This window comes from Mauremys reevesii, linkage group 9 (genome assembly GCF_016161935.1).
Source record: "Mauremys reevesii isolate NIE-2019 linkage group 9, ASM1616193v1, whole genome shotgun sequence".
NCBI classification, from domain to species: domain Eukaryota; kingdom Metazoa; phylum Chordata; order Testudines; family Geoemydidae; genus Mauremys; species Mauremys reevesii.
The window spans coordinates 11044974-11621689 of NC_052631.1; the positions used below are offsets into that span (position 1 = coordinate 11044974).

Below are 576716 nucleotides of genomic sequence, written 5' to 3' on the forward strand. Positions count from 1 at the left end.
GAGCTGAAAATGCCTTCAATTTCAACACTATACCTATTATTTTAATAACCATGAAAACACTAAGTTTTCTTCCTTTTCAACTCTTTGAAACCCTACATAATCTTTAAAGTGATACTAGACCTATTGTAATATGTGATGGACTATTTTTGATGATAGCATGATTTTCCTTTCCCTAAATTAAAAGCAAACAAAAAAAACCCTGCCAATCTTCCAAGTTTACCTTTTTGGGTTTAAGGCATAATATGAAATTGCACATCACACGAAAGCTTAATTTTGAAGGGAACAGTTTTAGTGCTATCCGAAACCCACCCCCCCTTTTTTTTTTTATTCTGAACCTCTGGATATTTCATCTCTGCTCTTGCTGTAAATTCTAATGCCGTCTGTGGTTTGTGCAATTCCTATGCAACCAGTCTTTGCTGCTGACAAGTATTAACAGTGCAGCGTAGCACCCATAAGTGGGCTATCAGTTTTTTAAATTCTTCACTTTCATTTCAGTTCAAGGCATGCTGCTTTATTGTGTGGAAGATCCAGTCCATTTTCGTTGTCCAGCCGCCATGATGAGCGTCATTCATCTGCTTCATGAAATATTCTAGAGCTTCTTGTTCACTTTTGTCCAGTGCAAGTGTCTTTCGAATGTACGCAATATCATCAAAAGACTGTAATTCTGGCATTCCTGAGCCAAGCATCATGGAGAAGAGATTTATGAAGAGATTGGCATGCTGCCGAATTGCTAAGTAAGCCTTATAACACATCTCCTGAAACCTTGAAAAGAAAGACAAGAGTTGGTTGGTTCAAGATAGGTGCTACTGGATCCACAACAACTTTCATTTTTTGGAGGCAACAGAAGGTGAGAGGCAGGTGGGCCATTATAAAAGTTTGAGAGGCCAACTCTGTGAGGTGTTTATTTTTTTTTTAAATATAATGTAAATGCCACAATAGCACTGGAAACATTTCTTCATTGTATCATCTTCCTAAATGTCCTCCAGTTAGGGAAAGTTTATGCTACTGGTTAAGTCGAGCTAACTTACATTGCTCAGAGGTGTGAAAAAGCACCTCCATCCCAGAAACGCAAGTTTTGCACTGTCCACACCAGTGCTATGCCGACGGGAGAGTCGCTATAGTGGTTCATCTATATCGGTGCAGCTGCACCGATATAGCGCTATAGTGTAGATTTGCCCTTAGATTAGGTTAGTTTTCAAGTGATTTTTCAGTGACTAATTGATACCAGGTAAATTGGAGACAGGCCTTCGCTTCTAAATCCCTATTTTAGGTTCATAAGCTTTCTCAAAAAGTGAATTATTTAGGGATGTTTAAGGAAATCCACTGAGCCATTTGAGTTACGCAAGTCTAAGAAGAATACATATTTTAAGCATTAAAACAAAATTGCTCATCACCAGTAAAATTTACCAAGGACAGTTGTAGTTCTAACACTTGAGTAAAATTACATTTTTAAATCAAGTAATCTTAAGTGGTTATGTATGTGTCTGATCCAGCAAAGTCAGTGGCAATTGTGGATCAGCACCTTGAAGGATCAGGCCCACAGGACTTGAGTGCTGAGAACCATACAAAGATCTATCCCTGAGTGGACAATTTGAAAGAGATTTGTGTCCCACAACTGAATTAATGTAAAATTGGATGCCTGCATTATGTTTCTTAGGTACATTAAGCTCTACATGTACCTATACAGGGTCTTATAGCACATAGCTTGATTCAGGTAATAGGCCAAAGTATTAAAGATCATTGGTTCTTTATTATATCTAAAAGATATTTTGCTACAAAATATACCCAAATATATACAAAAACTGATTAAATATTTTCATTTATGTGAAATAATTGCTCAATTGAAAAATGGCTTACCTTTCAAATTCCCTTGTTTTGGTACATTCTTGGGCTCCTTTACTAATCACTATTAAGAAATCTTGCGTTAAGACAAATGGCACACGCTCTCGTTTGTAACCAAATTTTTTCTTCTTGTGATCCAGGAAGTGTCCAAAATCAATGTGAAACAGCTTTAAAGAGGGAGAAAATGGTTACACATGTTAAAATTATTTTGCTTATTTAAATAGCTTTCATAACAACATCAGTTCATCTAGTTTTTGCGTGGATTTTGTGATCCAAAACACCAATATGCCATACAATTAGTGTCTATACATCAGACAAATGGAAGATGACATATTACATAAATGAATATTTTTAGACAGAGATTTTTGAAAAATAGTATCTTACTTGTCCGTCATCTTTCACCATGATGTTACTATTGTGACGATCACCAATTCCCAATATGAAGGTAGCAACACAATAGCCAGCGCAAGAGCGTGTAAACAAATCAATAGCTGCATCATACCTGTTGAAAACAAACACTGGAGGCATTATTCTTCTGAAGTTCTAACACCACAGAAGTGCAGAAATAACATGCATGTAATAAAGAATGTGTGTATACTAGCTTAACGAAGCCATGCTAATCAAGACTACTTGGATTTTATCATTGAACTGAATCAAAAAGCTAGGTAGAGATTCAGCTTTCTTGGAATACAACAATACCTGTAGTAAGATCAAAAAATAATAATAAACTTACCATTAGAGCAACTTTTTTAAAGACAGAGAAAAGAAATTTTCACTCTGATAAGCTACCAATGCAAATTCAGATTTAAACCATATATTTGTGCAAGTGTATATCTTAAATTGCCAATTTTTTGCCAACTGCTGCATTGTCACAATATCACACTATGCCTTAACTTCAAGAGGAGAGCTATGGATAGCAAAAATACCAGGTGTAGAGTATCGCTGTATGACTTAGTTTCCCACTTCAAGAAGGGGGGTATGAAATATTTCTGTTTTGGGGCCTCCATCAAAAAAACCAAAAACAAACAGGTAAATTAAAAAGGAGAATAAGTAAATGAAAAGTAAAACCTCACATTTCTCCTTTGTTTTTGTCCTTGAGCCACTGATGTAATGTGTGGCTGTTGAACTGCAATGCGCCCTTTAGACCACCTTTACACTGAATCTGCATAATTGTGTGAGAGCTTCTCACCACCTCAATAAGTCCCACACAATCACCAATAGACAAACAGCCATAAGGCAACATCCTGGATGGAAAAAAAATATTTTTTATAAAAAGAGCAAGTTTTCAGATAGAAAGCATTTTAAACAGTACAAAATATACATGTTCTGGTTAGTAACCTTAATCAGATCAATACTATCTATTATTGGATTTACTTCATAGGGTTCTGCTGAAAATACATTTGAAAACCCTACAGCTGTATTATCAGAAGTGTTGAGAAAAAAGTGTGCAAGAATGTTAGAGTTCAATAATGTGCCTGACTCTGCGGCCACTACATCTGGCAATTTATTTCCTAGTTTTATACTGGGAAAAGATTTAAGCTGAAAATTACTAATGGTTTCCCCAATACCTCTGAATATTATCAATAATCATTAATGGAACTTTCAGAATGTAGGTGGATTTATCTAGACAGATCTCTGTACAGATCTTCAGACTTTAATACTAAGGGCAGGACAGTCTTCAGACTTTCAGAAAAGGAACATTCAGCACAACTTGAGTGCTACCAGAAACGCATAATACACAATAATGCTTAAGTAAAGCCTACTTTAAGAAACCCCCCACATGCAATTCTAAAAATACATTTCAAGAGCTATTACCTGACAATATTATAAAATTGTAATGGAAACCCATGAACCACAGCAATGCTGGTCTTAAGCTAGTCTTACTGATGGCCATTCCCTGGAACTGGACTGAGGCCACCAAAATAAATTTTCACATAAGGCACTGATCAGTTTATAGACCCCAATATTTTACATATCTTGAAGCTATAAAAGTTACAGCATAACATACAGAAACATGCTTACAAATCATTTTAAGTATTACAATTGTTTTTCATGAAAAAGGAAGGGAACCATCCATAATAAATAAGTTAAACAGAAAACATTAAGAATGGCACTTGAGAATATTCTGTTGCTTACCGAAGATCAAGACCCTGATTTTGCCAGATGTTTTCCATAATTCGAATGATCTGAAGTGTCAGCATGTCCTGACGTAAATCTGAAATATTCAAGTACATACAGATGTTGTGGATTTTATAAGATCAGAACAAAAGCTTTTTGTAACATGCCATTTTATTTATTTTTTTCCCAATATATTTTAGTCTTGGACAGTAGGTTGTGTATTTCACTAAAGTTATGTTCTCTAAAATGTATTATCATTATGCACAAGTCAAAAGCAACCTTTAACGTTTAAGAATTAATGTAAAAGACTTGGGGTAGTGTCAAGATTGATTATTAAGATACAACTTATTAATCCAGGCAGATTTTAGAGATAGATATCAAACATGGCTTTACAAATTAGAGCAAATATTCTAAAGCATTTTAAAATTTGAATAGTATTACAGTTAAATAATACTGTGGTAAGCGTATGAAAATATTAGACAAATCAGTTTCTATACTATGGAAAGTACAGTGCATACATGAGTCATGTTCTAAGAGGAAAAAACAGTTCAAAATATTGTTATAAGAGAGAATGAGTGTTTGAAAAAGAAGAGCCTAGGAGCACAGCTACAAAAATACTGTGCATGTGTTTGTCTGTTCATTTTTTACATGTCTATTTCTTTAGAAACTCTAATTAGCAAAGCCAAACAAGGTATGTTTATTTCTTTAACATGTATTCTACAAATTATTTAGAAATTTTTTTAAAGTCAACAGGCAAGATATGAGAAGAGAAGTTTATACATAAACACACAACTCTCTGGAATATGTTAACCAGAATATGTATGTATTTTGTGCCCTTACCATCTCCATTTTTAAAGATGATCTCATTGTTTTGAAACAACAGTTCAGACATAATATCTGGGTTTTCCCAGTTCAACCACAGTGGCCTTTTTGCAGAGGACATAATCCTGCACTCCTCAAGCCTACAAAAAGATAAGATTTCTTCTAAATAAGTGTATTGTTGACATTAGTGAATGGTGTTTTTGTAATATTCCTGCTCTCTTCACCTTTCCTTCCCCCAACACTTATGGCTGATATGACACTGATGGGCCAAGATGGACAGTTAACAACCAATTTTCATTCATGAGCCTTAAACTTAAAGCAAGAAGTGCACTAGCTTGTGCTGCCTGAGAAGGGAACTGGCTGTATATAATCTTCAGCAGCATCACTTCTGGCCAAATAATAAGGTTCCTCACAAAAACTGCAAGCATTATTCTGTGGTCATTTAAAGTTGTTTTATTGATGATACTGGCTTAAGGATAAAAAAAGTATCCACTATACAATTTTCTTAGTACAGTTGCAAATTTTAAAATCTTTTCCAAGATGCACTCATTTCAGAAAAATGGTCTACTTAAATATTTTGATAAATTCCAAAAGTGAAGAACATACCTGAGATTTCCCAGCTGATGAGCAGGGTTAAGAGGAGAAATAAAGCCTTGTAAAGCATCCATGAAATCTGGCCGCCTCATTTGTTCAACAAGAAACTTCATCTGTACCTGAAGGGTAATCACATTTAATTTGAGAGCTTTTGGTTATATGAGAAAGATGTACATACATGCTGGGTTTTAATTTTGATTTAAGCTGTAATTTTGTGTAATGCAAGTGTTAAAAAAACAAACAATCCTACATTAGCCACATATCACCAGAACTGAAGCATTATTTTTATATTACCTGAAAATAGTTGTATGACATAACTTCTATTTAAATGACCTACTCAACTGGCCAACAACAGTGGGTACAGTAAAAATATCTCCAACACCTGGTAAGGAATTTTATTATTTACTGGAGTAAATAATACCACACTGTTTTAACTAACCAAATAAAGACCCAATTATTATTTAAACTACTTTTAAACATTCTTAATTCTTGTATTCTGATAACAGTAATACCTTTTGTGTCTCATCCTTCTTCTCCTGCTTGAGAATATCTGTGAGGTTTATCAGTTTCTCCATAGCCTCCACCTGCCTGCTCAAATGTTTTAGGTACATCCCACATGCTCGACAGTAGGACTCCAAAAGTAAACCAAATCTCTGGCTTACATTTTTATTGTGCATTTCAGACCTATCAAAAGAGAACATTTTCAGGTAAAAAGAACATTTACAAGTATTACTGTTTAGGGCTGGTGCTGTCCCTGTGCCCTTTCTCTCAGTGGGCACAATTTCCAAGGGACAGGCCTACAGTTGCACTTCTCTCAGAAGTGAATTCCACAATTCAGCCCACTTTTAGACTGAACAGACCAGGCAACAGCGCCTCCTGCTTACCCCCCATATTACCTCAGCAAGTCCAACTGGTTTTGGTCTCTGCTGTAGACCCCACCCTGGGAGCTGTGATCCCCTGGTAAACACAGGGACAGAACAGCTTGTTCTAAACAGTATGCTTTATCCATCCACAGGAACATTACAAGCAAAGAGAAAATGTTTAAAAACCAATAAAAGCATACAGCCTTGCCCAAACATAGCATTTACCTCATGCAACTAGGTAGGCCTAATTTAGCCTTGACGCCCTTCCTGTTTTCCCAGCGAGTTACTGCCTGCTTCTCTGCAGACCCTCTATCCCTAAGACTCAGAAACTCAGCTTTTCAATTATATTCAATCTCTCTGTTTGAAAGTTCCTGCGTAGAAACTCTAAGGGTGTCAAGTGGAGCTCTTGCACTCCCCTGCAATGGGGCCTGTCAACCCAATTCCACATTAGTGGAGGTAAACCTCCAAGGAATTATCCGCTCCACTGTCCATCGGGATTGTCTACACTCAACCATTAACTTACTTCTCTAGGAACCAAAAGTTAACTATGGCTGATTTAACGTAGTTACTCTTTCACCAGCAGCACAGTAACTCAAAACCCACATGGTGTGTATATGTATATAAAAAATATTCATAAAATTCATTTAATTCCTACATTCTTTACAACAGGCAATTTTAAAAGGCTTTGGCATATAAAAGTAATTTGAAATATCTTAAATTTAGAAAGCAAGCAATGGATATGAGCTAATTATCTACAGTGGCTATGTTCATGTGGAATTTGCTGATAATCACCCTGTACATACCCAGTTACTAACTCCTCAGCAATCTTAACTTAAATTTCAACGTCATTCACCACCTATTTTTTTAAAAAACTTTTCATTATACTTTCGGCAGTGATTTAAGTAGAAAGACAAAGTGGAACAATGATCACGACATAGCATCATAGGACTGGAAGGGACCTTGAGAGTCAACTAGTCCAGTCCTCTACACTCATGGCAGGACTATGATATAATGCAACAAAGATCTAACCATAGGAACAGAATAAGTATACAGTAAAGCCAGAGTGGCTGCTTCAGTAAATATTAACTAGAGGACAGGAAAGATTGAAAGAAACAGAAGAGAGGCTAAAGGAGGAAGACCAATGAAGAATGGTGATCTTAAAGGGGAGCATACTTTCTTAGTGATACTAAATGCAATAATGAGGTCCTGAACAAATAAATAATAATTAAAAGTTATTGATCTTTGTATAAACCTTCCACTGAGAACAGTAGGAGATCTATTGTGGATTGAGGGAGTATGGGGCCCTAAATTTATACCCTTAGTCCATCAGAGAAGGAATTCAGTTCTCTTCAGTGACTGAGCATGACATTTCTACCTTAGATACAACGCTGGCTACTACAAAAAAAAAAAAAAAAAAAAAGTAGTTTATCATCTTCTGTATCTTTCCAAACTTCAACACCTAAACTGACTTCAGATTTGAGAACTAATTTTGTTTGGGGAATCATGCTGCTTATATTGAAAAAAAAACAACAACAACAACAAAAAAAACGTATAGTAGGTAATAGCTTAAGAAAAAAGGACATTTTAGTCTGACATTTCATACCTCTAACTACTGTGATATAGCTTGGTGGAAATTCACCATTACCCAAAAAACTTCCCAAACAAACTTACTTTAAGTGCCAAAAGAAAAAGTGTCCTATCCTTTGATTGGTCAGTGCCTTCTTGAGTAAAAATCTCACCAGCAGATTATCCAAATATTGCTCATATTTCAGAACCTATTTATGGGCAAGAAGAAATGAGAATTTGGAACTGTAGCTTTCATTTTACAAATATTCCCATGGATAATACACATCCAGACACATACTACATAAAAGAAGAGCCACATTCTGGAAAAGGATTTTATAACTCAAGAATGTCTGGCCCTCATATTTTAGAGTTTGTAAATTTTAGCAGATATTGTTCCAACCCTGCCTAACAGTACACACACTGGATAAGGTCCAAACTTACCACCTATCTGACATTTCCTTTATTGTTAACTTAACTGACACCAACCAAATTTTAGCCTCATTTTGCTAAGGTTTCTAGAATTGCCTCTTCAGGGAACCTGCCCAGTCCATGCTACAGAAAGACAAATGGTCTGGCTGCCAATGTGAATCAGCAGAACAGCTCTGTATCTCCTTACAGGGTCCTAACATCTCATATCCTATTTACAGTAAAATAAACCAGGTTTGATGTTTCAAGGTTGCAACTACTGTATTTATTATCTATTCCCCAGAATCACTAGGGAATTACTGTTTGTCAAGATTTCTTCTCTTTCTTCTTGCTACATCAGATTTAAGAAGCAACAATTAAAAACAATTGCCAACAAATATACATAACCTCTAATTTAACAGAACAAGCTGGGGTACCTGTACTAGCTGGATTAAGTACTGAGACAGTTTATCATCTGTCAAATACTTCTCCAGACAGCGAACTGCGAACGCTCGCACCATTGGGTCAGGGTAATTACAGTCCAAAAGCTCCATTGCCTGTTCTGGCTTGATTGGAGGCCAGTCTTTTACCAAGCAGTACATCTGTGTGGAACAAAAAACAACCCCCCAACATAATCCAGACATTTTAAGCAGTTGCATGGACAAAACAATAATTGTGAAATAGACCCATGTAAGACCAGCGATCATTTTCCTGTTTAAAAATTTAATTTACTCTTTGCTCTCACAGATGACAAATGATGTAAACTACAACCTGCTAAACATTTTATCCACTATTAAAAAAAGCTATAGTAAGAATTACAACCTCAGTCATTCCATGGTCAGTAATGTCAACCCAGTGTAACTCACTGGTCAGAAATACATCAGGGATTGAACCAGGGACCTCTAGAGGTAAAAGCTTAAGTCTCTTGAACCAAACAGCCAGGTTCTGAAGCCATTAGCTGTAACAGACCCATATCATCTGTGGATCAGGCACAGAGTGGGACAGAACACACACCAACCAATGGGTTGCATGAGCAGAACATATTCTAACTAACGATTGCTCACTTTCATGCAAGTTGAAGGAAAATTGTTTTTAAAAATCAAAATACTGTGTTTAAAACGATGTCTTTTAGCAAAGTTTCTTGAATGCAGTATATTACCTGGGCTACTTCATCTCTAGAGTTCCATTTAACAGACAAAAGTAGTTTTGGTAGAATTTCTGGGGTATTTACACAATAGTGTCTGTAAGAGAGAGAAAAATTTAAACTTGCATATACAAAACTAGAGGTAAACAGTAAGTAGATTTACTCTGATCACAGCAGACTATGGCCCTCAATCCTGAAATATTATCTATCTTTATGCCTGCAGAGTCCCCCTGAAATCAGCACGGCTCTGCATGGCACAGGTATCTGTCCAGGCACTTAAGTTTGCAGAATTGAGGCACATAATGATTACTTCTATCATCAGCTTTCCTCCATAGACGTATAAAACTGTAATATATGCTTCCTAAAATGCTAACCACAGCAAGGTGGAACACAGTGAACAAGTCAGAATTCAAGTCAATTATGTGTTTTATGAAGTTACAGAATTCCAGAACCCCATCTTTATGATTCTTTATACCTGTGGCTCCAAAGGAAGTCCTTCTCTTGCTCAGTAATTTCAGACAGAGGGTCTCGTGTACAAATTGCACGGAGTTGCTCTTTGTCACTTTCTCTTAATTCATTATCTCTAGCTAGCCTGTTACTCTGTAAAAGAAAATGGTACATTATCCTTCCACACTTTTTTCTGCTCTCATGCAAGCTACATACCTGATGTATATAATGTAGCATCATTTCTACTCTATTATTAAAAATCTGTTGGTTGTTTCTTTCAATCCGAGTGAAGCTCTGTATTATATATTTTTAAAACGATGAAACAGTGCTAGCTTTATAGTGTTTTGATGTTTCTAACTGCTTACCACCACGGGCAGGGATATCATTCCAAAGAAATTAGTTGGCACACTACCATCAAATGAGATTCTAGCAAGAGCCCCATAAACCATAAGATGAAAGCGACAACCCCATCCCCATTTATCAAACTATCCAGGAAATCTGCTGCAAGAGGCAGAGAAAAAGCTAAGACTGGAGAAGCAGAATGTGGGGGGAAAAAATAGGTGAATATGAGGTCTGAAAGGAAGTGTGGAACATGTCCAGGAAGCTTTGAAAATCAGCAGGAGAGTTTCAAATTGATTTCCAATGTGACTGTGAAGCCAGTGTTCGTTAATGCTGAACAGATTCCCCAAAGGGGTAGGGACACTCAAAGTAACCCCCAGGGGAGCTGGGTGTATCCAGCGATTGAGTTCATTTAGTGTTATTTCGTGTGCTCAGAGCCTGTTACATAGATCCATTTTATAGATACAAAATAAAATAAACCAGCTTGGTCACTCATGACTCCTTGGCCCCTTCTTTCTTTCTCCCATAATTTAGTAACTTTTAGTCTATGGTTGGTGTAAAACTTCTTCGTTTTACATCATGATGCCAGGGTGATGGAGCTCCTGATATTTTGTTTGTGGAATGGTTTGCAGTGTAAAAAGACAGAATTCCTAAGGAGTTTCAGTGATGTAGAGCCACAATTCACAGAGCATAGTGAAATTTTTCATCTTAAACTTGTTTCCACCAAAAACCACAGATCTGACTGTGTTAAATTTGAATTGTTTCAGATGAAAAAAAATAAATCCAAAAAATTTAACATATGTTTTATTACGACATTTTAAAAATAAAAGATTTTGGATTGATTGATTTTTGGATTCAAAACAACTGATTACATAAACCTCAATGAAGTTTAACAGAAAAAAAGCCATTTTTTTTATTTTGAACTTTGTCTAAAAAAGTTTTGGGTCAACTCAAAACAAAATTCCTCCCATTTTTTTGGTACAACCAGCAAACTGAAAAATCAGTTATTCATCCAGCTCTATTTCTAAGTGCTATCATTTTTGCCATTTATTTGTTGGAAGCTGAAATGCTCCAGAAATATCTAATTTTATTCAGCTGCACACATCTTTAAATCTTTCACATTTTGAGATCTTCAGGATGCATAGTTGTTATAAAATATGGCAAAAGGAAAAGCCTCTTTGCCATGTGAACCATGCATTAAAAACTAAATTTTGTCTAAAGTTCCCATTTTGTTGACAGAAACCCTCTTTCAGAGCTTGATTACTGGGTAACATCATTGTGGAACTACCTAGAACATCTTGGTATGAAGATTTTTCTGTAAGTGTGGCTGGTTCTCATTTGAGAAACAAGCCAAACTAGAATCATCCAGAGACAGACAGACATATTGTTTTGTCTTTTAAAGAGTATTATGCCTTAAAGTGTACATAAAATATTTTAATGTAGAAGGAGCTGACAGATTATAGCCTATTGCTACCTACTGCCTGTTTAAAAAAAGGTACATAATAGATACTTAAGACTGGAAGTACTATGCTTTGCCTTCAGTTTTAGTTATGTCATTTTTTTGTTTACTGTATTATTATAGTTACTCACACAAGGCGTGGATCATGGTGTTATATGGGGACATTTAAAAATGGCTTAAATTAAGTCATGAGCATTTCCAAAGGGAATGAACATACCACACTCCCTTGCAGCACATATCTACTGAAAATCCCTCCTTGACTTGTTCCCCACCCATCTCCCACCTGATTAGTAATCCAGCCACTCTAGCCTGTGCACTTTAATGCAAGCAGCTTCTGAAGCAAGTGAATTGTAGTCAGATATGAGAAGAGGCAAATTCTTTAGAACTACCACCAGTGGAATTTTTAAAAGAACATGTAATAGATAAAGCACAATAATGTCTATTCCAAATGTCTCGGAGACATCAAAAACTGGGATATATACTTGATGTTATGGCAAGAGATGCTATGAAAAAACAAAAACAAAAAAACCTAAAGGCAAGAGAGAATTATGGGAAGTAAGTTAGTGGATAAAGGATTCATGCCAGGAGTGGGGAAGCTATATATTCCATCCTATAAAAAAAGGCACACATTTATGTATTATTTATAAAAAATGATTAAAAACTTTCTAAAAGCATGCATTTATCTAGCTTCTAGTAGAGGCTTGTTGCAAGTAGAACAAAGCCAAATTAAAAATAAGGAAACAGAACTAGCATACATGCTACTATCTAGAGTTAAAGCATCAACTAAAAGACAAACCACACTTCTGAAACTCCTTTTATAGCTGCAGCTGTTATAAACAATGAAGATTACTGTAACAAAGTGATTACAGAAAAATGATTTTTCAGTTTGTTTCTTTAGTTCTCTTTTTCCTATACAAGTTATTCAGTTTTCCTTCTTGTTTGTGTGGGTATTTGTTGAAAAGCAATCAGGCAGGGAAAAAGAATTTGTTTGCATACTATACACATTGGTAAGTGGATTTTAGGGGGATCAAGGGTGGCACTGGAAACTCATTTTTCAAAACTGACTAGATTTCAAGCTGACAGTTCCCCCTGTAAATTCAATGTAGCATAAAAGTTTCAGAAAGTGACCAGGAATCGGGAAGCTCAGTTCAAATCTAGATTTGCTTTTAATTCATTATAAATTTGGAAAAAATCCCTACATTTTCTTGACCTTCACTTAATACCACTGTAAAATAAGATTATTTAAAGCTACACCTCTACCTCGATATAACGCCACCCGATATAACACGAATTCGGATATAACGCGGTAAAGCAGTGCTTGGGGGGGAGGGGGGGCTGCGCACTCCGGTGGATCAAAGCAAGTTCAATATAACACGGTTTCACCTGTAACATGGTAAGATTTTTTGGCTCCCAAGGACAGCGTTATATCAAGGTAGAGGTGTATTTGCACATGTTGGATCATAAGACAAAATGTACCTGTATATTAGGTCAGAAAGTTCATGGTTTAGGTCAAGCCCAGTGGGAAAATGCATTTATCCTGTTGAGGCCAACATCAAAAACTTGAAATTCTATGAAGTGTGGGACAGTAAAGTAGATAATATATACATTTAATATTTGAGAAAGCTTCTGAAATATTTGACGTAACAATGGATCTATAAATGCTCCATTATAACAGTATCTATGCCTGATCTTAAATATTTCTACTAATTTATTGGTTAAAAGTGCAATGTAGTGCATTTCAAAATTAAACAAAAACACGTTTATTGTTTTGTATGTTAACAGAAGATGTTTTATAGAACACCACTATGGTAACTTGGCCTGGTGATTTCCACAGCATCTGGGACTAAACTTATTTAAAAATTTTGACAAGTATATTGGTAATTGGTAAACTCTAAGTCTGTGTCAGATCTTGAATATGTAGCATGCATTGTCTTGTCCAAAGTTTTATTTTCACGTTACTTGGTGTTATTACTATTATACAGCCATAAACACACGCGGTACTTTACAGAACACACAGCTCCTGCCCCAAAGAGCTTATAAGATAAAAACAAGACAGACAATATAAGGAACAACAGGTATGATGTGGAAATATCAATAGTGATGAAACAAATTTAGGAAGATTTTATGAAAAATGTTTTAAAGAGGGATTAGAAGGAGCAGCAAGAGGATACTTGGCAGACAAAGTAGGAGATTAGAGTTTTAGTAGGTAGCAGTGTTAAAAAAAGAAAAGAAAAAGGGGAGAGTATGAGTAGCACTATGCATTACTGAATTGACATGGAAATGGATGCTAATACACCTTTCTCCACTGCTAACTGCTATGATCTCGCTCCTGAGTATTATAGGGACGAGAAAGCTGGTTCAATAGGAAATAAGCACCCACCTAATCTTGAAAAACAAACTCTGAATATTTCTGAAGTTCAAAAAATATCACATCTTTGTTGTGCCTTTAAAAACTATTAGAATTTATACCTCTCTGCACTTTCTTCTATACTTAGCTGAAACTAGAAACAGTACTGAGGTGGCTATATTTGAGCCTTAAAGAAACCAGAAAGCCTTATAGTCAATCAAGAAGATACAAATATGCATCAGATATGCACTCCCAACTTCTAGGTTCTCACATGACCATCCTGCAAGTCTGCCTCGTTCCTACTTTAAAGCAGCTTCTGCAGTTGAGGTGAATTGGACTAGTAATTAATGAGCAGATGTGTCCATCTGTGATAATCAGAGGACCCCCACTACTAATCTGTCCCATAGATGGGAGAAAACTACAGCATTCTGGAATTACAACTCTCACCTATTGCATACTATTACTTTCATGTTGAAGAAAGAGAAATGGGGACAGTCAGGAGAGTGCTTTGTAATTTTTAAAAGGTACCACAGTCATGGGCTCAAAGTAAGAACCTAGACAGGTTTCAGCTACTGTAGAGATGAATATTTTAGAAACTACTAATTTACAAACCCTCACTATAGTCACTACTGATCTCTCCCTTGCCAATCCTAAGGACCATACACATTCTCTTCAGTCTTTGCTACCTTTAATACTGTTGACCACCCAGCTCTCAAAACTATCTTCATCTTATGTGGACTTACAGCCCTTTCTTTCCTGGTTCTTCACCTGCATGTAATCTCCTTCAGTGTTGCCTTTGATTTATCATCACACTTCAACTTTGTTGAGGTTTTTCAGAGTCTGCCTCAGTCCCCCTTCTCTTTTCCTGTGCAACTTCTTACATAAGGATGATCTCTTATCACCTCTATGCCAGTGACTCTCAGATCTACCCCTCATCTATCAAGGACTGCATTTCTTCAGTATCTTCTGCTTCCTCAATCTTAGGCTGTCAAACGTGTAAACTCTGTCTTTCCTTCTTCACCCTTCCCCAGTTTCAGACAACTCCACTATCTCTTGGGTACTCACTCAAGCTCACAACTTTGGTATTATCTTAAAGTTGTCCCTTTTCTTCTCCTTTCACATGCAGGCCCTTATCAAACCTTGTCACATCTCCTCCTATGTTACCACCAAAATCTGTCTCTTGTTCCCACTGCTATGCCTTTTGGTTCATAAAGTAACATCAATCATGTTACCTTAATTTTCTGTCAACTTTGTCCCTCCTTTCCCTTTCGCATTCCTCTTTCTGATAACAATTTAAAAACAGGAGGCTCTTCAAGGAAGGGACTGTGTCTTTATTTCTTTGTATACTTATTTCTTTCACACTTTAGATCATGTAAGTTACAACCGTGATGATGATAGCCAATACTGTAAAGTTAGGCAACTAAATTCACATTTAGGCACCTAATAAAATGAACTGACTCAGAGGTACTGAGCACCCACTGCTCTAATCAGATTCAAACTTCTCAACCTCTCTGAAAATCAGGCCACTTAGGGTTAGATCATGCCTAGCACTAACATGGCCGCACAAAGGAATTGGGGCGGGGGGAGAAATCGATCTAAGTTACGCAACTTCAGCTACAAGTAGACGTACTTAGATCGACTTACCGTGGTGTCTTCACTACGGTGAGTCGACTGCTGCCGCTCCCCCGTCGACTCTGCCTGTGCCTCTCGCCGAGCTGGAGTACAGGAGTCGACGGGAGAGCGCTCGGGGATCGATTTATCGCATCTAGACTAGACACGATAAATCAATCCCTGCTGGATCGATCACTGCCCGCCGATCCGGCCGGTAGTGAAGACATACCCTCAGCTTCAGTGACACCTGATCAGGGTGGAATGATTTAAATCAAGGCAATTTAAATAATGAATTTTAATCAGCTTTTCCATTTGTACTTCAACTGTTTTCTAAAGAAAGGAGCATTCTCATTGGTTGATATAACCATTAAAACATGCTGATTTACAACTAAATAGAACTAGATTTGGTACATTATAACAGTTACTTAAGCAATTATATATAGCTTAATATTTTCAGTTTCTTATTAATTGTACATGTTTAGCATGTTAGAAAATGGTGAATGATATATTGCCTATTTACTAGATAATTTTTTGCTCATGATTTGTGTCAAGCTGTATTAGGATAGCAACTAGAATTTAATTAACACAACAGCATATGCAATTTATTTTTATTATACAAAACAAGCCCTTAATACAGTACATGACCTACTGTGCCATACTCAAAGCTTGATCTCAAAAGTTAAGATTTTTTCCCCATTTTCATTCTTTATAAAAAAGCAGCCTTTAACTCAGTTTTTGGTAGAGGCTCATGGATTCAGCATATTTATTTCTCATTTAAAATGTTTTAAGAGATAATAAGAAGTTCAGGATTTAACATATTTTGTATTACATTCAGATTTCATTTTAAAGAGTTATTTTTAAAAAACAATTTAAATAAAATAAAAAATATCTAATTTAAATAAAAATTATGTTTTAGTTTTTCAAAAGAAATCACTGATTTCTATTCACTCTGCACCTGATGCTCCCACGGGCAGTGTGCCTATATTACCCTTTCCCCTCTTATTCAGGACTGCATCTTAAAGACACAATTTATTCCTTATTTATGTTCAAAATATGACACCCAAGTCTGAATTCTGTGTGCTTGTTTTAAAGAAGGTGAAGCGCACACAACTCTAGGCACCTACGTTTGAAACTTTGACCAATAATGGTAATAGAAGGAGCCTGCAATATGTAGACAACACAGAGCCTTACTTATTCACCACACATGGCCATGCCATTACCACTAGGGCAGCCCAGTTCTTGGATAAAATCAGCTCAAAGACAAAGAACAGCTGGCTGAAGCTGAACCCAAGCAAGACCGAGGTTGCGCTCATGGGCAGGGGAAAGCATTTCGAAGAGTTTGCAGACATGGTGCAGTCCATGCTGACCAACATTTTCAAATTAATTTCAGGGAGATGTGTGGAGGCAGCCAGGCCAAATTTGACTGAGTGGCATTGTGACCTGGCTCTTGGGGTGGCAGCGCCACTCATGTTTGGCTCAACCAGAACAAAACAGATGTACAAAATAAAACAGTCTGAATGGTTTGGAAAAGCACTTAGCATCAGTCTTCTAAGGTCATACCATATACTCATGGCCCAATTGGATTCTGAAATAAACTGGACCTAAACTACCATTTTTAGGTTTCAGTGCCAACAGTCTTTTGACATGACTGAGTTTACATGTGTGAGCTATTGTTTCAGGAAGAAAACACTGAATTGGTTTTCATTCACATTTTTGAGGTTTTCAACTTAATCATATTGTGTGCAGTTCTGGTCTCCCATGTTCAAGAAGGATGAATTCAAACTGGAACAGGTACAGAGAAGGGCTACTAGGATGATCCGAGGAATGGAAAACCTATCTTATGAAAGGAGACTAAAAGACCTTGGCTTGTTTAGCCTAACCAAAAGAAGGCTGAGGGGAGATATGATTGCTCTTTATAAATATATCAGAGGGATAAATATCAGGGAGGGAGAGGAATTATTTAAGCATAGTACCAATGTGGACACAAGAACAAATGGATATAAACTGCCTATCAGGAAGTTTAAACTTGAAATTAGATGAAGGTTTCTAACCATTAGAGAAACGAAGTTCTGGAACAGCCTTCCAAGGGGAGTAGCGGGGGCAAAAGACATATCTGGCTTCAAAACTAAGCTTGATAAGTTTATGGAAGGGATGGTATGGTGGGATAGCCTAATTTTGGCAATTAATTCATCTTTGATTATTAGCAGGTAAATATGCCCAGTGGTCTGATGTGATGCTAGATGGGATGGGATCTGAGTTACTACAGAGAATTCTTTCCTGGGTGCTGGCTGGTGAGTCTTGCCCACATGCTCAGGGTTTAACTGATCACCATATTTGGGGTCGGGAAGGAATTTTCCTCCACGGCAGATTGGCAGAGCCCCTGGGGGTTTTTCGCCTTCCTCTGCAGCGTGAGGCACAGGTCACTTGCTGGAGGAGTCTCTGCACCTTGAGGTTTTTAAACCACAATTTGAGGACTTCAATAACTCAGACATAGTTTAGGGGGTTGTTACAGGCGTGGGTGGGTGAGATTCTGTGGCCTGCGTTGTGCAGGAGATCAGACTAGATGATCATAATGGTCCCTTCTGACCTTAAAGTCTATCAGGGCTAGAAATATAATTTAATTAAAAAAAAAAGGACGCTCAGCATTTGAAGCAAGAGATAGATTTGATGGTAAATTTCAAGGCCACCGAATCGCAGAATGCATGGGACTCAGGTCAAGACACTGTATCTCTGACTGCTAATAAAGTTAACTTTTGGCAGTTTGGTAGAACATAGAACTTAGAGATCAGCATTGCCAAAGAAGTTACGAGCATATTACAGATTATAAAAAAGATTTTTCAAAGATAAAACTTATATACAGACAAGAAATTGTGGGAGGGAGCGGAGATAGGGAAAAATTAGAAGAAATAGTGCCGCTGATGGAGAATCTAGCCCTATTACATTTTTTCAAAATTAACATAACGTTCTGACATCCAGACAAATTGTTTATGTAAGCTGGAAAAAAGTCCAGAACTGTTTGCACAGTAAGACACAGTTATATCCTTAAAAGATTTTGGTTGATCAGTGAAGCATCAATATGTTTTACTGCATGAGACAGAACAACCTGTTGGCCACTTTTTGTCTGGTATTTATCAAAAATAATTTGGCTTCATGTATTTTGATATAAAATATATTTCCCCCCACAAATAAAGCACTTCAAAATGTGCAAATATTTTAAAGTTTTAGTAACTAATCCTGGAAAGTAAATTCCCCTTACCAGCCCCGCATGGCTGTAGTTAAACCCTAGTTCTCGAGATATAGTCCAATTGGCATGTTCTTCAATCACTGTCATGTCTGGAAACTTTACAGGGCTGCTAAACCAATCAAATTCCAGCTCTAAACATGGAGTTTCCTGAGGAAAAAAGAATTTTAATGATTGTTCTGAAACAAATTATAAATTAGAAATCACTATAATCTGAACAAGTAGATATGTTACACTAAGGCTGAAATGAGAATATAAGCATCAATTTACCTTATTTGGATTTGACCCAGTAACGCCAATAGGATTTAGCAGATCTTCCAGCCCATGAGGCACAGGCCACAGATTCAAAGCCATTTTCCCAGACACAAGAGTGTCTGTATAATCAAACATGTTTATATTTCCCCAAGCCAATGGGCAGTGTTCCTTAAAAAGATCAAATGATCATTAATAAATGATAGTGAAGAGTGATCAAGTTATAGTACAATATTGGATTTCAAGGAATAACGGGAGGAGGAAAAAGATTTTTGAAAAACTGAACTATGGAATCACACAATCATAAAGTAGATCAAAACACTATTTGTATTTGTAGTGCATTGACACTATGGGAAGCCAGAAATAATATAATTTATCAAAATGAAAGCCAGCATAGTTAACAGCCACTATTTTGCCTACATTTTTGACTTGCTTGTTTGTTATATCTTGATTTCTAAGTTTTCTAACCAAGAAAACAACAACACATGCTCATGAAAGTCATATGCATGCATGCTGAATCAGATATTTCTCAATACTTTTTTCAGGCAATCTTGTTTGGATATCAGGTGTCAGCTGGATTCAGGAAAATAGTGTGTAGAACCTTGCTATTAAAAATAAATAATGTATTACCATAATTAATCAATTTTTTAAATTAGCAAAAAGAGCAAAGCAAACAATTAAAAGGCAAGAATTACATTTCAAGTTGTACTCTGTTCATTTTGACAAATCTAGTTTTAATTAATTGTGATAATACTTAATTTATACAATATATTACAGATCATATTACAAGATTTGTTATGGGACATCATTACAAGCACTATGTCTCTGCTATTAAACCCTTACTGTCAAATGTGGAGAGAGAGTGTGTGAGAAAGTATGGATTATCAAATATGTAGGTTAGCAGAGAGCAAATGATGACAGTTGTAGCATACTTCCGTGTGAGACTTCAAACCTCTGTCTTGTCAGCTGCTGTGACAATCATTTCAAAGAACACAATCTAAACAGTTACAACTGCCTACCAGGATTTTTTCCTCAAGTCAGTCTTTCAAGGATTTTAAACTGCACAAAACTGCAAAGTCTTATACACTCACGAACATATAAAAAAAACGGATGGTACATCAGAACACACCCACACATATACTTAAGACGAAACTTTTTGAGCCTGGATGCTTAAAGTTAGGATCCAAAACCTACATTTTAGGCACCCTCAGAAAAGCTTGCTGGTTTTTTTTTTCCAAATTGCTTAGCAACCCCAACTCCCATTTAAGTCAAAAGGAGATACAAGTGCTCAGCACCTTCTCTCTCACACACTCACGTATTTTTTAGGCGCCTAAGAATGGCTTGAGGAACCTACCTTTCGGCACCCACGTTTGAAAATTTTGGCCTAACCCTTTCTGTTCAACAATACAGACCACAATTAATGCTGCATGGATAATACACAACAAATATATCAGGTAAGAAAAAAAATAATTTGTAGTCAATAAAGTTAAGAGAAGTTTCTATACATCTTAGGTGATATTTTAATCAAATAAAAATTCAAGAAGATAAAAGATTTTGGTAAGACCAACTTCTACTGAAGTGTTGACCAACTGTTCTTCCCAAATTTGGCTGCCTGGAGTTTTATCTTACAACACATTAGAACTATTAAAATCATTAAATATTTTACCTCCTTAGCCCCCTTTCTTCCCTTAACAGAGCAGATGGAAAGGCAAAGCCGAGCAGCACGTGGGAGATCAGGAATGTACATGTCATATGACAGCCATTCATTCCATCTGTGGAATTTTAAAAGTAAAATAAAAACCAGGTTAAAACAGATAAAACTCAGTACACTTTAGTTAGTAAATAGCCACAAATTGATATGGAAAAATCAGAGTTTGTTCCTCCTCCAAGGATATTAAATATATATTTCTACTCTAGAAGAGCAAAATAATCAAAATGGCTCTGATTAAGCAGATCAGCCTCCTGCATGTATTCAGCCACGTCTACTGCTTTTAGTCACCAAAGTCCTTACTGCTTTTTACTCTGGTTAGCCCTGCAGAACCAATGTTGCTCAGAGAAAGTGAGCTGGATTTTATTCCTTCTTGGGCATCTCATCAATAGAATTGTTTACCAAATTTAATCAACACTTGTGCAGACTCCCTGACTGTAATTGTCAATGTAGGCCTAGTCTGAAGACATGGGTTTGCATGGTTGTTATTGAGGATTTAATTTGGCCTGCAAAATCTTTAACTATTCATGAAGATGCATACGAAGTAAAGAAGTTGGCTTGACTCTCAGAGCCCAGTTTGAATTACAAGAGCTAGTTAGAAGAAAATGTGTGTTTCTACTTGTAAACTCAGTATTGGGATCATTCGGAAACAATGCCATATTTATAGTTACATTACAATATAGAGCCACGCACTTTTAAGCACTTTAGTAGGCTTAAGTCAAGCAAAAAAATCTAAGCACGTCAGAACATGATATAACTAATATGTAAGGCTGCGGGTTTGTCATGGAGGTCACGGATTCTGTGACTTTCTGTGACTTCTGCAGCGGCCAGCACGCCTGGCTCAGGGGCAGCTCAGGCAGCCCGTGCTGCTGCTGGGCCAGTCTTGGACCGCCGCGCCCCTGCCAGCAGCAGAGTTTGGGTGTGGGAGGGGGCAGGCGGCTGGGACTAGGCGGGCTCTGGGTGGCACTTACCTGGGAGGCCCTTCGGAAGTAGCGACATCCCCCTTGCTCAGTTGCTAGGCAGAGGCGTGTCCAGGCAGCTCTGCATGCTGCCTCTGCCCAGAGCTCTGCTTTGCAGCTCCTATTGGCCAGGAATCACAGCCAATGGGAGGTGTGGGGACAGTGCCTGGCCACGCCTCTGCCTAGCAACTGAGAGAGGAGGGTGTCGTCGCTTCCAGGGAGCCCTCCCAGGTAAACAACACCCAGAGCCTGCCTCACCCCGTCTTGTGCCTCAAACCCCTGCCCCCTCCCGCACCCAAACTCTGCTGTTGCTCAGGGGGCGGGAGGAGGCATGGAGCCATGTAGGGAGCCTGCTAACCCCCATGCCCCAACACTAGCAGGGGTCCCAGCCTGTGCGCCACCACTTATGCCCCCCGCAACAGCCAGGCTGCCCTTCCCCAGCACCCACAGGGCCCCCAGGCACCACCCCTCCACTCCCCAAATTTTATTCACTGGTATTTTTAGTAAAAGTATGGACAGGTCACGGGCCATGAATTTTTGTTTACTGCCCATGACTTACCTGTGACTTTTACTGAAAATACCCATGACTAAAACGTAGCCATATTAATATGTAAATAGACGCTCTCTGAAGAAACTCCCTCCCCTCCCAAGTTGTAGAGGAAGTATTGTCACAGACAAGTGGAAGAAAAAAAAAATCAATTCTGAGGATATAAATCATAAGAGGAAATAAATGAATGAAAAACTGTCTCACACTACTGGTCAGTTTTACATTTAGTAAAAACCAGTGTTTCATCACTCTTCTCCCTGCTGTACACTTCCTTTTCCCGGTATGATAAAATACTGTGTTTTCTTCTCAAGGTTAAGTTTCACTACAAGTTTGTTATTTGTATTTACTAAATGCCAACAATCTACAGCAGTGGTTTTCAACCTGTGGTCTGTGGATCCTTGGGAGTCTGTAGACTATGTCTAAGATTTCCAAAGGGGTCAGCCTCTCCATTTGAAATTTTTTTAACAGTCCGCAAATGAAAAAAGGTTGAATATCACTGATTTACAGCAATACTTCCTGTACAACAGTGTAATAAAAAGAATAATTTCCTAGCTAGCTAATGGATACTTTCCAAATATTTGCATAGCTATATTAATTATGATTCTGTTGAATTGTACAGTAGTAAACTGCACAGGAAACAATTAATACTGGAGAAGAATACTTGAATTTAGTACAGGATGTCTGTTAGCCAATGAAAGTCAGAGAAGCCTGAAGAACAGTGAGTGCAACCTGTTTCAATTACTGCACTGTAACTAATAAAATAAGGCTGTAAAGACTTATAATTACAAACGAGAGAAAAGGTTTCTTCAAATACTTCATTTTACAGAACAGCGGGATTGAAATTTTACAGTCTTTCATAAGTGACAGTGGGGGTTTTCATCTCAATAGCTCCCCAGCATTACATACTCTGTACATGAAGGCAATTTCTGGAGTTCCATCACCTTTTAACCTCCATATAAATAATAAACGGGCACATACTCTGCTCTCTGCTGCAAACACTAATTCTGGGGTTACTCCACTGAAGTTAATGGAGTTACTTCAAATTTACACTTGGGTGTCAAAGAGCAGAGTTTGGCTCTACAGAACTACCAAGTATTATCATTATTATTGTTGTTATAGACTTCTTAAAACATGTTGAATATATCAACTGATATGTTTGGCTATTGCCCTACAAAAGCAAAGATGCATAATTATATTTTCTTTGTTGGGTTGCCAAGTTAGATTTCCTCTGTTCGAAGAGGGCATCAGCTTTTAAAAATTGACTATGCTCATGGAAGAATTGAAAAGTGCCAAACACAAAATGCTAAAAAGCAGCATTTTCAAAGCAAACATTAAGTTCTTAAAAGTTGCAAGTGTACCAATAATGCTCCCTTAGTCCTACATAGACCTTACTCTTTGGATTTCTGCTTAAAAGGAGACTGATATTATTTAAGAACATAAGAACGGCCATACTGGATCAGACTAAAGATCCATCTAGCCCAGTATCCTGTCTTCTGACAGTGGCCAATGCCAGGTGCCCCAGAGGGAATGAATAGAACAGGTAATCATCAAGTGATCCATCCCGTTGCCCATTCCCAGCTTCTAGCAAACAGAGGCTAGGGATAACATCCCTGCCCATCCTAGCTAATAGCCATTGATGGACCAGTGCCAGAGCCCTGCAGAATCCCCCACAAAATTGGGAGACAGCATGAAGGAGCAATGAGAGAGTTAGGAGGAGAACTAGGAGAGGGAGAAAACAGTTATGGAAACTAAGGGAGGATAAGATTTCAAGAAGAAGAGAATGGTCAACTATCAGGTCAACGAGGATGAGGATGGAGTACTAGTTCTGAGATATGGCTAAGAAGAGACCATTGGCAAGATCAGTTTCAGTTGAGAGCAAGAGACAGAAGCTGGACTGGAGAGGGTCTAAGATGGAACTAGAAAGGAGGAACTCCAGACAGCAATTGTAAAGAACGTGTTCAATAACCTTAGAAATGAAAGGGAAAAGGGAGATAAGGTGGTTGTTGAGATGTAATTAAGTTGGAGAAGTAGAGTTGTTTAGCTAGGAAGATGGCAGAACTTCGAGAGGAAAGAACAAATCTGTAGTGGAGGAAGGTCAGCCTGGTCACAGAATTTCTGCCAGAGATGCTCCATGGCAGGGGAGCAGGAACAGAGGAAGCAGCTATTGAGAGTGAGCCAGGACTGGGGAGATGGTAGGACGGACCTTGCAAATGGAGAGAGGAGCAAAAGGGTAAGGATGGAGGAGAGGAGAAACAGAGAATCAACCACCATAACAGTAGAAAAGAGGGCTGAAAGCAGACAAGTTGTTAGCATTGGATTGGAAATAAGAATGTCAGAATGGCCATATCGGGACGTACCAAGGGTCCATCTAGGCCAGTATTCTGTTTTATGACAGCAGCTGGTGCCAGATGCTTCAGCGGGAGTGAACAGAACAGGGCAATTGTTGAGTGATCCATCCCCTGCCATCCAGTGCCAGCTCCTGGAAGCCAGAGGCTTAGGGACACTCAGAGCATGTGATTGCATCCCTGATCATCTTGGCCAATGGCCACTGATGGACCTATCCTCCATGAACTTATCTAATTCTTTTTTGAACTTAGTTTGCCCTTCATAACATCTTCTGGCAACGAGTTCCAAAGGCTGACTGTGCGTTGTGTGAAGAAGTGCTTCCTTTTCTTTGTTTTAAACTTGCTGCCTTTTAATTTTATCCTGTGACCTCTGGTTCTTGTGTTACATGAAGGGACAAATAACACCCCCTTACTCATTTCCTCCACACCATTCATGATTTTATAGACTTCTATCCTATCCCCATTTGGTCGTCTCTTTCTCCAAGTTGAACAGTCCCAGTCCTTTTCTCTCTCCTCATATGGAAGCTGTTTCATACTCCTAATCATTTTTGTTGCCCTTCTCTGTACCCTTTTCATTTATAATATATCTTTTTTGAGATGGGGCAACCAAAACTAAACGCAGTATTCAAAGTATGGGCATACCATGGCTTTATATAGTGGCATTATGATATATTCTGCCTTTTTATCTAACCCTTTTCTAATGGTTCCTAACATTGTTAGCTTTTTTGACTGCAGCTGCACATTAAGCAGATATTTGCAGAGAACTATCCACAATGACGCCAAGATCTCTTTCTTGAGTGATAACTAATTTAGACCCCATCAGTTTGTATATAGAGTTAGGATTATATTTTCCAGCGTGTATTACTTTGCATTTATCAACACTGAATATCATCTGCGATTTTGCTGTCCAGTTACCCAGTTTTGTCAGATCCTTTTGTAATTCTTCAAAGTCTGCTTTGGACCTAGCTATCTTGAGTAATTTTGTACTTTTCTACTTCACTGTTTATCCTCTTCTCCAGATCATTTAGGAATATGTTGAACATCACTGGTCCCAGTATGAACTCTTGAGGAACACCACTATTTACTCTCTCCATTGTGAAAACTGACCTCTTGTTTTCTTTTTACCAGTTACTGATCCATGAGATAACATTCCTTCTTATCCCATGACTGTTTACTGTGCTTAAGAGCCGTTGGTGAGGGACCTTGTCAAAGGCTTTCTGAAAGTCCAAGTACACTATATGCACTGGATGCCCTTGCCCAGATGCTTGTTGACCCCCTCAAAATAATTCTAATAGATTCTTTCCATTCAAAATATGGAAAGGTCAAGTGACAGGGGGAGTGTGCCAATAAGCGATACTGAAAAAGATCAAGTGATGGTCTGAGAGGGGAAACTCAGCAACAGAGAGATCAGAGCTTGGTGAATTTCCACATCAACAGCTCTTTTGGTGAGTGGGAGAGTTGAACCAAGGCTAACAAGATCATTCATTTTCCTATTAACAATACGTAGGACACATTAGATTTTTTTTTTTTTTTTTAACCATTTGTATTGTTTACTCAGCATGGATAGTGAAACTAGACCAGTCTGCTTATAGTCAATTCACTTTCTGGTCCTCATGAACCAGTATAGTGCTGCTATGTTTGGTTTCTTGTCTTGGGTGGATGAAGCCCCCCTGCAAGAGGCTAATGCAAAAGGGATACGGATGCAGATTCTGGAACACAAATGAGCTATATCAAGTGATATAATCCTCCACCAAGAGAAAAGGGTGGCCTGTCATGAAGCTTATGAGTGTAAACTTCAGAGGCAGTGGCTGTCAGGATAAGCCACCTTCGTTTCCAACCACATGACCACCTCAGGGATGGAAAAACAAAAGTGCGCATAGCCTCTCACATAGTAGGGAGCTAAAGTACAGCATGGTTGAAAAGATTCCCTTTAAGTGGATTCATGCTGCAGTCACTACAGAACTACACAATTCAGAACCCCCGATACAGCCGCAATCCCTGTTGTTGGCTGCTAGTACCTGCTACCAGAAGACTAGGGATATGGAGGGACAACTTTTCCTGAAAGTTCCTTCCCCTGAAATTACAATACAGGGGGAAAATGGCTATCTTGCAGCCTCAAGAGCTTTGGAGAAGAGCCAGTGGCTGAAGACAAAGAATGGAAAAACTTTTTTAATGAATATGATAATCTGGACTAACACCTTTCATGATTTTTTCCCTAAAGAGACTTCCTCCCCAAATATCCATACACTATATTAACACTGCAGATAAACTGAACCATAGCTACTGGGAGAGAGAAATTATTTTTCAATAGCCATATATTATATAATTAACAGGCCTAGTAGAATATCTATTCATTCCCTTGGAGAGAAGTAGTGTTTGCAAACACAATTTAAGTACCAGCTAATAAACTTTTCTAAAGATATGCAAGGTCAATCAGACAGAAAATGTGAATTTGGAATTATTTTTTAATACACTCTGGGTCTGATCCAGGCAGATACTGAGTCCCCACAAATATCATTATAGCCAGAGAACGAGCATTGAAGAAATTGCGAAGTACTTTTTAGAGATTAAGACCTTTGTTTTAAACTCACTTGCATACATTTGTACCACGCACATTTTGTATTTACATCACCACTATTTGAAATTCCACATTTCGTTGTTAGACACAAATGAAAATAGATCTAATTTATTTAGGTTTAAATCAATTAATTTCCATTCTAGTGAATTGCTCTCTGATCTTCTTTGCCTAGTAGCTCTTCTTTACATGGACCACACTGTATATCAATTCCACCTTTTCCTCTGTATTTTAATTTATGCACTTTTCTCTTCTCATTTACAAAACTTTTCCCTAACAGTATCTATTCCTATATTTTGTAAAGCTCTTTCTATTCCCTGTCCTGCCATATTTCAGGGGCATCCTAATTCCAGACTTCCAGTTGCCCTGAAGCCCTAACAGCATTTTCCCCTCCCCAGTGGCTTGTGTTGGGTTGGTGGACATTGATTAATCACAATCCAACATGTTGATAGTTTCCACTTAAAGCAGGGATCTCAAACTCAAATCACCATGAGGGCTACATGAGGACTAGTACGTTGGCCCAAGGGCCACAACACTGAAACCTTTTCATACAACGATACAAAAGTATAGTAAAAAATGAAATACACACACACACACTAAATATATACTATGCTATTAAAAGTCAATTTAACAACTTTTTTAAAACTGTAATGCAAAAAGGGGTTTTAATAAAATATAAACACCTGTAACTATTCCTTATGTGGTCAGTAACACTGATGATGATCTACACTAACAGTCTATCAACATAGCTGTAATGGCAGGAACTTTTTAAAGTAATTATTCTTACAAAATACGTTGCCACTTTTAACAAATATTCTTCCCAACTACTCACAGCAAAGAATCATACATGCTGAACTTCATACCTCAGACTGCTCATCTAGTCCATGGGGCCCCACCCCCGCCCTGCCTCTTCCCACCCTTTCCCAACCCCCATTCCAACCCCTTCCCCAAAGTCCCTTCCCCCTCCCTGCCCCTATTCCAACCCCCTCCCCAAATCCCTGCTCCGGCCCTGCCTCTTCTCCACCTCCTCCCGAGCATGCTGTGTCCCTGCTCCTCCACCCTCCCTCCTGGCAAGTCCTAAGTGCCGCCAAACAGCTGTTTGGCAGCAGGAAGTGCTGGGAAGTAGGCGGAGGAGCAGGGACGCTGCGTGCTCAGGGGGGAAGGATGAGGGGGGTGGGGGGTGAGGGGATCTTGGCTGCCGGTGGAGTGGGTGCCCATGGCAGGCCGCAGGAAATAACTCCACGGGCCACACTGTGTTTGAGACCCCTGGCAAAGTGTGGTTTTATTTTGAGAAGTGATTCTATTAAACTGCATTGTGAGGTTCCCTGTTTATTATGCCTCACTCATTGAAAAACAATTGCCCAAACAGACTGTTTGTATTATGATATTGCCTAGGAACCCCAGTCATGTACCCAGATTCTAGCATGAGATCAACAGAACAAGTGATAGAAAACAATATGTTAAGCAGCCAGCTCTGCAAACACACCTTGGGATCTCAAAGTCAAGCTATGTTTGTCTTTTTGTCATAGTGATAGATTCTGCAGGGCAAACACTTGTGCAACCCTCTGAAAAGAACTGTTGCATGTTACAAACAGAATTTGAACTTGCAATTGGAGCTTTGCTAACAAGTCACAAGCCAGAACAGAATCCAGCTCAATTTCCAGTAGCTATGCTGGTTCTGTATTGTAAAACAAAAAGGGGAAATGTAGCAAATTTTTGGGTCACAGACAAAACTGAATACATGTAGAGAATAGACCTGTTGAGTAAAAGGTTGCTGCTTTTACATAACATTTTACAAGACAAAATGAAGATCTGCAAAGCCTAAATTAATCCAATTAAACAAATTTGTAAAAGTAAATGAGTGATCAATTTAAAAGGAAAACTCCAGTGATTAATTATAATTCTTAGACAGCTATACACATGCTAAATAAGAACGGTTTTCATTTATGATAAATGATTTTGAGTACTTCCTTTTAGAAAATAAGGCTGCTTTTTTCCCTCGATGGGGCCTACTATCTTAATGATACTCCCCAGCCAGGGACCCTGCTTGATGGTAAAAACTGGTACTGACAGAATCTATTTCTGCTTTAGAAAACTCTGGAAATCAGATTTCCCTGAATTGTTACAGTAACATTATTTACCTGGGATTGGAACAAGGTACCCTTTGAGTATTCACATTGTCACATAACGGTTCTCCTCCATGGTAGATACCAGTTCGGACATAGATCTGAAAATAACGTGTTTAAGCATTAGCACCTGAATTCATTTGAATGCCAGACCCTAGTCTGAACAAAGGTTTTACTGTAAATACCAACACTAGTAGATGGTGATTAGAACCATGTGTCACACTTTAATTTCTATCAATTTGAGAAAAAAGCTATATGGCATAAATGAGTTCACATACTGTAAAGTATTCTTACTGTGCTTCTGGAAGAAAACTTTAGTTTACTATCTCTGCATCACCATTTCAAAGTTAGTTATGACTGCATTTCAAATAATAACTTTAAGAAGTAACATAACTGGAATTTATCCTTGATTACCAGGGCAAGCCATGGGGATGGAAGGATAAACTGAGCAACTTCCAAGCACACAAAAGAGCTAGGGTGGTAAGAGTTTATGCTGAACACAATTATCCCCCCTTCTTTTTTCTCTTTCAAGTAAGGATAGTAAACTTGTCCACAGAACTGTTCAAACAAAAACTTGTCCCAGTTCTTACAGCAATGGCTCTTTAAGCATAGTATTTGTTGTTTTAAGATACACAAGAAACATCCCTACTTAGTTTTTCCTGCTTCTCCCCAAGTTTATTTTAGATAAATCACCAAATTAAGACCTGATACTACAAAATTGCTACGCATTCAACTCAGAACCTCAATGCTTTGGGTTTCACAGACAGTAAGCTACAATAGTATGTAAAAAGGGAACATTTTAGAAGTTTTATGATGCTTCTTATTAAATGAATAAGACCAAAATTCTCAGATATGGGTGTCTAAAACAAGTGGCCTAATTTTCTAATATGTCATGTAATTCCTAGTACCCACTGAAATCAATGTCAGCTGAGGGTGCTAAAAAACTCTGAAAAAATCAGGTAATGTATTTGGATACCTAAAGAAAGATTTAGGTATTTCAGGCAGCCAAGTTTGAAAGCATGGGCCTGAATTTAAGGTGGCATTGAGAGCAGCGTGTGTGCACACTACTTTCAACTTCCGGAAGATACTTTCTATTTTGTTTTGTTTCTTAAAGAGGTGTTTATGTGGACTTTTCAAATACACTGCAGCTTAACCATGATTTTTTCCTTATTTGATAGTCTATCACAGGGGTGGGCAAACTTTTTGGCCCGAGGGCCACATCTGTGAATAGAAATTGTATGGCGGACCATGCTGGCTTTGCGAATAGGGGCTGCAGCTTTGCGAACAGGGGTTGCTAACAGGGAAGTTTTGCAAAAGAGTTCTCCAGGTGAAGGAGGAGAAAATACAGCACCCTTAGGGTAAGTGGCTGTCTGTAGTGTTTGTTTGTGTTTGGGGGTTACTTGCTGTGTGCCGAGTTTGTGTTTGTCTGTCTGTCTGGTTGTTTGAAGGACTATGTGCTGTGGCTGACAGTTGGAAGCTGTGAGCTTCAAAGTAAGGTTTGAAAGCTAGAAGCCTCTGTTAATTGGCAGAGCCTTAGTCAGTGGGTGGGGCTATCAAGAAGGCCAGGGCTTTATAAAGCAATGCGCAAGCAACCAGGGAGCTTTGCGACCAGGGGCTGCTAACAGGGAGTTTCATAAGGGAGTTTGGAATGGGAAGGCGGCAAGGTTCACTTGCTGTTCTTTAAAACGTGTAAACTAAACTACATTCAAAACTTCTTGATTTAAACAAAACCCTTTCATTAACTAGGTAGCTGCAGGAGACAATGCAGGCAGAAGCTCAGCAGTGGGGGGGGGAGGGGGGGGGAGGAAAGCTTTATCCAATTTATTGCGCTGAGTGCAGCATGTATGATTACCTGCCCTGTGGATGGGTGGCCTATGTGTGCATTCGGTGCAAGGAGCTCCTGGCCCTCAGAGACCACGTACAGGCTTTGGAGGCCAGGGTGGCAGAACTGGAGGAGCTAAGGGAGGCAGAGAGGTATGCTGATGAGGCTTTCCGGGACACTGTAGAATTGTCCCACCTCCGGTCAGACAGCCCTTGCGCTATTGAGGAGGATGAAAGGTCCAGGGAAGCAGAGCAGTCAATGGGAGCAGAGGAAAACCTTTCCATAGTTGGGACCCTCCTTCCAGATGGTGCTGGGATTGCCTCTCGCACTGAGGTTACCTCTCCGGGTGAGGGAACTCCAGTCATTCAGAAAAGGCAGGTGCTAGTAATGGGAGAGTCGATCATTAGAAACATAGATAGCTGGGTTTGTGATGGAGAACCGTGTGGTGACTTGCCTGCCTGGTGCGAAGGTTGCGGATATCTCGAGGCATCTGGATAGACTTATGTGTAGTGCTGGGGAGGAGCCAGTGGTCATGGTACATGTAGGTACCAATGACATAGGGAAGGGTAGGAGAGATGTCCTGGAGGCCAAATTTAGGCTGCTAGGGAAGAGACTGAAATCCAGGATCTCTATGGTGGCATTCGTAGAAATGCTCCCAGTTCCATGCGCAGCGCCAGGTAGGCAGGCAGAGCTTCAGAGTCTCAATGCGTGGATGAGACGATGGTGTAGAGAGGAGAGGTTTAGATTCATTAGGAACTGGGGAAACTTTTGGGATGGGGGAAGCCTATACAGGAGAGATGGGCTCCACCTAAATCAAAGTGGAACCAGACTGCTGGCACTTAACATGAAAAAGGTTGCAGAGCAGTTTTTAAACTAGGAGATGGGTGAAAGCCGACTGCTGCAGAGGAGCACGTGGATCGGACAGAGACTTCTCTTAGAGGAAAGTCTACTGATAGAGATTCTCTAGGTAATAGTCAGGAGCAGAGGATGGAAGAGGATAATGTAAGGGCCAGATCAGACGGGAAACATTCACAAAGAATCGGACACATCAGAAAAGGGTAGACAAATAAACAGTGACAAGTTTTTCAAGTGTTTGTACACAAATGCTAGAAGTCTAAATAATAAGATGGGTGAACTAGAGTGCCTCATGATAAAAGGAGGATGTTGATATAATAGGCATTAGAGAAACCTGGTAGACTGAGGACAATCAATCAATGGGACATAATCATTCCGAGGTACAAAATATATCGGAAGGACAGAACAGGTTGTGCGGGGTGGGGGAGTGGCACTACATGTGAAAGAAAGTGTAGAATCAAGATTTTTTACTTCATTTAAGTGAATCCACATGTTCTATAGAATCTCTATGGATAGTAATTTCATGCTCTAATAAGAATATAACATTAGGGATCTATTATCGACCACCTGACCAGGACAGTGATAGTGATGATGAAATGCTAAGGGAAATTAGAAAGGCTATCAAAATTAAGAACTCAATAATAGTGAGGGATTTCAATTATCCCCATATTGACTGGGAACATGTCACCTCAGGACGAAATGCAGAGACAAAATTTCTCAATACTTTAAATGATTGCTTCTTGGAGCAGCTGGTATGGGAACCCACAAAGGGAGAGAACTCTCAATTTAATCCTAAGTGGAGCGCAGGAGCTGGTCCAAGAGGTAACTATAACAGGACCGCTTGGAAATAGTGACCATAATATAACAACATTTAACATCCCTGTGGTGGGAAGAACATCTAAACAGCCCAACACTGTGGCATTTAATTTCAAAAAGGGGGACTATGCAAAAATGAGGGGGTTAGTTAAACAGAAATTAAAAGGTACAGTGACTAAAGTGAAATCCCTGCAAGCTGCATGGATGCTTTTTAAAGACACCATAATAGAAGCCCAACTTAAATGTATACCCCAAATTAAAAAAAACAGTAAAAGAACTAAAAGAGAGCCACCGTGGCTTAACCATGTAAAAGAAGCAGTGAGAGATAAAAAGGCATCTTTTAAAAAGTGGAAGTAAAATACTAGTGAGGTAAATAGAAAGGAGCATAAACACTGCCAAATTAAGTGTAAAAATGTAATAAGATAAGCCAAAGAGGAGTTTGAAGAACGGCTAGCCAAAAACTCAAAAGGTAATAAAATGTTTTTTAAGTACATCAGAAGCAGGAAGCCTGCTGAACAACCAGTGGGGCCCCTGGATGATCTAGATACAAAAGGAGCACTTAAAGACAATAAAGTCATTGAGGAGAAACTAAATGGATTCTTTGCTTCAGTCTTCACAGCTGAGGATGTTAGGGAGATTCCCAAACCTGAGCCAGCTTTTGTAGGTGACAAATCTGAGGAACTGTCACAGACTGAAGTGTCACTAGAGAAGGTTTTGGAATTAATTGATAAACTTAACAGTAACAAGTCACCGGGACCAGATGGCATTCACCCCAGTTCTGAAAGAACTCAAATGTGAAGTTGCAGAACTATTAACTATGGTTTGTAACCTATCCTTTAAATTGGCTTCTGTACTCAATGACTGGAAGATAGCTAATATAATGCCAATATTGAAAAAGGGCTCTAGAGGTGATCCTGGCAATTACAGACCGGTAAGTCTAATGTCAGTACCGGGCAAATTAGTTGAAACAATAGTAAAGAATAAAATTGTCAGACACATAGAAGAACATAAATTGTTGGGCAAAAGCCAACATAGTTTCTGTAAAGGGAAATTGTGTCTTACTAATCTATTAGAATTCTTTGAAGGGGTCAACAAACATGTGGACAAGGGGGATCCAGTGGACACAGTATACTTAGATTTCCAGAAAGCCTTTGACAAGGTCCCTCACCAAAGGCACTTACGTAAATTAAGTTGTCATGGGATAAAAGGGAAGGTCCTTTCATGGACAGAGAACTGGTTAAAAGACAGGGAACAAAGTAGGAATAAATGATTAATTCCCAGAATAGAGAGGGGTAACTAGTGGTGTTCCCCAAGGGTCAGTCCTAAGACTAATCCTATTCAACTTATTCATAAATAATCTGGAGAAAGGGGTAAACAGTGAGGTGGCAAAGTTTGATGATGATACTAAACTGCTCAAGATAGTTAAGACCAAAGCAGACTGAAGAGTTTAAAAAAGATCTCACAAAACTAAGTGATTGGGCAACAAAATGGCAAATTAAATTTAATGTGGATAAATGTAAAGTAATGCACATTGGAAAAAATAACCCCAACTATCCATACAATATGATGGGGGCTAATTTAGCTACAACAAATCAGGAAGAAGATCTTCGAGTCATCGTGGATAGTTCTCTGAAGATGTCCACGCAGTGTGCAGAGGCAGTCAAAAAAGCAAATAGGATATTAGGAATCATTAAAAAAGGGACAGAGAATAAGACTTAGAATACATTATTGCCCTTATATAAAAATCAATGGTATGCCCACATCTTGAATACTGCGTACAGATGTGGTGTCCTCATCTCAAAAAAGATATACTGGCACTAGAAAAGGTTCAGAAAAGGGCAATTAAAATGATTAGGGGTTTGGAACGGGTCCCATATGAGGAGAGATTAAAGAGGCTAGGACTTCTCAGCTTGGAAAAGAGGAGACTAAGGGGATGATATGATAGAGGTATATAAAATCATGAGTGATGTGGAGAAAGTAGATAAGGAAAAAAGTTATTTATTTATTCCCATAATACAAGAACTAGGGGTCACCAAGTGAAATTAATGGGCAGCAGGTTTAAAACAAATAAAAGGAAGTTCTTCACACAGCGCACAGTCAACTTGTGGAGCTCCTTGCCTGAGGAGGTTGTGAAGGCTAGGACTGTAACGGCATTTAGAAGAGAACTGGATAAATTCATGGAGGTTAAGTCCATTAATGGCTATTGGCCAGGATGGGTAAGGAATGGTGTCCCTAGCCTCTGTTTGTCAGCGTTTGGAGATGAATGGCAGGAGAGAGATCACTTGATCATTACCTGTTAGGTTCACTACCTCTGGGGCACCTGGCATTGGCCACTGTCAGCAGACAGGATACTGGGCTAGATGGACCTTTGGTCTGACCCAGTACGGCCGTTCTTATGAATGCTCACAAAATTGGGGTTGGGGTGCAGGAGTGGGTGAGGGCTCTGTTTAGGGGTGTGGGCTCTGGGGTGGGGCTCGGGATGAGGAGTTTTGGGGTTCAAGAGGGTGCTCCAGGCTGGGATCGAGGGGTTCAGAGGGCAGAAGGGGGATTAGGAGCGTGGGGAGAGGCTCAGGGGTGCAGGTTCCGGGCGGTGCTTACCTCAAGTGGCTCCCAGAAGCTGCTGCTGCAGCAGCAGCATGTCCCTCCTCTGGCTCCTATGCTGAGGTGCAGCCAGGTGGCTCTGGATGCTGCCCCGTCCGCAGGCACCACCCCTGCAGCTCCCAATGGAGTACCGGAGGGGGCCACTGGACTGTGTAGGAGCCGAAGTGGGACATGCCTCTGCTTCTGGGAGCGGGAGCTCGAGGGCTGGCTTAAAACAGCCTGTAGTTTGCCCAGCCCTGGTCTATCATGGACTTTGAAAAGATAAACTTTGCTAGTTGTCTGTGTGCTCTGTATGCGCCAAAGCCCTGTCCAATACTCACTGGTCAGTGGGAGTCCTTCCACTGACTTAATTAGGCCCCTAATTAACACTAGTAGCGGGTATCAACATATACTGTTGACCAACTGATTCCCTAATTTGGTTAGAGAGGCCCACTGAGTGTGGCTCAGTGTTTTCATTCTGATTCTAGGCAATAATTTAACATCCATGCATTCAGAATTTCACTTACCTTGTCAATGTCTCGAATGTTTACATTTACATAGGTGGCACAAAGAATTCTTATCCTGAGAGCACTGTTTATGACCCAGAGAGATTTGGCTGAAGCTTCGCCATTCATGTATGGTGTAGCTGTAGAGATTCGCCTGGAATAAGATGGCATTGTAAAGGTATCCAGTGGCAGCTGGGTATAAAGGCTTTCCTTAGCCATCAGCATCAGGTTGGGCATTCGGCCAAGCATTATACAACTTCTTATGTACTGCAATAGTTGGAAGAAAAAAAAAAAAGAGAGAAAAAAAAGACTGTTTTGCTGTATTTTCTTTGTAATCAACACTTTAATATTAAAGGAAAGCGTATATAAAATCCAGAAGGCTAAGAAAATTACATTTAATGAGCTCTTGTAGCAATTCTCTTTATAGCATCCTTTACATTGTTTTCAGTTACAACACCAATGTTTTTAACTAGCTTATTGCACATGACCAAGCAGGCAGCATGATATACAAATTTTAAGGAAAAAAAATAGAATGTCCCTACTGCTGCAGACATTCTATCTGAATTCCATGTTTCCAGCTAGTGGTAAAGAGCTGGAGGTGTCGTGTTACAATAGTGGTACAGTCTCTAAAGAGAAAGCATCAGAGGGGTAGCCGTGTTAGTCTGGATCTGTAAAAGCAGCAAAGAATCCTGTGGCACCTTACAGACTAACAGACATTTTGGAGCATGAGTTTTCGTGGGTGAATACCCACTTCATCGGATGCAAGTCTTGCATCCGACAAAGTGGGTATTCACCCACGAAAGCTCATGCTCCAAAACGTCTGTTAGTCTGTAAGGTGCCACAGGATTCTTTGCTGCTCTTAAAGAGAAAGCAACACAATTCAGGTCAGTCTCTGTCACCAGGTCTATTGAGTAACACTGATGTCTGCTCCAGAGGGAGCAGCTCACCCACTCTTCCATCCAGTGGTTCCCTGTCAAAGTGATTGCTATTACTTAAGACAAACCACAAGGCTGGGAGAAAAAAGATAAATCCCGGGACAAAGAAAAATTATAAACGACTTACCTATAATTTCTGCAGTGGAGGGATACTCCATATTGTTATTTCAATAACCACAAAGCAAAATCGGAGTTAGAATATCTATTTCTAAATAAAAATGTCATTTACAGTAGTAATGTCTATTTTGTAATTTAGCATTCTTTCAGAAATTTAGGGTGGTATTTCCAAAAGTGCTCAGCACTGGCCTTTATTCAATCAGAATAAATTCCCACTTACTTCAATGGCAGCCTGGATAGGCCAAAGCTGAGCACTTCCGTTGCATTTTTATTTATACGGCAATTAACTTTACACAGTAAAGTCAATTGCACAAAAATTTGAACTAGTTGTCGGAAAAAGAAAATTCATATTAGCCTTCTGAATAAGTTCAAGAAATGAAACTTAAGTCAGTCACAGAATCTTAATACATTATTCCCTTACTGCCCTCCCAATTTTAATTCTTCTAGTGTATTTTTAAATAAATTCATTAATTTACAACAAGTAACTCACCTTATACTGGCTCAGAGGATATTTTTCTAGCAAGTATTCATCACAGCCGCACACTTTTAAAATATACTTGCCCTGGTATTCTAAAACGCAGAGTTTTAGTTGTTCAGATGACAGCAACATACTTCGTGTTTTTTTCCTGATTGCTTCAGCAATAACTTGCTCAGGAACACAGTCATGGTTGATTTTTAAGGTATATTTCTGCTTGTCATTGTTCGGGGACACTATTACCCATATCACCACTATTATTTGCCCTGGAATAATGTGAAATAACATCAGATTCTATTATTGGCCATACATAGTCTTCTAAAGAAATTGGTCAGGCTCGGAATTGCTTGTCATAATCCTTACTGAAAGAACATGCAGGCACAATTCACAGCCCAAAGTGCAGAGAACCTTCTGTAAAGGTGCTCAGAGGACTCTACTTACATTGACTTCTGAAAAAGCCATTCTGGTCTTACTGTCCAAGTACACGTACATTCAAACGGTCATTTAACTACAAAACTATTTCTAAACAACTAGGACTTATTGAGCCAATCTTTTTCCACTGACAATATGACTATTCTGTAATTAAGGACTAAAAGATAATTTATGTTTCCAGGATCATTTAATTCTACATGTTCTAAATATTATTAGAGACACTTCTGAACTCAGACAAAAATGCTAATAGCAGCTGGCAAATCAGTCCACCCTGTCACATAATTACTGAAACAGTTGCATCAATCAGTGCAATAACTGGATAACTCAAGCTGTAAATGTTTTCCTAGTTCAATGTTCTATATTCTATGTGCTTGATCAAACGTGGCATTTCTTTTGAGTTCAACTCCTAAGCAGGTTATCCTGACGAAGACAAAAGTGTGTAACCAAATTGTAAGATGTTGCTACAGTGTATTAAATATACTACATAAATAATGATTCACCTGTCTGCCATCACGAATTGCACTAACTGAAATTTTTGTTAATAGAAATAAGTACCATTATAGCGAACATTTGTTTTACCTTTATCTAGTTTACTGTATATGTGCTTGGGCAGTTCAGGTGAAGATTCAACATTTGGCGGACAGACATATAATGCTCTACTATGGGGTGCATTCACATCTCGAAGATCCACTGCTTCTTTACAAACATTAAGAATATTTCTTCTGAAGTCCTGTACTTCTGGATCCTTAACCATATCAAATTCACAGACAGGCATGCCAATGGCAAAACCTAAGATATTGAAAAAATATTTAAATAGTCAGTGACTAATAAATATATTGTAGTACATTTTTCATAGAAATACTATTTTTCTATTGCTGACAGAATAAACATCCTGTATTTAAGCAGCTTATAAAAGCAATTCAAAATATTTGGTCACACTTTATATTAGCCACTAGTCTTCCACTCCTGCAGCTATGCTGTATAATGAAAACAACCTTATACTGTAACAGCGTACCTGGTAAATCTGGCAGCACTGCACCAGATGAAAGCACATGAAAGGGTTAGAACGGCATACGCTCACTGAAATAACCTGGGGAGTTTCTGGGTCACTACTGGATGCCTTCCCCTGTCCTCATCACCGCCAACATCCTCGACAGGAACAGGACTAATGAGACTTCCTCTGAAGTCAGTTAATGAAACTCCTTAAATTAGGCAGAGGAGTTGCTGTTACAGGACTCTCCCCAGACCTTGACTGGGTTTCACACAGAGTGCTCAGAGCCCTCATCAGCTTCCTTCTATACTTCCAGATCTACTTTACTGCACATCAACTTTTCAATATTCTAGAATAGCTTCAAGATTTAAGCTTTGACTGTCACATTAGGCACTTAACTTAGCTCTGGAAGATTCAGCAAGGGACCAATCCTGCAAATTCTTACTCAGACACATAGTCCCATTTACCTCAGCTGGACTATCCACAGAAGTAAATGTTTAAAGGATGGAACCCTCTGATTCTGGGCGTCACTTCAGAAACATGCTATGGGGATTGAGTAGGCATGCAAAGTTGTATCAGCATCCCCATTCCCGCCTCCTGCTGAGGCCACAGTTGCTTGTGAGGGGTTATTCAGCCACTCCTATCCGAGGGGCTGGCGGGGAAGGAGTAGGGGTAGGGGAGAGGGTGTCTTCACTGATGGCTAGCCGAGGGCAGGTATTGAACCTGATTTGCTCCAGACTCAGCTTTGGCCCAGGCTGCCACCTGAGGAGCAGTGCTGACAATGCGGTCAGTAGGAGCGCCAGCCTGACCCAATGCCCCCACAGGTCCAGGGGAGACACCACAGTGCTAGTTGGTGAGGAGCTATGACAAGTCTGGGCAGAGGGCCAAACCAACTGCCCCCCACCCCATAGCAAATGGGGCCTCTGCTCAGATTGTACTGATAAGTGATTAATAGAACCTATTCAGGACCACTACTGTATTTTTCAACTTTCCTGAACTTGGAAAAAAGTCTATAGGGGTTATCAAACTGGGGGTTACTATGTGGGGGTCATAAGCTGTCAGTCTCTACCCCCAAACCCCACTTTGCCTCCAGCATTTATAATAGTGTTAAATATAAAAAAAGCGTTTTTAATTTATGGGCGGGGGTCACACCCAGGAGCTCGCAGTGTTAAAGGAGTCACTAATACAAAAATTTGACAACCACTGGTCTATACTAACCACATAGTTTATCTTAAGTAACATTTTGGGGTACCCTGGAGGAAAAAAATAAGTTCTCACTTGATATGTCCCTATTACAATAAATTTAAGATGCATCTGTTAGAGGCTTTAAGATTGGCTCATAAAACTTATTTTTAGCATGAATATTTACTGTAGTGCCACATTCAAGTGAGCAGTAAAGTTGCAAACTCAATGCAAAAAGTGAAGATTATTATCACCATGTTTTATCTACAAGATTTTATTTTACAAAATATAGTTATCTAATTTTTCAGACTGACAGACTGGAACAGGATAAGAAAAAAGCATTTAAACAAAACTGGTTTGCTGTAGTGATTATTCCAAACAGTTCTTAGTCAATCAAATACACCAAGTAGTGAGAAAACTCACACAACATTATAAAAGAAAAGAAGGGGTGAGCCAACTGGTTTTGTAGTGTGATGTGGTTATAATTGTAAAACACATTGTTGATCAGTGCAGGATAGATAAATATAAAAGCATACTACCATAATTTGCATTATTAAACCAAACATTTCCACCCAAGTTTGAAAAAGTTCTGCCCCCTCCTCCCCCATCTCATTCTCTCTGTGAAGTCTTCTTTTCTAAGCATGCTTTAAAAAAGCAAAACAAAAAAACCCAAGACTATTTAAAAACATTATTAAAATCTTTTTAAACAACTGACTTAAATCAGATTGAGGCTATGTAAAACCAATTAGACACTGTGTTAACACATTACATTAAAATTTATAATGAACTAGCTTATTTGAATTTTACAAAATTGCTATATATAGGCAAAAGAAAAATATCAAAAATTAAGGCTCTGATCTTGTAAACATGTAAGCAGGTACATAACTATGCTCGCAGGAATAATGTCACAAACTTCAACAGGATTACTCATTTGCTAAAAATTAAGTGCATGCATAAGTGTTTGCAGCACTGGGGGCTAAAATAGTATTTTATTAAAAATTTCTCTGTCATTTCAGAACAAAACTGCTTCAGTGTTAAGAAAATTATTTCAATACATTAAACAAAGTTATTGCAAACTTTATTTAAAAAACAAACAAAAAAACCACAAAAAAAAAATCACTCTAGCCAAAGTTTTCAGAAGCAGGAACCTAAAAGTTAGGCTCTTAAGACACACAGTATGGATGTTAATGAAATCCTGGACTTGTCTTTTTCATGTTAAGTGTGAAACTTTTTAGCAAAGAAACCTAATAATCTGAAATTCCACTACCAAGCAGGAAACTAATTGAAGAAACAAGCAGAAGATATCCACTTTAGCCATATAAGAATATAAAATAGGGAGAGAAAGAATTAGAAACATATAAATAAAAAAAATCTGATTTGAATGATAAAATATTACTTGATATTTTAAAATCATGATTTTTTATCCACTGTCTTGTTTCCTCCACTTTCCTCCCTTCCTTCCACTCTCATTCACACCCACAAACTCACCCTACCTACTCATACCCATCCCTTTATACACCTTTCAAGCCCTAATAGCCAGCAAACTAAACAAACAGCACCAAAGATATGAAGCCAGAGACAATGCTTTGTTGAGAACCTAAGGCCCTCTCACCCCCTTTGAACAATCTGCTAGGAAAGAGCGGAGTAGACTTAGACCAGATCACAACTACTTGCCACATTAGTATTTTTTCCCAGTGACTGCATCAGAATTTAAGTGCTTCAGAATTTAAGATTTTTTAAATCTCTAATCAGTCTCTAATCTTTAAGAATTCAAAAGTAGTTACAATGAGTTTAATTTTATACTGCTATTACATGTGGGCAGAACCTGGGAAAATTTACCATTTACTCTTTCCCCCAGACTCACTTTAGGATGAAGAGGAAGGTTCTGGATTCCTAACAGGGTGCTGTCCACAGACCTTACACCCAGGGACTCATCTTTTGTAACCATCAGCTATCAAGTGCCTAAAATGTGAATTCCCCAAACACACTGGATGGAGGCACTCTTTCTTGGCACTGCACCCTGATTCTCCTAACTGCTGCAAAAATAGCGGTTGTCTGCACTGATCAACCCTTTCCCAGCCTCCATCCGTTAGCTCTTCAATCATTACTGTTTCACTGAAGATCTCAAATTGTTTCTGACTGTAAGGTAATAAACCAAATGCAATCAGTATCCAGTTACAGTGTGCTCTTCCTTGGCATTCAGCACAAGGATGTCATTGCTCACGCTTGGGACCATATGGCAAAATTACCATGGAAAGCAAATGAAAGGAACCATGATGAAATTTTCCAAAGCAACTAAATCTGTGTCTACGCACAGAAGTTATATTGCTTTCACTTACTGAGAGCGATAAAACGGTACAATCCCACAAGTGCATCACAGTTATATTAGTATGGCTTATACCCATACAGGAAGGTGAAGAAATCATTCTGGTACAAGGTACATTTATAACTGTGTCCACACTAGGGATTGTACTGATATAACTATTTCACTTAAAAAAAAATAAACATCCCTAACAAAAATAGCTATACCAGTACAAAAACTGCATATAAACCAGGCAAAAAAGAAAGACATTGCATCTGACTGACTTATACTTGGCTCATGGCTGGAAATTTATCTTCTAGCCTTAATGGCTACATACTTTTCCTTTTAAAACAAAACAAAAGTTTTGAGTCTGCAAAAGTTGATGACTTATTAGGGACAACTTCACATTCAACATAGTTAGTGGATTTTTCAAGCCCCTTCTCCACCCCACAGTAGGAAATATCTGTTTCATATTTTGACACTTTGGGTACGTCTATACTACCTGCCAGATTGGCGGGTAGTGTTCGATGCACTGGGGATCGTCTCATCTGGACACGATAAATCACTCTGCGAATCGACGCCCGTACTCCACCTCAGCAGGAGGAGTAAGCGGAGTCAACGGGGGAGCTGCGGCAGTCAACTTGCTGCCATGAGAACGGCTAGGTAAGTCGAACTAAGATACTTCGACTTCAGCTACACGAATAGCGTAGCTGAAGTTGCGTATCTTAGTTCAACCCCCCCCGCCGCTACTCGCTCTCCAAAATAAGAATTGCAGCAGTTAAAATCCCAACTTTTTATTTGCACAACACAATAAAGGAGTGCTGGTTTTATTGTGATCACTGTCTTCGCTATATAGCTCATAACACCACCCTTAATCTCTGCCAGACAGCTGCAATTTTTGCAAGATGGCAGCAAATTGCAATTGATGAGAATCACATGCTTATTTCAACTCCTCTTTCAGTATTTTGAAGAGGACAAACTGATCAAGTTTATTAACTAGGTAAATCAGGAAGCTTTAACACACAGAACATCTTACCAATTTCCCGATTAAGAATCTTTTCTTCTCTGTTGCCTACTGGTTCAATTACTTTTAAAAAAGGCTGAAAGAGCCGCAGATCGCAAAGTCGCCGTGTTTCATCAAAAAATTCTTCTCTTTCTGCTTCTTGTGTAACACTTACGAAAATGTAAGAAGATTCATCTTGAAGGAGCTGATAAAGAGGGTATTTTCTTGCTTCTTTAAAGAGTTCATGCTTGATAGTCAGTAGTGTGGCCTCACGGAGGCATTCTAGAGTCACTATCATTCCATTAGGTAGAAGACACTCTACAAGGATCCTTGGTGGCATCAAATGGATGCCCCATAGTTCACCAGATGATGGTCTTGGAGGCATCTTCTTAATCTTTTGGTAAACTTACAACAGAAACCAGTTTAAGCATAGATTCCTACAGGAGAGACCTAAATAAATGTAAAACATTAAAACATATTAGAATGAAAAATATAAACCTCACAAATTAGAACTGATAGAGCAGCTTTATATAGACTCTTATATAACCCCAACTGACATAGTATCTGAGCACTTCTGACATGAAATTGGGGTAGGACATACAAATTATTGCATTTTACCAAGGAGGGTGGGGAGAGGCAAACCCAAACTCTTATGTCAAAGGAAGTTCTGGGGAAAATCCACATTTTTAATATGGATTAAATCTCTCAAATGGTACAATTACTAGCAACACAGATGTTATTCATACTTGTTGCAAACTTATAACAGTATACATATAGTGATTTGCAAAAAAAATAAAGTGGATTAATTTTTCCATTAAAAATGATTTGCACTTATGCTTGAAACACATTTAAACAATTCTCTTCATTCCCCACTACATTACCCCCAATAATTAAAACACTCACCTGTAAGTTATAAATAGCTTAACCTCACAGATGACTATGCTTTACAGTTTCAATTTGTATTAAAAATAGTAACTTGGAAGATATGCAATTGTGCTAAGTAATCACTTCCAGGTCTACACACTGAATCTGTACAGTAATTTGCTACTGAAACATTTCCCAAATTCTCATCAGTGGTCTTGCCAACCCACATACACATCTATCCATCTCCAATCACTGACACACAAGGCTTTGAAGTTCTTCTATCTAAAAGGTAAAAGCTAGGTTTTGTCTTCTGCTAGGGAAAGACTAATTTGAAAGATAGGAGCTCCTATGTCCACATGCAACACTCAATTAAGTCAACAGTCCCCATCCCAAATGTTCTGAAAGTAATGACCTGGGATGCCTGTCAGGGTGCTGTTCCTCCATTCTGCTTGGTGTTAGTGTTTGGTTAATATGTGTCTGACAACCCCTCCATCTTAAATTCCCCATGGTTGCCGTAAGGGAGAACGTACGTTTGTTCTCTTTCTACTCAGACCTCCTCTCTTCCACCCCAAAGCCTCCTGGCTGCTGTGAGAGTTGGTTAGAAAGTTTCTGCTATCCTATATCTCTCTCAGCTGATTATTTCCAGCTGCTGCAAGGAGCACATTTCCACTACTCCGACCTCTTTTTTGTGTGTGCCACTGTTCAGTTTTCTCAAGGAGCAGCAGAGTGAAAGTGACAATTCTTTTCAGTTTCACTGCAGTCCACAAAATTCTGAAATAGCAATAAGATTGTGATCAGCCTTCTCTGCTGCAGCTTTGGAAATTCTACAAATAGCAACATAGGCAATGGAACTCTCCATTGCAGTTTTAGTAAAATGCTACACTGATTTACACTCTATTCATGTTTAGAAGGTTCTTTATCACCATAAAGGCTAGTTTTTCTTTTGTTTTTGTGTGTGTGTTTTTTAAAAACTTAGATTCTGCAGACATTAAAAAAAATTATCTATTTGACCCATAGGAAGGCAATGTAGATTTGGATATTTTAAGTTCTACGTAGGTACACTCAGACCTATTAACTGCTCAACTAGATCATAAATAAGATTTTAATTTGAGATTTAAATTAAAACCATCTTCTATATATGGTGTTAATAACAAAAGAGTAGGAATGAAACTCTGAAATTATATAATCGTTTAATCTGAGTATTTCAAAGGTCTAAAGTAGGTAAAATGGGGATTGTTACAGATGGGGGAAATAAGGTGCACATGGTTAAACAACTTGCCAACGATATCAAAAACAGGTCTTTGGCAGAGAGAGAGACCCCATGACTCAGTCAGTCCTTTGCTCTACTGACTATATAGCATCTATGTTTTCTTTATTGTTTACATTAGCATCACCATTACCATTCCACTGATTATTAAAACAAAACTAAATGAGGCAAGAAAAGGAAAATAACCCACAATTGTTTCTACTACTATGTTAATAAACCCACGCAGGGGCAGCTCTAGACATTTTGCCGCCCCAAGCAGGGCGGCATGCCGCGGGAGGTGCTCTGCCGGTCGCCAGTCCCGCGGCTCTGGTGGACCTCCCGCAGGCATGTCTACGGAGGGTCCGCTGGTCCCGCGGCTCCACCAAAGCTGCGCGGGACCAGCGGACCCTCTGCAGGCACGCCTGCGGGAGGTCCACCGGAGCCGCCTGCCGCCCTCCTGGCGACCGGCAGAGCGCCCCCCGCAGTATGCCGCCCCAAGCACGCGCTTGGCGTGCTGGGGTCTGGAGCTGCCCCTGAACCCACGTATTAATACTCAATTATTGTAAATCTACTTAAACAAGCCTGATCTTGTAATTTTCTAGAAATCATATGCAGAAGTCAAATTTTTCTATATATTTTATTTTTTCATACATGTCACAACTGCATTTATTATATCCATGTCTCCCTCTCTCTCATTCTTCAATGTCAAAAGCCATTTTATAGAATGTATTTCAGTCTCTTATGACAAGAGATGATGCAGAAATTCTGATGTCTCAAAAGGATGGTGGAAAAATATATTATCAGAAAACTCAAGCCAAAAAAAAAAGTTGTACTTATTAACAGAAGGATACAAGCCAATCGCTTCTGGAAGAGTTTGTCATACAACCAATGAAGAAATGACAGGCTGGCAATATTTTCCCCTTCACTGTTTTTGTTCCTAGTTAACCAAGACAAGAACAAGACTCCCATCTACACTACCAAAATTATGGTTGTCTAACAAATTTATAGTTAAATCATATTACAAAAAGTGTTGTGTGTGTTTTTTTTATTTTTACCACCACCAGTATGGTCAGGAGAGATAGATAGGGGAACCATGTTACAAACCTAGATATCTACCAGTGTTAAAATTTGGGTCTCATGTTCAGAACATGTTTTCTGTCCACATATGCAAAACAAGTAATAAACATGGCTGTGTCCAAATCAGCCTAACCTCCATGACTAAGCCTGTTAATTTTTGTAGTGCAGACTGTGGCCTAGTTCTGTAACATTAGGCTGCTGAAAAGTGTATGCATTTTTTAAAAACTATTTAATTTTAGATTACATTATCAAACAATTCAGCAAGTCTTAGCAGACCCAAAATAAATTTTCAAAATAAAAAAAGCCAATGATGTTTATGAAGTACAAATCTTAAAATAGTCAATGTGTTTGTCTTCTAAGAGAGTGTGTTGGCTGCAAGTAGGCCAATGGGCAAGTCACTATTTTAGAACAATCACACTAAAACAGCGGCGTGTTTCCTTTTCTGACAGAGCAAGGGCTAGAAGCGTACGCTGGAACTGTGCACACATTAATTCTATGTGCACATTCACTCCACTTGTGCATGTAAGGATACCATCATGGTTTGTATTTGGAAAGTAAAAGGATTTCTGTTTACATTTTCAAAGTATAATTAGTGTTTTTGTCTTGTTTTTGAGAAAACTGGAAGGCTTCCTGGAATAAAGTGAATCAATACTGTTCTTAAACAGCTCAAGGACTATTACTGTAACAAAATTATTTTGGAATAGATATTACATAGACACAAATAAGGGTAGGGATGAGCACTTCTAAATCATGGTTACAATCACCCCTCCAGACCACCAGAATTTTGAGACACCATAAGTAGCCAGCAAGACCAAACTCACAGCCCCCTCATTGACCAAAACTACCAACTCTTTGGGCTGGTTACAGCGTCTTCCTGAACCACCATGTAATTGCATTCTCCTTTCCCAACCCCACAAACCACCTGTTGCAATTATTGCTAATGCACAACTATATTTTAGATTGTGCCAAAAATTATTAAAGTACTTTGAGTATGCATGTAACATATTTAATGTCTATCTTTATTCCTCTGCATATGGAGTAGTTAAAGGGAAAAAAAAAAAGCTTTGCAGACCACTTTCCTATTTGGTTTGGTACATACATTTTTCCAGTACTAAGAGCTACGCTGTCCGAAGACATACAGTATTTGTCTAAATCAGTCATCTGTATCACCCACTTTCTGGTGAACGAAAAAGGACCATAAAGGCGGCCCAAGATAAAGAGCGAAGCATTCTAGCTTTTGCTGTCATACAGCAGAACCTCAGAGTTACAAACTGACTGGTCAACCACACATCTCATTTGGAACTGGAAGTACGTAATCAGGCAGCAGTAGAGACAAAAAAAAGCATATACAATACAGTATTGTATTAAACGTAAACTACTAAAAAAGTAAAAAGAGAAAGTTTAAAAAAAGATCTGATGAGGTTAGGAAGCTTTCTGTGCTTGTTTCATTTACATTAAGATGGTTAAAAGCAGCATTTTTATTCTGCATAGTAAAGTTTCAAAGCTGTATTAAGTTACTGTTCAGCAGTAAACTTTTGAAAGGAAAAATCATAGTGCTTTGTTCAGAGTTATGAACATTTCAGAGTTCTGAGGAACTTCCATTCCCGAGGTGTTCATAACTCTGAGATTCTACTGTATAAAACTAACCCTGTTCTGGATAGATAAGGTAGTCTCATTTTCTCATGGCATTGCAATGAGGGCAGAATTAAGGTAGTTTGGCTACCTTAACTGAACTTCCATTCAATAAAACGTTTCATTATAAGGAAAGCTGGATGAAATGTTTCAACTGAAACTTTTTTTGGGTGAAAATTGCAGATTTGGCAACACCAAAACATGTTAATTCCTGTCAATTTTGCTGAACTGTTTTTGTTGGGGGAGGGTTTTTTTTTTTGTTGGGGGCGGGGGAAGACACCTAACCTCCCACCCGCCTAAACATTTCATTTAGATATTTTTGATTTATCTATTCTGAACAACCTTTCATTTAGAAATGTACTTCAGTCTTCTTATAAAAAGTAAACATTAAAAAATGTTCAACATCTAAATGAAACATTTTGTCTGACCAGAAAAAATATTTTTTTGACTTTTCAGAATTGTCAGCAAATAGAAAAATCAGGTATTTGCCTGGCTTTAGTCATAAACTGCTGTATACAATTAGTCAAGGCTACTGGGCACACTTTTGTCATGAACATTCATCTGAGGCCTTTACAAAGTTTAATGTTATTTCTTCCTCAACCACTTCTTTCCTGAAAGTAAGAATTTCTGTAGCAACCCACTCCAACTGACATCATCCAGGAGAAGTCATCTGATCAGAAGAATCCAGAACAAATTTTCCTGAATCTTGCAGTAATCTCTGCCAAAAGATAAAATGCAGATAATATGCTGGCTACCCGATTGCCACAGAACATTTAAACAAGCAATGGGGAACAAGATCAATAATGGAGCTAGACAAATGTTGTCCAATTAACCAGGGGGGAAGGGAGGGATAGCTCAGGGGTTTGAGCATTTGGCCTGCTAAACCCAGGGTTGTGAATTCAATCCTTGAGGGGGCCATTTAGGGATCTGGGGCAAAAATCTGTCTGGGAATTGGTCCTGCTTTGAGCAGGGGGTTGGACTAGATGATCTCCTGAGGTCCCTTCCAACCCTGATATTCTATGATTCTATGATTGTTTCATCAGAAAATCCTGATTTGATGAGGAAAGATGTTTTGGTGAACCTATTACAGATTTGACCTAACTTTTGTCAATGGAAACATGCCAGGGGGCCTGTGTTCCAGGATCCACAGCACCACGGTACAGAAACTGCTGGGGCTCTTACTGCTAGGCTCTCCACTATGCAGCAGTGCTACCAGCCTCCCTGGCACAGAGCTGGGAGCCTAAAACTCAGAGCCCAGGCTCCGGCTGAGGCTCTGGGGCAGCCCTGCTACTTAAGGGCGTCTAGGCTCCTTGCTTCTAGGTATAAGCTTGAAAAACCCAGGTGCCCTGGCTCCAGCTGCAGTTTGGCTCTCAGATCTGTAGCAGGAACCTGGAAGTCCTGAGAATCCCAGCTCAAACCAAGGCTCTCAGGCTCTCTGTTATGGAGTTGAGAATCTGAATCCTCGGACCAGTTCCCAGGGTCTGCTGCACCAGAGACTACTATCTATTAATCTGTGTTTTGACTGTGCCACCAAGACAAAATGGTTCTAAAGAATGGATGCAGCCTTAATCCCAGAGATAAACACGCTCTTCCATGAATCTGCCCGAGGGAACAGCACACTTGTTCTCAATGGCATATTTCCTTTTGCAGATAGAGCAGATCCATAGATTCAACCCACCCTACATCAAGATTACTCATGAAAATTCTCTTCTCTGCATGATCTGTAGTATAAAGTTGTTAGTGTTGGTAATCAAGGAATATCATTACTGTTAGCAGTTAGATTTACTGGAATTTTTTCAACTCTGGATGTTATCAAAGTAGCGGACTCTTTATTGGCAGGAGCTAAACTTGCATCTAGAATCAACATATTAGTGTCTCCCCAAAAGCAGGCTGAAGACCCACTGACAAGCTGGGGGAGGGGAGGGGGGAAGAGAACTGTATCCTCCCTAACAGCCTTCTTTTATCCTGAGGGTTGCTTGTCATCAGTGCAAAAAAAAGCTCCACTCCTGTGCAGGCTTTGCAATGATGAAGTTCTACAATGTTCACTATTATTCACTGATCAGCATACTACCTTATAGGTACAAGAGTTCAGCTAACATCCTTCCTTTAAGTTTTTCTCTCTTGCAAAAGGAAACAAGCAGTAGGAACTAACCAGGAAAGACAAAAGCAGCTCCATATATTAACTGTTGATGTACTGAACCACTAAATTAAACAAACGGTATTTCTGTTTGTAAGATCATAATGCATACACCTTAATTATAAATAAAACTGAATAAATCTGCATCACTGAAAAATAAGTGAAGTTTCCTAATCCTCTGCAATTCAATGCATAAACTGTAATCACTCATTTCACTTCCATTAGCTTATCCTTACAACTGACTGAGCCATTCAATAAACATGCTACCTTTTATTTCCAAATATAAAGTCAGTTAGCTTGTCTTATTGCAAGAAAAAAATCTCATTAAATTGCTTTGACACACAGGATATATAAGCTTCCTGTAACCATTATTCTGTTTCATATACATCCCTCTAGGACTTTTGTACACATTTGATTAGTCTTCCCAGTTAGAAATTCACTCCACAATCCACACAAAAAAATCTCCTAGATTCATAACTGAGTGACCCTCACACCCCACATGAAACAAACTCCAAAAATGTATACACTGTTCTCAGGCTTAAACCACCATATTGACTTTATTTCTCATTATCCCACTCTCAGCACCAACTGATTTTTTCCAACATAAGATTGTTATGACTTCAATTGATTCCCCAAAAGCAAAATTTTCTGGGAGGAACAGAAGTCGCTTTCCCAGGGGAAAAATATTTCTCTCTCTCTTCAGAACGTAAAGCTTTTATCCACTGGTGCCAGTATGTCAGCCTAGAAATTTCAAACTCCATAGACTAGAGAACAAAATAGCAACAGAGAGTACCGTGGCACCTTATAGACTAACAGACATATTGGAGCATAAGCTTTTGTGGGTGAATACCCACTTCGTCAGACGCATGTCACATGTGTCTGATGAAGTGGGTATTCACCCACGAAAGCTTATGCTCCAATATGTCTGTTAGTCTATAAGGTGCCACAGGACTCATTGTTGCTATTTACTGATCCAGACTAACACGGCTACCCCTCTGATACTAGAGAACAAAATGTTGTCTTCCCTCTTAAAGGTACATCAGTCACTCCAAAACCCCGCACACGGAAAGTTGGCAGGGTTGACAGTGTGTTTGCTTTCGCTGCTGTCCAAATCTGCTGCGTGGTGACAGTAAAACTGCCTTCAGTCTAGATATTTTCAGTGATATTTTTTTGTTCTGGCCTGTCTTCAGGCATTTTTCTAGAATACAGCTACAGACCAAGCATCTAATACAAAGACTTGAAATTGTCCTCTGCTATAACATTGCTGATGTTAGAAAAAAAATTTGTTGCACTGTATGTAAAGAGCTTCCTCGTGTCTTTGTATTTTTCTATCCTATTTCATCCATTTAACAAATTATGCAAACAGTGTTTTCGCATGCATTCTTGTATGGCTGCAAACAGCATAGTAAAAGGAAACGGTTAGGAGGGAATATAGCCCTTTTTGAAACATTGTATTGCTAAGGTTTTTGTTTGTTTTACAAAATGCCTCCTTGTCCGCACTACAAAATGTACCCATTGCTGACAATTGCTCTAGTTGAGCCAATTATGTTTAAATCAGTTTCTGAAACAGTGGTCTCAGCACTTGTTTAGCTGCACCCATTACCGGTGATGGGTAAATTTTGTCATTTAGACAAGGCTTTAGAGAGCTCTCTCTCCAGGATGAAATCATAAGTGAATATTATAACAATTACCACTAAAACCCAAACAGCACTAGTATCAGACACAGTGTAAGACACTACATAATTAAATAGCTCCATTTAAACCCATTTTGTTAATAGGATATGATAGAACCATGTTCTAAAATTCATATTATAAATTCTAAAGCAGCATTGTTGTAAAGCGTTTTCTTCAGAGAGGCCTGGCCACAAAAATAGCCCTGTAGCAGGGTGTAACTGTTTTTACCACCATGTAGTCTAGTCCTGCTCTGAGCAGCGTCTGAATAAAAAACAGAGAAAACACACAAACCCCAAGCCTCCCAATATTGATACCAGTGGTAGAGCTGCAACAATGGAGAATTACAAGTCCCTTTTTTGCCAATCCATATGTAGCCTTGCTGTCAAAGCACAATACAAGTCAGATAAGCTGAAGACATGTTTAAACAGAGGCTAAACACTGTTCCTCAATTCTGCCTGAAGTCCAGTGTACCTGGAGCCTGAAACTATGAAAAGAGGTACAAAAAACACACAGTAAGGTATGGAAGTCTGTGGCTCTAGGGCAGTGCAGTCTGCTCAAGTGTTTTGGGGTTGTTGTTGTTTTTAAAAGGCACTTATATTTTTGTCACTATGCACTCACGGTTTCAGGGACAGAAGGAGGAGGATCCTGGGAAAGAGGCACTTCGAATTTTAGATGACATCACAACCACCTCTGTAACCATGCTTCTCCTTAAAGGACCCTAAGGAGTAAGAACATGGAGAAGGTGGGAACTCCTGTTCTTTTTCCATGGACATTTTCTTCTCGTTTACAATTTTGCTCTCCTTTCCACCATGCTGTGTGCATGCGTAATACAAGGGTGAGAATTCCAGTGATGCAGTGTTTCTCAACTAGTAGCCTCTTCAGATGAGATAGAATGTGTTGGGATTTTTTTGTTTTCAAGCAGTGACATACTGTTAAAACGCTAAAATTGCATTTTGAGGCCTCTGAATGCCAGTGTGCCTTCCTTCCTTGAACTTCCACATATCTGCTAAATCCTACTATTCCAGTGAGGACTTCTGGCCTCTATATGGAAAAAGTTTCCCATGCACAGTTCAAGAGCCCTGCTCCATAGTGGCTTTACATTGGCTGAAGGTGCCCTGCTACACCTACAAACATGTTGTGAAGTGGGGTGAGCAAACACTGGAGTTTTTTCAAGCTGTTAAGGCAGGTCTGTGGTGCTGAAGAAACCCAGGGGAAACAATAGCAACCACCTTTGCAGATGTAAAAATAAAACTGTCAGGTTTCCTGCCTGCTTATGGGTCTCAGAGTTTCTACACTAAGTGTATCATATATTGGTGACATGAACATTTAATAAGAGAGCACAGAAGAGACCTCAGTGATAAAGCAGAGAGCTTTAATTTCATTTTTGTATACAGAAAATAAAAAAATCTTCTGCCCTTTTTGAAACAGTAAGGCAAAGTGATGGGAATGAGGGTTTATTTTTGAGTTTCTTTCGTATAAAACTAAGTGGATTGGTAGCCAAAAATCTAACTAAAATATAATCTCCAGCTATGATTACGTTGTTTGCTTAAATTTTTCCTTCTACATTTATTTCCAATTCTCTACTCTTCCTGAGATTTTGGAACCCAGACAGTAAACAGAATCGTTCAAAACAGGAAATGCTGGCGCGCGCGCACACACACGTCAGAATAGAAAGAAAGTTCAGATATAGGCATTTTGTGGATTTTATTCCATTCTGCACCTTTATGTAGTATCTATAAACAGGTGCACTCTAAATTTAAGTTGGGAAATACACTAACCCAGGCATTTTTGCCCCATGTGTATGCACTGGGAGGGTACGCATGAACTGCAGTTAGCTTGGTGGTCAGCACCCAGGTTAACTTAGACTGGGTGTGAGTAGCCATGCTGCAAAGCCAAATTCTTGTGTCCTCCCTGGTGCTGCACTGGTGTTCTTAGGACATTTGGGGGCACAGACCTCAATATTTTGTGCTGCAGCGGGAGGGGAGTGCTTGCTGACCTTTCTCCCTCAGCAGAGTGTTAGTAGTTACTGCCACTTTTACCTACTCACTGCAGGGTTCTTTGTCATGGGGAGTTCAGAGACAGAAGCTCTCAGCAGGCCCCTGGCTCTTGAGAATCATAGAATCGTGGGACTAGAAGAGACTTCAAGAGGTTATCTAGTCCAGTCCCCTGCACTCAAGGTGGGACTAAGTATTATCTAGACCATCCCTGACAAGTGTTTGTGTAATCTCCATCATTAGAGTGTTTAAGAGCAGGTTAGACAACCTCCCTAGGCAATTTATTCCAGTGCTTAACTGCCAGTTAGAAAGTTTTTCCTAATGTCCAACCTAAACTGCCTTTGCTGCAATGTAAGCCCATTGCTTCTTGTCTTATCCTCAGAGGTTAAGGAGAACAATTTTTCTCCCTCCTTCTTGTAACAACCTTTTATGTACTTGAAAACTGTTATGTCCCCTCTCAGTCTTCTCGTCTCCAGATTAAACAAACCCAAGTTTTTCAATCTTTCCTCACAGGTTATGTTTTTTTAGACCTTTAATCATTTTTGTTTCTCTTCTCTGAACTTTCTGCAATTTGTCCACATCTTTCCTGAAATTGTGGCACCCAGAACTGGACATATTCCAGATGAGGCCTAATCAGCACAAAGTAAAGTGAAAGAACTACTTCTCCTGCTAATACATCCTAGAATGAGGTTTGCTTTTTTTTTGCAAGTGCTACACTGTTCACTCATATTTAGCTTGTAATCCACTCTAACCCCCAATCCGTTTCCACAGTACTCCTTCCTAGGCAGTCATTTCCCATTTTTTGTGTGTGCAACTGATTGTTCCTTCCTAAGGGGAGCACTTTGCATTTATCATTATTGAATTTCATCCTATTTACTTCAGATCATTTCTCCAGTTTGTCAAGATTAAAATTCAAAACAATCTGATCTTCCAAAACACTTGCATACAATACCAAGCTGGGAGAGGTTGCAAACTTTATAAGTGTACTCTCTATGCCATTATCTAAATCACTGATGAAGATATTGAACAGAAGATTGGTAGCTGCACACCCAGTCTAAAGCCCTCACATGAGCTTGGTGACTTCTCATTAAATGCCTGCCCCAGGCACTGACAGAACTAAGATCCAGTCCCCAACCTTAATTGCAATAGAAGAAGATTTAACATGGATAAAAAGCTGTAAGAAGGGGAAGGGGTAATAAAAAGTAGCAAAAACTTAACTAGCAGTGTTTTGGCTTTCCCCAAATTGGCATATACTGACCCGCTGCTGGTGCACAACCCTCACAAGCCTGCACTGGGAGGTACTGTAATCACTGAATAAAGAGCAATCCGTCTCCGGATTATTTTTATTAATGATAGCATTACTGTAGCATGTCAGAGACCCTGCCATGGAGCAAAACCCCATTGTGCTAGGTGCTGTACAAAAACAGAACAAGAAGGTCCCTGACCCAAAAAGCTCACAATTTAAGTATAAAACAAAAGACAACAGGTGATTACAGACATGAGAGTAAAAGACAGATAGACAACATTGGTCAACATGATAGGCAGTGGTATCAGCACAATGGTGAACAACAGTCGTCAAGTTTTTTTTGTCAGCATCACAGAAAAGGGGATAATGTTAAGAAGGGATTCGAAGGAGGATAAAGTAGCTCTAAGATTGTTTATGAGGAACTCTTCCAAAGTGTGAGGACAGCATAGGAGAAAAGCATAAGTGCTTGTTTGAAAAAACGTAACAAGTCGACGATGGAGGCTGTGGCACCTTATAGACTAACAGACGTATTGGAGAATGAGCTTTCGTGGGTGAATACCCACTTCGTCGGACGCATGTCGTTTTGTCGTTCAGTTGCCAGTGTAGACAAAGCCTCAGAGGGGGGGGGTAAGGCGCAACACCTGAATAAGAGCCTACATTAACTCTGCATGGATGATAAACCCTGAGACATCTTCCCTCTCATTACATAACCAAACCAAAGCCAAAAAGCTAACCAACTTATTGAATTGGACTTTATCTACCTCCCTGCCCTACACTTCATACAATTACGTTTGAGACAGACAATAGGATAAATGTATTTTCCCAAGGGGAAAAGTGCTCCCCAAGGTTCTGGATCCATTATAAAGGGATGCTATCCTCTAAACTGACACATGCAAATTGTTTAAAATATTTGGGGGTGGAGAGAGACGTTTATTTAAAACCATGCATAAAAACAAGAACTTTGACAGAACAGTACAGGAAGGTGTAGTTAATATTCTGTCCTTTAGTCCAATTATTGCTAATAACCTTCCACACACCCCTCCAACACTACTTTACGGAAGCATCAAATACCATTTGTTAAAGTTGAGGACTAGCTGGCTACCCCTAAGAGAATTCAGTGGGTCCACAAGTGTTATTTACTGGCATAAGATGGAGGTATGATCCCATGCAACTCCACACAACCTCGTTTGTGCATGTGCATTCCTGGGCAGTGCCTCAGCAAGACATGCTGAAGCACTGAATTTTAGAGGCTTTCAACATAGCCAATACTGTGCTGACAAATGTCTAGCGGTCTGGACATCAATCACACAATATATGTCATTTTCAATGTCAATGCTTCTATGGAGGAGCCATTTACCCTAATTTATACCAAACACTTTGAAAGAGGAGCATTGTTGACAGTGAAGCAGCAGAGATGTTATCTATCATAGATGGCACTTACAGCTACCTGTTTAACCAGCAGGATCTAAATGTTGAGACTCCCCTATATACAAACAAGACCTATGACCAGATGAAGTTCAGAGTTTTGAACCAATTTTACTTTACATTTGTGAAATGGGACAGTAAACGAACAAGACTACTTTTCTTTGTGAGGAGCTTGGCCCATTATCACAGTAATTGTCTACATGTATGTGGACTGCAATCACTATGGACAAGTGCTATTGCTTTGTGGACACTGGCTAAAAATAGAGTATTACTCATTGGAACATGTGGTTGGTGTGGTTAAGTCAACAGCTGGCACTTAAAAAAATCTGATTAGAAGAGGTCATTGGTATTAGGGTCCCAGAGATAATGGAAGGAGCATGAAGGGGGATTTAACATCTGTCGTGGAGCTATAGACCTGACATGTCCACCTTATGATGCGGTTATTCTGCAATACAGACAGTATTGATCACCCAAAAGCCAGTTTCCTGGTGTCAAAGGCTGTTGGCTGGGCAGAAGTCATGACAGAAGAAGTCAGATTTGCATACAAAGGGTAGAATGTCAGAGTCACCCCCATATGCCAAAGAACTGAATTGTACTTCTGCTCTGTCAAAGCAGGTGACTCAGCAGGGGCCCCGCTTAATAGAACTACTTTTCCTTCACACACAAGCACTGAGAAACAAGCTGTGCTTTAGCTATTACCTCAAAACAAGTCAGAAGATGGTAGAATGTGCCATTGAAAGGGAAAGTTGGAGATGGCACTTGCACAAGAGTGCCGATTAATATGAAGGCCTGTGAAGTCTGTAGCAAGTAGGATTTAAATTCCATTCCTCTGTCACAGACAGACTTAGTGTTCTTCAGCATGGTCAGGTAAGTTTTGGGTTTTTTTTTTAAAAACCCAACAAGTCACTGAAAAGTATTGTTATTTTACATGAAGTTCAGTTTAATAGTGCCCACACCTATCAAAATGCAGTTGTGACTGCAGTTGTGCTTGGTGGGGGCCTCCAGGGCACCCGCCTGTGCTCCAGGAGCTGCCACTGCTGGAGGGGGGAGGTGGCCCTGGACTGACGCGGCTCATGGGGTGGGGGATAGCCCGGGACCACTGCTGTTGTGTGTGGGGGTGTGTAAGGGGTGGATGAGGCTGGTCCCGGGGCCACCTGGGGTCAGTCACACCTGCCAACTGCAGAAGTCATGGAGGTCCCAGAAAGACACAGAACTCATGCCTTCCATGATCTCTGTGACAAACTCGCAGCCTTAGTGATTACCTGTTCTTCTCATTCTCTCTAGGGCATCTGGCATTGGCCACTGTCGGAAGACAGGATACTAGGCTAAATGGGCCTTTGCTCTGACCCAGTGTGGCTATTCTTATGATAATGCGTAACTATAAATGTAGGAGTTTTCAGCAAAAGCTACACATCTGGGCAGCTAGCTAAAGAAGGGTAGTGTTTTCTGCCTTTGCAGTTGGGGCTTTTAGCATGTAAGCAGGACAGGTACATTTTCTTTCCATACCTTAAAGAGGGGAAACTTAATATGGGATAGGAGCTTATCATAATGCTCCACTGTATCCAACCAAAGTTCAAACTAGTATAGGTAGCATTCAAATTTCAAGTGGCACTAGGCTTTCTAGTGAAAAGAAATTGGGAGCCAGGGGAAGGTGATGGTCATTTAGAGCTATACACCAATTTTACACTGGTTTAGGTGAACGTAAGCTTCCATGTCTGGAAGGTATGATTCACAATCAATGGATAAAATTCTTAGGCTGTGCTGCATAATCTACTAGCATGTTCCCCAGAAGAACAAAAACTAGGGTGCTATCATTAAAGATGCTTCCCCTCATAAATTTGCCTTTTCCACAGAAAATATGGGTACTCAAAAAAAAAAATGCCTTGCAGTAGGCAACCATTGCTATTAAGGGACTTTTACAAGTCTTCAAGTACAAGGAAGCCTCAAATCCTTTGCCAGCAGTTTGTTACAAAAATCTTTAAAAACTAAAAACAAATAAAATAAAAAATAGAAGACTAAAGGTAAAATAAGAAACCACTGACAATTCCCAACAGAGTGAAATTTAACACACTCACGGAGTACCTACGAAAACTATGAAAATCAAATTCTACTAGTTCTGTGGACTTATGGAAGAGTCCCATTGTGACCAAGTCTCACCACAACGTGTTTAAAAAAACACCCATGTACACGTACTAGAACAGCAAGGAAGGGAGGAAAGATTAAGACTGTGTATTGGAGGAGATCCACACACTAACAAATTTCAGTTGTACATTAGTAACACATAAGATGGTATGAAGAAGGGCATGCAAAGTAGATGTGGTGAAAGATGAGTTGAGTCACAGTTGTGCCAAATCATTTGACAATACATTTAAGCAGGTATCTGCTGTTAAGGCATTCCCATCTATTGGTAGTTTATTTAGATAGCAGCAGTGAAACACTCCAGGGTTAGGAATAGTTTGCATGGCTCATGCATGAGGAAAACGAGAATAATCTCATTTTCTACTAGTTCTCATTTTCATCCGTCCTTGTCTCCTGCTGGAAGTTATGCTGCCTGTCTGTAGGTCAAAGTGCTCCACGGTTGACCTCTTGATTTACCTAGACAAAGGCTTAGTGGGAGAGGATAGCTACACTAGTACTTTATCCACCATTTCAATCCATGTTTAAGAGAAAAACAAAAACATTGTTAGAATAATTTTACTACATTAGGACTGATTAGCTGCATCACAGAGGAGCATGGATCAGCATTCACGATGTACTCCCCGTCAATATCTGGCCTGGGGAACTAATGATCCAACCAGCAGACCAAATTCAGTGATGAATCCTGGTCACATGCCACCTGAGGCACGTTGCACACACGCTAAGACGAAACTGCATCACAAGACAAACTAAACTTTTATGCAAGCTATGACTTTTCATTTAGAGTTTGTGTTTTGGTTTTTTGAAACACAGAAGTGGAACTACTTTAAGAAAGCCAAATCTATTCTCTTAAATACAAATTTCACCTAGCAGCTTAGTTTTAGGCATTTGTGAATGCACGTATCACTGGGTTCTTTGACCGTTACAAATATGTGTAACACCTCAATTCTAAATATTACTGTTTTATACCAATATGTACTAAAAAAAATTACACACTAATCTTTGTAACTATGCCATTGCAAGTGGCATCACAGCTCTAGCAGATATTTCACTTGAACATATGCCCTCTCTGAGCTCCAGAATTAATTTATGAGCAAGCCCAAGGCCTATCCAATAGCTGTAATTATTTGATTGATACTCTCATTCAGTGGAAAAGGTTGGTATGTTCCCTTGGTACAAATAGAATGGATGAGCATTTTCCTATTTGGTGGCAAAACTGGAAGAGATTTTATTAAGGTGACAGCAAGTGACTACAGAAAGGATGAAATACAAGAGATCAACCATTTAAAGAATTTGTTTTGCATACTCTATTAATGGGAACTTTCTCAATACACCAATTAGTTTTATTAGTGCCTGGGCCATGCATATATGTCAGTGAAACCTATTATACTCAGTTTAAGTATTTTTTTAGTGTCTCATTTAAAAGCTTGACAGATTCAGAGAGAAGCTTCCACAGCCTCACTAGCAACCATTCACACTTTCATGAGGACTACAGTTGTGGCACCTGGCTTTGAGGTTCCCAACTGAACTGAGAATTTGCTTATAGAAACAGTTTGTAGATCATAAATAGGGTTGTATGTTTTGCATTATAGCAATTTAATAACCACGTAATGCAGATTTAAAAATTCATATTTTCATCAGGGAATTTCCACATTCAGCAATAATGGCATAAATAGAAATCTGTTATAAAAAAGTTTGTGGTCAAGAGTGGGGTTAGTGCTTTGCAAACTTAACATTGTTTAATGACAATCAAAAATCACGAACACACTAATAACAACGGTATAGGCTCTAAGTTAAATGCTGATTTACCTCACCATAAAAGCCTATGCAATAATTTTCACAAGAACAAACAGTGCTGTTTAATACCTTACAAAGAAGGCTCCTCATCTCCAATCATGTTTGATAATCAACATTTATCCACTACTTATTGTTGCTCTCCTTGTGCCTGAAGCTTCATGTCCTCAATCTTTAGTTCATTTTCATCTTTGTAGTAGCTGGCCTCATTCTTGTAGCAAGGTGAAGGTGAATTGCTTTCAAAAAGCATCAGAAACTTCAGTGTTTTGACATGCCAACATTAGATTAAATTAATCATAGAAGTGACAGGCCTTTCCACCCATGACCACAGTTCCCCTCAGACTATCATGCCAAACCTTCATTGCTTCCATCTTCTCTCAACACTGCTAGATGCTTCTTGATGTTGTGCACAGTCTACTGATTGCCAACTGCTGAAAGAGGGAATCAAGTTCAGACTGAATTCACTTTTGTTCCTGATGTGCAAAGAGAATCCTCAGCTGCTTGGACCAAGGCACATATGATCAATTAAGGCATTCACCATGGCTATAAATACTGGCACAGAACTTCCCATTATAAAGAACTAGTTCTTATACCGATCAGGTACCTGTGTTTTATGGATGCATAATTCTAATTTATGATATACTGCACTGCAGGACTACTAGTTGCAGGAAAAATGGAAGTTAGGAAAACGAGCTAAATAGATTGGTGCTAAAATCAGTTTATTGTATACTTTTCTCCCTAGAATGGATGGAAAGCTTGAACTACGTCAGCTCAATCTTTATCAATGCCTTGACATTTGTAGTCAAGCTGACTTTGAAAAGCCTCTGCATGGAGAAAGACAATTCTATCTCAAAGGAAGTCTGAATTAGATTAGTGTTTCCTCCCAATGTCTCTTGTGTGGAGGGAGCAGTACAGAGCTATTACAGGCTAGTTCTGAGCATTAGATTAATTAAGACTTCTAAAGCATCTTAATGCTGCGACTGTTGCAAATACATTATTTGAGCACTAAGAGATAAAGCAGTCTGGCTTGTCTTGCCCAAACTGATGCTATAGTACAAAAGACACTATTAGGAACAATTATGAAAAAAAGTCAGTTTTAAGACGTGTAAACATTAGAATATGAAACATATAAAACACTCAATATTTCTTCATTCTGGAGAGTGACAATGGAAGCATCCGTTGGACATTACTTTGTAGAAGAAATCTTTCTTCTCCCTGGAAGAAGAATCATTCTATTGGCTAAATATTACAACCAATTAACTCAATGTTCCAGGGTGTTTTACGGTGAGGCTTTGTCTAAACTGGAACCTGAATGACAAAACTTTGTCGTTCAGAGGCGTGAATAAAAATCACACCAGCGCTTTTCATCAGCAAAACTTTTGTTGGGGGGTGGGGGGAGGGCAGGGGGGCAGCGCTTTGTCAGCAGGAGAGCTCTCCTGTTGACAAAGCTACCACTGCTAGTTAGGGATGAAAGTTGTCAGCGGGAGAGCTCTTCCCCGCCGACAAACAGTGGCTACACTACATGCCTTTTAGCAGCGTGGCTGTAGCAGCACAGCTGTGTCACTAAAAGGTGCGTAGTGTAGACATAGCCTAAGTCTTAGTCAATTCATCAAGCCTTCTGTATTTGAAAGAAGTGTTAACAAGAGTTTTGATTTTACAAAGTCACCAGTGATAATTACAGCCCCTCATTAAAAGAACGCCTTCACGCATAGAAAAGGAAAAATGCCAGAGTATGTTTTCTTCTGCATATAAGTTGTCTTTAGACAACTGTTTTGTACAAGTGTCTGTTTTTCCTGTGTAAGTGCTTGCTTTGACACAGTGTATTCCTGTTGTATCTAAGATTAAGCAGTTCAAAATATGCATCTGTATTTCTGCCTGACTTCACTGAGCTGGCTCCAACTTTGTGGTGGCATAAGGAAGGTGGACATGAAAAAAATAGATGAATCCATAGCCAGTGCTTGACCCAGCTGTTCTTACCTGAATGTCTTTGGTAGAGGTTCTCCTTCTCTCTAGATGCTAAATCATCTCTGTGGCAAATGAGACAGGAGCAAGTTTTGAAGAGATAGAATTATGCCAAATTAACGTATATTCAAAGAGCTTCCTAGGTAGGGCGACCAGATATTCCGATTTTATAGGGACAGTCCCAGTATTTGGGGCTTTTTCTTATATAGGCTCCTATTACCCCCCGCCACCTCCGTCCTGATTTTTCACACTTTCTGTCTGGTCACACTATTCCTAGAGAAGGTTACCTACAAAGATACTCATCATGCCCCATTTTGAATTATATGATTTGAACACTCTCATAGGATCTGGATATACTGAGTATAAACATTTCCAACAAATACACTTAATGCAAGTTTACCCGTCAAGTGGTTTTGCTCCTTCCTGGACTAGGAAAATGAGAATGCACATGGAGGGGGAAGGGAAAAAAAACAATGCAGCAGGGATGTGGTGGAACAAGTTTTCTGAAAGTGGCAATGTTAAAAACAATGGAACAGAGCAATAATCTTCTAAATCGGTGTTTCCCAAACTTGGGACACCGCTTGTTCAGGGAAAGCCCCTGGCGGGCCGGTCCGGTTTGTTTACCGGCCTCGTAAGCGGGTTCGGCTGATTGCGGCTCCCACTGGCTGCGGTTCGCCGCTCCAGGCAGCCCCCATTGGCCTGGAGTGGTGAACCGCGGCCAGTGGGAGCCGCAATCAGCCGAACCCGCGGACGAGGCCGGTAAACAAACCGGACCGGCCTGCCAGGGGCTTTCCCTGAACAAGCGGCGTCCCAAGTTTGGGAAACACGGTTCTAGATTAACATGTGCTCTGCCCACAAGAAACCACACATCACTACAAGTAATGAAAGCTCTTTGTAATCAGCATGACAGAAGGTTTTTTTTTTTAAAAATGAGTTTATATGGATTTTATTATATCCTAAAATACCCTGAATCTGTATGTTTTGATTGCTCCTATTTATCTATTAACTCCCATTTTACTGACAACTTTGGTTTTATAGAAGCTGTTCAAAATTTAACACAATAGACTTATAGCAGCTGTTTTAGGCTCTTTGTAAAGCATCATAAAGAGATTAAAAACAGAAATACAAACAAAATTTCAGAAAGCTATATTCTGAGTTCATCTAACATTCGTAACATCCAGGAGTACTTCACATACTTCACACACACACACATCACTATCTTCTATACCAGAAAACATACTGGAGGAAGCAGAGGCATTAGTCTGTTTTCCCCCAATTTTTAAAATACGACACTGTCTTCTTATGCTTTTGTGTGAATTCCCCCCCCCCCCCCCCTCACAACTTGAGGGATAGGGGAGAAGAAAAGTGATCTCCCGCCAGTTTTTTTTTCCCTTCTTCAGAGAAAGTATTTCTATCATCTCTTCTGGTCATTACCAAAACTTCAACCTGCAATCTGGTGCATTTGTATTGTCTGTGGCTACATTAGATTTGACTCCTACAAGCATGGACATTGTTATGTCAAATGCTAACTTTATTTTATTCTGGTCAAGAACTCATACTGCTTACACAAAATACACATTCAGCACATGACTGACCTTATACACCATACTGGCTTTTTTCTACCAACTACTGAACACAGCCATCCCCTCCACCACAATAAAAGTTTGTGAGCTATGCACATCCTTGTATCAAAGGGAAGATAAACCTCCTGAATCTCAAAACACATTAATAGTACTATCAGTCTGAACTTTGACTTTTTATTTCCCAAATGTTCAAAGTTACTATTTAAACAAAACTTTCAAATTAAATAATGATGAGACAAAAGCTGGAAGGTTTATTATGTTTAATGCTGCTGATGTCTTTAACTTATGCCTTTGAAGTGTTTTTCCTCCCCAATAAGTTCAGGAGCATGTATTAATTATGAAATTTAGTTTTTACCAGCCCTTTTTTCTAGAACTATGTAGTCAATACTTAGGACACTGATATAAAGCCTATTAGTTGTCCAGAATGAAGGAATGCCTTACAGTTAAGGTACTAAATTAGACAGAGCAAATCTACATTTGATCCCCAGCTCTCCCACAGACTTCTTGTGTGACCTTGGGCTAGTTGCTTCATCTTTTTGTGCCTCAGATCTCCATCCACAAAGTTGTGGTAATTTTCCCTTCCTTTCAGTTGTGTTGTGAAGATAAGTTTGAGGTTTATAAAGTGTTTAATTATAGGACCTATGTTATAGTAATAAGTACCAGATAGAAAACTGGAAGAAGCTGAACTGATTATTTCTGTGAGAATTGTTTGGGGAAAAATGCGAGTCTTGCACAGGGCTTATCAAGCAGGTGTTTGGGGCGGCAACTCCGGAGCGGGGCGGCACTTTAAGGTATTCGGCAGAGGGTCCCTCACTCCCGCTCGGAGTGAAGGACCTCCCACTGAATTGCCGCAGATCGCGATTGCAGCTTTTTTTTTTTTCCCCCGGCTGCTTGGGGCAGCAAAACCCCTGGAGCCGGCCCTGGTCTTGCATGCAAAGTACCAGCTTAATTAATGAAAAAATGAAGCAAGTTGTCTGATAGATGTATAAAACCTCTGAAAATAGGGTTTAAAACAAACATTAACAGATAACTACAGCAATAGTATTAGAAGCTGTATTATTATAGCACAGACTTCATTAGACTACACATTTGAGTTTGTGGAGGAGTTATCAGGAAAGAAGTCCAATCCCCCCAACCCACCCCAAAAAGGTGATTTTCTTCAGTTAAATAGAACAAAAAGCTGATGAGTTGGATGACCCTGCAAGAGAGACATTTGACAGCACCGCCAACATTAAAACATAGCCAGAATGGTTTATATTCCTATGTTTGGCCTTCCAGCAACTTTTCAGCATCATGTTCATCCAAAAAGAGTCTGTTTCTCTTCAACATCCAAAAAATGACAACGATTCATCTAGGCCTAAACCATGGAGACAACCATAACATTTTAAAACAAGTTTTAAGTTATCATCACCTTCAATATAGCACAACTGAGCAATTTAAGAAGCAGATACAGCTTTCTCCTAAATACACTGGACAGATTCAAATTCACAGATCCACTATTAGATACAGAAGTGAACAGGAAAAATGAAATGAAATAATATTGACACTAATGCACTATCCTGAATTAAACAAGAGAACTGACAATGACTAGAAGCATCTGCAAAGGGACAAATGTATTCTACTTAATGCTACTGATTCTAATCTGAAAAATGCTGCATGTAAATTGCTAAGAATGCAGAGGTGAGCAGATCTTTGCTAACTGCACAGACAACTAAAATAAAGACTAGAGAACATCTCATGTCCATTTATCCTGAACTTGCCATATAGTGTTTGGCACACTATTTAAGCCTTATTGAGAAAGCAAAATACCTAGCAGCCCTAAGACATATTGCATAATTTAAAAAATTCTTCCATAGCCACCATCAACTTCACAGTTGGTTGTATTAGGGCTTGTTCACATGGAAACATTGACCAGAATATCTATTGCAAAATAAGCTATGCCACAACAGCTCCCATTTTTTGGCACTATTCTCAAATAAAAATCACTTTTATTCCAGAATAATTACCCCAGTTTGGAAGCATCCTAATTATTCCACAATAAAGTGATTTATTTTATTCTGGTCAATTTCCCCATGTAGATAAACCCTTCGAACTGATAGCTCATTTCCCCAGAGACAGTCTGCATACTCTCAGGAAGTGTACATCCAACTGATGAAATCTGCACTGAGCCAGAGGACTTTGATCAAACATCACCTTACATGCAAAGATTCTAAAAGAACACACTAAGTTTACAAAAGCAACTGAAGGAGTTTCAGATCAGAGGCTAGTGACACTGACAGTCTCAGTGGAAATTTAGCTTGATCTAATGAACAAACTAGAACCATACAAGGACACACACACACACAAAGAATTTCTCCATTATTTAGTCAGGATGGCTCCTTCTGCAGCAAGAGAGAGACCCTTGTGCACATCTAAGTGGTGCTCATCAGGCTGCAGCCCTTTTTCTGACTCTTCCAGGGCCTGGCTGTATTCCCCGCATCTCATCTTCTCATATTTGCACACCCCATCTGTGGCCCCACAAAGCTGCAAGACTTCCTCCTGGCATCAGCCATGATTGCTATCTGCCAGACAAGGAGAAGGCAGCTCAACAGAGGTGCTCTCACTGTGGAGCCGGTTTTCGCTCCCATGTTGCTTCATGTCTCCAGGCAGAGTTCCTCTGGGCAGCGTTCACTGACTCCTTTGAAGCAGGGCTTTGGAGCGGAGCCCAGAGCTGGAGCGCGGAGCAGCTCCGGAGCAGTTTTTTTGCAGGTTTTTGCCTGGAGCTGGAGCAGAGCCGGAGCATAGCTCCAAAGCCCTGCTTTGAAGAGCCAGGACTGTCCAGGGTTCTTTGCTCGGTGTCCCCATCTGGAACCCGCCTACAACTCCTACTGGTTGAACCCAGAATAGAAAATTGAAAAGCAGCTATTCTCTTTGATTTTAAATGCTAAGAAATCCAGATTTGTACCCAAATCTGTTTCGAAGGAACATGTATCAAAACAGTGGGGAAAAATGTGGAACTAAACCACAGCCAGGGCCATTAATCTAGTGTCTGTTTTTAAGAGGTCTGCATTCTCATTTAGACAGTTCAGAATGTTTTTAAGCTCATTTGGACTGGTTTAATCCAAGTTTAATAACAGAGTAGATGCTGAAAAACAAAGTACATTGGTCTCTAGAAGCAGATACGAGAGTGTTATTAACAGTAATACCTAGCTCTTATATAGTGCTTTTCATCAGTAGACTTCAAAGCACATTACAAAGGAGGTAAGTATCATTACCCCAATTTTACAAGTGGTGAAACTGAGGCATCATTACTTGCATTGTAGTAGCACCTAGGAGCCTCTGTTACAGACCAGGAGCCCAGCGCTAGACATCATGCATAAGCAAAAGACATTTCCTGCCCTGATTAGGCTTATCTAGTTAACAGACTAAGAATTCAGTTGCACTCTACTACCAAAACTAGAAGCACATCATCGTGGATAATGTATGCATTTTTATGTTTGAAGAATAAATACATTTTATAAAGCAAACACCACAGTACGGGCTTTGTGTTTCATTTAATAAACTCTGTGTTTTTCCCACTGTTTTTTTTCTTTATGGTTGGAGAAGAGCCATTGCCACCTTGTTAGCCACCAACCTTTGCCATGAGGTACATAAAAACACTACACATTAGTCAATGCATTAACAAAATATCTGAGGGGACTATTAGCTCAGCAATTGCCCTATTTATTGTTCAGGTCCTGTGTGTATACACAGAAAGGCATAAGATTTAAACTGAGAAAGCTGATTGAATTTATTTGTGCGTAGCTTAGAAACAACACACAAGACACTTTTCAAAGAGCAATCTAACCTGAGCTCACCAGACTCAAGTGCCACCCAGTGTAGCATCAGCCGGTGATGATGTTTTATTTCTCAAATTCTCCTATAAAGCAGAAAGTGATATTTTCACACTGGGATTTTTTTTTTAATTAGCTTGTCAAAACTCTTCAGAGCAGGGACTGGGTCTATGTTTCACAACAGAGCCCGATGCTGACTGAAAGCTCTGGGCACCATGGCGTTAATACCGGCACCACAGGAGCAGCCATCAGAAAATCAAGAGGCACCGTGTGGTGGCAGAAAAAACAGCATTTTTAGAAACACTCAAAATTAGCGACCAAGTAAACCCCCGTTTCTTCATTTCCTAGCGCAGGAGCCGGACCCGTTTCCCAGCCCCTGGGCTAGGAGGCGGATCTACCCCCACCCTGTGGGGCTGTCGGCGGGTGGGGGACAGGACAGCAGCTCTGCCTCGTTCCGGGGGAGCTGCGGGGGCTCCCGCGTGGCTCGGGGTCCCTTCTCCCCCGCCCAGCCCCGGGTGACTCACCTCTCGCTCCCCGGTGCGTTCGGTTCCAGCGCCGAGGCCCGAGGCGGGGCCGGCTGGGGGGCGGGAGAGGCAGCCCCGCACCGGGGGAGGCGGCCAAGACCGGGAGCCGAGGGGGAACGAACAACGCAGCCCCCCGCCCCGGCCGGAGCCTCCGCCTCCCCGACGGGCAGCGCCCCCCGACGCCCCTTCACGCCACCAGAGCCCGTCCTCGGGTCTCCGGAGCCCGGCGCTTCAAGGGCGCAGCGGAAAGCGAGCCGCCGGCCCCAGCGCTTCCCCGGGCCCCTCCGCGCCTGGGAGAGCCGCTTCCCCACACCGGGAATAACAGGAAGGGAGCGGGGGTGACCCCGGGCGCGCACGGACTCACCGGAAGTGATTAGAGAGAGCGGGGGGGGAGGGAAGGAGCGAGCGAGGACCGTTCAGTGCGCATGCGCCGAAGGGGCACAGGGTTGGTGCCGCGGGTCCTTCTTCCCGCGGTCTCTAGTCAAGGGCCGAGCGCGCACCTGGAGGAGACACGACGCTCCCCTGCCATTGACTTTGTGCCAGCGTCTTCTTTGTCTGACTCCTGGCGGGAGGGCAGAGACACAGTGCATGACGTAAACCAGGGGTTCCCCATCAGGGGGTCGCCAGGTTATTACATGGGGGGGTCGGGAGCTGTCAGCCTCCACCCCAAACCCTGCTTCACCGCCAGCATTTATAATGGTGTTAAATATAAAACATGTGTTTTTAATTCCTAAGGGGAGTCGCACTCACAGGCTTGCTGTGTCAAAGGGTGGGGGGTCACCAGTACAAAAGTTTGAGAACCACTGAGCTAAACAGGGTAACACCTCACTGCATCATCAGCTCTCAGAGTGATGTCCTAGCCTCATGCTATCATGGTCAGCAGAGGAAATGGGATTACTCACATGGCTGTGCAGTAGATGGACATCATTGTTGGTAGGGGCTTCGCCCTGCTGACTTTGTCCTAGTGAATGCCACACGCATGATAAACTGATTGATCTAATAGGTCTTTTCAGCCTCTGAGCTATGTGATAGATTTTATCAGTTTGCCTAATGTGATTATTTCCATTATACAAAAAGAATCTTCACTATCTCTTGAGATGTATAGTCCTGGCCACTTCAAAGTAGTGGTGACCTCATGAATCACCATTTGCTATGCTGTTCATTTATAAAAGGCTTGTGGTAAAATCACAAGGTCCTCACTGCTTAAAAGTCATTTCTCTCTCTTGAGTAATTTATAACATCTCACTTGTATTTTGCTTTTTGATTTATAACCTAACAAAAACAACATCTACTTTGCTAAGAATGTTGTCAACCCACATATCTTTTCTGCACTTGGAAAGAAATGCTTTGAAATTGTTTTGATATTTTGAAGTTTCTTCTTTTGTGGTTCTGATTGCTTGCTGCCATCTAGTGCAATCATGCTTACACTGTATGATATTTATTTTTGTCATGATATTACAGGCATATATATTTTCAGTGTGAACTTTAGAAGAAATGGTACTGGGAGAATGAAAACCAGAAGGAACAAAATAGATTAACGATGATTAAGGCTACGTTTTAGAGACGGGTATTTTTAGTAAAAGACACAGGCTGTAAACAAAAATTAACGGCCTGTGACCTGTCCATAACTTTTACAATATACCCTTGACTAAAACTTGAGGGCCGGGGGAGGGCGGCAGCGCGGCCCGGAACCCTGGCTGCTGTTGGGGCGGGGTGTTGGCGGGGCCATCAGGCTCCCTACCTGGCTCTGTGCCCTCCCCCCCCCCAGCAGCAGCAGAGTTTGGGTCCGTGTGTGTGTGTGTGGGGGGGCAATGGGAGCTGCAAAGCCAGCGCTTTGGGCGGAGGCAGCGTGCAGAGCTGCCTGGCCATGCCTCTGCCTAGCAGCTGAAGGAGGGGGATGTCGCCACTTCTGGGGAGCCCCCCAGGTAAGCGTCAGCCAGAGCCCACCTCCCCATCCTGTGTCCAACCCCCTTACCCCCTCCCACATCCAAACTCTGCTGCTGTGGGGGAGGGGAGGAGTGGCCCAAGACTGCCTCAGCAGCGTCCGGTGTGACTGGCACAGGGGCTGCCTGAGCTGCCCCAAGCCAGGCACACCGGCTGCTGCAGAAATCACGGAGCTCATGGAAAGTCACAGAATCTGTGACCTCCGTGAGGACTGTGACCGACTCGCAGCCTTACTGATGATTTACATAGAATACTGTTGGTTTGTTTTCTACACCATGCTATCCCAGTGAAGTCAAACAATCCTTCAGTTACTGAAGTCACCCTGTATATTTTAATTCATGACATTCTTTGGCCCATGATATAATTAGGATCCCCAGTCCACTGCTGTCAGAGCTTCAATAGTGGAAACAAAAGTGAAGACTGTAGCATGCACAGAATTCAATTGTTTTTACCATCTCAGAATAGGTTAGACCACACAGTGGTAAAAAATACCCTGAGTCTTGTTGACAGAGTAGTCTCCCTGGTTGCTACCACCAATGTTGGTGAATCATGAAAGAAACACTGCATAGCTAAGGTTGATATCTCATTTGGGGATTTCAAGCTAAGTATATGTTACAGAAAAAAAATGGTTCTCAGTGCTGTGATTCTTTAGGTAGCCACTGAGCGAGAAGTGCTTCCTGTCCACTTGATGGTGGATGCACTTATAGATTCCCACTGAAGGAGCCTGTACTCCAAGGTTTCCTCCTCTGGACAGGGTCCAATTTTCTCCCCCCCCCACTGAATCAAGAGGAACGCCATTGAAGTGAGTGGAGTTGACAGATGTATGGCCAGTGTAAATGAGAGTAGAATCAGTCCCCAAATTAAAATGGCCATTCTCTTCAATAGCAAGCAGACTTAGGGTAAGTAAGGAGGGGAAGGATGCCTACTAAAATTGATCTAATAGTTGCTTCTCGGGCCTGCCAATCCTCCTTGCCCATAGAGGACAACATTTCTTTGAGGCACTATTTATAAGAACATTTATGAAGAATTAATAAAGACTTTTGAATTTTCTGCCTCATGAATGACTGTTGCTATTTCCTGCCTCTGCCCAAGCAGAGCCCTGCTCAAATGAGTCATAGACTCATAGGAAGGTCAATTACTTATTGTTATTATTTATGTTTCACTTTTCAGAATCCAGATATTGTACTACTGGATTTCCTCTGAGACCTTTTCCACTCGGCTTCTCCACAATACCTTGTCCAGTTATGGGAGAACACTTCACTCAGTTCTCTGGGATCCAAAAAACTCAGTGCGACTCCAGATTTCATCATTCAGCTGCCTTTATTTGGGATACAGCAAAGCTACGCTGAATTGATCAGACTCAAGCACAGGGCGTGGGCATAGGATGTACCACAAATCCAAAGTTACACAGAAACCCTCTCCCTTCATATACATTTCTCATTGCATTTACTATACATTACATCACACATTTTTGGATTAGCTTGGTCACTTTGCAGGAACCAACCCTTGTGCAGCATGCTCTGTCCATGCTCAACGTTTTCCTCCCTAGTATATGGTTCTCTGGGAGTTCTCCTTCTTATCTTAGCTGACTCAAGACATTGTCTTTTTCAACCTCCTGTAGAAAGTGCACCACCACCCAGAGTGCCATCTAGTGGTCAGACAGGGGTCAGCAAGACACTATTCTATTAGAAATTCAGTCCTGCCCTTCGGCGTCCCCCACCCAAAGGCTTTCCAGTCCTCCTCTCCTGAACAGGCATAGCAGGGGCTGGGTCTTTGAGTAGTCAAGGCTTATTCCATCAGGCCTCTCGACTTAGGTGAAGGGTCCTGGTGTTGCACTGTTTCCTGGGAGCGGATAGGGGAGCGTAGGCCGACTCTCTCCACTGAGCTCTGGTTCAGACCCTACAGTGGGTGGTTACACTTCGACTATAGGGGTGCTAAGTCGCCACCCTCGCTGGGCCACTTCCTACCCTCATCTCTTTCAATTGCATAGAATAAGCCACTTCTCTCAAGTCTATAACCTGCAATGCTACGTCACTTAGAATCATAGGGTGGGAAGGGACTGCAAGGGTCATCTCATGTAACTCCCTGCTGAGATGCAGGATTTGTTGTGTCTTTTCTCTGTTTTGTAGGGTCTTCTCTAGTCTGTGTAGTGAGACCTCAGGCAAGGAGCTCCTGGGCAGACTATGAGTCAAAAGTGTGCCCTTGTTGCCAAGAAGGCTAACAGCATTTTGGGCTGTATAAGTAGAGGCACTGCCAGCAGATCGAGGGACGTGATCATTCCCCTCTATTCGACATTGGTGAGGCCTCATCTGGAGTACTGTGCCCAGTTTTGGGTCCAACACTACAAGAAGGATGTGGAAAAATTGGAAAGAGTCCAGCGGAGGGCAACAAAAATGATTAGGGGGCTGGAGCACATGACTTATGAGGAGAGGCTGAGGGAACTGGGATTGTTTAGTCTGCAGAAGAGAAGAATGAGGGGGGATTTGATAGCTGCTTTCAACTACTTGAAAGAGAGTTCCAAAGAGGATGGATCTAGACTGTTCTCAGTGGTAGCAGATGATAGAACAAGGAGTAATGGTCTCAAGTTGCAGTGGGGGAGGTTTAAGTTGGATATTAGGAAAAACTTTTTCACTAGTAGCGTGGTGAAGAACTGGAATGGGTTACCTAGGGAGGTGGTCGAATCTCCTTCCTTAAGAGTTTTTTAAGGTCAGGCTTGACAAAGCCCTGGCTGGGATGATTTAGTTGGGAATTGGTCCTGCTTTGAGCAGGGGGTTGGACTATTGAGGTCCCTTCCAACCCTGATATTCTGTGATTCTATGATTCCCCTCAGCATTCAGAACAGCCATCTGCTCGCTTTCAATACCTGCCTCCCTCTGAGCTACTCTGCTCCCCCTTTTAAAGCCCTGCCTCCAGCTTGTGCAAGGCCTGCAAGTGTGGCTGGGTAGGCTGCCTGGGCCCAGAGCTGCTCTGTACTCCTTGCTCTCCAGTGTGGGGTTTGTAAACCCCAACACGCCTCCCTAATTCCATTTTCCAAGAGATGAGGCATCCCTTCACGTGTTAATTTCTCATGTCAGGTCAGGCCTATACTAGGCACAATTCATCAAACATCTAAGGAGATGATCCCTGCCCTGACAGGTGTCTAATTCAACATTATTGTCAATTATTTTGTCACAAGTCTCACAATATTTGGCGTTTTTCTTACTAGCTGCTGTAATCAGCAATTTCACGAGAATCTCATCTTTAATTTAAAAAATAGTACGTTTCTAGCTCTAATGGTTGCCAAGAAAACTTGAAAATATGAAGCGAGTGCCCCCTGATTGCCAAGAAACCAGCAGATAAAGAATCCAAATTGTGTTAGTTAAAAAACCCTAATCTTTTAAAGCCAACCCCATGACTTTTGGCGGGGCCTGACTCATGACTTTTGAATGCCTGGGGTTGGCAATACTGTCAACAAGACACAACAAGTGAGAGACATAAACTGACAAGAGTAGGATGAAACTGACAGAAAAATATCACATGATTATGCATAAGGTATGTATGTTTACATCTTGATGAGTCACTTCCTTTTGTTGTTGTTGATACCTTTCCTCCTCTTCACAGGCATGCTAGCAGAAGCAAGGTTTTAAGTGAGGTTTGAATGTGGTGAGGGAGATAACTCCCATCAAAGAATTTTCTCTCTCTCCTTGGTAAAGATCCTTCCTCAGTGCTAGTTAGTTAGGTGTTTTATAAACACTGTGATCAGTGTGCTACAAGATGAATTCCATCAAGAAGGCACGCACAATCACCAAATGAGTTCCAGTCACGGTTACATGGATAGCACAAATTCTAACCTCCCTCCTGCCCCCAAATTAGTATCTTCTTTCCCATTGCCTCAAGGACCTCACAAGTGATAGGAAATCTATTCCACTATTCACACTAAAAATCCATTGGAGCTGTGGGTCCTGTCCTTAGAAGGCTTTGCTTTGTCATCCCCAAAGGCTCCAAGGGAAATTAGGCCATCTTGGATCTGAAGTGGTTTGGGTAAGGCAGATAAGTGTATTTCTACACTGACGAAATATTAATAATTTCTACTGTTGGAAAAAAGGAACAACTGTAAAACAGATGCAATTAACAGTTCAGCATCACAACTGAGGATCTGAATGAACAGGTAAGTAAAAAGAATCAGTGCCAATTTAGAATAAGAGTAAAGAAAGAGAAGCTGAATGTAATAGTTCAATAATAATTAATAATAATTTTGGCAAGCACATCTGAAAAGCAGAGTATGATCACTACTGGAGTTGGAGAGAAATTTCTCCTTATGGCATAATATTGCACAATTAGGTGTATTATAGGTATGTTATGCCTTCCTCTGAAGCAATATAGCATTGGAGACAGCTGAGTGCACTAGATGGACTATTGGCTTGTTTTGGTATGTTCCTACAATTAACAGGAAGAAAAAAACACTGAAAAGTTCAATGACTGATAATTTAATTTTGTTTTTAGCTATCTGAAGCTCTGATAGAAGAAGATAAGATAAAAAGGAAGACATCTGTTAGGTAGACAAGCCAAAGAAAAACAGAAGACTAATCAAGAGAAACTGAGATGTGAGTTGGAGAACTGCTAGGATCAGGGCAGTAGAAGACATGTAGAAGATAGGAAAAATTACTGGGAAGTTTTTCTATGTAAGGGAACAAGTTTTTCTATGTATCAAGAAGCTGATAAGTGATATTGGCAAGGACAGTGTACTCTGTGAACTAAGAATAGATTAGTTTTAACAGCAGTTTTACAAGTTTTAAAAGAAACAATATGGGGTCAGATCCTCAACTAGTGTAAATCAAAATAGCTCTGTTAACTTTAGTGGAACTCTCCCAGGTTACACTAGCTGAGGTTCTGGACCTATGGCATCTTATAAATACATGGAAGAGAAGAATAAACTCACTCCCCAGTCCCTAGAGAAAAGACAAGGTGAATTATCAGCAAGGTAAAGAAGAAGACACCAGGGAAGATGACATTGTGGGTTACTTTACAAAGAATATGAGCAGGAATCAAGAGAACTAGCAGATGGCAAAATAGCCATATTAAATAGATAAAAAGATTCCAGAAAACTGGCATAACACTTCCCCCACATGGATCCCTCATAATCTGATTTTCTACACAGTTTGTAAAAGGTGCAAAACAGATCTGAGGATTAATCCTCTTTCAGTCTACAAAACTCTCCTTTATGGTACTGAACAATCATCTTCTTGTAAACTCCAGCTTTCATCTACTTCTGGCTGGCTAAAAATTGCACATGCTATAATTGCACCACACCCTGACTCACTTGTTTGTCTCATTCACCTGATATATCTTGCTTTTTTAGCTTGTTAGCTCTTTGGGGCAGGAACGGTCATTTACCATATGTTTATACAGTACATAGCACAATAATTAATAATTATTTATTATTATTATCTTATTGTCATAATGCCTAGGAGCCCCAGTCATGGACTAGGACCTCATTGTGCTAGGGGCTGTACAAACATAGAACAAAAAGGCAGTCTCTGCCTTAAAAGGCTTACAACCTAAGAAAAGAGAGAGGAGCCCTGACCAGGTCAGCCTATAGGTGCTTCTGCAATAGAATTAGATAAGTTCATGGAGGACAGGTCTATCAGTGACTATTTGCTAAGATGGTCAGGGATGCAGCTCCATGCTCTGAGTGTCCCTAAACCTCTGGATGACGGGATAGATTTTGTGATAAATTTCCCTGTTCTGTTCACTCCCTCTAAGGCATCTGACACTGGCCCTTGTTGGAAGATAGAATACTGGGCTAGCTGAACAATAGGCACCAACTCTGGGGGTGCCCCAGGGCTGGAGCACCCGGGGAAAAAATTAGTGCCTGCTCTGCACCCACTGGCAGCCAAGCTCCCCTCACCTACCATCCCACCTCCTCCCTCTCCCCTGAGCACGCAGCGCGTCCCCACTCCTCTGCCTACTTCCCAACACTTCCCGCTGCCAAACAACTGTTTGGTGGCGCTCAGGACTTTCCAGGAGGGAGGGGGGAGGAGCAGGGATGAGGCATGCTCAGGGGAGGAGGCGGAGAAGAGGTGGGGCAGAGGCGGGGACTTGGGGAAGGGGGTGAAATGGGGGCAGGAAGGGGGTGGAGACATTGGGGAAGGGGTGGAATGGGGGCAGGAAGGGGGTGGAGACATTGGGGAAGGGGTGGAATGGGGGCAGGACGAGGGTGGTGTGGGGTCGGGGGGATCGAGTACCCACCGGGAACAGTGGAAGTCGATGCCTATGACCTGGACCATTGGTCTGATCCAGTATGGCTGTTCTTATGTTCTTAAAAATGTTCAATAAAAATAACTGCAGCCTGGACGAGAATAAGAATGCTCTGAATCCTCCATTTGCAGAGGAGAAGTGAACAGTTGGAAAATCAACATGTATTTTCCTCTCTTGGTTTTAAAAATTATATTTTACTTGAAAAAAAAAGAGTACACAATAAAATGAATTCTGTAAAATGACACACAATAAACAAGGCTGTAGGGCACAATCCATATCGTTTCCCCTAAGTGACTGTGGAGAAAGCTTTCCAATGTCATGAAAACCATCTCTCTGTTTTCTTCTGCAGGCATCCTGAAGCAATAGCTCTAGAGAGGCAAACTGCCCAGTCCAGCTCAATGGGCTGTGGACGCTGAAACCGGAAAGTGGCATTTAAAATAGCAACATTTTCTTGTTGTTGCTCTTAACCCACATCCCAAACCCCCTCCCTCCTCTCCATCCCTGCACTAATGACTCCTCCTCACTCTATCCTCTCCCCCACATTAGTTACTCCCCACTCGTATCCTCCTTTTCATCCCCTCCCCTTGGTAATGGCTCCTCTCACTCACGATTTCCCCAGCCCCTCCTCTCGCTAGTTACTCGCCTCCTACGAATTCAGTTCAAATCCACAGCACTTTATTGACATCCTGGCAAAGCGTAAGGAAGCGATCCCTCAGTGTCTGTCACAGATCTGTCTTCACTGGGCTTTCCGCTGAGCCTGGGGGTTTAGCGGCAGCATCGCTTGGTATACAGTATATTTGCTCCTCTCCGGAGCTCCGAGGCTCATGCGCCTTGGCAGAGATACTAGAGGCAGTTTTCCCGAGTCTCCTCCCCTATTCCTCCCCCCTGTTCTGCAGTCACTTCCTGCAGCTGTTTCCCTCTGTGTCCGGTTCTACTGACTTTTCTGACTGTCGGCCCCCTCAGATCTAGTGGGGAGCAACCCGACTTAAGTTGTCATGAAAAAGGAAGACAGGAGGAGGTGAAGATCTCACCTGGGGATGTGCAGGGCTGGCCAGCTCCAGGTACAAGGGATTGCCTGCAGATTGCTTCTCTGAGTCCCTCCTCTCAGAATCAGGAGAGTCTAGTAAGTGTATTATACTTGGGTGTATGCATTTATTAGAGTAGTCAGGACACTGGCAATAACGAGGAGGTAAATCGCACCACAAGCAGTGTTATGTACATATTCCACTTGTTAGTTTGTGGATTTTACATGTTTGTTTTGCATGTGTGTAGTTATGTTGCATGTGTGTTTTGAATGTCTACATATTGCATCAGTTTTTGGATGCTATGTTTTGCTTGTATGTTTCCCAAATTGCATCTTGGCATCTTGAATTCTCTCTTGAATTGCAACCATTTCAAGATAAGAACAGATGCATCCAATTTTAATTAGAATCTAAATCATGGGGATTGTAAAGCTTCCAATTGTGCATAAATAAATTTGCTAAAATATCAGTTTTTGCATCATGCTGTATAGTCCCATAGTGATGTATTAGGAAACAAAATGTTCCCTTGCCCTTTGCGTTACCTGTTTTGCATCTACAGTAGTCTAGAGTCAGTGTCAGTGACCACTGTCATGAAAGTTGTTTCCATTCTAATGCCCTGCGTTCAATCACTTAGTACTGTATGAAGCCTTCATCTTTCAGGCTGAAATTTGTCAGGCTTGGTCTCTGACCAAAGGTGAATGTATTGGGAAAGTTTCAGTAAAAACAAGTACTGTACATTCATTCTAGAGTATGAGGAGCCTGGAGGAAAAAAATACACTTTCTGATTTAAAAAATAAATAAATAGTGACTGTTTGAATAACTCCATCACTGAAACAGCTGGAAACGGTCAGGAAAACTCAGCACAGAAATTAGATTTGACTGAGCTATGACCTTTTAAAAAATTGCACTCTGCCTTTGAATTTTCCTACTATGTTCATAAAATCTGCTGCTAAGGAAGGCTGTACTGTGTGTGCATGCTTGACGAACTTAGCTGTGCAGTGAAAAGCTTTTGGGCCTAGATTGTGCCTGACATTTCTCCCAGGGTTGCATACGGTAGTGAAAGTATAGAACCTTCCTCCCCTCTAGTATGGCATGCACAAAGGCCAGGTACAATTGTGGTCTCTGTGTTCAGGGAAGTGCAGGATCAGCTCCTTCCTTACTCTCCCCGAGGCACACAGCGCTCCAAAGGGGTAGGAAGTAGATGGACTTACCCGGCTGAATCCCTGTGCATTGTCCTGTGGATCACACAGGAGGAAGTATGTTGTAGCCCATAACGATGTGTAGCAGTGGGCATCACAGTGAGACCCAGGAGGCATCCTGTCTTCCTGAGGCAGAATGCCTCCTGGAACTCACCCTGGGGAACTGCTGCTCCAGGCTCTCCGCTCCAGGCTGTGTTAAAGGCACAACTGAGCCTTTACTGAAGTTGGGCAGAGAATAATGCAGAGATCATTGGTCATCTTGCAAGGTAAAAATGGCATGGTTTCTAAAGTGCACAGAGAGAGGGAATCTCTCTTGCTAACTTCCTACAGTGTGGAGATGGATGGAGTCCATTGTGGACCTAGTAAGGTAAATGGGATGGGGTGTTACAGTGGGGCCTAGACAAACAGTTCTAGATTATGGATCTTCTTTTTCTTACATATTTCTCTAAACCAACCAACTAAAAACATCCTAGCACGGCCTTTAAAGAAAAATCAACATTCCTGTCAAAAGTCAGGAAATGGTAACGTTAAGATTGCCTCTGTACCCTTAATCCTGCCTCTGTACCCTTAATCCACTGCAAAAAGTCTTCAGTTACATACCGTTTCTCAAATATAATTTTTTCCCCTACACGTGGTAGTGCTGTATACTGCACTATGTATGATAGCCAGAGTTCATGGAAGTAATAGCAAACACTTCTTAGACAAGATACAGCAGATTGGGCCTGGTTCTCATTTACGCTAACGCTACTCTAGACTGTGCTTGCTTTGTAAAGTAGGCTTAAAGTGAGAGTAAACTATATTTACATCTAATTTAAGGCCGCTTTCCATTGCTGGAATGGTGCTTTTACTGCAAATGAAAACCACTCCATTATGTATATTAGAGTAATAATACAAATTTGCTGGCATGTCTAGGTCACCTAAATGTGTAGCTAAATTCACTGTATGGGTCCAAATTATGATACCCATGATCACAAATGTATAACTCTTTCTTCCACCTGTTATTCCATTGAAATTAATGAGACTACCTGCAGAGTATTAATGGGAGTAAGGGGGGCTGAATCTGTCTCAGAGTTAACAGTTATGCCCTGAGCTGAACCCATGGTAAACTAAACTGGTGGTTAGAAAAAATATTATATAGTACATTGTTGACTCAATGATTAAGATACTTATAGAGAGAAGAGAATTTATTTATAAAAAGTGAAAGAGCATTATCCCATGGACTTTAATGGGACATCTCACATACTTAAAGTGAGATGCACACTTAAGTTCTTTGCTGGATCAGAACCACAGTGTGCAACACTTTGCAGGACTGTACCCTAAAACAATAAAGATTGTTCTAATAATTGAGCTAATGAAAAGAGTAAGTATAAACAAATTTTAAAAATGAGAAGAGGCGGCACATGTACATGCGATTACTCATGTGAGTTACAGCTTAATAGTGTGAATAAAGGGATCACAATCTGCTCCTAAGATTGTACAGAAAAATTGTATGGTAGTATATTGTAGGATTGAGAAACACTATGAAAGCACGTCATTAAAGATTGTGCTGTAAAAGGATACAAGCCAAAGGGCAATGTTAAGGCTGTGAAATCAACCTTAACTATGTCATTTCCTGGCTTTGAGTGCTTACTGTTCTCTTAACATAGTTTTAGGTGCAATTATATTAAAATCCAGACACTATGCTGAGAAGGGAAGAAATGTTAATGAATCTTCAGCTCTGTGAGCTTTGAGCAATCTTTATTCCTGGATAAAAAGCATTCCTGAGCAGAGGCTTCAAAGCTTGATGCATTTATGGTTTTCACTGGCTTACAGTGATATGATTTCCTTTCATTTCCTAAAGTCATTGTTGTTACAGACATTTAATATGATCTGATGTTGTTCTAAGGCATTCATAGACTTGTACTGACATTGTTTTACCAATCACATTGTAAAACTATAATCTGATTATTATTGTCTTGCAGTGTTAATATGACAATATAAAAAAATGGTCAGTTTCTTAAGATAGTCCATTTTCAAATGCTCTATTGAGTGGAAGTGAAAGGATTCCCTGGGAGAAATACTGGCCTAATTAAAATCAATTGAAGTTTTGCCTTTGACTTTCATGGGACAAGGATTTCACCTTCTGGGTTTTACCCTGAAGGTCAAAGAGAACACCCACAGATGGTAGACTACATCTTCATATTGGGTAGGTCAATCATCACCTTATCTATATCAGTGCAGACACCATACCAGTGCTACAGATTCATAGCCTTGGAAGCTATTGAATTTTGTGGCTTTTCTGAGATCTCCATATTGGTGCTGGGTCATACCTTGACTCCCTTTCCCTCTGCTGTAGCATCACAATTTGCTGAATATGGAGACCATGGTGATTTAATGGTGATCTCCAGGTGCTGAAGCACCTGGCGCATATGTTGGCAATAAGGTCACTGGGATAATTACCTGGTGTCTGGTCTTTTTCTGTGAAAGGATTTTATGCAGGCATATAGAATCACTGACAGTGAGGGCTTGGCTACACTTACAAGTTGCAGCGCTGGGAGTTACAGCGCTGGTCATGCAGCTGTGTAGGGCCCTGAGCTGGGTGGCCACCACTGACAGCTACCAGCGCTGCAGTGTGGCCACACTTGCAGCTTCAGCGCTGTATTGAGAGGTGCATTGTGGGGGCGGCTATCACAGCACACCTCGCGTTCCATTTTTTGCGCGTATTGTGGGGAAGAAGGAGTGAAGAGGTCATTCCCGTCATTCCTTCCTGTGTGGTGTGCCGTGGCATCATCATCCAGCAGCATTCACTCTTCTTTTTCCGGCAGCTTGGCATTGTGAGTGTCTTTCTGTTTTTTTTCTCTCTGTGTGAATGTGGATTTCTGTGGCAAATGAGCTGCCGAGCTGCTGGACTATGCTGATGAGTGTCGCAGCCACACACGCACAACAGTCTAGCTATTCCTTCAGATCGTGAAGTGACCAGTGAGTCTGGATGTCGATGATGATATCGATTCTCCTGCGCGTGCGTGCTTGTGGTGCTCCTGAAATTCACACCGCAATGCGTTGAGCGCCTGCTTGGCGCTGAAGAGAAGGGAGACTGGTGGTGGGTGGGATTCATGGAAGTTGGGTCTGGGATGGGCAGTGGCTGCAGAACTTTCGTGCACTGAGAACTTTCATGATGGGCCTGTGTGAGCTCGCCCCCCTCCTGCCTGCTCTCTGCAAGCAAGGACACAAGCCTGGACTGCCGGGGGGGTGTGCTGGCAACTCCAGAAGCTGGTCCAGACAGCAATGGCAAGCGGAAGCTAAACGGTCGGAAAATGGAGAGAAGGAATGGAGTTGTTTTAAGAATCATTTTTTTGATGCAAGTTGCAGGCAGGTGCAGCACATTGTCGAGAAAGACCGTGACTTGGGGGAGCTGGATGGTGGCAGGGGTGGTGAGGGGGCTTTATTCCTATGGGGACATTCGATAGATGGGGCGATATTGGCATTCTCCTGCCCCCCACCTATCAGGTTCTCTAAGGTATGTTCTCCATGTTGTGGATCACCATGTGGCTCAGGCACGATTTGCATGGGCGCTTCATGGCTGTTTTATGATGCATTCATGGTGCATGATGCTGGCCTGAACAGTGGCTGATTCAGGAGCTTACAGGGACAGAAGAGGGGACAGGGAGATCACAAGGAGGGAGTGAAGAGCCAGCCCATCCCAGCCCTGGGCGCCGCCCTGCCTTGGAGAACCCTTGGCTCACCCCCTACAGGGAGAGGACTTGGCGGGAGGGCCGGGGGGAGGGTGAGCAGGGCTAGTGACGTGCTTGCTGACTGTGCTTGTGCGTTTAGTGCGCTTAAATGGGTTGTGGGGGGGGGGTTAAGCTTGCTAAGCTTGCATATATCCGCTTATTGTGCTTTGCTGTACCCTCCACCAGCTTGTTGAAGGAAGGTGTGTAATTCAGATGGAAGGAGGAAAGGTGAAATCATCAGTCAGAGTCCTGGAATGCAGGATGCCTTGAGGGAAGAATTTGAGCTGAAAGCCAACAGTAATGTGCTATAATAAAGACTGTTTTCAAAGCCAAGAATTGTTTTATTGAAAAAAAAAACTTCCTTGACAGACAGACACACAACATTTTCATGAACACTTTCGGGATTTTTCTCAAATTGTGCAGCTGGGGTCACCTGAGGCAAGAGCAGTAGAGTGCAACTGATGAGCAGAGTGGCTGACAGGGAATTCTGGGATGAGATGTTACTTGTCCTCAGGCTTAGACCTTCTGTAATGAACATTCCAGCTGAACTCTTTTGGATAGTGTGCAGTCAGATTGCTTCAGATGGCCTTATCCAATTAGCAGTTCCTTCAACTGATTATAATGGTGAGCTAGTTACCTTTTTACACAGATGAGACAATGTGGTTCTAGGCTGGTCTCTGTATCTTTTGACTAGTAAAGCCATGGGTCACAATAGATTATTTCACCTGATCTCTGATTTCCTTGTCCTCTGGAATTCCCTGTGGCACATGGCCTTCAGTTTTGACTTCTGTCCATCTTGACAATGATGTGACTGTGCCACCATCATTAAGCGATGTCATCAAAGCCTCACTTAACAAGAGAAAGATGTTAATTATCCTCAGACATGCAGATGTCCACCCCCCTCCTTAAGAAGCCATCTCTTGACACTGAAGTGCTTGCCAGCTGTCAAATCCCCCATTTTCAGGGAACAAGATTGAGAAGCTGTGGCTATTCCAGTCCAGGAGCACTTGGACATTAGTGGCATCCCAGATAGTTCCCATTTTAGGACTAGCATTTTTTGGATTTGAGATCGCACTTGTCAGGCTCACGGATGACCTCTCACTGGTTTTAAATCAGGGTCAGCTTGTCATTTTGGTCATGGTGGATTTCTTAACGTCTTTTAACACGAGTGAACACAGTTACTGCTTTGACAGCTAAGGAACATAGCTAGTGTGTCTGGAGCTGCTCTGAAGTCTTACCTAGAAGAAAGGAGTCAGTCCACAGTGGTAATATGAGATTTGAAACGCTGTGTCCTTCAAAGGTCCCTTTATCACCCATGTTGGTCAATGTATATACTGAGCTCTTTTAGCCAGATAATTTCTTACTATGGGATGTGGGCACAGCTGTACATCTGTTGCCCTGTGGACAATACAGTTCAAGTCTCTGGCCTGGAGGGATGTTTGAACTATCTTGTCTGGACACATTAAAACTTCTGTGTTCCCAGGATTGGTTATGAAGTCTTGCTACTGGATAGAGTTAGTTACTACAAGAAGGCTCATTCTAGTTGAGAGGGTGTGATTAGAAGCAGTGAGTCAGCCATGCCCTCTCTAGGAAGTCCCACCCCCACCCTCCATGTGTTCCATGTGATAGGAACCTTTTTTGCACGTGCACTTCACAATTTGCACAGGTGATGCACAGGTGATTTATCTCAGGGTAACCTCACAACAGCAATCCCTGCCTTTGTGTCTCATACACTCAGCTGATGAAATTCCCTCTTGTTAGGGCTAACAGTAGAGTTGCTCCACTATTAGCCACTTGTTCAGAATCCAGCATCCCTTTTCTCACTGATCTAACAATCACATTCATGTTATGCCCACTTCGCATTCTTTGCACTGTCTGCCTGTGCAGTGGCACATTAACTGTTAGCTGGTACTGCTGGTTTTTAAAGGCTGCAACAAGGTAGGCTCCCTGACTATATTTGAAACGTCTTCCTTGGAATTCATCTTGAAGAGGATCTCTGGTATGACATGACCATAGAATCATAGAATATCAGGGTTGGAAGGGACCTCAGATCCCTTTAGGAATCCCACCATCATACTCAGAAAAAGGAATTAGTGTCTTTGTCATGGTGGGCCCTAGGGTGTGGAATTCACTTAACCATATAATCCAGTAGTCCATCTCTCAGCCCACCATTAAACACTCCTCCTTCCCCGGTGTTTTTTAGAACAACTACTTCCCTCTAATTTATACTTTTCCATCCATTCCCTTCTTTCCTCTTTAGATTCTGCATTGAACATCCTCAAATTTGTTTCAGTTGTTAATTTTAGTGAGGTTCTTTAGGGGTTTTTTGAATTGCATTTGAATTAATATTTAGAAATTGATTTTAGTAGGGAGCACAGCACCTTGACAAGGGAGCTGCCCTACAGAAATAAAACCCAAAGGCTTTATTGTCCGCCCATTTCCAAAGGCGTGTATATGTGTGCTTCATTTTTTGTGGGTTCCCCCCCGTTAGTTCCTAGAAATACTCAGAAAACTTTAAAGCAATATTGTTGGCTGGAACTTGAGCTTCTGTTCTGCAGCTGGTCCTGTATAGGCCTAGGGATTTGCTCACAAGAAGCCAGTTGCAGAACTGGGGGTCCGTGTGTGCAAAAACAACAACACAGATTCATTCGGGTAAAATTTTCAAAAGTGCCCAAGTGGCTTAGGCTCCTAAATCCCATTTTCAAAAGTGACTTAGGCTTCCAAGTACCTAAGGCCCATTCACTTAGGTTCTCACAGGCCAGAACTTGAAAGGTATTTAGGCACCTAAAGATGTAGATAAGTGCCTCATGAGATTTTCAGTAGTGCCTAATTAGGTTAGATGCCAACCTCATATTGATTTCAATGGGAGTTAGGTGCCTAATCTGTTTAGGTGCTTTTGGAAATCCCAGGGGGCACCTATGTGCATCTTTAGGTGCCTAAATACCTTTGAAATCTGGCCCTCAGGCCAGGATCCTCAAAGGCATAAACATCTCTGAGGATCTGGGCCTAAGAACCAAAGTCACTTTTGAAAATGGGACTTAGGCACCTAAGATACTTCTGAAAATGTTACCTGCAATCTAAATTAAGGATTCCTATTTAGAAAAGTAAAGGTAGGTCCCTGTATTTAAAACACTTCTGCTTAAAGATAGTACAAATCTGGCACCCCAGAATGCAATTTTAGCTTGACGTGATTTGAAATGGCCAAGATATCAAATCCTGTTTATTGGTAAGCGGGGCTATGATGAGATGCTAATATAATCTTGAAGAAAGTTGTTCTGTCTTGATTTACACTAATACTTCCACTTTGCATTAACCTAGCAATGTTCATCCCAGGGTTTCAACAGAACTTGGAAACATAAATCAATTAAGCCTCTCAAAGCTTTTTGTTGGAAATTTAAGTGGGTTCCTAAGAACTTGAACTGATTGAGAAATAAACTGAATAAGTGCTAATATGAGATAATCTTCCAAACCTAAGAAAATATGAAATAGTTTTTAATATTGCATTGTACTTAGTAAAATCTGCCAGAAGTAGAGGCAGATATCCAAATGCTTTCAATAGCAAATGCCTCAGGAAAATGGTAGGTATTAAATGGAATGAAGTTGTAACAAATGAGGAGATTTGTCAGAGTTCCACAACTTTTAAATTCCCAAAGTTATCCAGAGAAGACAATGTAAATATCTGGGATGTATGAAGAATGTAACCAGAGCATCTGCCATGGCAGGTGTACCATTGGGCAACTGGAGGACATGTAAGAGAGGCGGAATGAAATAATCTCTCCATTGAACACTAGAGAGGGAAGACTATTGGACTTAACATTGAGGACATGCAAAGAGCAGCCCAGGATAGACAGGGATGGCAGAGTCTTATTCAGGCTCTAAGTGATGTTTGATAGTGTGAGAAGGATTCAGACACTTAGTAAGTGAAGGCATGGAGAAATTGCCCAAGGTCATGCCACAAGATAGTGGCAGAGTGTGAAATGGAACCCAGAAGAAATGGCTCCTGGTACTTCGTTCTAACCAATAGACAACAGTGTCTCCCTCAGTGCTTTTATTTACTGGAGAAAAATTAATTTTGACGTATTTTCCTGAAGTTGATATTTATGAAGGCTTTGTATGGGGTTTACAATTCACAGCATACACAATTACTTCCAAATGATTGACAAGGTACCAAGCAACAACACATATTGCAGTATTAGTTTATTTCTTAGATTGTGAACTCGTTGGCACAGAGCCCACCCCTTCTTGGATTTGGGAAAGGGCCTAAGGCCCCAATACTCCACTTGTTTACCCTTGGGAGCGCTGCTTCAATGGGCCTCTGCATGAGCTCAGCAGTGAGTCACTGCACTAACAAATGTAGGCTCCAGGCCTCCTAGGGTAACACAAACATGGCAGAATGATATTTTCTTGCATCTGGAAGCTTATGCCTGGTGAGTTCTCATTTTGTTTGTTGTCCAGATAATATAAGTTCTTAGTAGTCCACTTAAATTTCCAGGAGGATGTGATAGCCTTTATTAATAGCTAAACTCAGATTTTAATCCGTGTCGTCTTGCCTAAAAAAATATCTGGGGCTGGATTAACAGGCTGACTGCAGCAGCGTTGCCCTGCTCCAGTGAAGCAGAAGCTATAAACTCATCTTAACTGGCTGGTTAAACTGGGTTTATGGCTGCTTTGCATTGTTGGAGGGACACAGAGCAGCTGGAGTGAAACTGGCAAAGTTGGCCCCAGTCTTGGACGTTCACATTGTGAAAAGGATGCCGTTTATTTGAGCCTGTGTCTTTTTTCTGGTTCAGAGCTGAAGAAGAGTCTTCCTCCTTCAATAGTAACATGCCAGCAGTCCTCCCAGCCAATGATTCTTTTGCAGCAGGCAGGACTTCCTCCTCATCCTCGTCCTGAGAAGCCTTCATCTCCTCCTATGTCAGTGGCCACAAGGCCAAGAGCCAACTCACCACTGTCCCCACAGAAACCGTTTGGACTGGGGCCTTCCTTGCAGCACTCACAAGAAGAGGAGCTTGCAAAGGATCCCGTGCTGGAGGAACTATGTAAGCCTCTGTGTTGTAAACTTTGCAATGTCACTCTGAATTCAGCACAGCAAGCCCAGGCGCATTACCAGGTAAGGAGAAGCAAAAGAAGAAAGATGTTCAGATTAGTTGTTCCTGTGAGGTGCCTACCACTCTTTCAGTAGGGCAAACCTTATGAATTGTGGGACCCCAACCTGCCATAAGTGAGGGAGTGATGTGCCAGGAGCTTCCTCTCCTTCTGGTCCCACTGCCAGAGGCAGGTGGGGTAGGAGGGCAGATGAAGCCCCCCTTTTTGCTCCCACGCCTGAAGGAGGGTTACTGAGGCTACCCAGGGTTTAAGAGTGGGGCCCTAATGAGTTGCTTGTCCTCTTTGTGCTTTAGGCTGGAGTTCATCACAATTTTTTCATCAAAACTTTTCTTCCGTCATGAAAAATGTTGCCCTTTCGACCAAAATAATGGAAAATTTATTTAAGTCAAAGCTTTTCATTCCTCCCCCGCCACAGGAGAATGAGAAAGCAAAACCCTGTGCGCTTTGGTCCTTAGTTGAACTGGGGAATCAGGTCCTAGACTCCCCCTTTAAAATAAAGGGGGAGAGGCAGTGGGAATTTAACCAGATTCCCCAGTTCAACTAAGGCCAACAGAAAGTTCTGATTTTCCTTCCAGTTCTAATTTAAAAACATATTTTAAAAATGTTGATTACCCATCTTTTCTCCCAGCTTTGCTGCTTTTATCAGTGGATGCCAGTTTAGCAGGTTTATGTCCCCTGGGGGTCGGATTGAGCAGGCTCTATTGAGACTGAGGAGTATGCTCTTTATAACTCAGACAGCAGGTGCTATAACAGAGGTGGGCAAACTATGACCCGCGGGACCGTCCTGCCCAGCCCCTGATCTCCTGGCCCGGGAGGCTAGCCCCGAGCCCCTCCCCTGCAGCCTGAGCTCACTGCGCTGCTGGCGCAATGCTCTGGGCAGTGGGGCTGCGAGCTCTTGCCGGGCAGCGCAGCTGCAGAGCCGCAGCCTGACCCGGTGCTCTGTGCTGTGCGGTGGCGTGGCTGGGTCCAGCCGGGTGGTGCGGCTGCCTGTCCTGGTGCTCTGGGCAGCGCGGCTGTAGCGCCGCCAGCCACCGGTGCTCCGGGTAGCACAGTAAGGAGGCAGGGAGCAGGGGGGGTTGGATAGAGGGCAGGGGAGTTTGGGGGGTGGTGGTCAGGGGGCAGGGGTGTGGATGGGGTCACGGCGGTGAGAGGGCGGGGAACAGGGGGGTGGAATGGGGCAGGGATCCTGGAGGGGCAGTCAGGAAGGAGGGGGGGTTGGATGGGGCAGTGGGGGGCAGTCAGGGGCAGGGATTCTGGGGGCGGTCAGGGAGAAAGTGTAGTTGGATGGTGCGGGGGTCCTGGGGGGGAAGTCAGGAATGAGAGGAGGGGTTGGATGGGGCGATGGGGGGCAGTCAGGGGACAGGGAACACGGGGGTTGGATGGGGCAGGAGTCCCGGGGGGACCGTCAGGGGCCGAGAAGCAGGAGGGGTCGGATAGAGGGCAGGGGCCGGGCCATGCCTGGCTGTTTGGGGAGGCACAGCCTCCCCTAACCGGCCCTCCATACAATATCGGAAACCCGATGTGGCCCTCTGGCCCAAAAGTTTGTCCGCCCCTGTGCTATAAGAATGAAGTTACTACCTTTGCTCTTAGACCAAACACCGTTCATATGGTTCACTTGAACTGGTCTTGTCTCTGAGTGGCGCTTCATCACACAAACAGGGGTGTAGTATATGACAGACACCCTTGGATTAGCCAGCTTCTCTACCGCAATGTACATTTCTTTTGATATGGTTCACAATATGGATCCCCAGAGATCATCTCTCACTTTGTGCTTCTACCTGGTAAGAACACCATCTTATTGGACTCTCAACTTCTGACAACTTCTAGATATGATCATCTGGGGTGGGTGGTCTAAGAGTCTTCATTTCACTCCCCCTTCCCAAGTACATCAGAGTGCCAGTTTGCTGACCTTCTGGGTATGTCGCAATAGTTTTCACTTTGGTTTTTCCAGAGGAGTGTACTGAACAGGGAGGGATTTAGTGAGATGAGGAGACCTGGGTGTCTTTCTATATTATTGGGATGGATTTTCAAAAAAGCTTCTAATTTTTGCAGGCAGAATTTTGTAGGTTCATCCCTTAGGTTTGCTGGCTGGCCTGGAAAGCATGTCCCATGCTATCTCCCTGGAGCCTCTCTTTTCCCAGGTCTGCTTCAAGAGTCTCCTCCCCAGCTACCCTCTCCCTTCAGGGATAGTCCCAAGGTGCAGGCCCCTCTGAGTTTTCTTTGCCAGAGAGGAAACACCCGATTACCTCTCCCCTAGATCTCCTCTCCCTATTGCCTTGCAGCCTTTCTTTATAGAAGCCACCCAGGTTGGTTAGTCACAGCTGGGTCTAATTCTCAATTACCTGTCTTTGAGGTGCCACAGAATGGGCTAATTGGGCTCCCCTTCACCCTTTCACTGCTAGTGTGGTGGGTACATACCCCATCCCAAGACCCAGCCCTGCCAGGTACTGAGCATCTCATGAGGAATGTTAAGCACTCTAATCTCCCATTGCAATCAATGGGAGTTGAGATTGCTCAGCCCCTCTCAGGATTGGAGCCTGTATCTGAGCTGCTGTTGTCATGACTACGTTTACATTTCAGCGTTTTAGCTGAGTCCTCTGGCTGCTAGATACAGGTGGGACTCTTCCATCTGGACAGTGATTAATTCAAGTTTTGTTTCCAGGGTAAAAACCATAGTAAGAAACTTCGGAATTACTATGCTGCAAATAGTTGCCCAGCTCCTGCCAGAATGAGCAATTCAGTGGAGCCTGCCGTGCCTCAGATTGTCTCCCATCCAGCTCAGGTAAGGCCTGGGGAGGTGACGGAGGCTGTGCTGCTTACATGTGCAGAACCCCCTATGACAACATAGGTAACTAGGTCTCGTGCTTTGGGGTGGGATTGCTGCAGGGGTCAGAGGAATTTTCCTCACTATGTCCAGCATGATGCAATTGGCCCGGTGTGTGCCTTTACATTCTTCTGAAGCATCAGGTATTGACCACTCCTGGATACAGGGGACTTGACTCACTGAGCCACTGATCTAATCCTGTGTGGCAAATCCCATGATACCTGTGTGAATCAGATGCTCTGCTGATTATGGCTGTTTAAAGCCATGGAAATCACTCGTCGTCATGTCCTTCCTTTGTGTGTGTGTGTGTGGTATATCCTCCCCTTGCCTAGCCATCTCCTGTGCATCCAAGTGAGGCTGCACCTGGGTGCCGATGTAGAAAAGGTGTTTAGAGTCTAGCACCAACGGCACTGGGCCATCATTTCCCTCCCTAAATAGCTACTCTTGTGGCACTCATTCTCCAATCACTGCATGAGTGAATGGCCCCCTTTGTGATCCAGATTACTGCTGTCCCATGAACTGCCCAATGGCAGGCACGTGTAGAGCAGAGTGCATGCCCAATTAGCTCAAGGGGTAAATCAAATGTTCTCCACACCCAACACTTGCATGTCATTGCATGTTGGTCAGCAGGGATCAAAGCTGGGGCCTTCAGCACCACAAGCTCGGGCCTCTACTACTTGAACTAAAGGAGACCGAACCCCTTAGCTGTGAGTAAGTAGCAGGTTGTTATATGGTTGCTGGGGCCAGCCTCTATGGGGGAGACCTGTTGACATACAAAAAGAACCTAATCCAAAGCTTACTGAAGTGAATGGGAGTCTTTCCATTCGCTTCAGTGGGCATTAGAGCAGGCCTTTCCCTAAGCCATTGTATGTTACAAGTGCACTATGCTGATTCCCAACAGCTGGGGTGGCTGCTCTGCCTTGTTTGAGGAACTAATTCTCAGAAAAAAGAAAGCCAAGTTTGAGCCTGGTACATAGAAGATGTTCATATTGTACCATGCACGCCAGAATTCTAGGGGTTTTTTTTGGGAGGAGCATATGAATTATCAAAATAGGGGCCAAAGAAACTGCACCTTAGAAAGTGTAGCACTGGCAAGGCCAATGAGTAAATCATTGTTATTCACACTGTTTGGGAAATACGGTTCCTTGGTGATGTACAAAACACCAAAAAGACTCAGTCACTGCCCCAATCAGCTTACGTTCTAAATAGCCAGACAAGATCATGCCCCATAATGCACTGGGAGATCCCGAGGACTGAGCTTTCTCAGGACTGGATCATTCCTCTAAAATCTGCATATGGAACTCCCGCTGTCCATAGGCAAGGTGTGGGGAGGGGTCAGTTGTTTCTCTGCAACCCATGGAAGGTTCTTTGCTGGGTTGGAGATGGGGGCGGGTAGTCTGGACGCAGACTTCCCTCAGTGCTGTGGAATCTCCTTTCAGGGGGCTCCTGGGGGCAGTGGTAGGCTGAGGAGTCCAGCCTGCGAGGAAGCTGGAAGTGGAAGCAGGAGGCACGAGAGCCAGTGCAGAGGTACAGGGCCTCTGCACAGATAGTTCTGATCTCCATCTGATCCTCAGGGATCTTCCATCTGATCCGCAGAGATCGGTGTGGATCTTAGGGGGTGTGCAGGTTCAGGGGGGCAGACTCCCAGCTGGAGCCAAGGAGAGGCAAACGCTCCTCCCACAAGGGAAAGAATTTGGGGAACCCAGTGCAGAGAACCCAGAGTTCTAATCCCCACTTTTACCACCAGCTTGCTGAGAAGGGTCCACTTCATTGAGCCTGGCTCAGTGATTTCAAAGAATGAACTCCACTATGTTTGTATGTGATCCTTTCCCTCCCTTTTGCTGCTAGATGGGCGCCTCTAAACCAGGAGGCCGAGTGATCATGGCCACAGAGAATGATTACTGCAAGCTTTGTGATGCCTCATTTAGTTCCCCGGCTGTGGCCCAGGCTCACTACCAAGGAAAGAATCATGCCAAGAGGCTACGCCTGGCAGAAGCACAGAACAACTCGTTCTCGTAGGTATTGTTCAACCTTTACATTAAGGGCTGGCCTGAATGTGTGCAGCCATGCTCCAGCAGTCTCTGTTAATGTATCTCAGAGAGCTTTAAAACAGAGCTGTATGTGTTTATTTAACCTTCAGGGATACATCAGAACTGGGCAAACGGAGGGCACGGAAAGAAGGGAACGACTATAAGATGATGCAGAATAGAAGAAATGTGTATGCGGTTCAGAACAGTACAGGTACTTGAGTGCTTGTGTCACCACTTACATGCTCCGTAGGTCGCACAGTGACTATTGCTTAACGGGTTCTGTTTGACACAGAAGGGTGCATTAGGGAGCTCTTGTTCTGTGAGCTGGTCTGCCCTGGTTCTGACTCCAGCATGAGGGATTGTAACAGGGTGGCTGCCTCCAGGGTGGCATGGTGTAGCTCGGCAGCAGCCCTGCCTCATTTTGCCCCCTTCTCACAGCTCTTCAAAACTCCACGGCCTCCTTTGGCTGCTGCAGTGCCTTGCTGCTATGCCTTGGTCCTCCAACTAAGCCCTTAACAAAAGTACAACTATCCAGGGAATCGGAGTTCCACATCCAAGTTAAAGCCAAACAAAACAGCGCCTTTGCCCCAGTCTCAAACTAGGCCCAATCCCTTCTTCCTAAGGGGCCTCTCTTCTGTCCTCTAATTTTTCTGCCCACCCTCTGGGCTCAGCTTTCAGCCCTTCCCAGGTTCCTTTCCATCACTCCCCTGGGTTCCTTTGGGTTGCTCCCTGGTCTTTCCCAAGCAGGCACTCCTTGGCCTTCCTACCTGGAGTCATCCACAGGTCTCTGCCAGCCTTGTGCTCTCCTCTGGATCCTCACAGCCTTCCTGCAGCATCAAGTGCCACCACTTCCCCTTTCTTCCCAAACCTACGGTTAGATAAGGCAGAGGCCTGATTGGGTCACATGAACTTCATTTTCCCCACCTTGGGAGGCAAAGCTAATTGTGTCACTGGAGGGGCTGGGCCCATCTCCCCTTAAAGTGGCTAGCCACACTGTGTCAGGAACCACATGCCACTGGAGGATTGATGCTCCACCCAACCCTGATCTTCTGACACCCTCTCACCCTCCAACACACCGCCTCCTACCTTGGAATGCCCTCTGTGCTGGGATTGTGGTGGAGGCTGCTAGATCAAGAGGTCTCTCCACTGGGGAAGTTCTCAGTTAGCCACTTACAGCCAGCATCTGGCTCCTTCGCACCACCTGAGTGACACTAAGGGGCCTGGTTGGACTGAAGAATCTATTCCGGAGTCTATACAGCTCTTGGAAGGTTTAAGGGGCAAGTAGGAGTATTAGCAGGCCATAGGGCCCATCCTGATCAACTCACACAACCAAACCTGCCATTGACTTCAACAAGTGGGGGCTGGATTGACAGCTGAGGGCTGGATTGTCCCACATGGATCTGCATGCAGAGGGGACCTTCTACACATGGACCTGTCCCTGCCCATGCAGAGAGGGTGTTATCACCTCCTGTGCAGCACCTTCCCTAGCATGCCTGGGATTCTCTTGCATGGTTTCTCCTCCTGAAAATGTCTCCACAGGAGCTTGGGAGCAGGTCTGGAAGTATGAGGGGCAGAGCAGGTCTGGCACTATCCCCTCCTAACCAAATATTGCAGCAGGGGCTAACATTGTTGAAGGAGCTTTAACATCTTCTGGGTCCTCTTCTTTGTTGCTGCTTGTGTGGGGGCCATGCTTCTTGGGGAAGGGGAGCGGAGGAGGCAGCAGCTGCCCTTGCAGCTGGATATCAGACTCCCCTTCCCATGGATCCCCAAACTCCACAGCGTTGCCAAGGGGCCAAGGCCCCCAAGACAGTCCGGCTGAGAGGACTTTTCCAGGAAAGCTATGAGGGGAACCTCTTTAAGTCTTCCTTCCCAGCCTCCTTCCATGCATCTTTATTCTTCACTGGAGGGGAGGCATCCTCTGGGGAAACACTCCAGCAGATCTATGGGTGGGGGGTGTCAGGTGCTGGGTTCTAGGCAGTCAGCCCTGGTGGTTGGTGCAGTGGTGGAGAGCAGGTACCAAGGGTCGAAGCCAGCTGTAGTGTTGTGACCAGGCTGAGGGCAGCGCTGACACCGGGGTCCTAGGAGAGGCTGCTGCAGCATGCCTGAGGGTTGAGTCACTGCAGGCTCCGTTGGAGGGGCGAGTCATAGCACCTATTGAACATCTGCACCTGCCCATATCTAAACGACCCTCCCCCAGCCTAAAGGGAACAGCCACTGAGCTGAGGGCTCAAGTAAATTCAGGAGACAATGAATGAAAAGCGGGGATGGGAGTGAGGGGTAAAACCAGGGAGCCAGAGAGGGACACTGAGCAGAGAACCCCGGACAGCGCCCACTGCTCCTCAAAGGTGTCCAGGGAGCCAGTGGATGTGGCCCAGAGGAACTGTGCCCAGATATGTGACCGGAGGGAGGAGTGAATATAGGCCCCACTGTCACAGAGCACCTCCCATCCAGCATCCTTCTCCTGGCATGATGGATGGCCACCTTGGCCAGCGCCACTAGGCTGACGAGGAGGTCTCGTGACTTCGTGGGGCCACAGGTGGGGTGAATGTAGATCAGGAGGTGCGGAAAAAGTGCAGCCAGCCCTGAAGGAGAAGGTTCTGGAGGAGCTGGAAAAGGGGCTGCAACCTGGTGCACTCGATGTAAATGTGTGCCAGGGTCTATCTCACACTGCAAAAAGGGCCCGTGTCAGGGAGGGGAATGGGTGAACCATGCCAGGAATCGCCAACTAATATCCCTGGTAGGCCAGGGTCCAGGGTAGAATATAGACTGGCCAACCGGGACTCCTCATCCTCCACATGTGGTAGAAGATCTTGCCACTTGGCGCCAGGGTGAGACATGAGGGTGAGGAAGTGAAGGGTATGGAGTATGAGAACGTACAGCTGCTTCCTAGGCTTGATTCAGAAACAAAGTGAGTGTAGGTCATGCAGCTGGCTTCGGTGGTGCGGAGGGGGGGGCTTGCGGGGCAGGGGCCTGATGGCGAGGTCTGGAGGACCAGAGGTGCGGGGCAGGCTGGGAGCACCCTCCAGCAGGGCCTGCTCGAGAAAGGCCTGAGAGGCAGGCAATAAGGCTTCCCTCACCTCCTGGAGTACACACCGGGGGACACGAGGGGTGGAGAGCCCAATGCGCCAACCAAGTGCCAGGGGATCCACCTCGTCCTCCCGGTCATAATCCTGGAGGTCTTCACTGAGCTGGGGGTTGGGGTCAGTCATGGCAGCTGAGTGAGCAGCCCTACCCTGGCTGTGTGTGCACCTCACAGGGGGCATCTGAAGACAGTCAGTGGGTCTATGATTATGCAGTCCCACTGGCCAAAGCCTCTGTCTAGGAGCGATACAGCAAGCTGCGATACCACACCCGTATTGCTGCAGCCTCAGAGGCTGTGCAGGGTCTGCACGGGTGCTTCAGGCCCAAGTTGGGAGCATTCCATTCCCCACTCCTTTGTCCCCGCACAGTCTGTTTACCCAAGATTTGTGCAGGTGCTGAGAGAGCCCCTCAGTAAAGGAAGCTCTGCAAAGAAAGAAGCTATTTGTGGTGCCAAGGCTTTGTCTGGATCTGGCTGACTCCACCCATCTGTCCGTCTTGATCCTCTCCGCAGTTAAAGTTACTTCACTTTGTCAGCCTCTTTGTTTGTTTCGTTTCTCATCTCATAACTTAATTTCCCATCTGCCTTTCTCTATTGCTACTGTAAGTGGTGGCTATTTCCTGGTGTTTTCTTGGCAAGGGGCCTGAGCTTTTGACTCCGACTGTACCACATCAACCCATGCTCTCATTCTTGCTGTCCAGAATGATAAAGCAGGTTTGCCACCCACCAAAGCCATCTGTTCCCTGAATCAGTTTCTCTGGTGTTTCAGACTCTGACTCTGCCACCCTTTGAACAAACCCAATACGGGAAAGACAGAGTCTGTTCTCTTATTTTGGCAGTGGGGAGGGAGAGAAAAGCACTTTGATTTACTGTAAAATCCTTTAAAAAGAACTTTGATCTAGGAATAAGCAGAGAAAAGCGCATGGGGGAAATTCACCCCTGAGTGACAGTCACTTTGCTCGTGTGCCCAGCCCCATGTTCAGCAGAAGCTGGGAGCATTCTAGGGCAGGTCAGAGTGACGAGGAGGAGTGGTGGGTTGGAACATGGTGGGGACGGGGGTGGGTGTTGAAGCTTGACAGACTGGAGGAGGGAAGGGGTGGATCGGGAGCAGGAGGAGGTGTGGCTAGGGTGGAGCTCTGTGCTGATGACTCCCATTGGTTATGTCTGCACTGCAGCTAGGAGCAAGCCTCCTAGCCTGGATAGACAGACTCATGCTAGCGGGGCTTGAGCTAGCGTACTAAATGTAGCAGCCTGGATGTTGTGGCTCAGACTGGAGCTGAGCTCAAGCCCACCCAATCCCCTGGGTTTGAGAGTCCGAGCACCAGCGTGAGCCACAGTGTCCACTCTGCTCTTTTCAGTATGCTAGCTCAGGCACCACTAGCGAGAGTCTGTCTATCCAGGCTTGCTCCTAGCTGCAATATAGACAAACTCAGCAGCCTATAGCAGCAGAAAAAAGGAGTCCTCTAGCTTGCACCTTGGCTCTGAGCAGCAGCAGAAGAGGAGAGGTGAAGTTAGTATCCTCTCTGTCCCTGTGCTGGCACTAGCGCAGGAATGAATCTGGCCTCATTCTGGTCTCATTTGCTGCAATTTTATATCTGTGTAACTCCACAGAGCACACCAGAGGTAGGGTGACCAGATGTCCTGATTTTTTATAGGGACAGTCCCGATTTTTGGATCTTTTTCTTATATAGGCTCCTATTACCCCCCATCTCCGTCCCAATTTTTCACACTTGCTGTCTGGTCACCCTAACCAGAGGTATTCTGAGGGGTATTTTGAGGGGGAAGGATAGCTCAGTGGTTTGAGCATTGGCTTGCTAAACCCAGGGTTGTGAGTTCACTTAGGGATCTGGGGCAAAATCAGTATTTGGTCCTGCTAGTGAAGGCAGGGGGCTGGACTCAATGACCTTTCAGAGTCCCTTCCAGCTCTATGAGATTGGTATATCTCCATATATATTCCTGATTTGCAGCTTCCTGTCCAAGTGCTTAATTCTATACCATTTAATTTGAAGTATATTTAATAAGTATCTGGATCAGCAGTTTTATTTTTTTCTTTGCAAGTCTTGTAATGAGTGCTCATTAGCCCTCTGACGAGTGTTAGTTTAATTTTGTGTTTTCAGCATGGTGTTAATATAACGGTTCTTCTAAAATGATATTAAATATGATCTTATCATCACTATTTTTAATTAAGCGAGCAATAAACTAACTCTGATCAGAAAGCGGATTCTAATTCTGAAATAGGGGGAACAGTGATACAGGGTCAGATTTTCAAAAACTCCTAAGTGACTTAGGCGCCAAACTCCCATTTTCAAAAGTGACTTAAGCACTTAGGACCCTAAAGCCTGGTGTACAATACACTGTTAGGCAGCTTACATCGACCTAACTCTGTAGGGGTCTACAGTAAAATGTAGCTCTCGCTGATGTAACTCGTCCACTACACCGACTTAATAACTCCTTCTCCACAAGAGGTATAGCACTTAAGTCGATGTAGTTAGGGCAACACAGTGTCAGCATAGATGCTGCATTGCTTACATGGACTGTTGCTGCCTTTCAGAAACTGTCCCACAATGCCCTGCATTGGCAGTTAAATCAGTGCAAACACTTCTGGTGAGGACGCGCATTGCCGACACAAGGAGCATAGTGTGGACACGCAAAAGCGATTCAGTTACTGCGGTACCTGTAGATTGACGTAACTTAGGGCAAGTCTGCACTACAAAATTAAATTGACCCAAGTCCCATTGACGTCAGGGAGAGTTCAGGGCTGCCCAGAGGATTCCGGGGGCCTGGGGTCTTCGGCGGCGGAAGGACCCCCTGCCGGCGAAGACCGGGAGCGTAAGAAGCTCCTGGGCCCGGCCCCGCAAGAGTTTTCCGGGCCCCCCGGAGCGAGTGAAGGACCCCTCTCCAGGGGCCCCGAAAAACTCTTGTGGGGGCCCCTGTGGGGCCCGGGGCCTGGGGCAAATTGCCCCTTTTGCCCCCCACCTCTGGGCGGCCCTGGGAGAGTTAAGCATCAAAGCCGGTTAGGTGCCTTTGAAAATTCTATTAGGTGCCTATCTGTGTCTGTAGGTGCCTAAATACCTTTGTAAATCTAGGCCTAAGTGCTTAAGTCACTTTTGAAAGTAGGATTTAGGCTGCCAAGTCACTTAGGTGCTTTTGAACATTTTACTCATAGACCTTAGCGATTGTGAAGTGAGGCTCGAAGCACTGCAGGGCTCCTCTTGCTTACAGATAAATGGACTCCTTTATTTTCTCTGCAGGTCCCTACTTCAATCCACGCTCCCGCCAGCGAATTCCTCGTGATCTCGCCATGTGTGTCACCCCAAGTGGCCAGTACTACTGTTCCATGTGCAATGCCGGGGCTAGCGAAGAGATGGAGTTCCGACAACATTTAGAAAGCAAACAGCACAAAAGCAAGGTGTCTGAACAGCGGTATAGGAATGAGATGGAGAATCTTGGCTATGTACAATGACACGCTATCCCTTGGTAGTAGTTTGCAGATAGAGCAGCTTGTCTCGCCTGCTGTTTGCCACATGCCCTGCTTTGTGCTCCATTTGATAGGAGTATGCTCTCTAGCTATACATGTAACACCTGCAAACTTAATGGTATGGTTAGGGTATTTTTATATCGCTGTTGGCAGGAATATGCGCTGCAGGATGTGAAGTGGTTTTAATGTTTGTTTGCTTGTTATCTAAAGCTCTTCATTGCATTTTGGGGGAGCCCTGTCCTCCCCCATGCCCTATTGCATGAATGTGCAAGGCCCAAGAAGCACTGGGACCACCACGGTTCTGCCACGCAGGCAGGGTATGTAGAGACGCAACACCCCTTTTGGCGTGTCCTGGAGCTGTGCTCCACAGCATCACTCCACAGCAGGGGGACTTTATGGGCAGGCTAGAGAAGAGGAGGGAACAGAGCCAGCGGATGTGTGAATGGCATTGCTGGCCACACATCCCTGCTAGCAGAAGCATCAGAAGCTATAGCCTCAAATACAACTTACAGCAGGTGCCTCCTGCATTCCTGTCGGTATGGCACAGAGGCTGTGCACATACCCTAAGGAGGATCCTATCTCCCTCACTCTCACATAGGCCACCCCACAATGTTTGGACTTCAAGTGGCTGGTCAGGATTTCAACCTAACAGCTGCATTAGGAGGAGAGCTGATCTGCCACATCAGCAGATATTCTCTTCCGTCAAGGAGGATAGATTCTGGTCCGTTCTTGGCAATGGATTTTTACCACACTGGAGCCAATAGGCATCTCTATGCAGTGTGGGTGAAATTCACCTATGGGAGCAGGGCCTGTGCAGGGCCCAGAGAGCAACAGAAGCTAGTATAATCTGATGGAGGCTCTGTACTGAGCCTTGGCCCTCTATAGGACAGCATGGATGGTGCAATGAGTGTGGGCTGGGGAGGAATCGTGGGTCCAAACACCCTATCAAATTGGTGCTGATGGGGGTCAGGTGCTGTTCTCCAGCCCGTAGTAACTGTAGAGGGGGTGGATCTGTGATGTAGTAAAATTCCCTGGAAATTGGAGATTATTGGATTTCAACTGCCTCAACCTCCACTCCATTCAGCTGCACTAAGCCTGACAGGTGTTATATGTGCAAAGTGAAATTCACCCTCGGAGAAGAGCTGCTCGTGTTGGGCATATTTCCTCTCTTCCCTTTACTCTAAGTCTCAGACTGGGCTTTCCTTTATCTTGCTTCCCACTGAACATCAGCGTTTTAGTCTTTTGTTTTAGGGACGGGATAATGAGCGTGACTGTCATGTTCTCCCACGTATTATCTCCAGGCTAGGCTGCTGTGCTGCCCCTTATTAGGGTGACCAGACAGCAAGTGTGAAAAATCGGGACAGGGGGTGGGGGGTAATAGGATCCTATTTCAGAAAAAGCCCCAAATATCGGGACTGTCCCTATAAAATCGGGACATCTGGTCACCCTATCCGTCATGCAATCTCCGGGCTGGGCTGCTGTGTTCTCCCCTGTGTGGTATTCAGGCTGAGCTACCATGCTGGTCCCCTACTGATCTCTGAGCAGGGCTGCTGTGCTCTCCTCTGATCATTCACGCCGTTGTGGTGAATTTAATGATCCTGATCTTTTTTTTTAAGTAGGATCAGAACCAGGCGGGTGCTGTGGATATCTCCCTTCCAGGCCAGCTTTACTGTTCTGGTTTTATGCTAGTGTAGCTCCTTTGTTTCTCGGGTGGGAGCGTACTAGAGGTGAAAAGGTGCTTTGTAGCTTGTGCCCTCCTCCTGGAGACAGCGAGTCAACGTCTGCCTCGGTGTAATCCCATTGACTTCAGTGGGGCCGCACCGGGGATGAATTTGGCCCAGTGCATATCATGTTGCAGACAGCTCTGTTTTTCCCCATCCTTCACTGGTCCCTGCTCCCTAGTTTCCTGCATTCCACCAGCCCTTTTCAGCCTTAAAATACAGAGTTTCTGTTCATCTTCTCAGGCCACCACAGAAAGGCTTGTATCACTTGTGCGCTCTAAAGTAAAAGCTGTTCTTCAGACTTTGAGTAATCTGTATCATTGGCCACCTCCAGCGAGCACTGCACAACTGCCCTGTCTTTTATATAGCACTCCTATACTCCATGAGGTTAAACTGTGATGGAGGTCACAGCAATCGTCACATGCTCCCTGCTGATCCATGTTTATATGCATGGTAACAGACTTCAGTGTCTGTAACCTGAGTAAATAGGCTTTGCACAGAGGAACTCCATTGGGTGGAATGGGTGGGAGAACAGAATCCCGGGTTGCAGAGCACAAGCACAAGCACCTTCCCCTGTGCTCTCCCTGGCTGGCCCCCTGGCCATGCCCACTGGCCTGCCCCATTCCCAACCTTCCTGTGCTGCCGTAGAGAGTGCAGTCCTTGGGTATGACCTGCTCCCCATTCCAGACAGTGGAACTGTGGCCTTTCCTCTATTTTCCTGGCTGTACACCCCCGTGTAAGGACGGAGGATGGTGAACGATAGTTGTCCTGTGGTGTCTCCCCACAACGATAGCTGCATCGTGTTTAAATGTCCATTTGCCATAAACCACGGCATGGTGTTTCCATTGTTTCATGCAACACTGAATAAAATGAGAGCTGGGGAAAGCCCTGTTATATCTAGTGTCTAGCTCGGTGTCTAGCCAAGGAGGCATTTTCCCTCACAAAACAGTGTCTAGCTGAAATGCCCCAGCAATGGGGCTCCCACCGTTTTCCTTGAGAGGCTGCCCAACAGGCAGGTAGACTTCCCCCAGTTTGAACATCAGGGATGAGGGTTGTCACCTCCAGAATTCCATCTCTCCTCTGCCCTTGTGTGAAGCAGGGAGTGGGACTCCACAGCAACGGTTGACAAGTCTCCCAGGCAGGAGAAAAGGCATCCATGGCTAGAAGGATGTGGGACATGCTGGGATTTGCTCTGTCCAGAAGTTCTGATGTGAGCACAAGGGAACCAAAGACTGCCCGTCCCGTCACAGCACCCACAGTGGTTTCTCCTCGACCTAGAAAATGGCTAATCATGAAGGTGTGAAAAGAAACTGCCTTAGACCTCATTAGTGTTCCTGCGATAGCAGGGGCCTGGACTCAGTGACCCAGGAGGGCCCTTCCAGACCTATGCCCGTATGTTTTAAGGGTTAAAGCCAACCCAAGGGCCCTTCGGCAAGAGGAGAAGGTCAGAACTTGACTATATGCATATTAAAGTAATTCTGTACATAAGGATTCAGAATGCTTCGGGAAAACATATCCTGCTATTGTTACATTCAGAAATGGGGGGTGGAGTGGGAGCATGGCACGGGGCAGAGAGGCACCATACCCAGTAAGAATACAGGTGTGGCACCTTTTTAGAGACACCCCTCCCCCCGAATAGTTTATTTTTTGACTGGAAAAATAAAATGGACTTTTGTGAAGCTATCACATTGGCCAGTAGATTAATGACCTTTGCTGCTAAAAAAAAAAAAATCATTGCATTCATATTTATTTTATTATGCTGACCACTGACAGTCTTGTGAATATTTATGGCTTTATCCTATGGGTAGTTTTTGTTTAAACAGAAAAATCTTCAGCGCACTTTGATTTCGAATCAGACTAGATATTTATTATTTGTGAAAATGTGGCTCTTCCTCCTCTCCCCACGTATATGTATTTTTTTCTTCTCATAAAATAAAAATTGTTCTTTTATGTTTTCATGGCAAACAAATTCAGGGTTTGCCTCCAGATTTTTTCTTAGGTCACAATTGCAACCTTTGTCTAAATGGTGGACTCTGTAAATTTAGCACATGTTAATGTTAACTTTAAATACATATGCATTTCATTCCAGCTGTAGCTTTTATTTTAAGGCAATGAGACCAATACATGGGATCCATATAATTTATGTGGAGTACGAAAGAGGTACTGTTTTGTTTGTATTAAGCATTAGATGTCATTACACATTAACAAATAAATGTGTTATATCATTAACTAACATGGGGCTCAGTTCTGCTTATAGTTATTCTGGTGCAAATCTGAAGAAACCCTTCTAACTTCAGTGGAGTTACTCTGGATTTACACCAGTGTTACCAAGAGCAAAATTTAGTCCAGGAGATTTTTTTTCCCCTTACTACATGAACGTTATAGGGAGAATCTATCTGTAAGCATTGATTCATATTTTGGCTTACTAACATGCTGTTAATAACATGAGCAAAATCCTGTCGTCACATTACTCAGGCAAGACTCCCATTGACTGCAGGGGGGTTATTGCCTCAGTACGAAGTGAATGACATGGCTGCACTGTATACTTACGTTGGCCAGGCCAAAACAAAGCAGGGTGCTAAATGTTCTCTCAATCGTAGATTTTGTTACAACAATCTAGGCTGGCTTAGGCTTTTTAAAGAATTATTTCTCTTGCTCTGTAAGGGCATGAACTTGCTCCCACTGAAATTGGCGGTGAAGCTCCCATTGATTTCAGTGGAACAGGGTCAAGCCCTAAACCACTCCAGGAACTCTGTAGTGCTGATGCCTTGTCATGTACATGTTTTTATGTCTGTATCTACAAGGATTCTCTGGATGAGGAAGAAACCTTTTGCCCCTTAAGAAGAACAGATTTCAAGATGGATCCAAAAGGAACTATTTTTACAACTGGCAAAGTCCATGTGTTCCCAGGAATAAATTAGCATGTGGGATTGAACAACCGTGGACCTGATCCTGATTTCATTTAAATCATGGTGAACCTCCCATTGACTTCACTGGAGCAGGATCAGTTGCCACCTGCATCAAATTGGAAGTAAAAATAAAATCTGCTTTTAAATAAATTGTTAGACAATAGCTGGAATCCTTTTCCCAGTGATGAGAAAAGGCCAGTGGAGTTATATAAAAAATGAGTAAGGCATCTGCACTGAAAGGGAGGATTATGGATGTTTCTGAAACAAAACACAAAATAGTGAATGTGGATACAGAATTGGTTCAGTTCACTTTGGAAGGAACTGATTTAATTTCTATCCTGCATCTGTATAGTAGCATCATTTGCAAATGCTTTGAATGTACGTCATCTAGAGCCTTCTTGTCGGGTTCGTTTTGTACACTTATCCCTCTTTTTATTGCATTGAACTCTGTAGGGGAATAATTGAGTTGATGAAAATGAACCTTTTCTCCACTCTACAATAAATCGTCTTGCTCTCACCATTCCACAACTTCAGTGTTTTGGCTTTACTGCTGCTGGTGAGTGCATAGCACTAAACAGTTGTCCACTTAGCAGAAGAGTTACAGGTGATTGAGACTACCTGCTTAATATGTATTAGTGCACAGGTAAAGGGTCCAATCCTGTGTGGCGCTGACTGTCTCCAACTCCCACTGAAGTCCATTTTAGACTTGAATCTCCCCACAAGATTCCTTGGCTTCACAAGAAATTGAGGATACTCAGCACCTTGCAGGATAGGAGCCGAAATCACTGTGAAGGGCTTTGCATCACATTGTATTTTCCTGCAGAATGGATACCACAAGCTCACTTGCATCTCCAGATTGAAGAAAGGTAGAGTGAAAAATCATACGGGCATTTAATTTTATAAAAGGTTTTTGAAAGGCTCAAGAGAGTGGTGTCTATCTGGTTATCACATATGCCATGGTATAACTCCAGGGAGCCAGATTCCCCTTTCATTTACATGACTTTATGGCCCTGATTCAGGAAAGCACTTATTAAAAGTTAAGCACGGACTTAAGAGATTTCTTGAATAGGGATGCTTTCCTGAACAAGGGCCTTTAAGTTGTTACAATGATGATGGCTGTTCAGTGCCTATATGAATTGCTGTTCTCAGTCCTGTTCCCAGTAACCTTTCTAAAATTGTCCTGAAGCTCTTACTTTTACTTACACACACACTTGAGAAAAGGGGGAAAATAATAATGCAATTAATGAGAGCCAAGCTGTCTTAATCAAGACACTTTACAAAGCTTTGCACTTACTGGCCTAAGGACCTGATTCCGTGGGGTGCTGAGTGCTCTCAATTCCCACTGCCTTTTGTGGAAGCTCTTTACGAGATCAGGTGTTTAGACTAGCAGACTTCTAATTCAGACAATTGTCTCAATATCATTGCTAGATATTAAAGAACAAATTCCCTGGTGGCCAGAACATTGAACACAAAGGGGGAGAGTAAGACATAATAGTGGGTAACTTACAGAATGCAGTCAGTGGCACAGACCTTTAGAATTCAGATACAACTCTTCCATTCTAAGAGTGAAATGAACATCCCCTGAACAAAGCTTGGGTAAATGGGCTTGGTGTGGGGAACCAGTGAAGAGGGGCAGGGACTATGGGGAGCAACTTACTTGACACAGTCTGCTGTGCACGTCTCCTTTACAAGGGGTTTGTGGCCAGTGGATTAGCATGGACCAATTAGTCATGACCCTGGACTGACAGCAAGCCCACATGGTCCTGCCAAGAGGGCTGCCGTGAAGCCCAGCTCTGTAGCATGCATGTGACTGCAGAATGCCCCTGGGTGGCTTCTTGGCTTCCTGCTTTCCAGCTGCAGTGGGCAGTGGAACTGTGGTGGTGCTGCTGCACTTCGTCCCCTCTAGAGCCCGGAAGTTATGACTAAATGCATAGATCACCCTCTCATTAGAGAAGCCACCAAGCTAATAAAGTTATGAAGCCTTGCAAGTAGAGATTTATGTTACTGATTTAGCACAAATCCTATGGCGACCTGAGCTGAGGCAGGAATTGCTACCGTGATTCATCCGAGGCACCAGTTAGGACAAAGCTGAACAGAGTGGAAAGCCCTGATTACCTGATATCAGGGCCAGAATAACTCTCCTGTGGGCCCGGGGCTATTAAATTTTGTGGGCCCCCTGTATACAAGTCTTTTTCCTGGGAGGGAGTTTGGTGCAGGAGGGGAATTCTGATCTGGGGCAGGGGGCTGGGGTACAGGAGGGGGTGCGAGGTACAGGCTCTGGATGAGAATTGCTTACCACAGGCGGCTCCCAGCCGGCAGCACAGCAGGGCTCAGGCAGGCTGCCTGCATGCTGTGGCCCCATGCCGCTCCCGGAAGCAGCTGGCTGTTAGCATGTCTCTGCGGCCCCTGGGAGGAGGGGGACAGCGTGTCGCCGTGCGCTGCCCGTGCCCGCAAGTGCTGCCCCTGCTGTGGGGATGGTGTTGGGGGTGGGGGAAGCATGGGGATCTGCCTCCCCCCCCAGCCAGGAGCCACAGAGACGTGCCAGCAGCCAGCTGCTTCCGGGAGTGGTGTGGGGCCACAGCATGCAGGCAGCCTTCCTGCGCACCCCTTTTAGCGGCTCAGAGATCGCTGCCTGGGATTTATTTATGCGGGCCCTGCCTTGAGCCTGGGCCCTGGGCTGCAGCCCCTAAGGCCGCTGCCTTAATCCGGCACTGCCTGATACTACCAATCATGGCAGTCGAATGAATGACATGGTGTTCTTCAGCATTCACATCGGCTAATGGCATTCTCAGCAATTCAGCACAGTCAAATATCAGTAAATTGCACCTGAGACACAATGGGAAACCCCCCCCAAATGCTGACTTTGGTGAATTTGCAAGTAAATAAAAAATAAATGACTCAAAACCAGGGACTAATGCTATGTCTTAGGTACTTACATGGCTTCCATTAATTTATCCTCATATTTTACAGAGAGACTAAGGCCCAGATCCTTTCAGTGATTTCGATGGGAGTTAGGTGCCTAAATACCTTCAAGGCTTTTGCCCTAATTAACTCACCCAACATCACATAGGAAGGCTGTGGCAGAGCCAGGAACTGAACCCAGGTGTCCAAAGTTTTCACCCAAATCACTGGACTATGCTCCTTCCCAATTCACTGAATGCTAAATTATTTTAACAATTGTTTAATTTTCGTTACTTATATTAGTTCACAATGTTTTAGTATCTGGCCTGTAGCATGAGTTTTTAAAAGAATGAGGTCTTGGCAATGTCAAACCTCATCCTGGCAGTGTCTCTGCCGTTAAATCTTAGCTGAAAAGTGGTGAGAGACTGCCAATTTTTATGTTCGGATTAACAAAATGCGGGCTATGGAGGGTCTTCTGTATTAGGTTATGTTCACTTCATATAAATTGTCCCTGCCCCTATTATTAGCTATTCCAAGGTGTTAGGTGGGCTACTTGTCTATTTTATGATAGTTATAAAACTATTCTAACAGTATCATGCAATGGGCCTAATCCTTCTTGGAATTACACCTCTTTTACAACAGCATAACTCCACTGGGCCCAATTCTCTTTCCATGCTGGTGTAAAGCAAGAGTAGATCTACTTAAAATGAATCTACACCAATATAAAGGGAGATGGGAGGACCGTACCTGGGACTACAAACTCTCTTTGGTAGGTATTTGGTGTACCTACAAAGGTGCTAAAAGTACTGTATTAATTTAAGTTCTGTTTCTCATGATCAGGGTCTCATTTTTCACAAAGAGATATTTTGAACAGAAGAACAAGATCTATGTTTGGATAAGGTGATTTTTTTCAAAAAGAAAAACTAATATGACAGCATAATAAACTGGTTATGCTGCCTCTGCAGAATCAGTTTATGCGGGAATAATGTAAACAAATCAGATCATGGATTTAGCTAAATGAATCAGACCAACAGTATCCAAAATTGTTACATTAGCCTGTATTTACCCCTAGATTTAAAAAGGTGATGTATAGGGCTTTAGAATCCAGGGGAGGGCACATAGCAAAATCCCCAGGGACCCTGCTATGAAAATGCTATGAAAATCGCTGGTCTTTGGAGGTGGCTACAAAAATTATGAAGGTCATTGCTAATACAAATAAAATAATGATATTTAGCTTGTACACATTTCATCAGGAGGATGGCTCATTTTGATGCTGCTGTGTCTACAAACTTATGGACCAAATACTTCAGCAAAGCAAAAAAAATAATTATATATCAACATTTTATATATATATAAATATATAAAATGTTGATATATAATAAAAGCATCTATATTGCCTGTCTCAATGTCCCAACAGCAGCATGTTGGGCTGTAACTCGGAAATGGCGAAAGTATTGAATTCCGCCTGGGCTGTGGGTTAAAAGATAAGTGAGCTCTGCTGGTGCAAGTTTCTGAGCACCTTAAACTCGTGTTGCAATGAATGGCACTCAGAACCTTGCAGGATGAACCAGGGTTTATGATGGTCCAAACATAAGAGGATGCAACACCATTCAGCTCAGTGATGCTGCACTCATTTATGCAAGGTTTGAGTTTGACCCCTTGTGCATTCTATCTATCTGATGCCTTGGTATCTAGGCATCAGGAACTGGGCATCTCACCTTTGACTAACTGTGAATGTGCTTTGAAGGTGTTACTTTACTTGTGCCTAAGGATTTCTTTTTTGCTTTACAGTAAGATTGGAAATGGTCAACTGATGCTCAGATAAATGTAATTAGTAGGACAGCTTTTATTATGTTGATTTTAACGTCTTATTTGATTGATTTAAAGTCTGTTTGCTTAGGAGAAACATGGATTATTATTACATTTAAAAACAAATCCTTTGTAATGAATGTTATTGAAAATTATGAGAGAAAAAAGGACCAAAATTTAGAAAAGAAGATGATGTCAGGCTGTTTCATTCTGAGTTCCAGCTAATGAGAGAAGAAATAAATAAATGAGAGAGAATGCAAGGCTCATCCAGTCTTATGTGGGTAGTTTGAATCCCGCAGCTAAATCCCCAAGCTAGATTTTGAAAGTTTTCTCTGAAAAAATCAGTCTTAATTTTTGATTCTCTTGCCATCACATTATTAATCTGAATGTGGCCTTTTTGTAGTCACTTTTCTTAAAAGTCTATTATACAGGGACCAGATTCTGCCCTGTTAATGCACATCATGACTGCACTGGGGAAAGGGGAAATCCAGTTCTGGGGATGGTATTCATTTGGGAGAGGATAGCTTTACTGTCTATGCAGGGTTCCATAAATGCTACCCTGGCTAAATCAGCACATATCCCAGCTACCTGGAGCACACTCTCCAACTGGCCAGCACTGCCCTACTTTTGGGCTGAACTGCTGGAAATGCGCATCCTGGGGGCTAGGAAGCTTGCCCTTGTGCCACCATTATCCTTCTGGGAGGGCTTTCTGCCACTGGGATCCCTCCAGCAAGGTCTCTGCAGGCAAAAGGCAGCCCATTCTATAGAATATAATTTATCAGAAAGGGTGCTGCAAGCACAACTGGCCTGATCCTGTGTTCCTTGCACATTCCAGACCCCCATTGATTTCAATAGGAGTTTTGGTGTCACAAGGAGCATAGGACTGGACCCACAGTTTGAGATTCTAAAGGCGCATTGTAAACCTACATTAGCAGTAATATCTCCAGTAGCCATCTGACATATTTAGATCCAGATCTTGCACTGATCTCCACATGGGCACAGAGGTCTGCTGCCTGAGTGGAGCTCATCATTGCAGGATCAGGCCATAGGTATGTATATGTACATGGCAGGCACTTATTAAAATAAAGTTAGACCACAGCAACTTCTCAGATGCATTATAATCTGAGTGCAGAGCACAGTGTGGCAAAAAAAATTATGATACAGTAATGGCTTTGACACTTTGCATGCATGCCCCAAACCCCAGCTTCTGAATGCAACAACCAAGCCAGCTTTGCATTATGTTTTCTGCTTCCCACCAAATTCACAGGCCTTAGCCTAATTTAGGAAACCATGTCCTCAAACTGTTTGTTTTGAAAACTGAAGCTGGGTTACAGGGCGCTGTCAGGCTGTCTACTTAACAACCTGGCTGGGAAGTGGACGAGTGACCAAGCTCACAGAAACAATTCACAGGAGACGATGGGTCGCATAAAATGCCAGCCAACATTTATTGTCAGTGGCATACAAAAAATCACAATAGTACCAATGAGTCCAAAGCTCAGGTCTCCAGAATATAAAGCTCACTTCAATGGGACCCAAAGAGAGATCCTAGGTCTGAATTGCAGGCCATAACACTTAAAAGAGAAAATAATCTTCACATCTCAGAGGTAAAATTGTCAGGTTCTCTAGTCCCTCTTTCTCTATTAAATTGCTTTTAACATCATAGCTATAAGACATTTTTCTCAAAAGGCTTTGCTGCCTCATTGTAGGAACATATTATTTCTATTGTACCCAAAAGCGTGCTAGAGGCTTCATGCTTCTAAAATATGGCAGATCTCCACCCTGGAGAGCTTACACCATCTAAAAACAGACACCCAGGAGTGGGAGAAGGAAAGGATCAACCTCCTCCATCACCCACAGGCCTCATTCTCCTCAACAGCCTCAGAAAGGTTTCCTTGCACCTTCAGATTAACAAGAGCCTTTTTGCAGCACCCTCTCTGGAAGCTCACTCAGTCTGAGCCAAAAAAAAAGAAAAAGAAAAAAAAACAGAGGGAAAAAAGAAGTCAATTGGAAATTGATTCTTATGGATCAATTCAGAGGTTGTGTCCTTACACATCCCCATGCCAGGGTGGAGAGTTGGTTTGCAACAACTGATTTTATGGTGTCTGCAGGGAGACCCAGCCTAACCGGTTGAAGTATGAATGATTATGGTGCATGTTACACATGGGTAAACTGAGGTACAGAGAGGCCAAGTGACTTTTCCAAGGTTACAGTGTGAGTCAGTGGCAGAGATGAGCGTAGCGCCCAAATGTTCCTATTTCCAGTGCCTTACTCTAGCCCCATTTCTCCCTTGGATATAAGCAATAATGTACACTGCATAGCTTAGGGAAATAGAACTCAAACAATTAAATATTTCCTCCCCCAGATTTGGGTACGTCCAGTATGAAGTGGCGTTTCAGCCAGGAACAACATCCTATACTACATACTAAAATAGCTGGGACTTGACTGGGCTTTATTATAAACATGGCAGTGGGGTTTATAATAAAAATGGAGGAAACACAATTTGAACTCCAGGGATGTGACAGTGTTGCTTTTCTAGACTATGGATACAAATTTCACCATGTCAGATTGGCAGAGATCTTGGGGTTTTTTCACCTTCCTCTGCAGTGTGGGGCAAAGGTCACTTGCTGGTTTGAACTAGAGTAAAATTCTCTGTAACATGAAGTCTTTAAATCAAGATTTGGGGACTTCAGTAACTCAGCCAGAGGTTATGGGCCTATTATAGGAATGAGTGGGTGAGGTTCTGAGACCTGTAATGTGCAGGACGGCAGACTAAATGATCACATATTGTCCCATCTGGCCTTAAAGTCTATAAATCTAACAGTGTATGTGACTTCGGAGATTAATTAAAGTGACTTAATTTAGTCACTTTGATGCCAATGGCACACTTGAAGTCAATGGAAATTAGGCACCTAGCTTGCTTAGATGCTTTTGTAAATCTCACCAGGTGCCTATCTGCATCTTTAGGCACCTAAATACCTTTGTAAATCTGTCCCCAAGTGCCTAAATCACTTTAGACAATGGGGCTTAGGCTTCTAAATGACTTAGGTGCCTTTGAAAATTCTACCCTATGACTTCACTGCAAAAAAGGGGTGTGTTTTTGCAATGAGATAGCTAACTCGAAATGGTTATCTCCATGTAAGGTCCCAGTGCAGACAAGGCAAAGGTGATTTTTTCCCCCATACCTATATATCAACCCTATACCTCCACCTGGGATTGACCTTGATTAGTGACATAGAGGTAAAAACAACAGTCATTTGTCTCCAGTTGGATTTAGCATCAAGATAGATATATTGAGTTAGCTATTTCAATCTAAAAAAATACCTTTTTTGCAAAGAAGACAGAGCCATAAATTGTAAATAGCTGGGGCAGTGCTTGCTTTTTAAAAGGTCATTCGCCCTTGCTGTTTAAGTGAATGTGGGATGTGGCTGTTTGAAGCATGTCCCAGGGAGAGAATTTAGACATACCCCAGTTATGAGACTGTATCATACATGGGCATCAGTTATGTTTGACATTTGTGATAAAACAATTATAGCTTCAGATTTCTTCTTGCTGGCAGCAGTTCTGCCAGACAAGTACAGGACGTCTTTCCTACTGGGCTTCAATCTTTAATCTTTTTCTGGTGCCGGGGGCTCTTCCAATTCTTGTTTGCTAGAAATGACTTGTCTTCGGCCAATACTGTGTATCTAGTGCCAGTGCCATCTAGTGCACCACAGAAGCATCACAACCGCTGCCTTTCTCATTTGTGGACTTGCTGTATGCTGGAAGTAAACTGTTTCCTTTGAACGGCTAACCTTAGTTTATCCTTTTATCTACCTTGCCTCTAAGAGGCCCCTTCCAAATAGTATCCTTTTCATGTCCCTCAAAGGGTTTAAATCCATTTCTGAGACTGCAAAACATATGTTGAAAGAGTCCTGACATCACAAACTGAATAATTGAATATGAGCCAACAATTTTGCAGTTGCAAAAAAGGTTTGTATCATTCTAGTATTAAGAGGAGTGTCACAGGTAAGGCATGGGAAGTAATTGTCCCATTCTACTTGGCACTGGTGAGGCCTCAGCTCAGGGCCGCTCAGAGGATTCAGGGGGCCTGGGGCAAAGCAGGGGAGCTGCAGCACTTGTACTCACCCGGCGGTGGTCTGGGTCTTTGGTGGCATTTCGGCGGTGGGGGGCCCTTCAGTCATTCTGTGTCTTTGGTAGCACTGAAGGGCCCCCGCCACTGAAATGCCACTGAAGACCCGGAGTGACTGAAGGGCTCCCCACCTCCGAAATGCCGCCGAAGTCCCAGATCAACGCCAGGCCAGGGCTCATGGGGCATTTCGGCAGCGGGGAGGCCCTTCAGTCGCTCTGCATCTTCGGCAGCACTGAAGGGCCCCACACCGCCGAAATGCTGCTGAAGACCCAGACCGCCGTCGGGCCAGGTCTTGCGGGGCCCCTGTGGAGCCTGGGGCAAATTGCACCACTTCTCCCCCGCCCCCACGCCCGGGCAGCCCTGCCTCAGCTGGATGACAGTGTCCCATTCTGGGGGTCACACTTTAGGATAGATATGAATAAACTGGAGAGAGTCCAAAGAAGAGCAACAAAATGATGACCTCTGAGGAAAGGTTAAAAAAATTGGGCATGTTTAGTCTTGAGAAACTGAGGAGGCATCTGATAAGAATCTTTAAGTATGTTAAGGGCTGTTAGAAAGAGGACAGTGATCAATTGTCTTCAATGCCCATTGAAGGTAGGACAAGATGTAATGGGGCTTATCTGCAGCAAGTGAGATTTAGGTTAGATAGTAGGAAAAACTTTCTAACTGTCAGGGTAGTTAAGCTCTGGAATAGGCTTCCAAGGGCGGTGATTGAATCCCCATGATTGGAGGGTTTTAAGGACTGGTCAGATAAACACCTGTCAGGGGTGGTCTAGGTTTACTTAATCCTGCCTCAGTGCAGTGGGCTGGACTTGGTGACCTCTTGAGGGCCCTTCCAACCCTAAATTTCTATGACTCTATCCTCACAGAGAGTTTAGTTTAAGAAAAAAGCCTCAGAAAGCTGTAAAGTGCTAAAGTTACACTATCAGGTCGAAAAGGGACCCTGGCAGCTCCAATCAGCACCGCTGACCGGGCCATTAAAAGTCTGGTCGGAGGCACAGCGGGGCTAAGGCAGGATCCCCGCCTGCCTTGGCTCTGCGCGGCTCCCAGAAGCAGGGGCATGTCCCTTCTCCGTCTCCTAGGCATAGGGGCAGCCAGGGGACTCCACACACTGTCCCCGCCCCATGCGCCAGCTTTGCAGCTCCCATTGGCTGGGAACCATGGCCACTGGGAGCTGCGGGACAGTGTGCAGAGCCTCCTGGTCATGCCTCTGTGTAGGAGCCAGAGTGGGGACATGCTGCTGCTTCTGGGAGCCACTTGAGGTAAGCACTGCCCAAAGCCTGCACCCCCTCCTGCACCCCAACTCCCTGCCCCAGCCCTGATCTCCCTCCTGCTCTATGACCCCCCTCGATCCAAGCCCAGCGCACCCTCCTACACCCCAGGTCCCTCATCCCCAGCCTCACCCAGAGCCTGCACCCCCAGCCCTCACACCCCCTGCACCTCAACCCCTTGCCTCAGCCTGGAGCCCCCTTCTGCACTCTAAACTCCTCATCCCCATCCCCACCCCAGAGCCTGCACCCCCAGCCAGAGCCCTCCCTCCCTCTTGCACCCCAACCCCCTGAGCCAGCCTGGTGAAAATAAGCGAGTGAGTAAGGGTGGGGAGAGCGCGCGGGGATGGAGTGAGTGGGAGTGGAGAAGGGTCAGGGCCTCAGAGAAGGGGCAGGGCAGGGGGCAGAGCAAGGGTGTTCGGTTTTGTGTGAGTATAAACTTGGTAACCCTATTGGGATCAGGTGTTCAAAAGAGCTCAGCTCCAAGAAGCTCCTGTTGGGACACTTACTGACAGATTTTTAAACAACTCAGCAGGAGCTGTTCTGAAAATCTGGCCATTTACTTTGTCAATTGTTGGAAATGGGCCCTCCTGATTATCACTACAAACGTTTTTTTTCTTCTGTTGATAACAGCTCACCTTAATTAATTACCCTCATTACAGTTGGTATGGCAACACCCATTTTTTCATGTTCTCTGTGTACATATATTTTCCTACTGCATCTTCCACTGCATGCATCCGATGAGATACCATAGAGGAGCTGCAGACTTTGGGTACAAGAGAAGTACCGTAGTGCATGCAAGTAGCAGAGGCCATGCCAAGTTTAGGCTGCAGAGGACCTAATATGTTCAAACACACATAGTTTCCCCTACCTTCTTATGGGATCTTGCAAGCAAGTTTTTAATATTTTTCAAAACCTTCTCAGTTCACCTTCAGCAGCGGGGATGGAGAACACTGGCAGAATTTGGTTTCAGTCTGAATGAATGTCGCTCACAGAAAGAGACATGACCTTGCTGAGAATTTAATTTGCTAATAGAACTTGGCCCTCAGTCCCCTGCCCCCAAAACATTAATCATCATCATTCCATCTATGGCATTAATAAAACCGGTGTTTGATAGTGAAAGTAAATTACTGATCCCGGTTATAAGCTGAAGAAAAGTGTATTGCATAAGACAGATGAGTGCAGGAATAGGAGCTCTGAGTTGCCTGTGTTCTAGCTCTGTCTCTGCCACTGGCTTGCTAACCTTGGCCAAATAATTTTACTTTGCCTCCGTCTACCTGACAGTACAATGGAAATAATCTTGCCGGTCTCTCATGGGAGAATGAGAGTGCTGTGCAGATAGGCTACTGTTTTACAGCAATTTGAATACATAAGGTGCAATATCAGTGTTAATCTTATTGATGCAAGGATTCATGTTAAGAGAAGGGATGCCTGACACTGCTTATAAAGACATTTACTCGTAAAGCTGGTTTTTTAAACTAGATTTTATGAGAGGGAGGCAATTTGACCATGACCTTGAAGGATCGCAAATCAGTCACCTGGAGCTTTTTAACAAATCAGCATTCTCCGTAGGAAAGGTTCCAAGCAGGGCCGGCTCCAGACCCCAGCACACCAAGCGCGTGCTTGGGGCGGCATGCCGCGGGGGGCGCTCTGCCGGTCGCCGGGAGGGTGGCAGGCGGCTCTGGTGGACCTTCCGCAGGCGTCCCTGTGGAGGTTCCGGTGGAGCCGCGGGACCAGCGGACCCTCCGCAGGCACGCCCGCGGAAGGTCCACCGGAGCCGCAGGACCAGCGACCGGCAGAGCGCCTCCCGTGGCATGCCGCCCTGCTTGGGGCAGCGAAATGTCTAGAGCCGCCCCTGGTTCCAAGGAACGAGAGGTCAAGTATAGAACAGAACTTGGGCCACTCTGAAAATAAATGGGAATCAACAATTAATTATTTCAAAATAAAAAAATATAGACTCACTCTTAACATATTGTTTATATCCAATTGGTATCATTATCTAGGTATAGTGCCACCCTCACCTAGATTTAAAGATGTTATTGAAAACAAAGGCAGAACATTACACACACATACGTTCTTGTAACCGTTCAATAACACCAGTTTTAAAAGTGCAATATGGCCTGATGCAAAACTTACTGAAGCCAAGGGGAATCTTTCAATTGACTCAAATGGGCTTTGATCAGGCCCTATAACTAAGGTTATGTTTTAGTCACGGGCATTTTTAGTAAAAGTCATGGACAGGTCACGGGCCATTTGGTTTTGTTTACTGGCCCAGGGGCTGCCTGAGCTGCTCAGGTGGCTCCCAGGCCAGGCACACCAGCTGCTGCAGAAGTCACGGAAAGTTACAGAATCCGTGACCTCCATGACAAACATGGAACCCTTGTCTGTAACCTGAAAAAAGCCAGCACACTGCTCTGCCTGCTATCAAGTTGCTCTTTCTCACTAGGGAAGTTCTGTAGTCTGTGATACACAGGAGGTCAGACTACATGATCACAGTAGTCCCTTCTGACCTGGAATCGATGAATTCTATGAAACACAAGCACGCTGTAGAATATTAATTGCAACAGTACAAGCTTTTGTCTATTCGCAGGTGTTTCTAGCCAACAGAAACGTGGCAGCTTATGTGGACTCCAATTGTTCTCTTGCACACCTGTAAAACATTTCTGGATTCCGCTTTCTAATTATCATTATGTACGATTCATTAAGCATCGACAGTCTCAAACTTGTAAAAGACACTGATCCAAATTTTCACACCTAGATGCTTAAAATGAGGCTTCTAGGTAAAGTAAAAGGGCCGAAGTAACTTAAAAGCCTAAATTTTAAAAAATGCCTAAATCATTTAGGAGCCAAAGTCTCGTTGACCTTCAGTGGGATTTAGGGTCCTAAGTGACTTAGATATTTTTGAAAAATTTATCCCCAACTCCATATTGAGGCTCCAGAATCAAAGGAGGTGTTAAGAGAGGTGGTGGTGTTTTATTGACATGGGTTAGCTTTTGTGGAGTGGTATCTTATTTCTATTTCAATGTCGCAAATGCTAGAATTTCAAAAACTAGCAATATCTCTTTGGAAACAGAAGAGGGCAGCTGTTTTTGACAAGCAAACTGCAGCAACTGTATTTTTAAGAATGAAACTGCAGCAGCTCAAGTCTAGACAAAATGACTTTTTTATGAATGAATAAAAATAACAGTATTCCAGGATCAGTGTTAGTTTAATTACTATAAAATAAGGCTGGATAGACTCTGCCACTTTCCGCAGAGTTCCCAATTCTTCAGCTGGCAATGTATGCTCCTTAAAAATTAGATTCATTGCAATTTCGCTGCAATGCAATTACAAATTAGTTAAGGGAATTTAGCACCAGATCCTGTGAGGTGCTGAGCTTCAGCCGGAGTGGAGGATGCTCAGTACTTCACAGGATTCGGTTGTTAATGTTGAAACAGCTGGCAAATTGATGGTCCTGTAGACTGAAGTCCTCTCTTTAGCCATAGAACAGCCACAGCACAGGCAACAGCAGTACCAGCCTTCCATTCACTACCCTGCCAATGTACCTTTATTCTGTTTTATTCAGGTTTTTATATCACCTTGATCTCTGTATTATCTGAGTACCTTCCTGGAGCGGGTTAAGTAACGTGACTAACATCCGTCACTTGTGGTTTGCTTTCTCTCTCATCCCCTCCCCAGGGAGAGAATTGTGTGGGCAGAGGAGGGTTTTGTTTTGGTAGAGTTTTGCTTTCAGGTTTCAGTCTTCACCAAGAAAACAGTCCCCAGGGACAGGAGGCACATTTACCTCCTGAGGGCCTCTCTGCTATGACAGACAACAAAGGTGTCCATGGTCCATCAGTGCCTGGTGGGGTGGTGGTGGTGTTCTTAGGATGTGGAACTTCTATAAGAACTAGAGACCACCCAAAGTCTCTTCCAGACATAATGGCTTGTGTATAGTGATATGCAGGCAGTATATTACCCTGAGAACCGAACACTTATACTACAAATAATAATAATACTGTAGGCATAACACCTCTGATTAAGTTTGCTTTTCCAAATAGCAGCTGTTCAGCACTTAAAATTGGCAAAAAGTGTATATAATTGTAAAATGTTTCCAGGAAAACAAAACTTGAGGTTTGGCATGAAAGGGAAGAATCCTGGGTAATCTGATAGGTTTTCTCCATTTGTAATGACAGTGGGCTGGATTGGGTTACCATTACTCACTTCATTTACTCCGCGAGTAGCCCCATTGATGTCAATAGACCTACTTATGAAGTATGGTACTACTCAGGGTGATAGAATTTGGCCAGTGTCAGAGAGAATGTAAGTGGGTCCAAGAAAGTCTGGGGAGTCAATGGCTCTGTTTCCTGCAATATTCTCCATGCTTGTGGATCAATATGCCTGCACGGGACCCTCTAAATCCAAGTACTGTAGGTCCCAATAGGTCCTTTCTTAGGGCCAAATTCAGAGGTGATGTGGAAAGGGGTGTGTGTGTGTGTGTGTGTGTGTGTGTGTAAATTGTGTGTTATTCAGTGGGTGTAAGTCTAAGTAATTCTAGAGCTTAATCCAGGAGTGGGGCCTAACTTGATGTAGCTCACCTGTTCTTCCAATCCGGTATTCAGTCCCTTAGACACTTACAATTACTGCTTCTCTCACCCACTGACTAATAGATGGTTTACATAGCACCCCCATATATACCTCTGAATTTGGTCCAGCAAATCTGTGAAATGGGTGTGAGAAATTGCATTCTAGTATTTTAACTTGTTTAAATGGGATGAGGGAAATGTATTATCTATACAGAACATACAGGAAATGCAAATATAAACCATGAGTAAACAATGAAAATTGCTTCCATATAATCTGGGGTGCTGAAGTGTCCGATTACAGTAGAGTTAATCCTTAGGCTAAATTCTATTTGATTAATTTCAATGCAATCTCTGAAGTAATCTGACTCATTTTCACCTGGAAATTAAACAATGAGGGTGGAATTTTCAACAGTGTCTAAGTGATTTGGGAGCACAAGTCCCATGGAGACCTTCTCTTCTCTAGGAAAAAGATATATAGGCATTAGAACTACAACCTGTCTTGTTCACACAAGGATTCTAACACACGTTAAAATACACATTTTTCCTAGTGTAGCCATAAGGCAACATTTAAAAAAAACCCATCCAAGTGACTTAGGAGCCAAAGTTAATGGGACATTGGCTCCTAAATCACTCAGGAACACTGGAACATTTAGGCACCAATGTCAATGGGATGTTGGCTCCTAAATTGCTTGGGAGCACCAAGAGTTGTAGGCTATGAGTGAAAATTTAAAAAAACACGTACATCTTTCAGGCCTGGTCCATGCATAGAATTGCACCTGTATAATCATGTCAGGTACGGTTGTGATTATTATTATTATTATTATTATTATTTGCTGTTATAGTTATACCAGTAGAACTCCTCATGTGGATGCAGTTATACTGGCACAGAGGCGCCATGTACTGATATAGCTAATTCACCTTTGTGTATTGGAAGCTATACTGGTATAAGCACTTTTATACTGGCATCACTACATCCACACTGGGGGTGTTGTATGGTTTTAACTCTACTGGTATCGTTTTAATAGTGCAACTTGTGTGTGTAAACAAGGCCTTAGACGCTTTGGAAAACGGCATCCTGATTCCTTTCAGCTACTTCCCATAGTAGTCTTGCCACTGGTTTCCCAGGCATGAGTAATGACATCCTTATACCCCGCACCAAGGAAGGGCATGCTGGAAGTGAGTACTAGTTTTTTAGCCTGCTTTTAGAAACAGAGACCTTCACTGAAACAGTAACAATCGCAGGGCTAACCAAAAAGACTTCTCCTCTACTACACAAAATAATGACGGTTGCCCCAAAAGTTTTAATCAAAACTCAGTGTTTCTTTGCAACTCTTGGCATTCCTTAATAACATTCTTGACAATATAGCACTCCCTACATTAACATAAGAGCAATGAGACTTTAATGGAAATGCTAATTACAGATGCTGGAATTATTCTACTGCAAAACCTGTGATCTGGAGAAACTCCCAGCACGGCTGAGAGGTCGTCTAATTTCTATGAAGCTTGCTGTGAAAAGGTGACCCTTGCTTTACATACAGATGCAGAGTTCATCCTGCAAGGTGCTAGGTACTTGAGCTCCCCCCCCGACCCCCAAAAATGCCGATTCATCAAAAAATGGTGGGGAAATTGTTGATTTCAATGACTTTGTCTACATAAATATTTGGAAAAAAGTTTCTAACATGGTCTAAACCTTTTTTTTGGCATCTTTGAAATGAAAAATTCCAGTTTTGCAGTTTTCAGAACAATGTTTTGTTGAAAAAGATTAAGCTAGTTGTTATAAAAAAAAGTGGTTGAATTGAAATGAGAGGTTTTGAAATTACTGAGATGATCAAAACAAAACGTTTTGGTTTGCAAACATTTTGACTTTTCATCCCAAGTTGGGATGGAAATGTTTTTCAATATTGCACCTAGCTCTGAGGATGCACCTTGTCTCCCATTGATTCCAGTGGGTATTGAGGTTGCTCAACATCTTACGAAGAATCGGGCCCTAAATGAGGATTTTCTCTTGCTCTGTAATCCTTCCACGGGGGAGGGTAACTCTACCCCATCCCACTCCCCTTAGTTTCCTGATCACTAATGACTGGAACGGACTTGGGCTGTCAGGCTTGGAGCCAGGCTTTTCCAAGACTTGTGGGTTTTATGGAAAAGAGACTTGCCACTAACAGTGGGCTAGTTAATGCCCAGCCTCAGGATGGATACAGCCAGGGATCATGCAAAGAGCCTCTCCTCACTGTGGGCCTGATGCAAAGCCCATTGAAGTCAATCGAAAAACTCCCCTTGATTTCAGTGGGGTAGGGATAAGGCACTTTGTGTCCCTAGGGAGCGGCCAAGCAAATTGCTGTCCTCACCGTGGCTCCACATGGACTTGAGGACCAGGGACTAAGGACATACAGGCACCAGTAAGTATAAAGGCATCCAAAGAGGGACCTATGTCTAAGGCTGCTAACTAGAGAGGGACTCGAGCCGCAAAGCTTGTATTTGAATCTGGATCTTCCCCAAAGTTCAAGGACATTCAGATCTGGGTTATTTTGTGCTGGCTGTTAAAAGGCCAGCTGTAAAGTTTGGAATCTGATCCAAATTCCCAATGTTAGTGGCATTCAGATCTGAGCTTTGGATCTGGCCCATCTCTTCGACTAACACGACAAATGACACTGTTTGCAAGCTTCCTCCTAGTGTAGGTCACAGATGTAAGGGACACAGAAACATCATTTGCTCCAGGCGTCCTTCTGTGATCCTGTATCTGTGCAGCCCTAGTGATTCTGACCCTGCTCTCAGTTCTGTTTGAGATGGTACATAAAGCAGAAACCACCCAGTCTTGGTTCTCTGCCTCCCCCATAGGCTGCATCTATTTATTCTAAGGAAAAATGATGAAAGGAGGAAGCAGAGAAACAGTGAGCAGGCGAGATGGTTACTTTATGGTGTGCTAGTAGCCAAAAAGTCAATCTAATAAAAACGACAACCCTCTTCTTTTGCACACTAACATTACAGATCTAAGTGTCAATCTCAGTGAGATGGCTGAAAAGTTCATTCAGACAACTAGGTGACTTGGAGATTTTCCATGTATCTGGTCAATGATTATAGATTCACATGCATAATGCTGAAAATGTTCCCCGGAAATATTTAAAAGGAATCAATGTGCTCCATGGCAATAATGACGGAAGGCTTTTTATTATTGTATACAGAGTGATACTGGGCGTGCAATATTGATTTTGCAATGGAAAGATGATGACCCATTTGATATATGCTTTTGAGCACTTTCATTTCACTGTAACCTCCCATCACTTTGCTTTGTTATTGAGACAGCTGGGAAATTGATCTAACGTGTTAATTATAGCAAAACCGAGACACCCAAATGGCACCCGGTGTCCTTAATTGTATGGGGAAGGCAACAAGCATTTCTGTTATGCTTAGTGCTCGGTTCCAAATATTATTTAAAAAAATTCTATTCTCTCCTCGCTTCCCACAAACCATAGATCACAATTTGTGAATGCTCTGGAGGAGCATGTTATAACAGGCAGTCTATGGCTTGCTGTACACCTAAAATGTAGGTTGACTTAGCTACATTGCTCAGGGCTGTGAAAAGTTTCATGCGTGTGCAATGTAATTAGGTTGACCTAATCTCCAGTGTAGATGCAGCTAGGTCAAGAGAAGAATTCTTCCATCAACCTAGCTACCACCTCTCAAAGTGGTGGATTTACAACAGCACTGGAAAAACCTCTTCTGTTGCTGTAGTAGATGTCTATGCCATGGTTGCTGTAGTGCGTGTAGTGTAGACATACCCTTATTCTGCCCTCAGCTACCCGCATATGTTACACCCACTGGGGCTGATTCCCTGCATGCAGAGTGGTCATTTACACCAGTGCAAGGGTCCAGGAAGCAGCTGCCAAATCAGAAACACAGCATTTTACTCTCACTTTACGTGGGTATGAATGGCTACTTCAAGGCACAGGGCAACAGAGAATCAGGCCTGTTGACATTAGTGGGTTGGTCTCATTGTTTCTTTGTGCTGCCTTGTCTCTGTCTGTATCCTCCTATTGTTTCTTGTGTTATACTTAGATTGTAAACTCTTTGGAGCAGGGACAATCTTTTTGCTCTGTGTTCGTACAGCACTTATGTGACAGGGTTCAACTCACCGCTGTGGCGCCTCTGGTGATGTCTCACTGCCCTCACTTCTGCTCCAGGAAGTGAATTGTCCCAAAGAACACAGTGTCCTCTTCAGGACACAGCCCAGTGGCTGTGTCACACTCTGTTCTTCCCCCTTCCAGGGGAACCATAGTCCACTGTCCAGCCACTTCCTCAGTGGCGAGTGGGGGCAGGAGCGGGGACCAGGGCCTGCCCACTACCCCTGGTTCTGGCCCAGGGACTCTGTAGATGGCAGCCACATGCTGCGTCCCCTCCAACTCTGCGATCTACTTCCCTGGGCCACTTCCCCGCAGCCCCAGCACCTTCTCTGCCCTTGTCTCAGGGCTCCAGCAGTCAGCCAGGAGCTTGCGCTCCCTCCCCTGATCCTGCCTAGCACCGCTCTGTCCAAGGTGCTAGCTGCCCTCTGCCTGCAAAGCAGCCAGTCCTCCTCCCTCCTTGCGCTCACCTGCTCTGCCTTGCAGCTCTTCTTATATGGGCCTGCCCAGCCCTGATTGGCTGCTCCTCGCAGCCCCTCTCCAATTGGCTGCCTGTTGTGCAGCCTCCCTAGGGTCCTATTAACCCTTTATGGGCTAGTGTGGAGCAGATGCCTCATCACAGCCTAGCACAATGGGGTCCTGGCCCATGCCTTGGGGTCCTAAGTGCTACCACAATATACACTGTAGCCAGTCAATACCTGGTACAGGAGCATGACATGGTGTCAGAAATAAACTAGTGCCCGAGGAAAACAGAAACAGAAGGAAAACAGAAACAAAGGTTGCAAATTGAAGGAACAAAGCAACAAAGATTACAGGATCTTATCAACATGTCACTCTTCAATGCCCCAGAGAACTTCAACTTTGACAAACTTTCACAATGGACAAACTGGAAGCAGTATTTTGCAAGAGTTCAAATTGCTACAAAGCTGTTATTGACATGTTGCAGTGTTATCAAGCAGCCACTGCTGGGGCAATCTCGGAACCCCCCGCTCCCCAGCAGCAGGATTTGGGTGTGTGGGGGGGTATCAGGGCTGGGAGTTGGGGTGCGGGGTGGTGCTTACCTGGGGGGGGATCCCCAGAAAGGCCACAGGAACTCCCCTCCCTCAGCTCCTAGCTCCACGTGCCGCCTCCACCCGCATGCACTGCCCCCGCAGCTCCCATTGGTCACAGTTCCCAGCCAATGGGAGCTGCAGAACCGGGGTTTGGGGCGGAGCAGAGGCAGCATGTGGAGCTAGGAGCTGGAGGTCGCTGTTTCCCAGGAGCTGGGCAGGGAGTCTTCTCCAGCCCTGCCACACCCCCTGCAGCACCCGGGGCGCTCCCCAGCCACACACCCCAAGCAACTGTGCCCCCCACAGCTACCCACTCCCCCGCTCCCGAGCACCCATGTCCCTCCTCCAGGCCATGCCCCCCTAGCACCTATGGCACCCCCGGGCCACCCCCTGCACAAGTTTTAGTCAGGGGTATATAGTAAAAGTCATGGACAGGTCATGGGCCATGAATTTTTGTTTACTGCCCGTGACCTGGCCATGACTTTTACTAAAAATACCCGTGACTAAAACGTAGCCTTATCGATTGCCATTAAAGTCAATATGAGTCTCCCTTAATTAGAATTTAAATGACTATCAGTCTCTTAACATTATTATCAATTAGGGGTAGAATGGAAACATTCTTGTACCACTATTCATTTTAATTCCATGTTGTATTCCTTACCGAGGTAGGCCCAAGCTGCAGAAGGAATTGGGATCCAAACTTCCCCCAACTTTGGAGGTGCCAGGTTTTGGTCTGGGCCCGTCTCAAACTGTATGTCATTTCTTTCTGTTGGATTTGTCTTTTATTTTGACTTATTATGTGGACACCCTTTTAAAAACAATCAAACTGAGCACAACTGTGCGGCATGGCCTAAGCTAAGTGAACCGGCTGCCAAGTACAGTTTTGCCACAGCCTCAGTCAGATGAATAACTTGAAAGCATCAGAAATATTGTTTGAGCAGGGAGGGACAGCTCAGAATGCCTTCCTTTAGAGTTCCATTGGCAATAGCTGTAGTGACCTTGGCAAGCCAGTCCCACTTGCCAAGCTCTGGATCGGGGCCCAAAAATTAAGATGTGGAGGTTCTAAGGCCAACAGCACACATGGGAGTGGCTCAAATGCCACAGCTTAGAAAGCTACAAGCTGGTGCATAATAGTGTTGGATTTACTCTTTCACATGTACAGTGCATCAAGAAATTGACGTCGAAACTGAGGCGGGAGGCTAGAGAATTTGACCTGTGCAATGATTGATGTGTCATCATTACTCCATCAAATTATCTGACATGCAGTACGCATAAGAGTGCGGTGCAGGTAGCTGGTGCTGTAGGCTGTGTTTGCTGTGCTGGATTATTTGACTATGATTTTGACCTGATATTTGCAGTATTTTAGATTTAAAAAATAACCAAAACGTACTTTGATGAAGTTAAAGTATTAAAGCCACCATGCTCCCTTATGACTACATGAGAGGTTTGCTAAAGTTCAGATGATAGGCACACACTGGTATTTACCAGCAAGATGGACTAAACTAAAGCCTTGGCATGTGGGGGCTGTTATAACCCTCCAGTACCTCAGTGAGGAGGATCATCTAAGTTCTCAGACCTTTTCCATAGAGAGATCATCTCATGGACACTTCCCTTCCCATTTATGGTAATACAGACCACCTCTTATCTATGATATTTATATGGCCACCATTACCATAGGAGTATCTGAGGGCACCTCACAGTCTTTAAAGTGCAACACCCCTGTGAGGTAGGAAAGTGCTATTATCCCCAGGGGAACCGGGGCACAGAGAACAAAGTGACTTGTCTAAGGTCACTCAAGCAGGCTGTGGTGGACCAGAGAATTGAACTTAGGTATCCCGTGTCACGGCCCTAACCACTGCACCATCCTTCCTCTCTTCTCATTTGCACTTACATAAGATCCCTGTGGCAAGTACCACCATTGCTTACATGGAAAATTATTCAGTATACATTTAGCTTCTTTTAATGGAAGTTAGTAGTTAGAGCAAAGATGACAGCCAGCTGTCTCTGCGTACTAGCAAGTCTCTGGAGACCTGAGTTTGGAACCTCCGGTGTGGTATATTACCATTAAATTTGAAACCTTGGAAATTAAAATGGATTGGGGAGAGCTGTTCCTGCATTTTGGAGGTGATGCTCAACCTCACTTACTAAGCTGTCTACTGCCAAATACTACAGCAAAATTGAGGTTATGATGCTGCTGCTGGATGTCAATGTCAAATAAATGTAAATGTAGAACAAGGGCATTTCCTTGTGCCATAAAATATTACCTGCTCTATCATGACTTTTCATTAAATATTAGCAATATCTGGCATTCGTATGAGGTGATTGCTTTATCAACTAAAAATTCTGGAAACTCCTGTGCAGCAAAAAGCCAGATGGCACTAGCAACCTTCAACCTATCTTTGCTATCTCTTCACAAACGTGAGCTGAGATCATTTTGATTTCAACATGCCTTTCATGTTACTATGCAAGACCTGTGTTACTGTACCAGATTTCCCATCCAAACCTTGTAGCTGGGTTTAATTTATCTAGATGAGCCAGAATGCAGCGTTTTTTCATAGCTTTTAAGATGATCTTTCACCACACTATTTTAAAAGCATTAGTATCGTCATAACTAAAATGGACCTTTTTGGATTTCAAATTTACACATCAGTTCTTTTACTGCAGCCACACCATAGCATACTTCAGAACTTCACCTCAGACTCTGAACTACAGATTTCAATTTACATTACTCTCACACACCAAAGACTGATTCCCTAATAACTGAGCATTGTTAACTGTCTAGTTTTTGAGGTAAAGAATGAAAAAGAGTCTAAAATAAATCCATATATTGTATCTAATGACAATTTGCAGTGAAGCAAATACCCTTAATGACCAAATGAAAGTTCTTGTGACAAAAAGTAGACAGGTCCCACTCTTTGGCTGTTAATTCTTATTTCACACTTTTTTATCCGTTGACTTTTTCAATTTTCTGAGCAGAATGAGAAAATGAAATCTCTTTGCTTCATGCTCAGAAACAGAAGCAGTCTTACTTGGCAGAAAAGAGTTTTGTAGCTAACCTTGTGTAATTCATACTGTCTGCCTCTCACAGGTATGGGGGGGAAAACAGACCCAGATGTTGAATGTGGTTTTCCAGCTAATCAAAAGCTAAAATGTGATAAAACAGTTGCATCAGAAAGTGGGGTGGAAAGTATCTGAAGGAGAAGTTGAAAGAAGAGGTTTTTTGAAAATAAAATGATGATGTATCTTCTGACAAAAAATCATATTATAATGTGTTTGAGCTTGAAAAACTGAAAAATAGCTTAATTTAATAGCTTGGTACTTAGAGCCACTGAATGTAAATGAAGATTAATGCTCAGTCATGTTGAAAAGAACTTGGTTTGCAGCTACATGTTAGAGATATTTTAAATTAGCATATAGAGCATGCACAGTCAATTCATTTCCTCTGGGTTTGTCCACACTAGGAGTTAATTAATTTCCAGTTAAGTCAAGGTAGTTAACACATTTGTAAAGGCTAGTTTGTACACTTCGCAATGTAATTACATTGAGTTAACTAGGAATCAATTAATTTGAGGTAAAAAGATCTAGTTTAGACATATCAGAGATACACCAAAGTGTAGATACTCAGAAGAGTGACTATGTCTTCACTGAAACCGTCTGCTCAATGTGCAGTGACAGTCAAAAAAACTAACACAATGTTAGGAACCATTAGGAAAAGAATAGCTAATAAGACAGAAAACATCATTATGCCACTAAATAAATCCATGGTATGCCCACAACTTGAACACCGCATGCAGTTTTGGTTACTCCATCTCAAAAAAGATATATTAGAATTGGAAAAAGTACAGAGAAGGGCAACAAAATAATTAAGGGTATCGAACAGCTTCCATATGAAGAGAGATTAAAAAGACTCGGACTGTTCATTTTAGAAAAGAGATGACTAAGAGATGATATGATGGAGGTCTATAAAATCATGAACAATATGGAGAAAATGAATAGGGAAGTGTTATTTACAAGATTTAATACAAGAACCTGGGGTCACCCAATGAAATTAATAGGCAGCAGGTTTAAAACAAACATAATGAAATACTCCTTCACACACTGCACCGTCAACCTGTGGAACCTGTTGCCAGGGGATGTTGTGAAGGCCAAAACTATAATAGGGTTCCAAAAAGAATTAGAGAAGTTCATGGAGTATAGGTCTATCAATGGCTGTTAGCCAGGATTACCAGGGATGCAACCCCATGCTCTTAAGCCTCTAACTGCCAGAAGCTAGGAGTGGATGACAGGGATGGATCTCTTGAAATTGCTCTGTTCTGTTCATTCCCTCTGAAGCACCTGGCATTGACCCTCTTGGAAAACAGGATACTGGGCTAAATGGACCATTGTTCTGATCCAGTTTGGCTGTTCTTATGTTAAAAAAGAGTGTGGTTTGTACATGGAGGTAACTAACTCCATGTAAATTCCTGGTGGAGACAAGGCACAGAGAGTTTTTGCCTCTGTATAGCTAGTCAGGGTCAAACCTGGGTGGGGGATGTAGGGTTGACCTTGGCCATGCCTACACTAGTGGGAATACAGCAGCATAGCTACAGGATAACACTGTAGCGTAGGCACTATCTCCCAACAGAAGGGGGTTTTCCATCGCTGTAGAAACACTACCTGAGTGACAGTAGGTAGGTCAACAGAAACATTCTTCTGTTGACCTAGCTGTGTCTACCCCAGGGGTTAGGTTGGTATCTACAGCATACAGGGATGTGGATTTTTCACATGCCATAGCTATGTCAACCTATGTTTTAAGCACAGACCACCCTTAAGTAGCTACAGTGAGGTTAAAAACTACCTTGTCTCCACTAGGATTTTACATAGAGTAGCCATCATAGTGCCATACAGTGTGGCCTAGTAGACAGGGCACTGGACTGGGACACAGGGAATCTAGTTTTGTTCTTGGCTCTGCCACTGGCCTGATGTGTGACCTCAGTTTCCCCATCTATAAAAGGGGATAGCGATACTGACCTCCTTTGTAAAGCACTTTAAAATCTACTCGTGAAAAATGCTGCACAAGAGCTAGATATTATCTTGATGTCAAAATGCACCTTTTGTAGTGAAGACATGGGGCCAGATTTCTAAACAGTTAGGCACCTAAATAGGATCTCAGTGAGGTGAGAGGACCTTTTAGTAGGGCTATGTAACATCAGGAGAAACACGTTTATCAGCTGAATACTTCGTGTCTTCTCCACAGGCTCAGCAGCTCCTTTTTCTTACGACTACAGTCCTCTTTAATTTCATAGTTCAACTTGTATTCAGTGCAACAGCTCATTCCATGATATACAGTGCTATAGTTTATTAAAGTTAATGGTATTAGATCCTCTGCTAATGATAGTGCAGATGGATAAGTGCATGCTGGGATGGAAACATCATAGTTGTCATTATTAGTTGCCATTGAAGGACCAGAGCCTGGAATGAATATATATAGCTTTACTGGCATGAGTCTACTTGATCTTACCTAATTTTCATATTTGACCGAGTCTCAGCCTGCTTAGCAATTGAATGATGAACTACTTGAGAATACTGGCTTTCTAAGCTTGTTAATCTTCTGTAATAGGAACGGCTGTTCTTAAAGATATTGGGTCAGATTCTCCCTTACCTTGCACAACGTGCAGCCATTTCCACCTGTGAAAAGTGGGTGTAAAATGCTTTGCAATCAGACTGCTAGTGCTTCGCTCATATGTAAATGACACACAAGTACAAGGCCATGGAGAATCAGGCCCATTGTTTGGAAAGATTGTGTACATTTGATACCCAGGTTGATGTTTTGCTTCTGTTCTGCAAAGTATTTCAACTCCTGCAGAAAGATCATAATCCCACTCTGCATTTGTTCTGTATTGTATGATGGCACATTTAGGTCTTTGAATGGAGCCATGTACCTTTATGGGGGCCACACAAATGATAGTAATGATAATGTTCCGCAGGTCTATTGAGGAGACAGGGCTTGGGGGGCCTACTAGGTGCCTGTTATCTTATTGATGAGAGCTTTGGTGAATAGAACAACAAAGCCACTAGCCTGCAGCTGTCTAGTGATAAGATATGATCTGGTCAGTTCTTATATAAGTTAGTAATTATGGTTGAGCTAGGTCAATACTTGAATGGAAAAGAGGCAGCCGTGCAATCTTTTGTTTTCCACTCATAGTCTCTCCTTGGTCCCACCGTGGCAGGTGACTCGCTCTCTTAGTAGCTTGAGCTTCGGGGCACTCAGGCTCTAACCACTCCCTCCCCTGATGAGCTGGCTACCTCCAGCTTGAAGCCCTGTTACCCTAACCTGACTCCACACCACACCCCAGAATTTCTGGTTTGAAGTAACATTTGAGCTACGAATGCAGTGAAGACATACCCGTAGATCCTGAAGAACATTTCAGATGGCAAGTCACTGAGGGTACAATGGTACCACCACTGTAGCAGAAGGTGTAATTTCCATCTTGGGTAGATGTACGCATGAGAGCTTTGATTGAGCTAGCGTGCTAAAAACAGCACTGTGGGTGGCATCTCAGGCTAGCTGGCCTGACTACAACCCACCCAGAACCATAGGTATGTATTCAGGACAGCTAGCCCGAGCCACCCCCCACATGGCCCTGGCTATATTGCTATTTGTAGTGCACTCGTTTGATCAACACTAGCGTGAGTATGCTTACTTTAGCTGGAAATTATACCTCCAGCTGCAGCGTAGACCTTAATGTTGCTGGCTAGACACATTAGTGAGAGATGCCTTAGAAATCTTAATAGAAGCGAAGCATTGAAGCCAGGAAATCTAAGTAGGTACTGTAGGATTATTAAACATTCTGCTTTTTTGGATTTTTACATTTAAATATTTTGCTCTTCAGTGAATGGGTGTCCTGGGCCCATATTGATAGAAGAACACTGAATTCAGAGAAACTGCAGCAGAAGCAAAACATGAAGGCCTGTACTGCAGACAGAAAGCTGTTAGCTTTTAGGCTCCAACAATGGACCAGATTTGAAATTGCTCATGTTTCCTAAGTTTGTGTGTATTGACATATGGGATGAGGGAGGGAGGGGCCTTTGGGTGGAGTACAATACAGGGTGCTGGCCCTCCCCAGTGCAGCAAGATCTTCCTCAGGAAGATCTCTGAGGAAAACCAAAGTTATGTCAACTACCTTTGGAAAACAGATGCAAAAATGGTTTCACACTGTCTCTGTAAAGATTAATTTCAGTGGTGTGATTTTTTTAAAAGTTTCTACATAGCTGTAGAGGTCAGTATGGTTTAAGAAATAGAAACCACTGCTGAATTGAAAAGCCCACATACAAACATTTAAAATGGGTCTCTAATCAAGGTCAACAAGGAAAATGGGGCCACACTGAAATTAATTAATCACTGTGCGGGGGGAAAGGTTTTAATCAGGGTACCTATTTTACTAATTGGGGAGAGGGATAGCTAGGTGGTTTGAGCATTAGCTTGCTAAACCCAGGGTTGTAAGTTCAATCCTTGGGGGGGCCACTTAGGGATCTGGGGCAAAAAAAATCAGTACTTGGTCCTGCTAATGAAGGTAGGGGGCTGGACTCAATGACCTTTCAAGGTCCTTTCCAGTTCTAGGAGATTGGTATATCTTCTATTATTATAATTTTTGCACTCAGGATTTTGCAATGAACCCCAAAAGCATCTTTGGTTGAAATGTTTTTGGAAATAAGTAAATGGACCAAATATTATGCACCTCCATTTAAACTTAGGTCTTTTGAGATAATTTTAGCTCCCTGAACTTGAAAATACTATTACAGAAGCACAAATGTCATGAATGCCAAGGGGAATAACGCTGGGCATCAAAAGAGAGTGGGAGAAGAAAGGGGCTTGGTTGAACCAGTCTCTCTGCTAAGCAATTTACATACTGAAACGTGAGGGGAAACAGATGTAGTCTAATGTTATTCTGCTTTTGAAATGTGTATCTTTGGGTCCTGCCAACAGACTAGTTTTCCACTTGACTCTTCAGGAATTGGGCCCTAAGTCTATCATGAAACTAAGGAAATTAACCAAAGTACAGAAAGAGCACTGCTCCTACCCTACACTATTCACTGTTTTGACCTTATGCCCAACCATATTCACTGCAGTATATATTCCAGCCAGTAAATTTTCTGTGTGCACTGTAGAATTCCAGAGTCCGTGGGGTCCCTGGTAAACAAGAGAAACAAAATTGGAATTCAAGCTGTGAGGAAGCCTGTTTGGAGCTGCAGCTGTTTATTTAAAAGAAAAACCTCCTAGTCAAGATGGACTGTGATTCCATATATCTTGACACCACAGGCTTCCCCATCCTATTCCCCTTTCTCTGGCTGTCTACGTGGCTTGGCTACCCAACAATGATGCAACAGGCTCATTTCATGCTTTTGCTACTTTAACACCTTCCTCTCCCTTGCTTTGTTCTTTTATCCATCAAAAATTATAACATGCCCAAATCTTCCACCGCTGCTGCTGCTGATACTGCCTTCTTTGGATCTCCTCACTGAGTTTCTCTTGTCTTTTGCAAATTAAGTTCAAGCTTCTCATCTTCTCCTTCAAGGCACTTCACAACTCAATAGGCACCTGAGTTCAGGTTGACTGAATAGAAGGACTGCGTGTTCACATACGGAACCTGCTCCTCCTTCTAAATATTACTTGAACCATGACACCAGTAGGGATTGCAGGTACTCAGCAACACACAGGCCCTTTCAGTCAGGAAAGCATAAGATTTTCTCGCTAAATTATATGGGTTTGGTTTGCCTTTTAGGTATGTGGATCACTATCCACTCCTTGTATTTAATAATGGATTCATCCATTTCTACGTCCATTGCCAATGATTAAGGACACAGGGCTCTAATACAGAAGGATCATCAATGATGTCCAAAAAACACTTCACTTTGCTTGCAGGCACAATCTAAACCATTGAGAGTGCTTTGGGTGTGTCTTCTGCCAAGTCTGCAGACAGCTTGGAGCGTGGTGGCTGCATCAACGCACTGTCCCTATTTGAGTGAGGAAGCACCAAACAGACTAATTAGCGATTAATGTGACCTCTCTGGCCCAGTGGTATGTAGGAACCTAACTCCTTCAGGGGCTAGGGCACTCGTGGAGTCTGTTCTGGGCTGCGTTGCTGTGTGACCCTGGGCAAGTCACTGAGTATCGACATAGCAGCTGGGAAGTGTGATTCCCAGCTCGGGTAGATGTACACAGGCTAGCTCTGCTTGATCTGGCATGCTAAAGATAGCGATGCACCCACAGCGGCATAGGCTAGTACCTGATCACAATGTTACCCAACCCCCCTGGGTATGTACTTGGGTGGCCAGCCTGTGCCACTGTGGCCACGCCGACGATTTTAGGTGCTGGCTTGAGCAGAGCTGGGAAATGTCTGCCGTGTAGCTGTACCCTCTGGGCCTCTGATTCCCCTCCCACCTACTCTGTCTTGTCTATTTGGATTGTAAGTTCTTTTGGTCTCTTGCTCTTTCTTTGTATGTGCCCACTATGATGGGGCTGTGCAGGCCCAATTAACCAGTATGCATTTGGTGCACTTGCACAGAGCCCCCATCTCAGGGGAGCCCTGAGCACAGGGGGAACAGCCTTCTCTCCCCCCAGAACCCCAAGCCAGGGCCAGGAAGGGGGTTGGATGGGGTGTGGCAGAGGGAGGGCCTGCTTGCATGCTGTAGCGAGGGCCAGTGGGCCGGAGTGGGGAGCCAGGCCAGCCCCACAGGACAGGAGTCATTAAGAGGTGAGTGTAAGGAAGGTTCCGTCTCCAACAACACCCCGTCCCGGGGTCTCCCACCCCACAGGAACAGGACCTGATGCTCTCACTACTTTTTACAGAACCTTTTAAAAAAATTCCTTGCCCTTGCGCGCACACACACCCCTCCACACATTTTACCTTGTAATTAAAGCCTCTTATCACTCCCAGCACCACTTTAAAAATAGCCCTCAATCCTCCACAGGCCGCAGAGAAGTTCTAACCCTGTTTACACAACATTGGATGCCCTGCTTCTGAAACCCAGGCGGCGGGGCCTCGTATGAAAAGAGAAAAGAAAAGGAGTCTGAAGAGGAAAGGGGGGCGGGGGAAGGGACTGAGAGTGAGAAAAAGGAAAAGGAAAAAACAAACAAACAACGTAAACATCCCCCCCAAAACACCATCTGGATCCTTTTACCCTCACCCAGCATTTAAGCTGGCTGTGGGTGGGAAGACACCCGCAGCACAAGGGGAAAAGGAAGTGTGAATATAAAGAAGCACAGACAGTCAGTGTGAATGGGGAACAAAAATCTCATTTAGATTGCTAGTAGTAGCCCATTCCAAAGAGCTAGGAAAAAGAAAGCAGCATCTCCCATATCTGCAGGAGGAGGAACCCCTTGCATCCGTTAGGAAGAGACGGCTGATATTTTTCAAAAGCTCCTTTCCGGGAGGGCATGAAAGGGAGCAGGAGACCCTACAACTGATAGCCTCAGATACCATTTTTAGCGAGGGGAAAGAAAAAAAAGCCACGCTGAAAGAGGAAACAAGACTGGATACAGTCAGAGGAGACACTTGCCTTCTTCATTGTATTCCCTCAGTCTCTCTCCCTCCCCGATGGAACCAAGTGTTCCTCTCAGTGCAGGTGTGAACAGTGTCTGCTCATTCTCAGTGGCTGATAAGCATCAGCATCCTTTATGTTGGGTAACAATAATGCTGTGGTTAGAAATCCCAGTCCAAGCAGGTGATTAAGGAATAGAGATGGGTATTTATTTCTTCGCTCTCCAATTCATTCTGCTTGACAATATAATAAGGGAAAGGTCACCCCAGATTACTGCGATGTCAGGGTGATGCATGGCACAGAAGAACCGTGCTTCAGGAAGGAGAGTTTCTCCAACACCGATATAAAATTCCCCCTCCTACTCTTTCTGTGTTACACACAGTAAACATCACAGAAACTACATGCACAGCTGTTTCAGGGCCAATTAGTCATGTGAGCATTGAAACATCAAATATTCCTTCCCTGGTTATCAACACTGTAATTATTGCTTGTCAGGGTTTTATGCTCTTCTTAAAATAAGCATCCAGGCACTCAAGTTAACCCCTGAAGCACCTACTGATGCAACAGTACACAGCACTTTCTCACAACAGCCCACGGAGGAGGGAAGGAATGCAAGCCCCACTCTGCGAATGGGGAGACAGAGGAGTTAAGTGACTTGCCTGGGATCACAGGGTTATGGGTGTCAAGGCTGGGATTAGAACTCAGCCGTTCTTGATGCTCAGCACCGTGCTCAAATTAATTGTTGTTTTGTGTTCTTTCACAATTAAAATCCTTTCCCAATCAGCTGTGAACCTGCAGCCATGTCAGGTGCTGGCCGACACCTGTTGTATGGGATTGAACACAGTATACTATGTGTTTCTGGTATGGACAGGGGCCACTAGGACTTTACGCAGCTCATTTCTAATCATTTTGCTGGGAGCTGCTTTTGAAGCCAAATCTCTGATAGAGAGAACTTGAGCGGGGCACCATCTCCTTATCCACAGAGTGGCTCAGCATTAGCAGCATTGGTGCAACCTTCTCCACTTTGCCCATGTAGCTGAGCTCTGGCTTGTATCTAGGAATGCAGGGGTAGTTCATTCAGTCTCTATACCCATTCGCCAGTGATCTGAGAGAGTTTCATCACTTTCCCTTTGGATGCCCTGAGCCAGTGTCCTTCCCTGGATGTGTGGCTTGTTCATATGTCTTGTGGAGGGAGATCATCTAGCTGGCTCTGACTCCTTCTTACAGCCTTTGGGGGTGCCCAGAAAGTGTGTACCCCTTCTCCGCAATTCAGGAGAAGTTATTTGGGGCAGGTAGGCTGCTTGCTGCCCGTCCCCACCCCTCGGTCCATTCAGTATCAATGGAACCCAAAAGGTTCCATGCAGACCTGCTGTTGCTCTTTCACTGTTGGTAACCTCATACTGAGGCCTTCTGCATCCCAGAATAGGAATCACTCTTTATGCCCCCATCAAGAATCCCCTTTATTTGTATGGTCCCCATTACTGCAGCATTTGAACATCTCACAAAACTTTATCCCTACAACACATCTCAGAGGCAGGGAAATGCTATTATTCTCAACATGCAGGTGGGAAACTGAAGCACTGAGAGACTAAGAGACTTGCCAAAGGTCACGCAGGAAGTCTGAGGTGGAGCAGGGGGATGGAGCCTTGGTTTCCCACTTCCCAAGCTGGCACCCTAACCACAGCACTATCCTTCCTCTTGGGCACCCTAGCTGGGCATACCTGACAAACCTTGTCTGAATCTTGGGTTTCTAATGAAACTTGTCTGGTTTTGTGCTTTGTTGCAAAAGGATCATCCGTGGTTTATCCTGGGTTAGTCACTTAGGCTACCAGACCATATGGTGCTGAGGTGATGTTCAACCATCTACAGATCTGTTTTGGAAACCTAGAGGATAAAATCTCTATCTCCTTACAGATCCTTGAGCAAACAAGCTCTCTAGGAAACAATTTATGATCTTTAACATGAAGGAAGAAAACAAATGATGTCACAGATGAGTTTGGAAGTTCTACAGATGACAGACAAATCTAGACCACAATGTACTGCAGCATCTCCTAAGTTCTTTCCTAGACAGAGAAGTAGAACTGGTTGAAAAATTTCAAAATGTTTTGACAAAGAAATGGGACAGATTGTTCCCATTTTCCAGCCAGCTGTACGGAGAAGCCAGGTTTGAGGGCTTTTATGGTGCGAAAGCTGTATAGATATTTAGCTGAAGACAAAACCTGGATAGTTAACAATGCTCCAGTAGCATTTAATTCTGTTCCCATTTAAAACAGGCATAGTTTTGCTCTGGAGTTAAATAAGGGGTGAGGCAGTTCTTCAGTGTCACCATGACAAGGCAGCATGCTCTGGACGAATCAGTACAGAACTGATTCTGTGAGCCACAATCTCCTGTGTTGTAATGGCATCACCTCTCTACATCTAAGTTTCTTCAGTTGTAACATGGGGGGAAATAACAATTACCTTTCACTCAGGAGTATTGTGAAGTGGTTTTTTACAGTTCTTTAGTGAGGCTTGGTATTATTAAAGAAGCCAAGGGTCTTCAAAGTGGATGACAGTGAATTAGTATGCTACTTTTTTACCGTTAAAGGCCTGGGTTTAAGTTACAAATGGAAATGAATGTGGTAGTCTCTTCAGATGGACTCCATTTATCTACAGTGATTGGCAACCTGTGGTGAAGAGAGACCCCAGGCTGCAGCAGGTCAAGACTGAGGTACATTGGCACAGCTATGTCTGGGAAGCTTGCCCAGCTCCCACCCAGCAGTTGTTCTGGCTCCATCCATTTATTAGGGCTTTGCATTCATGAGCACTAAATTCACCCATGATTTTTTGTTAAATTAATGAACACAGAAGCTGATGTAGAGTTCCTGCATTCTCATTTGCTCTGAGGGACACATTTTAGCTCCTTGTTCTCCTCCTGCCTTCTCCGTGACCTTAGTAGGTTCACATTTTACCCCTCAGTCAGCTTCCCTGTTTGCTATGCAGCTTTTCATTTGGAAACTAAAAACGATACAACATACTGCAGTTAATATGAATGACGTGAGATCTTGTTTTTCTCATTACTCTCTATTGCTGCTTAATGACCTAAACATCTTGAGCACTTTTGATAAGTTGGCTGAGGTGTATTGATTTAATTTCTCGAGTTTCTTTTGTGAAGGGCTCTTACTGATGAGCACTGACGCAAGTAATTTGCAGCTTTCGGTGCCTCAGATGCGCTGCAGCAGAACGGGGAACAAAATAAAGAACATTTCACCTGGAAGAAGTTCTGCTTCATGAACACTGCTGAGATTTCTTGTTTGATAGCTCGGTAGCACCCACTGCTTTAACGTCTGGGATAAATGTCAATATAAAGTGATGCAGAAAGACAACAGAGTGACTTGGATTAGCCAAAGGGATACCTGTCAAGATGAACCTTGCACCACACTGTCAGAGCTAACAAACTCTGGCTCCCTGAGGAAGCAAGTTCCACAGTTAGGGACCCTGCACCAGGAACGCTCTGCTTCCAGCCTCATAATAACATTGCATGAGATTTGGTATCGCTCCGTTCCAATAAGTAGTGTCTTTCTAGGGTTTGAGCTAGATGTAAATGAGCTAAAAAGTGCATCAAAACTAACTCTTTCCCTTTTACTCTTTGTTTCTCTTTGCCTTTGCACTTAGGGTTGCCGGCTCTCCAGGATTATCCTGGAGTCTAATTAAAGATTGCAAAGAATCCTGTGGCACGTTATAGACTAACAGACGTTTTGCAGCATGAGCTTTCGTGGGTGAATACCCACTTCTTCGGATGCAAGTAGTGGAAATTTCCAGGGGCAGGTATATATAAGCAAGCAAGAAGCAAGCTAGAGATAACGAGGTTAGATCAATCAGGGAGGATGAGGCCCTGTTCTAGCAGTTGAGGTGTGAAAACCAAGGGAGGAGAAACTGGTTCTGTAATTGGCAAGCCATTCACAGTCTTTGTTTAATCCTGAACTGATGGTGTCAAATTTGCAGATGAACTGGAGCTCAGCAGTTTCTCTTTGAAGTCTGGTCCTAAAGTTTTTTTGCTGGAGGATGGCCACCTTAAGATCTGCTATTGTGTGGCCAGGGAGGTTGAAGTGTTCTCCTACAGGCTTTTGTATATTGCCATTCCTAATGTCTGATTTGTGTCCATTTATCCTTTTCCTTAGAGACTGTAAAGTTTATGTCATGTGATGAAACCTCCAGGAACACGTCCAACCAAATTTGGCAACTCTATTTTACACTCTGTAAAATTTTTAAAATTACTCCCCCGCCCCCCTCCGGATATTCACTGCTCAACTCCTTGTCTCAGGCTTTGAGTCAGAAGACATTGGAAGAGCAGCTTCTGCCTGGGACTAGGTTGGCATAGCTTTTATCTGATCAGCTGGGTGGAGGTTCCCTTTACAGCTCCCTTAGTGGTGCTGCAAGGATTCTGGTTAGTGCCTCAATTGCAGTAACATGCTGGATGCCCATACACTGAGTCCAGACCCCTGCTGGGGAATGCTGCTAATGACTGGGATTGGTTAATTCCAGTGTAATATCTAGTTGCTGGTTGGCATATGCAGCAGCCCTAACAACTCAACCATTTTTAGAAACTGTTTCTCTAATACTAAAGTGTCCATGAAACAGTCATGACCAAATCTGCAAAGTGGCTTTGGCCCAGCCTCTATTTGGCTTTAATATTCAGCCATGCTATTTTGGTCTTCCCCCGAAAAGCCAGATTTTTGTTTATGTGGCAATAACATATCTGTGAGACCAAATGGGTACTTAGAGGGCTCACTACCTAAGCTGTGCACTGAAATACCATTTGCACACTGCAGTTCACATTTTGGAACACTCATAAAACATGACTGTCCAAAGTTGCATAGGCAAGTTGGCACATAATTTTGAGGTCACGTATTTAGAGGCTGCTTTTGGAAATTAGCCCCTGTACGAGTGATTTATGTCTCCTTCTTTGGACAGGTGTGGTCACTGCCTCACTTTCATAAGAACATAAGAACGACCATACCTGGTCTGACCAAAGGTCCATCCAGCCCAGGAACCTGTCTACCAAAAGTGGCTAATGCCAGGTGTCCCAGAGGGAGTGAATCTAACAGGTAATGATCAAGTGACCTCTCTCCTACCATTCATCTCCACCCTCTGACAAACAGCGGCTAGGGACACCATTCCTTACCCATCCCGGCTAATAGCTATTAATGGACTTAACCTCCATGAATTTATCTAGTTTCCTCTTTTCGTATAGGTTAGTTTAGCCCTCTGGCCAAAACAAGTCAACTCTTGCTCTTCCAGAGAAACAAAAATTCAGTGTCATTCACCAAAACGCTCAGTCCAGAGCTCACAAGCAGTCCTTTACCCCTAGACTTCAACTCCTGTCGAGACCCACAAGCAACTCTAGGTGTCCCCCCCAATCTCTGACTTTCAAGCCCAAAACATCACCCCTCCTTTGGGTACTTCCTCTATGTCTTCTTCCAGACTCTTCTAAACCCCATTCTGGGCCATTTGCTTGGATTAACCTTATTCCCTTCAAGTTTCTCACTGTTTCTGAGGAAAGGCTGCTCCTAATATTCCCCTAGTACCTTTCCCAGAATGCTTTGCTGTGTCTATAAAGTCTAGGGTTCCTCCAAGTTGCAACTCCTACGTCCCATTATTCTGGCCCTTACAGGGCCAGTACATTCTTAGAGCCTTTAAATGTTGTATCAAAAGCCAACCAAAAAAACAGCTACAGGGATTTCTTAGACCTTGAGTTGAAGACTTCAAATGAAAATATTAAATGATCCTGCTTCATAGGACAAGTCCTATGAAGTCCACGCAAGTCCCCTAATGCCTACATATTATGCTACAGAATTAAAAAAAATATTTAAAAGAATGAAGTCTCTAGCCCGTATTGGTGCACAGACAACTTTAAACAAAGTGAACCAAATGTAAATCAATGCAGTGATGGCTGCCTGCATCTGCAGGGAGACCAAAACTGTAGCTCTGAGCAGAGTTGGTTGAAACTCAGAATTTCTGTTCTGTGGGAAATTCTGACATTTTGAAATTTGCCACCAAATGAAATTGCATTTCAGGTCAATCGAAACTTTGTTTCAATAACACCGAAATGTTTCATTCCGATTTTTACATTTTACACATTTTATCATATACATTTCAAAATGAATCATTTCAAAACAAGAAATTGAAATGGTCCCATCTGATAAAAAGGTAAAAACAAAACATTTTCCTTATCAAAACACTTTTTTCCAATTTGTTTTTCAAAATGAAATTTCCTCAAAATTGACACATCCTTGTGGAAAATTTTGATTTTGATGAAGTGGCATTTTCTGATGGACTAACATTCCCTTGAAAAACTTTTTGATCAGCTCTGGCTCTGAGAGACATGTAAAATGCTCTCATTCATCTTAAGGAGTGGACGAACTCTGAAGCTTAATAATGATCGCACATTCGCTAACATTGCGAACAACGGACCTGCTGCTCAAAGCACACATGAAAAAAGGAGAAGCATCAAACTTGTAAAGATCTGCTCAATCCCAGTTTAGTGTCATGAGTAGTATCAGAGGGGTAGCCGTGTTAGTCTGGTTCTGTAGAAGCAGCAAAGAATCCTGTGGCACCTTATAGACTAACAGATGTTTTGCAGCATGAGCTTTCGTGGGTGAATACCCACTTCTTCGGATGCAAGCAGTGGAAATTTCCAGGGGCAGGTGTGTATATATAAGCAAGCAAGAAGCAGGCTAGAGATAACGAGGTTAGATCAATCAGGGAGGATGGGGCCCTGTTCCAGCAGCTGAGGTGTGAAAACCAAGGGAGGAGAAACTGGTTCTGTAATTGGCAAGCCATTCACAGTCTTTGTTTAGTCCTAAACTGATGGAGTAGGAGCAGCTTGGGTCAGTACCACCATTTGCCCCACCGCAGACAAGTCCTGGCCCCTAGATGAGTCTCAGTTATGTAGTATTATAAAACTAATTCCCTGGGCCTGAACAACCTTTAAAATGCAGTCATAAAACATAAACAGAAAACCATTTCCCCTTCCAGTGCCAAAGCACTGCTCAGAAACACTAGATGGGTTTAAAGCTGTTTTTCTGCAGTCAGGCATGCAGGTTATAAATATGCAGGGGTTTTATTTAATCCAGTATAACAACACTCCAGTACTGCACTGGCACAAGTCTACTCTTGTTAATAGCGTTAACCTTAAAGTTCCCTCCTGTTTGACTTCACTAAGAGAGCAGCGTAGCTGTCTGTTACCTCTGAAGGCACAGGTGTGAATGACGCTTAGGTCATTAATAAAATGAGTTGGCTGATCAGTTATGGACCGTTACCCTAATCAGAAATCCAAAATCCAACCTGGCAGAGCTAGCGCCTTTAGCTGCCTGCATGTGCTTTGGAGACACCCCAGGAGAGCAGAGATTCTACCAGGCCGGGTTATTGTTGGAGCTTGTTAAGTACTGGGAACGGTGGAGGCAAATTCATTTGAGCAAATCAAACACAGGGGGTTGATATAAAATTTACCTTGCAAATCAGAAGCTCTCCTATGTGGGAACTGTACTGCTCCCCTTGGAATTAATTTTCTATTTCACACTGATGGGGGAGTCATAAAATATTTAAGTATGTGAATACCAATCAACCATATAATTGCAAATCTGAGTATAAGCGGCCAATTCTCAGCCAGTGTAAATCAGTGTCACTCCATGGAAGTCAGACTCCATTTGAAAATTTGACTTGATCTGGGATGCTGTTGGATTCCCAATTCCTCTTAGGGGAGAATGTGGAAAAAAGGAGTAGGGAAGAGACCAGGGAACAAATTCCAATGGCAGAAAAGTCAAATGAAAAATGGAGCAGAGAGAAAACTATAAATGAAAAAAATAAAACTCCTTTTAGAGTCCTGAATGCTGGACACTTGATGCATCACTGATATCACTACATTATACATTCTGCTGCGTTATAGAGTAGGTTAATACTCTGTAGTGCAATGACTTGTGCCAGCCCAAGCTTACGTGATTTCTTCTATCCCAAATATAAGACTTACTTCCCTTTAGCTAGAGAAACATGGTTACAAAAGCCAGGACTTCAATTATACACATGCCAAAAACAAAGTTCATGAACTGGAAATAGTTTAGTGAACCCCATCAATGGGGACTGATCCTACAAGGTGCTCAGAGCTTCCTGGGCATTGTTGAGCACTCTCACCCCCACTGTAATTATTAATTACTATTTCTAGTCATGGACCTAGACCCTGTTGTGCTAGGTGCTGTACAAACACACAACAAAAAGAGAGTCCCAGACCCAAAAAACAGACACTCTAGGTTGCATGTTCATTTCCCATAAACTACTCAGCACCTTCTGGATCAAGACCTGAGTATGAGAGGTTTGCAAAAATCCAGAATTCTGAGACTTATCTCTAGTAAGAACAGTTTGCAGAGGGTGTACGCTTCATAGATTCCAAGGCCATTATTGAATATTTGTTCCCCATGTTCGGACTTTAGAGACTGTAATCAAGTCAACTTCTAAACTTCTTTTTGCTAAGCTAAATATATTGAGCTCCTTGCCTCTATCACTTTAGCCATGTTTTTTAGTCCTTTAATCATTCTTATGGTTCTTCCCTAAACCGCCTCCAATTTATCAACATCCTTCTTGAATTGTAGAGACCAGAATTGGACACAATATTCCAACAGTGGTCGCACCAGTGCCAAATATAGAGGTAAAATAACCTCTTTATTCCTATTCAAAATTCCCCCATTTATGTATCCAAGGACTGCATTAGTCCTTTTGGACACATTGTTGCACAGGGAGCTCATGTGTAGCTGATTATCCATCAGAACCTCCAAGTCTTTTTCAGAGTTGCTAATTTCCAGGATAGAGTCCCTACTATGTAAGTATGGTCTGCATTTTTTGTTTCTAGATATATACATTTAGTCATATTAAAATGCATATTGTTTGCTTGTGCCCAGCTTATCATAAGAACATAAGAACATAAGAAAGGCCGTACCGGGTCAGACCAAAGGTCCATCTAGCCCAGTATCTGTCTACCGACAGTGGCCAATGCCAGGTGCCCCTGAGGGAGTGAACCTAACAGGCAATGATCAAGTGATCTCTCTCCTGCCATCCATCTCCATCCTCTGACGAACAGAGGCTAGGGACACCATTCTTACCCATCCTGGCTAATAGCCATTTATGGACTTAGCCACCATGAATTTGTCCAGTCCCCTTTTAAACATTGTTATAGTCCTAGCCTTCACAACCTCCTCAGGTAAGGAGTTCCACAAGTTGACTGTGCGCTGCGTGAAGAAGAACTTCCTTTTATTTGTTTTAAACCTGCTGCCTATTAATTTCATTTGGTGACCCCTAGTTCTTGTATTATGGGAATAAGTAAATAACTTTTCCTTATCCACTTTCTCAACATCACTCATGATTTTATATACCTCTATCATGTCCCCCCTTAGTCTTCTCTTTTCCAAACTGAAGAGTCCTAGCCTCTTTAATCTTTCCTCATATGGGACCCTCTCTAAACCCCTAATCATTTTAGTTGCTCTTTTCTGAACCTTTTCTAGTGCTAGAATATCTTTTTTGAGGTGAGGAGACCACATCTGTACACAGTATTCGAGATGTGGGCGTACCATGGATTTATATAAGGGCAATAATATATTCTCAGTCTTATTCTCTATCCCCTTTTTAATGATTCCTAACATCCTGTTTGCTTTTTTGACCGCCTCTGCACACTGCGTGGACATCTTCAGAGAACTATCCACGATAACTCCAAGATCTTTTTCCTGACTCATGAGATCCAGATGGCTCTGTTTCAGTGACCCATCCTCTTCTTTATTTACTTTTCCCCAATTTTTGTGTCATCTGCAACTTTATCGGTGACGATCTTATGTTTTCTTCCAGGTAATTAATAAAAACGTCAAAATAGCATGGAGCCAAAAATCAATCCCTGTGGGGCCCACTAGAAAAAACCCTATTTGATGATGACTCCTCATTTACAATGATATTTTGAGACCTGAAGTAGAGTTGGGCAAAATATTTTTGGTGAGTAGTGCTTTAGTAGAAAAAAACCCCATTTTTGGGGTACTAAAACTATTTGTGAATTTGGATCAAATTTGAAAAATGATTTCAGCTGAAAAAAGTGAAAAAAAACCCAACATAGAAAGAGTTGGAACGTTTTGCTTTGACTATTTCAAAATGTTTCATTTTGATTTTTTCATCTTCAAATGTTCTGTTTGGAAAATTTTTAAATGTTTTGACATTTTGTTTCAGTGGTAATACCTCCAATTATTTCCTTTGGCTTTCACAAACATTTCAGCAAGCGCTCAGTGGGAAGTGCTGTATAAAATCAGCACTCCTGCTAGCTAGGGTTTATTTTATTTAATTTTTTCTTAGATAAATCTCCTATTTTAAAAAAGCTTAGCAATCAATTAAAAGGCCATCCATTCAGTTCTAATGAGTGGTGTGCTATGCTGGTATTTCATCACTGACAAAAAGATGAACGTCATACAAATAAGTTATAGAGATAAGACACATACCAATTGAAATAAAAGCTGATATGTAAAACAGAAAAGAAAAATTAAAAAGAAATCCGTGGAAATATCCAACCCTTCTCTACCTGTTACTTCAGTCCAATTAAGCCTGACAAATAGTAATTTATATGCCTTTTCACCTGACACACCAGTCTTGTTAATATAGTATAAAGAGGTTTCAAAACACAGTGCTCTGTGCAGTTTCCTACTCTGAAGGAATTCAGCCCTGAGTCAAAACCATCTAGAGGCCGAGCTTCAGACTACCCATGGCAATAACTGCTTGCTCCTAGTTGGTGAAGCCGTTGCTTGCTAGAAAATTAACCATATAAGAACAAGTTGCAAGGACTACATAAATAGGTTGGTGGATGTAACAAACAGGTGTATTATATAAGAACATAAGAATGGCCATGCTGGGTCAGACCAAAATTCCATCTAGCCCAGTATCCTGTCTTCCAGCAATGGCCAATGCCAGATGCTGCAGAAGGAATGAACAGAACAGGGTAATCATTGAGTGATCCAGCTCCTGTTACCCAGTCCCATCTTCTGGCAATCAGAGGTTTTGGGACAGCAAGAGCATGAGGGGGGTTGCATCTCTGATCATCTTGGCTACTAGACATTGGTGGGCCAACGCCTCATGAACTTATCTACTTTTTTTTTTTTGGAACCCAATTATACTTTTGGCCTTCACAACATCCCCTGGCAACAAGTTCTGTGTGTCGTGTGAAGAAGTATGTCATGTTAGTTTTACACTTGCTGCCTATTAAATTCATAGGGTGATCCCTGGTTTGTGTGTTATGTGAAGGAATAAACACTTCCCTATTCACTGTCTCCGCACCATTCATAATTTTATAGACCTCTGTATAGTAGTGGTCAAAATTTATCCAGCAAAGCACTGATCTTTCCCTTTGCCCTTCGACTGTGTATTGGTTTGAAAGGGTAGAGAAAAGAAATAAAACGCTCCTGTGGGCTCCCTCATTACTAAAAAAAGAAACCTTTTTTTGCCTGGATGTCCTTCTGGCTAAGGAGGACTGGGCATAGCTTACTCCATAGCCTCCAGTGCTATGAGCACTGTGGGTGCTCCCCTCAATTTCCCTCCAAGGCTTTAAAGAACTGCCTCTATAACAATCCTAATCTGAAATGGCCCAACTTTTGTAAGAAGAGGCTGAATCTCCAGCTCAGATCCCAGTGCATGGTACTACTCTAGACCAGTGGGATCTGAGCACCAGTTGTTAAACCAGAAAAATCTTGAATGCTGCAATATCCTTGCCCTCCCTGCCCATGTTACTGGTTGCTAAAGTATATACTGCTAGCTGGTAGCTCTTAAAGCTTCACAGGTAGCCATGTTATTCTGTGAATGCTCTGTCTCACAAGTGCTTTATGACTTGGGGGTTCTCATTCGCCCCCTCTTTCCTCTCTGCAGCTGACCTCTAAACAGCTGGTCCAACAGAGATGCTGGAGATGGGCCTCAGCCAACACCCTGGATGCAATTTCATATTAACTGTGGGGCCCAGGTCCAACTTGAAATTCACCAGCAGAGAAATGGAGAGGGCACTGGAAGACAAACCATACCCCCTTTCCCATTGCTAGATTGTGCCTTATATGCTGAAGTTTGTATCTTTGTAAAACGTTGTGGTGTTTAGTAGGTAAATGTTATTCATGACTTTTTTTAATTCATTCATTCAAGTTTTGCATCTTGCATGTCTATTTTTCCCCACTGACAAACAGGAAATCCTACGCAGTAACAATGTGTTAAGCACTGAGATTTCACTAATTCCCTATTTTTCATATGCTCAATATATTTTTGAGTCACTGAGCATGAAGTCTCCTGGCTTCAAACCATATGTTTTAAAAAAATTAGGTGAAGACACTCAAAACAAGAGCAAGAGTGAGAGAGACAGATGCATTTTCAGCTCCCGCAAAGTCACCAATGAGGAAAAAAAAAACCCACCCCTTTTGAAATAATCTAGGTAAGTCAATTAGTTGTGCTTCATCTCCTCTTGATTGATGCTTCACCTTATCATGTTTTACCACATTTTGCTAGAATACGGAGGCCCAGATTAAGGTTACCGTCAGTTGAGAACTGGCTCTGTAAATCCCGGGTGGCCACCTGTAGCTCGTTTTAAGGAATTTTCTGGAAATGACTTTCCTTGTCCAAAGGGGGTGGGGTGGGGAAGGAAAAATTTGGTTGTCAGTGCTCACGTCTGATTTAGTCAAATATGGCTTTTCCTAGTGCATATGAGCTTTGGTCTGTGTGATGCAGGAAGTCAGACTAGATGTTAATAAAATGTCCTTCCTGGCTTTGGATATTGATGAATCTCTGAGCTTACACTGTGTGGGGCTGGAGCTAGAATATCTATTTGGTGGCCTCAGCCTCTGCTCTTTGTTAATCTGTCACAAAACCAGCAGCACACAGCTAGGCAATCAGTTCTCGAGAGAGCTTCTGGACTGGAATGAAAAAGGGGTTGCTAGTCTGTCTATATTGCACCCATCGTTGAGGCATGTGGGGACGTATCTGAGCTAAGTCTCCTATGATGACCCTGCATCTGCCGACGACTCCATCTACATCAGAGAACTTCCCCACTGGGCTCTTCTGGTGGCTTTGTGGCACCCATCATTTGGGCTCAGTTCAGCATTGCGCCAACCTGATTTGGCAGAGCTGTACAGGGAGCCTTGCCCAATGTCTGCCTGCCCCACACTCTACTTCGCCTGAACCAGCATTATGTTCACTCCCATATTAATGGATGTGTGCAGGGGGCCTGTGTCTCCATATCTCCTCAGCATCCTGGGACTGGGAACCAGTGCGGCAGGTTGGAGCAGGTGATGGGGGAGGGGAGGAAGAGCTGATGAGGAACCAGGGTAGGGGGTGGGAGTGGGAACAGACCAGGTGCTGGGGCGTCAGTGAGATTGGACAAGGAATCTGAGGAGGGAGATTGGGACCAGGAGCCAATGGAGATGGGGAAATGTGGGCAGGGGAGGGCATCTGGAGGCCTTGGTTGGAGAGAGTGACAGATCCCATGAGGAGCTTTGAGGGGGGCGTTTAGGACTGGCTGGGCAAAGAGACTGGGATGAGAAATCTGAGAAATGGAGATTGGGGCTGGCTAGGTGAGGAGCCTGGGACTGGGCCAAAGAGCCGAGGTGGAGAAAACACAGAATTGGGACAGGTTAGAGGGGATAGAGCAGAAAGGCTTGTGCTTGGGGAGAAATGGGCAAAAGAGTGTGTGTCACAGGACTCAGCCTCATTCTGTGCACAGGACGGACCTGGTCAGGGTTCTGGCATGAAGGAGGTTGTTACCTCTAAACCCCTGCTTCATTTGTTGCAGAAGTTGGATGGTGTAGAGTATCTGAGGCAGGGGCTTGAAGGAAGAGAGAGGAGGGTCTCATGGTTAAGTCAGCTGAATGCTGCCCCACAGAACTGGATTCTCTCCTTGCCTCTCCCACAGAGTTCCTATGTGATGCTCAGCAAGTCGCTGAAACCAAACTTTTTCACTAATGGTTTGTTCCTCATCAGGTGTCCAATTTGAGACTCTGGGTCTGATTTGCAGAGGTGCTGAGCACGCACAGCGAGGACTGAAGTCAATGGGAGCTGTGCTTTGAACATATGAAGTGCTATCTAATGTTAAGTACTCTGAAAAAATCAGGTCGTCCGAGCTCTCTAAAATTGGGGACCCCAAATTACTGGATACTTTTAACCTTTATCCCTCTGCGCCTCAGTTCCCCATCTGTAAAGTTAGGGTAATACCCATTCATTTCACAAGTGTTGTGAAGATAAATTAATTAATATTTGAATAGCATGCAGATACCTTAATGATAAGTGCCATAGAAAAACCCAGGAGGAAATTGATAATTCTGTCTTCAGGGCAGGCTTTGAATAGTGTGCGGTAAATAAGTCATGGAGCCACTCACTGAACAATGAAATATTGAATAGCTGCTTGTTAAGTGAAGACTGCGCAATCTGTGCACTGAATGAGGCAAGGGTCCTATGGATAAAATGGTACGTGATCATGTAATTAAAGAGTGTATCAGAAAGCACATGAACAAGGGGGCCAAATTAAGACTGGCATTTCCTAACTTTTGAGTGCTTGACTTTGCAACCCTAATAATGTTCTTTTAACACAGTTTTTTTTGGTCAGTAATTATAATCCTGCTCGACACCATTTAACGGCATCAGGGCAGTGGATTTTTATCCAAGGCTTGAAAGAGTTGTCAGAATAGCTTTGTCAGCAGCTGAAACAGCACAAAAAAAGAAGAATGGTCTCTGTGCACGTTTTCACACAGAGATCCAAAAGCTGGAGCAACACACACTCTGAGCCCCTGCAGTAAAAGGAAATGCTTGCAAACCCAGCATAACACTTCATGTTTGGTTGGAGATCCCACAACTTGAGCCAGCTGTCACATCACAAACTGGATTTGCCTATTGCAAACCAACCAGCCTTTCGATCAACTTGCTGGAGACAGAAGCAGGGAAGAGAACCCAGTCCATGTGCACCACTGTATGTGAGCTATAGTAGTACCAGAGAGGGCTTTGAGCAAGAGATGCTGAAGTGTCCTGGGAGATAAATTTGGGACTGGAAAATCTAATAAAGAGGCAGTTCATTGAGGTTCATCCCCAGGAGCTGACCTAGTGCCCTTTATGTTGGATGAAAAGTGTTATCTAAATGTAAATTTCTGTCACTATATGGATCCCAGCAGGATTAGCGATGCGAGGAGCACCTTGCAAAAACAAAACCGTCTTCTCTCTTAAAGCCAACATTGCAAACCTTCACTGACAGCAGGGTTACCTACAATATCCTCACCCTTCCTTGAAAACCAAGAAAGCCCTGGTTCCCTCTGGTGTTGCCGGCCGAGTGTGATTCGAACACTTGCCCATACAAGGGGGAATGCAGGCAGCCAAGAGACCAGATGAGGATCAAATATATTAACTGAGGGCATGAATCACAGCCAGAGATGTTCAAACAGTCTATCCCAAGGCCAGCTGTCTATGGCAACAGGGATATCCAATTAATATTCCAGTTCTTGGCTACAATCATCATCCAAAATACACTTTTAAAAATCTGATTTTATGGCTGTGAAATAAATATCTGGCCCTGTTGAATTGTGTTTAGTGTTTCCTGCTGGGCAGGTGGGTGTAGACAGAGCCTTCCATCTTATTCTCTGCATGAAGCTCCCATCCTATGGTTTAAAAGAGAAAGCCCATGTGGATGATCTTATGAGCAGGTCAGAGGCACATGGAGGCAAGTTGTGAAAATGTTGTCATCCTCTAGCCCCTCTGCTAAGGGACCCCACACATCTGAGCCCTGAAGGGTCCCTTTGTCAAGCTGCACTTTGGAAACACTCCTGTAGATCACTGGTCTTATACTACTGGGAAGTTAACTACTGCGTAGACAAGCCCCCAGTGTCAGCCAGTGTAGCTCTAGTAACTTCATTAAGTCAATGGACCTACACTGGTGTAATGCAAGGCAGAATTAAAGCCCTGTTTGGCACTCCTTAGTCAGCCAAAACACCTGTGATGTTACCTTCACTTAAGCTGGCTCACAATTGATGCCTACATGCCCATGTAAGGCAGCAATAGGGTGTAAAGTACCCCATTACACCCTGTAGCAGTGCGCTTCACCGCTCCTCTCAAAAACCAACCGGAGACCTCACTGTGCAAACACCAGTGCCCTTTTATTTTCAGTGTTTGTTCCCAACACCTTTTATATACAGTTCAATTCAGTCCAGGTAGCCCCTTGGGGAACAGCTGGCTTCTGCAGCTACCTGAGAACACCAGCCTAAGGCTCCCCCCTTTCCTTCCTGTGAGCTTTATACAGCCCCTGGCCCATAAAACCCACAGGTGTTTCTTCTTTAGCCCAGCAATGAGCCACACCCTGCCAGCTCCAATTAATTCCCCTTAATGGGAGCAGGGGCTAACAGGGGCCTGGCCAGGTCTCCTGGCCAGCACCCTGTTACACACCCTTGCATGAGTAACCCACTTTGTGGGTTCCAATGACTGGAGCAGCCATCACTCGGTTGCTCCTTTATCTCCTGTGCAGATGGATGGGGAGTTAGTATGTAGGAGCAGGAAGTGGGTGGAGCCTTGGAACCTGTCTCCTCTCCTCCCTTGTGCTGACCAGTGCAGCTGAACCACCATGCTGGGAGAATCAGGGAATGAATTGTGATTCGGGGCAGATCGCAGGATGACCGTCTAGCCCTTAGTGCTTAATTTTGCAATTGTGGTCAGAACCTCATTTGCTTGAGATAAAGAACTTGCAAGCGGGTGACCCAGGCTTAAGCAACGTTGCCTTCAGAAGTCCATGGATTCAGATAGGCTCAAGAGTTTTGCCTCCTTAAGATAGACACTTGATAGCCTCAGATTAGTGGCAGGAAAATGGAGAATACCAATATATATGGAGATATACCTATCTCATAGAACCAGAAGCTGTGCAGTGGGGAGGGATAACTCAGTGGTTGGAGCATAGGCCTGCTAAACACAGGGTTGTGAGTTCAATCCTTGAGGGGGCCACTTATGGATCTGGGGCAAAAATCAGTACTTGGTCCTGCTAGTGAAGGCAGGGGGCTGGACTCAATGACCTTTCAAGGTCCTTTCCAGTTCTAGGAAATAGGTATATTTCCAATTAAATCAAAAATCCCAGGCTCCACTCACAAATTGTGCTCTGCCTATTTGAAACACCCACAAGAAGTGCCAGAATAAGACTCCACTCACTGTCAATTGTACAGACCTTCAGAGCCATTAATCCTCTTCTTCCTTACACTGTGCATGGGACATCAGCCTGACTTGTCTCTCTCATACATGTTCAAGCAGCAGTGAAGCAGTTCACTATATTGACATTTAAGTGGCTGTTAGGGCACAGAGTTCACTATCAAAGTGAGCATGAGCAGGTCTCATCTCTCAGCATTGTTATGTCCGGCTATCTGCAGACTCAGCTGCATCAGTTTACACTGGTCTCATGTTTGGAAGGTCACCTTTGCAACCATGTCTATTTATTTATTTGTAACGAAAGCTTCCAGTGCACCAGATGGCAGCTTCCCAATAAAAGTACCAGCTCTCTGGGATGCCAAGAGCCAGCCCACTTCAACCCCTGTACATTGAACTGCCTATGTGTCATTTCTATGTTTCTGTGCAACATGAGGCCTGCCAGTTCATGGAGATAGCTTTTGTTCACTCTGCTTCTATCCATCACAATAAGCATGGCCTGACCACTGACAGATACAGTGTGGATACAGTGTGTGATTTGCAAATGGAATGCTTTCTTCCCAGCAGTGTCGCTCTGTCATATTATATCCTTCTCTCCCTGCCATGCCATGCATCAGCATCAGGTTCTGCCACTGCTCTCCCTGTGCCAAGGCATAGTCACGGTAGAAATGACAAAAGGCAATGAGATTAGAGATGGGAAAACTAGTTTTAGTAAAATAAGAGACAGATAAGCCTGGGAACTGCCAAGTTCAGATAGCATTCATACTACTACAGGGATGGGAATCATGCAAGTACCTAGATGACCGCTAGACTGATGATTTAAAATCACCACTGATAAAGTTTGCAGATGACACAAAAATTGGGCAAGTGGTAAATGATGAGGACAGGTCACTGCTACGGAACAATCTGGGTTGCATAGTAAGATGGGTCCAAGCAAACAATATGCATTTTAATATTGCTAGATGTAAAGGTATACATCTAGGAACAAAGAATGAAGACCATACTTACCTGATGGGGGACTCTCTCCTGGGAAGCAGGGACTCTGAAAGAGATTAGGGGGTTGTGGTGAATAATCAGCTGAACATGTGCTCCCTGTGTGACACTGTGGCCAAAAGGACTAATAAAACAATTGAATTCATAAACAGGAGAATCTCAAGTAGTAGAGGGGTTATTTTACCTCTGCATTCGGCACTGGGGTGACCACCGCTGGAATACTGTGTCCAGTTCTGGAGTCCACAATTCAAGAAGGATGTTAATAAATTGGAAAGGATTCAGAGAAGAGCTATGGGAATGATTAAAGATTAGACAACATGGCTTATGTTGATAGATTCAAGTAGCTCAGTCTATTTAGTATAACAAAGGGATTAAGGGGTGACTTTACATACCTACATGGGGAACAAATATTTAATAATAGGCTCTTCAGTCTAGCAGAGAAAGGTCCAACATGATCCAATGGCTTGAAGTTGAAGTTAGACAAATTTAGATTGGAAAAAATGCACACTTGTTAACTGAGAGTAATTTACCACTGGAACAACTTACCCAGGGTCATGATGGATTCTCCATTACTGGAAATTTTTAAATCAAGATTGGATGCTTTTCTCAAAGATACGTTGTAGGAATTGTTTTGGGGAGGTTCTATGGCTTGTGTTACACAGGATGTCAGACTCAATGTTCACAGTGATCCCTTCTGGCCTGGACATCTATTACCCAACCATTTGTAATGGACTGTTATCCACACATAAGGCAAAATCCTATGGACTTTACTCCGATAGTGCTCCCTTTGACTTCAGTGGGAATTTTGACCCAGCAAAGACTTCTAGGATTTGAGAGAGGGTACTGAATTCCCTCTGGTGGCAGTACTAATTATAATACCCCTGTGGTTGATCATCATCTCTTACAGGATCCAGTGCAGTGGTGCTTTAGCCCTCTGGCTAAGGAACACTTGAGCCCCATCCCTTTCACAGTATTAAAGTCCAAAAATAAGAGAAAACCAAGAACTCAAAACAGATTCATCCAACTAGTCTTCAGCAAGACCCCACCCTTCTACTCAGGGCCTGTTTCCCACAGCCATTCCTTTGATCAGTCTCCCAGGACCCAGTCATCCCATCCACTGGGATAACTTATCCATCCATCCAGCAGTCTCAGATTCTTTGCTGAAGTGCATAACCCTAGCTCAGTTATTTTGGTTCTAGGTATAAGATTCTCTGCTGTACAACTGGGATATCTAGAAAGAGAGTTTCCCAAAAGCAGCTGGATAATTCATGGACACAAAAAGACTGGCATGGAAATAGACAAACCTGCTCTCTTCCAAGTGAGGGATAGCTCAGTGGTTTGAGCATTGGCCTGATAAACCCAGGGTTATGAGCTCAATCCTTGAGGAGGCCACTTAGAGATCTGGGGCAAAAATTGGTCTTGCTAGTGAAGGCAGGGGACTGGACTCAATGACCTTTCGAGGTCCCTTCCAGTTCTAGGAGTTTGGTATATCTCCAATTATTAAATGTAACTTTCTGTCTTTTTCATTCTTTCTCTTTCCTAGGTGGGGGACATTTAAAACTCAGAAAACCCAGAGTAATAGGATTTCACAATGCTAGCTGACATGGCACGCGATCGCACATTTTACCAATGATTGTACTCCACTCGTACTGAAAATGGAGATAAGATTAATACTTTGAAAGGGAGACAAGCAGTCTCCACTGCTGCAGCAGATGCGAACGAAGGAGCAGTAAGAGCAGCCAGTGATGGGAAATGTTCTGTTGCTAACTTGCTTTCCCACCAGTCTTTAAGCATATGGTAAAGTGGTGCAGAGGAAGCGACATCAGATTACACCAGGGCCCCCTCTGTCTTGTGTTTTGCAGCATTCTGCAGTTTTAACTAATTCCCATTATACCGTACAGCTGTCTCAGCATATTAATGGCATTGAAGTCGTGTTTGTAGTGGGGCTGAATAGGAGTGAGCCTGCTTAGTCACCATATTTTGCTTCCTACACTTAATCTGTGATGAATATAAAGGAGTTTATGTGCAGTGCACAGTGATTACAATCATGAGTGCCTTCCACATGGAGATGCTGGGAAGGGCACTTCCTTCTGCACCACTCTATTTCAAGTCTGAAGTGGCCTTCCTGCCCTCAGATCAGCCTACATTTAGCTAGAGTAGGTTTTTCCTTTTGTGAAAGTAAAGGAAAGTATTTGCGTGGCTGGATATTGAAGCGTGCTTTATAATTTATTCAGCAGTACTTTGTAATGAAATGCAGTATACTTGTAATGTTTGTAATTATTCATAAGGATAATCCAGTGTCATGCTTTGAGGTATAAACTGATTATACCTGCCATCTCCCCACATATACATTTCATGAATTATACTGCTAAATACGTTCTAGGAAATTCTCACTTTCCTTTAAAGATATTGGCTAGAGCTGGGTATGGTATGATTTTCCTGTCCTGCAAGAATTTCCATGATTTCAAAAATTTGTCCTGTCCCAAAACAAGATGAAAAGTCAAAATCTTGAAAGTTTTTGAGAACTGAAAATCCCCAAAGATTTCTGATCAGGTCAAAGCAAAAGATTGTGTGTCAATAATTTCAAAATGTTTTGTTTCAATGTTGTATGCAGTGTTGTTGTAGCCATGTCAGGTGGTCCAATGCTTACTTTTTAAATAAAAAATTTCCCTAGAAATGTAACTTCAATTTTGAATAAAAAAAAGGAATTTTGAGCCAAAAACTGGAACTTTATTAAAACATCCTGTTTTGCCCTTTTCAGAACAATTTCAAAACAGGAAATTCACCCATACCGACCCTTTCCTAAGAACAGTTTTGGTTTTGACTAATCTGTATTTGCAGATGAAAAAAGTTGAATTAAAAAATTCTCAACCACTGCTGATATTGGCTCCTGATTAAAACAGGATGCCAGGCTGAATGGCCTAATGGCCCATCTGCCACTAGAAATTCCATTTTCCTATAAACACTTCATTGCTGGCTTATGGTTGTGTCAGCCTCTCTTGCGGATGAGCCCAGTTCTCATCTGTTTTCCATGCAATTTACAAGGTGGACAGACCCCTTTCTTCCTAAATGAGGATGTGATAAATATTTCCTGCTGACTGGATGAGGCCCCCCCGTTGGGTTTTGTCTGTGTAGTTTCCCCCCTCTGTGCTGTGGCGTGTGAGCTAACTACTGCTCTCCATTGCAGTGGTGATTGCATTTCAGAGGTGCTGCTGGGTGCATATCATTTGCAAAGCATTTTGGGACGAAAAGCTTTATGGACGTTTAAAATATCATTACTAGCCAATCGTCACAGGGCATACTCGCCGCCAGAGTGCTCTCTCATGCCAAGACACGGCGTTGCTGGTCTGCGCTAGCACCCCCTGTCATCTGTTGTAGCAGTCTGCTGCTTCTGTGACCTGGGCCTCTGGACAGGCCACCGTTCAGTTCAGTCCCCTTCTGGGATAACAGAAAAAGTACAACCAGAAACCCAGAGTCTTCATGCCAGACCTTCAGCCCCATTTGGGACTCATCTGTCTTTGCCTCTTTAAGTCCTTAGACTTGTACTTCCACTCTTGCTGCAGGAGAGAGAAGGGAATGCAGGCCTGCCCCCTCCTCTTGGTTCCAGTCCAAGAACCCTGTTAGCCAGCCAGGGATCCAACCTCTTGCCCTGTCCTTGGGCTGCTCCTAGCTTTTCCCTGTTTGTCAGTGTCCCTCCCAGGGCTGTGAACTCCACTAGTCCTGCTCTGAAGTTCTGTCTCCTCACGTGGCTTCTTCCCAACCAACTACGGAGGAGCTTCCCCAAGGCCCTTCCCAACCTTTTTGGCAGCAGCTGGGTCATACTGCCAGCAGTTTCTCTCTCTCTCTATCCTCAAGACAGAACACCCCCACCCCCAGCTCTCCTCCTTGGAGCGGGGGTTGTAATTTAGCCCTGCTGTAGGGCTCTAGTAGCTTCACCTTCAGCTGCCCTCTTTCCCCCAAGTAGTCCTCTAGTTTGGATTGTTCAACAGGCAGCCTTCTCCTGCTCCTGGTCCCCTGCTATGCCAGAAAAAGTGGCCTATATGCTGATCCTGTTCCCAAAACTTATCCCAGCTGGTTGGGAGAGAGGGGGACACTGCAAGGCTTCTGGTCCTGGGCCCTTAAAGAGACAGTAATGGGTTTTGTTTCCAAAAACACTACCTATTCCCAGGACCTCTTCCTCTCTTCCAATAGCTCCTATTTCCTAGTCCTGGCACACCTCAGGCCTCCCAAAATCTTAAAGGGCTGTGCCATGGGATGGGTGGGCTAACCCCTAGGTCCCACAACCCTTAAAGGGTGAGAAAAAAAAGTTACATAAAACAGTGTGGGACACATCAAAATTATACACGTAGCTGCCAGCTCTGCATATGAGAATGGGAAAACGTAACATAAAAAGTATATAAACTTATAAAGAAGGCGCCTGAATGTCATACATTACTCAGCATTCAGAGAAATCTGATAAATCTTAAACAAGCTGCAAATGAAATTGGCTACATTCACCTCCTTAAAATAAATGGTTCTCTTTATTCATTCTAGAGAGGCTTTCCCCCTGAAATTAGTTTTGTTTTACAATTCAGCAGCCTCAGATCCTGGCTGAAGCACCATTCAGAGAAGGGCCCTCAATGGGTGGAGAACTGTCAAAACTGAGCTGCCTGAAAAGAGGCAGAGAGAGAACATTTCCTGTTTTGCTTTGTTTGCTTTTAATCAATGCACACCCTGCTATGTGCACATATTGGCGTATTTAGCACTGTACTGGCGATTTAGTGGAGTAAGGAATGGCTTGTTATCATGAGGAGCAAGGCATTAAGGATATAGAAACGCTGGGACTTCTGTTTAATATTGAGGAGATGGTTGTTTGGATGTTTCCAAAAAGTAGCAAATAAATTTTTAAGAACATTAGCGCAAATGGAAGCATAACTATCAGCTGATGCTGTGTGTCTCTTTCAAACACCAGAACCTAACCAGGCAAATAGTTCAGTCCTTTGCTGCTGGAGCCTGTAGCAGGAGATCAGTGAAAAAAAAGGAAGGTTTTGCAGTTACAGCAGTGGAATGGGAAGCAGGAGAACTAGATTCAATTCCCAGCTTTGCCACAATTGTGATCTAGGGAAAATCATTTAATCTCACTGTGACTGAATCCCTTAGCTGTAAAATGGAGCTGATACTTAAACTGTAAGGTCTTTGGGGTGGGGACTGTCTTTTTGTTCTGCGTTTGTACAGCACCTAGCACAATGGGGTCCGGAACCGTTGTACGTGCTACTATAATACAAACAATACATAATGTCCTTTCTACTTCCTTTAATCATTCTTGTCTAGTTAGATGGGACAGTTTTCAGGGCAGGGATGGTCTTTTACTATGTGTTGGTACAGCACCTAACACAGTAGGGCCTTAATCTGTGTTAGAGCCTGGAGGTGCGGTCATGACCCTGGCTTAGGCATCATGGCCCTAGTACCAAAGCCAGGAACAGAACCAGGATTCAAGGGGCAAAGCCAGGATCCATAGCCAGAGTTCAAGCCCCAAAGCCTACAGTCATCCCCCAAGTACCAAAACCAGGAGTCAAAGCCAGTGTTGGAGTCCAAGTACTGAAGCCAGAGGGCAGAGCTGGAGTCAGAGCCTTGGTATCAAAGCCAGGGGCTGGAGTCAGAGTTCAAGGCTGGAAGCCAAGAGTCCAAACGGGGGTCAGGCGTCCAAGAGCCAGATCCTCGCTACAGTTGGCAGGGAAGCCCACTTCATTGCATAGACACTGCCTGGGTGATACCAATACTTATACCAATCAAAGGCCATGAGGGAAGCTGTCAGTCTGGCCTTCCATAGTAGTACTTCCTGTGGTGTTTATCTTCACTGTGTGTCTGAGGTAACTCATGCAGCCCTACCATGACTAATGGGTAGCAGAGTGGAGGCATCACACATCCTGCCCCTGGTTCTAGTCCTGTCTCTTTTGAACCTCAGACGTGCTCCTGTGATACAAATAATAACAGTCAGTGATGCTCTCTGAAGTGTTGATCACCGGCTCCTCAATGCAGCACTGGCAACATTCTCTTGGGGTTTCCATGGGATACAGAAGTGTGTTTTGCCCCATGTATGTGGCAAACGAGGAAGCAATGGGGAAGCTAATGGAGAAGAGACATCGCTGCACTCAGATTCTTAGGCTTGTCCACATGCAAAAATTGTATTGTTTTAACTACACTGGTATGGTCTTCCTAGTGTGGATGCGATGATATTACTATAAACGTGCTTTTTGGTGGCATAGGTATTCCCCTATGAAAAGGGGAATAAACTATACAAGTAGAAGGCACCTTTATACCGGTATAGCTGTGACCACCCTAGGGATTGTACCAGTAGAATTACATTGGTAAAAAAAAATCACACCCGAACCACAATAGTTATACCAGAGCAAAAAGTGTGTTTGGATGAAGCTGCAGCCTAAACATGGCTTTTCTCACCTGCCTCTTACATTTGATTGGTCTTCCTCTGTGCATTGTGCATTGGACAGGGCCACCCAGAAGATTCAGGGGGTCTGGGGTCTTTGGCGGCCAGGGTCCCCCACCGCTGAATTGCTGCCGAAGACCCAGGACTTCGACGGTGGGTCCCAGGGCAGAAGGACCCCCCCGCCGTGGGTCTTCGGGGCACAGTTAATGCACCCCTATTTCACAGGTGGGTTGTAAAGCTTGATTAATTCATGTTTGCAAAATATTTTGTGACCCTCAGATGCATGGTCCTATAGAAAAACACATAGGAGTTTAGGATTTGCCATACTGGCTCAGCCCAAATATTAAAATCATTAGGAATCCCTATTCCCCAGGGACAGCTGAGCCATCTTGGTATAGCATAGTGTATAATACACTAGGACCACCATTAAGGGTCAATTACATGCTCTGCCACTAGCCTGCTGCATGACCTGGGGTAAGTCACTTCACCGCTCTTTGCCTCAGTTTTCCCATCTGCAAAATGGGGATAGTGATGCTTACCTCCTTCATACAGCACTTTGAGATCTATTGATGAAAAGTGCTATGCAAGAACTAGGGATTATTTTTATTATTAAGAGCACTGTCCTGGTTGCACTGAAGCCAGGGGTAGTATCTCCCACTGAAAGGTAATTTCTACACTACGATAAAACACCTGCTGCTGGCCTGTGTCAGCTGACTCAGGCTGCAGGGGCTATAAAATTGAAGTGTAGATTTTTGGGCTCAGGCTGGAGCAGGGTTCTGGGAACCTGGCAGGTGGGGGTGGGGGACCTCAGCGCTCAAGCCTGAGCCTGAATGTCTGCACTGTAATTTTGTAGCCCCACAGCTGGAGCCCCGTGAGCCCTTGTGTAGACATGCCCTGAGAACCATAGGCACAGTACTTAGTTTTTAGTATAACAATGTACTGTACATGGTCTGCTGTTTCATAAATGTGTCTTTTGTTTATGGAAAGACTTAGGAAATGTTCGTATGTTTGCAGAGTTGACGCTGGCTGTTTGCTTACCACACTGGGTAGCAGAGGCTAGGACTCTGGCTGGTGGCTAGCTACCTCTAGAGTTGCTAAAGGAAATGCCTGTTCAGGTCCGTGTTGTTACCATAACCTTGGACACGTTTGGCATAGTCCTTACTGTTTTTCAGCAGGGCGGGTATTTTTTCAGTTGACTTTACAGCTTGTCTCCACTTTTGGGGGCTGCTGCTGGCACCCCCACAATAATACAGTATTAATGGGCAATTGGAATTGTATTGGTGGGGCTTGGTTAGCTCTACCAGCCAGCGGGCCAAAACCTGCATCCTTGTGCAACCTGGTTGAAACCAATGGGTTTGCACAGGGTGTAAATCAAAGTTGTCTGGTTCAGATAGACGCCTTTATTAGCTAGTGACTATTATATATTTGTTCTGAGAACCCTCAGTGGGTATCAGAGTGAATATTTAATACATGGCCCCCATACTGGGTGTGTGTGTGTGTGTGTAGTTATTTCCAGGGGATGAGGCCACCCTGCTTACAATGCAGCTTGGGAAATAGGAAGCCAGAGGAGAAGGACTCTGTCTAGCTCATTGTTACTACTATTTTTATTACAGTAGCGCATAGAGGGTGCAACCAAGATCAGGGCACTGTTGTGCTGGGCAACGTAAAAACACACATTAAGAGATAGTCCCTGCTAGGGTGACCAGATGTCCCGATTTTTTAGGGACAGTCCCGATTTTTGGGTCTTTTTCTTATATAGGCTCCTATTACCCCCCACCCACTGTCCCGATTTTTCACATTTGCTGTCTGGTCACCCTAGTCCCTGCTCTGAGAAACTTACAACCTAAATAGACAAGATGGACAAAGGATGGGAGAGGAAACAGAGGCCAAGTGACCTGCTCAAGATTACAGCAGGTCAGTGGCAGACCTGGGAACAGAATGCAGGTCTCTTGCCTTCCAGACAAAGACCCATGCTGCCTTCCAGCACTTGTGCTTTGGGTTTTAATTGCCATTCCTTCCCTGAGATTTTGGAATTGTTCTACTTCATTTCCTCACATTTGTCACCCGCTGGGGTATACTTCCAAGGGCCTGATCGCTTTCTTCCTTACACACCCCAAACACCCACCCCCTGAAACCCTGGGACATTTTCAAGGTAAAAAGTCATTCAGACAGCGTCTGACTTTGTCTTGCTCCTTATTAATAAATACTCTAGTGTTCTACTGTGGTGGCTTGTAACACTCTAGTAAACCTGCTGTAAGCAGTAGTCTTCTGGCAAAATACTGTGGAAAGGTTCGCAGCATAGTTGGAAGGTTGGGTGTTATAGCAAGAAAGTTATACCTTAAATAAATAACCTAATCAAAACCATTGAAACTCAATGGGAATTAGGTGCCGAACTCACTTAAGTTAAGGTACATCTACACTACAAAATTATTCAACTGAAGTTATGTCGAGTTACCTAAGTTATGTCAACCTAAGTTACCACAATAATTAAATCACTTTTGCATGTCCACACTACACTTCTTGGGTCAGCAGTGCACGTCCTCACCAGGAGTGCTTGCGCTGATTTATCTGTCAGTGTAGGGCATTGTGGGATGGCTTCTGAAAGGCAGAGAGACAGTTGGTGTAAGCAATGAAGGGTCTACACTGACATTGTATCAAACTAACTGCATTGACCTAAGTGCTATGCCTCTCATGGAGATGGAGTTAGTAAGTGGGTGAGTTACGTGGGTGGGAGCAACATTTTAGTGTAGACGCTTACAGAATTAGGTCAACATAATCTGTAACACAAGAACCAGGGGCCACCAAATGAAATTAATAGGCAGCAGGTTTAAACCAAACAAAAGGAAGTATTTCTTTTTCACACAACGCAAGTCAAGCTGTGGAACTCCTTGCCAGAGGATGTTGTGAAGGCCAAGACTATAATAGGGTTCAAAAAAGAACTAGATAAATTAATGGAGGATAGGTCCATCAATGGCTATTAGGCAGGATGAGCAGGGATGGTGTCCCTAGCCTCTGTTTCCCAGAAGCTCGGAATGGGCGACGGGATGGATCACTCGATGATTACCAGTTCTGTTCATTCCCTCTGGGGCACCTGGCCATTGGCCACTGTCAGAAGACAGGATACTGGGCTAGATGGACCTTTGGTCTGACCCAGTATGGCCGTTCTTATGTTCTTAAATAATATCAGTCTCTTTTTAAGCAGAAATCCAAAGAGTAAGGACTATGTAGGGCTAAGGGAGCACTATTGACCTAACTCTGTAGCATAGATGCTTTTGTGAATTCCAATCAGCACCTACTTATATCTTACAGCATCAAAATATATTTGTAAATATGGCCCTTTGTTTTTATATAGCAATAGCATCCTTCCAGTAGAGGATCTCAGGTGCCTTATGAGCATTAAATGTTCACCACGTGCCTCAGAGGCAGTCAAACTGGGGCACAATGGGGTTAATTGACTTGGTCATGGTCAGTGGAAGAGCCAGGAACAGAACCTGTGAATCCCAGTTGTCTCCTCTTCCCACTAGACGATGTTGATGATACTGTGTAGAAGGTCAATGGGGACATTCTGCTCCAACTGATCTGCCCCCAGTGATCTCAGTTCCTGTTCATGGGAAATGAGCAAGAGGGGGTAAAATGAGGAGAAAATGAGGTAGAGAAAGAAATAGCTCAGGCAAATATTCTGACTGAAATTAATCTCTCTGGGGCAGCAGGAGTTGCCTAAACTGTATTTGAAATGCTGATACTTCAGTAGGGGGCTAGCTGTGCCAGTGATCAGACTGATAATTCCTTTTAAATTATTGTTTTACCTCACTCCATCCAATTACTCAAGTTATTTCGCTATCCCACAGATCTGTCTGTTAATGTCAACAAAATGATTATAGGCTGCAACAGCGTCAAGATGTTTCACCCACAGGAACGCTGGTAAAAATGTTTATGGCACAACATGTTGAAAAGTGCATTTGATGAGTAAATGTCAAGCGTAATCAGCTTCCTGTCACTAGAAACAAAGTGCCACAATCACTGCCCCTGAAATGTCACACATGGAACTAAAGAGCTACTTTATTGCCGGCCACGTAAATCATCATGTAAATGGCCAACGTTTGTGTCAGTAATTTCCTGAAGAATCCTCTCTGTTATTACAGCTATTTGCTAGATAGCGTCGGGCAGAATGTTTGATTTGGAACAATTTCAGTGGAGAGTGCTGAGTTCTTCCTTTGGTGTATGTAGTTCTGCTGAAGACTGAGGTTTTTATATAAGAAAAGGGGCAATTTAGGATAGCAAAACTGAACACAAACCAGCCTCCTTTACTTGTGGAGCAAGCATCAACTTTCAGATGAATGAAAATGCAAGTCTCCCGTGACATGCTGCATTTTAGACACCTGCCAGGAGGCCTTTGCTAAATGCCACAGGGGTGGTCCAAGCCTGGCTACCTCCTTTGTTTTTGGACCCTCTTCTGATATGCTTTAATAATAATCATTAGCACTTACACTGTGTAATCCTTTATATATTTAAACTACTGCACAAATACTAGTCAATGAATCCTTGCACCATCCCCGTAAGGTAGGTTCAGCAGATATTATCCCTATTTGATGAGGAAACTGCAGCAGAGAGGTGAAATGACTTGTTCAAGGTCACACAGGTCAGTGGGAGAACCAGAAGCAGAGCTCAGGATTTCTTGACTTCCAACTTTGGGCTCAGTCCTTGACCATACCACCTCCCAACCTGCTTTGAAAGTGAACTGCAAAGGACTTCCTACCAGTCTGGGCCAAGCAAGTGCCTCAGCTGTCCTTCAGCATCTTCTGTAACTGGAGGAATCTCTGCTTGCCCTGCAGAGTCTTCTGCCTCCAACTAATGCTCTTACACTTACTTGGATTAGTAGTTGTGTTCACTCTTCCTCCATCTGTTGTGATATTGTTGGGCATAACTGGTTCTTACCTGTGGCAGCGCCTGTAATTCAGGGCAATAGAGCTCTCGATAGCTCTTCTTGTGGTTTTCCTGCTTAAAAAATTCTCATTGTAACTCTGAGGATTTTCCTCCTCCACTTTGGGGGCACATTTTTGCCCTCTCTTAGGGTATCTTTAGTAAAAGCTAGGCAATGTACCAGCAGAAACGTTCCCCCAGCTGCCCTTAATCTTGATTAATCACTTTGCACCAGAGCATTAGGATTCTTCTCTTCTAAAGACGTCTACCTCCATCCATTCTATGTTGGAACTCTCCAGGTGGAGAAAATAAGGCATCAATCAGACTTTCTGGCCATGTAGAAAATAATGTGGGTAGTGAGTTCTTTTGAATTTAAATGGCGACTTCTTGACATCCACTAGGGGCTTCTCCACTGTCAATCTAAATAATGTGGAAGTTGCTCAGACAGCATGGTGAAAGGCTGTACAAAACCCTAAAATAGGTAGATAGATAGCTTTTACAAAGAAATTTTTACAAACTCCCTCTCATGTTACAGAGGGTTGGCAATCCTGGTTTTATGGCAAAAGAATCTTAAAAAAAAAAAAGTTGTTGAAACAAACCAGTTCTGAATGGAAAAGGTATTGAAATCCTGAAGATTTGATTTAATATTTTTATTACACATTTTTGGAGCCCTGATCACACTCCCCCCGCCCCCAGGAATTTATTTGCCTAAGAAAAATCATACCATGGATTACAAGATTGCAGGTTAAATCCACTGCTGTGAACTTATTTTTACAGCTCCGACTACACTTGTACAATTTGTAAAATCTTGTAACACCTTAAAGTTTTCAATACTACATCATGGAAGAAGGTACTTATATATGGATGAGCTAGACAGAAGACTCTGGATTTTCTCCTTCTGCTATCTTTTTGGCAAAAAAGAAAAAAAAGAGGTGGAATCTCCTTCTTTTGAATGTACCTGTAAATAATTTCCTATAAATATTCTATAGTAAGTTCATGGGGTAATCAGAGAGGCTGCCTCAAATTTGTCCTTCAGTTTAGGAGCAAGGTAAAAAATGTTGAGATTGTCTGTAGAGTATAACAACATGGAAAATAAATTATGCCAAAGATGTGCACATAGTGTGCGTGGAATTATATTGGTAAAGCCCCCATGGAACATACATGACAGCTAGGACTACATATTGGTTTGAATCTCAATTTTTCCAATACCTCATATTACACCTGGACATTTTAGAATGCAAGTCACTTCAGCCAGCACTGCATAACAATCATAATTTCCAGAAATATTATGATTATTGTATAACAATTCAATTAATAGACCTAGTGAAGTGGAGGAGATTTTTTTCAATCCAAATGTCACAGCAAGAGAGACCTCCATCTGATTGAAATGTCAGTGTGAATATTGGATAAGATCCCACGTTGCTGCTCCTTGATGTTATGGTCTTTTCCAGGCTTTGAATGTGATAAATACAGGAGTTATACTGCTCACTTTCCAGTTAGTCAAAAGGAAAAAAAAATAACAATCAAGTTACAATACACAATTAGATATAATATAGCTTTTTCTTTTTATATCTCTATATAATCAAGTAAAAAAAGTTAAAATAGTTGGAAGTAAAAAATGAAAAAATAGCTGATTGTGTTTTTGTTTTTCTTTACAGCGATATGGTAGCAAATACAAGACAAATGCGTAATAAACCTTTACATAAGGTGTCTGGTCCCATCTCCAGCAATAGGGCTCAGCTTGGAGTAGAAAATGAAACTGGTTGAATTTTCTTTGTTTTTGGCTGTAGCTTCTGTAGATGATGTGATGTGAGGAAAACATATTGCAAATATCCATCTCCAAGGTGTTTTACAAAAGACCTAAAACACCAAAGGGTGAAATTTTCCCCTTGCCAGGGAGAGCCAGCACAAGCAACATGCAAGTCCCACTTGAGCTGTCAATTGTATATGCATCCATTCTATACCCTCTTACCATAAAAAGACAGTGGTTCTATACTTTTGTTGCCCTCATTCCCTTCAAAGCCATCCGTTGCATGCCCTGAGGATTAAATGGGACGTAAATGATGCTGAGGCCTTTTGCTAGCCCTCTGCACAGGGGTGAATTTCCCCCAGAATGTTACACTGAAATGTTGATGTGTTCATTGACAAAGCTTGGCAAATGGTCACACCGAGCCCTATTTTGGCTGTAGAAAAGAAAGAAGTACTAGTTCCAGCATAAAATGAGATCAGATAGACAACCAACACAAACAGTATTTTTTCCTGTTGTCTGCATAATAATAACATCATGTTTGCATATAGAACAGCTTTTGCATTATTGCTCTACTTATAAGAATATAGTAAGGAACTTATAACAGACTTGCACGTTACAAACTTAAGGTTCTTTGGTGAAGAATGAAAAAACAGTATTTTAGCTGAAATACATCTCAGAGAAGTTTCTGCTTTTATCTGTTGATCCTTTGGATTCTCTCACAGAGGAGGGAGAGGTACTGAGTCAGCTTTACCATGGCAACGATGGCAACCCCACCAATCATCATGCATGTTGGCCAGAAAAGTGAGTGGAACAGCACGTTGGAACTGTAAAGTTTGGTTAATATCACATTCTTCTGAATGCCTTCTGGGTCGTAAAAGCACGAGAAGCGCTGGTACTTCCTGAAATTTTCCATTACAACACTCACAAGTGACATGGACTCTTCGTAGTTCTTGCCACACTTGGGGATGTAGGAACACTGGGAAGAAATTAAAAGGAAAAGAAATGTGTCTAACCAAATACTATTTTGGATGACAAACAGGAAAATCTCCAGCAGACTGTCCCTTTCATAAGACCACAGAACAATTAAACCAATAGTAAGAATAATAAAATAGTCATAGTCATGGTCAGAATTATATGAGGAACAATACTTTAAACTTTTATAGCAGTTTCCATTTGAGGAACTCAAAGGTCTGTACAAATATTAATGGAGTAATCCTCACCCTACCGTCCAGGGCCAGCTCCAGACCCCAGCGTGCCAAGCGCGCGCTTGGGGCGGCGTCCCGCGGGAGGGCGGCAGGCGGCTCCGGTGGACCTCCTGCAGATGTGCTTGCGGACGGTCCACTGGTTTTGCGGCTCCGGTGGAGCATCCGTAGGCATGCCTGCGGGAGGTCCACCGGAGCCACGGGACCAGCGGACCCTCCGCAGGCACGTCTGCAGGAGGTCCACTGGAGCCGCGGGACCGACGACCACCAGAGCGCCCCCCGTGGCGTGCCACCCTGCTTGGGGCGGCGCAAATCCTAGAGCCGCCCCTGCTGCCCTCTTACAGATACTTAGCCCCAGGGGAGGAGGAAGCACTAGAATGGAGCAAGCAGGTATTACATTCCCCAGTGTGATAGTGGCCAAACCCTCTACATGAGCCCAAACTGGGAACAGGCAGAAATTCCTTGTACATTTCCTTTTTGCACATCCATGCAGAATGTGTCCCGTAATTAGGGCCAGTGGTTCGTCACATGGCCACAGGGTGAGCCTGTGTTCCGTGATTGATTTGGTCTGTGGGTAGGTCTCTCTCTCTCTCTCAGACCCCTCTCAGCACTGCTGCATGGCTGAATCTGCCTGCACTGGGAGAACAGCTATCTGTGGTTTTTGGTTATTAATTTAATTTTATCAAGTGAGATTTGCAAAGGAAAAAGACATTTTGATTAAAATAATGTGACCTGTGATTTTTGATTTTTTAAAATATATAAATTTCATAAACTTCTCCTGCTCTCTTTTATGACTATGCCATGACTTTTCATAACATACTGCGACAAACCCGCTGCCCTAATAACAATCCATAGATTAACCTTGTAACAGGATTTGATTGATTCATTGGCGAGTTTATTAGCTGAGAATCTGATTTCCAGTGCAGCAGAGATGCTGGATGGCATTAGCAGACTGCAGCATTAAGGGTACAGCATGTCAGCACTTCTTTTATGAATATTTCATAGAGCAATAGAAATTAGAGGTGGAAAAGACCAGAGAGGTCGCATCTCATCCATCTTCCTGCTAGAGAAGGATTGTTCCCTCCAGCATATTCTCTAGTTCTTTGCCCGCCATGAGGTTTCTCCAACTTCCCATTAGAACCTAATAGATCACAGCCTGATAGACTGCACTGTAAGGAAATGTTTCATCCGGGTCAGCCTGAGTTTTCCTTTATATCCCATTGCTTCAAGTGGCAATTGTAACCCCAGCGTTTCCAGCTCTTGTGATTTTATTACGAGTCTCGATATTCTGGTTTTGTTCTTAAAGTCCCTGTGCTGGATCCCTGTGATTAGGTGAGCATCTCAGCTTTCATTTTTTTGAAAGTACACTGCTACCTCGATATAACGCCACCCAATATAACACGAATTTGGGGCTGCACGCTCCGGTGGAGCAAAGCAAGTTCAATATAACACGGTTTCATCTATACCGCTGTAAGATTTTTGGGCTCCCAAGGACAGCGTTATATCGAGGTAGAGGTGTAAGCTTCTGGTTGTGGAGAAAAGCTTGAAGGTATCACCCAAGTGCAGCTTAAAGGCTCAAAAAGCAGATGGCAAATAAAGAGAACCCCACATTTATTATTATTTAAAATCTCATGATTTTTAAACCAGTCTGATGTTTTTAGGGGCCTGACTCATGATTTTTGAATATTTGAGGTTGGCAATACTGTAATCCCTTTATTTTGCTCTCAGTAATTCCTTTGCATGCTTGGTGGTTATAGCCTTCCAGTATTGTGGTAGCATGTCCTCCCCCTAGCTGCAAATGCAGCCAAGCCATATGGTACATATTTAGCCTGTTTAATGTTATCAGTCTCTCTAATCATGGGCCAATTCTGTGTCGTTAGTTAGGACTCAATTGTTCTTTTCCAATTTGCCCTGTGGAAGGGGTGGTATATAGCTGCCCCACACACCTGGAAAATCTCTAGGATGTAATAACGCCCCAGAGAGTCACAATTCCTTCCCTGCTATGGCCTTTGTCCTCAGGTAACAGCTTACTACTTCTGAGCTGCGGGGAAGAGAGGATGAGATTAAACAAGGTTCTGCCCATTCTCTACCCTTCTTCAGCCACTCCCCATCTGCTTGCTCAGGGCAAGAAATAGCAGGCACAGAGGCTCCTAAACACCTGTGAGGGTCTGGGCCTATCTCCCATTGGGAGGATCTGGGCAATAGTGCCCACTTGACTACAGACTTCTGGATCCAAGGTCAAGGGAAGCAGCTCAGAGGCCCCACATAGCCAGACAGCACGGGCCATAATCTAGCTCTTAGTTTCCATCCAGTGTTGGTCATAGACAGTGTATAAATGCTCAGCCTGGGAATAACTGAATTGAATTGGCTGGACTGGATTTTGGTTATGGAAGGGAATGAGAGGGTAGAGGGCTTAGCTTTGTTTGCTTTTTGCTTCAGTAATGCCTAGGTGCTTATATAGTCCAGTAAGGCCAGACTATTAATATTCAGCCGAGGCTATTCATGGCAAGATGATTTTCAAATACCAAGCCTGCCAAGAACAAGTGCAAGGATAGCTAGATATCCTATACCATTCATCCCTGGGTCCTTGTAGTAGGAAGGATTTTATCTGTGCCAGGGTCCTATATATGCTGTACAAAGTCATTGATGCCTGTTATCCTAGGTGCTAAGTGCCAGGGTGGCTTAGAAGGCCTGTTATCCCAAGTTCTAAATACCCGTGTGGTTTGCAGTGCCCGTTATCCCAAGTTCAGAGTGGCAGGATAGTTTACGTTACCCATTATCTCAGGTTCTGAGTACTTGGGTGGTTACAATCCCTGATTCAATGGCAGATTCCTAAACCATCAGTGTGTGTTAAGCTTTAAACTGTGGCATTGATTCATCTTGCTAGCTGATAGTCAGAGTTGTAGAACAATGCAGCTGCCTATGTTGTTGTTTGCTGCTGGCAATTATGCATAGGATTCCATGTTCTGGACAGATCAGTGGCTAGGAAGCAACCCTCCTAGTCCACCTGTCCAAGGTCACTAACCTACTAAAGGGGCAAGGTAGGCGCTGGCAATGAGGTATTGCAGAGCTCTTGTGAATGAGAAGTGTTTGAGTGCCTTATATGGTCTGGTCTTCATGTTATTTATCACCATATCTTATAATTAAATCTATGGACTGTACAACACTTGTATCATACCTCCTTAATGTCAATCACGTCATATTAGAAATGCGCAGATATAAAAAATATCCAATGTTTGGGTCTCTGGGTAGCTGGATGTATTCCAGGGAGGCATAAGAAAATTGGCAGGGAAAATAAGAGAACTCTCCTAATCTTTTGATCTTCATTTCAAATAGAGCCAAAATAGCTATATCTCTTGTTCCAAATTCAAAAAACAGTTTGCTTTGACCTTTCCGCCCATTTATTTTAAATATTTGCATATCTGCATTTAAGGAGCATGAGAAAAGTGGTTCTTGTGGTGTTTCTAATGTGTTCACACGCAGAATGAAGGGGAAATCAGGGAGAAGGGAAGGATGTGTAAGACAAGGGAATGGCAGATTTGAGTTAGAATCCCAGCTCTACCACTGAACCCTCCATGGGCAAAATTTTCTCATAAGTTTAGCTTGCCAATCTTCTGATCATCCTTTTCTGCAGCTGCTTCAGTTTTGGACTTTTCTTTCTTGAATTATTCCTAGGAAACATTTTTGGGAAGTTCTATGGCCTCTGTTATACAGGAGGTCCAACTAGATCAGTGGTCCCCAACCTTTTCGTCTGGCGGGCGCCAGACAAAGGACCACTGTGGCGGTGGAGCACCCGCCGAAATGCCGCTGAATTTCGGTGGCATTTCGGCGGCGACGCCTCTCGATAACGCCGCTTGCTGTCGACAAGCGTAGTCATTGAGAGATGTCCCTGCTGAAATGCCGCTGAAATTCGGCGGCATTTCGGCGGGTGCTCCCCTGGGGGCCAGGACGCGGGCGCATTAAGATGCCCCCGGCGCCGCGGGCATTACGAAGGGGACCACTGAACTAGACAGTCACAATGGTTTGTTCTGGGCTTGGAGGCTTTGATTACAGTGCGGTATAAGAGTGATTACTGATACATAGTGTCTATTCCTGGCATCACTTATGCTCTGTGGATATAAATCAGGAATAACCCCAGTGGAGAAAAAGAATTAAACTGATGTAGAGAGAGATCAGAATAGGCCTTTCCAACTCCTTGAAGTACTGCAACACTTCCAAGGCATAACAGAATGACTCAGTAGTTTGAATAGAAGACACTGCTGATCCTATTTACTTTCCCCAGAGGCTGCTAGCAGCTGACAGTTGAGAAGAGAGTGGAGCAGCAAAGCTGCTATGGTTGTAGGATTGACAAGGGGCTAGGCAATAGTCTTAAAAGGCTAGAAATAAAATATGCACAGGGAGAGGAATGAAAAATCTTGTGTGCACTTCTGGGGAGATTAAAATAGCTCAATCGACACCCATTTACTTCCTGTTGATTCTGATCAGAAACCGACAGGGGTGCATTAGATATCTCAATATAAATTGCATCTACTCTTTCCCTTAATCTTTCGGGAAGCCAGCTATTTTAGATAGTGAGTCTTATAGAGTAATCATTATTTAAAATCAAAGTGCATTTTCCTCAGTCTGAGCTACTGAGAGAAGCAGAGAGCGTGGCTGCAGACACTGCAGTGTGGGCGTGTGTGTGTGTGAGAGACTGTGGTGGGGGTGTGCAGTGAGCTGGAAAGATTATGCAGGTTTAGGCTGACCTTTGGAAGGTCACTTGTGTTGACCTGGAACATAAGTGCAGCTCTTTTCATAGTGTTGTCGGTAATGTTTGGAATCAGGGAGGCAGCTGCGTGCTTATTTTTGTGGGTGAGTAGTGGAGGTAGATCTTAGCAATATGATGACGTGGAAGGAAACTGACCACCAGCGCCCTGTTGGCGCATAGAAAATCAAGCACTCTCATGCACACTTCCTCTCTCCTGTGCATGAGGCCCCTCTCCAACCTGTTGAATGGATGGCAGCTTGTTAGGTCTAGCAGCGGGGAATTTCCATCAGCTATTCCTAGCCTGCCTCTCACAGCAGCAGTATATATTATTCCTTGCGAGGTGTCTGCAGATGAGGTTATAAATACAGAGGAAAAACAAGGTGAGAAGGGTACATAAGGAATTAGAGATAACAAGAGGGGGCATGCCCTTTCATTTCGGAACCAAAACTAGTATCAGAAACACGAGGAATATTGCACATGGGATGAACTGGTTTAGGATGCTTGGGATCCTGAAAGCACGTTGGCTTGTATTTTTCCTAGTCTGAGGGACCAGTATCCAGTTAAAATTATGAGATGCCTTAAACCACAGTGATGGAAATTAATGCTGTTTGCCAATGGAAAGCTGGTCATGCCAGCTTCCCGGGAGTGTACAGCAGGGTCTTCTAGCCCTGGTGGTTCATAAGAGAAAGGCTCTTCACTGGGCCAAACAGCACCCAAGACCAACACTGAGAAGGTTGTGTGCTCCAATATAGAGGGCATCAGTCTGGGAATCAGAAAACTGGGCTTTAGCATTGATTTCCTGTGTGACCTTGGGCAAGTCACTTAACTTCTCCAGCTGTAACGTGGGGATAATGATGCTTTGGAATCCAAGGGATGCAATGCCAAGTATTAATATTACTTAATGCAGGTTTCTTCCAGCACTACATGGGAGAAGGAAGTGGCTTCTATGCCTGCTCTAGGGGGAGAGTCAACACAACTTTTGTAAATGGACATTATACCTCATCGATCTTTATGAATTCTTTGAGAGGTCGACAAACATATGGGCAAGGGTGATCCAGTTCATATAGTGTATTGGAACTTTCAGGAAAGCCTCTGACAAGGTCCCTCACCAAGGTCTCTTAAGCAAAGTAAGCTGTCATGGAATAAGAGGGGAGGTTCTCTCATGGATCAGTAACTGGTTAAAAGATAGGAAACAAAGGGTAGGAATAAATGGTCAGTTTTCACAGTGGAGAGAGGTACGGTAAATAGCAGGGGCCCCCAAGGATCTGTACTAGGACCAGTGCTGTTCAACATATTCATTAATGATCTGGAAAAAGGGGTAAACAGTGAGGTGGCAAAGTCTGCAGATGACACAAAACTACTCAAGATAGTTAAGGCCAAAGCAGATTGTGAGAAGTTACAAAGGGATCTTACAAAACTGAATGATTGAGCAACAAAATGGCAGATGAAATTCAGTGTTGATAAATGCAGAGCTATGCACATTGGAAAATATAATCCCAACTATATATACAAAATTATGGGCTCTGAATTAGCTGTTACCACTCAAGAAAGAGATCTTGGATAATTGATAGTTCTCTGAAAACATCTGCTCAATGTGCAGTGGCAGTCAAAAAAGCTAACAATGTTAGGAAGCATTAGGAAAGTGATAGATAATAAGACAGAAAATACCATAATGCCACTATATAGCAGTGCACAGACAATCTAGGAAGTTTTTGGAAAGTGTAGGAGACAATGTCCTGGTGCAAGTGCTGGAGGAACCAACTAGGGGCAGAGCTCTTCTTGACCTGCTGCTCACAAACAGGGAAGAATTAATAGGGGAAACAAAAGTGGATGGGAACCTGGGAGGCAGTGACCATGGGATGGTCGAGTTCAAGATTCTGACACAAGGAAGAAAGGATAGCAGCAGAATAAGGACCCTGGACTTCAGAAAAGCAGACTTTGACTCCCTGAGGGAGCTGATGGGCAGGATCCCCTGGGAGAATAACATGAGGGGGAAAGGAGTCCAGGAAAGCAGCTGTATTTTAAAGAATCCTTATTGAGGTTGCAGAACAAACCATCCTGATGTGTAGAAAGAATAGTAAATATGGCAGGCGACCAGCTTGGCTTAACAGTGAAATCCTTGCTGATCTTAAACAGAGAAAAGCAGCTTACAAAAAGTGGAAGATTGGACAAATGACCAGGGAGGAGTATAAAAATATTGCTCAGGCATGCAGGAGTGAAATCAGGAAGGCCAAATCACACTTGGAGTTCCAGCTATCAAGGGATGTTAAGAGTAACAAGAAGGGTTTCTACAGGTATGTTGGCAACAAGAAGGTGGTCAAGGAAAGTGTGGGCCCCTTACTGAATGGGGGAGGCAACCTAGTGACAGAGGATGTGGAAAAAGCTAATGTACTCAATGCTTTTTTTTGCCTCTGTCTTCACTAACAAGGTTAGTTCCCAGACTACTGCACTGGGCAGCACAGTATGGGGAGGAGGTGACCAGCCCTCTCTGGAGAAAGAAGTGGTTCAGGACTATTTAGAAAAGCTGGACGAGCACAAGTCCATGGGGCCTGATGCGCTGCATCCGAGGGTGCTAAAGTAGTTGGCGGATGTGATTCCAGAGCCATTGGCCATTATCTTTGAAAACTCTTGGCGATCAGGGGAGGTCCCAGATGACTGGAAAAAGGCTAATGTAGTGCCCATCTTTAAAAAATGGAAGAAGGGGGATCTGGGGAACTACAGGCCAGTCAGCTTCACCTCAGTCCCTGGAAAAATCATGGAGCAGGTCCTCAAGGAATCAATTTTGAAGCACTTGGAGGAGAGGAAAGTGATCAGGAACTGTCAGCATGGATTCACCAAGGGCAAGTCATGTTAAAGTATGGGCTGGACTATAAGGTGGATAGAAAGCTGGCTAGATCATCGGGCTCAACGGTTAGTGATCAATGGCTTCATGTCTAGTTGGCAACCGGTATCAAGCGGAGTGCCCCAAGAGTCGGTCCTGGGGCCAGTTTTGTTCAATATCTTCATCAATGATCTGGAGGAAAAACCCCTTCTGTCAAAGTAGGCTGCATCTTCACTACAGGGCAATGCTGGCATAGCCCCTGCAGTGCAGACATGGCCAGCACGTCTACTGTGGCCTGTGGTTGTAGCCTAGCATTGTGCCTTGTGACCCAGACACCCCTCCCTATAGTGCATCTCTGTACCATAATGACCCAGACTTTTCTAAATGTACCAGTCTGGCCACTACAGGACCAGACTCTTGTTTTTGTACTTCATTGTTGTCTGGGACCAATGTTTTTGCTTCCCAGCACAGACTGATGACAAAGGAGAGAAGAAAATGAAGTGGTTACTGATCACTAGATAAGAGTCACAGTTATATACTAACAGGATGCGGCAGTGCGACCCTGACCTCAACTGTAACTGCTATGACCGCACAGCTGTCAGCACAGCAGGGGTGGGTGCGTGCCTTGGTTGTGGCCCAAATAATGTAGCCACAGAGCTGTGATGAGGAGCGGACTGCTAGCCTGGGAGCAGAGATTTGTTGTGCTGATTTGAGTGTGCTGAAACTTGGAGTCTATGTTAATTCCATCAAGGTTCAAGAAATCAGGTATTTTATAGACATTGCTATTGAGGACCAAGTCCCATTTGGATTCAGATCACAGAACCACCAGCATATCAGAAAAAACCCACAGGAATCCTCCTGAGAGCAAAGTTTAACCTGTAAAACAACCTTGGGCTTGGGAAGTATTAACTGTGCCTACATTAGATTAAGGGGAGGCTGTGTTTGAAGATTTTTGTTTGTCTAAATCTATTCTTACATTCTCCCAAACAGCAGAGTTTGGAAATGTATACAGAATCCTTTGATTTGTTTTTATGCATTGTAGGACCAACATTTATTTGAGTTGCTGTAATCAAAATACAGCATGGATTTCACTGGAATTTGCTTATACATCACCAGCAAACCATGTCTCTGCTGTTTACTGGCTAAACTGATCCCCAAGAACCATATTTCTAAAGTAATACTGGATAGAGAATTGAAAGCTGCTGAACATTACAACAGAAAGAAGGCTGGGGCATTATCCTTTATTTTACAATTTGATTTCATAGGAACTAGTATCCCAGCTACAAGAGCAAATTATCCAACTGAATAACTGGCCTTGTGAAACCATTAAATGCTTTGACTAATTTCAATATCACTTCATCTTAATACATGAAGGTAATTTGGTCAGCTGAGCTGCTACCTTAAATAGAAACACAATGGGTCAAATTCAGCCTGGTGTAACTGAACGGGATGTATTTGCAGTTTACTTTGAACTGGGCCTCTGTTATTGTGTCCAGGTGCATATAATCTGGGGTGTAGTGGAGGGTCCCGGGATGATTTTAACTGCATCCTCAGGTAACTGCAGGTGCAAAATTGGGCTTGCAATAATTTGTGCAAATAATTGTGGATGCCAAGATGAAAGGCAGCTCCTAAAGCTCTGACCTCAATACCCTCCTACGTAAAAGAATACAAACACCCATCTGCAGATAGTCACTCACCACAATCATGAACATTAACAAGCCCTGATACACATAGTAATGAGTCACCAGCACAAATGCACTTGTAATCTCAGGGAGACATTCGTTATAGTCTCCTGAAGATATTTGATCTGGCTCAGTCCCACTGTATTAAGTTTACTCTGGATTTATAGTGGTGCAGAGAAAATTTTTTTGCTCCGGATTTTGAAATAATTTCAGGTATTAGTAAAACAGGTGAGTAAATGGAGCTATGTTTACACCAGCTGAGAATATGGGCTGTTATTTTTATCATGACAATATCCCTTCACTAAACTTTCAGCATCTTCATGGCACCCAGGGGGACCAAATTGCTCTCCTTTGTCCATGGGTTACACTCTCCTGACCTCAACTGGGCTGCAGCGGTGTAAGAGAGAGAGAAGAATTTGGCTGCCATGTCCAAGATGGAGACATATCTTCTGTCAGATATAGAGCCGTCACCTACCTCTGTTGCCACGCTGGCTAGACTTAGCTCCACATCGAGAAGGCCACTTCTATTCTCACTGCCATGGATGCTGTATTTACTTTGCTAGAGGTGTTATAGTATAAAGCACAACCATACGAAAAAGGTGCATTGACTTGTGCACAGCTCACTTAGAATATCAATCTGACAGACACTCAGGGTGAGATTGTGTCTCTAAGTCACTGCCCGCATTGGCAGAAGAAGGGGAGAACTGACAGCAGACCAGCAACATCTCCCAGGAGGCACTTTGCCTCCGGCAGGTCCAAACTCTGCAGGAGAGACACACAACAGTGGTATGTGCTATACCTTTCTAACAGGGTGTAACATGTAGTCCCTCTGGCAGTCATCAACCCACTCCATAACTATTCACTCCAGGCCAGGATTTGGGGAGACCCTGCAGGGTGACACTAACCTTTTGTCTATACTTCATTTTGGAGCCTGTGGGAGCGAGCCTCTGAACCTGGTTCGACAGCAAGCAGTGGTCACACTAAGACTCTAAACATAGCTGTGTAGACAGATCTTTGAAGCCCACCTCCCTGCCCCCAAGCTTCAGAGTCTGAACTGCAACTTCAAAGATCTATCAAGCCGGCATGGGAGGCTTGCTCCCACGGACTTCAAAACGCAGTGTAGACATATCTTAAGTTGCCAGGGAGAACCATAGGGTCTGTCTGTATCCAGGAGCCTCAGTAAAAAATCCTCTATAATCATTACAACCTGTTCTCTACCATGAGAGACCCTACATACCCCATTCTACTCTACCCCGTCACTCCTCTCTGGGGTTTCTAGCACCGTGTCTGCATACTTGGCTCCATCACAAGAGGGTTAGGAGGGAATGTTTGTGCAGAATGAGGCACAATCCACCCACAGCAATTCAACAAAAGAGTTCAGCTAACAGCTGATTCTGCTGCTTCTGCTGAACATTTACGAAGGAGGAATACAGATCTACTGGGAGACATAAGGCAGGGGCTGGAAGCCGTGTTACTTTAACATAGAAAATGAACAGCCCTCTAGAAATCCATTTGAGATGGAATTTGTTCCATGTTCCTACCTCAGAATTAATTTTCATCGTCTCTTCAGTGTGGTAAAGTAGGAGCTTTTGCCCAGAAGAAGTTAAGTTAACGTACACCTGCAGACAGGGGTACTGAGAGATTTTCCAGCAGTCTGGACCGCAGCTAAATGAGCAGTTAAATGCTTCTGTGATCGATGCATTGAGGAGTGTGCACTGAGCCTCTTCTGTCCAAACACTATGTAGAAAAGAGACAGGTTAGACAAATCACAGCAAAAACGGGCAGCAAAGTAGCAAACAGAGCCGGGCGTTACCTTCAGGGAATAGGATACTGTAAGTCTTTAGGGGAGAAGCTCTTTCATGATACTGTTGCTTACAGGGTGGACTTACATTCTCAGTACAGCTCATCCATCATAGAATGGATAATTATTCTGTAGCATGTGAAGGAATACAAATATAGTGGCTACACATGCATGAAATGGCAACACACGTGAGTGGGTGGTTGGCAGTAGGGATTTAACCTGGTCTCTTAACCAAGGCTCTAGCAGATTAATCAACCTCTAGTTGGCCTAGCCACCACTAGAGGGAGACAGAGCACCACACTGACTGGGCCTGGGCACGTATTATGTTCTTCCATAGACAAAAAGCAGACAGGAACTTTTTGTTTGGAGAACATTTGAGATTAAAGCGAACATAGAAAGCTAAGATCAAATATAAAACATGCTTGGGAGAGACCATGGTCTGCATGGCTCACTCATTAATGGCAGTCATCTTGAATTAAATCTGAGAGTGGGTTTCTGAAGGCAGAGTAGGAGGACCAATTCACTCTTAAAGGTGAAGTACTTAGAAAATACCTTCACAGTTACATAGACACATCGTATCATATGGCCCTCCACCACCATATGGAATGCTACTTGTCAGAATACTTTTTCTTCTGGTACAGGTCTCACTAGGTTTTGAAGAAGATAAATCACTTTGAGAAATCATTCTGGAAAATTTCTGGGCTATCTTGGGTACATAAGAGCCTAAAAGGGAGCAATGTATCCATTTGAACCCTCCAGACAGGTACTGCATCATGAACCTTATTTCTACTGAGATGGAAATAAGAAAATACAATCTATGACTAGGTTCTTCTTAGGGACAAAGGTCACTGGAATGTCACAACTGACAGCTAGTCAGGAAATTCCATTAATGTCCAGAGGGGGTCCCCCTCTCCCACTGGTCTTCCTCCGAACCACTCTGGGAGCCCCAAGATGTTCTGGCGCCTTTTGTGCTTATATTGCAAAGGCTGTCCTATCTTGGTGCCACAGAAGGGCTGGGACATAGCTCCTTCCAGAGCATGTCAACCCTTCTTCCTGCTATAGCAAAGTATTCCCAACCTCTGCAAGCTGTGGACCAAGTATGAATCAGGGTTTGTCTACACAGGGATACTCATGAAAGTTAATCTGAATTAACTAAAAGTGTGACAAAATTATATGTTAAGTGATTTAGATGATCTCCTGGATAATTCTCTTACTAAGTATCTTGCTCTGGTAACAATTATAGTTGTAAGTTCCATGTATTAAAAATGGTTGATAATTAAAGTTCAATTATGGCATGATAATTCTGTTAATGATTATGAAAAAAAGTGTAGGATTTTTGCCCATCAGGGCAAGATGTATTTTGGTGGTGGGGAATTGTTCTCTGTGGCCTAATGGCTATTGCAGGAGAAATGACAGAGACTCTTGGGATCTATTCCTAGCTCCTTCACTTTTATTTCTCTGTACCTTATTTTACCCATGTATAAAGGGTTATAATAGCACCTATCTCACAGCTGAGTTTTGAGGCTTAGTTAATTAATATCTTCAAAGTGTTTTGATATCCTTGGACAATATGTCCTATAGTTCATAACATAACTGATCTTTCCAAAAAGCAATGTTGACATTAACAGCCTCCATAATTGACAATTATATTGCTAAGCAGGTCTGGGAGAGAGAGTGATTTTGAAATGTAAACACTCTTGGATGTTTAAACAGGCTTGATCTCTGTCTCTAAAGTTTAAGATTTGTCTGGATTTAAAAAGGGATGAATAATTTTATGCCTGGGAATAAGATGCAGGGCAACTAATCCTCATGCATCAGTGCCCATCCTAAGCATTGCAGAAGTCAGGAAGGGATAGTTTCCTAAGGTACAGCATTACACAGTGGAAGTTTCCCTTGCTTTCTCTGCAGAATCGGGTATTGGCCACTGCCAGAGGCAGGATATTGGGCTTGATGGACTAATGATCCAATCCAGAATGGCACATTATTTGTTCCCATGTCTTCATGGATCAGAATAGAAAAGAATTGCTGACAACACCATCACAAGCCTAAGTCTAAGTAGGGCTCATGCTTGAAAGTTACTCTGAAGCACAGCTGGTGAATCAGAGGGCAAACTTTCTGGTCCTTAGCTAAGAAGGGAAGCTGTGGAAGGACATTAGAAAAATTAAGTGCAGTATAATAACTATGAAAGATGATGTCGCACTTCTAGCAAATTACTATATTTCAACAGGATTTCACTTGTTAAAATGAAGGAATTAGCTTACATGAGAACTAAATGCTATAAAATAGCATGATCCTTTTTCCAAATTAAACTTCCATTTTTCATTTGAAAGGGTATTGTTTCTCTGGGCCACTGAATATTACTGCTGCTCCCTGCTGAATTAGACTGGGGCTCTGTTTTACAGCGATAGCCACTCCATAGTTTATGGACTCCAGGAGGCCACAGACCAGCTGTTAAAGATATTACACAAAATCTATATTGTGAGGGAGAAGGTGTTTTCAGAATCCAAAACTGTTCATTCTCCTCCCACTCTAATTAAACAGTGACAAATCTAAAACTGGTGATCTGTGTTTTGTCAGATACCGTAGCTCTGATTCTGCTCTTGCTTACCAGTACAACTCACTTGTCTGCAGTGGAGTTATTCCTGATTTATATTGGTGTAAGTTAGAGGAGAATCAGGCCATCCTGATCAAAGGGCAGCATGAGGAGAAGAGAAATCATTAAAAGTTCAAAGCAGGGAGGGAAATGAAATCAGCTGAGCTGGACATTCCAGGAACAGTGTAACCATAATAAATGTACCTCTGCATGTATGACCGCAGCAGCGTAATTCCCAGGAGGAAGTACATCATAATGGAGCACACCATCATAGTCAGTCCTAGGAGTATGGCCCGATCTTCTCCTGCTTTCAGAGCTGTGACTGTTTTCCTTTTGTCCAGTAGATCGTGATCCCTGATTTTTTGGTAAATATTTCTGAGGTTGAAAATAATACATTCTTATGTGAAGTTCATATTTAATCAGTGAACCCTCTAAAGGGTGGGTAGTTCCACCACCACTTCCATCTCATGGGAGAGAAGGGTTCCTCAGATGTCCTTTTCAGTGGATTCATTCTGACCTGGCAGGGAATTAATTCACTTCCAAAATATTTTACAGTCATTCCTGAAAAGGTAAAATCCTTGTATTGCAAATATAAACATTTAGACACTTGGGCCAGCTCAGTAAATCCATCTCTGATGTATCATCGACTCCAATGGAGTTACTCCACAGTTGAATTTTGACCTATTATCTCCAACTCTTGCCCCATTCCCTGAACATTATTAAGCATTTTGCTGGGTGTTTTCTTCAGGCCTAAGTTCATTATAGTAGCCAGGCCAGAAGACAATATCCACCCAAAATGTCTGAGGGGACCTCATAACACATTCTTTCTCATTTGCCTATGGATTAGTAGAGGAGTCTGATTCAAAGCACATGGACGACAATGGAAGTCTTTCCACTGACTTCTATGGTCTTTGGATCATGCCTTTATTTTCTATTTCTAAAATGTAACTCATGGGAATACATCTTATGCATTACAATTAATACCCTATCTGAAAATTATCCACCAAAGCTACTTTCCCCCTGTAGTTAAGAAAAATACAAACTATTCTCCCCTCCAGCTGAGAGAGTCCTTTTCACTTCCTATGTCCTTTCATCTCCAGGCCTTTGATGATTCAAAGGTCACAGGGACACAGTGACAGGGGAGGGATGTACTTGAGTACATTTTAAACACACTCAAACTTTGTGGGTTTAAAATGTACTTACAGACCTGAAGCTGATCATAAGCTTCTGTGTTTTTTGTTCAGATTCTTTTGAATCTTCCATCGGCAGCACCCGATGCATGTAAGCCGCATACCTTTGAGCCCTGGCATCACCATAAAATGGCCAGAGTAGTACCACCCGGAAGTAGTTCGTCTTCTACTGTCTGCAAAATGGCAGGTGAGCAGTATCAGAATGAGCATTATTTTGGGCTCTAACAAACCCGCAACTCATCTAAGCTGAAACTATCAAGTTTCACTTGTTCTTATTAAAAAAACCCAGTAGCATGTAATCTACATTAATAGATCAAACACAGCAATTTCCAACAGCGTTATATAGGGATAATACTGCAGTCATTTAAAAAAGAATGGTTTTGATGGAAAAATCATAAATGGGACCCCCACGTCCACTAGAAACAGGACAATAATTTTGACCACAGATTCCCAAACCTTTGCAATACTTTTGATGAATCTAAACTGAGTTTGAGTTTATAGTGAGAACCAAAACCAGAAAAGGCGCATGCGGTTTGGTGTTTTGTAGCAAAAGTTTTGCCCAGATCTTGCTAGAAACTCTCAAACATTTCAACATACCTAAAATACAACGGGTGAAATTCTGATTCCACTGAGATCAATGGGTGTTTTGCCATTGACTTAAACAGGGCTAGGATTTCACCCCATCTCTCAAGTTTCTTCTATTACTACTGACATACCAACTATTTTTGGGGAGGGCGTTTCCAGTCATTACCTTCTCCAGATAACAATTTTCTTTCCCAAGTTTATGAGTTTACTTCTAATTTACTTCCTTAGATTTCCAGGGTTTCTCTATAAAACCTGGTTCTTTAAAGACTTGCTACTATTTCCTTCATTGGAAACTAAACAGTAATTCAGCCTATTGAGATTTTCTGTGGTGTTGTGGGGAATCTTTTGTGATTTTATTGGATGCTGTTGCCTTCAAAGAACTGATGTAAAATAATAGTCAAATGTTACACTCCTTTTATTATTTATCAAAATGTATTTAACTCTGATAGCTGCTATTAAGATATGCATTGCTTCCAAATGAAAGCAGGCAATAAGGTACCCATAGTCATACAGTTCCAGAACATTAGCCAATCACACAGCATGACTTATGTCAGTCTGCAGACGTAAACCAGACACAGTGCAATCAGTCTGTAATGTCACCAGAACATAAAAGTGATTTAAATGGACGATTTAAAAACAAACAGCTAATTGAAAATAGTTACAAATGTTTCCCATGTGGCCTGTAGCCAAGAAGTGTGCAATGAAAGGTAAAAAGATGGCCTATAAGGTATGTTGTAGAAACAATCTACCTACAAGGTGACTGGAAAACTGAGCAGTGTGTGGGGAAAGTCTTCCAGTTATGTTTTCAAGACCCCAGGGCCACAGAGAATAAACATCTGCTGATGAGGTCATGCCAGGAGCATTGACAACTATTTTTCTGTTGCCGTTGCTGATGAAAAGCCCTAAAAAAGATGGAATTTGATGCATTTTATGTGATGTCTTCATCCCCTGAACTGCTGCTGTAAGTGAGTCTGGGTAACTTGAGGCACGGATCTGAGACTGTGGTGGTGTGTCAGATGCCCCATTTCACACAGCACCTCCAGGAGATACAACACTAAGTCACAATTCCTCCCCTACTTCCCCCTTGCTCCAGGGGGTTAGTGGGGGAACTTGCTGCTGGTCGATACCAGCAGAAAATTCTGATGCTCTCCCTGCACCAACCAGAAACAGTAGGAGGGGGTGGAGCCACAACTCTGTGCACTCCCTACATTCCCTGCCCACCTTTTGCAGTGGAAGCAGTCAGATGGTATGTAGCACCTGTTTACATCTGTGAACCCTCACTTGATGCCTGGGTAGCCTGCGCAGTGGGGTAATGGGAGATCTTACCCCCATCTGACTCCCCTGTGTAGGTGTGTAGTCCAAATCACAATCTAACCCATAAGCAGCATGTCCTGCCTCCAGCAGAAGCACCACTCCCTCATTTCAGCCGGAGTAGCAAAGTTATTTTATGGGGAAACTGTCCTTCAGGTCAACACAGTGGACAATCCTACTAAAATCCACTCTGTAGTATGTGGCTTTGTGATGGACTGGTTTGGGCATGTGTGTAATATGTGCCTCTCTGCTGTGTGGGATTTGTCAGATGTGACCTATTAGCACAGTGGAGGAGCTGCTCTCACTACACTGATAGAGAGCTATTCTTAGGTAGTTGATTTCTGTTCCTGTTGCAGGGCCGGCCCACAACATTTTGGCACCTGAGGCGGAGAGCTCAAATGATGCCCCCATGCCCCCTCGCTTGGGCCAAAACTTTGAAAGGTCTCAATTCTGCCTTCTTCCTGTTCTACTCCTCTCATGGTACTGCTCTCCTACCTACTCCAATAAAGGAGAACTAAGAACTTAAAGTGCCTTGTTCAAAATTTTTTAACAACACTTAACTTTCAAACGCCTGAACAGCAAATGTAACTTTTCTTCTCTGCACAGTAAACACTGGCATTTTTATCTGTTTGAGTAATCAAAGTGGTGCTTTCCGTGCCTTCTTGGTTGCAAAGATTTGAACTGCTTTCTGAAGGTCCACAGTCTGGGCCAGCTCATGCTCTATTGAGACGGTTGCAAGGCCAACCAGCCTCTCCTGTGTCATTGTGGAGCGTAGATGTGTTTTTATAAAATTCAGCTTGGAGAAGCTGTGTTCTCCTCTGGCAACTGTTACAGGAAGTGTTAGAAGTATGTGCAGCAACAAAAGCATTTGTAAAGAGGATGGTCATCTTATTTGTGCACATATATTCCAGAACAGCCTTTGGAGTTGATCCTGCTGAAATGTATCTTGAAAGGGCTTTCAGTTCATCACCTAAATCATTTGCATCAATATCGCGCATGTCATCATGTGTCAATACTGTCTCTAGTGCCCTGCATGGCTGGTGCAGGTCTTCTTCAGATATAGTGAGGAGTTTTGGAATATCATACAACATCCCAAATATACTGCTGTGTTTCTTGAGCTGCATGAAATGTTCTTCAACTGACTGTATTGCACAGTCTAGCACCTGGTTAAAGAATTCAACTTTGAATTGTTGTTTGGGGTCTCTTATGAGATTATCCCGTGCTTTGTAATCAAAATGTCTTCTTCTTCAGTGACTCTTGTATTCTTGAATGGGTGGGAAAATAGCTTCAGTGTGAAGTTCCTCTGTCAACATCTGTGCGCTCTTCAGAACGTTTTGAAATCCTTCATCTGACCGGTAAGACTGTAGGTATGACTTTGCTTTATCCAGTTGTTCCATTGCTCCAGATATATCAAGGTCAACACCTTGGAGTCTCTTGCTTACAACATTTATTTCAAACAGTATGTCATGCCACAACACTAAGCCACACAGAAATTTGAAGTTATATATGTTTCTGGTGATTCCATTTCCCTCTGTCACTGTTCTCCCACGAACGGTTCTTGTCATAGCATTATCCTCCATAATGACATCTATGGCATCATCTGTCTTCCCAACTTGGTGTTTGATAGGCTTTATCGCCTCCACTTGACTTTCCCATCGTGTGGCACTCAGTGGTTTCAGTGTCAGAGAGGATGTTCCCAGATGTAAACTGGAGTAATAGTAATAGGATGAAATTTAATAGTGAAAAGTGCAAGGTCATGGATTTAGGGATTAATAACAAGAATTATTGTTATAAGCTGGGGACGCATCTGTTGGAAGTAACAAAGGAGGAGAAGGACCTCGGAGTATTGGTTGATCACAGGATGACTATGAGCCGCCAATGTGATATGGCCGTGAAAAAAGCTAATTCGGTCTTGGGATGCATTAGGCGAGGTATTTCCAGTAGAGATAAGGAGTTGTTAGTACCGTTATACAAGGCACTGGTGAGACCTCATCTGGAATACTGTGTAAAGTTCTGGTCTCCCATGTTTAAGAAGGATGAATTCAAACTGGAACAGGTACAGAGAAGGGCTACTAGGATGATCCGAGGAATGGAAAACCTATCTTATGAAAGGAGACTCAAAGAGCTTGGCTTGTTTAGCCTAACCAAAAGAAGGCTGAGGGGAGATATGATTGCTCACTACAAATATATCAGAGGAATAAATACCAGGGAGGGAGAGGAATTATTTAAGCTCAGTACCAATGTGGACACAAGAACAAATGGATATCAACTGGCCATCAGGAAGTTTAGACTTGAAATTAGACGAAGGTTTCTAACCATCAGAGGAGTGAAGTTCTGGAACAGCCTTCCAAGGGGAGTAGTGGGGGCAAAAGACATATCTGGCTTCAAGACTAAACTTGATAAGTTTATGGAGGGGATGGTACAATGGGATAGCCTAATTTTGGCAATTAATTGATCTTTGATTATTAGCAGGTAAATATGCCCAATGGTCTGTGATGGGATGTTAGATGGGGTGGGATCCGAGTCACTACAGAGAATTCTTTCCTGGGTGTCTGACTCATGAGTCTTGCCCACATGCTCAGGGTTTAGCTGATTGCCATATTTGGGATTGGGAAGGAATTTTCCTCCAGAGCAGATTGGCAGAGGCCCTGAGGGTTTTTCACCTTCCTCTGCAGCGTGGGGCACAGGTCACTTGCTGGAAGATTCTCTGCATCTTGAAATCTTTAAACCATGATTTGAGGACATCAAAGGCTCAGACACAGGTTTGATACAGGAGTGGGTGGGTGAGATTCTGTGGCCTGCATTGTGCAGGAGGTCAGACTAGATGATCACAATGGTCCCTTCTGAACTTAAAGTCTATGATTCTATGTTGCTTCAAAATTTGCCATCAATGAGTTGATGCAGAGAAAAATATATAGATGCTTTGAGTTACATGAAAAAATTCAGCAGCCTCACTAGAAGCTGATGCTGCATCACTGACCACCAAGTTTAATGAATGAGAACTGCATGGGACAAAAAAAGCTCGAGGGTTTAATTCTTGGATCCATGTCTGCACTCCTCTGTTCTTTCCTCTCATGTTGGCACCATTATTGTAGCCCTGACCTCTCATGTCAGATATCGCAATTCCCGTATCTTCCAACTTTTTAAGAAGCACATTTGTCATACCAGCTCCTGTAGTATCATCAATGTCAATACATTCTAGAAAATGCTCTCTGACAGTCACCATTGCGGGACATTTTCACTAGGTTCTGTTGTTTTTACAAAACGCACCATTAAAGTCATTTGTTCCGTATGGCTGCAATCCAGAATAACAGAGTAATATCTTGCTGACTTCAGATTTGCCACAATCGTCTGTTTGAGTTTTGTTGCCACTAACTGTATGATCTCATTTTGAATTGTTTTTTCCAAGCTAGTGGTGTTAGGGTGACCAGATGTCCTGATTTTATAAGGACAGTCCCAATTTTGGGGTCTTTTTCTTATATAGGCTCCTATTACCCCCACTCCCTGTCCCGATATTTCAAATTTGCTCTCTGGTCACCCTAAGTGGTGTGTGTACATTTCTTAGGTGGTGACTCTTCTTAGATGCTCCTGGAGTACAGCATCAAACTCAGCCATCAGCTCCACCATTTTAAGGACGTTTCCATTGCTTGGCACAGACAGCTGATCTGAAGTGCCACGCAGTGCTAGATTTTGGGTAGCAAGCATTCTCACAATGGCAATGAACCTTTTCAGAACATTTTGCCAGTAAAGAGACTCTGATGCAATCTTCTCTTGATGCTGATCATCTATGGTGGCCTTTAACCTTAGTCTCATCTCAAGCTCTTTCAACCTATGGAATGCTCTCTGGTGATTTGCTGCCTTCTCATGGCATGCCAGATTTCTAGCCAGATTTTTCCAGTCCTTTGTTCCTCTAGAACCCAATGTGGCTGGAACATTAGACTGGAAGAGTTTGCAACAAACACAGTATGCAGCATTCTGGGTTTTTGAGTACATAAGCCATGGCCTCTCCACTTTGTCACCATTGGGGATGTCACACCAGTAATGTGTCGGATGGAAACTTTTATATTCATTGTCTTTGGGGAACATGAAATTTTTCACTTGCTGTGGCCCATGCACTACAAGGAAGTCCCTCAGGCTACTGCTCAAGTGGGTCCACAGTCCTGGATCATCTAGACTTAAGGAACTAAACTCAGCAGCAGCTGTTTCTTGCGCCTCCACTACACTCTTCTCTGATCTACACTTTTCTTCAGGAATGTGTATGGTTACATCCTTTTGAGATGGAGATATGGATGCTGCAGTAGCTGCCAGGTCACCTGCACTCTGACTAACTGGAAGATCAGGCATCTCCTCACCACTCACACCCTCACTGGGGCCGGAAGGCTCACCATGAACATTTGTGTCTATGTAACTCAGGAGAGCTCCTTCCTGCTTAGATAGAAAAGCTTCCTTTGCTTTCTTTCTTTTTCTGAATGCTGCCCCAGAGGGGCGTTTTCATCTTTCACTCATGACTGCTGTTCTGTGCCAGCTAGAGTGGCTCTCAACACTCAATTGAAGGGGACAAATAAGCAGGCTGGTTGCAGGGCCTGAGTGAGGGAAGTGTCTTAAGGGCCTAACTGGCTCCTACTACTTCAGTTGACTGCCTGTTCTTCTCAAGTGGGTTCAGGGAAGCAACAGGAAACAGGAAGCTCCCTGAGAAGCTGGTGTTAATCAGTCCAGGCTCCTGGGGGTGCTAGAGAGGTACATAAGAGGCTCCTCTTCCTCTCTCTCCCTGCAGCTCCTGCTGCTTTCTGTTATTCCCTCTCACCTTTTCTCCTGCCTGCCTGTTATGTCTCTTGTGCCCTCCTTCCTCCAGCACAGCACTCCACCATCTCTGTGCATCTAGAGCAGAGAGACTACATATGCACCATCAGCAGGCACAATTTTCTACACTCTGGGTCCTAGTGGCATCCCCCCACAGTCTGGCACCTGAGGCGTCCACCTCAGTTCGCCTCATGGTAAGGCCAGCGCTGTCCTGTTGCTGCATGGACACAATGAACTCACTACTGTGGTGTGTATAAATGGAGTCACAGATCGATCAATGCATCCCGGCCAGTACATCTTGATGATTCACTCTAATAACTGAGCTCATGTGATAACTCCCCATATGTCTAATTGTTTTTTTTAAAGTCCTAGAGATGAGAGCATAGGTTCTCCCAGGTCCTCTCTCTCCTTGTGTACAAAAGAACTTAGTGTAAATGAGCCCAGGTGGACAAAAGGTCTTTGCTCCTCCTACTGTTTCTGAGTTGCCATTTCCCCTTGATAAATCCCCAGGTTCTCCTGTCAAATGGCTCTCATCTGATGCAGCTCGGATGACTGCACACTCTGATGTGACTGCTACGAGAGGAAAATTACACATGGCTGTGTTGTGTAGGATGGGGGTAGAGCAGAGGGAATCTCTTCCTCTCAATTCCCAATATCTCTGCAGTGTAATTAGCAGTTCCTTATATGATATCTGAGTCCAGGCAAGAGCTTAGGGAGACCCTATGCAATGAAACTAGGCAGCACAGGCTATGTTTTGGCAGTCTGGGAACTAGAGAGACAAGGAGATCTTCAGGGTCTGTCGGAATCTAGTGGCTTGAATAAAGAATCCTATTTATATTCATTACAGTCAAGAACTGTTCTTTCTCCATCACAAAGGACACTACATCCTCTTAGCACGAGCCTCAGTGATAGGAGCAGGGGCGGCTCTAGGCATTTTGGCCCGCCAAGCACAGCAGGCAGGCTGCCTTTGGCGGCTTGCCTGCAGAGGGTCCGCCGAAGCCGCGGGACCAGCGGACTCTCCGCAGGCAAGCCACCGAAGGCAGCCTGCCTGCCGCCCTCGCGGCGACCGGCAGAGCGCCCCCAGTGGCTTGCCGCCCCAAGCATGCGCTTGGCGTGCTGGTGCCTGGAGCTGCCCCTGGATAGGAGGGGACCTGCCAAATGCACCCTTCTACACACTAAAGTCTGAGGGGTCTGGTCTTCTGACTTGAGGGTGTGGTCGTATCAGTGCTCCTGTGCATATGCTGAATTTGTCACATACATTAGAGAGGGGTTCATATTATACCTTTTAAAAAGGAATAGCATGGTGTTCTAGAGGGATGAATGACATGCATCCGACGAAGTGGGTATTCACCCACGAAAGCTCATGCTCCAATACGTCTGTTAGTCTATAAGGTGCCACAGGATTCTTTGCTGCTTTTACAGATCCAGACTAACATGGCTACCCCTCTGACAGTTAATTCTGAGACTTCCTAATCTGACAGCATGGTCATGCAGATGTCAGATGGGAATACACACGTGCTTGTATTATTCCAAATGACTTTGAATCCCGATTCAGTTCTCTGACATCACAGTTGTTATGCAGATATCATTCAAATTACCTCATGCCAGGCGTCTTTAGTACCTGAAATCCTTGAATGTAGAGGTCAATCCAAACCTCCATAACACCAGCAAGGTTCCCGGTGCTAAATGCTCAGCAACACAAGCAAACTCATCTGGGGGCCTAATCCAAAGCCCACTGAAGTCTACAGAATGGCTCCCATTGAATTCAATGGGCTTTAGATCAGGCCAAACAAGGTCACATAACCCCCCCCCAAAAGACATTCCTCAGGTTTGCCAAGCAAAGGAACTTGGGCTAAAAATAATAGAAGACAATTGAGAAATGAGCGAGGGCTTAAACAGCCTTCTTTAGGGCTCCCAAAATTCAAAGGGTGACATTTGAAAAGAACAACAACATCTAAATGAGCATGCATTATATGCCGTTTCAGGCCTTTAGCCTTCAAATACTTATACCTGTGAGTAACTTTACATGAGAGTAGCCTACTCCTGTGTAAAGTTGCTCAGGTGCATAAAAATGTTTGCAGGATCAGAGTGTTAGGTGCTTATTTTTGAAGATATGCCCCCTCAAAAGTCTGTGGTTGTGGGGTTTTGTTATGCGAGCATCTTATTGCTCCATCCCATAATCTCCCTGTATGATGCCTGAAAAACAAATTTCTATGATGGGATCATTTTGGGGGGTTGTTTCTCTATAATTCACTCCTTATTTGAGATGATGATTTTGCAGGTGACCTGGTATGCACTAAAATCACTGCAAAGCATAGAGTTCCTCCTGCTAGCACTCCATTAACTCCTCTCCTTTTGTATTTCTGAGACCATAGTTGAGATGCTTTGATTTCGGATTTCTATTCCGTCCCATTCACTCTCACAGAATATCATTTATTACTTTCATGGCTCTAACAGCACCTTAGATATGGGTGTACAGAGATGACTGGGAAATTAACCCAGATCAGTTGTGTCAAAAGCAGCAATGGTAATTACAGTGTTGCCAGTGCAACGAGAGATAGGAAGGGTACTGTCCTATGTGTAATGGCAGAAGCTGATCACAGAAGGCCATTAACTGCTCCCACTGAAGCCAATGGCAAAATTCCCATTGATAGGGTGAACATATTTCCCTATGCTAAATACACGGCACCTGGTAAAATTACTCGTATTCAAGAGAGTTCAATGACAATCAATCAGAACTATGCAGTACAAACATTCAAATTAACATCAAGTTGACTGAGCCCCTGTGAAAAAGAAATACTGCATAGTGGGATTCTTTTCATTTACTTTCTTATCTTTAAGGCTTAGGGTTCACACGGGGAGAGGTGACACACACACACTCTCCCGTACACCTCTCTCACACACGGGGGTGACTGACCTGGCCCATGTCTTTGCACAGCTCATCTCTCTCTCCCCCTTGCCCCACCTCCCCACAGTTGGAAGCAGCTTGTCCCTTCCTGCCCACACCATGTCGCAAGGCAGATAACACCTCCAGGCTGCTGCTGGCCACTGACATAACCCAGCTGCCTTCTGTCCCCTGGCTACAGAAGGGGTTAAGCCCTAAGGATGCATTGTCCACCAGGGCCCAGGGAACCTGATTGCAGAGGCTTTAGCAAACTCAGCCAGAGAGGTGGCTCAGCAGGGGAGGGTGCCTAGAGGACGGAGCAGCCCCGTGCTCCCTGGGAGAAGGAACCAGAGTGGGTGGGAGAACAGGGTGCTAAGTCCCTGCCCCAGGGGCTGCTGTGGAGCCTGCAGGTTCGGGGCATGACCAGGCTGGAAATCGCTTCCCCCCCCCACCACTCTAGAGCTTAGCTGAGGGGCAGAGATGCTTCACCGTGCTAGTGCTGTGCGGGGCTTTGGCACATGCAGGGCTTGGCTCCTCCAGGCCGGTTCCCTGGACCAGAGGATCTTGGGCTTTCCCAGGGCGCCGGCCCATCCTTAGAGGTTTTTAAGGTCCAGCTTGACAAAGCCCTGGCTGGGATGATTTAGCTGGCGTTGGTCCTGATTTGAGCAGGAGATTGGACTAGATGAGCTCCTGAGGTCTCTTCCAACCCTAATAGTCTATGATTCTACGAAGGAACCTGCCAGCCAAGCTGTTGGTGAGCTGAGCACTCCAACCAGGGGCTGGTTCTCTGCACAGCGCTGGGAGCCGGACATGCCCCACTGTGGGAGAGGGATATGGAGGAACTGTGGGGCTGAGGTGTGTGTGAAGGGGCAAAGCAGGGAGAAGATAGCGAGAGGGGGAGCACGTAAAGGGCTGATGGGTGTGCACCCTATGCGACACGTAACTGGCTGACACCTGGCGCCTGCCTGCAGTCACCAGCCACCGCAGCTCACAGTGCACAGCCAGTGCCGTCCAGAAACGGGATGGGGGGCAGGGTCCTGCTGGCCAAGAGCCGGCACACAGCGAGGGCTGTGCTGATGGACCAGCAGAGGGAGTGACCAGCTTTGCCCCGCCACCAGCCTTGCACACCCACCCCCATCATAGCCACTGGATCCCCCCCACTCACCGCTGGTGGGTGGGTAGCTGGTGAGCAGGGATCTGGCCATCAGCAGGACCCACCAGTACTGATGGGGGCAGGGGGAGAGATAGAAAATATGGGAAAATTTGCCTGTTTTTTAAAAAAAAGAATCAAGACACCTGTAGTCGTGCTTGCAAACGGGACATCTGGTCACTCTGCCCATTGAACTGAATAGAAATAGCATTGGGCCCATATTGCTGCTGTTTCCTTATGAAGCAGAACATAATAAATGTAATCAAGGCATACTGTAGACAGTGTCTCACTCCCTCAGACTCCTGGATCATCTGTGCTGCTGTGTTACAGCGTATATCCGACCCTGGATGCAGGTGGCATTGACTGCTGAATAACTACCTAGTGCCGGAAAGAATTGACTGTTTGTGTCTCTTTGCAGCATGGTATGAAGGGTCTGATTGTCAAAAGTGCTGAGCATTGACAACATCAGTGGGAGCCCGGGGGAGTTGTGTGGGGCTCATTAAATCAGATCTCCTGTAAATGTCTATAACAAGGCTAACCTTGAACAGCCCTTTCCAGTTCTGGGTATAAATACAGAAGAATGTATTTTTTCAGACCAATAAGCATATAAGGGGGACATTTTCAAAGGCACAAAGGGAAGTGCCTTTGAAAATGCCATAATCCCACTGGTAGTCAATAGGAATTGGGTGCAATACTGGCCTCTTTGCCTTTGAAAATCTCCCCCTAAATATTTTACAAAAATACAGCTATATAGGACCAGATTTTCAAAATGGCATAGGATCCACATGGGGCCAGATTTTCAGAAGAGCTCTGCTCCCACTTAAGCACCAAAATGAGAGCTCAGTAGGTTTGGTGCAGGTTGAGTACCTTACCCCACACGCACATTTTCCATCGCAGAGGTCCGCCAGCCACAGTAATATCCCAGTAGAACCCACTGGGGTTGTGGATGCATTTACCTTTGTTTTTGCTTCAGCAAGGGCTGATTTTGTGTGATTACATTTAACAGCCAGTGCAAGGGGGATGGAGGAGAGAGAAAAAAGGAAGAGGAAAAAAGGGAAATGCATCTGAGTGGCAGCAAGACAGGTCGCCTGGCAAATCTCACTACAAACAGGAGCGGTTTTGGAGGGATGAGGCTGGGCACTAGCAGACAATTGTTCTCTCATCAGTGCTATTTAACTTCTTTCATTCCCAACTGAGCACTGCCTTTATCTATGGACTTTAAACCTCTCCCCTCCTTCCCTTTCATTCTCTTGTATGTAATTCCCAGCTGCTGACGGAACTCTAGTAACTTGCGCTATTCCTTTGTCTCCTTCAACCAATCCCCTCCACCAGCACCACTCAAATGAGCTGGCCTTTTCATAATAATTAGCTCACTCTCATGCCCGAAGTGATTGTGCAATACATATAGGCTTGGAAGGATTAGAGTTGTATCGGTAAATGTCGGCAAACATTGATTTTGCTGCACAGCACAACTGACACAAATATTTCTATTTAAATTTACAGATAGGCAAGTAAGAAAAATTCTGCTTGAGAACTTATTACAGTTTGATTTCAGGATATTTATTTTGTATATTTTGACGTGATGTTGACAATCTGTGTATTCATGGTTATAAAGCTTTAATTTTTTGAATCTCAGCTATTGCCATTACAAAATTATTGTCTGACCACCCCCCATAATTTCTGTGAAAATTTAAATTGATAAAAACTGAAAAAATGCTTGAAACCCATAATTTTACACAACTGTGAACATTTAAATTGGAAACAAAAGTTGAAAAAATGCTTAAAAATTAACAGTTATCTGTCAAAATTACAAAACAAAAATCTAATACTGTACTGAACGTCCTCTCTATTTACACACACACACACACACACCCCGTCTATGACAACTCTCTAATTTCAGCATGTGCATCGTGTCTGTGAGATGCATGGAATTTATTTAGGGTGGCATTCTGGGCTGGACAGCCAAAGTGTTGGGGGAGAGTGTTGCTCAGGCAATGGTAGCTGGAAGCATGCTGCTTGCAGAAAACAGAATGTCGTTTCTAGCCTTGGTGGTGGTGGTGGGGTTGTGCTCATGTGTGGTGACTAGCACATCTGTAAAAAGGTTCAGGGCGTGCCAGTCTTAGAACTGAACTCCAAGTGCTAGTGATGGGGGTGGGGATGGGGCAAGAAGGACCTTAAACACACCTCCAGCATGTCTGATCAGACCCCTTTTGGGGGTACTGCACCAGAAACCCCCTCCATTTATCAAGCAGTTCTATCCTAGAAGTCTCTGGCAGGGGAACACTTGGGGGCAATGGCCTCCTGCATCCTTCCCTCCTCCCACTTCACAACCACCTTGGGAAGGCCAGGATCTGATGCTTCAGAGAGACCCCAGTTTAAAAACCACAAAACACAGTAAGTACCATTGCAGTTTACCTTTTCTCGTCATGTCTGTAAGATGTGGAGGTCCGGCCACTGGTCCAAATAAACATCTTAGAGGATTGCCCAGTGGTGCCTTTCCTTACTGTGGAGGTCTTGGAGGGATGACGGAAGGACCTAGAAGGAGAGGAATAGTCTCTGTCAGCATTCATTTGGCCATGTTGTGTCCATCATGCTAAGTTCCTGGGCCTGGATTCCTATCCACTTGGCAGTGCTCAGTGGGCTCTGGTCCGAGGAGGTGGACCTTCTGATTATTCGAGGCGATATGTAAAGTAACAGAGATGCCCTCTCTGTTCCCTTCCAGGAGCTTTATCTTCTACTTTTTTCTCTCTCTCTCATTTGTTTTGCTAGCACTGGCTCACATCAGAGATAAGATATCGTTTCCTTGCCTGTGCTTTACTGCCTGGACAAACGCTTGCTTTGCTGTTGGATCACACACTCTGGAAAATGAAAACTTCACCTTGGAGTGAACTCCAAGCGCTGGCTAAACAATAGGCTGGAATCTTTTGCTGTTCCCATCACTTTTGCCTGCTTTCCTCCCTGGCCCAAGACCTCTTGATACATTTGTTCGAAGCAGCTATAGGTTTTAAATAATTACGTGAGCCCATAGTGTATTCAGAATGCATTGATCTGTCACCAAACTCGTAGTTAAATCTAACTGCAGTTACAGTCCCTCTCCCAGCTGGCATTCTGATTGGCGCGGCTTGAGAGAATCATAGCAACTTGACTAGGTGCTCCATTGATGCATGCAGAATAAATGTTGAGGACAGTTTGTTTTCCTTTTTCTATTGCTCATATAATGGATTAACTCTTTGATCGCCAGGATTCTTAGCTGGCTCTTAGGCACTAATGTAATAAACATGATTAATAAGATCAGGCGAAGACCATCCACAGGCTGATCTTTCTGGTGAGAGTCTCTGCCAGCATTATACCTTTTCCCCAGCATGTCAACATGATGTATGTTAATTAAGAGGTTATGTATCTGTTACAAGTATCAGGGAGTAGCTGTATTAGGCTGTATCCACAAAAACAACAAGGAGTCTGGTGGCACCTTAAAGACTAACAGATTTCAGTCCTGCAACCCTAAATCAGTCAAAACTCTCAGTGGGTACCTTGCCTGAGTAAAGACAGAGTTGCAGCACCTGGAGCTATTTATTCTTTTGGAAGTGTATCTGATATCACTACAGGCTTTAAAAGGATTTATTGTTCCAAACCTGCTTAGCTGATAGAGTCATGGTTGTCTTAGAAGTAGAACAAGACTTTGTTTTTTAAATGGGCTCCAATTAATTTCCTCCTACTGTCCCCTTAATCTACACGCCCTTCAGCAAATGCTCCCACTCTAAGATTTGTGCTTTCTTTCATACCCCCAACCCACCGCCAGCCTGGCACAACTTCCCACTTCATGTCTGCCAAGCAGGCTCTCTGTCCTCCTCCTGCCATAGCTTCTTCCTACTGCCTTCTAATCAGTGATTTCCCTAAACACAACTGCTGCACAGGGCTTTCTTTTTTCTGTGACAGGGCATGATACGAGTAGCATTTCATTTTCAGAGCTTAAGATTTAAAGAGGGGAGAAATGTAAAGGAGTTTTGATCTAGGGATTTGGTTTGGCTCACTTCTCTCTTTTTTTAATTCATCTATACCGAGGTTTGCCAGGATCCAATTTACTTCTTTATAATTTTGATGGATGTTTATTTTTAAGCATTTTTTTAATTGATTTAAATTTTCACAGTTGTAGGATTGTGGGGCGGGGGTTGTCAGACAATTATTTAATGACAGTAGATGTTGAGATTCAAAGAGTTAAAACTTTTTAACTGTTAAAGCATAAATTGTCAACCTCACCTGTCAAAGTATACAAAGTAAATACCCTTAAATCAATCCCTAATAAGTTCTCTAGAAGATTTTTTCTTATTTTGCCTATTTTATTTATCAACTGAAATATTTTTTGTTGCTTTGTGTGAATGGTAAAATCAGTGTTTACTAACATTCACCGATAAAAAGCTAATCCTTCCCAGCCTAACTATATCTCAATTGGTTCTGAATGCTTATCCTTACAAACAGGTGACTTAATGATGCTCAGCATCTCACCAGATCAGGCCCTCGATTGTGAAGTCCCTTTGGGCAGAGGCCATATCTCATTCTATGATTTGTAAAGCACTGTGTGCATTTATCGCACTATGGAGCAGGACTTAATAATAAAAATGAAATAGTCTGGATTCTAAGTGTCTTAATGTAGAACCTTTTTGTATTTCAGTGGCCATTCCCTAGCTCACTGAGAAATAAACTCAGTTGTTTGTAAAAGCAGCAAAGAATCCTGTGGCACCTTATAGACTAACAGACATTTTGCAGCATGAGCTTTCGTGGGTGAATGCCCACTTCGTTGGATGCATCTATAAGATGCCACAGGATTCTTTGCTGCTTTTACAGAACCAGACTAACACGGCTACCTCTCTGATACTTGTCAGTTGTTTGTGGTTTCCAGTGAGGGTGCACATGCATTCCAGAGCGCTGTTTGTGTAAAAAAAATGCTGTCACGCCACCATCTACAAAGTCACACAAAGGGCTGATTCATGTACTTGCCTAGCTGTGAACCTGGGTGAATGCTCAGAACTGAGTGAGATGGATTTGGAGGGGAAAAAAACAGAGCTGGATCTGAGCTGAAATTCAGCTTGGAGAGTGAGAGGGCTGGAATCCAAATCTGGATTTGGATCAGAATTTCACAGCTGGGCCCCGTCTCAGGAATGGGGCAAACAAAAATCCTGGGTCTTTTCACCCCAAACTTTGCAGAGGAGTGGGAAGGAGGCTTGAAATTTAGAGAGAAGGAGGCCCTTCTCTAAAAACCACCACCAAAACATTCTGCCTATTTAGGCCTTGGGTGACACCATAAAAAGCTACAATGTACCAGTGAGTTGGCCTTTTGGCAAGTGCTCCGTGCCCCATTGTTAGCACTGAGCACCCTCAAAATCACACTGAAATGAATAAAATCCATCTTTGACTCTGGGGCAGGGACCATCTTTTTGTTCTGCGTTTGTACAGTGCCTGGCACACTAGGATCATGGTCCATCACTGGGCTCCTTGGCGCTACCACAAAATAAATCAATAATCTACGTCTTTGTATCACACTCATGGGTGGACACAGATTAGGCAGGAAGGGGACCTCTTTGCACCAGCCAAAGAGGAGGAAGAGCACTGCTTAAACGAGCAAGGAAGAAGAAAGGAAGATGTGTTCTCCCAGTCTCCTTACTTTAACCCCTGACGCTTGTCACTGTGGTATCTGAACACCTAAACAGTCTTTTCTTTCCTTTTCACCTGAGCAAAAAACCATAGTCAAGTATTAGAGGAACAATGTATAAGAAAAGGAAGTTGTGACTAAAATAACTATGGCTTGGAGGTCAAAATAGTAGCTACCAGCATCTAATCAATATGATGACCCATTAAGGAGAGTTTTCAAGCGGTCAGCATAAGTGCTGGAACTAGAGGTGCTGGGGGTGCTACTTCACCCTCTGGCTTGAAGTGGTTTCCATTATATACAGGGTTTACAGTTTGGTTCAATGGCTCTCAGCACCCCCATTGTACACATTGTCCCAGTGCCCCTGGCCATCAGAGTAGAGAACGTGGGATACAGGACTCCTGGGTCCTATTCTTGGCTCTACTACTGACTCACTGTGCAGCCATGGGTAAGGCATGGTCTACATTAGAAAATTAGGTCAACATAAATACATCGCTCAGGGGTGTGACAAATCCACACCCCTCAGTGGTGTTGTTAAGCTGGCCTAAGTCCCTGTGTAGACACTGCTAGGCCGATGGAAGTGCAGCTACTGCCTCTCTGGGAGGTGGATTACCTTCGCTGATGGGGAACCCCTCCCATTGGTGTAGGTAGTGTCTACACTGATGCACTAAAACGGTGCGGCTGTGCTGCTGTAGTGTTTTAAGTGTGGACAAGCCCTGTGACACTCAAGTTGACTAAAATGGCCTCTAACATTGGGGACATCAGCTAGCAAACAGAAAATCGTGGCATCCAGTACCATATTTAGTGTCCATGTTTATAAACTGAGGCCTGGCCCTCTGCACATCAGTCTACTCAGTCTGTTCATATGAAGCAGTCGTGAGGACTTATTGAAATCTTCAGGAGGAAGGCCTCTAAGGTTCTGTTCACACACAGTCCTATCACTCCTGTTGGTGTCACTTACAGAAAGGTAAAGTTACACATGGTGTGTGAATGGCTAAAACTAAAAGTACTGTAATAGGGCAGCTGAGTGACGCAGCTGGACCTACTGGACGCTGTGCTGATATAGCCTAAACCACTGCCATAGTCATTGGGAGACCTGGAGGAGCTTGGTTATCACAGACTTTGCTCTAAACTAAACACAGCTGAGCATACAGTCGAGGTGATATACAGCTCATGCTGCCTGCATTCGTTATACAGTCCTTCTCCGGTAGGATGAACAGTAGCAGCATCACCACAGGAGCTAGACATCTCCTGACTCACCTAGTCAGAGTGAAGGCTTTGTGATGGCAGCCTTCAAAGTGGAGGGGGATGGCTGAAGTGCACAGAAGGGTGTATGGGAAGGAAGGAGAGGTCTGTTTCTCTGGAAAAGTTTAAAGGATTTCAGAATGTTTCAGAATGCCAGAGCCTTGGAGCTACCCATATGTGATATCATTAATGCTGTCTGCTTCATTAGCTGGGCAATCCAAGCCACCCTTCACTATTTAACAGATAATTACATGCCTAATCTTGTGTAAAATTGTAACAGTAATGACATCACAGCAGCCACTCTAAAGGTCAGATGTAAGTGACTTGGTTCAGTGTTTTCTTTAGCTGTAAGCTATAAGTTATAATCCTTTCCCAGGAACAATGGAATGTGAAATCTCCACGATCCTTCTTCTGAGGGCCTTTAGGGGAAAAGAAACATTTCACATGGAGGAATCTGAAACTAAGTTAATATATGCTGGTTCAGTGGTTTGGTTAGACAATACGTTTGTCCCCCTCCTCCCCCAGATTGGACTGTGAATCCTAGTTCTTATCACCCAAAGCTGCAAAATAATTTCCCTATAGTATTGGAGCAGCCCCACTGATAAAAGGAAATACTTTTTCACACAACACATAATGAGACTGTGGAACTCATTGCCAAATGATGCTATGGAGGCTTAGAATTAAGCAAGATTCAGAGAGGGACTGGACATTTATATGAATGACAGCCATCTCCAAATTTATAAAATAGTATCTACTAAAAAGAAAAAGAGTTTTGAAATGGATATAATCCCTCAAGATCATGTCTTAAAACAATCTCTGATTATCAGGAGTTAGGAGAGACTTTCCTGTGGGGAAGATTATCCAGCATTTGCCTACTGAAGCAGTATCTTGTACCTTTCTCTGAAGTACTTGGCGCTGGCCACTCTCAGAGACAGGATTAGAAGGACTTTGGTCTGATCCAGTATGGCAATTCTTATGTTCCTATTTCAATGGGGTTAATATGGAGATTGGAAAGGGAGGCCATGTTTTGGTTCTTGCAAAATCCAACTGGTCCTTGGGATCAGAGTTCCATTTTATTTAAATCACCACTGTTCCAGGGCAGGATTTGGGGGAGCTCAAGGTGTACCAAAGTAAGCAATCCATCAACAGCATTAAAATGGAGTCCAACTCCCACTAGTGTTTTCAAGTACGTGTTACATTTACTCCCTTTCCTGTGCTGCATTTTCTTAGGGGTAGACTTTGGTACCTTCACTCAGAATGAATAGCAGTATTCTCCAGGAGCAGTCCTGCTGCTTTCAATGGCACTACTGTGGCATAAGTAGATCTGGGCAAAATGTTTTTTGGCAAATAGCAAATTTGCCAAAAAATGCAATTTGAGAGGTGCCAAAAAAAATGCATTTTGAGAGTCACCAAAACTATTCATGAATTTGCATTTTGAGAGTCACCAAAACTATTCATGAATTTGGGTTGATTTAAGTTTCAGCCAAAAAAAAAAGGGGGGGGGGAGAGGGGAATCAGAAATGTTAATGGTTTGTTTCACCATTTTTGAAACATTTTGCTTTGAATCAACATGACATTTAGAAAATGTCATTTCAAAATTATGTGCAAATGGTTCATTCAACCTGAACAATTTTTTTTGGTTTTTCATTTGATGAGAGAAACAAACAAACAAACAAACAAACAAATGGAAAAAAATCAATTTCATTTTGAAATGAAACAATTATGTTTTTTTGGCCACTGAAGTGAAAAAAATTAATTATTTGCTCAGCTCTAGTAATAAGGTACCGCTTAACATGAGTTAGGGTGGAAGAACTGGGCCTCTGCTCTGTAGTTAGCTGTGGAGAAAATGTTTCAGAGAAATGGTTTCAATTTTGGTCTGCAGCTATGTAAATAAAGTATCTTACTGCAAATTTGACTATGAAACAAAGTTGCTCTGTGCTGTCATTAGCTCCTCTAGAAAGAGGAAAGAGCACGGAGGAGCAATGTTTGCTTTCTATCAAGTGCTTAGTATCAAGAACATTAACTTTTTAGTTCACATCTTTCAGATGTGTTTGTTGTCCTAGGGATGCAGCAAACTATCCATGGGAGATTTGGCTACTGCTGAACATGGGAGAGGCAATACAGCAATTACACACACACTGTGGGTATTATCCTCACAGTTGTGATGTCACAGGGCTGTAATTATTATATACTCACACTTCAAGGGAAATATTATGTTGAATTCAGCAGTTTCTATCTCCAGTTTCTGCACAGGTACCAACATACTTCAGAAATAGAAAATAATTTCAGCTCATATTTTTACACCCTTGGTATAAATATAGAGTGAAACATCAGTAGCTGCCTAGAACTTCATTGTTGCCACTACGCTGCATACAATAGTCCTTTGGCACTTCCAGCTAGCGTCGGGGATGGAACTTAGATCTTCCTGCTTCAGAAGCACAGCGAAAGGAGAATCTTTCTCAGCAGTATAGGGTCTGTGACACATAGCCGAGCAGCTCTGAATTAATCCATTAGAGGGAAATGGATATACATTGTAATCAGGTCATGATAGCATTTATGCACTAAGGCCCCACTCCTGCTGAAGTCAATGGCAAAACTCCCATGGACTTTAATGGGGCAGGATTAAGTCCTAACACTTCTGCCATTTACCGTGACAGTAACTGGAAATACACTCCCACTACAGCACAAATCAATTCAACAGCACACATGTCATCATTACAACCAATAATAACAGGTACAGTGCTGTAAATTTAATGGTGCTTTTGATGATCTGGCAAAAAGAGTTTAATATGAGACAGCCAAAGACAAGAAAAGATGTGGTAGCACAGTTCAGGGGAAGAGATAGCAAGGAGAACAAGGTACGAAAGATTCCTGGGAGAACAGGGTTTGAGGTGGGAGAAAGAATGTGTTTGGTGGAATGGATGGGGGAAAAGTGTTTCAAGCTGAGATTGGGAGCTGGAGTGGAAGGAAACAGTAAAGACAGAGGGAATACAGGGAGTGAAAGGAAGAAGGAGGAAATGAGATCAGAGAGGTAGGAGAGGCCACTGAGTGAGGATGAGAGAGTTCAACGGGATGTGGTAAAAGACAGAAAGGTGGGGGAGGGATTCAGTTTCTTAACACATTTTTCAAATGTTTAAACCCAACTAACGTTCCATTCAGTTCCTTTCAGAATTGCCACGGCTTCTTCTAAGCCTCTTGGCTAAGAATAAACGTAGTGTGGTGTCAGTTTAACATGTGCTCTGTCCTGTCCTCCATATGGGACTGCAATGGAGGCAGACTCAGTGATCTTAGGAGATCCTATTACTTCCTGGAGAATCGCACAGACTCATTTCTCACTAGAAACCCTGCTCACGCTTCAAGCTATAACTACAAGGAAGATTGGAAGCTGTTCTGAATGGATTTAAACCCGTTCATCCAGCCCTCACACCAAAAATGTTGCACCTGAGCAGCGAGCGTCATTATGCTAAGTGTAGGAGAGGGAATGGTAGCTGATGACTGCTCTGATTTATATTGGGGACTGACCTGGTGTCTGGAGGGCTTAAGGATCAGGCAGCCAAAAAAGGTACTTTTGTTTTCCCTCTTCTTGGCTTCACTGACATCGTGGAGGTTGTGGCCCCAAAATGCTATTTGTGTGCATATTTGCGTGGACTCAAGGTCACAAAGGGTCTCCTTAGCATATGGGATACACTGGGAGGGTGACAAGGAGTCCAACAAGATTCGGAGAACTCTGACTCTTCCTCCCCCCTCCACAAACAGTTTATGAAGAACAATCCCACTGCTTGAGTAGTCCTAAGAATCATTTTGTTGCTGCAAGGCCAATGCCCTTCCCACTGTAATTCTAGGGAGTAGCCCTGAAAAATCATTAGCTAACTCACTGGCATGTTACACAGGGCACTATATTCATGCCACATTGCTTCTCAAGGTTAGATTTAAGTGTCTGGATGGGCTTCTAATGCCCATTACCTCTAATTCTTCACCTTTGTATAGAGCCCGAGAAGGACAGTGTGCATAATGTTTTAGGAAGGCATGAGAGGCTGATGTTTGTCTGAGGTTTGCCTGTGTTCAGGTTTCTGACAACAATAGGCTCTTTTGAGGCCTCAGTGGGCCATTTATCACACCAAAATAATGAGATAAATTCTCCTTATGGCATTTCATATCTTAGATAGTGGGAGATCTGCAAAAATATCAGCACTTGTGTTAATTTGACACCATAAATGTCTCCTTGAGGTATTAAAAGGCCTGTGAAAACTATGCATCCGCATAAAGATATAATCACTGAACTGTTTGGGTTTGCCTGAATATGGCCATTTCCTTCATTATCCAGGTTATGAAGTATTTGGATGCACAGTCCTAATATTTCCCAACTGAACAAGTCATTTTCCTCCCAAGGGGAGTCTTCTCTGTCCCTCAAGCCTTGAGGATTCCCCACTAACCCTCTACTCCTCCCCGCCCTTCACTCTGTACCTCAATCATGATCCTTCCAGTTGAAGAGACCATCAATCCCACTTATTACTTGGACAGAATTATTACTATTAAGTGAAGTGAGGTATTCAGTATTCCTAGAGACTCAGCAGTTGGTTTTTGCAGTGTTCTTAGCCACAGGTACCCAGAGATAGAGCAAGAACCTAGAACCAGGAGTCAAATCCCACCCTCCCACAAACACAAGCTTTGAGGTTTATTAATTGAAGAGACAGGGACATTCACTTGTGGCTGTGCTTAGTTCTGAGACACCAGGCAGGGAGGAAGATTGTTCAGAATGGGTTATAAATAAGAGTAATAATGGGATAAATTTTAGAGGAAAATATAGACTGAATATCGGGAAACGTTTCTTAGCTATGAGGTTTGCTAGAGTGTGGATCCATCTCCCAAACAAAGTGGTGGAATTACTGTTAATTAAGATCTTGCCTGCCTGATTCAAGGGACGGCCCAAAAGGAGTTTTCTAAGCCTAGCATTAATGATTCTAAGGCCGAGAATGGAGCTCACATTTTCTGACTCCCAGTCCTGGTCCTTAAAACACAAGACTGATCTTCTTCCTTGAGTCAGTGGCAGTTTTGCCTGTGTGAGTGTAACCCACACACCTCCTGGGTGTGGTGCTCTGTCCCATCTAGTGGCACTGAGACCACTTAGAGAGAGAGATAAAACGAGTCTTCTCTACTGCCTTAGCTAACAGCCAGGTGGCTTTTAGCTCATGCAGTAGAGGCTCAGGCACTAAGCTCCAGAGGTCCCAGGTTTGATCCCACCCGCTGATGACTGGGGTCCATCGGCCTTACATAAGGATGGCAGGATCAGACTCACCTGTATACAAAACATTCTAAAGCAGTGCTTCTCATAGTTGCATCGCAGCTTGTTCAGGGAAAGCCCCTGGTGGTCCGGGCCAGTTTGTTTATCTGCTGAGTCTGCAGGTTCATCCGATCGCAGCTCCCACTGGCTGTGGTTTGCCGCTCCAGGCCAATGGGGGCTGCAGGAAGGGCAGACAGCACATCCCTCGGCCGCGCCACTTCCTGCAGCCCCCATTGGCCTGGAGCGGCAAACCGCGGCCAGTGGGAGCCACGATCGGCTGAACCTACGGATGCAGCAGGTAAACAAACTGGCCTGGCTTGCCAGGGGCTTTCCCTGAACAAGCGGTGGACTGGCTTTGAGAAGCACTTTTCTAAAGTACTGTAATAGAGAAACTATTGCATTGTATACCAGAGCAGCAAGAACAAATATCCAGTCTGTGAGCATATAAAACCAGCGGCATTCAGGCTGTTATGAGAGTGTTCACAGAGGAAGAAAGGCTTCAGGAGATGGTATTTCTTGGAAAATCCCCCCCAAGTTACGAGTCAAAATACCTGCTCTTCCTGCAGGTCTTTACACAAATGCCAACATTTGCGGAGCTGGTTCTACTTGAGGCCATAACCGAAAATAAATACTACTGCAAATCAGGGATGCAGAGGAACAGAAGTAAAGCCAGCGTGATCTAAGAAGAACAGCTATAAAGCAACTAGCTAAAGGAAATGCATCTGCATTAGTGGAAGACAGCTACCACTTAGGGAACATTTAACGCCCCGGTAGCAGCCACACTAAATCGTGCAGTGGCGCAGGCCGTATCAAACGGCGAGACTCTACTTCAGTGCTGGCATTTCCTGTAGGACAACCAAATGGTACAGAATAGGAACAACAGACCTCAGTGCAAGACAATGGCCTACATAAACAGCTCTTAGTTATCTGCAAATTTTTGAGCCACAATGCTGAATGCTGATTAAAGCAAGTGGCAAATGACGGTGTACAGAACTCCATTGGTATATGCTTGTAGGAGATCTCATGGCTTACTTCTATGCAGAATTCCCCTCACAGATACCTATACATTTTTCAGCTGTCTGATCTGTCCTTTTGTTGAAGTAGCCGGGGTTTCCTCTCTAACACGTCCCATGACCAGTGGCACCAACAAGTGCCATGCTAGCAAGTGTTCCTGTCAGTCATTAGACTCTGTAAATGCCACCTCTAAAGTGTGGGAGGCGGGCAGCATTGTGGAGGAGAAAGATGGGTGCTCTCGGTAAGCTAATGCTGCCTCTGAGAAGAGCTTAAGAAGGTTGTTGGAGGATGTTGCTGCCCTATGACTTCTGCCTGTTCTCTGCCCTCCTCCTGCACCTTCCTAAGGTGTAGTTCCCAAATCCCAAATGGGGAATTCCACAGAGTCAAAGTCACCCTCCATTTGAAATGTGGGGTTCACATGGCATGAGGGGTCACCATTGTGAGAGTGGAGTTAGCTAGCTACAGAAAACAAGAGGATTTTGTTTTTTAAAAAGGCAAAATGTCTTGACTTGAGGTTACTGCCTATGATTTTTTTCCTCAGAGTATTTCATTATTAATATTTGTCCTAGTGTTTGCAAGAATAAAACAGACCTATGCAGAAAGGGTGACACATTTATACCTCTGTGCTGCAGGCCTGCACTCAACCTATAGGCTACATGTCACTTTCCTCACACCTAAGTTCTCTTAACCTCCCAGTTCCCATCTCACTTTTTACCTATCGAGTTTGTGCTCCTTCTGTAATGCTGGATTTCCATGTTGTGGGGGGAAGAGGGATGGGGGGGGGGGGGGCGGGAGGAGAAGAGACACATCTGAATAATCTCTTGAGTCTTGCCATTTAACTCTGCTTTGTAACTTTTTGCCTTCCTGCTCCCTCTTTTGTTGAGGGAAACATGCTTACGGTGACTCTGTTTAAAAGCCTCTGTACTGAGTGTACAGAATTTAAATTCCTCACTTTTAACTGGAGGGCTTTTTGGACCAGCTTCCTCATTTGTGTATATATCCCTCAGACATGGCCCAGAATGTTAGTGTCATTTGCTAGTTTTTAGTATGATCCCTCGCCTGAGGATGCTGAACTGAGTTATACCGGTCACTATTACTTCTTAGATCAGTGATAGTGAGTTCTTGAATCAACTACCACTGTGCAGTGGTTACTACCTGTGACTAGGAGCTGAGCAATCCTGGGTTCGATCCTTGGCTTCCCATCTGGGTATGTCTGTGCTGTAATCATGGGATGTGACTGCAGCTCCAGTTGACTTGGCTGAGGTATTTCAGGTACTGGAACAGTAAAGCCACAGCAGCAAGTGCTTCAGTATGGTTCGTACAAGCCTTCCCAGGACCCTACGTAATTGCTCATGTGGCTAGCCCATGCGGAAGTACATTCTGCCACAGCTTCACTACTCCAATACCTGAGCTAATTATATTCAAGTTAGCTTGGTTATGTCTACACAAGCTGCCATCACACACTGTGAATACGGTATAGACATACCCACTGACTTGCTGAGTGACCTCTAGCCAGTCATTGAATGTCTCCAGGCCTCAGTTTATTCCTCAGTAGAATGGAGATAATATTCCCCCTCTGTACTTGTGGGGGCTATTTGTATGGCACCTTGAGATGACTGAATGAAGAAAATCTGGCCTTTATTATTCTCCTCATCATCTGATGATGATGAGTTTGCAGTCCCAGCACGTGGCAATCACATCTCTTGACGCACTGCAGTCAACGGGGATTGTTGTCCCTGGGGAACAGCCGGGGATAATTGTCACCTCTGCCTGTCAAAACTCAGTAAACATTTTAAAGCTTTCTGGGCCCTGTCAATTGTAAACGCATTTGCATTTACGTAAGAAATGACATGTTGGACAAACACTATATTCATCGTTTCAAATGCTCCCAGGGTGCTGGGGAGGGCAGGGACTATATGTAAGATGGTCCAGGTTTGTGTGGCGTGTCCAGCAGCAGCAATGGCAGCAGCAAAAGGCCGGAAGACATGAGTTTCCACTGTCTTCATATCACACAGATCCCCACTGGGACTTGAGTGGAGAAGTTTAAGGTTTGGAATCTCAGGACACTACATTAAGGAGGGAGGATGTTGAAGGCAACAATGGTGGAAGTTCATGTCTAACTGTTTGAGTCACACAGTCCCCGTTTGAATCTTACCAGCACGACCAGCATTGTCACATGGAAACAGGAGCTGCATGGAAAGGAGGGAACATAGGACAGGAAAAATAAAAACTGCGCTTCTCTCTGGCATTAGCCCTCCATGTCCATCTTAAACCAGAACATAGACTGGTGGTCGTTTGCGTCCAGCATAGAGCTTGAGCTGGAGTCTTCATCCTACTTCTCAATGCCAAAAAACCCTTCTCCTCCTCCTTAGCCTTGCTTTCCTGGGCATATAATTGGCCAGATTTCAGAAGAACTCAGCTTCTGTTTAGGCACCAGATTTTCAAAAGAGTTGGCTGCACTTTGGGAGTGGATTACTTGTGAACATAGGTTAATGAGTGTCACAATGGGAGCTGCTGGGAGCTGCGCACTGTTGAAAATCTGGCCTTTATTTAGGTGCCTATGTTGGAGCTGAGCTCTTAGAATTGTAGAATATTAGGGTTTGAAGGGACCTCAGGAGGTCAACTAGTTCAACCCCCTGCTCAAAGCAGGACCAATCCCCAACTAAATCATCCCAGCCAGGGCTTTGTCAAGCCTGACCTTAAAAACCTCTAAGGAAGGAGATTCCACCACCTCTCTAGGTAACCCATTCCAGTGCTTCACCACCCTCCTAGTGAAAAAGGTTTTCCTAATAGCCAACCTAAACCTCCCCCACTGCAACTTGAGACCGTTACTCCTTGTTCTGTCATCTGGTACCACTGAGAACAGTCTAGACCCATCCTCTTTGGATCCCCCTTTCAGGTAGCTGAAAGCAGCTATCAAATCGCCCCTCATTCTTCTCTTCTGCAGACTAAACAATCCCAGTTCCCTCAGTCTCTCCTCATAAGTCATGTGCTCCAGCCCCCTAATAATTTTTGTTGCCCTCTGCTGGACTCTTTCCAATTTTTTCACATCCTTCTTGTAGTGTGGGGCCCAAAACTGGACACAGTATTCCAGATGAGGCTACACCAATGCCGAATAGAGGGGAATGATCATGTCCCTTGATCTGCTGGCAATGCCCCTACTTATACAGCCCAAAATGCCATTAGCCTTCTTGGCAACAAGGGCACACTGTCAAATCATATCCAGCTTCTCGTCCACTGTAACCCCTAGGTCCTTTTCTGCAGAACTGCTGCCTAGCCACTCGGTCCCTAGTCTGTAGCAGTGCATAGGATTCTTCCGTCCTAAGTGCAGGACTCTGCACTTGTCCTTGTTGAACCTCATCCTCTAATTTGTCTAGGTCCCTCTGTATCCTATCCCTCCAGCATATCTACCACTCTTCCCAGCTAAGTGTCATCCAGAAACTTGCTGAGGGTGCAGTCCACACCATCCTCCAGATCATTAATGAAGATATTGAACAAAACCAGCCCCAGGACCGACCCTTGGGGCACTCTGCTTGATATCGGCTGCCAGTTAGACATGGAGCCATTGATCACTACCTGTTGAACCCGATGATCTAGCCAGCTTTCTATCCACCTTATAGTCCATTCATCCAGCCCATACTTCTTTAACTTGCTGGCAAGAATACTGTGGGAGACTGTATCAAAAGCTTTGCTAAAGTCAAGGAATAACATGTCCACTGCTTTCCGCTCATCCACGGAGCCAGTTATCTCATCATAGAAGGCAATTAGGTTAGTCAGGCATGACTTGCCCTTGGTGAATCCATGCTGACTGTTCCTGATCACTTTCCTCTCCTCTAAGTGCATCAGAATTGATTCCTTGAGGACCTGCTCCATGATTTTTCTGTCTATACTGTGTAACTCTGAACTGATATGCTAAAAGGAGATTCTTTTTGACCATATAAATGGTTAGCTCATTACTATACACAGGAATGTGCAGTTAGATCTATCTCTGCTCCCCCCTTACTGTAAGTATCTGAGCCACTCAAACTTTCATGCATTTATCCTCACAACTGAGCAGCAAGTGCTATTATCCCCCTTTCACAAACGGGGAACTGAGGCCATGTGATTTGCCCATGATCACACAGGAAGCCTGTGGCAGAGCTGGGACTTGAACACACTGCTGACAAGTCCTAGGCTAGGGACCTAACCACTGGACCATCCTGCCTCTCTAGAAAGCCTGTGTTCTGATTGAGAAGGTAGAAACAATGGCATAATTACCCTTGGACTAGGTTAAGTGGTTAAAATAGACTGAAACATGGGGGGAAGCCAATGGTGTTTTGACAATACCAGCCAAGGAGTAGGGAAGCCAGCGGAAGTGCTGTTTACCCAAGTCAGAGAATTGTGGGGAGAGCTCACTGCTGCTTTGAGACCCAGGATAAAGTTAAAAGGACGTGCGCCAAATCCTGGCCCTAATGAAGTCGGCGAGAGTTCTGCCCTTGACTTCAGTCGGAGCAGGCTTTGGCCCTGTGTATTTCTATAGCTCTTAGTTTCCCGCATTTCTAAGGGATGTGCCTTGTGAAAATAGAATGGACATTTGCTTTAACTGAGCAAGACCTGGCTTTGAAATGTCACCCGACGGCACGTGTCACCCGGGGAAAACTAAGATTAAAAACCTGATGGTGGCTGGGTTTGTGGGTGGGAGTCAGGAGGAGAATTTGTGATGTGATGTGTGTGAGGGAGAGGATTTTATAGGAAAAAAAAAAAAGAGGGCCCCTCCCCCCAGTGGAAATGACAAAGGAGGAGCAGAGATACACCAGGGAAGCAGTGGAAGGAAGGAGATAAACAGCAGCAAAACAACCCCCAAAGGAAAAGAGCAAACAGCAGGGGCAGACATGGCAGAAACAGCTCCTTCTCCCACTGCACCCATCTAATTCCTTCAGGGGGCCAATCATCTTTTATCTCCTCTGTTTCAGTCCCTGTGCCACAGAGGACAGCAGCTGGAGCAAAGCAAAGGCAGAAGCGATGCTAAAACTACCGCACAGTGGGGACTGAACACTGTGGAATTAGTTATTTTTGAGTCCAGCATTTGAATTAGCTTTAAAAAGAGACGTGCAGATAAGCAAGCAGGCAATTACAGCCCAGATGTGCTGTTCGTGAATGGAAAGAGCTACAGTCTAAGTTGGCCATACTGAAACTTTAATTCAGTTAGGTTCCTTTTGTCACCCCATTCATCATGGATGCTATAGGAGATGGAATTAAAAAATAAATACAACTCTGTGTTGCCTCAGGCCTGCCTTTTTTTAGTCTTTTAATTTTGTTGTCGTTGGGTTTCATTTCTGCTCAGAAAAATACAGCAGTTCAGTTTTAGCTGGTCAGTAAATTGCATGAGGAGCTCAAAATACATAGCTGACAAACACCTATAGTGCCAGATATCTGTTGATTTTTTGGGGGGGGGGGGACACAGCTAGACATGACTAATAATAAATAGCTCTTCAATAGCACTTTTTATCAGGTGATCTCAAAACTATTTACAAAGGAGACCAGTATTCCCATTATATAGATGGGGAAAATTCAGACACAACAAGCTGAAGTATCTTGGCCAATGTTACCCAGAGGCAGAATTGGGAATAGAACCCAGAGCTTTGGTGTCATAGATCAGACTGCACCACCTTCCTAGTAAGCAGGGGGAGTTCTTACTTTAAGTTTAGTTTAAAGACATATTATCACTTGCAGGCAACTTATCTTTCTGTTGAGTAACTGCCAGAGGTCCATAAAACCTGTGATCTACTGAATGATCAGAGCAGGGAACAGGGAGCCTGGACTTTATTCTTAGCTCTGCCACTGGCTTGGTGTGTGACTTCAGGCAAGTCACTTACCCTCTCTTTGCATCAGCTACGAGTTACAAAGGGATCGCACAAAACGGGGTGACTGGGTAACAAAATGGCAGATGAAATTCAATGTTGATAAACGCAAAGTAATGCACACTGGAAAACATAATCCCAGCTATACATACAAAATGATGGAGTCTAAATTAGCTGTTAGCACTCAAGAAAGAGATCTGAGAGTCATTGTGGATAATTCTTTGAAAAACATCCGCTCAATGTGCAGCTGCAGTCAAAAAAGCTAATAGAATGTTAGGAAGCATTAGGAAAGGAATAGATAAAAAGACAGAAAATATCAATGCCACTATATAAATCCACGATAAACCCAAACCTTGAATACTGCGTGCAGTTCTGGTCATCCCATCTCCAAAAAAGATATATTAGAATTGGAAAAGGTACAAAGAAGGGAAACAAATATGAGTAAGGGTATGGAACAGCTTCTGTTTGAGGAAAGATTAACAAGACTGGACTTTTCAGCTTAGAAAAGAGACAACTACAATGGGGATATGACAGAGGTCTAGAAAACCATGACTGGTGTGGAGAAAACGAATAGGGAATTGTTATTTACTCCTAAACATAACACAAGAATCAGAGGTCACCCACTGAAATTAATAAGCAGCAGGTTTAAAGCATACAAAAGGAAGTACTTCTTCATATAATGCACAGTCAACTTGTGGAACTCATTGCCTGGAGATGTTGTGAAGGCCAAAACTATAACAAGGTTCAAAAAAAAAAAATAAAGAAAAAAAAAGAACTAGGTAAATTCATGGAGGATAGATCCCTCAATGGCTATTAGACAAGATGGTTAGGGACGCAACCTCATGCTCTGGTGTCTCTAGTCTCTGATTACCAGAAACTGGGTGTGGATGAAAGGGGATGGATAACTCAATGATTCCCTCTTCTATTCATTTCCTCTGAAGCACCTGTCATTGGCCACTGTCAGAAGACAGGATATTGGGCTAGATAGACCATTGGTTTGACCCAGTGATGCCATGCTTATGTTCAGCTTCCTCATCTGTAAAATTGAACATGTAGCACTTTCTCAACACACTGGGCTATGGTGAGGAACAATTAATTGATGTTTGGAAGATGCTCTAAGATCCTTGGATGAAAGGAACTATGCAAGTGCCATCTTGTTTTGTGTGCTCAATGGCTGTCACAATTCCATCAGCAATCAGTCTCCTCTTTGTCCCTGCCACAGAATGATACAATTCTGCATTCAGGAGGGATGTACGCAAATACAAACTATGAATAGTCCCTCTTCTGGAATCCAACAAGGACTTTTGAGCGGAAATTAGTTGTCACCATAGGAACTAAGAAATGGGTAGATTTTAATGATATTATCTTGCAACAGAGACACAGTCCTGGCTGGCAGACAGTGGATAGGCCTGATCTGGAGTAATCATTCATTCATGAACAGCCAGTGGGATCAGGGCACAAGAGGACTGAACTTGCCTCTGGCTTCCTTTTTTTCCACTTCGTTAAATTGTGTGCATAAAAGGTGCAGATAGTACTTTGGAAGAAAGCCACCATTCCCTCTGGTAGTTCTAGTTTAATAAAATAATTACAGTGAAAGCCTGGTTGGGGCATTGTATTAGAACACAGTTTTGTCTTGCTTATGGGGCCACTGTGTGTTACGAACATGTTATAGACTCGTGCTACCGCCTGTAAAGTCCAGGGTTGGAGTAAAGATCCCATAACCCAGTCCCAACCATGCTTGCAAGACCAAACCAATTATAGCATTGTACTAGGGGCTGTATGTACACCTACTAAGAGAGAGAGCCCCTGCTCCAGAGAACTTAAAATCTAAATAGACTAGAGAGATAAAAAGGAAGTATTATTACTCCCACCTTACAGATAGGGAATAGAGGCACAGAAAGACAAAGTGAGATGTCCAAGGTCACATAGGAAGTTGGTAGCAGAGGCAGAACTTGAACCTTAATCTTCTAAGTCCCAGTCCACTGCTAGAACCGCAAGACCATCTTTCCTCCAGGTTATAATACAGCACATTTCACAGAAGAGCACTTCTCAGGAGTGGCCTCTTCTCATTCCATCCTACCTCCTGTCCACATGCAGAACTTTGCTATTTGAAATTCACCAGCTGCTAGGTCAATGTCCAAAACACAGTCTTACGGCTTAAAAAGCTGCCCTAGAAAGGCACCAGAGATATTTTTTCCATATATATTTATTGCAGTTTTTTTTGTTTGTTTTTTGTTTTGTTTTTTTTACACAGAGAATGTGAATGTTTGGGTCAAATGATAGTACCCTGAAAAAACTTTTTCATAATTTACCAAATGGAGCTTCCTGTCGGCTGGTGAGACAAAACTTGGATACATTATGTTTTCATAGCAGACTTTTAGGCCAAAACCAATGTTAGCACAGATTCAGAAAAGCCAATAACAAGAAAGAACAAAAGTCAAGTCTCCTTGAGAGACCACAATGTGCATCTCCCTTCCATACCAGGCGACAGAAGCAATGAGAACAAAACACTTGCTGTTTTAGCCGGGTTCTTAGAAATGTAAAGATTCAGCAAAACAAACAAACAAACAAACAAAAAAAAACCAACTCCAAAAAGCACAACAGTTTCAGGCTAACTACCCCAATACAGAAATGCCAACAATGCTAGGAGCTGGCACAGCGGCTTCAATTTCTCCTGTGGCTGTAATCTTTATTAATTACAGCAAGCATACAGTTTGTAAGAATGATGCTGCAGTACTATTACTGTTGGACAGTGGTGGTTTATTTTTTTTATTTTATATAAGGAGGTAGATTTTTTTCCCTAATCATGATTCCTTGGATTAGAATAGAAAGGTTCAGCCTTCGTTTAGCTGAGATAAATGGACATTTCCAACCACCATGAGTTACATGGACACTAGTTAAAGCCATGCACTACACTATTAATCCTCTTTCCAGATTATTTTCTTGCCTTCTACGCTATTTTAGGCTGTTTCTAGATATGAATTTCAAGAAGGAGTTTTGCAGAAGCCTGTGAAGATGGGAAAAATTTGGGGGTGGCTTGGGTTTTGCAAAACTCCGGAGGTGATTCCTAACCAGGTCTCATTTCATTCCAGCCCCCAAATCCGACAAAGACGAGGATTAAATGGTTCTGTTTCTGACCCATTATTTAGTAGTGTTCTATGCTTGCATTTCCCTTAGATCAGCAAAATGTAACAATGTGATTTTATTCGGTCTTTTCACTCTCCTGAATCAAGAATGTCTGTGCCAAATCCTTTCAGCCCAAGGTCTGGCACTGACCAAGGATCTGACTAATATGTTGTTTGATCTGGAGCCCCGATTCATCATTTCAGCTAAAGTGCCAATATTAGAAGTTAACATTCAGCACAGCAGAGGGGGAACTGGAGGCAAAACTTCTGTCAGTGATACCAGGACTTTCATGCTTCACTTCCCTCAGGGCACACTGAAATGGTCCCCTTTTAAATAGGGCTGGGCAAGAATGCCTTAAGGAACCTGTGGCAGTAAAACTGGTTGCAGTAGAAACTCACCGTGATGCTCTGGATGCCAGATTGGACATGCAACACCTATTCCCTTTTTAGCAGATTATTCTCCAGTAGCTCATGGAAGACATGTCCAGGTAGTGAAGTTCAAGTGCAAAATGCCCAGCAGAAATTTCCTTTCCATCGAGGAAAGGAGAAGATCCGGGCGTGAATAATATTATCCAAAGAGCAAAGCTCTGATGTGAAAGAGTTACACCTGACCACAATATTGTCCAGTGATCAGACCTTAGACTCAAAAGAGATACTTGTTGAGGGGCCTGAGTCCACAGACCTCATCAATTTTCTTTTTTTCCCCATAATCTATTTAATAAACTTTACAGCACTGTGTAAAGGTAACTGTCATAATAGTTGCTCCCAGGTCAATAGCTGCTGGAATGAGATGCTGTGTTAAGAAGGCACAATTAATTAGAGAGACTTCATTTTACTCATAGATCCAGTCATGAGCACAAGATTTGAAGTCAACAAGCTCTGCAGTTTAGGAGGCAGCTGGATCTCTCACGGCCTCTGACCGGTGTGTGCCTGGAACTGCCACACTATAAATGTGCATCTCTAGCATCCCCTTGCTGTACTGAGTCTGAGAAGAAGCTATGGGACATGATCACTGAATGACCTGGCTCTTCCTTCCTGTCTCTCCCCTGCATTTATCACTCCTGATAATGGGGGAGATGTAGTTCCTACAAGTAAAAGTGGAGGCGATGTGCTTGTTGCATGCACTCTGCGTTAATCCTGATACACTGAGACTGACCAGGACACACAAATGCTGTAGTAGTTTGAGCTTTTTCCCTTTATGGCTCATTCTGTTTTGTAAGAGCTGCAAACATAAAACAACCTCTCCCTCAGCCCTGCCCTGTCTCAATGAGGCAGCACCAAAGAGATAGACATTTAATTTGTTGCCATACAGGACATGCTTGGAGATAGGGTGACCAGACAGCAAATGTGAAAAATCGGGACTGGGGGTGGGGGGCAATAGGAGCCTATGTAAGAAAAAGAACCCAAAATCGGGACTGGCCCGACTGGTCATCCTACTTGGAGAACACTTGCGCTAGTACAAAGCCATTAACTCTTTAGGTGCTTGCTAGGAACTGAGTGGAATGACAGGATATACAATACCAGACACTCCCCAATATCAGTGGCATGATGAGCGTGTCTTAGTCAAGTGTACTATTGAAAGCAGTTTGAGTTATTGGCTTTGCCAACACAGTGCTGCAAACCAGTGATACCAAGGCTAGGGGACTATGCGTATGACAGCCGCTCAGTGAAGAATTATGAGAAATTGTACCATGTTAATGCATCTGTGACATGTTCTTGATGATCCTGCCTAGCCACTTCCACATCAGCCTGTTTGGGGATGTGGGTTGGAGGAGCAGGAACACGCAGTGGTGAAAATTTTGATCATAATGGGTTAAACTTAATGGTGCTTCAGTTGTTTACAATATTTGAGCACCTAATTGTTCCCATGTAACGGAGGGGGAATTGAGGCACAGCAAGATTAGCATGATTGTCCATTATTACACAGGAAGTCTGTGGCAAACCCAGATCTTCTAAATCCCATCCAAATTCCTTATATTCAGCACTATCCCTAACGTCAAGAGACCTGCACAGGCTCCACAGCACCACAGAATTTGTCCCTACCATAACAATCATAGTCATACAGTAATAACATCTGGTTCGTACCTAGAACTTTTCATCAGGAGCTTGCAAAGTGCTTTACAAAGGAGGTCAGTGTCATTCGCCCCCTTTTATAGATAGGGAAACAGAGGCACAGACCAGGGAAATGACTTGCCCAAGGTCACTCAGCAGGCCAGAGGCCAAGCTGGGACTAGCACCCAGGTCTTCTGAGCAGGGGCGGCTCTACAAATTTGGCCGCCCCAAGCAATCATGCCCGGGAGGCGCCCCCGAGCCGCGGGAGCAGCGGACCTGCCGCGGGCATGACTGCGGAGGGTCCGCTGGTCGCGCGGCTCAGCTGGACCTCCCGCAGCTGCGGACGGTTCGCTGGTGCGGCGGCTCCGGTTGAGCTGCCGCAGTCATAGCTGCGGGAGGTCCAGCCGAGCCGCGGGACCAGCGAACCGTCCGCAGTCATGCCTGCGGCAGGTCCGGTCGTCCCGGGGCTCCGGTGGACCTCCCGCAGGCATGACTGCGGCAGGTCCACCGGCCCAGCCTGCCGCCCCCCTGGGAAAGGGCCGCCCCAGGCAGGAGCTTGCCCCGCTGGGCTCTGGAGCCGCCCCTGCTTCTGAGTACGAGTTCAGTGCTCTATCCACTAGGTCACACTGCTTCCCACTAGTGGTGGTCATGTAGTGCAGCCTGTATTTGGAAATACACCAAGATTCTACACTGTGCTCCTGTTTAGTGTGGACAAGTAAATTCTGTTCCTATCTGAGGAGAGGCAAATCTGAAGGGAAAAGTTTGCCATCTGTTTGCGGCTTGGTATAAAGTGGGGCAAAATATTTGACTGAATCAGTAGCTGTTCAGTGGACATATATGTGGTGATTGGTTACCTAAAAATCATCCCCAGGACTGCCATTACAACCACATGATCTAAGCATAATATGAAACAGATGGGTGTATGTTAGAGGTTGGTTCAGGTCTGTTACAGGATGCAGTTATCTGGGTCCCTCATCAGGTGCACGCCTCTGTCTCAGACACCCCAGAAGTAGGAGACTCACATTCCACACAACTAACGTTAGAATCTCCCCTCCTGAGATCTGGTTTGTAAATATACCAGTTAAATTCCATTATTTGCTCTGGAAATTCCCTCCCATCTATGCTTCAGCCTCAGGCTTCCATAGCCCTCTTGCTAGAAAGTGCATATAGACCTTCTGCCCTTATACTGGAGTTTGCTACAGTCCTTCCACACCTCATCTGCCCTCCCACCAGGGTTTGTGAATAGGCTATTTACTCCTCTTGGCTGCAAGGATCTGCAATAGTTCCGGGGGGAGGGCTAGTTCAGTAGTTTGAGCATTGGCCTGCTAAACCCAGGCCTATGAGTTTAATCCTTGAGGAGGCCACTTAGGGAGCTGGGGCAAAATCAGTACTTGGTCCTGCTAGTGAAGGCAGGAGGCTGAACTTGATGACCTTTCAGGGTCACTTCCAGCTCTATGAGATAGGTATATCTCCATATATCATTATTTATAGTGCCTCTGCTGAGGAAAGACACCTGTTAACTTCTTGGTCTGGAATAGGACTTTAACCCTTCCCTGGCCAAACATGGGACAAGCTTTGTCCATCCCTCCCACATATACAAGGTTATGAAAGTGGTGATGCTTTATTGGCCAGCACCAAATGGCACCTGCATTTGCCACTCTTTCTTCTTGGGTGCTGAATGTTGGAGAACTATGGGGAACTCACAAAGCAGGCAGCTAGTTAATCTGCTATAGGCAATGAGTACCCATGATCAAGGAATGACACACAGATAAATGTCCCTTTACTGCTTATTGTATGGGGCACTTCCAAGTTGGAGAGCCACCTGGCCTCTCATTGGACTTGATCATCTCAGTATTCTGATGGCTTTATTCTAAGGCTGCAGGATTGCACCACTGATGCCCAAGGCTTCATGTGTTTGCAGGGTTTTATCGTGCTCATTATTCCCACTGACTCACACAGCGTTTGAAGCAATGTGTCTTGTGTATGTGTCTGCTGCTCTGAATATTCCATGGCCCTTCAGGCTGAGAAACAGAGAGTGAGAGGGGTGTGTGTGTGTGTGTAGGGGGGAATCAGAATAGTTTGCTTTCTGGGTCCTGAAACATCGCATAGGCCAGCTGCCATCCAACAGTTGTGGAATGACAGGAATGATCAGGATCAAGGGAAAAGTTCACCATCCAAACCTGCCAAATGTTATGTGGGAAATTACGACCAACTCAGAGCTGCGGAAACTCACATCTACTGCCACAGAACATGCAATACTGTGAGAGCCTGGGCCTCCTCTCGAGTTCCAACTGGAACTGGTTCAGAGAAACTTCATCTGACAAATGCTGTCCATCCTTTTTAATCTTTTACTCCACACTCCCAGTATTCCCCCCAGCAGGCGCCCATCCATCTTTCTCTCCAACAACAAAAAGCTTCTACGATGAATTTAGTAATGAGGAGATGGATGTTAGGAAGCAGAGAAAAGTGAGTTAATTTTGCCTGCTGTATATTTTAGGGAAGTGTAACAGTCTCCTCTTAATTTTTTACCTTCCTGCTCTCTGTATGCAACCTTCCTCCCTTCCCCATGCCTCTCTAATACTCCCTTGAGCGCTGGTAATCACACAAGGAACGTTCAAATCAAACCCAAGTGATGCTGTTTTTCAACACTGACCTTGAAGGTTACTTCCACCGGGATACACACACATTACAGTTCTTTCATTGCAAAGCTGCTCCTGGGAGAGATCACCATTTTCCCCACCAAAAAAACAAACAGAAGGAGAAGACAGATTTACTAGAAATGTTGCTATTCTTCAGATCCCGTCTTGATAGGCCAAATGGTTCTTTTCTGCAATTGTACTCATTCAATTGAGTTAGCTTAACCTGATTGAAAAGCCCTCTTAAAGTTAGTTAAGACAATAGCTAGCATCTTTTAGATCATTTATGCAGGTCCTGTTGTATCCAAGGTGCCTCGCAGGGTACAATATAAGTAACTCAAAGTATTTAAAGGTGTTAGTCTACATCAGGGGTAGGCAACCTATGGCACATGTGCCAAAGGCAGCACGCAAGCTGATTTTCAGTGGCACTCACCACCTTTCACGCTAAGTGAAAGTACATTTCTTTGACCTTGCTTTCTCTAACACACAGAAAACCTACAGCCCTACCAAACCAAGACACGCCACTACATATGCTTCTACCCTGGGGTGGGAGCGGGAGGATGAGAGAACAAACAATATGGAAGAGATGTGAAGTCACATTGCTTAATGCCCTACTACAGTATTTCTCAAACTGGGGCCGCCGCTTGTGTAGGGAAAACCCCTGGCGGGCTGGGCCGGTTTGTTTACCTGCCCCGTCCACAGGTTCGACTGATCGCGGCTCCCACTGGCTGCTGTTCACCGCTCCAGGCCAATAGGGGCTGCTGGAAGTGACGCGGGCCGAGGGATGTACTGGCCGCCACTTCCAGAAGATCCCATTGGCCTGGAGAAGTGAACTGTGTCCAGTGGGAGCCGCGATCGGCCCCAGTTTGAGAAACACTGCACTACTGGAAGGACTCAGATATTATGGGGATGAGTGTGGTGTAAGAACCAATATAGAATAGAACAGAAACACTTGGGTTTGGTTCTGCCATAGAACCATGAAGTGACAGACCAAAATACTCATTTTTACCCTTTTTTATTGTAGACCCTTTGGAGATTTTAGCATTTGGACTACAACTGTGTGGGTATTTTTTAATTTCTATTAATTAAATTGAGAAAAGTTCCCAAAATCTGAAGCTGATTTCTGGAGAAAGATTCTAAAAACAGACCTCAAGACTGGCACGATGTGGAAGGAAATGCCCTTTCTTCTAACCTTGTTAACATTTAAAACCAGAATTGATTTCAATGGGTATAGCAAGTCCATGTTGAATTTTGACCTTCACATAAAGGAAGGGCCAGCTGCAGATCTTTGCACACGCTGGGCCAGGAGAGGTAACATTTTAAGGAGCACTTAGACTGAAAACCAAAATTCCTCCTTGCATTAAACAGAAACCTGGATTCAGCCAGATCCTTTCTTGTTTAACTCAGGTGCAGTATCGCAGCTCAACCTTTTTACTCTAGGCAACAGTTGATGAATGTAATGTAAAAAGGTATTAATAAACATCTGCCCAGCTCTTAGATTAATAGGGGGAAATTAATGGAGGTTTAAACATGTTCATATTTTCTAATTATGGCAGATGCTTTTATTTATAAGCATAATAGGGGGGAATGAAAATTGTCTGTGACACCATGTCAATATATACAGTAAAATCCAATCATTTAATGGCATTACACTTGGCTAAAGAATCACATCAACAAAACGCACCCAACTCCTGAGTAAGGGCAATTCAGCTGCTGGTACGTACTTCATGTAATAAAATGATTATGAATAATTTTACAATAAATCACTGGGAAAAGAAAGCACAACCCATTTGGTATATCAGAACACCTCTCCCATGCTAACCGAGAGCCTGATTATGCCAGCCCAACCTTCCTCGCCTTGGGTGAAATTTGTCCCTGTGTGGAGGGTCAACACAGGGCCTATGCAGCGCTGAAGGCCTCAAAAGAGGGCATGAGTGGGACTTCAGTGCTGCATAGAGTGAACAGTACCATATGCCATGAGCAGCCCCATTGCTTTTAAGGTAATATTCAAAGGATGAAATTAGCCCCTGTGCAGAAAGATAGCACGAGGCCTGTACGCCACCTGAGTGCTCCTTTCAAAAGGGCTTGTCTCTGCTCTTAGTCAATTTGGATGAAATTCACCCCTGTGCAAGGGTATTGCCGACGCTAGAAAGGGTGTATCACTTTAACTATACCAGTATACCCCCTGCTGGGGACAAAGTTATATCTATATCAACGTACATTATTGGTATAGTTATTCCCATACTGGAAAGGCAATAAGCTATACAAGCTGTACAAGGCACTAGTATAATGGTAGAACTGTGTCTGCACTAGAGGTCATACAGGATAACTATATTGGTAAGAAATCACATTCCTAATTGACAGTTACCCTGGTACAAAAACTGAGTGCAGAGCCTAAAGCAGGAAGAATCAGGCCCGTAACCCTTAGTGTAGCCGTTTGGTATTTACCCTCACATTCTGCCTTTTCAGAGCACTTTGCATCCAGGTACTGAAGTATCTGGGGTAATAAAATATGTCTAAGCTGAGGCTTACTGTACTTTCGCTGTCGTTAGCTGTGGCAAAACCAGCTAATGCCGTAAGCTCTGCCTCATGAAGGCTCCTTAGCTTTACACCTGCCTGCGGCTGTAAACTATCGTGAGCACGTCCATGGGAACAATATGATCTTTTGCCAGAGAGATAAAGAAAAGAAAATTTCAAACCTTTGCTCTGTTTACTTCTCCTAAGAGAGGGGAAAATGCCCATAAAACTTCCATTAAAGCAGACATGTCTCCGCTAGTCATTAACGGCTTGTTGGCTAAACTCGGAAGCTAGCTATTGTTCTGCCCTTACTGGAAGGTGCCAGTGCAGTCATTAAGAGCTGCTGGGGTTTAAACAAGCATGGGAATAACTGAGTCTCTTTTAAAAGGCCATTAAAATAACCCTCTGGATTAAAGGGGGAAGATCAGAAATTTTATAATAAAGACATTTCTCTGATGCGCTCCCTACTTCCCTGAAAAATAGGTTTCATAATCCAGCCAGATCCTCCAATGCCATTGCTTTGAAGAAATGTACATAGTAAAGCAAGTAAATGCTACTTTTTGTATTAATGAGAAGGCAAGGTCCTGTGCAATAAACAGAATTCAGCTCACACCTATGCATCAGTATGGTGCTGCATAAATAGTCATCATTCAGCTGTTCAAGTCAGAGCTATAGTGTCATCTTCACATTCAAATAAGCAAAGCTGAAATTGACAGATGTGTAAAGTGTGATGACATTTAATTTAGCAGCTCAGGGTCTGATCTAATGCCCACTGGAGTGAATTGACTTCCATTGACTTCAATGGGTTTTGGATTAGGCCTTTAAATACCACTTTTGACTGTAATCTTGTCAGATTTTCCAAACTATGAAAGTTTGGGCCTGGTCAGTTTTTTTTTAAATGGGAAACCTCAGAACATAGTGAAACTATATAAGCTGCAAGAAGTAATAGCGGTCTCATGGTAGCTGACACTCTCTGCTGAATCTTGGCTGAATCATTGCCTTAGCAAGGTGCTACAGGGCATGGTGCTGTGGTAGATGCCATTTTGCAGATAGAATATAAATAACTAGGGTCCTAACTACTTGTGATCCCATGCTATTTTCCAGAAGTCCCATATTTTCCATGTTAGCCTCAGTCTCCCGGTCAACTTGCACCTCTACTTTTAATTGCATTTCACATGTCTCATTTTTTACCCCTGTGGCATGGTTCCTTTGGCACTGTTACAATAGCGGCTGCGTTCTACTCCCGAGGTGGCTTTACTTTAACAGCAAGTCAAGCTATTCCTCTGTGCACATGAACATAATGGGCCAATATCATACCCCAGGATCCACATGGAGTGGACTTTCTGGGCACAGACCTCCTCTTTCCTGTTAAGGCAGGATCAGTCACAGATGGGGTGGGATAGAGGTGAAATAACTTGCCTAGGGTCATGCAACAGATCAGTGGCAAAGCCAGGACTAGAACCCAGGTCATTGGATCACACGGCCTCTAATAATAGTGTTTGCTCCTTAGTCCTATATGACTGAGAATACTGCAGAGCCCCTGGATAGAAGAGCATTTTCCATCACCCAATGCTGATTTTTCCATCAATTCAGGTGTGGCATTAACAAGCTTCAAAGGTAATGCTGTCTGCTCCCTGTTCACTTGAAGTGTTGTGGTTATAGTAGTGCCAGGGAATAAAGGGGTTTTCAAGGAATGACACAAGATTCTTAGAGGTACAGAGAAAAGTTAATGTGCTGGACTGATCATTCCCATTCTTCTGTAGCTTTTTAACTTCCAGATTAAATAAGATTTTCTCTTCACAACATCAGAAAAGAGGTAACAAAAGGTTGGTAAACCTGTTTGGTAGCAAGCCACAGACCCATGCTGCAAATACAGAATTTTGCAATAGCAAACTGGCTTGACAGAACAGTGCTTTCCGATAGCTACTGGAAAATGAATATTGCAGCTATAACATTGTCGGTAGCAGATCACTTTTGAAAGCTGCATATTCTGATAGCCAACTGCTTCAGCAGGCCAAAGGAAAAAAACTTCTCTGGGACATAGTGCAAAAGGTTGATTTTTCATTTACTTACATATCCGGTACTCACAGAGCTACTCGTTATAAATTTTAAACATCTGGCTCAGGCAGTTGACTGGAAAAGCGACAAAATGCTCAGCTTTGGCTGAATGTGGGACTTGAATTTCCATTGTGGCAAGAGGTAAAACTAAAATACAAATGCTAGGAGGAAACAATGTGCCTCTCTTGGGCCAAATGCTCCAGACTGATCTTTAAGGAATGATCGTGCTTACGGAGATTGGTCCAAAATGGTGCTTCTTCCTCCTCTTTGGCCCTCCGTTTCCTTCTTCTCTAACTCCTCTTCCTCTCCTTTCCCACCTGCCTGCTGCTTTCTTTCCCTCCCCTCACCATGCTGACCACTTCTGCTAGGATTTTCCACTAGACCATGTGACCCAGATCTTCAGCAGGGTTAGATGGCATAACATTGCGGATTTCAAGAGTGTTATGCGGATTTACCCCAGCTGAACAGCTGTCCCAGGGTCTTAATACTACTGCGGATATTTGGCTGTTATACAGGGATTCACATTATTTAAATGCAAAAATCAGCGTGCATAGAAGCAACGGGGATGGATCTAGCTACATTAAGACTCCATAACTGACGGTCCCTTCGCTTTCAGTCCTTTCCCTTGTGAGCCATGTAGTTCATTGCCACGTCCCCCCTTATCTACACTCCCTTCTTCCTTCAAAAGCCCCACCTTGCTGAGATCCTCATTTAGGTAGAGGGTGGCTGAGTATGACTCCTTTTGGACTCCATTAGTGCTACTCATTGTCTCCACCTGAGGTAGGCCACAGTAAGATACACAAGCAGCTCCTTGCCAACCATGAAAAAGGCCACACAGCCTTTTTGCAGCTCCTGGCAGCCTGGGAGCAAGGGACCTGGCTTAGATCCCTTCTGGGGCTGCACATTGTGTTGCCACCATCCAACAGGATCACAGAGTTGTGCAAAACTTTAGTTACAAACTGAAAATCGGTCCAGATTCAACAACATGGCAAACCTGGGCCACGTCCCAGTAGAATCAGAGCCTGGGTCGATTGATGTTTGAGAGTGGAAACCACGCAAAACTTGGTGGCTTTGCATTGTGTCCATTAGAAATATGTGAAACATTTGCAAGAAATTTGAGCTGTGAAAGTGTTATGACATTCTCCTCTGTGAACGGCGGTTAACGAAGCCCGGCACCCTTGAACAGGTGCTATCGAGAAGGTCTGGAAGAGCAAATGTGAGAGACACAGAGAGGGGAGGCCATTGCCTTTGGAAGTCTGAATTCTATACTTGGGGATCATATGGTAAAATGTGAGTGAAGGCCAAACTGGGACTCTCTCTGAAGAGGCAGCATCATACCCTAGCAGATAGAGAATTGGCCAGGGAGTCAGGAAGGCAGTGTTCTATTCCCAGTTCTGCCAACTTGTGCAAGTCAATGCACCTCAATTACTTCATCATTTTCACATATTATGACAAGTTCACACTTCGTGCTGTTGCCCGCACAATTCTTGTGACATTCTCTGTTGACAGACAGGACTCACCCTTTCAGTCTAAAACATTGCAACATGAAATATTTTCAATGTAAACTTTTGCACTACAGAAATGTGAGAAACAGATGATTTTGAATATTTCTCTGACATGTAATTTTCACAATGTTTTTTGCAAAATCTCAGCATTCCTAGGGGCTCAAAATGAGACAAAATGAACCTTGTGGAAAGTTGTGTGAAAATTTCCCCACAATTTTGCACAAATCTAGTTTTCCCCTGAAACCAAGCAAAATATGGCTGTTTTGGTTGAATTTTGCTGTGAGAGACAAATTTAGACCCAGTATGATAAGATACAGCCTGAAGTCAATAGGTAGCACCTGGTCTAAGTCTGGATTTGAAGCTAAAACTCAAAATGAAACTCACACAAGTGGACGCTCTTTGAGGCAGGGACTGTTTTTTCATTGTGTGCGTTCAGCTCCTGGCACATTGGGACCCTGATTCATGATTGGGCCTCTAAGTGCTACTGCAATTTACATACATACATAATGAGGTACAAACCCTAAGATGTGAGATATGCATGAACCAAAGCCAACAAAGGGATTGTATGAGCCGTTGTGAGCCCAAACCACTGAGTTCCATGCAGCAGGAGGCAGGATTCTCCTATAGGGTGCAATTCACCGCTGTGCCAAGGGCCAGCACAGAGGCTGTGTGTTGCTGAAGCCCTCAAAATGGAGCTTGAGTGGGACTTAAGTGGGCCATAGAGCTTGCTGTGGTCATCTTCACAGTGGTGAATTTCATCATTGGGGCCCAGTCCAGCTCCTATTTATAATCATGTTAAAATCCTCATTGACATCAATGGGCACAGGGTTAGATTGTCCAGCTACAGAAAATTGCTACATGTTGACCCTGTGGGCTTTCCAACTGGCTTCAGTTCTGTAGCAGTGCTCAGGTCCTGGAGAGTTACTCATGCCAATTGTTTTGTTCTAAAACACTTTAGGGAACAATTTTTTAAAAAGGCCTCATGTTTCTTCTTCCATTTCTACACTCTCACTTGTCTCCTTTGAGATGGATGATACCTGCCTATTTCCCTGTTCTCCCCTCACTGAATCATCAATGCTTTTTTTTGTGGTCTTTCTCAAAATTGCCTTTTTGGAGACATATAAACAGCTATTGTTGGAGTTGGCATTTCAATTAATTTCAAATTGCCCATTTCCATTCCCAGGCCTATTTTATCATTCTTATTATTTTTCTTTAATCTTCTCCTGGGAGTTTGCGCTGATTCTAATCTCTCCCTATGGTGCTTATCTGTATCAATAGATCAACAGCTTCTGGAATCCAAACTTCTCAGGAAGTAGCCTAAGAGGCTTGCTTTTGACTTGAAAGCTTGTGCACCTGATTGATTAATAGAGGAGGCCAGCAAAAATGTCTGATCCATAAAATGGCTTTAATCCTGCTTAAGAGTAAATGAGTTTCAACCCTTCGGGGGCAGCGGGGGCAGGGGAGAGGGGTGGTTGTTGCCAGTCTTCTGTTTTCCCTGTTTAATGCAGAAATACTTGGCTCAGAGGTAGGAAGGAAGTTTTTGGTTTAACAAAGAAACACTTTCCAGAAGTTGACGATGAGTTGTGTTAATAGTGGGTCGTTCCAAGGAAAGGGGAGACCAGCCAGTACCCATGCTATGATGGGGAGAGGAATGGTTCTGGGGCTTGATCCTAGCGGAGTGGGGGATCTGGTAGGGATTCTTAGCCTGAATCTGCCATCCTGACCCTTGCTGAAAAGTACCTTCCACCACAAGTACCCCATATACAATTTGCCCCAGGAGTAGCACGGGGAAGGAATGGGGCTTCTCGGAACAATTCCTCCCCTGTACCCCTCCTTGCTCCAGTGGGGTAGCAATGTACAATTGTCCCTTACCAGAAAGGTGATAACTGGCACATTTTGGGTGGAACCAAGGCTCTGTCTACTCCTTGCCCTCTTTGCCCAATCCTTGTCCTCTTATGCAGTGGAGGGGAGTAGGAGGTGAGCAGTGTCTCCTTATTCCTGTGCTCTTGGCCCCAGAGTCTCGGGATGCTGCACAGAGGCATGTGCGTGGGAAAGTTTAATTCTCCTATGGTTGTGCGCAGATGCATGCCGGGGCCATGATCTGCGCCACTGGGCACCCCCATGGAATAAAGTACTACTCAACAGGCTTAAAGGTGGCAAAATCAGAATCTTCATTATTCCTGCTTTCAGTAAAACAAGCCACCTTCTAAACGGACACTGAATTTAAAGTAGCTACAAATAAAGATTTAGTTTTAGACAAGACAGTTTCTTTCAGCCTGCTCAGTGAAAGCCCCCTTTGCCCTGACTTCTTCCAACCCAATTTTGGACCAAGTGAAAAATGTGGTACCATGAAATCTCAGTGCTTGGCCACCAGGAACAGAGGGAGATAATAGCTCAGCAAAATGAAAAGATTAGGATTATGTGTGGCCTCGTAAGAAATAAGAAGTGAAAGAGTTAACGGAATGCTTAACTGGGAGACATTGCTAGGACTTGCACAGAATGATAGACTGAGATAGTTCAGTGCTTATCAGCCGCCCCCTGTAAAAGAACATTATATGCCTAATCTATTCCATATTCATAGAAACCTACTTAATTCCATGTGGATTATGGCACTGGAATGTCAGAGACATGTGTAATGAAGCTGATCATTCCAAACAGGTGTGTGTAATAAACAAGTAGATTGGAGTACAATGAACTGGCCATTAGTGAAATGGCAACACAATTAGTTTAAAACAGACTACAGGTCACTGACCCTTCAGATAAAGGGACCGGGGTTCCTGTATAGCTCATATTTATAGTGGCCTGCACTGCATGTCATCACTTATACTTTAAGCACGCATGACATTTTCTTTCTACAGACTTGTAAATGTTTTGGCCAAATTGATTATGGTTTAATATATTGCAGAACATAGTGAATATACACTAATACAGCAATGCATTCAACATTCTGCCTTTAAGAACTAAAATGCTGTACATATTCAGAAACTGTATCATTCTGGAAATTAACAAATTATCTTAATCACCATGACAAGTTACAGTGGCATAGTTTGTGAAAACAATAATGTTATGATAAAAGCAACTGACATACCAAAAACCTCAAGGGATTGATCCAATTGCCATTGAAGCTGAGGGAATCTTTCCATTGACTTATTACATGTTGTACTGGGCCCCAAAAGAGTATGTCACTCGTTGAAGTATTCTGCTTTTGCAGAAATGGCATTAGATTTGCAGAGATAGTATTAGAGCATTACTATCCTGTTAAATTACTTTTCCATATATACTCGTTCATAAGCCGAATATTTTTGGTAAAAATCAAAGAGCAGGGGTTGACTTATAAACAGGTCTACACCAAAACTTGATGATTTTAAACTCTATGGCAAGGATTGGCAATCTTTGGCATGCAGCTCGCTAGGGTAAGCACCCTGGCGGGCCAGGCCGGTTTGTTTACCTGCTGCGGCTGGAGGTTTGGCCGATCGTGGCTCCCATTGGCCGTGGTTCGCTGATCCAGGTCAATAGGGGCTGCGGGAAGCAGCAGCTAGCACATCCATCGGTCTGTGCTGCTTCCTGACGCCCCCACTGGCCTGGAGCAGCGAACCGCGCCCAGTGGGAGCTGCAATTGGCTGAACCTGCGGATGCAGCAGGTAAACAAACCGGCCTGGCCCGCCAGGGTGCTTACCCTGGTGAGCTGCGTGCCAAAGGTTGCCAATCAGTGCTCTATGGAATCACTGAATTGAATATCTAATACATTGTCATTTTGTTTACCTGGAGCATCTGCAGGCAAGGAGCCCCTCAGCTCCCTGCGGCCGCGGTTTGCCATTCCCAGCCAATGGGAGCTGCAGGAAGTGCCACTTCTCTGCAGCTCCCATTGGCTGGGAACAGCGAACTGTGGTCACAGGGAGCTGAGGAACTCCATGCCTTCAGGCGCTCTAGGTAAACAAAATGTCCCGACCCGCCAGTGGCTTACCCTGACAGGCTGGGAGCCAAAGTTTTCCAACCCCTGAAATATAGGGTTGGCTTATGAAAGGGTCATACAGTTTTTGCTATTTTTACTTATCCATCTTGGGGGGGGTCGGCTTATAAAAGAACGGGCTAATGAACGAGTATATATGGTAATTTGTTCTTTTCTCTAAGGATTTTTGTCTTAAACCCTCTTATCTGTTTGGTTTCAACCGGATAAAAAAATTCATCTTCGCTTTCTGTCTTGAACTGCTATATAGTGTTACCGTGAGCTGTTAAACTGGCCTTGTTCTACCCACATGATGGGCTACATCTCACTGCTGAGTGGGTGAAATGATTCCTATGTATAGTGAGCCAATTTTTCAAAGGAGAAACCTCAATAGGACTCTGAGATCCTGCAACTGCATCTGTTTATGTTTGTATTTATGTTCACATAAATTAGTAAGTGCCCAGGGAGAATGACATGCATGTGACGAAGTGGGTATTCACCCACGAAAGCTCATGCGCCAATACATCTGCTAGTCTATAAGGTGCCACAGGACTCTTTTACAGGGAGAATGAGAAACTAGGGGGACCAGACAGAAAGTGTGAAAAATCGGGATGGGGGTGGTGGTGGGGGGTAATAGGCGCCTATATAAAACAAAGCCCCAAATATCGGGACTTTCCCTATAAAATTGGGACATCTGGTCACCCTATGAGAAACTGAATGCTGGGTCATATCTTCAGGTGGTATAAATTGGCCCAGCTCCATGGAAATAAGTGGCGGTTCTGGCCCATACACACGCTTTGTGTATTCCAATTTTGGGGCACATTTTAAGAGGATGCTTTAGAAAACATCACATGATTGTAAATTATTATTCAGATATGAATTACTAAACAGCCATTGATTCTTTGTTCTTTGAAACATACCTATTTATCTGTGATACTTATATGCCCTCCCCCATCACGTAGTATCTAAGCACATCGGCGTCTTTAATGTATTTACCCTTACAATATCCCTGTGAAGTAAGACAGTGCTTTTATCCTCATTTTATAAATGGAGAACTAAGGGACAGACAGACACTGACTTGCCCAAGATTATACAGAAAGTATGTCTCAGAGCAGGGACTAGAACCCATGTTTCTCCAGTCTTAAGCTAATTCCCTAAACACTGGACCATTCTGCCTCATACCTTAAAGGGAGACTTTCATGTGTTAGCACTTGGCTGTATTTTGCAAAAAAATTTTTTTTAAATGAAATGGGTCCCTAAGAACTTCGTTATATTAAATTATTTGTATTATTTACTCCTATAATTCCAGGAATGTGCTAAGTGCTTTACAGACATGTAGGTTGACCAAGTTCCTGCCCCAAAGAGCTAAATATTCATATGTGATTCAAAATAAAGCATACTCGGATTTGGATTGAAGTAATGAATCGGATTAGAAAGGATTCTCTCTTTAAATTAGCTCACAGAAATACAGCACCCCGAGGGGCTGGAAGCAGGCAGCTATGGGAGAAGAGGGAGCTGGAGCTAGCACATATACAGTTTAAATCGCTCTCCCTCCAGCTGTACTTTCAGTCTCAGAAATGAAGCAATAATGAACATAGCATGGCAGGAACAGAGAAGCATACTTAACAATTTTTTGATGTTATTATAAAGCTTTGGTTTAGTAGCATAATCTTAACATTGGTACCAGATGGATGCTAATCAAGCCAAGTACCAGAACGGGGATAGTGAGAACTGAGGCAAACAAATTGCACTAACTGAAAGGTGCAGGGGGGAAGGCATAATCCTCACTAATTGTGGTGCTCATCTTTTATTTTGAATTTTAAAAAATGGGCCAATTTCACACAAAACCCCCCATGAAATTTCCATCTGGACTTGAATGTGGTCCTGTTCAAATGGGAGAATCTTAAAAACTTTGAGGGAAGTCAGTTCATGTTACAATAAAAAGGAAGGGAGGAATTTTGAATTTGGAACATTTTTGATGAAGAACTGACCATTTTGGGGATTTTTCATCCAAAACAAAATTTTTGGGCTACACCTTGGGCCACCACAGAATGATGAAAAAAAAATCACATCAAACTCTGAAAAAGTGTCACTTTTCTCATAGCTCTAAAGAACCCTGGAGTGATATAGCCGACGCTAAAGCATAGTCACTTCTAGGGTTAATCATTTCTGAAACATCAGAGAGACACAAAGAAAGCCATATCAACGTATACAATACAAATAGAAAGCTGGGTACTAACTGCATAGCAGGGAAATCACTTAACAGCTGCACATTGACGACTGCATCCAGAATGGAACCCTGGAGTATGCTAAAATGCACAAGTCCCTGTACCAGGGGCACCAAAGTCAAAAATCACTAAGCTATATAAGGTTGAAACCAGCCATGAACAAAGACAAAGTTGGATTTTTTTTAATACTATCCCAAGTCCTATGTTAATCAATCAATCTCATACAGATATTAAATGAATCTGAAATATTAAATACAAGCATGGAAAGCAATAAGCATGCCAACATTTGTAAAAGAAAATGACATCGTACATAGCCTGAACACTACTTTGCACTTATATTACCCTTCATCTGAGAATCTGAAAGGTTTTTTACATTGGGGCTGACCGATAGGTAAACTGAGGCAAAGAGCCCTTAGAGTGACTTGGTCAAGATCGCACACAACTGAGTCAGTATAAAACTAAGGACTTCTGGCCCCCAGTCCACAGCTGTGGATCATGCTGATTTAATGAACGAGGACATCTCAGTGGCAGTACTTAATCTTAAACTAGACTGAAATTTGTTTAAGAGATTGAAGTAATCTCTTTAAGTATTGTCAAAGTCTCACGAAACAGCATTCTCCCTACTCTGGCTAGAGGACAAGGATTTGAGATCAAAGGTAGGCTGAGGGTTTGTAAGGTAGTCGGGGGAGAGAGAGAGAGAGAGATAGAGAGACAGACAGACTTACTTATAATGAAGCATCTTCAAGCTAGCTATACTGTCGAGCTCAATGAGATTCCTTAAGGAGCCAAGCTGGTCAGTCTGGGTACAGAGAATGGTAACATGCAGCTTGCAAACTACTTCAGAAACTCAACTGGCCATGATTGGTTCTGGGCTTTGGTTGCCTGGCAAGCCAGCACATGCTGTGGTGATATTGTAATGCAGATGATGAAATACACACAGGGCCTGCTCTAGGGGTTTTACCATCTAGACAAACATTCACGCCTTACACACCTGCAGTCACTAGCCAAACAATACTGAATAGTTTGTTGCCTCTTTGACAGTTTGCTGCCATAGGTTACTGCCTGTAAGACTTGAATAAATGAGACAGGAGCTCACATTTACATAGGAAAATCAATGGGAAAACTCACACTAGGAAAACCACTGATGCCAAAATGGTCCAGCTGTTAAATTAGTGCCTTCAGTAAGTTTTAGTGTCCAAATCAGTCCTCCCTTTTATTTAATCATTAACTAGTTAATTGGTAGATATATATATCAAAATGATCATGACACTGTGGTCCAGAGGAACAGCATGCAAAGTCACTCAGAAACAGCACCAAAGGTTGCGTTCAAGACTCACTCATCATTACCTATCAGGTAAAACAGTAGTACCATGCAACTGGCATCCTGCAATAGATTGTCTGATGGTGCCTTCAGCCAGTGTGCAAGATCTCCCGAGTTAAATACTTACTTTTGATTCTTGCAAACCTCTATGATAAAGCTTTAAAAGGAGACAGACAGCTGCTTCAGAAAATCATGATGCAATAATCAGACTGGCTGCTTAAGCAGGAATTGAGAAATGAAGGTGAACCCTGACTGCTTTCAATAATTCCACAGCAGAGAGGTCAGGCTGCTGTGTCCAAATCCTCCCACGGTAATTTAGCTTCATACAATGAAAACTGTTCAGTGTGTCTCACCAGAGTCCCCCAAATGCCATAGCAGAAGGATGCAGTGTTGTTGTAGCTGTGCTGGTCCCAGGATGTTAGAGATGCAAGGTGGGTGAGGTAAAATCTTTTATTTGTTGGTGAGAGAGAGAAGCTTTCGAGCTTACACAGAGGGTGGAAGCTCGAAAGCTTCTCTGTCTCACCAACAGAAGTTGGTCCAATAAAAGATATTAACTCACCCCTTATCTCTCTAATAGCAGTCGGGAGTTGGGTAGCATTTCTGAACCAATACACACACATGTAGTAATGTTCCACACACAAAGTCCCAAGCCGAGAAGTCTGGGCAGGCACCAGTTGGTGGTTTGTTCCATTTGCCAGACACTCCAGAGACACCTTGGTCTTCATTGTTTTTTCTTTTTCTGGCACCATGCAAAATTTGCTGATGCCAAAACGGGAAAATAGGCAGCTCAGCCTCACACCGAAACAGGGATAGCAGCCTAAAACACTGAACTAAAATAAACCCTCTAATGGGGGAGTTGGGGTTATTTATGTAAGAAGAGGTAGCCAATATTTTCAGCCTGTGCAGTGCAATCCGGTAGCAGACCGTTAAGGATTTAAGTAATGGAGGTCATTTCTCATCTATTAGATATTTTCTTTTGTTGACACCAGATTTTCTTACAAGCCTTGAAGTCCAAATCCACTCAGAAAATACATTAGTGGGAGGTGTGGAAGCATTGACAAGGCATTTATAATCCCATGTCTTTGGGCCAAACCCTGCCCTCATTGACATCATCTCATTTTGTATCAATAGAAACTCCACTCGTTCCCCAGGAGTTAGCCCAGATTCACACCAGGGTAAGAGAACAAAAGTTGGCCCATAATGAGAGGCTCATTGAGCTTCCAGTGCAAAACAAGGGAGATAGTGTCTCAGTTACTGGAAGGCGTCTCAGTTGCCGGTGCCTTTTTCAAAATTTCAACCTGAACTTTAAGAAAGAGTAGAATTACGGCCTCACCCAAAGCCCACTGGAGCCAATAGAAAGGCGTGAATCAATCAGCCTTTTGGGGGATAGTCCAAACTGAGCATTAAGTACAAACTCTGTGAAATAACCTTTTTTTTTTATTTATACGATAGCCTAGAAGTACATAGTGCTGTACAGAATCCATCACTTCCAAAAGCAACCGAAAGACCAAGATACAATCATCTAGCTTACTGCTTTATGTAAACACAATACATAGTGGTGTGTAACTCACAAGAGGAGCAGCTTTGTAATTTATCACATGGGTATCACGTCTGAATAGGCTCACCTTCATATGCACACCCATATGTTTCTAAAAATGTTAGGTGCCTCAGTTTTGGGTGCCCAGCTTGGGACACAACTTAAAGGGGCCTGATTTTCAGAAGGCAGGTGCACTCTCTCTCTCTCTGTGTATACAGAGACATATTTCAAAACCCCTACATATGTCTCTATATTTTTAGAGACTTCATCGAGTTTTTGAAGTGTGTCTCTATTTTATTACTTTTACACACACAAACACACCTACAAATATAGTTAAAGCAGAGACAAGGGCAGAGGTTTGAATATTTTAAAAAGTAAAAATACAAACAAGGCAGAGATTTTTTATTTTAAAATAAACTCTATCTTTGCTCCTTGCCATCCGTCCAAAGCACCCACCAATAATTTGGTAGAATCACGTTGTGCACGTCGTTGGTATGTATAACTGTGATCTCATAATAGTTACTCTTGTTTTACCTCCTCCTTCCCTGACACTTCTTATGATAACTGTGCCATGAGCCCAAAGCAGATGGTCACTCTGTGCCTGCCTGGAGCCCCACTGACTTCAGAAGGGGTTCTACATGGGTGAGAGATTGACAATTAGATTATAAATGCTTTGGGGTAGGGTTTGTGGGTTTTTTCCATGTGTTTGCACAGCACTTAGCACTAACTGAGGCCTTTAAGCACAGCTGCAATATAAATAAGGTGTTCAGAACCTTGCAGCACTGGACATTTTCTCTGGTATATTTTTGGCAAGCTTTGCCTTAATTTAAGTCATGTACAGCATTGCACGTAATATGGTGACAAGGGTTTCTTTTAGCAATACTCATAATCACTAAAAATGGAATTTGTCCCATGGCTATTATATAGCGTGTGAGAGTGAGGGAGATTGTGCATTAAGTATATACTTTAATCATTTCTCCTTTCCCCATGAGTCCCCAAACACTAACTCATTCTTTACTCTGAGAGCAAAAGCCCAAGTGACCCAGATGTAGTGAACACAGATATCAAGGAGGTAGTTTCCTTAGCAACAGGAACCCTAGGAAAACATTCAGAACATCGTCTGTCCCCTGCTCGCTGTCCCTTGCAGTTGCTACTACAAGCAGCAGATGTTAAGGCTCCTCCTTGAATTTTTAAGGCACAATGTGGTGTAGTGAAAAGCAGAAATAGCCTCGTTTGCAAACTCATTACCTGCTGCTACCTCCCATTTGCTGAAATAAAGTTACTTCAATTGTATTGTTGCTGAATACTGACAGTGCCCATAAATGAAGACATGGGGCAGATCCGTGGCTGGTATAAACTGAAATTAATGGTGCTATGGTGATTTATACTACCTGAGGATCTGGCCCTTGGTCTATGATCCAAGGTGCTTACAATCTAGACTAGATAAATAGTGGAGACACAACTCACCAAGTGATGGCACAGCCTTGGAGTGGTGGGAAATTCTTGCAGTACTCATTGTTGAAACACTTCCAAGAAGATCATGTTTTAAGGCGGAATTGGAAGGAGCAGGAAGTCATTTAGCACATGAGAAGAGAGGTATTTTCAGTCATTAGGCAAAGCACAAGGTCAATGTGTAAAACAACGTGTACTGTAACTTGAAAGTTTTATGCCATTTTTATCTATGTACTGCATTTTTAAATGTCCCTGTCCATTGACACAGCAGCCATTTTGTACAGAGTTGCTGCAGTTTACTATGGAGGGGACACATATGCTGTGCTCCCCCATGCCAACCGCACTCTTGTTCCGTATTGTTGTTTCACTTTTATTTTAGAATAAGGCCATCATACTGAACATATTGTGCTTTGCACATGTGTAAGACCATAGAAGAATTGTGCAGAAAAGGATGCCACTGATTTCAACCTGTCAGTATATGACCAGAGGGCCCAGACCTCTGGATAGGTAAGTTCACCTGATGGAGATTATTAAACAAACCAGTTCTGCAGGCTATGAGATGTGAATTATTCTCTGCAGCTGAGCCAGCCAAATCAGGTCTGAAATATTGCCAGATGCTGGTCCAGAGCCAGTTTTTATAGTCAGTTATGACAGTGCAACAGGTTGAGCATATTTGGGGTGAAATGAGGTAATATTTGGACCACCCAAAGTTAGCAATGAGACCTTGCCTATTGGAATGAGATGGAACATCAGAAAAAGATGAGGCATTCAGCAGGAAAAATTGAGAGCTGCTCAGCAGACCAAGGCAGAGAGACGGAGCAATCCCCAGCCAGCCACACCACAGACAGCATGAAGAAACCACAGGACATCACCACTGCAGCTCAGGAGGGTAGATGGGATAGAACTGAGGTATGCACAGGGTCAGAGTAGTGTGAGCAGATTCAAAGAGGAAGAGAGTAACAGTCAGAACGGCAGATGGGAAAGATCATTTTAGCAGTTGTGTTTTGTATGGAGAGCAGTGGGTGGAAGGGTGAAATGCCTGTCAATCAGCAAGGAGGACCAGGGCTGGCTCCAGGCACCAGCCAAGCAAGCTCGTGCTTGGGGCGGCAGATTCTAGGGGCGGCTTCCTCCAATCCTTTTTTTTTCTTTTTCGGTTTGCTGCTCCGGCCACCCTGTAGGGAGCGGCGGTGCAGAGGAGGGGAGTGCCCTGCTGGGAGCAGGCTGCACACTCTGTCTGCAGGTGGCACGGCAGGAGAGGCGCGTGGCAAGCACCCCAGCTGAAGGAAGCCCTGGCCGCCCCCTTCTCGCTCCCTTCCCCCTCCCCGAGCTAGCCAGGGCACACACTCCGCTGCCCGAGGCACATCTGCAGCTCAGGGAGTCCCCTTGCACCCTGGCTCGGGCCGCCCCGCATGTGGTTTATTTATTTATTTTTTTGCTTCGCTGCTCCGGCTGCCCCACAGGTCTGGTTTTTTTTTTGTTTTTGTTTTTGCGCTTTGGGCGGCAAAAAAGCCAGAGCCAGCCCTGAGGAGGACATTTGCTGAGGCACGCGGTGACCAAGGCGGGATGGGGAGGAAAGGGCAGATTTGGGACGGGAGACATTGTGAAGGAAGAAGTGATGGTGGTGAGGGGCCCCTCTGAGAGCCCTCTATTTTCTCTCCCAGACTTCACCCCCAGTTGAGAAGGTTTGGATGTGGGTCCTTGTGAGGCCCATGAGTGCCACTGAAAGCACTGGCCACACAGAAAGCCTCAATACCACCACAGGATTTGTCACATTCCTATGCCTTGTCAAGCTGGGGAGCATGGGAGCCGCAGCCATGCATTGTGTCCCTACCAGACCAGCTTATATTTTCATCTTTTAGCATCACCAGTGATAATGAATAATGTTCTACATTTAAACATCTATCCCCAAAGTGCTTCACAAGCCATGATATAAAGAACCTCCAGCAGGTAGTGTTTTTTAGGGTGCAAGATTGCAGCCAGGGAACGCTGAACAAAAGGAGCATAGAACTTAGACCATGCTCTTAGCATAAGTAACAGGACATCACCCCAAAGCCCTCAACAACAAACAGTTTACTCCTGGGTTTATCTGAAGAGATAAACTGAGCCTATCAGAATGTGCACTGGTGGTATCTCACTGTCTAGTTGTATTCAGACTCATGCTAAAACCACTAATCCTCTACTTGTATACAAATGTGTTCTAATAAACTTTATTGAATTAGAGCAGCTACTCATACTAATACACAGCAGATATGATGACATATCACTAGATGAGTTCTGGATTACTCTATACCAGTGTTTATTAACTATAACCCACAGAAACCAATTTCCTGGCTCTGAGGAAACTAGGAACCACTGAAATGAAAAGGAGGATGCCTTTCATTTATCAGTGATCCCACACAGTAACCTCTCTGGTTATTTGTGGCTTGAATTCACTGCAGAATCTTACATTCTGTAATAAACTGAAATTTCTATTTTCATAAAGTGAACCGCATTAAGTGTGGTGAAAATACCCTCTGTCCCGTCCCTCCACTATCCAGTATATTCATTCCTCATGACAAGCACGCACATGAAAGCTGTAGACACTTGAGTGTGATGACCTATTTAAACCCAGTGCCCACAAGACTAACAAATAATCATGCTCTTTTGGTGACCTCTTTGCCAGGTGTAAGAGGTGCCGTACTGGCCAGCCATGCTGGTAGAAGCAGTGTTCACGTATCACTGGGGAGAAATTTTGATCTGTTTTCCTGGCTGGAATTTGCTGCTGCTAGTTTTGTGGAGGGAATTGGGACACCCTTATAATCTGAAATCTGATCTGATTCTGTGCATTGGGCGCTAGACAGCTCGTCTGTTCATATTCTGCCTGCTCTGTGGCTTCCTGTGTCAGACATGCTTTATTATACACTGCCCTCATCTTGATACCAGTTATTTACTTGTATCTTTCAAGCTCCATCAGCCTACAATGAAACCAAACAGTTCAGGTCACAGGTATAAACATGGATAACAGGTATAGGATTTGCTATGCAAATGAGATGAGGTAATGTTATAGTGGGCATGACTATACTACTGACTGCTGTAAGTCACAGAGCTTCAAACAGATTCAGGATAAGCTGTAAATTATGCAGGTTAACCAAAAGTACCGAGTCTTTCCTCCTGACAAACCTGAATCGTAAGTGCTTATTTATTACACATGACAGCAGACCTGTCTGTACCTCCAAGAGCTAGATCATCATACATTTAAATCCCCGATTGGGGGGTGCTCTGCCTCTCGCAGGATTGGACAGTGGAAGCAGGCAAACTTTATACAGATGTGCTCCCACACTTATGTGCCCTGGTCTATTGTTGTGGCTTCAAATGCTCTGAAGCACTTACCATTTCAACAAATCTGAAGCCCTTGTTTCGTAGGGGTGGATGGTTATTTTTTTATGGATCAGGAGATTTTACTTTTCACTATTGTTAGAGTTGATTAAATTTTTAGCATGGTAGCCCAATTATGAGGGGATAGATACTTTGAACCTGAAAAAAAGAAAGAACCTTTTAAAAGTAGTACCCATTTTATAACCATCCTAAGGGATAGCATGAAGTAATATTTTCTACTCATTCTGACCTAGGACTCAGAACAGCTGGGTTCTATTATCATCTCTTTCACTAGCTCATTGTATGATTGTAGGGAAATCACAACCTGTCTCTGCCTCACTTTACCCTCCTGTAGAGTAGGTATAATAGTAACTGATAGTGGCATCATGTGGCTTGACATTTGCACAGCTGTTTCAAATCCTTGGCAAAAAGCTTTTTAACTTATGGGCCCAAGAACATTTCTGAGTTAGAGCTTTTGGCCTTAGGGATATTATTACACATATGAGTCTACTAATAGCTGATAACATGCACATCAGGATATTTTCATGATTAAAGATAGGCCTATTTTAGTGGGGAATTTAATCATTTTGTAAGCCATTTAATCAGATTGGACAAGGGAAGAGCAGTAGTCACACCACAGTTAAAGTTGAAGCTTTCTTTCCATTTGAGATTTGATTGTCAGCCCCCACAGCCTCTCCAAAAAAACACTTTCTGAAAACCTGAGAGTTGTAACTCCCTCAGGGTAGAGATTTTATAGCAATCTTGGGAAAAGTTAGAGTTTTAAAGTTAAAAGTGTTTTGAAAACATGACTGTAGGTCACTGTAGTAGAGTGCCTGCTTACTGAGCACCCCCTTGTGGCCAGAGGTGGCTATGCAGGCACCCTGCCTCAGTGAGCCCCCTCAAGAACTCCACACAGTCTGTCTTATGGTTAAACAGCACCCCCCTCCCAGGGCTAGTTAAACAACAGAAATGGATCAAAAGATCCTCAAGGTCCTGAATAAACAGAAATGGTTCAATCAGTTATCAGAGACTCCCCCAGGAAAGTCTCTCACCATAAAAACCAAAAGTTCATACTCCACCCTAGTTCTTCAGTCACACAGAGTTCTTCCTCTATTCTAATCTGCTCCATTCAAAGCCACCAGTCCAGGCTCTTGCTAGCTGGAGGTCAGCCCTCAGTTTCCTTCTCCTTCTAACCACAGCCTACAGCTTCCAACCCCCCTGGTGCCAGAGTCTTCCCCACAGGAACCTTAGTTGTTGCAGTTTCCTGAACGTCCCCTTTCACTACAGTCACCTGCTGCCCCTTAGAGGGAATTAACTGATCCAACCCAGGAGTGCCTCTTTAGTAATCAGGGTGGCTAGCCCCAGGCTCTCCTGCCCTTGAGGGGCAAGCCACTCTGATACACTTTTACAAATACATTCTACTGCTAATAGCTTGCCCAGGAAACACCAACTTTGTCTGGTTTTGTTGATGTTGTGGAGGAGACGTTCCCTTTGGGAGGAAAGGGTTAAAATGCACATTGAATTGTTTTTAAGTGTATGCAGAGAGCATCATTTATAAAAATAAACTAACCTTATTCTGACTCCAGCTTCTTGGCTGAACTAGAGGCTGGATGCATGAATTGGAGGATAGGAGACCAAGAGGGTACGTGGAAGTGCAGGAGTCCAGTAAGGTGTATGGAAAGGGAAGTAAGGGGCAAGTGCATGGATTAGGAGTGATGGACTGGAGGAGGCACCTGGAAGGATGGCATGGAGCCTTACTTCCTGGTCTCAGAATGAGAAAGCTTTAGGGGACAAGAGAAGGAGATTTCAGGAGGTGGGGGCAGGACACTAGTGGGGCATGGAATGGGGAACAGAAGGGGATTGCAGGAGCATAGAGGGGTAGATGAGGCATAGAATGGTGCAGGTTGAGAGAGGGCATAGAAGGGAGTGCTGCAATCTCCTGAGCCATTTGAGGGGACAGGGAAAGGCAGAGTGCTTACACATTTATACATATGGATCTTTTCACTGTAGTCCCTTCCATAATCCCTTCCTTGTCCTGCTAACATCTGGAGGAGGGAATCATGAGATCTGCTGGGAGCAGCAGGGTTCCTCTTTTCCAGACAGCACATCCCACCCCAATTAAAACTTTCAGCACTCATGAAAAACAGGGAAATTCATAAACCCAAAATTTCATTAGGGAATAATTAAGGTGGAAAGCATGTATCAATGAAGACCACCTAATGGCCAGAAAATATCTTATAATTTCTATAGAATAATTCTTCTACTTCAAAAACATGAAAATCTAGAAGTGAAGATTGAAGTGATGCAACCACTTCTCTCATACTATATAATTTTCCTTTCTTTATATCTAATTTTCCATTCACATTATATCTCCCCACTTGATCCTTTATAATTTACATACCAGCCAGCATGACAAAATGGGGAATACTAGCTAGGTGGTAGTACTTCTGAAAAGGGTCTGGGGGTTATAGTGGATCACAAATTGAATTTGAGTCAACCATGTGGCACAGCTGTGAAAAAGGCTACTATCATTCTCAGGTGTATTACTAGGCTTGTTGTATGTAAGACATAGGAGGTAATTGTCCTGCTCTACTCAGGACAGGTGAGGGCTCAGCTGGAGGACTACGTACAGTTCTGGGTGCCACTCTTTAGGAAAAATGTGGACAAATTTGGAAGAATCCAGAGGATTCAAAGCAACAAAAATGATAAAATGTTAAGAAAACCTGAACTATGAGTAAAGGTTAAAAAATGGACACGTTCAGTCTTCAGAAAAGAAGATGGGGGGGGACACACACACCAGATAACAGTCTTCAGATATGTTAAGGGCTCTTATAAAAAGGATGGAGATCAATTGTTCTCTATGTCCACTGAAGGTAGGGCAAGAAGTAATGGGCTTAGTCTGCAGCAAGGGAGATTTAGGTTAGACGTTAGAGAAAACTTTCTAACTCTAAGGGAATTTAAGCTCTGGAATAAGCTTCCAAGGGAGGTTGTGGAATCCCCACCATTGGAGGTTTTTAAGAATAGGTTAGACAAACATCTGACAGGGATGGTCTAGGTTTACTAGGTCCTGCCTCAGCACAGGGGGTTGGACTTGCTAGCTTCTCATGGTCCCTTCCAGGCCTAGATTTCTATGATTCTATAAGAACAATTTACACATCTGAAGAAATAATGTTGTAAAATCCCATTTTAACTAAAACAAAACCGGCACATATATTAATTGATAAACATTATGGGTCAGATTTTCAAAAGTTCTCAGTCTTGTCCCAACTCTTCTCAGATTAAAGTAAATTGTAAAGCTCCCATTGACTTAAGTGGGAGCAGAGTTAAACCTCACCCTAAGTGCCCAGTTAGCACAGTCCTCTGTACTCTCATAAATATTAAACCTTACAGGCCAGCTCCTCAGCTGAGGTAAATCGGCATAGCTCCATTGACTTGCTGTATATATCCAAAGCACATTAAGGAGACAAGATTAAGGCCAGGTGGGGAGGGATTAACTTGCCTGGGGTAAGAAGAGGGAAGGAGGGATAAATGGCACTAGTGAAGTGGATGCATCCTTTTGGTGTTTGTTTAGACCATGATCCAGCATAGAACTTAAGCATGTGCTTAACTTTAAGCACATGAGCAGTCCTATTAAAGTCAATGGCATGACTCTTCTACTTAAAGTGAAGCATATTCCAAAGTGCTTTGTTAGATGGGAACATTAGACATTTTCATACTTTCGATTTTCACTGAAGTATGAGAATTATTCAGTGGAAATTAAAAGACATTTTCTGCTGGCTCCACTGACACACACTTCCCACCTGAACTATTTCCCAATGTTGTGTTTTGTTTACAAACGAATATTAAATCTACACTCTACTTACAGTAGTTGAGACAGTCTTGTAACCAACCTATTACTAAACCCAGCAATATTTAATGGACACTTATGGGTAACACTCACGTGCATGGAAGACAATGGGTGTTTTGCCATCGACTTCAATGAAGCCAGGATTTCACTCTAGATTTCTAAGACTAAAGAGATCTCAGTAAAAATGCATTTTTACCTTTGTGTTTACTATAATAATATCTCTGCTGTATACCTTTAGTTTAATGCACAGTGAAGTGTAGAGTCAATCTACTTGGCAGTCAATATAATGATCCACAATGTAGCAGCAAGGTGCACTGAGTTTGCCTCCACTAACAGTTTTGAGGGTAGAGTAGTGTTGTTAAGAGTGGCTCATATCCCTTGATTAATATCTTTCAGCGCTTGCAGCTGCATAGCAGAGAATGCTGGCTGCATGTAAAGAAGATTCACGAGCTACAGGGCACAATTCAAATTGCTCTGAGTGAGAGGTGATGCGGAGCTGTACTGCCCCAGTGGGAGCTCCAGAAACATTGTGAGTGGTACCCCTGTGAGCTTTCCAGTGCACAGGGGCAGCCTGACCGTGACCATGACCATGACCATGCTCCCCTTTCTACTGGTTGAGGTGGCCCTGCCTCCTCCCCACTCCTCACCACCCCACTTGGGGAGTCTGGCAACCAAAGGGGCACTAGGTATGCCATCCTTGAACTCATTTGTACCTGGCCTTTGGCCAGGAGTTCAGGGGAGGGAAAGTCCTTTGTGTCTCACCCTCCTGCCTGCCCAATTTTGAAGGATCCAAGCACAATATTTATCTGTCAGTTGACCGGTTGATGTAAGAAAAAAATGATGGAATGTTGACATCATTCACTCGGCATTTTTACATGGAACATTCCAGCAACACACAACACTCTGTTGAAAAGGAGGTTGCGTCAGGGCTTCTAAGAATAAATCTGCATGGCAAAGTTTAATACTGAGCTGCACAGATTCTCTTCATGGTCCTGGAACTTGGCCTGTAGAGTCACACAGAGAAAGAGCAATTCCTCTTTGACCAATTAAAAAAGTATACAAGGAAATAGACTTTTACCAGATTTGGGGGAGTAGGGACTCCGAGGCTATCCTGTTGCCTTTCCCATTCCCTTGTTTCTTTCCTCTCCGGTGCCACATGTCGAAACAACCCATCCTTCCACTGGAAGAGAACTGGCTTTGGCCTCCCTCCACAGCCCATTGACGCAATTCCTGGGTCAGCCAGAGGAGGTTGTTCAAGAATAGACTTGCACCCTCAAACCATGCCCAGCATTGAGTGTGCTGCCTTCCAGAACAGCGAGAGAATGAGTTTGGTCCCAAATTCAGATCGCCAGCATGGGTATCCAACATGCTGCATCCTCTGGACTAATGGGCATGACCCTGCCACTTGATCAGTCTCAAATGATTTTTATTTGGGGTTAAATTTCTATTAAACTGAAATGTGCAGAGTGACCATTTTGTACAAGGATTCAGATTATTCAGTGAAGCAATGCAGTTGTGTAATGTGCTGAGGCACCATAGTGATGAGCATGGTGTAAATTCTAGTGAGATCCACTTAAACAGCTGTTAGAGCAGGAAAGAAAGCTCTGAAGGTTATCAAAGTCCTGTCAATGCCATCTGCCTGGCAAGGTTACTGCCACCAAATATGAGAGTTCCTCTAAAAGTCACACTCCCTTCCCGCAGGACAGGTGGGATTATGCGGTGGGACTGAAGGGAATATGATTGGAAGATCATTTGTATGGCTGTTCCATAAGTTTCCCCAGCAGCCGGACTCAGGGCACAGCGACAGAAGCCAAATAAGCACAGAATAGCCACGTTTCTCAGAAATTCCATTTTTAAACAGGATCTAAAGTTATATCTACACAAAACACTACAATGGATTTATGTAGTTGTGCTGCAATAATCTATCAGGTAAAAAATACTAATCTGCCATTCCAGAATCAGTACACTTTCTAACAACACACATTTACCTAATAGACCTCAATGGCTCAGAAGGAGCTGCAATCTTTAATTAGCAAATGATTCTCATAACAGGTCCCCCGCCCCTACCGTTATTTGTATTAACCCTACCCTAGGAATTAACACAGCAGACCAGACTCTAGTGGCATCAACTTTCACTATCTGCAAAAAACAATTTTTAGACCACTGCTAACCACCCCACAACCCCCACTCTGCACTCCAAAGTTCACAAGCAAAACCAGCATTCAGATAATGTTAAGATATAAAGACCACGAAGCACAGCGGTTTTAGATACTAGTCTTTCAGCCATGGCGACTTGGGTTTTTCCCTGGTAAATGTCACAATGAGCCAATGAGTAGGCCAGGCCTCCTGGATAAATAGGCATGATGTTGAGAGTCAAGAGACCTGGATTCTAAACCTAACTCTGACCCTGACCAGGCGAATGAATTTAGGCAAGGCACTTAAAGCCTCTCTATGCCTCAGTTTCCCCATATGTAAAAGAAAGTTTCCTCACTTAATGTGCTTTTATATTCTCAGATAAAAGCACTGTATAGGGGCAAGGTATTATTTATGTCCCTACAAGATGTTCATCCACATTTAAAAAAGAATTGAAAGCATTTGGAAGAATAACCAATCTCCAGGACACAGCTAAGTATGGAATAGCAAATCTCTTGCGGGATAGGACTGAGGTTTAGTAGCAGATGTGGGCATGGAAGTTTTTGCTTTGTTCGTAGTAAGTCTGTCTCTAGCTATTGCTCTCCCAGTCTTCTCTCTTTAGTAAGTGTTAACATTCACCGTAGGCCGCACCCCTTAAAAATTATAAAGAACATAAAAACTCAAGCAAGCAAGCTCCAATAACCCACAATATCCATGAAACTGAAATGCTGAAAGTCTCTTAACTTGCTGCCCTGACACCATTACCTGGCCCTGATGTACCTGAGAAGTGCAGCAAATCACTCTGCATAATCCCTGCATTGATCTCAGAGTCTTTCAGCATACCTAGACGCAAAATATCAAGTTAAGAAGTGAATAAATGATGGGCTTTCAGCCAAAACTTGGAATTTCCTTGGCTTTGTCTCATGGTGCCAAAACCAGCTTTTTGTCAATAAGTGCTTGTCATAACACTCCATTATCCCATATGCTGTTTTCAATCACTATCAATCTACATTATTTTGGATAATACTCTCTTCAAATGGGAGTTCTATAATCTATTCTAATAAGATCTTTTTTTAGTGGTGATAAACCTTACAATCTGCATTACTAAAATATTATTACCTTAAGCTTTTCGTTTCAGCCCATAAATGCTGCCACCAGCTAATTTCATTTGTGAGATGAGAGAGTGTAATTTATGTAATAAAACGGTACTTGAAATTATTTGCCTATAAAATGTCCTTCACTTGAATCCCTGACTAACAACCTAGCTAGCATTAGCCTCTTCTCAAATGTTAACACTCCAGGAATTCTTCTTCCAAAACACACTTAACAGTAAATCCTACATTTGTTCTAACACTCTTTAATCTTCATTCCCAGATACATCATGCTGGCCAGTCTAACTCTCAGATACATTGCTTATTTCATACATTTCAATATATCCTGCAATATAAGCCAACTTTTGATTGATCAAGTTACCTTAGCAACAGTGGACTCTCTGTTCCCAGTATGGAGATTTCAACTGGATCTGACAAAAAGATTTTTCCTTTAATTTACACACTTCTGTAGTTTTCACTTTTGAGAAAATAGCCTATTTTCAAGAGGGAGATTTCCATAAATCTTGTCTCTTGATGTCTGTCTTGGAATATTTTTCACTTTTCTTACAGTTCCAAGGGTGTTTAATTATTATTTTTTTAAGTGGAAAGGAAAAATACCGACGTGTTCAGTAATTTTCCTAAAATGAGCAGTCAGAAGTTGCGGGGTGAGAAGACCCTGTGTTGAATAAAGTAAGTCTAAAAGAGCTGAGCTTTCCACATGTAAACTTTATTTTATAGAGCTCCTTATTTTTGCCACGTTTTTTAAAACTCCTCTTCTCATCTGCTCTGTTTGCACATCTTCGGCTGACTGAACTGTTCACATGTTTCATGGACATTATGGTAATTCCCATTAACAGCAGGAAACTTCAGGTTTGCACTGGATAAGTGCATTTTATGTCACTTTGCAAAATTCATCACTTTCGCCTGGTACTTGGAGAAAAACTGTGCACAAGTCAGAAACAAAACCAAGGCTTATTGACAATACTTTGGACAATGGTATTGACGCATTAGGATTATTGACGAAAGCTGTTGATGCTGAATATAGTCTAGCTTCTGCATTCAGACGATTTTGAACTGGTTTTGTGGAAGTTAGAATCCTGATCCATTCAGTCCAATGCCAGGCATGCAGAGATAAATAGGAAGAAAACACCTTTTCTTCTGACACAACCTTTACTTTTAGAAATACCAAGGCTGCAGCAAAGCAGATATGCAGATGCTTCTCCAGTACTTGCTTGACACTGCATCTTCTTGTTCATTCCTGTATGGAAATAGGGGCTTTTAAGTCTTTTCTTCTGTCGCCTCCATCTGGAGCCCTTCGTCCTTGGATGGTATTTGTTTTTCAGAATCAAGAGTGCTCCAGAGAAATTCCCCCATTCGTCTAAATCTGTTAACTGATTCCACACAAGATGCACTTGCTAATTTGCTTCTATGGCAAAAATAAAACCTGTCCTCACTGGCAGGAGAAATTCATGGTCCACAGTTGGTTGTGATAGAATCTTTTCCCCCCTGTTTAAAATGTAAGGTCTCATGAATTAAGAAGATACAATGTGTCTAGATCTTATACCAGTCAGTCTCTGATTCATCAGGGAGTCTCCTTGGTAACTAGCTGTTCCTCTCTGATGATTCGTGTTATAAAAAAGCTCTCTAAATTTAAAGATAAAATACAGTGAAAGGAGAAAGAGGAACTATACAACATATGCATTAGAAAGACACACATGCATAATGTGTATATATCTATACTGTGCATTTTCTACATGCATGTGTATGTGAGGGGAGGAAACCCTCTGTAAAACAAAGACATATTATTTGCAGGGGGGAATATACCCAAAACATAATTGTATTTTTGCTAGAAACCCTTGCTGTGGTCACCGTCTTTGCAATGTAAATAAACTCAGAAGAAAGGGTGTTGCTGTTACTGGCATTTAATGAGAGGCTTAGCAGTTTATACTTTAGCAAGACAAATATTTAGCCTTGTGTGAGACTGATCACCAGTTGTAAAGATTCAGAAACACAACAATTTACTCTAGGAATAACAGCCAGATTATTGGATACTACAAGTGATCCCTGCTTTAGTCATTAGAATAGTGGCTGCTCTCCCTTAGATACATAATAAGATGCTATTATGTGTGCTTTCAGGTTGCTCAAGTTGAAAGCATGCTGCTTTTTAAAGACTATTTTTCTCTGAGAGCTCATGTTATATGAGAAAGTTAGTTCAGGGTGAGATTAAAACACACTCTGTTTTGATGATAGTTGTGTGTTTATAGTTAACAATCCACTCAAAACCATTTAGCACACAGAATAATAACCAAGCTGTAAAAATGTACAGGGGTAACTATGGCTTACATTTCTCAAGTACATTCCATCTGAAAATCTCAAAGCGCTTTACAGACATTAAGCTGAGTTAGGTAAATATTATACCCATTTTACAGAAAGGGAAACTGAGTCACACACCGAGGCCAACATTTTCAAATTTGGGTGCCTAAAATTAAGCACCTAAATCTACATTTAGAAACATAAATATGTAGCCAGATAGTCAGAATCTTTGAACATTTTGGCTTAAGAGATTTGTCCTGGGCTACAGAGGGCATCTGTGACAGAATCAGACCCAGAACTCCGATCTTTTGATACCATGTCTTATGCCTTAATGACTCCCACTTTGTATAATGCATCATATCTGCAGACCTTCCAACTAACAGCAAGGTTAGCTCTTTATGAGGCCAAGTTAAACAAGACATGGGAGGGATTAATTCCTCCCTGGAGGCCAACAGCTCGAAGGTGGTGAGAGGCTGGGAAACCTGCTTTCACTCCACTTTTCTAAAATAAATAAATAAGAAGCAGAAAATCACATTTTACTTTCATATAAAAACCCTCTAACAAACTTTTTGTAGCTTCTGAAAATAGGTGAACAACACTCTGGGCCGAATCCTCAGCTGGTGCCAATCGGCTCACATCTCAAGTCTCTCTTCATGAGCCTCTCTCTCTCTTTCTCTCAGTGGGTTCTTATGCTTTCTCTGCATAGTGTCCAAGATTTCTGCTGCTCCCATAGATAAATAAAAGAACAAGACACATTTCCATAATGGCTTTTATCCCAAAGGAAGCCAAAGCATTTTGAATGCTAGTGGTGGGTTAACTGTTTGTAATCACCTCTGGGGTTGAATCCGGTAATCAAGTAGGTGGCCAGCGCACTGCTTATTGTATGATGTGAGGAGTGGGCATATTGGGTAAAGGCATGGGGCAGGCCCTCTATTCCTGCAAAATGTGCTATGGGATTTTTAATGTCCAGGCAGAACAAACAGGATCAAATTATCTATGTTTGAAGGAGGAAGGGCTGAATCAATGCTGTGGGGCTTCAGACCTGCAGTTCCAGAGAAACTAGGTATTTCAACCGGAAGCTTAGACAACTGTGCCATCCAGGGGCGGCTCTACAAATTTGGCCGCCCCAAGCAATCATGCCCGGGAGGTGCCCGCCGCGAGAGCAGCGAGCTGCCCGCTGCATGTGCCATCCCCTCCGGCAGGAGCCTAGTACACTCAGACCTCAGTTACCAAGTAGCATGATGGACATTCATTTATCAGAATCAGTTCAGTGTTCAGACAATCGAGATGATTCTCAGTGCAATTAATACATGTTGGGGACATGACCTCACTTTGGATAACCATAGTTGGGCTAATCAAGATCTGACTGGACTCCCTGAATGCCCGGAGAACCCCAGTCAGCCCAGCACAGCTAAGGAGAAGGGGAGAGAAAGTGATAGGGGTGAGCTAATTTTCTTTTCTTTCTTCTGCTTCCTCTCTGCCTGGGCTGAGTGGCCAGATGCTGCTGCTGGTGCAGGTGCATTAAGACACACAAGCCCCAAACAGACACCTAGAGACATCCCCCAAATGCCTTCTGAATTGGACAACAATCCTCAGAGCTCACAGTGCTGCTGGGGCTACAATTGCAGGGCTGAAGGGGAGGGAAAGGGAACCCTCTCCCCTCCACCTTCTTTCCTCACCCTACTCTACCATGTCTTTTGGGCTCCAAGAAAGTAAAGCCTTTATTCGCCTCACATCTGTGTCTCTGTCCCTCGATGGAGCTGTGGGGAGCCGGAGAAGCAAAGATGAGTCCCTGATGAGAAGGAAGAGGAAAGGAAAGTGGATGAGTGGGACTGATGCAGGGGTGGCTCGATGTATTTTGCCGCACCAAGCACGGCAATCAGGTGGCTTTTGGCAGCGCGCCTGTGGGAGGTCCGCTGGTCCCGCGCCTTCGGCGTCCCCACCGCCAAATTGCCGCTGAACCGCAGGACCAGTGGACCTCCCGCAGGTGCGCCGCCGAAGGCAGCCCGACTGCAGCCCTCACGGCGACCCAGCAGGCCGCCCCCTGCGGCTTGCCGCCCCAGTCACGTGCTTGGTGTGCTGGTGCCTGGAGCTGCTCCTGGACTGATGCCCCATCTCAGTGAGAACAAAGGGGGTGAGCATGACTTGCCTCGGTGTGCTTCTGACTCTGCCTTTTTCATGCCCAGAGGAGAAATCAGGAGGGTTTTCATTTTTCCAAGTGATTTATTTATGTTGTTTCCCAGAGTTTCCCCTAGATGGAGAGGGAGGCAGGCTGAACAGTGCCAAGGCTTGGAGTGCCAACCCTCTTAGGGAGTAGCTGTGGCTCCCTTAGGCACCCATTCACCCTCCACCCCCACCCCGGGAGCCAACATTGGCCCTAATTATGTTTCTTTTAACTAACCGTTATTGTGACTTGCCTGCTTGGAGGATATTACTCCTGCCTGCGTCTGACTGACCTTCCCCAATGTCACCCGGATTTCCTCTGGCACATGCAAACCGCTGCCTTCCTCAGCTCAGATACTCTGGCCTTCAGCTATTACACTGGTAATTGGCTAAAGAAACAATATCCTTGGCGAGGTGTACATTTTCCCATTAGAACAGCCTTTCAAACTGTACCAGACTAGTACACCCACCACTGCCATGGGCCATGTCCCAAATGGTACAGAGCCCCTTTAGTTCTCACTGCAAGCAGTGGGATGGAACTTGGCACATCTAGCTGATCTGTCACTCCAGGCATTTGTTCTAGGCTCATCACCATGAGCTGAGTACCTCTCAGGCTATGGCCCCACAATGGGGCGAAAGGTGAGAATCGAAAAGCAAATGATATTTAACCCACCAGTCAAAAAAACATGACTGCCAAGGGAGCAAGTCCAGTTTTGTGTGTCTGCACTAGAAATGGGTGGGCATTCTCTTCTCCCATGCCCAACAGCTGTGCTGCCCTAGGGGGTCGGACACTATTTAGAAACGTGAGGAAAGAATAAAAGAACTCCTGTCCAGCTATGGACAGATGTATAGTGCAGATTTAACAGGAAGAAGGATCCAAAGCCTCAGCAGGATCACACACACGCCACTGAATGGCTTGGCACCCACAGAACAATGGGCACTTTTAGAAACACTCTTCATTCATGAGCACATGTGCAGTTAAGGAGGGTTCCAGTCACCCACCCACATTTTAACCTGTCACTTCCAGACCTTATAGTAAAGCCACAGATATCCTATTAATAGAACCATCTGGGGCAGGTGTCCGTTTGGATAGCACTGGCTCTGCGTTTGCTTCCAAGACCAACATTCTACAGTCCCAGCAAACCAGCCTCTTCACTGTTCCACAAAGCAGCATGGTGGCGCCCTGAAAAGATGACCAATTGGCCAGGAACTTTGACAGCAGGTCAGAGGAGAGAAATCAGAAGCAAGGTGCTTATATCTTGGGCTGAGCAAAAAACAGTAATAATCTGAGCTGGTCTACACTGGCAGCATGAGTGTCAAGGTGTCTGCCAAACGGAACCCAAAGTGTCACAAGTTTAGGTGCAGTGGAACCGGATGCCCATCCACTGAAAACACGTTCTGTGCCCTCAGCCCCAGGTGGAAGGAGAGGGCTAGATCCAATGGGAGGTTTCTAGTCTCTTTCCTTCTCCTGGTTCTGGGCAATTGGCCTTCTGGGCTTGTGACGATTTGCAGGAAGAGGTGGTGAGGTCTTGACTGTCATCACAGTGCAGTCCATGACTGGGTTGGGGCCAGGTTTAGTGAACTTGGGGCTAGAAGCAGAACTTGAACATTTTCAGGTTTACCCAGCCCTGGTTATATAGATGCTTCAAAACCTTGAAGGTCACACAGTATGCACCATCCTGAGACAAGATCTCCATGTTTCCGGGTTCCCCGAGGAGCCCCAAACTCTTCCTGATTCATCTGATAGAACAGCTCTCCTGGACCTCTATGGAAGTTAAGAGCTTGACAATCACTGTCCTTATCTGCAGGTTGGCAGCAGCACGTACCCCCATGCTCACAAGCTCCCCACGCTTTCCGGCTGCTCTGACGCTCTTGGTTCGTTCCTGGCCATATGCACGTTCCTTGTCCACACAACACGCCCATGAACGCTTTTATTCAGCAATAACTGAACCCACGGCAGTGACTCTCTTCTCAGACAGTTTTGGGAGAGGGAGGTTGGAAGCAGGTGGCCATGTAATGGCCTTTCCCTGAGTGGGTAAATAAAGGAGGAGCAGCACACAAGGAACCCCCGCCCACCCCTAAGAAATGAGAGGGCACAATTGCAGTCTCTGTGTTTGGGGAGTGCAGGGTCTGCTCCCTGGGGCTCAAACCACTCCCGAAGAGCTGGGTGTCTCTGGGCAAACGGCGCTGAAGGTACTTCACTCTGGCCTGGAGAGATGGCCAGGTGCTCTGTGGTGGGGGAACAGGCTGCATCGTGTACTGGGAATGGCAGAGCTTGCATGCTTTCTGTAAGCACACTGCCCTGACCAGGCCAGGGCCTTGCCGGCTCAATACAGCCCATAGAGACCAGGCAGAGTTGGGGCTGGTATTGGCAGTGGTGCAGCAGAGTGCTTGTTAGACTATTTGGGAGTTGAATTAGTAGGCTAGATCCTGGAACTATACTGATTTACACCAGCTGAAGATCTGCAGCAGTATTTTGGAGGGAGATTTAATTTTTTATTTCACATTTTAATCATTGGGATATGAGTTAGGGCTTAGAATGGACACTGGGAGGAATCAAAATAAGTAATGAAATCTCCTTGCTGCCTTTCATTTGTTAACACTGGAGTTAATACTTAAACGTTCCTCTACTTTCTTATTTCCTTTCCTGGGTCCTTTTGGGTAAAAGTTAATATTTTTAATAAAAATGAGCTTAAGCACAACTTCATCTCTCTTCTGGCAGCTTCTTTGATTTTTTGGAGAAATCAACCAAATGGCGAAGTTGTGTGAATGCATGCTGTTGCCCACGTGGTCATAAATCTTGTGTGTGTGTTTGTGTGGCTTTTTTTAAGCAATAGAAAGGGGTGTTTCCTGCAATTATACCTGATTCCCTGCACTTGCTCATGACAACACACAATGAGGTTCTTCCATTTTATTTCAATCTCAGGTCTAATCTGAAATCTAATTTCAACTAAAAGGAACATCAGTGGGAGTAAAAGGAAATGTGCACAGCTTGTGTAAGTGTTTTTATGAATTGGACCTCTTGAGATGAGAGTTTCATTACCATTGAAAAATGAGCCCACCGTGCTGTCGATATTATAAATGAGAATGGCCCATTTGTATTATGAAGACACATATTTTTAGCCTGTTCGTATAGCATAAGGAAAGTTTAATGTGATAATCAATGTAACTGAAAAACTGGAAGTATAGGAAATTGTAACAAGCTAATAAGGGTGATAATAGCTACAAATGTAATATTAATGAATGCGCTAAAGGCTGTATATAGAATAGTTATAGGTCCAGATATAAATACATACACACATAGGATTAATTCCTACAGGGCTTATCCAGCCCTTAGTCAGGCATGACTCCCATTCACTGTAATTGGAGTTATACCTGAATAAGGACTGCAGTGAATGTGTCATGCTAAAGATGAGCCTGATCTAGACTCCCAAATATGAACTCTCCGATCTTAAAAATAAATATGCTCCAAATTTGGATCTGAATTTTACTTCTACGGTCTCTTTCTAGAATGAGCTGAACTGAAACCCAGAATTTGAGTAGTCCCACACTTTGTGGTGCTTCGAAATCCAGACCTGATCTTGGATCTAAAGTACGTGGCTTAAGCTCATCTCTGCATATTATGGGCTAGATCCTCAAAGGATGTAAAGCAATTTAGCTTCATTGAGGTTACTGGAGATACACTGATTTACACCAAGTGAGGATCTGTCCCTTACATATTATATACCATGAACACAAACTTAAATTGTGTGTAAACTATATTGTACACAAAAAACTAACTTTTTGGTGCTTGACTTTACAACCTTAATATTCTTTTAACCTAGTTAGTTTTTATGTGTAATTTCCTAGATTTTTAAAAATGTTAAGTGAACCATCCTCCCAGAAGTTCCATCCTATGGCATTGTATTGACACCCACATGGTTCATCAGCACAGACCTCTGCCACTTGAGCTATTGGAGTAATGGATAACTGTAGTAGGTTGTCATCCTCTATTTAGACCAGCCACTAGAGGGAGATGAAACACACATTCTGTAGTCAGTGGGTTTCACAGATATCTGCTGACAAAAGAGGAATGCAAGACCCAGGAATCTTGGATTCAGGTTCTGGAGGGAGTGTTCTCTAGTGATCACAAACCCTTTTACCCCTGTTCCCTTCTTCCCCTCAACCCTCCACCCTGGTCCTGTCTCTTCCCGAATTCTCCTCTCTGGCTCCTCATCTCAGTGCCCGTCCCTTCCTAGGGGCTCCCTGTGTGAGATCTAGTCTCCTGCCCCTTGCCAGCTCATCTTCCCAGTCCCCGCCCCCACTTCTTGTCCCAGTCTTCTTGCTCAGCCAGTTACAGTCTCCTCCACTGCTCCTTGTGACATTTCAATCTTCCGCACCCAGTTTCTCCTCCAACTCCCAATCCCAGTCTCCTTATCTAGCAAGTCCCAGTCTCCCCGTTCCCCCACCCTTCCATCAGCTCCAAGTCCTAGTCTCCTTGTCCCTGCTCCAAAGCATGGAAATGCTAGAGGTATTCAATTAAATGGTTGTAAGAATTTAAAACAGACAAAACGATTTATTTTCCCCTAATTCTGTTCTTGGAAACAGCTGCACCATTTTTGCTGAAACTTTCCCCGAAAGTTCAGCCTGAGGCAGACAATCAGCATGGGCAATTTCAGCCTGAATGGTGAATTTGGCAAAGATATAAGCAACTTAAAATAGGGTTTTATAATAGAAAGTGTTGGGTAATCTTAACTATGGGTGGTGCCAGTGGTGAGCTGGAGCAGGTTCCCACAGGTTCTCAAGAACCGGTTGCTAAAATTAGACCTCCGTGGAGAACCGGTTGTTAAAGGGCCAGGGGGTGGGAAAGAACTCTGGTCTGTGGGCCGGATCATCCTGTTGCTCCCAGGATTCCCAGCAGGGGAGGCTGAGTCTCCCCCGGCCCTTCCCCCGCTTCCCCCAAGCTGCAGTGTGGCCAGCCGCCGGCACCAGCTGGGCAGCTCAGCTGAGCTCTGGAGTCGTCCTGCTGCCACTTTTTGAATGGCCGAGCAAGGTGTGGGGGGGTGGCTGCTGCAAGCTCCAGGGCTGGCCAGAGGGGAGGGGAAGGGGCAAGTGGGGCAATTGGCCAGGCCCTGCAGGGGCCCCCAGCCCCACGAGGATCTCTCCCCTGGCCCCTCCCCTGCTCCCCCCTCTTAAATCAGAACTTTTTATAGGGAACTGGTTGTTAAGATTTTGGCAGCTCATCACTGGGTGGTGCTACCAGCTCTGCCTATAAAACACACACACCAACATACATACTGAGTGCCTGATTTTCAGAAGAATTAATCACTACTGTATTGACTTCCATTGCTCCACTGTTTCTGGAAGTCAGACCTTTATTCTATTCCCACTTGCATCAGATTCACACTGAAGTTATTCTATTGACTTCACCAAGGTAAACAAGACTGAAATCTGGCCCAGTGTATATACATTTACACACGAAGACATTCCTAGACATAACCATATATCTTTAGTGAGCTTGTGTTTGACCATTAAATGAACTCATTTTTTAAAACATACAGTTTGTTACTCATAAATTATATTTAAGTATGTTGAAATGATAATTTATTTTGTTCAGGGAAATTATTAAAGTCAAAGTAGCAGCTACAGCTGATGCATTGTACATTGCCTACAATGTTCATATTCACAATGAAATTGCTTCCATTATGAAGCAATTATCATGGTTTAAAATGCCAATAACATTTTGAAGGCATAGATGCCTTGGGTTTTCCATTTGCAGAAATATTTCTTTTACTGCACCTACTTGCCTAATAACTTTAACATTTTAGATACCTACAGGTATTTTACAACCCTCCCATGTGTGATCTTTGTTAAAAAAGAACAACAACAACAAACTCCAGAAAGAATATTTACTCTGTTAGAGCACACTTTTACTCCATTGGAGCCATGATTACCTATAGCCATTACTCAGTTACATCTGCTCAAAACATGATGGGTGAGCTCACATTTATAGTATCAGAGGGGTAGCCGTGTTAGTCTGGATCTGTAAAAAGCAACAAAGAGTCCTGTGGCACCTTATAGACTAACAGATGTATTGGAGCATAAGCTTTCGTGGGTGAATACCTACTTCATCAGACGCTTGTACCCATAAGCTTTCGTGGGTGAATACCCACATGCGTCTGATGAGCTTATGCTCCAATACATCTGTTAGTCTATAAGGTGCCACAGGACTCTTTGTTGCTTCTCATATTTATAGTCTTTCCCCGTATAAATTTTTGACAGCAGATCCTCCATCTGTAAGAGAGTAGATCATTGCATTCTATATCATTGTGAGTTCATCACCTCCTTTACAATCAATTTATACCCTTCAGGAACAGGATCCACCCCGCAGTACTACTACTTCCAAAATGCTACAAATATAATTCTCAGAGGCAGTTTCTGTTTTTCCATGGATAGGCTAGTGGAGGGGGTCAGGATGGAGGTAGCTTGAACTCCTTTCTGTTAAATTCTTCAGAAACCCAAGCATCAAATCCTCTGCTGGTGCAGATCAGTTGACTTCAGTGGAGCGGCGCCAAGTAACACCAGCAGAGAATTTGACTGCAAGCCCCAGGCTATCTATTTACTGATCCTGGGCTTGATTCAATAGGCTTAGGATCAGGCCATCTGTGAGGTTCTAAGAACCCCTTGCGTTGTGCTAGAACATCCTCACATCCCATCAGAGAAAGTGGGAGCTGAGAGTGTGCAGTGCCTTGCAGGAATTAAGGTCCAAGAGCACACAAGTCCTGAGGTCATTCTCCAGACAGAGTTCCCTCCACAGCTGCATGACTCCGCTAACTCTTTAAAAACAAAAAGTCATTACTACCAGACAACTGCTCAGTAGCCTCTGAAAAAAGATTTGGTGGTCCCAGTCCATCTCCTAGAGAAGTTGCCAGGCCTATCAGGAAATCTAGCACCACAACTGGTACCTTTTTTTAAGCAGTCTCAGCAGGACAAGCCAGGGACTGAATGGGCCATGGAAACTGAAAAAAGTGAATCATTTCAGCTAGTCTTTATACATTAGCATAGGAGAAGCTTCCTTTGCTGTGGCCCAGGCTCCTTCTGTTCACTGTATAAATGAGAAAGGACTTCAGTTTCCAGAGTTGTGAATTCACTACCTTTCACTGGCATTACATATACTTCAAAAGCACACTGATCTGCAAACAGGTAGTTATTGCACACGCAAAAATGCTCATGAAATCTTGTTACTAATTTGCACATTTCTAGCTTAGGCATTTGAATATGCAGAAGGACAGCTAGATGCATAATTGATAGGTTTACTTTCATATATATATACACATACATACAATCAATATAAAACATTTATTACTGTATTAAGCCACTGAGTGTTTTGTTCCTGGGCTACCTCTGCTGAGCCAATAAATATTTCCAAAGGCTTGACTCCCAGTATTTACCTTCATTTTCTGTAACATCTTAAAGGTCATACCGAATTCCTTTTGCAATCCATTTTATAACCAGTAACACAAAACGTCCCTTCCCAAACCTCACTGTCAGCAAACAAATGCCATGAAACAGAATGATATTTTTTTTTTGCACCATTCAGAAGTCCATTAGTTTGGTTTCTGTGGTGTTAGGTAATGAACGTTCCTGCAGCAAGGTCAAATTCCATTTTACATAAAGGAACTATCTTTTCTCATGTATGATGCATTAAGCATATTTCTTGCTTGGGGCAAACTGTTTTATTGAAATTGTTTTTCTTTGTTCTTTTATACTGATTGTCCATAAGGACTATAAAGATTGTCTGCATGACATCTTTTTATTTTTTTAATTCAATGCATAATTGTAACAATGGAAATTCATCTGATGCTACATTAATTCCCCCCTAATTATCTTCTCTGGACAGGGAAACTACCTGTTATTATTTACATGACAACATAGGCTTCTCTTAGTCACATGGAATTTTACCTTCAGGGATATACACACAAGGTACATGCAGGGTGATGACAGAAATAATGTGAGGGCATATGTTCAATCTAAGCTGCAAAGACAAATGGAAGCATGAATAGCAGAAGTGGTAAAGATCTGAAAGAAAGAACTTTACTGAAATAAATATCTGAGATGGGAACCCACAAAAAAGGTCAATAGCCATTGCAGATACATCTAGCTGAGTGTCGGGTTGGGTTAATTTGCAAGGGCAATGGATATCTTTGAAACTGATCAGTGGTTAAGGGAAGACACTAGTCTTTGGGCCAAATCCTCAGCTGGGGTAGATTAGTGTAGCTCCATAGAAGTCCATGGAGCTGTGCTGATTAACAGAAGCTGAGGTTTTGGCCCCTTGTGTGTAAGGAAGATTATTAATCCTAATAGACTTCCTTTTGTGATGAAAAACAACTGGAGACACAGCTGTCCTAACCCAGGACAAACCCAGACGCTTTTCCATCCCGTTACCAATGTGATTTTGATTGACATCCATCACTACATGGGCACTGTTATGCTGACAGGTACTGGTGACTTCATGGGTCTCTTTAAGATTGCAAGTGAATGCACCCCTCAAATAACATAACTCTGAGGATTAGTTAATCACAAACTCCACATATAGGACTAAAGGGTTGAACCCACCCAGGCGTTTAGATTGAGTAGGCAGAGGGGTTTTGCTGAGTAGTGCTGAGAGACGGAAGGGAGAACACACAAAAACTGAGAACAGGCAAGAATGGAGGGAGAGACAGAGGCAAAAAGCAAGAAAGCCAAGCTGTAGCCTGTGAACACAGAGTGACCCTGTTTGTGAGGTTTTGCATCTGGTGTTGACTAGAGGCTTGGGACTGTAAGCTGAGAAACTGCTCTGTTTGTTCTTGGTTCCTCCTGTGTGACAGAATGGATCACAGAAACCCCCCTGGGAGCTGCCAGCTGATGTGCCAAGACTACCTCTGCTCCTGTTTTCCTTGCCAGCGCAGGACTCCAGCACCCTGTCTTGCTGAGGCAGATACTCCCGTCTGCTCCAACACAGACCCAGGGTCTGAATTACTTGCCCCCAGACTGCAGGTTTACCTGAAAGCAGCTAACAGGAGTGCGCTTGTCTTTAACACCCAGATGCCCAACTCCCAATGGGGTCTAAACCCAAATAAATCCGTTTTACCCTGTATAAAGCTTATGAAGGGTAAACTCATAAATTGTTCACCCTCTATAACACTGATAGAGAGAGATGCACAGTTGTTTGCTCCCCAGGTATTAATACATACTCTGAGTTAATTAATAAGTAAAAAGTGATTTTATTAAATACAGAAAGTAGGATTTAAGTGTTTCCAAGTAGTAACAGACAGAACAAAGTAAGTCACCAAGCAAAATAAAATAAAATAAAATGCGCAAATCTATGTCTAATCAAACTGAATACAGATAAGATCCTCACCAGTTCCAGAATGCTCCCTTTTATGGACTAATCTCCTTTTAGCCTGGGTCCAGCAATCACTCACACCCCCTGTAGTTACTGTCAGTTGTTCCAGTTTCTTTCAAGTATCCTGGGGGGTGGAGAGGCTCCCTCTTTAGCCAGCTGAAGCTCAAATGGAGGGGTCTCCCAGGGGTTTAAACAGACTTTCTCTTGTGGGTGGAGACCCGCTCCTCACTCTTATGCAAAGGTCAGCTCCAAGATGGAGTTCTGGAGTCACCTGGGGAAGTCACATGTCCATGCATGACTCACAGTCTTTACAGGCAGAAGCCATTGCCCACATGGTATCTTGTATGTCTCCAGGAAGACTTCTTATGTGGATTGGAGCATTCCAAGATGCATTGTTCCCCAAGTGCTTCCTGATCGGGTACTTAACCTTGCGAACTCCTTCCTAAAGAAGCTGACCAAATGCCTCACAAAGCTTACGAAATCAAGCAAGTATACAACCAATATTCTTAACCTTAAGTACAAAATGATATATGTGTAAAAATAGGATGAATAGATATAGTAGACTATAACCTTTACAGAGATATGTTACATGGCACAGGCAGCACAAAACCTATTCCAGTTATGTCATATTCCCATAAAGCATTATGGGGTAGAGCGTCACATCCGGCATATGGAGAAGCAGGACTTTGTACATTCCTTGCAAATACACAAAGAAAATACCAGACTCCATCAATATCTACTCCCAGCTCCAACATCCCCAGGGCCCCACACTTTGACTTGTCACTTGGGTCAAAAAAGGGCAACAGGCATAAAGGATTTATAGCAGGATTTCCAAAAGTGCTCAGTGTTGGCCTAATCCCGCTCCCATTGAAGGCAAGGGGAGTTTTATCATTGACTTCAATGGGAATGGAGTTAGCAACTCTGAGTGCTTTTGATTATTCCACCTTTAATGTCTATGTGGTGGAGGTTAAATACAGAGAGTGACAGCAGCTGGGCCACTGTTGGTGACAGTAACAGTCGTGCAAATTTGAACAAAGATCTGCTATGATTGAAAGTAGTTTGTAACATCTATGAGACAAAAACTGTGTTTACACACACTAAATCCATTAGACTCGGACAGAGTAGCCGGTGTCAGTCGCAACTCATTGCTCTCCTAAAGGAACAAAACTACTCCTGAATCCAACAATTTCTGATTGCTCAGAAGCTAGGTCAATACATAAGCACACACATATATTGATGTCTGAGAAAGAGATAGAGCTATATGATGGCATGGTGTGGTTAATGGGTTTAATCAGCATGAGTTTGGGATGAAGGTATTACACACAAGCAGCATTCAAAATTAATCTAAGCTACACCCCCAAAATGACATCAGCTGCACAAAAACTCACCACAACAATCTCATCGTTTCTTTGTTGTTTGTTGAACCATTTTCTCACCTTGTCTTATAATTGTGCTTGCCCTTAATTTAAGCTTTTGAGACCCAAAGCTGCCAAATGAGCAGCACCACCATTCCTGTTGCTGGACCCAGGGGTCAGGCAGGGAATTTCCTCATGCTCTGGTCCCATCATTGAGTTGTGAACCCATGTGAGACCTGCCCCCACAAGTATGGGGCACCTGAGTTGCTCATTCAGGGAACCTGTCCTTTCTGTGCACTGAAATAAACAGGGGTCCTGTGGAAAAAATGAACAAGGGGGACAAATTAAGATGGCACAGGCAACCTTAATTCTGATATTTGCTAACATCTGAGTGCTTGACTTTGCAAGCTTAATAATGTTCTTTTAAGGTAGTTTTTTGTGTGTAATTTCCTAGGTTTAAAAAAAAAATTGAAAAACTAGAAATTCCCTAACATCATATTGACACCCATAGGTTCAACAGCAGATCTGGAGCCTTTAGCTCCACTGCACAGACCTCTGCCACATCAGCTAGCACAGTAACTGATAGCAGTAGCAGGTTGTCATCTTCTATGTGGACCGGCACTAGTGGGAGATGGGACACTTTGCCAGATGGTTTCACACATATTTACTGACAGCAAAGGAAGGGTGAGACTTGGGAATCTTGGGTTCCATTTTAGGCTCTGGAAGGTTGTGTGCTGTAGTGGGCATAGACTGTTCTGTCCCTAAGAGTGACCCGTTCTGCCCCTTCTCCTCCAACCCATCCCTATCTTAGTCCTTTCTCTTCCCATCCCTGCTTCCTTCTCCCAGAGTCCAATTCTCCTCACCTAGCCAGTAACAGTCTGCACTTCTCAGGCTTATCATCCCAGTCACTGTCTCCCTGGGCTCTTAATCTGATCTCAGTCTTCCCCTCAACCACTAGCTCCCAGTCCTAGTTTCCTTCTCTCCCCCACTCCCACAAACCTCCACTGTCCTTGTCCCAATCTACTCTCTCTGCAGGTCCAATTCTTGTCCCCTTGTATTTGAATCACACAGCTTCCTCCTCCACATTGCCTGGGCCCAGCAGGGGGCGGTCACTGAGAGCACAGGAAAGATAGTCTCCCTGTTCTCAGTTCAGACACCCAGATCTGGCATGGCCCGCAGCACAGCAGAGCTGCAATTGTAGGGAAAATCCTTCTTAGCCCTGGCCTGGAGAATTCTCAGAGTACATGGAATCTTCGGGAATTTTTAGTTGATTAAATCTAAGAAGTCTACTGAGCATGCGTGAACCGTGTTTTTCAAAGGCTTATAGCTGGGCCAGATAAAGGCGGATTTTCACAGGGATGGCAAAGGGCACACCCCCAGCACCCATCAAGTTCCTGCTCCAAAGTACAATGGGAGGAGAGGGGGCTGTTTAAAGGAAAGATTGCCAGGATTGTTTTTAACGTGGGCAAAACAACATATTTTCCCATAGTCTCATTCTCAGCAATGGTCAAACCGTTTTGGCTGAAGTTTTCCAAAAATCCTGAGGCAGAAAAATTGGCATGAAAAATTTCAGCCCAAACAGTTAAAATCTGACAAAGTTATAAGCAACAGAAAATTGGGTGTTACAATGGTGTCAGGCAATCTTTATAATATGCATTACCAGTCCTGCCTATACTACTTAGTATCTATCAGTATTTAGGGCTTCATGTTCCAAGTGCTTAACTAACATAAGTAATTATTGCTCACAACATTATTAATTTATTATTATTATTATTATTATTATTTATTTTTGCATTGTGGTTGTGCTTAGGAGCCTCAGCCCTGGACCCGGACCCTATCGTGCTAGGCACTGTACAAACACAGAACAAAATGATGGTCCCTGTCATAAAGTGCTTACAACCTAGGTCTCTGTGAGGTAAGTATTATTATCCCCATTTTGCAGATGGAAAAACCAAGGAGCAGAAAAGAGTTTAAGTGATTTGCTCAAGGACACAGAGCCTGTCCCTATTAATCTCCTGATAAATCTTTTATCCCCAGCACAAGGCATTGGTAGGGCTATGGTCTGATCCTACAACAAAAACTGAGATATGCTCATCCTCACAGTTTAGTCTAGTGGGATATTTGCTCACACTGAATAAGGGGAAAATCATTAACTTTGCCTTTTGATATATGTTTTTAATTCCTTTGTTCATAATGAATTCCTTGGTGTGGCTGCGGGGGTGAAATATGTTACACTGTAGGAATTTCCTTGCAATTTAGCATTAATTAATGTCCACTTCTTACGTAGCGTTAACAATAACATGCCTGATCTTTCAGAAACCATTGTGGGAAACTCTTTTCTTTTATTCTTTTTGAGCCTCTGAGTTGTCGAAAATACAGTTCAATTTGCATTTTAGATTTTTAGTCAAAATTGTGTCTTGAGGGTTTTGAAGCGTTGGCAGACATTAAACATAGTGCCCTTGTCCTGTTGTACTCTGTATAATTGAGATTCCAGTTCTTGTCTTTTCATGTTTGCAAGTCTACATAGGAAAGAACACCTCATTTCCAGAGAGACAATGATAAACTTTGTGTTAGAAGAACAGGTCTGTCAATCCCCATTTGTCTTATTCCAGTTAGAGTCTTAGTTAAACGCACCATGTCACTTGCCAACATTTATACTTCTGTTTTCCCCGCTCACCATCGGAGGGAATTCTATTCCTCAGGCAGCTTTTGAAAGTCAACATCTGTAAGGTGTTTTTCTGCATCTGTCCATTGCAATAAGAACTTACTGCAAGTTTTACGGCTCTAACATCCTCTGGAGAATTAGATATGCTGTTTAGCAAAACTGGCTACTGGGTACTAAGGATAGTGCATTCACATTCAAGTCACTCTGTACTGTGCATTAAGAGGCTCACCTTGACTTCATCAATCAGGAAAAACACATTTCTTTAAAGCCTAGAGGGAATATACTTAGTGGTCTAAGTTGCAGGTTTGCTATATATCCAGGGCCTCCATATACGGCTACAATTTCGAGCAGAACTTATCCAGTCCTCTTTGTGAGAAAGAAGAGGTTAGAACAAAGATTGGAAGCCAGGAACTCCTGAGGTGCAGGCCTGGGAGGCAGTTGATTAAAGGTAGAAATGGGCATTTTATGAAAAGTGCACTCTACTCTGTGTATTTAACAACCCCATATGCCATGGGTCACCAGCTGGGGTTGAAACCAGGACCTTGAGCAACAAAGCACAGATCTCTACCATGAGAGCTAAAGGAGTAGTTCTGTTAGCTGGCAGCAGGTTATTTTCCTCCATGTGCACTAAAGGCTGACACAAAACACCCTTTGCAAGAGTGGCACGTGTATACCAGACAAAAGGAGTTCCATGAAATTAATTAATAGGTAAGAGTGCACAGGGATTAAAGCAAGAGCTCCTGCCCCTTCTCTGAGCACCTTTAAATGTTGAGCAGTGCCCAGTCCATCTGGCTATTTCTTTTAACATCAGTCTCCCCCTTATGGGTTTTGATGGATGAGACTGGGTTCATCTGGATCCTGCCTCCAGCTCAGCAGGCTATAACGTCCTTATTCTCTTTCCAGATACATTTACTTGGCAGGCCTCCACCCCCTCACTCCTTCCTGACAGGATCACCAGGGCAGCTGAGAAGGATAATTCTAATCACAGGGTAACTCTGAGTTACTTGCCAGATAGTTGGAGATTTCCAAGGAATTACACAAGCACACCAGGTTCCAGCTCATGCCAGCGCCCCAGCACATGCGTCGCTGGAAATCAGTCTGACTCACCGGTATGTTAGCATTGTTAAAATAGATATTTAGTTGATAAAAATGTGTTTAGTCATGATGAATGCTTGTTCAGGATACTGTATGTATTGATCTCAATTATAACATCTGTAGCCTATGGTATATTGAGTGTTTGCGCTGTAAACCTCTGTAATTCTGTAACTCACCAACCAGGAAAGAAGCATTAATTAGTGTAAAGTATTGGTCCTGCACACAAGAAGAAGGCCCATTGAATCCAAATGAGCCATTGTGAAACATCAAACGCCAAAGACAAAGGGATCCGCAAGCTGCATGACTTGGGTTAGCCCTAAAGGATATATAGAGTTTGCATATTACAGCAGCTACTATTACCTTTTGGACTGTATCTCAATTGTGAGTGAATGTTTACCTCCTTTAACCTCGTCAATAATTATATTTTTTGTTCTTTTTCTTAGTTAATAAACCTTTAGTTAGTTTATTATAGGATTATCTACAATTGTTGTCTTTGGTGAGAGATCGGGGGTGCACTTTACCTGGGGTAAGTGACTGGTCCTTTGGGACTGGGAGTAACCTGAATATTGATGTGATTTTTGGTGTAAGGGACCTTCTGTCACAAAGGCAGGTTTGCCTAGGTGGTGAGACAGACTGGAGTACCCAAAGGGACTGTCTGTGACTCCATGTTAAGGCTGTTATAGTGTTTGAGGAGTTCACACTTGGTACTCCATTGGTGAAATCTAATTATAGAACACACAACCAACTTGGCATATGCATCCTGCTTCTTGACAGTCTACCCTGAGGATGGCACTCATGGTCGTGAGGGTAATCCAGTACTTTCAGGGTTACTGATGCCCTCCCCACACCAATGATAATTATGAATTTCCCCAAAACTCCTAGTCATGTGACTGAATGCAGCAGGAATAAAGTTTGGTGTCCTTTTGGTACGTGTATGCTGTGGGGCCCTTGGCAATGTAAGAAAGCTATATCTTCTGTAGAAGCAATAAGCAATTTGGCTGACTCGGTTCAGTACAGCCCCAAAGATTCTCACATGGGATAAGATGGTAAGTTCCTCCATCAGGTTTAATAGACGGTAGGTAATAAAATTCCCAAATCCTTACCCCATGGCTTGAGGACACAGCTGGGGGAATAAAGGTCTCACAAATAATTCCCGTGAGTGACTAACTAAAAGATGGTGCACTCAAAACTCCACAAATGATCCTCAGGCTCAGAGCTGAATTCAGACTCCTCAGCAGCTGCAGTTGTCAGGCATCCTCTTCATACACGTCAGATGACTTCTGTTTTCAAGATGACTCCTCACCATAAACGGATGCAGGGATCAGGTACTGATTATAATAACTATCCTAAAAAGTCCTAACTCCTAATCTCCTACCTTAGTGCTCAGATACAATCACAACTGAGCATGGCAATCCTAAGCTAGCAGCAAGAGCAGTTAGCTGCCATGTGGTAACTGATTTACTGGGGGAGATGAAGGACTAACTCAGCCTGACCGGGGAGGGTATTTGCCCAACAAAATTCTATGAACCGTGAGTCACCTTGAACAGGGAAAGGAACCCGTTTAGGGATATTGCTTCCATGTATTGAGATGCAAGTTCCCAGGGGGAACCCTGCATACTCATGAACTCACGAACAGTGGGTGCTACTCTTTCAGGGTACATCTATATTGCTTAAAAACCCTGCAACAGTGAGTCTCAGAGCCCGGGTCAACTGCCTCAGGCTCGTGCTACGGGACTAAAAATCACAGTGTAGACAGTCCCACTCAGGCTCTGAGATTCTCCCCGCTTGCCAAGTCCCAGAGCCCAGGCTCCAGCCCGAGCGGGATCATCTACATTGCTATTTTAAGTCCCATAGCATGAGCCCCACGAGCCTGAGGCAGTTGACCTGGGCTCTGAGACTCCCTTCTGCAGGTATTTTTTGCCATGTAGACGTATTCTCAGTGGCTGGCTCCGGACACCCGCCAAAATGGCTTCTCTCATCTGACAGTGCTCCCAGGGTTGAGCATCTCACTGAGGATCTTCCTTATTCATCAGGCTAGTGCTACTTTCCCAGCTTTTTTCCTATCAGTCATTTGAATTCTAACCCCCCCCTTTCGCTCAGACACTGGCTGCTCCTCCTCTGAGGTGGCCATGCTGGTGGCCATCAGGTGCACCTAACTCCCCTAAGCTAGCAGAGGCCCAATCACTCAAACTAGTGTCTCTCCTCTGTCCCTATCAGTTGCCTAGCAACTGGACTCTGAGTCTGCCTTTGCCCACCCCCCCTGCTTCTTTCAGGGACAGCAGGCCTCTCCCTGAGTTACCTGCAGACACATTCAGGACCTAGGGTGAGCTCCACAGGGGTAACAGCTGTATGAAATCTGAATGATATTACACTGCATTGTTCGAGAAACAGTATGCGACCATGTCATTAAAACTATTTTAATGCACACGCACAAGGGACTAGTGCTACAATTGTGTGCCCCCGTAACTTTGGCATTCCCTGACTTTTGAGTTCTCAGTTATGCAAATTTAATAGGCTCTGGGCATAGATGTGTAGATAGAATTTCCTCGTTTGTTTGTTAAAGACAGAAAATTCAATGGTCGGTGTTACCAGGAAGTCATACTGGATTACCATAATGATCTCCCTTCTGGCCTTAAAATCTATGAAATCACTAGAATGCCTGATGTGATGAAGTGGGAATTTTCTTAACATTTTGTACGAGTACTGTGTGTGCCTCAGTTTCCCCTATGTGCTGCATGTTTACCTCAGTGGAGGAAAAGTGGTTTAATATTTGTAGAAACAGGCTGGACTGTTGCTTGGCTGCCTGGGCCAGGACAATGGCCGGATACTTTGTCACCTAGCAACTGATGACTGGTGGGGGCCTAACCTCTGCAAGAAGCCAGCGGGGGTTCCACGAATTGGAGAACAGAGTTGAGGTGGAGGCCAGGTGACTGGTTTGCCCCGGAAAGACAACAAAGGAAGGAGGAGGGGAAAATGGGTGTGACTTGGGGTGGGGCTGTTGGAAGCTGGAGTTTGGGTCTCTGGGGGAGAGCCAGGGCTCTGAGCTCTGGGTCTGACCAAGATGGACTTAGCTGTCACTTTCTGGTTCCTGTAGTAACAAAGAACTTTCCTACACTGTGTTCCAGACAACTAACAAACCTTTCTATTTTACAATGCTGGCTGAGAGTCACTGCTGACTGGGTAAGTTGGGGGTGCATGACTCCCCTTTGGGTGTGTCCTTCCCCCAGGTGTCCCATTCAGTTGGACTCACTGTGGGGCGCTCACAGCATGGAACAGGGGTTCTGAAAGCTCCAAGGTCCATCCCAGGAGGCGCTGAAGCCAAGGAGGCTTATCCTAGTGAAAGTGTGCCCTGGGGGAGTGTCACACTGAAGAGAGCCCTGCCTGGGTTTGAGTCAGAGCTATTTCCAAAGCCCTGAGCCTGTGCACCTGTGATAGTCTATAACAGTGGCTTTCAATCTGGGATCTGCGGACCCTTAAGGGTCTTCAGACAATGACCAAGGAGTCTGTGAAAGGTTGTCATTTCCATAGAACAGTGATTTTCAATCTGTGGTCCACAGACCCATGGGGATCCTCAGACTATGTCTAAGAATTCCAAAGGAGTCCGCACCTCCATTTTCCAAGCAATATATGAAATCCACAGGAAGGAACCTCTCTCCTGCACTCCTTTGAATCAGGCCAGAGTTTACCACACCAGATGTTCAGAGATTGAGGCAAGGCCTGGGGTACCATACAAAATGCACATTCAGTAACGCAGGTCCTTGTGCTGTGCACACTTTAATGAATTGGAAAGATGCATGCACTATAAAGCATGTCTGTCATAGTGCACGCTTACAAGCTGTTCAGATAATTAGCTAAGGCTCCAGCCTCACTTCCCACCCAAGGGCAATGAAGTCTGCCTTCATGCTGCATGTTGCTTAATACTGCACGCTGCCCTGCCCCATCCTCACAGTGCAGGTTCAAAGGCTCGTAGCTCGCACAAATCAAAACTGAATACTGAACTGAACCAGAACACTCTTAGTCCTTCTTCCTCAATGAGGACTATCTCCCTGCCAAGTTTCAACTTAATACGCTGAGATGCTTCCAGATAGATCTTTTCAACAGTCACCAAGGTCACAGGAGATTTTTGTTATAATGAGTAAAATCTATTTGCTCCACTCTGTGGCTCAACTGTTTTGGCTCAAACTTGCCAGGAAAAAAATATCACCTTCAATCAGAGACTGACCCTGGAAAGCAACAGCTTACAAGGTCAACATTGGAAAGTTATGAGTGGGTAAAGACAGGTTCTGAGAGTGGAAATACTTTGCCAAACTTAAGTACAGTTTCTCCTAGAGTTCTACAATAAAGTTCTGCTGAGAAACATGCAGTGCCTTGTTCTTTGAGGTCTGCTCCCCTGAAGGGTTGACAGGCGGTCAAAGTCTTCCTTTCACTCATTCAAACTAACACACAGATGGAAATGAAGGTGAAACTCATTGCTGCATCTCTCATTTGGTTGCTGGTTTTCTGCTGGAATCTGTTTCTCTTGAGAGTTGAGCAAGGAGATTCAGCTTTAACCCTGCTATTAAGCAGGCTACCCCTCTGACTTTTCTCAGCTTTTAACATTCAAATTCACCCTGTTTCCAGAAAGAATGAGGGGAGTGGCTCCCATGGTGAATCCTGCTCCAGTCTATGCTAGTTAAGTTACTCACGTCAATTTCTTCCAATGTCAAAATTGAAAATCTACATGCATTTCCAGCAAGTAAAATGTGAATGATGAAGAGAAACATGAATAACTAATGCCATCTGCCTGAAGGGTGTATCTCCCCACAATGTGCCTGTGTAATTCTCATTAGTGCTAATGAGAGCTAACCATATTCATCAAAGGCAGAGTGAGCCCTTAAGTTAGTAGTATACCGTATGGATTATAAATGGGCTTTGCAGAACAAAAAATAAATATTTTATACCTTCCTCTTTGTTACACCCATTGGCAATTACCGCACTGCTTAATATAATAATTTTTCTCCAAAGCTTCCTTGCAACTGTCTAAACTGAATTTGTATTAGCAAGTTTATACAAAGATATTAATTGTTATAACACCTAATGAATTCTGCTATCAAAGATGTCTTTTTAATAAAGATAATATATGTCAACGGGGCTGACATAGTTTATACTGGAGCAATTTTTGATTGAGTCCAGAGTAAATGTTCTATAATAAATTTTGTAACTGCTGTCAGTCTCAGTCTTAATAGCATGAATAGTCACTTAGCTTGCTAAGCACTGGATCTAATTCAATGGCTTGTGGTTTTTGGCATCATGCGCAAGTGTTCTCCAACCTTTCCTGTCTTTTGTTAATCTGCCTGTGACTAATTCACAAGTCTTTTTATTTTGTTAGAGGGGCCTCTGCTAGTGCCTTCCCTGACCCCTACTGCTCACCTTTGTATGATTGATGCTACCTACTTTCACTGTGAAACGTGATCAACATACTCCAGTTTACCCTGCTGGATTACTGAATTTCTTGAGAAACAGCAGTTTTTTCATAGGTGGCATTAGCACATTGCTCTAATAGCGGCTGTAGGATTTTTTTTCTTTAAACCCGCAGAACAGATGCCATCTCTTTTCAAAAGGCTCCAGATCGGACATCCTTTCTGGCTTTCACAGCCAGGTTGCTGTAGCTGTGGGCCAAATTACAGTCTAGAGATAAGCTTTGTAATGTTGTGAATAAACTAGTATCACCAGTTCATTCATTACCAATGATGTCACTCTTTGTTGAGCCATTGCCAGGCAGATATAGATCTTCTAAACATGATCACAGCCTACTGTTTTATCAAGAAACCTATAGGCCTTGGAGTATGAGCTCACATCTGTGATCCTTGCTTGTTGTGGTGATGACTTTCCCCCCGGGCTGTTTCTGACATGTCCACAGCTATTTCCAGAGCAAAGTCTAAAGACTGTCTTCTGTATCTGAGATCATAGTAACTATATGCGATACTCAGGTCAGCAACTGGATTTTTTAAAATATCTATTCTTTATTGATGTTATTCCTTGCAAAGAAATTCCCATATATAGGAAGGAGATCAATGTTGGCACAAATTAGTTAATGTGTGTGGCAAACTCAGAAGATTACTGAGAAGTACTAAATATTAACAAAAGCTGTGACTAATATGTGCAATGCAAACTCTAACTAAAATGTCTGAGGGCAGTGGGAAGGCTATAGTGCTGTATATGTGCAGCTCAGAGTCACCGTCCTTCCTCGCCACCTTATAGTCTCCTCTTTATTGTTCCTCTCTCTTGTTGCTTTAAATATACGTGCTCACTGGCTTACAGGTCTGATCCTGCGAGGTGCTGAGTGCTTCATGAGCTAAGTAGCTCAGTAGGAGTTGTGAGTGCTCAGAACTTTGCTGTATCAGGCACTTAATATTTTCAGAGCAACTGGTTGAACTCTAATGTACCTCACTCATTTATCAAATCACATATCTTTGGGGAGAACACATTGAGCCAAACATGTTTTTGTTAAATTAATGTTAGAGGAAGTTACTGTACATTATCCTGCATGATTGTAGTAATTGACTTTACATTGAGCTAAAAAGCTAGCTGTTTAAGTAAAAGCCATTTAAAATCCCCAGATGGCTTTAATTACACCTCCACTGCAATATAGGGTGAAAAATCAAATGGAGAAATCAACAAAATAGAAAAAGATACAGTTAGTGAGAGGTTCAGTCAGAAAAAAGGTCTCTTGATTTCCAAACCTACTATATATGATATTTGTTTCTGGTTTTCCTGTATAATAAAATACAGTTGTAAACGATGTAAAAAGCATTAAATTAAAAAGAGAAAGCTCTTAAACCTACAAGTACAGGGAACCATTCTTTCCATAGTTATATTGATGTAAATCTGGAATCACTACAACCCTCCCCCCTTCCCACAAATCAATCCGGAAAAGTTTGTGCCTTTCTACAAGCCACAGAAGTCTTTCTTTGAGTTTCAGCAAAATGTTCACAGTCTCCAGGATGTTTTTCCTTTAACTCTCATTTCATTTCCATGACTAAACAGGAATTTCACATGGTGTCATTACAAAAGGTTTAAACAGCTCTGAACATGTTGCATTACTACAGAAAACAAACAGCAACTCAAAATACTATGTATTGTTAAATTGCTTTAGACTCAAAATCTGAATGCATCTGATCCCTCTAAGTTTCAGCCCTAGGCAACTGGGGATGGTGACGTTTCAAAACCTAGAATAATCGAGGTGCGACAGTGGAAACAACGAAGAGACTTAGCTCTACTCATAATCCTGGCTGTTGCAATGATAGAGTACAAAACACTGCCAGAATTCACTACCACATCAAATGTATTCTCATGAATTAGTTAGCAAATCTAATTGAATGTTAATTTTGCTATTGAAGATAAGTAACAATTGAGTTTATGCTGAAAAATTGATTTTAAATATAAAAAGTCATATTCTTTCTATCCCTCTGAGTTTGCCTGAGGTCATTTATAATGCCTCCTTTACAATGCAGTTTTAAGCTCTTCTCTTACAATCAGTTTGGTCTGACAAGTTGAACAGCACACTTGTCATCTTCCAGAGGTTTACATAAGCAATACACTGGCGGTGGGAGGGATTCTGAACCTTTTAGGTTTTGTCTTCTTTAAAAATCAAAACTTCATTTTCCAAGAGCATCATGGAAAACAAGAGATCCGTAGAGCAGGGCAGCAGAGCCCTTCAGCTGGGATATTCTGACAGATATTTAGAAACCTAAATAAAGCTGCTGAGATTCTGCTGAGTCAATGTGGTAAGTGTGTCTTGTTGACGCCCTCTGGGACACAAAGGGGATGGGAGTAGCTCTACAGAGAGGAAACTAAGGAGATAGATCAGAGGAGGTCATGCAGGGAAATCTCCCAGGACCGATGAGCTTAGGCTGAGATTTATGTTGAATTATTGTTTATGAGTTACCAATAAAACCAAGCCCCAGATTTGGACACTCGGGGTCTGTGTACTCAGGGCCGGTGCAACCATTTAGGCTACCTAGGTGGTTGCCTAGGGCACTGGGATTTGGGGGGCACCATTTTCTTCAGCAGCGACTGCGGCGGCCGGATCTTTGGCTGCCCCAGTCGCCGCCGGCATTTAGGCGGAGGGAGCTGGGGCAGGGGAGGGCCACCTGCAGCAAGTGTGTGGGGGGGCAGTACGCAGGGGAACTCCCCGTCCCAGCTCACCCCTGCCCCGCCTCCTACTTGAGCACGCTGTGGCTGCTTCACTTCTTCCGCCTCCCAGGCTTGCAGCGCCTAAGCTGATTGTGCTCAGGGTGCTCGTATGCGGAGCAGGGTGAGCAGCCACAAGGGGGGCGCCTCAGGGCGGAGAGCTGCCGCAAGGGGGGCGCCTCAGGGCAGAGGGGGGGAGCTGCCGCGGAGGGGGCGCCTCAGGGCATGGGCACGGCGGGTGGGGGGGTAAGGTGGAAGTTTTGCCTAGGGCGCGAAACATCCTTGCACCGGCCCTGTTGAGGATGGAGCAGTATCATTACCCATTCAAAGTACAACATGCTGTTGTAGTGACAGTCTTGTCTTGCAAGGCTCTGTGTGCAAACTTTCCATGGCAACTAGGAGTCCTGGTTTCCATTGGAAATGAAAGTAACTAGTGGAAAGGACAATTTATATCAGCTTTCCACACAGCCTCAGCATTACCTCCAGATAATGCTGATGACAGTGCACATTTCTGTCGTAGGTCCCTGCCTTGTTGAATCTGGGGCGTTATATATGACAGCTGGCCAGAATACAGAAAAACAATTGCAAGTTTTCAGCTGAAATTTCCTCTCTCTCCACACAACTCTAGAAGCTGCTTTTCTTTCTGAGCCTGTTTTGTGTACCAAGTCAGCAGCCAAGCGTGGCACCCACAATGGGAGGCTTTGCTGGCTCCTTTAGAGTTCTGGCTGGCTTTATCGTTGGAAATTCCAATCTCCTTTTCAGTCCTTGAAGCATCTAGTGGTAAAAATGTGTATCTTTTCCAATACACATCATTATGCAATATCACAGCAAGCGATGGGACGCTGCAGACTCAAGCCATTGCTGAATCTACCCCTGGAGATGATGGCCATGGTTGTCCACGAAGTAAAATTTAAAGATGTCCAACAATTGGATAAGGAGCCTTTCCACTCTAGTTGACTGGTTTAAAAGAGGCTATGAGTGGCCCATTCTCTCCCAGGTTTCCTCAGGTCTGGAACATTCACCCAAAGCCCAAACTAAGCCCTAGTTTGCTGGCCTTCGAAGCACACAAGCCACATCTATTTGCATGGGCTGCAGCAGTAGGTTTTTTGGACAGAAAGGTTCGACGTTTCCGAGGTATAATGACATTACATTTATTTTAATAGAATTATTAAAGCCAGAGGAGTAGAGCCCAAACTGTGTGCTCCATGTGTATCTTATGGGCTGCAATTCTGATGCAGGATATTTCCTTCAATTTCCTTGCTTTTTTTGGTGCAAACTGCGCTCCTGATGATTTTCTGTAGCTTCTTTAGTTGTTTAACCATTTATGATTATTAGCGTCCATTTCAGCGAGAGTGTTCCAGACCATAACGAGCACAGCTCACTTTGTATTCTGAAACTGTTTCCTTAGCTGCACTGCCCAGCATTCTGAGTACTTCTGTGCTACAGTTCATGCTCTGCATTATAGAAACCTTAATGGTAAATTAAACGCTCTATAGTTGAGGATATCTGAGCCATTATCTTGGCTTTCTCGGTTTCCTTTTTTTTTTTTTTGCTAAGATGACACTCTTTAACTCTCCAAGATGTTTTTTGGAAAAAATTAATTTGTGCAAGAGCAAGACTCCTGCGTATAAAAAGCAAAATATACTCGACTCCCATTATAACCCCATCTGGCAGACTGAAACGTTTTTTTGAGCAGTATAAAAATGCAATCTGTTAACAAGGAGGGGGTTTGTAATAAGCGGTGGTTAATGTATTAGTCACCAAGATAAAATAGCTTTCTTTGTCTCAGACAGAACGTTCTAATAGCTAGCTTTGTAATGACAGAGGAGCGTCTGTATCAGGAAGGAAAATAAGCTTAAAGAGATACAGTTAGACAGTCAGTCCCTCTTTCTTTAAAATGATGTGAGGTGTATTTTAAGAGGAGGCTTCTGGCCAATTAAGACGCTGTTAATACAATCTTCTATTGGTTATTTTTCCACACTATTTTGCATCATGTGAGAGATTTACAAAATCCCCATTTCACATGTTTACAGATTGCCTCTTTAACATTTTGCTGGAAGTTCAGACTTCACTTTTCCCTCTGGTGCCATAAAAATTCATACCTTTGCCCACCAACTGTATCCTTTTTTTCAAATCAATGCCTGAAATACAAGAGCAGCATATTTTATTACACTGGGTTCTGCCTCCATTACACAGCTCTTGGTCTCTGCTGCGACAACTTGTTTAAATATTATTTATCAGATTAGCATAATCAAAGTGGAAATAACCCATAAAATATAGGTAAAGATACAGTGGTACGATCAGATGCAACACACCTGTTTTTTCCGGCACATAAGAAGAGATCAGATAGATAGTCACCATGGCAAAGATAGATAAGAAAATGCCTTAAGGTAAAGGGAAGAAAATAGGAAACTATTTCCTACCCCCCAATTTTAGTAGTATGCTCAGTGTTCTAAAATACGCTCCACACTTATTTTTTTTCAGCACACTATACTGCCTGCCTATGGCACTTATGACAGCAATTACCATGAATGTTACTTAATAATATTTTGTATTTCTACAGTGCCTTTCATCCCAAATCATTTCACCACTATAGACATAAAACACCCCTGAGGTGTAGCTGCCTCTGGAGTGCAGAAGAAAAGGACGTAAGAATGGCCATACTGGGTCAGACCAATGGCCCATTTAGCCCAGTTTCCTGTCTTTCAACAGTGGCCAGTGCCAGATGTTTCAGAGAGAATACACAGAACAGGGCAATTATTGAGTGATCCATTCCCTGTCCATCCCAGTCCCAGCTTCTGGCAATCAGAAGTTTAGGGACACCCAAAGCATGGGATTGCGTTCCTTCAACTCTAATATATCTTTTTTTGAGAGAGGGTGACCAGAATTGCATGCAGTATTCAAAGTGTGCATGTACAATTAACTTATATAGTGGCATTATGATGTTTTCTAACTTCTTATCTATCCCTTTCCTAATGGTTCCTGATATTCTATTAGCTTTTTTGGCTGCTGCTGCACATTGAGCAGATGTTTGCAGAGACCTATTCACGATGACTCCAAGATCTCTTTCTTGAACGGGATCAGCTAATTTAGACCTCATCATTTTGTATGGATACTTGGGACTATGTTTTCCAATATGCATTACTTTGCACATTGTGACAACCAATCAGTGAGCAGCAGTTGTGGGAGAATGCAAATTTCTGCTGCAATTGGGATCTTTAATGTCCAACCAGATCTTCAGTTTTGAATGTTTTATGCAAAAGACAACCCTCTCTCCTACCATAGTTCAGTTTATCTACCTTGGAAGAAGGAAGGTTGAGTAGCCTCTGATGAGATCTGAACGTGAAGCCCCAGAATGCTTGGAAGTTTCTAAACAAGATGCTTGCACCACTATAGTCTTGATCCTGCAAAGACTTATGCATGTACTTCATTTCAGACATGCGAGTAGTCCCATTGATGCAACAGTAAGCGTGTTCATAAGTCTTAGAAGGATTATGGCCTAACTCATACCCCAGAATATTTATGCGTGTATCTATATGCATGCGTGTGTGTATCTCTCTCTATATACACATAATACACACATACACAAAAACACATATGTTGTAATTGTTAGGAAGAATAATATAACTAAACTCCTTCTGAGATTTTGAACTAGACTGTTAAGAATTTCTGAGAATTAATGTGCTAAAAGTTATTCTGAATAAGGATCTGATCCCCAAAGCCTCGCTCAGTAATAAGTAGTCCCATTATGGTCAAAGTGAGTGCAGTTGCGCATTTTGTACAAAGGAATACTGGGAGTCCGTGAGGCGTTTGGGCTACAAATGATTCCAACTCTCCTCTTCTAGGCTGTTCCTGAAAAAGGTTGGAATTTCATCACAGATTTTCATTTCAGCAGGAAATTTAGAGAATCCTTTGGGTCCATTTGTAGAAAACATTATAAGGACACTTTGGAAGTGAAAAGCATCTGTTCTGAGATGGCTATGAAATGCTCTACAATTAGCTCAAGATTTGCTTCCCTGTGATTACAATCCAGACCCTCCAGGAACAATCACAGGCAAATAGAAAATCTAATGGCTAGAAAGAGCTGACAAGAGTCTAGAGCTGTGATCAACATCCAATGTGTTTTGCTCTGTGAATAGTTACAAAATCATGCTTAGGCAAAATGTCATTACTCTCGCTGACAAGTTCTACCTTTGCAGGGGGACCAGCCAAATTCTGCCCCTGGGCAAAACTGTGACTGTTCCATGGTTATAATTTTGATATCATCACAGAGAAAGTTTGGCACCTAGGAATGTGGGACTAGTTGCCTGGAAAGCCATAGTGCAGGGCCCAGATATGTTAGACTTGACTACTGTGAAACCGCTAACATAATATACATAAAGCAAAGAATGCCAGCTTGATCGTGACTACAGCCTTATCTATAGACACTGCAGTAAAGTCTGCAGAGTTTGCAGATGAGACTAGTGCATGGTTGTGTGTGAAAATTGCTCCTCCCTGTGCCAGATGGTGGAGTTGCACCCCAGGGCTATTCATTCTTGGGGAGGGGAGGGATATTGGCATGTTTACCTTCCTCAGGGGTTCCACTAGAAGAGGACAACTTTACTGTATGTCTGGGCTCCACAGGCTCCCACTTAGGGTGACCAGATGTCCCGATGTTATAAGGACTGATATCCCGATATTAGGGGCTTTGTCTTATATAGGCAATTATTAATACCCCCCCAGGCCCGCCAAAATAAAGTGTCTTGATTTTTCACAGTTGCTATCTGGTCACCCTATGCCCACTGGTGGAGCCTGCTGATTCAGTGCATCCTGAATGCCATGGCTATGCCCCTCCCTGACCAGTCCTGCCCACATATGGTGTTGAGCTGGCTACTGGCCAGCCAGGAGTTCCAGGCATCTTGCACAACCTGGGTGTACTTTCCACCACTGCAGGCCCATAGACTCCTAAGGGTAGGTCCATACTTACCGCACGGGTCGACGCGGTGAGTTCGACTTCTCGGAGTTCGAACTATCGCGTCTAATCAAGACGCGATAGTTCGAAGTCCCCACGCGCTCCGGTCGACTCCGGAACTCCACCACCGCGAACGGCGGTGGTGGAGTCCACCTTGGAGCCACGGAGTTCGACCCCGCCGCGTCTGGACAGGTAAGTCAGTCGAACTAAGGTAGTTCGACTTCAGCTACGCTATTCGCATAGCTGAAGTCGCGTACCTTAGTTCGACACCCCCCCCCATAGTGTAGACCAGGCCTAAGAGTGGAACCAGTGGATTAGCATCAGTAGATTAGCACCATTAATTCTACTGACAGTAAAATTCTTTTTCCACACACAGTTACCCTGGTCCATGAGACTAGTGTCACAAACCTATCTGATCTTGGATGCTAAGGACCAGAAACAGGGGAGATCAATTGCAAGTATCATGCTGCACATGATGGAGTGTTACTTTGCCTTGTTACTTGAACGAACCCTCGTTTGCAGGGTCATCATTCATTTGTTGCTTTTTCTAGTTACATTTCGTACTTCAAACAGGAGATCACCAGACTGAAAGAATCTCAATGTATAGGTTCCTGGTACCAAATAAAAGAGGATAGTGGCAAAGATCATACTGAAATGAGGCTTGTAACCCTAGGGAGAATAAAACATTAGCCAAAGGGGGTCCACTTCTATCCACTGAAGCATTTGGGAGTTGCCTGGATGCATCCAAAGGCAGAACAAGATCCAGGATGTTTGTCAATTACAGAAAGAAGGGGCACCCCTAAAATGTGAAAGGCCCTGACAGGAGAGTGACCAGAGCACATTTGTTAGAAATCACTGTCAGAAATGGCATTCCAGCACCTACATTGTTTTCTGCTTCAGGGGCCCTAATGTGTTTCACAGCTGGGGGGTTGGTGTGTTTGCTGTATCACTATATAAGTGAAGGAAGATCACAATTCTCTCTCCAGGTTGCTTTGCATGTCAACTACACTATGAAAGAACCCTTTCCTGTGATTTCTCTACTCATCATGAGGTATTTGACTTTCCAATTTCACCTGAAAAAAGTATCAAGGCTGTAAAGTCACTTTAAAAAAACAACCACCACCCCAACACCCATATGTAAAGCTGCTTTATTTTTCTTCATTGCTGTGTTCTCTGGACCATATTCTCCTTTGATAGGGATGGCATTGGAGGTAAACTTTAACTAGACATTAATGTAATGGTTATTGAGCTGTACACTGAGTGTCTTTGCACCCATTAACAACATAATCAACATAACACTGTTAAGCTGCCCCACAATTATAATGAATCAGCGAGACAATGATGTTCTAACTGGCAGAAGAGCCCTTTCAAGACGTGATAAAAATATGTTATCAGTGAAAGGCATAATGAGGATAGATCTAATGAACACGGGGGGAGGGGAAGGCACAGTTAGGTTGTGTTCTCTCCACAAGCTATTTCCATGACACTGTGTAGGCTCAGATGACATAATTGGGTGCATATGCAGAGTTATGCTACATCTGGATGGGGAATTATTCTTTTTGCACATCTGGAAATCAAGTCCAGGCTTGGAAATTTTTTACTATCTTCTTTATTGCCTCTATCTTAACCCTTAGGCTACTGATGTGTCCTGGAGGCATATTGACACCATAGGGACTGGCCAGTGCCTTGGTTTGGGTGGTGGTGTTAACTACATTAGGTTAGGGAAGAAGGAGTATCTGTGGCTAAGGGTCAGAACAGGCCAGCTTAAGATTCCAAGATGGAGCCACTCCCATCCACTCTCCACTCCCACTGTCAGCAACCTCCCATTCCTGCACGGTCCAACCTCCCCATACTGTGGGTCTTGCCCTCTGCAAAATACCTGCAGTTTACAGAGGTGGCAGTTACCAGGGGTTGGAGCTTCCTGACACATAGTCAAAGCAGCTTTGTGCTGGAGGGAGAAGGAGAAGGCTCTTTGCCTGCTGAGATGGGAGAGGTGAGCAAAATATGATGGAGGTGGAAGGGAGAAGGAGCAGAGGGGAGGATAATTCCAGGGGTAGGCCAAGGATGGAGGAGAGAGAAGGGAGGTAAACTAATCTGACCTCACTCCCTCCCATTATAGCCACATGGCTGATTATAATAATCTTTAGGGACCTAAGGGTTAAAGTGCAGTTCCAGGAAATCAATCCCCAGGCATTCAAGGGAACTGGATTTGTTTGGAAGCATTAACCTGAGGAATTGCTCCATCTACATTTGTTTTGATTTGAATGGATGTTCATAGGGATTGACTTTTCGGGACCTCTATGTTGAAGTGGATGTTTTCTGGATACATGGTGCATTCCTTCGACTTGCCTTATGTAAAGAGGCATCTTCTGGGATTTCACCTAATTTGAGATATTGTAACTGAGATTCACCATCAGCAGCAATAGTTTGTAACTACCCTTTCCCTAGAAAGCCCTGAAGGAAAAAACATTCAGAGTGAAGGGCAAGGAGGTCCTTTATCAGAGGGGACTGCATTCCAGGGTTGACCATACTCTGACTCTGAAGGGCAAACTTGACCTCCAGTTATATCTATGCACGCCCCTTGGCTTCAGTGTGGTTTCACTGGTATTAACCATGGATTGAACCCTGTAAATACCAAAAGATAGTGGCTATTTTCCACCCCACCACATTAACAAGTAGTACAGACATTGAAATACATGGGTATTTCATTTCCCAGATTCCTGTGGGTACCACAGGGTGGCAGCTAGGGATCTCTCTATATTCTTATTCTGGTGCTTACCTCTCTACTACCTGAGTGCCTCCCAAGAGTACATCAGTAAATTGAGTAATAAATAGAGAGGAAAGGGCAGAGCTGGGAATCAGGAGAGCTGTTCTTTTTGTTCCAGGCTCAGCCATGGGCTCTCTCTGTGACAGTGTGGAAGCCACTTTAATCTCTTTGCACTTCAATTTCCCCATCTACAAAATGAAGATACTGCTACTTGCTGTGCAGGTATTTTGTATGAGGCTGGATGCTTTTACAACAAAGCACGTTTCGATCCTTTCATGGAAGGCACTGTGTAAGCACAAAGTATTAATTGCCAGACAGTGTAAATATCAGCCCTCTGTGGTTGAGCCAAACGTTTCTGAATGACAACAGGATAACACACAGCAGCCAGACATTCAGGAGTGACAAAATGAAATTAGGGGTTAGAAGGATATTTTCAATCCTAAAAGAGTATGTCAGCCAATCAGTGACTGATATCCCATGCTGTAGGAGATGCAATCATTCTTCATTCATTTGGAAATGGCTGGGAGCCCTTTCCTTCTCCTGGAGACAAAGGTGCTCACTAGTGTCAAATTTCTCTATAGAAATTCTTCTATAAACATTCTTATGTGTTGTGGCCCTGGAAGAGGAGTTGGAGGGTAGCACACAAGGAAACAACCAGGGCTCGAAACACAGTGCAGTTCTGGTGTCTGAGAATTTGGGGACAGAGGGAAAGAAGCTCTTAATGAGATGATATTCTCTGATACACATATATGTCGGTTTCTTGTGATGCTTCTGTCCATCTTCCAGCTAATCTCATTTGGTTGCTGCTACTACCTGCTCACCCTGTATGTCTCGGCCTATGCTGTCATGACTGTTTAATGATGGGAATGGGCTTCCAGAACTCTAAGTCTAATATTTATATTAATATGTTCTCAGTTCCCCTCCCGTCTGAGAATTCTGCTGCTGTCCTCACTCTCTTTCCCCTTGCAGTTCATATTTAGCCCTATTAGTTCCATGACAAAAGTCCTGAATCTGAATGAGAATATTAGAATCATAGAATATCAGGGTTGGAAGGGACCTCAGGAGGTCATCTAGTCCAACCCCCCTGCTCAAAGCAGGACCAAGCCCCAACTAAATCATCCCAGCCAGGGCTTTGTCAAGCCTGACCTTAAAAAACTCTAAGGAAGGAGATTCCACCACCTCCCTAGGTAACCCATTCTAGTGCTTCACCACCCTTCTGGTGAAAAAGTTTTTCCTAATAGCCAACCTAAACCTCCCCCACTGCAACTTGAGACCATTGCTCCTTGTTCTGTTACCTGGTACCACTGAGAACAGTCTAGATCCATCCTCTTTGGAAGCCCCTTTCAGGTAATTGAAAGCAGCTATCAAATCCTCCCTCATTCTTCTCTTCTGCAGACTAAACAATCCTAGTTCCCTCAGCCTTTCCTCATGAGTCATGTGCTCCAGCCCCCTAATAATTTTTGTTGCCCTCTGCTGGACTCTTTCCAATTTTTCCACATCCTTCTTGTAATGTGCGGCCCAAAACTGGACACAGTACTCCAGAGGAGGACTCACCAATGTCGAATAGAGGGGAATGATCACGTCTCTCAATCTGCTGGCAATGCTCCTACTTATACAGCCCCAAATTTCATTAGCCTTCTTGGCAACAAGGGCACACTGTCAAGTCATATCCAGCTTCTCATCCACTGTAACTCCTAGGTCCTTTTCTGCAGAACTGCTGTCTAGCCATTCGATCCCTAGTCTGTAGCAGTGCATGGGATTCTTCCGTCCCAAGTGCAGGACTCTACACTTGTCCTTGTTGAACCTCATCAGATTTCTTTTGGCCCAATCGTCTAGGTCCCTCTGTATCCTATCCCTACCCTCCAGCATATCTACCTCTCCTCCCAGTTTAGTGTCATCTGCAAACTTGTTGAGGGTGCAGTCCACGCCATCTTCCAGATCATTAATGAAGATATTGAACAAAACCGGCCCCGACTCTTGGGGCACTCTGCTTGATTCTGGCTGCCAAATAGATATTGAGCCCGATGATCTAGCCAGCTTTCTATCCACCTTATAGTCCATTCATCCAGTCCATACTTCTTTAACTTGCTGGCAAGAATACTGTGGGAGACCGTATCAAAAGCTTTGCTAAAATCAAGGAATAATATAGTTCAATATATCATCTAAAAAACAGGACCATGGCATATGTGTCTAAATATTGGGGGTATTTTGCCTTTCTAGCACTTATTTTCCATCTGGCACAGCTCTAGTTGCATCCCTTTGAAGTTACATGTATAGCAGACAAGGGCCAAATTACAAGTGGGGTACTGAGTACAGCTGAGTTTAGTGGGAGTTTTGGGTGTGCAAGGAATGCAGGATTAGAGTCTAGGTGGAAAAAAGGGGTGCTACAAATAGGTGGTAATTAATAATTGAGAAACAGTCTGGAATGATTTTTTATCATCATCAGAGGCCTCTTTCTAGAAATACCTCTCAGTGACACAAAGCTCTTTCCCTGACAGGCATCTTCCTTTTCTTTTTAATAAGCAGAAAACATACTGCTATGGATGGAAAATATGGAACAAAGGATGTGACAACTATTTTCATATTCACAGGCTCAGAAAACCAGCTACGTTGCAAAATTTCAAGAAACTCCAGCTGCCAAAGTACATGTACAAGCAAGCATGTCATTCACAGTGTGTTGTGGGAAAGGCCATATTTTGGGTTCTCTTCACTGCGTACACAAGGGGAGAAGATCGTGGGAGTGCTTTCCTCCCATGCACTCCTGCATTGACACTCTTAGGAAAGGGAGGTCCTCAGCAAAGGGGGTGCAGCTGTGTGGGACCATTGTTCCTTCTCTTCCACACCTGCTGGCAGCCTGGGACTGGCTCTTGGGGAGCATATGCTGCATCTTTCCAAAGGATGCATTATTAATTATTATTATTATTTATTTGTAAGGCCCTCCATGATAGAGCAGGACCCCATTGTGCTAGCCCCTGTACAAACATAATGAAGCAGTTGTTATTCCCTATTGCATTTTCCCACTGTATACAGGGGCATTCTTTGCCTGTGACATCACAGAATCATAGAAGTATAGGATTGGAAGGGACCTCAACAGGTCATCTAGACAAGACCCCTGCACTCAAGGCACTAAGTAATAACTAGACCATCCCTGATAGGTGTTTGTCTAGCCTACTCTTAAAAACCTCCAATGATGGAGATTCCACAACCTCCCTAGGCAATTTATTCCAGTGCTTAACCACCCTGACAGGAAGTTTTTCCTAATGTCCAGCCTAAACTTCCCTTGCTGCAGTTTAAGTCCATTGTTTCTTGTCCTGGCCTCAGAGGTTAAGGAGAACAAATTTTCACCCTCCTCCTTGTAACAAACTTTGACATACTTGAAAACTGTGATCATGTCCCTCCCCCCAGAGTCTTCTCTTCTCCAGACTAAACAAGCCCATTTTTTTAAATCTTTCCCCATAGGTCATGTTTTCTAGACCTTTAATCATTTTTGTTGCTCTCCTCTGGACTCTCTCCAGTATGTCCTCATGTGCCTGAAATGTGGCGCCCAGAACTGGACACAATACTCCAGTTGAGGTGTTATCAGCATGGTGTAAAGTCTTGCATCTTGCAAGCAGAAGGTCTCCAACCACCCGCACCAGTACAGTGCATCCTCACTAATGTGGAAATGGCTATTAAAGCCACACTCCAGTCCTAGGAACGTATCAATGTATCTTTATTTATAGCTCTTATTTCTATCTTTCTGTTCTTTGTTTTTTCTCCCACTATCTGCTATTTAAATATCAAACAACTACTGTTATGGGCCAGACTCCACCAAACTCAATCAAGGTAGGTGGTAACTTACTCTGTGAGTAGATCCCTTGTAAATCAATAGGACAACTTTCTGAGTAAGTTATTAATCAACATAAAGGTGGCAGAATCTGGTCCTATATAATTTGTGCTTGACATTTATCATGTTACCTTTGAAATCAATGAAAATTTTAAATACTAAGAGAAAAAGTTAAATAATAAAAGTTCATTGTACACTGTGGACCAGTTCCTTAGCTGATGTAAATCGATGTAGCCTCATTAACCTCAGTGGAGCTATGTCCATTCATTCTAGATGAGGATCTATCCCAGTGTCTGGTACAATTTATCCTGCACAGAATTTAATCTAATAGCCTAAACAGACTAATATTCTCAAGGGAAAAATCACTACTTATAGCTGTGTATTTAGCCAGAATCTCTGCACCTACACCAGCTTCCTTAAGTGTTTTCTATGAAGATATGAACTCCATACTATCTAATTAAAGGAGTGCCCTTAATAATTTATCAGGCAATTAAAGTCATCACCACTCTTATATTCCAGAGAGCATTATCAGCAATATGTAGTCAGGTCTTGAGTTAAAACAGTACCAATATAAGAAGAGTGATGCAATATATCAACAATAATGAAGGTATAATGGCAATGAAGGTGGTTTGTCAAGAGTGGAGTACACAATCGAATTAGCAGAGGTTAAATCTTAATGACTGGAAATACCACTTTTCTTGTGGGAGTGGGAGAAATATAAGTGAGAGAAATCTCAGTTACACATCACAGGAAAAAATCCTACATATAAATTAAAGATGGAAAAGACCTATGAGTGTCCCTACCCAATATTAAGAAACTTCAGAAAGTAGTGAGCAACTAAAATAAAAGGACTATATTGGAAGTTGCATTTCAACCTTAACTTTGGAGACTGCTCTTACTATAACACCACCACCACTTTCATTTATATCCTGCCAAGTGATTTGCAAAAATAAAATAAATAAGGATCAAGGTTTCAAAGATTCCTGATGGTCTAGGTGCCAAATTCCCATGGATCGTCAATGGGATCTGGACACCTAACTCCCCTAGATAATCCCTTTTGATAATCCCAGCCATCATTGTAAAAATGGCAGCACCGGGACCAGAGTTTGCATTGGTGTTGCCACCAATTCTGGTGGGAATTTTTGCCCCACATGGCCTTAGAAAGATCAACAGGTAGACAAAATAAAGGCATTTTTTTTGTAAATTGTTGATCAAGAAAGAATGCTGGGTTGGTGTGTTGTGGGTTGCAGATTACCTTAACTTTCCATTGTTAGATCACTTCTGGAAAAAGACTTGGGGTCAAAACAACATACTCATCATCAAGACTAACTCCATTGTCACCCAGAATTTTTGAGAACCCTTTTGTTCCTTCTGTAGAATCAATGAAATGTAATGCAACTTTACATACGGAAAAGATAGGGTTAGAAATGACAACAATATAAAAATAAATAGCTCTACATATAGAATGGTGATCTATGTCTGTCTGGGACTTTAATCCAGACCCTTCAGAAGTGTTCACAAACACATTTAAATTGATGCGTTGAAAACAGCCATCATGATTACTGCGCTCTGACCAATATTCGGGCTGGGTGTCACAATTTCTCACGGTAGATTCCATTGTGTGCTAGAGCACGTCACATTTCAGTCGAGAGCTGCCACAATAAGGCTCAATAGGAGACTCCCTCACAGTCTCTTTTGTGGTAAGAAGAGGGATGCTGGGACTCTCCGTGGGCCACTTCTGGTGACCTTAGAATCCTTTTAAAGAGACTTCCTCTCCTGACGTCTCACGAGAACTTTGGAACAACTCAAGTACTGACTGACTGGACCAGATCCACCCCAGGTTCTACACCAAGCATAGGACATACTGAGACTCACCTTTGGGATTTGCCTTGATTTAAGGAACCATTCCAGAACCCCACCAGGCTACCCAGTCTTGTCTACAGAAAGTGCTTAAAGTGATCTGAAAAAAGTGGGGGTGGGGTCTGTCATTACCCACACATCTGCTCACCTCCTTGCACAGCAATTAATTCTGTCTCCCAACTCCCACATTCATCCTGTCCCCCAAATCCTGCCATCACTTCTGGCCCCACATCTTGCTGGCCCCCGGGCTCCTTATCAATTCTTCTCCCTCCAACCTCCTTCCCATATCAGTTCTCTCTCTCCCACACCCCAGTCTCATCTCTACTCTTCCTGCAGCTCCTGGGGTTTTTTACCCCCTTTTCCCAGGCCTGTGGGGGTCCCTTTCTGCCCCTTCCTAGGCGGGTGTTGCAAGGAGGAAGAGAAGAAGAGGAGAAGAGCAGAGAAGCTGTCCTGTTGCCCACAGCCACAGGAGGGGAGAGGGAATGAGGGACTGGAACTCTGCTAAAGTGCCATGTTCTTTCTGGCTCCTTATTCCCGCCTGTGAGAATAGTGTCCCTCAGTGACCAGCCTGCTTTTTAGAAACGTTATTTCTGATGTCTGTGGCCCATCGCACTTTAAGCACTGTTTACAGACCATCCTTTGCTTGTCCCTACTTTAAAATATACTTTGTTATCAATGCTCATTCTGCCTGGGCTAGGGATATGTCAACACTGAAACTAGGCACCTGTGGCTGGCCCGTGCCAGCCAACTCAGACTTACAGGCCTTAGGCTGTGGAGATGTTTCATTGTAGTGTAGACTTCCAGGCTTTTGCTGGAGCCCTGACTACAACCCATGCCCAGAAGTGTACATGGCAGTATAACAGCCCTGCAGCCCAAGTCCTGCGAGCCTGAGTCAGCTGGCATGGGCCAGCCATGGATTTTTCATTGCAACGTAGACATATCCTCAGAGCCTTCAACTATGGTAAATGCTGACACCTACATCTCTGGCTGATCCTATAATGGTAGGGTCCCGGTGAAGAAGCTCTGCATGGCACCAGAAGAAGCTAGCAAACAATATTGGATTGGGCCAGGGACTGGTGCTTAGGAGACAGCGGTTCTTTCTTGGCTCTGCCACTTGTGGGCAACTCATTTCACTTCTATTTCTTCTCATACCCTTTGTCTGCTTTGTTTAGTTAGATTGCAAGCTCTCTGGAGCAGAGACAGTCTCTTTGCACATCTTTGTGTGGTGCCTAGCAGAACTACTGTAATGCAAACCACAATAGCAGCAGCACAAGTGGATAATGGTTTGCAGGTGAAATATTAAACAATATGGAATGGACTGTACTGAATGGAACAGTGTAATTGGACACATGAAGCCAGATTCTCCCCCTCACTTGCACTAGCCTAACTCTGCTGATTTACACTGGCATGAGAGGAGAATTGGGCTCAGACTGCTATATGTTGCCACCATTCCCCCTGCAGAACTTGCAGGAAATCAATCAGAGTTTGGTGTAAAATTTAGAGATGGCCCTGAACCAAAACCAATCTTCTGCCCTCACCAAACTTTGGAGAAGTTCTCAGCAGAATCTAGGTCCAAACCTAGAACCTGATGAGGTCCATATCTAGTAAAAATCAGTGTCAGGATACATAGCCAAACTGAGTCAGTGAGGATTTCAGTGTCATGTGTGAGAAGATAGTTTGATTTTTTTCCAGACTGCTATTGTCTGAATCCTCCCCATGTCATATAATTTATGTTAATTGAATGCTGATGGAATCCAGCAAAACATATTGATGGGAGATGTATCTGAGATACTGTTATTAATTCATCATTCAGTAACTAGTGCATGAAATGCATTCCTATGCATAGATATAGGACACTTCATTTTCAGTATTACTGAGATGTCTCGCTCCCTCTCATCTACAGAAAGAACCCATCATTCCGCTACTTGTAAAAAAATAAAATTAATTTGAGGCAGACTGGCTGAACTGCATTGGTAGAATTATATTTATTTATACACTTTCAGATTTATATGATGTGCCTATCTCCATTCTCTGGGCACATGGGCAATAAAACATTGATTTAAAAACATACATCATAACAATAATCTAATGTAAAACATGGAGTGCTTCATATTCAACCCACTGCCTCAGCCTCAGCCTCAGCAGTGAATACATGGACCTGGCAACTTTTATTCATAGAATCATAGGACTGGAAGGGACCTTGAGAATCGAGTCCCCTGCACTCATGGCAGGACTATCACTATCTAGACCAGGGGTGGGCAAACTTTTTGGCCTAAGGGCTGCATCTGGAAATGGAAATGGAAATTGTAGGGTGGGCCATGAATGCCCGGCGGGGCAGGGAGACTCTATGGGGTGTAGCATGGGAAGCTCTATAAGGGATGTTACCAAGGTGGGGGAAGGGAGGACTCATGGGGTGTGTCTGGGGGTGCTCTACAGGGGCAGTATCGGGGACTCCTAAGGGTCCTGCCAGCAGTGACACCAAGGCGGCTGTACCAGGCATCGCCATGGGAGCAAGACCGCTGGCTGGGATGGTTGTGGTCCCTGGGTGGGTTTGAGGCTCTCTAGGGTGGAGCTGTAGGAGACCGGGAGGGGATTGGGTGTGCTGCTGCATGGGGGCGGGGGCTGCTGGATGGGGCGGGGTTCCAATACCGGAAACAGGGTGGTGAAGTCGTGCCTGCACAGCATGGCTCTGCGCGTGCTGGAAGATGGTGGAATTGTGAGTCAGGAGCTGGGGAGCACCGGATGGGCAGGGCGGGGCAAGCCCCCGACCCTGCTCCCCAGTGGGAGCTCGAGGGCTGGATAAAAATGTCTGACGTGCAGGGGCGGCTCTAGGAATTGCGCTGCCCCAAGCAGGGCGGCACGCCACGGGGGGGCGCTCTGGTGGTCGCCGGTCCCGCGGCTCAGGTGGACCTCCCGCAGGCACGCCTGCGGAGAGGGTCTCGCTGGCCAGCTGGGACCTCCGCAGGCACGCCTGCGGATGCTCCACTGAAGCTGCGGGACCAGCGGACCCTCCGCAGGCATGCCTGCGGGAGGTCCACCGGAGCCGGCTGCCGCCCTCCCGCGGCATGCCGCCTCAAGCACGTGCTTGGCGCGCTGGGTTCTGGAGCCGGCCCTGCTGATGTGCCAGAAGCAGGCCATGGGCCGTAGTTTGCCCACCCGTGATCTAAACCATCCCTGACAATGATGGCGATTCCCCAACCTCCCTTGACAATTTATTCCAGTGCTTAACCACCCTGACAGGAAGTTTTTCCTAATGTCCAACCTAAACCTCCCTTGCTGCAATTTAAGCCCATTGCTTCTTGTCCTACCCTCAGTGGTTATGAAACAATTTTTCTCCCTCCTCCTTGTAACAATCTTTTATGTCCTTGAAAACTGTTATCATGTCCCCTTAGTCTTCTCTTTTCTAGACTAAACAAACACAATTTTTTCAATCTTCCCTCATAGGTCATGTTTTCTAGACCTTTAATCATTTTTGTTGCTCTTCTCTGGAGTTTCTCCAATTTGTCCACATCTTTCCTGATTTGTGGCACCCAGAACTGGACACAATGCTCCAGTTGAGGCCTAATCAGCATGGAGTAGAGCGGAAGAATTACTTCTCGTGTCTTGCTTATAACACTCTTGCTAATACATCCCAGAATGATGTTAGCTTTTTTTGCAACAGTGTTACACTGTTGACTCATATTTAGCTTGTGGTCCACTATGACACCCAGATCCCTTTCCGCAGTACTCCTTCCTAGGCAGTCAGCTCCCGTTTTGTATGTGTGCAACTGATTGTTCCTTCCTAAGTGGATTACTTTACATTTGTCCTTATTGAATTTCATCCTATTTACTTTAGACCATTTCTCCAGTTTGTCCAAATCATTTTGAATTATAATCCTATCCTCCAAAGCACTTGCAACCTCTCCCAGCTTGATATCATCCACAAACTTTATACGTGTACTCTCTATGCTTTTATCTAAATCATTAATGAAGATATTGAACAGAACCAGACCCAGAACTGATACCTGTGGGCCCCCAGTTGCCTGTAAGATTAGCAGACTCAGGCTCTATTAGTCCAAGTAGGGTGGGGAGTGAATTCCAGATGGAAGAGCCTCTGCTCTGTTTTAATTGAGGGACTACCAACCTGGATATCCCAGATGATGTCTACGGTCACCGTAAAGCACAGAAAGAGATAGGTGATTGCTAGATACCCAAGATCCAAATCGTAAAAGGCTTCATTGGACAAAACCAACATCTTAAACTGCACCCAAAACAAACTTTATGAAACAGTGCTATGGGCCAGATTCTGATACTCTTTGGCCTAGACTATGCTGTGTTGACTAGGAGTGAGAAAATTACCTCCCTGGTGCAGATGCAACTATGCTGACAGAAGAGTGCTTCTGTAGTCATAGCGAACCTCACTGTGTCTACACTAGGGGCTCTGCAACCATCACAATACTTGTGAAGGCTCTGTAGAGTAGACAAGCCCTTATTAATGTTGCATATCACCTTACTCCACAAATAGTCCCGAGGGAGTCAATGGGACTATTTGTAGAGAACAATGCTACTTGACACAAGTAAGGATATTGGGATATGACCCTAAAAGTCTGACCTGGAGCCTACTGAAGTCAATGAAAGTCTTCCTGTTGATTTCAATGTGGTTTGGATCAGGCCCTAAATAAGCAGCCAGGTCTATTCTGCTCTTCTTGAAGTTCTAAGCCATCCTGGATAGTTGGGGACAAAGGATAAAGTTATAGGGACTGATTTTTCCATGGTGTTGACCACCTGTAGCTCTCAGAGTGTTCTGCTTGAACACTTCAGGCAGTGTACAGTGTCCCATTAGATTATTTGGCTGGAAAGTATTCTGATTAGAAGAGCCCTGGAACCTAACTGGTTCCATGAATCTGAGGCTAACCCAGAAAGAGTTGCCATATCCTAATACTGAATGAGGAGCTTTATTAGAATAAGGAAAACGATATTATCCCTAAAACTGCTTTCTTTGCCTGCCACTGCTAGAGGTTCAGTCTAGAATCTTCCCCAGCCCCTGCTTTACTTCCTGCTACTGATAAGTAGAATAAGTATACATGTCCTCACACAGCACCACTGGGGGGTCCTTACTTCAAATAAGAGAAGGTGATGAGCTAAGCCCATAGAGGATATGATTGTAATATTCTAGCTGAATCCTGCAAAAAAGGTCAGGTGCAGCCCTTAAGTGGCTTTCCCCCTTAAGTTTAATGAATTGATTTATGTTAGATTTTTTGGTATGTTTCTGTAATGGGATTTGAATCAAAGCTAATTTTGTACTGGTTCACCCCTAACAGTTAGGCTATGGCTACACTACGGACCTTACAGCGGCACAGCCACTCTTTGCCGGCAGGAGAGAGTTCTCTTGTCGGCATAATTAAACCACCCCTAATGAGCAGCAGTAGTTATGTCAGCAGGAGACCATCTCCCACCAACATAGCGCTGTCCACACTGGCCCTTTTGTCGGTAAAACTTGTGTGGGTCGGGGGGGTGTTTTTGACAAACGTTTTACCAACAAAAGTGCTAGTGTAGACATAGCTTCAGACAAAGTGGCTCAAATTGGCTGCTTCTGTTTTCTCTTCTGGTTTACAAGTCTTACCATTTCAGAAGTCGCAAGTAGGCTGTGTGGTTGGCACCCCATTCTGCTAATGAATGAGAAAATTCACACGTATGCTTTTCTGTTATTGCTTTCAGCCCTAGGGAGCAGTCTCATACACAAAAGAGAAACCTAATGACAGGCAATTACAAGTCTGGGGCTTGTGTACACTTATAAATGCCGTAGTGCTTCAATTAGGGTGATCAGACAGCAAGTGTGAAAAATCGGGACGGGGGTGGGGGGTTGGTAATAGGAGCCTATATAGGAAAAAGTCCCAAATATCGGGACTGTCCCTATAAAATCGGGACACCTGGTCACCCTAGCTTCAATGTAGATACTTCTCCCCTCAGCACAGGTAATCTACCTCCCTGAAAAAACAACGAGGCGTCCTTGTGGCACCTTAGAGACTAACACATTTTTTTGGACATAAGCTTTCATGGGCTAGAACCCACTTCATCAGATGCATGGAGGAAAAATACAAGAGGCAGGTATAAATATACAGCACAGGAAAAGATGGGAGTTGAGAGGCAGTATACCAGCATAACAACATCAGTTCGGAGTGTGATTTTTTTTACCAAATAATTATCAGTACAACCCCTAGAGAGTGGACACAATTATACCAGTATAAAAATAACTCATTTTGGGATAGCTTATTCCCCTTCCCACATAGCAATAACTATACCAGTAAAAAAGCACCTTTATACCACTATAACTGCATTCACATTAGGCAGGGGCTGGGGCATATTGATTAAAGCAGCCTGGTGTGTAGGTAAGGCCCTACAGTGGTGAAAAGCAAGACAAACTCCACTGAAGGTAATGGGCCAATGTCTGCCCTCATTAAAAGCGGTGTAAATCTGCAGTAATTCCACTAGCCTTAATTGAGTTCTGTGAATGAAGGTGGAATTTGACCCAATGCTTGCATGTACTAGATCAGTGGTTCCCAAACTTGGTTTGTGGCTTGTTCAGGGTAAGACCTGGCGGGCTGTGAGATGCTTTGTTTACCTGAACGTCTGCAGGTACGGCCGCTCGCAGCTCCCAGTGGCTGGGGTTTGCTGTTCCCGGTTAATGGGAGCTGTGGGAAGTGGCGCGGGCCGGGCCACCGCTTCCTGCAGCTCCCATTGGCCGGGAACAGTGAACCGCGGCCACTGGGAGCTGCGAGTGGCCGTACCTGCAGATATTCAGGTAAACAAAGTGTCTCGCGGTCCGCCAGGGGCTTACCCTGAACAAGCTGCAAACCAAGTTTGGGAACCACTGTCTTAGATAGAACTGTTTGAAATATAGAAACAGGAAAAATTGTCAAAATTAAAAAAAACAACACCAAAAAAACAAAACAAATAAACCAACAAACAAAAAAATGTTCACATCCAATCTTTGGTGTTAGAAAAGTTTTGCCAAGTTCCTACATGGTCACTTAACTGAAAACTAAGTGTAATGAGATTCTGAGAACACTGTCGTATGACTACAAAACAGGTTGACTGACAGCAAATCAGACAACAAATCATTAATGCACTCTGGACGTTTTGGTTAGCCTGGTGATCTAACGGCTGCACAGCAATGACCTAATGCCTAGTGATCTAATGGCTGCTCCAAGGTAGGTTCAAAGTCAGGCCTATTGTTCCCTAAACTCCATAGGTGAAATTCACCCCTGTGCAAAGGTCTGGCAGTAGGTCTCCCTGCCACTTACGTCCTCAAATGTGTATTGTTCACACAGTCACTTTTCAGACTAAAAAACCCACATTTTAATGGCTGGCAAAATCTTAGTTTTTGTCTCTTCTATACCCCCTCACACTCTGGTTGGTGGCAACAATGCTTAATATGTGCATCACAATGGAAAGTACTTTTAATCAACTTGCTACAGCATCTGGAAATGGAAACCGTTGCAGGAGTCCCAAATGCGAAGCAGGTTAGTAAAAAAATATTTAAACTCTTTCCATAACTGAAAGGGTAATAGCAACGCCTAAGGGAAATTAGTCTGTTTTCTTCTCACCCTGCATTTAAGGGCCCATCTGTTGGAGGTGGCTCCCGTCCCAATCTCGTAAGTGGCTGTTACAAACAGGTTTTACTGTGCACACAGACGCTAAAGAGCCATCCAGATCTTCTTGATGCTCTTAGAGTACAGTTCTGCCGTCACAGGACAATCAATTAGTTGCCCTCGATCTCTAGCATGGAAACCATTCCATGGACAAGGGTGGAAATTAGGTGTGGCCTCACTCAGTGGGACACAAAGTTGTGAGTTTATGATACAGACAAGGGGCTTGATCCCAGGTATCTGCCAGCTTTCACCTGCAGAACCCAGGATGCAGACCCCTGTGATGGGCTGGCTCATTAGGGTGAGGCTATATGGGTTTCAGTGGCGAAAGGCTCAGAGATCGCCATCACAGTCCCAGAAGAGGGTGTTGGGGGCCAAGCCTGGGGCATGGCCAAGGTGTACAAGAGACAAATTGATTTAATGCATCTGCTATATAGTCCCTGCTGGTCAAACACCCCCAAAAAGCCCCAGTCACAATTTAAAGCTGGCCTCTCCTGCAGGAGCCCCTAAATTCTTCTCCTCTCCCCCAGAAGTGAATGTCCTGCTCCAGAGGCAGTAGCCCCCGCTGGCCTTTGGGTGTATGTGTGCCAGTTACACCCCTCTGTGCTAGTAGGGATCAATCAAGCCCATCATATTCAGAAGCAAAGGACAGAACAGACTATTTGGGCATCGGTCTCCAGGGACCTATATACTGAACTATCAAGAAAGAAATTAAGAACTCAAAGAGAGTTTTTTGGTGCATATGTAGAGAGGGATGGAAACATTCCAGACTGTAAATGGCCACTACCCAGGTCAACTCCTTGGAAGAAAGGAAGGAAATGTCTGCAACCCCAGTGGTAATTCTGCATTCTTACTCATAAACATTAGGTTGTTGGCTTCTTTTAAATGTAATTCCTTTAGGTTCTTAAATTGCCGCTGGAAAAATGCATCATTTAGAAAAAAGGTCTCAAAACCATTTTGTTTTGCTAAGCAGAGTTGTTCAAGAACAAGTATGTCTTAAAGGTGTTTGCTAAGTAATTTATTTTGTGTGCATGCATGTGGTTGGCTGAGGTTAATACGCTTTACCAAGTTTGCTCATTATTTTTGCTTTCATTCCAAATAAATGTCGTGCTTAGGAAAGGTGACAGACTGTCTGAAAGATCGACGTCTTCCGTTTATTTCACCTGCTTTTTGACTGTCTTCCCTTGAAGATGTCTGTCTCAACAAGGCTGGCCCAATATTATTAATGATAGTTAGAAGTAGGCGGTCAGTTTTGTTTAGGAGCGCCAGTTCTGGACATGCTCAGGAATGGTTTTTGCATTGCCAAAATATTCAAAGGCTGATTTTTTTTTCCCTTTAGAGGCACTTTGTCAGAGTGATTTGCACCTCCATGACCTCAAAGCTGGATCAAGGACCTGGGAAGAAATGACACCTGAAATGTGTGTGATTATGTTACATATTATAGGAGTGGTTTTTACTTTTAGTATTTAAATCTGTAAATAATAGAGGATAAGTCTACCTAAAGGACTGCCTTTAACCCTACCTCTTGTTGCAGTTACAACAACTGAACACAAACTTTAGGTCCCTTCAGTTTCACCACTGGAACCCAGATGTAAGTTCACTTTAACCATAGTATTCAGTTTTCATTGGTTTAAATGTTGTAGACTATCTTTGCAAGGAAAAGGTTTAGAAACCTTTTTAGAAATTAAATCCGCAATTCTTCTTGATTTATAGCTTCCGCCATTTTCATGGGACCCAAAAGTCAGCTGCTGTAGGGCCCAAAGGCCAGCTCTGGCATCCTGCAGGGCAAAGCTCAAGAACTTTTAGCTTCCTTCTGAACCTTGTGTCAGTTCCTTTATGTTATTTAGCACTGTTATGGTTTTATCTCCTCCACTCGACTGGGGACTTGCTAACCTATTTGTAATCTATTGTTTTAATTATTTTCTGTTAAGGTGCCCAAGGATCTTGGGGCATTGAGAAACAATAACACACATTATTTATTCATAACATTATAATACCTAGTTATAATACCACTTATATTGTATTTTAATGTAATATAATAATAATTTTCTTCAGCACAGGCAATGACTGTGCAAGCTTCTTCCAGACAACTGCACTATCATGTTTTGGAAGAACTAGCAGCAGGCATTAAAGGGTAGGCCAGTTTATTTGCCCATTCATTTCCTAGTGGTCTCTGGTAAGACTGACAAAAAATTGTTAGTTCTGGTAACTGATTTTTTGTGATGTGTCACTAAGAACTGGACCAAGACCATCATATCATTTCACATAAACCATCAAACCCATGTAAAAAGGTGACACCTTTCAGTCATTGCTGGCCTGTCCTAAAATTACTACTATATTTAGACATAACGGTGCATATGGTAACCCCAAAGTTAGGCTAGATTCCACAAACGTACTGGTTTACCAAATGGGTCTTTCTTCTCACCTTGCTCCTATTACCTATGCATGTGCTGTATGTTTGGAACAAAGCAGCCACAGTTTCTTTTACATCAATATGAATCAACCCTGTTCTGGAGGGAGCACCTTGAGAAGATAGGTTGCTTCCTATGCCCATTCAGTCCTTGGTATACTATCAGATACCAGCTCTGGTCATGATAATAGTCTTTCCATTCCACTACTGTCTCTGGAGGATGTTAAACAGATGCTACTAAAGTTGGAAATTTTTAAATCAGCAGGTCCAGATAATATGCACCCAAGAGTTTTAAAAGAGTTGGCTGTGGAGCTTGCTGGATCATTACTGTTGGTTTTCAATATGTCTTGGAGCACTGGGGAAGTTCCAGAAGACTGGAAGAAAGCTAATGGTGTTCCAATTTTTAAAAAGGGTAAATGGGATGACCTGAATAGTTAAAGACCTGTTAGCCTGACATGGATCGTGGACAAGATAATGGTGTGGCTGATATGAGATTCAATTAATAAAGACTAAAAGGAAGGTAATGTAATTAATGCAAATCAACATGGGTTTATGGAAAACAGATCTTGTCAAACTAACTTGTTATCCTTTTTTGATGAGATTACAAGCTTGGTTGGTAAGGTGTGAACTAGTGAGTTCCCAGAGGGGACACGCTACCATAAGTCACATCAGAATTGACATACTCGTTGCCCCAAAACACTGTTATAATATGTCTCTAAAGATGGCATTTAAAGTATCTTGTAAGCTGGTAACATGCTGGTCGTTAATATCATTGCGTGATACAAATATGGGTTGTGTATAAAGAATTATAGATGTGTGCTGGAAATATGCTCTTAAAAGGTGTTTTGCAAGCAGTGCATAAACTCAGCTTGTCCTAGACAATGGAATGGTGTTTTGCCAGTTTTCACGTCTCGAGTGTAAATTGAGCCAGAGCTATTTAATACCTCAGAGGACAATGAAAAGTACATCTGTATATAAGGTAAACAAAGCCATCAAGCTAACTGGGTTGGGGAGACTGCTCAGTGATCACGATGGGGGATGGAGTCTGCACCACCAGGAAGCCTTCCTGGTTCTTGAAACAGAGACAATAGACTTTGGGAAATACAAGGAGAAAGACAAAGCCATTTTGGAATGCATTACCTAGGTCACAAAGGGGGAGCAGCACCCTTTGAGCTCATGAGAAGTGGATCCTCTTGGCCAGAAAACCAAGAGTAACTGGAACTGACTATAGGTGAGAAACCTGCTTTGACAAAGATTGTAACTTGCTGAAATTAAGTTTTAGTCACTAGAAAGTGTGTTTTGGTTTGTTTTACTTTAACCATATCTGTGTCTTCTATTCTACTTATTGTCACGTAAATATCTATTCTTTGTTAATAAACTTACTCTTGTTTTATTACAAAATCATCTCAGTGCTGTGTATTAGACTGGTGAAGTGAGAGGGACTGGATGCAGCAGAGAGACATCTCTGGGAAACTAGGATTCACTGATTGTTACCTGCAAGGCAATGTTTGGACTGGCAGAGACCTGAGGAGTTTGTTGGGAGCAGACATGTAGCTTAGCAGCAGCAATGCTCACTCTTGCTGGGGCAGAGTGGTTACATGGTAGCTCACAGTTCTGATTGGCCTGAGCAAGATGTCACAAAAGGTAACATAACAAACTTAGATTTCTGTGAGGCATTTGACTTGGCACCACATGACATTTCAATTAAAAAACTAGAATGATATAAAATTAACATGGCACACGTTAAATGGATTAAAAACTGGCTAAATGATAGGTCTCAAAATGTAACTGTAAATGGGGAATCCTTATCGAGTGGGCTTGTTTCCAGTGGGGCCCTGCAGGGATCTGTTCTTGGCCCTACATTGTTTAACATTTGTATCAATAACCTGGAGGAAAACATAAAATCATCACTGCTAAAGTTTGGAAGTGACACAAAAATGGGGACAGTGGTAAGAGGACAGGCTGCTGTCAGAGGGATCTGGATAGCTTGGAAAACGGGGCACAAGCAAATAATATGTGTTTTAATACAGCTAAATGTAAATGTATACTTCTAGGAACAAAAAATGTCAGCCATACTTACCCGAAAGGGGACTCTATCCTGGGAAACAGTGACTGAGATAAGATTTGGGGGTTGTGGTGGATAATCAGCTGAACATGAGCTCTCAGTCCAATGCTGTGACCGAAAGGGCTAATGCAATTCTTGGATGCATAAACAGGGAAATCTTGAATAGGAGCAAAGAGGTTATTTTATCTATGTATTTAGCATTGGTGTGACCACTGCAGGAATACGCTGTCCAGTTCTTGTGTCCACAATTTAGGAAGGATTGGAGAGTGTTCAGAGAATAGCCTTGAGAATGATTAAAGGATTAGAAAACGTGCCTTATTGTGATAAACTAAATTGACTGAGAAGGTTAAGGGGTGACTTGATTACAGTCTATATGTACCTACATGGGAACAAATATTTAATAATGTGCTCTTCAGTCTAGCGGTGAAAGGTATAATCCAATGACTGGAAGTTGAGGCTTGCCAAATTCAGACTTTGAAATAAAGCATACATTTTTAATAGGGAGAGTAATTAACCATTGGAACAGTTTACCAAAGGTTGTGGTGGATTCTCCATCACTGGCAATTTTTAAATCAAGATTGGATGTTTGTCTGAAGGATCTGCTGCAGGAATTATTTTGGGGAAGTTCTCTGGCCTGTGTTATACAGGAGGTCAGACTGGATGCTCACAAAGGTCCCTTCTGGCCTTGAAATCTATGTGAGGGGGACACATCCACAAAGAGACCAACTACTCATTTTGCTGCATTCTGATACTGAACAGGCATCAGCTGGTGATTTCAATCACTACAAGAGAGAGATCTGCACAACCCCCGCCAGATTCCACCACCCATGAATGCTGCAGGGGAAGGACAGACAGAATCAAAACTTGGCAGCTGTGTCTTAATTCTCAAATCAAAGCTGTGTTTCCCACACACCGCTAAAATGAGGAGGATAACTATGTGTTTGGAAAGCAAGGTCCACCTTTAGTCATTGCTAGCTAGGGCTGGATTTGAACCAGCAATGTGGAGGAAAAGCTCCCTATCCCATCAGTGCCATCACCAGTCCTCCTTAGTGTGTGTAGCAACTGATTTTATAAGCTATGCAATCATGCATGCATGTGTCGGAGATCAAGATCAATCCCTCTCTCTGGAAGAACACTGCACTTTTTTTTCTTTTACAGTGGCTGTTGCGAGATAAATCAGAAGAAAGCGTCGCTTCAAAGCCCATAATATATACTATTCCTAATGAGCTTTATCTATACACAAGGTTTTTTGAAACCTAGGGGAAGTTTTAAAGGTTTGTTTCCTTTTTTCTTTTTAAGAATAACCAACAAATGTTTAACATTTGATTTTAGCTTCAGGAGAAATCCCATTAATTAGTTAATTGATTGCTAGTGGGTCAGAGAGAGGGTGAAATTCCTCAAGTGGAGCTGGTAGAAAGCCCAAATTGTTTTCAGAGAGAGGGATGCAGGCTGGAGAGCTTTCAGATAGGGCTGTTGATTAAACGCAGTTAACTCAAAAAAATTAATCACAATTAATTGTAGTTTTAATTGCACTGTTACACAATAGAATACCAACTGAAATTTATTAAATGTTTTGGATGTTTTTCTACATTTTCAAATATATTGATTTCAATTACAACACAGAATGCAAAGTGTACAGTGCTCACGTTATAGTATTTTTATTACAAATATCTGCACTGCAAAATGATAAACAAAAGAAATAGTATTTTTCAATTCACTCATACAAGTACCATAGTGCAATCTCTTTATCATGAAAGCACAACTTACAAATGTAGATATTTTTGTTACATAACTGCACTTAAAAACAAAACAATGTAAATCTTTTAGCCTACAAGTCCACTCAGTCCTACTTCTTGTTCAGCCAATCACGAAGAGAAACAAGTTTGTTTACATTTACGGGAGATAATGCTGCCTGCCTCTTATTTACAATGTCACCTGAAAGTGAGAACAGATGTTCACATGGCACTTTTGTAGCCAGCATTGCAAGGAATTTACGTGCCATATGCGCTAAACATTCGTATGCCCCTTCATGCTTTGGCCACCATTGAAGAGGACATGCTTCCCTGCTCGTGACACCCATTAAAAAAATAATTCCTTAAATAATTTGTGACTAAATTCCTCGTGGGGAAGAATTGTGTGTCTCCTGTTCTGTGTTTTACCTGCATTCTGCCATATATTTAATGTTATAGCAGTCTTGGATGATGACCCAGCATGTTGATTGTTTTAAGAACACTTTCACTGCAGATCTGACAAAACGCAAAGAAGGTACCAATGTGAGATTTCTAAAGATAGCTACAGCACTCAACCCAAGGTTTAAGAATTTGAAGTGCCTTCCAAAATCTGATCAGGATGGCATGTGGAACATGCTTTTTAAGACTTCTGAAAGCACCACTCCAATTCAGAAACTACAGAACCTGAAGCACTAAAAGAGAAAATCAACCTTCTGCTGCTGGCATCTGATTCAGATGATGAAAATGAACATGCATTGGTCTGCTCTGCTTTGGATCATTATCAAGCAGAATCCATCATCAGCATGGAAGCATGTCATCTGGAATGGTGGTTGAAGCATGAAGGGACATATGAATGTTTAGCGCATTTGGCATGTAAATATCTTGCAACGCCAGCTACAACAGTGCCATGCGAACACCTGTTCTCACTTTCAGGTGACATTGTAAAAAAGAAGCAGGCAGCATGTAAGCAAATGTAAGCAAACTTGTTTGTCTTAGCAATTGGCTGAACAAGAAGTAGGACTGAATGGACTTGTAGGCTCTAAAGTTTTACACTGTTTTAATTTTGAATAAAATAAGTTATTTTTTCTACATAATTCTACATTTGTAAGTTCAATTTTCACGATAAAGAGATTGCACTGCAGTACTTGTATGAGGTGAATTGAAATATAATTTTTGTGTTTTACAGTGCAAATATTTGTAATAAAAATAAATATAAACTGAGCACTGTACACTTTGTATTCTGTGTTGTAATTGAAATAAGTATATTTGAAAATGTGGAAAACATCCAAAAATATTTATATAAATAGTATTATATTTTTGTTTAACAATGCGATTAATCACGATTAATTTTTTTAATCGCTCAACAGCCCTACTTTCAGAGAGAGGAGATAACAACAGTGTACAGTATATGGTGCCGAGTTCTTTTCCTCCTTGAAGAGAGATCATCTTAAGCAGTTGCCTCTGAAGCCCTATTAGTTTTATGTATTTCTGGAAATAGAGAGAATCACTAAGCCCAGGAAAATCAAGTTCCAGGCTGCTGGGCGCAAGATTCCCTGGGAGTGTTGAGATAGCTTCTGGTGCCTTGGGAAAGACTGTTGGTACTGGCCCCATGTTCCCATCCAGGGATCCTGCGGTCACCACAACATGATCAGCTGGAGGAACTCTGCATCCACTTGACTAGCGCACAAGATTGCGCCAATAGTCAAAGAAGTTAAACCTCTTGACACCAAGGATGGGATTTTTTCTGCTGACAAGTCCTAATGCAAAGTCCATTGGTATCAGGCAGGAGGCAAGTGTGGAGTGGGAAATTCTAGCCAACCAATACTCAAGAGTTAACTTGAGCATACTAGATGGCTAGCAGCTGCTCTAATGGAAGACAATTCAATTTCCGGCACAATATGTCCCTATAGATTGAGCCTGAGGTTACTATTGACTTTTTCTGTGCCCCTGTTGCTGGCAAAATTCATTCTCTCTCTCAACAACAACTCGAAATGAACGTCACAGAGAATACACTTGGCAGAGAGGGGAACCAAAATGCTTCCCCTGCAATGCTGGAAGTCCATGTCCCTTCCTCACAGAGTTATCCTCCTGGAGTCAGCTTTACTCTGCTTCTGCACTCCATCCCTGCTAGTTTGCAGTCCTCACCAACCTGTTTCCAAATGCAGTCACAGCCCATGACAGTTGTGACACACTTGCATCCACACCTTACGTGGTTACAAAATCCACATTACAAATATGTAAAGAAATCATTCTCAGAAAGATTGTAGCTCATTCTGTACACTTGCTGGGTAGCAAGTATGCCATACTATGGCATAGATTCAACTAGCACTGTTATCTGAAATAAATCCTTGTGCTGGTAGGGTGTGAATATCTCAGACATTTTTGGGGTAAATCTTCCATTCTTAGTCTAGCTCAGATGTGGCTCCATCAGTGTTAGGAATAGTAGAAGTGCTAGTGTAGACAGGGCTCAGGTGTTTTTATTGCCTTACCATCCAGACCTGCTCAGACATGATCTACACTAGCGATCTGATGGTTGCTAGCGCCTGCGGAACTGCACTCGTGTTTAAGCAATGATAAATGATTCTCACAAAAACTCAGTGTAGACAACATCGTAATGTCCTTCAGAATGGAACCACCTTCTCAGGTGGCTGGGGGACAACATGCCTCTGTGGGGACTATGTTGCCCTGCTTTGGTTGATGCTGGGGTAGAAATGTCCCTTAGTTGAAATTGAAGTATGTCAGAAAGAGTCTGCCCAATGGAAATGATGACCGTGACAATAAAGACATGGAAGGTATTTTTTGCTTTAACACTCTCCCTGACACTCACGTCAATTTCACAGGGCCCCCAGTCTGTCTCATGCAGCCCGTGTCTGTTTCACATCAGACACAGGTGAGTAGCCAATGGCTAGAAGGCACTGGAAATGAGATTAACCAGAGCACCCCCTCCACCCCAAACACCTGCTAAGCTTGGTTTAACAGAAAACCAGACAGCTGCTCACTGATTTTTTTTTAAATTACTATTCCAGCAAATGCCGAACACTGAAGGCTTTACTGTGTGCGATTGCATAGAGCCTCTATCACTGTATAAAAAGTGATAAAGTACAACAGAGTGTTCCAACATTTATGTGAATGAATTACCTATACCTTATCATCTTACATTATCATATAAGCTATCACTTTCACTAAACCTTCCAATAGCCCTATTTTTTAAATAAAACCATTGCTAGCTGTGTAAGTTTGTTGCAACACAGGGAACCACAGTACTACCCAGTGCTTTTCATATAAGCAAAATACCACACAATTGTGGCAGCTTTTGTGTTTGATTTCCTAATGCCTGGAATATATCCAGCACGGTCCGTCTTTCCTGCACCTGGGAGACAAGCAGACCTAATCTAACTGTACATCTGTCTTTTTCTATGTCCAATGCATATCACAAATAAAGAAGCATTTCAGACTGACAGTTGCAGAAAACTGGTTTTTACAAGCATCTGTGATACAGATATTTCAATCTCTTGTTTAGAAGAAAGGAAAAACAAAGTAAAAAAGATCCTACCTTTGATGCATGGTTGCCATAGTACAAACAAACTTCTCCCACGAAAGGGGTGTGAGATGCAGAAGTTTGTACTGACTCTCTTTTAAAAAATGGTAAGAGCCTTAGGGGAGGAAAACCCAATTAGAAATTTCATCATAGAACATGTGGGACAAAAGAGCCATTGGAAAAGGTTTTAGTGCATCTCAGTTATGATGATGTTGCTTTCAACAGGTCTTGCCAGCGTGTGAAAAACCACAAGCCTTTTAAAACTTTATAATTGCGCAAAGGGGAAAGATCCATTTTCTGTTTGTAGAAATACAAGTGACGGAAAGTGGTTCTGATATGGGGAGTTTGCTGTTTGCTGGTGATGTTGCTTTGAAAAACAATGGCTCTCTCTGAATCCTCCCTCTTTCTTAGTCTGTCAAGGAAATATATGTGCCTGATGCAAAAAGTATTGGCAGAGAGACATATCACCAGCGAATAAAGAACTCTGGAGGATAGATACCCATGGATATAATACACAAACAAAACCTATTGCTTGTTGTATTAATGTGTATTATTTTGCTTCCCGGTGCAATCTTTCACCAAAGAAAAATAACAGGCACTGAAAACAAACAGCCTTTTGTCAATAGGGTATCCGCAGTTACATGGAAGGTACTAAGTTAATATAAATATGGGAGAAAATGTAACTAATGATGGAAAGCAGTACTTACATGAGGGTGGGTTTTTCCACATCCGTGGTGTTACAAACATTGTTTAGTTGCTTTATCTTTAGATAGTGAAAGCCTGACAGTGCTAGATAGAAACAGGTGCTGGTCATGCTTTTCCAAACAGCGCTCTGTATCTAAAGGACCTTAAACTATTTGTGTCCCCTCCTTTCCTTTGGCATCCCTTTGCAGCCATTTCAATCATCAGCACATTTCATAATCACCCCAAACGGTTTTGGGATAAGACTAAGTTCTAGGTTGGGACCATTATTTTTTTGGAAGCGATATAAAAACACAATCCCCGATGACTTGTGACGATTGAAAATCTTATAGCAGTGTCTCTCAAACTTTTTTACTGGTGACCCCTTTCACATAGCAAGCCTCTGAGTGCGACCCCCCCTCCCTTATAAATTAAAAACACTTTTAATATATTTAATACCATTATAAATGCTGGAGGCAAAGCAGGGTTTGGGGTGAGGGCTGACAGCTTGCAACCCCGATGTAATAACCTCGTGACCCCCTGCGGGGTCCCTACCCCCAGTTTGAGAACCCCTGTCTTATGGCATTTGGGCAACAATAAAGGTGGTCTCAACTGGGTAAATCCATTCTGCCTACTGAGAATTTGCCTTTAGTTTCAGTGGTATTCTTCACGCACTGTCCTAGGGCTCAGAGGCCATTCTTCAACAGCTGCTCCCTTTCGTGCTAGAGGTGACTGCGTGCTGGTAATGGCAGAACTGATTCCTATATATGTGGCATGTAGTCTGTAAATCAGTTTGTGAGGTGCTTGGAGATCCTTCTAGTTGAAAGCACAATGGATCGAATCCTGAGGAATCATCTCAGTCTGAATATAGTTTCAAGTCCGTTCTTGACTGCAGTTGTGAGTTTACCTGAATAAAAACTGAGTTAAAATCCCATTTAGTCCAATGGCTATTTCAAAGCATACATCTCTATTATATATAGAGATGTGTTTACGCCATTTCCCCTGTTTCATTGTCAGTTTGCCTCATTTGATTAAGTATGCAAATTACTCAAGTGTTCTTTTTTCTTAATTTTAAACTTGGCATTCACCAATGCATAGGTTAGGGATAGTCCAATCAGAATACCTATGTGCCAGAGCTGCAGCCAATTGAAGTCAATGGGACTTTTGCCCTCTGTATTTTTTATACCTCAGCTATGAAAATATGCTTCAGGCTAGAACCTTTACACAATATGATGATGATTGCATCCATGCTCCATTGTGCTAGGCACTGTACAAACTAGGTTTAAAAAGATATTCCCTGCCCCAGAGAGCTCACAGTCTAGGGGCTTGGCTTCACTTGCAGCTGTAGAGCACTTTAAGTTAAACCAGCCTTCGGAGAGCGCACTAGGGAAAGCGCTCCAGGCTGTCCACACTGACAGCTGAAAGCGCACTGGTGTGGCCACATTTGCAGCACTTGCAGCTGCACGGGGAATGGTGCATTGTGGGCAGCTATCCCAGCGTTCAAGTGGCTGCAATGTGCTTTTCAAATGGGGGTGGGGTGGGGTGGAGTGTGACAGGGAGTGTGGGGGGAGAGAGAGAGTGGGTTTCTGGGGTGCCGAGAGTGTGTCAGCACGCTGTCTTGTAAGTTCAGACCTCGCTCCCTTTCTCTCACTTACTCATTAGCTGTTTGTTTTTTTTCTCAGACCAGATAAGCAGCAGGCACTCCAAAATGGAGCTTTGAAAGGGCACTTCCACGTCCCGAGTTCACAACAAAGACAAGAGAGGCCACTTCAGTTAAGGGGATTATGGGACATATCTGGAGGTCAATTAGAGCATTGTAACGTTACTTCTCATTTACACTGGCACTGAAGCGTCTCACCAAATACGCAACAGCTGTTAATCCTCTCAGGGAGGTGGAGTACCAGGAGCGCTCCAGCCAGGGAGTCAGAGCGCTCTACGTGTCTTGCCAGTGTGGATGGGGAGTAATGTAGAGTGCTCTGAGAGGCTTTATTGCGGTATAACATGCAAGTGTAGCCAAGGCCTAGGATAAAGACATTATACAGCAGGTGGAAGACACAGCCAAACATGGGAGGGAAAGGAAGATGAGATCAACAATAAGACAAGCATGTTTTGCATAATATGCAACAGTCTCAACTCATTACATGCCTAGAAGGTCTCTGCTCAAATGCAGCATTTTTTGATATTGCAAATAATTTTTAATAAATTAGTTTGGGAATTTTAAACTTGTATAAATGAAGGAGGGAAAAAACCCAAGAGTATCAATTGCTGACTTCCCCACCCTGTGCCCCCGTTGCATAACTCAAAACCCTGTTTTATTTAAGAAAATGAAATTTGGCAGATGATTAATATACAAAGGTAATCTGATCACTGAGGGTGTTTGGAAGAGAAAATTAAAACCATAGTATGAATATTTTTAAAAGCCGATTACTCTGCATGTATAATACTTTTCTTAATGCTTTCTACTATGCATAGTATGTGCCCTAATTCATATGAATGGCTCCAAAGGAGCCATCACAGTTTATCAAGAAAGTAATATGCATTTTAAAAGTCCTCAAAGATTTACATAATCAACCTTAAATGAATCCAGAGTGTATTATCAGTTAACTCAGACACTCAGAAGCATTCACTCACTTCTGGCAACTAGGTAATTCAAAGAAGCGCGTGGAAAACTTCAGTTCAGAAGGACGCTGTTACTCAGCTACTCTCCATAGGATTTATCTAATGCATTTAGGAATACTTTCCATCTCACTCTATCTAGTGGAAGTGGATCGCCCATGAACAACAAACACTGTATGGCCCTGTCTAAAGAAAACAACTAGCTAAACATTAAGGCCCATCATTTATCAGTTACTTTAATACAGTCTTATCTCACTGGCAATATTTTACAGCTATTGTCCTGCCAACCAGGAGCTAGTTAAAATAGCAATACAACCAGGGCCTGGTTGGGAGGGCAATATCTATGAAATATTGCCAAGGAAGATAATAAAGTTGCCAAGATGATGTTTTTTAAATCATGCCCAAAGCCAAAGGCTAAACCAAGCGATAACTTCTTTATAGTCAGTGGAAGAAATTAATACTGTGAAAAAGTGAGGCCAACAACTACATTTCTCCCAGCAAGATGAGATCAAAGGGGAATAGGAAGAAGGATAATTAAATGGTTCTTAATTATGCTGCAGACTTTCCTCTAATGGGACCCTAGTGTGCAATGAGTTGCTTAAAACAAGAGAAAATATACTATTGGGATTGCATTCTGTACCCACAGGGGATGGACAAGATGACCTAAGGGTATGTCTACCCTGGAGCTGGAAGTGTAACAGCCAGCACAGGTAGATTCTCATAGACTCATAGATTCATAGAGTTTAAGGTCAGAAGGGACCATTATGATCATCTAGTCTGACCTCCTGCACAATGCAGGCCACAGAATCTCGCCCATCCACTTCTATAACAAACCCCTACCCTACGTCTGAGTTATTGAAGTCCTCAAATTGTGGTTTGAAGACCTCAAGCTGCAGAGAATCCTCCAGCAAGTGACCCATGCCCCATGCTGCAGAGGAAGGCGAAAAACCTCCAGGGCCTCTGCCAATCTGCCCTGGAGGAAAATTCCTTCCCAACCCCAAATATGGCAATCAGTTAAACTCTGAGCATGTGGGCAAGACTCACCAGCCAGCACCCAGGAAAGAATTCCCTGTAGTAACTCAGATCCCAGCCCATCTAACATCCCATCACAGACCACTGGGCATACTTACCTGCTGATAATCAAAGATCAGTTGCCAAAATTAGGCCATCCCATCATACCATCCCCTCCATAAACTTATCAAGCTTAATCTTGAAGCCAGATATGTCTTTTGCCCCCACTACTCCCCTTGGAAGGCTGTTCCAGAACTTCACTACTCTGATGGTTAGAAACCTTCGTCTAATTTCAAGTCTAAACTTCCTAGTGTCTAGTTTATATCCATTTATTCTTGTGTCCACATTGGTACTAAGCTTAAATAATTCCTCTCCCTCCCTAATATTAATCCCTCTGATATATTTATAAAGAGCTAATACACTAAAAATAACAGTGTCCCTGGGGCTGCTCAGGTGGCAGGACAGGCTACTTGTCCAAGGACAATCCTGCCTGAAACCCTAGGCATATACTCAGGGGAACTAACCCATCCTGCCATCAGTACACTGCTAAGTGGGGCCCCAAACCAGAGATTCATTCAGGCATGAACTTAATTTAAAATACATGACTAGTTCCACTGACTGCAGTGGGACTGCCTACATGCTTAAAGTGACGTATAGGCTTACATTGCTCACTGGATTAAGGTCTGGGATCTTCCTGCCGTTACTCCTGCAAACAGTAGTTGATAAGCTGCGTTGGTTACACAATACATCAACAGGGATACAGTTAAGGAATATACCTGTACAGCCATGATCCTGCAGTCAGACCTGTGTACTTGGACTTCATTTGGGACCCTGCTGTGCAAAAATCTGTCCAAATTATAGTACCGTGTAAGAGCGCTTGATTTTACATTGCGAGCTAGCCAGCCACACGCAGAGCTTTTGGGGAACAAAGCCTACAATATTTGGAAACTGGAGAGGGAGAACCAGTAGTCCAAATTTGTCAGTTACCCCAATATAAATCCAGAGTAAATCCACTGGAGTTGCCTGACTGGCGTTAGTCATTTCTACAGCTTGTCAAAAAGGTCAAAAATTGACAAACATTTCACTGATTTCCCCCCTATTTTTCTTTGAAAATGCAAAGCTTTCAAAATTTCCCAAACATTATTTATTATTATTATTATTATCTTACTGTAGCACCTAGACCAGGAAGCCACTGTGCTGGGGGCTGTTCAGAGAGTGAACACAAAGATGGTCCCTGCCCCAAGGAGCCTACAATCTAAGACAAGAGATGGATATAGCTATATGAGGGAGTACAAGGAGACACTATTGTGATAGGCAGTGGACAACTCTAGAACTTGCTTCCACCACATGCTTAGAGCTCTCACAAGTTCTGAGTCATGGCTGGACTCGCCGCACTTCTCTAAAACCTTGGAGGAAATTGACCTGAAGGAAATCTGAAGAGCCTAGATAGTCTCAGACTATTCAGAGCCTCCTCCGTCCACGTGCTGCATTTGCTGCAAGCTCTTTAAAAGGTTCTGATATGTTCCACAGCTCTTGGTCTTGACTGTGAGTACAGAATTTCGGGCTGCATATGTAGAGACGTCCCTTCACAGTACCGGGAATTGGTGCCGCTACATTTCAGATTCCTACATACATTTGCACTAGAGGGATCTTGACAAATTGGAGGGGGTTCAGAGACGAGCAACAAAGATGGCTGACAGCTTGTGAGGCCGAGTTGTAAAGAAAGATGAAAACATCGAAATGTACTCAGCTTGAACTGACCGCTGAGGGGGACGGGATAACCATCTTCAAGTAGGCCAAAAAGTGAGAGCAACTGCTTAGGGTGGTCTGGGGAAGGGACATAATGAGGAAGAATCGGATGAAACTGAGTGAAGGATAATTCCATCTGAATATCTGACACGGCCCCCTAACAGTGACATCTGCTAGACTCTTCCAAGACAAACGGTGGGACCTCCTGCTGTAAGTCATTTACAACCAGACCAGACAAAGCCAGGAACAATCTCATGCTGGCAGGCAGCTGGCAAGGGTCTGATTCTAGCAGCACCATGGTTTCCCTCAGACTGACAACCTGGAACCACATTGCAGTGGAAGCGCTGTGAGCATTACTTGCGGCTCTGATGAACAGCTCTCTGCAGCTCTATCTATCTAGCTCACTAGCTCTTGAACTGCTGAGTAATTACGACGGCAGAATCATATAGAACTGATTAGCACAGCAGCGAAGAGCACCTTGGGGCAGACTTACTCAACCCCCCTTGCATTTTGTGATTTGGTTTGCGCAGAACGGCCACACTATCCACCACTGGGGGAGAGAATTAAAGGGAGGAATTAAAGGAGAGTTTACTGAGCCTGGTCATGTTTATATCACCAGCTGGATGAGGTGCCAGAAGGAGAACTCCCTCCCCCCTTGGCTAGTTCTCACAGTGATTGACCTCTGAGCTAGTGCTTTAAATATACCATTAAACATAAAACAAAGACAACAACGAAAAAGCATGGCTTGGATAGCAGGAAAAGAGATCGTATTTACATCACCTTCGTGCATCTGCAAATATATTCTAATAATAGCCCCTTCCCCAACTGTGAGGAATAAAATATACTGTCCAGGGCACGAGAGACTGCACTCAGATGAGTTTGGAACACAGTGTTGATCACCTCACATCTGGGCTTCAAAGCAAACAGGCAGAACAAGAGCCATGCACTGAATCCAAACTGCTGCTGTGCTGACTAGCTCAGCGGTGGGTAGAAATCTCAGTCAGGCTTCGCTGGCAACAGGCAGCTGCTGCCAAGATGCCCAACGCTGAAATGAAAGCTGGAGAGATCGGGTGAGGGTTTGTTTTTTCCCTCTTTAAAGTACCGCATGGCATGGCGTGAATGAGCAGTCAGGTTACTCCCTCTGTGGAGTGAGTCTGTGCCATCTTTATTCTTTTAAATTAAAGGTTGTTGTTTTTGCCCAGACACAACAGCCCAGTGGTTCTCAATCTTTCCAGACCACTGTACCTCTTTCAGGAGTCTGATGTGTCTTGTGTACCTCAAGCTGCACCTCACTTAAAAACGACTTGCTTACAAAATCAGACTTAAAAATACAAACATGCCACAGCACACTATTACTGAAAAATTTCTGACTTTCTCCTTTTACCATATAACTATAAAATAAACTGATTGACATATAAATATTGTACTTACATTACAGTGTATAGTATACAGAGCAGTATAAGCAAGCCATTGTCTATATGAAATTTTAGTTTGTACTGACTTCACTAGTGCTTTTTATGTAGCCTGTTGTAAAACCAGGCAAATATCTAGATGTGTTGATGTACCCCCTGGAAGACCTCTGAGTATCCCCAGGGGTACATGTACCCCTGGTTGAGAACCACTGCAGTAGCCCAATTGACAGTCACAAGCTTTTACAGTGCAGAGTCCTTGAACTCAGGTGGATGTACAGAACAAAATAATACTTAATTTTCACATGCCACTTTTCACTCAGAAATCTCAAAGCACCTTGGACAGGAAAGTAAGTATAATTACCCCCATTTTACAGATGGAAATGGAGGCACAAAGTAACTTGCTCCAGGTCGCAGAGCAGGGCAGTAGCAGAACGAGGAATACTACCCAACTCACCTGATTCCTAATCCAGTACTTTATCAGCTAGTCCATACTGCCTCAACACATATGTAGGCATACAAATACAAATAAGGATAACAGCATTTCCTTTCTCCCAAGCTTTGTCTGTGAACTTTTCTGAGCAGGGACTGTCTCTTACTGTGTGTTTGCACAGTGCCTCACTCACTGGAGCCCTACTCTCTGTTACGGGCTCTACAATCTACCATAACTCTGCTGCCACTCGTGATGAAGAGAATGTCAGCCTTACCTTTACATTTCCTGCATTTTGTTGGTTTCTGGCATTTTAAACTTTTTTTAAATGTTTATTTGTCTTGCCTTTTAAATAATGAATCTTTGTGCCCTGGTATTATTTTTAAACCATGAGGATGGATAGTGAGGGGAATGTGGAATTACCTCACGGTGTGGCATTTGGACAATGTCATTGTAATCTGATAGGGTTAATTTACGATGAAATGCTTCTTTCACCAGCTTTGTGGTTGTCCTATTCATATTGATTAGTCAGAAAAGATAACATGAATCAGGAAGCATCTGAATCTCAGGAGTTGGTGAGCTGCTGTCAGATACAATTTGTAACTGTTTTCTCATGTCGGAAAATAAAGATGGATTATAAAGGAAAAAGAACGCTATTCTGATAAACAGCAATGACTAACTATCCGTGTGAAAGTGTTAGAAATATCAAATCTAATCTTGCATACTGGGGGAACAAAAATCTATCCTGGGAAATCTATATCTGAGGGTCTGAAAAGCACAAGCAGCTTGAGAGTGAAGATTTTTCAGTAGTTAGCATGAATATGTATTAATGAAAATATCATACCTTGGGATTTGTAATATTATACACTGCATCCTAACTGCAAGTAACAATCTCTCTGGTCGAGTCCACCTCAAAAGAAAGCAAGAGAGAAAGAGCTAGGAAACACGAAGGTCTCTAATTGCCCCCTCTACCTTTTCGGTTAACCAGCCAGACTAATATTGGTCTGTTTAGCTCTAGAATATTAATTATCACACAAAAAACTTATCAGATAGCGGCCAAATAAGCATTCAGTATCTTTGATATGCCAGTTCATTTGGAGCTTCTACTGTCTTACTCTTTCATCACTTTCTGCTGCTCACTCTAAACAGTTCAGAAATATGGATAAAGCCACTAGGAAACTGAAGCAGCGTGTGACAGTGTGTATGCAGTGGGTACAATGCAACCTGCTGTGGAAAGGCACAAAGATTGCTCATTGGTCAGCATACTCTTAGGATAAACATGGTGCTGGGTCAAAGCACTTGACTCTGAAAACTAAACAACAGCTTGCTTAGAGCAAAGGACCAAAAAACGTGGCTAAGAGGTTAGTGTTTTCATAACTGCATACAGTATTTCATTTACAGATTTTACAGTTTCATATACTGAACATTGGCAGATCTCGCCAGTCGTATCTCCTCTTACCATTTCTGTTGCATGATTCCATGCATCTGAAGAAGTGAGGTTTTTTACCCATGAAAGCTTATGCACAAATAAATCTGTTAGTCTTTAAGGTGCCACCGGACTCCTGGTTGTTTTTGTGGATACAGCCTAACACGGCTACCCCCTGATACATTTGTTTTGTTTTCTAAGAAATTCTGGAGCTGTGAGCAGAATTAGTCATAAAATACTGCCTGGTAATTAGTGCCCTATTGTATCTTCCGCTCATCTTAGGTGTTTCCAACACACTACTAACATAGGTTTCAGAGTAGCAGCCGTGTTAGTCTGTATCCGCAAAAAGAACAGGAATCCTTGTGGCACCTTAGAGACTAACAAATTTATTTGAGCATAAGTTTTTGTGGGCTACAGCCCACTTCATCGGACGCATAGAATGGAACATATAGTGAGGAGATATAGATACACGTACAGAGAGCATGAAAAAGTGGGAGTTGCCCAACCAACTCTAAGGGCAGGTCTACACTAAGGGCGGGGGTCGAACTAGGGTACGCAAGTTCAGCTACGTGAATAGCGTAGCTGAACTCGAAGTACCCTAGTTCGAACTACTCACCCGTCCAGACGCCGCGGAATCATAGAATCATAGAATTCAAGATCAGAAGGGACCATTATGATCATCTAGTCTGACCTCCTGCAAGATGCAGGCCACATAATAGCCATCCCACTCCTCTTAAGTGACCCCCCCCCCCCCATGCGAGGGAGGGCGAAAAAAACCTCCAGGCCATGCCCAATCTTCCTGGAGGGAAAATTTCCCCCGACCCCCAAATATGGCGTGATGCTGAACCGGGAGCATGCGGGCAAGACTCCCTCTGGAAAGGTTGGAAAATACCAGGCACATACAGGCACATGACCTATCCCTATAAGCCCTATCTCCATATCCCTCATACCATCCATCTACTTATTAATCTTAAAAATTCAAAATCATGGAGGTCCTTCCTTCGCCCCACTGTTTCCCCAGACTGTTCCAGCATTGCAGATGGTTAGAAACCTTTTCCAAGCCTGAATTTCCTTCCTCCTGAATTTTATATATTTTATATTGTCGTGCCCGTCATTTCCACATTGCTGCAATTCTTCTCCTTCCCCTTCCTTCTATTTATCCTCTGATATATTTATAGAGTATAATCCTTCTCATTCCTCTCTTCTTTTTTTGAGAGGAAACAAACGAGGCTCTCCTCTCCTCCCTCCATAAGGCCTTCCATTCCTCGGATCTCTCATCATATCCTTCCTTCTTACCTTCTAGTTTGAATTCATCAGAATTCATCCTTCTTAAACATGGAGACCAAAAACAAAATACAATAAAATGAGGTCTCACCAGCTTTATATAACGGGACTAGCACCTCACCTCCCCTAACTAGAATACCTATCGCAGCCCAAAACCCCAGACCGCATTAGCTTTTTTTAACGGCACATCACATTTGCATCACTCATGTCATCTCTTCCTCACTAGGGACTCCTCCTCCCCCTCTCCCTCCTCCTTACTTCCAACTGTTACCCCCCCCTAGTTAACTAAAAACTTCTTGTTATGCATAAATGCATATCCTCACACTTCTCATCATTGAATTATCCTACTCCTATTACTAATACATCTACATCCTCTCTAAATATCTCCTCCCGGAGAATATCCCGATCCTCTTCCGAATTGACAATACCCCCCAACTTCATTTATCAGCACTCTCTTCAGCCCTCTTTCCTAAATAAATACAAAGATTGAATAAAATAATACTCCAAAATAACCCTCCCCCCGCCTTGAGGAACTCCAACCCCACTCCCTCCAACCCCTCCCTTCTCTCCCCCCTCTGCACTCTCCCTTTAGTTCCATTTTCCACCTCCTTTTCCAGTTTTCCTTCATTTTTTTTCCAATTTAACCAATCCAATAATCTTCATAATCCAGACAGTAAAAAACGCCTACTGAAATCCAGATATATCATAGATGATTTCTCTTGTCTAAAAAAATCTGTTATCTACTCTCTCAGAGAAGGAGATTGTTTGTTTGTATCTACCTTCTACCACGATCATGCCATGCTGTAATCTATCCCAGCTGCCATCGGCCTCATCTCTCTTTTACTCCTTTTTTAAGATCTTTGCATTCTATTTGCATACTACAGATGGCCTATAATTATTTATTATACTTTTTTCTTTTTTTTTTCCTTCAGGAATATAAGGAACTAATTACATTCTATAATCCAGTCAGTCAAAACAATCTTTTTAATTTATTATCATTTAAGATTATATTTCTCTTACTAAGCAATATCCCTCTTTATTTCATCTAGATTTCTTAGAAGTCCGCGGCTCCAAGGTTGACTCCGCCACCGCCGTTTGCAGTGGTGGAGTACCGGAGTCGACCGGAGCGCGCAGGGAGTTCGAACTATCGTGACCGAGAAGTCGAACTCAGCTTGTCGACCCGGCAGGTAAGTGTAGACTAGCCCTAAGAGGCTAATTAATTAAGATGAATGGTTGTCAGCAAAAAAACCTTTTGTAGAGATAATCAAGATAGCCCATTTAAGACAGTATTAAGTTAATTATGTTAAGTATCCGCACAGCTTCTTGTCAAACTGTCTTAAATGGGCTATCTTGATTATCACTACAAAAGTTTTTTTGCTGACAACAGTTCATCTGAATTAATTAGCCTCTTAGAGTTGGTTTGTCAACTTCCACCTTTTCATGTTCTCTGTATGCATATATATCTCCTCACTATACATTCCATTCTATGCGTCCGATGCAGTGGGCTGTAGCCCACGAAAGCTTATGCTCAAATAAATTTGTTAGTCTCTAAGGGCTGGTCTACACTGGGTGGGGGTATCGATCTAAGATACGCAACTTCAGCTACGTGAATAGTGTAGCTGAAGTCGAAGTAGCTTAGATCGAGTTACCTACCGTCCTTACAGTGCGGGATCGACGTCCGCGGCTCCCCATGTCGACTCCACTACCGCCATTCGCGTTGGTGGAGTTCCAGAGTCTACAGGAGCGTGTTCGGGGATCGATATATTGCGTCTAGATGAGACACGATATATTGATCCCCGAGAAATCGATTGCTACCTGCCGATACGGCCGGTAGTGAAGAAGTACCCTAAGGTGCCACGAGTACTCCTGTTCTTACTACTAACATAATGCACAATGTAAGCTGCAAAGATACATACACACACACACACACACACAAACATGTGGAGTTACATTCCTGCTTTCAAATATATAATCAAGTCTGTCAGCCTAAAGTGGGATTGTGACTTTGTCTGCATGCATGCTCAGGGAAGCAAGAATCCCCTTTTCCCCATCTGGGGTATCTGGATGTGGGACTGGCTGAGCAGGTGAAAGCAGGTGTTGAATGTTCGCCTATTCCCTCCTAGGAGCAGGTGGGCAGGAAGTGGGGGGTGGGAGTGGGTGAGCCTTGGCTTAGTCCCTTCATTATGCTCACCTGGCACAGGAGCTGCTGTGATTTGCTGGTGATATGAGCCAGAAGCAAACTGCTACCCTCCTGAACCAAGGGGATGCAGTGGGGGCAGGGAGGGGAATGCCTAGGAGGGATGTCTCTGAGTCAGAACGGTTTCAGCGGCCAACTCCTGGCGCGGTGCAGCGTATGCACCAACCCTTTCCCAGGGCTCTGCTGACAGTCACGGTCTAGCCCAGCGTGAATCCCATCTCATTCCCTGCAAGTGGGAGGGACGTGGGTGCAACGTGGAACTTTGATGTTGGCCGGGAACACTCATGCTGTAAAAGTGAGGGGGAAGCTCTCGGTTCTAGCAGGAGTGAGGAAGGCTCTCCTGTGGCAGACGAAATAAATGCTCTCTTGGCAAGTCCTTCGAAGGGATTGCACAGTTGTCTACAATTTATGCCAGTGTCTCTAGACCACTTTTGTCTGGGAATTGGACAGGATCAGGATAGGACACAAGATTTTACAAAGCTGTGTGACCCGGTGGCTAGCAGTTTGGGTCTCCTGAGTTCTAATTCTGGCTCTGACACAGACTCCCTTTGTGACCCGACCTAGGACTGGTCACCAAACTTCTCTGCCTTTGGGTCCCCATCTGTAAAGCCAGGGTTACAATGGGATTTCTTTCCCCGACTAGTGGGGTGGAGGGTGATGGGGTCAGGCTGGAGGAGTAGAAAGTGAAAGACAAAGTGATCTTAACGCCGCCTGTAGCCAGTTCCAGGGGAGATAGGCTGTTCTGTGCCAGGGCTCTTGCTGCATTAAAGGATCACAGCGTGGTCTCAGCGTGTTCGTTCGAATACTGCGATATGAATATTGAAGAGCTGCATGCAGGTCTGTTAAGTGTCATGTGTCTCACGTGTTGCTAATGCATGTAGGCCCTGTCACTGTCCCTGTCTCATTTCTGCATGCATTCAGCTGAGCTCTGGGAAAACAGGAATATTGAGGCTGCAGTTCGTCTGGGCCACCACGAAAAGCTGCTGTGGTGCCTAGTGAAGAAGCAGCCTGGCCTCTTTGCCTCTGACTCTGGCCGCTATCTGCTTCATCAGCCATGCCTAGCTGCATGGAGCAGCCGAGAAGGAAGGAAGTAGCAGCAAAGGTTCCAGCACTCTGGAGACATGAGTAGCTCATAGGGATCAAGGGGGAGCGAGAGCTGTTGGAGGAAAGGAGCTTGGTGGAACAGGAGTCGCTGTGGGACTAATGGAGGACACAGTGGGCAGCAGGGTTGCCAACTTTCTAACTGCAGAAAAACGAACACCCTTGCCCGGCTCCTTCCCCAAGGCCCCGCCTGACCCCACTTCTTCTCTGAGGCTCTGCCCCTGCCCCACCCCTTCTCTGAGGTTCCACTCCCCACTCATTCCACCCCCTGCGTCGCTTCCTCTCTCCCACCCTCGCTCACTTTCACTGGGCTGGAGCAAGGCATTGGCATGTGGGAGGGGGCTCTTGGCTGGCGCCAGGGATGAGGGGTTGGGGTGCAGGATGGGGTGAGGACTCCGGGAGGGAGTTTGGCTGTGGGAGGGGACTCTGGGATGGGACAGGAGGTTGAGAAGCGAGTTGGGGGGTGAGGGTTCCAGCTGGGGGTGCAGGCTCTGGGGTGGGGCCAGGGATGAGGGGTTTGGGGTGCAGGAGGGGGCTCCAGGATGAGGCCTAGGGGTTCAGAGTGCAGGTGGGAGCTCAGGGCTGAGGCAGGGGCTTGAGGTGCAGGAAGGGGCCTAGGGGGGTTCAGAGTGCAGGAGGGGGTTCAGGGTGTGGGCCCCAGGCAGCACTTACGTTAGGCAGCTTCCGAGAAGTGGCTGGCATGTCTCTCCGGCTCCTAGGGGGAGGGGCAGCCACGGGGGCTCTGTGTGTGGTTCCCGGCCAATGGAAGCTGCAGAGTCAGCGTTCAGGGCGGGGACAGCACACGGAGCCCCTGTGGCTGCCCCTACACCTAAGAGCCAGAGGGACATGCTGGCCACTTCCCGGGAGTTGCGCGGAGCTGGGTAGGGAGCCTGCCAGCCCTAGGCAAACTGGACTTTTAACGGCCCGGTTAGCGATGATGACTGGAGCTGCCAGGGTCCCTTTTCAACCGGATGTTCTGGTCGAAAAGAGGACACCTGGCAACCCTAGTGGGGAAGAGGACTAATGCTACCCTGTAGCAGAATCCCTCTTAACCGGCATCTTTGCTCATCTGGTTACTTCTGGGTTTCCACAAACCCTCCCACCAACTGCTTAGGAATGCAGAAAATAAGATTCTGCCTCCCATGACTCGGGGAGCCTGGTGAGAGGAATCTGGTGTCAATCCAATGCCCTTCATAAGCATTATATCCACACATATAATTTTAAACTGAGGTCTGTGGCTTGTACAGAGTCTGGCACAATGAGGCCTAACCTGTCTGAGGTCTTTAGCTGTTACTGCAATATAAATGTTAATTTATATATATATATATATATATATGCACCAATTAGGGGCAAGTATGCAAAGTAATTAATGGGCTATTGTGTCACACATGAAGCTGCACAAAACTTGGCACGTTATATCCATGGTCTAGTGGACTGAATTTGAGTCCCTCTGTCACTTTAAGACCCGTGATTTAAAAAAGTGTCCATCAATTTTGGATGCTTCAGTTACAAAAATGGAGGCACCCAAAATTAATGGACACTTTTAAAAAACATGGGATTGTGTGACTGATCTGGGAAACTGAGGAACACTCAATGAATAGATGCTTAAAAATAATTGGCCATAGTGTCTTTGTATCGCAAATTTCTCCCCAGCGAAATGGGGATGATAAAAAGAATGCATTCCCTACCTTGGAGGGCTCTTGTGAAGATTAATTACTTATGGCATGATTTGCAGAGTGCAAATTCAGCTCTCACTAACGTCCACTTGAACTGCAAGTGCCCCTTTGAAAATGGGGGCATTAAGAACCCTGAAGAGTAAAAGTGTTATTATTTCTAGTCTTTCCAGATTGTAGCTGACCCAGAACGTGTGATCTCATAGTTTTGCTCACCACCAGCCAAAAGGAGAAAGTTAACTAGAGAAAGTTAACACTTCAGAACTGTGGAGAAGTGTTTGAGTTTGATTTTTCTGAATGCGAGACACAGGCTCACAGTGGTTTTTATTCAAACTTGTTTGCACCTCTTAGCTTAATATATGATCTTCTGGGTAAGGCAGTTTCACAGTTGATGGTCGAATTCAAGATAGGGTATTTTAAAACAGTAAAGTTTGTTGCCTGATTATCTTTAATAAAGTATTAGCACAACTAGGCATGCTTAGTTGTTACACTGTCTGACACACATGTAAGAGATGGAAATCATCACAGTAAAAAGAAATCTAAAGATCATTAAAGATGCAGTTAGATGTGACTGTGATATTTATTCATTCACATAGATCTTGGAGACTGCTGAGGCTTACAGAGTAACTCACTAGGTCACCACATTTGAATATAAATGATAGGAATCTTTTTTGGTATTAGAATTATATAAGTATGCCAAGACTAGAGAAGACTGTGGAAAACTTCAGAGAGTACCTAGCAAGTTAGGTGAATGGGCAGCATGATGGCAGATGAAATTCATTACTGACAAAAGCTAGGTAATGTTTATTGGAAGAAATCATTTGAACCACTCACACACATTGCTGGGTTCTAAACGGATTGTACTGTAACAGCTCAGGAACAAGACCTGGGTGTAATTGTGGGGAACCCAATGGAAATGTTTGCTCAACACGCATCAGCACACGAAAAAGCAATCAAAATGGTAGGACAGAGAATGGAATAGAAAACAATTATTATGACCTTATGTAAATCAACTGTATGCCCCCACCTAGAATTCTGTGTTCATTTCTGGTAATCCAATCTCATAAAAGGCGATAGCAAAAATAAAAGGGGTTCAGAGATTGATAACAAAAATGATTGGAGGAGAGTGAGAGGGGACTTCCATAAGAGGAGGGACTAAAAAGATTGGGACTGGTTAGAGATGAGACCAAGAAGAAGAAATATGACAGGGGAATACAAAACAGTAGTATTGAGAAGGCAAACTGGGCACCCTATTTACCCTCTGTAATAATCAGGGGCGGCTCTAGGTATTTTGCCGCCCCAAGCAGGGCAGGCAGGCTGCCTTCGGTGGCTTGCCTGCGGGAGGTCCCCGGTCCCGCGGATTCGGCGGCACGCCTGTGGGAGGTCCACCGAAGCTGCGGGACCAGTGGACCCTCTGCAGGCATGCTGCCGAAGACAACCTGCCTGCCGCCCTCGCGGCGACCGGCAGAGCGCCCCCCCGTGGCTTGCCGCCCCAGGCACGTGCTTGGCGTGCTGGTGCCTGGAGCCACCCCTGGTCATAGTACAAGAGAAAATTCAGTGAAATTGAAAAGCAACACATATAAACTCATTCCAGGCAATGCTTTTTTACATAGCACATGGAACTCATAGCCGCAGGATATGATGGAAGCCAAGTGCTTAGTGGGATTTAAAAAAAATTGAAATTTATATAGCTAAAGAGAACATCTATTGTATTAGACACGATAAACTTTTTAAAAGGGATATAATCCCTTATGCTTCAGAGGGCATGAATCAAACACTCCCTCGTGGAGTTAGGAAAAAAATTCCTTTAGCCCACAATGGACAATTACACAACAGCTCTTCTTGCACCTTCCTCTGAATCATCTGGTACTGGTCAGTTAGAGACAGGATACTGGACCAGATGAGCCAGTGGCCAGGCATGAGATTCCCATGTGCCCATTTTTTGGGTAGGATTTGCAGATGTACTTAAGTGAAATTCAGTGGGATCTGTGCTCCAGAGTCACTTAGGTGAAAAGGTGGCTTGTGATTCAAATTCACTGAGGTGCTTTTGAAAATCTCATGCTTTCTTTTGAGTTTTTTCAGGAGAACAACAACAGAGACAACAAACGTCTTTTATTGGGATAAAAATAGTGACTACTCTGTGTGTGTGTGTATAGGCCTTAGAATAATAAAATAACTTATGACCTATCAGCATGTAGATCCTTTTGGTAGCTGATTTAGAACCAAATCCTGCTTGCCTTACTGATGCAATTAGCTTGATTATCGTCACAGGGATATTCATATGATTAAGATGAGCAGGGTTTGATCCTTATTATAGTAACCAATAATATACACAGAACCAGACTACAGAATATACACACTGTGCTTGATGTTATGGTGATGGGCACTATGGAAAACCCATTGACAGGGAGACAGACAGACAGGTAACACAGTAGTTTTCTGACTTCTAGAATGAGGATCGATTTGACATTATTTTAAATGGAAAGAGAAAACATGACAATAGGGGTCATGTTCTCAAATATTTTATCTGTGTAACTGTATCTATTGTTACTTTCTCTAACTCAACCCCACAGATTTTTCCATAGGAGAGAATAGGGAAATTAGCTGTACTCTATTTCCATTAATCAAAAATAAATAAATAAATAAATAAATAAAATCTGAAATTTTCAATTGTGCAGTGGTATTTCTTGCCTATTATTGTGGTACATAAGTGTCATCTGGATATTTGCCCTGTGACCACTGTGTGTGTGTGTGTGTGTGTGTGTGTGTGTGTGTGTGTGTGTGTGTGTGAGAGAGAGAGAGAGAGAGAGAGACTGACTTTAAAAAGAGCCAATCCCGGAACAGAGATTCTGCATATTCAGAAATATAAGAAAACATCACAAGTCTTAACGCAGGCTGAAGAAATTGCAAGTCATCCAGTGAGCAAGAGGGCTTGAGAAATCTATTTGTTCTCCTGCCCATGAAGAGTAGGACAATTTCCCAGGCAAGGAATGGAGAAGAGCAGAAGACTCTATGAAGTCCACTAGTGATCTTCCTATGCTGATATAATTCACATGTGAAGTGTGTGTAGATGTTAGAGGCAATACAAAATCCATAGACAGATAAAGAGTAAAACTGTTTAATGGCTGGAAGCTGTAAAAGGGTTATCAGTACTATTGTTGGCAGGTAAAAAAATTCTGCTTTTAGTTATGATGGTCCCTGGTTCTAGTTTGTATTCTTAGTATGTGTCAGTTGAAATTATATTAGGGATGGGCACAAGCCACAACACTGAGATCCAGATCTGAATTTCGAAGCGCCAAAGTTCAATGATGTTGGCTTCATCCATCAGAAATCAAAATGACATCTGCAAAATTTGGACCTAGCTTTGTTTTTTGAACAACCCTCAAGCTTATGGGTGTTTGGATCCAGGATTTTAGATTTATGTCTATATGTATGTGAAGTACCACTGTGCATTGTTGATCAAATCCAAGTTCATGGATGTCAATGGAGTTTTGTCATACTCTTTAGAACTGGTCCCAAATTGGAAGCCCCCCTATAATGGGACTCAAATTTAGTTCTGTGTTTTGTATACAGGAGCTAATTCAGTGCTAAAGGAAGAATGTTATGCCTGATGAAATATCACTGTTACTAATACTGCTAAAGTCGATTAATGGAGATTTTCCTTCAAGTCAAGTGATCAAACATCAGAATTAGGACTTCTACTGTTTAGACAGAACTCTGCAAGTTTTTGGAGGGCTTTTGACAGTTCAGGTCCCAGCTAAATCCATCACTCTTAATCCATCAAACTCTCAGCAAGAGAGAAAAGCGAGATACACTTATATCAAGTTTGAGTTTCTAAGTGAGATCTGCTCTGCTTGACTTGGAACACTCGAAATATGTCTACTAATAAAAGTATTCACTCAGGAGAACACAAAGGCATGCACACCTGAAAAAGAAATCCTAGTCACACCTAATACATCAGATACGTTGCTCACAAATACCGGGGTTCTTTTGTGAGCTCTCACTGAATAGAAGCAGCTACATGTGCTTCCCAGTCAAAAAGTTTTAATTAATTGCTTCCAGTCATTTTCCTTATGTAAAATTGGAATAGTTATAGAAAGGACTGGCTGTGGATGGTTTTGGTAGCGGTGGGAAGGGGGATGTGTGGGGAAGTATTATACTAAACTACTTGAAATGTCTAAGACAGAAACCAAAAATAGATAAAAGCAATTTCTTCTAGGCTATTTACCTGTAACAAAATTCTTCAAAATCAGCTTCGTACAAAATGATTGGATCTTCTTAACTAAGACCTGAAAAAGATTTGGTCATGGACGTCCTGAAAAATATCATGACAAGACAGACCCTCTTTGGCAGGGGAAAATATATATCTGATAAGATTAACTATTGGGAGAGCAACACCAGGTACGAAAGAGTGAAATGTCAGAAAGATCAACTCAAGATAAAGAAGCAAACACAAAGAGAAAAAAGAACGAGGAGTACTTGTGGCACATTAGAGACTAACAAATTTATTTGAGCATAAGCTTTTGTGGGCTAAAACCCACTTCATCAGATGCATGCAGAGAAAAAGTTGTCAGAAGTCTTTGCTCTACCCAGACGTGTTATTAACCAGGGTTTGCAATAAGTCAGTAGGTCTATCCTTTTCATTTGCTGACTCTTAAGTTAGTTCATCTGTAACCATAGCATTTTATTTTCTTTGCCGAGTGTTTCAATGATTGTTTCCCATGCCTTGAACTGCCTGGGCTTTGTTAAATGGATTGAAAGGTTGCCTAGTTTCATTGATGGTTTTCATTCTGCATCCTTTTCTGAAATGCTAACTTCCTACACTAGCAATCCTTAGTAAATCCCAACAGATATCATTACACCTTCTGTGCCAACGTGCACTACAGAGACTATTTTTCATAACAGCATCAGTTTCCTACTCGCCTCTACGACATCACCACCGATAGCGCTTCCATTTAAGCAGTTTTCAAGTCAGTGCATTATCAATGGATAGATAGGTCAAGATGACTGAAAACCAAAGCTCAGAAATTCTGTTGCCTTCTATATTTTCTGTCTGTGCTCATGTCTGTTGCTCAGCAAGACTCTCCCAGTTTCAGGATGGAGTTATTTCAACTGCATTTCTGTAGCAATCCCCGCTACAGGTCATCAAGGGGACAGAACTGTGGACCTTCAGCATCAAAAGCACAGGTCTCTATTATCTGAGCTGAAAGAACAACTATTACCTAGTAGATACAGAAGGCTCTTTTCTTCTGTGTATAAAGAGGAAAACCCCCAACAAAAACATGTTACATTTTTTTTCTTCTTCCTGCCTTTGACTATATCATAGTCTGTGGTATTTAAGCACCAGACAGTAATTAGAGCCAGCAGTGAATATGCCCCAAAAGGCACATTCCCAGTCTTCCCACCATTCCCAATTTGGTCTTTTCCAGGTTATTTCTCTGGAACATTATTTACTCATTTCTAGAGCCTATCTAGTGTATGTGAGGAGTGACATTTATAAGCCCCAGCTCCACTTGCAGATAATAAATGGGGGTCAGCAGTGGCTGTCACTACACTGATGTGGGAAATGGTTTGCTGGTTGGCAAGGATGGGATGAAACCAAATATATGTTGCAGCCAGGGCCAATGCAACCATTTAGGCGACCTAGGCGGTCGCCTAGGGTGCTGGGATTTGGGGGGTGCCATTTTCTTCGGCAGTGACCGCGGCGGCCAGATCTTTGGCCGCCCCGGTTGCCGCTGGCATTTAGGCGGAGGGAACTGGGGCAAGGGAGTGCGGGGAGGGCCGCCTGCAGCAAGGAAGGGGAAGGCAGCATGCAGGAGAACTCCCCGCTCCAGCTCACCCCTGCCCCACCTCCTCCCCGAGCACGCCGAGGCAGCTTCACTTCTCCCACCTCCCAGGCTCGCAGTGCCTAAGCTGATTGGCGCCGCAAGGCTGGGAGGCGGGAGAAGTGAAGCAGCCACGGTGTGCTCGGGGTGCTCGTGCTCGGAGCAGGGGTGAGCTGGGGGGGGGTGCCTCAGGGCGGAGGGTGGGGAGCTGCCGCTGAGGGGGCACCTCAGGGCGGGGGCGTGTGTGCAAGGTGGAAGTTTTGCCTAGGGCGCGAAACATCCTTGCACCAGCCCTGGTTGCAGCAAGTATTCTGCAGGCTGGGTGATTTTGTTCCAGCCACCCTAGCTGGTAAGGACTTCTCAGCACCTATAAAAGGAAAGCATTGTCAGCAAAGGATCCATTTGTGATTGGAAATGGACTACCATAATCTTGACATTCTAGAATGTCGATCTTAGATGAGTGAGTTCCCCACACCTTTGGGACTCTCCTCCCTTCTTTGTCTGTAACAGAAATAGTTTGCCAACCTTCACATTACTCTGCAGAGCCCAGCATTTCTCCCTTGCTCATAGGGAGATGAGTAATGGGTAGCTGCGGTGCAATACTATGGTGGGGATTTGGAGGGAAGGTTGGGCTAACTGACTTTTGCTATACTCTATGTTGTTGCTGGCTTATTTGATCTTGGAGCAACTGATTAGAATAGTTTTCAAAGGTTGTTGAGGACTCATGGAGCTTCGGATGGATGCTCTCTTCTTGCAGAGAAATAAACCCTTAATTAATAAACAGGTCCTAGATCTTCAAGCATTTTAAGAACCTTGCTGTGGCCTCCCATCTAGGCAGAAGAAGGTGCAGCAGCTCCAAAATGCTCCTGGGTGTTTGTGCTGAGTTTGATGGTGGGCGTTCAGCTCTGCAATTCTCTGCACTACCCCAGGCATCAGAAGTAGCAAAGCACTGACCAGATGGCCCATCCCTGCAGCAGACAGTGTGAGATGTTTGAGTCAGTTTGACCTTTTTTGTATTTTCCAGTTTTAAAAAAAAATTACTAAAAGGTTTTTTTTTAAGCCAAAATGGTCCACGCAAAATTACCCCACAAGATACAACTAGTATTGGTGTCCACCTAGATTATTCATAACTGAAATATTGGTCTATAGCGGGGAGCTTTACATTGAGAACCTGATGGTTGTATTTGAAAAAATCAGGGCAAATAGGATCTGAACTTTAATAAGGGGGGAGTTTGGATCCAGAAAGTCATACCCATATAAAATGATTCAGTCCTTTTTCTAGTCACATCCTCTGTTTTTTTCAGTTCTGCTAATTCTTCTAGGTTTTTTTTACACTCTCCCAAAACAATATATAAAGATTCAACACGAGTACACTGGCAAAATATGCTCACACAACTACTGATTGTACAATCTCCTGCAAGTGTGTGTGTGCATCTTGAAACCCATTTATTGCACTGATCTTTGACATCTTTGGCCCATAGGACAAATAAGGGGCATCTATGAAGGACTGGATCCAAACTCCATCAAGATTGTTGATGGATCTTTTATCCTGAAGGTTCTATCAACTGACAGCGCAGCATTGCTGGTTTGCATAGCCACAAGAACCCTGTTAATTCACAGCATCCTTGATTTTTATTTTACCCTGAGCAGAAGGTGGGTTGGACAATAAAATCCAGTCTCTATGAGAGTGAAGTTTTCCTCCTACTTGGTATAATCATAGAGAAAATGTAAATCGAAGACATATAAATTCCTGGCCTCCTGTTTTATAAACTTATTTTCCTCATTTGTTACAAAGTCAAAACAGCTTGACATTTTGACAGCTGAATTTTTTTCCAGGAGAGAAGCCTCTTGACAGAAGTTCTTACTCAAACTCATTTCTCACTGCCTTTTAACCACATGCCAGTGTTCCTTTTTTAATTTTAGTATGTTACTGTCACAAGATTGTCATATGTCCCAGGTACAAGGTTACTCCCATGGATTACGAGGGCTGAGCCATATAACACCCCTGCTTGCACTGTCCTGAAAACGTGTCCATGTATTACATAGAGACTAAAGAGACAGGGCGGGGAAGTTGTGAATTATGGAGTTCTCTTTCCATTGACAGGGTGTGGTGATACCATAAATCATCAGGGAAAATGTCCAATATTACCAGAACCTCAAGTTAGAATATTGATCCATAATTCAAAACTGTCCAGGTCTTTTACTGAATATACATAAATGATCCACATCCCCAATCCATGCATTTCTTCCCAGCTCCCTTTATTGTTACCTCTTCTACCCCTTCTCCTTACCACTATTGCTGTCCTCCCTCACAGCCTCCTCTGTACGGTTGAAGATGTTCTCCCAATCTCCTCCCCAGATGCCCCTCTCCCAGCGCCAAGCTTTCCTTCTTCCAATGTACAAGACAGACACAAAGAAGATGGGATATAATGCGAAACATAGCAGTGGAGATGACAGTGTGGTTTTTGTTTCAGTGACACATGCACACACTTATTGTGAGCCTCCTGGATTAATAAGAGGGACCGAATGGAGGGAAGGAGGGGACTTGGCACATGTGGCCAAAGAGAGAATTCCATACAATGTATAGTGCTGAAAATTAATTTTAATAGAGATGCAAAAATTAAACTATTTCCCCATGAACCTTCATACGAACCCGATGTGATGATCCTTGTGTAGACAACTCATAAACAGAAAAGCAGGGGAAATTAATTAAATACATTATTCAGTTTTCAGACAAGTTGTGAGGTAGAGTTGTGTGATGTCATTTTCCTAATAATAAGCTATGTTTGAATGATGATGGGAGGAATCTTGAACCTTGAAGGTTTGGGGATCAGTTCTGACGAGCACTCAGAAGTCTGGATACTTTTTGCTAGCTGAACTTCTTGAAAGGGGAGAATTTGGCTGGAATACTTCTGAGAACAGACTGGCCCACAAGATGTCCAGTAATTCTTGCTTGTGGTTGGAAAGGCTGAGAACATGAACCACCTTTTGTACAGTATTTTCTTTTTGTTCCCATTTCAAACCTCAGATATTGGGTACTTGTATGGCCCCCCATCACCACAGGATCTGATCCCCTCACAATCTTTTAGTGTATTTAACCTCCTGTGAGGTAGGGATGTGCTATTATCCCCATTTGACAGCCCAAGCTCCTACAGGAAGGCTGTGACGGAGTAGGGAATTGAATCCAGGTCTCCCAGCTATTGAGATAGTGTCCTAACCACTCAGTCATCCTTCCCCACAAAGTGCACCACAGCAAAATTGGAAATAAAGTTAACTGAACATTTCTGAACCCTGCCAAAAGGTTCCGTTCGGTTCGAGAAGAGTTAGGTAGGGGGAAAACCCCAAACACTTTATTTCCATAAATATCTGCCCATCCCTAACATTTATGTGGCGTTTCTCATCTATGAATGAGGCCTTTGATGCCTGTCAGAAAATCCTAGAAAATGTTTTTCAGAAGAAAGTTTCCCCTATTATTTTTATTTCCTGACTGCTATCCATGACACAAGTAAACATAATCCTTTGCCCAATTTGTAACTTAAAAGCAACACATTTAGCTGAAAATATGCCTGTTTGGTTCAGATGCCAAATATTTACCATTTAGATTTCAGAAAAGATGATACAGAGATAGAGAAACGGGATTCTTAACATGCTAGAGCTACTATTGCATCTCCTTAGCAAAGACGGCATTTACTGTCATCAAACAAGTTCAGTACGTTTGTCATTAAAATGTCATCTGAGTATCGCTATCAAATGAATTGCATCGTGACCTACTTATAATGTACTCTAATGTAATGAAATTCTCCTTAAAGAAAACATTTTATATGATGACTGACAGCAAATTACTTTAGTAAGTTCCTGATACATTGAAATTTTGTTCCTAATGAAGATTTAATGAAAACAATCACTTCTCTGAGTTGTGAACTTCTGACAGCAGGACTGTGAAGTACATCTAACGACAACCACATTAAAGTAGTTTTAAAGCCATAGCATAACCCTAATTTTATTATTTAGCAGAGGAAGTGGTACTGTACCTCTCACTGCAAAATGCGACTCTCCGTTCCGTTAAGTGCATTTTTAATAGCCCCTTGAGAAGCATTCCCACAAACAGAATATCTATTGTCACTAACTACAGCTCATTCCAAAGTCTCTGCATTATTGTTTGGATATGAAACTTTAATGCATTAGCAAGAGCAATTTATCAAAATAGGAAGCAATATCTTCAGATCAAACACACTGAAAGGTCCAATGATAATGATGCTGCATCTGCATGCACATAAGATATTCATTCATTAAGTTCCTGCTACTTATCTTGGTGAGGGTCATATGCAATGACAAATACCCAAACTTGCAACCTGTCTCCAAACAAGGAAGATGCATAATCCACATTGCTTTGTTTTGCCTCAAAAACCCCAACCTGTGATTTTCTGACATTGCCCTGTCTAGTTATGCTAAACCAAGCACATAATGAAGTGTATAAGGCTTATAACTTTGCATATCACCTCATATTCCTCTGGACTCACTCTCTTGAGAAAAAAAGCCCTTTCAAGGAGAATATTTCTTTTTATGCTGCTTATTTTTAATTTCTCCCACTGCCCCCACCCAAATCATTCAACATCAAACTAACTAAACATCATTTCCATCTCTAGCCACAACAGTTGGAGGGTGGGTGTGGGAAGAGGCAGAACCTTTTCTGTCTGAAACTAGAGTTCTTGTCTAGCAAAACAATTAAATGTAAACAGTGCAGCTGAGGCTTTCATTATGCAAAATGGATGGACCCATTATGCTGCCCATGGCAATAGGTTATATTTTAAATAGTTCTTGATCAGGAAAATCACCCCTTAATGCTTCACTTCCCCTTTTCACATGACAGCAGGGACACTCCAGGCACATTTTACATGTTAATAGCATATATTCCTTATCTAACAGGTTTCAAGACTCTCACATCTTCCCCCTCCTATTTTAGGACCCCCCCCCCCAACTCCCCACCCAACCTTAGAAACAACCCAGCTGGCATGGTAGATAAGAGGCAAAGTGTTTTCTTCATGACCTCTATGCATCGTACTCCACGGGAAAAGCAACGTGGAGCGCACACTCAGCAGGCTATAGAGATTCGAACCAGTTTGTCCTCAAGGCATTTCTGCCATAAAACGTAGTCCTATCAACAGTATTTTTATTATAAGCAGCCTGGCTTTCCTTACCCCCACCCCCTCCCTGCTTACTGCTTCTCACTCTGCACCTGGCTGCATTTGGAAACCCACAGAGCAAAGCATAAACAATAAGCATCAAACAGCAACAGATTCCTTTGTTTTACATGCAAATCCTACCTCTGGTAGTTGTCACATCTTCCTCGGGAGCAAAGCCTAATTATTAGCAAACAGAGATCCAGTGGAATCCTCCAAACTGCCACCAGTTGTTAAACGCTGTCATCCTTACCTCCTGGTGCTTGAGCCTTTTTGGACCATTAATGTCACAACCCCTGCTAACTCATAGCTTAAGACTCCCTGCTCAAAATGTCTGAAATAGTTTGGAAGGACAATAGGAATGACAGGCACACTAGACAGCCATGCTTGAAATTAGTTATCTGAAGCTCTGCTAAGGCTGTTTCGTAGTGTTTTAAAGCATGCATTAGGTAGGATTTATTAACCTATCCTAGGCATGCTATTTCTGTTTTCATTAAATGCTGTAGCAGGATGCCTGTTAGAAATGCAGTGATAGGTCTAATCCCTTTCCCCCCACTGCTTTTAAATCCGCATGTTAGAGGAGAAAAAAAAATCAGACATCCTTAAACTTACTAAGGGTACCGTTTCTGCAGAAAGGAGTTTCACACATTATTTTGAAACTAAAGAGAAATTCACTCCTTGAAATGGAAGGTACAGTAGCTCCCAGGACTAATGTAAATGAAAAGATTAATCTTCATGCCACAAAATCCCTATCCACCCCAATCCAGTTCTACAGAGTTAGTGAAAGTATTGATCAAAATCTGAAACTTCCCAGTGTTTTCTAAGGTAGATATAGGATTAAGTCAGTAAGGATGAAGCATCTACGCTATCTTGTTTTCAGTTGCTTATTTAGTGCCATAGGTGTGTGTGAGGATTAACCAAAATTAGAATATGATTCACAGATAGCAGCATCTCAGTTTACAGTCTTAATGCACGAGTTGCTACACTACAGAACAAACAGAATGATAATGAGCAGAATAAACAGAGTGCCTTTATGGTCTTTACAGGCTCCATGATTTGTGGAAAAGGTGGGGCTTTGGGAGGGTTCTTTCCTACATCTGTTTTAGATATGATGTATGTGTCAATATAAATTCAAAACTTCAAATGATTAAATTTAGAATATTAGACTATAGAGCCTTTCACTTCTAGGTGACTGGTTCAATATCAGCCCAGGTCAGTAAAGATCAGAGGTTGGCTATTCAGTGTTGCTGGTCTGGTTCCGAGTGTATAAACATCCACTTTTCAAAAGCCACCAGCACAAAAACATCTTTGCTGGCAGTAGAAGCCAGAGGACTGAACATGCAGATCAATGCCAAGACAGACTGGTAGGAATGGGTGGGGAAGCTACTACTTCTGGTGTCCACACAGTACAGTTCAATGGTTAAAAAATGGACTACAGTGTCCAGGGCTCTCAATTCAGCACATTTCACAAGCATTAATTTACAATGAAAACAATCACAGTGAGCAAGCAGGGAAATGAATCATGAGCCGAGCAATTAGGGAGCAAGGCGGATCAATGTAGCGATTGTTAAAAAATAGATTCAGCTGTATTAAGATGTGGGATTTGATGGCATAATAACCCACCCTCCTTCATTCCTGAAAAAAAAATCAGCAATGAAGAGGTTAATAAACCAGTAACAGAGAAAATGTGTATTAGTTTTTATCATTAATGGGTACTAGATGGCACGGGGGATTGGTTGTGGGATGTGAAACTTTTCCTTTAGCGTCATTGGTTTGAATTTGGACTAGTGAGTCACTTCTGTATAGCTGAAGCTCAACATTGCTGGAGAGGAGATCATGGGCCTATGTTAAACCAATAGATAGCTTCAGTCCAATTCCTAGGGAGCACGTGTCCATGCTGCAAAAGCCACTACCACATTTAGCACCAGTTGCCTACTTTGCTGAGATTTTTGCCAGACAGCCAAGGACTGAGTGGGCATTTAGAGGTGAATTATTTTCTCCCCTCAAAGACTGGCCTTTTAAGGCTACACTGGGTGAAATTCTGAGCTCATTTGCACCAGTGTAAATTTACTGAAATTGATGGAGTTACTCCGTATTTGTGGAGTGCAGAATTTGGTCCAATATCCATCTAATTTATGTAGGTTTTTAAACAATCCCCTCATTGTATACCATCGTGAGAATTCATGGAGGATGGGTGAAGTCCCAGAGGACTGGAGAAGGGCAAATATAGTATTTATCTTAAAAAAAAAAAGGGGGGAACAAAGGACACAGGGAATTATAGACCAGTCAGCGTATCTTCAATACCTGGAAATGTACTGGAACAAATGATTAAACAATCAATTTGTAAGCACCTGGAAGATAACAGGATGATAAGGAATCCCCAACATGGATTTGTCAAGAACAAATAATGCCAAATCAACCTAATATCCTTCTTTGACAGGGTTACTGGCCTAGTGGATGGAGGAGGGGACGGGGTGAGAACTGGTGGCATGATATATCTTGGTTTTAGTAAGGCTTTTGACATAGTCCACCTGATATTCTCATAAGTGAACTTGCTATAAAGTGGATACATAGCTGGTTGAAAAACTGCACTCAGTGGTTCACTGTCAAACTGGAGGCACTGCTGCTGCTGGGATTAAAAGACAATCTGCTGACCCTTCCAACCAGTCAAGCAGCCTACTACAGGCCAGCTGCTCTCATTAGGTTGCCCAGAGACTGACTCTGCTATGGACCCCGTGTTAGGGACTGAGATATAGGTAGTCTGCCCTAGTAGTCAGAGCTGGAGTCAGGTCTAGTGGGTGGAGCAGGCATCCAGCAAGCTGAGGGTCAGAGCCAAGGTCAGATGCCAAATGGCAGAGCCAAGGGTCAAGCTGGAGTACGGGACAGAAGTCGTGGGCTGGGGTGAGAGCCAGGGCTGGTCACTGAGGATTGAGGGCGAGGTGTAAGGGCAGGAGGAGAATCAAGAATCAAGCACGGAGCAGGACTGGCTCTGCTCAAGTCCTGATTCCTGACAATATGTCCACACTGCAGACTCAGGCTTGTAGACTCAGCGTTTCCAAGCCTGTGCTTGAACATCCACACTGCATCGTAAACCTGGGTTTACAGTTACTGGACCCATGTCTCACAGCTGTGCTAATGCATCTATCCTGCATTATGCAGACTTTCTGACTCAGGTCTGTGGTTTGATTTGCATCCACTCTGCAAAATGACAGGGCTTGGACCTATGTTACAGCAGGACTTGGGCCCTGACCCTCCATCCCCTAGCAGGATCCTGTGACCTGGGTCCTGATTGCTTACAGACCTGAGTCAGACTGATTTGTGTGTGTGGCTGGAAGTGGGGCTTGGGCTCCAACTTGAGTCAGTGCTCAGGCTTAGTGTGCAGTGTAGACATATCCTCTAAGTTCAGCCTGCACAAAACTATGTTGCCACTGTTCCAGGTTGGCTGCCAAGATCTCATAATCTTCTTCACAGATCACTAAGTCTTCACCAAACAGCATGTTTCAAGGTGGCTTCCTTTGTATATTCTCATGTATCATATCTTTGAGCACTGCAGACAAAAAAGAGGCTCAATGCTGACTCCTGATGCAGGTCAATGCTTACTGGAAGATCTCTATTGTAGCCCCATTGGATTGTCACTATGGTAGAGTATCCATCACACATATCTCCTGAATAAGACAGACATATTCTTCTGGCTCACTTCTCTATTACAAACTTCACCAAACTAGTTAGAATAATAGAATATGGGTTAGAAGGGACCACAAAGGTCATCTAGTCTAATCTCTTGCCAAGATACAGGATTTGTTGTGTCTAAACCATCCAAGACAGATGGCCATCCAGCCTCCTTTTGAAAAGCTCCAGTGAAGGAACTTCCACAACCTCTCTTGGCCATCTGTTCTATTGCCCTACTGTTCTTTCAGTAGGAAGTTTTTCCTGAGATAATCTAAATCTGCTATACTGTAGTTTGAACCCGTGGCCTCTTGTCCTGCCCTCTGGCAAGAGAGAACAACTTTTCTCCATCTTTTTTTATGGCAGCCTTTCAAGTAGTTGAAAACTGCTATCATGTCCTCCCTTAATCTCTTCTTGGTACACGATCATATGCTTTTCCCAGGTTCACAAAGACCATACCTCTAAATTCGCCTTGAAGGTTTGTAGCACAAATATGGCATCCTTCCCGGTATGTATCCAAAATGACCCTTCCAAATTTCCACCATTCCATGTAGATGCTTTTCAATAATCCTCTCCTATACTTTCACAGCATGTGGTATTAGCTTAATTGAATGGTAATTAGCACATGGTGTAATGTCTATTTTATGCTTAAAATAGGCACTACAAAGCTTTTATACCAATCATCCAGCATTTTTTCTATTTTAAGAATATAACTGAACAAACTTGTAAAATACTTGATGCCTTCCATTCCCACTGACTTCATCTAGTCCAGGTGCTTTCTCCTTTTTTATTTTCCTAAGCACCCCTACAGCCTCCTTCTTCTATATGTAATCTATCATGCCCTGGTTGGTCTTACATGTTCTTAATTCCTCCCCTGGGTTCTCCTCATTCATCTCTCTTTCAAAATAATCACCCTAAACATTGTTAATTGATTCACCATTTATTGGCAATATACCATCTTCATTTCCAATGTGAACAAATTTGTTGGCATTGTCTCACTTGCCTTGGCAAGTCTATAGTTGGTCTACTGTACCTCATGTCCTCCTAATTGGTTATATAGCTTCTCACAGGTCCTACTTTTAGTTGTTGCAATTCTTCTTTTGGCCTCCTTTTTAGCCTCCAAGTATGCCATCTTATCAGTCTTCAAGTTTCCCAATGGATTATTTAACTTCTGCATTCCACCCCCAAGTCTCCCTTCTTATCCTTTTCAGCACTAGTTTCATCACTCCTAGAACTTCATGTGCTATTTCTAGCAATGTTGCTTTAGTTTGAACCAGTTGTCCTCTATAAGTCCCTATGTGTAGTCAGGATGTTTATGGATTACTCTTTAATTTTTTTTTTCATTCTCATCTTTCATTCCCATTCTCAAATGAGTGAATAAGCTGAAATGTGCAAGCTGGAATGTCGGAACGCTGATGAAGAAATTTGGATCTATGTGAGGCCTTAAAGAGGAGAATAGTAAATATAGCTTGTGTACAAGAGACCAGATGGAAAGTTGTAAAGCCAAATGCTGGTGAAGAGAAATAAAATCTCTTTATCGGGGAGTTCAACCTCCTGAAATGACTTGGGAGGTATTCTGGATAAAACCATGTAGAGGCATGGGATAGAGGTTACCAGAAGTTTAGACTGACTGACAAGTGTTAAGCTGTGTTGGGAAGAGGTAACAGTCCATCTTGTAAATGGGTATGCACCACAATTAGGAGAGGATCAGAAAGTAAAAGAGGAGTGTTTGATAAGTTGTTGTGACTTACTGGAAACAACCACTCAATGAGCAAATAATGATCAGAGCAGATTTAAATGCACACGTTGGAACTGTGAAAGCTGTTCATTGAGGGCATGGCATTGGCACCAAAAATGCCAAGAGGGAAATGGTCCTACGGGCTTGTCTGGCACTGGTCTTGGTGATCACACCACACCTTTCAGAAGAGGAAAAGCCATTTTGTAACTTATAACAGTGGAGGATGCAAGCAAACCAATTTCTTTTAAATAATAAGAACAGAGAGATCATGAAAATCAGTACTAAGGGAGTACCCAATGATTGCACTGAGAGACAGCACAGATTTCTCCTTATGGAGTTCAGAATGAAGAGAAGCAAGTGCCAGTGCAATACCTGTTTGATGGATAATTTAAGAACTTCCTTTTGTACTGTCCATCCAGCATCTTTCATGAGCACTAAATTCACTTTAAAGGAAAAAAGAGCTTCTTGTCCTAAGCAATATATTCCCGATTCACTAAAGGCTCAATGTAGAAATGATTTATATATGGGATGTGATAACAGTTCTAGAGGCATCAGGCAGATTCAAATGGAAGACACAGACACACTTCCTTGACTGATTGTCTGCAGAGAAACATCATGAACTATCCAGGAACCTATTCAGAGTGGATGACACTCAAACAGCCTACATAGGAGTTAATACTGTAATTACTATTCAGAAGTTTGGTAGATATTATCCAGGGCCAGGCTGCAAATTGTTTGTGTAGACAAGCCCTCCAAAGGGATTCTTTAGAATGAGTCATTTCCTCCCCTGTTCCACAATAGAGGAGCCCCCAGTCCCATGACCAGGGCTATCTTCTTATTGGGTGCTGGTTCCTGACCACTCTTTGGGGTCAGGGGCCAGTAAGAGGAAGTGGCACACATTGCCAAGGCAGGATAGGGGTGAACAAGTGGAAAAAAGCCAAGAGTGGGCCTATGTGTGGAGGCTGATCTGACATGCAGGTGGAAAGTGAAGTTGGGAGATACCTCTATCTCAGAGGGGCTGGGGATATTCCTGGCAGTAGGTAGCTAGAGGAGTTGTAACGAGGTGAGTAGGATCTCCTTGGTCACAGAGTGAGAGAGCAGGCATGAGGAGGAGCTCCTGCTGTGGAGGAGGCAGAAGGGAATGAAAAGGATGTGGGACTGAAAATAAGTCTCATCTTGGGTGCCTCAATGGAGAGCCAAGACTCCTAAACTCATTCCCAGGGCCCTAAAGATGAAAGGAACAACCTCAATACACTACTAACATTTTTTGTTGTTGCTACAAAATTATTTAAAAAAACAACAACTCCTTAATTAGAAATAATTAGCTCCTGTTTCTCCTTCTTGATAATACACATTCAAGAGCTAGACTAGATAGACCACTGATCTGACCTAGCTTGGCAATTCCTATGTTCCTTGGTAATGCATATGCTTTCTGAATGTCCCCTCCCCCCGAATAATTGCTTACTTGTGCTCTTAGTTTGGAACCATCAATAAAGTCACATTGATTTTAATGGGAGTGGAGGTTACTCAGCATCTTGCAAGAGTAATATCTTACTGAGATATCTTATTGAGATACAATGGGGATGCACCAATGTAAATTGGTTTTGACTCTTCTTTCTTTGATCAATATTAGTTTTTGACCAATATTAGCTTGGGAAATGGTCTAGGAGAGATGGAGATAAGGAATTCAGAGGATTTGTAGTTTGCATGCTGACTGTCAGTTAAACAGTGTAATGAATGGAACAATTTATGCATAATTTCATTATGAGTCATCCTAATTATAATGAAAATTTGATAGTTATACTTTCTAGTTATATATGATACAAATACATATGCTAATTAAATATGGAAGTACACAATATAATTAATGTTGCAGGTTATGCACACAGTAACCTCTTCTCCTCCATCAGGGACAAAATTCTCTAGGAGCCATAGGAATTTGGTTTGAAGTTATACATTTATTAGTAAACTATTCTTTCCACTCCCATGCTGTGTCACTTTCAAAGGGTATCCACATCTGAACCAGCGGTGGGGAGCTTTTCAGTAATCCAGTAGATGGCCTGGTGTGAATCAGCTATGAAAGAGAATGCAGAACTAATCCATTGATGGCCAGTCAAGGTTGGATCTGTTCAACAACTGAGACTGACAGTATATAAAGTAGCTACAATCTGGGTACAGACATTACATACATTGCAAGCACCACTGCCTGTTGTATCAAGAGTATGAAATTAATTGTAAAAGAGAATTAGATTTAAATAGTCAGTGGGATCCTTAAAGGAGACTGGTCCAAACCTAATCCCAATCTGGATTTTGAGGAAATCTGAACCAAAATCCAAAACTGAATGTTTTGTCTTGCACCTGTTCCTGTGATTGACTAACCTGAAACCCCATGTTCAAACACTCCCATATTTTGAAGAAGTTTGACTCTGGATTGAGATCTCAGTGAGGTGGTTTGGCCCCATCTCACCTCATTTAGGATTTAATTTTCCATTTCTGTATGGGATATTACTGAAAGCAGGATAAAAAGTTCAGAAAATAATCTGAGTTTATTTGAACAAGCCCAATTTGAGTCTTTTGCACCAAACTTGAACATCAAGAGCATGAACTTTAGCAGATTCAAAATGATCATGACACCTGGCTAGAAGAGCAAACTTTCCAGGAGTCTTTCATGGGCATACCTGGATTGTAACCTCTTTCAGGCAGGGACTGTCTTTTCGTTATATGTTTTTACAACAACTAGCATGTTGATGCATGACTGAGATTCCTAGGTGCTATCTCAATAATAATAGAGTATCACTGACACGAGTGATCTGACCACACAGGGAGGTAGAAGAGCCTTGCAGGAACCCCATGGTGCTAACATATACATTACTTCTGTATCAAACATAACTCCCACAGCTGAGAGAGAGGTCTGTGGACATAACTGTCCATCTTCTATAGAGTAAGGGCAGAACTATCTGGCCTTGTGCCTCTTTATGTTCCATTCCTAGAATATAGGCTTTCCTGGGCTGGCTTCATGACGTAGGAACATTTACATTCTAACAGTGTGTCTTAATGTTGCAACAAACTCCTTTGCATGATAGAAATTTAAGTTCAATGTCTATGAATGTTGAAACTAGAACATGATCCTGAACTCAGACTTGAATATTACAGGAAACTAACAAACATTATTGGACTTTAAACACATAAATCCTTTTATAGCTAAGCCTTCACTACCAGAAAGATTTGTTTTGTTTTGTTTTTTTAAAATTACAACAAAGTAACTAATGCACATTAGCTATCCCACTGTAAAATCCTAGTGGAGACAATGCATCTGTAGTTTTTACCATGAGATAACCAGGTGCAATTATATCCATGGTAAATGGGACACCATCATTTCCCAAACACCCCTGTGTGACTCTGCTGTGGCCTGATTCAGTTTCCTCTCCTTAATGAGATAACAATGGAGCCACTAAGCCCAGACAAGGAGAAGCCATATACTCTATTTTAGAGTTATCTCTCTCCCTTTGATAAAGCCTTCTGAAAGGAGCATTTGTAGAGGGTTTAAAGGCTTTTATCTCAGAGCCCAGATAAAACTTAGAAACCCCAAACCAAAAGTCTCAAGGTTCTAGCCGCAGCTCTTTCTGCTGTAAGTCTTCTCTGGTCTCTGAAGAGTACTACACTGTTCCCCTGGTTTGCTCTGGGTCTCTCTCAGGCCTCCCTGCCTGGAGATCTTTTTCCTAGTTCAGGGTCCCTAGGCACCCCCTCCTCTATAACTTCCTTTCTCCTCTAGAGCTTTTTAGCAACTGAGGTTGCCTAAGCTTTTATTGGACGCAGGTGTTCCTTACTCAGCTAACTGCCTTCCAGCTACTTAGGCTCTTAACTATGCCCAGGTGGACCTGGGTTGGCTCATTTCCTTTGGTGGAGCCTGTCACAGGTAGGCTGGTTTCAGAGGGGTAGCTGTGTTAGTCTGTATCAGCAAAAACAACAAGGAGTCCTCGTGGCACCTTAGAGGCTAACAAATTTATTTGGGCATAAGTTTTCATGGGCTATAACCCCTTCATCAGATGCATGGAGTGAAAAATACAGTAAGCAGGTATAAATATACAGCACATGAAAAGATGGGAATTGCCATACCAAGCTGGGGGTCAGTGCTAATGAGGCCAATTCAATCATGGTAGATATGGCCCATTCCCAACAGTTGACAAGAAGGTGTGAGAATCACAGGTAGGCTGGGATCTGGTTCCCTTCAGGGGCTAGTCCTATAACCCCCCCCCCCCCGCCTCGGTGGCTGATCATACCTAGTTTCAGAGTAGCAGCCGTGTTAGTCTGTATCCGCAAAAAAAACAGGAGTACTTGTGGCACCTTAAAGACTAACAAATTTATTTTAGCATGAGCTTTCGTGAGCTAAAGCTCACTTCTTCGGATGCATAGAATGGAACACACAGACAGGAGATATTTATACATACAGAGAACATGAAAAGGTGGAAGTATGCATACCAACAGGCAGAGTCTAATCAATTGAGATGAGCTATCGTTAGCAGGAGGAAAAAAAACTTTTTGAAGTGATAATTAAGATGGCCCATAGAAGGTGTGAGGAGAACTTAACATAGGGAAATAGATTCAATTGGTGTAATGACCCAACCATTCCCAGTCTTTGTTTAGACCACAGTTAATAGTATCTAGTTTGCATATTAATTCAAGTTCAGCAGTTTCTCTTTGAAGTCTGTTTTTGAAGTTTTTTTGTTGCAAAATTGCCACCTTCAAATCTGTCACTGAGTGGTTAGAGAGGTTGAAGTGTTCTCCCACTGGTTTTTGAATGTTATGATTCCTGATGTCAGATTTGTGTCCATTTATTCTTTTGCGTAGAGACTGTCCGGTTTGGCCAATGTACATGGCAGAGGGGCATTGCTGGCACATGGTAAAGCTACAGTGCCTTGTCTCCACTAGGATTTCACAGCAGGATAGCTAACATGCATTAGTTATTCCATGGTAAAAACACATCAGTTTTTCACAGTGAAGACAAAGCCATGGTGTGATGGGTGAATAGTCATAAACTGCATAGTTAGTGGTCTATTGTTCTATGGAGGGTGGGGGAGAGGGAATTACATATGCAACTCTCATTGACACCAACGGAAGTTATCCATGTCCGGAAGAATTCCATGCATTGATGGTGGAAGGCACCAAGGTTTGGATTTAGTCTAAAAGTCCCTTTTGTCTTCAGACTAATGAGACACCCAAACGCTCACAGATGTGTTTGTGCAACTGATTTATATTCCACTGGGTGAGCTGCTAATCTCTTCCACTTTCTGCCTGATTGTCCTCCCTATGTCACTCTTCTGCCTTTTTCTTCACCTCTCCCTTTTTGACCCACTCGTCTGAGAGAAAACAATTGTATTTAGATCCTTGTTAAGTGACCCAGAAGTCCCAAACCAATATTTGATGCAAATGGATAGTTGCTTGCTGTGAAAATCTTCTTGGTTGACAACTCATTAGGTACTTTAGACAATAGCTGTCTGTAGTGTTACAAAGCAGCAGTCTCCTCTCTTTTGCATATTTAAGTTAGTATCTCTCTAGAAATGTCTAGGCTAAATTGGTCTCCAGCAGTTTTAAGGGAGGTCTTTCTACTACCCCATTTCTTCACCAGTTTCTAGACTGTGTTGCTCTGTCTCTTTTCCTTCAGTTTTTAACCTTCCTTAAATTGCCCAGATGTCAGAAATCTTCTCACTCATCCCCTGTAAACATTATTCTGTCTTCTTCTTTACTAACCTAACCTTTATTTATATACAGTCTCATGGATTTGGCTAGCTATTCTCCAAACATCTGCACTATTTTGTACTTTATGGAGGTGGATCGGAAACAGACTATATACACATGCTTGCAGAAGTAAAGATCAGTTAACTCTTTCTTCTCCTTACAATCACATTCCAAGTTCTTACTAATTTAGTTCACTTATGGATATCTGAATTAATGTAGCTCTACTTACCAGTGGCATTGTTGCACAAAAGTGTATACATCACAAAGCACAGTTAATTTCCAGAAGTCTCAGAACTTCCATGTACTGTATTTCAACAATATCAAGCCTTTAATTACACCGAAGAGAGCCCTGACAGGAAATATCCTAGACAGATAGCAGCAAAAATTTCGAATAAAATCCCTTCTATTCATTTGCTCAAAATTCACCAGTGGTATATGGAGGTGCCACTTCACTGGCTTCATAATATCTTTAGCCTGGGTACAGATCATATATTATTTTTGATTACCTGTAGGGGAAATCCAAACTCATACAGCCGCTTTCACAATGATGGGTAGTGTAAACTATTGAATTCTGGGGCAGAGATGGTGAAATTAAATGAGTTCTGGTGTGACAGACATTGCTCAGTAAATCATTGAATGCTGCAGATACGTTTGAACAACAAAAAGAACCCCAAGTAAACAAAACTACTCTCATAATTGTTTATTGCCTGCTCCTCTACATTTTTCTGTTTAGTGACTATGCAAAGTATGTTGGTAGTAGGGATGACACCCACTTGCTGCTGTTAGCTTAAAAGCCTGTGTTGGGTAATCCCACTGGAGTTCTGTGCTTCCACCTTCCTTAGTTTGGGTCTTAATACAGGTGCTTTCAAAGCTTGATTGTGTGTGACCACTGTGCAAAGACTGCACTGTTTCCTACTCTGAACATTTCTGCTTTACTACAATTGCTGCCTGGTTCTGTCCCCTTTGTTAAGTAATGGATTACTGTTCAGACATTTGCAACCAGGTTAGCCTAAACTCTGCAGGCAATTCCTCATATTTACTGTCATGTTGGAATGCCGTGATCAGAGGTACTTCTTGCTTGTTCAATAATTCTCTGAAGTGCTTATCCAATCATTGCTATTGTGATTCTTTTCTTTGTGATGGATAATGCATATTACGATTCACCTTTCCTGGAAGCCGAATTGGTTATTTAGATGCTTTCTAATTTTGTACATGATGTCTTAATTGTTTTCTCAATCAGGTCTGACATCTTTTTCAATCCATTTCCTCCTATTCCTACATTAATTTCATTTCACCTAGCAACCCTTAAGGAGATATTGCTAGAGAATTGTGTCCTCTTCTTTCTTCCCCAAATCACCTGATGTACAATGCCCTCCTTTCTGCAGGACTCAGGTATCTCCATTAATGTATTTTTCCTTTTATTCTTTACTCAGCCATTGCTTTGCTTTAGTGGAACTCTCACTCTTTGATGAAGCTCATTCTTTTTTTTTTGTTTTCTATTCTCTTTTTAATACCTTTTGCATACCTAAAATGGCTGCTCTGTTTTGTCTATTTGGGAGCTTGGTCATCTTGGACTAACTCCTTGAGCCTGAGTAGAGGCCATGAAAGATGCCTTGAATGTGGTGATGCTAGCATGGTATTACTGAATGTGGAAGTTCAGGTTGTAAGAAGGTCAGGCTGAAAAGAGAGGAAGGAGCTCCTTGCTAAAGAGCACAGGACTGCAGTGACCTCTGCAGCTAGCTCACTGAGAGGGAATTAAGGTGAGGTGATGATGTCAGTGGGGAGTGGAATAGTAGTTGACTTGAGAGCTACCTAGGTTCTATATTGCTGTCTCTGCCTCTGAACTGCTCTGTGATCTTGGGGATGTCATTTCACAGCTCTGTGCCTCAGTTTCCCCTTCTGTAAAAAGAGATAATGATACCTACCTTCGTAAAGTGCTTTGAGATTTATGGATAAAGAGACCTGACCTACAGCAGCCACGCAACAGTTATGATTTTGCTTTCTGTGTACTGTAATTGAGATTTCTAAGGCTCTGTCATCTGCAAAAGTAGCTCCCAGTTTTTGAGGTAAAACTGATGCAGCATATTACAGAGTGCATGCATGCACACACGGAGAGTGCTCTCTCTCTCTCTCAGATGTTTTACTTTGGGTCTTTTCCTTCGTCTAAAATAAGGGACATCCAGACAACAGGAGCAATTTTATTCTTTGTATGTGAAAAACATACAAGGCCACCTGTGTAAATTGATAGAGTTCTCTACATCTGTTGACATTAGCTAAGGATCTGCCCCAACATGTGCAGGTCAGGAAAGAGCCGGAGATAGGGCCATTGAATCCATAAGAAAACAGACCCACTGGCCAAACAGCTGGTCTTGGAGGTTATTGTACTTCATTGGCTGCAATACTGGTCACAGTGCAGCAGTGCTGGCACTTCACAGCCAGGGAGTAAAGGATTCCACCCTGTGGGGCTGCCCTGCTCAGAGCCGGTTTTTATTTCTGACTATCTGGGACAAAGTCTGAAAAAAGGCACCTTTGCCACAAACGTTAATCTGGCAATTGGGGCAGTAACTGGGCACACATGCTGCCATGTTCAGCAGGTGGGGCTAGAGGGCAGAAAAAGTGTCATGGCAGCCTAAAGATCTCAACCAGGTGAAGGCGAGCATAGAAAGAAACGGGTAGCCGGCCCTGTGGGCATAGCCACCTCTTCAAGCACACAGGTGCATGTTCAACACAGTTCAGACGTAGGTGCCTAAAACAGGCCCCCCAACCATAGCAATGAGTTTGCATCAGCATGTGTCTGTGGTTGACAAAGGATGGTACAGCTTTAAGTCTCATATCAATTTAGGACATGGTGCTATATTGTCAAAGGCTGAAGTTAATAAGGTCATACCAGGTGCCCTGCCATGGCCTTATAAACCGTGGCCTTATAAACAAATGTCGTTAGCAGCCTGAGTGTCTTGATAGATAAAGGTATTTGGTTGCTGCTTTTTTTTGAATGGTTTAATACCAAGAAGGTTTCAGAAGATCACAATAATGCCAGACTCAAACCCTGTGTACTGTAGTAATTAGATTTGTTGGAAGGAGGGAATAGCACACTCCGGGCCACTTTGTGCTTTTCCTTTCCTCTGGCTCTCTGAGGGTTCACAACGTGTGGAGCCATTTTGCCCCAATGGTGATGCTTTGATGTGCCCTGCCTGAACAAGGGGTCTTGAGAGAGTGCCCTGAAGAACCCTGTTGGAGAGGTGCACATTGTGGCACCTGCCTTTGGCCATGAGTAAATGCATGGGGCGGGTAGAAGTTGGGAGTGTGCCAAGCAGCGGTGAATCTTGCTGGCATCAGCAGGAGGTGCTCAGCACCTTGAAGGATCCAGCATTCAGAGAAAGAACCACATTTAAATTCTCTCTCAAAATCCATCAGTCCTGCCAAATAGGAAAACACACAATTTATTATTATTTTGATGGCTTCTATTGGGCCAGTCTGACTAAAAAATTCCCAGCATTCCCCTATGTTCTCACCAGGCATATTAAAATGATTGAGAAGAAGGACCTTTAATCCAGCTGGAGGAAAGTACAGACATTAGGTTCCCCTTTTAAAAGCTTTTCTTGAAGAATAGGTTCTTTTATGTCCTATCCCTTTCCCCTACCCCATGTCTATCCTGTCTATTTAGATTGTAAGTTCTTCAGGGCAGGGACTGTCTACTGTGTGTTTGTACAGCACCTGGCCTGATGGAGCCCTGAATTTGGTTCATCCTTAATCACCATTGTAATAAACATACCTAATAATAATATTTGCGTGAGATGTGTTTGACAGACTACAGTTTATAGGTGTGAGGAATTAGAAGGAGATTTTTGGGTGGAAAGTGGTTAATACTTTAAAATAAGGAATATTTCTGTCTCAGCAGGAATATAAATTGGATTTTGCCTAATGTTAATTTCCTTTTTGGTTTGTTTGAATGAAATGTAGGATCTGTGCACATGGGGTGAATATAATGGGATATGCTGGCCCTTTAAGCCTAGAGTGGGGCCAGAAGACACCGTTCCAGGAACATTGGAATGAACAAAGCTCAGGAAATGGCTGAAGCTAGAAGAGCTAAATCAGTCACAGGGAATTAGCAGTTAGATGGAAAAACCCTAGGACACTATCCCTTTAAGGACCCAGGACCAGGAGCCCGGTAGTGAGCAGTGTGGCAGGGTTCCTTTCTCTCCCAGCTAACCAGGAGGACAGTATATATATATGCTGTCTTCCCCACTCAAAACGGGGGCAGGCGGACAGGAGAAGAAAGCCAGAGTTCCAGCTAGAAAGGGCTGGGGGTGGTGACTTCATGAGGCACAGACTGGGCAGAAGAAGAGCTGCAAGCATGATTGAAGAGCCAGAGCTGAGTATGACCTTTTGTATTGTAGCGATGGACTTTATTTTGGGGCCTTGAGGACTGTTTTGAACGGTTTCTGTTCTTTAACCAGCCCCAGGGCGGGGGTGGGTGGGGAGGTGTTATTCACAAGAAGGACTGTGTGGAGTTCTTAAGGGGCCCAGAGGAAAGGAAGCAGAGGCAGGGTGCTGCAAAACCATTCTGGCTACAAAGGGTCGCTCAGGAGGTAGCTGCCCTGATACAGTGAGATTCTCTGCAGTGGAACATTTGTCCTTTGGTAGCAGTGTCCAGGGGGGAAAATGGAACAGGGTGCAGTTGGAGCTGGCATGCATGCGGTCTTCTGCAGCACTTGCCCTATGGAGGGGGTCAGTAGGGGAGTTCTGAAAACTAGAGTAGCTTTAGCGGTGGAGCCATTGGCATTATATTTACACAGAAAAATCACTTGGGCAAAACTCCCATGGAAGTGTTTGGGAATTCTGACTAAGGACTTCAGCGCTGGGCTCGGGAAGTGGAAAAGAGCTGAACCACAGAGAGCAGACTCTGTTGGGATAGCTCAGTGTGACATACCAATACTTCTGTCCCCAACACGATCTTAACTCTTTTATCTTGTTTCCAGAATGATCACAAGTTTCCTGTCCGGTCTGTTGATGACAGTGCACCACTGGACAACAACCAGAGCAAGACTTCACTTGTGGGTTCCTGGTAGCTGGGTAGTCAGAGGTCTGGAAAGCTTGACTAACCCTGGAGCAGGTCTCAGGAAAGAAAAGAAGGAGCTGCCACTGAAAAAGGAGCCCACACAAATGAGGTCACATTTTAAATAACCCTTGATTTGTAATTTTACAGAGCTGGCATCTTCAGTGTACAATAGGATGCTGAGGAGAGGTCAAACTCTCACCTGCGATTCTTCTGAGGAATGTGGGTTCATGGCCTCCATTTAAATCAATGGGAGACAGGGCAGAATTTAGCCCTTCACATGAACGGCAGAGCTGCAACGGATTTATGAAACATTTATTTATCAAGGTTCAAATTCTACTTTCAGTTATACTGATGTAAAGCTGAAGTGACCCCTTCCTACAGTAGTGTCATACAGGATTTACACTGGTGCAACTGAGAGCAGTATGTAGTCCTGAGCACCTATCTTCAAAAGACACCTGGTGCTGTACAGAATAGTCATTCATCAAAAATGTGTCCCAATAGCCCAGCTACAAAGTGCCAGCTGCTTTGCTACCACCCCCAAACACAAACACACATACCAGACAGTGCAAGTGAGAACAAAGGGAGTTATGGGTAAATGACTCCAGCAAAAAAAGAAAGGAAGAAAAGAGAAGAGGAGTTTGGAAACAGGCACAAAGGAATGCAACTCTAGTAGACATTTTCAAAGAGGAACCTTCAACAGAAGGCAGAATGACAAGATCCTGCACTTAGCCCAAACTAGATGGACCCACAATGGGCCCATACAGACAGTTCCTGTTGAAAAATCCCTCTCTATCTATATCAATTTACAATGATAGCTTTACAAACCTATCCTATACAAAAATATGAAAAACACCATCTAATACCACTGTGAAGGGGGACATATATGAACCTATCTATCTAGGTAGCTGTATCTTAATTTATATAACACTGTGAAGTTGTATTTATTTTAAATATTTTTTTTATTTTGTATTTTGATTTTTGTGACTAAGACTTCCTTTTATTTTAAACAAAATAAGTCTCCGTCCCCCCCACATTTAAAAATAACTGTATACACAGTGCCCCCACCTTTTTTTCCCTAAAAATGAAAGAAAATAGAAAAACATTATCCATGCGTTCTCCAGCCCAGTCTGAACTTGTCTCCATTCTGAGCAGTTTATAACAGATGCTCTGGTTTTTATCTTGATGCTTCCCAGTTCTGGACTGTAGTTCTGGACTGCAATTTATGTAGTACAGCTGAGATCTGAATTAGGGCCCTGATCCTGGAAACCTTTGCCCATGCATGTAGTCCTTGAGCACACAAATACTACTGATCCATTGCGAAGTTTCCCAGGATGGGGTTTAGTCCTTAAACAATTGCACTTTTTAAATATGTTGAGTAAATAAAACAAAACAATCCAAGGAGCCAATCCTGCAAAACCCTTACCCAAGCAACTAGCTGTTAACACGGCGAGTCATGCCTTTGACTTCAGTGCGACATGTTGCTAATGTGACCAGATAGCCAGTGTGAAAAATCAGGATAGGGTGAGAGGTAATAGTTTCCTATACAAGACAAAGCCCTGAATTTCAGGACTGTCCCTATAAAATGTGCACGTCTGGTCACTCTACGTGTTGCCTGAGTTAGGGGTGGTAGGACCAGGCTCTATGGAACTGGTTCTTATCTCAGGACACAGCTGTCTGGGTTCCAATGTATAAATAAACACACAGACTCAGACACACACAGACACACAAAATTTCATTTCTAACCTTTGACTCACTCCCCTGAACCCCCCATGGTCATCCAAAGAAAGAGGTATTTTCTTTACTTAGTTCCCTTGTTTATGCTCCATATAGCCGCTGGTAAAGTAAGCCAGTAAAAACCCAATGCTCTACCCTTTGGGCAAAGCGAGAGGGATCTGAGAGTGCAGGAACAAATATCCCCAGGGCACCATTTATCTCGCACAGCACGTCTATTTACTTATTTTCTTTTTCAAGAGTGTTGCCATTATTTCTGCACAGAGGACTAGAATGTTTGTCTCCCCTCTTCGCCACTGTTGCTCACCCCCTTTCTACTCTCCTTGACAGGCATGATGGTCAAATAGCTCAATTAACTCTTAAAGGCACAGTGTGCTTAAACAGCTCTTACCCCCTAATGCTATGCCATAACATAATCCCTCAGCAAAGGCAACACAACGCATCACAGCGATTGCTTGATTCGCTAGGAATATCACACACTCTGCAGACCAAGGCAATAAATAACTATAATAGAACAACGGGCATTCAGCTGTCTCACTAATATTAGCAGTAGTGATTCTAACATACAATACAACATCTCTATCCCTCTGGGCCAAACACAAAGCCTCTACTATAGGTTTAATTGCTGGCCTGTATTAAAATAGCACAAAGTCGTTGTGGGCAGAAAGATCTCTTAATCTATAAAGCGCTCTGGGATTTGTCAAGTATGAAAGGTGCTACCCTGGATAAAATCAAATCAAGTTCTAGTCTCTTCTGTCTGATGCTCACTGCAGAAGTGCAGCTTGGACTCCATAACATTACTCACAAGCCACAATCAATGTGGAGAGGACTGCTGTTAGTGAGGCAAGGGAATTATTATGGCAGTGCCTTGCGAATGCTATCCTGGACTTAGTGCGTGAAGATCTCTCTCAGGCGGCACACAGTGGAGCTTTGATTTTCTAGGTTCCCTGTCTTTATCAGTTGCCTTAGGAATGATATTGTCCTTTTCCAAATAGGAGCGAATTTAGAGCACTCTTCAGCTAGCTTATTTAAGGAAAACCTGCTCACCTTTAACATACATCTGGAAAGCCAGCCTATGACAGTATATAAGTTTGCTGTTGAAGTTTGTCGTCTTGAGATTGCTGGGCAGCACTGTGACAAACCTCTACAGCAGAATGCAGAATCAGATCAGAGACTCATACACTGCTGCTGCCTTGTTCCTCCAGTACTCGCTCTGACACGAAAGCAGCAGCCCATCCCAGGACTTACACTTAAAGCAACAATACACTAAAACCTTTGCTCTAATCCTGTACCTGTGCTTGAGGCTTTAATTCCTGGCTTATCAATGGGTGAATGCTTGACAGCAGTTTTTAAAAATGTATGCAGGTAGATATCAGTCAGCCAGCTAGAAATGAACCAACGTGCCCCCTGCCCCCAGCTGGCAGTGGAATTTGGCCTCTGGTGTGTAATGTTTGGTCTCTAGATTGCAAAATTGACGAACGGCAGTGAGCATTTGCAGTGGCTCCTTTAAAATTAATACACAACCTATAACTGCCATCCTTCTTCAGGAAATCGCAGGAAAGCCAAGACGGCTGCTGCTTTCTTAGATGAGGTCAAGTAATGAGAAACTCAAGCATATTTGTCAAGATCAACTCTCAAGGTAGGGGAAATCCAAATTTCATTTCTCAGCTTGATAAAGACAGTGAGGACTAAACTGAGCTCTCAGTTACACCAGCATAAATCCAGATTTAATGCCAACAAAGTCCACGGAGTTACACCTGTGTACTGAGCAGAACTGGGGGCAATTGGCTCACCTCTGGCTTGATGAAGGTTGTGAAGAGCACAGCAAGCCACTGTAACGCGGACAGCATTGATGACACTGGCATCCAAATGGGTCTGTAGACATCTCCAGCGTAATTTTAATCTGCCAAAAGCACATTCAACAACCATTCTACACCTGCTGAGAGTCCAGTTAAACTGTCTTTTGCCAGGACTCTGAAATCAGGGTACAGTTTCATAAACCAAGGCAAAAGAGGGTACATGAGGTCCTGCAGAACAACACCTCTGTTTTTTAAATGTCATTTGGTGGGAATAGGGTCCCAACCTGTCCATGAATATAGACTCCTGGGCAGTGAAAAACTCTGGCATTGTGAACTTTTCCAATACAGCCCACATTGACATTCATAAATTGGCCTCTGTGGTCCACGAGGGCCTGCATAACAATGGAGCAGTACCCTTTCCAGTTGATGTGCTCATGTGCTTCTTGAGGAGGGCAAACTATGGCCTCTTGAATCCCCTCAATGTCCTCGGCACCATTAGGAAACACCATTCTCCCAAAGCCAGCAGTTACTCCTGGAATATCTCTAATGCCTGCCAGCTTGGGGCAAACCAGACACCTGACTGCCTCCGATGCCTCCACCATCACTTTACCCACAGTTGACTTTCCAACCCCAAACTGGTTGGCAATGGACTTGTAGCAGTCTGGGGTAGCCAACTGCCAGACAGTTATAGCAACCCACTTTTGGACCGGCAAGCGTGACCTCAATTGTGTCTCTTTACACTGGAGAGTGAGGGCAAGCCGCGAAAGTTCTGGACCTACTGCTGGTTAACGCGGTGATCCCACCAGTCTGTGCTTGTGGCCTTACACCAGAAAGGCCGGTTCACATAGGGGGCATCAGCAGCTATGCCAACTGTACTAAGCAGCATTTGCCAGTGCAAGTCTCCCATGCTAGGGTACTCCTCCTCCTCCTCCTGCTGCTCCATCAGGAAATCCATCAGGTCCTTGGGACAGAAAATGCCACTGAAATGTCCACCAGTGCCTCGTGGATGCTCTGCCAGTTTCCTGACACAGGCGTGAAAGCACAAGCAATAGAAGTGCTTCAAAGAAGATGCCTTCTCTATATTGCTGGCTGCAGTAGATGGGATTGCACAGACCAAAATGATTGCTCATCAGGCTGTGTTGGTGGGCTGTTCAAACTTCCTGCAATGTGTAAAGTTTTCCCACAGTACATCATGGTCATAGGGCTAGAGAGGCCACATTTTAGGAGGGCACTAGGGACTCTGGGATATGCTTGGTTTGACTCAGGTCTAAATGCTGCAGCGTGGACACCAGAGCTCCAAGTCTGAGCATGGGTTAGAATAGTCTTAACATTGGGTTAAAAATCAGAGTACATGCTCAAGCCCAGGATTTCCTAATACCGGACAGCCGACTCCAGTCCCACTAACCCTGGGTTTATATTGCAGTGTAGACATATCCAGTAATCTTGAGCTAATTCAGAGTGGTTCAGACTTGGTGACTGGTTTCTAAGAAGGACATATTCCATCCTGATGGGGTGTTTACTCAAGTGGTATGTAGGACCAGTCGCTTCCCTGCCAGTTGTCACATATAACTATTAAATCCTGCAGTGGTAGGGTGACCATATGTCCTATTTTGGCCAGGACAGTCCATTTTTTAAGCCCTGTCCTGGCTGTCCCAACTTTTTTTTGGCAAAAGTGGGCATTTGTCCTATTTGCTCTGGCGACCTGATCAGTTGACAAGTGCAAACAGGGCAAATGCCCACTATTGTCAAAAGGTGGGGTGCAGAGGGACATGTGGGGGGTGGGTGGGAGAGAGCAGTGATGCCAGCCCCATGCAGGGGAGGGGAGACAGGGCATGGGCTAGGCGGAGGCAGGGCTCGGGTGAGCAGCGATGCCAGCTCCTGCCTCACAGGGAGTGGAGTTCGGGCGAGTGGCTCAGGCCAGACCCACGTGGGGAGGGGGGCTTGGGCTAGTCCCATGCGGTGTGCTATTTTCCTTTTGGGAAATAGGGTCACCCTATGCAGTGGGTTCTTTTGGGCCTCTAGCTCTCTTTGGCTGTTAACGCTGAAATGACCAGAACTGACTTTTGGCCCCACAGATGCTATGTGCAAAATTGCTCCTGACTAATTGGCCGAGCTTGCAAAGACTTTACACAAACTCTAAGGCATTTCTCTGTTTGTTTGTCTGTCTGTCACATGGTAACTTTTGAGTGCCACATCAGATCAATTCCAAAACTTCACAGAATTTTCTAGGCATCAAGGGCAAGAATCCTACTGACTTGGGGGGAAATTGGAAAATCAAAAGGGAGATATAGGGGGACACACGAAACTCCTTCCAGTTCTTTAGCACAGCCACAGCTTTAAGTACCTCTGTAATGGTTTAGTGATCAGACATCTGCTTGATGGCATCCAATAAGATCATTGAGCATAACAATACATCTACATTCTCTCTGCTCATCCTCCCAACAGAGTTTAATAAGTTGACACCCTGAATGACTTATCACCCAGACATAAAGAAGAATAATAGTGTGGGGGGAAGGCATCGGGAGAATGCCCCTGGCATGGGGATAAGAATGGAGAACCCTGAAGGGAGGAAAGGGGGGTACAGTTCCTGCCATGGGGTGTGTGTGAATGGGGGATGCTGGAATAGGGAACAAGAGGAATAGGGGCACATAGCGAGCCCATGCCATAGTGGGGAAGAGACTGGGGGGACCCTGAAATGGGGGAGGGTGAATGGGAGAGACAGGAAAAGAGAGGAATGGGGGCTCAGACAGAACCCCTGCCATGGTGGGGAGGAGATTGGGAGACCATGGAATGGGGGAGGGGTACAGGGAAGCCCACAGAACCCCTGGTAAGGAGAAATTTGGGGGATCCTGATGTGGGGGAAGAAGGGGCACACAGAGTCCCTGCCATGGGGGAAGTGGGAAAGGGGGTACACTGAAGTACTGGCAAGGGGAGGATAGGGGACCATGGTATTGGAGGTGGGGGGAAAGAGGGCCTTTGCCATGGGGAGGGTGGCACACAGCGAGTTTGTGAGGGGGAATGGAGGGAAGTCAGACTTGAGCGTTTCCCCAAATTCATGAAGGAATTTTCCTGGTCTGCATGGATGGCAGCTAGGGGAAGGAGCCAGCTGTCTTTGCTGCACTGTGCCTGGCTCCTGAGGAACCCCACAGATGGTTCTCCCCTGGCTGCAGGATGGGGTGGGGGATGGGCAGGGAAGGAGCGAGCGAAGGGAAGAAAGAGTAAATGCTAGTGTATGAGTCGCATCCTCTTCTGCTTCAAACCCACAGGTGCTCTGTGTGCACAAGGTAATACGCTATTGGGCCTTAGAGCCAGATGCCACAGCAGAATTTCCTGGCAGTGTAGCTCTGCTGGAACCATGCTGCCCAGGAAATGGAGTGGGAAGAGGAGTGGAAGGTGTGTTAGCGTCAATACAGAGGCCTCAGTCCCAACAGCCCTGTACCTCCAGCAGGTCCCTGGGATGAACATGCATCTTAGGGATTTAGAAGGGCTTGGCAGCAGCCATCCAATGGAAGATTTCAAGGACGCATCATGTGGGGAAACCTAACAGAGTTTAGGGCACTGTCCTGTGGGCATTTTTATGGGCAAGGGCAACTGCGATCCCTCCCTCTCCCACGAAGTCAAGTCAGGAACAGTAGATTGGGAATATCACCAGAATCGTCTACTAAGAGTGGGAGAGGGAGAGCGATGTTCTAGCAGTTCAGGAAGTGGAAAATCAGCTGGAACTTTCTCAGGGGATGGGCTTCATTCTTAGATATGAAGAGTTGCGAAAATCAGTCCAGGAGGCCCGGAATGCAAGAATCAACATGGTCAATAGGGTGAAGGCTGAAGTGTGAATCGCTGTGTCTGATAGGATAGAGCACCATCTTCTGGTCACTACCTGAAGGAAGTGAGTGGCTTTCTGACTGTCCTGGGTATTTGGACATCTAACAATACTGAGAAGTTCAAAAGGACCTCAGGGCTGCAGACCAATGTAACCACCTAAGGACAGATGCCCATGATAGTGAGTTGTGTCACAGAGGAAGCAAGTTCTTTAAAGCACTCCCCTCTTTCCATTAGCATTGCTGCAGTCCTGCCTGGGTTCAGCTTTAGCCAGCTGCTCTTATCCATTTGTTGATTTTGGCCAGGCATTGAAAGAGCTGGGAGATGGTGCTGTGAATACCTAAAGGAAATGGATGCAGCATTTTCTTTCCTAATACATCTCCAGCCTTTTTCATCTGGAAACAAATATGTTCCTTATGTTATTGTCCTAAAACACAGTTTTCTGAAACAGATTACACTAGATCCTGACTGTATACTCTGTAACTACAAATGCCAGACCATAGGGACCTTCTAAACGCAACACTGTGGCACACTCCATCTCTTTTTAAGCATGTAGAGAACAAGAAAAGGTAGAGAATAGAGGTTAGCTGGCTTGTCTGTTGTTGACTTTGTTGGAGCACATGAGCAGGGAATCTATCTGCAGAAGGGTCTCTGTTTCTATTGTCCCTCCAATGATTGGGCATAGAGTCATCTTTTGGATTAGCCTGGATTTTGTAAAGTCCTTCCCTTGCAGTTTAGCAGCTGAAGAGGTCCCGATGAGGACGTTTTGTCATCATTCAGTATAATAGAAAACATCAGCTCAAGGTCAGCTCCATCAGTCCGTGTCTGAATATCCCGGGTGTGCATGTTAGTGCATGTCAGCAACTTTGTGACCTCAGAATGAAAGAATCAGCCTTTACAGAACACAGCACTCTGTCCAAACCGTATTTGGTTTGGCAGCCACAGCAAAAAGGCTCTTGTATTATAACCTACCCCTCAGAGAAAAGGGGCTTGGTTTTTCACAAATGAGGGACTCAATCTATAACTGACAAATCCCGTCATCCAACTCTCATAAAATATAACTGATCTGATCCTAAACTCTTGGGAAAACAATAGAAAACAGCAGGGGGAGGGAGCAGCAGGCCATGAGCCTAACCTCAACAGCAGCCCCTTTTTCTGTTTCACTTCCTAGACTTCTGTCTTCAATTACATTAGGGTGCTTGACCTCCAGCCAACCCCAGCTTTACAGAAGAGTCAGCAATAAGCAAAGGTGAGTATTCATTAGGCAGACCCTGACGTTCCAGAGCAGAAGGAAGCACTGCTACAGAGAAGGCTGTCATTCTGCTGCAGCATTCAACTCCTAACATTGCTCTTCTCAGAGGGGCATGCTGGGGCTGAGGTGACAGCATTAGAAGAGTGGCATAATTTTCTTGGAGTGCAGCAAGGACACTGTGCAATTCCACAGGCATCAAGTATCATCCTGGACACCCCATTTTCTCATGTAAGAAGTCCCAGCCAAGAGTAAGGGCTTGGCTGAAATGTCACATCCAGCTGAAGTATTTCTTGGCTCACTCTGATGGGAATGATTGCCGTGCCAGCAATGTCACTCAGTGATGAGCTGTCCACAATTGAGCACGGGTCTCCCAAAATAACCCCACCCCTTTAGCCAGCAACAGCTCCTACATCTGAGGACCATGAGCACAACCAAGGAAGGAAGCAAAGACGCTTGGCAAACAAGCGCAATCTTCTGGAAATGTTTATTGTTTGTCCATGAAGAACATGTAGAGTATATTGGCAGTATAGCACAGTATTCAACTGGTAGCATTTGAAATGAGGATGGGGTGGGGTGGAGCTGTGAAGACCATGCAGAAGGGTCCAGAGATATCCCTCGTGCAGAAAGCATTTGGAAAATACCTGACACTTGGGTCAATTCTGATGCATCCTAAAGGCAAACAAATTGCTCTCCAGAGGTATTTTGATGTGCCACAGGGACAAAGATGGGAACTCTAGCCTGTTTGTAGTAGTTAACGAGGGGAGTAGAGATCACCACAAACCACCTTTCAATTTGGTGTTGGCACAAGCCCATTAGAGCAAAGACATCTCAGCAGTGAACTGCTCCTTCAAATGAGTTTAAGTCCTCCACAACTGGTGCTGACATTTCTACAGATTTGCTTTATCAGAGAAATCTAAAAGTCTATGTCAGTAAGTGCTTGACGCTTCTGTTTGACCATAAGTAGTAAACAGAAAAATGAATGGGACCCTGCGGATAGGAAATTCAGTATTTAAGGACATAGGGCCCTTTATTCAGTTTGATTGGCTTCTGGCTCACTCTTACTTACAATCCGACAAATGCCAGGAACTTTCAGAATTAGAGAAGCAGTGGCTGGTGCATTTCTCATCCAGTCAAGGTGAAGCCTTTTCTGGGAAGTAAGAGCATGGGATAGGATGGAACTTGGGATGGAACCTGCTCACTATATTCAAACTATTCAGGGTGTCCATCCAAATGGTGGGGTACCTTGAAGTTTCAGACTCAGATATGTTACAGAGAAAATAAACTCTCTTCAGATCCACTGGGACACAATATGAATGAATAATGATTGTGTGAAGAAAGTGTATTCTGGAACCAATCTCATGGTACAATAATGTACTGTCATCTGAACCATACCAGGGCTGGCTCCAGACCCCAGCATGCCAAGCACGCGCTTGGGGCGGCATTTTGCCGGTAGGGCGGCAGGCGGCTCCGGTGGACCTTCCGCAGTCATGCCTGCGGGATGTCCGCCGGAGCCGCGGGACCAGCGGACCCCCCGCAGGCATGACTGCGGAGGGTCCGCTGGTCCGGCGGCTCCGGTGGACCTCCCGCAGGCATGCCTGCTGATACTCCACCGGAGCCACGGGACCAGCACACCCTCCGCAGGCACGTCTGCAGGAGGTCCCCTGGAGCCGCGGGACCGGCGACCGGCAGCGCGCCCCCTGCGGCATGCTGCTGTGCTTGGGGCGGCCAAATTCCTAGAGCTGCCCCTGACCACACACATGGATGTGGAGAACAATATTTTCCTTTTCTTGGATTAATTAACTTCAGGGTGGGAGTGAGGCTAGTGATTAAAATGAGGGGCTAGGAATGCTGATGCTTGGGCTCTATCACTGGGTCTGCCAATGACTCCTTGTGTTACCTTGGGCAAGTTAACTTCTCTGTGCCTGTTTGTCCATCTGTAACATAAATGCTTAGCTATCGCCGAATAAGTTGGGGGATTAGTGTGTGTAAAGTGCTTTGAGACCCTTAACCCTGTAGAACAGGGCTGCACAGAGGATTCAGGGGGCCTGGGGTCTTCGGCGGCAGGGGGCCCCCGCTTCGGCGGTAATTTGGCGGCGGGGGGCTCCCGCTTTGGTGGTAATTCAGCAGCGGGGGGGGTCCTTCCGCTCCGAGACCCGCTTACGAAGTGCCCCGAAGACCCGCGGTGGGAGCCCCCCGCCACCGAATTACTGCCAAAGACCTGGCACTTCGGCAGCAGGTCCCGCTTCAGTGGTAATTCGGCGGCGGGAGGTCCTTCCACCCAGGGGCAGAAGGACCTCCCACCACTGAAGACCCGGAGCGGAAGAAGCTCCGGGGGCCCGGCCCGGCGAGAGTTTTCTGGGGCCCCCGGAGTGAGTGAATGACCCTGCTCCAGGGCCCCCAAAAAACTCTCGTGGGGGCCCCTGAGGGGCCTGGGGCCAATTGCCCCACCCCCGGGTGGCCCTTCAGTAGAATGACTCCATTTTATTATTACTGGGTCGAATGCTGCCATTCTAAACCCTGGTGTGCCCACTTTGTTTGCTGGAGAATGAGAGAGCTTCCTTCCCCTTTTGTTAAAATGGCTATGAAAATGTTTCATCCTCTCTTGCCTTTCAACTGATTCACTTGACCTCCGAGAGACTGTTTCAAATCAAACAGTCAGCTCATAAAAGGTTTACATCCATTTGGGGAGATGCCTTGGAGCTTGACGAAGCCAGAGCCGAGATGACACCATAGCAGATATAAGCTACACAAACTCCACTATTACAGAAGATTTTTTACCATCACCTCATTTGTCTACTAAATGGCTGAGGGATAATTATTCCTACTGCTTTCTGATATCTGTCCTGTTTGGATGTGGCACTATTATGCTTCTGAAGCACTTGCTTCATGTCCACAGCATTTGGCCTGCAGCAATGAAATCAAATCCAGCCACATAATATCTGAAACATTCTCTTCTAATGGATGGCTACCATCAGCTGGAAATGCGTCAAATGCAGCCAGTTATTTCTGCATCATAAACTCCTAATGCTTCTTTAGGCTGATGGGGCTTTGTATTTATTAAAGTCTGGAAATATGCCAAATATTCTTCCATGCAGGACACTTCTTTCGTTTTATCCACAGTTTTGTGATAATCTACTGGGACTTTTGCCATTCGAAAGACCAGAAGATTATCACAGAACTGTGGATAAAAGCACCAAACCACTCAACAACCAGAGTCTCCTGGTACAGTAGGCTATTACAACTAGTATAAAACATTCACACCAAGTTCCAGACCTCCCAGAAATGAGCCTGGGATGTAAGATTCCAAGCATTCCCCTGACCTCAGCCCAGGTTCATGAAATTTCAGTGATTATAAGCTAAGGTGCCATCAGGGCTGGGAACCAGATGAACGTTCCTCCAAACAGACAACCTTCCTAATTCCCCATCCCAACTGATTTGCTCCTTCCCCCCACCTCTCCAGAAATCCAATAAAGCCTCCTAGTATACATGGGATTCTCAGTGCTTGTTGGGAGAGGAGTTGGCTGGGAGGGAAGGGAAGAAATGACTGGCGGCAGTATGGGTTTCAATGGAGGCTTGACTCTCATGGACTCAAATGTCCAAGTGACCCTTCTGGATGTGATTGGCTTTCAGTCTCCGAGAACCAAACTGCTGATCCAGTTCATTAATCCCTTTGCAAGCAAGTCCTGCCAACAATCCTGTTTGCCATCTATGTGCTTTGTGTTCTCCTGCCTTTAAACTAACAGATCTCCCGCCTTTAAATGGGTCCATCCGATTTTAGTTTGTTCCTTTCTGTTGCAAGGCTCCGTTGGCTCTTTGTAGCATTCCCTCTTCTCCCCACTGCCTCCAAGTCAGATGTGTTTTCCAGATTCTCCAGCTGTTCGGCACTAGTTAAGGTTGTGCCAGCACTTCAGCAATAAACTCCTCTCTTTTCTGGGGTTTGTGTCTACTAAGCTTCAAACATAAAAATTTGCTTCAGCCCTGAAGCTTGGCAGACAAGGTCTCAGGCCAGGAACAAATATACAACATTAAAAAAAAAAAAGGATAATGTTTGGCCATTTTTCAGTGATGCAAATGCAAAAATTGTAGTTTGTTGGATGTAGGAGCTTTATGAGCTTATTTAATTAAAACAGCTTTGATTTAAAACAAGACATTTGGCAAGGGATTCATTAACAATCTCATTGCTTGCACTGGTCTGAAACCCCGCCCCCCTTTTCTTCCTTTAAGGTTAATGCAGATTCTGTGCATATGGAGAGGTCTGTTTTTTTGTTTTTGTTTTGTTTTGTTTTCTTCAAATCCCTCCAGGAACCCAGGAGTCAATATGCCCCCAAACACACCCACATGCTTTTGTTTCCTCTTTGCCCTTTCTAAAGGACCTGACTTTGTACCAGCTCTCCCTCTGGCAAACGTTGGATACAGCTGCCTGCAGGTGCAAAGGTCTGCCCGTGCTGATCCAGTTACAGGATCAGGGCCTAGTTTTAGACATGATAAGTGGGGGTAACACTTAGCAAGGAAAAGATGCGAGGGGGAGAGTTGAGAGGTACAGGAATGATATCGCACCATTACTTGGTTTAGACCTGTGCACATCAAAATAGTTCAGTCAAAACTGGTTTCAAGTCACAGGCAATTGCCATAAATCACAGTAAATGAAAAATCCAGCACAAACACCTCCACATTATCAGCAGCCCTGTTAGATATATAGTCTTATAACCATCCCTTAGAGGTAAGGTAAGGCTAGAACAAACCTTAAGCCCCTCCGGGTTCGAAAGGTAAGACACATCTCAACCATTTATTATTCCCAGAAAGCACAGGACACTTTAAAATACATTTACCATGAGTCATCATGAACAACAATAATTAAGAATGGGAATAAAATCCCTACACAAATCCTTGAAGCATAAAAACATAAATCTTCCCGCTGTAAACAGAGAACCATGCAGAAGTGCTTAATTCCACACAACAACACTACAGATCCTCATTCCCATTGGAGAGTTTTATAGTTATCAAAAATTCAATGTATCAGACCAAAATGGCATGGAGGAACCCAGACTGTTTAAATTTTGTCCTCTGAGATTCTCTGTAAATCTGTCAGAGAACATAAAAGCCATTAATCTATCAGCTGGCTCCAGGATCGTCCAATAACTTGGTATCTAAGTCCATTACCAAGGCCCCTTTTTGACTGCTGATAAAAGCTAAAGTTCTCTTCCGGAGGCCTGAAGGGATGGAGCATAGTTTTGTGGGTAAAAGCACAAGCCTGGGTGTCAGGAGATATGTATTCTATTCCTGGCTTCACCACAGGCTTTCTTGGGCAAGGGGATTTACCTTGCTGTGTCTTAATTTTTGCATCTGTTCTGGATAACAGTACTGACTTAATTCACAGGGTTACTGCGAGGCTTGTCAATGCTTGTGCTGTAGTATTTATTATCAAAGCTATGAGCAATTCCCCCCACCAACTGGACACATCACCTGCACTTTGATTTGTCTGCCAAAGCCTTTCCTTCCCCTTCACCAGATCCAGAGTGTAATAATCTGGCTGCACTCTGGATTCAGAGCCAAGGAAAATTATATTTATTGAGGCAAAATGCATATTGTGGGGTCTGTAAATGGATGGGCCTCCACAGTATGTGAGACTTCTGTGTTGGGGAAACCCCTCACCTTGTGGGAGAACAAAGCACGAACAGCTTGAGGATCCTTTGACTGACGCATGCGATCTGTGGCTTTGTCAGTATACGCCCCAGTACAATAGTGATTCTGAAGGACAACATTTTGGCTATATACCCCGCCTAGGTGCTTAAGGGCTGCAAGTTGAATACATGTAAAGAAAAAGCAGAATAAAGCCTTAAACACAGTATGTATCTACGTTATGTGGATAAAACCTCTATCAGCTATCACTATCTAGGGTAAATATATTCAGCTACTGGATAGGCGAGTAAAATGATTTAAAATTTCTATAATTTCATGGGGAATATACTGTTTTTTTCCCCCAGGAAGCTTCATAGTATTTAGACTCTCTTGTTTCTGTTATAACACCCGATGACAAATGAGGCAGCTGCTAGAAGAACACCTATTGCCCAAATGACATTGCACCAAAACAATGCAATGTGCTGCCAGATTTTCCAGTCCCCTGTAATGCCCCAAGTCCCAAAAGCTCAATTCCTCAAATTATTTAGCGTCTGCTGATCTCATCTAATTGCCCAGTAACTAAAGCAGCCACATAGCCAAAGGTAGGCACCTAAGCATATGCACAAGGGGTAGTCAAATGCATAAGTACTCCTTTGTGAATGCAAACACTGGTTTACACGGGAACTGGGCAGAACATTTGGAGGCATAACATTGGTATTGACCACTGAAATTAATTTGGCCTGAAAAGTTTAGCTAAGAGCACAGTGCTAGTCCAGGAGTTCTCAGACTTCATTGCAACGCGACCCCCTTCTGACAACAAAAATTACTTCACGACCCCAGGAAGGGGAACCGAAGCCTGAGCCTGCCCAAGCACTGCCCTGGGTGGGGGGCCCTGGGGCTCGGGTTTCAGCCCCAGGCCCCAGCAAGTCTAAGCCAGCCCTGGCGACCCCATTCAAAGGGGGTCACGACCCACTGTGGGGTCCCAACCCACAGTTTGCGAACCACTGTGCTAGTCTAAAAGACTGCCACCCTGTGGTAGCTTTGAGACTTGTTGCCTGTCACAGGCATCTGACTGCAGAAGAGGCTAGAGCAGTGACAGTCCGACCTCAGTAGTTCAGGAGCCAAATCAGCGATCAACATTACCCAAAAGAGCCACCATAGTGTGAATTCATTGTTTCATTGACTATAGTTCTATATAGTCATATTTAAATAGTACGGTGGGAAATATTTAGTTTTTATATATAAATATGTTTAGAAAAGTTCTGTATCAAATCAAACTCTAGCCCAGTGATACTCAGACTGTCTCGTGAGCTGCAAGTGGCTCTTTAAGTGTCTCCTGCAGCTCCTTCCAGCACATGATATTAAAACATCGTCTGTTTTAATTATTAACCAATCTAAGTTATTAACCAATCAGGATGCTTTTACTATGTTATTAACCAATTGTAGTGGATAAAATAAGAGCACTTGGTCAGCCATTTTACTGTGACAATAATATATATAACTTTTCTAAACAGTTAAAAAGAAACAAAAAGAAAGAAGTTTTATCTTGTGACTCCCCATAACAGTTTATGTCATGTCAATCGTTGTTATGCAAACCAAAAATGGATTTCATGCAAAATGGTACCAGCTTTTCATTAATTAATGATACAATCAGACTAAAAAACATAATATGTTGTGGCAAATGCAACGTTTGTCAACATATGCAATTAAAACTTAATAAGATTCAATTATAATTGGTTATGTGTGCAGACTGTGCAATTCTTATTAGTTGGGATGTACTCTGTGAGCTCCAGTACGGAGGAAATGTTATTGAAATACAATATAATGAAGAGGAAATTTTAATGAGAAGACAAGGATGCAAAAATATATATACATAAAACTAGAAAAATTGCTTACAAGCAAAAGAAATGAAAGTATCTGAAGGTCGAATACAAATTGAAAGTGTCTCATAGTGATACAAAGTCATTCATTTGACTGCATTGCTTCACATTCAGCAACCACTATGGACAATATGAAAAGAACTTGCCTCTCTAAGGGCAGCAACTTGAAGAGAAAGATCCACGTTCTGCCTTGTTAAGCTCTTGCAATCTCTGTTCACTGTGAAGAAGTTGTGCTGGGTCCAGATGAAAGCAAGATTTAGCCCTCAAGATAAGTGAAATGCTCACCTGATGTAGCATCGTTACCCCTTGAATGCAGTAACATAGTATGGATGTTTGATGGAGTTACTTTTCACCTTTTTTCTGATTATGCTGGTCTATTATGTTTTTCATGGTCATTTTAACTCTGCTAAATGTATAATGGAGTGTGAATTACAGGTAGACCTGACCCAGCACTCCGGATTCAAATACCCCTTAGCTCTGAGGAAGTTCAGATCCTGACCTGACCTTTATGACATGGGCCTGTCTCTGATGTAGATACTAGGGGCCTGATTATTTTTTAAGCACCTGTGTAACTCTATTGACTTCAATAGAATTGTTCTAATTAACACCAATGAAAGAGAGAGGAGAACCAATCCCCATGATTTTAATGCACCGGAAATTACTACAATCATGATGTGAGTTGAACAGAACTTAGGCAATACTGGATGCCTGAATGCTGAACAGGGCTAAACAGGTCTCTGCCAGCCACTTCTGGAAGGGATTTTCTGTAAGGCAGTCTGTCAGCTGTCAGGCTCAAAGTACAGTATGTTGTCAATAGTCAAGGGGCGAAATTGACACTATGTAAGTTATTCTTAAGTAAAATAAAATAAATGGGGAAACACACATACCATGTTGCTTCACATGGATCACCAAGTAACCTGAAAACCAGAGGGGTTGGGGGATTTTATTAGCAAAGGTGCAGTACCAACAAGCTCCAGGAATGGAGGAACCCAGTCAAGAATGCTTTCACTCTGCACTAGTCCCAGTTTCCAGTAGTATAAAGCAGCCTGGGATGCCATCACGGGGGTACTTTCAAACAACAGTCAGATTGTTAGTGACAGAGATTCAAATCCTGAATCTTGGGCAAAATTCCTGTGGAAGCCAAATGGGATTCTGCTTGGGAAAGGTCTAAGGATTGCCTGATCTCAGCGTGTGGCTGTTGTGATTGGGGTACACTTATTTAAGAATGTGAAGGTGAATGTCGGTAGGAAAAAAACACCTGACTTTAAGTGTAAGAGACTGAAGAAAGCGTAATTCCAACGGCACCAGCAAACTGGGAAGGGAAAATTCCAGGTCTGTCTGGTTCTGCAGTACAGACACCCATAAAAACGAACCCATAGGGAAACACATTTCAGGCATTGCTTCATCAGAACAAATTCTCATTGGATGATTGTCACTACCAGCTTGTGGTTACACAACTTACACATTTTAACTTTTTCTTGGGTGGCATATAAACCCACCGTTAGAAATCGGTGTTATTCCTGAAGCAAACAGTATGATACCATAATGATCTCTTAGGTCGTCTACCTGATCTCGTTGGCAATATGGGATTAATCTTATACTACATTTTCTGGCTTTATGTTTAAATGTTGCAATCCTTGAGACTTCCAGCATCAGGAAATGTGCTTTTATATTCAGTCTAAATTTGCCCTCTCTCAATTCCATCCCACTATGCTCTGTTTTACCCCCTTGAACACTAAATAATTCTTCTCTGTCTTCGGTGTTTACACTTTTCAAAACTCCATTGATTGTTATGTCTCTCCTTAGTCATCTCTGCACCAAGCAACAGTGTATTACCTACTTAGTTCTTACAGTACAGATTTAGCTCTTTTAATCTTTCATTATAAATGAATCCTTCCAGCCCCCTGATAATTTGTGTTGCTCTTTCTGAACTCCCTACAATTTTTCAATATCTCCTTGCTAATGAGCTTCCCAGAACTGAACACAATGTTCCAGGTGCAGGAACAGCAGAGTTCAGCAGAGATGGGCAATTTCATCCTGTGGTCTGGGATATGGCACCTCTGCATATGCTGCCAAAAACTGCATTGGCCTTTCTGCTGCCATATCACCTGGCAAACACCTGTCTAGTTCACTGCCCCGAGAGCTGAGAGAATAATTTACAGCTAATATTTAGATGGCATTTCACCTATTATTCTGGTTGAAAATTGTTGGCAAATAGATCACAAAACACTCAACTGAATTTCTTCAGCAAATTATTCCTGGTCTAGGCATTGGTCAGGAACACACCCAGTTATCACTCTGTTGTTTAGCAACCAGAGTGATCCAGCGAGGGATCAAAAATGATGCTATGACTTATGCAAATTCACAGTTTAGGGAAAATTCCAAATTCTACAATTGGAAGCATAATTCAAAATACACATTTAGCAAATATTCCCAGCTACCCTCGGCTTTTCACAAGTACTCAGGCTAGTAAAACTTGAGTGCTCTCGTGTTTGGGAAACGTGAACATGAAAGGGTTGTGAATGTGGTCAAATTGGAAATCACTTTCCAATTTAACTGAATATTTGTGGGTCTTTTCCTCTCTAATTGCTCAGTTGTCTTCCCCCAGTCCATGTGCCTTTGAGCATTACTGCTCCCCAGTTTTTACCTCCCATTGATATCTATGTCCTAAGATTTATTATTACTATGTAACTCTGTTGACTTAAATGGAGTTTTGTCAGCAGAGAACGTAGCCCTATATTTCTCCGGATGCATCAGAGCTTGAATTTTGCCAACCTGACTCTCAGTTTGCAGTTGTCTTTTCTCTTTAGGGCCCTTTGTATTGTCTGTCCTGGGTGTTTCCAACTCCTTCCAATTTAGAATCGTGTGCATTTTTCATTGACATGCTGTTTTATCCTTCTCTTCCAGATCAGCAGTGATGTTAAATGAGACCTATTCTAACACTGAACCCTGTAGTACCCAGCAGACTCCTCTACCCTTGAACTCGGTAACTTTGCAGTTCACCATGAACCTTTGTTTATAGCCTGTTTTCAGTCAACAAGACAGTGTTCCTACCCGAGTCAATTTCAATTAATTTTTCAAGCAAGAGTTCCTGAGACACAGTATTAAATGCTTTACTCAAATGCAAATATATTACACCTGCTGCGTTCTCCTCACCCACTAATTTTCTATTTCTAGCAAAAAAAAAGCAATCAAGTTTGTCTGGCAAGATTTATTCTTTATAGACCCATGCTGCTTATTGCTCATGACTAGCCTGCAGTGCTCTAGGGGCTGGGCTGTCAGACGTGCTGAGCGCTCAGAGCTCCAGTTGAATTCAGTGGGAAATGTGGGTATTCAACATGTCTATAAGGTGATGTTCAGGGTCACAGCTGGGTTAGTCCCACTTTGGATGCTGGGCAGGAAAGATGACAGAGCGCTTCTTTCTTTGCTACCAATGCACCTTTGCAAGTCCGGGGTCCCTATCCACAAGGGGGTGCTAGCTAGCACGCATAGCGGTGCTACTTGACTCAAAGGCATTGTGGTCAATGTTCGTTCTCCCTCTAGGTGCCTGTTAGTGTGGAAAGGCATCAAGGAAGTGACCAGGACAGCTGGCTCCTTGTGTTTGGGCAGCACTGTTTAAAAGGAATCTCTGAAAGCAGGTACATGGGGGAGTTCATGCAGCACCATTCTGTAGCAGCTATAAGGAGCAGCATGCATCCCCTGAGCCATTTTGCATCACCCCACCTGAGCACTCCTCCCAATCCCCTTCCAGTGCTCCTCGCAGGAACAAAACTGTGATGTGACCCTTAATAATCTCCCCACCCCACTTTATGATCCTTTCTTTTTCTGGGCACATGATTGTCAGGATCACGTGTCTTTCCTTTTTTGAATATTGGCACTACATTTGCTTTTCTTCAATCAGCTGATAAGTCCTCAGGGGTTCATGCCTGATCAGAAATACTTGTAAGCAGAGTAATGAGTTCACTGGTTCCCTTAAATATCCCAGGATGATCGGGCCAGCTAATTTATATGCACTCATTTCCCCCAACTATTTTCTCATATGCGCCTAGCAGAAATTACTTTTACTGGCTTTTTCCTAATTTCTTAAAGGTTCAATCTTCTTTGCTTTATCTGTTTCATTAAAGACAGATTCTGGGTCATCATTAATTTTCTATCCTCTTTATTAATTAATGGACGTATTTTCTCTCTAATACTTTTACTTCCTTTCCCCCGACATACTCATAAGTGCCCTTCTTATTCCCTTTAGCTCCTTTGGCAGCATTAACTAACTGATATTTTTGCTACTCTTATCCATTCCCTGCTGAGCCTTAAACGATTTGGCATTCTTTGATTTCTTTCCCCCACATTGTCCAGTTCCAATCCAGGGGTTCTTTTAGACGTCAGATCTTTGAGCAGTCCCTTGTGCTGTCACTGTAATTGCTGCATATAACAAACTTATTCATGCATGCTTATTAGTCATGCAAATTTATTCATACATGACTTCAGTAGAAATCTGCGGGGTGCAAATCTGGAAAGAGCCCACTGGGACTTGCATGGGCACAGCTAGGAGCAGAATAGGGTGCAATCTGATCACTAGCATGGGGGGGCAGCTGAATAGAGAGGTTCAGCACAAGTTAATAAAACAGACTAAGGATGTACAAACCAGCCTCCACTTCCTTCTAAGAAATATTGCCCCCAGGAAGTAAAAAAGCATACATAGCATATGCCTAGCACCTATGCTCATGAGTAGCACAAGCGGTGGGTATCTTTCCATCATTAATTAGTTGTTTAACTAGTTAATATTTGACAGTGCTTTGAAAATGTCAAGTGCTATGTGAGTGCACATATTTTCTGTATTAAGGGGTCTGGTCAGCCCTCCATGGGCACTTACATAGCTCTCAGCATTAATAAATTATGAGGCACTGCTACCAGAGAATAAACTCACTAGAGAAGGGTCACTCACTCCCCTCACCATCCAGTGATTCTCCAGGGCTTTCCTTCTTGGTGGGCAATTAAGCAGTTCTATTTCTGCTTTCCTCACCCCAAAGTCCAGTTAAACATCTCCATCCTGAAAGTAAGAAAATAGCTGCAACCTAGATGACTCCCACTCTTAATATGGCTGCCCCCCTCACAAGCCACAGCTGCTGGCCCTTTCTTCCAAGACCCCCAAGAAAGGGGGCAGGATCCCTTCCGCCAGGCCAGTTAAGACATTTAAGCCTTTCACTGGCAAATCATCAAACAGCAATTTTGAAAGTGAAGACCATTTCCTCAAAAAATAAAAATAATCAACATTTGAGTGGGGATCTGAGTGAAACTGTTCTTCCCAAGACAATAATTAAAGTCTGACCTATTATGTTAATCAAGTCATGGAGTATACTTGAGGGAAACTGAAGTAACTTCAGCATTATTATCGTTCCCATGAACTTGTTTAAAGCTCCCAGCTAGTTCATTTCTCCGGCAGTCTCATATAGGCAGCAGGTATTTCAGTTCCCCCGCAGAGTCTATTTTCTATATTAATTATCTCACAGCGCTTTAAGAAGTTTAATTTTGTGCTAAAAGGTTGATGAAGATTAGATGATTAAAATGATAAAAATCAATTTTCCCAAACTTACACAATCTGCTGCAGTCAACTTGAAAAGAAGAGAAATGTGGGTGTTTATGTTTCTGTGGCTGTCTTGGAAAAATGATACTGTAAATGAAATAAGATAATTCATGAATTGGTTTCCTGGCAGGCACCATCATTCGGCCTATTTTGGAGGGTGGGGGCTTTCCAACTTCATGGCAAATAGAACAGAATGTTGATTGTTTTTAGCAAAGAAATTAATTTCAGTCAATGCAAAACAATGGCTGGGAATGCAAACTCACTGGCAAATATGCAGAAAAATGAGGCTATATACAGCATTGGAGTATGTTCATTGGAGGTTTTAGGATTATGATTGTTTTTAAGGCCGCATCTCTTTTCATGGTGTGATGGTAGCACTGGTGTAAGTGGCTTCTTTGTATACAAGACAGTGGCTGCACCAAGGATGGTCTTTTGGCTAAGGCATTGGGCCAGGGTTTCATTTCCCAGCTCTCCCATAGCCCTTGGGGAAGCCACCTAATCTCACTGTTCCCTATCTGTAAAATGGGGATGAGACAGACCGTACAGGGAGAGGGGCTATCTAAGCACCTGGAGTGCTCCATATATGTTGCACATGTGCACCAGCTGTCATACTATTAGTACTGTTAGGAAACAGCAGGTAGATTTCTGGGTCCATTCCTTTGCCTCCATATACAACGCAAGAGTAACTACAGGTAGGCAAAAATATTACACTGCTTTTGCAAAACGTTCCTAATCTTGTGTCAGGTAATCATACCTCCTGTAGAGTTTTGTGTTTGGGGGTAAAATTTGGCCAAATGGGATTAATTTGGTTAAAAAAAATGGCATTGCTCCATTCTCTTCACTTCCCTTTGGCGTTGATGGATGCAGAATCAGGGCTGAATGGCACGTTGTTCCTGAAGCATTCACAATACAGCTTTGTGGCACGTGACTATTACTTCCCTGCTCTGGGACGGGCAGGGCTGCTGAGAGAGGGTTTGGGCCCCAGTGAAAACATTTTTTTGGGCCCCCCAGCAAGGGTGGACCGGCTAAACAGAGCCAACAAAGCCGGGGAAGCCGGGCTCCAGGCCCGCTTCTGGACCGCCGGGCCTCGGTAATTTGTACCGGTTTCCCCCGCCTCCTCAGCCCTAGGGACGGGATGTCTCTGCGTATGTAGCCCCAATTGCACTGGTTATTTTTTGATATTATATCACATTAGACACTCCTAATCTGCTGTCGCCACTCACCCTTGCTGTCATATCACAGTCACTGAACACGTACATGTCAGTAGATGGGGCATAAGGTGGTGTGAAAGTAGCACTCAGCACTGGTATGCGAGTTAATGCTTCTGATCATATCCAGGAAGAGGGGCACGAGTGCTGAGTGCCCACCCTTAATACAATGATTAGTTACATCTTTTGTCTAATATGAACAAGATGAGCTATGTTTTATATTGTATGCTGCTGGTAAAGCTTCCCCTGCCAGTCATCACTGGGGAAGTCTGGATAGCCTTTGCCAACCAACAGGTACCATATAAAAGTCACTTATTGTAATAATAATAATTGGAGATATACCAATCTCCTAGAACTGGAAGGGACCTTGAAAGGTCATTGAGTCCAGCCTGCTGCCTTAACTAGCAGGACCAATTTTTGCCCCAGATCCCTAAGTGGCCCCCTCAAGGATTGAACTCACAACCCTGGGTTTAGCAGGCCAATGCTCAAACCACTGAGCTATCCCCCTCCCCCTTAATAGATATATTGTGATCAATATATAATTCTTGTTTCACATACGGTGGTGAAATTAGGAGAGCAAAGGATGCTATTCAAGGGATAGACAACATAGGCTGAGAAGCGTAGGAGGGAAAGCTGGAGGAGATTTGTTCTGACTGTTTTCATGTTTTTATTTGTTGAATCTATTGATTTTATATGGTCCCCAGATGGTTTCCATATTTTAGGATTTTTTTCTCTCTACTCTCTGGCAATCTGAATATTAGCTTTTGTATGAGGCAAATTCCATTAGAGTTATGAGCTGTTTTTTGATTGTTGATATTGCTGTGTCTTTCCACTGTTTTAGAATTTATTTTGGCTGTTAGGGATGCTGATGCTTATCCATTTTATATTCTCATTACCTTGTCTATTCCAGTGTGTTATGGGTCTAGAGCAGGGGTAGGCAACCTGCCGCACGCAAGCTGATTTTCAGGGGCACTCATATTGCCCGGGTCCTGGCTCTGCATTTTAATTGAATCTTAAATGAAGCTTCTTAAAACATTTTAAAAACCTTATTTACTTTACATGCAACAATAGTTTAGTTATATATTAAAGACTTATAGAGAGAGACCTTCTAAAAAAACGTTAAAATGTATTACAGGCACGCGAAACCTTCAATCGGAGTGAATAAATGAATATTCGGCACACCGCTTCTGAAAGGTTGTCAACCGCTGGTCCAGATACACACAATGGAATTGTCATTGTTCTTTCGCATTTTATTAGCGTGCCTATATTTGACCATTTTATTTCTTAGAAAAAAGACATCGTAGCACATGCCTGAATCTAATCAACCCAAATATTAATTAGATATTAATCTCAGGTGCTGAAGATGACAATGATTCAATGGTTCTTCCCATTAGGTCAGTCTTATAAGAATTGCCTTGGCAGATTAGGCCAGCACCCCAGTCGATGCAGTATCATGGCAGGGCTTTATAGCTGGGATTCTCAACCTTTTTCTTTCTGAGCCCTCTCCCTATAAAAACTCCACAACCCCCTTGTGCCACAACAGCTGGTTTTCTGCATATAAAAGCTAGGACCAGAGTTGAGGGGTAGCAAGCAGGGCAACTGCCTTGGGCCCCATGCCACAGGGGCCCCCGTGAAGCTAAGTTGCTCAGGCTTCAGTTTCAGCCCCGGGTGGCGGGGCTTGGAGCCCTGGGCTTCAGCCCCATGCAATGGGGCTTTGGCTTTCTGTCCTGGGCCCCAGCAAATCTAATGCCAGCCCTGCTTGGCAGACCCCCTGAAACCTGCTCGTGGTCCCGCAGGGGGCCCCAGACCTCTGGTTGAGAACCACAGCTTTATAGGAAAGTGTAAGACTTCCATAATGGCCGCTACATTCACCAACAAGCCCAAACCAAAACAGGAGTTTCTTCCTAGGTCTAGGTACTCACTATTTGTCTTAGGTTCTGGTGCAGGAGGGTCTCATATAAACATACATCTTATCTAAAGTAACCTTGGTTGATATATTCATATTAATATCTAAATCTTTTCTTAATTCTACTAAACTGAATCATATCTTGTGACAGTGAGTTCCACAGTCAATTATGTGTTGCGTATTCTATTCTTTATAGGGTCTTATATGGTGCTTATCACTGTAATATCTGAGGGCTTTCCAGTCGAGCATTAAGCAGTGCAATAATACATCTGTCACACATTGTTCTTTCATCCTCTCTCCAAGGGCAAAAGCATATGCAGTGGAGTGTCTTGCTTTAGTAAGTTTTTTTTGGAATTTTTAAAATATCTATTTTGCCACATACTTATTTTAGAAAAGGCAAGATCACACAAATGCATCTTGCACTTGGAGCAGAAGGTTGTGAGCCCCTTAGTTCCTGGGGCAGATCATTCCCTAGTCTCAGATCGGCTCCCAAGACAGTTCTGTCTCCCTCACAAACAAGCCTGATCACAGAGGGTTCATGATGCCAGAGGAGCACTGTTGTCACACATTGCCTTCATCGCAGAGCTTTAGTTGATCTTTTAGCTGCCCTGGACCCAGGCCATAGAGTACCTTGAAGATAAGGACTAAGACCTGGAACTTGATTTGAAATTCTATGAGAAGGCAGTTTAAAGAGAAGAGGACAGGTCTGATGTGAGATCAGTTGTCTGTGTTGCTGATGGGATGTGCTGCAGAGTCTCCTAAGGGCTGAAGGTTTCAAGCCTAGGTATATTGCATTGTTGCAGCTCAGGCAACAGGTAAATAACTGAGACCTGGTCATCATCCATCAGGCTGGGACAAAGTTTCCTAGCCAACCAGAGATGATAGAAATCATGGATGCTGCTATGTGAGGACTCGGTGGCAGTGAGGAATCCACGAGCACTCCTAGACTATGGACTGAACTGGCAAATTGTGGGTGTAAGAACATAAGAATGGCCATACTGGTGAGACCAATGGTCCGGCTAGAATGAACAATGGAATGGTAGAAAACATCATGTTAGTTTCATTTTTGGGGTGGGTGTTTCTTAGGAGAGGGTAAGCTAAGTGGAAAGAAAGGGGAAGGGAGAGGGACACTGAAGGGGAAGCAGCTGAGGGGGACAGGGCAGGGAGAAGCGGGTGAGTGGAGCAGGTGTGAAACTGGAGGTGAAGAAATTGTGAAGGAGGAGTTTGGAGGAAATAGACAATCAGCACACTGCAGAGAAGGTCCAGACAAAAGGGTAGAACCTTCTACCTGTAGTGATGTGGAGTGAAAGTCCTGGATTGGGTCAATTCTTTTCAGTTCATTTTCTTTTAATATGGAAGTTTAGCTCCAATGACAGCAAACTTCCACCACCCTCGAAGCAGGCTGCAGTCCACTAATGCCTTTGGAATTCAACAGCTATCACCAGCGGCCATGAGGATGCACCAGAAGAGGAGAGTTAAAGAGGGGTGTTGTAACAGCACTGAACAGTGGTAAGGAGGAAGTTATATCTCCTAGGCTTGTTGCAGCTGCTCCCGACTGGATGAGAAGCTGTGGCCTCTATAAAGTATACCCTTGGCCCTTCGTGGTGATGCTCCTGCAGCTACAAGGGGTGAAGACAGCCCATGCTGCCACTCTTGGGTAAAGACATAGAGAATCCTTACTGTTAGTGAGGATTCACTAACACTGGAGCCAGGATTTTGAGCTCCCATGCCAAGCTACAGGATGGAACAGTGGCTGCAGACCCTCTGTGCCACTGGTCCAGGGTGTCACAGCCATTGTATCTGCCCAAGGGTGGATCCATTTCCCCTCTTCTGAGCTGCCCCTGGCCCTCCCAGACCTCTACTCACATCCTTCCACACCAGCCCATACAGGGTTCCACCCAATATCCCCAGCCTGGGGCTTTAATGGTGCAGAGGGCCTTGGACTTCTGTTGTAGCGCACACGGGCGCATTTCCCCCACCGTGAAGGAAAACCCTTGTCTAAGAGGGGTAACACTGTGTCACCATGAACAAATCCATGGAAAATTGCTAGCAACACTGTTTTGGAACCAATTACATGATGGATAAAAATATCCTGTCCAGCAGGTAAATTATCACACCCCTTGATATTTCCCATCATTAGTTATGATACAATTCAGTGAAAAATTAAATCCGCGTTTCTGCTGTAAACCCTGCCTTGACTCCCACAGCTCCTAATCCTCAATCTTTAGCCAAAATCCACTCAGGCATATCCTACGCAGAGACTGAACTCTCAGCTCTAGCACAAAATCTAGCTACTGCAAGAAATGACTCCTTTAGCTCTCAAGGCACAGAAAATATAGGGCCTGCTCCTGCTCCGTGGCAAAATTCCTATTTACATCAATGGTGCCATGCTGGGCCCAGAATATCTCCCTCCCCACACCACGTGTGCTAAAATAATCCCTATTTAATTTATAAATTGCCCCCTCCTGCACATTGTCAAGGCATGTGCGGTACAGAATGGATAGCATCAAAGAGTGCTCTGGAAAATTCAGACAAGGGGTTCTCCAGGCAAGAATGAGAAGTGGGGGAAGTGTATGGGGTTGGAGAATAAATACACAGTCAAAACTGGTTGTATTCCACATCACCTTTGGAGAAGCGAAAGGCTTTTTGATAAGTGGTGCTTTGTCTGTCTGTCTGTCTACTGTACTCTGCTTTCTGCCCTGAGGGTGATGGCAACAGGATGACTCACCGTGCTCAGCGAGAACAGCAATATCACCTGATCAGATGGCTGGACTTCCAGTGGCAGCCATGGGTCGCTGCACACAGGCTGGCATCAAGATTAGGTTCTCTAACTGCCTTTTCTGCTTCCCACGAGGAAATCTGTCCTCAGGGCCACTGAGAGTGGGTTCGGGCCCCGGTGAAAAAAAATGTTTAGGCCCCCCAGCAAGGGTGGACCGGCTAAACAGGGCTGATGAAACCGGGGAAGCTGGGCCCTGGGTCCCCTTCCGGACCACTGGGCCCCGGTAATTTGTATCAGCTTCCGCCCCCTCTTGTTGGCCCTGCCTGTCCTTAGGCTCCACCTGCTGAGTAGAAGCTGGTCTCTGCCCCAGAGAGCTCACATTCTAAACAGACAAGGCACAAGCAGAATGAATGGTGTGATGGCAGCCAACATCATGTCACTTTCATGATTTTTTTTTTGTAGGAGTGGGTTTACTTAGGAGGGGGGCAGCTAAATGGCAAGAAAAGGGAAGCGGAGGCAGGATGAAGGAGCTAGGGCAGAGAGGAAGAGCATCAGGAGGGGTAAGTGTGGGATGAAGATAGTGCGAGGGGGAGGGTGGGTGGAAACAACCAATCAGCATGGCACGTGACACACATCAGGAGATCACGTATGGTGCCTTAAATACTTTTGTCAAGTGTGCATTTCCAGATGGCGACAATTAAAGACCCATTCTTTCCGAGAATGGGCACTTGATCATCCACCATCCCTTCTCAGAGCTGCATTAACATTTCAAAAGAAAAACAGTCTCTATGGCCACTTAATGAGAGAGGGGCCATATGACTCAGCTAAAACAGTGGAACTAATTATTGTGTATAGATTTTCCCACTTCTCATTGTCTCTTTCTTGGACACATGTATAGTCATAATGCCAGGGCTGCATATATTATATACAGATGCTATGATCACCCACTAACCACACGTTATGGGCAACAGAAGTTGGGACTTAATGTCATAGGTCAATTTAGCTAACAGCAAATCTCCATCAACTCTTTGTAGTATCAAGGCTTATATCCTCTTCGGAGGTAGCCACTAACAGGCAACAGAAGAGGTCAGATCCCATGCTGCAGTGGGCTGCGGAACGCATACACAAGCTAGTCAGTATTTTACAGCATCTTTTCCCGAGGCCTGAGCCAAGGTATCTTCCCCAGTGCTCCAGAATAAGTTGGGTAATGGGTGCCTTTAGGTTTCAGCTCATAAAGGGGGAGGAAGGAAGATATTGACTGGTACCAGTACGTAAATAGTATGTTATCTAAAAGTAAGCTAAAAAATTCATCATAAGGTTAAACAAAGCCTGTGATATTGTCCCCAGTGGAGACAAGGCTATTTGCCATTGATTTCAGTGGGAGCAGGATTAGACACATAACAGATTTGCTAGAAGTCTGTAGGGCAGTTTCTAGAAGAAAAGCAATTACCATAATTTCAAGTACACGTTCTAGCTTTGCTACATCAGTTAGCGCATAGTGGTAAATTGATGTGGTTGGTCATGTCTGTGTAAACTGTAGTCCAGGCTTTGTGGTAGCAATCAATATCTAATTATGAATTATGTTAATTTAATAACGCCTCAGGCATTCAACCTCACCTTCAAGCACTGATGCTCTGTATGCTGCTGCTCCCGTTTTCCCTGACAAATCATCTTAGTTTAGTTGCGCTAATAGGTTTTACAATCATACCATGATGACACAATTACTCAGTCTACCGTGGAGCATAGTGTAGACCATGAATCCATGCCACCTGGCACTGTGGCTCTAGCTGTGCTTACCAACTACGCGGAGAGTGGTACTGTAGACTGTGGCATTGTAGAGTCAGTAGGAGGCACGTTTTCCATTAGTCGCATCTAGATTAGGAAAAAAGTTCCTCTCCTAGGGTGGCTAGGGTACCTTGCGGTAGCTACCAATTTAAAAGACACCTTTCCATGCCCTTTGTGTCTGTTCTGATCAAATGCCCCTGTGTTGGGCTGGAGAACCCTGCGCTAATAGAGGTGCTGTCTTTCCATACCAATCAAGTAAATACTGTGTTTTAATATAGCTCAATAAAAACATATAAGTCTAGGAACAAAGAATGTTGATTATCCATACAGCATGAGGGACTCTACTTTGGGAAGCAGTGATTCTGAAAAAAATTGGGGGGGTTGTGAGGGATAGTCAGTTGAACCTGGGCTCTCAGTGTGACACTATGGCCAAAAGGGCTAATGCAGTCCTTGGATGCATAAACAGGGGAACCTGGAGTAGGGAGATTATTTTACCTCTGTATTCAGCACTGTGGTGACCATTGCTGGAATACTGTGTCCAATTCTGATGTCCACAATTCAAACAGGATGTTGATAAATTGGAGCGGGTTCAGAGAAGAACCATGAGAATGATTACAGGGTTAGAAAACATGCCTTATAGTGATAGACCGAAGGAGCTCAATCTATTCATCTTAACAAGGAGAAAGTTGACAAGGTTACCTATAGACTTGGTTACAGTCTATAGTATCTACATTGGGAACAAGTATTTGATAATGGGATCTTCAGCCTAGCAGCGAAAAGCATAACACGATCCACTGGCTGGCAGCTGAAGCTATACAAATTCAGACTGGAAATAAGGCATACATTTTTAATAGTGAGGGTAATTAATCATTGGAACAACACATTAAGGGTTGTGGTGGATTCTCCATCACTGTCACAGGAAAGAAGAGCCAAACATTAGTATTAGGAGAACAGATATCGGGGTGCACTGATTGCATGGGGATTAGGACTACAGCACTGCCTTCCTCAGGAAAAGTGGAGACAGGAATAAGAATGGGGGGCATGGAGCTGAGTGTTCACTGGTATGGGAGGAGACTTCCACTGAACATGTGGGAACCCCAACCTTATCCTGGGTTTTGCCTGTAACTTGTAGGGCCTATGGCTGGGCTTTCCCACTCCTCCTGTAGCTTGAACAGTTTTGGGGGCTGATGGGATGTGTGCATATAATGAATGGTGAGATGGGTTCAGAATGGGTGTGTGTGTGGGGGAGGTTATGAGTGCATGTAGCATGGAGATGGGTGTACTGAATGGGTGGCTGTATGTATTTTCTGTGTGTGTGTGTGTGCACACATGCAGAATGAGTGGTTGGGTGAATGAGGAATGAATGGGGAAAGGTGATGGAGTGTATGTGTATTATGAACGTGCGGATGGAAAGGTGGGACAGAATGAAAATGGGTGCAGAATGAATGCTAGGTGCAATATATGGAATGAATGAATGGATGGAGTAGGTCTGAACAGTACAAATAGGCAATGTGTTTGGGAACTGGTGAAAATTAAAACCCAGGGGGTTTTTGTATGCAAATGTTGGCTGGTATGCTATCGTCACACCCATTTGTTGCATGCTATTTTAAATTAGACCCAATCCTGCAAACTCTTAGGCATGACTAGCTCTACATGAGTAGCCCCCTGGGATCAGAGCCCAAGCTTGTAAATTGGATATTACGGTGACACGTAGAAGCGCCAATGGAGAGCAAGGTCCCATTGTTAGGCACAGTACAAATACCTAGTAAGACACAGTCCTTTCCCTGAAGAGCGTGGAGACTAACTAAACAAGGCAGACAACAGGGAAGCAGAGAGAGGTAAAGTAACTTGTCCCGGGTCCCAGAGTAGGTATGTGGCAGAGCCAAGACTAGCACCTTGATCTCTCCTGACTCCCAGGGTTGTGCCCTAACCAGTCAAACACGCTGCTGCTATGTCTATTCTTCACTGTTTCATATCCGTTGTTCATCAAACTGGATGGTTCATCCTCTTTCTGCCCTAAAACTCCCTTATCAGTCAAAATGCCTCTCAATGAATTATTGGCCCCGTAGTAAAGCTTTTATGCTACGCTGAAATCACCGAAATCTCATATTTTTATGTGTGCTTGCAATCTTATTTATCAGCTCACTAGCAAACCAATGCATCGTTATTCTTCTCATGTCCGGAACGGTCACAAGGCCCAGCCCTCTGGATGTTTGTGCTCATAAAGGTGGCTGTATGTTCAAAGGTGTCAGACTGATTCATAACTTTGCTGGTCACTAACTCCAGAATAAGCACAAGTCATCTCTAGCTTCAGCAGCTCGCCGTGAATGATAAAATGACCTCCTTTAATGCTTTAGGCTGCTCTGTGTTGGAAACTCTCACTCACACAACTGCCTGTGGGGCCACACAGTCTGTGACCAGGTCCCACTGCAGAATTAGGAAATGCTTGGAAAGCAAAGACAGACAGGAAGATGAAGATGTAATTATTGTGGCTGCCAACTGGCAGCCAGAGACTTGCGATAGACTTCACTGATGAATGGAGCAGCTCTCTGAGTGGGCCTAGGGCATCATTCCCAAAGGCTGAGGATGAAAAGTCTCTGCTGCAACTTCCCTCCGCGTAAAGTGCCTCTTACAAACAGACCTGGAAGTTGGGATTCTTATGCCTTCACTAAAGTTAAAAATGTTCAATGTAAGTTTAATGTTAGCTGCTGGGAGAGAATGACAAGCCTCTGGAACTTTCACATGCTACTGTTGTGCTTTCACACCTGAGCAGTGAGAACATGGTACGCCCTGGTCCGTTATCAAAGGGTCCACTTGTCTCTGACCCTACCATAAGGGCAGCCTTCCTCCCTCCTTACAAGGGACTGCTCTCCCCCAACACCCTGAGGGATTCAAATCAACCCTCAAAAGGGAAGAACTAGATGGGACTCTGGCCACTCTACCCCTCCACTCTGGTCCATTGAGCCAGCTGAGCAGGGGCAGATTGCACATGGCATTGCGCTTGCTTTCCTGAGCTCTGGGAGGGACTCTCTGCCTGACACACAGACCCCCGCTGGAGTTCCCACAGGGGCGATGTGGCTCTGCACTGCCCCTCCCCACAGTGAGGGCCATTGTCTCATTGCCGTAATCTGGCCCTAAACTGGGAGACACAAAGGAGAAACAATAAAACTAAACTAAACTCCAAGGGCCTATTTCATCCTGGAGGATTCTAAAGGGCCTCAAACCACAGCTAATCAGCCCCACTGTAACACAGGCATGGCGGGGGGTGGGAGAGAGGCAGAGATCAGCTCCCTGTACCACAGTAAAGGAGGGGAACGTTGGGCAAGGACACCAGGAAAACCCCCTGTTCTTACAAGCTGCACCATCAGAACTTCCATTTAGAGGAGGTCAGTTTTTAAGGTCTTGTCAGAAAGACTCCCACACACTCCACATTGATCTACCTTGGAAGGAATGAAAGGCTAAATTGACATAGCTGGGATTTGAATCACTGACTCGAGGGAGCGTAGGTATTTCAATCCTGCATCTTAGCCCACTAAGCCACTCCTCTGGCTTAAGTCACTGGGGTATTATGTATCAATGCTATCTCCTAGCAACTCACTGCGCTCTGATCTGATGAGTGGAAACGGCATGTAAATCTACAAATACATCTTGACTTAGTCCAAAGCTGATTTGCCAACAGAAAGCAGCATGTGGAACTGAACAGGATTAACAGAGTAATTAAAGCAGTTCAATGGGCCAACATATCACTAATAATAATGAGTCAGACACTGTGTGCGAAGGGGGATGGGAATGAGGCAAAGTACAACTGAGTGAGGTTGTCACTCACCCTGTATTTCCCTGTTCAGGCATATAAGGAGCATCCTTATTCCCCTGCCTGGGCTACCTAGGTTGCAGGCCGTGGTGTGGAGCACAGCAGCCTCTGCAAGGCAACTTCTCTCTTTCCTGTGGTGGGGAATGGGCAAGCCGGCTGCAGAGTGGCACAGCCTGGGCTCCGCTTCTTCACCCAATGCACACACCAGCATGGAGGGGAAGGGATCCAGCCCAGGTATAGGACTGGTGCTGATTACTGCCCCCTTGGAGCAAGTGAGGAACCAGGCGCCATACTGAGGCTTCCTCAGTGACCCCCTTGTCGAAGTGTTGCTCTGGAAAGAGACTTGTCAGCAGTGGGGGCTCCTGAGAGACCAGCACGGTGGGGGTTGAAGAGAGGAAAACAGGTGGCCCTTCATGCAGAGGCTTCTCCCTCCCACCCCAGACAATAAAGTCTAGTGCATTAAGAACGATTTCCACCCAGACACCCCCCTTCCAGCTGTACCTCCACTGCTGTTACACAGCTGACATTTCAGGGGCGTTTGACACACTATCAGCGCTTTCAGGGGTGAGCAGTGCAGTTCTTCTACACCTTTTGAAGAACCTCTAGAACTTGGATTTAGATGGCTGGTGGGGGATTATTGTGAGCGGGGCGGGGGAAGGGTAACTGCAGTAAAAATATGTTCTCCGTGGGCCTGGTTCTACTCTGATGTACATTGGTGTAAATCTGGAGCAACTCTACTGGTGCTAATCAACTTTTACCAGTTTAAACCGATCATGGATGAGAATCAGGCCTGATGTAGCCTCCTAGCTTGGTGTAAATGTAGCCGATTTACAGTAGCTGAGGATCTGGCACATTAGATTCTGAGGCCAGAAGGGACCATTGTGACAGCTGCCCTTCTGCATAACCAGGGCCATATAGAGTTCCAGCCAGTGTTTCTGTCACGGAGCCAGGGCCGGCTCCAGGCACCAGCATCCCAAGCAGGTGCTTGGGGCGGCAATCTGCAAGGGGCGGCAGTCCCTGTGTTTTTGCCCCCAAGCAGTGCGCCGAATTGCCGCCACGGACGGCGGGGACAGTCCGTGTGCCGTTAGGGGGGCACGCGTGTTTCTGCGGCAGTGGAAATTGGGCGGCAGCTTCGATGTTCAGCTGCCGGTGGCGGCAATTCGGCGGCTTCTGTCTTCCGGCTGAAGACAGAAGCTGCCGCCAAATTGCTGCCGCCGCGGAAATACGCGTGCTGCCCTAATGGCACACGGACTGCCCCCGCCAATTCGGCGCGCTGCTTGGGGCGGCAAAAACTGTAGAGCCGGCCCTGCACTGAGCCCATAAATTGCATAGAAGCAGGAGCATCACAACCGAGTTTGAAAGCTGGGACACAGATGAGCTGTTGGAATGGAATGATCCCTTGGGAAAACATTGAAAGAAACAAAGCGGAGAATTTTGGGCACCATTGTAAATAAGCACAGTAGATAAGGCAGCAGAAGAAGAGCACTGGTGGCCAGCAGGTGGGCAGGGCAGTGGGAAGCAATCATGAGTGGCTATTGCTACATTCACTACTTGATGTTAATTACACTTTTTTGAAATTCTGCGTGCTCCTTTTAAGAAGTTCTGCAGGGAGTGCTGTTAAAATCATGCACAGTCTTCACTTTGAAATATTTTAATGCTGCTTTTCCGGGACAAACAACAAGAGAACAGACAGAAAATCTGTCTATATCTTCCAAGTACCAAGAGTGCCAGAAGACCCAGTTTAGATCTTACAGTCCTTACGGGTCAGATGCCGACCTCCTTTCTCATAGTGTAGTTATGCACGCTCATCAATCTGGCTCTATATCATGAGTAACACTACTGAAATCAATGGTGCAAGTGAATCAAGTTCAGCATCTGGAGGTAGAGCTACTTACATTGTATTCATGTTCATGTACCAGATTTCTTAATGAAACACAGGAATACAGAAAACCTGTTGACTGTATATTACATGATAATATCAGCCATTACTTTCTTAGCCCAGTATAACAATATAATACAATGCTTTCTATCATCTTATATCGCTCCTGGTCGCTGGAGAGTCTGAGCACTTCACAAACAATGAATTTCCCCTCACCAAACCCCTTGGGGTAGGGAAGTATCATTAATCCGGTTGCACGCATGGAGAACTGAAGCACTGAGAGATAGAAAGTGATTTGCCCTCGGTCACTTGGGGAGTCTGTGACAGAGCCAGAACTGAAGTAGGACTCTGAGTTCCCATCCAATGTGCTGACCACGTCACCACCCCTTAACAGATTAATTTTGTGTAGAATCATTTCTATAAAAACAGCTTCCTCAAAACTCTTTACACCATTAAATACAATTAGACAGGTAAAATACTTAGAATTTATTATTTTCAAAGCATAATCCTTCCCACACCCCAGGAGGTAAAATCATCCCCATTGAAGATGGGGAAACTGAGGCAGAGACTTGTCCAAGGTCATGCTTGCCCTGCAGGTCATTGTGAGTATTGAGATTAGAACTCAGAAATCTAGCTCCCAGTCCCAATTTAGCCTCCTAGTCTATATGCCTCTCAGTGTTATATACCATCGGAGAATTAAATAATAGCTGAGCTGGAGAGGAAAATTAAGCTGTACAGGCATGGAAGACAAGATATGGTTTCCAATGAGCCTGGAAAACAGAGCCGGAGAGTTGATTAGTTTCATATCACTGTAGAATCTACAGATGCTAAATACCCTACTCTCAGAACCAGTTCAGATCAGAATATTGACTAGGTGGAATTGTTCCTCCTGAAATGCTCAGTAACCTTTTAGTATTTTTGTATGAGGAAGAACAAACCTCTCTTTCTGATGCTAAGTCTTAGGGAAGCCTGTATACAAAGCAGTTTGCTTTACTTTACAAATGGGGAAAGACAAGGAAAGCCATTTGTGTAACCCAGGCCTCCACAATATTATATCCTCAGAGAGAGACATATAGTGAGACATTTGGACACACACACACGGAGAGAGAAACAAGGAGACAGAGTTGGAAGATTCTGGATGCTGAAACTTTTTTGAGATCCAGTTTTGCAAGCATATCAATCATTGCCAGTTTGCATCCTCACTAATTACATTATTAATGCTCTGTTATGTGAAATTTATAATCTACTGCAATCTGACCGACCTAATCCATCAGACATGGCAAGTCACAAATTAGCATGTCTGCCAGAGTAATTGAAAAAATGATCCAGTTTTCTGAAATTGATTTTTTTTTTAAAAATCACTTGTAAATTGTATCACCAAAAGACAAGGAGGGAGGGAAGTATTTTTAAATTATTTCATTTCCCACCAAAGTCCTGACGATGACAAAAGGCAGCTGCTGCTCTGTACCCCGCCAGTATCCCTGCCTGCCAAGTCTTACTGTCTTAATGTGGCACCTGGAGTCCAGGAGGATCACATGTCACAGAGAATCCCCTTCATTTCACATGATGAAGTGGAATCTGTGGCTCAGCTCGGCTCTGCAGACTGTGCTGCTCCTTGCTTTCTCCTAGCTAGTGCCTTGCTGCATGCCAGACTGGAGGGGAGAGGACTGATCACGGCAAAGACCTCGAGTGGAAGTTGGCATGTCTTTAATTGAAAAGATAAATCTTAAATGGGGTGGGGGAAGGAAGATTAGGGATGATGATTATTATTTAATTGTTTCCCAAGATTCCAAAGATCTGGACAACTTTTCAACATGGATTTCTTCTTCCCACATTTTATACAGTTGCCCTCTGTCATGGAAAAGTCTCACAAAGTGCTTCATCTTCCAAGTGATTTCATCTGTATTTGATACATTTTTCAAGGGACTGGCATGTTCTCTTTCCTGGTTGGTCTGACTAGAAGATAGGAGCCTGCTACTGTCGCACTCAGCTCATAGAGCTACTCCTGTTGATCAACGGGAGTTGTGTGTATGGCGCTGATGGGTCTAACCCTCTTGGTAGCACCCACAAGCCTCCTAAAAGGGGACAGTGTGCCGCTGGGTGTTTAGGATATTGAAAGCATCGTGGCCTGCTGGTAAGTGAACTATATTTTTGCCTGACTGGACATTATTGTATATTTATAGGCCATTTGCCAGAAAGGACTCAAAGAGGAGTGGCTGAGAGGTAGGAAACGGGAAGGCCCAGCAATGATTATGCTGCCAGTTCTGCTAATGACACAGCCACTTTCCTTCTCTTTGGTAGCAACTGTAGAACAAGAGGTGGAAGGACAGCGAGGGAGGAGTCCGTGCTAGTCACAAGATTGTTGGCAGTATTCAAATGAGAAACTGGTGTATGTGATGAATGGCCATGATGATACATAGATACTGTGGTGATCAGTGCGCTGGAAATGGAGATAGTCAGATTAGCTAGGAACGTGCCTGTCTAGTCTGAAGGTGACTCCAGTTGTTACGTTCGAATCATTTTAGTTGTCCCCCACAAATAATGTTTGTGCCCAACACAGCCCTGGTTGTGTCCATTTTGTGAACCACAGAAATGTTGGCAGACACTCCTTCCCCGCTTTGGCCTAGAGCTGCCTGCAGTCCTGTTCGCTGCTGGACATGCGACGAGATTCCCAGCAGCGAAAGCAAAAGGCAGGGTGGATTGTTTGTTTGTTCTGGCTGGAATGCGACTAGAAACATGATTGTTAAAAACCTTGGCAGAACCAACTGCAGTTCTTGAGGTCCCATCCCCCTAGCTGATCATTATTTGACAGGGATGCTTCAATAGCACTCACATAAAACATGATTTGAAGATAAATCTCCTTGTCAAGCTCTAGAGAGACCCTTTCTAAGTTTTTCCCTCTCTTCTGACTGTCTCACTCTCTCAAGGACTCTCTGTGTAGTTTCTTAGAGAGGATCCATCACTGTATTATCGGTGTGCATCAACATGTATTACTGAATAAAGACACACCACACCCCTGTGAGACAGCATATCTATAGCTCAATTTACACGTGTCAGTAGAGATTGGAATCAATAGGGCTACCCCAGAATTAGTGCAACTCAGCATGAATAAGGGTATTGAAATCTAGTCCTAAGTGACATAGCCCCAGTCATGCAGGAGATCTGTATCTGAGTCAGGAATTGAACCCAGATCTTCTGAGTCCCACTCCTAAATCCTAATCCTAATCCCGAAACCATCCTTCCTTGGGAAGGGGTGAATGCCATAATAGTAGCTGAATGGGCTGCTGTAGTGACTTTAACAACATGGGGTCTCAGGCTGCTCTCTGAAAAGTAGGTGGAAACAGAAGTTGAAAGGTCAGTATACAGAGTTTTAGTAGAAGTACTCTCGCCTACAGTTCATATTTACCCTTCATATTCTAAAGACACACTCTTTGGGTACCATGATGCACAATCAGATAGAATATTGTTTGACTTTTCACACTGGGTGTGCAACACCAATAACTAGTAGTGAAGGGCAATCCTGAAAAAGGTTCGGAAGCTCAGTTATATAAACATCTAGAAGTCATTATTTGGATGTGCACCTCCCTGATAAGAACACAGATTATCTTTTGCCACCATTCAAAACATAACATCAAAACAGTTCCACGAAGCCTCATGCTTAGATCTCAGTGTACTGCCTTTGTTTTAATTCTGAGCAAGCTAAATTGAATGTTAACAACATCCTTAGTACTATACTTCATCGAGAAATATACAGAGCATCAGGGATATCTTTCTGGTGTTTCCAATTAACCAGAGGCACGGTCTTCGCTGTCTGCTTTATCCAAGGACAAAAGTAATTGGTTAGGATAGCAAATTGCCTTCCACTCCTGCAAATTAGTGTTAGAACATCACAGTAGAAATAAAGGCCATGCTATCTGGATTACTGCAGTGATATAGCTATAAATGAAAAGCTGTTTTCTGAACTAATGTTGTGAGAGATTACCGAGATGCTACTGAGGGATATAAATTTGGGGGATTATTGAATGGGATTCAACTTTTTTTTTTAAACTGAGGCGCACAATTCCTTTTCTCCTGAAAGTGTGATGATATATCCATCTTGCTAGGAGCTTCCTCAGAGGATATAAGTGAACAGTCAATCTTTAAGAACAAAGTGAAAACTGAAGGTAGAAATCTGCTATCAAGCAAGCTCAGCTCTAAAATGATGCATTTGGGGCTTCAAATTGGTATCAGTAATCTCTTTTCTGCCCTAAGGGCATTCCTATGCAACACATCGAAGTGCCACATGAACAGCTCTATGGCCATTTGCCATATGTATCTAGATTCGATAGACTTCTCTCTAATGATGGCTGAAACACCAATAGTTCAGAGTGGAGGACTGGGGCAAATCAACAAAAGATGTTTATCTGAATGTTCAGAGAACTTGGTCTGGGTTAAGATTTGAAGTGGTTGCTCAGCACATTTTCCTGACTAGAACCTGGAAGTGCAAAGGGCTTTGAAAACAGCAAATTGTTTTATTTGAATATTTCTTAATCTCTATAGTATCATTTGTATTACAGTATAGATCCTAGAGGCCCCGATCAAGATCAGGGCCCCATTGCACTATGGGCTGTACAAATACATAGTAAGACACAGTAGAGATCCCAGAGAATTTACAGTCTATATAGATAAAACAGGCAAATGGTGGTTGGAAAACAGAGGGCCAGGGAGTTGCCCATAAGAGGTCAGAGGAGAAGCTGTGATTGGAACTCAGGTCTCCAGAATATCAGGCCCACGGCGTATCCATTGGATCAGGCTGTTCCTATACCACTGACTTGGGTCTGGAGTAGGGTGAAGGTTCATGGGGTTTTATTTATTTAGTCTGAACCAGTCCACCATTCAGTTGCACATGAACTGACTAGCATTGTCTGAAGTATAGTAGACTCCAATGAACACATCCAATATGGCACTTAAGAAGTTAAGAGCATCACTCAACAATTTAAGGGTAACCCATAAAATATTAACATTGATTTTAAAAACTAACTGCCTTTGTATAACAACAAGAAAACAAATGAGTGAGCCTTTCAAAATCCTACAAAGAACCAAAGGTAAATTTCCCGTTTATAACTCATCTCAGAGTACGTTATCATCTGGGGTTTATAGTGGGTCAAAAGTACATAAACCAACTGAACAAAGCAGAATGGATGGTTTAAGTGTAAATTCTCTGCCGTTTGCAGCCTTTACTATGAATGGATAACAGCATGAAACTCTTCTTTTCTTCCAACCTGTATTGTCTAGTTAGACTGTAAACTCTTCAGGGAACAGACTGTCTTACTATCTGTTTGTACAGTGCCTAGTACTGATATTAGCTGGTGTATGGTCTTGCCCTAATAATGAATAGTTGTTTAACAGGACTCTACCTCGCAGCCCAAGTCCCTTGTTTCAGGGTTCCTGGGCACCACATGCAGGGGCGGCTCCAGGCACCAGCGCACCAAGCGCATGCTGGGGTGGCAAGCCGTGGAGGCGTGGCCTGCCGGTCGCCGTGAGGGCGGCAGTCAGGCTGCCTTTGGCGGCATGCCTGCGGGAGATCCACTGGTCCTGCGGTTTCAGCGGCAATTCGGCAACAGGTACGCCGAAGGTGTGGGACTGGCAGACCTCCCGCAGGCGTGCTGCCGAATCTGCATTACCAGTGGACCTCCCGCAGGCGCGCCACCAAATCTGCATTACCAGTGGACCTCCTGCAGGCGCACCGCCGAAAGCCGCCTGCCTGCCATGCTTGGGGCGGCAAAATACATAGAGCCGCCCCTGACCACGTGGCTTTTTTCACTCATGGGGAACTAGCTAGCTCAAGGTGACACAGGAAGTCTATAACCTAGTCTGCCTCCCTGCTTACCTTCTCCTATCTGTGAAAACAAATTGAAAGTGTGGCTAGGTGCAGTCTGACAGCCTTCAAACATGCAGCTGTTAGCTACAGTACACACAAGACAATCGAGGGTGAGATTTCATATGCCATCAGCACACAGCCCTTTGCTAGCATGTGAAATTTAATCTCATGTGCTCTGAGAAACACTGCTGGTTTTTTTGTTTGTTTGTTTTTTCCCTCAAAAAGTAGCCTTTCACATTACGTGTTTAATTACAAGGCTTGTGATCACAAACCACCCCTTGTGCATGAAATTGGGTAACTAGGGACACAGTTCTCACAGCTCTCTTTTCGCTGGGTATTTGGACACGTTTTAAAAACGTCTGACATCTTGTGAGTGAACAGAAATACTGCCTCTCCTAATGAACTCAATGCCACACACGCTCCTCAGGCACATACCTGGCAGAAAAGAACAGGGCAACAGACTTGGGTTCTGTCAGACCAGCCGGGATTAGTACATTCCAGAGCCTAGCCTCACCCCGCCCCCCGCAACTGAAGATCCTCAGATGACCCCAACCTTTGTGGTAGCAGTGTGAGAAAATATCGTTTGCTCATGAGCACAGAATGGGGAAGAGGATCTTGCTAAAGCTATTGTCAATCATCACGCCTATCAAGACATAATTTGCTTATTTCTCTCGACTAGCAATGAACCTGTGGCACAACAAACAAATGTGGATTTGGATTTGGCCGTGTTCGTATCTGATGGGGCTTGGTTCCTGCTCATTTCTACTCAACCAATAAACAGCCTTTAGGAATTTTTTAAAAGCAAGGAAGGCACATGGGTCTGATAAAATATCCCTTGAAATAATGGAAACAATTGTATATAGTTTAGCAGGGAGGGAACCAAAATCCAGGCATTTTATGAGTTAGAAAAATTGTAAGTCTCCCATGTGTATGGGGAGAATTGTAGGTCTGCAGACAGACTTCTGAGGAAAGATGAAAGGTCTCTCACCAAAGGAGGACTTGAACATTTTTGCTCAAATACTGGCATATTGTCAAGAAGATTTTCTCTGTGATACGCAGCTCGCCATATCTAACCTCCAGTTTCTCATTATTTTAATTGTACTCTACAAAGCACTTAATGCATGTGCAGTAGGGATTCAGTGAAACTGAAACTGACTATGTCTACAAAACAAACACAAAACTAAGACCTTTAAGCCTTTGCATTAGGCAGGACTTCAACTAGTCCCAGAGCATTTCATTGTTGGAGATAGAGGGTAAAAGCTAGAGATGTGCACATAATTTATAATGAATAATCTTGCCTATGTTCATGGAGTCCACAAACAGGTCATTTTGCTTGAACTTATTCACTGCTTGAAATTGTTCAATGAACTTTGTCATGAATTTAATTTATATCTTGGTCCTTAAAATTTGAAATTCAAGCTGCGTTTGGTCAGTTATGACTGGTCACATAAATCTCATGGGGCATATTTTTAAGAGCTCAGGGCAGATTTCCAGCATGCACAATTAGGGGCAGATTTTAGATGACCTCAACACTCACCATACTGAGCTCTTTTGAAAATTTAACTACTTATTTTGCTGGCTAAATAGCAGCTAAGTGCTTTAAAAAAATCTGGAAAAGCCTGTTTGTAGGCGCTGAGCACTTATGAAGACTTGGCCAAGGATGTTCTTTCTGTTCTCTTTTGAGTAAGCATAATGCTTGAAATTAGTTTTCTTCTGTGAATGCTCTCAAAGAGCTTAAAGGAATACCAGGAACTTAAACTACAGTCAGTCTAAAAAAAAATTAAAGATAAAGTTGGTCAGGAAATTATTTTTTCTCTCTCATGAAAAATGTAGACAAAATCAGTTTTTCCCCCCTCTTTTGTCAAAGTTTTTCTTCAATATGTTTTCGGTTTTCATTACAAAAATCAAAAAACCTGAAAATGTTAAATGTGTTAGGTTTTCGGCTTACCCCAAAATTTTAGTTTTCAATTTTCAAGAAAACAATTGCAATTTGTTCTTAAGTTTCAGTTTAGCTGAAAAGCCAGTGTCTATTAAAAATAAACAAACACCGCCCCCCTACCAAAAAACCACTGATGGGAAATATTTCAGTGAGCTCTAATTAAAAATAGTGTTTCATACTATATTTGCCTCCAATCCTTTGTGGGTTTTTTTGGTGAGATTCTCCTATTTTTAAATTACTCCCTGCTGCAGTGTGAAGAGAACCTGAGTTGGTGTGACAAGGGGTGAAAATGACTATACTCAAAATTCAGTCATATGCACAAAGGGTGACATTTTCAAAAGCACTGTAAGGACCTAGGAACTGAAATCACTGAAAATCAGTAAGATTTAGGGTATATCTCCACTTCAAATGCTACAGTGACACAGGGCCGCCCAGCGGGGGGGGGCAAGTGGGGCAATTTGCCCCAGGCCCCGCAGGGGCCCCCACGAGAGTTTTTCGGGGGCCCTGGCGCGGGGTCCTTCACTCACTCTTCTTCCGCTCCAGGTCTTTGGCGGTGGGGGGTCCTTCCTTTCCAGGGCGGAAGGACCCCCTGCCACCGACTTACTGCCAAAACAGGACCCGCCGCCGAAGTGCCAGGTCCTGCTTCGGTGGTAATTCGGCGGCGGGGAGCCCCCGCCGCGGGTCTTCGGGGCACTTCGGCGGCGGGTCCTGGAGCGGAAGGACTCCCTGCCACCGAATTACCACTGAAGCGGGGGTCCCTTGCTGCCAAAGACCCCAGGCCCCCTGAATCCTCTGGGCGGCCCTGCAGTGGCACAGCCATTTCAGTAGTTAACCCACCTCCCCAGAGGCACTAGCTGGGTTGATGGAATAATTCTTCCATTGACTTAGCTCTGTCTACACCGGGGGCTAGGTTGGCATAGTGAAGTCCCTCTGGGGTGGGAATTGTTCAAATCCCTGAGAGACACAGCCCTGCTGATAGAAGTTTTTAGTGTAGACCAACCCTTAGGCTTCTATGCCACTCAGGAGCTCTTGAAAATGTTACCCAAAGTAAATAAAGTGAAAAAGAAAAAAAGGGATATTTTTCTCTAATTGCTTTCAGTTATAGTTAGCTAGGGTGTTACACAAGTACAAGTTACAAAGCAATAGTAGCTGTAAAGTATTTTCAAGGAGAAGTGAGGTTTTTAGCTGGTTAAGAGTCATGTTTCACAATTAGTCATGAGCGCAAGCTTAAATGTGGCTTTCTTTCAAGTTGCTATGCTAGTGAAGCCACCAGGTGAATGCGTTTGGAAAGTTATCACAAAAGGGGCAAAACTATTATTAGCATCAATCTGCTGAACAACATTTAGGATGAAATTCACTCCTCTATAGAGGATCAACCTAAGTAGGTGCAAATTAGGATTTAAATTGTACCTAAGTCTTACCTTGGGATGAATTTCACCTTGAGTTAATATCTGCAGTAATTTTTTTGAAGTATTTGCCTAGCCCTAGCCAAAGCAAAGCTTTCTGCGCTAGAGATATTTGTTTTTCAAAATGACATTTGTTCAAAGGGTCGTTGCAGGACAATGGATGAAGAACAGGAAGGAAAGTTTAATTAACCCTGAATCCCTCCCAAAGTAATATGGGGTGTGGGGTGGTGGAGAGAAGAGGGTCAGATGTTTCAGTTAGACCCTCACTTGCTCTTTGGGAAAGCTGTGGAGTAGAAGTCAGACTAGAATTTGATTTTATACACGACCTTCCGTCATCGAGACACGATTCAAAGAGATTAATTAGATCAGCATTGCCCAAACTGTGAAAGGCCGACCCTCCAGTTCAGCCAAATGATACCCCCATTTTGGCCTCCCCACCCAATGTAACTCTGCCAAGTGTTGCTAAAGGCCTACACATCTTCAGTTATATGTTTTCTACTTTCTTTCCCCCCACTTAGGGAACCGTTGGTGTCAATCTCCGTAGCATTGTTACGAGCTGGGTTAAACCTTGTTATGGGCTGAGTGGAAACTGATGGGTGTGAATGTGTCTTCACTCAAGTTTGCTATAAGGAACTGTAAAGGGGCCTCACTTCAAACAAGGCCTAATGGAATCTTCCCAAAACTAGCACCAAATAAGTGGAGGGTTGGTGCGCACACAAAAAACGGTGAGAGATTCGGGGCAGAGCAGGAAAGCAAAGCAGCAGCCTGTGTGACCCTGAAAGAAACCTAGAGAGAGATTCTGCGTTCCGGGGCTGGGCTGAGAGAAGCCTATCAGCAAAGAAACTGCTCCTTTTGGTTTTGGTTCCTGCTGAGTTCAGAGAAGCAGGACTTTGTATCACAGAGACTACCCGACTCTATCATTGGTTTTTACTCCCAACTGGAACAGCCCCTCAAGATCCTGCACTTTGACTAGCCACTGAGTTAGCAAAGGGGCAACAATGATACTTCCCCCCTCCTTTCTTACGTTTCAATGAAATGTGAAATAGTTGGCAATGCATTTAAAATATCATTGGGATCTGAGTTAGCAGCCATTCAGATGAATGAACCTGTTCATCCCTCAGAGTTTCAGGCTCTCTGCAACCTCAAGCAGAAGTCTCTTCATTCTTTATACTCACTATGCTTTGATTTTTTTTTTCTATGTCCATAACAGCCAGGGACGCTTTTGCCTGAAGGGAAGCTGAGACTGAAGAAAAACTGAGACATCTGTTTATTCCCCATCCCCACCCTTGGGTAATATTTGCACACAGAACCTCACATTTTTGGTAAAACTGCATTAGATCATAACATAGACATTCTATAGGTCCCCATGGCATTTGTTAAGCACTCAGCAATGTCCTAGACAGAGTCTTTACATCAGAACTAGAACTGGTCAGAAAACCAAAATTTTTCACCCCAAGAAACTTTTGTTCAAAAAGCCTTTATTTGAAAACTTTCTGTTGAAAAATATTAGTTTTCCCATGGGACGTTTTGAATCAATTCAAATGATTTTTATTTCAAACCAACATTATGAAACAAAACAACCCGGGGCTCAAATGAAACAATGTTTGAAATCAAAATGGAACAAAAGGTTTCATTTCAAAATGTTGATTTGAAACAGAAATGTTCATTTAGAAATTTCCCATGGGAAAACTGAAATTTTCCATCAGAACTGACGTGTTTCTGCCAGTGTTATTGTAGTCGTGTCAGTCCCTGAAGAAGAGCTCTTTGTAAGCTTGAAAGTTTGTCTCTCTCACCAACAGAAGTTGGTCCAATAAAATATATTACTTCATCTACCCTGTCTCTCTAATTTTGCTGCCAAGAAATTTGGTTTCGACAAAATTATCTATTTCTGTGGGGAAAACTTTCCACATACAAAATGCTGACCAGTTCTTATTAGAGTCAGTTTTGACTGAGGGAGTGTTGGCCAAAGCATCAGGTTTATCCCTGATTCTTCCCCTTGTAAAATGTTCTGACTTGTAGAAGTTGCCTTTGGTTCTCGGTGTTATTATTATCATTATTGTTATTTTTTCATTAAGCACTGAAAGTTGTTTATCACTACACAATTCATTACGGAAGACAAGTCAAGCATCAACCTATCATCCCAGATCATTATTGTTGGTGTGCTTCAAGGCACTGGAGCACTTGGTCCTACAGCGCCTATTACCCAACCTGGAGAGAATTTTGAGCCCTGACCAAGCTGGCTTTTGCCGAGGCCGTAGCACATGCAACCAAGTACTCGCGCTGACTACATTGGTTGAAAATGGCTTCCAGAGAAACTTAAAAACAGGCGCTGTTCTTATTGATCTAACAGCAGCGTACAATATGGCTGGCACACTGGCCTGCTCATGAAAGTATCATGGGTCCTGCTACCTTGGGTCACAGGCGTCGTTGAACTGTTCCTCTGCAATAGGCAGTTCAGAGTCCATATGGGAGAGAAGACAAGTGCTTGGAACGACAGAGCAATGGTTTACCCCAGGGTTCTGTGCTTTCATCAACCCTGTTCAACCTTTACATCAATGATCTGCTAACAACGGAGTCACGAAAGTTCATTTACGCAGACGACATCTGTTGCGGTACCCAGGCCCGGCTGTTTCACGAGCTTGATGCCACCTTAAACTGGGACATGACAAAGTTGGCTGATTACCGTAAGACTTGGTGCCTCCAGCCAAGCATCATAAAAACAGTCTCCAGTTTGTTCCATCTTCATCACGCCAGCACAACCCGAGAACTGAATGTTTATCAGAATGGTCAGAAGGTGAAGCATGAAGTAGAACCAGTCTATCTAGGTGTGACCTTAGCCCGCACACTGAGTTACCATGCCTACCTGAAGAAGACAGCAGCTAAAAGTTAAGATGTACAATAATCTTCTTAGAAAACTGGCAGGTTCATCATGGGGTGCTGGTGCTCCAACTTTGCGGATGCCAGCTCTTGCCACCTCGTATTTGGTGGTAGTGTACTGTGCACCAATTTGGAGTTGATCGTCACACACCAAACTGGTGGATACGCAGTTACATGCCGCCATGCGTATCACCTCCGGCACCCTGAGTCCGACTCCACTCCCATGGCTTCCAGTTCTGAGCAATGTTGCTCCTTCTCATATCAGATGAGAGGTTGCCACTGGCAAGTTACTGGAGAAAGTATGAGCCAACTCAAGCCTGCCGCTGCACAATGACCTTTTTAAACCACCAGCTGCATTTTTGCTGTCATGTCGCCCATTATGGTCTCATCTGCCATGCCAGGATATTTGGGTGGAAACACTCTGGCGAGAGGAATGGATATCTGTTATAATCCCCAACCAGTCCCTCGTCACTGACCCCACAATTTGCCCGCCTGGTTTTGACCTGCCCAGTTGCCAATGGTCCCTGGTGAACAGCTTCTGGACCGGGCAAGGTCTCTGTGCAGCCAACCAGTATCGTTGGGGTCTTCGTGACAGCCTAAGTTAAACAAACTACACTGATCAGACACAAAGTGGTGGACCAATAAGATCCAATCTCAAAACAGTTAAGCTTTAAAAATAATTTTCTCCCTTTCCCCTTGGTGGATTATCACAGCAGAAGTGAGTTTGAAGCAGGGATTTGAGTGAAGAAAGGGTGTGATTGTGATATTACAAGACATGTTAGATGAGCTCTGTGTGGCTTGAAAGCTTGTCTCTTTCACCAGCAAAAGTTGGTCCAATAAAAGATCACCTATCTTGTCTCTCTATCAGGGGCGGCTCTAGCAATTTTGCTGCCTCAAGCAGGGCGGCACGCTGCGGGGGGGGCGCTCTGGCAGTCGCCGGTCCCGCGGCTCCGGTGGACCTCCTGCAGACGTGCCTGCGGAGGGTCCGAGCCGCGGGACCAGCGGACCCTCCGCAGGCACGCCTGCGGGAGGTCCACCGGAGCCGCCTGCCGCCCTTCCGGCGACAGGCAGAGCGTCCCCCACGGCATGCCGCCCCAAGCACGCGCTTGGCGCGCTGGGGTCTGGAGCCGGCCCTGCTCTCTATATTAGAAGAAGACAGACTATTCCATGCATCTGGGACTGAATGGAGAAAACAGGATACAGTGAAGGCAGTAGGTCAGCTGGGCTTGGACATAGTCAATAAATATTTGATAGTTTAATATCTCCTCCAAAAGATGGGCCTGTAGGGGACTGATTCTGCTCCCTATGAAGTCAATGGGAGTCTTGCTACTGTGACTGATTCTCATCTCACATACTCGGGGGTAGATTCCTCTCACATTCACGGGGGTGAAGTAGTGGAGTTACATCTCTAGCACTCTATTGCCACCACTTGATGTCCCATTGGTTCAGAGTTGGCTATGATGAGAGCCCTACCAAATTCACGGACCATTTTGATCAATTGCATGGTTATAGGATTTTAAAAATCATAAATGTACTGATTTCAGCTATTTAAATTTGATATTTCACTCTGTTATAATTGTAGGGGTCCTGACCCAAAAAGGTGTTGTGTGTGTGTGTGTGTGTGGGGGGGGAATCACAAGGTTATTGTGTGTGGGGGGGGATTGCAGTTTTACTACCCTTGCTTCTGCATTGGTGCTGGCAGTGCTGCCTTCAGAGCTGGGCAGCTGGAAAGCGGCAGCTGCTGGCTGGGAGCCCAGCTCTGAAGGCAGAGCCACCGCCAGCAGCAATGAGGAATTAAGGATGTCACGGTATGGTATTTCCACCCTCACTTCTGCACTGCTGCTTGCAGAGTGAGTCCATCAGTCAGCAGCCACCACTCTCCGGCCACCCAGCTCTGAAGGCAGCAGGGCAGAAGTAAGAGTGGCATGGTATGCTATTGCTACCCTTACTTCTGCACTGCTGCTGGCAGAGCGCTGCCTTCAGAGCTGGGTGCCGGGCCAACAGCCACTGTTCTCCAGCCCCCCAGCTCTGAAGGCAGCGCAGAAGTAAGGGTGGCAATACCACAACTCCCCTAAAATAACCTTGTGACCCCCCCGCAACTCCCTTTTGGGTCCAAACCCCCAATTTGAGAAACACTGGTCACCCCCGTGAAATCTGTAGACTATAGAGTAAAAACACACAAAAGACCAGATTTCATGGTCCATGATGTGTTTTTCATCGCCGTGAATTTGGTAGGGCCGTAATAATGACACATTGCACAACCGCTTGAAAGCACAGTACTCTAAGCCACACTCTGGGACTTTCACTGTGCTGTAGATTCACACGTGGCTTGCTGTGCTCACTGTTCAGACAAGCCCTAATGTGCCTGAAACTCAGGGACTTCAGTAGACTGAAAAAAGCAGGTCAAGGATATTATCAATAGAGATGGGTTAACAAGTGCATTAACCTTGGTCATGGTGTAAAGTGCTCAGACCAGTGTTTTATGGGGGAATCAAAGTGCTCAGGTAACTGAGATCAGTGACTGTTTGTTCTTATACAGTTTTTACAACTCCTGCCTGCAAACGTACTAATGAAGGCAGTGCCCTCTGAAAGATGGGGTCACAGTACATAAGAACGGATATACTGGCCATCTAGCCCAGTATCCTGTCTTCCGACAGTGGCCAATGCCAGGTGCTTCAGAAGGAATGAACAGAACAGGTAATGATCAAGTGATTCATTCCCCCATCACCCAATCCCAGCTTCTGGCAACCAGAGGCTAGGGACACTTCAGAGCATAGTTTTGCATCGCTGCCCATCCTGGCTAATAGCTACTGATGGACCAATCCTCCATGAACTTATCCAGTTCTTTTTTTGAACCCTGTTATAGTCTGGGCTTTCGCAACATCCTTTGGTGCAGTAATGGGACTAGGTAACTTAAAGAGGCTGATTGAACATCACTTTAACTTCAGAATAATTAAAAATAATCTTTGCAGTATGAACATTTCCTGGAAAGTGATAAGTGTTTTGTTTACCTACAGTAATTTTTATTATCTGGAGCGGTTTCAGCTTTTTGGGCAGAGAGAAATGTAGACAAAGCCAGTCTATGTATTTTGAGCCTTCCATCCATCCATCCATCTGAGCCAAATCCTTAAAAACCAACCAACCCACCCACCCACCTACCAGTAGCATATACATTTATTCAATAATTTTTTCTGGGGTTTGCAAAATTATGTATTTGCCAAATACTTTGCCAGTTATTTCGCTGGCAACATACTCAAAAACATTTAGTCAAGTAATGTATTTAATAAAAAACATTGGCAAAAGAATGGGTTCAGCTAATTGTGTTCAATCCATTCTGCTCTACTTCTCTATGAAGCTCTTCTATTCTAATTTATAGAGCATCTGTTACTGTAGGATCTGGACATTATATTAGTAACATTCATCAAGGTACATGCATTACATGCTATATTTTCTGTACCAGTCTGAGCTCTAAGGAAGTGTGCTGGCCCATTGGGTATGTGCACATCTTAGTATGTGTCCTTTTATTTAATATTAACAATTATCTTTAAAAGAAATCTATATTTAGCATTTGAGAAGACATGATTTTTGGGCTGTAAGAGTGTGACTCATCACTGGTTCTCCCCCTTGTGGCCAGGCAGGGTGTTGCAGGGCCTTCCCCTCAGTTTCTGTCAAATTGCCATTCAGGCCTCCGGGTAGCCCACAACTTCTTGTGACATGGCCCTCAAGTCAGGTTATAAATAGTCCCATCCCTTCCTGGGTAAACCAAGAGTCCAACAAATAGTCTACTGATCTCACATTGGGTCCTCAGCCCGACTCTGGACTGAATCCTGAATCCTTGCCCTTGGCATCAGGGAATTTTGATAGTCCTTACGCCTCAAGTGAGGATATTTCCTCAGTGGGTCAGTAGGGGAACTCAGGCCTTCTCTCTGCTCTGGGCTCTAGTCCAGGGTCCCTTTCATGAGCGGCCAAGGCCTGATTATGTAGATCCCTTGCTCCTTCCTGGACCATTTCCTACCTTGCCCTGTCGTAGGCTTTTCACATATACTCCTGGGTTCTGTAGGACCAATACAACTTCTTGCTGTGCATAGCAAATGGCTTCCTTTGCTCAGCTCTGTACAGTGACTAGGCAATATCAACTATTATTGTATATAGCCCATCTGCAGGAAGTCTTTTTTACTCTCCAGCTTAGTCCTTCAGAGGTATGTAATTTCAGATCTTCCAGGTAAGCAACCCCATCACCTTCAGCTTTCTCCTACCTACTAGCTATCCTTATCATATCTTTCTTTTAGGGTTGGTACTGTTGTTGTTATTTAGTTGGATTTCAGTGGCACCCATGGGCCCAAATCAAGATCAAGACCCAATTGTATTAGGCACTGTACAAAAACACATAATTCGAGACAGCTGACTATCCCAAAGAACTTGGATTTTATGTGGAAAAGACAGATGAAAGGTGAGAGAGGAAACAGAGATGAAGAAACATGCCCATGGATCACATAACAGCTCAGGGGCAGAGCCAGGAATACACATCAGGTTTCCTGAATTCCAGTCTAGTAATCTATGCGCTAAACCACACTGCCTCAATGTACTAGTCTTCTAAGGCCCACTACCTAGCCTGAGTGTGACCACAGGGCACACACCCACTCCAAGTAGCATGGAGTGCTCCTGTTTCTCCTTCTCCAGCACTGGGCAGTTTGTTCCAAACACATTTTGTTTTGTCACTGGGCAAATTTTAATGAATGAGTTTTGAACAACTCTAGCATTGGTATATCGCTAACCCTAATGCCACAATATATTAAATTAGGGTTTGCTGTAACTATCTTCTGACCTGAGAACCATCTACATTGTTAGACTTTCTGTTTACAGTGCGTCCGAAGAAGTGAGCTTTAGCTCACGAAAGCTCATAAAAAAATAAATTTAGTCTTCTTTAAGCACAGCCACAAGTGCTTTTTTTGCTTAGTTAGTTGTGGATGAAGTGCTGCCATCTATTGGGTATAGTAGGAAACAATTTTCTACAAATTAAAAATCACACCGCACTGTATTAAAGCAATCCTATGGTATGAAAATATGAAGTGCTGTTAAGTCTAAATCCCCTCACAGACTTCAAACTAGTCAATACCAGCAGAGCTGGGCAGGAAATGGTTTTCCTGTCCAATGAAAATTTTTGAGATAATGAAAAATGTTCCTTCCTGTCGTGAATCAGGATGAAAAGTTTCAACAAAATAAAAATTAAAAAAAAATACATTGGGCTAATCAAAATACTTTGTTTTGAGTTCAACCATTTAAAATTTTAATTTATTAAAAAACCCAAGTATAATTAGCTTATCTTTTGAAATGAAGTCATTTTGAACTGGAAAACAGGAATATTTTGTTTCAAAAACGTCAAAATAAAACCTTTCACAATTTCAATTTTTTTCCCCAAAAATGTTTGAGTTGAAAAATTGTTGAAACTGACCCTTTCCCATGAAAAGTTTCAATTGTGATAATTCAGCATTTTCCAAGGGAAAAAATGTTTCATCAAAAAATTCCCCATCAGCTCTAAATACCAGATGAATAGACACATGTATGCAGCGTAGTTTCTGCTGTGTATCAAAGTACATTGCTTTATTCCCTCAGCAAGACAACACACATTTCTTAATACAAGTCAAAATACCTAAACTCTTAAATACTCTTACAACAACTGCATATTTAGGATAAAAATTTAAGATAAAGGCACATTTAGAACTCTATGCAAGAGTCTCTACTACTCTGGAGTGTGTCTCTGAGTGACAGATCTAGTGTCACACTATAGCGCAGCAATTTACTCCTCAATGGTGTCAGTGATGCAATATCAGAATTTCACTATAGATAAAACTATCTGCATCTCAAAGATCTTTCCAGATATGCAGAGAGGAGCTGCACATCCCAAGAGGGAAACAAGGAATGGAAGAAGGGATGCAAATGGATCAATGGAAATGGGCTGGATTTCTATTGGTGTAAATTAGCATTGGTCCATTAAAGCCAATGGACCTGATTCTCATTGACACTCAGGCTCATTCACACTGCCAGGGCCTTTATAGAAATGAGAATCAGGTCCACTGAATCTATGCTGGTTTACACCAGCAAAGGATCTGGGACAAAAACCGTATACTCTTTACGTAGCTATGCTTTGGATAGGCAAGGAATACAGAATACGCCACCTGTTCTTACTTACTTGCCTATACAGCACCATGCACACAGCTTGCAATATATAAGTAATAATCATTCTGTCTCAACTCATGTGTAGACAATCTAGGAGGCAGGATGCCACACGAGGAGGTATTTTACTAAAATAACTCTTGAAATACCTTTGTTAAACATAATTTTCAGTTCAAAGACATGTGCCTTTGAAAATCTCTTGCTTTGACATGTCAGGTGGAGAGACAGTAATGTGTGATATGGCATGTGTCAGCATGTTTGACATCATGCAAATATCAGAGAGGTAGCCGTGTTAGTCTGGTTCTGTAAAAGCAGCAAAGAATCCTGTGGCACCTTATAGACTAACAGTATCATGCAAATGACACTTTACAACGCAGACATAAAAGAACATGATGCTTTTTCAATGATTTATTGTAGGGGGGGAACTGCATTATCTTCAAATAAGTTTGGAAAATAACAAAAGAATTGTCAAGTAACTGCAATCGATTATTAGACAATCACATGGGATGGAGGGTTATCAAATTCAATATTTGACAATTACCATTGCTTTGCTTTTGAAGGTGGATTTCTTTTTAATATTTCAGATTCTGTCTTTACTATCTGATTCATTTCTTCCCCTTTTAAGATATTTTCTGTTTTTATTTCCCTCCTGACTTTAATAACCCACTTTATTATTTTCATGGTGACCAGTTAAATCTTCTCATGTGGCGTATTCTGATGAAGGCAGTTTAAAATATTATTATTATTTTGATCCTTTTGTGTACATCTATATTTTTTTTCCAGGTGGTTGCTCTGTTTGTTCTTCTTTGTTTCCTGCTGAGTTCCAAAGTACCTTTATTTTACAGGTGGTTATTATTATTATTTTTTATAGTCTTCTCCATAGATACCATCTAGCAAGCTGGTAAATTACTTTTTGTAACCCTGAGTTTATATGATTGACATGATTTCTCTATTTTACTATACAAATACAGCTGGATTGTTGAAAGTTCAGGTGCAGGACATAAGAGAACATGAATAAAGTCATGCTAGACACTTACAATAGTGGAAATCTGAGCTCTTTGCTCCAGTTGAAAATATAGAAGAAAGGAAAAGATTAAATACAAAGAGCCTCATTCTACTCCTATTTATACAGCTGTAACTCTGTTGGCTTCAGTGGAGTTACCTCCAGTTTATGCCTGTGTGTGTGATATCAGAATCTGACCCTTTATCTTTTATACAGACTGTGGGTTTGATTCTAATCTATTGAATGGGAGTAATTCCACTGAAGTCAGTGGAAATACTTTGGTGTAAAACTTGTGTGAATGAGATCAGAATCAGGCTCCATGTTCTCAGCACAAACTGAGTGTGTGTTAGTGCCGGTGCTAACTTACAGTTTAATTGTCTAGATCACGCACTCAAGGTTATAACAGTATCCCATTTTTAACTACCATAGTAACTTCTTTTCCCCTCTTGCTGTTTTTATTAATAATTTCCATAGACCCAGCTTACACACTCTTCCTTGGCTGCCACTGAGGGCTGATAGCCTTGGCGGTGACTGCTTCTGTCCCAGTGCAATTTAGAAAAGGCAAACCGCTATAGCAAGAAGCATATTGGAGGCCTCAGTGGCAGAAGGGAGACGTGTGATGGAAAGTAAAGCAAGTGTTCAACACCAGCATTGGCCGCTGCACTGGGCAGGCTGACTCCTCTTCACACATGGATTTGCCAAGTTAAATACAGTTTAACCTCTTAATCCCCCATGAAATTGGTGGGTTTACAGCTAAAGTTTGAAGGCTGATGCTGCAATCCTTAGGTAGAACTGCCATCAGCTTCAATGGGCATTATTATTGGTATTATGAGAGGACCCAGCTGAGACTGGGGATCCATTCGGTCAGGCACTGGCCAAGCATATAGTAAGAGACATTCCCTTCCCCAAAGATCTTACAGTAAATGGACAAGACAGACCAGCGTGGGAGGGCAAACAGGGCACAGAGAGGTGCAGTGATAGACAGGAGTGGAATTTAGGTTTCCTGAATGCCATATTCACTAGGCCACATTGCTGAACAAGTAATTCAGTAAAAAGCAACAATGAGTCCTGTGGCACCTTATAGACTAACAGACGTATTGGAGCATGAGCTTTCGTGGGTGAATACTCACTTCGTCGGATGCATGTGGTGGAAATTTCCAGAGGCAGGTATAAATATGTAGGCAAGAATCAGTCTAGAGATAATGAGGTTAGTTCAATCAGGGAGGATGAGGCCCTCTTCTAGCAGTTGTGGTGTGAATACCAAGGGAGGAGAAACTGCTTTTGTAGTTGGCTAGCCATTCACAGTCTTTGTTTAATCCTGAGCTGATGGTGTCAAATTTGCAAATGAACGGAAGTTCAGCAGTTTATCTTTGAAGTCCGGTCCTGAAGTTTTTTTGCTGGAGGATGGCCACCTTAAAATTTGCTATTGTGTGGCCAGGGAGGTTGTAGTGTTCTCCTACAGGTTTTTGTATATTGCCCATCCTAGCCACCATGGATGTGGAGGCTCTCTACACAAACATCCCACACACAGATGGAATACAAGTTGCTAAGACCAGTATCGCTGATGATGCCACAGCACAACTGGTTGCTGAGCTCTGTGACTTTATCCTCACACACAATTATTTCAAATTTGGTGACAATATATACCTCCAGACCAGCGGCACTGCTATGGGCACCCGCATGGCCCTACAATATGCCAACATTTTTATGGCTGACCTGGAACAAATTTGCAAATTTGACACCATTGTCGCTTTTTACAGATCCAGACTAAAATGGCTATCCCTCCCATACAAGTAATTTAGGGTTCTCTTGAAAGCAGTTAACTTTAAACACTGGGGAAAAATTCTGCCCTCTGTTACACCAGCATAAGCCTGTAGTAACTCCATTCTTATCATTGCACCAGTGTGAATAGGAGCAAAATTTAGTTCATTATATAAAGCTGCACAAAGACTTCAAAATATTTTTGAGAACTATCCATTTACTTTCTTATATTAATTAATTCTGATTGTGCTCACTCACCTGTAACTGCTTTTCACAAATGCTCTAGTGAAAACATTTACTAGCAGGAATATTTGCAGCAACGATGGATTATGAGCAAATAGTGGAGAATATTCATGGAAAGTGAATTTTGAAAGTGTTACTGTTAGTATTCACACAAGAAATCTGATTCTAAGCATTATGCTAATCCAGTCAGAGATCAGAAACATACTATGCAATCTATGTGGCCAATCAAAACTAACAAATATTAGTGAATTTAGAATATCAAATAAATGCAACACAATAAGCTACAGAGAAGAATTTGGCAGAATTATTTGGTGAACAACATGGAATAAATAATAAATCTGAGAAAGTTTTAAATTGTTTCCAGATACTGTTGAAAAATAGAAGAGGTGAAGTTTTTAAAATAGATTATTTGCTGCTAATACATACACTTACACATATACACAGATTTGTTTGTGAAACCCTTTGCTCTCATAACTGAAAACTTGGCTGTACTGTATCTATGCAGCTCACAGTAAACCTGACCAACTGAGTGAGTCTACCTTAAAAAACAAACAAACACTGACATAAGGCATACAGGAAACCTTTGGGGCAAAAGTTTGTGTCGCCAAATCTTGTATTTCCTGCATGCATGTAGCACCAAACTGTATTGACATTATAGGATTATAAATTAGGATCTCTTACGCTGTCCACTTTGTACTACCATTATAGCTTCATGTTGATATTTCCAACAGAGCAGCTGCTTATTTTATTAGCCAAAGAGATTCATTGCACATCTTGAAAATGCCCTTTGCACCATGTCTTCATTATAGGATTCAGTACAGCTGAGCAAATACAACTACTGTAATATGCACTAAATACAAGAAGATAATAACACCAGGATAAACTCTGATTATTTATAGTGTACACAGTGAAGGAAAAATATAGACGTTCTTTGCAAGTAGGAAAAAAGGGAAAATGTATTTAAACTCTACCATGGAGGCCTAGTGAACCTTGTTTAAAGGATTACCATTCTCATAACCTCTAAGTAATAGACTTTAGCAAAGGCCTACAGGCAATTCCTTCCTTGGTATATTTCAGGGCTGCTCCTCAGCTGGAATTCTTAATATTGTGGTCAGCTAGGAAAAACAGCTGTTTATTATTTGCCAATTAGCTTTAAGTAATGCACCACCCACCCAGAACAGCTTAATTTTTTCCACTTACCCCCATTTGTCTCTTGGATGTTTGAAGCAAAGGTTCATTTTGTCCTGCAGCAGAACAGATTCTGTGCTGCTGCTTTGTATTGTCTCACCCAGTCATAAAAAGTATCCTGACCAGAAGGAAGTGGAAAACAATACGTAAAACAAACGCAGAAGCCCAGGAGGAAAGCTACACCCCAAAGACCAGCACTAATAGCAACCAAGAGAGAGCACTCCTCCTCATTGCTAACTTTTTCCAGTGGTGCCTCCGTAGTTCTTTTGGAAATTAAATTCTTTATGATGCAATTTCTGTTGTAACTTTTCCTCATTCCCATTGCAAACAATTCTTCACAGTTAGTATTGACCCAGAATAAACTATCTGGTGCAATTTTTTTTTTGGTACCCAAATAAGCAAATTAAAGCAAAATATAACTTAGAGGCTGTATTGAAGCCAGTTGACATCTTTAAGAGCATACTCTCAGGGAGGAAGTAATTCTTAAAGGTGCATTCTTCCATAATGTTGTATTTGAAAGACCTACCTGAAAACTGAATGCTATTTTAAATATCCATCTACAGGACAGTTTCTTGCTGGACAGAGCAGGTATGGGAGAATATGAAGGCAAGTTATGGCTTGATTTTTAAAAGACTAATGGGCAGACAGGTGAAAATATGCTACACTGGCCTTGCTGTTTTTGCCTCCTCAGTATTTCTAGCACCAAAAGGTGTCCCTTGCTGTGGGATTTTTTGCAGTGCTTAAAGTCACTGGGCGTGATTCTACTCCCTCGCTGATTTTTACACGGGCATAAGCCCTGTTGACTCTAGGGCTGTTTATCCTGATTTACCCTGGGGTGAGTGGAGAATCAGGTCCATTGTGCATGTGTGTGTACATATTTCCTGAATAGAAACATTTAGCGTTGATATTTAATATACGTCTGGAAAAAATACAAATATTTTTCCTTCAGATGAAATAAATGCCTTTGACAGTCAAATTTTTGCCACACACTTACTCAGATTCAGGAGGAAAACTAAAGGCTGAATCATATTTGATAATGCCCAGAATGGTTGATCCTTTAGTAGGATCTTTTATCTAAGGACATAGGGCCAGATTCTCTTCTCACATTGCTATAAATCTGGAGTAACGTCAATGAAGTCAGTAGAGTAATACTGAAAGTAATTAAGTCAGGTCACTTACCAGTCTAAATGAAGTCAGTGTCACTTATCTATTGCCATATACACTTAGTAGCCAATCCAGACAAAAAGAATTTGGTTATTAAAGTGTTTCTGTACCAGTGTTCAGCCATGGAAAGCAATTCACAATTATAAAGTTATAATTGGTATCCAGTGACTTCTTAGTCTTGCAAGTCATAAAGATACACTGTCTGCTCCCTGATCACCATGCATAACACCTTGGTTCTGCAGAGGGTTGCTATGTGGGAATGCACAGCAAAGATTTCTTAATGGTGACATGAGTAGACAGACAGATTAAATAATTTAGTGCTTGTGAAACGTGCCAGATTAAGTTCTAGAGAATTAAGTCCTCTGTTGATGCCCAGAACGAGGGCAGCATAGGCAACAGCAGTTCAATATTGTCCACATTGCCCTGCCAATGTGCCTTGCCCTAACCCAGAGGCAATACGTCCAGAAGTGAGAGAGGAGTCTAGTCTCCTTGTCTTCCCAGACAAAGTCAGTTCCCAGACTGCTGCACTGGGCAGCACCGTATGGGGAGCAGGTGAGCAGCCCGCAGTGGTGAAAGAACAAGTTAAGGACTATTTAGAAAAGCTGGACATGCACAAGTCCATGGGTCCAGATCTAATGCATCCAAGGGTGCTGAGGAAGTTGGCTGATGTGATTGCAGAGCCATTGGCCATTATCTTTGAAAATTCGTGGCGATCAGGAGAGGTCCCGGATGATTGGAAAAAGGCAAATATAATGCTCATATTTAAAAAAGGGAAGAAAGAGAAACCGGGGAACTACAGACCGGTCAGCATCACTTCAGTCCCCAGCAAAATCATGAAGCAGGTCCTCGAGGAATCCATTTTGAAGCACTTGGATGAGATGAAGGTGATCAGGAACAGGCAACATGGATTCACCAAGGGCAAGTCATGCCTGACCAACCTGATTGCCTTCTATGATGAGATAACTGGCTCTGTGGATATGGGGAAAGTGGTGGATGTGATATATCTTGACTTTAGTAAAGCTTTTGATATGGTCTCCCACAGGATTCTTGCCAGCAAGTTAAAGAAGTATGGATTGGATGAATGGATTGTAAGGTGGATAGAAAGCTGGCTAGATTGTCTGCTTGATACCAGTTGCTGACTAGACATCGAGCCATTGATCACTACCCATTGAGCAAATTTGCAGATGACAGTAAACTGGGAGGAGAGGTGGATACACTGGAGGGTAAGGATAGGGTCCAGAGTGACCTAGACAAATTGGAGGATTGGGCCAAAAGAAATCTGATGAGGTTCAACAAGGACAAGTGTAGAGTCCTGCAATTAGGAAGGAAGAATTCCATGTACCGCTACAGGCTGGGGACCAACTGGCTAAGCAGCAGTTCTGCAGAAAAGGAACTGGGGAGTACAGTGGACGAGAAGCTGGATATGAGTCAACAGTGTGCCGTTGTTGCCAAGAAGGCCAACGGTATATTGGGCTGTATTAGTAGGAGCATTGCCAGCAGTTGAGGGAAGTGATTATTCCCCTCTATGCGGCACTGGTGAGCCACACCTGGAGTACTGTGTCCAGTTTTGGGCCCCCCACTACAGAAGGGATGTGGAGAAATTGGAGAGAGTCCAGCGGAGGGCAACGAAAATGATTAGGGGGCTGTGGCACATGACTTATGAGGAGAGGCTGAGGGAACTGGGGTTATTTAGTCGCCATAAGAGGAGAGTGAGGGGAGATTTGATAATAGCCTTCAACTACCTGAAGGGGGGTCTAAAGAGGTTGGAGCTAGGCTGTTCTCAGTGGTGGCAGATGACAGAACAAGAAGCAACAATCTGAAGTTGCAGTGGGGGAGTCAACCACTCCAGCCCTGGAAGGGTTAAAGCCAGCCCTGGTTGAGGGCTGAGGTTGCGAAGGAAAGCCTGGGCTGATTGGGGAAGGCAGTAACAGCTGGGGCCATGTCCCAATCAGGCCCAGCAGATCCCTATAAGAGGCTGCGAGCCAGGAGCCCAAACTCTTTCTCTGCTTGTAGAGAGAGAAGGGCCTGGCTGCTAGGGAGCCAAGCAGGGTACTGGGAGTGGAGCAGGGCTGGGGGAAGGCTAGAGGAGTTGGGTAGCTCCAGCCTGGAAAACATCCAGGCTGCGGCCCTAGCTGAGGGCCTAAGACAAGTACTGGGGTTGCAAAGGGACAGCCCAGCCATAGGTAGAGGCAGCAGGTCCAGACATGAGTAGCTATGATGCCTATGATGAGTAGCTTACACTGCAGTCTGCCCCACTGCATGGGGGCAAGTTGGTGACTGGCAGTAGCCTATGACTGAGGTGAGGTGAGGTGGGGGTAGTGGGTGGGGCTTCCCCTGAGTGAGGAGACCCAGAGAAACAGTGGGGGTTACTGCCAGGGATCAGCACCCAGTGAAAGGGCCACTCGGGGTCCGGGAGGGACATGGGGGCCAGCAGTAGCGCAACACTGGCCGACAGAGGTATTCTGGAAGCTAATTCCCCAAGATGACCAGCAGGAGGCGCGACTGGGTGAGTCTACGCACCATTACAGGGATGTCTAGGTAGGATATTAGGAAACACGATTTCACTAGGAGGGTGGTGAAGCACTGGAATGGGTTACCTAGGGAGGTGGTTGAATCTCCATCCTTATTGGTTTTTAAGGCCTGGCTTGACAGAGCCCTGGTGGGGATGATTTAGTTGGTGTTGGTCCTGCTTTGAGCAGGGGATTAGACTAGATGACCTCCTGAGGTTTCTTCCAACCCTAATATTCTATGATTCCACAGATGGAATTTTCAAAAGAGCCTAAAGGTGCCCAAATCCCACTGAGTACAATAGGACATGGGTGCCTAATTCCTTTGTGTTCTTTTGAAAATCCCAACCACCATCTCCTCAATCTACTTTCTTTCAGACAGCAAACACACTTTTTTGAATAAAGGTGTTAAGTGGACCCATTTCTACTTGGAGTGCACCGTAAAGTCATTTCATCCAGATTACCAAACAGCCGTCACTCAGTTGGTGATGACTTTGGGAGACTACCACCTGGAGCTGGATATGAACCAGTATCCATTGGGAGTCCTGTATGAGCATCTGAGGGCAGAATTTGGCCTAAGAACTATACTGTGTGATATTACAGCATTATAAAATGAAAGAGCTATGTGCAGTTAGAGACAGTTCAGTTTCAGTTCTGAAATTCACAGGGGTAAAAACAGACAGTTGTACCTGGGGGAAGAACATAGCAGCTAACTCTTGATTTCCAAGATTGTTTGGATTCATACTTTAAGAATTCTCCACCTGTCTCACGGCAACAGGGAACTGGACCATAGCCTACTCTCTCCTCTCATATCATTTACATTTGGAAATACCATCAGAAAACTCTATATACTGGCCTAGTCAATTGCTGTGACACAGCACATGTAGGAATTACTTTTCTTTACTGAGCTGGGATAACAACAGGACATCAATTCACATGCCTTTCAATTACTTTTAATGAGCCTGGTCACTGCAGGTGTGCCGAGTAGCTCACTCCCAGTCATGGCTCAATTTGGTTTGTTACTTCACTCCCTGGTTATAGGGGTAATTCCTTTGTTGCAATAACTCCAGTGAAGTCCGTGGAGTTATGCCAGCAGAGAATGATTATATTTGACCTACTGTGTTTTGAATAGACCATGTGTTCCTTGTAATAGAATCTTCTGTTTTTCTGCTTTTTTATTGACACAGAATGGTCATCAGCAAAAAGACACCCACCCACGCACCAAGACACAGTGGTAGCAGAGATACTCCAGTCCAGGTTTGAGCCCGCAAGGTATTAAACAAGGTACAAGCCTGCAAAGTACTGACGTCTCTGGGAGTTTAGGTGCTCAGCAATTTGTGGGGTCAATTCACATCTATTCTACAAGACCTAAAGAGAATAACTTCCCCTGAGAACAACCTGTCTTCTGCCAACTGCACCCCCACTTGAAAAGAAGAGATGGGGCCTGAAGGTCCACTGACTCTGGCTGTCTCAGGGCATCAGGGGAAACTAATTCCCCATTCAGAGACCAGAAATGCCCTACCAACAGCAATGAGACATGTATATCTTGGCTATTAGCTGGAACAACTCAGCTGATCTCAACTGTGGTGGGAATATAGTTATAAGGGAAATTGAGAACTGGTTATTTCATTGCACTTGTGATGTCAGTAAATATCTTTCATAATAACCCAGATGGAATGTTGAAGTTGAAATTTATCTAGCTAGTGACTACCTTGGTGCCATATTTGATAGAGCAGCACCATTGCTGTCCTTAAATACTTATTCCACATTACTGGGAAAAGGGAGTTTACTTTCTTTTGATCTTAAACTGACACACATTTTATTGATGTTGACCTTATCCCAAGGCAATTCCTGAGGAACTCAGGACTGTCGCAGGCCAACAACATTTCCAGCCAATGTTTCATTCTCAGGAAATTTCCTGGGCCATGGTCATTACTGATTAGTTATATTTGTGTTACTAACACATCAACTGCTGACCTTATTCATTGTGTGTGGCCCTTTGGGCACCAGGGAATCTGTACAGCTGGAAATGTGGTACTCTGGTAAATTTTCCATGGAATTTTGTTGGTGCATTCAGAAGGAGCTTTTTGCTGAAATGTCAACACATTTTTCTTCCATCTGCATATATTTATCCCAGAAGCAGAGAGTCACAGAAGCTGGAGAAGGGAAAAGTTGTGTTAATTCATCTAGTCCATCCCCCAGGGTCAATGCAAAATTGTTCCTTGTTACAAATTTTTGAGTGATACGTCCACTCTGGTTTTAAATGTCCTAAATAATGGGGCTTCTATCCCTTCCCATGGAAGCCTATTCTACAGCTCAATAGACTTTGCTCTCTGGAAGTTTCTAATGATATTTGGCTCATTATGCCTACTTGTAGCTATCCTGTCCTCCACACTGCACCCTTCTGATTAATATAGCTGTATTGTTGGTCATACCTTTCAAGCCCAGCATTTAGTACGAGATGGAAAAGGACTACAGGATCATCTGTTCCATTGCTCTGCCAATTCAGGTTTAAAAAATACCGATTAAGCACTTTACATTCTCACAGATCTGTAGAAAACTAATAAATCCGTACATCATTGCTCTTGGTTGAGTAAGTATCATCATTACCTGGAAGGGAAAACTGACACACAGAATTGTAGGGCCAGAATTTCAAATGCTCATCACAAGTCAGCTCCCACTCAAACGTAGGGCCAGATTTTCAACAAGTTCAGTGGTGAGCATTTTTGAAAACCTGGCCCTAAGTGACTAGCCCAATGTCACCAAATGAGTCAGTGAAAGGAATGAGGATTTCCCACTTCGTAGCTTACGCTTTGTCCACTGATCATGCTGCTTCTAAGGCCTGGTCTACACAAGGGGGGGGGGGCGGTTCGATCTAAGGTACGCAACTTCAGCTACGCGAATAGCGTAGCTGAAGTCGAAGTACCTTAGTTCGAATTACTTACCCGTCCTCACGGCACGGGATCGACGTCCGTGGCTCCCCCATCAACTCTGCCACCGCCGTTCGCGGTGGTGGCGTTCCGGAGTCGACGGGAGCGCGTTTGGAGTTTGATATATCGCGTCTAGATGAGACGCGATATATCGAACTCTGAGAAATCGATTGCTACCCGCCGATACAGCGGGTAGTGAAGATGTACCTTATGACATTATCCCTACTTTCTATTTCTAGTGCAGACTAGATTTAAATGACTCTTCTCTGTATTCCAGCAGCAGGAAACAGGCAATTTAGGTTGCAACATTTCAGGTTTTAGACCCAGTTTTAGGCCTGTTGACCTTCATCTTCCTTCCTGCTATCAAGAGATCTCATTTCCTTCACCCTGGCTGCATTGCTGATAACTTCAGGATCCTGGGCAAGTCGGGTAGGCCCAAATTATGATCTATGGTTTGTGGCTGTCCAAGAATGGCTTATGTCCATTTTGGGTCACAGTGTGAGGGGAGGGCAGCCTTCTTTGGGATGCTACTACTGGTCCCAGAATAGCTGAGCTGGTGCAGAAGGGCAACACACCAGGTAAAAGGCTGGTATGTTACTACTTCCCTCCTAACCCAAGTCAGAGTTTGGTCCCGGCTCCTTTCTGGGCTCAAAGCAGCTATGCAGTGCCCCTTACTGAGGGCTTGAGCTGTCTTAGTCCTTAACCTCTCCTTGTCTCAGTTTCTTCTGTGCAATGGGGGAGGGATAGCTTAGTGGTTTGAGCATTGGCCTGCTAAACCCGGGGTTGTGAATTCAATCCTTGAGGGGGCCACTTAGGGATTTAGAGCAAAAATCAGGACTTGGTTCTGCTAGTGAAGGCAGGGGGCTGGACTCAATGACCTTTCAAGGTCCCTTCCAGTTCTAGGAGATAGGTATATCTCCAATTATTATTTATTTTATTATAATATAACAACTTTTCCCTACCTCGAAGGAGTGCTGTGAGGATGTAGTATATGGTGTGTAGGAATTCAATATATAGTTTGGGAGCCCTCCAGGGGGTACATCTACACAGCCCGGGGCAGTGAGCCTCCGAATCTGGGTCAACAGACTCAAGGTTGCAGAGTTTATGCTACCACACTAAAAATAGCTATGTGGACGTTGTGGCTGGGTTGAAGTTCGAGCTCTGATCCCAATGGGCTTCAGAGCCCTCGCCACAACTTAAAAGCACTGTCTACACAGCTAGTTTTGGCGTGGTAGCATGAGCCCTGCTAATCTATCTGGTGACCCGGGCTCAGAGGCTTGCTGCTGCTGGCTGAGTAAATGTATGCTAGTGGGCCTTCCTCTCTTCTGTTGCAAAAAAGCCATCAGAATCCTGCCAGAGCAGTGGCATACATTGTGCATAGTTAATAAACATCGTTATATGAAATCCAGCAGTGCCAGTGTGGTTTCTCATTAGTCTTAATTGTTGTGTAGACAGCAAAGCCGCAACACAGTGAGTAATGTTTGTAAAGAACTCTTGAGTTCCTCAGCCGAGCAGGGACTCTAGAAATGCAGCATAATGTCATTGAGCTGGAAATGATGATGTGTGAAAGTCAATAAAAAACACCACCAGCAGCACTTAAAGGCAGCGTATCTAGCCTTGTCCTGGACAGCCGACAGCTCAATCAAAAGCTGTCAAAGTGCCGATTCAGATTTAATTTGTCCATTGAGCACAGAGTGAATGAGTTTCTAATCCTATTTCTTGCAGATGTTAACATACACATTATGATATCCAGTAGGTGTGTTTTATGGAGGGTAAAGCACAGCTATGTATTGTCCAAGGTGGCGTCTGATACATCATAATACATATCAGCCCCATCTAATACTGGACTCCTTCGTACTCGGCTCCATTTGGAACCAGAGCCACCTAGGAGTAAAACAGAGGTAAACTTTAAAAGGGCAATTAAAAAAAATGGTGAGGAAAATGGCTAACAGAAGGCTAAAGGACAAATTAAAATATAAATAACCATAGAACCATCCTGGAGCCTATTCAACAATATCATAAAAGAGGCACAGATGTTTTGCCTACTCATGGGAAGAAATATAGACATTAACTGATCAGTTCTGCCACCCTTACTCACATGGGGCCAGTTCAAAGCCTCCTGATGTCAGTGGGAGTCTGTTGATTACAAGGCATTTTGGATCCAGCTCACGCAACGGTATCAGAATCTGGGAGCAGCCCTATTGAAATCACTGCTCCTTGTATGCAAAGGGACCTTAATGTAGCCTTGAATTGATAGCAGAGGATTTCTTTGGCTAGGGTGGAATCTTTGGCCTGTGCAGAGCAAGTGTAGCTGGATCTTCGAGACTCCCATAGGAGATATAGTGTAGGTGGAGGTGATGGGACATGACTGAAATGTGCTGCACTCCAGTGACTCCTGGCAGGCCTAATGTCCCGTAATAGGGCATTGCAAACTGGTGTAACTTAGAGCAGCCTTAAGGCTGTTCTAAATTATATCATGTGCCAAACAAGGTCACGGCCAGTCCCAAGATTAGGGGGTAAGGAGGAAGAAAATGGTATGACCTCACATTGGGGATGGTGCAGAACTGCCTGTGCACAGGGGTACTTGAATCTGCACCACACCACAAAAGTTCTCTTAATAAAGAACCAGTTTAGCTTTACAAACATGGATTCCTTTCATGTTACTATCCAGCATGCAGTACATGAAACAGAATGGAGTGGTCATTTTCCTCAGGGAATCCATTCTAAAGAGCTGTTAAATATTGTCACTTCATCCCAGTATCCAGAGGTCACTGCTCACATTCAGTGTGTCAGGATTTAGGTACTGCAAAGTGGGTCCTGCATGAACAAATGGGTTAGTGGGCCCCTATCCAGATCACATAGTGTCCAAAAGATAAGACCTAAGGCATTGTCTTGCTGGGTCAGGTGTTCGTTGCAATATGGCAAATTCAAATACAGCAAACCACCAGGATTGCAGGGACACAACCAGAATTATCCAAGCAGCAGAGCTCACGTTCTGAGAGGGGCGCGTGTGTGTATGGGGCCCCCAGCTTTGCTCTGCTGCAAGTCATACGTATGTCCTTGCTGAGATGCCACCTCTCCTTCCAGAATGGGCCTGGAAGTAGGAGAGGTGGAGGAGACAGCATGAGGAGATGGTGACATGGGGTTATGGGAAGTGGGGAGCTGGGTCTGAGGATGTCTTTGGTGGGAGGAGAGTAGTGGAGAAGAGTTCTCAGCCAGTCCTGGTTTCTTCAGGGGGAGGAGACAGGGAAGAGGTCCTGTCAGTCTCAGCCTCTCTGGTGGGTGGGGGGAGACTGGAGGGGCCCTGGCCAGTCTGGGTCTCTTCAGTGGGGGCGATGTGAAGAGGAAGAGGCCTCAGGTGGCCCTGGTTTCTCTGGTGCAAGGCAGGGAAGAGGACCCAGCTGGTCTCTTTCACTTGGGCTTCTTCTTAGAGATGGGGAAGAAGAGGCGATTGAAGCTGTCAGTGACTGGCCAGAACAGGAGCAGCAGCTCCTCCAGGGCTTCCAGCCCCCAGGATCTCCCAGACCTGGCTCTCCACTTCCTGGAACCCTGGGCCACCATCTCCTCATGCTGCCACCTCTATCTCTTCCGCTTCTGGGCCCACTCTGGAAGGAGAGATGGCGGCTCAGCAGGGACATTAATGTGAATGTATAGTAGCATCTGTGGCCAAGAGGGAGGGGGGACTGGGTAGGATTGGAGTGTATTTCTTTTGAGATTGCTGCAGATGGGAGTTGAGAGCACTCAATACCTCTCAAGATGGGCCCAAAAGTAGGACACAGCAGGGATATAATCTCCAAGATTACCAGAAGTGACTAATGATTTTTGGTGACATCAATTTTTGGTGCCCAGCATGAGACACTTTAAAGGGGCCTGATTTCCAGAGAGAGAGAGGACAGCTCAGTACTTCTTAAAATCAGACTTTTTCGGTGTCTCATGTCAGGCACTCAAGTACCCGGGCCCCCAAAGTCACCACTCATGTTTGAAAATCTGTCTGCTTTTATGTGATGGGCCTGATTTATACTGTGGTCCTTTACACCACTTTGGCTGTGTAAAAGGGCTTAAAATAGGTGTAAATTACATGTACATCTACACCTTCTTTAAGGCCTCTTTACACTGCCGAAGTAGTTTAAGGGAGTCTTAGGGTCATTGAGAAGCAGTTGTTTCCGCACATTACAAAGAGTCGCTATTGTGATGCCTTTCTTTAAAATGGGAGTGGAACATGGGCTGGAGAGCCTGAGGCTAAGCCAAGCCTGACTACCTGATGAGCCCAACATGAAGGGAATCAGATGATCCCAGGGTAAAAGGCAGCAGGAAGCTGCAAAAGATGGGGTGCCTGGGTTTGAAAGTGTAACTAAGACTGTCAGGGGTAGGAAGTCTGGTAGGAAGCAGGAGAAAGCTCTCCAGGCAGGGAAGCCTGGGAAAGACCCTGCCCAAGGAGCCAGGGAGAGACAGACAGACAGACCTTCCCTTCCTCAGGAAGGAATGGTCTGTGCCCCGCTGATATTGTGTAAGCGTCTGGGATTACTGGGACAGGCACACTGAACGAGAGTTGGGCCTGGAGGGCTGGTGTACATCTAAGGACTAAATAAATGGGATCCCTTCTTGGGATTGTTTGAAGTACTTTGTTAACTGTGACTTCGTAAAGGGGCCATGAAGAGATGGGTCAGTCAGAGACAGGGTGCTGCAGAGTGCTGTCTGTCCAGGAGGGGGTGCTTGACAGGCAGTCAGTGGTCACACTACTACAGGGAGCTCATGGAAATCCTTGGAATTTCAGACGTTCCCATCTGCATTGCCCCATGTTCTGCTGACTCCCACTGTCTCTGGATACTCTCTGGGATATGGAATAGCTGCCTAGATTTTCCAGAATGCACTGTTAGGCAATGTGATAGGTGTAGACATGCAAACATGGTTGTTACATTGCGGTGTTGAGTGGATAGCTGATGATGCTATATAGTTTGAGACAGAGAGGGAAATAACAAAACAAAACACCAAGCACCAACCAATTATAGAGCACTGGGGCAACCTCTGATGGATTTAAGACCACTAGAGAATTAATTACAGAGCACAACTGTAGGTGAAATTTAACTCAGATCAGTGGAAGGCATAAAGTATTGGACACTGGCAAAAATATAGTCTAAACCTTTCACTTATGCAGAGAGGCTCTGAACTTACAGGATCCCTTGGGGGAAAGAGACTTAGGAAAAATCTCAGACAGTTCAGTTGAAATGTCTGCCCAGTGGGATGCAGCAGCTACTAGAAACTCAGATGCTGAATAACCTAGAAAATAGAACAGTTAATGAGTATTGAATTAAAGGATCCAAAAATTACAAAGGAAATACCAGTACTGCATATTCTCTCATTCCTACCCTTTCCCATAACAGTACTGCTTATAACTACTGAATCCTACCATACAAGGCCCTTGAGACTTCCAGGATTTCCTGGTTTCAGCTGGATTAGAAATACACCAAGGGTAAAGTGCTATAGGTGAGAATGGCACTATAAAGGGAAATAAAAGGGTTCTTAGCTTGTCAGTGCAAATGTCAGTACTGAAATGTACAACTCCCTGGTTTCAGAACAGACAGATATCTAAATACTAGCATTTCCCCCATGATTACTTGTGGGAGCAAAAGGGCACCCACAAAATTGAAATGCAAATTTAGACCCCTTTAAAAATGTAGGCCAATATTTAAAAAAATGGCTGCCTACAAGTGGGCTCCTAAATCCGTATTTGGATACTTAAATAAACTAATGGAAGCTGCTAGGTGGCTCAGCACTGTGGAAAAATCAGGACCCCTTTTCCTGAATCAGGAAAATCAGGAGCTAAATATGGATTTAAGGCTGGGATTTTGAAAGAAGCCTCAGACATTTGGAACTGGAAATTCAATGGGAGCTGGGCACATAAATCCCTTAGGCCCCTTCTAACATCCCAGTTTAAGAAGGTCCTCCTTTTAGAAAACTTACCCTTAACTGAATTAGATCAATTGCTGATCTGGAAGGTAGAAGGTGTCAGACACCAGGGTTGGATAATTTTGTAACCACTGGCAACAAAATGTAATTCTAAAAGCTAAAACAAGGATAATGTAATCTTATGAATCAAGCAATGAACTGATCCCTGCAAGAATAATGGAGAAATATTTTTGCTCCATGCAGAATATCCCACAATTATGAGATTTAAGGCCTTCCTCTGGTTATTGCTGATGAAAAGGATGATGCCAGGATAGTGGGATAATAGGCTTCTGATCCAGTCTGGCAAACCCGTATATGTCATTCATCTTTTAATTTCTCTAGGTTCTTCTGCAGTCCTGCATTAATGTGTCCCTCCACTAGATGTCAATGTTCCCATTGATATGAACAGGCTTCAGCTGTTGTCATCCCTGTAATGCTGGATTAATTGAAAATCACCACAAAAAGTTCAATCAGATTGATTAATATTATCCTTACCTTTCAAACCGTGAGTTTTAGGAAGAATAAGATGATCTCCTTTGTCATAATGTAGTTCCTTTGTGTAGGCCTCGCTGTTCAATGCACATACCCCCAGGCACATTTCTTTACTAAACACTATATAATAAATATGAAGGTGGTCGTATAAGGACAGCTTGTTCAGTGTATGACTCGTGAAAAAACTCCTGGATTTCTAACTGCCATCAACTGGTAAGACAGTTTTCCCATCTCACTAATGATGGATTGTGTACGGGACTGGGATTCTTAACAATGACCACCACAATTTTGATTGAATTTCTGCATTTGGGTCAAGAAATGTTCCTGAGTTTCCAGCTTCATTCCTGGTATTTGTCATGAATGTCTATGTGGGTATGTTGCATGTACGTAAGTGGTCATTGGCACTGGCTCAGAATTGGGAGAGGATGCTAGCTTTCTGACTGGCTGACTAAACGTATTGGATATGATGTAAACCAAATATGAGCGTTTACCCCTTTTGGTCTATCAAGGATCTTTCTTTTTTTCCTTTTCCTTCAGTACAGTGAGGTAGGGTCTCTATCTCTCAGTCTATCACTACTGCCCGTCCCCATATTATAGGAGAGCCTTCCATGTCAACACAATTAACAGTAGCTAAGTTTCTAGTGGACCCCATAGGTTATAATAAACATACCTTTAAAACAGGAAAACACATTAATTGTAATGGTTTGTGGCCCATAAAGTATTTGGGCAAAGATAAGAATGGATATTGAAAAAGCAATTTAATGTAGTTTGCAGACCTATATAGGGTAAAGACTTTCCATTTTACTGTAACAATCTCTAGATAATTGATTAATGATATACAAAGGAAGCATACACTGAAAAGGCCTGAGAGGTGGATTTGGGTATTCTGGGTACATTTGAACTTTTGACAAAAAATAAGGGAGATATATGGTATTTTTGTATAGATAATCCCAGGTTAGATACATAGGAATATAAGAATTGCTATACTCATTGTCCATCGAGTCCAGTATCTTGTCTCCAATAATGGGCAGTACCAGATGTTCCAGAGGAAGTTATAAAATTCCCACGATTATCCAACATTAAGTACTTTAGGGAAGTTGTTTCCTAACTCCAGGCACTTGATGTTTTATTGCGGATTGCTATTCCGTAAACATTTTATTCCCAGTTAACGATAACTAGATAGTCTTGTTGACATAAACATTGAATCCTTCTAAGCTTTTGATTTTTATGATAACTTATGGTAATGTGTTCCACAGGTGAATTATGTGCTGTGGGAAAATGAAGACTTCCTTTCCTTAATTCTGAAAGTTGTTGTCTTAATTTCATTGACTATCCTCTTGATGCATTATCAGATAATAAATCTTTTCTTGTCTCTATTCCATTTATTTTTGTATGAAGCTATCCTGTCATCTCTAATTGAGCTCCTTATACTAAATATTATTTGATCTGTCTTCTTATGGTAAACCTCTTGCATTTTATTAATTTTTGTTACTCTTCTCAGAAGCTTTCCCATTCTTGTTTTATGATTTTTGAGATGGGGTCACCGGATCTGAACACAAACGGAGAATGTCTGATAGCCAAAAGAGCAAATGTGATCCATGGATGTAGAACCAGGGGAATCCTGAGTAGGAATAGAGAGGTTATATTACCTCTGTATTTGGCACTGGTGTGACCACTGCTGGAATACTGTCTAGTTCTGGTGTCCACCATTCAAGAAAGATATTGCAAAATTGGAGAAGGTTCAGAGAACAGCCAGAAGAATGATTAAAGGATTAGAAAATATATACCTTATAGTGACTGGGGGGCTCCTTGAGTCTATCTATTTAGCTTATCATAGAGACTGTTAAGGGATGACCTGGTCATAGTCTGTAAGGCCCTACGTGAGGAACAGAAAATCAATAGTAGATGTCTCTTCAATCTAGCAGAAAAAGGTATAATGAGATCTAATGACTGGAAGTTGAAGCTAGACACATTTAGATTACAGATGAGGCCTATATTTTTAACAGTGAAAGTAATTAACCATTGGAACAACTTACCAAGAGATGTGGTGGGTTCCCCTTCACTGGAAAATTTTAAATTAAGACTGGATGTTTTTCTAAAAGATGGGGCCCAGTTCAGGGGTTCCCAAAATTTGATACATGTGATATGAGACTTCGTTGAAAGTAGTACACTGTAACAGGATGGTCTGGCCTCTTTAAGGGAGTAGTGAGGGCTGGGTCAGCCACCACCGATTCCATGCCATGGCCCATTTAAGGAAACAGATATTGACAAGAGCAGTAGCCTCGCTGATGAATGGAACTAGGTTTTAATCAGGTACCTACATCCTTAACATGACAAAACCCAGTGCTTCGATGACTCCCAGGAAGAGAAAAAGGGCAGAATTAGAAGGAAGCATCAAAATCAGGAGAGGCTCCCTGGGATGGGAACCAGAAGGGGGAATGGTGGGTTGTGGAAGCCTACCTGAATCATAGCATAGGCCAGTGAGGAGGAGGGCTGGGGGAACTGGAACCAAGGGGAAAGAGTGTATGAGTCCAAGGATCAAGCAAGGCTCCATGGAATGGGACTGGAACCTGGGTAATGGTGAGCTGGGGAAGCCTGCCTGAATCATAACTGAGACCAGGAAGGAGAGTTTTGGATCCCTTAACCAAGGAGGAGGATTTGAGAGTCCAGGGCAGGAGAAGCACTGTGGGAAAGGGGCAGAGGCTGTAGTGTTCCCTAGCTCAGCAGCAAGTGGAGGGGAAGAGTGTTGTGTTCACAGCATACACAGGGAGAAGATGGCTAAAAACAAATATGCTTGCTGGAAGGTTGCAACATAACAATCCTTTATTTCTTATAATTCAGAATGATAATGCACAAGAACCCAAAAACGGAGTGAGAGAAAACAGGCTGCTCCGTAATGCAGTAAGGCACAATCCAACCCTCTTTGCTTTAAGCTGGCTCTTTCCAAACTGGCTGTCTGCTGACTGATTAGCATGCTAGCTTGAGCAGACCTGTTGCATTTGTCGGCTCGAGCTGAGAAGCACGCTCCCAGCTGCAATGTGGATGCACCCTGAGAAGAAGGGTGAATTGAAATTGCCATGTGCCCAAGTAAAGCCCTTCGCTTTCAGCCAACACTCCTCCAACTTCTCTACCCTTCTCCTCTGAGCCATTCCTGCCTTTTTACACAGGTGCACACTCTTCATTTCAGCCAAACCCACACCCTAAGTCTAACCTCAGAGCATGGCTGGAAATGGTTTTCCCATCCCATGATAGTTTTCATGGTTTCAATAATTTCCCCATTTGGCATCAAGATGAAACTGAGACCTTTTGAAGCTTTTAGCAAAAAAACAGATGGAGAGATGCCCGTGCAATCCAGAATAGCAAATAGATGACTCCCAGGTGTAAGTAGGGCACTCAGATAGGATATGACCCAGGGTCAAGCATCTGGTCTTTTACTCAGGCTGGGAAAGCACTTTTGAGGTCTCTCACATCCCAGATGAGTATCCTGACCACCAGGCTATTCTGCGATAGGTCTGCCTTTCTTTCTCCTCCTCTCATTTTTACCAGAAATTACATCCTGGTCCCGAGAAACATTTCCTGACAAAAATGTTGTGGAAAATTATACATTCCCATGAAAATGCTGAGTTTTGATGAATTGTCATAAAAAAAAAAGAAGAAGTTTTGTCGCTAAATTCCCAACCAGCTCTAAATCTCATGTCCTCTAACCCTTGCACCCAGACTCCCCCATCCAAACTCTCTTCTTATCTAATTTCCTTCTGGGAAATTCAAACTTTATTTTACTATTTGAAGTTAAACCTATTAAGGCCTAAAATAAATGTGGACAAAAAGGAGAAATTTGCCTGTGGTACTTCAATCACCAGGTTTTAAAAAAAGATGGTATGTGAACCAATAAAACTTTGGTTCTCAAGTTCTCTAATTCAAGCAGGAATTAAAGCAGGGAAATCCTCTGAGCTGTGTTATGAAGGAGGTCAGATTAGATGACCACCGTGGTCCCTTCTCATTTTATAGTCTATGATTCTACGAATAACATTTTCAATTTTATTTTCTATGGTGAAATTTTCAAAAATGTTAGCTATTTGGGAGCTCAAGTCCCATTGAAAGTCAATGGACCTTGAGTGTCGAAGTAATTTAGGCAGTTTTGAAAATCCCACTCTATGCCTTTCTTAATACATTCTAGCATTGTGTCGGCTTTGTTTGACCACTAGTGCACATCAAGCAGTCATTTTCACTGAGTTTCCCACAACGATGCCTGGATATTTTTCCTGAGTGGTGACAGTTATTTTACAATCCATCAGTGTGTATGAGTGCTTCAAACTGACCCTTCTGATGTGCTTTACCTTGTACTTTTCTACACTGAATTTTATCTGCCACTGTGTTGCCAGATTGTATAGCCCTGTTATTCCTCACAATTTTCTCTAATCTTGACTAACTGTATAGTGCTATTCCTTGCCTCTCTGCGCTAAGATATACTCTATACCCAGGTATTACAAGCATGCCTCTGATTATTTTCTTACCACAATGTCTCCAAATGTAGCAAAAATGACTTTTTATAGCTAAATCCTCTTCTATTGCCAGGCATTCTAGGGCAACTATTTTGGCTTTTAAGCTTTGCAGATTGATATATAGTTTTTAGTTTTATATTCTTACCAATGTCCCTATTCTTATTTAATTCTTATCTGAAAAACTGTTAGGTTTTAGTGGCTTATTCAGTGGACTTCAGTGACTTCAACCAGTCCTTCTGTCAGTATAGCTGTATTTCTTGCCATAGTCCCTATGGGATAAATAGTTTCTTTTGTGCTATTACCATTCTTAGAAGTGAGGTTTGAAATATGGGAAGAAAATAATACTGTTGATTCTATTTGAAAAGATATATATGGAGAGTGGTGCTGCCAATTCATAGGACTTTGTTGAGAGTCTTGCTGTCCTTGGTATCTTAAAGTCCCAGCTCCTGGAGATAAATGATCTTGTGAGAATTTGTATAAATCTCAGGTTTTATTAAAAAAAGTTTCTAGCCTCCTGTGGCTGCAGAGAGAAGCTTTAAAACATGACCCACGGGCATCCTAAAGGCTAGAACACCAGAAAGCAAACACATCCCCAATTTATTATTTAAAACAAAATATCATGATTTTTCAGGGCTGAACTCATGTTGTCTGAACCAAAACTCCCATTGACTTAATGGGGCCAGGATTTCACTCTCTGTGTTTAAACAGAAAACTAGGCCATCTGTACCCTAGGAAATGTTTGCTGGTATATAGACAGACAACCCTCCCAGTGGAGATAAAGCTTATGCAGCCAACACAGTGCTTTTATAAACCGATATAGCATATACCCGCTCCCTGAACAAAATGAGCTATACTAGGAAAAGGACTTTTGTGCTGGTATACAGGGCTTTTTATCCGTATAAATATTTTATAAAGAATCACACCCCTAACTAACATTCTTACACTGTAATCTTGGCCCTAGAGAACAACCTCCTATCTGAAATTCCCTCACCTTATTAAGTTCTTCCTACAACATATCCTGGCCCTCTCTGGTAACTGGAGAATCAAGAATTCTATGACTATAACTTATCCCCATATGTCCAGTGCAGAATACTTCCAGATAACAGGAAAACAAGGCAGGGTCCAGTCATGTGGAACCTATTTTTTTCATAATAGCTGGGATCAAAGCAGTCACCCTGAGCCAGAAGGTCTGCATCACAAGATACTGGATTCTTGCACTAGAAAAGGTTCAGAAAAGGGCAACTAAAATGATTAGGGGTTTAGAGAGGGTCCCATACGAGGAAAGATTAAAGAGGCTAGGACTCTTCAGCTTGGAAAAGAGAAGACTAAGGGGGGACATGATAGAGGTATATAAAATCATGAGTGATGTTGAGAAAGTGGATAAGGAAAAGTTATTTACTTATTCCCATAATACAAGAACTAGGGGTCAACAAATGAAATTAATAGGCAGCAGGTTTAAAACAAATAAAAGGAAGTTCTTCTTCATGCAGCGCACAGTCAACTTGTGGAACTCCTTACCTGAGGAGGTTGTGAAGGCTAGGACTATAACAATGTTTAAAAGGGGACTGGATAAATTCATGGTGGCTAAGTCCATAAATGGCTATTAGCCAGAATGGGTAAGAATGGTGTCTCTAGCCTCTGTTCGTCAGAGGATGGAGATGGATGGCAGGAGAGAGATCACTTGATCATTGCCTGTTAGATTCACTCCCTCTAGGGCACCTGGCATTGGCCACTGTCGGTAGACAGATACTGGGCTAGATGGACCTTTGGTCTGACCCGGTACAGCCTCTCTTATGTTCTTATGGATGATTTCTAATGCCACCAAATTCCCCAATTGAAGGCGTTCATGTTATGAACGAGTGTAAAGGTGTGGACAGTCCCAGAGCACCTCTTAGGGCCAACTGTGGTGCTCCAGGTGTGCCTCAACTTAATTTCCCCCAACAGGGGCAGCAATAGGTTCTCTTTAACCACCCAGGGCAAGGAGAAGCCAACACACTTTACCCAAGCAACATGTCCCCTTTTTAATCAGGTTTCAGAATAGGAATCATTGAAACAATCTTACAATGCACACCCCCAAGGGTTAGGTTAGGCTTCTCTCCAGGTGCCTGAGACAGTAAACACCATCATTCACCTAGGCCCATCTGTCTGCTTTCTATTCCCCCTCTCTCCCCTCAGCTTCCTGTTCCTGTGTTTTAATAGCTCAGGGTCTTATTGGTTATTCCCAGGCTGTTGGCTCCAACCTGCCCTTTAAAGGAGCAGTACACTTTTTTCACCGTACACTCTTTCATGGTGAGCTATCATTTGTTGACTTAAGACATGCATTCTTTGCAGGGGAAATGAAACATACATCTTTTCTGAGAGTGAGGACTTGCAGAAGAACAAGAGGATCCGGTCAGTTTACAGGTGTATTATGGACATGGAGGTGGAGGGATGATCACGTACTTCCAAGCCTAATTATTAATTTTCTATAGTTTCTTATGGAGATCCAGCCTTTCCCCTGTATTGTGTGTCCAAATTTGGATGGCTGCAATAGGGTCCTTGCCAATGCCATAGCAAGGTTTACCAGAGGCCCTTTTGCTGGTGTGCTCTCTCAGGAACTCAGAGTTAGTTTGGGGCTTGCAATGCACCCAGATCTACTCACTCATTCTGCTTTGGGTTTTGTTTGTGATTTTCTCACTCATTTTTTTTTCTTTAGGATTTTCTGTGATCACTTTCTCTACAGTTTGCTTTTCTCCTGGATCTTACACTCTTTGTTTTTCCCTCACTCTTTATTGCTATTTTCTAATGTCTCAGAGTTTGGGGTTTGCTTTCTATGATGTTTTGCCCTACTCCACTGTGTTTCTCCATCTCAATTGTTCAGTTTTGAGATAATTAGCTTCCCTTCTGCCTGACACAACTGGAACTTGCTTTCTTTCTGACTCTGTGGAATGTACTGGAGGTCTATAATGAAGGATGGTGAAGTTTTTTTTTTTCCCCCCCCAATGACTATTTTATTCACCAAAAAATGTAGTTTCTGGTCAGCTGAAACTGTTCATGAATTTGGGTCAAATCAGGTGAATAGTTTCAGCTGAAAAAAATTGGAGTGAAGTTTATTTGAAAAAGTTCAAACATTTAGTTTCAACATTTTGGCAATGAAACATTTTAACTTTTCATTTCAAAACGACACTTCACTCAGAAATTTAGATAGATTTAACTAAAAAACCCAAAAGGATTCAAATCATGAACAAAATGTTTCATTTGACCCAAACAATTTTATATTCTTCAGTAATTCATTTCAGTGAGAAATGGAAAAATTGTCATTTCGTGTTGAAACAAAATGAAATTTAATTTTTGGATTTCTCAGCATGGCCACTGAATCAAAAAAATCAATTATTTGCCCAGCTCTAGTCTATAAATCTGTGCAACATATGCATGTCTAAAGTGGAACATTTATCATATCCAGAGAGATGACGCAGGCAGGGCAGGTTTACAGAGCTACTGCTTTGACTGTTTGCAAACTCTAGCAGTGTAGAATGATGGATGAAAAGCTTAGCATGCATAAACTCTGGATCTGCCCTTTTCTAGGACTGGAAAGGGCAGTGAGCTGTTGCCTCACAACTTGTCCAAATACTATAAATGTAATGTGCTGAGATTACATTGGTAGCTTTCCCACAATAATTCAGGTATGCTAACTCTGAACAGTAGGCATTTAGGTGGCTGGAAGTTAGGTGAGATATTAAGCCATTCACCTGACTCACTTTTTGTGGAGTGATGATGAATGTTTCAGTATCCGTCATTATTTCTAGAAGGTGTCTGGACAATGCTGTACTTCTGGAAAGAACATTTCAACAACAGATATTTTCTTGTCAGGTTCCATAGTACTGTACCAGTTTCTGGAGGCATTTCTTCAGGAGATAGTCATTTTATTGAAGCATTACCCATTGGTAGTGGACATGCTGTTATCCACATATTTCCAAGTATAGTTGCCATAAATTAGGCTATGTTATTGTATGTATTAGTCTCCTTGCCTGACAAATTGCCATCCTGGTCTACTTGTAGCTTACTTCCTGCAGTAAAACCCTACAAAGGGCTCAATCCTACAAAGTGCTTAGCACCTGGAAGGAGTCATAGAATCATAGAAGATTAGGGTTGGAAGAGACCTCAGGAAGTCAACTAGTCCAATCCCCTGCTCAAAGCAGGACCAACCCCAACTAAATCAACTTCGACTGACATCATATGTTTTTATCAATGGGAGTGGAGTGCTGTTAGCCTCTTCCAGGAAGCAATCACCACCTTGCAGGATCAGGCCTAGCAAGATGAAGTACAAATAATTTGTGTCCCAAAAAGTAACCATTCACGTACACGTCCTTATATTTAAAGCATCTGATGGCTACTGTTTATATTTTAACTGTTCCAGGTATCTGACTCCTCTTCTGTGTTTCTAGGTATATGTCACCCCCATTACTGCAGCATCTGAGCACTTGTGGTATGCTGAGGTGGTGACAATGTTTCTGCAACCAATGCATCAAAGAGAAGTTGGGCTTGCCATCCTTGTCTGATGGGAAGTGAAATCCCTGCTAAAAATCCTTCCCATTCTGATTCTGTATGGAGTTGCTCAAAGTTTACTCTTGCTCCAAGGCACCAAAACTCCAAGGCAAACTCCACAACTTACATACCTTCAGCTTTCGTAGGAGACCAGATAAACAGGAAAACAATTTCAGTTGTTTTTAATTTCCTTATAATAAATAAAAACAAACACTACCCCATGAGCCATTCCCCAAAGGTCTATATTAATATAGTAGAAGTACACCTTCTTTATTAAAAAGAACAGGAGCGCTTGTGGCACCTTAGAGACTAACACATTTATTTCAGCATAAGCTTTCGTGGGCTACTGCTCACTTCTTCGGATGCATAGAATGGAACACACAGACAGAAGATATTTATACATACAGAGAACATGAAAAGGTGGAAGTACGCATACCAACTGGAAGAGGCCAATCAATTGAGATGAGCTATCATCAGGAGGAAAAAAAAAACCTTTGAAGTGATAATTGAGATGACCCATAGAAGGTGTGAGGAGAACTTAACATAGGGAAATAGATTCAATTAGTGTAATGACCCAACCATTCCCAGTCTCTGTACTTCCACCTTTTAATGTTCTGTGTATGTATAAATATCTTCTGTCTGTGTGTTCCATTCTATGCATCCGAAGACGTGAGCTGTAGCCCACGAAAGCTTATGCTGAAATAAATTTGTTAGTCTCTAAGGTGCCACAAGTACTCCAGTTCTTTTTGCGGATACAGACTAACACGGCTGCTACTCTGAAACCTTCTTTATTAAGGCACAGTTAAAGCTGTGGATGGAATGTATGAAAAATAACAAGTCAAAATGAAGTAATCTTTGATTTTACATCTGGATTCTTGAGCCCTCAAATAATTGCAGGTGCAATGTTAGAAGTGAAAATAGTTATTGACATATCTTGTAGCATTAAGGTGTCAGAATAACTGATTGCATGTATGATCCAGAGACTGTGCGTAGAAGAATAATTGCTAGAAAATATGCCTGAAAAAGCTGTATAGGCCTCAGTTACATGTGGGCTCAAAAATTCATGAGCAACACTGGAAGTCAAGTTGAGTTTCCAATATCTAAAACGTAATCAGCTTTGGGAGTAAAACATGCCATTTAATCATTTAACATGTCAAAGCACATCTGTGCAACAGATGATTCTTTTTTTCTTATTTAGTTATTTTAAATTATCAAATTAAAATCACAGGGGGACATTTCAGATATGCAGAATGTAATTCCCCATACTGTCATTTAGGCAGGACACTGGGTCTAACACTCCTTCTCTAAGTTCCTAAATGACCATGAACAATCAGGAGATCTGATTGTCTTATTTGAAAGGCAGCATTCCATGGCTCTTTTCCACCATGTGGTAAGTAGGTTTTTCTTGGAAGTCTCCCATCTCTGTCCCAATCCCTATGCTACTTAGCTTGTGAGAAATACGAGCCTGCTTCTCTAAACTAAATTATCTTGCAGGATAGTCATTCAAAGTTTGGAGGTTTCCTTCTTGGGAATTGTTTCCCTGTCTCCCCCCCATACACCTTTTTTTTTTTCAAATTTCCCCTGGGGCACCTTTTGTACTTTGTGTCGACTACCCTGAAGTGACCTTTTCTGTTTGGGAGCTTCACCTTCTGCTTGATCCAATGAAATGAACAAATATTCAGTGGGCAGCATTTATATAGGTGGGGTTACGTGCAATGGCCAGTAGAATATCAGGCTCAGCTGTACCATTCAAGAGTATCAAGCTGTATCAAACAAGAGTAAAAAAAACCAAGGTGTATGAACTTAAGGTCTCACAACATGGTTCCCGGCTCTGTTATGGCATGATTTTTCGTAACCTCTGAGGATAGGATAAGAAGCACTGGGCTTAAATTGCAGCAAGGGAGTTTAGGTTGGACATTAGGAAAAACTTTCTAACTGTCAGGGTGGTTAAGCACTGGAATAAATTGCCTAGGGAGGTTGTGGATTCTCCATCACAGGAGATTTTTAAGAGCAGGTTAGACAAACTCTGTTAGGAATGGTCTAGATATTTAGTCCTGCCACATGTGCAGGGGACTGGACTAGATGGCCTCTTGAGGTACCTTCCAGTTCTATGATTCTATGATTTACAATACCCAGGGTTTAAGTTACTGCGTCTTTCTTCATCCCTGAAGTGCAGAAAAATATTTCAGTCCATCTCCTTGTGCATCCCATATAGTTAGAGGAAATGTTCTTTAAATTGCAGCAGACGCAGACATGAGATATATAAAACACAGCATTCGTTTTTGTGTCAGACTTGTGCTAAAGAGTGTTACAGGCTGCTGTAATTTCCAATCTGTTAAACTCATGCTGCACTGTAAAATGCCTTGCCAAAAACATAACACTTATTTGGTTTGTCTTCTGTGAATGGGTCATTTAGAACGAAATGCTGCATGAACTTCTCTGCATAGCTATTGTAAATCTCGAACAAAGTACAGTCCCCAAAGTGCCAATACACTGTCTCAGACCGTCAACAGTCTGACAGCAGATTGATGCTGTTTCTGCTGCTTTCAGTGATTCATTGAGAGATCTTTTAGGTGGGGATGAAAATTGTTGCTGGCCAAGAGATCCCCTTCCTTTGTACATACACTGATACCTGCGGGAGTTTCAATTGCCTTAATGCCCTTTGTAACTAAACAGATGAGTAAGCTCATATCAGAAGAACATTGCCCCTAACTTCAGAAATTTTCCAGCAATTTGGTAGCTCAGACCTCTAGTGATAAATCGGTAAGGCCCTATTGGCACATGGAACTTGGAGAATGGAGACAATGCTTTCTGTACCGAGAAGAAGGATGAGTCAACACATTAATTACTGAGGTAAAGAAGATCAGGGGATTTGGGTGTTCCCCACCCAACTACTTCAGCCTAGCTGGAAAATACAGTACAATACTCACATGCTTGAAGTACAGGGTGGTATTATGCCTAAAGCTGAGAGATCATAAGATCTGCATTGTATTGCTTAGTGCCATTAAGTTATTCTGTGAACCAGAGAGTCACTTAACCTCTGTGTGCCTCAGTTTCACCATCTCGACTGAGAGCAGGAGTGTAAAGAGGCTTAATAATTAAAGGCTCAACTCCTTAGGTCCTTACTTAATTAAACCAACTTCCATTCTTTTCAGTGTTCTACCCTTCTGCGAGAAAACCCTCAGGAGGCGACTGAAGTGAATTGGGGAGGTAATCTTGATGAGGTACCCTTCATGGCATTTTCTTCAAATTCTTCAATAGAACCCAGGTAAGAAGCAGAGGTTTTGGTCCTCTCAATAGCACAGATCTCAGGGCATTTGTTAGAGAGCAGGGCTATCTTCATGAAGGCCCTTTATCTCCCTGCTGCCTCCTCATTCCCTGTGGCTCTTTCCTTCTTACTTGTCAACTTCAGCTGAACCAAGTTATCACAGTTGTTTCATCTTCTAAGTGCTCAGACAGCACAATGATGAAGCAGCGCAAGACAGGAAGACAGGCAGATAGACACCATAGTATTAACTGTTGGGAACTGTTGGCTTTTTAATGGACACTATTATCTTGTCACCACTAAACTGCTGATTTTTATTTTTTAAATATTTACATGGCATCTTCCTCTGACTATCTTGGGAGTTATGGAACCAGGATTTGGGCCAGGATTAAGTCATGGAAGTCTCTTCTTTTTTCATTCAAAGGTCTATAATTTTTGATGGATACAGCCCCAGTTTTAGGGTGACCAGACTGCAAGTGTGAAAAATTGGGACGGGGGGGGGGCTAATAGGAGCCTATATAAGAAAAAGACCCAAAAATCAGGACTGTCCCTATAAAATCAGCAAAGAGTCCTGTGGCACCTTGTAGACTAACAGACGTATTGGAGCATGAGCTTTCGTGGGTGAATATCCACTTCGTTGGATACATGCAATACACTGTGCCAATACACTGTCTCAGACCGTCAACAGACAGCATCCGACGAAGTGGATATTCACCCACGAAAGCTCATGCTCCAATACGTCTGTTAGTCTACAAGGTGCCACAGGACTCTTTGCTGCTTTTACAGATCCAAACTAACACGGCTACCCCTCTGATTCTATAAAATCAGGACATCTAGTCACCCTACTCAGTTTTGCCAGTTGTACCTTCCTCCAATTTAACAAAATGTGCAAGAATTTCTTGTTTTCTTTGTGTTTACATGTAAACGTCACTTGGTATCTGACTAAAAGCCCTTACATCCTCCTTGCATGGTAGTGAGTTATTGGATTCAAGTTGTGCTTAATCAAGATAATCAAAATCTTTGAGAATAGTATCTATTTGAACTACCACCAAACAAAGCATTTAAGCATGTGCTTTGCTGGATTGGGGCCTTACTAAGGCTTGGTGGTGGAGGTGGTGGATTTAAACATTGGCATGGCCATAGAGTCTAAAGGCTTCAGGTAGGTTTTGTACAAACATATAATAAATGGCAGTTTCATCCTCAAAAGCCTAACAGTTTAAAAGCAAAGATTAAATAAACAAGCAGGCTGGGATGGGTTGGAGATCGTGTAGCAATTCTAATAGGATGTACAAATTCTTGGTTGGTCAATAGTAGTGATGCAACATGAATAACTATAGAGTAACGCTCAAATAGAATATATTCTAGGAGAGGCTGGTAGCACTGCCTGTTATTGAAGTTGCCCAACACTTCCCATTAAAGACTCTTTTTCAGTTGCTTATAAAACTTATAGCAAGAGTTTAGCTATTGAGGTTGTATTTTTCAAGATTTTTTTTTTAATTTCAGTCAAAGCAGTTCAGCCATTTCTGAGAACAAGGCTAGAGAAAAATAAGTGATTTTGCTTACGTTATAAAATTCTGGCAACCGTTTCGTTGAAAAGCTGTAGCATCTGCATGCTTTAGAGTAGGGACTTGAAAATGGACATGGGTGTAGACTTTACAGCAGAGATGCGTCTTTTGCCATCCCTATGAAAAATCTGCTCAAATTTGGCCAGGTTACAAGCTTTGGAAAAAATCTCAGTTAGCATATGCTCAGTGAATACTTGCTAGCGCTTAACAGTTAAAATCTCCAATGATTCTGTCTTTACTGAGCATGCTTGAGCCTCTCACGGCTCCTCATGCTGGCCAGAGTGCACATTTACCATTCCCACAGAGCAACTGAGCATACACCATTCCCTCACAGCTCCTATGTATAACCAGACTGTGCATGTGTCACCTCACTAAGGGTAGGTCTATACTTACCCGCTGGGTCGACGTGTAGAGTTCGACTTCTCGGTGTTCGAACTATCGCGTCTAATCTAGACGCGATAGTTCGAACTCCGGACGCGCTCCCGTCGACTCCGGAACTCCACCACCGTGAATGGCGGTGGCGGAGTCGACGGGGGAGCCGCGGAGTTCGATCCCGTGGCGTCTGGACGGGTGAGTAGTTCGAACTAAGGTAGTTTGAGTTCAGCTACGCTATTTGCGTAGCTGAACTTGCGTACCTTAGTTCGACCCCCCACCCCTTAGTGTAGACCAGGCCAAAGTGACTGAGCATGCTCCAGCCCAGGGATAAGGGGGCTTAGAAAGACTTCCCTGTTATAGCTGGTGCAGGGTAGGATTGGGCTGGGCTCCAGAACTTACTGCAGGGAGCCTCTCTCTCCTGTCCTCTCAATGACCAACAGAGCCGTAACAAGGAATTTTTGCACCTGAGGCAAGGGCTGGTTCCAGGCTCTTCGGCGGCAATTTGGCGGTGGGTCCCTGAGTCCCTGTCAGAGGGAAGGACCTGCCGCTGAATTGCTGCTGCTGCTTCATTCATTCTTCAGTGGCAATTCGGCGGCGGGTCCCTGAGTCCCTCTCCGAGAGAAGGTCTCGTCGCCGAATTGCCACCGAAGAAGCGGTGGCGGTAGAGCTGCCGCCGAAGTGCCACCGATTGCAGTAGAGCTGCGCCCCTCTGCTTTGCGTGCCCAAGGCAAGTGCCTCACTCGCCTTGCCCTTGTAACGGCACCGGACCAACCCTATCCTAGCACCCAGGCATGGAGGAGGAACCTGCCTGATTCCGATGCAGATGAGACAGATCAGGACGGAGGGAAAGGAGTAGACTGGGTCAAGGAGTTGGGTGAGATCGTGAGATAAACTAACTGGTAGTTGAGGAGGGAGACTGTGATTGGCTGGGCAAGGAGACTGGATCTGGGAGTCAGAGTTTGGGAACCGAGTCGTTGAGAGAGGAGGCTGGGACTGGTTGGAGACTGGGACTAAGAACCGGTATGTGTGGGAGCTGTGGAAAATATAGTATGTGATCATGTTGTTAAAGGGCTTATTCCTTCACCTTCTCACTTCCCTGGTCCTTCTCACATGAACAGAGAGCATCAATACCCCAAGTCTGAATGCGCAAATAATTCGATGTTTATTGGGGTGAATTTCCAGCAAGCTTAAATCCAAGTTCCTTTTTCCTTATTTTGAATCCCAACTTACTTCCTGTTTGCCCCTAATTTATATAGTAATATTCTTAGCTATACCTTAACCAATCATTCTACAGAAATTTACCTAACCAATCCTAACATATTGTAACATGATTAGCTAACCAATTATATCCCACCACCTTAATTAGTTTACACTCAGCAAAATTAATTATACAGCAGACAGAAACAATCACAGAACCAGACAGACACCATGCAAATAAATAATAGCAAAGAGGGAACTATAATGACAAAACAATACAGAAGTGAGGATTTCACAACTACATCTATAAAGACATAAGGGTTTCCCAATGATGTCTATTGATAAGTGAATTCTTACCAAACAGAAAACTATCAAACTAAATTTCCTTTTACATTTTCTAGGCTCTTCCCTTTATCTGGAGGTGATAGGCATTATCAAGACAGGATTGTATTCCTCACAGCCCAAAAGCACCTCATTTCAATGTGACTAGTTTAGAATGTGAGGATGTGACCATACGCTTCCCATCTTATGGCTGCTCCCACTGCTTAGCCAAAGGCCTTCACTTAAAAACAGGGCCTCAGACTGTCACAGTGAGAGAAGGCCCTTACACTGATTCTTTCTTTTATACCTCTGTAACTTGCTAAATGATAAACATACACCTAAATTCTTAAAGTATAGGCCTCTACAGACAGGCCTGAAAATCTATATCCTAACACACGTAATAAAAGACTATCATAATGCACAGGCTCAAGGGGGCCAAATTAAGATTTCACAGGCAACCGTACGTTTCCTAACTTATTATTATTCTTTTAACATATATTTTATGTGTAACACACACACACACACACACACACACACACACAAACGATGTTTCAGCCTCTAATTACTGGCCAATGCAACAATAGTCAGTGCCTATACAGTATTTTTGCCTTATCTTCCAGTAAAGAGAAGCAGATAAAGAATTCCAAACAAATCAAACATGAATAGCTTGCACTCTTTGGCCTGCAAACTTGTTTTTTTCCAAGAAGCTAATAAAAGCAATAAAAATATCTTCTGGAAAATTTTAGAAAGCGTCCAGCTTAGGAAAGATGTAATTAAGGTTTTTTTGGGCAATTATCTTTCTAATCCTTTGGAAATAAATAACAAAAGATAATTTATTCCATCTTGTAATATGGAGCAATCAAAGGCCCAATTCTGCAATGTACTGAGCGCCCTCAACTCTGGCAGATTTCATTTGGAGCTGCAGGCACTCAGCACATCTTACAGGAGGCATCCAGAACCGCACAGGATTCAGACGTGCATTGTTCGTTATCCAAGTGCTCCAGACAGTGCCGTGCATTTGTACTCAGGGCCCCCAGACATGGGGCAGGGCCCCATTGATTGTGCAAGGCGCTGTAGACACACGTAACAAAGAGAGTCCCTTTCCTGAAGAGCTACTTCTTTTCATTGTCCTAATCTTTAGAGTGGCTCCCACATGCACCGAAAGAGTGTAACTAGAGTTTCAGAGCAGTAAGCCTGGCTCAGGAGGCAGGTCCCCCTGTAAACCATCCAGAAGATCCCCTCCAAATGCAAGAATTCTCCCTCCATACACAATGATGTAGGGATATTTAGGATTCAGTAGGTAGCGACAATAGTGCTTTTCTACTTCTCCCAGCCTGTTTGAAGGGTTCGAGGGAAAGGAGAGGTCAGCCCCAGAGCCAAAAGCACTTCCCTCAGCAACAGCATTGTATAGCTGTTGCCAACCACCCATGCGAACCATCTAGCAGCTGGTGAATGAAATAAGCTCAGATCGCCTGTATTACTCTCAGCCAGCAGGGGGAGCCAGAGGGAGGTGGAGCCCTGCTTTCAAAATGCTGCACCCACACCATGGAGCCTGCATCATGTTGGGGGCAGTTAAAGAACTGAATCCAGAAAGGGTGTGAGAGATCTTTCTGTGGGTGGGAACAGGCTACTGCAATGGGGATGTGAAGTGAGCTCCTGGCATGGAGAAGCCCCCCCCCAAATATTTGATTCTATATATCTGTGTTAAAAACACAGGTGTATTGCACAGTGAATGCAAAAGTGTCATGGTACACAGTGGGCTGCAGAAAGAAGAAGACAGAGCTTGTTCGTTCAGCCGGAAATCTGTTTCCCCCAAAGTTTGGTTCAAATTTACCCCCTGACCCCGGAATTGGCATTGACTTACCCAAGGACACACACTAAGTCCCTTCACCTCTCGCCTTCCATTTTCCCATCTGCAAAAATCAGGGTCAGACCTGCCTCACAGGGCGTTGTGGGGGTAAATTGATTTGTCAATGAGCCAAATTCATCCTGGTGTCATTCAAGTTAATTCAGTAGAGAGACACGAGAGATCAGTTTGTCCTGGAGTTTGTTCAGAGCTTTGCGAATATAAGTGCTATATAAGTGCCAGGTATTATTAAGAGATTGATCTTGTTGAATAGCATTAAGAACCGGTTAGAAGAGTGAGTGTGGTTCATGCTGATAGGGTATATAAGAAACACTGCTTGACTTCCAATTGCAGCAAGAGAGCCCTGACTCCTTTGCACGAACAAGCACTAGAATAAAATATGAACTATGAAATAAAGGAAAACATTTTCAGACATAAAAGAAACAAAAAGGCAGTATGGAAAATAACTCTTTAATCTAGGCTAATAGGTGGATAGATTATTACAAAGTGCAGATGTGTGAGGGGTCTGGTCTGTAGGATTTTTTCTTCACAATAACGTGACAAAGTCCTTACATTTTTCTAGGTGTTAATATGACTGGTTGTCATGGGAAATGCTGTAGTTATCTGGGATCGCCTTTTGTACGCACATACTGATCATCCATTTATTGAGTTGACAGCACTATTTTGAAAACAGCAAGTAAATATGAAAGGCCTATTATTTTAGCAGTTTGATGCAAGTTTTAGTATAAAAAAAATTATCAGAGCATCATTTTGTTTTAACATTTACTTCTTTCTTTTCCACTGAGTTTAGTGGTTGTTTTTCACTCTTTGGAACCAATACAAGCTTAGATGCCAGTTAATACTTCTTTCTTTCAAAGGCTGAAAATTACAATACATGCTTGAGGCATATGGGACAAGATGTTCAAAATAAGTGGCCAGAATTTCAAAAGAACTCAGGACTCTATAAAAATCTAGCCACTATTTCCAGAGAGAAGTGCTGGGAGTGAGCAGCTGGAGTGAGCACTTTTGAAAATCTGGCCCTTTATTTAGGTGCCTCAAAGGGCTCTACACTCATTTGGAAATACAGCTGCAGTTATGATTGCTGAGCACTTGAAACTGGCCCTGCGGTTTTTTGAAAATCTGACTCTCAAGTCTGGTCCCAATCTTATTTAATTCAATGGAAAGATTCCCATTAGCTTCAATTCAGTGGGTTTTGGATCAGACTGTACTACATTTGAATTGCAAATACAGCTCAATGTTTTGGGTAGAAAGCAGGTAGGAACTAAGATCATAGATGTTGAAATGAATGGAATTTTTAAAGCTGTGCAGTTTAATAACATATCTCTAGAGAAACTTAGCTCAGATACTTTCCTTTTTTACAGCGAGGAAGAGAGAAGTGTCCAACAACATATTTCAAAAACAGTAGTCAAGACAATTTATACAAACAGTAATCACACAGGGACATTTCTACCCTCCTTCCTTGTTTCACAGAACATTGTGTGAGGGAACTTTTGGTTCCACAACTTGTGTTTCCTTCAGCCAGGGGTCCAGATGTAACGGGAAGAGTGTCATTCTTTTTTCAAAGATGTTTTTCAAGGTGGAAGAAAGGTAAGAGTGTCTATACCAAGAGTTTTTTTTCCCCCTCAGGGACACTTTTTCAGCATATCAAAGTTCCTTAAATCCTTCCAAGAGAACAGATTTAGATGTCTCACAAGGCTAAGTTTTGTGCTTCATAAAATCTCCCTAGAACTGGTTGAATGGGGCAAAAATAATGTTCATGTCACAAAACATTTGTCTGAGTTCCAACTGGCTGTTTGGTTTAACCACTTTTTTACACCTTATTATTAACTATTCTCTAGTGTTCATCCCAGCAGACTTTTTTGCTCCCGTGAATGTTTTGGGAATGGCTGTCCTTCATACAAACAGTTATTTAGGTATTTGTGCTCAGACAAGCGTATTTACTCTTCATCATGCATTATTCATTGTTTAGTCATTATTTGTCAGATATATTATTTCCTGGTCTAAGTAGCCTCAGTCATCAAATCAGGTAGCAGAAACAGCACCACGTGACTTAGATGACCAATCACATACCACAAAGACTAGCGAGTTGTCAAAGTGAATAATTTGCGAATGACTCATATGCTGAATTTTCACTAACAGCAGAAAAGTGGAGTCAGTTTGCAGATACCTTATAGCCAGATAAAAGGGATAAATTCATCGGATAATTTACTTGCAACACTTAATTTGTCCTGCTCAACTCTAGTTTCATGTTTCCAAAACCATGCAACAACTTCATCTGTGAACTTCTTTCCCTTGGCACAAGGGAAATGTTCTCCCCTCTTTCACCTTCAGCATTTGTCCACCAGGCACTGTTAAGTCTAACCATGTATATCTGCAACCAAATGCTCATCTAAGGTGTTGGTTGGTACAGCGAGCTTCTTTTGTTCCTCACTGACAGCAGAGAAATACTCATCACCATGCTTTAAAAAGACAGGTGACTGTGTAATGAGGAGTCTGAGGGAGTGTAGATCAGTGTTTACATGTACAAAGTACTGAATAAACTTCAGGACAAACCCAGCACACATCGCTACTCCTATATATTGTTATAAAAGCAGAAATCTAACATCCAGTGTATTACTCCTCTGTATCCTTAATTACAAGGAATTAGTGGGAATTTTCCTCAGATTGCCTTACAGAAATCCAAAAGCATTGCCTTCTGCTTCCCATCACAAGATGGTTAAACAAAGGAAAGAGTAGAAAATACTGAACAGTAAGAGGTTTCTTTTCCCCCTTGAGGTTAGGAAGACTCAGAACACTAACACTTTACAAGAGGGAAGGTGAAAGATAGAAGCAGACAAAAAAAAAATTCAAAGCACAAAAATAGTGACAGTTATTTTATTAAAAGAAAGACCCTGAAGATCCTAAAGAGGGAAGACTTGTACAGTAACAATGATGGATGGCCAGCTGATATGCCCGTGAAACAGCGATAACCTGGCCCCATGCTTCAAATGACAATGCTGAGTGCAGATTTTAAAAAAAAAATGTGTATATGCCTCATCCAAAGGATTTCCTTCAGCGAATGGTGCTGCAACTAATGGAAAATATTACTAGATAGGTGAGAATGTTTTTCATTTTCCACACTGTAGAGGTTACTTATGGTTTTTAACATGGAAAACGTCCATCATGTAGCATATAAACACACTGCTGTATTGTTAGGACAGACAGAATACGCAAAGGGAAAAGTAAGTCTTTCAGGGCTTTTCTGAAGGACTAGCTAATGCCATACAGTGCCTTTACGGCTTGATCATGCGGCCATTGCAATTCAAAAACTGCACCATCAAGCCCTTAAATCAGAGCTGTAGATTGGGGCTGGTTCAGAGGAGGTTTCATCTAAGTGGGAGCTCCACGAAGCACCATGCCTAATCCATGGCTTTTGTTGTTAGCTTGGTGGTGGAAGACATGGGGCTATGAAATTCAACTCTGAGAATGGAAAGCCATTATCTGCCCTATTGCCCCCTCTCAAGCATTTTGCTAAGTTGAGTAGCTTTAAATGTTGCTGGGGCTCTGTAAGGGCCCTGCCACTAATTCAGGGTGCCTTGCCCATGCTGCCTAATTTGGGGGTTATGCTGTTTTGAAAATCATGGGCTCCTTGCTTTACCACAGCCCGCTTCAGCTGGACTTTCTGCAGCCAGGGGCCCTGCAACCCAGGATACCCCAGCAGGAGCCCAGCAAGTCTAAGCTAGAGAGAAAAATGAGATTGTGACATGAGTGATCTAGGGCAAAATTTGCCCTGAATTGTTTAGGCTAATTCTGTGGATTACTACTAGGGTAATGGGTACTCTGGAGGAAGAAGGGCCTCGTGGTTAAGGCACTGGAGTGGGACTCAGAAGATCAGGATCAGTTCCTGGCTCTGCAACAAACTTCCTGTGTGACCTTGGCTGAGTCACTTAAACTCTCTGTCCCTCAGTTCCCCACCTGTAAAATGGGGATAGTAGCACCTCCTTTCCTTTCCTCCACCCGTGTCTGTCCGGTCTTCAGGGTGGCGAGTGGCTCTTAGTATGTGTTTGTACAGAACCTACCTCAATGGGGCCCTGATCCTGCAGGTTCTACTGGCACGTAAATGAAAATGCTCAGTTGGTGAAAGAGTCCAGCTCTTCACTGCATCTCTTGATAGCCCCTCTCATCCTCTGTTCCCCATCCTCCCACACAATGTCCTTTCCTTCTCTCCTTGTTTTGATTGTTTTGGAATTCCAGCCGCAGTCTTTTGGGCTACCAGCATCAATTCCCTTGCTTGAACAAGAGGCATCTAGAAAATAAAATAAATAAATAAATTTTAAAAAAATTAATGTTTTCTTTCTCCCAAGTCTGGGAATAAAGAGATAAAAATAACTGAGATGCACATATTGATTTTTGACCCTGAGCAGCTCATTTTGGTGGAGTTTTTTGTATTTATTTTTCTACAGCATTTCCAGTACTGTCCTTGGGATCCCCTCTCTCCGCTGCGTTAAGGTCTCCATATTCCCAAAACTGCTCATCGTGCAGGGAAGGGGGAAGCCTCATTTGCTGTTACAAGTGGAATTAACCCTTTAAATGTCACAGGTCTAATACAAACTGCATTTCATTTATGGGGTGCACAGTAAAATGCACTGGTAAAGGGCGAGCATTCATCACTTTCATTTTGGCCAGATTGTGGCAGTCCCCTGCATGGGTGTGTAAAACATACTATGAGAGGGTAGGTCTTTGTTGCCTTCTAATGGTTCATCCATAAAAGGATAAAAGTCTACTACATCTAACAGCATTATTCCTTTAGCTCAGGGGTTGGCAACCTTTTGGAAGTGGTGTGCCGAATCTTCATTTATTCACTCTAATTTAAGGTTTCATACATTTTAACATTTTTAGAAGCTCTTTCTATAAACTATAATATATAATGAAACTACTGTTGTATGTAAAATAAATAAGGTTTTTAAAATGTTTAAGAAGCTTCATTTAAAATTAAAATGCAGAGCCCCCCAACCGGTGGCCAGGACCTGGGCAGTGTGAGTGCCACTGAAAATCAGCTCACGTGCCACCTTTGGCACACATGCCATAGGTTGCCTACCTCTGCTTTAGCTCAAGGGATAGAAACTCAGGCCTTGAACAATGAAGGTCATAGGTTGAAACCCCACCCACAGTCCAAGTGTGGAGTCGTTATAGGTGAACAAGGAGAGGGGAAAGTGCAAAGAGCCTTTGTCTCATATTGTGCTTTCCTGCTCCCATTCCACTGCAGAGCCAAGCCACAGATGGAGTCACTGCTGAAAAGTTCTAGCCATAGCCCCGGCCTCTCTGACCCAGCCCGCCTCAGAAAGGGGCACAGGCCATATCCTCCTAAGAGCGTCTCACCACTTATGCTGCACTATCTTGCACCGTGGAGAGAACTTGGATGAACTGTGCCTCCGAAAGCTTCCTCTACCCCAGTGCAGCTCTGTTTTACACATCAAAGGCCAGTTTGTGCCTAAAAGAGAGTTTCTCTGCTCTGCGTCTGGGAATGATGTCACACTTTAGGTGAATTACTATCAGAGGTCAGGCGAATATTTTAGGGATACCCAGATGCTAATACGTAGAGGCTATTTTCATGCTGAGTCTTGTATAGGGTCCTGACATAGAGTACTTGGTGCCACTAGAAACATTCAAATCTCAACAGTTTTGAGCACTTTTTCACAAAATATTCCAGGAACTGTCAGAGGTCAAAATATTTTTGTACCTTTGCTTTATCCCTGAAAAAGAAAAATGTTGAAAGCATTTTTTAAAATAAAAAGGACACTGGTATCTAAGATCTTTTTAGTTGCTAGTTTTGGTCCACTGACAGATTCACGGCTAAAACAACACAGAAAACAAGGGATGACATCAACAAACTTAAAAGACAGAAAATCATAAAAACCACAATATCCTACCTATAAGCCATGTGGATGTTTGCGGCAATTGTTTCAAGGCAAAATAGGCAGCAGGTTTAAAACAAATAAAAGGAAGTTCTTCTTCACGCAGCGCACAGTCAACTTGTGGAACTCCTTACCTGAGGAGGTTGTGAAGGCTAGGACTATAACAATGTTTAAAAGGGGACTGGATAAATTCATGGTGGCTAAGTCCATAAATGGCTATTAGCCAGGATGGGTAAGAATGGTGTCCCTAGCCTCTGTTCGTCAGAGGATGGAGATGGATGGCAGGAGAGAGATCACTTGATCATTGCCTGTTAGATTCACTCCCTCTGGGGCACCTGGCATTGGCCACTGTCAGTAGACAGATACTGGGCTAGATGGACCTTTGGTCTGACCCGGTACCGCCTTTCTTATGTTCTTATGTTCTTAAAAGCCAAATAACCCCTAATAGGCTCAGAACTTAAGCCCTCTACACAGCTACTACACCACTCAAAACTGTTTTTGTTTGTTTGTTTTTAAAGAGGAAATTATGAAAGTCAGTATAGGATACTCCATTAATTAAGGCAGATCAGCATAAATACATTGATCCTCAAACTCACACTTCCATCTCTTTGGTGGGCTAGTGTTAGGTTACCACCTGCAACATAAAACACAGATAGCATTAATCAAAACTTGCTTAAGACTTTCTACATTCCCTTTCTGTGCTTCTTTAGTTATCTAGCTTTATTGCCAGATGTACAGCTCTTTCTACTCTAGAGGTCAGTATAATGTTAAGAATAGAAAGGACTGATACATTTCTTTTCCCATGATGAGATCTTCCAAAAGGAACTCTAAATTAGACTGTATCCAATGTAAGATGGCAGAGAAATCTCTTACTGGGGAAATGTACTTGTGAAAGTACAACCTCCAATATGGGAAGCTCAGAGGAAGTTAAAGAAAATGATCATTGAGGCTGTTTGCTGAATGGAGGTTGTGAATGTCCTAGTCATTTTCTGAAGTCATAGACAACATCATGTGAGTGGAGATGTGGGGAGAAGAAATCCCCTAGGGCAGGGGTCCCCAACGCGGTGCCTGTGGGTGCCATGGCGCCCGCCAGGGCGTCTAAGTGCGCCCGCGTACTGGCCCGGCAGATGAGCATCCGCCAAAATGCCGCCGACAAGCTGTGTCATCCAGAGGTGTCGCCGCCAAAATGCGCCGATTTTCGGCGGTATTTCAGCGGCAACGCCTCTGGATGATGCTACTTGTCGGTGGCATTTCGGCGGCGATGCCTATTGACGTCGCCACTTGTTGGTGGAATTTCAGCTGATGCTCGTCCGCCGCCACGGTCCTCCGTGGCTCGTCGTCTGGCTCCCGCCAGACGAAAAACGTTCGGGACAACTGCTCTAGGGTGAAATTCAGAAGGCTGTCACAAGGGTCCATGCCTCACTGCTGGCCTATTTCTAAAGGGTTAAGTGGGACTCTAGTGCTTAGGCCTTGTGCTGGTCCTGTGCCTTGGTCTTTGCTCCTGGATGAATTGATAATATGAATAATATAGAAGAATATTCTAAATCTTTTTTAAAGTACGTTTGTCTGGGGCAAGGTATGCTCTGTATTAGGAGCAGAGCTGAACAGAGGTCTATCTTTGGTATTTCTTCTGGAGGTTTCCACCATATCTGTTGAATGCACCTTTCACCATAGCATCTATACACTGACACCAGTGCACTGAGGTGCCCTGATAATACCTATCAGCAAAGCTAACCCACAAAAATGCCCAAGGACAGTCAGGTAACCTAGTTCATTTTAGAGATACGTGAATAGTGCTAAAAATGTTCTGCAAATTCTATTTCCAACTTGCAAATGCTTCAGCAATGTTTATGCCCCTTTTGTGTCTCCTTTATGCAAACATTTAAGATTTAGTGGCATGGATGTTCACAGAGAGCAATGCTTATATTCCTTTGGATGGCTATTAAATAGAAATCAAATTTTACATTTGCACGTGCAAACATTTGCAACCTAGCAGCTGCATGCACATTCAATCAATTAACAGAATCAATACCACCTGGGCAATTCTATTTACAGTTCTCTGCAGGATCAACCAGATACAGTTTTCTTCACTTCCTAAGTTAAACTTATGTAATGACATTGAATAACAGGCCTATTTCAATCTGGGAGGTAGCTTCATGACAGTGGTGGGTGAGGTGAGTCCTGCATACAAAACATTTAACCTTCTTTTTAAAGCATTCTGGATCCTTGTGCTGTATAATAAGATATTATTAAATTATGATTTAGAAATGTTATAGGTAAAATTTTCTTCCCTAATCCACGCTGTGCATATTCTGCACTCTTAGCCATTCCCCACACCTTTCCCATTGCAAAGCCATCATCTGCATCAAGGCATGGCATCTCTTTTCAGAAGATGACTAGGTCTCCAGTGGTAACAGATTTCTGACCTGTCAGAATGCAGTATGTCCCTGATAGGTTTGTCATTTGAACTTCACATCCAACAGGGAAGCAGAGATGTGAACTCTTCCAGGCAGGTGATTTGTGGCATATTCTCAGCTTCTCAGGGACAGGTTATTAACCAGTGTAACTATGATATAAGCAGATGTCACTGAGAATATGAATCAGTGGAACGCACCTGACAAAGACCTCAAGCAAGCAGTTTCTTAATAGGTTGTAAAAGTTAGAGATGTGGCATGAAGTTCCATAGCCCTGTGTCAAAAATAACCAACAGCACCTTTAAATGGGGGATGCTTTGCAGCTTTTCAAGGCTCAGATGATCATTCAACTGCAGTCTGTATATGAGGGATTTCCATCTTGCTTTAAAATATGCAATTCCTACTGCTTTCTCTGCTTTCTTCCACTGGTTCGGCAAAGTACGAGGCATGAAAAAAGCATGCTGAACTACACTGCGTTCATTTTAGTGCCTGTTCTATTAACAGGCATCTCTCTTCACGGCCCTTATTTGGTGATAGGGTTCTGGGTTCTTCTTAAGAAAGGGAGCCATTCAATATGATTGTGAAAAGACTGCACCTTTTCTATACCTGCCTATCTCCTACTCTAACTTTGGGTACCTAGCTTTTAAATATGAGGTGACACAGCAACAGCTGATTTGGATTCACACAAAGAAATTGAGCTGTAGATTGCTGTGTGGGAGGTGGAAGCGCTGTGAAATGTAACTAAGGTAGTTTGGTAGATATATTAGGAATAGGCAGCTGATCTCGAGACGAGCCCCACTCCTTCAAAACTATTCCAGCAACTTGCTAGAATGGATGGAACAAAGATTTTCTGACTGGAAAATAAGCCATGGAAGAACTGTAACAAAGTCTGATAGCATTTCCATTGTTCTGTTTTCTAATTGCTGCTGATAATAACCCAGTTATTTGGGTCAGATTCTCAGCAGGTGTAAATTGGCATTTTTATTGACTAACAAGGCCATGATGATGTACAACAGCTGAAAATCTGGCCCACTTTTTTACATCATAACCATCAGCATAAATTGAAAGTTTGGTGCTAATATTGCATCATAAAAGTAGTCTTCAAATGAGAACAGGACAATCCATCCTACTGATGTACATTGAGGGCACCTGAGAAAATAATAGAAAACTGCACGTGGAATTGAATGCAGGCAATGCTTTTGTCTGTTTCATCATTGCTTATGTTGCCTGTATAATGCAGCTGGAAGAAATTCAAGGCCAGACAAGATATAATAGCCGTCTCTGGCTGGTAATTTAGGGCTAGAATATCAGCTCCCTGGCTCCAGCGTGAAGGAAGGTCATACACTTTCAGAAGATGCTCAGACTCACACCAGATTGGACCCTTATATTGGTAAATAAATGGATTAGATTGTTTGTTAAATCTGAGTCATATCATAACATCCATTTTAAGCAGAACTCTCTTTCAAATCGATTGGGGTTCTTCTAAAGCACTGATTGGCAGTCTGTTTTTAACAGCTGACTAATATTTATTCACTATCCGATCTCACTGAAATCCAGCAGAACACTGGTGTAACTGAGATTAGAATCTGGTCCATACTATCCCCCTTATTCAACTGAAATGAAATAAGTAATGGAATCACTAACTAACTCACATAAAGCACAGTCCAAGGGAATTGCACAGACTAATGTTGAACTGTATTGGAAAGGAATCTCCATCCTGGATCTGGGATGCAGAGAAGGCTGAGGAAGCAACCTTCATAGTACTTGGGAGTCTCCATTCCAGTGATGCAATAAGAGAAGGTTTGTTGGGGGAGGGCAGCCCTGTCTGTGTTATCTGATAAAGAAGAGGGGTTGGAAAAGGATAAAAGGAAATGGGGTGGAAGGGAGAAGAAGTATTTTTCCACAACAACAAGGAAGGTACTGACATGTGTGACATTTTTTGTAAGTCAGTAGGCCTGATTCTGATCTCCTTTATGCTGGTGCAAATCCACTGACATCAGTGAGTTTGGTCCTGATTTATCTTGTGTGAGAGGAGAATTGGTGTGTGTGTGTGTGTGTGTGTGTGTGTGTGTGTGTGTGTGTGTGTGTGTGTGTGTGTCCCTTCCATCACGGTGCAAGGTCAGATGTCTATAGTAAAGTAGTGGGAGACAGATATATTAGCAACAGGCTAAACAAATCCCTGAGCCTAAATACCTGGGGCCAATTAAGATCTTCCCAGAAGTCAGGGAAGACAGCGAGGTTGATTGGGACACCTGAAGCCAATTAGGGGCTGGCTGAAACTAATTAAACGCCTCCCTGTTAGTCAGGTGGGTGTGCGTGCCAGGAGCTGTAGGAGGAAGCTGCACTGTTGGAGAAAATGGGCAGTACAAACCATATCAGGCACAAGGAAGGAGGCCCTGAGGTAAGGATGAAGTAGATATTGAGGAAGTGGGAGCTGCTGTGGGGAAGTGGCCCAGAGAATTGTATGCATCCTGTTTCTAAAAGGTCAGCTACCATAGCTGATACTATTAGGGTCCCTGGGCTGGAGCCTGGAGTAGAGGGCGGGCCTGGGCTCCCCACTTCCTCCCCCAAATTAATCACTGAGACTGGGAGACAACAGAGACTATGTGAGGGAGGATTGCTTCTCCTCACCTCCCTTGCTGGCTTATGATGAAAATGGCTCAGTAGGTTGTGACTCTTGCCTCTAGAGAGAAGAGCGACGTGGAGGGTCACGGTGAGCCTCTGAGGCTAGTGAAATCCGTCAGGAAGCGTGGGACCCATGGAGACAAGGACAGAGCTTTGTCACCATATATCAGAGATGTGTTCAAGCCCTCAAATTCAGACCTGGATTGAAACTTCCCGGAAGTTCAGAGATGTTTAGTCTCATGTGTGTGTGTGCGTGCTTACAGTTATCTGATGCATAACCAGTTTTTCCCTCCAAATGAATGAAAGCTCTTTCCTGAATTATATTTGCAGTTTCCATAATTCCATGAAAAATTGGTAGTGAGGCATCTGAGTTACTAGTGTTACTATAAACCTAAGGTCTTGTAAAACAGACATCAATAGAAAAGCTCTCAGCATCAGTATCAATAAAATAATAGGATGTGTGTGTGTATTGATCACTATACATGATTTTTAAACATTTATTAAAAAGCCATACTCCAAAATACAGGATTTATAAGGAGAACTACTAGTTTAAAAATAACACATTATAAGTTACAAGTGTCTGTGCTTATGGTACTAACAGCTTAGATAACTAAAACCTAAGACAATTTTTAAAATCCAATGTTCTTTTCAATGTTTACATTGTTTACTTACATTTCTCTCAGCTTCCCTTTTCTCAGTAGCCTGTTTCACTTTTAGCTTTGCAGTGATTTAGTCTGAGTTGTAGCCACTGGAATAAATAAAATATTTTTATTGGTCCTAGTTTTTTTTTTTTTAAAAGCTTGTTTTACCAAAATGTAAAATTGGAGCTGAATTTTAGTTGACTGTGTCTCATTGAAAAGATTATGCCAGTATTTTCAACTCTAAGCATTCAAAAATCATGAATCAAGCCCTCAAAAAGATGTTGTTTTTTTTAAAGTTGGGATTCTTTTTATTTGCTTTCTGATTTTTGAGCCTTTAGAAGTCATGTGTCCAAGCTTTTCTCCTCAATCTTGAGGACTAAGAAGTACACACAGATTTTCGTATAACATGACTCCAGGAGCTGAGTTTTTAAGAAAAGCACCAAATATCACAAGGCTTGTGTTAAAATAGTCAGAACTGGCAGTATTATTATGGGCCAGAACTTAGCTTGTGTAAATGGTCATAGTTCCATGGAAATCAAGGGAACTATTCTAATTTACACCTATTAAGCATCTGCCTCTTTAAATAAATCACATCACATTCCAGATTAAGAACCTAGAGGAGACTAGACTCCTTTGTGGACAAATTAATGCATCACTTATTTCTGCACCAGAAACATAGTTATCATAGTGACTAGATGACTGCTTAGGCCTAATTTTTAGACCTGAACTGGACACAAGCCCACCCAACACAAGCCTGAAGGTGACGCCATTTTCCAACGTGACCCTGATCTTTTTCCTGAACCTGAGTCAGCACCTGTGCCTCCCTCTCCTGAGGTGCCAGTTCTTCCCCTCCTGCCCATGGGGTCGGTGTGGCAGTGGTGGTCATGTGTCCTGCTCCTGCCATCCACTACGCTGTCTGTGTTGTGGAGTGAGGTGCGCTGCGACTTCTGGGCACTCTCACTTTGCATCATGCACAGCCAGCTGCTGCAGCACCAACCCCCTAGGCAGCAGGAGAGAAGCTGACCCAGCCTGAGAAGGTCTGTTTTTATTTCCACTTGACGCGACCAAGGAAGACCCAACACTTGTAGTTGAGACCCGCTGGGTTGTAGGGCTCTAATAGCGATGGCTGTGTTAAAAAGACAGTGACAGATTAAGTTTGCTGCCATGTTTTACATCTTAAAGGTATTAAGCCTGATTCTTCTCTCACTTCAGTTTTACACCAGTGTATGCCATTGGATTCAGTGGAGTTATTCCTGGTTTTAAATAATAGGAGCTTCAGGCCCATTTATTTAAAGTGAGGTTCACAGAACACTAATACAGGCATTAACTGGAATAAGACATTGTGGGACGCATCTTCATCTGATATAAATTGGCATAGCTCTGTTGAAATCAATGGATCCCTGCCTATTTAGACCAGCTAAAAATCTCACCCCATATACAGACCTGGGTTTGCTTTCAAATTCATTCTGAGGCACACCAGTTCGATTTTTGACATGAGAGAGGTAGAGCAGCCCAAACCAGCCATCCCCTGCCTCTTATATCTATTCCTTCTGCCATTTCTAGCAGATCATCCTCTGCTTCTTCAGGGATGAGAAATACAGAATTGCTGTTGTCACCAGAACCTAGCAGTAAATCTCCACTAGCTTAACGGTGTTACTTAGCGTATGGTTGCTTCCAGCAACATTGAAAATGTGCTCTGTCATTCACCAATGACTCGGTCTGAATACAGAAATTCAGAATGAGTGACAGTCTTAGCAGTAAATATGGCACCTTTTCATAATGAGGCTGCTGCCGTTACTACTGTTCCATAATATAGGTGGGACTGGTAGCACCGCCTATTATTAAGGTTGCCTGACACTTCCCATTATAAGACTCTGGTTTGAGTTGCTTAGAGCATTCCCAATTTTTAACCATTTGAGCTGATATTTTACATGCCAGGTGTCTGCCTCAGGCCGAATTATTTTGGAAAACTTCAGCCGAAATGGTTCGGTTGTTTCTGAGAATGAGACTAGGGAAAAATACATTGTTTTGCCCATGTTAAAAGGTTCTAGTGATCTTTTCTTTGGCCAGCTCTAGTGCCCCCATTCTTTGGAACAGGGCCTTGAAATTTGGCAGGAAGGTGGCCTATGTGTCAAAGATGTATCTTTTGCCACCCCTGAGAAAATCTGCCCAAATTTGGCCAAGTTATAAACCCTTTGAAAAAAATCCCAGTTCACATGCTCAGTAGAGACTTTGACTTTAGCAACAAAAAATCTCCAGATTCCATCCACACTGAGCATGCTGCATCCCCTCACAGCTCCTACATTTTACAGGACTGATCATTAATCTCCATAGAACACCTGAGCATGTTCCCTCACAGCTGAGGATACAGGGGCAAAGCTGAACTTTCCCTGTTACTGTAGTGGCTGCTTCAGAGTGGGATGAGGCTAAGCAGTGGAACTAAGAGCAGGGAGCCTGTTCCTGGCACCCAGACAGTGTGGAGGATTAAACTGTCTGATCTGAAAGCAGAGGGGACAAGAGCTAGACCAGGGGTAAGGAGAAGGAGTAGACGGGACAAGGAGTCTGGTGAGATCTGGAGTTGCTGGGCAAGAAGCCCTGGACTGGGAGGTGCGGGGAGACTGCGACTGGTTTTGAAAGAAGATTGGGATGGGTAACAGGTGAGGGAAGGGGGCAGAGGTTAAGCAAGTTGGTTGGGGGGGCTGAAACTGGAGGAACTGGGGGAATGGGGACATTGGGACTAGATGGACAAGGGGATGGGGATTAGAAGTAGGGTGACCAGATGACAAACATGAAATATTGGGACGCGGGGGGGGGGCGAGAAAAAAAAAAGCCGGAGCGCCCCCCGCCACCAGGCGGCAGTGGCACAGCCCCGTCTCCACCCAACTCTCGGCTCTGACCCCCGATACACCCCCAGCTCCCCCATCCCCTCGCTCCTGGGCCCAGCCTGGGCTCCGAGCTGTGCAGCCGAGCCACGCTCCGGGCCCCTCTTGCAGCTCCCAGCCCAGCCGCTCCTGGGCTTCATTGCACCAGCCCCACAGCAGAGGCTGCTCCACTCTGCCCCGCCCGGGACACTCGCCCCGGGCAGCCCCGCTCCGGCTGCAGGGAGCTTGGGGACCACCCCGGGCAGGAGGCGAACCAGGCAGCCGGGCCCGGCCCCTCCTGGCAGGAGCGTGTCCTCCCCACGCGTGTCTCCACCCAGGCCTTGCCTGCTCCGCACTGCCCTGCAGGCTGCAGGGCTGGAGCAGCCTCCGTGCTGCGCTCCCAGTCCTGGCCATGGCCCGTGTGCAAACCTGGGAGGGAGGAGGAATGCCGCGTGCTTGGGGAAGAGGCGGGGCCAGGGCGGGGAGTTGGGGAGGGATCCAATGGGGCAGTGAGGGGTGGGGTTGGGGCGGGTCCAGGGCAGGGATTTGGGGAGGGGTCCAATGAGGGAAGGAGGGGGATGGTCGGGGGAAGTGGGGGGTGAAAGCCCCTCCGGGCTCCGTCTATGCACCAGAGCGGAGGGCAAAATTGCTTGTTTGTCCAGTGTCCCGACCGAACATCGATCTACAGGTTCCAGACCTGCTGATGACTCATGTGAGTGTCATATTCTGGGTCTGATGTTGTTTAACATCTTTATTAATGACTTGGATGTAGGAATCGAGAGAATACTGATCCAATCTGAAGTTGACAACGCTAGGAGGGGCTGCCAGCACTTTGGAGGATAGAGCTAAAATTTGGAAGGATTTTGATAAATTGGAGAACGGGACTATAGACAACAAAATGAAATTCAACAAAGTAAGGTACTACATGTAGGGAAGAGAAACGAAATACACAAATACAGAATGGGGGATAACTGACTTTGTGGCAGCCTTGCTAAGAAGGATCTGGGAGTTGGGGTGGATCACAACCTCAACATGAGTCAGCAATGCAATGCTGTTGCAAAAAAAAAAAAAAAAAAAAGCAAATGCCGTTTTAGATTGCATTAACAGAGGCATGGCATGCAAATCATGAGAGGTGATAGTACCACTCTACTCAGCGCTGGTTTGGCCTCAGCTAGAGTACTCTGCCCAATTTTGGTCACCAATGTATAGAAAGGATGTGGAGAAACTGGAAAGGATCCAGAGGCAAGCGACAAAGATGGGATGGAATGCAAGCCATATGAGCAAAGGCTGAAGGAACTAGGTATGGCCAGTTTGGAAAAGAGGAGATTAAGGGGGGATGTGATAACAGTCTTCAAATACTTGAAAGGTTGTCATAAAAAAGATGGAGAAAAGTTGTTCTTTCTTGCCACAGACGGCAGAACAAGAGGCCATGGGTTCAAACTACAGCATACAAGAATTAGGTTAAACCTCAGGAAAAACGTCCAAACTGTAAGAACAGTAGGACAACGGACCATATTGCCTAAGGAGGTTGTGGAAGCTCTTTCACTGGTTTTCAAAAGAAAGTCTGGATAGCCATCTGTCTTGGATGGTTTAGACAACAAATCCTGCATCTTGGGTGGAGGGGGTAGACTAGAGGACCCTTGCGGTTTCTTCTAACCCTATGATTCTATAATGGAATTTGTTTTTTTCAGTGTGCTTTTTTTTAAAACCTAGGAAACTGTATGTACACCCCCTCCACCCCACATGTTAAAAGAACATAAAATGTAAAGTCAAGAAATTAGGAAATGCCAAAATTAGGGAGTCCTGTGCTATCTTAATTCAACCCCTTGGTGTGTGCATATTATGACGCAGTCTTTAATTACATGATCACATAGTATTTTTTATGTAATAAAGGCAGCTGCTGTCTGAAGGATCCCTGCCTCCCTCATTGCAGAAGGGGTGTACTGAAGGAGAAAGGGGATTGCAGGGAGACAAAGAATGCTCTTATGGCTAAGGCAGTAGAATGCTCAATATAATTCCCACTCTCTCATCTCAGAGGGGTGTTGTGAAGATAAATTAAAGTTTGTGAAACACTCAGATACTATAATGCTGCAATCCATAAAAAAACCTATGAGGAAATTAATAATTCTGTCTTCAGAGCAGGGTTTGAACTGTGTGCAGTAAATAAATCATGGGGCCACACACACTGAGCACTATCCATCCTGAGCACTGACCATCCTGTGCACTGAATGAGGCAGGCAGGGGTCCTTTAGAAAAAATGGTATGTGGTCATATAACTAAGGACTATCATAATGCATAAGCACAATGTGATTCACTGTGTGGTGAAGGGCTTCGTAACTTGACCCTAAACTTTCTGGTTTACTTTGAACTTCAACTTTCTAATTAGGCTTAGTTAGTTTTGGTCTGGGGAATGTTATAACTGAACTAGAGCTAGAGGGGTGGGATACAAGTAGTATCATTTTGGACAAGGCTACTTTTTAGCTTCCCAATGAATAGTATTATAAAGAATCAAGTTTTCTTCTACAGCAAACGTCAGACAATATACTTGGGAACTGAAAATATTTCAGTTGGATTTGTAACTAGAAGGCGCTGGAATGCTGATGCTCAGCTAACATAATCGAAAGCTTCAATAGCATATATACCCTTGAATCTGCTCAGCTAAGGGCATCCCTATTGTCCTAATGTGAAGGCCATAGTAACCTGCGTGGTGTTGCCTGTTTGTGCATCTATTTTAGTTTTAGTTATCGCAATAGGCAAAGCTTCTGCTACAGTTTCAGATTCAGTAAATTCTGGGGCTGTTGGCAGAGCTGGATACAGAGGAGTTTTAGGAGCTTCATATGGTGGTGGCAAAATTTTCTGAGAGGCACTGGGGGGGGTAGTGATGGGCTCTACCTTTTCTGTCTTCTCCTCATTATCATCTTTAGGAGAGCCTGGGGCTGCCTGTTTAGCTGCAAACATTGTGCCCCCGGGGAGGACAGAGTACAGATCGAGGGCCTTGCATATCATGCTAAACAGGACGGTGGAAACATCCTCAGATTTATATTCATCGGGTCGCAATTTTTTGGTTTTCTTAATTAAATCTAATTATTTTATCATCTGGCATAATAATTTGTGTGCCGGATCAGCAGGTATTACCCGAGGTGGGGGAATCAATTTGGAAACGGTACCTCCGGATTTTCTAACAATGCGGCTACATTCTCTCCAAAGCTGAGAGGGATCTTTCTCCTCTCCCTGCCTGCATATGGCAGGCAGCCCTATAAAGTACCAACTATGACATCATAGAAGTGTCATAGGGGACGGGGTCCAAAACCTGTTTGTGTTCGTTTCTGATTGGCACAAGCAAAGTTTACACCAAGTAGGGGAGCAGGTGCCTTAAAGTCTGGCTTCGCCCCCAAAAGGTGAGGAAATGCATATTGTTTTAGAATGCGTTCAACACTGAATGACAAAAGAAGAGGCCAGGGCAATACCGGTATGGGCAAGTTTTACAGGATGCAGACAGGAACTCATCTCAACACATATATACCCTTGAATCTGCTCAGCTAAGGGCATCCCTATTGTCCTAATGTGAAGGCCATGCAGCTGAGCAGAGGCACGATGATTCAGTGCTTATAGAGGACATTAAACCATTTCAACTTTTCTCCTTATGAGCACCACCGGAAGACAACATCACTTCCTTGCTTTTCTTTGTACCTCTCTGCTACTTAATAAACATTCATGCACTGTAAGCAAGTTTGGGGCTTTGTTTAGCTGGAGTGCTGAAAATGCTGGCTCCCCCTCTAAAACCTCATCCGTCCCTTTGTACCACTGAGAACTGGCATCATCGGCTCTTCTCCTGGACAGTGCCCAACTCATCATTATATCTTGCTGTCCTTGTTTCCCCCCTTCTGCCACTCAGTTTGTAAATTGTCCACTATCTTAAATTATATTTGCCCATATCTGAGCCCCAGCAAATGTAAGCCCCAGTTCAGCAAAGTATATAAGCACATGCCTAGTTTTAAGCATGTGAGTAGTTTCATTGGCTTCACCTTGCTGAATCAGGGTCTTAGTGAGCTTTTCAGGTGTGGTGAGCTTGCTTTTAAGAGACTTTTGCAGAAGTTCTACCTGTGTTTTGATTTTCCTATCAAATTCTCACTAGCATACACTAGAATCTTGTTTCTTGGCATTTGGAAATGGGTAGCTTTTTGTTTCTGGTGTTTTTATTTAATGTATTATTGATCTCTCAACTTTTCAGACTTCCATGTAAATAGCCCCTTCTCCTAATCAACCTATTAGAAAGAATGGCTGCCCAGTGGGTGTGTGCCAACGTAGGGTCTTCAACTGTAGTTAAAAATCCCGTTTCACAATAGCCAATTGAGACTCCATGGAGTACACTTCCAAGGGATTATGGTACTTCTGAAATGGCCACCACCTCATACTTCTGGCAAGTATGAGCAATACCATCCAGAAGTGCGCTCCCTGTTGTACTGCGTGGCTTCATAGTAAACTGTCTTAATTGCTCCCATAGCGCAAAAAAAAAAAAAAAAAAAAAAAAAAGTGGGAGGCAGGAAATCTAATAGGAAATGAAGATGACAACTATAAGGTTTGACATGTCTTAGGGGTATGTCTACTCTCTTGCATTGGGGGAGGGCAGGGGAAGGGTATTAAAATAATAGGCCCATACCTACCTTCAAAATATGATAATATATGACATTAGTGGCTGAAGTGGAAGGAACCCTGGATAACTGAAGCTCTAGTACAATATGTAAGATAGAATGAAAAAGAAATTAGTTTAAAATGGTTTGAAGTCATACGAAAAGCTCATCCACCACATAACAGTCTCAGTACAATAATATTCTCTAATGTGGCTGAACTCTTCATGCTTTTCATGTAGTTGTGCTAATTGTAGTACTTAGAAAGTGAGCAAATTCTGCTATTGCCTTCCTTAGAGGGAAATGGGGATTCAACAGTTGAGTAACATTGCGAGTGCTCATTAATTAATTCTTAAGTAATGCAGAATGAAAATTAAAATTCTCTGTGTGTGTGTGTATAATATATATATATAAATTACCCTGAATGTCATACATTCATTATGATCATCTATATTGAAATGAATACATATTAATATTAAATGGCCAAATCATCAAAATATTAACAGCTAATTACATATGTTACTATAAATATAATATATACACATCCATACAAATGAATACTACTGTACTATATAACAAGGAAATTCAGTTTATATTTATACTGCATAATGTAGTTCAGGAGTTGGGAACAGTTTTGATAATTTTTAGAATTAACCTGTATTCATTTCAGTGTAAACAACTGGGAACATGATATTTAATATATACCCCAAACCCCCTTTTTTTCCAGGGAGGGAGGTGTGTGTGTCTATATCTATTTATCCATCCTAAATTGAACCTTTTCCTTTAATAATCGTTAAGGAACATAGAAAACCGTGGTACAAAAGCTGTGTGACGTTCAAGCTGTATTCTCATGATGTACTAAGGCCTGTACTGTTGGTCTCATAGGCTCCAACATTTAGTCCTTGTCTATGTTGCACCCATTTAACTAAAAAATAGATTTAGTAAATCAGTGCAAACCTCTGTGTGGACACACTTGTACTGCATTCAAATTGGTAATATTGTGTTAGCTTACATCTGTAAATTTCAGTTAAACCAGTGCAACTTTGTGTGCACACCAGACCATAATGGTGCAGATTGTAGTAGCCTTACTCATGGTGGGTAGCACCTCCACAAGCAGTCCAGTTTCAGCCACTGGAACTATTTGCAGAATTGGGCACTATTTAACTTCTAAGGGTATTGGCCTCTGTTTCAGTATCTCAGTGAAATTCCTTGTATTGGCATCTATATATCTTTTTTCTATGAACTGTGGTTTATTTTGGGAAAATTCAGAATTGTATAATATTAAACTGAACTACTTTAAGTGACATACTGATTTTTTTTTTAAAGCAAACTAGAACCCCCCCGTAACATTCTCCTTCATGGAACTATATTTGATAAACTGCAGGGGTCAGATTGATAATTCAAGAGCTCATTTGGCTGAAGATCCAAGCATATTTCACATCGTTTTTTTGTGGCACAATGAACGAAGTCTATCAAATCAAGTTTATTAAACCATGAATTTTTCCTCATGCTCAAGTGACTGATTTCACATTCCCTCCTGTGGGGCTCCCCATCCCAGGAAAAACTAAAAGGTGAACTGACCAAGCAAATGTGTCTGTTCCCTAAATAATAAAAGCCAAAATCCTGTTTTATTAGCTAGGCCTATATGCTGAACTAGACTGAAAGGTACTTTATTCACTGCAGACTGATGTTCACCATGACAATTGTGCCACTGTTTGCTTTAGAGATATGCAGTGACACAAGTTCCTGAATTATTTCAGTATAGAGTGCTGATTTATGGATAGCTTAGCTCAGTTATCTTAAGGCATGTCTACACTGCCTGGCACTTCAGACTGGGGGCATGAATAGCAGTATGCACCAGAGTGCTGCGCTGTAACGACACTGTGTAGATGCTGCAGGTACAAACTTAAAGGTTCCTGGTTCACTAATAGTTCTCTTCAAATACAGTAGGATTAAAAAATCATTTTCATCATCTTCTACTCTTCCTTATTTCAAGGAGGAACAGAGACAGAAGTGCCAAAATAATGAGAATTCTCATGTCAGTGCAATCCACATTCACACTGACCCAAGATAAGAAATACTGGAAATTTCACAAAGGCAAATTACAACACAAATGAGTAAGAAGTGACTAGAGCAAAACTGTTTTTTTTTGTTTGTTTGTTTGTTTTGGTTTTTTTTGCATAAGCACTGCAAATTCAAGTAACCAGTATCCATGACCCATTTGGGTTTCTTTCTTGGTGAAATTCTGAGAGTCAGCACAAGACTTATGCATCACTCTCGGGATTACTAAGTAAGCATTATGGAGGTCCCCTTCATAGGAATGAATTTCATGCTTTGTGAACATTCCCATGAGCAAATTTTTGTTTGCAAGAATGTTCGTGGAAAGCAAAAGTATCAAGAATACTTGTGCACATATTCATGTGAATATACACACATTCTAATATCTGCACCAGAATTGTTCCTGGGGCCAGGGGCGGCAAGCCATGGGGGGGTGTGTGCGCTCTGCTGGTCGCCGCGAGGGTGGCAGGCAGGTTGCCTTTGGTGGCAGGCCTGTGGAGGGTCTGCTGGTCCCGCAGCTTCGGCAGACCTCCCTCAAGCTGCCGCCGAATCCGCGGGACCGGGGACCTCCTGCAGGCAAGCTGCCGAAGGCAGCCTGCCTGCCATGCTTGGGGTGGCAAAATACCTAGAGCCGCCCCTGCCTGGGACTATCTTGAATCTCGTTTTTGAGGGACTGTCATTTGGAGGGCCATTCCATCAGAGAACAGAAACACAACAGCAAACACACCTAACTCCATAGTGCAGTCTCTCAGAAGGCCGGCAGGATTCTAACACAGGGCTCAGCCTGCTAACACTCTGCTGCCACAAGCAGGGGCGGCTCTAGGCATTTTGCCGCCCCAAGCATGGCAGGCAGGCTGCCTTTGGTGGCTTGCCTGCAGAGGGTTCGCTAGCCCCTCAGCTTCTGCGGACCTCCTACAGGTACGCCTGCGGGAGGCCCGCCAAAGCTGCGGGACCAGCGGACCCTCCGTAGGCATGCCACTGAAGGCAGCCTGCCTGCCGTGCTCCCGGAGACCGGCAAAGCGCCCCCCGTGGCTTGCCACCCGAAGCACGTGCTTGGCGTGCTGGTGCCTGGAGCTGCCCTGGCCATAAAACAACTCTGAGGGTCACATCTTCCTGCACGAATGCTGCATCGGTGGCACACCCAGCCATGGAACAGGCTGTTCCATTTTGGGCAGCAGTTGGGTGTACTGTACTGTATGTTCGCTCCTCTGCCGGCCCATGGAGTCACCTAGCCCACTGCTGGCAAATTTTCATAGAGTTTGTGGCCAAAAGGGATCATGACATCATTTAGTCTGACCTCCTGTATATCACTGGCCAACCTCAGGGTAAATCTCATCCTGATATCACTATAATGGGCCCAGTGACTCAAGTTACACTGAAGTATTTCCAGTCCTCAGGAGACTGAAGTGTCAGCTGCCACACACAGAGAATGGGAGAGACCAAGGTGCCACGAATGCCCAGGCCAGGGGTCAGCAACCTTTCAGAAGTGGCGTGCCGAGTCTTCATTTATTCACTCTGATTTAAGGTTTTGCGTGCTAGTAATAATTTAAACATTTTTAGAAGGTCTCTTTCTATAAGTCTACAATATATAACTAAACTATTGTTGTATGTAAAGTAAATAAGGTTTTAAAATGTTTAAGAAGCTTCATTTAAAATTAAATTAAAATGCAGAGCCCCCAGACAGGTGGCCAGGACCTGGGCAGTGTGAGTGCCACTGAAAATCAGCTCGCGTGCCACCTCCGGCACCCGTGCCATAGGTTATCTACCCCTGGCCCAGGCAATGGCAGGGAAATGATCAGGTGAGACTTGCTCAGATGATTGTAGCAGGCGATCCAAACTCCAATGATGAAGATGATGAGTAAAAATCTCAAGGCTAATGCCAGTCTAATCCAGAGTTAAAATTGGCTCTAATGCTGCGGCATGCCAGAATCACTGCTCTGTTTTCCTGGAACAGGCACATCCCTTAATGGTTGATCCAAAGCCTATGAAATCAGTGAAGCCCTTTCCAAAGACTTCAGGGGGCTTTGGATCAGTTCGTTCCTGCCGAAACAGGTAATGATGGTATTTGTGGGCTTCCTTTAGCATTTTGAGTAAGGCCAACTGGAGCAACTGGTGAACCAGTTTCATTAGAATGCACATACTGATCCTTTGTCCATGTCTAGATTTAAATTCAAAGTAAACTGTTTTCAGGATCCTCAAGTGTTAAAACATTATTTTTTAAGCCCTTTGGAGGACAGGATTAGAATTAAAAATGACCTTCACAAATTGGAGATTTGGTCTGAAACCAACAAGATGACATTGAATAAAGACAAGTGGAAAGACAACTACATAATAGGAATAACAGGCTAAGTGGTGGTACTGCTGAAAAGGATCAGGGGGTTTTAGCGGATCACAAATTGAATATGAGCGAACAATGTGATGCAGTTGTGAAAAAGGCGAATATCATTCCGGGGTATATTAACAGGAGTGCCATATATAAACACAAGGAATAATTGTCCTACTCTACTTAGCACTGTGAGCCCACAGCTGGCATATGGCATCCAGTCCTGGGCACTACACTTTAAAAAAGATGTAGACAAATTGGAGAGAGTCCAGAAGACAGCAACAAAATGATAAAGGGCTTAGATAACCTGACCAATGAGGAAAGGCTAAAAAAATTAGGCACACTTAGTCCAGAGGAAAGATGACTGAGGGAGGACCTGATAACAATCTTCAAATATGTTAAGGTCTGTTACAAAGAGGACAGGGATCAATTATTCTCCAGGTCCACTGAATGTAGGACAAACAGTAATGGGCTTAATCTGCAGCAAGGGACATTTAGATTAGATATTAGGAAAATCTTTCTAACGATAGGGATAATTAAATATTGGAATAGGGTTCCAAGAGAGGTTGTGTAATTCCTGTCACTGGAGGTTTTTAAGAACTGGTTAGACAAGCACCTGCCAGGGATGGTCTAGATATATTTTGTCCTGCCACAACGTGGGGAGCTGGACTAGATGACTTTTCAAGGTCCCTTCCTGTCCTACACTTCTATGATTCTCTGATTCACCTGCTCACTCTGAATTTCTGAATTCTGACCAGGGCCCCCAGTGGGAATTCCAGTAGACTTTATTGGAACCCTGGTCACTGTAGGTTTCTATTGGCCTGTTTTGGTTTCAGTCAGAGGACCAGTAGCTCAAGAACCCATACAGCTCTAGGAACCAGTAGCCCCATTGCTTTGTTCTAAAACCTAGTTTGTTAACTGGAACCAGATGAATATTTACCTTAGGGGTAGAAGGTGAAAAGCTGAAATGTTATAAAATAAGCTATTGCCATAGTAGTTCCTGGCAGTAACAGAAATTCTCTTCTCATGATACTACCAGTAAAAGATGGACCTTACTGCAAACTTGTCCGCATTTCAAACCTGCAAAGTTTCAGTGTTTGGAGCCAAGCTTTTTAGCTCAGCCAATATAGAGATATGCCATGACTATGAAATTTAGATTCAGACCTGCATTGGCTTCCAATCACTCCCTCCCTTTCAAAGTTTAGAGGAGTTCAGATCTGGGTTTTGAGTTGAATCTCATCTTTATTTTCAGCCCAGGTTTGGAGGACTATGAGGCTAGGGTTTGCTTTCACTTCTACCAGTGTACATTTGGAACAACTCCACTGAAGTCAACAGAGTAGCTCTACATGTGACCGATGTAACTGACACCAGAATCTAAACCAAGAATGCCGGGCACATTCCCAATGGGAGTTTTACCATTCAGTTGCTTATGCAAACACAATCTAAACTGTGAACATTTGGGGTTCATTGATGTATTTCACTCCACACAGAGTTACCATGCCCTAATTTCATTGTATTGTAAGTCAATTAAACATGGAACAATTCCTGCTTTGGTGTATGTTTTGGAAATATATCTAAGCCCAACATAATTAGACAAAGAGGCAGACATACAGACAGATTTAAGAATAGATTTTATTTATTTGCTGCTATTGTACTTTCACCCTTCATTTTATAACCAGAATTTGTCAGCCTGAAAGGGCAGAAACAATCACAACAGGAATTTCCAACATGGTGAAGCTTTATTAAAACAGAAGTGATAACAGTGGGTATTATCCAGAACTCATCTACTTCAGCTGAAAAGTAATAAAAGAGAGGCCATCATTTGCAGGTAACAGAGGATTAGGCAAGCTACTGTACCACTAATTCCTGATAAACAACTGCAATAAGTATCAGAGGGGTAGCTGTGTTAGTCTGCAATAAGATGTTGTAAAGTGAAATAATTAAGTGTCTGAAGAAACCTAAAAGCATTAAAATAAACATACGGAGAGGTGTGTACATTCTTGTTTTAGAAGTAATTACATTACAGCAGAAAGACTTAGCCAGAAATGAAGCTATGGAAGAGATGATTCAGAAGAAGAAATTTATATTAATGCATACTCTGTAATCTTCTACGGTGCAGACAGTCCGATTTATCTGCAGTCTTGTATGATCTTACATCCCTAGTTGTGACTGATGTCTGTAACAACATAGGGCCCAGTTGCACCCCAGAAATATGCAGAAATGGCATTAGGGTTTGGATGAGACTCTCATAGAACCAGATGGAGGAATCCATGCTCATTATCCTGGCCTTCTGCTGACCCTTGAGGCTGATGGGTTTTATGGGAGGCCCCATAGACTGTTTTTGAACTTTGCAGAGATTTCCTCCCTCTTGGCTCCTTTCCGTAGATTTTTTTTTTTTCGGGAGAGACCAATTGGACCCACCTTTTTATAGTCATATGGGCTAAAGAATCAGCCTATACAGGCAAATTTCATGAACATCAGCCTCTCCCGCAAGCAGAGGTTTGCACTTGAAAAAAAAAACAACAGAATGGGGCCATGTTGGGGGAGTTCAAATGACATTTTGTGGCTTTTCATCCTAATTTAAAACCATTTGTGAGTAAAAACCCACACGTTTCACAAAATTTCTACTTTGAAATTCAGTAGAGCTGCACTTAATTTCACCAGCTGAGAATATGGTTGAATATTCTTTGCAGACAAGAATCAATTTGCACTGGAAACATGCCAAAATTCATATTGTCTCTGTGAAAAATGGCCATTTTCTGTTAAGTGCTGGTATTTACATCAGTTGGTATTTCCTAAGTTGAAAAATGGCCTGGAAAGAAATTACCAACATATTTCTCTGTGGAAAATCTACAAAGAGAATTTAGTCACTTTCAGAGTTCTGCCACTTATAATCAGGCACCACCTGCTGTTTGACAAGTGCTTTAATTATTGTGCAAACTCATTGTGATCATTGTCTGCAGAGCTGTAAATGCAGTAGCTGGGAATGGGGGATGGTGCATGGAAGCATGTTTCCGAAAGGGTTCCATATGCACAGCATGGTACAGAATGCAGATTTTCATTTGGCTTTTTATTATGTAAATAGACATAAGAACTGCAGAATTTTCTGAAAATGACTATATAGGTATCCTCAGCCATGTAACTCCAGGGAAATCTGATGTACAGCAGCTGAGGATCTGGCCCATAGTGTTCGTGGCTTCGGGAACAAGGGCCTGATTCTTTTTCCTGTTTTTCATCATTGTAAAAATGGTTGGTGGTGGAGTTATGGCTGATTTGTATCAATGTAAGTCAGAGGAGAGCCCCTCCTTCATTTAGAGACATGTGCAGATGGTTTGAAAATTATTTGGGTACCTCTCTAGATGTGAGGAGACTGAGTGGCAAGCACATTTTTTTTTTAATAAAATAAGTCAAAGGAGAAAATGTAGTTGTTCCTGTGACTGACAGACAATATCTTGCAATATCCTGAATGAACATTATTGGCCTGAAGAAGTGTTCTGTGAAGCTCCAAAACTTGTCTCTTTTGCTAACAGAAGTTGGTCTAATAAAAGATATTACCTCACAATACCACGTCTTTACTGAATTAAGTTTAACATCTTTGGAGTCCATTGTATTAATAGCGCAATTGTGTATATGTTACTGTGAAACTATATGTATGTACCTTCTTTAAGAGACTGACTAATGCAATTTCTGGAAGGTATTAGAAACTTCAAAGGAGTTTTTGGAACAATACCTGTGAAGTGGATTTCCTAAGAAGTACCTGGGGAATGCAAATGACACACTTTGTATCCATCCTTTTGAAGCTATTCCCCGGGAAGGAAAACCCATTGTCTACTAATTACCACTAGGTTCTGCAAACTCCAGATCAAAGAACCCTAAACTTTATAAAGGATAGACTAACCATGTTATCAGTTTTCAGACTGGTAGCCATGTTAGTCTGTATCAGCAAAAAGAATGAGGAGTACGTGTGGCACCTTAGAGACTAACACATTTATTTGGGCATAAGCTTTTGTGGGTTAGAACCCACTTCATCAGATGCACGGAGTGGAAAATACAGGAGCAGGTATAAATACATGAAAAGATGGGGGTTGCCTTACCAAGTGTGAGGTCAGTCTAACAAGATAAAATCAATTAACAGCAGGATATCAAGGGAGGAAAAATAACTTTTGAAGTGGTAATGAGAGTGGCCCATTACAGACAGTTGACAAGAAGGTGTGAGTAACTGTAAGGAGAAATTAGTATTGGGGAAATTAGGTTTAGGTTTTGTAATGATCCAACCAGTCTTTATTCAGGCCTAATCTGATGGTATCCAGTCTGCAAATTAATTCCAGTTCTGCAGCTTCAAGCTGCAGTCTGTTTTTGAAGATTTTTGTTGTTGAAGAATTGCCACTTTTAGGTCTGTTATTGAGTGACCAATATATTTATACCTGCTTCTATATTTTCCACTCCATGCATCTGATGAAGTGGGTTCTAGCCCACAAAAGCTTATGCCCAAATACATTTGTTAGTCTCTAAGGTGCCACAAGTACTCCATGTTAACAGTGTAGTTGTTCTGAGCTGAAGCTGTGATGAACTTGTCACTACAAGGAATCCCTTTTGCATGGGTTTGAAGGACTGCTTCTGCCAGAATCCATGCTAGGGTTGGGGTTAACTCTGGTAAATTTATTAGTATACATACAAGTTCTTTTATTGTTCTAAATGTAGTGCTTTTTAGCTTAAGAATAAAACAGGCTTGCATAGGAAGTGTTGTGTGCTATTTATGTACAGGCGTGACTACCCACCCTTTCCTGGTTACTGTAAGCGGCCAGTCCGCATCCAAATCCAGTAGTTAGAAAAATAAACTAATAATTTAAAATAGAATATAATCCATTTATTAAGTATTTATAATATGTATTTTAAACCATTCTATAAAAGGACAGATAGTAAATAACAATGGATATAAAAGGTATAAAAACCTATAATCCAAAGTTTAAAATATGGAAACAAAATAGCTAAAATTTAGTTTTAGTAAGATACACAGAATGGGAACTCTGGGATCTTTACTGGTCACTAAACATATCCATCATGTTGACTGTGGGATATAAAACAAGTCTACAGATACTCTCTTTAAAAACTTTACCTCTATCAAGTCCCAAAATTTTCAGCAAATCATTGTTTCCTTTGCTCCACTTGCCACGCGCTCCAAGTACGAGGCCAAAGAAGTGGATATTTTTACCTCCCGTAAAATTTTTGATCTCTTCCTCTAACTTGAGGTAATAAGTCACCTTCTCTCTGTGGGCTATCTCCAAACTCCCAGCATTATCCTCCCACCGCACTTTTACATCAACCACCATTGCCATATCACCTTTTGTAAATATAATGTCTGGTTTTCTCAACTCTCCCTTACTATTTCTTCAATGGGGTTCTACTATTGCCTTCCACCCTAGTTTGACTACCTTATCTATAACTGCGGATACTACTCTATTATGTCTTTTGATCTTTGCATTCTTAGTTTTATTGCATTGGCCAAAAACGTGGGGTATAGTCTCCTGCACTTTACCACACCACCTACAAAAAGCATTTACTCCCCCTCTCCCTCTTGCTAGCGTCTCCCTTGTAGGGTAAATATTTGCTTTAAGTTGTAGTGCTGCGATATATGAAGAAGACTTAATTTTACTAGAATTTTTAAATATTGAATTACTAATTATGTCATTTTTAAAATACTTTATCCCTACTCCCTGGCATCTCATCTCTGACCATCTCAAAAATTCTTCCTCTCTCCATTTTCTGGGATGATGTGTTGCTGCACTAAACAACAATATCTTATCAATTAGATTTTCTCCTGCATATAGATAAGATAAATCTACCCAATTATCTGTTGAGACAATATGTATCCTCCATTTTTGAATTAACATATTTGGAATTTGTATGCTAAATTTTGTGAGTGCAAGACCTCCGTCCCTCCCTCTTGAATAAAATAGTCCATCAGTGGTACACTGAGGTAAATGTAAAATTTGTTTAACTATTTTTCTAACTAAAATATCCAAATCATTTAAAAGATTAAAAGGGGGTTCTATTAAAAGCAAATTATAAAATAGTCTTGGTAAAATGAATGTTTGTAAAATCAATAATTTCTGAGCCGGTTTCAAAGGGGCCTTAATCAAACTCTCGCTCCAATCTTTCAGTTTCTCCTTAAGTGATAGTCCTCCTACCCCTATCCAGGGATCTATTCTTGCACCTAAATATTTTTCAAAATCCCCTGGTTGAATGACTCAATTTCCTCAGTCCCTATAGTCTAATTATCTTTTGGATTTACTACGTAAGTTTTATACTTGGTTAAAATGTGAAAACCTTTTGTTTTCTTCACATTAATATGAAGATTAGTATTATTACAAAAACCCTCTAAATACCCAAATTTTTAACCATCCCTTGATATGAGCTACTTAAAATTGCCACGTCGTCGGCAAAAGCCAGTGACGTGACACTATTACCCTGAACATAAAAACCAATCCCTTCTAGTTCTAATCTAGTTAAAAGGGGATCTATAGTGATATTAAACAAAATAGGAGACAAGGGGTCACCCTGTTTGACCCCACTCCTAATTAAAATAGACTTCAGTACTTCATCTCAGTCCACACAGTCTTATCCATAGGTCCAGCGACCCTAATCACACCCCTATTATATTTAACACTGTCAGCTGGGGCATCAACGCCGACAGCGGGGGCGTTGTTAACGCGGTCCAGTGCCACTCCGGTATAAAAATATAAATCACTTTTTTCCATGATTAAAAGATATACCCTTACCAGGGGGAACCTCACCTATACCTGGGGGAGGCTACCCTTACCAGGGGGAACCTCACCTGTACCTGGGGGAGGCTACCCTTATGAGGGGGAACCTCACCTGTACCTGGGGGAGACTACCCTTACCAGGGGGGCAACTACGTGAGACTATGTGGGGCTGTTCACCCCGTCCCACACCCCAAAGGGATGTGGGCTCATCCTCCACAATCTGCCCAGCTATCCAAGCCGGTTACCGACTCTCACCACGAGGAGGTAGCGGTTGGACTTGCTATCCAGAGGCTTTCCTCAAATAAGGGGTCCCAAACAGCATGAAGTCGAGCTCTAACGGGCGTGTGAGAAAGGGCTCAGATCTTGGCAGGGATTTCCCCTACTGGCCAGGCTCGCGTCCACCCCCACCTCACCGATAACCCATTCTCTCACTACTCTCAGGCAATGTAACCGACCGAGCTCGAAAACTGAGAGGGTCCAGAGACACATGGATAGCCATTAAGAGAGTCTGTACCAATTACACCTGTCTCACCCAGAAGGGCAACAGCTGGGGAGCTGGAAGCCTGAGAGTGGGTGCCCTTGCTGGACCACTGAGGGGCAATACAGGTGCAGTTGCCTTGAACTGTGACAGTTCCTATCCAAGCACTCCTCAATGCATCCAACTATGGGGAAGGCTGGTTGTTTATGATTAGAGAAGGTGCCTGGAAGCTAAAATTTGGGCTTCATTTCCTGGGTCTGCTGCTGACTCATTGTGTGACCTTGAGTAATTCATTTTACCATTCTCAACGTACCCATCTGTGAAATAGGGGTAACCTCCCAGGGGTTTGAGATCCTTGGATGAGAGGTGCTATGGAAGTGCAATGTCTACTTTGACATCTGAGGCAGGAGAGACCGTGCATCCCAGGAGGAGAAGAAAAGCTGGACCTCAAATTTGAGGTTGCTAGGAGTATTTTTAAGGGAAAGGGGAAAATACAGAGTGGCCCTGATAACTGATACACTATGTTTCTTTTATAAAATTATCAGCATGTGGAAACTCTTGGGAAAACTGTACATATGTCTGACCATGAAGTGTAGATGAAGCTCATGCAGTTGTTATAATTACATTATTTAACTTTTAAACCTGTACATGTTCCAGCAAGAAAATGACAGTAATGCTAAAAAGAGAGAAATCTGATGCTATTTGGCAAAGACACAATTTATACTTACCATCATGCTCTTATGTTACAGCTAATAAAAGATAAAACTTGCTTTAAATTTTAATCCATTTGTAACACTATAATCTGCCCAGTTGAACCACATTTTCCTCCTTCAACAGACAAATAGCCTTTAAAAAATCAGAACAAAACATGATCGTTCTGAGGAATGTTGGAGCAATGATGTTGGAGTAATCATTCTATTCATTGGATTGGATTTACCCTCCGTATATGGCCTAGATCCAGTATTTCTTCAGTCAGAAATTTCAGGCTATTGCCCTAGAATTATTTCAGTGTGAAGAGAGAGACTTGTTTTTTTCAGCTGAGTGAGGAAGTATGGGTCAGCGAATAGGGGATTGGCCTGGGACTTGGGAGTTCTGAGCCCCACCCTACCACTCACATGGTGTGTGTGACTTTGGGCAAGTCACATTATTATCTGTTTTCCCTCCCCATTAGAGGAACACATCAGAGGGGATGATTAATTTATCTAAACCTTAGAGCCACTGGAACTCCAGAGTCTAATCCTATCAGAACTGGCTGGAATTCAGCCTTCTAGTAAGTAGGTACAATGACATTGATTTCTGTAGATGTACAGTAGGAAGGAATTTGGTTTAGAGCATCATCCCTTCCAATGCTGATAAACTAAAGTTTCATGAGGTGCAGTATGTGGGTCTTTTGGACAAGATCTTAAGAACCGGTGTCCCTTCTCCTTGGAATGGTTATTACTAATCCCATACCACTTCTTGTATGGCTGGTGCTTACTCTAATGCTTTTGAACTTAAGCATTCCATCTACTTATTGTAGAGAATAGAGCTTATTGAAAAAGCTTTCCTGCCAAAAAGTGGTTTAATCTAAACCAACTTTCTTTTTTGGGAGTGGGAGAGGGGAGGAATGTCAATTACAAAGAAAAATTTTAGTTTTTCTGTGAAATTTTTAAATGATAATTTTTTTCATTTTTAAATCTACTTAAAATGTCACTTTGTTTCCAGTTTTTTGATGTAAGAGAAAATGTTGATTAAAAACAACTTCCTTTAGTTTCAAATTGGTTCAAATCTTCCCATAGGAAAACCAAACTTCTATGACTGAAGATTTTTTGTTTGAAATTTCTTGTGGCAAAAATGTTGGTTTTCTGGCCAGCTCTATTAAGAAAGTGTTCTTTGGCTGGCATCTGCCCATTTCCCCAAAGGTGGCTGCGTTTTCCTTACACAACTAATATGTAAAACACTTAAGAATGCATTGGAATGTACATAAAGTTATTGGGCCAGATCCTCAGCTGGTGTAAAGGCACTGAAGCGCTGCTAATTTACATCAGCTGAGGATCTGGCTCATTGGCCTTGTATCCTGCCATCAGATTTTCCATGAAAACATCTATTGGGTTCAAGTGAGAGTTCTGACGGGAATGATAACAGGGTATATACTTACACTCTTTTGCATTTTTTAGTGTAGTTCCCACCCTTGTTTGAACACATTCATGAGAATGTATCACTGTTCTCTTTTCTACACCTCCAGTATATGCACATTTTAATATTTTAATCCATTCTCCAGTGACTCACTTTTAAATTGGAGTGAGCTATTGTGTTTATTTATAGCTACATTGTGTTGCTTGATGGATTTAAAACCTGGATAAGAGCTGCATTTTCCTTTTTTAATAATGCCCTTTCTTTCATCGTTTATGTTAAGTCCATCAAAATACCATTTGGTCAGTCAGTCTTTAAATTCATTAATACAACCCTTCTCCTATTAATATGTACTTCTGAAAATTGGGTGGTTAATTAAATTATCTCCTCCATGAAGCTTAGTCAAGAACAAGAATGGGAATTGCTCACCTGCATAACTTCAGCATTGACCACAATACCAACACGGGAGAATGGAGAATCCTCCAAACATTTACACTCAAATTACTGGTAAAAGCTGTATTATATATTTTTCATTTGGAGACCTTTATGTTTTACAGCTGCAATGCAATGCACACACCACACATGTGGGTCTTTTCTTTCTCTCCCTCTCTCTCATATACTTACGTACATACGTGAGTCTTGTTGCAAACTCAGTGCTGTTTTTCAGAAAAAAGAAGTTGGGTAATAACTCTAAATCCATGCAATTTTCAGTATCCTTTTCCAGAGTTTTCAAGTAGCTCTGCTCAATTTATTCTTTTCTGTTTCCTTTTTTCTTTTTAATTTTCTTAATCATTTAAATACTTTCAAACACTGTTTGATTTTTCCTGTTTTATAATACATGGTCACCATTTCACTTGCGTCTCTCAAATAAGGATTTAATTTAAATTTAATAAGGCATTTATTTTACGTGTCAGCCAAATGATCATTAAAAAAAAGTTTAATGACATTTGTTGGCCAAGGAATTGTTACAGTTTGTTGTGGAACCTGAGTAAACATTATTAATTAACATTATTTAATATACGATAGCTCTTATCACTAGGTGCATTGCTTTAGTTTTAATAAGATGGAATTGAACCTTAATTAAATACCAGGTGGATAAAAGTATATTTGCGTTGCTCCATGTTTAATATAGCAAAGTACTTATCTATTATACAGTTGTAAACCTCAAAATGTTAACTCTTAACTGTTATATGAAAATCATTTAAATTAATGGAGAACTACAGTTTGTGTAGCTGAGCAAAACTAAATTAAGTGGGGAGTTAGGGTGACAAAATAGCAAGTGTGAAAAATTGGGATGGAGGTGGAGGGTAATAGGTACCTATATAAGAAAAAGCCCCCAAATATCCAGACCTGTATCTTATACAACTTACACCAGGAAAGAATTTGGCCAAAATAGTGTAACTGCATTGACTTCAACAGATTACACCCAGGAGTAAATCTGACCCTTTTACTCTCTATTCCCCCTCTTCCCCCCCCCCCACACCAGGCTCGCCTTTTAGAGTTTTTTTTCATTCTACATATTTTAAGATGCACAGAGAATACAAGACACTTAAAAGTCCTCATTACTCTCTATTGTCAGCTCTGAACTGTCTTTGTCATTAGCTTCTAAATGATCTGTCTTTCTGTATCTGACTGGAGTGTTCCTCATTTACTGTTCCTCCAGCTATAATAATAATAATCATAATCAGTTTATAAGCACTTTTAAATTTGTTTCCTGTATTAATGTCTTGCATTCTGATCTGGTTTTCCATTTGTGCCTTGCCTCTTATAATGTTACAGACATTTGTCATTGACCTTGAATGAGTGTTTTATTAAAAAAACGCTAAGTAAAAAGAAACAGTGTGGTCCTCATAACATTGGAACAGTTGTACACCGTGTAACCATCAAAGCTCTGGCATCTTTTGCCTCTAAACTTCTGATGTCCTAGCAACGGCCCTGACACTGTTGCTCTGAGGTAGGAAGACCAATCAAATGTGCCTAACAATCTTCTACTTGTTAAATGACATTTGACTGGCATGCATCTCATGTCCTTCACAATGTAGTCATTTGACATTGGCTAACAGTAGTTCAAGTATTCTAGGTATAAATTCTCTCCTGTGAAGATGCAGCAAAGATTTTTAGTACTTATGAAAAGTGCTAATTGACAGCTCTAAGAGATTAGTTCCTTTTAGAAACAGGGACTAGATGGACCTCTCATTTGATCCAGTACATCAGGTCCTATGTTATCATAATCATATTACTTGAAGTACTTTATTAATGCACAGAACAGACAGAGCATGGGCAGTGTACCAATTTGCTTCACACTGGATCTTGAGGGTCCACGCTCTGGGGAGAAGAAAATAATTCGGGTCAGTCAGTCCCTGGCTTCTCTGCTGAAGCTGCTAACAAGAGGTGGAGCTCAGGACACTTGTCTTTTAGTAACCAGACTGACAGCAGCAGAGAGGCCAGGGACTTTTATCAATACTGACCTAAGCTGGCCTGGGTTCCTACTGCAGGCCTCTTGTAGTCCTATCAAGATGTATAGGCAGCTGGCAAGCAATGACTACTGTTAGCTCCATTGTTTCCTGGTTCTCTTGTCATCCTCTGCTTTCCTCTCCACTTTTGTATTGTCCCCTGTTGTTTCTTGGCATGAGTTAGTAAGCTCTTTTGGGAAGGAAAAGTGTCTACAGCACCTCGAAGAGTTAATCTTCTGATCCTCCTGGCCTTTAAGCACAGTTATGATCCAAATAATAAATAAGGCCCCAACTATGCAAAGAGAACCACAGGCTTCATAGGGGTCTCCCTATGAGACCCCTGTTTAGGGGTTCCCCATAAATAAATTATAAAAACTAGCAATCTATACCTTAGATCACAAAGTATTGAGTTAAATGCAGGGGTAACTAGAAATGTAATGCCCTAAGCTATCTGATTACATGATCTAATAGTTCCTCCTACTCTTAAATGATATGAATTTGTGAATCACTACTAGATTCTAGATGAAGTAATGGTGAATTTTCAGATGTGATAAATACTTTGCTATCAGAGCACTGGGCAGCATTAGGGTAAATGTTTTGTTGCATATTATTCACTCAAGTCTGGTGTTGTGTACCAACTTTTATTACTATATCATTATATTATGACAGTAGTGCCTAGGTACAAAGGTTTAGGACCCCGCTGTATTAGGCAATGCTCAGACATGCAACAAAGAGGACAGTCTCTGCCCCAGAGAGCTCACAGTATAAACTATGGACTGAATGCAACTGGAGAAAGGGGAGAAATCCGGTGGGGAGGGGTGGGAGGTTGAGTTAAGAAAACAAAGTTGATTAGAAAAGCAGAATTGACAGCCAATTAGTTGCTTAAGTAATGGGATGGAAGTCGTTTGTAGGTATCACAGCAGAAGGGGAATGTTTCCATTACTCTTCTCATCTCAATTAGTCTGACTGTTTTAACTGCTGACCCAGAGGTTCCAGGATGTTTAGAAAATTAATAAGGTAGTTGCATGATGATTAGGAGCAATGCACATTAAATATTCTTTAGGGCTGGCTTCTCTTCTGGTGCTTTCATGCACACACCAAATATTCAGCCTAAATAATTTTCCTGAAACAAAAAAATAAAATATTTGTTTCAATAGCCCCCCCATGAGATCTCTTTCCTATACCAAGCTGAATAGAGTGTAGTTTCCCACTAATTCTTAAGTGAATGCAGTTTGTTGACAAGCTGCTGATTAAACTTTCCTCCTTCCTCCCTTTCAGACAATTTTATATCAAAATATCAACAGAAACAATTTGTGTGGGGAAAAATGGAAAATTGCAGAAGGTAGTTGAAGTTGCATAGACTTTCCTGTTAGAGTGCCTGTGTATTGATACACCATATATTCTATTTATTTTGCTCCTGCAGTGTAAAATGAATAAAGTCTGTGGGACATTTTACCTTGGATATGGTACAGACATAATGTGCCAACTAAGATCAGATTTTACAGATCAGTGTATCTGTGATATGATGGCATACATTACACAAAAAGTAATAATGTTCAAATAGTATTATTTTCTTTATGGAAAAGCATCTCTCTTTTAGAGAGGCAGCACAGTTCAATGGAGAGGGCCTCGGTAGACTTGGCTTCTGTTTCCGGTTCTTGACATTGTGGTTGACCTTGGGCAAGCCACTTCATCTTTCTAATGCCAATATTTCCCCTTCCGCTATCTTGTTTAGTTAGCTCATCAGTGCAGGGACCGTCTCTGACTATGTGCTTCGTCAACGCCTACCACAATGGGCATGTCTACATGGCACCTGGGAGCGAGCCTCCCAGCCCGGGTAGCTGGACTTGTGTGAGTGGGGCTTGGGCTAGTGTGCTAAAAATAGCTATGTAGACATTGCAGCTCAGGCTGGAGCTTGGGCTCTCAAGCCTGGAGGTGTCTCTAAAAACAAAAAGGGAGTTCAACAGACATGCCTGTGACTGCAATTGCTAAAAGCAATGCTAAGCTGGCACTATACTGCAGCTAGGAAACAATCACTTGTGTTCACTGAATCCTGGACTATGTCAGCTCCTGTAAGCAACAGCAGCAGACCCCCCATAGTGGGGGGGGTCTGTCAGAAGCTGGGGCCCCAACAATATGAGGTACCTGCAACCCCATAGTGGGTCTGAAGCCAGCTGGTGTGACTCCAGAAGCAAGTGTGGGTTGCTGAAGAGATGTGAGGCTGCTAAAGCCAGGGGTAACCCAGGTAAGCTCCCTTTCCCTCAGCTAGGATTAACTCTTTACATGGAAACAGCTATCTATGCTGGCACAGCAGAGGGCACTTTGAACCATGCTGGGGTACAGGGGGTGACTAGCCCATTACATATAGGATGGCAGAAAAGCTCCTGCTGAAGCTGATGCTTATGGAAGGCTCTCTGCTCCTCCTGGTATCAGATCTGGTGGGAAAAAATATTCATTTTGGCAAATGAGCCAAGGATTTAAAAAAAAAAAAAAAAAGACAAGGACATATACGAGTCAAGCACATATAACATCAGTAACAATAACTGCAGGTAAGACAGTCGCTGGGCCAAAAACTGCTCTAAGATGCACTGGAGTAACTCCATTAGAACCAGCTGGGCTACTCTGGATGTAAGCCAGCACACTTAACAGCATGCTATGTTTTTCAATCATCCCTGCAGGATGAATGCTGCACTAACACAGAGCTCATAAAAGGATAAAATGTAAATGGTATTGAAGCCCAACATAGTACAGACATCAGTGAGATATTAGAGGTGTTTATCAATAGCCTTTCCAAAGATTTATATCTGTTTATCAATGCATTTGCTAAATTAAACACATCAGAGCTTTACTTGAGACATAACAAAAGTAGTGAACAAAATCAGCATTCAGATAGTATTAGTGACATTCAACATGACAAACTGCGTAGGAAGCTGGTTGTCAAAGCCCTGTGATAATGAAAATGGCTCTGTTCACATTACAAAGATATTACTTATCTCTCTTACGGTTTGAAATGCTGTAAAAATCCTTTATATATTTCATATTTACATTATAGGCATGAGCATACTAGTTAAGTGCATGACATTTCATTTCTGCTGTTCTTGCCAGAATATATGAGAGCATTTTTTCCCTAAAAGAAGCAAATGAAAACATGTGTGACTATAAACTTCATTCTTTAAAGTAATGGAACCACAACCAAACAAGTGTTAAGTATGTTTTTAAGCAGTCTGAAGCTCGTGGTAATAAATTCAAGGTGTTTACTCTGGTGCTGACACGGAAGGCTTCAGATAATTAACTTCAGTGGAAACACAATCTCTCCAAGAATCCAACGCTGAAAATACCTCAGCTGTTTTATTCAAAAATAGTCATAATAATAATAAAAAAGGCATATGCAGTGTTTTAAAGTAAGGGCTAATAAAAGTCCACAAAAGGCTTAGCTTTTGCTTATTTTAATATACGTTGGGGTTAGAATGCCAGAGGAATTATGTGAGGCAACCTACCTATGTGCCATAGCTACAGAACTGCTACTCCATTATTCTCCCCGCCCCTCATGCAAGAAGAGGTAAAGCTGGAAGAACCTGCCATGAGCCTGAGGGAGAAGAGACAGCCATGCTTTCTCCTGCTTACTGGCTCTATACACACAGTCCATTGTAGGTCTGGACCTTGCATCAGTTCAGCAGCTGGGTCATAGTCAGGAAGAAGTGGAATCAGGGAACATTCTCCATAGCATTTTCTCAGTGCAGATCCTGAGGATGTCCTAGGAGTATATCTACACTGCAATTAGACACCTGCATCTGGCCTGTGCTAGCTGGCTTGGGCTAAGGGGCTTGTTTTATTGCAGTGTAGACTTCCAGGCTCAGGGACCCTGTGGGGTCGGAGGGTCTCAGAGCTCAGAAATCTACACTGCAGTGAAACAGCCCTGTAGCCCGAGTCCCGTGAGCCCAAGTCAGCTGGAATGGACCAGCTGTGGAATTTTAATTGCAGTGTAGACATATCCCTAGAGGGAGTTCATTCTTCTCCAAGCCATCAGGATGGAACTCTTTCACCACCAGCAGGGAGGATGAGAAGAGATGGGTGAATAATAATAAAATAATATTTGTGAATCATTGATTGTAATGTTTTGAATACATTTGGAAATAGGTGCCCGCTTTTCACCTGGCTCTATAAGCACATTTGGGCTGGTCAAAATGTTTCCATAAAAATAAAGTTTTTGATGGAAAATTATGTTTTTGACAAAGCCCTGGCTGGGATGATTTAGTTGGGGTTGGTCCTGCTTTGAGCAGGGGGTTGGACTAGATGACCTCCTGAGGGCCCTTCCACCCCTGATATTCTATGATTCTACAAGCAAACAGGGCATTGACATACTGCTAGCAATGCTAGAGCCCACTGAAGGGGGTGACTGTCTATACTTCTGCCCTTCTCTGAGGAGCTCTGAACTCTACTGCACTGGAGCTGTCAGCCTCCCTGTGCCTGCACTACATGCTCTAACAGCTCTGGGCCCCCAGCTCCTTCTTGCCCCTCCAAGGAGAAGAGAGGTCCCTGAGGAACTGACACAAGTGGATGGGGGAAAGAGGGAACAGAGCAGGTCCTGTCAGCAGCTGCACTCTTTCTGCTCCCTCCTCCCCCTGCTCCTCTCCTGAGGAAAAATGCGTTGGCTGGAGGATGGAGTTTATCATTTATATTCCACTTGCACCCTGAGGTGCCCCATTGTGTTGGGTATTGCACATCTCCACTCCCCTCTCCCACACACAGTGGGCGGTGATCCCCATGCTGAAGAGCTTCCAGTTGAAACAGACAAAGGATGGGAAGGGAAACAGAGGCACAGAGATGTGATGTGACATGACTTGCCCAGGGTCACACAACTGGGCAGTGGCTGAACCAGAAATAGTATATAGGTCTCCTGACTCCCAGCCCAGTGCCCTATTCACTAGCCCACAGTGCCTCAGGTCAAGTGATTTGACTCAAGGTCTCAAGTGAGTCAGTGGCAGACTTAGGTAGGGAAAACAGATCTGATGACTCACAGTCTTTTAGTTTAATCCATAGGTAGCAATACCTCTGTTAGGTTACTAACATGCCAGCGGTTGTTCAGTAAAAGCCTTATAAAAATCAGCTGTTTCTTTGAACCATGTTTCAGGAGATTTTTGCTCAAAGTCAGAATGTGAAGCATGTTTGGAACCAAATTCCTTTAGGTCCTTTTGGATCATCACCACTTCATATGTTTCTGATTTTTGTTTCCAAAGCCGCGCAGAGCACGCCCATCGAATCATAAAGTCAGAGATGAAGAGTGGGGCAGAAGGGGAAGAAATATGCTGCTCTGCACTTTGCCAGCCTGCAGCTGTGACTTCCCTGGGATTTTTTTTTTTAAAAACATTTGCTAAAGGAATGAAGCAGTAAATCACCAACAATAACAGGAGGATCAATACCCGCCTCTGCCTCTTTTGTGAGATCTGGAGCATGGCCTGAATCTGTCAGACTGAATTAGAGAGACTGGGGGTGTCAGTGAGGGCTCAGACAAATAGACCCGCCATGCTGTTCATTGATAAAAGGCTTAGATCCAGGCCATTGTCATCATTATTACCCCCCAAAAGGCAAATGGGAATGCTAACCTTTCAGATAAAAGGCAGGTTGCCTAGCAGTGAATGTGTTTACTTGCACTTTGCCTGTGAGCGCACTAATCTCAGGGGGAAAAAGGGTAAATAAACTGTTTTTGAAAAGTACAGGGCTCTCCTGCATTACCTTGCTAGTGAAAATTAAATGAAATGGCTGCATTTGACTGGAATATAATATAGAAACACAAGAAACATCATCCCAGAACAGACCGTTGGGCCACATAAAGGCAGGATCCTGCCTTTGACAATGGGGCTTATTCGTCCAGCTCCACGCTCAGTATTTGCCTAGACAATTGTGACAGGCTGTACCAGAAGGAAAACTCCTTCCTGACTCCAGATGGTAAATAGTTTATGCCTTGAAACATGAAGATTAAAAAGATCTCTCTTATATCAGGTTAGCTGCTGGAACTGCAGATACTTCATTGGATTGTATCAGTTTTGAATCCTTAATTTAATATCCTTATACCATTAGGGTTATATTGTTGCAGTGCAAAGGAGCCCGGGGTTAAAAGGGCAGCAGGAGTTGCTGAGATGGGGGATCGACGTATGTCTCCCCAGAAGAATCTTCCATCATCAGCAGCACTAAGCTGAAGTAGTCCTTACTGAGGAGAATGATGAGGCTGCCACAGGAGGACATACAGGCACAGAAAAACTCCCTTGAGAAGCTGAGCAGAACTTCATTGAAATCAGATGGGAACAATGAGATATGGTAAATTCTCCTGGTGACTGACTAACTCTCCCAGACATAGCTCTCCCCAGCCTTGAATTGCTCCCAATCCCTGTTGGGTTGTACTTCTCTGACTGTCCCACAGGCTAAGTAAGAAAGGGGGTACAGTCCCCCAGGAATGTGGAAAGGTCAGGTGGCCTCCTCACACCTTCACAGCCTTGTGCCTCACTCCTTTTTCTTCTTCCTGGGTCAGCTTTCCTGCCCCATCCATTTTTTTTAAGGTCTCAAAGCCCATTCATCCTTCTTCCCAGAGCAGCATTGCTGGCCTGCCAGGTTAGGGGCTGTAGTTGGGCAGCTGCCCTACTCCTGGAGAACAGGGGTTAAAAGCAGCCAAGCTAAGCTGATTGGGGAAGCAGCCACAGCTGGGGCCAATCAGGGCCCAGCTGGCCCTTGTAAGAGGGCTGTGGTCCAGGAGCTGAAGGAGTCTCTCCCCAGCCCTGGACGGAGAAGGTCTGGCTGCCTGAGAGGAAGGTACCTGAACCTGAGCAGCGCTGGGGAATAGGGCAAGGGAGCTGGGGAGCTCCAGCCTGGTAAAACCCCAGGCTGCAGGCCTTGAAGGCCTACAGAGGTACTGGGGCTGCAGAGATCCAGCCTGGGAATAGGTAAAGGCAGTAGGTCCTAACCCCTTGCCAATGATGAGTGGCCATGACAGACTGCAGTCTGCCCCAGTGAGCGGGGGCTGGATGATGATTGGCAGTAGCCACTGAGCCAAGGTGGGTTTGGAGGGTTGGGGATTCCCCTGGGAGGGGAGACCCAGTGTGTGGGGGAACTACAAGAGCAGAACCCTGGGGTCTGGGAAGGACATGGGGCCTGAGGCAGGTGAGTCACTGGCCACCAGGAGGCACTCTGGAGTTGGAATTGAGCTAATTCCCAAGATGACCAGCAGGAGGTGCTGCACCAGTGAGCATTCGCTTTGCTACAGGAACCACAATTAACAGCTCTGTTAATGCCTCGTTAGGAACTATACCTCCCATCTCCACTTTCCTTTGAACAAAACACTCCTATGTACTGTTATTTTAAACATACTTTTAGGATATGAATGTCACCACACCCTACATAAAAATACCAGTGCTGAAAATGACCTAATTCTTCCACCACTCTGCAGATGCAGCCACATTAGCTCCACAGTCTGATTAGAAACTGTTATATGAGACAAAGTGTTTCCTTCAGTCCAGATCAGTGTTGCAGCCTTCTTAGATTGATCAGAGTTCTCCTCATTCTTGTGCTCTATGGTAAGACCAGGAACTTGCAGCTCGTCTTCACTAGATCATTATTTTATGTCTTTGTCATAGCCCTATGGAGAGATGTGGGATGAAATATTGTTAATAACAGAGCAGCAGCACTGCAGTGGAAGAGGAGTTGATTGCAATAGACATATAACTATTAATGTATACGGTTAAGATGGAGTGTAGTTTCAACTGAGTAAGAAGTAACTATGAGCCATTGTTCCAGATGACAAATACAATACAGTGATTGTGCTAGCAGGTAAAATGCCTGATTATTCCTTTCTCAGAAAGACAGATTAAAGTGCACAGTAAGAAAAAAAGAATCCCCCTCCTTGCAACCTTTATCTACTTCTACGCTCAAACCTTTTAAAAATATTTTTTCCCCTATTTCCAGTTACCATCTGGGGCTGGCAGTGCCGGAATACCCTGAGAAAGGCTGTTCTTGCAGTATTCACAGTTTTGATTGGAAATAATAGTGGCAGAAAACAGAGTAAAGCTTGATCTTGCAAAATACAATACCCAGGCCAATTTTGCAGACTCAAGAGATCTGAATTGTTTGGAGAACTCTCTGAACTTTTGGATGGCTAAACCAAACCTGAATCCAGCCTGATCCAGCTCCCACTCAAGCCAATTGGAGTTTTTCCATTCACGTCAATGGGACTTGGGGTGGGACCAGATACAGCCTGAAATGCTTGTGTAGGTCTGTACTAACTTGCCTTTGTGGCAGCACCATCCAATCTGCGGCTGCACAGATTCAGACTGAACAGCTTACAGGGATGTGAGTCAAATGAGAAGTACACAGTCCACAAGCTTTTAGATTTATCTAGAGAGCTATGGGTAAAATAGGAGAACTCCCACAAAGAAAAGGACATTTGGAAATACAGTTCTGGGATCCATATTCCAAAGAAAGTAATACAGATGTAAATTATGTGCCTAAGTTAGATCTCAACTCTCATATAGGCTTCCACCAACCCAAGCCAAAATTCCTTGGGCCATAAGCTGGTGTTAGCTTGCATAGCTCCATTGCCTTCAATGGAGCATCACCAGTTGATACCAGATGAAGATCTGGCTCTTAACCTTTTGAGTAGAGCTAGCAGCAAAGTGGAATTCCTGTTCTGTAGGAAATTCCAACATTGAAAAAAAGATCATTCTGAACTAGAACCAAGAAATGAGATTCCAACATTCCCTATGGAATGGAAATTCCAAAATTTTGTTCTAGAAGACATGACATTTTGTTTTGACTTTTTGGAAACGTTTTTGAGCTGAGTAGTGTGGGGAGCTGGGAGCCAGGGCTCTTGTCTATTGAGAAGCCAGGAGCCTGGGAATACTGGAGCCCCAGCTCCAGTATAGTCCACCTGACAGGAATCTGGGGACTCAGGAAGCCAAGGGAGCATGGGCTACCAAACAGGTGTGAGCCTGGGAGATTTGGAGCCAGGACTCCCCAGCAGCCCACCAAGTAGGCAAGCTGGCAGGAAACCAGGCAGACTTTGGATTCTTGCATGGTTTCTCTTACAATTTCATTGAAGGAAGCATTGTCCCCTGGTCCTATTTTAACAAACTGGCTTTTTTCCAAAGGAAAAATGTTTAGTTGGAATGTTTCTGACCAGCTCTACCTTCCAGATTTGTGCATCACTCCCTTTAGGTGATGAAACATCCTGCTTAGATCATGACAGATGCCACTAGCTTTCTACTGAGGGCAAGAGAGAGGAAATTTTATTCAGGAAAAGACTACTTGGCTATATCATTGCCTTGCCATTCACATGCCAATATCTTATCCACAATTACTTCAGTGGAGAGGTGGAGGCACGTAGACAGATTTTCAGCCTGCTCATTCAGTAAAGGCCAGCTTCTGAAGCAGATTATACTTAATTTTCTTTTCATTTCCCTTTATTACTGAAAGTAATAAGCTCACTTGGCAGTGGTAGATGGGATGCATCATGCCAATCATGCACTAGCCTAGAGGGAGTGCAAACAACACTGTTCCTCTTGCCAGCCATTGCATGGAACGGATGCAATGCCAGTCTCTGAAAGGATGTGAATCTCAATCGTTTGACTGGACGGAAAAGCGTAGCAGCTACAGACACAACGAACTGGAAAGAGATTGCCGGGAGAATGATGCAACTACAAATCAAAGATGAGGGAACATAGTTTAGACTTGCTTGGGGAAAAAAACTGACACACAACAGAGCCACCTATATTAAGCACACAAACAACACACCTTGCTGATATGACTTCATTTCCTTTTGAAATATTTGATTAGTTTCTACAGGCAAGAAGCCCACATTTTATAATGCATAATCAATTTTACAAGACAGTGCAGTTTTGCACAGTGATGGTAAGATGTATTTATAAACCAGGCATACGGTCTATAGTTATATCCTACATGGCATTTATGTAGCATATCAATAGCTCAAAAACAGGAAACAAGATCAATGATTCATCGGGTACAATGCTCTGAATAATTCACACTCCAATCTGTTCGGTTCTGCGCATCAGGTATGTTGATAAACTGAGTGATCAAAAATGTCACATGTTTGAAAGCCAACTGGATGGCTGGGATTCATTGAGCCCATGCTATTAAATTACTCCTCTGTACATTACCTATTAGGAAGAGGAGGATTAAAAGGAGAGCAGCGACCTGACTTTCCACCAGTGTGGACCTTTTAAGTCAAGCAACTTCCATATAACGTATTCTGGAGAGTCATTGAGATTCGTCGGATAGAGCATTGACCTTCAACTTAGGATATCTGCACTCTGTCCTTGACTCTGCCGCTGACCTTGTGTGTGATCTTGGGGAAGTCACTTAATCTCCCTGTGCCACTGTGTTCCCTTCCGCCCTTTGTCTGGCTGGTCTATTTAGACAGCAAACCCTTGAGGCCAAGGAACATCTCTTATTATGTGTATGTACGGTGCCTCGCAGAATGGGGCACTGATCTCATTTGAGGGATTCTAGGTGCTACCATAATACATATAAATAATATTCTGCAGACTGACAGCCATTGAACAGCCATAGTACAGCTAGCCATAACTGGTGAGCAAAGTCAATTCCCTGCAGATCTCATCCCAGAGCCCAGTGGTCTAACCCTAGTTACTACAGAAGTCACAAAAAACAGCAGCATATTTTTTTCTCTTCTTTAATTCTCTCCAACCCAGGATACTTTGGAGCGTCCCTGCAGCAATGGCTAAATAGGTGAAGTAAATGTCAGACTACCCCGTGCACAGGGAGGGAGAACTCAGTATACTTTGCAATCACTGCTTTTTGCTGCAATATTTAATGCAAGGAAGATCTTGCCAGGCAGTTGGTGCAAGCGACCGCCAACCAGGAATCAAAGACACAAATAAAACTTGAGACATATTTTTAACAGTCCATTTGCTTTCTCAGTTTCTGTGTGACAGTCTTCAAATATGTTAAGGGCTGCTATAAAGAGGACCGGGATCAATTGTTTTTCTTTCCTCATGTCATTCACGAATGGCTGCTCAGAAGAGAGCTGATTTCCCTCTTCTCCCAAGAGACCTGTGTAATCTCCCCAGAATAGAACCAGCATCTTCTTTGTGTCAGTTCATTTCTTTGGGCCAGATTCTGTGGTGACTCCATGGGACCTTTTACTTGAGTAAGAACGTCAGGATTTGTCCGCCATATACGTATAATAAAGCTTCCTATGCCCTGGTCTTTTTCTTGCCCTCCTCTGGATTGTTCCTAGCCTTTAATTAGCCTGACCATTGTTCATTTGTTGCCATTAAACAAATCAAGGCACTCTTCACAAGAGCAAGGATGGGACTCGGAAGAGTTGGGTCCACTTCTCTGTTTTGTCACACATTTCCTGTGCTGTCTTGGGCAAGTCATTTGTTCTATGCGCTTCAGTTCTACATCTGTACAATGGGGATAATGCCTCACAGAGGTGGTGTGAGGAGAAATATGTTGAAGATTGTTAGGTGATGGTAATGGAGACAGGCAGAAAATATAGCAATCCTAATTTCCTGGCCAAATTCCATTTTTGGTAACTATTGCATTCTTCCTACCTAAATTCTCTATGCAATTTCAACTGGATATGGCAGGGCATCTTTAATATTTCTATCCCACAGACTACTTTATAATAATTTCATTCCTGGACCCAAATCCCCTCCCAGGCCTGCGCTGCTTGGTCCTCAAAATGTTTAATTCTGTGAGCCTCCAGGAAGTGTTCTGAGAACTACAGTGTGAGACCACCTTCTTCACTTCCTGTCCTGAAATGTTGTGGGTTGTTCCTTCTACCTATAAGGCCTGATCCTGTCAACCTCTGAGGCCCGATAGTTTTGCAGTCTACCTGTGACATCTGCTCAACAACTATTGAAGTCAACGGAAAGACTCCCATTGATGTTGAAGTGTATGCAGGGGCGGCTCCAGGCCCCAGCATGCCAAGCGCGTGCTTGGGGGCGGCATGCCGCGGGGGGCGCTCTGCCAGTCGCTGGGAGGGCGGCAGGCGGCTCCGGTGGACCTCCCGCAGGCATGTCTGCGGGAGGTCCACCGGAGCTGCGGGACCGGCGACCGGCAGAGTGCCCCCCGCGGCGTGCCGCCGTGCTTGGGGCGGCGAAATGGCTAGAGCCGCCCCTGAGTGTATGGTTCTTAAAGAGATGTAACATACCATCTCAGGGTTCCAGTAGCAGGTAAAGAGATTCCGACAATCAGTGAGTACTAACTTTGGGATTCAAATTACTGCTGTAACCCTTGTTATAATCCATCTAGGAAAAAGGTGCTATATAAATATGAGGCCATTATAATCACTTTTATAATACTGGGCACAATGGCCTAAGTGTAGTTTAAGAAGTCCTTTATCACAGAGCTCTAGAACAATTCTTTCCCATCTTGTGTTCCCTTCCCTCCCTTATGCATCTATCTCCTGGTCTTTTTGATCACAGTCATACATTATGCTGTCAGTTTTATGGTTCTTTGCTACTATCACTCATAGGAAGTGTTATGCTTAGTCATAAAATAGCCGCTAAGAGAAAATTAGTACAGCTACCATTATTGGGAAGCCTTCATAACGTCAACATCTATTTGTTCGGCATTTCCTCTTAATTTCTCACGTACCACAATCTTAGGTTATTGTGTGAAATGATCATTCTAGAGGAGTGGATTTTCATATTCAGCTTTTGTGATATTTGTGGGGGATGGTTGCTCTAATTGTTTCTCTCTTATTTGCCTACCTTTTTTTTCTGAAAGTGAAAAGTGATGCTTCTAAGGCAGAGGTGACAAAGGAAGGATTGTGTAATGGGTAGAATCCTGGACTGGGACTCAGGTAACCTCAGCCCAGTTCCCAGCTGTGCCACTGATTGCATGTACGACTACAATCCTGAATGAATCTGGGGACAAACAGAAGTGTGTGTGGTATGCCAATAAGCCAGACACGTCAAAGAAGCCTGCAAAGTACCAGGGTTGGGGGAAGAATGTGTCTGACAAGTCTGAGGGGGGTCAGAAAAGAGTAATCTAGAAACCCGAGCGCTTGTCTTGCTGCAGGAGTGCACGCTAATGGGGATGTAAATTGTAATGCAGACCAACATGTCACACAATAACTGGCCCATGTGGACCCTGCTGGCACACATTAAAGTTCTCTAGTATGTACTAATATAGTCCCTTACTACATTTATGTGCACTAGGAAACTTTAATGCATGCCAGCAGGATTCATATAGGCCCAGTAGTATGTGACACATTGATGAATTAGAATTCACATCTCTTCTGGTGCGAACTGACACACTATGTAGACAAACCCCAAGACAAGGACTTTACTACAAGAAAGCCAAAATAAGCAAGCCAGCTTTTCCCTCACTGAGGGTAAAATAAGACAGGTTGTACAGAGTATTTCTTTGGTTTTAACTTAATCCTGGCTTTTTCTTCTTCAAAAACAGCAAGATTTATTATGAGATAAGGCCTAGACTGTGTTGAGGTAAAGTTGCTGCGGTGTGGCCTCAAAAGGAAGGACACTCTCTGTGAGTACAGCTGGTTGAAATTTTTCCAAAGAAATATTTTTCCACTGAAAAATACCATTTCATTGACACCAAAACTCTCCACAGGAATGTGTCAATTTTGACAAAATAGCAAGGAGTGTTTCGATGAGGTTGAGACATTGAAACATTTTCAGAATGAAACATTTTGATTTGTCATTTTAAAATGACTGGATTTTTTGCACTTATTGTACAAGTTTTTAAAAGTCCAAATCTAAACTAGATGGTTTTATTTTATTGAAATGAAATATTTTTATGAAACTGAAAACAATTTTCCCCCCAAACAAATTCACTTTGTGGGAAATTAAACAAAAAAATTAGTTCTATACTGGAACAAAAAAGTTTCAAAAATTGCAGAATTTTTCACAAAACAGAAATTCTGGTTCCCACATAGGCTTTACTTTTGACCCTTTGATGTTCTGTCAAGAAGAAAGTGGTATCTAATTGAAAAACTTGATTGAGGAATCCCCTAAGAAATGGGAGCCTTTCTAGTGACTCCAGCAGGACTTGGATCAGCCTAGCATTGAGGCCCCTAGGAAAACAGAATGTACTTGGATTTACAGACCCTGTGTTATGAGGACACATAAAATGACCAAACATGTAAGGGAAACGCTGCTGAAAAGTCACACAACACACAGTCAACCTGTGGAACTCTTTGCCAGAGGATGTGGTGACGGCCAAGACTATAGTAGGGTTCAAACAAGAACTAGATAAATTCATGGATGGTAAGTCCATCAATGGCTATGAACCATGATGGGCAGGGATGGTATCCCTAGCCTCTGTTTGCCAGAAGCTGGGAAGGGGAGATGGGATGGATCATTTGAGGATTACCTGTTCTGTTCATTCCCTCCAGGGCCGGCTCCAGGCACCAGCCGAGCAAGCTTATGCTTGGGACAGCAGATTCTAAGGGGCCGCATTCCGTCCAATCCTAGGGTGGCACAGCCGCCTTTTTTTTTTTTTTTTTGGTTTGCCGCTCCATCCGCCCTGCACCTTGGTGTTTGTTTTACCGATGACTTTCAGTGCGCCACTGTAGGGGGTAGTGGCGTGGAGGAGAGGAGCCCCCTGCTAGGAGCCGGCTGCGCGCTCCGTCTGCCCCAGCCAGTGCCAGCTCTGCAGCAAGCCCAGCAGCCCACGTCCTTCCCTCCCTGCCGACTGCGACTTTCAATTCACCTGCAGGCGGGAGCGGCGTGGCGCCCTCCCGACAGGCAGTGTGGTGGGAGGGACCGAGTGGCAGGCGCAATGGCTGAAAGAAGCCCTGGCCGCCCCCCTTCTCTCTCTCCCCCTGCTAGCTGGGGTGTGTACTCCGCTGCCCGGGGCGTGTCTGCAGCGCAGGGAGTCCTGCTAGCCAGAGTGCGGCCGCCGCCTGCCCAGATGCTCGCCAGCGGAGCCGGGGGAGGCAGCTGCAAGCCGCCAAGTAAGTGGCACTGAGTTTGCACCCTGTTTTTTTGTTTGTTTGTTTTTTTTGCTTGGGGCGGCAAAAAAGCCAGAGCCGGCCCTGATTCCCTCTGAAGAACCTAGCTTTGGCCACTGTCAGAAGACATGATACTGGGCTACATGGACCTTTGATTTGACCCAATATGGCCTTTCTTATGTTCTAATATACCAGCAAGGACAAAGAGAAGACGAAGATATGACACCACTGAATGCCACAAGCATTTTGCCACTGGCTCCAATGACAGTAGAATCTGGCCCACAAAAGGGTGATTAATAAACAAACACACATTACATGCAGAGCCCTGCTTTTGCTACGCCAATAGATGGCCCAGAAAAAATACATACACATGTCAAAGAGTGAAGTGTAGCTGAATAACAAGCACATGTATTTAAGAAGAAATATATTCTGTCTGATATAATCATGAATCATTTGAGTCAGGGGAAAGGTTTCTGACATTAATCTACCATGATAAAACAGCCCATTTAAATGAATGGGAGGAGGGAGGCAATATGAGTGAGGATACATGTTATGTTTAAGGGAAAAAATTAAATCTGCAGAATGACTTCTGTGGAGATAGTTTTGATTGACGTGAAGTGGTAAAGAGAGCAAGTGCAAGAGAGGAAATTTGTTTAACAGGAGACAGATTTTAGAAAAAAATTGTTTGGGCATACCAGACACTTAACATGGTCAAGCCCGCAGAGATATCAATGATCTTGATATAGATAGAATAATAAATATAGGAGGACTAAAAAAGGTTCATGCTCTAGTCCACAAGTTTATTTTCACAGGCAGCTGAGCAGACAAATAAAACTCATAAAAACAAACTAAGTGACAAATAGAAGGAGTCTTCTGAAGGCTAGAGGCCAGCTCAGACTACTGGGCTTGGAGTAAGAGGAAGAAAGGAAAAATGTCTCACTTGAGGAGAGAGAGCGAAGTGGATCCGTAAGTGTCTTCATACAACAGCCAGGTGACAGTGATGGCAAAATGGATGCTATAACTAAACAAACTAATAAACTAGAGTAGTGTTGAGCTAGTGTGAAGTTACAGACAAATAAATGGAGTAGGATATTCAGGGTATGTCTACTCTGCACTCTAAGCTGGGGCTCAGACTCGGGTTTGAGCCCAAGTCCCAGTTCTGTCCTCACACATATCAGTCTGACTTGTGTCTGCAAGAACTCAGGTCCTGGATCCTAGAGCCTTGCTCAGGGGTTGGGTCAGAACTAGAGTCCTGCTGTGACTTGGGACCAAGCCCTGTCATTTTTTCCAATGTGGATGCTCAAGCCACAGAACCAAGTCAGAAGTCTGTGTGGTACTGACATTGACACAGCTGTGAGACCAGGGCCCAGCAATTGTAAGCCCAGGTTTACAATGCTTAGAAACACCGAGTCTATAAGCCTCGGTCTCACAGACCCAGGTTTATTATACAATGTAGAAACACCATTAGACATGCAACGCTATAAACCTATTCTTCACTGCAGTCTACTGACTTCCAAGCTGTGTTTGAGAGGGACAATAGACGCTTACATAGTTTCTGGGAAATCAAATGAGATCATCCCACAGTGTTTGCGTTCTGAGTGTGGTGCAGGAAACAGAGGGCGAAAGTGCACCATGTCATCTTTCTGAGAAATGGCTGCCAGAATGTTAATGCAGAGGATGATCACATATCAATATAACCCTGCTGCAGAGAACTAGACATCACACCTCAGTTCTAGCCCTTCTACGTTACCAGCTCACCTTCTTAGAACAGACTATCTTCTGTGCTAGACCTGCCTCTCTCTCTCAACCTATCATGCAATTTGGTCAAAAGAAGGTGACTTTTCCCTGCAGTAGGACTATGTCTCTTCTGCTTCTCCACAGGAGCTCTTGGGTAAGACTTTTGGGGCATCCAACAGTCAAGAAGCTTGCCTTTCCGCGGAGAGCAAACTGCAGCTCTTATGTTTGATATTTCACAAAGAAAAGATTCTTGCCATTGCTAGAAAGACAGACAATCTTTAATAGAGTCCTTATATTCCCAGGTGCAGGCCCCTAGACACAGGCAAAGATGTGCTTTTCTCCAATTAAAGCAATATTTTGGACACAGACAAATGGAGGTATCAGTCCAGGGCCTTGCAAAGCTTAAGGTGAGAATCTTATTTCTTCTGGAATAGGACTTGCTGAGAAATGGACAAATGGGGGAAAAATGGAAAGGCTGATCTCAGAGAGAGTCAGAGGCTTTAAAGCCAGAAGGGCCCATTGTGATCATGGTCTGACCTCCTGCACATTGCCAAATCTTTGTTTATCCCAACTCCCTGGACCAGGGTCTTCTGCCCCCTTCTACTGTTTAAGAGCGAATATACCCTGCTACAGTCCTGTTTAGACAAAATTCTGAGGGGTGTTGTTTGGAGCACAGGGCTAGCATGTTTTGTGAAATGTAAGCTTAATTCAGAAATCAAACTTTATACAGAACTTGAGCTGTGGGTCTCAGTGACCCTGATTAGATGCAGAATAGTTGCCTATCAACACCCACAAAGTGAGTGAGTGAGTGTGTATTACACACACACACACACCCTCTATCATGTCCCACTCCCTGACTACATGTCCAGCTGCATGCACAAGTCACTGCTGTTTAATTATTTTCCAAAAGCACCTGTCACCAGGGCAGCTGGAGTCTTCACTTACAAAAATTGAAATGTATCCTTTGCCTACACTTACTCCCCCTGGGAGGCAAAAACTGTAGCTTCCATCATTAACATTTCACCCCCCCTCCTCTTTTTATGTCAGGTAATCCTATTTTGGGAGATAAAGGAGGAAATTCTCACTTGCTGTTTACATCAATTCTGCAGCTGTTTCTAAACCCACACATCCACAATAAATGTTGGTGTTTCTTGCTTCCAGATCTTTAGATTATTTTATCTGGTGACTAATCTTACTTGCTTGGTTTTGCATTCTCTTCACAACAGAAAAGAAACTTAACTATCTAGTATTTCTCCTCAACAGCTAGGCTGCTGATACATTGTTCACCTCACAGATTCATCAGACCCTTCTTCTGGGCTTTGGCTCTGGTTCCAGACCATGATTAGCCTAGATGAACACTAAGGATAACATTGTCAGTTAATTCTTCCCTATTATGGGGGAGGGATAGCTCAGTGGTTTGAGCATTGGCCTGCTAAACCCAGGGTTGTGAGTTCAATCTTTAAGGGGGCCATTTAGGGATCTGAGGCAAAAATCTGTCTGAAAATGGGTCCTGCTCTGAGCAGGGAGAAGGATTAGATGACCTCCTGAGGTCCTTTCCAACTCTGATATTCTATGACACTTCTATAATAATACTGCTGCAACCCATTTCTTGGCCACTAATAATTACCTGTATTTAGGTATGTCAACATATCCACCAGTCAGTGATTAACAGCTTTATTCTAGTACCACCTTTTCAACCTGAATGACTGCTAGACACTCTACAAACAAGTTAGATAAATAATCAGGAACACAGAATCCTACAAATAGTGCTGAGTACAGGAAACTGCTCACTATCATACAGGAGATTTGAAAAACTCTATTCCTGACAAGAATTTCTCCATGAAATAGGACTTGATGACTCTCAGCAATAAAACAGAAAAGCCTTTCTCTTGGAGTTGACTGGTTCAAGTCAATTCTAAATCACTAGTAAAGAAGTCATTAGTATCCAGTGGCCATTTGGCAGGTCTCAGTCCATTTCACAGTGAACAAGTGTCCACATAAATAAAGCAATTCCCACAAAGAGTGCTAGAGGTTCACTTAGCAGGGGTTAAGAAGTCAATACGCACAAATACTAACCTACTCTTCTTTGTGGTGCAAGGTGAATTAACAGTCCCAAAGCTACAGCCATTGTTTACTGAAGTGCTTATTTCCTTTCAGATACAAAATGAATCTCTAAAATATATCATATTATACACCAAAAAATCCTCTACTGAAGGGAATTGCTCTCTAGACAGTACCCTCCGGCAGAGAAAATATTTATAGAACAAGCCTCCCAGCCAATACTGTTTTTGTTTTAACACCCCCCGTCTTAGAAGCTTGCTAACTGAGGCTTTTATAGTTGCAGACAGACCAGGTAAACTATGCTCTCCCATTACCCCACACCAATTAGATTCAACAAGAGCCCTTATAATTGGATCCAGCTGCCTTCATTCACCCTCTTGTTTATAGGTGGCTGTTTTGCAAGTCTTTCTTTTCTTTCTAAGGTGAAGCAGTTTGGGAGAGGAGCAGAAGAAAGCATAGTTTAGTGTGTCTGTTCTGTTTGTGGGGAGCCTCTGTTTCCAGGGCTATCAGCTTAATATATACCATGCTCTAATTAAAAAGGAGGATATTTGTTAGCGCTGACTGGCTTCTTCGTTTGGGAATTTAGATTAGGGCTAAGAACCCAAGACATGGTTAGAAAAAAAAGGTAGGCTGAACACTTTCATTGAGGGGACAGTGAGCTTTTGAAGTACACTCACAAAGTTAGTAGCAGGAAACAATTAGCAAACTGATGTTTAGAACCAGAACTAGTTACTATAGATACTTATAGGGGTGAGACCAAACCAGAATGTTCAAATTGGGATGGAACTTTATGGAGTGGTCTCCTGCCCATTGACCTTCACTTATAATGTCTGCTGGTTCTTACTGGTTCTACTTATTGATTATGAGAAAATCATAACTTAATTACTTTGTACTTAGTTCCAGCTTCCATTTGCTCTTGAGAAATGGATGTGCTAAACTTGATTTAATTTAAGTACCCTGGAGTCCTGGAAATTCTATAGTAGAGAAATTTGATCCTTTACAGGTGGCGTACAGAAAAATAACAATAATTAAAATGCATGTAACGCCTACCTCTTAACTGCAAATGCTCCTGCTACTTAGTGTATTTCTGCAGTCTCACAGCATCACCCAGGGATTAAGAAGAACTGCACAAAATAACAAAACATTTATAGGAATACACTAAACATTACAATAAAAAAATTAATCAAAAATGAACTGCACTATTCTGCCTGAAACTCTGTTTTGCAGATTAAAGCTCTTCCCTACCGTCATCTTTCAGAGCTGCAAAATCTATTTTAGAAGAATGACATTTTCCAGTACAGAAGGCAGCACTGTGAGATGCCCTGTGGAAATTACTGGTTCATACTATTCTCTTAGCTGTATTTATTCAACCATTTTCCAGCTACATTCTAGAGACTAATTAACATGTGATAAATTAGCAATTCCCAAATAGGAAATAATCTTTTAGCCACAAGCCATAGCAGGCCTCATTCTGATGTTGCTTACACTGCTATAAAGTGGGAGCAACTCCACTGAAGCCAAAGGACTTGGAAAACAAGCGCAAATAAGATCAGAATCAGGCCCAGAAGCTGTAAAATTCACCACTGCCATAATAATATATTGGAATGAAAGAAGTATCCAATCAAAAATATAGCTAGAGAGGAATATAGTATTGAACCTAATGATATTTGCCAGTGGTGAAGAATATACGTACATATAGCTTATTCAAACTTTGATATTCCTACAGATCCCTGGGAACTTTAGATGTGACTTATTGCCTTGAGTGGCTAGCCAACCCAATCATCCATGTGCTAAAGGGAGGTGTTAAATGTGACTGGAGGGAACTGAATTTTAACCTTACCCATATCTTTTTAAAGGGCACAATACTACATTTGTCATGTTTTATGTGTTCTTCTACAGAAGAACTGATAATAGTACCATTCTCCTACATTTGTTTCTCTATTTAATCCATGGTCTAGGCCTCATGATTGGTCTAGGTATCATGTGCTATGCTAGCTGAACACTAACAAAATTACATAACTATGCAAAACAGTCAAAAATAATATATTCGTGACCCCTCCTGTTGTGTGCTGTTGTATACACTTGAATCTTTTTGTCTCTTCAGCCCTTCCTGGAAAAATAATAATAAAAGTTTTACTTCTCACTCTGCAGTTGGTAAGATCTTTTGTCATACTGATGTCTGGTGGCACAATCCTGGGCTGACTGGATTTAGTCTGACAGGTTTCCATAATAAGCAGCATCTGAGTTTGACTACAGAATCCCTGCCTAACAAGAAACATCACTGCTACCCTTTATTACAGCAGTACTAGTTGAAGTTTTGGCTGGGGGGAATAAAACCTTGTGTTTCTGTGCAGCACTATGAGCAATACATGGAATTTTGCAGAAACCAGTCACCCCTTCCCTGCTATTAAAAGCTGAGAACCTGCCTCTTTGCAAAGCATTTTACAAGTTAATATAAAATATATGGACTCATAGTTACCTCTTGAAGCCATTTACCCATGATTGTTAAATGTGACAAATTATAGGATGACCACAGTAGCTCAGCTGCTTAATGAAAATCTAATTACTATCCTAAAAGAAGGAGCTGTACTGGTTGCATATAAATATTAGTCTTCTGTTTCAAATCTTATGAAAATGCAACCCTAATTGCAAATCCACCTCTATTAGTATCCCATGAACATAAACGAATTGTGGATGAGTAATCCTTTGAGATACATGCTTAAGTACTGTACTTAACCCAATCACTCATAACAAATTAGATTTATTTAGACCAAATCGGAAGGTTGGAATCAAATGCAGTGTATTTTTCTCTTACCAGAGGTCACCTCAAACTATATTAATATTTTGGCTGAAGCCTAATGGGCTCAATCTAGATTTTTCTTTCTCTTGTAACAAAAACTTCAATACGCTTAGGGTATAAGTGAAAGAAGACCCCTGGCTGGCCTGAGTCAGCTGACACATGATCACAGGGCATGGGCTGAGAGGCTAAAAATTGCTGTGTAGACACTTGGGCTCGGGCAAGAGCCTGGTCTCTGTGACCTTCCCCCTCTCTTGCTCCAGCCCAAACACAATGTCTACACAGCAATATTACAGCCTGAGACCGCAAACCCAAGTCAGATGACCTGGGCCAGCCATGGGTGTTTGATTGCTGTGTAGACATACTGTACCCTTAAACACCAACCCTGTAATTGCATCTCCATGGGAGGCTGGCATTGCCTTGACTTCAGTGGGGTGCCAGCAGATGTAAAGCTTTCCTGTACTTATCTGATTGCAGGAGTGGGGCCTCATTTGATCTTTGTTTCAGAATAGAATTTACACCAATTCTTCATCAGCAAAAGCCCAACATAAGAACGGCCATACTGGGTCAGACCAAAAGTCCATCAAGCCCAGTACCCTGTCCTCTGACAGTGGCCAATGGCAGGTGCCCCAAAGGGAATGAACAGACAGGTTATCATCAAGTGATCCATGCCCGGTCACCCAATCCCAGCTTCTGGGAAACAGAGGCGAGGGACACCATCCCTGCCCATCCTGGCTAATAGCCATTGATGGGCCTATCTTCCATGAATCTATCTAGCTCCCTTTTGAACCCCGTTATAGTATTGGCCTTCACAACACCCTCTGGCAAGGAGTTCCAGAGGGTGACAGTGCATTGAGTGAAAAAATACTTTCTTCCATTTGTTTTAAACCTGCTACTTATTAATTTCATTTGGTGGCCCCTTGTTCTTGTATTATGAGAAGGAGTAAATAACACTTCCTTATTTACTTTCTCCACACCACTCATGATTTTATAGACCTCTATCATATCCCCCTAGTTGCCTCTTTTCCAAGCTGAAAAGTCCCAGTCTTATTAATTTCTCCTCATATGGAAGCCGTTCTATACTCTTAATCATTTTTGTTGCCCTTTTCTGAACCTTTTCCAATTCCAATACATCTTTTTTGAGATGGGACGACCACATCTGCATGCAATATGATATTTTCTGACCCCTTATGCTGTTTATTTTCTCCTGCTGCCTAAATATCACAATTGTAAATCCATATTGCAATGGTTTTGTCTGTCTGCACTTACATTGCTAAGTTGTGACTTAAATTTAGTGTTGTCTTAGATGATTGCCAAACTAATCATGATGGTTTAGAGACAATGATTTTTTCCAGGCACAGAGTTGAGGGCACCAGACAGAACATCAGGAAGCACTTAACTGCAAGGAAGCACATGACTTGTTTGTCCATGCACAAAATTCCTAATGTTATTTGCATTCTACTTCTCTTAGATTTTAGGTTCTTTTATTCCATTTTCTTTTGTCATCATTTTCCTTTTATGCCTTTCTGAGGCCAGCTTGGCAAAGAATCCTCCTTCTATTCTACATCTCACTGCAAAATATCTGGTGATGATTTAATTCGAAGGTGGAGATTCAAAATTCAATTTGATTCAAAATTCAATTTCTGCGAATATTCTGCAGGATTCACTTAAAATCCATTGACTCCACAAACAATTATGCCAGCAAACTTGGTTTTCAGAGTGTCAAGTATCAGAGGGGTAGCCATGTTAGTCTGGATCTGTAAAACCAGCAAAGAGTCCTGTGACACCTTGTAGACTAACAGACGGATTGGAGCATGAGCTTTCGTGGGTGAATACCCACTTCGTCGGATCCCACGAAAGCTCATGCTCCAATCCGTCTGTTAGTCTACAAGGTGTCACAGGACTCTTTGTTGGTTTTCAGAATATTTGTAGAAAGTAAACATTAAAGACCGGGACTCCGACACTGAGATCTGTGTTGAATTTCAGGTTCTGTGCCTTAATTCTGTGCCTTGAAAGTAGGGATAATGAAATTTCCTTTCTCTCATGCTTTGCCTGTCTTGTTTATTTTGATTGTAATCACTTAAAGGTAGAGGCTATCTTTGACTGTGTATCTACAGTGCCTTGAACATTAGGGTCCTGATCTCAGTTGGGGCTTGCAGTCGTTATTCTACCCTAAATAACAAATAATAAGAGACAGCTGCAAATGCAGCCAACGCAAATTTGTTTACAAAATCGAACCAATATTTTTAGATATTAATAATTTGCAGTTTTTACCCACCTCTAATTACTATATAACTAGGTGAATTTTTGCTGCATTATATAGGTAGCATTAAGGTGTCTTAAATGAACTCGCCTCGCTGTGATAACTGTGACAAAGCTACATAACTATTTCAGTCCTTTGTGCTACTGTAAAACACCTCTTTAGTGGCCCTAGTAATAATTATGGTGCAGTGTGCATTGATAGGGAGGAGAGGGTGTGAGGGTCTGGGTTGGTGTGACTGGAACTTCTTGCTGATCAAGGTGGATGAACTCAGAGGATAAGTCATTGAGTATTAAAAACATCAAGGTCAGATGAGCCCTTTGCAAATCATTTCCTCCCATTGTTGATGACAGGATGGTGCAATACCATGTGAGAGCACTGAACCCCAGTAACTGAACAGACTCTCACTGGTTGCTCCAGCATAGCTTTCATCTTTGCTGTACCTTAACATATTGAACACCCTTGGAATATGCTGCAGCTCTCACCTCAACACCCTTCCGTTTCCTCTGAGAAAGGGCTAGAGCTTCCTGTGGGACATTCTAGGAATGAAAATTCTTGAAGTTCTGGTTGCCGTAATGTCCAGAAGTAGAAGCCACTATCTGCCCTATTTTGGTGGATGCTTGGCATATTAAGTGTCTTGTGTACACTAATGTAGCAGATCTATGGGTACCTATGGTCTACTGGGTATCCTTATGATATATAAAGTCACCATTTTCAATTTATTGGTGACAAGGGGAATAGAACTCATATTCTCCTCCTCTGAAGGCATAGGCACCTATCACTTGGACTAAAGGAGAATCGCCTTTACCTTTCAGCAGCATAAGGCCTATGCAGGGGCGACTCCAGGCCCCAGCCCGCCAAGCGTGTGCCTGGGGCGGCAAGCCACGGGGGGGGGCACTCTGCCAGTTGCTGCGAGGGCGGCAGGCAGGTTGCCTTCAGCGGCTTGCCTGCAGAGGGTCCGCTGGTCCCACGGCTTCGGCGGACCTCCCACAGGCTGCCGCCAAATCCGCGGGACCAGGGACCTCCCGCAGGCAAGCCGCTGAAGGCAGCCTGCCTGCCATGCTTGGGGCGGCAAAATGCCTAGAGCCGCCCCTGGGCCTATGGCACACAGCTGAGCAGTGCTGATTGTACCCAGCAAAGGACACTGGTACACTACATAGCACATTTCATTATTTAAGTAGCCTCCTACTTACACACCCAGTAATGGTAGAATAAGATGTTGATAGTAGATTCTGATAGCAAAAGAAAAATATTTTGCTCTCGTCAATGATTTTAGGGTGAAATATTGCAGAATATTTGGATACCCCCATGTGAATGTTTCACTTATTGCACTTTTCTACTAAGCATCCCCCAAAGCCAAAGGTATTCTAGTCAAGCCCAGAATTTAATGTCTAGCACCAGGTTAGCTGTGATTAATTTCACTTTCTGGAATTATGGCTTAGTTATTTATCACATTATCACAAGATGAAGTAATAACATTGCCACAAGATAACCATGCAGTTACTCTTGTTTTCCAGGGAGTTGTTGTGTAGTTACCACAAAGTCCTTGTAAATTACTGTGCAGTGTTTTTAGGTAATAACTCAATAAATAACCTGTCACCACTTTAGGAAGGCTTCCAATCTGCTGGTTGCTTTCCCCTGCAGGGATATTCAGTAAAGAGGAACTGATCTCTCCTTTAGTATTTGAATGTACATGAAATCTTGTGATCTCGCAGTGGGAACAGCAGGAAATGCTTTTGAAATAGCTTTATATCTTTTTATAATCCTACTCTTAACTCTTCGCTCCATCGGTAGAGGAAATGGACATTTATAGCTGCTATCTCTCACCTGTCAAAAACCCAAGAGCTGAATTAACAGCTCTGGTAATTAGTACTAGAAGGACCCTGCTAGGCACAGGACACAGAATAAATGTGATCTAGAGGACTTTTTCTTCCCTGTGGTCAGAGTAGGGGCAAGATCATAAGAAGTGAATTGCTTTTCAGCTAAAGAGAAAAGGTACAGCTTTGGTAACACATCTTATCTCAGCAGATTGTAGATAAGATATTCCATAAAGACTTCAGTTAAACTACTATATCGTGAAGCTCTCTAATGCATCTCTAAGATCGTTTGTGTCCTGGTCCGAAGAGGACAACATCATCCACGTAATTCAATTGGTAAAAAGTTGAAACAGTTATACTGGTATTTGCAGAGACATGTTCAAGGAAGTCAGACTAGATGATCATATTGGTCCTTTCTGACCTTAAAGTCTGAGTCTATGAGCCAATCTATTGTGCGGTAGAATAGGGCTGGGACCAGGACACACCCCTGCTTCACCCCTGATCTAGTCTAAACCCTGTCAGACTATGGGTTTCCATTTGCACCCGTACCCCTGAGTCATTACATAGCTTTTTAACCTCAGAATAATGTTGGGAAAGCCAGTGCCTCATACAGGAGCTCTATGAACAGAATAGAAGGCTGCCTTCAGGTCTACATATGCTGCTGCCCAGTGGTGGATTAGGGGTTTGTGGGGCCCTGGGCCAGAGCAAGTGGGGGCCCCTCCCCACTCCTTCCGCCTGCAGTCCCCCCTCCCTGCTCCTGCCAGGGAGGGGGTTGGGGCATGGTGGCTTCCCCCACTCCCTGCCAAGAGTGCTGGGTGGAGCGGGGCAAGCCCCTGCATCCTGACTCCACTCCCCAAGAGGAGTGCTGGGTGGGTGGACCGTGGCAGGGCGCAGGGGTGCCCATTTTTCCTGGGGTCCCCCAATTGGCCAGGACCCCCGGGCCCCATTGGCCCAATGGCTAATCCACCACTGCTGCTGTCAAAGGATGATTCAATTTGTGATGGATCTCAGATAAACGATGAAGAGCAAGCATAGTGTCCATTGTAGATCGCCCAGCAGTGAAGCCTGATTTCACTGTTGTTCTGGGTGATGCTGTTTCACAAGGAGAGGCTGGAGCTGGGCTAGAAGCGCATGTATGCATTTTTTCCAGGAACAGAAAAAAGAGTTACTGGCTTCTGCAATGACTGTGTGGGCCTTTCCACTTACAGAGTGGGATGATGACCCTTCCTTCCACTCTGCTGGTACCTTCCTAGTAGTTCAAACCTGGACAAAAAATTGGTGTAATGTTACATTTATGGGCTCTCTGGTGCACCTGAGCAGTTTGGGCATTATGCCGAGGGGTCCAGCATCTTTGCTTGTTCTTTATAGCAGAGTGGTACTCTTCCAATGTAGACACGACTGCCCAGGTTTTGGGATTACTGATGATTTCCCATACCTGGCTTAAATCTTACAGCTTGTTGCTGCCTTCCCGGCTCTCCAGCCTGGAGACAAAGAAACCCTGCTCCCTCCCCACAGCAGGTGCCAACTCAGGTTAAGCTTCTCTTAACCTTTTACAGTTAAGGCAATTAGGGTACAGCTGCTAAGGAGGATTCTATAGCTACTGACTGACTGCATGTCCATAAAAGTGAACTACCCCACATAATTTATCACAGTCCCAGACAGTCCATAGAAACGTAAACATTTCCCTATTGGTGAAAGTGCATGTTCAGTGTCTTGATGCTCATCTGTGTTCCAAAGTCATGATAATTTACAGGTAAACTTGTCGAGACGGCTCCCATAGACAGAGTAGGGAATCAAACTGTCTCTTGTCCTCCTTTTCAAAAATTAAATCTTGCTTTTCTACTGTCCCTCAAATGATCTTTGAAGTTAAAAGTCTTCTCAGCCACTTTGTGTGCCACAGACAGCTCATCAGAAAGTGGGGGAGGGCGTTAAAAGGGCAGTGCTGAACTTTTTGCTGATCATCAAAAAATGTTTAATTAAAGAACCTGAACATCATGAGCCAGAAAAGGTGGTGAACTGAATGAATCGGGTATCAAGCTTGTTGCCAGCCCCAGAGGGCTTGGACTTTTCCTCCAGGTTCTTGTCTCTGCATGGATTACTACTTACTAGCTAAAATGAATTTATCCTCCCACTGTTAGTTGGTATATATGCTTTAGCTTTCATCTCCCAAACATTAGTTAATGTGGAGCATAGACTCAAATGAGAGCAACCAAAGGGCCAATGTTAGATCTGGTCAAAATATTTTCACAGAAACTTTTTTTTTTATGAAAAATGGCTTTTTGAACAAAATGAACAAAAAATGGAGTTTTGATTAAAAAGTTGTTTTGATTCCAACCTCCCCCCACCCGAAAGTTTACCAAAACCCACATTTTTCCTTTGCAAAACTTTTTCAGCTTTCATTTTTATTTTGGATTCTATACCTGGCTCTGCCACTTCTGGGTTATATGTCTTAGTGAAAATGACATTACACCTCTCTGCCTCTTTTTCTGCCCCCGCTCATTGTCCGTCTTGTCTGTTCAGATTGCAAGCTCTTCAGAGCGGGGACTGTCCCTTGCTATGTGTTTTATGAAGCCTAGCAAAACGGGGCCTTTATCTACCTCTCTTAGGGCCTCTAGATGCTACTCTACTCTTTTGCATCAAAATCCTGTGAAACGTCTTGTGCTTTCTGCAGAGAACAGGATGAAAAACTTCGTCTTGAATAGAGATCCAGCTTGAGTATTTATGTGAATCTCTGACTAAGAGCAAAACACAAGGTGCTTCACTCCTGAACAGTGATGATTCATATCCAAAGGAAAGGCTCTGATGAACCACTCTGACCCATACCCAATGTAATGTACACAACCCTATTATGTGACTACTCTCCCCGTGCAGCAGAGAACCAGGACATTTCTCCCACATCCTCCGCCACCTGTGGGCACATAAAAATTTTGCTGAAATTGTCAGCTTATCTTTGTAAAACAGACAGTGCTGCAGGTTTGTGTTAATTTATTTACGTAAGTATTCTATTTCATTACCAATAGCTGGAATAACATCTGCTGATGTTGTCTCCTGTGTGTGTGTGTGTGTGTGTATGGGTGTGTAAATACATTTGATCTGCTTGTTATATTCTGGGCACTTCTGCCTGTATGTTTTAACAGGATTGCATAGGAAACACGTATAATGAAATATACATAGGATTTGCCCAGAATATAACAAGCAGATCAAATGTGGGCTTATACAACTCCATGACATGACAACTTTAAGAATGCGATGACTATCTTTTTACTCTGTTTCCTTAAATGTAGACCATGGCAGGTTTGGACCCATTTAAAAATCACCAGAGGTCTTGCTACTTAGCTTCCCTTTCATGTAACAGAAGAAAGGCTGAATGAGTCATGTGAAACCAGCCATGAGATGAATATAGGCATAGATGTCATATCCTCATGTGTGCAGCTGTAATTGCATATCTACTTTGCCATCTGCAGATTTAATGTACACAGTTTCTCAGTGCCTGCTGCAGGGCTTGGTACAACTCAGTTATCATCAGCCAGATTTCCTGTTGCCAAATACCCAAATACAATAGTTGTGTAATGTCAGACTTTGGTTTCTGGAGTAGTTTCAAAACCTGCCTGCCACTATGTGTAATTTTATAACAACACCACTGTTAACTAATCACACTCTCACTGAATTATGAAACCTGAGAGGATAATGCATTTGCAAATGCATTGAGTCTTTATTTGTGAATTTTTCATAGGCAGTTTTTATTTTAGTTTGATATTTAACATGAGACTATTTTCCTACAGTTCTGTTTGCTTTCATTTCTTTCCTCCCGGGTAATTTTGCACTCTTTCCCTGACAATTGTGAAAACAACTTTGTCTTTAATTACGATATTTACAGAGATTATATTTTTCATGATGAAAGTTTTTACTGTGGATATGAGGTCACTGAGATGTCAATTAACCTCTAGATTTCCAAATTGAAATCCTTACTGGCCTTTAGGTATTTCCTTTGCAAACTGGACATTTTGGCTAATCTGTTCGAATGTAAGTGCCTGATTTATAAAAGCACTTAAGCACATGCTTCATTTTAAGCACATGAGTAATGCCAATGAGAAAATACCTGTGGACCTCCAAAATCATTCCTGTGTTCCAGAGGAAGCTGATGACCACTAAATAAGTTCACCTTTATATAGTTTCTTCCTTGGATGATAAATTATTTGTATGCTCGTTCCATAAGGCTAACGCTAAAAAGAGGAGGCAGAGCACTCAGTGTATTTTCTTTGATGCAGGAGTGTAATTCCCATTAACTTTAATGAAAGTTAACCCATGTGAATGGAGATGAGGATCTTACCTCCTTATTGTTTTAAAGCATCTCCATGGCAATAGGCTTCCTGGAATATTTTATTTTCTGCTTTGTTATGGTAAGAATTATTTTTGACATTTGACTGATCACTAAGCAGCTGGCCCCCTTTAAACACAAAAACAAATAAACAAAAACCCACACAAAAGAAACAAGTGACTGAATGCCTGGAGGAAAACGTTAGTTCTGTGTCTGATTGTCAACTTTAAAACAAAGCATCTGAAAATGCCAAAAGAATTGACATTAAAAAGCTGAATCATTTTCTCAGGTTGAATGCCAAAAGAAAGGTGGCAGTATATATTCTTTTAATTAGACTGTGTTCACTGCATTGCATGGCTCATTTGTTTTCTTTTTTAATAAAAAATATTTAAATAATGGCATTCCACACAGAAAAAAACATATAAGACCTGTTTGGTTTAATCAGACAATTCAAGTGTCCTTCATTCCAGATGCAAACATACTGCTGTTCTCCAGTCTTGCTATGAATGGAACAGAATAAAATATTGGCTAAATTTTTTTTGTTTTCAGGTGGGAGAAGTTGATGCATATTTGAAATGTTGGAAAATTTCAACTAGATTTAGCAATGATCTTCCCCTTTTATCACTCTAACGTATTTATATCAGAAAGGGATAATTACTCTGTGATTCTGTTTCTGTGAAGATATCATGACTGAATCCCTCCTGCTCAGCTTCTGTAAGACAGGCCAGTATGAGAACTAATACAGTTCAAGATTTTTGGCCCATTGAGATGGAGACCATTTGGAGACCATGTACCGGTACCTCTGTGAACCCACTTGAATCTCCTGTTCCAGTACCTTGATGAATGGGAAGGAGAAAGCTCATTTTAACAGTGAATGAATGGTTTAGATGGAGCTGCACAAGGCCGTCTTGAATTTAAATTGACAACAATTTAACTCTTCTGGAGCGTATGAACTTGGAGAGCCTGTCTCTCATACTCACCAGAAGTCTTCCAAGACTTGTGTCTCTAGCCAAAACCAGTGAAGCAGAGAGCAGTACAGGGTCAGAAAGAAATCTTTTTCGTCCTTTCATGTGTGCCTTTCCTTTTCTTTTTTCTTAGTCTTATGTTCTTCTTATTCACTGAAGAGAGGAAATGTAAAGGAGAATTTGTGTCAGGTGAAATATTGCGACATTTAACACCAACAGCTTGCCAAATGCATAAACCACAATTTATTTCCGTTTATAGCACTTTTGCTGGTAGTGTGCTACTAACCTACTTGACCTATGTAAGAAAATGCAGACACACCAAAGTTTTTTTTTATGATGACTTTCAGTCTTCACTATAATATTACGAGGCAACAAGAAACAGGGTTCCCTGGGATCTAAATGTACTATTTATTCATGCCAGTGCCTCAGTTTATCGGTCAAATCTCTGTACTCTGCAGTGGGCCACCTCTTTTGGAGAAACTCATGTGGGTCATATAATTCCACCACAGCCCTAAATTCTAGGGTTTTATCACTAATCTGTACAAGGTGGCTCTAGAGGAGTTGTTGTTGTTGTTGTTGTTGTTTTGTTTTTCTCTGGACATATTTCTTTCCATTTGTTACCTTTGTGTAAAAGCGCCGTGGCCCTGTCTCTTTCTGTCATGCTCTGGGGGGATGTGGACCATTGGGGGGCACCATGAGGGAGTAGCCTCTGTGCTTCAAGGGCAGATACCGCTAGCAGACCTTGCCCTTGTGCAGGTCGGAGTCTCTTTTGGTGATATTTTCAAAATTTAGGGCTCACCTTATTGTTCTCATTGTCTTCAATGGGATCAGAGTTAGGCCAGTGTTGACAGGCCCACTCCTCATGCCAATACCCCCAGGCAATTACTCATGCAGTGGCTAGGCACAATTTGGCCCTAAATTTTTTTTTACTATGATTTGTTATCACTAATTGTAATGCTTAATAATATCTCCCATCCTTTTTGATAGGAAAGAAATCCATCCAAAGCTAAGCTACAAGAGCTTTGGCTATTTGGAACTGTGTGTTTCTATGCTGTCATACAAATTACGACATGGATCAGAAATGTATATACGTGGCATTGAATGGCTCAAATGATTGGTAACAGGCTACCAAACTTTCACCTGTAGGCTGCTGATATTCTTCCAGATCAGTAGAGACAGAAAGTCACCATTGTCTGAGGGGTGGCCTTTGAAATGGTCCGCTAGTCTCTCTCTAATTCCTATTGGATGGGTTGGCGATCTCTGAGAGAGACCCAGGATTGAATGGACACGGAAACAGAATTACTCTTTCCTCTAGAAGTGATCCCTCCATGTTAAGGCTGAGGCACATGAGTGGAAGCTTGCACTGATACTGTTACCTGGGGTTTCTCAGAACCCCAACACAGTGGTAACTTAACTGTTTCTCTCCAGGCGGTGTCAGGAATAAATCAATCTGCCTGATAAATAATTGATACAAGCAAGCGTGCTTTCGCCTAAAACAGCCTTTTTATTAGATCTCAGGCGCGCGCACACACATGCTGTAGCACCAGGGTTAGCGCATGTTAAATCAAGTATATTTATCTAGAGTTAAAAAATGGTTTTGAGGAATCAGTGGCCAGCGTTCCGGGGAGTGGGGGAGGACTGCTGCTGGGGAACTTAATTATCAGGTCCTTGCCCAAAGAAAGCTTCCTTAGACTGCTCCAAAGCATACTCTTTTATTCAGACAAAGCACATAACCTATAGTGACTTCTAGTGGGTCACCAGTTCTCCTAATTTCAGCAAAACTACTCATCTCTGATCATCAAAACATTTCTAGTCATAACAATAATGTGTCAGGGGCACTTAAACCAAGGCCGCTGCTTACTCACTCTCCTCCATACTTGTTAACTTTCTGTGCCATCTTCCCATTCTGATTAACAAACTGCAAGTATGCAGCTGTCTGACCTTGTCTCCTCCCCTAAGATTTTCCTAGGTATGTGATGTTTGGTTTTCAGCTGGCAGTGGTTGAATACAAAATTGCTGACTGTGGTATTATCAAATTCTGGGGTACATGCAGGAATGTCAAATTCTAGGGTAACAACGCCACCTGCTGCACTTGTCCTGGTGACAAAGACCAGATGTTAACTTCCAGGGCTAACAAGCTGGCACCTTTCATGAGCACTGAATTCACTTTGCATTTACAAAATATGCTTCTCTCATTTGGTACTGAGCACAGTCTGGCTTAATCCTAAAGATGCCCTAATATTTTCCCATTTAAAAAAGAAACCCCCAGATTATCCTGAGGAAACTGAAATACAAAGTGACTTACTGATCCTGAGATATCTGAGCAGCCATAACTCTCCATGACACCAAAGGGAGATTGTGGGACTTCTGCGTCATCAGTAGCTCACAATCGGGCAGAACAAAGATTGGATCCAGGAGTCCTGACTAACAGTCTCCTGCTCCAAGCACTAGAAAACATGGAATAAATTACACATGTGTATATAGAATAGCCATAAGAATATCAAACCAGTTCATTTAAATTAATGCTATTACAATGAATAGAGAATGAATTCATGATACAGAAGGCTTGATTCTCTTCTGACTTACACTTTATTTACATTAGTTTAAATCCATTGACTTCAAAGGATTTACTCCTGCTTTGTTCTGGTGTAGGTCAGGAGAACCAGGCACAGGAAGTGTAAATAGTCAGATCAAGTGAAACACATCATATCCCTTGGCATATTAAATTCACATTAAAGGCAAATGTGTTCCTTCTGATTTATTCTACTGTATTATACATAATGCCCAGGGACGACAGTAGTAAATGATTAGCCTTTTATTGCAATGTGTGTCCTTAATAACAAATAATGTGAAAACATGAACATAAGTACAGACAAAAAATTGAAGTCATATTTATGGTATCCTTAAAACACTATGCAGAGCTTGGGCATTGACCATTTATAGACGGAGCTAATTTCAATCCTCCCGACACTGAAATATATTGAAGCAGAGAATGCCTCAGGTAACTTACTGGAGTCATTTTTTCCCCTGTAAAGTGCCTTTTTATTGCAGCAGTGAGTGAAAAATTAATGGGCCTACTTTCTTTTACTTTTCTGATGAGAAGGAAGTACTTCCATTAGCGACACTAAGAATAGGATTTACTGTAACTTGGCCTCAGATGGTATTTGCGGTTCCCACACATCCTGTAACAATATGCTTTCTAAACTTAAACGGATATTGCCACAGCGACTGTTAGAGAAAAGCTGAAGGAAGATGATGAACAGGAGCTTTTTTTTTCTTTTTCTTTTTCCTCCGAAAAAGCAGCTCCACTAGACTAATGTTTGTTCTAAGGGGAATGACTGACCTCATGTTCAACACCTTGGAGAGAAAAAAGGGCCAAAGAGAGGCTTGTTAGGAATGTATTTCACTAGTGTGTCTGCAGAGAGGTTGTTTTCTGGGGTTAATCACTGAAGCAAAAGGCCCACAAAAAGCAGCTTTTTGTGGCTGGCTTTCCATTCTAGCAAGATATAATTTTCTAAAGTAGGCACAAATCCTACATTTAGGTGTCTGTCCTACCTCTCTCTATCTGCCTTTTAGAGGCTGCCCATCAGCACATCTTAGTGTTACACAGATGTCCAAATGCTCATTTTGGACACACACACCACCCTAATCAACATCTCTCTAGAGTAGTCCAGACACCTCCTGATTCTTGACCTCTCTGTTAAGACTGCCAATAAGACGATCAATCCTGGCCGTTTTTGTGATACCGTTGACTCATTTAGGGAAACAAAGAATAAACATTGCGTAACAATCTTCAGTCCTTACCATCCTAAATGACATTTGAACCAGTGAAAAAGCAGCTACTCTGTCACCCACTACAAACCCTCGAGCAAGTCAGAGGTGAATACCAACCATTCATTATACCCATATGGGTTAGGAGTGTAATTTCAGGAGCTGTGTGTGTGGGAGAGAACTGTGAGAAGATGCTGTGTCAGTATGTGGGCTGCAAAAGAGACAAAGAGGTGATTTTAAATTTATGCTGGAAATAGAATAGAGAGTTAGTAATGCTGTACCTACCATGGAACTTTCTTCAGAAGAGATGCATGAAGGAAAGAGCAGTAAGTCAAAGACTACAGCACCTAGTGGAAAGAAAGCAGAGGTGTAACCATGCACACATGCAAGATATTGTTCTGACCATATGCACACCATAGAGTGAAATAGCATAATGGGGGTGGGGAGAAGAAGGCTGTTGCATAACCATTCTGGAAATAGTAAGGTCTCTGTGCACTTGCTTATTTTGCATCTTTTTTTCATTCTATGGCGCTATGTAATATAGTTACTATAGCAAGTAGAGAGCAGGCCAGATGGGAACGTGGAGAAATTCAACTGCAATTTTGAAACAGTCTAAGATGGATCCAACCCAGCATACCAGACCCAGACCCAGATCCTGTTGGGCTGTGGAGAAGTAATCTGAATTTTGCTGCTTGGACATTTTATAGGGATAAGATGAACCAAGGCACCAGATCAGGACCCTTCAGACTTTGGGGCCATTTGGTTCAGGCTCCAGATCTAAACATCAGAGTTTGGGCTGTTTTCCAATAGAAAGCTATTCTCCTCCACCTCTCTCTCTTTCTCTCTCTCTCTCTCTCTTTCTAAATAAATGGGAGATGCAGGCACTAAACACAAGTTAAAACACCAAGAAAATATAGTGTACCATATTTCAATATACAAAATGGTCTTTCCTGAAACTATATTTGTTTATTGTGAATTCCTGGATTCATCTACACAATATTGTTGTTTAACTGTTAAACAGTCAACACTCAAGTACATACAGGGATCTTGGACTGGACTGTACTCTGGTAGCTAACCGGTACTGCCTCCCACCCACTGTGAACATGCCAGCTCAATCAAAACTATCTAGTGTAGTCTACCCAATCTGAAAATTACATCTAAAGTGTACACATACCATTAGACTCTAGCCAGCTTTTTAACAATCAGGAATCTCCATATAAAATCTTTCCATATGCAGATAATCTGGGGACAATTTCTTAATGGCAATTTGGAGTTGGGATGGAATGTAATCCTGTCTTTCACCTACTTTCATCCCTTTTCCGGATTGCGATGCTCACAGCTGCAAAATCAATTTAGAAAAGGAACTTCTTTTCTTTTTCTCTTCACTTCCTAAGTAAATAACTACTTTAAAAGGCACAGAAAAATGTTGAGAGTTATCTTCCAACAGAATAACTAAAATTCCTAAGAGACAACGATTGTTTCAAAACAAAGCTATTTGAGGCAGTTTTATCCGTGTATGTACAAAGCCATTCATCTGTGAGGCTTTTCTTCCCTAGCACAAATGTTCTTGCTCTGGGGTTTTTAAAAGAAAAACAAAGAGAAAGAAAAGTGTTTTGGAAGATCAGTCTCATATTGTTACAGAGTAAAGTAAAACAAATAGAAACATATTCTGCAAAAGTTCTGATTTTATAGCTGATTTTCTACTCAGAAACCACCATTATTCATCTGGAATGTTATTTAACAGTCATGTTGTGGTGGTGTTTTTTCAAAGGTCACAGAGAATGCTGAATCTCACAGGTCTTTTTAAAAGGAGGATTATATTGGACCCTGTTTGATTGCATAGATTCTTATACTGAGCTCATCACCATGGTAACAGACTGTGAAGTTCTGCTGGGGTTCCCAGATCCGTGAGCCACTGTGCTACCCCTCTCAGCCTTAGCAAATGAGAGCTTTTCTGTTGCTAAGCTATATGTGAGCTCCCTGAGTCATCAGCTTGTCTGCCTCGCCAGCAAATTCTTCAGGACTCTGCTAGTCAAAACCTTGCCTAACAAGTAAGTCAGTGAACCCCCAGTTCCTGAGTTCCTCAAAGACCTCTTTCCACAATTCAGTCCCTTCTTACTGTAACACTCACCAAACCTTATCAAGTTCACTGCTTCTTTAAAGAGACAATGCACAGCAGCTTGTTACTCTAATTCCATTTCAATCTAAGCACTAAGTTCGTTTATGGTAAAAGTAAAACAAGATTATTAACAAAAGGACATAGGGTTAAGTGATACCAAGAATAGAAATGGTTACAAACAAACAAAAGTAAAAATACACTTCTAAGACTAAAACTCAACTTAACAAACTAGAGTCTTTCGTTCAAAGAAGTTTTTCTAGCTAGTCTTTCTTCCACTGTGGATGGCTAGACCTTTAGCCAGGACCCAACACACAGAGCTCAAAGCATTTGGATTCTTTGACTCCTTAGGTGAAGGATAACTAGGGGGTTCTCTCCTGTTCTTTTTATAGCCCAGTAAACCTTTGAAATGGGTGAAATGAAACTCTGTCCAGAGTTACTTTGCATTCTCCTGCTTGGGGTATAGACGCCATGCTATCTTCTCCCTTGCTTGTTAGCATTTTTACCTTACTAAAATGATTAGGGGTTTGGAACGGGTCCCATATGAGGAGAGATTAAAGAGGCTAGGACTTTTCAGCTTGGAAAAGAGGAGACTAAGGGGGGTATGATAGAGGTATATAAAATCATGAGTGATGTGGAGAAAGTAGATAAGGAAAAGTTATTTACTTATTTCCATAATATAAGAATTAGGGGTCACCAACTGAAATGAATAGGCAGCAGGTTTAAAACAAATAAAAGGAAGTTCTTCTTCATACAGCGCACAGTCAACTTGTGGAACTCCTTACCTGAGGAGGTTGTGAAGGCTAGGACTATAACAGTGTTTAAAAGAGAATTGGATAAATTAATGGAAGTTAAGTCCATTAATGGCTATTAGCCAGGGTAGGGTAAGGAATGGTGTCCCTAGACTCTGTTTGTCAGAGAGTGGAGATGGATGGCAGAAGAGAGATCACTTGATCATTACCTGTTAGGTTCACTCCCTCTGAGGCACCTGACATTGGCCACTGTCGGCAGACAGGATACTGGGCTAGATGGACCTTTGGTTTGACCTGGTACGGCCATTCTTATGGTCTTATGTATTTGTACCTTCATTGGTAATACATATTCCCTTTGTCTAGAGCAGAGTGGGCTTATGCATTCCTTGCCAAACACATGCTAAGAACATAATTCTAGTACGTATTTATAATTCTTTGTACTCACCCCGTACATACAGCACACAATGATTTTCAAGACCAGCCTATTATCAGTTGGTATCTAAAAATATCATGTAAGGTATTATATACAGATTATGACAACAGTGTGTTAGGTGTAGTGAGTATGTCAGGCCTGACAAGAGTTGCTTGACACACAGGGTAGTAAACTATCAATGGGCCTCTGTGTCTCACAGACCCAGTCCTGAGAAGTATTGAAACCCCTCATTATGGGGTTAATGATAGTTTTGACTGAATAAATGGACCTTAGGATTTGGCATTGCACTTGCATCTGTTGAGTGTGGATGGTTGATGATATATTCAAAATACAGGCATATTGTAGATACCCTATTATTCTTAATATATCTGGAGCCATAAACTCAACCAATGTAAATCAGAGTCACACCACTGGCTTCAGTAGAACTACACCATTTAACATTAGCTGAGGATCTGGCCCATAGAACTTCATTAACTTCAGCTTACAAAATTACAGCACTTAACCTGGGTGGTATGATATGTGGAGAAGTTTAGTAATTTCCAAATGAACTATTTTCTGGAATGTAGGTCTGTTTTGGCCAAGTGGAAAGCTCTGGTTGCTAAGTTTTATGTTCTCTCCACATGCATGAATTCATTACAGGCTTGTCAAGGAAAAAGGTGACTAATGCTATGGCAGTTAAAAAGAGAATGAGCTCAAAAGTTTAGCTGGAACAAGGATTGTACTCTAATTTCCTTAACTCTAAAAAACACGGCTTCACACCTTTAGTGACATCTCTGCATTCAGTACCAACCCTGTTGTTCTCAGTGAAATCAGAGATAAAAAGCTATTTTATTATCCACTGCATCTTGACTGCATTCCAAGTCATTGTTTTTGTTATGGTGATGTGTGATAGCTGTTAGCTATGGTAGTGCAGCCTGTGACACCATTGCTCTGAACTGTGAGGCATGTTGTTTGGGAAGTATACTTTAGATATTCCACAGGGGTAAAAGATTTTTTTTAATGACCCTTTCTTCACTTAAATGCAGGGCCGGTGCAAGGAAATTTCGCGCCCTAGGCAAAACTTCCACCTTGCACCCTCACCCCCAGCCCTGTGGCAGCTCTCTCCCCCTGCCCTGAGGACACCCCCCCCTGCAGCAGTTCCCCCCCTGGGGAGCCGTGCGGCACCTCCCCACCCCAGCTCACCTCTGCTCCGCATCCTCCCCTAGCACACCGCCCCCGCTCTAATTCTCCTCCCCTCCCAGGCTTGCGGCGCCAAACAACTGATTGGCACTGCAAGCCTGGGAGGCAGGAGAAGTGGAGCAGCGACAGCACGCTCCGGGAGAAACCGCTGTAAAAAAAAAATTGGGTGCATCGCTTTTTGGCACCCCCAAATCTTGGTGCCCTAGGCAACTGCTTAGTTTGCCTTAATGGTAGCACCAGCCATGCTTAAATGCTGATGATATGATAGTGCAAATTGTATGTATTAGTAGCCCTCCAAAATTAGCTGATTAGCTGTGTCACCAGCAGTACAATGCAGCATGTCTGCAAAACAAAACTGGGGGAGGGGGGAAATAACAGCTGCCATTGTGCTAAACATTTACTTACAGAAATGACTTTCTGAAAGCCATCATTAAGTTCAAGTTAAAATATAGCAGAGGTTTTTGAATAAGACTGTAGAAGAAGATGAAAGTTTACATTGATAGTAAAGCAAACCATTTTTTCCACTCTGTGGTTTTGCAATGGTGCAGTGTATCTGGTGCATTTTTGGTATGCTAATGACAGATTTAACAAGCTGCAAGAGAGGAGATCCTTTTGAGAAGCCTCCTTAAATGAATGAAGCTTAAGGCCACAGACAGGATGGATTTGAGAAGAAAAGCGGGTGGAGAATTCATGCAAGGTTACACGTTGATACAGACCATCTTAAGAAGGATGCATTGGGATTTGAAAAGAAAAGGTTATGGTGGGCGGGAGAACAGTGCAAAGTTCTAAGCTTGTAGTTGCTCGCAAAGTCAGACCGTAAGGTCTGTTAATTCTTAGACCCATTGAAACTAAGCAGATTCCAGTGCAAAGTAATTGGGACTATATTTTCTTTAACCTGAGGAAGAACATTCCAGTGCAATAAGAATTAGGCCATGTCTACACTACAGAGTTAAGTTGACTTAAGTCATGTTGACAATCATACGCTGCTTTAATTACATTGGTTGAGCACGTCCACACAACACTCCTTGTGTCAGTAGGGTGTGTCCACAGTCGGTGCTTGTGCATTCACAGAAAGAGGTTTGCATCATTAGTAACTATCCCACTGTGTAACTCACCACCCCCTGCCGCTGGGAGCTCTGGGAACAGATCATGGTGCATCATAAGGTATGCTCATGTCCCACGATGAAGTTCTTTCATCAGTCCATGGGCTTTAGGGTGACCAGACAGCAAGTATGAAAAATCGGGATGGGAGTGTGGGGGGGTAATAGGTGCCTATATAAGACAAAGCCCCAAATATTGGGACTGTCCCTATAAAATCGGAACATGTGGCCACCCTAATGGGCTTCCAACTTTGTTTCGCGCCATTTTTCAACAGCCTTTGTTAACTGTGCGCCTGCCATCTCTGCCTGAAAGCATGGATCTTGAACTGCTGACCAGCCTGGTGATGAGCATCATGAACACAATACAGCAAATCCACCTTCCTGGAACTGGGGGAGGAGCTCGCCCCACCACTGTAGCACAAGGACACCAGACTGAGAGCTCACACTGAAAAAGCGAGTGATGATCGCTGTGTGGAAGCTGGCAACTCCAGACTGCTTCTGGTCAGTTGCAAATCCACCGTGGGGGCTGTGGTGATGCCATGAAGGACTGTGACTCTCTGTAATGTGCAGGAAATGCTTGATGGCTTTGAAGCAATGGGATTGCCTCACTGCAGTGGGGTGATGAATGGCATGCATATCCCAATTTTGGCGGGAGGAGCATTGTACTGGATATACCTCCACTGTTTTGTCAATGTGTAGTGTAAACAAGGCCATTGACTGGGGTTATTAAATAGGTTTAATCCGGACTTAATGGTCAAGAGCAGAACACAGCCTTTCTCCAAGTGCAGACACCTGCAGTTCTCCAAGTGCTTTGCAAAAGAGAGAAAATTGGATAAGTTTGATTATCCACATTCGACAAATGAGGAAACTGAGGCATGAAGATCAAGATGCTTGTCCATAGTCACCAAGGATTAAATGATCACAGCTCTTACTGAGCTGTGTGAGGGAGAAAGAACCCTCACCTAGTCCCCTGAGAGGACTGTGACTGTGGCTGCAATAGGGAGAGCAGGGTCCCCTGTTGTGAGCTGAAGGCCAAATGGGAAGAGCCCTAGATACTTGATGGCCAGGTGCACAGTGAGGACTAACTTTTTCCATGAAAAAGTATGAAGTTAGTTACTCCCTCCAAAGAGCAAGTGCAGGAGCAGGGAAGGAATCGTTCGTGATTCTCTGAGGCAAAATTAATTCTCTGCTCTGCTTCTGGAGTGGCGCAGTTATACATTGCCTCTTACATCGATGAGCAGTAAGACTACAACCTAGTCCAAAGAGAGCCAGTGGCTTACCCAGGACTAGGATTCCGTCCCTTGGTTTCAAATCCTGACCTCTGTCTCCTTTTAAAAAAAAGTACCTCCATTTTAAATATTCAGAGCCACCAAAAATGCACGTCCTTTGGGACTCTTCAAAATCCCTAGCTGTGAGAGTCTGAATTCACTTGAGTAGGTCTTGAACATTTAATTAAACTAGTTATTTCTGGAAACCAAAACAGAACACGTAGTGAAGAACAGCTAAGAGGAGCCATTGCTTTCTTCAGTATTGGGACATCTGAATAATTTAAAGAGGATTTGAGGACTATGCTTTATTTTAATTAGTTTCTGAATCAATTTCTGCTCTGCCTGTTCTCACTCCTCCCCGCCCCACTTCTTTGTACTATTTGTTTTTGATGATATCTGCAATCCTAAAAAAAGAAAAGGAAGCAAATTAACTTGGCTCAGACCACATCATATTATCCCTTGGAAGATCACAGCAGCCTGCTATAAAAATGTGCTTATGCTGAGAGAAAACTAAGAGCTCAGAGGACTGAAAAAGTACTCGTCTGTTTATTAAGTATGGCTATCTTTATTATTTTATATGGCATCCATGTTCTGGGTGCTTCACAGATGTAGACAAAGAGGTCAGATTTTGCTTGCGGGAATGAATGAAAATCCAGATTTGCTTTATTGAAGTAACTCTGGATTTAGGTGGAAACCCGAACCTAGCCCAAAGTTCCTCACTGGGAAAAGCTTAGTCTAAATAGATGCAATACAGATGAAGGTATAGGGAAAAGGCTGCATGGAATCAAAGTGACTGAGCCATTGTGTTTCACAAGTATCATGCCGGTGGCATGCTTCCTAAAAAATACTGAAGTCACTCCTGTCCTTCCCTTTTGCCACAGTGAGCTCAGCACCCACATGCTGCATCATGTCATCAGTCCTTTCATCTCCTTCTTCCCCTTCCCCCACTTTGCATGTGGCTTTGGAGTAACAATTGCATGTATGGAGCCAGATCTTCAGCTGGTGTAAATGGGCTCAGCTCCATTGAAGTCAATAGGGCTGTATCACTCACATATCTGGCCTGTGAAGAGTGAAAGAGGACAATGGACATGGCTAATCAGATAAGCCCCACAAAAGTCTGGCGTGTCCAAGGGGAAAGAGTTCTTCCAGACACCAGGCCATAGGTCAATCTGCTCGTGGCAGCACATGACTACGGCATCTGTAGGTGTGGACCAGATTTCTCAGTGGTAAGACTGGGTGCAGGGCATGCAGAACTGGACTCTTCTATCCTTAGTAGCATATTGGCATCAGCTTCTCCTCCCCATAGCTCGGTGGAAGGAGGAGGGGAATTCCCTTTGTCACAAACCTGTGTGCAAAGGTATGGTGGAAATGTGTTCCTATAGGAACATTTATAGTTTTTTCCATAGTGCTGCATGGCAATGATCCATCATGGCCAGGATCTTGTCTCCAACACTGGATAGTGCTGGGTGTTTCATGGAAAGGCATAAAATCCCCACAGTGCAGTCTTTTCCACCCCATTCCAGATATAGTTCCTGAAAATGCAGTGATGTAACAAGGATCCTTAGCACTAGCTCACCAGTGATGATCCCAGTTTAATAAACTGTGTGTATAAAGTAGATGACAGAGGTAATTCTGTTATTGTGTCGTTTTGTCTTGCCAATCCTCTCCTAAGCATTATCAGCTAATGTGTGACAGTTACAAAGTGGATTACAGGCCAGTCTGCCTGATGGGACTGAGCTAAATCCATCAAATATCCATCACTTGAAATGTGGTCTCTGAAGTTGCAGAGAAGTTGTCACATTTTGCTAACACCTTTCCTCCTTATTCCTTGTGTCCCTTGTGGTTCCATATTGCAATTATTTCTGCTCATTTTAGCTGTGTTTCCAGAATGTAATATGAAATTACTAGGAATTATGAAAAGGATAGTTCTGTTGGAATTACAGAGTAGGTAGGAGGAATGGAGTTGCTCTTAAGAAATTCATCATCTGTCATTATGTCTTATTCCTCATACCAAACAATCTTAAAGATGTGTGCACATATGTGTAAATATGCCCATGATAGGTGCCATTTTTATGGGTATCCAAGCTTACAGTCTTATTGTGTTGCTAGTTGTTAATGCCCTTATGTTATTAATTATGATTATTGTACGAATACACTGAATATAAACAATTTTAAATCTGTTACCTCCATTGAGACAGGCTGAGTGGAGATGAGCTTTAAGCTAAAGATACAGCTATCCGGTAGTTGCATGTCTCTTGTTAGTAGCAGAGATGTGGAAATACCTACACTTGTGGTTCATCGGTGGAAACAAACTCCACAGGCCAAGGCTTTTACAAGATTCAGGGAATCCAAAACATCTAGGTCAATATGAAAGAAACACATGGCATGGAAAAACTTTTGAGCTAGGCTAAAAATATAAGCATTATACCACATAATAACAATACACTATTTTAATCTCTAGCAGAGCCCTGTGCACTGTTACCCAATGGAGCCTAAGAATTTTCATAACATATTTTGCCTATAAGATATATAGATATCAGCATGGTCCTATGCACAGATGGGACAAACAGAGTGGAAGGGGTTTCATCCTTCCAAAGAAGGTTTTTGTTTGTTTTTGTTTTGTTTTGTTTTGTTTTTGTTTTTGAAGATACATCCCCTGTCAATAATATATTATTGAAATTCAGGGCCTTGGTATTTCTCTCACACACTCAGCTAACATAAATAAGACAGACTATTGTATCTGAAATATTGGCCTGAAATAAAAGGAACTGTCCTTCAACCCTTATACATCCATCCATCACTATACTAACTGAGCATCCTTGATGAACCATGTGTCTAAGAGCTTGTCTACACTGCTGCTTAAGTTGATGTAATTTACGTCGCTCAGGGGTGTGAAAAAATCCATCCCCTGGAATGACGTAAGTTACATTGACTTAAAGCTCTGTCTGCACTGCACTATGTCAGTAGAAGACACTCTCCTGCTGACATAGTTTCCACCTCTCGTTGGGTGGAGTAATTATGATGACGGGAGAGTGCTCTCCCATCAACATAGCGTGTCTACACCAGGCGATGCAGCTGTGCCGATGTAGCACGGCAGTGAAGACAAGCCTTTAGTTCCCCTAAAGATGATGTTTTTGTTATTTATGTCCATGAAGTTACACCACCATAATCTTGCAGTAACAATGAGCATAATTTGGCTCAAAAGGAATGATTGCAGGATTAAGCCCAAAATAACTATTTTGTGGATTTTTGTAACTGAAATCTTAAACTTCTCAAGTTATTCCCATAGTGCCTAAGAGCTAACATATTACATCAGACATTTCAAATACCTCCCTTCAGAAAGAACAGAAACCTTCTGTCATTTCAGACACTCTATCAGATCTGAAATAGACATGGTGGGTGGAAGCACATTGGAAAACAGCCAAGATTTATTCTTTTACTAATTTGTAGATTTAAAAAAAAAAAAAAAAAGCTTACAAAGTTGGCGCGTTCTTAAAAATTGATTTTATGCTTCAGATGTAGAGGTTTAAAAGTGCCATCATAATCCATATGCTACAACATAAAGAAAAAGATCTGCAAGCCCTAGCATGAATTCATTCACCCTTTGCTGCTACCTGTGAAAATTGCAAATGAGAATATCAGGCCAGATCCTGAGCTGGCGTAAATCAGAGTAACTCCATGGAAGTCAATGAAGTTATTGCCACCAGTGCATCTGATTCGTTCTATTTCAGAGGGGGAAACGGCATTCTTTCCATTATAGAAACCATCCAGCTTAATACTGAACAAATTTAACTGGTTTCCAGTTGGATTCCCACCACACCCCCACAGCCCCATCTGCCTTTTTTGACAGCATGTGCAATGTTTGCAAAAATTATTGCTTTCTTTTAGAAAAATAAGGGTCAGATTCTCAACTGGTGTAACTCCACTGAAATCAATAGAGCCATGCAACTTTATGCCAGCTGGGGATCTGGCCCTAAGTGTTTTTTCTCTAGTAGAGCCAAGTTTATAATGAAATAGCAGGGGAGGAGGGTTTGGAAGACAGAGCTGTGATCAGTACTTCAGCTTTGCTTGTGCAGTATAATGGACACCTCATAGGCACTGTATTTGAGTTGCCGGGGGGTGCTTGACCCCCCTGCTCTGCCTCAGGCCCCACCCCCACTCCACCCCTTCCCCCAAGCACCCACCCCACCCTGCCCGCCTCCTGCACGCTGCTAAACAGCTGATCCATGGCAGGCGGGAAGCGCTGGGAGGAGCTGATTGGTGGACTCACCAGTGGGTGGGAGGTGCTGGGGTGGGGGAGGAGTTGATCCGTGGGGCTGCCGTTGGGTGCTGAGCACCCACTATTTTTTTTCCTGCTCCAGCCCCGGGAAAATGTCAATGCCTGATAAATGTTGTGCCTGCCTGATAATGTTATTGCCTGCATGGGTTCCTTGTGTCCAGAGCCGGCTTTAACTGCGGGGCCCAATTCGAATACCTGGTGGTGGTCCGGGGCTTCGGCGGCACTTTGGCGACGGAGGGTCCGCTCTGGGTCTTCCGTGGCACTGAAGGACCCCCTGCCCCCGAAACGCCACCAAAGACCCCGGAGCAGACCCCACCGCCGCCGAAATGCCACCGAAGACCCCGGAGCGAACCGCTGCCTGGTGAGTAAAAAAAGAAAAAAATTCCAAGGCTTCTACGGCACGGGCCCCTCTTAGGTGCGGGGCCCGATTCCAGGGAATCGGGCGAATCAGCATAAAGCCGGCCCTGCTTGTGTCTGTTTGCTAGGCTGTGCTTTGGTACTTCGCCACCTGCCTTCCCACACTCCACAGACTCCATGAGAGAATGCCAAATGTTAAATGTGCTGTTGTCCAGCCAGCTGCTGGTTTTCTCCATGCTGCTGAAGAAGGCAACGAGGCAAAGAAGAATCATGCTGCAAATCACATGCATGAATTAGTACCTGAACACTTGGTGTTAAGACAAAGCTTGAGTAGTTTTGTGGCTAATACTATGTCTGTCTTTGCCAGTGGGCTGCTTGGAAGCACCTAAATTGCACTGTGTGTTACATAAGAGCTGAGATAGATTTTTGGTTATGCTGTGCTGGTCTTACACTGCATGTAGGCAATAATAATAATTGATACCTAGCTCCTAAATAACACTTTTTGATATCTCAAAGCATTCTACGAAGGAGGTCAATATCATTATCCCCATTTTACAGATGGAGAAACTGAGACACAGGGAGGAAAGTGACTTGCCCAGGGTCACCTTGCAGTGGCAGAGCAGGAATAGAACCCAGTCTCCTGAGTGCCAGTCCAGTGCTCTATCAGACCACACTGCCTCCCGAAAGAGGGTCATCTCCTCAACTAGTGTACATTAATGTAGCCCCAGAGAGCAATAGTGACTTACACCAGCTAAAGATCTGGCCAACATTTCCCCCGCTCCTGTCAGAAAAGTGTATTAACTCTAATCTCCTGAGCTACCTTTCTAAAGGAAACTATTTCAATAATAATTTCATTCTAGAACCACTCCAGTGTATGAATCATGAACTATATCAGCAACAAGTGCTCTGATGATCCATTTCCAATATAATAGTGTTTAGTGTGTATTTTAGGGGTTGGTTATATTAAATAGTAGTGGCACAGATTTCTCACAGTTAAGGTAGGTAACCAAAATCCAACTGAAGTTCTGCTCCTATATGCAAAAGTGAGGAGGAGGGAAGTGTTAGAATTTGATGTCAGATATTATTAACCAAAATGCCATCTACACACATTAATTTGTAAGCACCCTCTAAATTCCAATTAAAATCTCTTTCGTTTGCTTAATTGGTTGTCACACAGATTGTTATATAATGTATGATGGGAGAGGGAACCTTTTTTGGGGGAAAAAAGTGACAAGAATTAAACCAGCATTAAATACCCATCTGAAAAAAGTAACAGTAAGGCAGATCGGAATTCAAGCTGAAACGATATTGGAAATTCATCCCTGTGCACTTCGGTAATGCCTTCCATTTGAGGATCTTCTAATGATTCATATGTATTAATGAAATAACATCACATAATCCTGCCCTGATGTGGATATGGAAAATACTGTCTCCATTTTACACATGGGAAAACAGAGGCAGGAAAGTCACATAGTAAGTCTGGAACAGGACCTGGGGTAAAATCCTGGTTCCACTGAAGTCAATGACCAGATCTTCTGACTCTCCAAACTGTGCCTTATCTACAAAGATGTATGGTATGTGCTGTTGCTGTAATTGTCTGAGAGATGCCACAATATATAGGCATTTTGGAGCATGTTACAGATGGCGTTTCAGCCATAGCTCTGAAGTCTCCTTGTTCTTATATGTTTTAAGTCAGACCTGGCTATTCGAAAATACTGTTATTCTGAGCATAATAGTTCAGATCATTGGCCAGCAAAGGTCAGCATTGTTCTTTAGAAGTTGAGTCTGCCATGTACTACTTAGAAAGCCAGTGTGGTCAAGTGGGTAGTGCCCAGCCTGCTTCTCAGGTGCATGAGAGTCTAGTCCCAGCTCTGCTACTGACCTGCTGTATGACCTTGACCACCTCACTTCCGCACTTTGTGCCTTTGGCTTGCATCTTTTGAGAGGGACTGTGTCTTGCTCTGTGTTTATACAGCAGGGCCCCAGTCTTGATACGCGTAGTTGTCTAGAGTGCTGCAGTAATACAAACAGCTAATGACTACAGTGCCGCTCGTGCTGAGTCTGTGTTCCTGGCCGTGCCACAGACCTGCTGCCATAGCACCACTCATGCAGGAAAATACTACTCAGTATTAGGGAGGCTGGAACTACCAGGCCCTGACCCAGGAACAACACCACAAGCTCCTAATTCCCAGCACACACCCCGAGGAAAGGAAACAGGGTCCATCTATGCACTGAGGGTCAGATCTCTACCTGGTCCCTGGTGTGTGTGGGCTCCTCCCAACCCTGGCACTGGTGGTGTAATAGTCAGGCAGAACTGCTGCTGCTGTGCTCTGGGGCAACCGCTCTCCTCCTCCCCAAAGTGGGGGAGTAGAGAGTAGACAGCACCATGGCAACACCGCACTGTGTATTGGGACGAGCAGTCTGTGCACACCACCGGTTTGTGCTGTATGTGTTATGGGAGTGTAAACTGTTGGTCGGGGCTCAACCCTCCGGCTGGCGGGAGGGGAGCCACACCGACTCGCTCCTTGTCCCCTCTAGCTGGTGGGCGGCAAGAAATCAGGGTTAACACCGTCTCATGTGTCAGGCCCTCTGGGTCAGGGGGCTGAACAGCAATCAGTCTCAACAGCTTCAGGCCCTCTGGGTCAGGGGGGCTGACCAGCAATCAGTCTCAGCGCCTTCAGGTCCTCTGGATCAGTCTCAAGAAGGTTTACAGGCTCAGACCCTCAGGCAGGGGCTGAACACAAGGCACACAGTCAATCAGTGTAAGCCCAGGCCCTCAATCAGGGCAGGGCAGGACAACAGCCATAGCCCACAAACTAAGCCCAGGCCCTCTGGAGCAGGGGCTGGGCAACAGCAGTTCAATATAAGCCCAGGCCCTCTGGAGCAGGGGGCTGGGCAACAGCAGTTCAATATAAGCCCAGGCCCTCTGGAGCAGGGGGCTGGGCAGCAGCAGTTCAATATAAGGCTCAGGTCCTTGCCTCAGGAGCTGAGCAACTACAAAGTCAGTAAGCCCAGACCCTCTGGTCAGGGCGGGACAACAACCATAGTCCACGGGGCTCTGGTCCTGGTGTCAGGAGCTGAGCAATGACAACAACTCAGATTAGTGCAGGTGCCTCTGTCTGCACTGGGGTGAGGGGGCGACTGCCACCCGTGAGTGGGGTGGCAGGGGGGACACAGGCCCACCCACTCCACTGTGTCCCAGCCCGGGGCCCTATTAGCGGCTAGCACTGCCGCTGGTCAGTGGGGTCCTGACCGCAACACACTGACATGGGCACCTCGGTGCCTACAGCCTGACAGGGGTCGGCTATCCCCGGGCTACATTCCATTTCCCCCTCTACCGATACCTGCTCCTCGGTCGCCGTGAGTTTGGGCCAGTCCACTGGCATGGGGTCTGCAGGACCAGGGCTTGGGGGCAGGTGAGGCAACCCCTGCTGAAAGTCCGGCCAGGCTGGCTCCGGTGGTTCCTCCGGATAACAGCAGGGCGGAAGCGGCGGCGGCGGCTCCTCCTCATACCGGGCGCAAGGAAGTCCTAGTGGCTGCTCCGGGTTCCAATCCCGGGGAAGTTCCGCGGGTTCCTCGTCGTACCGGGCGCGGGGTAGTGGGGGCCAGTCCTGATCGCCACCTCGGGTCCTAGAGGGTTCCCAGTCTGGAGCCCCCGCCGGCATGTCTGCTCGCGGCGGTGGCTGGCTCCTGACTGAGCTTTGGCGTTCTCCTTTTCTACTTCCTGTCCCGCCCCTGGACTTCCGGGGGGCGGGGACAGGAAGTGGCGACTCAGCCCACTTGGGTGTCTGGGAGGGAGCTCCCTCTGCTGGACAGGAGGGGAGCCACACCGACTCGCTACAGGGAGGCTCTGGTATATTGTTGTTAATAGAGTGACTTGCATGAAATGTGTGTAGTCTTATGTCCTAAATGAAGCGTACGTGTGTATCTCTTTGTACTCTGCTGGTCTGGAGTTTATATCTTTCACCAGGCTTTACCTCTTCTGATCAATCAGTGCAACCTCCTGCTACATGGTTAGACAGTGGGGAAATTATTCCCCAATAGATTGTTACTGAGTGATGCGGGAAAACTCCTGAATTATTTATCTGATGCTTTGGCTATCTACAGTGCTGGCCAATTGATGGGGAAAAAAATTGTGAATCAACAATGTGTCAAACTCTTCATGAATCCTGTTCATCCACCTTGAGTAGCAACTCCTCCTCTGAGACCAGGAAATCCAATTAAGTACCAACTGTCCCTGATGATGGAGACATTTATGTGCATTGGGGAAGATCCTCAGCTGGTGTGAACCAGCACAGATCCACTGAAGTCAAGTCTATTGACACCAGCGGGGTCAGGATTTCACCCTCAGCCTTAAAATGTGCATCAGTCAAATAAGCCAAGTGATAAATAGGTTGTTTGTTTGTTTGTTTGTTCTCCATTCCTAGTCCATATGATTAACAACCAAACATCTATGTAAAAGCCAGTATCTGTTTCTGCTGGACATGTGCCAAGCTATTCACAAGGGGCTTGAACAGCTGGCAAATGGCACGATTCCGTTTTGGTGATATCCTGCACATTTTAGAGGTGTCCCTAATTCTTTCTGCCCAGCCCCTTTGACCCACTCCCCAGTCTGATGGTAAAGAACATTCTTGGGACTCTTAGCTTGTGCCATATGCAGAGTAAAGGCCTGTTATATCAGTGTTGGGCACCTGGCGCCAGCTCGAACAGTAAAGCTGATTCCTTTGGGGGCGGTGGTGGTGGTGGGTAAGTCCCACTGTCCCATGCTGTGTTGCTGTGTGGGAGAGAGAACGTGACTCAGCATTGGCTGAAGCATGAAACCAAAGCAGGTCCAATGAGAACTTGGTGAATTTGGCAATTCCACGGTACTTGATTTACTGGCCTTGGAGTGGAGCCATGACGCCCAGAAAGCAGATCAGAACAATTTTGCCATGAAATAAAACAATTTTCCATTTAATAACAGCATCAAACTGTTTCCTTTTCTCTCCAAAGGGGCTGGCTTGTTGGCTCATTATGTGACTGGGCCATGAAAGCTGAAAGTCTGACAAGGAGAGGAAACTCTGTCTTAGCACTTTCCAGTACCCAGCCCCCAACTGGCTTCCCCCACCTCCACCCTGCCATCTTCCAGTGTTTGCTGCAGTACTGTGCTGCCTAGCAACGGCACCGTAGGCGATGTCATAAGGACTCAGAGCACTGCAACTGGGGAATAAACACCTACGGAAATGAATAAATAAAAATCCCCACTGAAATAGGGCTGTGACACAAGTTTCTGAAAGTAAGGAAATACGTGGACAGTCGCCTTGTGTTACTACACACCGTACCTGGCCTGGGGGAGCTGTCCAGAACAGAGACAGGTTCCAACAGCAAAGCTGGATCTGAATTTTCCAAAAGTTTGCAGGTGTTCTCTACTGGGGATGTCTAGAAGTTGTTTAGAGTAATTTCCCAAAACCCAACATCACAGAACCCAATTGCTTTAATCTGTAGGATTTTTCTCTAAGGGTTTAGTACACACACACACACACACACACACACACACACACACACACACGACTGTGTCCTCCAGCAATAGTTTCAAACCCTGCAGCATCCCTTTTATAAATGGTTGTGTTTTGCAGTGGTCTTGTGGAATGTTGTCATGGCTTATTATGACTATTTATTTGTATTGCCATAGCATGTAGGAGCCCCAGACATGCACCAGAAAGTCATTGTGATAGGAGCGCTACAAACACTGAACAGAAAATTGGTCCCCGACCCAAAGGCTTTATAGGCTAAGTAAACTTTTTATATGAGAGTTTAGTTGATGGCTATTTTTCTCATATTCAGACCCAGCCTGCCAAGTCTCTCACATCTGGATGGAGACTTTCACATTTTGCAATTATTTTAATCAAGATTTTCAAGTCTCCCCTTTTCATGGATTTCACTGGGTAAAATCACTGTAAGTCATGTTTTGGGGGCAATCAGATAAGGGCTGTAGTGCTAACACTCACAATTTTATCACAAATCTCATCATATTTGGTGTTTTTTTAAAAGCACCAGCTCCTGGAGTCACGTGAATATGGAAGGATCTCCGCTTCCATAAAAAGATAAGCCAGCTTCTAGTTCTTGTGTTTGTGAACAAAAGATGGAAAATATGAACTCTGAAGGCTCAAAACTCAGAAGATGAATAAAAAGACACAGCTTTTAAAAAAACACAATTTTTAAGCTAATCTTATGATTTCTGAGCATCTGGGTGGCAATATTGCAGTAGTGAAAGTCTATTTGTGTATACTCTTGGGTATCTGTCTCTTTTAAAGCCCTTCTGTGAATTTCCTATTTGCTTTTCTCTCACTCTGTAGGTCTCAGCAGCACCTTCTGGAGAGCCATGAGCACAGAGTCTCTTATCCAATATGTAATTGTTATACCTTCATAAATAGGGCCCTACCAAATTCACGGTCATGGGAAACACGTCACGGACTGTGAAATCTGGTCTCCCACTGTGAAATGTTTTTTTGTATGCTTTTACCCTATACTATACAGATTTCACAGGGGAGACCAGCGTTTCTCAAATTGGGGGTCCTGACCAAAAAGGGAGTTGCAGGGGGTCACAAGGTTATTTTAGGGAGGTCATGGTATTGTCAGCCTTACTTCCACGCTGACTTCAGACCTGGGCAGCCGGAGAATAGCAGCTGTTGGGTGGGCACCCAGCTCTGAAGGTAGTGCCCCACCAGCTGCAGCGCAGAAGGAAGGGTGGCACGGTATAGTATTGCCACCCTTACTTCTGCGCTGCTGCCTTCAGAGCTGGGCAGCTGGAAAGTGGTAGCTGCTGGCTGAGGGCTCAGCTCGCAGGTAGCAGCGCGGAAGTAAGGGTGGCAATACCATACCATGCCATCCTTCTGAGCTGCTGCTGGTGGCGGCTCTGCCTTCAGAGCTGGGCTCCCGGCCAGCAGCCGCCTCTCTCCAGCTGCTCAGCTCTGAAAGCAGCACTACCACAAACAGCAGTGCAGAAGTAAGGGTAGCCATACCACAACCTCCCCTACAATAACCTTACAACACCCCCACAACTCCTTTTTGGGCCAGGACCCTACAATAACAACACTGTGAAATTTCAGATTTAAATAGCTGAAATCTTGACCTTTATGATTTTTAAAATCCTATGATTGTGAAATTGACCAAAATGGACCGTGAATTAGGTAGGGCCCTATTCATAAACAAGAACTTGTGTCTCAACCCTGGATCTGCTTCCCAGCTTACACAACAATACTAGTGATGAGAATGGGATGTGGATCATATGAATGACATCCAGACCCTGCTGAGAGTTGTATGGAATGTACAGCAAAGATATTATGCTTTTCCCCAGAACAAATAATCATAGGTCATATATTTGGCTGATTTAACATGAATAAACAATGCTCCTTGTCAATGGCTGGGATTTGGGGATTTAACGTAATGTTGCAAGGTTAGTTGTTGCAAAATATGTTCAGTAACAGTGAGAATGAAAAATAAACTCATCATCACTGTCATTAAACTCAGTTAGTATCAATCTGTAGGTCAGTTTTACAGGAGTCTGTGTGACACTACAGGCAATCAGCTGCCGCACATAAAGGAATACAACATTGGACCTGATTCTGGGTGTGTGTGGAAAGGAATGTGGTTTCTTTAGCAACAGTCTAATATTAGCTAGGATACAACTCTGCACATGAGGGCTGATGAAGAACATAAGAATGGCCAGACTAGGTTAGACCCATGATCCATGTAACCCAAGATACTGTCTCAGACAGCGTTCAGCAGCAGAGCTTCAGGGGGAATGAATAGAACAGGTCCGCTGGAGTGATCTGCCTCTATCTTCCCCACCCAATTTCTGGCAATCAAAGGATTAAGGTTCCCCCGAACATGGGGTTGCATCCCTGACCATCTTGACTAATAGCTATTGATTAACCTATTCACCATGAAGGGTTAATTCCTTAGTGAAAAGGCTTTTTCCCAACTCAATCTTAACAGGGAAAGGATCATATTGGGTTAACTGGACAAGCTAGAAGCCCCAGTGTTTTGTGCCAGGTGACAATGTAACTGTTGAGTAAATTTAAAAAAAACAACAACCTAGGATTAATTATCTTCTAGCAGACGCCATCAGGTATCCTGAACCAAATGAAATGAGAGACTGGGATATCAGCTTAGTGCATGTGTGTTTTATTTGCTTTTCTTCCTTTTCCAGAGAGCTGGTAGAAACCAATGCTCCTTGACCCTGCTTTAAACCTAGGAGAATTTGGTTTCTGCTTTGGTTTCTGTTTTCACTTAACCTACCCATTTTATGTGTCGGGCAGGGTAGGAGCCAGCAAACCAAAACAGTTTGAACTTGTCTTTCTTTACCCCCCATAGACGCTTGTACTTATTTATTTGTGTTGTTTTTTTCCTAGTAATGAACAAATCAGGCTGAGTAGCAACCCCTGTGTAATCTGCATCTCAGTCCTCTATCAACGACCAAGCTGCTGTGCTGGGGAAGGCACCGGATTCAGAACTAAAAGGTCATTTTGTGGCTTATTAGTTTTTTGATTTATTATGTTATCCAGATGTGGATGGCAGGAGATAAACCGTGTTCTATGTAAAGCTGGGTGAAACTTTTTGGCCAAAAATTGTTTCCAGTGAAAAATATTTCCCAGTGCATCAAAAAAGTCATTATTAATCCAGCTCTTATTCTATGTTGTTGCTGCTTTTTCCATTTTTTTTTGTTTGCTTTCAGGTTTGAAAACTAATGGGGTATTCTGGAGTGGGATTAAGTGTTGTCCAGTCCTTTTTCCCTCCAGTCCACTGGAACCCTCGCTGAGGAGACAGGTTTTCACATTATGGCATATTTCCACTGTGTAATAAGATCAACAGCATAGAAAAGCAATTTTCCTCCTCCTGCAGTGCGTCCTAAAACTCACCCTTCTAAAAGTGGTTCATTTGAGCATTCGGGGCTCATTACTGCCTGTATCTGCCCCTTCCCTGCTAAATCATTTAAACACCTTCAGCAGCAACAGTGGTGAATTCATCTGCTACCTACAACAGATAAATCCCTATATACATTGCATGCATGCGGAGCTGCAACTAGAATTCTGGCCTTTCCACTGCAAATAAGAGTTCTAAAACAATGACCTCCAGAGCTCAAAGCACAGGCCCCATAGCTTCAGCTAAAGAGCCAGGCTCTATAGATAGGGCTGTAAAATACCCACATCCTCTGTGGATCCAGGCACAGATGTAGCACACTGACGAGTGAGATATACTGCCACTTGATTCAAAGGAGAACTCCTATAGCTAACAACTGTAATGGGTCACTAGAGAGTAACATCATTCGGGGGGGGGGGGGCTGCCCACATGGATCTAACTGCAGGATCAGCACCCAAGTTGGTACATTACAGTGCCATCTACTTTGTAGAGCTGTTACACATAGTCTTTTTCTTGTTCCTTTCCTTAGTGTGCAAGCAAGTTTTTAGTCTTGGAAGAAATAGCCATTATGTTAGTTTTGTTTTATATGATTTTCTGGGTAGAGGAACCTGTATGAGCAACAGGAAACTTTGCTGTTTGCCCTGGTCAGTGATTACAGTCAATTCCTGAGACAGATTTGGTCCCTAGAAAGCAGGCACTGGTGTGGGATTGAGATTCCTGAAAGAAGGGATTGACCTACATACTGTTGGACCATCTCTGTTCCAAGTGGTATTTATGTAAATGGTACATCACTAATTTGTCCTCCTCTGGGAAGCCTAAGTACAAGGCCCTCTGCATTTGCTACTACTTCCCAGAGGGATGATCTAGTATCAGAGGAGGACACTGGTGTTGGAAGAAGGGGTAGCATTGGCATTAGATGGTAAAAGTGGGTGAAGATCAAGAGTACTGTCAGTTATGGAAAGCAAAACATTGTCATAGTACCTGACAGGATTGTTTCTCTACAGAGTACTATATAACATCTAGTCATAAGGGAATTGACTTGGGATTGGGATTGCAGAGGAAGGATGAGCCTGTGTAAGGGAAATGTAAGAAAAGACTGGTCAAACTCAGAATTCCAGAAAAGACTGTTTAAAACAACAACAACAAAAAACACTTCCCCTGGTGCATTTTGTGCATCTTCCCATGAGCAAAAAGCAGTTTTTCTGGGAGAGAGGAATCTTTACTCATTTCCCCAGAAAGTCATCCAATTTTGTTAAATTTCACACCTTAAAAATGTGGACTTTGCTGCAAATGTTTTCAGTAGCAAAAGCTGCACTCACAGCCCCTGCTTCCCCCCCCCCCCCCCCGCTGCTGTACAAACTCAGTTTTCATCTTTCTTAATATATTAATCTGGAAAACTAAATTGAGGGGTCAGAGGCAGGTCATGTACATTTGTGTCTGAGGAATTAGATGATTAAAATTAAGAGCATCACATGCCAGTGCACTCAAGATGGAACAAAAGTAGCAGTCTACCATTTTTATCTCTCCCAGAGAATATCTATTAGAGAGTTGTGGGGGGAAGTAATTTCTCTGCAGAGAACTTCATGTTAAAACTGGGCATTTTGGCTTGCAATACACTGCTGCATAATATAGTGCTATTCAGTGTGTCAGCAATTCAAAGCGATGCTCCGCTGTTTGGATCACTTATCTATTATTACTTCAGATAATGAGCATCTGATCCAAAATATAAGTGGTGGATGCTGAGTGAACAGTGAGTGGGGAGACGATACTGTGGTTCATTGACTAACCAAATTACTTTGGGGCATTTAAATGCATCTCTAGCTTTTTATTCTGCATGGACTATTGTATTTGAATCCTGTGATGATTCAGTCTTGGAAAAATTAACCCTTTCCATTCCTTGAGGACATTAACACTTGCAGAAGTATACTAATGTAGCAAGAGATGGTAAATGCAGCCTCCAATATGAAAGGCTCATGATCTGGATACTGAGAGAATTTATTATTAAAACAATCCATCTATATGGTATCTAATTATTTTTTAAGAGTGTAACTGAATAGGTGTATGAACTGAGCTGAACCTGGATGTGGATTGGAAAAGTGGCTATTTAGGTTAAGTATCTCTTTCACCAGCTGGCTGAGCTGCTCTTTGAGACACAGACTGTGATGTTGACTAATTTATTTGTTAGATTTTATTATTTTCCCTCATTTTATTTCTGCATTTTCATTTCCTTGATACAGAAATACTGAAAAAGAGTGACATGTTTGCTACAGAAAAAAAATCACAAAAGCTGTTAATTCGAATAGGGGAAATCTCTCAACAAGTTACCTGTAAATACTTAAGAAAAACCTTGAATTTGCTTTGCCTGCCTTTGAACCCTTCCTGTGCTTGGTTTCTGAGATGATTATGGCAAACAAGTTTATTTGGAAAGATGTTCACATAAGCAGGGAACTGTAAATTAATATTAGAGGGTGTATTCATATTGGAAACCTTTAAATCCATCCAGGAAGCAGAAACAATACTACATGATCAATATATCTTCTCAAAACTCATGAGCAAAGCCTATATTTAGAATATCAAACACTTGCAACAATCTGCTTATAAATACAGACCAACAATTTTTCATAGAAACCATTCAAATGAATAGCAAATACACTCAGGGAAATCGGAAATTGCTCATGGACAATTCACAAATGCAGACGAGCTTCAGTTTGTCAAATAAATAAATTTAGCAGCTGTACTTTATATATACAGTTGTCAAAATAAAGTCATCCGGTCATCAAGAATATTAAATGGGCCACTATCTAAGAACAGATGAGAGAAAAAGAGTGCACAGATTGCATTTTAAAAGCAATAAGCATCACCCTGTCGTAGAAAGTACCAATTCACAAACTAAGGCCCTGAATCTTCATTGGCCTGTACCTTATGTAGGTGTTTAATTACAATCATACAGAATGAGTGCAAAGTAGGTGTAAATCACTACTAAATCAGCATGATATCATTTTACACCACTTTGCACAATGAGTATGTCTACATGAGGTGCAGGGCAATTGAGATTTGGGCCCACTGGGCAAGAATGGGTTGGGGGGGGTGGGCTTGTCAGATGACTGATTCACAGGGACAGCCTTGGTCTGACATAATTTACAGTTGCTGCCTCGAGACTTTGTGCCATATAGCATAGCACTGCTCCTGCTATGCCCCTTCACTATGCCAAGAGGGCCATGGCACAGGCCCAAATGTACCAGGAGGGAGTTCCCCTATGCATTTGCAGTTGGATTTCAGCAAAGGAACTGTAAGCCAGCTAGAGAATCAAGCCTATAGTATTTTCTGCTGTATCACAGGTATTAAACAATATTGAGATTATTTGTAATGCTTTCTGACATTCGGATTAAAAGCTGTAAACCTTAAGCTCCTTAACCTGAAAGGTTCCATGTCATTGTTTGCAGTTCTTGAGTCAAGAAGATTGTGATAAAATTGAGTTGGGCTAGATTTGGGGGGCTGGTGAGTTCAAAACCCATAGATCAGGTGGATTATTTTTCTCAGATAAGAATAAGCCTCTACAATAAATTGGCAAGTAAAACCTTTAAATCAAATACTGTAGTACCAATGAGCTTTAGACAGATAAACATTATCATGGAAATAGAGGGCTGGGGAGAATTTACAGATAAAGCAAGGTCAGTTCTTAATGAACCTATAGGGGGGAGTCTTAGCCTTTTCCTTCCCAGCATTCTCTTCTGTTCATATTGCTTTGTAATGTAACTAATGTCCTGATATTGTTTTTATCCTAATCTATTGGGTTCTAAACTGTTACACATTTTGTTGAATTCATATTTTTTTATCTGATGGTCTGGGAGCTCCTGAAGAAAAATACAAATAAAATCACAACTACAATTAACAGACGCTATTTAAAAGTATGTACAAACAAACAAAATCAGCCTTAAAATATTAAAATTGAGCATAACTGGCTCAGGCATAGGGGATTGAATAATGACGCTGTGTGGCCATGGAATGTGGAATAGCTGATCATTAACTCTATGCAGTGACAGGTTAAAGCAGCAAAGAGTCCTGTGGCACCTTATAGACTAACAGACGTTTTGGAGCATGAGCTTTCGTGGGTGAATACCCATTTCTTCGGATGCATGATAAGTGACAGGTTCGTTACAGTAGGTAAAAAGAAGTGTTAATGGCTGGACAGAGCAGGTATCTGGATCTTACCATCTCTAGTTGCACAATCATATAATACAAAGGCATGTGGGTACTTCTGAACAAAGCAGACCCCTTGTGTTTAGGTCATGTCCCCCTATGCTCTGAATTGGTGGGTACATACTATTTGTTAGGTGCCCCAGTTATGGACCCAGGACCCTGTTTTGCTGTACAAACACAAAACACTATCTTGAATTTTGTTCTTTTAGGAAGTACAATCCTGCCCCCAAAGCTCTAACTCTAGTAATGACAACATGGTGTTGAAGAATAATTAGCCAACACAGCAACCATGTCATTCCCAGAAACGCAAGCTTTCAGCAGCAACTCTGCCAGGAACAATGTAGGCAGGGGAATGGGTTTTGTAATACTCTCAGGCAAAACTAGCTGCTTTCTGCACAGCTTTTCTAGATGCCACTGCAGAACTTTAGTTTATGTATAAAGAATGTGAACACTCCCAGAGTGAATACATTTATTTAAACCTGGGTATGTGAACCAGATTAAGTAAAATCCCTTGTGGATTTTCCAGTAGAAAAAAAAAACTTCTACTGGTTCCTTCTGGTTCCAGATTACAGCTAGATTTTGGAATAGCCCAACAGGTCCTGGTTTCTGTAACCACTCGTTCTTCAGTACAAACCTAGAAGAAAATGGAAACTGACTCACTTATCGGAATTGATCTTTGGAAGGAATAGGTTGTGTTTGCTAATGCAAAAGTGTTTGTCCTCATAGAAGGGCTTTAAAAAAAAACCCAAAAAACAAACAAACAAACCAAAACCAAGAGCTTCTTGTTGAAAACAACAGGCCTTCAGAAAAATATTTTTGAGCAATAAAGTTAGAGCCATTTGTTCTCAGATGAGTGACATAATTTGAGACTTTTTGCAGTGTCATAGACATGTTGGTCCCAGGATACTAGAGAGGCAAGGTAGGCGAGGTAATATCGTTTATTGGACCAATGTCGGTTGGTGAAAGAGGCGAGCTCTCAAGATGAAGAGCTGAAGAAGAGCTCTGTGTAGCTCGAAAGCTTGTCTCTTTCTCTAACAGAAGTTGGTCCAATAAAATATATTACCTCGCCTACCTTGGCTCTATAATTTAAAATTATACTATTTAGTGGACTATTCAGATAGTGAAAATATCCAAGTTTTCTAGAGACTCATTTCCTGGCTTGACTTTTTGTATATGTTATATTGTGAGTGTATTTTTATCAGGCCAGACTCTCATTTGTAGTAGCACCTTACTCCTAAAGCAGCCCCTTCACTTCAGTGGGACTTCCCACAGAGTGAAATATTACTCAGGGTGAGTAAAGGTACCAGAGTCTAGTCGTTGACCACTTGGTAACGGCAGTGGCACTAAACCGTTTCTGTTGACAGTGGGATGACCCAGATTGGAGACCCAAAAGGATCATTCAAATTTATAAGTACCAGAGGTCTACATTTTTTTCCACCAAAAAGGTGTGGATTTTTTTCTCTGTTTTGTTTTTCTCAAAAACTTTAAAGGGGAAAATATCATTTCCCAACCCACTCCTCCGTGCAACAGTATATACCAATCCAACATGTAGTGAATTACAAGCTGGGAGCCTGAAAGGATCGTGGTGGTGTTTTACTAGGTTTGTTCCGTAACTCTGTATTACTTTCCATCCTGTGACATCACAGTTTTTCCAGAGGGAACTTTAAATTCCTTCTGAGTACCTGCAATTGAAGTTTTAAATAGCTCTATCTTTCTCAAGTCTCAGCGTGGATTCCTGCTGGGCTTTCATAATAGACAGCCGCTCTCTGTCATTCAGAAAGAGCCCTGCTCTGTCCGAACTTTTCACATGATCAAATTTGCTGGGCCCATTGGTTTGTTTGATAAATGCCATAATCCACGGCGTCAATTCTAGCAGTTTGCTTTTGAAAAGGAAAATATTCTCAGTGTTCTGTCTCTGGGTGTCATTTTAATGTCTGGGCTTCACTAACCTATGAAGAGTAAACAGAATGTGTTTGGTGTCCCAGCAAAAGTGAACTGTAGGTGTAGCTACAAATAGCATGGGGGGAGAGGGGGGAATGCTTTCATGTGCTCCATTGCAATGATCAAACCAGAACTCATGAGCTCCCTAGCTATTGCAATTCATCTCCCCAAACACACTAGGCACGATAATTCTGTCTGGGTGCAAGCTGTTAAAATCTAGCCAATGGGTCATTTGGTTTTAACAGGGAATACATTTCCTATTTACCAGTCATTCTAGCTGCTTGCATCATAGGCCACCATATTTAGAAAGCCTTCATCGTAACTATGGAAACACGTTTTTGCTTAAGCAAAGTTGGTTAGAGTTAATTCAGTTTGTTCTGAATTAGCTGAAGATGATCTGAGGAGGTGTGTGTGCATGTGAGAGAAAGAGAGATCTTTCATCTGCCTTTTCTACAAGCTGCCTGCTTGTTCCAATAAATCAAAAGAAAGTAGTATACATAGGGAACTCCTTTCATTTCCATTGACATCAATACTTTCTGTGACTGGATATCACTCCTTCATAAAACACACATATTGTGGATCTCATTTTCAAATGTAAGTACCTGAACCCCCACAGGTGCTTAAAAAAATATAGGTACCAACAAGAGCCAAGCCTAGTGCTTTCCTCCCATTGACTTCATATGCTGAAGTGTTATCCTGACTAGAAAAGCTTTCCTGAATCAGGGCCTTCATGCACCTTGTCACACTCTTTGGTTTCAGCTTGAAACACAGAAGACACATCACTAGAGTTAGTAGAGAAGTGTGGACATTTTTTGCAAATATTTTCATGAAAAAAATCACCCCCTTTGTTTTCAACCAGGACATTTTACAATTTCCCCCCCAATCAGCTGTATGTATCGCTAGCAGCCTGATTGAAAGCCCAGTGAAGTCAGTGGAGATATTCCCATTGATTTCTGTGAACTTTGGATCAGCCCTTCCAGCACCGGGGCATTTTAACTTTAATCAGGGCTACAATGGTAACTCCAGGAGCCTCCATTTTGTATACTTCTGAGCTACAGGATGTATTGACTCAGGGGTGTGTATAACTTCTCTTCTTCCACAACAAATACAATTTTCTTTTTTCGTTCTCCACTTCCTCCTCCTTCCTGCAAATAAAGGAAAGTCATCCACCCCAAAAAGATTATGTACCAGCTACTGCCTGCCAGATCAGGGGAGATCATCTGGGAATACTGTAATAAAAAAAAAATGTGGTCGCTATTAAGCAGTAAGCTAAAGATAAATTGAATCTCTATGCTTGTTTAGCTGGTTGACTCACTGTAGTGTGGTAATTGCAAAATATGTTGCCTGGAGTAGGATAATTCTAAAGATTTAGAGGAACAACAATTCTTGATTATTTTCATATGCTGTTTATTCCTAGTAAGTTATGACATCCCACCAGGCTACAGTGGGAGGGGATGGTGGCTTTTATATGGATCAGAGCATATGAATCCGGTTATATGAATCCTCAGAGAATCTCCATAGGCACCTAATGCTCCTTGGACCTAAAAAAAAAAAAAAAATAAAATAAATTCACCTCTATCCTGGTGTATTCTGTGGGGTGGAGTTAAAGTTAGATTTATTACTTAAATTAGTTTGCTAGTTCCCAGGCTTGGCCTTTAGCAGGGTTCCCATTCAAATTCCATCCACTATCTCCAGTGGATCTGGGTGTTTGTCTCATTCTTGCTCATCATTCACATGGCCCTCACCTCTGTAAATGATTATATAGAGTATAACTATGCTTACTTCAGGGGGCCTCTCTTTGCTTTCTCTCACACACACACACACACACACACACACACACACACACACACACACACACACACACACACACACACACACACACACACACACACCTACCTGTACCAAAACTCTGTCTCCATACATTTTCCAGACTATGGGGGTTTGAGGATCCATATATTGTGACCTGCGCCCATCTCTGCTACTGTGTGCCATATAAATAAAAAGTGGCCATAAAGCTGAGCAGCAGTGCTGCTGAATGCACATCCAAAGGTACATAAGCTCTGCTTTCAGGAACAGATGTTGTATGTCTAAAGCTAATGCCGGCTGGGTTCTCTCTGATAATGTAGCATCTTGAATTTAATAGGTGTTTGTGAAAGGACTGTGAAGATACTGAGTTAGGAACTCAGCACTTGCCCCACTGACCTCTGTGGAAACGGATAGCACTCAGCAGATTGCCATAATGCAGGGCCCTTTTCTACAATGAGATGTCCATCACAGCCAGTGTGTGAATAACAATGTTGACAATGTTGCAGTTCTAGAGTGATTTTCATCTCAACATCTCAAGGATGGTAAAGTTGAGCTAATTTGTTGTCATTTTTACACTTCATTTTCTTTTGGTCACTCCCTATTGAAAGGACCAGCATGAGCAATTTTCTTTTTCTGTCTTTCCCTCATCTGTCATCACTCACAGTATTTACTGTAACGAGCCTGTGAGCAGAAATGGAAATATGGACATTAGCAAATGGAGCTGAATGTAAAAAGAAGCTTCCAAGAAGCATGGTGGTTGTTAGCAACCTCGCTTAGCTGCTAGCAATAGCACCAGCCTTCCCCGTAGGGCAAGACTCTGTACACCTCCAGTGTAAATGTCAACACCTTTGGGAGAGAGCTGTATTATAACAAATACTCTGTCGTGGGGGAAGGGAGGGAGAGGATGCAATCTGATATTTCTTGGGAAACTGTAACCTACATCCTTTCTCCCTCCCTCAATGCACTGGGCACAAAAGAGGAGAAAACCAGTAGTATTCTGCTGACTCTGGAGTGATTGTAAAATGTCTGTCGTGGCTGTGTATTTTTCTTACCACTTGGTATCCAGTGGAGAGGCAGATCCTGCAGTCTGCTTGACTGACAACTCAGCTGTCCATAATATCATGTGTATTTCCACTACTCATATGGCCTTGGTTTATGCAAACCAAAAATCTTGGGCCAGATCCTCAGCTGCTGTAAGTTGGCACTGCTCCACTGATGCCAGGGGTCGGCAACCTATGGCCAAAGACCGCACACGAGCTGATTTTTAATGGCACGCTGTGGCCGGTGCTGGCCCCGCTCAACCCACTGCCGAACCCTGGCAGCGGGCTGAGCGGGACCGACGGCCGGGACCCCAGCAGGCAGCAGCGTGCCATTAAAAATCCTGCCTGGCCCAGCCCGCTCTTCTCCACCCCCTGCCTCCTGCTCTCTGTGGCGGGGGCAGGGGGCAGAAGCAAGCTTGGTCCTGCCGGCTGCTGCTGTAGGGCAGGCTCCGCCGGTAGCCAAGATTCCCCCTGCCCCGCCTCTTCCCCCAGCATGCTGCATCGTGCCCCGCCTCCTCTCCCTCCCTCCCTGCCACTGAGGGGAGAAGAGGAGCCCCAGCGTCCTCGCTGCTCAGACCGGGAAGGAGGTGGAGAAGAGGCAAGAGCGGGGCCTTGGGGGAGGGGGGTGGAATCAGGGTGTATCCCTCCAGCCCCCTGCCGTGAGCACCCCTCAGATCCCAGCCCACCCCCCAGCCCTCTGCCCTGACCTCTGCACCCCACTCACACCCAGCTCTCTGCACTCCTCCATGACCCCAGTCCTGACTCCTGCACCCCCTCACACGCCCCTTGCCCCCTGGCCTGACTCCTGCACTCTTCACACATACCCAACCCTCCCCGCCCTATTCCCTGACTCTTCCACCCCCCACATCCATCCTGAGCACCAAACGGGAGCTCCTGCCCCCTCCCCCCACATTCCCACCTGCACCCCTCACACCAAATAGGAGCTGCCCAGGTAAGCGCTCCACGCCCAAACCTCCTGCCCCAACCCTGAGCCCCCTCCCTCATTCTAGCTCCTGGCCAGACTCTGCACCCCAAACCCCAGCCTGCTCCTTCCCCCCCAGCCCTGTGCTCAGTGCACCCCCACCCTCAGCTCAGTGCAGAGAGAGAGGAAGAGAATGGGCCAGAACCGGGGAGAAGGTAGGTACCCACTCTATGTGGGCCGAGCCGTGACCCCAGACCGGCAGCGGGCTGAACGGGGCCGGCAGCCGGGACCCTGGCTGGCAGGAGCCAGCGGACAGAACCCCAGACCCGTAGCAGGCTGAGCCGCTCAGCCTGTTGCTGGTCTGGGATCCCCGCCGCCAGCCACACTCAGCCCGCCGCCAGTCTGGGGTCCTGGCCCTGCTCAGCCCACTGCCGGCCTGGGGTTCTGGCTGCTGGTCCCTTGCCAGCTGGGGTCCCGGCCGCCGGCCCCGCTCAGCCCGCTGCCAGCCTGGGGTCCTGGCTGCCCCTTGCCAGCTGAGATCCCAGCCGCAGGCCCCGCTCAGCCTGCTTCCGGCCTAGGTGAATGGAACCCCAGACCAGCAGCGGGCTGAGCAGGCCACCAGTGTAATTTTAAATGAAGCTTCTTAAACATTTTGAAAACCTTGTTTACTTTACATACAACAGAAGTTTAGTTATATAATATATAGACTTATAGAGAGAGACCTTCTAAAAAATGTTAAAATGTATTACCGGCACACAAAACCTTAAATTAAAGTGAATAAATGAAGACTCGGCACACCACTTCTGAAAGGTTGCTGACCCCTGACTGATGCCAATGGAGCAACGTGCTGATCTGCAGCAGTTGAAAATCTTTGAGGCTGAGCCTAGTGAAGGCACCCAACCTAAGTCGTAACCAAGTCATGCTTGTGTCCCCTGGAGGATTTTCCATCAGTCAGTCTCACTCTCAGCTATGTGCTTGATTCCTCTCTGTTATGCTGGTGTAAATCAAGAGCAACTTCACTGGAGTTACAGCAGTGTATAGCTGGGGTGAGAGGAAAGTTTGTGTGTCTCTCTCTCTAATTACAGACACTTGTTGCTGTATTATCTATACACCATAAACTGGGTAAAGGAAAACAGGCCCAAACATATTAAAAAAACCAACTCCCCTCCAGGGAAAAAATAAAGGCTCTGCTTTTGTATCTAAATCTGTGAAATTTGATTCCAAGAGGGTCATGTCCATGTGGTTTTGATCCACAAGGGTTTGCAGCTGAGGAATCAAGGTCCAGATTTGGATGAGCCATAATCTCAGTCACACCATCTGAGTTTCTCCTGGCTTATCAATGAAACAAGCAAAATGGTGACTTTCACTGGAGTGTGATGCCAAGCTATAAAATGAACCATGTTTCTTCACAATTGGGCCCTGTTTACTAGAAATTTGGCACAGGTTGTAGGATCAGGCAGAGGAAAGATTGGTCCAGTGGAGAGGAAGTATGGTCCTATGGTTAGGGAACTGTCCCAGAGTTGGGACAAACCTAGGTTCAATTCCTTGCTGTACCACTGACTTCCTTTGTAACTCTGGGCAAATCACTTAGTCTCTCTCTGCTTCAGGTCTCCACCTGTAAAATGAGGATAATAGCACTGCCCTACCTCACAGGGTGTTATGAGGATAAATACATTAAAGATTATGAGGCACTCCAGCAGTATATTAATGGGGGCCATATAGGTTCCCTGGAAAGGTTTAAGACCCTTAGCAAATCCTTCAGAAAACAAGGTTTGAGTTTTTGTTTGTAACAAATACTAAAACTGGGCACGGTTCAAGTGGGTTTAGTTTTCACTTGCTCCCTCAGAATGGGTGCGGGTCTGACTCTTTTCCAGGAATTTTCCCTTAGTATGACACTTGCTTCCTGATATACAGTGTGTAGAGATGAGAGCTAAAGCAATATGATTGTACAATACCTGCCAGCATGACTACAATGTGAACAACTGCCTCTGACTGGAAACAGTGTTACCTTCTAAAACAGTTATAGGCTTGCTGAGTAGGAACAGTGGAGAAGTGCAGAAGTGTGTAAGTCACATACACACCCCACCCTCATCAATGATATATGTGTGTTGACAGAAACAGCTCCACTGAACCATTTCAGCCATACAGATCTCTGGTGCTGGGACACAAAGGTTGTGCCTAGCAAAGAGAGCTCTGCCAGTACTGGGGGGAGGGGGTGTTATTAATGTCAAGGGAGGAAGTACTGGAAAAGGGAGCTGTATTTCTGGTTTGCAAACCCTCATTCTGTTCATAATAAGAAACTAAGGGCCAGATCCTTTCCTTTGTGCTGCACCATGGTGCTAAACTTCCTGAAACCCAGTGGATCTGTTCCCAAACTGTAGCAGAATCCTGGGGTGGCACAGAGCTGCCATAACAGTTCCTATGCCACCACACAGAATAGGGAAGGAAAGGAGGTGGCTCAGGGCGTCCCTGTACTCCGATGAGCTCACGCTGCCATAATGGCCCCTGAAATTGCTCCAGTTTGTGGTAGGGGACTGGTCTAATGCAGAGCAGGCATAGGATTGGGGGCAGGGAGGAATACATTGGTGGTTTAAAGCCACCTTTTCATGTGTGTCCCCCCCACATCCTTCCTGAGTGCTCCCCAGCTGCTACATATGTATGTCCTAACTAATATAAAAAACTAGCTCAGACATGCCATAGAGTGCAATGAGTGCTGCGTGCTCTAGTGTGCATTAAAGCTGTGCACCAGCATCTGCCCATCATGAAACCCATCATTAAGTGCATCCTCTGAAGTCTCATCAGCAGTTAATTCAATGTAATCATTTTGTATGTGTGTGTGTGTGCCTGTGTGTGTGTGCGTATGCGTGCTTTATAACTAATTCCTTATCCCTCACCAGCCTTATGTTTTGCCTCACAAAACTTGGTTTTCTAGTGGCAAATCAGAAACGTTGCCTTTGCTCAAACTCATGTGTTTTCATGCAGAATTTTTCAGTCTCTCCTGCGAAAATTCACACAGAGAAAATTGATGGCTTCACACAGATATTATGAGCATAAGTAGGGCCTAAATATGTCACACTAGCTAGTTACCCAGATGTTCCAAGCCTGTGAGCATGGTGCATGTTACATTTATATTTTAAGAAAGAAAGAAAACTGGTAGTGTTTGGGAGGGGGGGAGGGGCTGTCCCAGCCAGTGCCGTGCTTGGACAACAGGGCAATCTGATTTGCATGGTGCAAGGAGGATGGGCCATCACAACTGGCATGGTGCCCGGAAGTCCTACCTGCATAGCATATTCAAAGGGCATGTAGACTGTATTATTGGATAAGTCTACCCTTATGAAAAACTGCTGCATTCCTACAAAGTTCACTCCCCAGCAGTGAAGTTATATAATTAGAAATCCTGAGAAAACAGCAAAGCTGATTATTTGGTGGCTCATTTATAAGCAAAGAGGCAGCCAACAGTTGTAAGCCCATATTGAAACTTCCCGCACCCCCCCCCCCGCCACACACATTAATCAGCTGTGTTTTGACCTTGTCTTGTTATCCCAGATGGAAATTTAATCTTTCCCAAGGCCTCCAAAGGGTCTGCCATTGTTCATACGGTTTGAGATATTTTTGGTTTTATTTAAAGACATTATTAAACTCCCTAATCTAAATGCACTAACAGAAATGTATGGGGTTAGAACGGGGGTATGTGCTGATTCATTTCTACTCTTTTATTCCCATTTCATTGTACAGAGCATAAATACATAAATCTGCATGTGTCAAGATGAGAATAGACTCTCTGTGAAATGCTAGAGAGAATTAGACATGATACCTCTGAGAAACTGATTTTCTTCTGCTGTATCTTACAGTAATTTAATAGGGAGGGCATTTAAAAAAAAACAGAAACCCTTAACTGTCTGGGTGGCAGTATTGTTTCAAGGTTAAACCAGAAGACTAACAGTTCAGGACTTTGGGATTTTCATTTCTGACTCTATTCTTCCTACCTATGCCACTGACTTGCTGAATGATGATAGCCAAGTAACTTAACCCTTCTATTCCTCAACAGACTTGTCTATAGAATGGAGGCAGTGACGCCTACCTCACAGGGATGTTGAGATTCAGTTATATATATATTACAGCATATATGCAGCACAATTTTGCTAGTTCTGTATATCCTCACAGGGATGTTGAGATTCCAGCACAATTTTGCTAGTTCTGTATATCCGAATGTTTATAGGAGCTAGAGATGCTTATTGGCAATTGTGATACAATTCCCTTTAGAGGCTAAGCATATCACCAGTAAAGTCTGTTCTACCTTAGTCCCATTCTCTTTCTGACTGTTTTATTTTCGGTGCCTATAGCTATACCCATGCAAGCAAACAAGAACATTACATGTTACAAAAACATTGCTATATGCCTGCATATCTGCCTATCTATCATCTCTTCTCCTGTGGATGGATGGATTAGACAGAGATTAAATGCGCTGAGAAAATGTACCGGTACATACTAATAGCTGTGTCATTTATCATAGGAACCGGACTATATGTATAATTTACATGTATATTGGCCAGAATTCTGGCACAAAATTTACTGTTATAAAATAAATAAATAAATAATTGGAGATATACCAATCTCCTAGAACTGGAAGGGACCTTGAAGGGTCATTGAGTCCAGCCCCCTGCCTTCACTAGCAGGACCAATTTTTGCCCCAGATCCTTAAGTGGCCTCCTCAAGGATTGAACTCACGACCCTGGGTTTAGCAGGCCAATGCTTAAACCACTGAGCTATCCCTCTTCCACCAAGAGCTGGTGGATCTGTAGCACCACAAGCTAGTAATGGGAGCTGCAGATTCTCAGGAACAAAACCTTAATATCTATGCAGAGAGGATATTAGTGTTCAAGGACTCATCTGAAAGGCCCCCATCCACTAAACTGCAAAGGACTCAGTTTATTCAACACTACTGAGTTTCACTTGTTTTTCCAGGGATGTATAGTCCTCTAGCATATTCTCCCCAGCATAGAGTGTCCATATTATTGTTCAGCTGAATTATAACATCAGCATTTATATTCTATAGCATCTATAGTCACTTGAAAGTCAATAGCCAATTGTAAAATCATACATCTAGGAAACGAGAATGAAGGCCATACAGGATGGCAGACTCTATTCTGGGAAGAAGTGACTCTGAAAAATACTTGGGGGGGACATGGTGGATAATCAGCTGACTAGGACCTGCCCCTGAGATGCTGTGGCCCAAAGGGCTAATGCAATCAATCCTTGAATGTATAAATAGGAGAATAGTGAGGGATAGAGAAGTTATTACCTCATTATTTGGCACTGATGTGACCAGTGCTGGAATACTGTCCAAATCTGATGTCAACAATTCAAGGAGGATGTGGAGAAAATTGGAGAGGATTCAGAGGAGAGCTATGACAATGATTAAAGGATTGGAAAACCTTCTTTGTAGTGAGAGGGTCAAGGAGCTCTATCTTTTTCAGCTTATCAGTGAGAAAGTTAAGAGGTGGCTATAAGAACCGACATGGGGAACAGAAATTCAATAACAGGGAGCTCTTCAATCAGACAAGGATATAAAACAATGCAATAGCTTGAAACAGAACCATGACAAATTCAGACTAGAAATAAGGTGCACATTTTGAACCGTGCGAATAATCAACCATTGGTACCATTTACCAAGGGTTATGGTGGATTCTCCATCATTGGCAATTGATATTGGATATTTTTCTAAAATATATGCTCTTGTTCAAACAGGCATTCATTCAGGGAAGTCCAAGGCCCTGTGTTATGCAGGAGGTCAGACTGGATTATCACAATGGGTCCTTTCTGGTTTTATAATCTATGAATCTGGAGTGTGAGTTTTAGACTCAGGAATGTGTTACTAGAGGGCAGTACAACAGTATGCATTTTCCAATTAGTGGTGTTGATGGTGTGTTACTTCACTTTATTTACCTATGTGATGTAACAGCCCAGCACTAGGCTATCTAGCCCTGTTTTAGGAGGCAGGAGGAAATGGACAGGATTTCTGTGGGATTCTAAAGAAGACTTTTCTTTTACCTAATAGGCAAAGCCTGTAGTGGATATAGTGTTACCCTTAACACTTCCGATCTCTGAAAGAGGTCTAAATGCAGCACCAGGGCAAGCAGGGATATTTTCTATTATGTTCCAAGGAAGTTCACTGCCTGTTCCAGTGCTGAATTTGGCCCAGTTGAACCAGGATCTGTCTCTTCTGTTTCAGACATCTCATTCCATTATGAGTCTCACAAACAAAGACAATCTTTATTTTTTTAATGTTGGGCTATAAGTATCATCAGTCATGAAATCCTGTAAGAGTCTGCAATTTTGATCAAACAAAACCAATTATCTTAATAGAGACATAGTTTAACATGCTGAGTGTGTCCATCTTATGAAACATTGCTGCTTTTTTTCCCCCCATAGATGCACACCATTATTTGATTAGATTAGATTACCCCTGTGGCAGATTCTCATTTTTCCCCTACTAGAATGGTAATCTGCCATCAGCTAAATAAAGATTTAATTGTGGCACAAGTAATTCGACACGCATAATAGAAAAAGTGTATGTTTAGTGTGGAGAATCGGTGATGTTGACAGCTTTTGAAAATTGTAAAATGCAACTATTATTGGAGATGAGGGGTGGGGACTATAATGGGTTCTAAAAAAAGAAAACTCTTGTCAGCAAAAGAATACATTTTCGTGCCTGGAATGACTTTGTGAGGTTGCTGAGAAAAGGACAGATCCAATTTTATCCTCCTTTATATAGTTTTAGAACTCCTGGTATTTCCAAAATTCCCATGGACGGGTAAGGAATGTAGGAGAGGAGGACCTTAAAAACTGGTGGTTCTAGATTTTAAGAGTGCTCAAAAATGTTGTGGTTTTAGTTACACTGGGTTCTAAATTATGATTCAGGGCAGTTGCTTTATTTTTAAAAAAATCTTTTCATTCCCAGATCATTTCAGAAGCAGGGCAACAAGTCAATGTTTACTCACAAGCAACGCTGTTCAGAAATTCTAGGTAAATTACTTGAATGGTGGCCACTATCTTTAGCCCACCTCTATATAGCATTTCCCACTGTCCAACTGCATTAGGAGCTGGGATCAGAGACTCTTCAGTACGGAGGTTGAGTCTTAACGATTTGGGGAACATTTAGAAGGTTTCTTTTTAGAGCTGGCCAAAAATGCTAATTATATATTTGTGGTTTTAAAAAAAGATTTCTAAGTGTCCTATAAAAATGTTACAAAGAGAACTCAAAACATGGTCAGCTTTCATAAACCAAAACATTTCTGTATTTTCTCTTTTTCTTTGAAAAACTAGGATATTTGGAACAAGATAAAAAATTTCCACACAGTTTCCATTTTCATTTTGGTTCCAAAGCTATATTTGGTTGAAATTATTTTGACCAGCTCATGTTTGTTTACTAGAAAATTACTTTTCATTATACAACATGAGTCTTTCGTTCAGAGCTGCTAGACCTGTCTCCCAAAGTTGGGCTCTTTATAGTGTACCTGACATTATCCCCTCAGAGAGACCCCTCTTGATGTCCCTGTCCCATTTTTTCCCTCACAATTCTAGTGTCCTGGGTTCTACCCCTTACTCTGTTATCCCTTATCTTTTTCATCTTCCAGGAACTCCTATCTCTTTAGCTCTACTTCCAGGTGTCTCATCTATCATGCTTCATGATTTTGCATCCAGTGCATTTGTAGCTGCTACTTCCAAGACACCTTTTTATTTTTATTTTTTTGTGCTTCTGGCTAACTCCCTGCTCTAGGGCCTTTTGTTCTGGCTTTCCTTTTGCCCTCTCTGCGGGAAGCCCTCCCCATACTCTTCTTCAAGGCTTTCTCAGATAAGCCACAAAAGGTTATGTGATGTTTTCAATTTTGAACTTGCAAAGTTTGAGCAGGGTTGGCATTTTCCAAACTTGTCACCTCCAAACTAGAGTAAGTTTGAAATCATTCATTCTTTAACCACATACCATGGTATTTTTCATTTACTGTGGCCTTTTAAATTTGTTTTGGGCTTTATTCTGGAGAATTTGGAAAGAAGCAAAGATTCCCTAATCTCCCAGTTAATTTCCAGTAGAGCAGAGTAGAAATTACACTGGAATTTTCACATTATATAAAATGATAAATAAGAACATGTAATCTATATTCACTTGCTTCTTTTAGGTAAAGAAATGTCCTGAACAATTCAATCCTCATCCAGGAGCTGACATTCCGTTCACAACAGAGGTTTTTTCTTGTGGCTTGATTATCTCTTCATGAACACTTCAACTTTGACCATTCTAGCTGCCACATAGAGTCAAGTTCTTCTCGCACTGACTGGCAGCAAGGAGCGGTCCAAAGACAAATGGTGATATAAGGTGTTTCCCCTGCACGGCCATAAATCATCAATATGGTGACAACTTGTTCAAAGGCTTCCTGATGAAACTGGATTCCTTTCTTTTCACTAAAAGATCTCACCTGGCAAAGAAGAAATTGGATCATACAACAGAAGTTGTAAGGAAATATACAGTCAATTCTGTTGTGGAGGGAATCGATGCATCACTTCCTCTGTTCTGACTGGTATTTGATACCTCCCATGGGAAATGTCCTGCATGATTATATTTCATTCATCCACCACAACGTGAGGATGGTGAGACTTCTTTTGACAAATAAAAACATATTCTTTATACTTGCATAATAAAGTTATATCTAAGGGCTAGACCATGCTCTTGTTTTATTCAGCTGAGTAGGAGAATACAAATTCCTCCACCCCCCTAATGGCCACCAGTGCAGAATTCCCCCCTTGGTAGGGGAATTCTCCATTGGGATAGCCACCTCCAACACCAGCCATCCTTCCCTACAGCAGAAGGGATGGGAGGAGGCATTCTGGGGGCTGGGGTATTGATGGGCTCAGCTACACCTGTTCCTCCACTGCTTCTGTTGCAGTCCTCTGATCTAGAGCCACACAGCTCTAACATTTTCTGGAGCTGTGTGGCTCTAGATCAGAGAACTGCAACTGACTCACTGAAGCATCCCCTGTAAACAGCTTTAGAGTGGGTGTGTAGCAAAAGATGCAGAAGAAATGGCCCAAGCTAAGAGTGGTGTATGCCAAAGGTATGCCACAGTAGCCAAGTACTGAGTGAGTAACTGATTATAAATGGCTGAGTAGACTGAAGCAGATGCTCGTTGTTTCAAAGGGGAGTTGCACTGAATTTGTTGTTAAAAAGGCATATCCAGGGCATGTACAAAAGTAAATGCAATCGTGACACATTCTTGTTGGAAGAATACAGCAGTTCAGGCTCCACAGGAAAAATTCTCTGCCAGTTCTCTGCCAGTGTTTTGTAGATGCAAACAGATGAATATACATGGAAACCTTAAAAAACCTTAGAAAAACTCAGATATTGATTGGAAAGAACTGCAAGCGGCAGGGAATCCCTTAATGTTGGAACTGGATAAAGAGGGTCTGATCTTGATCTCATTTACAGTGGTGTGAATCAGGAGTAAATCCACTGAAGTCAATGGGATTGCACTGGTGTAACTGAGAGGAGAATCAGGCCCAGTGCCTCCAACTTCCGAGAGACTATTGATGATGGTGAAAGGTTATTGAGAGCTGTCCTTTTTGTGCGTTCTATTGCCTGTCTTTAGTCATGCACACAGAGAAATAAAGGCAGCATGGATTCTGCATGATGAAGCTGAATACAAAGATAGAAATGTCATGTGTGACTATTTGTAGAGCAGAACAGGTCCATTTGGGAATGGAGCAACTCCTCCATTTCTCCCCTGGGGGAGAGGATGAGAGAATGAGCAAACCTCGTGTGACAGATGTTAGTCACACCTTTTAACGCACTACTGGAAGGCACTCAGATACTATAGTGATGTGGGCAGGACAAGAACCTAGATAGAACAGAATATTGAGCTAGATTGGCAGGATAGTAAAGCTTAAGGCTCCATGGAAAGGCATGGCACAATTTTCAGTAGTGGTGTGGGTAAACTAACGTGAATTCAAGCCACCCTAATGCTGGAAGATGGATACTAAGGCACATGTAATTCCTTATGCTTTCAGTTGACCTGGAGGTTAGAGCATAATGGAGTTGTGAGTATAAGGTACTACATGGTGTATGGGCTGGGCTGGTTGTATATGTGTTAGAGAAGAATGGGGTGTAAGACTCTGGGATGGTTTCAAATGAACAATTAATGTTTTTTTTTTTCAAAGTAAACAAGTACCCCTTACCAGGGAGGGAAGATATTGTCACTACCCTATTGGAGGGCAGAAATTCACAAAAGTTGGACTTAACTCCTGCTTATTTACAAATGGAGGTGGGCCCTAAATGTTGTACAATGAATACCCGTAAGGGACTGCTTCAGTTTAATAAACAGACTGCCCCTCGAAGTAGCATCAGCTCCTGTGAATTCGCAAAGAGCGATGGGACGAGTGTTGCAAGCAATCCTGGGAACTCGGCGCTAGTTAGATGATATTGTTGGAGAGAGCACTGATGAAAAACACAGAAATCGTAAGCTGTCTTGCTGAGTCTGGAACTATAAGAGCAGAGAGCAAACCAAGTCTGAAGGCAAGTCTTTTGTGAGAAGATTGTGCACTGTGGCCATAAGAGAGATGGAAATGGCCTACGTGACTTAGAGGACAAAATAACTTGCTATTAGACTTGGTTGGGAATTTTCCAAATGTCCACAACATTGACGTTTTCTGCAGGAAAACCATTCCTAGCTCCATGGCTTTTTGGATTCCAGGCTCTCCAGCTTTGCTACAGGCTCTCTCCACCGGCAGGCTGCTGGAAAGATCTGGCTGTGCCACAGAGCCAGGGAACCTGGAAGCCCGGGCTCCCCACCAGGTGGGTTGCTGTGGAACTGGGACTCAACTCTTCTGGGCTCCCAGCTCCTCAGTAGCCTGCCAGGCATGTTGCTCGACTCCCAAGGATTCCCTATTCCCCTGCACCCTGCCTGGTGGGCTGAACCAGCCTCCCTGGGCTGCCCAGCTCCCAGGCAGCCAATTCTCCAGCTGCCAGGGATTCTAGGAAGAACATTTTGTTTCAGAAGCACCAAAATGTTTCCACTGCTGAAATATTTCTCTGTTTCCAAGACACAGAATTATGGAATTTCAGTTCTGTGAATAATTTAGAGGTTTTGGCTTTTCATCTCATTTGGGATGAAAAAAATTTACCCGAACTCAAAAATGTTCATGGAACTGAAATTCTGTTTCCCAACTTGCTGTATCTATAAAAACACCGTTAGGGGGAGCTCTAGTACTTATTACAGCACCTTACACCTTATCCTGCCCTCCTATAGTGGCTGTGGAGATGGGGTCAGGGATTGTGATTTTTCTCCTTCTTTCTCTTACACACAACCCTCTACAGTTAATGGTTCCTCTTTTGTGCATCATAAAATTGGCCCTTGTGACATTGTATTTCTATATTGCACTAACACTTCTAAATTGGCATGAAGTAATTCTCTAGTTCAGCAATACCTGCACTTGAAGTGCTTATTGTAGCAAAAGTAGAGGGGAGAATAGTTGAGACGGCAGATTGCTTGGGCATTTTAACCCAATTAAGATTAGTTAATTCACTTAAGAGGTGAATCATTTGTAAATATCATCAAAAATTGGAACTGTTTTAATTGGAAGGAAGTTTGAAGTTCTTGAATTCTGAATCAAATGAGCTCTGCCAGGGCTTTTAAGCTTAGCCCATCGAATATAGCTGTGAGGGACCTGGGAATGAAATTTAATTGGCTCTAATCATCCCTTTCAGGTGGCTGATGATTGAACACATTTTGATGGGGGTTTCCTGACGTTTCAGAGGAGATAAAAAGTCAGGGTCCTGACCGCTTGTGGTCATTAAAGATCCCATGGCATTTTTAACAGTGGTATCCTGGCTAGATTCCAAATTCAGTAATTACATTATGTCTCTCTAAATTCCCCTTGTAGTTTTAAATTGATACAATTTTTTCTTCATATCCTGTCCGAATCTCTTCTGTAGTGCTGTAATTAATTTGTTTAAAAGCTTTGACAGTATAAAATGCTATGTAAGTGCTGCAAGTATTATTATTACTAGTGTTGCTGTGGGCTGTGAAACACCTGTCATGGCCTCACCCTAGAGACGGTCACATTTCAGTGGTGGCGTATGCATATAGTTTCGGAAGAGCTTTGAGACCTTTTGAAAAGGCATGGTATAAATATATGATAAGATTAATATGGTAGGTTGCAGGTCTTATACTTTTGAAAGAACCTTATAAACACACCAAACTCATCCATTTTTATTCTCTTAACCTTGAATGCAACAATGCGACTAAATAAGATACTTGCGTATTGCAGATCTATCATTTATAGTACAGTCACCCAAACAGTGGTCCCCATTAAGCTAGGGAGAAGTCCCTGTCTTGAAGAGAGTGGAAGAATCTTCATTACACACTAAGGGCAAGTCTACATTACTGCACTGCATTGGCGTAAGTTACAACGACTTAAGCGGTAGTGTAGACCAGCCCAAAGGCTGATAGAGAATTGTGTATCCCAGCCACCAGCCAGTTTAGAAAATATTGGCCTAAAGCATATTTAGATTTCTCAGCTCAGATGGTACAAAAGTGTCACCCGAATGAAGATGGTGTTATGCCCATGGATGTAAGGGATAACTTAACTGTGTCTCAGAAGACCGCAACACTCTTAGCACTTTGGCAGCATTCAAATCTTGTCTCTCTCAGTGAAAAATGTAAATGGCTGAAAATGGTTCAATGAATAAAATTAAAATTAAGTGAGTTTTAGAGAAGCATTTAACAACTGTGGTTAATCAACAATGCGTTAGATTAAGACTTAGAAATATCACTTGCGGGACACTATATTCAGGATATCTGAGCAGCAGCTATTATGTAGGCCAACATTTTCCAAGTTGGGCACCTAAAGGCTGTGATGAGAGAGGATGGTCTAGTCTAATGAATAGGTGCTGGACTAGGGCTCAGAAGACCTGGGTTCAACTCCCAGGTTAACTACTGACTCCCTGCATAACCTAATCTACCCCATGTTTAAGCTTTCCTGTAGGGGAAATATTTCTTTGCCTGATGTGGTGTCATAGGGAAAAAATGCCTTAAAGATTGTGAGGCCCAGTATGACAGTGATGAGGATTATGTAGGTAGAGAGATATTTGGGCATTGAATTAAGTGGTCTGAAGGAGCCTAACTTTAGACACTAACATCTGGGCATTTTCCTCACATATCAGCAGATATGCAATGTGCCCAGCCATTTGATGGCATTATCATCAGCCAGGTAGAGAGCCTGTAGCCCACTGTTGAAACAAGTCAGTGGACACTCCTCGGGGATATGTGTCATAGTCTGAAGTTAACCCCAGCTGCATCGTTGCACCAAGCAGATTCCACTCTGATGTCCCGTGGTGGCACAAATGATGATGGAGGGTGCCTGGAAGACAGGCAAGCTGGTGGGTGGAATTTTCCTCACAAAACAGTAAATATACATGGCTCTGTAGAGAACGCATAAAAAGTCACAGGCAAATGTGTTACTTGGGACAAGGGTCCAGGTGTGGGCAGGTGCAGTGCGAAGAGCACAGAGGGAATGCTTTGTAAAAGAAGCCCCTCTCATGGAGGGATCTGAAGAGGGAGAGAGACGGTGCTGGGTGCATGACAAGTAGGAAGCTGGTTCAAGCAAGAGGGTTGCATACAGGAGGAGAGGACAGAGCCCTGGAGAAGAAAAGAAAAAGAGGGTTGAATGCAGAGGAGCCCAGGGAGTCCAAGGAAGTAGAGGATGAAAGTCATCTGACATCAAGCAACTGTTTCACAAATGGCAACCCCAGTGTGTGTGCTGGGTTGGAGTGGGGATGGGAAATAATAGCCATGGCTTTGTGAAAAACAAAGTTGACCCTTAATTTTTTCCTTTGTATCCCTGCAAGTGGAAACCTGCTGAAGTAATTGTGCAACCAAACCACTTCCCTAGGGAACATCACCTCATGCCAAGGGTGTGGCTTTTCTTGGAGCACCCCACCCACCACCTGTCTCTAGCAGGCAGTAAGAGTAATATACTCAAGGCTGATTGTGTTGTTAGGACAGAATTGTACTCCATCTCCCTACAGTCACTGCCCACCTCAGCAAATCTTGTTTTACAAATTGCTCTATGCTAACACCTGTGCCCGAATTTGTTTGCTCCCATATCTTTTGAATGTATTGTACATTGAAAGTAAAGCAGCACGTCAATGCATATGCAAGAGGGAATCATCCAGAGAATGCTACAGAACGCCCATCATACTGGAATTCAAAAATTTACCCTGCTGCAATATTGCACATGTAAATAACATCATGCATATAAATCATGTTTTTTTTCTTATTTGGAAATCACAACACAAAACAGGAAGGCAGGACTTAGATGGAGAGAACATACTACAGAAAAGCCTAGATGATGTGTGAAGAACAAAACATCCCATGGTAGGTTCAGGGTGATACAGAGAGAGGGCTCAGGGTATATAGAAAGGAAAAGAAAGCCGATCTGTCCAGTACATATGGTTGGATTGTGGGCAGGCGAGGGTTAGTTTTACCACCAGCACAATAAGAATAATGTCACATACACACTGGTTGTATTCTGCCTTATGTTTTAGTATGAGACCCCCTAGAGATGAAAGTGGGAATTATAGGAGAGAATAAAGATGTAACAACATGTACGATAAAGTAGTGACCGGACAGACCCCTGATCTCTGAGCTGCTCAAAATCTGGGTCAGAATTGCATGTCTGTGGCTCTCCTCTACCAGAAAGTGAAATGAAGAAACTGTGGCTTTTCAGTTATCTTAGGGGAATTCAGGCACCATCAGCAACAACACCACCTTTTTAGCAGTGAGGATTTTGGCACGCAAGAACAGAAATGAACCTATAAAATCCACAAAGCTCTCCAGAGCCTAGAGATGTGGCCCGAATGATTTCTAGAGACTGATGCACTGAGCTCCCGGCTCCCCAGACATGAACATATTGAGTAGTTTTCAAGCTGTGAGCAAGTTTCCAAACCTGGTTCTCTCAGCACAAGCATACAAGTGATTGTAGCTCTCAGGCTAACCCAGGAAATGGCAAGCAGAAACAATCATGCTAAAGGGTCTGGCTTGATCCCATGAGGGAAAGCACAAACTGAGCCAAAGGGGCTTACTGTATATACATACATACACTTGAAAATATACCAAGTACTATTAATTGGTAAGCAGAGGAGGCCAAATTCTGCTTTCACAAATACACTTTTGACTCCCATTGACACCACTGGAAGATGCACATTCCTATTTGAAGGCAGAATTTGCCCCATTATCATACCCTGATGATTTCCTAAGAACCCTGCTCTGACATTGGAACTAACAGGGGAGATTTCTAGGAAACTCGGGTCTCGTCCATTTCTAACCATTTCTAACCTCCATGATTCTGGGTTCATTCAGTTTTGCCAGGCTCAGACTTTCAACATCTATCTGTACTGGCAGATTAGATATTTCTCTCCACTTTGGGTCCCCTCTTTCTGAGAATGTACGCTCTGAAGTGATAAGTCAGGAGAAAGTGATAATTTCAACCAGGGCCTTTCATAAACTTGGGTTAGATGTGATGTGGAGAGGTGGTGTTGGGTTTTTGTTATGGTTTGTTTTCTAGAAGAGCAAGTTGCAATGGCTACACCTTCATTTGTGCCGTTTTGGTCCTTGCAAGAGCCCCACCCCATAACCAGAAGGCTTGGTTATTAGGTAGGGCTCCTGGCAGGGCTTTTGCATCAGGATATGTTGTATACAATATGGTGGTAGGTTTGCTCAAAAGCTTGGCAAAGGTGGGTACACTATGCTCACACTGCATTCTGTACAATGACTGTCTACAAAGAGAGTACTGATATGGAGTTTGGACTCAGACCCAAAGCCCAGATCTGAATACACCCACACGTTCTGGAGAAAGAGTGTTGGACTCTGAACCCAGTTCCAGATACACATTACAGTTGATGGCTGATTCCAGTAAAGGGCTGAACAAAATTCTGGATTCAAGCACCTCAGTCTTTGGGGAGTTTTGAAATCCAGGTCTGGATCTAAATTTTGCAGCTTAAACTCAACTCTAACTGAGCTTTGTTTAATGTCAAAAGCCCTCTGCAATAAGAAATGTGGCTATATTTGAACCTCACTCTGCTTTAACACTTTGTCTTTCAGGGTTGGATTGTGCCTTAGGTAAATAGGTGACTTGGCCTTTGCTCTGGTGGCATCTAGGTTGAGAACCTGCTTCTAATGTTTTTAGCTCAGTACATCTCTGTCCACTTTTTAAAAAGCTATAGCAAGTGTTTCTTTATCATGGGTATTTGCTGTCCTACTAATGGTAGGTCCCTGAGTGTAATCACCCCCTTTTTTAAATAAAACTACTTTGTTTTGACTTTTAGTATTTTATTTGATGGGTGGTTTTCTAATGTCTTTACAAGGGGTTAGCTGTACAGTATTCTTCTTTAACTGCTTAGTACTCAGAGTACCTTACAAACACAGGAATTGCCACACTGAATCAGATCAGTGGTCCAATTCTTCTCGTATCCGGTGGCCATTACCAGATGTTCTCAATGAAAGGTGTAGGAAACCCTACAGTAGACAGTCGTGGAATAACTTTCCTCAGGAAATATTTTCTCACTTAACATCCAATACTTAGAGGTTGGCTTCAACCATGGTGTTTGGGGGCTTATATCTCTTCCAATAGCTTGGCTGGGGCCACTTTATAAAAAAGAACCCAAGAACAGCCATACTGGGTTAGACCAATGGTCCATCTAGTCCAGTATCCTGTCTTCCGACAGTGACCAATGCCAGGTGCCCCAGAGGGAATGAATATAACAGGTAATCAAGTGATCCATCCCCTGTCATCCATTCCCAGCTTCTGGCAAACAGAGGCTAGGGACACTTCAGAGCATGGTTTTGAATCCCTGCCTATCCTGTCTAATAGCCATTGATGGACCTATCCTCCATGAACTTATCTAGTTCTTTTATGAGCCCTGTTAGAGTCTTGGCCTTCACGACATCCTCTAGCAAAGAGTTCCACAGGTTGATGCGTGTTGTGTGAAGAAATACTTCCTTTTGTTTGTTTTAAACCTGCTGCCTATTTATTTCATTTGGTGACCCCTAGTTCTTGTGTTATGAAAAGGAGTAAATAACACTTCCTTATTTGCTTTCTCCACACCAGTCATGATTATATAGACCTCTATCATATCCTCCCCCCGTTAGTCGTCTCTTTTCCAAACTGAGAAGTCCCAGTCTTATTAATCTCTTCTCATATGGAAGCTGTTCCATATCCCTAATCATTTTTGTTGCCCTTTTTTTCTGTACCTTTTTCAATTTCAATATATATTTTTGAGATGGAACAACCAGATCTGTACACAGTGTTCAAGATGTGGGTGTACCATGTATTTATATAGAGGCAATATGACATTTTCTGTCTTATCCCTTTCCTAATGATTCCTAACATTCTGTTATCTTTTTGGACTGACGCTGCACATTCAATGGATGTTTTCAGATCCAAGATCTCTTTCTTGAGTGGTAACAGCTAATTTAGTCCCCATCATTTATATGTATAGTTGGGATTATGTTTTCCAATGTGCGTTACTTTGCATTTGTCAACACTGAATTTCATCTGCTATTTTGTTGCCCAGTCACCCAGTTCTGAGAGATCCTTTTGTAGCTCCTCACAGTCTGCGTGGGACTAGCTATCTTGAGTAGTTTTGTATCATCTGCAAATTTTGCGACCTCACTGTTTACCCCTTTTCCAGATCATTTAGGAATATGTTGAACAGCACTGGTTCCAGTACACACCCCTGGGGTACACCACTATTTACCTCTCTCCATTCTGAAAACTGACCATTTATTCCTACCCCTTGTTTCTTATCTTTTAACCAGTTACTGATCCATGAGAGTCCCTTCCCCCTTATCCCATGAGAAGCTTACTTTGATTAAGAGCCTTTGGTGAGAGACCTTGTCAAAGGCTTTCTGAAAATCTAAGTACACTATATCCAGTACACTATGTACACTAAAAACCCCAAACAACTCCCATTGACTTCAGTACAGGCAGTTCATCCCAAAATGATTAATATTAATGATTGATTTTCCTTATCATTTTCCATTATTACTCATATTTTGATGTGGCTATTCAGTGTGATACTTGCATTCTCCCAATTCAACACTTTAAAGAGCACTTACAATAATGTAATGAAAAAGGATAAATTCTGTAACCCTGTAAAGAATCACTTGTGTCCCAGGGAGCAGATTGGGCCCATATTTCCATGAGAACCATAATGTTTAAAATCTTTTTAAAATATACAGTTTTTATCTGTTATTTTTCTCCCTTGTCTTTTTTTTTTCCAGTTCCCATGTGAATAATGACGCATCCCTGTTATGACACAGGGAGGTTAAAATTTCAAAGAGCTGGTAGGAATTAGGCACAGGGATCTTGTTAACAGATAACAGAGAGTGCGAGCGGGCGTCCCACACATTGCTTTGAAAACAGCCGTGTCCGGCGTCTTCAATCATATCTTGGTGAGAATGAAATGTCACTGGGTGTAACGTATCACAGTCCAGCAATGATTTGTCACATTGAGACATTCAAGAAGCTGTTTTCTGAGAATTCGGTACTGAATTTTGGTTATTGGCTTTATTTAAGCTAGATAAAGAATTGCCATGGGGAACTGATTAACTTGAAACTGTTTTGAAGAGACAGATTTTGCACATGCCAGTCTAAATATGCGAACTCTAATCTTGCTCTTACTTTATATTCTAGAACTGCTCTGAGCTAGGTCTGGGCTTGATCATCCAAAGTGATGAGTACTCTGGTCCTGATCCAGCGAGTCACTAAATCACGTGCTAACTTCAAGCACATAAGTAGCCCCCCTGAAGTCAAGGAGATTATTCATGTACTTAAAATTGTGATGGCTTGGGGACAGAGTGCTCAAAACCTTGCAAGATCAAGCTTTCTGTGACTGTATGTTAACTCTTCCATGTCCATAAAATAACGAGGGTTATACTAGTAATAGCCTGATGTAGAAACGTCTCATCAGAGTTAATGGGAGTTTTCCTTGAATAAGGACAGTACAAAGGCTTCAGGATTAGATCAACAGTGTTCTGTAGTAACAATACTCAACCTTTTTTTTTCTTGGATATTAAGCAGAAAAACAAAAAGCAAACTTTCCCCCTGATAAGTGTACAAAGAAGCAGGTAGCAAATCTTGTTCATTTCAACTGCTGAGTGAATTGTTTCATTGCTTTGATAATTATTATATTTTATGCTTTATTATGAAGGAATGTAATCACTTCAGGAGTGCAATTACTTTTTAAATTCCAGGAATTGCACTCATGCAGTGTGTCATGTATTTGTTTATTTACTCTGGTTCATTTCATTCAAGGGGATGAACTGTCTGTGACTGACAATAGCATTTAAAAGAGGTTCTCCTAGACTCTACAGACAGTCTGGCATATGAAAAAGCAAGAGAGTCTTCAGTGGACCATCAAATGCTGAATAAAATATCACAAATGGTACTGTTATTACTAAAATGAGCTATTTTAAATTGTTCCACTTATAAACTTGCCAACCCTCTGACATAGCAATCAGAAACAGCATTCAGAAAACATGAATAATAAAGAAAACAGTTTAAAAGTAGGCTCATCTATTACCATACATCCGGACATGGATTTCTGCTGTTTACATTTCAGTTCTAATAAGATAAGACTGATGCATTAAGAACTATAAAGGAAAAATCTTGGACACCCCTTGAAAATTATAGCTTTAATTTAATGATGCCAAAAAGGCAGAAGTGTTCAATAAATATTTCTGTTCTGTATTTGGAAAGAAGCAGGATGAGGTACTCATTTCACATGAGGATGATGAAGTAACTGAAGAGGATGTTAGATAACATTTTTATATCTCCGGACCTGGATAATTTGCACCTAAGAGTCCTAAAAGAGTAGGCTGAGGAGATCTCTGGCCTGCTGATGATAATTTTTAATGCATCTTGGAATACTGAGCATATTCCATAAGACAGCTAATGTGCTAATATTCAAAAAGGGAAAATGGGATGACCTGGGTAACTATAGGCTGGTTAGCTTGACATGAATCCTAAGGAAAATAATGGAAAGGCAGATGCGGGATTCCAAATGATAAATGATTAAAAGATAGGAATATAATTAATGCCATTCATCATGGTTTTATGGAAAACAGGTCCTGTCAAACAAACCAGATTTCATTGTTTGATGGAATTACAAGTTTGGTTGATAAAAGTAACTGTGCTGATGTAATATAGACTTATGTAAAGCATTTGGCTTACCATCACAAAACATTCTGATTAAAAATTATCACTATGCAATATCAACTATCTAAACTAACTAAAAATGATCACTATACAATTAAGAACTAGGTAACTGACAGATTTCAAAAATAGTTGACAATGGGAAATCATCATGAAAAGGGGTGTTTTTAGAAAGGTTTTGCAGGTATTGGTACTTAAACTGATGCTATTCAACATTTTCATCAGTGATCTGGAAGTAAATATAAATTCATTGCTGTGAAAATGTCCAGGTGACACAAAGATTAGATGAGTGAATGATGACAAACCTGAAGAAGAGTTCTGTGTAAGCTCGAAAGCTTGTCTCTCTCACCAACAAAAGTTGATCCAATGAAAGATATTACCTCCCCTCCCCTTGTCTCTTTGGTATCCTGGGACCAACGCTGCAGATGACATGCATAGCAATATGGATCACTTGGTAACCTGGTCCTATTCAAACAAAATGCCGTTTAATACAGCCAAATACAAAGTTTTATATAACTGGAAACAAGGAATTCAGGCGACACCTACTGAACTGGGTGACGGGATCCTGGAAATCAGTGAAAAGAATTTAGGGGCAATAGTGGACAAACAACTCAAAACAAGCTTTCAGTGCAATGCTGTGGCAAGAGGGGCTAATCATCCTTGGATGTATAAGCAGGGGAGGAGTGAGTAGTATAGATCTGATTTTACCTCTATGTACGGCTTTGGTGAGACCAATACTGGGATACTGCATAATGTTCCAGAGTTTGACTTGGCATCACATGACATTTTGATTAAAAAACTAGAGCGATAAAGTTAACATGGCACACATTAAATGGGTTCAAAGCTGGCTAGCTGATGGATTCCCCACTTGCATTTACATTTTGAGACCTATCATTGAATGACTATGTTTCTAATGGTAATGGCAGTAATTGGTTCTTGGTTCTACACTGTTCAACTTCTTTTTTTAATTAGTGACCTGGAAGAAACTTAAAATCACTGATAATACAAAAACTGGGGAAGGGGTAAATAACGAAGAGGACAACTACAGAGCGATTTGGATTGCTTAGTACGCTGCACACAAGCAAACAATATGCATTTTAATACGGCTAAACGTATATAGCTCGGAATAAAGAATGTAGGCCGTACTTACCCAGTAGGTGTTTCTATCCTAGGAAGCAGTGACTCTAACAAAGATTTGGTGGTTGTGGTGGATAATCAGCTGAACATGAGCTCCTAGTGTGACACTGTGGCCAAAAGAGCTTGGATGCATAAACCGGGGAATCTGGAATACTGTGTCCAGTTCTTGTAGCCACAATTTAAGAAGTATGTTGATAAATTAGAGGGTTCAGAGAAGAACAACATGCATGAGTAAAGCATTAGAAAACATGGCTTATAGTGTTAGACTGTCCTCCTTGAATCTACTTAGTTTAACAAAGAGAATGTTAAGGGTAACTTGATTATAGTCTATATGGGAAGAAAGATTTGTTAACAGGCTCTTCAATTTAGCAGAGAATAGTATAACATGAACCAATGGCTGGAAGTTGAAGCTAGACAAATTCAGATTGGAAACAAAGCATAAATTTAATAACTCAAGATAATTAACCATTAGGACAATTTTCCAAGGATTGTGTTGAAATCTCCATCACTGGCAATTTTAAAATCAAGACTGGATGTTTTTCTAAAAGATCTGCTCTAGGAATTATTTTGGGGAAGTTTTATGGACTGTCTTGCACATGAGATCAGACTAGATAACAATGGTCTCTTCTGGCCTTGAAATCTATGAATCCATGAAAGAGGGTGCTGCAAAGTTGGAGAGGGGACAGAAAAGAGAGAGAAAAATGATTCAAGAGTTGGAGAAAATGTCTTACACGGAGAGATTTATGGCTCAATCTCATTAGATTATAAAAAAAAAAGACAAAAAAAAAGGGTGACTTGAATACAGTGTCCAAGTACCTTCACCAGGAGAAAAATACCAACGTCTAAAGAGCTCTTTAATCTAATGGAGCAAGGCATAACAAGAACCAGTGGCTGCAAGCTGACACCAGACATTCGAATTAAAAATTAGGCACAATTGTTTTAACAAATTACCAAGGGAAGTGGTGTATGATGTCCTCAAACCAAAGGCTGGATGCCTTTCTGGAATATATATTTTAGCCATACACAAATTATTGGACTCAATACAGGGTGAAACGTAATAGCCTGTGATATACAGGAGGTCAGACAAAGTGATCTAATAGTCCCTTCTCACCTTACACTCTATGAGCTATGAAAATTAGGTACTGTTGAGAGCTTTACTTCTCAGTAGTGACCTAATACTGCCATCTCAGGTGCAATGGAAAGTAGATATTGAGTTGTATGCTATACCTCCTAAAAATACTAGGTCTGACTCTAATGTCACTTATGTGAGTTTTACGCTGGTTTATTATTACATGTATTACAGTAGCACCTTGGAATGCCATACGAGGACCAGGTCCCCACTGAGCCAAGTGCTGGACAGATTAGGAAAAGTCTTTGCCTCAGTGAGTTCACAATCTATGTCAGTCAGGATGCAACAAATCAACAAAATGGACAAGTGGGGTGAGATGGGTAAAAGAAAACAGAGCTTAGCAGAAAAGCAGGAGTCAAAGCTAGTTGTTTGGCCTCAGCAGAGTTACTCATGATTTATACTGGTGTAAGGCCAAAATCAGGCCTACTATACCACAGGGAAATATTAGCCCAGTCCAGAAGTCATTAATCAGACAACCCCTCCCATGTGCCAACAGCGAAGGTTCTTACTCAGGTCTCAGTCCGTGATTTGCTAGGGCAAAGCTCACTCAGGCAAAACTCCCGTTTACTTCAGAGTAAGAATTAATACAAACTAAGGAAGGGCATCAAGACTTGTCCCATGAGCAGCTAAACAGATATCCTATCTCCTGTTCAAAATAAATATTCATTAAATACCACAATGAGCACAACAAAGGAGCTGAGAATTAAACTCCAGTTGAGTCATTAACCTGAAAAAGCAGGGCTGTGTGTGGGTCATAACCCAACTTCCAACTGAGAGAGTTCAGAAGAAATTATCCTATGGGTATCCAAATTATCCACCTTGGAGTTTCTTGCACTTTCTTTGCAAGCATAAGGTATTGGTTAATCCTAGAGATGAAATGTGAGCTGATATGACAGTGCCTATGTTTCGTTATTCCCAAAGGCCTAACCCAGCACCCATGGCACTACATAGATATCAGGGTGTTTCATGTGACAAAGAGTCCTGTGGCACTTTATAGAATAACAGACGTATTGGAGCATCAGCTTTCATGGGTGAATACCCACTTCGTCAGGCACAGGGTGTTTCATGACTCTAGAGAATGCTGCAGTGGGTTGTTACAGATTGTAACATTTATTTTACAATAATTGTATAAAATATGTAAATTTCTTAACAAACAGGACTTAGTTTATTTCCTGATGGGAGGACAGTGTGTTACACCACTGATTCTTCTTTTAACGTTTAACGCTGAATGGCCAGTGCTTACTGAAAGGTGTTGCCATAGGGTGCTCCTCAGGGGGACAGAAGGAAGACTAGATCAGAAAGTCCTGGAGCTTCACACCAAGACATCAAAGGTTAACCATGGCCAGGAAGCAGGCAGAATCTTCTTAGCCTTCTGGGGCGTTTTTTAAGGCAGAGGAAAACTGCTACTAGAAGCAGATAAAGGGACAAGCGGACACACAGAAGGAAATAGTGGAATGCTTGTTCTGTTTAAAGATGCACTCTCTCTTCTCTCTCAGGGAATGAGAAGGGGTTCAAAAGTCTGCTTGCCTCCTGCAGCAGGGAGTAATTTTTCCAGTCGGCCTGTCTGAAAGCTCGAGTCTCTATTTGAGAGAGGACACAGGGGTGTGGTGATAGCAGGGAAGAGGAGGTAAACTTGGGAAGGCAGGAGAGTTTGAGACCAATTCAGGCTACTGCCTTGGTGCCAAGCTAGCTACAGTTCCCATGTTCCCCTGGTACTGAAGAACCGTGGCACGTCAGCATTGTGACAGCTGCTATATGCCTGCCTCCATTGCCCTTTCTTTACAGAAGCTCATATTTCTTTCCCTTTATTTTATGCACTGTTTCAGTTTAGCCTGTCCAAGTAGAACCACCATATGTGGATCTGAAACTGTGTAAACAGGCCATATCAGCCCTCTAATCCCCCAGGCTAATTTACCTTACCAGTTTACTGCAATTATTACGGTCCCTTATGGAGAAGTAGCTTCTGTTGCCAATAGTAGATTGTGAACTGCAGCTAACAGCTCATGATTTACACACATGCTTGTGTTTTTTCCAGAACTCTGACCAAGACCTTGTCTCCAGCCAGTGAAATTAGGGTGGATAATTTCCAAACCAGACATTCATGAATATAATCTTAATTTATGTGAGAACCTCCAGAAGCTTAAACTCTTTACTGCCAGTGCACTTGTAATGCCTTTAATGACTGTAGCTACATAATAGATAGACCTTCAGAAGGACAGCCTCATCTATCAAATACAGCCATTCTTTCCCAGGCAGATGTTGAAGGATTTACCAGTGCCTCGTGATACGTACACCTTGAAATCTCTGGATTTGATTTTAAGGTGCTTGCTAGGTAGTAATTAACTCAGAACCTGCCTGCACTTACAGTTCAAGGAAATCATATTTCAACTTTTCAGGTCTTAAATGGAAAACGAATTAGTCGTTGGCAATTACTGAGTTAAAAAAAACTAATTTATGACTTGAAATACTCCCACACAATCACGCTTCCAAAGCTTTCATTTACTGAGCTAATAATTGCTGCCACAATTAAAGATGTGAAGGAAATAAAGAATCCAAGATCATAAAGCATATGCAGTTATTTAAAAAAATTACCCATCATAACTTTGTATTGTTCAAGAAAGTCATGCTCTCCCTTGTTAGGAAGTGTCTGAGCTCTCCTTTATTGTCACATTAGTGTTTACACTTCCCTGGAGGGTCAATTTCACCCCTGTACCAACTGCTGGCATAAAGCTTATGCATCACTTAAATTCCACTGATTCCCTGAATGCTATCCCTTGCTCCAAATCCTGGTGGAGAAGGTGCTCCTCTCAATGAATTCCTATTTGTTTCTTGGGTGGATGGAGAGGAATTCATGAGGCTAATGGTTTCCAATCTTGTCCCTCATCAGCAGAGGTCAGAATTCTTTTCAGACTCCCAGTTTTCAGCCCATCTTATTTAAAAGTATTCAGCATCAGTTCAAGAATGAACCAGATCAAATGATCCACCAGTCAATGCTGCAATATCTCACACAAAGAGTAGCCTGGTATCCTTTAAGACAAACCATCCACCAACGAAAGGACCTGCTCCCAACCAGTACAAAAGGAGGGGGGTGGTCACAAAAACCAGTGGAGGGGTCAGCACCCAGTGAAGAATGTGATACACTGAGTAGCTTTAGAGCACTCTGTAACCTGCTGGAGCACAGGCAGCCTACCTAGTGGTTGAAGCAGGGCCTTACCTGGTGGTTGTGATGGCAATTTGGGTAATGACAAGTGTACATCTAAGGATCAGGCACCATTCCAAGGGTGAAGCCAAAGTCAGGGTCAAGGGGCCAAGCCAGAGGTCAGAACCTGAGTCAGAAGTCAAACTTGCAGCTGAAAGGTAAGCTGGAAGCATCGTCAGGGAAGTAGCCGAGAGCTGGAGCCAGAAACCAAAATGAAGCAGGGAAGCGGGAGCAGGTACAGGTAAAGGCTGGGGCTGGGAGCAAGGATTGGGAGCAGAGAGCCGAAGTGATGCGCAGGCCTGGCACATACTGAGCAGCCACTGTGCGGCTGCAGCTGCAAGGCTCAGGTAGCAGGCCACTAGATCCCCCAGACCAAGCAACCATTTGGATGGGGCTCACTGGGCCCAGCTGAGCTTTCTGGGTTGCTTAGCAATCAGGCTGGGAGCGTGACACCCAGTGAGGGCTGTGCTAACTGAGAAGTGAGTTCCATCCATAGCCAAGGCCCATCAAATGAGATCTCTAGCCCTCTGCATAAAGGTGATCTGTAGAAGATGAGAGCTAGACTGATACTAATGTCTTTCAAAATATAATTCATATAAAACAAACAAAAAAAGAAACCCAGTAATGCCATTAGATATCTCCCACCTGCCACCTCTTCATTCCTTCAACACTCAAGTCCCCACCACACAAGCACTTTTGTGGACAACTTTTCCTCTGCTTCTGATCTTGACCTTCTGTGGCACATGCTATGGCCCAAAGATTTTTTTTTTTTTAATTGGCCTTTAAAATCTGTTAGTGTCCTGGGCTTGTTCTAAAGTCTGCTTTTAAAAACTGCTGCTTTCATGTGGCCATTTCAAAGCCAGGACAAGTCCATGGTACTTTTTACTGTGATTATTATTATTATTAGGCCCTCTCCTGAAATGTGCCGACCACTTGTATCGCTCATTGAAACCAGAGGCCAATGCCCATGGTCATTACTTTTCAGGCAGCCAGATCCTCAGATGGTGTAAATCAGCAGAGCTCCATTGAGAGAGATGATTTGATCCGGATTTCTCAGAGCACCTAGACGTTCAAGACGTTTCAGGCAAATAAGACAAGGCTATTGCCACAATGACTTTACAATCTAATTCAGACAGAGAATCATCAACCAGCTGACAGATGATTTTGATGCAGACAAGGGGTGGCGGAAAGAAAACAGAACATGAAAGGTATGTATGGGAAATATGCTCTGGGAGGTGCATTATTTACAAGGTAGTGTGCAGCAGTCCTGTGCTTTTTTCCCCCCTCCTTTTCATTCTAAGCGTGTGTGTGTGTGTATAATATATATCTTTATATTTTATAAGATTCCAGCAATAGATGAGAGGAGCAGAGAGCTCCAAAGGAGAGCTTAGTGGCAACAAAGATGAGTTTTTAGGAGAGATTTGAAGCAGAGGCAAGGTGCTTTTTGAAATCCTCCTTCTGCCTTTAAGCCAAGGTGAGTACACTATCATGTACTCTCAGGAGCCTTCCTCACAGGTATGGGGATGGACTTGACCTAACAGGTCATTTTCATTTCTAAGTTCTAGTCTCCATAGAAGCTACTCTTAATAAACAGGAGTACTTGTGGCACCTTAGAGACTAACAAATTTACTTCAGCATGAGCTTTTGTTAGTCTCTAAGGTGCCACAAGTACTCCTGTTCTTTTTGTGAATACAGACTAACACGGCTGCTACTCTGAAACCTCATAATAAACAGCAACTGGTGATTTGGGATATATCTTTATAGGCTGGGGCTGGGGCCTGGGCTTTGAGATTCTCCTGCCTCTCCTGGTTTCACAGCCCAGGCTCAGGCTAAAGTGGGAACATCTCCATTGCTTTTTTAGCCCTCTAGTGTGATCCTGAATCAATTAACCCAGGCTCTGAAACTAACCGTTGCAGGTCTTTTTTTTGCAGTGTAGACACTTTTAGGCCTGATCCAAAATCTCTTCAATTCTCTTGAAGGATTCCCATTGACATGAATGGGCACAGGGTATGTCTTCATTCTGAGAATGAACTATGGGCAGTTGTCCAGTACAAAGATTTATTTTCTTGAGGACACTGGGCGATGAGAACAAACGATGAAAACTTTTCATCTACCTGATTCATCTAATTTCCCCAAAGGTTCACACATTCCTTTCAAAATTTCATTATTTACAATCCACTTTTTGGATGACATTTTCTAAGGAAATTATGCTCTAAACCATAGCTAACATGATCACCACCCACTCGTAACACACACATTATGAGGTAGGAAGGCGGGGTGTGAATATTTCCATTTTAACTTTGTTCCTTAATGAGATTTTGGGGAAGGATGTGGGTATTTTGGTCAAGAACACAGCAGAGACTGCACAGCAGAAGATTCCAGCAGGGCTTTCGATAGTAGTTATCTCTAACCTTTTGTTCTTGCTGACTGGGTGAAATTCAATCTCTTCTCTCAAAGGCAAAGTCAAGAGGTTATGTGCAGGAGAAATATGCAGGGACAGAACATGCCCTTCCACTGACTGGGAGGCAAAGAGCTGCCCTGTAGTCGCTGCTCTGGCCTTTGTGTTGGAATAGAGGACATAGCCCATGTGGGTGCTTATGCTGGGGATGGGTGGCCACTGGATTGGCATGATCGTAAAATGTGAGCTTTGTGGGGGCAGACATTGGCTTCTTATACTTGTTTGGGCAGAGACTAGCACAATGAGGTCCTGATCCTTGATCTTCGAGCACCTAATAATAATGATTGTCTCTTCTTCCTCCTACTTCCTCACCCGCCCAACCCTTGCAAGCCCCATCCTCTGTGTTGGCCTAGATGGAAGCAGTGTAATAATCCTGCAATACAACACCCGGGGAGCACCGAGTCCCCTGAGATCCTGCTCCACAACCACCATTGCCTATGTGCAGTGTAGACGGGTTGACTCACCCCCGCGGTGCCTCCTGCTGGTGACTCTGGGAATTAGCTCGTTCCAGCGCTGGAGCGCCCTCTGCAGGCCGGTGATCTGCCTGTCTTCTGGCCCCCGTGTCCCTCCCTGGACCCAGTGCCCTCTTACATGGGGTGCTGCTCCCTGGCAGTAACCCCTTTCTCTCTGGGTTTCCCCTCCCCAGGGAACCCCCACCTTCTATCCCCACCTCGCCTCAGTATATGGCTACTGCCAGTCATTGTCTAGCCCCACATTCTGGGGCAGACTGCAGTATCAGCCTACTCATCACAGGCAAAGGGGTTTGGACCTGCTGCCTTGGCCTATCCCTGGGCTGCCCTCTGCAACCCCCAGTACCTGTTGGCCCTCTGCTAGGCCGCAGCCTGGGGCTTTCCAGACTGGAGCTCCCCAGCCTTTCCCCAGCCCTGCTTCACTCAGGTACCTGGTCTAGTTCCCTGCAGCCAGGCCCTTCTCTCTCTGAAGGCAGAGAGAGACTGTCTGGGCTTCTGGCTTCCCTGGCCGCCTTATAAGGCCCTGTTCAGTTTGGGGCGTGGCCCCAGCTGCAGCCACTTCCCCCAATCAGCCCAGCCGAAAGGCTGTCTTCTCAAGCCTCGGCCCCTTCCCAGGGCTGTTTTTAACCCCTTCACAGCAAGAGCAGCGTTTCACCCTGCTACAGCAGTAAGACCACAACACTGGGGGAAGGAGGGAGGCTTCCTGGACTCCTATTAGCTAAGGCTGGGCGCGTTTTGCCCTCTGTGAGAGGTTATCTGTCCAAACCCATCTTGCAGTCATTATGCTGCAGCAATGAGCTATCCGGCAAATCAGAATTAAATTGTATTGCTCTCTTTCGCTTCTGAGGATAATGTTATTTAAGAAGTCTTAATAATGTCTTGGAAGCGTTACACAAGTAGGTGTCTGCAGAATCCCTGGCTAACCGACCAGTTCCTAAGTGCAAATTCACTGGATGGTTACAGTGTGAGCAACAGTATTGTCCTTCTGCCTCTTCAGGAGTGGTGGGGTGCAGGCGTTTTGAAGGTTAGCTAATGGCAGCTTGACTTATAAAGGAGATCAGGAGAGCAGGGCAGATGCCTTGACCCATTGGGGGAAGGGAGGATGTCCCTCTTACCCCCCCCTTCAAGCCCCTCCTTGCTTCAGAGCCCTTGGCAATTTTCCATAGACTTGTCTTAGGGGATGGTAGCATTTGCATCGTTAAGTCCTTTGACACGTTTCCCTCCAGAAGGGAACGTCCGAAGAAGGAATACAACAACCCTTTTCTGAAATAAATTTTAGATAACACATTTGTATGGAAAAATCAAAGATGACATGTGGCCAGATTCTGATCTCCACTACCCTAGCATAAATCCAGAGTAACTCTATTGGACTGGAGCCAGTGCAGTTACTCCAGATTTATACTTTGATAAGAATCTGGCCCATTATCTATTGATCAACACATAATCTACAGTCATTTCATTTTTTCTTTCTGCTACTTAATTGGCTCTTTTGCCTTTAGCAGATCTAGAATTCTAAAGTTCCATTAAAGAAATGGCTGTAATCATAAAAGATTTAAGGGCATTCCTTTCTCATTGCATTTCTGCAGCAGCATAGCCTAAAAGCTACCTGTTTCTATTGGCTAACAAGAGCAGCCTGCTGAACCATATCTAATACACTAATCAGTGCTTAAAGTCCTTATAGGAGCTGACAATATTGGAATGACACTATTGCCACGAAGCAGCTGCAGGCTTTCCAGCATGCATGAAAAACTGTCTGGAAAAACATATATTTTTCATGGCCTTTCTCTTTAAGAGAGAGTTCACGTTGTACACATTAGTGCACAAATTCTTAGTAAGCCACAAAATGTGTCAGCTCATTTATCTGGGTTAATGCTTAAATGCTATGATGGAAGGTACAGTAGAAATGCCCAAAATAGATCTGCAGATATAGTCCCAATTCCCGAAAGAGATCTTGAAACTATAGCTGCAAATGCATGATTTAATGCAAGCAGATAATTGCACACATAGGCATCACTTCTTCTGGTGCCGGTGGGTGCTCGACCCCACTCTACCCCTGGCCCTGCCCCTTCCAAACCCTGCCCTGCCCCCATTCCAATCACTTCCCCAAAGTCCCCGCCCCAACTCTGCCCCCTCCCTGCCTCTATTCCAACTCCTTCCCCAAATCCCCACCCTGGCCCCACCTCTTCCCCCTGAGCGTGCCACGTTCCTGCTCTTCCCCCCTCTCTCTTGGAGCTTGCTATGCCGCCAAACAGCTTTGGTGGCAGCAAGCACTGGGACAGAGGCGGGAGGAGCGGGGATGCGGCATGCTCAGGGGACGAGGCGGAGGTGAGGCGAGGGGGCAGGGAGGGGAGCTTGGCTGCCAGTGGGTGTAGAGCACCCACTAATTTTTCTCTGTGGCTACTCCAACCCCGGAGCACCCACGGAGTCGGCACCTATGATTGCACAGGGGAATGAATTCCCCCAGGAACTAAGGAGCATCACAAACCTTACTACTTTGGCTCCAAGTGTAAGGTTCATTTCTGTTACTTTACCTTCTCTAACATAGTTACAGGGTAACGTATATTTAAAAAAAACAACAACTTTCCCTCCGCATACCCTACCAAAAAAGGACATTCCTCTGCACACATTTTTTACCCTGGGGAAAGGAGGCAAGACCAAACCTTGACATGTGTAGTCACACTGCTTACTGCACTGCTGGAAGGTGCTCCGATACTATGTGATGAGTGTGGCATAAGAACCTACGTAGCATAGTGCCTGCAAATTTTGTGTGACAGCCAGGGTTGTATCTGAATGCAGTGGCACTTGTTAACAAGAATGGGCTAGGAGGGAGTACAACTTTCTGCTCCTCATGCTGAAAATTAATAAACCGGGGGCTTAATCCTGTGTATGCTCACCACATGGAAATTCCATTGAGTACTGCACACACAGAGGGTTTGCAGGATTAAGCCCTTACATAGTGAAGGATTTTTGTTCTGTGTTCTAATTTACTTAGCCAAACATAAGCTACTGGTCTCAATACAGGGGTAACTGGATGAATTTTAATGGCCTGTGATATGCAGGAGGTGAGACTAGATGATCTAATGGTCCCTTCCTCCCTCAAACTCTATGAATCTAATTAGTGATGGAGCCACATCAGTAGTAAGAACATGATTTCTTGGAAGATGGTTCTGTCATCGAGGCACCTGGACACGCTGATCCTTTCAGAAAGATTAGAAAATAAATCCAGAGTAGAATAAAATTTACCTTCATCCCAACTCTGTGTGGAACTCGCATCTTTTAATCCAGAGGAAGGATCTATATGGGGCAGAGTTATGGTAACTCCAGACTATACCAGATACAAGTGTTGCAGGATTTCATTGATCAAGCTGGTTGCCACAGCAGAGCAGTAACAAGCACTTTCAAACTTCTGCTTCACTAACAGGTACACGTACAATACTGAAAAGTGTGTTGTGGGGCTTGACCTAAAACATCTGCCTAGAACAGCCATTGAGTTTCTTGTGTGTTTTCTGGCTACTTAGCATTCTATTTGGAGTAGATACATGGGACGAATTCGGCTCTTTGTAGAGATGAGTAGGAGTTAGAAAAATCGGTGCCTGATATGAACTTTCCTAAAGTTTCGTGATGTTTGAATCCAACATTCAGGACTAATGCACTATGGAGATAGTAACCAGGGTACATGTTTGGTATGACTTTCCCCAAATAATTACAGGTATTAACTGTAGCACTTACAGGTCCCACAGATCAGAGCTCTACATAGTAAGGGACAATCTCTGCCCCAAAGATCTCACAACCATTAGAGACAGGGCAGATGAAAAGGAGCACTCCATTTTACAGATGGAGAACTGAGGCATAAAGGGATTAAATGACTACCCCTGAGTTATATGCTAGGAACTGAATCCAGGTCTCCACATTCCTGTCAACCACCTTAAACATGAGACTGTCCTTCTTCCAAACTTTGAGGGTTTTGGTTCAGGCCTGTCTCTGATCCAGTGTATTTAAGTGGGCTGTTCACTCAGCAACCTGTCTGACAAAAGAGGCTGTACTCTTTAAATTTTGCAAAGCTCTCTTTTTTAAAAACATCCTTGGCTGACAGCAGCGAAGAAAGTAATGGGCATTTGCCTAAATTAATGGTAAGCAGTGAACAATTGGACAGCTGCCAACTTAAATTTTTAAAGAAATGTCAACGTTAATTTTTAAAGTTTAAATACATATTTTGCATTTTTACTGTCATTCCCGCTTAGCATGACAAAGACTTTCCAAAGAGCTGGAACTTATTTTATCATCATGAAAGTTGCAGGGCCAGGCAGGAGGCTTCTTAACCGAAATGGCATGGTGTGGGTGCTGAAAGGACTACAATTCACTTAGCATTTGCTACGTAGGTGTAATTCCTTTCTCGGAGAGAAGCCCCTACCTGCAACTTAATTCACTTCAGAAAAATGGAAATGACGTTTCCCTTTTCAATAACACTGCTTGTTTCCTTCAAGCGATGCCAAATTGAACCCAAGAGGAGCACATGCATTATATATTGTCAACATAATGGTGATTTGTATGAATAAGATCACTGTTGCTGGGTCAGACCTTTGTGTGGAAAACAGATTTAATTTCATCAAGGTATTCCTTACTTTCTATGGCCATCTGGTTAAAACTAGCTCTTCAGGCTTTCTTTCAAATCATTTAGGTCCAGGGCTCTGGTCACTTAAAGGACATCGCTGGGCTAGTGAAATCCAAACCAATAATTAAGATAAACATTTTAAGGATGTGATGCTCTTTGGTAGGGTCAGAGAGTTAGTAAAAAGTGAGTTTCCTGGTTCATTGGAGAGGGCACAGAGGAATTTGTTAAGAAGGAAGACTATAGATGGTAACATGAAAGAAAGGTGTAAACAAGTTGTTACTTGGCACTGAATAGAGGGGAATGGTGTGGATACTCCAACAGAGTGGACACCATGGTCTAAATGTACTTTTCATGAGGTGTGTTTTCCATTAACCAATGCTGTAACATCTCCTGATAATGCTCCACTGGGCATGTGAGCTTCCCCCGATGCGAAATCCAAACACTACAAGCTGCCTTCCAAAGTCTACACTTTTATCAGGCTCTCTCATGTAACACAATGTCAGTGCTCTCCAGGCCCCAGGCCTATCAAGTCCCTCAACCTTGACTTTCACCATAAGGGTGGTAAGACCAAAACACTTCCAGCCAATCCTTTGGCTGAAATGAAACAAAGAACAAAAACCAAACCTTCATGCAGACACTTTCCCCATATCGCTCACATTCAGTTTGTTTCCTTTCAACATAACAGCAGAATTTAAAGGCACATCCTGCAACAAAAGGAAATACACCTTAGTGAAAAGAGCACCTTTAATTTATAACTGCAATATTCACAGTCAGTAACAGTCTTTATGAAATCATATCACTCCTGTTCAACAACTTCTGGCCCATGAATAGACAAAGAAAACTAAAAGGAAAGCCAACTGCGATATGAGACAAAAGTTCTCTCCAGTCTGGGGTCCTCTGAATGTTTCATTGTGAATGTCCCCTTTCATATTCAACCATCTAAGGGGGGGAAGGGGCAAAAACATGTGATATTGCTTCAGCATCCAATCAGTCCTTGCTGCTAGTAGATCAGCAGTGAATTGGCACCTAGATGCTACCAGTGATTGTAAACACCATAGACTGACGGTCTGCAGCTTCACTGCAATCCATTTACAATAGCTGAGGATCATCTCAGATCAAATTTTGTCCATTATCAGTTTAACAGTTATAAAAACAGCTCTGTCTGAGGTAATGGATAGGGCTGGCCAGAAGATAATAATTCCACTTTGTGCCAACTTCCGAGGCTTAACGATTTGTTTCTGTTCTGCATTGGAACGAAAGCAAAACATTTCCAAAGTTTTTGGACAACTGGATTTTGTGTGGAAATGGCTGTTTTCAGATCAAAAACCTAAACTTTTTGATTTGGGTCTCCTATCTGGTCAAAACTGTTCCCAGTGAAAACATCACCAAAACCAGTAGGCCTCCATGAAAAGTTTTGCTTCTGATGTAACTGTTCTGACCAGCTGTAGTCAGGGATTTTAATCCAGATAGAACAAAATTCTTAAATCCTGACTCGCTGTTGCACATGCTAGTGTCAAATTCCAAGTGAGGGCTGTTTCCTGATTCTGTTTCCCAGGGATATGATACCTCATACCATCTTTCAGAGGGAGGTTGAAATATCCATCCACTAGGACTCTTACAGTTTACTGAAAGAAAAATGGAATGTACTGCTGTCTCCATAACTTTGGAAACCATGACCAATATTGCGTTTCTTAATCAGAGTTTGGAATCAATTGCTCATTGCTTTACAAGTTTTCCTATCCTTAGCTTAAGAGACCTGTTTGTCTTCAATTTCCTGTCAGTCTTCTGAAATTTTGTCAGAGGGATGGCTGGTGGAGTTCAGCTTAGTTTTGGTTTGAAACAGGCTTCCACGTGGCTTGAGTTCAAGTTTTGTCGCTTTTGTTTAGCAGGGATCACACCAAGTCTGGAACTCTGTAAAGCATACAAAGTTGAATAATATACTGCAAGTCAACATATCATTACAACCGAGGAAACGTCTCAAATTCTCTTTCCTGAGGGCGAGGCCTAAAGGAAGGGGAAGCAGAAGTTGTGAAAATTGATCCAATCCACTGACTAAAAGGTCTACATGAAACTTCTGATTTTTGACTTCCTATAAGGGCTGGTCCAGAAATCAGTCCTACCTGGCGTCTGACAACCTAATGTGATTGTTGTATTATTACTTAGGTACTGCAAGTGCGGGAAGCTAGACAAAGGAGCCTAATTACCACATGTAAAGTGTCCCATTTTCCTTGGGGGACTCCTAGTTTTGGATACTCTTCTGTGGAGGTAGTGTGTGCCTGAATTTCTCAGGGAAGGTGGGAATGTATATGCCTCGTCAAAGCAACCTCATAGTGATAGGCACACTTCAGAGTCTGGATAATAATCTGAACGTTCAGATGTTTAAATAAACCTCTTTGAACTGAAAACTGGGGTGGACACCTAGCACAGTGTCCAGTACCTTTTCCTCCCTGATGCCTTTTCCTGCTGCCTCACCATTGCCAGAGCCTTTCACTGCAGCCTGTAGCTACACACTGCAGTGACAAGCATGGACACAGTCTGCCTTTCACTGTAGCATATAGCCACACACGTAGTGCCTGCTCTCAGTACACTGCTGTAAGTGCAGACATACCCTATGAAGCATATTTTTTTCATGCCCTGGGCATGAAATGGGTAGACCCTAATGTCTTAAACCTTCACTTTTCATTGAGCAAACGATAAACATACCGGGGGGGAGGGGGACTACAGCTTATTAAAATATTTCAATATCCTTATAGTTTTTTCTGGTTTCAGGCATTGGGTTCCCAATCCTGCCTTGGTTGGCATCCCACATTAGTACTGAATCTTGTCCCAGGTATTATTAACAGGCAGTTCACCAACAAGGTCTCATCACAGAGTGTGTTTCGTAAGGGTCCTGCCCAAAAGTGCTCTAATTCCGCTCCTTGAGATGGTCTCAAAGTGATCTCTTTTTTGTAATGTTGGTCTCTCATGTCATTTAGACTGGCAGTCAGTTTCTCCAAAACGAGTTTCCTTGAATTGTATCATTCATTGCACAAGCAGTAGTCTGGGCTTTTTTAAAAAAAAATAATACAGCACAACAGAGTAACAAGCTGCATGAAAAGAGCAGGAGTACTTGTGGCACCTTACAGAATAACAAATTTATTTGAGCATCAGCTTTCGTGGGCTACAGCCCACTTCATCGGATGCATGCAGTGGAAAATACAGTAGGAATATATATATATACACACAGAGAACAGCTCTATGATACAATCCCTCAGACAGACAAACACCTACAAGATCTCTATCAAGCATTCTTACAACTGAAGTGAAGAAACAGATTGGCAGAGCCAGAAGAGTACCCAGAAGTCACCTACTACAGGACAGACCCAACAAAGAAAGTAACAGAACACCACTAGCCGTCACCTTCAGCCCCCAACTAAAACCTCTCCAGCACATCATCAAGGATCTGCAACCTATCCTGAAGGATGATCCATCACTCTCACAGATCTTGGGAGACAGGCCAGTCCTTGCTTACAGACAGCCCCCCAACCTGAAGCAAATACTTACCAGCAACCACAGACCACACAACAAAAACACTAACCCAGGAACCTATGCTTGCAACAAAGCCCGTTGCCAACTCTGTTCACATATCTATTCAGGGGATACCATCATAGGACCTAATCACATCAGCCATGCCATCAGGAGCTCATTCACCTGAACATCTAACAATGTGATATATGCCATATATATGCCAGCAATGTCCCTCTGCCATGTACATTGGCCAAACCGGACAGTCTCTACGTAAAAGAATAAATGGACACAAATCAGACGTCAAGAATTATAACATTCAAAAACCAGTCGGAGAACACTTCAATCTCCCTGGTCACTCAATTACAGACCTAAAAGTCGCAATATTACAACAAAAAACTTCAAAAATGGACTCCAACGAGAGCCTGCTGAATTGGAATTAATTTGCAAAATGGACACCATTAAATTAGGCTTGAATAAAGACTGGGAGTGGATGGGTTACACAAAGTAAAACTATTTCCCCATGTTTATTTCCCCCCCTACTGTTCCTCACACCGTCTTGTCAACTGCTGCAAATGCACCATTTTGATTACCACTACAAAAAGGTTTTTTTTCTCTCTCCTGCTGGTAATAGCTCACCTTAACTGATCACTCTCGTTAGAGTGTGTATGGTAACACTCATTGTTTCATGTTCTCTATGTATGTATATATCTTCCTACTGTACTTTCCACTGCATGCATCCGATGAAGTGGGCTGTAGCCCACAAAAGCTGATGCTCAAAAATTTGTTAGTCTCTAAGGTGCCACAAGTACACCTGTTCTTTTTGCGGATACAGACTAACATGGCTGCTACTCTGAAAGCTGCGTGAAGCAGCCCCCTGTTTAACATAGGCCTCCAACCTAACAGGAAAATCCTATGATCCAGCAATATTAATTCACTGGATCATTACTTCATATATGATTTTAATAATTAGGTTCCCAGAGCTCTCAAATTGCATTCCCACTTGTCCAGCAATCAGAGGAATGACCTGGGTTAGATTTCATGCAGCACACTGGAACCAGAATATGTGGTGCAAGAGCTTAATTATCAATCTTTTCTTTTTACAACATATTGAACTTTTCTAGGCATCAAGCCATAATCTTTCATAGTCCTCTCTCTCTCTCCTTTTTTTTTTTGTAGAGTCTAATTTTTTATTAAGGGGTAACTGTATTATTGACAGAGTACAAGACACTTTCTTACAATGCAGTAAGCAGTAAAAAGGAGAGAGTCAGATATACACGAGAAGAGCAGAACTGAGGTGGTATATATGTTATAAGTTACTTATAGTACCTATACAAACTGCCGTAATAAAAGTTATAACAGTAATTTGCCTTTAATCAGTTCACCTCAGTGTCCATTGTTCCTCAAAGACTTTCAGTTGTTTGCTCAATATAGCTAGTAAATCTTTCTATTTCTCTGGGCGGGAGCCACTTTTCTGCAGCAGATATCTGTTTTGCAAATACAGCCAATGAATGTATAGATTTAAGGACAGAAGAGACCACTACGATCATCCGGGGGAGGGGGGGATTTTCAAAGGCACAGGTGGCATCCAGCTCTCACTGATGCCTATGAAAATATTCCTCCTAGCCTCTTGTCCAGAATACTTGCATTTCCCCCTATTTTGTTGCTCAAACTATTCACAAGGATTTGAAACCAGGTCAGTATCACTCCACATTCTTGTAAAATTTATTTTGGTCTTTTGATAGTTTTGTCAGCCACAGTCTGGACCAGGGGTCTATAGAACCAGCCCCAATTAACAGCCATTAGAGCTGGTCAAGTGATGAACAAAACAATTATATGTGAATAATTGAATGGCCAGTTAATGCATTAGTTTTCCCCATCACTTATTTGACATACATTATTCAACTTTTTCTAGAGGTGATTGAACAGTAAGGAATATATTTGTGATTAATGTATTATTTATCAGTTTGCTATCAACACTATTCCAACAATTGTGACAGTGGGATCAAAGTGGGGTGGAAAACTGTGTTCCTTCCACTGCCCCCCACCCTTGGGGAGAATGTGGATTTTAGGGACCATGTCTCCTTTGAACCCTGTAGCTCCTGAGAAGCTGTTGGGAAAGAATCCCTCTTCTGTGTGGAGGCAATTGCCTTCTCTACCTGGTGGAATAATGAGAAACAAAATTTGCAATAAGCTTAAAAATCTCATAGGTTTTTGAAACAAACTGATTTAGAAAATGCTTCTGATTTTTTTTTTTAGCCAAATATTTTTGGGTTTGAATTTTTCCTTATTTCCCCACCATCTCCACCTCCCGCTTATATTTCCCCACGGAAAGAGGGGAAGGAATGAAAAAAACTGAACTTTTTTTTCGGTTTTCAATTGGGGAAAAAGAACCAGAACATCTTGAAAAATGAAATGTTGTTATGAAATTTTCATTTTTGTTAAAAAAAGCCATTTTTGAATTTAAAAAAAAGGTTAAAACTTTTGAAACTGGCTCCTGTTCCTTCCTTCAAGGATGGTGGCTGCTCCATTCACACACCAGGGAGAGCTGTGACATCATTAGCAAGGAATCACACCTTTTGCTTCCCCTATTACTCTTCACTTACTTGCAACCATTGGGGCTACTTTTGTTTTGAATAGAAGTAGTATGGGGAGTGAGGGTGGGGGTCTGGGTAAAAAAGAGGATGCATAACCTAATATGAAGAGATAGGTTTAGGACAGAGCCAGGCCTGCCCGTATCTAAGTGGCCTTTTCTTTTTGTCTCCTCTATCTACCCCAGCTGGGATTCATCTATCCTGATCCTTGTAAAGCCTGAGACGCATAAGATTTAGTTCAAGCTGACATCCCATCCCCTGGGAATGCACCAGCTCTGTGGGAATGAATTGATGTGCCATTTGGATTTTTGCAAACCCAGAGACTTGTTCCATTTGGCTTAAACTGTCCAGCCAGAAAATTCTTATTGGGCTCAAAGATCAAACAAGAAAAAATATTTGATTTAATAAAGAAGAGGAAACTGTCAGGCTACCTTTATTTTAGACTGAAAGGTGAATGCTGAGGGCTTGATTCTGATCTCATATATAGCAACATCAATTAAGAGTTATCCTGTTGGAGTCACCAGAGTTAAACTGGTGTTAAATCGGTGTTAGTGAAAACAGAATCAGGACCTACATTTCCTGACCATGCTGCCACTGATTTCAATAGCAATATTCCCATTGCATTCTATACAGCAGGAGCAGGTTACAGCTGAGTTTCAGCTCCTTGCAGTAAAGTCAAAGCTAACTCCAGCAGAGATGGCTTTGCTCATTAGGCAAGTGGAGAATATAGAATTAGAAAGGGTATTCCTTTTACATGGGAAAAAGATGGTATTAATTAAGAGACTGACACTTTTTCCAGATAGGTTATTCTTAGAAACATTATTGGCATTATTTACATGAGACTCTAAAAAACTGCAGTGTCACAGAACTGAGATCCATCACCAAGGGAAAATATTTCATGATGCTTTATAATCTCCCAAATCAATTCCCCAAGCAGCGTATGAACTAAAGGATTTCATCCAGTCTCTTTGAGAACCCTCTTTAAAATGTACACCGCTTATAACAAATGACCAAAAATATTGTAAGCTGCCATTAATTTATTCCTAACCAATTAAAGTCTATGTTAACACATCCACTAATATGCATGGACTTGTACCTGATTTTTATTTTGCAGTTAAGCCTGGGCAAAATGGTATATCCTAGATCTAAAAAGAATTCTAGCACATTTCCATGCTTTCCTTTTTTAGATGCAAGGGAAAATGTGCTTTGACAAGTGTGTCTCAGCTCTTCTCATTTTAAAAGTCTTTGCATTTTCTCTGCTATGAGTTGGCTACACTCAGGGCCTTATTTTTGCATTCAGAACAGTTTCCCGTTGGTGACTCCATTGCAGACAGTGGTTTTAGTCCCAATTTACACTAGTGTAAGTGAGAAGAGCATTAGCCAATTGTGGTTTAAAGCAGACCAGAAGCATGCAGACTTTGAGATCAGAGAAAAGCCTATGAAGAAAAACTAGATAGATTTGCAAACTGTAGAATATTAATTATCACACACAATGTCCTTTGTTAGCTTTTAAGTTCAATAGCTCATGCAATTTTAATAGTGAAGTCTAGAAGAAAGATATGTAACAATAGGACAATCAGGTCTTGCCAGGAAAGTGAATCTTAACATCTTACTGAGATCTAAGCATGTTAGAGTTGAGAATGGCCTTCAGAAATGCTAGTGCTCAGGACTTCCCCTGTGAGGGACCTGAGCTTTGAGTGTCCTTTATTTGTGTAGTGTATTGAAAATTGTGTTAAAATTATAAGCTATCACTTTAAATTTTCACGGGTTTTCCAGGTTCTGCTTGAAGGCTGTGTAGGGAAACATGTGATCTGGGTCTTTCAGCAGTCTGCAAAGAGCCAATCCAGAGCAAGATGAGTTGAGTCATGTCTCGTTGCCTTTGGGAGCAGCCTGCTTTGTCTCGCTCAGGTTTTGGTTCTTGTGTGTTAGGGTTCTGGAATTTAAGAAATAAGATACTTCCAAAACAAGTAGCCTAGATTTATATCTAACTTCTTGGTTTGACTGCCATAAACATAACAATTTGCTCCCTGTGTTAGCAAGGACAGGGACTGCTGTGAATGAGGTACGCTGAACTCTGAGGTGGAGTTGGCCCCTCCCTTCATTGAGTTGTGACCCCTCTTTCCCAGGTTAATAAAACGTGCGTAAAGCGCCTTTCAGGGCTCAAAGAGAGATTCTTTTTTCTTGACTGGAAAGGTGGCAGGGGTTGGGATGAAGGACCTTATGGCCAAGAGGATTCAAATGAGGTGAGATCCTCATTGCTTCATACCTATATGGAGTACCGATCCCCAGTGGAAAGGTCTCTGGTAACTGCTGAAAACATTTCCTTTCCTTTTTCTTCCCCCCTGTTAGCTCACCCTGTACAATGTATGGTGTCTGAGAAGCCACAGCGTAGCCTGGGTGCTAATTTCTGGAAGGGGGATATAATGGTACTTAAC

At 43.1% G+C, this 576716-nt stretch overlaps 3 protein-coding genes and 1 long non-coding RNA gene across 18 annotated transcripts; 1 reads left to right on the forward strand and 3 right to left on the reverse strand.

Annotated features, from left to right (window-relative positions):
• Positions 1–211: 211 nt before the first annotated feature.
• Positions 212–68971, reverse strand: PIK3CA (phosphatidylinositol-4,5-bisphosphate 3-kinase catalytic subunit alpha). 9 transcript variants are annotated; one of them, XM_039487928.1, is made up of 25 exons: positions 68433–68784; positions 67923–67994; positions 62529–62578; positions 60624–60979; positions 52575–52674; positions 43360–43776; positions 38428–38637; positions 37432–37682; positions 35911–36156; positions 29326–29411; positions 20717–20822; positions 19069–19221; positions 18814–18948; positions 9830–9954; positions 9370–9451; positions 8648–8812; positions 7911–8014; positions 5889–6060; positions 5389–5495; positions 4801–4922; positions 3979–4057; positions 2916–3086; positions 2227–2344; positions 1858–2009; positions 212–762 (listed from the first exon to the last, which is right to left on the reverse strand). In XM_039487928.1, exons 6-25 carry the CDS (start codon positions 43709–43711, stop codon positions 492–494), a joined length of 3207 nt encoding a protein of 1068 aa, XP_039343862.1. In that variant the 5' UTR covers positions 43712–43776; positions 52575–52674; positions 60624–60979; positions 62529–62578; positions 67923–67994; positions 68433–68784; the 3' UTR covers positions 212–491. The 9 variants fall into 9 exon arrangements, with proteins under 9 accessions (XP_039343862.1, XP_039343859.1, XP_039343861.1 ...); XM_039487925.1 differs by having other exon boundaries at positions 60624–60982; XM_039487927.1 differs by lacking the exons at positions 67923–67994; positions 68433–68784 and adding an exon at positions 68797–68971.
• An 8570-nt stretch (positions 68972–77541) lies between these two features.
• Positions 77542–104204, forward strand: ZMAT3 (zinc finger matrin-type 3). The gene is made up of 6 exons (XM_039489886.1): positions 77542–77736; positions 87335–87654; positions 90313–90432; positions 92323–92489; positions 92615–92715; positions 98835–104204. The coding sequence occupies exons 2-6, from the start codon at positions 87391–87393 to the stop codon at positions 99044–99046; spliced, it is 864 nt and encodes a 287-aa protein (XP_039345820.1). The 5' UTR covers positions 77542–77736; positions 87335–87390; the 3' UTR covers positions 99047–104204.
• Positions 104205–164104: 59900 nt separating this feature from the next.
• Positions 164105–404094, reverse strand: KCNMB2 (potassium calcium-activated channel subfamily M regulatory beta subunit 2). 7 transcript variants are annotated; one of them, XM_039487056.1, is made up of 5 exons: positions 404053–404094; positions 194507–194626; positions 180376–180546; positions 177319–177514; positions 164105–166301 (listed from the first exon to the last, which is right to left on the reverse strand). In XM_039487056.1, the coding sequence occupies exons 1-5, from the start codon at positions 404088–404090 to the stop codon at positions 166017–166019; spliced, it is 810 nt and encodes a 269-aa protein (XP_039342990.1). In that variant the 5' UTR covers positions 404091–404094; the 3' UTR covers positions 164105–166016. The 7 variants fall into 7 exon arrangements, with proteins under 7 accessions (XP_039342990.1, XP_039342989.1, XP_039342992.1 ...); XM_039487055.1 differs by lacking the exon at positions 404053–404094 and adding an exon at positions 240826–240889; XM_039487058.1 differs by lacking the exon at positions 404053–404094 and adding an exon at positions 240417–240762.
• An 85666-nt stretch (positions 404095–489760) lies between these two features.
• LOC120372430 lies at positions 489761–500971 on the reverse strand. The gene is made up of 3 exons (XR_005584961.1): positions 500867–500971; positions 496775–496831; positions 489761–489818 (listed from the first exon to the last, which is right to left on the reverse strand). It is a non-coding gene; the product is annotated as an uncharacterized LOC120372430 (long non-coding RNA).
• Positions 500972–576716: the final 75745 nt, after the last annotated feature.

Excerpts from the sequence above, each read along its gene's own strand:
- KCNMB2 (XM_039487052.1), bottom strand. The coding sequence starts at position 239,975 with ATGGAGCAGATTAGAATAGAGGAAGAACTCTGTGTGACTGAAGAACTA. Across the intron at positions 180,547-194,506 it reads TACAGACATGACGAGAAAAG|AAATATTTACCAAAAAATCA; the intron begins GTAAACTGCAAT and ends TTTCAACCTCAG. Across the intron at positions 166,302-177,318 it reads CGATGAAAATTAATTCTGAG|TGTTCCTACATCCCCAAGTG; the intron begins GTAGGAACATGG and ends ATTTCTTCCCAG.
- PIK3CA (XM_039487927.1), bottom strand. The coding sequence starts at position 43,711 with ATGCCTCCAAGACCATCATCTGGTGAACTATGGGGCATCCATTTGATG. Across the intron at positions 9,955-18,813 it reads ACTACAGCCATGCGGGGCTG|AGTAACAGGCTAGCTAGAGA; the intron begins GTAAGGGGAATT and ends TTTCTTTTACAG. Across the intron at positions 6,061-7,910 it reads TTTTTCTTTTGGCACTTAAA|GTCTGAAATGCACAATAAAA; the intron begins GTAAGTTTGTTT and ends CTCTTTTGATAG.
- ZMAT3 (XM_039489886.1), top strand. The coding sequence starts at position 87,391 with ATGATTCTTTTGCAGCAGGCAGGACTTCCTCCTCATCCTCGTCCTGAG. Across the intron at positions 90,433-92,322 it reads TTGTCTCCCATCCAGCTCAG|ATGGGCGCCTCTAAACCAGG; the intron begins GTAAGGCCTGGG and ends TTTTGCTGCTAG. Across the intron at positions 92,490-92,614 it reads GCACAGAACAACTCGTTCTC|GGATACATCAGAACTGGGCA; the intron begins GTAGGTATTGTT and ends TTTAACCTTCAG.